Source organism: Heterocephalus glaber, unplaced genomic scaffold, assembly GCF_053883595.1.
Source record: "Heterocephalus glaber isolate CG9 unplaced genomic scaffold, H.glaber_assembly_v1.0 deba00000546, whole genome shotgun sequence".
NCBI classification, from domain to species: domain Eukaryota; kingdom Metazoa; phylum Chordata; class Mammalia; order Rodentia; family Bathyergidae; genus Heterocephalus; species Heterocephalus glaber.
Window position 1 is genome coordinate 41,757,968 of NW_028258147.1, and position 487,587 is coordinate 42,245,554.

A 487,587-nucleotide genomic window follows, 5' to 3' on the forward strand; every position below is an offset into this window, starting at 1 on the left:
GTCGGTGAGCCCCAGGAAGTCTCCTACTGGATTGTGTGTAGACAGGGCAAATGGCACTAATGGGCCAGAATGAGATTTCACCCTGTGGCAAGCAGCCTGAGTATTGGCTCCTCTATGAGGCCAACTTCAGGACCAGGCTGGCTCCACACTGTGCCTCAGTGCAGAAGTGGCAGCAGAATAAAATACAGGGGCTCCGGGCTTGGCAGCAGCATCCTCACTAAGGCTATGGAAAAGACTGGGGCTTTGTTCCCAGAAGATGAGCCTTGTACTTAATCAACCCCTCCCTCTGAGATTCTGTAGCCTCCCCAGTATCCTTCTGTATTAACTCCTCTCCTTAAATCAGCTGGACATGGCCTCTGGGACTCGTGCTAAGACCTCTGGCCCACACATTACCACACGGAGCCTGAGGTGACCTTCATTTGTGAATGTGCCCTATGTCTTCCACTGAACAGAAGGCAATTAGCAAGAGTCAACAGTAATTCGCTACAGATACAATGCCCTATGCCTTGGAACCCTTACAAAGCACAGTGCATATCTGAATTAATAATATAGGTTAATCAGGAAGAGAAGATGTCATTGGCTGAAGTATCCAGATAGAATTCAGGTGAGAGACCATGAAGGTGTGGGTGGTAGAAGGAGACATGTGAAAATAAAATACAAACTGAGCTCACTATTACATCTCCATTTAGGGAGAGAGTCTTGGATGTCATCATATATGTATATAACTCTATTTTCCGCTATCTGTGCCTTTTCTACACCATATCCTATTTGAAATGAACACCCAGGTATCCATGAGCAGAATCCATTGCGCTTCATTTTCATAACATAAGCTCTGTAGCTCACAAACTGTGGAAGAACTGATATTTAGGTTACTACATGTAAAAGATTATATGACCCTGTACAGCTGCCACTGTCTAAGTCATTCTCAGAAGTCTCAGAAGCAAGCCTCTGACTCTTTTATTCTCTGGGATCTCTGGTCCAAGGGACTGCCATTTAGAGGAAGGCCACCCCTCCCTTCTGGCTCTTAATAGGATACCTCCCTGCTCCTCAGCTCCTCCCCGAGAAAACAAATGGCCAAACACCCCACTGCTGTTCCCATAGTCATCACTGCACAGAAATGATAGTGATGGATAAAATGAACAAAGAGGGCCAGGGATTTAGCTCAGTGGTTCTGCTGCCTGCTTAGCAAGTGCAAGGACCTGAGTTCAATCCCCAGTACCAAAAAAAAAAAAAAAAAGAACAAAAGACTCAAAAAATTATGACAAAGATACCAACTGCCAACCCCTTGTGACTGTACTCCCTCAAACACGTCCAGTGCCTCTTCCTTGTTCATACTCTTGGGTAGATCTGGCCTTCTGCGATTCCAAAGTCTTGTTTCTAATGGAGGAACGAATAGTTTGAACCCCTACGAAAAACACTTTTATATCACAAGGCATGGAAGTTTCTGAAGTCATATTCAATAAAACCCAAAGAAGTATTACAGGGCACACAAATTTTTCAAAATTGGCATTTCAGTTCTCACAGCCTCCTCCCATGAACTTCCGTTAGCTTTCATCAAAAATCATTAAGGCCGATTCAGTGACTTTGATGCAGTCTGGGTCCCTCTCCACTGAAATTCTCCTAGATGTGTCCCTCATGCTGCAGGGAGCTCCTCTCTCTCGAAACAGTCGGATTAGAGGAGAGCAACAAATGCTGCCTTCTTTAAAGAAGAAATTCCAAGGAATTAAAACACCAAATTCACTTTTCATCTTTTTCTAGTAAGTCTGGAGGCTCTGTCTCTATCCCTGAACAACAGCTTGAGATTAAATTTTTAAAAATAAGTAAATAGCTTTAATTGTAGGACCACTTTGAAAATTAGCTACTAGGTGATAGATTTTGTTGGTTTGCTTTTTTATATATTTTTTAATGTTTTAATCTGGCATAATGTTCAGTTTTCTTTTAAAGCAGCAGAACTTTCAAGTTAAGTAGGAGGTTAGCTCTGGACTTAACGGTTGCAAGCAATATGTTAAATAGTTATGATAGCAAAAAAATGTACAGTTGCAGTAAAACTGGAAATAGAAAACACAGATAATCCACCATTCTCCAGGAGGAATGTATACTAGCCAAAGCATACATGAAACCCCAGAAAAGAACAGCAGGGAAAGAATGTATGCCCTTCCTATCCCTGCAAGTGTCCTCCAGAGAGGCATTAGGCCTCACAGCCTGTAAAGGTGGTGGCCGCTGTCAAAGAAACCACTTTCAGAAATGGCTGTTGTTTGCTTCACACTTAGACTTTAGTGCTAAGTCTAAATAGTTCTGTCTCTTCTTCTGGATGTAAAACAGAATCACACTCTCCACTCCCCTGAGTCCACATAACACACTTTGGAAGGAGAAAGGTGATATATGTCACTTCTGGATCGATGTTTAACCCCAGTATACAAGTGCCCACATTGCTTTTGCCTCCACTGAGATAGCAGGCATTCTCCAGAGAGAGGCTACTCCAACAGCCTGGATGCTGGCTTAACTCTGCAGACCCATGACAGGCACTCAGCAGTACTGAGAGGTATGCCTCTGTGTTAAGGTGCTGACAGCTAGAACTGTTTGTTATTGCAGCATAACTTTATCTATGCTGACACGTACTCATACTCCCTAGTTGGCATTGCCAGATATTCCTCACAAAATATCAGATGTCTGGTGTGTATGAGGGTAAAAAATAACCACTTCGTATTTCAAGAAATCAAAAGTAGGGCAGGGATTTAGCTCAGTAGCACCAAGCCTGCCTCGAAAGCACAAGGCCCTGAGTTCGATGCCCATTACCCAAAAAAAAATGAAAGGTATTTACATTTTATAACATTTGCATTTGAAAAGCTATTCTCTTGTTTTATAATAACTGTATAGAGCAGGGGGTGGCAGAGTTTTCCATAGAGGACCAGTTAGTAAATATTTTAGACCTTCTGGACCATATGGTGTTGGTTGAAGGTGCACACAGAATCAGACGTAAACAATATATGATGAATGTGCATGGCTGTGCTCCAAAAAACTTTATTTACTAAACTAAGTGGGGACCACACTTGACCCATGGCCTGTGGTTTTCAACTCCTGACAGCACTGGTGAGGAAATGAACTTGACACTGTGCTCATTTCCCTTACCATTCAGCCTCATTTATTCACTTACCCTTGCTCATTGCACTAAAAAGTCTTTCTACAACTACGTTCAGTACAGGCATCAAAGCACGAGAATGAAATAGTCTCAGCAATTTCAGAGCTTCTATTAATTAAGTATCTGTGCTGGCCCCACAGGGAAAGAAGTATCATAGTCAAAGTAAGAACTTCATCATAAAAATGGCTTAGGAAGATGGACCTTTATTCCCTAAGTGGAAACCATTAAATTTTTCTGATTTTCATGCATGGCTGGATATTTACCACAGGAAATACATGACAGATACTACTGCCACAATAATGCAATAGGCAAAATCATCCAAATGTACCTTGCATAAGTATTTACTACTTCTTCTTGTAAAATTGTCAACTCACATGCTGGAAAGCAATTGTTCACAGAATACATACGCAATCATTTTTTTAAAGTCAATTCTTTTTATAAGGGAATTAAGCTCTTTTATAAAAAGAAAGATCCAATTTATTCCTTATTTTACCAGTGGCTACTGTGACTACAGAAATAAGTGAATAAAACAGAGCCAGCTTTCTGGAACATTTGGCTATTCTAGTAGAATGTATGATTGGCACAGAATTCTATCTTCCTCCCTCATCCTGCCATCCATCATTCTCAGCAAGAGTTTACTTCCCCACCCAAATGTCAGTGGGCACAGCTGTGTGACTCACTCCTACCAGAAGCGTGTGGACAGATCAGAAGCATGTCTTTTCTGAGCAGAGGTCTGTAATGACTGCCAGAGAACCCAGCTCCCAGCCTAAAAGTGAACTGTTCCAATCACACTATAATCTGTGCATAAGAATGACTGTTGATGGAAGCCACTAAGATCTTGGAGTTGTTTATTATACAGCATGGACATAGCTACTATTTACTACTTTTTTCTTGCCAGAAATTGTTTCACATTGCTATGTAAGTTTAGTATCCCCACTCTTAATAAACAAAGCCATCAAACTCAATTAAGCCTAAACATTTCATGGAAAGCATTTTCAAAAACTTCTCAACTTTCCCAATTTTTAAATGGTACAGCAAGGTACTTTGAACAACTAATAGATCCTAAATTGCTCCCTGTGGTCCACTGAACGATCACCTGTTGAACATTTTTTCAGTCTGAGGGGTAGAAAACAAACATCTGCTAATTTAAGAGTGAATGTTACAGCTATCCATTAAAATCCTTTAATGAATCTCAAATCAACTAAGTTGACTTCTGACAAAACAATTTAAAGTAAAAATAGAAACCATTAGGGTTTATCACACATAAAAAGGTAAATATTTTTGTAAATATGTATAAGGAAAAAAGGAGACCAAATTATGGGGACAAAATCTAAAAATGAAAATAATTAAGACTACTATGTTTCAGGAGGCTTGTTTTAGTGGAATCAGAAACACTAAGTATTTGGCTAAATTTCAACACTGGATCCTTCTCCAAACTGCACTTAGCCCTTCGTCTTCTTCATTCTGAAATTATACAACATAAAATGCAAAATAAAGACCATAACACATATTATCTAACCAATGCATTTCTAAATTCAATTCCATTAAAATCAGGACCAAGATAGAAATATCTCCAATCACCATTACTTTTCATTAATTTTTAGAAAGGATTTATCTAATATACTAAGGCAAAATGAATGGAATAAATATGAAAAAGGAGGTAATTATTTTTCTTTCCTTGTAGATGACCTTATTGTATTCATAAAACTCACAACTTAATAGAACAAAAAATTAATTTGGTGATGGAGCTAAAACACAAAAAATGTACAAAATTAGTATCTAATCTCTATATCAATAATCAATTCAAAATATAGATGAAAAGCTAAGTAATAACCAAAACTATTCAATAGAAAAAGTGTGATTTTTTTAGTTATAGAATCTAGGTATAAAGGTAAGCCACAAAGTGGAAAAAGATATTTGTAAAACATATATCCAACAAGAAAATTCATATCCAGAAAATATAACAAATTGTTTCAAATCAATAAGAAAAGTGGAATCCGTTTTTTTAAAAAAGATGAAAGACTGAAACTGAAAGGCATTTCATAAAACAAGATTCCCAAATGATTAATGAGCATATGAAAGATACCCAGTATCATCACTCATGAGCTATCCCCCATACTCAGCAGGAAGGCTCAAGTTTTAACCAGTGACAATACTTGGTTGGCAAGAAGATAGAATAACTGGAACTCTAACTACACTGGCAGCAATGTCAACTGGTACAGGTACATCTTGGCATTTTGTTAGGTCGGAACATTTGCATACACCCTGGCCCAGCAGTGTCATCCCTGGCATATATTCAGTGGAAATGTGCTCATAAGAACAGACATGTATAAGATTGGTTCTGGTTTTATTCATAATAGCCAAATCTGGAAATAATCCAGATATTCATAAAATAGAAATGAACAAATGGGAATTAAAATGGTGCAGCAGTTATGGAAAACTGTATGTTAATTGCTTTAAAACTTAAACATAGAATTCCTATCTGGTCCAGCAGTTCTGGGTACATACCCAAAAGTATAGAAAACACAGGTTCAAGTGGGTATTTATACACCCATGTTCACAGCAGCACTGTTCACTGTAGCCAACATGTAGAAGCAATGCAAGTGCCCATCGATAGATGGATAAATAAGGTGCAGAATACACATACAAAGGAATATTATTCATCCCTCATGAGGAATGAAATTCTAGCACATGCTAGCTACAACATGCATGAAGACATTATGCTAAGTGAGAGAAACCAAAAACTAACAGACAAATGTACAATTCCACTCCAATGAGATACCTAGAGTAGTCAAAACTGTACACAGAGAAAGTAGAGAGGTTATACTGAGGGTCAGAAGAAGGGGTAGGTGGGGAGTTAGCATTTAATATGCACAGAGATTAAGATGACAAAGCTGTGAGGACAGGTGGTGGCAGTGGACAGAGCACAGTGCAAATGCATTGACATGAATGCCATGCCCCTGTAGAAGTAAAGGAGCTAGACCACTCTCACATGGAGTCATACTTAATACACTACTCTTTATGTGTTTTTACACAGTATTTGGTTTTTGAAATGAATTCACAATGTGGTATAAAACTGTATGTGTATTCATTCATTTTACTACCACTAACACCTAAGTTGCTCCCAGTATTTTGCTATTATAAACCACGAACATTCTTGTATGTGTCTCCTAATCCACACCTGCTTAATTATGAGACTATTAACAACCTAAACTGCAATAAGCTAAGAACTGAAATAGAGTTTCCACCTAATAGCAAAATTGTTGAGTTATAGGGAATGTTTATATTCACCTTTATAAAGAGTATACTTTAAAAAAAATACTATAACAGGGATATGAGGGTGATCTGGCTACAACATCTGTCACCCCATTTATGGCCAAGGTTGATCCAGATGATCTGGCTGGGGGAGAGGTGTTCCCTTCTCCCCTGCCCACTCCATGTGTGTCCCTCCCAAAGCTGTGGACCCGGTCAGAGAGGACAATCACCCCCTGAGAGAGGGGACAGTTTCCTCGGTCAAGGATATACAAGTAGCTGTGCTCTCCTGCTAAAACCTTCAAACAAGCTCTCAAAAAGTATTATAATAGAATTAAGAGGAACATTTTAGATGACACAATATAGATTCTATGAAACAAGACAGAAAAGATAAAACACAATCCAAATTCATAATCCAAAATTTAACAATAGAAAACAACACAGCCCATATGAGTACAGATGTGAAAATTATAAATAAATCAGACAATTCATATCTAAAAGTAGAAAATAATCAAACACCATTACCAATTTCCTTTATTCTAGGAATGGAAGCGGGAATATGAGGAGAAATGTATATAATTTATAAAATGGGTTAAAACATAAAGACACGTGATTATTCCAATGTCAAAAAATATTTGATAATATTCACAATCTATATCTTTTTATAAAAAATCCTCTTTATGAATCAAAACTAGAAAAAATATTTCTAACATGATGAAAATTGTCTACATTCACTAAATTAGGAATAAGCAAAGTTCACCTGCCTGCACATCCATTACTCAGACTGGTTCTGGGACTTCTAGTCCACATACTGAGCAAAAGAAAATGAGGTATAAATATTAGAAAGGACACAAAGATTAGAAAGGAGAAAACTTACTATTTGCAAACTTGAAAATTATTTTTAACCTAGAAAACATAAGATTAAAAACCTAGTATAGTAAAATTATCTTTAAATCTTACCATAATGGAAACAAACATGGCACCCAGGGGGCCAGTAAAGACTTTACCCTATGTTATTGGGACAGCACCTTTCTGTGATAGAGCAGGAGGCAGAGTGGAAGGCTGGTGGTAATCCTCCATGTTGTATGGAAAGTACTAACTTTAACACAGGCACGGGGAAGCAGTGCCATCATTAGAGCAAGGAGCCGGTTCACCTGACCTTCCTTATCTGCACTCCAGACCAAACTGTCAAATGGAGTACAGATGAAATGGCTAACATTTATAACATTATCTCCTTCTGTTTGTCTTTTTTCTTTCTCCCTTTCTTCTACTAGAGCAGATCTCTGAATTCATTTACTTCAAATGCATCTATAATCTAGCATTATTAGACTAAAATCTTCCATCTAACTGTACACGTACACAGATTCTGCTTTTGCTTCATGCCAGACTTGACACAAAGTCAGCTCTGCAACAAGTCCCTCCCCTTACACCAAAAATATTACTGACAAAATACAATTGGCCAATTATTCAGTGAAATGAAAGAATTTACACCACATGGCACACACCATTTCCCTTGAGCAGGCCTTGTGTAAATGTGCAGCAGGTTTAAGGGTCAGCTGCAGGCTCTGCAGGCCTAGGGCTATGCACCCACTTCTGCTTGGGTCCCTCACCTCCTTTCTCCTTTTCTGCCCTGCAACCTTCCTTGCTCTCTTTTGTCTTCTTTTTTAATTGTTATTATCAGAGAAGCTTGTTTTTATGTCTTTTCATGACTTCTAACCCTCAGCAGGCTTCTTACAGCTTTTCTTGCGGTAAAACCAAGCTCTTCAAATACCTGAAAGTTAACATTACCGCCCAGAAGTGTGAATAGTTTTACCTCATTTACAAAACTCAATTGCTTCTACACATCAGCACTGGTCTATTAGAAAATAAGGAGAAAAAAACTTCTTCCTTCCATATAGCAACTAGAAAAAATGCAGAGGGGAATTATAAACCTTTCCTGAAGTCCAAAAAGGTACAAAAAGTAGAGGAATGCTATTGTCCAGGTTAGAAGCTTTTATATGGCAAAAGTGACAGTCATCCCCAAATTAACATCTACTGGTGAAAATTCCCCATCAAATTTTCATCCAAGGTTTTAAAAAATTTTAAGCAATAAAGTAAATAGAATAATAAAATACATTATCTTGTAAGAGAGAGACCTCTAAGTAAAAAAACCAAACTCTATTATGTAAAATCTCAATAGACTTAACTCAAAAATTTAAACTTTCTGCAAAAGAAAGCTATGAAAAAGTAGAAAAGTAAATGTCAAACTAAAATATATTTACAACATATAAAACAGAAAAAGTCTTAATATATCAGAGTGGGTGTTTTTAATCAATAAAAGAAATGAATAATGAACATGAACAGGTCTCAAATAGCCAATGAAAATATGAAGTATTACTCAACTTCAATAGGAATAAAAAATGCATGTATTCTTAAGGCTTAATTTTCCCTTAACGTTAGGCAAATTCTCATGTACCATCAATAGGCATAAACTTGCATAACTTTTTAAAAATTATTTGCCAGTATACACAAAATCCACAAAATGTGCATAGCACTTGACTTAGCTCTTCTTCCAGGAATTTATTCTAAGCAAATAGTTATGCAAAGAGTATTATTATGCAAACAAAAGAACTTGGCTTTTGTGAATAGTGAAAACTTGAAAAGGTGTAAACATCTGGAAAAGCCCAGGATGGCAGCACCTCACGTGGCTTCTGCTCCAGGGGTCTCAGCAGCAGACCCAAAGCCCTGCTCCACCAGTGTCCTCACTGGGCTCCTGCCTGGAGGCCACCAGGTGCCAGCTCCGCCGAAATCAAAGGAGCAAGATGGATCCACCTAGGTTGATAAAGAAATCCCAAGGGGTTAACAAACTGTGCAACAAACTTGCTGCTGGAAAGATTGAAAGCGGCCCAAAACTGAGGTGGGAAGGCCGGAATCCTCACAATGCAAAAGGACAGCACGACAGAGCAACAAGCACTGGGACTGGGTTCGGTTGTAAAATGCTTGGTTCACATGCACAAGGCCCTGGGCTGGACCCAGAACGAAAAAGGATGGAGAGAGGGGAGCAAAAGGAAGAAACTGAAGACTTCTGTTCAGAAAGTACGGAACAAAGGATCAGCAGCCTTGGGAGAAGCAAGAAAGAAAGCAACCACATCTGCTGGTGGACGCGATTCCCACACCAAGCCTTCCTAGTCCGCTTAGCTCCCGTGCTGGCCAAGCGCTTTGTCAAGATTTTTAGAAGCACCAGAACCAACTGTTCGGAAGGAAACTGACTCAACCCATTTTGCTTTGACTTGTTTTGTTTAACATAATTAGATAAGTGTTCATGCCTCTGCTTAAAAGATGAGATGTAGGGGTAAGGACCGTTCACAGTCCTGCGTGCCGGCCTCTCCTTCCCCAGGCTGGGGGAAGGGCCTCGAATAGGAAGTATGCTTAAATGCAGTCTACAGCCATAACTACCCATGTAGCACGCCTCAGACATTCTAAACTGGGTGTCTCTTACGCTCGCCTTGTTCTTTCTCAACATACCTTTTTGAAGAAAACTCCTTCCTAGTCTTGCTCTCCTTGCCAGGGACACACAGACTCTTGTGGTGCAGTTGTGCACCATGTTTGCTAATATGCTGTGAAATACTGAATTTTTAAAATATGTTGTAAGTGTAATATTGTCACGAGTTAGCAGAATTTTAGAACTGACAATTTACCGATATTTTATCATCTTGATACTTAACACCCTCTTCTTAAGGACAATCTGCCTCCAAATTTTAACTGAAGAGACAGGTAATTTTTTAGAAAGGTTAGTAAGCACTTTTTAAGATGATGAGCATGAGAATTGTGCACTGATTACACTTATTACCTGTGAGCAGATCATTAAAAAACAATAAAATCTTAATTGTAAAAAGAAATATCTATTCCACCTCCTCTGAGATTCACATTCCTCTCATGCACCCTGTTCTCCATCTAATCATTTGGTCATGCAAAAATTCTCTCATTTCACATCTACGGTATGCTTTGTTGGCTCTATATACATCAAATATGTTATTTCCAAAGTCTTCAAAAGCTGTCACTATGAGCAGCATTGAAACAAAATCATGTATCACACAGAGAAAAAGATGGAAACGGAAGAGCACAGCACACACACATTTAACATTTCTGAAGCAAATCAGCTTCACTGGAAGAATGACCACAATTCCAAGTTTTCTTGAGGAGAAACAACTAGGTGTTTAACGGGATACAAGAAAAAAGAAGATACCTGGAAGTGGGTAAAGATCAGAAAAGACAGGAAGATTGCCTTCCTGCAGCAGCAGTGTACCTGCAGGCTGTAGGCTGTGGCTTGGTGTCACCTGAATGTCCCTCAGAGCGCATGTGTGGGAAGCCTGTCCCCAGTGTGGCAGAGCTATAGCACCTTTAAGAGGTGAGGTCTAGGGGCGGCACCTGGGCCACTGGGGCCTCATCCTGGGAGGAGGATATGGTGCCTGGGGGACCCTGGTCAGCTCTAGGTGAGGTAGAAAGTTCCCCAGGTTATTACAGAAGGACCAGCCAGGCCTTACCTCTTGGGCTTGCTGCCTCATCTCGAAATCCCTGGCATGTGCCTACCATCGTGATCCCAGAGCACAGCAACACCAGCCCCATCTCCGTAAGCCTCCAGAACTGTGAGCTGACCTAGTTCTTTTCTTTATAAAGTATCCTGCCTTAGGAAAACCTTAGACTGATGACAAAAACAGACTAAGAGAGTGGAGAAACTGGCAAAGCTGAGAATAGATTAAGGAGACATCGAAGGATCAGGAAGCTGAGTGCAAGGGCACACATGTCACATCTGACTACCAACAAGTCACTGTGCTACAGTTTAACTGGCAGCTATTTCTGCTATCCTTTCTTTCTTAGCAGTACAAAAATTAAAGGGGCATAAACAATTAATGATGTCTTATAATCAAATAGAATGTTACATTTTAGATCTAGAGTGTCCCCCAAAAGTTCTGTGCATTCCTAAGTGGGCTCTGGGAAGGCGACTGGATCACAAGGGTGCTGAGTTCATTCATTGACTGATGTTCTCACCATTTCACACTGCGTGTGCTGAGGGCAGGGCCTGGTCAGAAGAGGTGGTCACTGGGTGTGACCTGCAGGGTGGATTCCCCCCCAGCTCCTCTTCCTCTCTTTGTTCCCTGCTTGCCATGGGTTAAGCATCCCTGTACCATCCTGTTTCCTCCTTGGGGCCAACAATGCACTATGATCTAAAATAAACCTGCCCTCCTTCAAGTGTGGGTGTCAGGTAGTTTGTCTTGCAATGGGCAAGTAACTACTAAGACATTAGACCTCCTTGTTACTATGAAACAATAACCTCAAAGTGCTGAGTCTGTAGGCCAGTGGTGGAGTGCTTATCGAGCATGCATGAGGCCCTGGGCTCAATTCCCAGGCCACAAAACTCATACAACTTGCTTATTTCAAGGGTCTACATCCTAAAACTGACTGCTAACAGAGAGAGTAGGAGCTCGGCCCACGGGTGGGGATAACATGCAACCCTGCCAAGCGTTTCCTATTTTTTCCATTTCTTCATCTGTGCATTTATTTTGTAGAAATCCATCCAGTTAGGTTCTGTGCACACTTCTCAAAGTATGTCATGCTTCAATAATCACTTTAAAATATCAGCGTATAGCATAGTTTACATGGTGTGGCCCCCACTTCTGTAACATAAGTAGTTGTGCATCCCCTCTCACCCCTGTGCACAGTTGTATATGCAGGTACAGACTCCACAATATCAACAATAATTATAGGAAGATGGGTGCTTTTGCTATCCTCTTTATGCCTTTCTGTACCTGAACATTGTTCACAGTGAGTATGTTAGTTCTTTTGCAGTCAAAAGAGAAAGGCAGAAGGACCTATTCTAGTTCTTTGAAGTATATTGTTGGAATATCAATCAGCATTGCATTGCCCTACTGCTCCCAGTCCGCTTCCCGGCCCTCCAGGTTCCATGAAGATGTAGATCACCAGGGCATATGCTTGAGCCAAGCCACAAGCAAACATTCTAGCAAAAAGGGTTAGTGAGGCTCATCCCTAATGTGCTGAACTTGAACTTACTCAACCCTGTGAAAGGGACAGGGAGAGACACAAACAGCCTGAGAGGGCAGACAGTGGCTGAGAACATACCTTCAGCTGAGCAAAGATTTACTGAGAGCTGCTTGTTAGTCCCTGCATTGCAAAGGAAGGAGTATGGGATTTACCAAGTTGGTACTGGGCCTTCTTCCTATTAAATATTGCAGGCTGTTGGGACAGAAAATAGCCAGTTGGGGCAGAGAAGGTGAGCCAATCCCAGCACCCAGGAGGAGGCTCCCCCACCGCCATTCCACGCTCCTAGGGCAGAGAAGGTGAGCCACGTGGGTTCCAGAAGCACCCCCACCCCTGTGGAAATGAGAAGACATGTAAACAAGCCTCTAAAACAGACTTCCAGATCATCTACGGCAACCCCAAAGGGAAATGAGATGGAACAATCTGATACTCAACCACCTGGACTCTCTGAACTGGCAACAAAAGAGGATCTGGAAAAAATGAAATCAGAAATAATTTCTCAGATAAAAGCAAAGATTGTGCCCATAGTGTGAGACATGATTAATAAATCCAGAGAGGACACAGATAAAAAAACAGAAGATCTGAGGAACATGATGGAATCCCAACATAGGAAACAAATGGAATCCATAAAATAGATGCAAACAGATTTCCAGGAGATTAAAAACTCCATAAAAAAAAATACAAGTTCTAGGGGCTCCTAGAGATTTCTGAATATTTTCTCTGTAAATGATCATTTCATCTAAATATAAAGATTTTGCTTCTACCTTGCCAATCCTATCCTAATTGTGTCATTTTATTGCCAGTCTGTTTTGGTTTGGGCCTATGTTTCAAAGTTGAATGGACAGATGAAGAGTAAGCATATCTGCCTTTGTCCCCCACCTTAGGGAGAAAGCATTGTATCTTCTCCATTTATATAAGGCATTTTTGCTGGAAGTATGGAGTTCATGTCTTTAATCTGTTGAGAAGGTTCTGTTCTACTTCTAGTCTCCTGATAGCTTTTGCCATGAATAGCTGTAGAATTTAGTCCAGTACTTTTTCTCCAACTAGTGACAGGATCATATGGCTTTTTCCTTTTCTCTGTTAAAATGATGACTTTTGGGGGTAGATCTTCCAATGCTGAACCAACACTGCCATCCCTATAATAAAACCACTTTCTACATACTGCCAGATCTGACTTCTAATAGTTTGTTTTGTTAAACAAATTTCTATCTATGTTCATACTTTTTTCTTCTATTATCTCTATCCAGTTTTAGGATTAGCACAATGTTGATTTCCTAAAATGAGGGGAGAAGTGTTCCTTTTTTTCTGCTTTAAATGTTTGATATAATTTATCAGTTAAAATGTATACAAGCCTGTTGTTGTCATATAGGTAGGTTTTCAAGCTAGGAATACACTTTCTTTAATAGGTGCTATTCAAATGTTATATTTCCTCCAGAGTTAGTTTCATTAATTTGTCTTCCAAGGTACTTCTTAGAAGTTGTCAAATTTATTTCAAAAAAGATTTTTGAAATATGTTTTCTATATCCTTTTAAATTCTATAAAATCTGTGATAATGTCTCCTAGATCTTGATATTGTAATTTTAAAAATGTATAATTGATATTGTGTAATAGGAAGAAAAGATATAAAGGAGCAGGGGAAGTGGAGGGGTAGGGGAAAGAAGGGAAAAGAAAAATATGAGAAAAGGAAAAAAATGGAAACAATGTCTTTGCAAATAGGGAAGGGTGGAGGGGGTGAAGGGAGGGCAGGAGAAGGGTAAAAAAATAAGAACCAAGAAACTCATGTAGTGGTACAAGATCCCAATGATGTATGTAAATGTATTTTGCACCTAAAATGTACCAATAAACTTAATGGGGGGAAAAAGTAAATAGCCAGTTGGACAACTCTGTTCCCTCCTTGAGTCCCTCTAAAATGACTGTAAAAGAATTTTTCAAAAAGAAGTGAAGAGGTAAGCTGAAATTCCCCTTCTCAGCTCACCCTCATCCTATCTGTCTCCAAATATCCTCATTTCACATTCCATGAAAAGCCTGCAGCTGTCAGCAAACACCTCCCCCCAACTCCCATCCCCATCTGCAGGTCCCCACCAACATCTGCAGCTTCCTCCCACCCCCCTTCCTTCCCTACTGAAAAGGACCTGACCCTAGATACTGAGCAGCTGTCCAGCACCCAGGGAGTGGGCCAGTCCAGGAAGCTCCTCCAACCCTGCTCCCCGTCTCGCCCCTTTCCACACCGCACAGCCCCTCTACCAGTTCACCTGTCAGCAGCAGCATACAAACAAGTCCTTTCTCCCCACCCTTCCATCAGTGCCATGTTTCCAACACAAGAGCCCTGAGAGAACATTTTATACCCTGTTTTGTTTCGTTGGTTTTTTTTTTTTTAGTACTTGCTACGTCCCCAGCCCTATTTAGAAAAAAAAATTTTTTTAATTTTGAGACAGGATCTTGCTAAGTCTCACTAAGTTGCCCAGGCTAGGCTCAAACTTGGGATCCTCCTACCTCAGACTCCTCAAATGCTGGGATTACAGCTAGGTCCCACCACCCCTGATACACAGCCTCTCACTGCCCCTGTTCAACCCTCTCCAGTGAAGCCTCCACCTCACAGTTTGGCATGGTTAAACAACATCCATGCCTTCTGCCAAAGGTTGATGCTGCCTTCTTCATTGACACAGCATTGCCCTTCCTCTGCTCACTCCCCAGTGCCCTGTCCCATCTCCTCTGCTGGCCTCTCCTCCTCCAGGCCTGTGCCACTTCCTGCCGCTGCCCCCACCCCACGAGGCTTCCTACACAGTTCCTGGGCTTCAGCGCTATCTCTGTGTTCAGAGGGCCCACGCCCACATCTCCCCCAGGAACCCCAAGCTCACATCAGTGGCTCGCCTCGCAGCTTCCCTGGGGTGTCAGAAAGCGTGGCCTGACCCTGCCAGAGCGCTGCTCCAAGCCTTTCTGCTGCTGAGGTCTGGGATTTGCTGTCAACTCCAACTCTCATTTCCCCTTCATCACAGCCCTGTTCAGAACCAATCTCGGCTGAGCGTCTTCTGGGCACTGCTGTCTGGGTCGCACACCTTCTGCATGCATGCCCGTGTTGGCTCCTTGCTGCTGTCCCTGCATCTGCCCTGGCTCTCTGAGCAGCCTAGAGCCTGTTGGTGCCTAAATCCCATCCCATTGCCCACCAGAGGTGCCCCATTTCTCACAGCCAAACCCAAAGCCCACACAGTGCCCTTCAGGGCCCCATTCCACCTGGCCGCCCTGCAGACACCTCCTGCTTCTCTCTCCTCACCTATGGCTCTCTGCCCCACTGGCCTGCTTGCCCTCTCTTGACAGCACACCTCCACCCCACACCTCTGCTGGCCAGACTGCTCCCTCTTGCCCTCCCTTGGGTACTGCTCAGGTTCACCTTCGGCAGGGAGGCTCACTCAGGCTAGGAGACTTTTCCTCCCAGCAGGCTCATCCACATCACCTGCTTACTCTCGTTTTCTCATAGCATTTTCTCTAATTCTCTTTCTCTCCTCCACCCCCCAAACATTGTGCATGGAGAGGAGGAAACAATGGAGGAGGGGAAATAGAGAGGAGCGAATCACAGACTGGAGAGGTCAACATCTTCCAGAAGAGGAAGTTCCAAGAAATGATGAACAAATAAACATGAGACTGAAGCGCCTGAAGTGCCTGCAAAAGGCCAGTGTAAAAAGGATCAAGCAGCTCACCCCACTGACCCCCAGAAAGCTCAAAACCTAGCACTTTGAGTACCCCAGAAGGCATTTACCGTGGTCCCTCAGCATCCAGTGATAGCACTCCCACTGAGAAAGGAGGGGAGAGGAGAGGAGCAGGGGTGGGGTGAGCAAAGAGACAGAGCAGAGAACAGAAAAGAAAGGAGAGGAGGCGATTTCCCCTCACAGTTTCAGACCATTCAGTCTACCTTCACTGGCTCCAGGGCAGGAGTGGCATGGTGGACGGGCCTGGCAGAGGACAGCTGCTCAACCCATGGCTGCCAGGAAGCAGAAAGAGGAGGGAGGAGCCAGAGAGAGATCGATGCCTTCCAGAGAAACATTCCTAGAGACTCACCTCCTCCACCCAGCACACCTCTTACCAGCACGTGAATGAGCTCATCAGTGGCTGAATCCACTGGTGGGTATAGCACATCCAGATCTAGTCACCTTCTGTAAGCCCCTCCTCTGAACACTGAAGGCTGAACCCAGAGCTTTCACACTGAGCTGTATCGCCAGACCTTTTCACACTTTTGAGACTGTGTCTCACTAAATTGCCTGAGCTAGACTTGAATTTGTGATCCTCCTATCTCAGCCTCCCATGTGCAGGAATTACAGATATGCACCCTACACCTGGCTCCTCAGACTTCCAAATAGAAAACCAGAGTGAGACAATGGAGCAATGCCACAGAATCCCAAAGGAAAATCCTCTTTAACCTAAATGTGAAACAAAGCAGTATTTATCCATTACAAGAGCAAAAAAAAAAAAAAAATTCAAGCACACAGGATTCAAAATATTTGCCTCCCATGAACCTTTCCAGGAAACTACTGGAGGACATGTTTCACCAAAACAAGAGAGTAGACTAATAAAGAGGAAAATAATGAGATTGGAAAACAGAGGTCAGTGAGAGAAGAGAAACACAGGAGATCCCAGGACGGCTGCCCTAGGGGCAGATGCCAGGAAGCAGTGGGCACTGTGTGCAGACCCAGTGCACATAGAAGACAGGGTGGGGAGGCAGAGGAGAGGGTACTGACAGAGCCTGCAACACACGACACGTGTGCAGGTGGCACTGTGAAATGCTTTACAGTAATGGTCAAGTGTTTGGAAAGAATTTAAATAGGAATGTGGGAGCAAATAAAAATCTTCAAAACACAGAATTAAACAAACAAGAAAGGAAAGACCCAGCATACTCCTTGACTTAGAGGTAAACACTGAACACTGGTTTAACCTAAACCTGGGCTGACGGTATGGGACTGGCTAGGAGACTGTAAGCTCCCAGTGGCAGGCAATGCTCTATGCTCACCAGACTCTCCCACTGAGGCACACGGCTAATGCCATGTACCCTAGCTCCTCAGCAGATAGGCTGATCTCTTACGGGGTTGTCCTGGGCAGTGAGTGTGGCTACGATGATAATGTGCTGCTCCTTGGCCTGGCTCATGGCAGGCCCCACATTTAATCTCTGTTCTCTTCCTCTTCCAGAGAGAATTTGGATGCCCTGTTGGAGATGGAGGCACCAAAAGGTGGAGGAATCCTGAGTTCCCAGATATGTGGAGAAAAACAGCCTCCTGCTGCCCCAGTGACCTGCAGTGAGAAAGACACCATACTGTTCCTTGAAGTATGCTCTCAATTCGAGGAGGTTGTTTATTACAGCAGCCAGCAGTACTTATCCTGCTAATGTACTCAACCACTTACTATGGAAAAGCTGGAGTTGAAAAATCAGAAACAGACACTGAAACTGATTTAGAAATATGGAGATGACAGATAAATTTGATACGTAGCCAAAAAAAAAAACAGGTAGGAGGTCATGCAAGGAGCAGAAGCGACAGCAAGGGCGGGCGGCAGGCGGCTGCTGTTTTTCATTTAAACCTAAGAGCAGTCTTTAAATTTAACTACATGTGTGCACAACTTAAACAAAAATACAAATCACCAATTTAAAAGAGGTCTCTCTGCTTCTAGAAAAACCAGGTGTGGACATGGATAATGTCAGAAATGTGACATAAATACCCAAAGTGAAGAGTGATGTTGTGAACGAACCATTAACAAACAGAGCGACACATCTGAATACAATGAAAGTTACGTTCAATTTGTTTTTCAGTTTGGGGTATAATGTCTCACAAAGAATCCTCTCCATTCAAGTGGGTAAAAGGAAGATATTCTGAATAATAAGTGGAAGAAGATAAAAAGTCAGACCTGTGCCAGCTCAACTGCTCTTGGGGCAGATGTTTCGAAGGCAACCCTTCCTGGAGATTCTTGCACCTTGTTAGAATAAGACACTCTGCTGACATCTGGTGGGAAAGCATCATAATAAGTATCCAAGCAAATACTCAGCCCCCAGAGTGATCTGCCCTTCCTAGATGTACAATTTGTTCCACATACGACCTGTGCAACTCGTGTTGGCGTAATTGCTAAGTGTCTGTGGACTGCTGCAGCCTCATGTCCGCAGTATCTCAGCTGATTCTGCCTAACTAGCCCTTCTCTTTCCCCTCCTTCTTCTCCCTCTCTAGCCTTCCTGTTTAAGCACACCATGACCCTCCGAATCTTCTCCCTTCTTTTACAGAGCAAATGTCTCAGCTTCGGCAGACTCTTAGATCTTTAGGGCTTTACCTTCTACACAGAGTTCTTTGAAAAACCAGAACAAACCTAGAGCCTACTATAATATGATACCCCACTTTCCACCTCAATATATGGAGGCCACAATGCAGCACATCTCCTTACTCTAGGGCTATCCAGCTGATGCCTGTGGGTCTGAGGGCCACTCAGGCCAATGTCTTGCTGGAACACTTCCGGCTCCACCGCTAGGACCCCACCAGAACTCAATTGCTGCCCTGGAACCCAGTTGGCTTTTGGGCCTGGAATCAGCTGGGTTTGATTTCTGCACCCTTCTCTCAGGAACCTGTATTTGTTTCGCTGGTGGAAGCTCAGAATCCTGATTCAGCTCAGTCGATTAAAAGGAAAGTGTAATCTATTTTTCCTCTGTTCTTTCCTATCCCGGATTCCCCAAAGGACTGACAAATACACATCTACATAAAAACACACTTCATTTGCTTCAAGCCCAACTTCTTCCTCTCTGCTTCTGTGAGAAATTGCACAAACTGGCCTGCGATTTGAGATGCAAATCCCCTTTACCTACGTGCATGGCTTGATGCCACCAATTCTCTGGGTTACTTTCTAAACACCATAATCTGGGGTTGGATTAAGAGATTTATCTTCAATGAATCCATTTCTGGCCGTCTATCTCCCCTAACTCTACTAAAGGGAAGTGAGGAATCTTCAAAGAAGCATCCCACTACCGATGATTAGCTTCTGAATCATTCTGGGTCTTAAATATGCTACATTCTATGGACAGTTCTAGGAATCATTGTCTTTCATACAGGTGTCATATAAATTCACATGTCTTTAGTCGATTTCATCATATTCTACTGGGTTTGAGTCTTGGGAAAACTTTAAGAAATAGGTATAATTTAGTCCAGAAAGACAAGAAAGAAACTAGGGTAGATTAGACTGCCTCAGTTATAAAAAGGATCATTAGATAGTCTTGCTATTCATTTTTATTTATGTCAAATAAAATTAGTTTAACCTATAATTCTGTAGCATCCAGCTACAGAAGGACTTTAAATACATAAACAAATTTTAGAAGGCCATCTTCATCCTCACTGGAGAGGTTTTGCTTTCTTGGAAGCCCATGAGAGGCACAGGAGTGAAGAAATGGTTTCCTGAGCGCCCCACAGCCGTCAGATTCCGCACTATTCAGCAACAAGCCCCATTTGGGCATTCCTGTTTGCTAGATACCAGTGAGATGTCATGAGTCCTAATATCAACTAATATCTTTGCCCTTCAGAAGTTCCCCATCTGTCAATGAAATCTGGTTTGTGCAATCTTATCGTAGCTCCACTTACCAACAAGTAAGGGAAAGCTGATCTCTCAAATGAAATTCTGCCAGTCAGGGCTTCTCTCAGACTCACCTGTCATGTGGGTGCAGCTGTAACAGCCTAAACTCTGACCACCAGAAACTTACACCCCTCCCTGGGAGAACCCCATGGCTTTCTGTTAACCAGCTAGAGAAGAAAAGAGGGTTTCTTAAGCACCCTAAAAGTACCTCCAGTTATATTAGGTACCTGGGATGACTTAGGGACAATGTACAGAACTGCAGCTCCAAACTGGAAAAGGCAATTGCTGATCAGTCTCTTCTTGAGCTGTGGTCAAGACTGCTTTTCTGTCCAGAGTCACAAGATTTGGGAAAATTAGAGCAAGTGTAATATCCAACTCACACACACTGAACTGTGAAAAGGTACCAAACGTTATCCATCATCCTACAGTCCTCTTACAATTATGTTATTAATATCATGGTTAATTAATGATAATTTTTCATAGAGCCTGTATCAGGCAGGGTCCCAGCAGGAAAGGGACAACACACTCAAATTAGGATAACTCAAGAAATATTAAATAGAAGCACTTAGTTCTATTCTAAATATTAAGTAGTAGAACTTAAAATTGCATAAGACACAACAAGGAATTGTGTGATCCCTCTGGCTACTGTAGAAACTGGACACCAGGGTACCTCAGGGAGGAAGGTGAATGTCCTGTGGGGGAGCTGTGACCACCTGCTAAAGGATGGAGCCCACAGGGAGAAGCCAGGGAGCCAGGAGAACAAACACCCTCCCCTCACTCTCTGCTGCCTTCCCATTGGCTGCAGCAGGTGGGAGCCAGAAGGCAAGGAAACCCATTGGATCTGCCATCTCATCAAGGGATGAGCAAAGCGCAGCACAGAGGCAGAGCGCAGAGAACATCTAGCCCAGTACCTGCGGCCCAAGACAGATACCCAGTTCCCGAGAGTCACCTAAACAACTTTAAAATGAACTCAGCTGACTAGAGTGACAGAAGACAAGAGGCAGTAAATCCTTAGTGTAGAGAACCACGCTTCCAATCCACCTTGCCCTCTGCACTTTTCTTTAGCCCTGTGTCATCAGATGCCAACTGGTGTCCTTAATAAGTCACCTGAAAATATAAAGATCCTACTAACAAACACATGTAGTGAAAGCATTTAAGAGGTAGAGTCACAGATGTTATTAATAAACAGAAAAATAAGCACCAGTAAAAAGTCAAAGCTTTCTATTACTTTTAAAAAATAAATTTCATTATAAATATTTGAGATTTATACCACTGAGTTATGGGCGAGTTGAGATACATAGAGATAGTAAGTTACTACAGCAAAAGAGATGAAAATATCTATCACCTCACATGGTTTTTTGTGACAATCTCCTTAAGAAAAATCTCTAATAAATACAATTATACTAATTTCTGTTCTTTCTTAAAAAGTAGATCTCTAAACTTGTTCATCCTATGTATCTATGTTGTATCCTTTGACCTGTCTTCATATTTTTCCTTCCACTCATAGTAACCACTGCTTCATTCTCTGGTTTTGTATATCTGAGCTCTTTCAAAAATATATCACATACAAGTGAAGTCATGAGGTATTTTTCTTTCTGTGTCTGGCTTACTTCATTTAGAACAGTGGTCTTCAGACCCATCTATGCTGTGCCAAATGACAGGATCTCCTTCATGGCTGAATAATACTCATGTTCATCACAAGAGAAAACCCATTCATTCATCAGTGTGCACTTAGACTATGTCTGTATCTTGACTGTTGTAAATCATGCTGCAATGAATGTGGAGATGCAGATATTTTTACAAGATTGTGATATCATCTCCTTTGGGTACAAACCCACAAGAAAGATGGCTGCATCATATAGTAGATCTGTTCTTAACTTCTTTAGAAACCACCATACTATTTTCCAAAATGGCTGTGCCATTTACTACTTTTAAAGTAATGCTTGCTTTTCTTCCACATATCATAAAGAGACAAATATCACACATATTTATCTATATTATATATAAATTGACAAACCTTTAGCCAACCTTGTCAGAAAAAGGAAAGAAAAGGCCCAAATCCATGCAATTAGGAATGAAAACGATGAAATTACAATGGACCTAGCAGAAATCCAGAGGATCATCAATACCTACTTTGAGAAACTATACACCAGTAAGATGGAAAACACAGAAGAAATGGACAGATTCCGAGACACATATGAATTACCAAAGTTGAACGAAGAAGACCTAAAAATTCTGAACAACCCAATATCAACCAATGAAATGGAAAATGTAATTAAAAATTTATCAACTAAGAAAATCTTGGGCCCTGACGGCTTCACTGCTGAATTCTACAAGACATTTAGAGAGGAACTGCTGCCACTACTGTTTAAACTCTTCAGTGAAATTGAAAGGGAAGCAATACTCCCAAATTCATTCCTGGAAGCAAGCATCACCTTGATCCCCAAAGCAGAGAAAGACCCAACCAAAAAAGAGAACTATAGGCCAATCTCACTAATGAACATAGATGCAAAAATCCTTAATAAGATACTGGCAAATAGAATGCAGAAGGTCATCAAGAAGATCATACACCCTGACCAAGTGGGATTCATCCCAGGGATGCAGGGATAGTTCAACATATGCAAATCAATCAATGTAATACACTGTATCAATAGAGCCAAGGACAAAAACCATACAATCATCTCAATAGATGCAGAAAAAGCATTTGACAAAATCCAACATGCGTTTATGATAAAAACCCTACAAAAAATTGAAATAGATGGTCTCTACCTCAATGTGATCAAAGCCATCTATGAAAAACCAACAGCCAATATCATACTAAATGGTTAAAAAATTAAATCCTTCACACTAAAAGCAGGAACAAGACAAGGATGTCCACTATCACCACTCTTGTTCAATATAGTTTTGGAAACATTACCCATGGCAATTAGACAAGAGAAAGAAATGAAAGGAATAAAAATAGGAAATAAAGTCAAATTGTCATTATTTGCAGATGACATGATACTCTATATAGAAGACCTCAGAAACTCCACCAAAAGTTTTCTAGACTTAATAACCAAATTCAGTAAAGTAGCTGGATACAAGGTCAACACTTTCCTCTACATGAACAACAGACTCACTGAACTAGAAATAGGGCAAACAATTCCTTTCACAAAAGCATCCAAGAAACTGAAATCCCTAGGAATCGACCTAAAAAAAGAAATCAGAGACCTCTTCTCTGAAAACTATAGCACTTTGAAAAGAGAGATTGAAGATGATATCAGAAAATGGAAAGATATCCTTCGCTCCTGGGTAGGAAGGATCAACATAGTGAAGATGGCCATACTTCCAAAACTGCTATATAGATTCAATGCAATTCCACAGTGACATGGCAGGGGGTATCACAACCCCCAACTTGAAACTATACTACAAATCTACTGTGATAAAAACAGCATGGTACTGCCAAAGAAACAGACCTGAGGACCAGTGGAACAGATTACAAGATGCAGAAAAAACTCCAGACACACTCAGCCACCTCATCTTTGACAAAGGAGCCAAACACCCTCACTGGAGGAAAGATAGCCTCTTCAACAAATGGTGCTGGAAAAATTGGGTTTCTACTTGCCAAAGATTAAAGCTAGTCCTATATCTCTTGCCATGTACTAACGTAAAATAGAAATGGATTAAAGATCTAAATATTAAAATAGAAATGCTGAACTGGCTGGAATAGAGGTTAGGTAGAACTCTTGAAGACATTGGTGTAGGAAAAGATTTTATGAACAAAACCTCAGTTGCCCGTGAACTAGCACAAACAATCAACAAGTGAGATCTCTTCTTATTAAAAAGCTTCTGCACAGCAAGAGAAACCACCAGCAGTATGAAGAGACAACCCACAATGTGGGAAAAAAATCTTCACCTGCTGTTCCTCAGACAAAAGTCTGCTATCTAGAATCTATAAAGAACTTAAAAAGATCAGACCTCCCAAATTTAAAGACCCAATCGGAAAATGGGCATCTGAAATGAACAGATATTTCTCAGACAAAGAAGTAGAAATAGCAAATAAATACATGAAAAAATGTTCAACATCACTGGTCATTCAAGAGATGCAAATGAAAACAGTGCTGAGATTTCACCTCACTCCAGAAAGAATGGCTGCTATCATGAAATCAACCAATAACAAATGCTGATGGGGCTGTGGGGAAAGAGGAACCCTGCTCCACTGCTGGTGGGAGTGTAGACTGGTGCAACCACTGTGGAAATCAGTATGGAGATACCTCAAAGAACTAGGACTGGAAGTCACATTTGACCCTGCTATTCCACTGCTGTGGATCTTCCCCAAAGAATTAAAAGAATCATACCACAGTGATATATGTGCACCTATGTTCATAGCAGCACAGTTTGTAATAGCTAAAACTTGGAAACAGCCCAAATGCCCATCAACTGGAGACTGGATCAAGAAAATGTGGGGTATTTTTAATAAAATGGAGTACTACTCAGCCATAAAAAATGAGAAATTAGAGACATTTATAGCTAAATCGATCCACATTGAGGAGATACTCTTAAGTGAAATAAATAGGACACACATGTATAAATACCAAATAGTGTGAGAAACTGAAAGTGTAAATAAGGACTAAAAGGTATAATAGATAATGTGAAATAAGAAGAAAAGGGGCAAAGGGGATTGGGAAGTGGGAGGGGTAGGGGAAAGAAAGAAGGGAATGGAATTAATATGAGAAAATGAAAAAATGGAAACAAAGTCTTTATAAGTAGGGAGGGCAGGGGGAAGGGGAAAAATAAGAACCAAGAGAGATTATGTAAAGGTGCAAATTTCCAATGATGAATGTCATTATATTGTATACCTAAATTGTACCAATGATTAGAATGAATAATTGATAATGCGAAATAGGAAGAAAAGGTCCAGAGGGGTAGGGGAATTGGGAGGGGCAGGGGAAAGGAAAATATATGAGAAATGGAAAAAATTGAAACAATGTCTTTGTAAATGGGGAAGGGTGGAGGGGGTGAGGGGAGGGCTGGGAATGGGGAAAAAATAAGAACCAAGATGCGTCATGTAAAGGTACAAGTTCCCAATGAGAAATATAAATGTATTATATACCTAAAATGTACCAATAAAAGAATTTTTTTTAAAAAGGAATGACCTCTGCATTACCAAGCCTTGCATTTCTGACAAGACGTGTGGCCCCCAAAGAGAGGCAGCCAGAGGAAATCACACTAGATTCCTACTAAATAGCTGCATTCTGTTTTCTGAAAGGGTTTCCAAATTAGTCATGGGGGAATGGTTCAGATCTGTGTGTTTTTCCCAACCTTGGAGAATTATTTTTTTCCACTCTCACTACTTCTAGTTCTGACTTCAAAGGGCCAGGGAGGTGAATTGAACTGAAGACAAGCTCCTTTGTCTCCATCAAAAGTGAATTTCACAAAGCAGGGAGCTGCACTCCCCATAGAGCCTACAAATCTCACAGGTGACCATCATGCTCCCTGTCACAGTCATGCCAACAGGGGAGGGGTCCACACTGGCAGGCAGAGGCCCTGCCACTGCCACAGTGTGCTCACAGCAGATGCTCAGATCTTATGTGAATGCCATCTGATCATTACAGAAAGCAGAGCTTGAAAGTTTCTGTCAGTAGATGCAAGGGATTGAGAACCTCATATCAGCAGCTAAGGAAGCAGTATTTTTAAAGATGAGATAAACATAGAATCACTGGGGCATGTTGTTAATTGGAGGCATGGAGTTTTTTTTTTAATCTTGCACTGGAGATTCTGAGATAACAGGAGGAACGAGGTCATTTGCTGCATTATTCATGTTTTGTTTTCACTGTATTTTTCCTGTCTAAGAAACAAGGAGGTAGCCAAGCCCTTTCTTGGTCGCTGACTAGGGTTGCGAAAAGCAGCAGCTGCCTGGAAACCACTTACCATTTGATTCCCTGAAGCCAGTATGGTGTCCCTGAGAGGGTGTCTGAATTTGGAAGCCTCCGAAGAAGTTCTGACACATGGATGTCATCTTGCACAGTTCATCTTGGAAGTGAAGTCAGGAGGTACTCTGAGATGGAGAAGTGAAGGAGGGAGGACAAAGAAGCCACCTATGAAGTTGGCAGGTTATCAATGGGACAGCAGGGGAATGCGGGAAATGGTGCAAACCATCTCAGTGGAGTCACCGAGGGTCTTGGGTACGTATCCATCCACCAAATCCCATCAAGCATTGGTTAGTGGCTGCTTCTGACAGGATGCATCAACCCACCCTGTGAATAGGAAAGGAGACAGAGTCCCCCGCTTAAAGTGGACCAAGAGAGGTGGAATTCCTGTACCCTTGCAGGTGGACGTGGGCTTCCAATGGGCTCAGGAATAAGGAGGGCAGACTGGACATGGGTCGGAAACCAGTCTCTGCCACAGGGCTGTGCTAAGAGAAGGTAGAGGGGTGAATACTCTTGAGAGCTATGAGAGAAGAAGAAATAGTTTCTAAAATTCAAAGAGCACAAAGTGCTCACGGGTTGGATAGGCAGGATGGCCAAGACCTAAGCTATCCCTGGACCCCAGGAGGTGATGGACCCCACTGTGTTTTCCCAGGAAACTAAGTACTCCTGGTTCCAATGTCTAGCCTTTTAATGTACATGCCATAACTGCCAATCAGAATGGACGCCCAGCCAATCGTCATGGTCACTGAACCAATCAGTATGGACGTGTGGACACTCACTCAGCCAATCAGAACCATTCCTTTCAACAATGGGTTCTGGTGGTATGAGCTGAGGAGCCCTAGCTATGGGCAAACCAGGATCTAAACACAAGCTCAGTGTCAGTGAACTTGGACTTCAGCTCCCAGTCTCACTTCTGCATCCTCTCCTCTCCCTCCTATACTATCTCTTCCAGCAACCCCTTGCCTTCATGTGGTCCAGTGCTCATGGCTCCATAATTCTCACTCACTTTAAAGTTCATTTATAGTCATTTACACCGCAGTATAGATTTAAGATCTTAAAGTAGGTGAACAATGAACTACTTCTAACTGAATCCTCCTCTAATGGGGCCTCTGCCTCTGAAATAACTCCACAGTGGCAGTGCACAAGAATAGGCTAGAAAGCAGACCAATTTTACTTCAGTGATTTAAGAAGACTGCTATTTACCTGTCTTCCCAAATCTGTCACAGCTGTTGGTCCTGTGTCCTTCATATACCAACGTCACGTATCCAACTTTGTTACCAATGCAGCTCCCTCTGGGTACTCCATCCCTCCAACCAACCAATGAATGGTCAGTGGGGAACCAGAAAGTCCTACTTTTACAAGACGGTGCCAGCCAGGTTCCAAAAAACACTGTGTGTGCTCTCAGTGTGTGAGGTTGGGGCCGGAGATGTGGAGGTAGGGCAAGCCTGGGTGTTATTCACAAGAGTCTCTAACTATGGCCTTTCCTTTAAGTTCTTGCAGCCTCAGCTCTCCTGAGACTGCTTCCCATCTACAGCTACCCACTCTGAGACACCCCCACCATCCATCCTGGATTCTACAGCAGATTTCTCTTCTGAAAATATGGCTCGAAGAAAGCTCTACTCCAGGAGATCCTCCACTGGATTCCCAGTGTCTATTCAGAAGTACCATGCTGTAGAACTACCCCTCAAGGTCAGGTCATTGAACACCTGTTCCAAACTGCAATTCTACCCTTCACCTGGGCTCACAGAGTCCATGGAACAATCCATCCTAACCTCAGGGTGGTAATGCAGCAAACCTCTAACACACCCATATATTCTGTGTATGAGAAGTCAGCCAAGGACACAGGAGGAAAACTTATCTCCTGCTCCACCATGGCAGAGGATGGGGTGGCATCAGGTGGTGCATCAGGAGACTAGGGTCCCTGGTGTGCTGGGCCTGAACTTCAAGGAAGACCAAGACTGCCTCTTGGGTGCCCCTGTATGGCCAATCCTCAGTGTAGCTTCCCCACAACCTGGCAGGTTCAGGGCGGCCAGACTTCGTGCATGGAGGTTCTGGACTCTGTGCATGAGTATGCCTACTCACAAGGCAGAAACCGCACCCCTTTCCTGACCGAGCCTTAGAAGTCCAGTGTATTACTTCACATAAGTCACCACCACACAATGCAGTGGAGGGGTATCTAGTGCCACCTCTCGAGGCAGTAAAGAATGTGACATGGGACATATTGTCTGGATCAAAGTCAAACTATCTCAAACTATCTCAAAGTCAAACTAAACCACTGGCTGAAAGAACCACTGGTAAACATGCCCATACTCTCTCTGGCCCATCCTTCAAAGCCCACCATTAATGCCACCTCCTCCAAGAAGCCAGCACCACAGCCAAGAAAGATCTCCCTGCTCCAGCCACTGAAGCTACTCTCTCAGGTAGCTGCCTGAATCTATCTTGTGCCTTCTGGGTCTGCTCTGTCTTGGCTTCTAATCCCTGGGGAGCATAGCCCACCCCTTCCTGTGCCTCTTTATGTCTGGGTTCACCCTGTCCCACAATACACTGAAACCTCACAAATTTTCTAAGCATGCATCACACAGGGCCTGTGTAATCAGAGCATGTGCGAGGGATGTGTATCAGCAAAACATGACTCTAGTGTTTATCGCCCTTTGATCACTTCTCCAGGCCTGGCCCAGACCCAGCTGGCAAGCTCTGATGAAAGAGCTGGACAACTAACACTGTCACTGATAGTGTCCAGGCTCACCTTTCCACTCATGGCTTCTTCAACATGATGTTCTGAGACTAGATTCCTCAACCCCCCCAGCCAGACACACACCACCCATGGGCTGCACAAGACAGACTGGCACACAGAGCTCTTGGCTGTACAGATTCTGCCATGGGCTCCAGTGGAGTTCCGCATCAGTGTGACATCTTTTCCAACTGGAAAAGATAACTGTGCCAAACATGGCTGTTCTGCCTTCTTGACTGAGGGCAGGAACAATAGCTCAGGAGACAAATCTGGTTCAGCTCCTGTCTGGGTAAAAATGTAACTGGACACAGCCACACTCATTGCTTATTTACTGTCTGTGACTGCTTTCACGTGATCCCGTGGCCCACACATCTTAAACATCCACTATCTGGCCTCTCACAGAGTTCACCCACCCCTGCTCTAGACAGAAGTACAAAACCTCACCGATCTTCAAAGACAGAAATGGGCAGAGGGAAGGAAAGTCGCAGTGGGCATGTGCCACCTCCACCCAACTCAACCAGCTGGTCAGACAGGGGAGTGGCAGGCTCTAGAAAGCCCACAAAGGCAAGGCTCATTCATCACAGGTCAAAGACATCCGGAAACCTGTGCTCCCTAAGGACCACCAGGCCACCCAGGTCTCCACCTCTCCAATCTCCTCCCTTTGGATATGGATAAGATCCTTTCTCCTCCATCAGCCAAGAGCTGAGATTGGAATTCCAGTCAAGGAAAACCCAGAGAAGCAAAATGAGGGTGGGAAGACCTCAGAGCGCTCGGGACTGGCTTGTTTGCACATGGAAGGCCACGCCACTGCTACCAGGCAAGGGCAGCCGCTGTCCGCTCAGCAGGTATCAGGCTCACCCAGGCTCAGCCCTCAGCTTCTCTCCAGCTGGGTTAGGAAGGACAAAAAGACCAGGATCCCAGCATGACATTCGGGTCCACCATACCACGTTCTCATTCTCTGCTGTTCCTTCTCACTGCAGATCCCAGGTGGCACCTCTGTTCCAGGACCCCTTGGGGGCGACCAGTAAACCCAGTCACCAGTGAACCACCCACCCGATGACTCCGTAGGGATAGTACCTTTATCCTCACCCACGCGCAGGAAGAGATGCAGACCCTCCCTGGAGCCCCAGAGATCCTCAGACGTGTTTCCTTTTCAGGTGGCCACTCTGTAGTCTTTTCCTTAAGAATAGATCTTACAGAGTTCTAGTCCACAAGGCTTTCAAAATAATGAGTTCCAAGATGTCATTTGGCACCTTTGTAACCTTGGAAAAATTACTTAAATCTTCTGAGCTTCGGTTTCTGTTTCTAAAAACAGGATATTAATACTAACTTCATATGGTTAAATGATACTAGGGTGACTGTGATTACATGAATGAGGGCTTTGAACAAATGGGAACAGTCACACACACATGGCAAGGGACAACATCCCTTGGGAATAGACCCGTTTCCTCACTTTTATCTCATTTCACTCAGTTTACCCTAATTTATCCATTTATATCTTCTTTTCCCTTTTGATTTCATTCTCAAGGCAATCAAGAATAAGAGATGTGGTTGCACACTGAATTAATTATAAAGAAATTAAAAATTTGGCAGGAAAGTCCTATATTCCTGTTTCCTATCTTTCTTAGGCCAAAATAAGCACTTATATATGCAGCCAAATGTATAAATGTCCACATACATAAACATTATGTATGTGTACCTATGCATAAAGTAACAAATTTAAAACTTTACCATACTAGGAAAGAGTATCCAAAGACCAACATTAAAGTGTTTGCCACCTTCAGAGAGTCATTTTATCTCATGGCCTCAGTTTTCTCATCTGTAGCAATAAAGAATTTGGACTAGATTCTACCATGTCTGGCCATATTATGGGATATATGGCTTGAGAAAACAGAAGAATCTAAAGTATCTTCTAATTTGAAGCTAATCAGTCATAGATGAGTCAAAGTTATTAGCAGGCTCCCAGAAATCAGAAAAGCATAATGAGCCTCTCTCTGGAGCTTTTAGAAGTGGATATCTATCGAATGAAAGTGCACTGCAGCCCTGGTGGTGGGGCGGGGGGGGGGGGGTCCAACCAACTCACCACTATGTGAAGCTGGTGAACTAACATAACACACAGCTGGGAGGAAACTAATAACTGACATTCTTATTCGCACCTCTGGATCAAGACACACCTGATGCTAGCACCACCACATGGATATTTCATTGCATGGAACGATCAATTCCCTTATATTTTGTTGCCCTTTTACTGAAACTTGGTTCAGTTGTGTTGTTATCACTTCTGAACTAACGAGCCAACTTATCAAATACCCAGGAATCAAGCTTCTGATATTTAGAAATTGACTGCCAACTCAGTATCATCTGACCAGCTCTGTGTCCAGGGATCAGTTGAGCTTAAAAACCAAGCCTCAGCCTACTTTCTGTTGCACTCACCAATGGCACTATTGGGCTCTGCATATAAAACCTTTTTTTTGAGCTGCTATAGAATGCTGGATAACTGAGTATCAAGGCAGACCTTTTTGGTCCAAATTTGAAATCTTTGTCCTATCAAAAGACTTGCATGGAAATGGTCATAGAAGCATTCTTCATGATAGTTCTGAAGGACCCTAGTTAGCAAGACAGACTCCATATTGCTGCTTGACCCACCTGCCTCCCCTTTACACGAACTCAGAAGGAGGAAGCTTAGAAACCTCCCCCGCTTAGAGAGTCCCTTAGAAACAACAATTAATCAACTATTGTTTTACAAATGTTCTAATGACAGGACGTTCCACTCCTGTACCTTTTGCTTGCTTTGCTAGTTCTATCCCAAAAGGGGCCCTAGAAACTGCTGGCCCCAAAGGTATATAAAATATGTTAATTTCCCCCAGTCCGGGCTCAATGGCTCAAGTCCGATGCTCGGCTGGGTCCCGGCCAGTAATAAACTCCTGCGTGGACTTAATGTCGGTCTCTGGTTGGTTCTTTCTTGCTGGGTGCAACAAGTTCCAACCAGAAACAAATCTCCATCAAGGAAATATACTACAGATACACCACAAGACCTAGACTGACCTCCAAAACATCTTGCTAAATTAAGGTGGCAGACACAAAATGCTGAATATTGTATGATACCATTTATATAAAATATCCAGAAAAGGCAAATCTACATAGACAAAGCAGATCACTGGTTGCCTAGGATTTAGGGAGGGAAAAATGGGAATTACATTAAGGACACTTAAGAGATCTTAAGGCGATAGAAAAGTTCAAAAAGTGATGTCTGCGATGGTTGCACAATTTGGTAAGTTTACTTAAAAACATCATTAAACTGTGCACTGGAAATGCATGAATTATACATCCAGGCCTTGTGTTTCCTTTTATGGCTGAATAATGCTCCATTTTATGGTTATACCACATTTTAAAATGTATTCACCAGTTGATGGAGATTTGTTTCTGATTGGAACTACCATGAATAATGTTGCTATGACCATTTCTGTGCAAGTCTTTTAATGAGACAAAGATTTAAAATTTGGACTAAAAAATCTGCCTTGATACTCAATTATTCAGCATTCTGTAGCAGCTTAAGAATGCAAAACATGCCTCAATAAAATATTTTTCAGTTCTAAAATTCACAGGCTTAGGGGCTGATGATGTAGTTCAGCTGTAAAGAAACCTGCTTAGCATTCACAAGGCCAAGGTTTGATCCTCAGCATCAAAAATTAGTTAATTAAAATTCACAAACCTGTACTAAAACATCTTTGGGATACAGTTCTGCCTCCCAGCCTCAGAAAGTCAGATGCAGAAGCTGCAAAAGCTTTTCTCTAATTATTTGGTCTCCAGGTTTGACACCTCTGCCAAGTGTGCATAATCCTGCATATTGGGTCCTGCTTGATGAAACTTTACCAAATTCTCTTCCATCTTCCTCCAGGATCTCATGTGAGGGGAGAGGCAGAATCAGAGCAGCCTCATCCCCGGGCTCCCTCTCCTGATCTCCTGGCGCAGAGCAGGGGCTCAGGATTTGCGGCAAAGCCGGGCCAGGGCGTGTGCAGCTCGTGTGGGGAACACTGGTGGCCCAGTGCCGCAGAGCGCCTCAGAAACAAAGCGCATCAGACCTGCCGGGTTAGGTCTGAAGCACGCCGGGCCACACCCTCGCAGGCGGCGCCAGCCTCCATCCACCTGGGATTACTCTCTGTGCTGCCTTCACCTCCCCAGGGCAGGCCCTTCCTCCATCACCTGTCGACCAGGCCACGTCCTTTGTGACAACCTCAGGGCCACTGTCCCGATCCTCAATCCCCAGCACTTATGGTTGGTTGGTGGTGCGGTCCCTGCTGCCCGGTGCCCGCCCAGCCGGGTGACCACCCTCTTCAGCACCCTCCAGCCTGCCATCTTCTCGCTGTCAGAAGGCGCAGGCCCATCCCCACCCCCACCCCCACCCCCGCGCCCACCCCCGCCCCTCCGGCGCGCATGCACATTGAGGATTCTGGGGGCCCGAGTGCAGTACAGTTTCACGTCCGGCACCAGACAGAATTCAGTTGACGGCTCTCCAGGCTGCTGCCAAGGTCAGGCGTCTCCATCTCAGAGGAGTGAGAAGCTTGCGATCCAATAGTCCCTCTATCATATATTCGTCCTTCACACCTGTACTCACCCCCTCGTGTCCCTCCTGTGTTAAAAGCCTTTTGGGTGTGACCCAGGCTCTGACTGGCATGGTCTCCCTCGCAGTTCCCCCTTCAGCCCCACCTCAGCCTCCAGGGCCCTGCACCATCACCCCCAGGCCTGGCTCCTGCTCCACCTGCAAGTCTAGACCTCAGCGTCCTGGACATCTCCACAAGAGCACTGCCACAAGAGTCAGGAGCCTGGAGGGCAAGTGTGATCGAGTTGCCCTTTAGAGCCACCCGAAATCTCCCCGGGGCATCAGAGCTCTTTCTGCCGCCTGCCACCACCACCGAGCCTTCCAGCTCCCTTGCGGTCCTCCTCCTTGCGTGCCAGCCACACACACCCCTCGCTCACTGTGCGCCTTCCAGCACCGTCTCTCCATGCTCAGTCCCTTTCTCTGAGACCAGCCCCAGGGCCTCTCGAGTGCCCTCTCTGTGTGCTTACTGCAGCCCTGTGTTGTAAACCCAGATGCTAGTGGCTGTCTACGTCTCTGTGACTATTTTGCTCATCCTTGTCGCCTCAGTCCATGCACATAGTGGGTGCCTTAAACACATTTTTTAAATAAAGAAGTATTAAACTTATGTCACATCTAGTTTCATTTTAGAATTAGAGCTGTTGGGCAATCACTTAAAATTCATCAGAGAGATGCAGGGAACATTAATAAGCTACTAAATACTTTAGTGAAAAAATTACTGGACCACACTTTAGAAAAGTCATGGTTTAATAGTCAAAAGATCTGATTATACTATGTAACTGGAAGATCCTTTAGCTCTGTACCCAATTATAACATATTCTCATTTTGACATAATTTATAGTATTTGTGCAATTACTCTGCTCAACAAAACTTTTCCAAATTTTATGACTTTCTTTACCACTATGAAGTATGACTTAAATGTTAATGCTTTAAGAATTCTTTAAAGGAAATTTGAAATTTTAATATTCATCTCAACCTGTTTGATCAAAAAGTATATTACATCAGTATACAAAAGTTAAAACAAACAATGGAATAAAAACAAAAGTGGGAGTCTATATAGTCAGTAAATTACCTGATAGGATGTGTTTCTATATCACAATTTTAGTTAGCAGAAGAAAAACAGGTTCCAAGGTGCTACAGAGTTTGGCAGTTTTACAGTAATCTTTAAATCTCAGTGTTTCTCAACAACTCATCTCTAAGAAAGTGGCAGTGTCAAAAAAAAAAAAAAAATGCAGATCAGTGAGTGCCAGCAACTCAGCTTCTCCAGGACAAAGTGTCTAGAGTCTGGAAAACAACAGTAGCTTAGTTATCAAAGTGAGAGGAGGTCATCCCAGAACCAGGAGGGAACTGAACAAAAGGAGAGGATTAATGCATAAGAAATAAAAGAGAGGGGCTGCCTTGCAAACCACACCACCAGAGAGTGGCTGGCCAGCCGGCTGGAGACAAGGCGAAACAACAAACTTCACTCATGGAACCAGACAGGCACTTCAGGATTGAGAGGGTTGCCAGCAGTTGGAACTGGCAAGGAAAACACAGAATACTGCTTCCAGAGTGACCTTCCACGGTCAACAGTGGGTGAGTGACCCCAGGACAGCACCTGCCACCACAGCCATGGAGGAGCTGGCGGAATGCCACACAGGGAAGTCTCGGTGCTGGAGAGGGTGTCCAAGGGCAGCCTCTTGGCTTCAGGTCACACCCCACCCATCAAGTCTCCAGAGAGCATGGGTGAAGGACATCCATGGGAGTCACGTGGCAGTTGGAAATCAGGCTATGGGGAATCCTGCTGAGGGGTAGGGCTGGTGAGCAAGGACTCAGCTCTGCTCAGCGGCCAAGTTCAGCCTGAATTACACAGGACCAGGACAGGAAGCTCACGTTGGCACCTGTGCCCACTGCAAGGAGACCTGCATCCACCCCATTGTGGGGGCAGACTGCCACCCTAGACTTCCGGAGTAAACAGTTATGTACTGGCTAGAACTGTTTCTTCATCCTAGGCTGAGGAAAAGAGATTTGCCCCCCAAAACAATAGAAAACGCTCATTTATTTTTTTTAAATATTGTGATTTTTTATTTTAAAATATGTGATTTTTATTGAGATTAATTTATTTTAAAATTTTTAAAAATATTTTTCTTCTTTCACTGTTTCCCTCCTCCCATTCATCCCCCCAATTTTATTCCACCATTTTCCCCTTTTTTCATTTGTGAGTATATCTGTTTGTGTGTGTGCTCCTTTTCCTCTTGCCTTTCTCTTCTGATATTGTTTATAGAGGGAAAGGGACTTCTCCCTTGCCCCTTTATATCCCTCCTACTTTTATCCATATATTTTTTTGGTACTAGGGATTGAACTCAGGACCTTGAACTTGTGAGGCAGGCAGCAGAAACACTGAGCTAAATTCTCGGTCCCTCCATTTTTTTTTTTTTTTTTTTGCCAGACTTCTTTCTCCTGCTTCTTATTCCTTCTCAAAATTTCTTTTCTTGACCCCCACTCCCAGTGCAGAGGAGGCTTCTGGACAACCTACCCCCACAACCAGCACAAAGGAGGCTTCCAGGTCAATGTGCTTCAGCTCCCAGTACAGAGTAGGAGGCTTCTGGGCCAATCTAACCCTGCTCCCAGCACAGAGGAGGTGAGCCACACAGGCACCAGCAGCACCCCCCAACCTCCTCCCCCCACTGAAATGAGAAGACAGGTAAATAAGCCTCAGAACCAGACTTTCAGATCACCTACAGCAACCCCAAAGGAAAATGAGATGAAACAATCTGATACTCAACCACCTGGACTCCCTGAACTAGCAACAAAAGAGGATCTGGAAAAAATGAAATCAGAAATAATTTCTCACATATCAGCAAAGATTGTATCCATAGTGCAAGAGATGATTAATAAATCTAGAGAAGACATAGATTTAAAAAAATAGAGGACATGAGGAACATGATGCAAACCCAACATAGGAAACAAATGGAATCCATAAAACAGATACAAACAGATTTCCAGGAGATTAAAAACTCCATTAAAAGTCTACAGAGCAGAATGAGCAAATATGAGGACAGAATTTCAGATATAGAAGATAAGATTGCAACTAGTGACAAGGGAAAGAAAAATTTCTCAAAAATAGTAAAGGACCACAAGAAATCAATCCAGAAGCTGCTAGATAATACAAAGGAGAATAACATAAGACTGATTGAAGTCAATGAAGAAACAGGAGAGACTGCAGGCAATGTAAAAAAAAAAAAAAAAAGTGTTCACAGACGTGATGGCAGAAAACTTCCCAAGCAGGGGAAAAGAACTTGACATACACATAAGTGAGGCATATAGGACTCCAAAGAGTCTTGGTCAAAAAAAAAAAAAATCTACACGTAGGCATATAATAGTTAAGATTCCAGAAACCCAACAGAAGAACAAAATTCAACAAGCAGTTAGAGAAAAGAAACAAATCACATACAAAGGAAAGGCCATCAGAATCACAGCAGACTTCTCAATACAAACCCTCAAGGCAAGAAGAGATTGGAGTGATGTATTTCAAGCCCTAAAGGAAAACAGCCCCCAACCCAGACTGATGTACCCTGCAAAACTATCTTTCAAAATTGATGGAGAAATAAGATACTTTTGTGGCAAAGAGCATCTGAGGAACTTCATGAATACTGCACCAGCACTCCAAAAAATTTTAGGCAATATCCTAGGAAAAGACAATGAGTATCACAACCCAGGAAGCCCAGCAGAATGAATCCATTGGGCAGGACAAGAAACTACAGGCAAAGGGGGAGAATCCAACAAAAGGAAACAGTCATGACAATGATAAGTCAATACATATCAGTTATAACCATCAATGTTAATGGTCTCAATTCACCAATCAAAAGAAAGAGACTGGCAAAATGGGTCATGAAGCAAATTCCAACAATATGCTGCATACAAGAAACACACTTAATTCAAAAGGAAACTCATAGACTGAAAGTTAAAGGGTGGAAAACAATACTCCATGTGACAGGAACCCCAAAAAAAGCAGGAGTAGCTATCCTCTTTGCAGATCAAGTAGATTTCAAACCAACACTGATTAAGAGAGACGAAGAAGGACACTACATCCTTTTAAAGGGAACAATCCAAGAGGAAGAGATGACAATCATAAATATCTATGCACCAAACACTAGTGTGCCCAACTATATAAAAAAAAAAAACTAACAGACATGAAAAATCAAATAAGCACTAATACAAAGCAGTGGGGGACCTCAATACCCCACTGTCACAAATAGATAGATCAACTAGACAAAAAATAAACAACAAAATACTAGAACTCAATCAAACTCTTGAACAAATGAACTTAACAGATGTTCACAGAGTGTTCCACCCAACAAAATCAGAATACACATTTGTTTCAGCTGCACATGGGTCATTCTCCAAAATAGACCACATACTCACTCATAGAACATGTTTAAGTAAGTGCAAAGGAACTGAAGTTATCCCTTGTATATTATCAGAACATAGAGAGATGAAATTGGAGATCAAGAGCAAAAGAAACCACAAGAATTTCATAAACACATGGAAACTGAACAATACATTTCTGAATAACCAATGGGTCACAGAGGAAATTAAAGAAGAAATCAGACAGCTCCTACAATTAAATGACAATGTCAATACAACATATGGGAATCTATGAAACACAATGAAAGCAGTCTTACGTGGGAAATTCATAGCAGTGAATACTCACATGAGCAAAACAGAGCAACCTCAATTGTGCAACCTGATACTGAACCTCAAGCTTCTAGACAAAAAAGAGCAGGACAAATCCAAAGCTCATACAAGGAAGGAAATTATAAAGATCAGAACAGAAATCAATGCAATGGAGACTAAGAGAATGATACAAAAGAAAATCAATGAAGCCAAGAGTTGTTTCTTCAAAAGAATCAACAAAATTGACAAACCCTTACCCAAACTTATCAAAAAAAGGAAAGAAAAGGCCCAAATCCATGCAATCAGGAATGAAAAAGGTGAAATTACAATGGAACCAGCAGAAATCCAGAGGATCATCAATACCTACTTTGAGAACCTATAAGCCAATAAGATGGAAAATATAGAAGAAATGGACAGATTCCTAGATATGTGTGACTTACCAAAGTTGAACAAAGAAGACCTAAAAATTCTAAATGACCCAATATCAACCAATGAAATTGAAAATGTAATTAAAAACTACCAACTAAAAAAAGCACGGGTCCTGATGGCTTCATTGCTGAATTCTACAAGACATTTAGAGAGGAACTACTGCCACTACTGCTTTAAATCTTCAGTGAAATTGAAAGGGAAGCAATACTCCCAAATTCATTCCTGGAAGCAAGCATCACCTTGATCCCCAAAGCAGAGAAAGACCCAACCAAACAAGAGAACTATAGGCCAATCTCACTAATGAACATAGATGCAAAAAATCTTAATAAGATAATGGCAAATAGAATCCAAAAGATCATGAAGATCATACACCCTGACCAAGTGGGATTCATCCCAGGGATGCAGGGATGGTTCAACATATGCAAATCAGTAAATATAATACACTCTATCAACAGAGCCTAGGACAAAAAACATGTGATCATCTCAATAGATGCAGAAAAAGCATATGACAAAATCCAACATACATTTATGATAAAAACCCTACAAAAAATTGGAATAGATGGACTCTGCCTCAATCTGATAAAAGCCATCTATGAAAAACCAACAGCCAATATATCATACTAAATGGTCAAAAACTGAAATCCTTCACACTAAAATCAGGAACAAGACAAGGATGTCCACTATCACCACTCCTGTTCAATATAGTTCTGGTAACATTAGCCATGGCAATTAGACAAGAGAAAGAAATAAAAGGAATAAAGAGAGGAAATGAAGAAGTCAAATTGTCATTATTTTCAGATGACATGATACTCTATGATACTCCACTAAAAGTCTTCTAGACTTAATAACCAAATTCAGTAAAGTAGCTGAATACAAGGTCAACACACAAAGATCAATAGCTTTCCTCTACACAAACAACAGAGTCACTGAGAGAGAAATAGGGCAAACAACTCCTTTCACAATAGCAGCCAAAAAACTGAAATACTTAGGAATCAACCTAACGAAAGAAATCAAAGACCTCTTCTCTGAAAACTATACCACTCGGAAAAGAGAGATTGAAGACAATATCAGAAAATGGAAAGACATCCCCTGTTCCTGGGTACGAAGAATCAACATAGTGAAAATGACCATACTTCCAAAAGTGCTATATAGATTCAGTGCAATCCCAATTGAAATCCCAGCAGAATACTTCACAGACCTGGAGAAAACAACCCAAAAATTCAGTTGGAAGAAGAAGAGACCCGGAATAGCAAAAGCAATTCTAGGCAAAGGAGACATGGCAGGGGGTATTACAACCCCCAACTTGAAACAATACTACAAAGCTACAGCGGAACAGACTAGAAGATGCAGAAACAACTCCAGACACACTCAGCCACCTCATCTTTGACAAAGGAGCCAAACTCCCTCACTGAAGGACAAATAGCCTCCTTAATAGGAAAGATAGCCTCCTTAATAAACGGTGCTGGAAAAATTGGGCTTCAACTTGCCAAAGATTAAAACTAGACCTATATCTCTCACCATGCACTAAACGAAAATCAAAATGGATTAAAGATCTAAATATTAAAACAGAAATGCTGAACTGGCTGGAACAGAGGTTACGTAGAACTCTTGAAGACATTGGTGTAGGAAAAGATTTTATGAACAAAACTTCAGTTGCCCATGAATTAGCACAAACAATCAATAAGTTGGATCTCTTCCTATTAAAAAGCTTCTGCACAGCAAGAGAAACCACCAGCAGTGTGAAAAGACAACTCACAATGTGGGAAAAAATTTTCACCTGATGTTCCTCTAACAAAGGTCTACTATCTACCATCTATAAAGAACTTAAAAAAATCAGACCTCCCAAATTTAAAGACCCAATCCAAAAATGGGCATCTGAAATGAACAGACATTTCTCAGACAAAGAAGTAAAAATAGCAAATAAACATATGAAAAAGTGTTCAACATCACTGGTCATTCAAGAGCTGCAAATGAAAACAACACAGATTCCACCTCACTCCAGAAAGAATGGCTGCTATCATGAAATCAACCAATAACAAATGCTGGTGGGGCAGTGAGGAAAGAGGAACCCTGCTCCACTGCTGGTGGGAGTGTAGACTGGTGCAAGCACTGTGGAAATCAGTATGGAGATACCTCAAAGAACTAGGACTGGAAGTCCCATTTGACCCCGCTATTCCACTGCTGTGGATCTTCCCCAAAGAAGTCAAAGAATCATACCACAGTGATATATGTGCACCCATGTTCATAGCGGCACAGTTTGTAATAGCTAAAACTTGGAAACAGCCCAAATGCCCATCAACTGAAGACTGGATAAAGAAAATGTGGTTTTTTAATAAAATGGGGTACTACTCAGCCATAAAAAAATGAGAAATTAGGGACTCTTATTGCTAAGTGGATGCACATTGAGTTGAAATAAATAGGATGAACGTGTTTAAATACCAAACCGTTTCTCTAGTGTGAGAAACCGAAAGTGTAATAAGGACTAAAAGGTATAATAGGTCATGTGAAATAGGCAGAAAAGGGGCAAAAGGGAAGGAAGTGGGAGGGGTAGGGGAAAGGAAAGAAGGGAATGGGATTAATATGAGAAAATGAGGCCAGTGCAGCGCGTGGAGCGGAAGCAGAGGAGGTGAGGGAGGAGGGCCAGAGAGGCAGGAGGAAGATGTGGGACGTGGGACGAAGCGGTACTCGACCTTCAGCCTGGCTCCCCCTAGGCAGCGGTGGCCGAGAGAGGCTGCGTGGCCGCCTGCCGGGGACCCGCTCCCAAGAGGCCGCGAAGGGAAGGGTCCGTCCCTCGGCAGAGCCCAGGCGAGCCCAGCGGGGTGGCCGCAGAGCGCGAGGGGCCCAGGGGACAGCTGCAGGAGGAGGAGCCGATGGGCCGGGCTGCAGGGTGTAGCCTGGAGCTGCCGCCGGCCGGGCGAAGACTTCTACGCGGGGGGAGCCGCCCTTGGGTCCCGAGGTGACCTTCTGTTAAGTGATGACATTATCACCGGTGGCTTTCATTCCTGTGAACGTGATGACCATGACAGGGCTTCTCATGTCAGCTCTAGTGGCTGGGCTCCGAGGCCGCGGATAGGTCCATAGACTTTGGTTCAGCAGCATCTCCTGATTGGCACAGATCCTCTAACAATCCTTAAGGGTTTACTACCGGAAACAATTCCACCACCTGAGCTGGATGACATGACATTGGCAGACTGTCGTTAATATCCTTTCAGAACCACCGAAAAGGAAAAAACAAAAGATATTAATACAATTGAAGATGCTGTGAAATTACTGCAGGAGTGCAAAGCCATGATAGCTCTAGCTGGAGCTGGGGTACCTGTTTCATGTGGAATAGCTGACTTCAGGTCACGAGATGGCATTTAGGCTCGCCTTGCTGTTGACTTCCCAGATCTTCCAGATCCTCAAGCCATGTTTGATATTGAATATTTCAGAAAAGATCCAAGACCATTCAAGTTTGCAAAGTAATGAGGATTGAAACCAGGGCCTATGTACAGAGTTATGTTTCCAGCCCTTTTCTAACTTTTAAAAATTTTGTCTTTGTTTTGTTTTTTTGAGACAGGATTTTACTGTTCAGTTCAGGGTGGCCGTCCTCAACTCACAACAATTCTCCTGTCTCAGCCTTCTGAGTGCTGGGATCACAGGTATGCACTCCCACACCTGGCTTTTTTATTTTGAGACAGGGTCTTGCTATGTTGCTAAGTTGCCCAGGCTAGATTCAAATTTGAGATCCTCCTGCATCAGCAGCCTCCCAGAGTGTTCGGATTACAGGTATGCACTACCATGGCTTGCTTCTATTTTGACTTTTAATGGTTTTTTTTCTGAGTCAAAGTTAAAACATTTACTTGGGTATGTTTTGTAATAGCCAGATTTTAACATATGAGGTTGTGCCTGAAAAATCATTGGTAATTAGGGGTGAAGATTCTGAGATACTTTTGTCCGTAGTTTGCAAAGGAGCCTTATTTTGCCCTAGTGCCCAGAGCAATGCTGGCGAACCTTTTAGAACTTTTGATGATACAAACAGCCCACTGCGGCATAGGTTCTCCTCCACTACTCTAGAGTCTCACTGTTCATTTTAGAAGCCACTAGCCGTGGCCAGGCATGGTGGTACATGCCTGCCTGTAATCCCAGCACTCCAGGCTTAGGCAGGAGGATCACCAAAAATTTGAGGCCTGGGCTACATAGTGAATTCAAGGCCATCCTGAACTACATAGTGTGACTTGTCTCAACAACAAAAAAAAGAAGCTGCTGCTAGCCACATGAGGCTGTTGAGTCCTTGAAGTGTGTAGAGATGTGCTTCAATGTGCAAGATGATGGACTTAAGAGACCCTGCTACAGAAAAAATAAACTATTTCATTATTAAGTACTAGCAAATAAGCTGGGCACGCTGGTGCACACCTGTAATCCCAGCACACTGGAGGCTGAGGCAGGAGGATCACAAGTTTGAGGCCAGCCTGAACTACATAGTAACATTTGTCTCAAAAACATCCCCCCCCTCAAAAAAATTGACAGTATGTGGAAATAATAACTTCAATGTTGGTTTAAAAGATATTTTGAGGGCCTAGGATGTAGCTGAGTGACACAGTGCCTGCCCGGCAAGCATGAGGCCCTGGGTTTGATTCCTGGTACCAAAAAAGAAAACTGAAAAAAAAAAAAGACCAAAAAAAATATATATGTATATTTTGAAATCTTTAGTGGGATTACTAGAAAATTTTAAATTACATATATGTTTCATGTATCTGTTGTGCAGCTCTGCTGTAGAGGATAAGGCATAATATTATGCATTATACTATGCTTAAGAAACTTTAATCATTAGAAAACTTTTGGTAATTTTTAGTAGTTTAGCCTTATAGAAAGATTACACTTGAAAATGTCTTGTACTGGAAACTCTTTTAGGGAATGCAGAAACTAGTACACCTGAATTTTAAAGGGTGTTTCATTTACTTTCAAACCATGTGTATATTTATACAATGGTACTTTCGGTTCATGATTGTAATTCTTTCCATGATTCTGGTTGCAAATGAATTGCAAGCATATATGTGAACTGAGGTACCACTGTATAAGTATAGGACAAACTGCTTATTCGGAGTAAATGGTGTTTGAATTGGTACTGTCCTAGAGAAATGGAACTTTTTTCTATTTACTTTCTTCAGGACTGGACCTTTGCACCGAGCTACATCCCAACTCTTTTTTCCTTCTGAGAGAGTGGCTTGCTAAGTTGCCCAGGTTAGGCTTGAACTTACCTCAGCCTAGCAGAGTGCTGGGATTACAGGCATGTACCACCATGCCCAGCTAAGAAATAGAAACTTTGTTTTATCCAAGCGAAGTACATTACAGGGTGTTAGAGTAACATAAGAAAGCTATATTAATGGGGCGGGGATTTAGCTCAGTGGTTCCGCCGCCTGCCTCACAAGTGCAAGGTCCCAAGTTTGATCCCTGGTACCAAATTTTAAAAAAAGAAAACTATATTAAAAATTCCTTTTTGTTTATGTATGATACTGGGGATTGAACCCAGGGAGGGGTGCCCTACCACTGAGCTACATCTGCCCTTTCTATTTTTTGAGGTAGGATCTTGCTAAAGTTGCCTCTGAGGGACTTGAACTGCAGTCCTCTTGCCTCAGCCTACCAGAGTGCTGGGATCACAGCCATGTACCACCGTGCCCACCTATAAAGTCTTGCATGTGAATTTAATTAGTAAGCAAAATATTAAAGTTGAAAATGTTGGGGCAATCAAGAGAATCTTTAAATCTTTGAAAAAAGTAACTTGAAACTTAACAAAGTTTGACATTTTTAAGCTTTCTATGTCAGCAGTAAAGGTGGTTATATGTAGCTTGTCTTTAGAGGAGACGCCTGGTTCATACTTGAATAAATAATGCAGAGTAAATGCCTTTTGTTGTTAATTACAGAACTATGACAATGAAGTTGTTTTAACCTTGTAGTACTAGTGGTTCTCTTGCATGATTTTGAAGCCCAGTGAAACATCACTTCCATGTTTCTTGATTTAGACCTGGAACACAGGCATTATAATAGCTCTAGTTAACAGACCTTTGTGCTTTTAGAGGCTAGTAGGTAATTAGAAATTACATAGACATTATACCTGATTATAAAAGCTTGACTCACTAGCAGAACATTTATATAACAGCCCGAAGATTTTGCTGTGAATTTGGTTTTTTAAAATAAAAAACAGGTTAATTTAGGGTTCATTAGGACACGTTTGCAGGACATAGTGACTATCGATTGTGGGGAGTTGGTACACATACATAACACGTCTTCTTTACTCCTTCCTTTCTCCTACTTCCCCTCTCCCTCCATCTTCTGGTCCCCTTCCCATTGAGTTCTATCACCTTCTTTCCTATTATCTATTTACTCTGCTCTTTAAATTATTTTTCCTTTGGGTTTCACACATAAGAGAAACCATGTGGTATGTACGCTTGTGTGCCTGATTTATTTTACTTAATATTATGATCTCAAGGTGCATCTTTCTTTTTTTGCTGGGTGTAGTGGTGCACACCTGTGATTCTGGCTCTTGGGAGGCTGAGGCAGGAGGATCACCTTGAGTTTGAGGCCAGCCTGGGTATATAGTGAGTTCAGGGCCAGCCTGGACTACAGAGTGAGATCCTGTCTCGAAGCAAAAAAAATAAAATAAAATAAAAAATAAAAATCAAGGTGCATCCATTTTCCTACAAAAAAAAAGAGAAAATGAAAAAAATGGAAACAAAGTCTTTGCAAATAGGAAGGGATGGAGAGGGTGAAGGGAGGGCAGGGGAAGGGGGAAAAATAAGAACCAAGAAAGATTATGAAAAAGTGCAAATTTTCAATGATGTTACATTTAACTGTATTGTTCACCTAAAATGTACCAATAAAATTAATTTAAAAAAGAAAAATGAAATACCTAGGAATTAACCTAACCAAGGAAGTGAAAGACCTCTTCAGAGAAAACTACAGTACTCTGAAGAAAGAAATTGAAGAGGACATCAGAAAATGGAAAGACGTCCCCTATTCCTGGATAGGCAGAACAAATATTGCCAAAATGTCCATACTCCCAAAACTGATACACAGGTTTAATAAGTCCCAATCAAAGTACCAATAGCATACTTTATAGAACTAGAGAGACCAATCCTAAGATTCGTATGAAGCCAGAAGAGACCCAGAATAGCAAAAGTAATTTGGGGCAACAAGAGCAAAACAGGAGGCACAGCAATAGCTGACTTCAAGCTGTACTACAAAGCAATAGTGATAAAGCAGCATGGTACAGGAACAAAAACATGACACATGGATCAATCGAGGAGACAGAAGCCTCCTCAAACACATTCAAGTATTTGATCTTTGACAAAGGGGCCAAAAGCATGTGTTGGAGGAAAGAGAGCCTACTCACCAAGTGGTGCTGGGAAAACTGGTTATCTTTGTGCAGAAGATTGAAATGTGACCCTTATCTCTCACCATGTACTGAATTAAAATAAAATGGATCAAAGATCTAAAGATTAAAACAGAAACATTAAACCTACTGGAAGGTAAGATAGGTAAGACACTTGAAGCCATAGGTGTAGGAAAGGATTTTCTGAACAGACCCTCAATTGCACAAGGAATAATAGCAAGAATCAACAAATGGGATTGTATTAGACAAAAAGCTTTTGGACAGAAAAAGAATCAACCAGTAGAATGAGGAGACAACTTACAGAATGGAAAAAATTTTGCCAGCTACTCCTGAGACAAAGGACTAATATCTAGAATATACAAAGAACTCAAAAAATTAAACCACCTAAAATTAAAGATTCAGTCGAGAAATGGACAAGAGAAATGAACAGACACTCCACAGAGGAAAAAATACAAGTGGTCAACAAATATATGAAAAAATGTTCAACATCTCTGGCCATTAGAGAAATGCAAATTAAAACAACACTAAGATTTCCTCTTGCTTCAGAAAGAATAGCAATCGTTAAGAAATCAAACAATAAAAAATACTGACATGAGTGTGGTGAAAAAGGACTTCGTCATGGTTGGTGGGAATGTAAACTAATACAACCATTATGGATGGATAGGAGTGGCCAAGGGAACGGATCTCCGGCAATAGATAAGTGCATCAAGGGGGCAGGGGCGAGGGGTGAGGAGGAGAGGGCAGGGAATAAGTAGAATAAAGATGTGCCATGTCAGGAGCCTAATAACCCAATTAATGTAAATATTATATTTCAAAACATAGGCTAAGATTAATAACACTGTATCAACAAGAATGAAAAATGGGATGGGGAGCTGGAGGAGGAGAGAGGGAGGGAGGGAGAGGGAAAGGAGAGAAGAAGGGCCCGAAAGAAAAGAACAAAAGAAAAGGGAGTGGCAGTGTCCCTAAGTACAGTAGCTATTATATCCGGTAGGTGGTGCTCTACATAGTCCAACTGAGACAATTCTTTATAAAATTAGTCCTAAAATGCAAAATGCCTTGATAATTACCAGTTGTCTCAAAGGCTAAAGTCAGAAAAATACAGAAAATAGCTGTACTGGTTGACTAATACTATTTTGCTTTGAGAAAGCCAGATATGATTTCATTTCTTTCAAGAAATAAGCAATAATGATAAAAGATATGATTAATGTACTGTATCTCTTTTGAACCCAAGCAAACTTTTCACCTGAGAGAGGGCAATTCTGACTGTCATATTCTTATATCCTTTGTATCGCACAGGACTCATTTAAACTACTCTTTGAATAGAGCTCATAATCTAAAGTGTTTTTTAATATTGTGACTGTGAGACAACTACCATTGAAAAGAAAGTCTGATACCCACACTTCCCAAGTGGAGAGGGCACACTGTCTGTGCCAGGCCACATGGCTGCACAGTGTGGGTCAGCACACAGAGAGAGGGTGGAGACGCTGGCCGAGACCCTGGGTTGTGCTGTCCAGGGGAAGACATGGGTGAAGCAGGGTGAGCAGGGTTAGGAGTGGCTCATTTGAAAAATATGGACAGATTCTCAAGCACTGGGAGAGGAACAGTCTCCAACCTTGAGAACCCCCTGAGGGAGGTAGATGAGGATGTTGGGTTGGTTTGTATTTGAAGAGCACAACCCCCGTAGCAGGCAGCCATGGAAGCAGGAGGCCCAGGCAAGGTGGCTTCGGCTCTCCATCTGCCCATCCAAAACAGAGTGTGCAGCATGCGACTGAGGAGCATGCCACGAAGTGTGCTGAAACTAGAAGCACGATTAATCGAGCAAGTAGTTAAAAGAAGTAGAAAGAAGGACCACATGGACAGATGGTGGATGGTCAGGCAGATGGTGGTCACATGCTTACAGTGTCACGTGGTCTGAAGATGTCACTGAAGCATTTTGATTGTCCATGCTTTCATTTTTTGCACATTACAGTATGAGAAAAATAGGCTTTAAAAAAAAAAAAAGAAAAGAAACACTTGAGAAATAACCAGTTTTCTTCCACGTCCTGGCTGGAGTAGATATATTTTACAGATACCATTTATTCACAAATTTTCCTTCTAATTATGTTTAAACATGAAACTCCTATTACGGTTCTAAGTGGGGGAGTGTGAATTTTTACCCACCATCCCAAGAAATGCAATAAAACTACAATGTGCTAGTTTTGAAGAGCTTATTTGTGCTCATGGAGTCCTGGGTCTACAGCAGGATGTTCAAGATCAGAGAAAACAGTCTTTGGGGGAAGTGGAGCAGCTTCAGAATGAGCTAAACCGATACTGCCACCTTGGCCCCTGATGCCTGCTGCCCACCCACATCCTCTTCTCTCTCCCTGTCTCTCCCCTTCTGCCCGCAAAATCCCAGTTAACAAACTACTGATGGCTTCCAACCTAATGCATAGAAATTTCAAAAGGAAGCTACACTTTGGAAATAGCAGAAATCCAAGTCTCAGGTGCATCCCAGAAATGTCCCTACTGTGTGTTCCCCACTTTTCTGAGAACTTTGTGATTATGAGGGATTTTGACTCTTTTTAATTTGGCATCATCAGTCTTATTAAAAAAGAAAGCCCCACCAGCTTATCTCATCCAAAATAATATAAATTCAAAATATTATAAAAGGTAAAAGGATTGCATTTCCAAGCTGGACAATGGCAAAATGTTGCTACTGCAGCAATTTCATTTGCAAAGACTTGGGTTTGCTGCTGCTGGAACAGGATCAGTGGACATTTGAGGGGCGCAGAAGAGGAATGTGAAACAGATTTACACTGCTCCCACGAGGAAGGTGTAGAGGGGGTCACATAGCTTGGCCTTTAGCTGTAAGCTAATAAAAAGTGAGAAAATAAAACACGTTATTGTAGTCAGTAAGAGACAGAGAATGCTCTGTTAAGCAGGTCAGGAAGTTTATTCCCTATTTTGCAGGCCCCAGTTCATTAACAGGAGCCATTCCAAGCTGTAAATGAGGAGGACTCACCTAGCCATGAAAGCTGTGGTGACGGCAGACTGACCGTGCATTGGGATACCCCTGGCCATAAGACAGGACGGCACCGAAGATACAGGACAGCAGGGTGAGCTGCCCGGCCCTTGGTGGTAGGAAGGCACAGTGATCCTATACATGGGAAGCCCATGAGGGCCCTGCAAGCCCAGGCACCACTCACCACCGCAGCTGGCCCGCAGCCTCCAGCCTAGAAAGATTAGCATCAGTTTTGGAAATGCTCTTGGCTCTCCACGAACTGTCTCGGGCCAGGCCATTACCTCAACAGCAAAGTGGCACCTGTCACCTTTCAGACTGCCCAGTGCCCCATCCTTCAGGATCAACTTGGTGAAAACTTCCCATTCCTTTGCTTTCCATAGGCTCCTGCCAACAGCAAAGACTTCCTTTGTTCTCCCTCAGAGAGGAAGAAGATTTGGTTCGGCAAGGAGGAGCAGTTTCGTGGCCCACTGGGGGGCCCTTAACTCAGCCTCCCCTCATGCCAGCTTGTGCCATTCTGAGGTGGGTCCCGATGGGTGCAGAAGGTCAGGGTCTGGCTCAGCCCCTCTTCTGAAAGCACAGCTTGTCCTGGGCCTCACACAAATGACTGTGGCATGGTCTCCTCATCCATTTCCCCTGACACTGTTTTTGCCACTAAGCTGCCGTCTTGGTGTCCTAAGTCCACCTCCACCTCCCTAGGACCTGGGGCCGCTGGTCTCTCAGAAGAACTTGTCTCTCTTGAGATCCTTGAATAATATTGATTTTAATCCCCAGCATCTATTAAAAATATAGTTCCACAGTGGCTTTGCTGTTTTTATCACACAGCATGGTACTGGCAAAGAAACAGACCCGAGGATCAGTGGAATAGATTAAAAGATGCAGAAACAACTCCAGACATGCTCAGCCACCTCATCTTTGACAAAGGAGCCAACCACCCTCACTGAAAGAAAGATAGCCTCTTTAATAAATGGTGTTGGAAAAACTGGATTGCAACCTGCCAAAGATTAAAACTAGAGCCCTATCTTTCAGCATGCACTAAATTAAAATCAAAGTGGATTAAAGATCTAAATATTAAAACAGAGACACTAAACTTGCTGGAAGATAAGTTAGGTAGAATTCTCAAAGACATTGGCAAAGGAAATGACTTTATGAACAAATCCTCAGTAGCACGGGAACTCGAAGAAAGAATCAACAGCTGGGATCTCATCTTATTAAAAAGCTTCTGCACTGAGCTAAGAGACAACCTACAATGTGGGAAAAAAAATTTAGCAGCTGTACCTCAGACAAAGGACTACTATCTAGAATATATAAAGAACTGAAAAAAATCAGACCCCCCAAATTCAAAGACCCAATTCAAAAATGGGCCTCTGAAATGCACAGATATTTCTCAGACAAAGAAGTAAAAGTAGCAAATAAACATATGAAAAAATGTTCAACATCACTGGTCATTTGAGAGATGCAGATGAAAACAATGCTGAGATTCCACCTCACCCCAGAAAAGAATGACTGCTATCAAGAAATCAACCGGGGCTGGGGATTTAGCTCAGTGGTTTCTCCACCTGCTGTGCAAGCACAAGGACCCGAGTTCGGTCCCTGGTACCAAAAAAAAAAAAAAAAGAAATCAACCAATAACAAATGCTGGCAGGGGTGTGGGGAGAAAGGAACACTTTTTCGTTGTCCATGCAGGTGCAGACTGGTGCAACCACTGTGGAAATCAGTATGGAGATACCTCAAAGAACTAGGACTACAAGTCCCATTGGACCTAGCTATTCCCCTGCTGGGTATCCTCCTAAAAGAATTAAAAGAATCATATCACAGAGATATATGTGCACCCATGTTTATAACAGCACAGTTTGCAATAGCTAAAGCTTGGAAACAGCCCAAATGCCCATCAACTGGAAACTGGATAAAGAAGATGTGGGGTTTTTTTATAAAATGGAGTACTACTGAGCCATAAAGAATGAGAAACTACAGACATTTATAGCTAAATGGATGCACATTGAGGTGATACTTTTAAGTGAAATAAATAGGACACACATGTGTAAATACCGAATAGTTTCTCTGGTGTGAAAAACTAAAAGGGTAAATAAGAATCAAAATGTATAATTGATATTGTGAAATAGGAAGAAAATGTTTAAAGGAATAGGGGAAGTAGAAGGGGAAGGGGAAAGGAAAGAAGGGAAAAGAGAAAACATGAGAAAAGGAAAAAACATGGAAACAAAGTCTCTCTAAATAGGGAAGGGTGGAGGAAGTGAAGGGAGGGCAGGAGAATGGGGAAAAAATAAGAACCAAGATGCGTACATGTTCCCAATGATGACTGTAACTGTAGTGCATACCTAAAATACACCAATAAACTACATGGAAAAAAATACATAGTTCCAGGTGATGCTGATGCACATGCCAAGATTGAGGCCCCAGAAAATGATCTGTGCATATCATGTCAAAGCTGTTACCCTGAGGTGGTGCTTTACACATACTGGCTGCATTTGGGGGCTGATGTGAAGAATCATTGTGAATTTATTGAAGAATTTTCTCAGGATCATAACAGTATTGGGGTTGCTAGGAAAATCTGAATGCATACTCATACAGTTCAAGTGGCTAAATCCTACACAAGTAAATATAAATAACTGAACCAAAATGAAGCGTACATAATGTTCATTGTACTACTGCTTCAGCTCCTTTCAAAGTTTGAACATTTTCATAATAAAAAAAAAGATATACAGGAAGAGTTACGTTAAATACTTCATATAATCACAATTTATTGTAATAAGAAAAATAAAACTTAAATTAAGGGTATTAGATATAAAGATGCACTACGGTTTGGAAATCTGAGAGAAAGCAGTCTTGGACTGAGGAAGCCCTGTGCTCCAGGTGAGGGCAGGTGTGGCAGGCTGGCCTTCTAACCTCAGGCAGCTTCAGGGAGGCTGAGCAGGAGCAGCGACAACTCCACTGCTGCAGGAAGCCACATGAAGGCAGGATCATTTTTAAAAGAAAGAAATTTAATGAAAACATAAAAACAATTAGCAACCAACCAACTGTTCCTCAGTAGGGGCTGATACAGCATATGAGGCGATTACATCATAATATTATATGGATATAATTTTATACAGAACTAGAGAAGAGGAACTTGAAGTTTCCCAGTGGAATAAATAGATGTCAAGGAGGTAGGATTGGTACAATACCTTGATTTGATCATTACACATTGTATTCATGAATCAAATGGTCCTGCTGTTCCTCATAAAGAGGTACAAATGTTATATATCGATTAAGATTTTTAAAAAGAAGAAATCAAGGGGAAATACCACTTGTATGCATTAACTTCGGCATATGCCCGCGATTGAAGAGGGCAAGTCAGATGTAGACAGAAAGACAGATACAAACAAGGCCAAACTATAGCTCTTGTGGGGCTTTTTGGTTTGTTTTTATTTGGTCTTTAGTTCTTGTTTGCCAGAAACATCTTAAATGACCATTCATAGCTTTTGTAATTAGAAGGGGAAAGCCATTCCCTCTGGGAAGTGGGAAGATACTGCCCTCCTGGCTGGAGCAGACTTGGGGGCCCACAGACAGCTGGAGACAGTCCCTCTGCCCTTGACCAGGCAGGGTGGCCTGAGGAGCTCAGGAGTGTGCAGTCCTGGGGGAGCACACTGAGAGGAGCCCTCCTGGACTGCGGCCTGCCAGGCTAAATTCCATAGCTTGATTGAAATCAAGCCGTCCAGTCTGTCCCTCCACAAATAAATGGAATATTCTGAGCTGACAGCATTTGGAGGAGCACAGCTTGCATCTTTTCATGAAGAAAAATAAACACTGTGTATTGTAACAACCAAGTCGTGATGGCTCAAACATGCTGGCATGGAGACACAGCCACAGATGTGGGTCAGACAGGGCCAGTGGACAGTGACGAGAACCAGGGAAAGGGCGGGCAGGTGGGGACACAGGGACACTGTGTGGATGTGCCAGCAGGGAGGATGCTCTAGTCTGGGCCTGGCCCTGCCTTCCTGAGGGCACAGTCCACGAGCTGTTTGTTTATGCCAATTGTGACAATCGGTGGTGACCAGTTCCCTCTGTAATGATTCAGGTTCCCTCCTCCCCGGAAACCCTCAGGCCTTCGGGGAACTGGAAGGAGTTTTGACGCACTCACATGTGATCTCCCAGCTCACTCCTACAGCCCTGCTTTTTTAGTTGGCCTCTAGCAGTAGTCCTCACACCAGCAGCGAAAGCATGGCTCGGGAGAAAGGTAGATGCTCAGCAACCAGGCCTGCTGAGGAGGAATGGGCAAGGGCCAGGGACGCACACCAAGTTAATCCACAGCACTGACAGACTTCCCAGAAGTTTCTCAGTAGTCCTCCATCTCTGTGGGGGCAGAACTTGTTGTGTGACCAGGGCAGAGTGGGATGTGGCATTTTAGTCAGACCAACTAGTGGCCTACCAACTACCTCAATAAGCCAGGGTTCTGTCAGGAAGGAAGAAGGGAAGGAAAGGGAATAGGAGGGCACGCTGCAGTTATTTTGTACTCCCTCCTTCCTCTCTGTATTCCTTATAAAGCAAGAGGACTAAAGAGGGTCCCCCAGCCATCTCTGCAATGGCGAGACCAGGGGTTCTGGAGTCATTGGCTCTCCTGCAGGTTGTGTCCAGCTCAGACCTGGTCACTCTCAGGATAAGGGCAGAAGGTAGTTCCACACCCTTGCCCTGCCCCATACAGCCCCACTACCCAGCTTCTTGTCTGCTCTCTTTTCTCATCTTTGAATCACATTCACTTCCTTGAATCTCCACTGGAGATATTACAAGCATGTTCCTGAGCCAGGTCACGTGTCCCCACAGGAGCTGTCTCTGCATGTGGGAAGCAACCACATCGTTCTTCCCTCCCTGGGCTGCAGAGACAATTGTACGATGTTCCCTTCCCCTCTAGAGTCGTGCCCTGGCTTGTCTTTGGTACCCAAGGCTCTGCAGTGACCTTCTCTTATAGAACACCTCAAGTTTCCCTTATAGGGGACCAGCTTATGCTCAACTCTGGAAGCCTCACACAGGACCTCCCCTGGGCCAGCTGGCTCTGCATCATAAGTGGCCCTGAACCCAGTGGCTCTCCATCAGAAACAGAGAAGGAACCTAGGCAAAGGAGAAAAATGGTGAAATGTGATACCAAAGAATACATTCTCAGACCAGGGATGTAGCTCAGGAAAAGAGCACCTGCCTAGTATGTGCAAGGTCCTGGGCTCCCCACCCTAGTACTGTAAAAAAATAAAAATGCAATTCTCACTCAGAGGCCAGAGATTCCCCAGAGCCTCCCTATAGCCCTTTGCAACAGCTTAAATGATAGTGTCCCTTCCAACAGTTGTTTTGAAACCTAGCCCCGGTGCAACAGTGTTAAGAGGACACTGAAGTCACTAGGGCTCCCCCTTCAGGAGCAGGACTGGCACCTACACAGGAAAGCTTGAGGGAGTCCTCTCCTTCCTTCAGTCCCTTCATCCAGGGAAGGACACAGTGTCCCTCTGCTGAGACTGAGCATAAAGTCTTATCTTAGAAGCAAAAACAGAAAAAAGAAAAAAAAAGAAGCAAAAAGCAGCTCTCACCAGACACCAGTCTGGTTGGCAAGTTGATCTTGGGCTTTTCAGCCTCCTGGGCCATGAGAAATAAATTTCTATACTATTTATAAATTCACCAATCTGTGGTATTTTGTTATAGCAACACAAATAGTAAGAGACCCTTCGTCTGGGATCTAAATTCCAAAAGCAAACCTAGGTTGTCTGGAAACATTGGCCAGGAAAGATTTGACCACCTCTATTACACTATTCACAGCCCAAAGTGGAAAAATGCAATCCCCAGAGCCCTGGGCCAGCACATGGACTACACCCAGGTCTTGCTCACCCGCTAACAGCGTGACCATTTCCTGGAGAGAGAGCAGCCTCACTCCCCAAGGGAACAGAAACAAGAAATCACAGTTACAGTCTTTCTCCTTCGAGACATGTTTGTATGACCTGTTTTCTTCTCCCTGATTTCTCTCCCTTAAAGGCAGTAAGAGAAAATTGGTTCACATTTGTTTGCTGAAAAAAATAAAATGTGGTCATGGAAAAAAAGACAAGTCAAAGGAAAGGAAAGAAGGGAAATCATGTTTGCAATGCAAAAGAAAGAACATGGCGGCCTGAGCCTGAGTGTGGAATGGCCCATGCAGAGCACTGTAATAGCTGTTTTCATTCATTATTTGGCCAACATCTACAATCTTCTGAACTTTGAAATGAGGGGCTTAAAACTCACCTTTTTTTGAATGATCTCAAGTCAGAGAAACAAATACAAACAAGAATTCTTCAGCTGTGGTGTGTGGGAATATCTGGACACTTTTCCCAGCATGTGATATAATTTTTCTTCCAGACTTCGATGTTAAAAATAGCCCCACGGATCCTTTGAACCATTGTCTTCCTCAAGCACAATATGGATTCTGTGTGTGTTTACCACTTTGATGAAACACTTCATGACACAAGACATGCTGACAACCTGTTCCAGGGGCCTGCCTGACAGTCAGCAGGATCCATCGACTTGTTGAATTTACACTAAACAGACACACTTACACACACACACAACACATGGCGCCTACACGGCAGAGCTGTTCCACAGTCAGCTTGAGGGCTCCATTTTCTTTCTTGACCAGCCAGGATTTTAAGAAGTCGCTATCTTAACTTTTCTAGCTGTCCTTCTACCCACTCAGTCTGCCTGGGTTGTGTCAAGGGAAGAGAAACTGTCTTGAGCCACATATAAAACATAATACAGTTAGTGTACAGAAGTAAGAAAACTTCCTGCACTTTTTATATTGTTTATTAGGACATGAGTGTGTCCAACCCATGGGCTACAGATTGAACGCCATGGAGGTAGACTCAGCTCCTACTCCTGTTCAAGGTGAGCTCTCGGGGCTTGTGCAGATAGAGCAAGGTAGCTTCCTCCATTCTGGGCCTTAGCAAAGCCATTCTCTCCTCATGCCACCTGATAGGAAGCATGTGCTGCTGGAGAGGAAACGGGGCCATTTGCTGTGGTGAATACTTCCCACTAGCATACAGATAGTGCTACGGCTGGGGTATGGTGTGGGCCCAAGGTTCAGGTGCTGCAGGCTTGGTCTTCAGCATGGTGGTGTTGAGAAGGAGGAACCTGTAAGAGGTGCAGCCTAGGAGAAGGCAGTGAGGTCACAGGCTCCACCCTCTAAGTAGGTAAAGTTGTCTCCTAGGAGTGAGTCAGCTCTGCCAGGAGCTGCTTGTTGTAAGAGTGAGCCTGGCTCTGCCTTGTCTCCGGCTTCCTTGTTTGTGCGGGTGCCCTAAAGTGCATGGCTGTGTCCGTTTCCACTTCTCTGTCTCATGTCATGCTGACAGCAGAGAGGCCCTCACCAGGACACTGATACCTATGCTGTGCCGTTTGGACCTTCCAGACACCAGAATCATGAGCCGAATAACCCTCTTGGCTTTCTAATGGACTTAGCCTCAGGTATTGTGTTAGAACAACACAAAACAGACTAAGACAGATGGGAAACTGCCTGTCTTTGAGGTTCACAGTACAGTATTAGAGCTTCTTGATTGGGCTGGAATAGGCTGGCCCAGGTCAATTGTGTGCCCCAAACAATCAAATCAACAGAAACTAGGGCACAAAGACCCATGACTAAGTCTCACAGTCACCTGCTGGCTGCCCCCTGGCTGGGGATCTACACCCAGGACCTTCCTCCTTTAGGACATCTTTGTCCACCCTGTGTCCACAGGAGAGATGACAAGACCAAATGGATCCTCCCTCCAGAGCAGAGGCAGGATGGCCTGAATTCCTCCCCAGACAGACAGTAAGCCCAAGAGTTCAAGGTGGCAGTCACTTCTGCACTTGCCTGCAAGCCTTGGCCATTCCCAATGTGCCAGCCTGTTCAGCTTGTCCTGACTGAAACCAGGCTCCCAGGCAGCAGGAAGTGGTGACCAGCAGAAGAGCTTCTATCCACACACTCTTCTGATCTGGGTAAAGGTAGCTGGATATCCAGCGAAGGATCCCATCCCTCCACACCCAGACAGGCCCCGTCAAGAAGTGGCACAGCTGGGGACCACCGTCACCCCCACCCCCAACCCACTTCTCCCAGGGGACCTGGTGGAGGAAGAGGAACCACAAGTGTGAAGTGGAGGTGGGAGATCTGCCTGTCACAGCCCCTCCTCCCACATGCTGCCTGGATCCTCCATGGATGGTGAGTTTGCTCCTCCTTGGCTTTCTAGTAAGTCATTCACATATTTTCATCCAGGACCTTCAAGGTCTCCGGGCCCAGCAAGGTCCTTTTAACACATAACACTTGCACCCCTCTGTAGTGCAGCCCACAACCCAGAGGTAATAAATAAGACACGGTTTTTGTCCAGTGACTTTTCCAGTCCTACTGCATTGAACCCCCCTCCTTTCCTTTCTCTGATGACATTCCGTGCTCATACTGTGGATTTAACCTCAAATCAACTGAAGCCTTCTCTTTCCTCCTTCAGGGCCAACTTGAGAGAGTCTCCATAAGTGTGCAGGAAGGGGTCGCAGTCCAGCTCCGAGTCCTTTGCTACATACTGGGGTGGGGCACAGGGAGAGGGAAATGAATACGAAAATTTCTTTTCTTTACTAGGCTCCAACCCAGTATGTGCCCTATTGGATACCTCTGCTTCTTGGACTAAGAATGAGGAACAACATGTAGCCCTGTCTGTGAACTTCTCTGTTGGTTGTGGTGGCTGTTGACACTCCATGGGTGATTCAAGAGGTGCATGTCTGAGGCCCTCAGTTGTCCCTGTGGGATCCCCACATGGGGCAGCTCCTCCAAGTCCCTCTAGTGCTCTCAGCTCGAGTCACCAGGACATATCCACTCCCCGTGGGACAAGTGGCCCACCCATGGGACAGTGCACTCACGTGGATAGTGGAGAAGCTTCTGGAGCCCAGCCAGCTGCCACAGGACCCCTGGACCCACAGAAATTCATGCTTCCCTGCCTCACATTTCCTCCAGGATTGTGGGGTCGAGGGTTTTATCCATTGGTCATCAGTATCCGTAGGTGAGGCCACATTTGGTGAAAACTGCTTGAAAATCCCACCTTCCCCACATTAAAAAGTTAAGAAACTGAAATCACTCCACAAAAATGCCATACCGTGATGGATTTTAAAATGAAGGGAAAGAAGAGGACACAGCCAAGAGGGCCACAGGGTCATGCCATTCCTGCTGAAGAACATCCACATGTGATAAATAGCTCTATGCAAATCTGGACACCAAAACTGGCTGAACTACTTGGGTCCATCTGGGTCAGGCCACTTCCCAGACCACCTGGCTGCCATAAAGGACAGCACTTGGTTGCTCAGGGAGCTCATCTGTTGTGTTTTTATCTCTTTTCTCCCCAAAATTAGGCCAACTATTATTTCACATTATTAACCACCTAGAAAGCCCTAAAATTCAAATCATTCTCAACAAGTTAATGAGGAAAGTATACGTTCCCCATTTTCATACTCTCATAACTCCAAAGAGGAATAAAATAAACTTTCCACATACTTGCAAAAGTAATGAAAAATACTGCTTAGAGGCTGAAGCCAAGCATGACAATGTCTAACCCCAGCAGTATGCGAGCTGGCCATCTTTGTTCATTAAAGTGGTCACATTCAGTGTCATCAGCAATGTGTAGAATTCATTTCATGGTGGCTCGGAAGCTTGCATTTGCTCATTTTCTCTCCTCTTCATTTTCTCCACTTACTCCTCCTGTAGTAAGTGCTAAAAAATGACTACAACTTTAGCAGATTAAAACAACACAAGTTAGTTATCTCAGTTCCTTAAATTCAGACTTTGGGCACATTGTGGCTCCGCTGATTCACTGTGTCGCTGGCAAGGCCAGAATCAAAGTGTCAGGCTCTGGGGATGAACCCACCTCCAAGCTCATTCGTGTTGCTGGCAGGATTCACGTCCATGCGGGACTGAAGTCCCCATTTCCTTGCTGGCCCCTGGCCACTGTCACTTTCTGTTTCTAATAGCTATCCACGTTCTATGGTTCCTGATCTCCCTTCTCCATCTTCAAAAATCTCTTTCTGTCTCATCTTTATGATCAACTCTTCTTCATTGAAGCATTTGTGTGATTACTTGGGGGGCACAGATGGTCCACTTTAATCTGTCTTAAGGCCATCTAATTGTAACTTTAATTCCATCTGCAAAGTTCCTTCACAGTGTCTGATGGAATAACCAAGGACAGGAATCTCAGGGGACATCTTTAGAACCCTGTCTACCACACTTCCATTTCCCTTCCTATTACTAAAATTTCTTGGTTTATTTTTCTTGTCTGTGTAGGTGGAGATCCAAGTAATTCCAGTACAGATTTTCACTTCCCATAAACTCTCCCGACCTGAAACTTACACGAATCTCTGCCACTCATAAAGCACTGAACGTGCAGCTCAAGAGTGTGGGCTGACTCAGCCCTGCCAAACACAACAGATATAACCTTTGTGCACCACCTCTATCTGCCAGAGGCTCTGTTTCCTCCACTGGAAAACAGGGAGGGCACCTACAGCAATTTAAAGAGATGACGCATTTGGAGATGTTTTGTAACTCTTAGCTGCTTTGCACTTGTGTGCACACATGGACATATGCACAAAAACTAGGTTTGGTTCAAAGGTCACATCTTCTTTGAAACCTTCTCCAGCTCCTCCAGGCAGAGTATGATGTTCCCTCTAAAACAGACTTGTCTAATTCCACTATAATTTATTTATTCATTAGACTCCTCTCTCTCCAGGGCAGGAGCTGTGTCTCACTCACTGCATCTCCACAGCACAAAGCACAGCTCATGATGGACAGGTGGTGTAGAGCACCTGCCAGGAGAGAGCAACAGCCTCTCCCATTGCTGTCTCAATGCCACCTCTGACTGGTGATAAGCCTGTACCCAAAGACCAGAGGCTAAGGACATGGACTTTGAAGCATCTCAAAAGAAATGAGCGTCTGTTCTGGAAGACACAAAAGGCTAGTACTAGCTTGGCATTTCTCGGTCTCCTTTTCCTGGTAAAGTACACAAGTCCCACCTACATCTCTCTTTTAGCATTTCTAACCTTTTCACTACCTGCTTCTACCTCATACTACTCATCTCAATTAAAAGTTACACTTTCAACGGCCAAGGATTTAGCTCAGTGGTTTCAGCGCCTGCCTTGCAAGTGCAAGGTCCAGAGTTTGATTCCCGGTACCACAAAAAGAAAAAAAAAATCAAAGGAAAAGTGAATGCACGTGTCAGGATGCACTAGGCTACAATAACAGAAAGCTCCATTGACTATGACTTAAGCAAGAAGTAAAGAACAGGGAGTCCAGGCCTGCTTTGGTGCCAATCCCCATGTCAGTAAGGAGGGTGCTGTTTCTGTTTCACCATTCTCACCCTGTTCATTGTTGGTCCGCACACTTTCCAGACAGTCCTCGTGTTCTCAGGATGTATGCAATTCCAGGCACCACACCCACCCATGAGGAAAGGAAGCATCAATATTGGCAGATGCAGAAAGGGCCTACTTTTGAACTCTTCTCTCTTCCTATCAGGAAGACATAATTCCAGAAGCCCTGCAGCAACCTTTTCTGTAGGGCTCACTGGCTAGAACTGAGCCACATGGTTTCTCCTAACAGAAAAGGAGATGGGCAAGTATTTGGTACAGGAGAACAGGGTAGCAATCACTGGCCTCAGTCATTCATAATTCCTCTTGAGATATATTGCCATCCTGAACAAAACTGGAATCGGGTAAGGACAGCAGACAATGACCCCTGTGCCAGCAGCTAAGTGCTGTGCTACCCAGGGATAGCATCACACAATAATGCTGAGACTCAAACTGGTTTCAAAGGGGAAATACAAAATCTTATAAAGAACTATCATCATCATAAAAACACAGAAACAGATCTGACTTTCAGATCAGGAAAAAAAATGATGTGAAAATGGCACCACTTGTTTAAATAACTTGGTGAATAAAAAATTCTTTTTTACAGACAGGCAATTTTTCTCAGGGAATATGGCCAAAGTCACTTTGATGGAACATGCCTTCCCCTCTCCAGACCCAGTGGGTGGTCTTGGGGAGAAATCAGCCCTGCTGGTGGCAAATAGTGTTCATCTCCAGGCCTTTGAGCTCAGGGTACAGAGGAAAGAGCCCAGAGCTGAAATCCTCATTTCCTCCCCAATCAGCCCCACTCATGAGACCAGACCTTTCTCCCATCACTCCGACTCAGCCAACAACTGGAGAGAAGAACCTGAATATAAAAGAAAACATGGGGATCTTGTCCTCACTCAGGGTGAGGGTGACATATCTCCAGGACAGAAGACTGAGAGCACTGAGGAGGGCTATGGGGCATAGGGAGGATAGAGGTGGGGCAGGAACAGAATCCCTGCAGGCTACGGGAATGCCTGCCCCCTCACACAGCCCCGGGAAGAGACAAGACAAGTCAAGGGCTCCATTTCTATTTTTTCTCCCTTCCTTCCTAAAGGGCATTAGCACACTTTTTCTGAGCCCCTTGGTAAAGAAACTGATACCTCAGCAATACAAGTACATAACACTAGTACCCAGTGAGCCAGCCTCAGGCCCAGCAGATGCTGCCCACCTAACTGGAGGATCCAGAGGTCAAGCCCCAGCTGGCTTCTTGGTGGGACAAAAAGAGGACAGTCTGCCTTCTGGATTCCATAAAGCGGTAAGACATAGACTCCAAAAAGACATGGCTAAAAAGACACGGCTAAAAAAATGGTAGACTGGTAACATATGGGCGTGGGAGCCTCTTTAATATGACAGCATTCTCTCTCCTTCCCTCCTCAGACACTATGTCATCAGTCCTACCTAATCAATCAATCAATCTATCTATCTATCTATCTCCAGCATTTCCTTTCCCAGTCTTCAGTTTTAGTTCCAAGGGATAGTGAGCAAAGTTGAATGTGAGGCTAATAATGATGATGATAAGAATAATAAGCCGAAGTCTAGTGTAAAACACTTTACATTTATTGCTTCAATTAATTCTCATTTCAACATAATGAGGTGGGTGGGACAGTCTTCTGGCAGGTTGGGGGTCAGTCAGCTATCAGTTCAGCAATGCTGGGCAGCAAACCAGACTAAAATTCCATGGCTCTCAACAGCAGACAGTGGTTTTCAGGCTAACAAATCTGTATGTCAAAGTTCTTATTTTACTTTGTCAAAGATATATTCGATTTGTATAGATAACAGAAACCATGGAAACCTCTCTAAAATATGTTTTAATAGATAAAGTCGGGCCAAATCATTGAATGACAGCACTGAGGGATTTCAGGATCTTTCTGTTCAAAACTTTTTCTTTATAGACCAAGAAGCTGAAGTCCAAGGAAATGCACCATTTGCCAAAGATAATGAGTATGGCAAATTGAGTAAATAAGCTGAATTTCCTATTCTCTTTACTTCCCCAAGCTGACTCTCCATAGCAAGTAACTACTCAGTATGTTCATCAACTGGGAATTTGCAATTTTGGTGAGAAAAAAGGTATTTGTCAATTTTTATAAGACCTAATAGCCTCAGAGAATTGTTAATCTGTGACAATTTTGCTCTGGCCTAGAATGCTCCACAACTTTCGAAGTCCATATTTTGTACATGCTTGTTAAATTCAAGTGCATGATGCCTTAGATAGAAGCAGTAGTGACTTGTGTTTGCTAAGCAAGTGGGCCTTTTTCCTTCTGAGCCCAGAAACGATGGCCAACAAACTATAATCAGCAGCCCAATGAGGGAGTGGGCCCTGTTTCTGAGAGCCACTGCTTGAGATTTTTGCTTAGAGGCAGCTATGGGCTCGAGCGACATGGAAGTCAGACACAAACTTGTCCTCAGGGAAGGGAGTGAAGAGGCAAGTGGAAGTGAAATCAGAGGTTCGTACCCTTCTATTATGTGTGATCCAGTATGTCCCCCATAAGACTCACGTGTTTAGAGGTGGGGCTTATGAACGGTGACTGGATCATGGGGTACTAATCTCTTCAATGGATTCCTCCCCTGCTGGGTCATAGCTAAATGTGCCGTGAGGAGGTGGGGTCTTAGTGGAGGAGGTGGCTCACTGGGGGCGTGACCGGGAGGTGCAGGCACTTTCCTTCCCCAGGCCACTCCCTTTCTCTCCTTTCCTCCCTCCCTCCCTCCCTGTCTCCTTCCCGGCCCGGCCCCTGTGAGTTGAGTAGCTTTCTTGCGTGCCCTTTCACCATGCTCTTTCTGCCTTGGAGCCAGACAACCACTGTCTCTCCACAGGACTGCAAGTCATAGGGATAAGCCCTGGGCCTGACACCCTTTTGCTTTCCTTTCACCTATTCCAGGGCCTTACATACGAGGACTCAGTAAAAATTTGAAAAACAAATGAGCGAATGAATTCTGCAAGTTAAGAAAAGCAAGCTAACAGACATACCTTTTCTTCTGTCTCAAATCTAAAGGCAGCTGGTATTTCTGCTCTTGAATAGAACAGAACAATTAAGTCATTCCAGTAACAAGATAGAAAACTTTTCATTCTTTTGGTAGACCCACAAGAAAGGTAAGTTCAACTTCTCAGCAGAGGAGAGGAACATCACATACAGTTTGGGGGGGTTAAAATCAGCCCTGAGGTACTTTTCTATGATTTTGCAAAAGAATAAAAATCTTAACCAGCATTTGTGCAGTGACTTGACATTCTGTGCCTTTTAAAATACATGATGTGTCAACATAACCACAGAGCAACAATCAGACAGCTATAAATGGCATGATGGGCAATATAATTGTCAACAGAATATGAAACAAACCTGAAATTAGAGTTGGCTCTGCTCAGCCTGAATGGATGTGTCAGAAGAACATGCACATCAGAAAGGATCTGGTGGGGGGCTCGAGGCAAAAATCAGAAAGCAGTGTGACCTCCCAGAGTCACTTAACCTCTCTTCACCTGAATTTCTTCATCTAAAAGGGATAATGGGACTGGATAATGACCTCTGAGAACCCTTTTGGTACTAAAGTTTCTATGCAAAGACAGAAAAATTCTAAAATATTAAATAGGATAAATGAAACTGAACCAAATGGGCCACCACCGAGCTGCTCTACTTATTGAACTGTTATTTTGTGCCAAGTTTTGCCCTAACATGCCAATTAATAAGTAATTAAGTCCACAGAAAAATCCCAAATCTTCATTACTGTTGCCATTTTTCAGATGTGGAAACTCAGGCTTGCCCAAGGCCTTCTAGCTGTTTAAGTAACCAGGGAGCAGGAGATGAACTGAAGTCTGATAAATCTAACATCTGAGCACTTTCAACCAAATCGCCCTTCCTGGGGTTTTGTTTGTTGTTTTGCAGTACTGAGGATTGACTCCAGAGCCTCATGCATCCTAGGCAAGTGCTCTATCACTGAACTATATCCCTTGCCCTTTTTATAGTAAGACAGGATCTTCCTAAGTGGCCCAGGCTGGCCCTGAACTTGTAATTCTCCTGCCTTGGCCTCCAGAGTAGCTGGGGTTATAGATATGTTCATTGAAATGTTCATTAGGCACAATCCCCCACATTGTATTAGTTAGCTTTTTGTTGCTAGGACCAAATACCCAACGAAAACAAAGGAGGAGGGGGTTATTTTTGCTCTTGTTTTGGTTTCAGACATTTTGGTCCATGGTGGGCTGGTTCCAAGGCATGAACATCATGGCAGACAGAGTGGAGCAAAGCTGCTCACTCCATGGTAGCCAGGAAACAGAAGAAGGAACAGTGAAAAGGAGGAAGGGGCCTGGAACCAGATATAAATCCCAAGGTCATGCCTCCAGAATCCACACAGACACACCCAGGAGTGTGTATTACTAATCTCCTAGGTGGCTTCCAAGTCCATCAAGTGGATGATCAAGATGAACACACACATTCCACTCTTGGTCGATTTCTGGTTCTTTTCAAAGATGGACTCAGGTTATTTAAATCAGTTTCTACCTACCCAGCAATTTGAGAGACTCCAGCACTGGCCTGCCTCTTTCCTGATTTCTCTGAAGAAGGGAAACATACATTTTCCAGGGGTCTCAGGACCCAGTTTCACCAATGAAACCACAAAGTGAAGATATAGGTCTGATAAAGACACAAAACCTGAATTAGCCAGCTCCTAAAGTCTCTTTGAGTTTGTCCTTCTAGTGGTTCTCTAAGTGTCTTTGAGTTCCATGAAGTTTTAGGGATATTTTTGATTCAAATTGAACAGGCAATTTCCAGGCAGTTTTTGGAAATATATAAAGACTGTAGAACATCTTTAGCTTTCTGTCCTCTTTGTAAACACAATGGGAATGGGACAGACTAAATTTTCTGTGTTGTACTGTTTTCCTGCAGGCAATAGTTTACTGCTATTCGTTTGGGTTTTTATAACCTCACAAGCCATAACAGTAATATTTGGTGAATTAATTAAATGAACATTAACTTCCCTGCCCCAAAGCAAACTAATCTTACTTTAGAAAAGTAGCATGAAAGGGCTTTTGAAGGGTCAGATAATTTGAAAGAACGCACAATTAATAAGATTCCTGAATTCCCAAGCTGGAACAACAAAAAAAACCTCCCATGGACTCCTGGGGAACATATGGGTGGTGCTAATAACCTGGCTGGGAAGTTAAATACAAAACCAGTCATTTGAAGACCTACTGTGAACTTATAGCTTTGGATGGTACATACAACCCTACAAATTCCCAGGCAGATAGTTTTGACATGGCATGAGCACTATTTAAATAAAAACATATCAAAGAATATAGGTAAGGTTTGTCTTATGTGTATCTGTACAATGCACTATAAAACACCTTTCCACTTCTCTAAACGTGTAAAATTAAATTTTGTCATTTGCGTGTAAGTTGACATTTGTATTCAACCCAAAATGAGTTCTTTTGGCTTGGGCTGACACCTGCTGAGTCACAGCCCTGTCACTGTATGTGATTCAGCAACTGTTTCAGTCCCTGTGATTCTCCTCTGGAGTCTTGGAGCCTCTGTGTGTGTGAGACTCCAGGTCTTCCCTGTGGGATGATTGGGTGGTATTCCTCAGGGCCCATGGCTAGTCTGGGTAGGAGCCCTGGTGGTGGGTATCCCTCAGTGCATTCCCAGGCAGTTGTCACAGGACATGCTTAACATGGATACTTTCCAAGAGAAGGAATCACTGTCCTTTCAACTTCACTGGTCAGGAATTTCTCATCATTTGGAACCTCTAGACTTGTAAACAAATAGCATAGGGAATATTTATTTTAGAACTATTTAGTTACTATTTTTTTCTTGGTCCATGCATGTTCTCCTAATCTAAGCAACAGGGTACTTCTGTTTCTGTTTCTGTTTTCTCCCTTTTTCAACAACAACAAAAAGTTGATGGTGGATCTAATGGGGTGACTAGGTCATGCAGCAGTTGCGTATCATTCTTTCCCACAAGGAGGCATGTGATGGGGGTATCCCCGAGAAGGTAAACGTGGACAGAGGACAGAGGCCACCCTTAGGGTCTCCACACTCCAAGGTCCAAATATTGCCATCAGCACGCATTCCATTATTTCACAGCATCTTTTCCTTGGGAGTGGCCAGCAATGGGGAGCCTACGGCTCACAGACATTACCCTTAAACGTGTTGGCTATGGAATGCACTCCTGGTCAGATACTGTGAACCCTAAGATAATTTTGCAAAACTCCATGGTGGTTCCCAATAGCTGCTTTCTAATGTCAACTGATTTTCCAACATTTATTAGATGATTTCTGCATTTGTAAAACGGGGGTAATAAATCTATCATAGGGTTGTTGTGAGAATTAATAGGGATACACAAACACACACACACAATCATACCTTGGTACTCAAGTGCTTTGAAACTCATTGGGTTTGGTATTTGATACACTCTGATGTGAATTTTGTGCTGGTACTGGTTTCATACTCAGTGTGCAGGCTGCAGCTTGTTAGAATTGATACCCTTTCCAGCCAACACAACTTGTTTGGTACTTGTCATTTTTGGGACTCGTCACACCTTCCAGAACCAATTAATGGTGAGTACTGGGCTCCCAATGGTATCCAGGAATGCTAGCCTTTATTATGACTGCAGCAAAAAGTCATTCTTTTATTCACTCTAAGTATTGGATTGACTGGCATGCTTTGCAGTGGACTTGTGGAAAGGTTTTATGAGTATTTTACGAGTTTTATGTGCTTATCTATAAAGATACAGTAAAATTTCCCCTATCAAGTTCAGTAGAAGTACAGGCAGTGTCATGGCTTGTCTAGATATCCCCTCAAAGCCTCATGTGGTCATAGGTGGGACTTTTCAGAGGTGGCTCCATCTAGAATGTGTGTGCTGGGATTGATTCCTGATGCAATGCTAGGCTCAAGGGCACTAGGATTAAGAGTGTGAGTGCTGCCCGCCTTCAGCAGTCTGGATAAAATAAAAGGGGCAGAAAGATGCTGTTGGGCTCTCTTCCCTCATTGCTTTTGCTGTCTTTGCCTGCCACTCTGCCTTGGAGCCTGACGACTATGGACTGAAACCTCTGTGAACTATAAGCCAAATAAACCTTTCCCCCTTAACTTGTGGTTGTCAGCTATTTTGTCTCAGCAACAAGAGAAAAATATCCAAGACCAGCAGTGTAATGATTAGCCTTGTCAACTGACTGGATTGATCTGCCTAGTTAGGAGAGCACACTTCTGGGTGTGTCTGTGGGGTATTCCCAGAGATGAGTGGCATGTAGGACACCAAACTGTGGGGGAAAGACCTGCCCTGATTGTGAGTGGCACCAACCAGTAGGTCTGCAGACTGGAGAGAAGCAAAAAAGGAAGAGGGAGGAAGTTGGCCTGGGCTTTATGCTTGATTCTGCTTGTGTGGATGTGTCTTTAGCTGCTCCCGTTGCCTGTGGACATCTGACTCCGACTTCTTCAGCCTTCCAACACAGACTCACTCCAGCTATTCTCCAGGGAGCTTCCAGGCCTGCAGCCTTGGACCGGTGCTGCATTGTTGATCTCTCTTGTTCCATGGCTTCCAGCTTCTTAGACTAAGCAGCTACTCTCCCCAAAGTGCAGATGGCCATTCTGGATTATTCTGCCTCTGACCCAGTAAGCCTATCTAAGAAATTCATATATCTACCCCCCATCAGTGCACCTGTGCTTCTAGAGAACCCCAACCAACACTGACAGGACCTTCTCAGAGCTCCTGTCATTGTTAGGATTTTAATTTGGTATCCACAGTAGGCGAGGCACCTGGTCAGAGTGGTTAGGGCAGTTACCTCCTTGCCAGTTCATCACGCACTCAACAAAACTTTAAAGATAATACAAGCTAAATTCAATAATAAGATATTATCTATAAGTTTTGCTAACAAGTCAATCATAAACTGTTTAGGTCATCTTATTCTTGTTTTGTACTATTAAATTGTTATTTACTGCTAACTAAGATTGCATCTGAAAAGATAGGTTATTTGGGGCTTACCTCTAAAATTACTTCTTGGACCATGCCACTTAACATGGTAATGAAGCTACCAGATGAACTAGCTTTCCAATAAAACATAACTTCTCTAAAGGAAATGAAACAACCCTTCACTTTGGACGTCTAAAGTCTATTAGGCAAAATGTACTTTAGGTCATATATACTGAACAAAACTCTTTCCGCTTACCATCATCAAAATAAAGACAGTTATTCCAAGCCTTAAAAGAAACCAAAAGAGACAGATGCACTACACACCTTGAAAACCACTGGATTAGATCAAAACCACTCTGAAGAAATTCTAAACTCCAGCCTTATATTCAAGTTTACTGGACCTCATCACACTGCTACACAGGATAGGCAGATTTTTAGGACTGTGGTACTAAAAGCATCTCAAATATCTTTGGAAATTTGAAAAAAAAAGAGGTCATGGATATGAAAATGAGATATCAATGAATCTGATAGCCAATCAAACTTAATTATACCTCTACTTCGGAAAGTAAGGATTTTAAATTATTTTTAAATTTGTCAATGTATGGTTTATGAAAATAATATATGGTTTATAAAAAAACCATTTCCTAACCATAAAGACTTTCTCTTCAACTTGTGAATATTTAATAAAAGCCATGTTCAGGTTTGTAACATATAGTAAAAGATGTACTTCAATTAAAAAAAAAACTGTACATGGTAAGGGGTTTTTACAATGCTAAAATAATTGAAAATTTGGAGTAATTCTGCACATTTTAGTAACTATAATTGCTTTTCATACCTGACTGCTTTTAATTTCTAATTCTGTAAAATCCAATAAAAATTCATACATGGACATAGTTCCACAATCTAGTCTCTGAAAAAAGTATAATTATAATATGCAATTGCTTTATATATAAAAATAATTATTTATAATAAATAAGTGCTTAAATAAATAATACTTTGTTAAATTATCCTCCTCTTTCCTAAATTAGGCTTCCAGATTAATAGAACTGGTTCAGTATCATAATCTTTATTTTTTGAGATTAATAGACTCTTTAAAGGAAAAGACCACTTTTTCAATTGCCCCATACTATGTTTTTAAGCCTGGTTCCTAAGACACTAGAGAGAATCTACATGGTGAATGAAATACCATTCAAAAGAAAATTATCAACTGAAAAATGCATAAATCTGTAATACACTTTTATAACTGTTTTCCATTGTAATAAGTTTAAAAAATATTCTAATCTAGGAATAAGTGAGGAAGGAATATACCAAAACCTAAGCACCCAAATCCTGGCAAGAATCTGCCGTTGCAGCATCTTTCAGAGTTTTGTTACAACAGAAAATTAACGCTTAAAGCAATTATCCATAGTCATTGGATTTTCTCTATTTTGTTTAAAGACAAAGTCATTCCTGCAGCAGACTAAAGCCTGCAACTCAGGAAGACATCACTGTAGAAAAGATTTCAGTTCATTGCAGCTATCTACAACTCCAATGCCAGTATCAGCAGGCCCTAAGTAAATGCACTTTAGTGAGCCTAACCATGTGGCACACAGTTCACAGATGTGAAATCAGCTCAATATACAAACTCACATTTAACAGCAGATCATTCTTCATGGTGTCTTTAAAGCTTCTTAACAAACCGAGAACAATGAGACACAATTTTACACAAAAGAGCTGTACAAATCTATCCTTTATGATAGGCACAGGTACACCTATACTATCAAAATCTAAACATTAGTAAATTAGGATGTTTTTAAAAGAAACTTTTTATCAAAATGCTCAAATATTGGGTTTTTATAATATCCTCACAAAGTTCTATGCACCAAATAATTGGAGCTGGTTAAAAAGGATGACGAAATAAATACAGTGTTTAATATAGTTTTATTTAATTTGTTAAATGTAGAATGTAATGGTTTCAGGGCAAATTCTGAATTACTTTAGTCACAATCCAACAGTTGACATGATTCTGAAGAACAGCCTTATCTTCAATATCTATCCACCTACACACAAACACATCTATAGAAATCCACATACATATATATTAGTTTTCAGCAACTCTAGAATTTAATTTTATATTCTGATAACTTCAAAATTATCCATTTGATGCACAATATAACCAAAGGTGATAGAAATTCATGCAATGATATTCAGGGTTCTTTTTCAAGGAAATCCATTATTTGATAATTCAATGCTATATAAAGCACACTGAACATCTCAAATAAAACAAGTACCAGTTTTATCATGAATTAGTAATATATTTATTGTCTTGAAACCAAACAGGCCCAAGTTACTTGTCTTTTTGAGTCAGTTCTTTGTAAGCTCATTTCTCTCAAATTTTCTGTCTATTATAAACCAAGACATTTCATTTCTTCTTTGCAATTAATAAGAGATGGCAGAAGGCTCAATGTAAGAAGGTTCGTGATAATTCAGAGTCAGAAAGCACTTCTTCTTGAGCAGAAGGTTCATAATCTCCTGCGTTTTCAACCAATTCAATGTCTAACTCATCATTACTTTCTGCACTGTAATCAACTTCTTCAAGGAATCGAGGTTCATCTTCGTCCATAACGTAAGTGGTAGGGCTGTAGCCAAAACATACAGAACACACAAGCCTTTGTGAGATTTCAAGGGTCTAATTTAAGATCATCTCATCATATGGCATTAGTTCTAATTCCAATGTAAATAATTTACACTAACTTCATAAATATTACCCAAATGGATAAAGTAAGCATTCATAACAGCTGAATGCTTCTTGTAAAGACAACAGGGAGTGAGATGCTATGTCTTCAGTTACATCACAGAGTGGCAATGCGCACTGGCTGGACAGAGAAGAGATAACAGCAGACTCGTTGAGACACTACTCCGAAGGATCTCATCAATTTGCAGGCTATTAGGAATTTCAGAGTTCTATTTTAGTCACTGAAGATCAGGCAACAGATCATTTTAAGAGGGCTTACAAAATCTGTGGTTATCGCGTAGGTTCCTTGAGTAACACACTGAAACCTTAAGTCTATAAAGTGATTAGCAGCCATAACACAGCTTATACACCCATCCCCACAATGTCCACTGGTCTAGAATAAAAATGAAAAGCAAGTGAACCCTCTATACCCAGGTTAATTACTTTCCCTTGGGGTACAGGATACAATATTTGCTTAAAAGCACTAGGTGCTTCTAAATATTTCATTACGTTAGGTTGTCTGGGATTAAGACAACCTTTCCACTAGGTTCTGTAATATTCTTTTTTTGAAAAATCACATTATTTTGATTTCTCCCCATTTGACAGATTTACACACACACACACACACACACACACACACACACACACACACATGCCAAAGAAACACAAAAGAAACAGTTGAAAGTCCCTAAGGTAGTGACCAGACCTACCTTAATTTCATACAAGTGTGTGTCTGGTTCTATTCTACCTATTTCCAAAAAGATTCCCAATAGCTGAAGCAATTAAAAGCTATAAAATCAGACAATGAAAAGCAACAATAATCTATTCAAATGAGCAGAAAGTAGATGGCATTAGGGACCTAAAAATGTGAGAATTCCTGCAAGTGACTATTAAATTCAATTTGGATATGTAGACGTTAAGGTAGGAAGTGGAAGTGAAGGGATTATATGGTTCTAATTTTCTGACAGCAGAAAGCAAAACTCAGATGGAAAAGTATTTTTTTCCTTCTAATGAGCTTTTAATCTTGCTAATTTTTTAAAAAAGAGAAAAATGAATTGGAAAGCCACCTTGGCATACTACGTAGCAAAATTCTTCTTGAAAGTTAAGAGCTCAAAAAACTACAGTAGTCCTAATAGATTAAACTGAACAGCTTGGAGGACTGTGTGAGACTTCACAACATATTTAACACAAAAACAATTTCAGTTTTTGGTTATGCAACTAAAACATTTAATGAGTCCCTTAGGCCTTTATGGGGAGGATTACAAGCAAAGATTATGTGCCTTTGAAAATAACTTTTACTAGCTTTCTTCTTCTTGAAAAATAATTCATTCATTCTTCCTCCTTGACTTTTCAGAGAATACGTGAAAAACTAACCGAAATAAAAGAACAGGAGAGAAGAGGGAAAAGCCAAATCTTTGGCCACACACTTGTTTACCTTCTTGCTGGAGAAGAAATGATAATGAAAATGCACGGAGGAGACATATGTGCTCAAAAGCTGTGTACTGGTACTGGTGCTGGGAAACCAACCAGAACCATGGAGATGCCCGGCCACAGCAGGAAGAGGACAGATCCACATGGTGTGTGGGTGGGTGAGCGACAGCCATGACATCTAAGGACAGCATGGCCACAGTGCTGCTCCCCCAGCTGGGCACAGATCGGTGTACATAAAGTCCATTCAGGTCAGAGCAGGGTCTAATTCTGTACGGGAGACAACATACTAGGAAGTTAATCAATTGAACTCAAGGAACAAGTTTAAAGAGAAAGCTGTGAGTCAGTGAGGAAACAGAACAAAAGAAATACGGTTTAGAAGCAAAGAAAATGCCCAGGATGAAGCCCTAAAAGCTCTGTGAGAGCAAGAAAACTTGGAGCAATCTTGGTGTCAGATGCAGATGTATACTTTTAAGACAGAAGAGCACAACCTCCGGCAAGCTCCTATGAGATTAAGAAGCAATATAACAAGGAAGGTTCAGGGCTCTGGCTGCGGAAAGTGAAATGACCCTGCTGGTTCTTGATTTTGCCTCATGCATCATCCTGTGACGTGAACTCCACTTGTGGCCTCATATATTCCAATAAGAACAAGGAATAAGAGTATAGAACCCATTCCATCCTCCCATTCTAGTCTGATAACACACACTGGCCCTGATACTGATTCCTGTCTCTCCGGGTCCTAAAAAAATCATGCTCCTAGCCTCAGCTTCACCAGGTGCATTACACAGAGCACCTCCAGAAACTGAGGGGCACCCAGTCCTCACTCAGCAACATGAGTGGGGATAAGCACGCATGACAGACAAGGACACTGTGGGGGTAAGTGGGGAAAGACAGACAAAGACAGCGAGGAGAGTCAGGGAAGACAGAGGAAGTCAGGTTAAGGAGCTGGGAGACACCAAGGCAGAAGAAAGGAGAAGGCTGAAGACCGCAATCCCTAACTTCACAGAAATCAGCCTTCACAATGCGCTTCCCATGGCCATTCTCCAGTCCGTTTTTACTTGCTCCCTCTGCTGCACTTCACTGTGGTGAAAGGTCTGATATCCCTCTATTCTGATTTGCTTCATTCTTCTTTTTTTGCTTCTCAGTGATGAACATGTGCTTGTCATTCACAGTGTATTCCTCAAAAATATACAATATACAAAATTCAAAAATACACAATACAAAAGCTCTTGGTTAACAGCCTTCTTTATCTGCAAGCTCTCCAAGTGAACGCATTCATTTTCATTTGTGATCTGGTCATTTCTAAATGTAAATGTAAAGCTCAAATACCTCCACTGAACTGAACGGCTTGCTAGATATAGTCACACACTGTCTTATGGTGAAAACTCACTGCTTCACCACTGAGGCTGCTCCTGTTCTGCATGTTCTCAAATCACCCACTCAGGCAGTCATACAAATCAAAATTTTCCATAAGCAAGTTGGCCACCCAATCTCCTCACCACTCCTTGCCCCATGTTTTATATTAAAAATATAAATTTTTAACTGCTTCCTCTGCACAAGCGGTACTTCCTACCTTTCTACTCCTAACTACTCATATTTCTTTCCAAACGTAGCGGCTCAAACACATCTTCTGATGTTGTTCCTTGGTGCCATCTTGTCTCATGTCACCTGCAGTGGGAACCACCCACTTGTGTGTGTGGAACTGTGACTTGCCCTTATGATTGCCTCCTGTGAGCTCTACAAAGGCCTGACACTTTGCAGACATGACATATGTTTGCTGAATGTTTTATGAAAAAGAAATAAGGTTGGCAAAATCATCAACTTTTTTATTACCCCATTCCACTAATTTTACTTTAGTGAAAAAAATTGAAGGAACAAGAGCAATCACAGCAATCATCAATCAGAGCAATCACAGCAAGTCATCTCTTATTAATAATTCCAACACAGATTTCTACCACTTAACAATAAGAGCTGTCTTCGTATACATCACCTCCTATGACTCTCACAGCAATCTTCACCTAAAATAAAGACCTCTAGGTAACCTGGCCTAGAGTCATGAGATAGGGAGTCAATCCTTTTTAAAACTGCAAGAAAAAGAATGTCTAAGCAACATTTCATCATTTCCCCGCACTAGTTTTCTTTCTGTGCCACTACTTCTCTTCCCCTTCACTTTCTTAAATCTACTTCTTTTCTCTCTCTCTCTCCCTCTCTCTCTCTCTCTCTCCCTTTCTGCTTATCGACAAGGTCTAAGTTGGAGTGTTGAGATTACAGGTATGTGCTACCATGCCCAGCTAAGTTCACTCCTTTTGACCTGTTTTGCCTCAGCTGCCATATATATATATGTATATACACACATACATACATACATACATACATACACACAGTGGACCCTCGAGTTATGACTGGCCTGACATACAAACAACTAGGGTTATGACCAGAATTTTAGTTTTAACTTACAGTCTTGAGTTACAACCCAAATGCTGGCCACGTGTGCTTCCAGATGGTCTCATCTACAGATTTAATCTTTAAAGAGTTCTGGAAGGAACATGACAACATCCTTTCCTGTGTGGAGTTAGTTGAGAAATCCTGGGCCAGTGTCTCTCTGAGGACACCGAGATCTGCCTGTGTACAGGAGAGAGACTTTGAAGGCTGTGTAGAGGACCCTGAGCCTTCAATTGACCAATCTGAATTACAACTGGCCCTCAAGAATGAATTTAGTTTCATAAGTCGAGGGTCCAGTGTATGTGACATCCTTATATTCTGCATTTTAATTCTTAGGGTATAGGTGACTAAACAAAAAACAATTTCTATAAGGAATTTTCATCCTAAGAAACAATAGCATTTTAGCCCACCACAAATCCAACATGCTCTTTAATGAAAAATATCAAAACCTTTATTCAAAGAGCATTCTAAACCAGGCATGGTAGCACATGCCTGTAATCCCAGCACTCAAGAGGCTAAGGCAGAAGGATTGGTACAAGTTCAAGGCCGGTGAGACCCTGTCAAAAAAACAAACAACAACAAAAAACAAAAACAAAAGAGCTTTCTCACAGTATGATATCACAATCATGCAGAAAAGGGTTATAACTCTAGCTTATTTCTAAAGAAAACAGAAATAAGTCTGCTCATACAGACTTGGAAAGTTTTCTGGCTGCTCTCATGTTAAACTATTAAACATTACACAAAGCTAACCTTAAAAAATTCACCCTTACCCTCAACTGCATGCTGTCTATTTCTAGTAGAGCTCATTAACTTTCCAAGATGCCTGGATTTGGACCTTCTGCCCTGTCCCACATGAAGGCCTGAGGAAAATAGGCTGCTGTGTGGAGGTGGAAACGAGGGCTCTGGGCCTCTGCTGCTGCACTGACCTTGGGTGATCACTTGGCTCCAAACACAGCCCTCGGGTTACAGCAGAGATAGTGGCATAGCCCCATCCACCTCCTAAAGTCATCTGGCTAAAGTCAGGCGATAGAGGCGGAAGGGTTTACAAACGACTAAGTTATGCAAGTCTAGAATGCTATTTGACAAGAGTGAAACCCACCTTCTTAATGAAAAAGTAAGTCCATCTTTGTCAATTCATTAAGAGCTCAGGCAATGGTCTTTACCAGGCCATCAGGATAAAAAATATTCTCCCTACCTTTGCAACCCAGAACCCTCTGTACTCTCATAACCTTGGGAATAAGCTACTTGTCAGAAGAGACTACGACAAGGATAACTTACGGAAGAATTTCCAAAACTGTGTCATAACAGAAAACTATTCCATCGCCCCAAACATCAGAAATTTGTGAGCTGTTGATCATGTCTGGCTTTCTTGGTCAGAACTGCAGTGCAAGAAAATCTATCTGCACAAATACTAGAGGATATTTTTATTTATATAGTTTGATGTCTATCTTATGAGATAAATACAACATCTCCTAAATACCACAAAGCAAATAAAATTACCCAGAAAATACAAGTAATAATTTTTAGCAGTAGTACAACATATACGCACACATGAACACACACACAAAGAGCTCAGGTAAAGGTCTAACAGAAAACTTATCTAATTTGAGAAAGGAAATTTTCTAATTTAGTGATATTTTTCTTGAAAAAAAGTACAAACTGTCTCTGTGAAATAGTACATAAGTCACTAAACTGCAACTTACTTTTGCTATTGATCTAAAAAACATTCCTTAGACATAATGACAGTGTTAAATGCTTAACTTACTCAATAATGCACAAGAGTTTCCAAAGCTGAAACCAGTACATTTTATTAATTTTGATTACACACTCGGAGAATATAAGAAATAATCAAAGAACAGGGAAATTGTAGAGTTCAATATGGTTCCAACTCCTGGTTCTGTCAGGAATTACTAGATAGATGACCCAGGGTAAAATTAACTTCCATGAGCCTTAGTTACACACATATATAAAAGGATCACAATACAGTACCATCTGTCTCTGATCATTCTTGGAACACTAGCTTCTCTGAGATAATCAAACCTGACAGAAATTCAGAATGGCCATGTTTATCAGAGGTCCCAAGACCAGCCCAGGATTAGTGATTCGCTGGGAAGACTCAGCACATACATAGTAGCATTCAGTTCATGACTTATTATAGTGAAAGGATACAAAGCAAAGTCAGCAAAGAGAAAAGGTGCGCCGGCCAAAGTCCAGTGTAAACCAAGGCCAAGCAAAGGCAGCTGCTAGAGGCAGAGAAGTCATCAGAGCTTTCGGCAGTTTCGAAGGGCTGCAGGCAAAAATTGGAGTTCAGAGCTGCCAAGTGTCCTGAAAGAAGGGAGTTGCAGAGATATGACCCCCACATTCAACAGTTTTTCCCAGAGGCATGTGACAAATTCTTAAATTGCATAGTACAAGAAGCCAAAAAGTATCATAAACCAGACAGCAGCAAAACAAACAAAACAAAATAAATAAGCCACAAAAATGTTTTGCCAGTCTTGTAGTCCTGAGAAGAGGAGTCGTAGGCCATTCATTAACTGTGACCTCGGGAGGCCTGCAGCTTAGAAAGCAGGAGAAGGGAACCAAAGGTGAACGAAGTTTCACACATTTTGCAACCTTACCTCGAGCTCAGATAATTGGCTCAATGCAGCAGAGCAAGCAGCCCTACTCTGTAAGTGCCTACCTGAGGACAGCTGAGTCCCCTTGGAAGTAAGCTTTACACAGCACCTGGCATCTGAGCAGAGGTCACTGACCTCTGAAAGAAACAGATCCAGGAGGAAAATCCAACAGAAATAGATCCACAGGTGATCCAGAATAGGAGCTATCAGACATGAACTTTAAAATAACTATGATGTCCAAGAAAAGACATGACAGATGAAGAATTTCACCATCTACTTTCTATTTTTTAAAATAATCAACTGGAAAGTCTACAACCAGAAAACATACAGCTGAAATGAGGAACTCAGACAGGCCTAAAACTGTCTTTAGGACAGAGGTAAAAGGAGAATTAATGAAGCAGGTCAGTAGAAAATTTAGGACCACATTTAGCAAAGAGAGTAAAAGGGATCAAAAACTTTTTAAAAAGTTCACGTAAACTAACCATGCAGAAGAAAAAACAATGTGGCAGAAGTGATATTTAAAAAGCTAATGTCCAGAGATTTTTAAAAAACAATAAAAGACTAGAGCTAAAAATTTAGGAGGGGTTACAAATTCCAAGTAGAATAAGGATAAAGAAAACCAACCCAGATCCCAGGCTGGGGATTTAGCTCAGTGTTCCACCGCCTACCTCACAAATGCAAGGTCCCGAGTTTGATCCCCAGTACCAATAAATAAATAAATAAATAAATAAATAAATAAATAAATAAAAAGAAAAGAAAACCAACTCTCAGCACTGGTACCAAAATTGCTAAAAAGCAGAAACAAGAAAATCCAAAAGGATCCAGAGAAGACATGTAGACATGTTACCTTCCAGGAACCAACAATTTAAGACTGACAGCTGATAACTCAGTAAAAGCAATGGTAATCGAAACTTATTACAGTGATGTCTTCAAAGTGCTAAAGGAAAAACAAGAACCTAGAATTTCTACTGGATATATAGTCCTCTAAAGTGATACTGAAATAAGAAAATTTCCAAATGAACGAAACATAATGAAATAATTTGTTGCCAGCAAACATGCACAGAAAGAAAAATGAAACAGAGTTATTCAGGTGGAAGAAAAATAATCCCAGACAGAAATACAGAAATATAGGAAAAATGAAGAAATACTGAGATTTTTTCCCTCTTTCTCTCTTCTTTTTTGCAGTGCCGGGGATTGAACCCCCAGGGGCTTAGGCATTCTTAGACAAGAGCTCTACCACTGAGCTACTTCCCCAGCACTTTTTATTATTCTGAGACAGGGTCTTGCTAAGTTGCTCAAACTGGTCTTGAACTTGTGATCCTCCTGCCTCAGCCTCCCAAGTAGCTGGGGTTATGGATATGCACTACTGTGCACATGCAGAAAAGTAAACCTTAACAAACATTGACTGCTAAAATAGTAGTAAGCATAATGAGGTTTAAAATACATGTAATGAAGTTAAAACACATGACAACAGTGTAAAAGATGAGAAAGTAAATAGAATGAATGTATCTTAACATCCTAGCACTGCCTGCAAAGGGGCAAGAGTAATAATTTACACTATACTCTAATAAACCAAGGATTCACATTGTAATCTCTTGGATATCAATAGAAGAATAATTAAAAATGAAACAAGCTTTCAAGATAACAAAAAATGGGATAATTAAGAGTAAATACACCAATTACAAGACAAAGATGATGGATTGGGATATAAAATATACAATTATACGGTTCACACAACATTTACATCTTAAATGAGGACACAACAAAACTGAGAATAAAAGGATAGAAAAAGATGCATTATGCAAATACTAACCAAAGAAATGTAGGCAGGGTAGCTATGCTAATATATAACAAAGTAGGCTTTATTTTTGTGTTTGTTTTCCAGTACCAGGAATCGAATTCAGGACCTTGCGCTTGCCAGGCGGGCATAGCACCACTGAGCTAAATCCCCACCCCTGAAAAAGTACACTTTAAAGCAAGGAACCTAACTAAAGGAAGAAACATTCCATAATGATAAAGGGGTCAACCTAACAGAATAACATAATTAAAGAGTACCACATATGTCTACCATATAACCTTAAACTAAAAAGAAAAGTAGACACATTCACATTCATAGGGGAAACTTGAAAATACCTTTCTTAGTACCTGATAGAACAAGACCAAAAAAAAAAATCAGTAACAATATGAAAAATACCAATGACTATGTGGAACATCATATTCAGTAATTATAGATTACATTATTTTCAAATATAAATACATTTACTGAATAAGGATGCTTCTTTATTCTGACATAATCTATTCTTATTTTGAAGCCTCAAACACTCATGAGAGAATTTCACTTTTCCATTAGGCTACCAAGAATATAACTATGTAAGATCATCCAATTCTCTATATACCTAAATCCTAGACTAACAATCTAACTTGATGTCTGTCTATATCTCAAATATAAAGATTACTTCTTTTATAGTGAGCCTCAAAGGTTTCCCTATATGAAAAGTTGGACTTGGTTCCTAAAGGATTTGTGTCAGTTGCAAACTTATTTCCATAGATGATTTCATCTCCTCTGTGCTTGTGACTATAACACTACTTCATCTACTTATCACAAATACAAAAGGTTCAAGATATAAGGTATAAGTATAAGGTATAGGTATAAGCAACTATAACTTTCAGTAGACTAGAGGTTGTGACATGATTTGCAATTACTGAGCATGACTTCTTTGCACAGAAAATGTTTCATTAACAATTACAGCTGTAAGTTTTCTAGGTATTAGCAATCTCTGACTCTCACGATGCAAATGAGACTCATGCATGTGTACTAGAGCCACTGAAAAGGAAGATCTTTTTTAAAAGATTAGCTTGACAAGTACTAAACTGCGCATTAAAAATAAAGTGTATTAATGCCAGAATAAGCTTTATTAGCTAGGTACTAGAAACTACATTAATATTTAGCCACAAATAATCTTATGTTAATTTTCACAGAAGATAAAGTTCTTACATATGTATAAACAAAGACCAGGTTCACATAAAGTGCACACAACAAAAGTTGATATTTCATTGTAGTGTTAATGGTGCACAGCAATTAGTATCTTTGTACTTGTTTTAACAGTACAGTCAATATTGAAATGTTAGAGATAAGACACGAGGGCTTTTAACAAGGAACACCATGATGCTAGCTGGCCAAAGGGCTGCAGTCATTCCTTTATTAAAAATATACTCTTCCTTTATCAAAATATATCACATGAGATTTTTTTAAAAAGTACTAATGCAAGATAAAACTGACTGAGAGACTGGTTTGTTTTAGAATGGTACTACTACAGATGTCATCCAAAAATTTTCTTACTGGTCTATGGTAACAAAAGTATAAAAACTAAAATGAAGCATTCAGAAATTTCTATAACAATTTTACATTGGAATTATATGTCTGCTGAATGTCATAATGTCATAAGATTGCAGCTTTTCACTTAAGAGTATGGTCTTAAGTGAACTAACCTGGACAGACCCCCGCCAGCACACAGGAGGTGAGCCACTCTTGGCACACAAGGGGAGGCTTCCAGGCCACCTTACCACCCCATAAGCACGCAGAAGGTGAGCCATGTGGGTGCCAGCAGCACACCCCCACTCCCGATGAAATGAGAAGACATGTAAACAAGTCTCAAAACCAGGCTTCCAGATCACCTATAGCAACCCCAAAGGGAAATGAGATGGAATACTCTGATACTCAACTACCTGGACTCCCTGAATTGGCAAAAAAAAAGAGGATCTGGAAAAAATGAAATCAGAAATAATTTCTCAGACAACAGCAGAGTTTGTGCTCATAGTACAAGACATGATTAATAAATCTAGACAGGAGCTCAGAACATGATGGAATTCCAACATAGGAAACAAATGGAATCGATAAAACAGATACAAACAGATTTCCAGATTAAAAACTCCACTGAAAGTCTACACAGCAGAATGAACCAATATGAGGACAGAATTTCAGATATAGAAGATAAGATTGCAATTAGTGACCAGGAAAAGAAAAAATGCTTTAAAATGGTAGGGGACCACAAGAAATCAATACAGCAGCTGCGAGACAATGCAAAGAAGAATACTGTAAGACTGATCGGAGTCAAGAAAGAAACAGGAGAGAGTGCAGATAACATAAAAAAACTGTTCACAGAAGTGATGGCAGAAAATTTCCCAAGCAGGGGAAAAGAACTTGACATACAGATAAGGGAGACATATAGGACTCCAAATAGCCTTGGTCAAATAAAAAAATAAACACATAGGCATATAATTATTAAGATTCCACAAACCCAACAGAAGAACAAAATTCTACAAGCAGTGAGAGAACAGAAACAAATCACATACAAAGGAAAGCCCATCAGAATCACAACAGACTTCTCAACACAAACCATCAAGGCAAGAAGAGCTTGGAGTGACATATTCCAAGCCCTAAAAGAAAACAGCCTCCAACCCAGATTGATGTACCCTGCAAAACTATCTTTCAAAATGGATGGGAGAAATAAGATACTTTCATGACAAAGAGCACCTTAGGAACTTCGTGAATACCAAACCAGTACTCCAAAGAATTTTACACAATAGCCTAGGAACAGACATTGAGGATCACAACCCCAGGAAGCAAAGCAGAATGAACCCATCTGGCATGACAAGAAATTAAATGTAAAGGGGGAGAACCCAACAAAAAGAAAAAGTCATGGCAATGACAAGTCAATACGTTTCAGTTATAACCATCATTGTTAAGGTCTCAATTCACCAATCAAAAGAAATAGACTGGCAGAATGGGTCAAGAAGCAAAATCCAACAATATGCTGCATACAAGAAACACTCTTAATTCAAAAGGAAACTCATAGACTGAAAGTTAAAGGGTGGAAAACAATACTCCATGTGACAGGAACCTGAAAAAAAGCAGGAGTAGCTATCCTCTTTGCAGATCAAGTAGATTTCAAACCAACACTGATTAAAAGAGACGAAGAAGGACACTACATCCTTGTAAAGGGAACAATCCAACAGGAAGAGATGACAATCATAAATATCTATGCACCAAACACTAGTGTGCCCAACTATATAAAACAAATACTAACGGACATGAAAAGTCATATATGCACTAATACAATTGTAGTGGGGGACCTCAACACCCCACTGTCACAAATAGATAGATCAACTAGACTAAAAATAAGTAATGAACTACTAGAACTCAATCAAACTCTTGAACAAATGAACTTAACAGACGTTTACAGAGTCTTCCACCCCACTAAATCAGAATACACATTTCTCTCAGCTGCACATGGGTCATTCTCCAAAGCAGACCACATACTCACACATAGAACATGTTTAAGTAAGTGCAAAGGAACTGAAGTTATCCCCTGTATATTATCAGACCATAGTGTGATGAAATTGGAGATCCATAGCAAAAGAAACTCAAAAAATTTCATAAACACGTGGAAATTGAAAAACACGCTTCTGAATAACCAATGGGTCACTGAGGAAATTAAAGAAGAAGTCAGACAGTTCCTTCAATTAAATGACAATGACAATACAACGTATCGGAATCTATGGGACACAATGAAAGCAGTCTTACAAGGGAAATTCATAGCAGTGAATACACATATTAGGAAAACAGAATGAGCCCAATTAAACAACCTGATGCTGAAGCTCAAGCTTCCAGAAAAAGAAGAGCAGGAAAACCCCAGAGCTCATACAAGAGAGGAAATCATAAAGATCAGAGGAGAAATCAATGCAATGGAGACTAGGAGAATGATACAAAAAAATCAATGAAGCCAAGAGTTGGTTCTTAGAAAGAATCAACAAAATTGACAAACCCTTAGCCAACCTTATCAGAAAAAGGAAAGAAAAGGCCCAAATCCATGCAATTAGGAATGAAAAGGGTGAAATTACAACAGACCCAGCAGAAATCCAGAGGATCATCAATACCTACTGCCAGAACCTATATGCCAATAAGATGGAAAACACAGAAGAAATGGACAGATTCCTAGATACATATGAGTTACCAAAGTTGAATGAAGAAGACTTAAAAATTCTGAAAAACCCAATATCAACCAAAGAAACTGAAAATGTAATTAAAAGCTTATCAACTAAGAAAAGCCCAGGCCCTGATGGCTTCACTGCTAAATTCTACAAGACATTTAGAGAGGAACTACTGCCACTACTGCTTAAATTCTTCAATGAAACTGAAGGGGAAGCAATACTCCCAAATTCATTCCTGGAAGCAAGCATCACCTGGATCTCCAAAGCAGAGAAAGACCCAACTGAAAAGGAGAACTATAGGCCAATCTCACTAATAAATATAGATGCAAAAATCCTTAATAAGATACTGGCAAATAGAATGCAGAAGATCATCAAGAAGATCATACACCCTGATCAAGTGGGATTCATCCCAGGGATGCAGGGATGGTTCAACACACACAAATCAAGCAATGTAATACACTATATCAATAGAACCAAGGACAAAAACCATATGATTATCTCCATAGATGCAGAAAAAGCATTTGACAAAATCCAACATGCATTTATGATAAAAACCCTACAAAAAATTGGAATAGATGGTCTCTACCTCAAACTGATAAAAGCCATCTATGAAAAACCAACAGCCAATATCATACTAAATGGTTAAAAACTGAAATCTTTCACACTAAAATCAGGAACAAGACAAGGATGTGCACTATCACCATTCTTGTTCAATACAGTTCTGGAAACATTAGCCATGGCAATTAGACAAGAGTAAGAAATAAAAGGAATAAAGAGAGGAAATGAAGAAGTCAAATTGTCATTATTTGCAGACGACATGATACTCTCATGTCTCTATATAGAAGACCCCAAGAACTCCACCAAAAGTCTTCTAGACTTAATAACCAAATTCAGTCAAGTAGCTGGTTACAAGGCCAACACATAAAAAATCAATAGCTTTCCTCTACACCAATGACAGACTCACTGAGAGAGAAATAGGGCAAATCATTCCTTTCACAATAGCATCCAAAAAACTGAAATACCTAGGAATCAAGCTAACAAAAGAAATCAAAGACCTCTTCTCTGAAAACTATGGCACTCTGAAAAGAGAGATTGAAGATGATATCAGAAAATGGACAGACATCCCCTGCTCCTGGGTAGGAAGGATTAATATAGTGCAAATGGCCATACTTCCAAAACTGCTATATAGATTTAATGCAATTCCAATTGAGATCCCAGCAGCATACTTCATGGACCTTGAGAAAACAATCCAAAAATTCATTTAGAACAAGAAGAGACCCAGAATAGCAAAAGCAATTCTAGGTAACAGAGACATTTCAGGGGGTATCACAATCCCCAACCTGCAACTATACTACAAAGCTACTGTGATAAAAACAGCATGGTACTGGCAAAGAAACAGACCTGAGGACCAGTGGAACAGATTAGAAGATGCAGAAACAACTCCAGACACACTCAGCCATCTCATCTTCAATAAAGGAGCCAAACACCCTCACTGGAAGAAAGATAGCCTCTTTAATAAATGGTGCTGGAAAAATTGGGCTTCAACTTGCCAAAGATTAAAATTAGACCTGTATCTCTCGCCATGCACTAAATTAAAATCAAAATGGATTAAAGATCTAAACATTAAAATAGAAACTCTGAACCAGTTGGAACAGAGGTTAGGTAGAACTCTTGAAGACATCAGTGTAGGAAAAGATTTTATGAACAAAACCTCAGTTGCCTGTGAACTAGCACAAACAATCAACAAGTGGGATCTCTTCTTATTAAAAAGCTTCTGCACAGCAAGAGAAACCACCAGCAGTGTGAAGAAACAACCCACAATGTGGGAAAAAATCTTCCCCTGCTCTTCCTCAGACAAAGGTCTACTATCTCGAATCTATAAAGAACTTAAAAAGATCAGACCTCCCAAATTTAAAGACCCAATCCAAAAATGGGCATCTGAAATGAACAGACATTTCTCACACAAAGAAGTAGAAATAGCAAATAAATACATGAAAAAATGTTCAACATCACTGGTCATTCCAGAGATGCAAATGATAACAACACTGAGATTCCACCTCACTCCAGAAAGAATGGCTGCTATCATGAAATCAACCAATAACAAATGCTGGTGGGGCAGTGAGGAAAGAGGAACCCTGCTCCACTGCTGGTGGGAGTGTAGACTGGTGCAACCACTGTGGAAATCAGTATGGAGATACCTCAAAGAACTAGGACTGGAAGTCCCATTTGACCCAGCTATTCCACTGCTAGGGATCTTCCCCAAAGAATTAAAAGAATCATACCACAGTGATATATGTATGCCCATGTTCATAGCAGCACAGTTTGTGATAGCTAAAACTTGGAAACAGCCCAAATGCCCATCAACTGGAGACTGGATCAAGAAAATATGGTTTTTTAATAAAATGGAGTACTACTCAGCCATCAAAAATGAGAAATTAGAGGCATTTATAGCTAAGTGGATGCACATTGAGGCGATACTCTTAAGTGAAATAAATAGGACACACATGTATAAATACTGAATAGTTTCTCTGGTGTGAGAAACTGAAAGTGTCCATAAGGACTAAAATGTATAATAGGTAACGTGAAATAGGAAGATAAGGGGCAAAGGGGAAGGAAGTGGGAGGGCTAGGGGAAAGGATAGAAGGGAATGGGATTAATATGAGAAAATGGAAAAATAGGAACAAAATCTTTCTAAATAGGGAGGAATGGAGGGGTTGAAGGGAGGGCTGGGCAAGGGTGAAAAATAAGAACCAAGAGAGATTATGTAAAGGTGCAAATTTCCAATGATGAATGTCATTATATTGTATACCTAAAATGTACCAATGATTAGAATGAATAATCAGTAATGCAAAATAAGAAGAAAAGGTCCAAAGGGGTAGGGGTAGTGGGAGGGGCAGGGGAAAGGAAAGAAGGGAAAGGAAAAATGATGAGAAATGGAAAAAATGGAAATAAAGTCTTTGTAAATAGAGAAGGGTGGAGGGGGTGAAGGGAGGGCTACGAATGGGGAGAAAATAAGAACCAAGATGCATTATGTAAAGGTACAATTCCCAATGAGAAATGTAAGTGTGTTGTATACCTATAATGTACCAATAAAAGAATTTAACAACTACAACAACAACAAAAAACTCATCTACTATTTTTCCAGTCCTATCCTAAAACTTAAGAAAACTTCCAGATAAATCCAGGCCACTTTAATTCACTCTTCTTTCTCAGATTGTGTATGCTGTTTTTAATTTTTCAATACCGTTTTACGACCAGCATCGTGCCACTTCACAAACATAGTCATGCTCTCTCCAGTGTACCATCAGTTCCCCTGAGAGCCAGCCCTCCCTTCTCATTTCTTCTACTCCCTCTGAGAGTCTGGTGCAACACTGTCCACAGGAAGTCTGCCATAAACACCTGAATGCAGTGCCTCATCAACAGAATATAACCAGTCAAGGAATAGCCACCACCTGCCAGGCACTCAGACTACAATCATCACTTTTTGGGGGGAAATACTATTTTCCCCATTTTATTTATTACAATATAATGACATTCATCATTGGGAATTTGTGCCTTTCCATGACGTATCTTGGTTCTTATTTTTTCCCCATTCCGCTGCCCTCCCTTCAACACTTCCACCCCTCGTTATTTAGAAAGACTTTGTTTCCATTTTTCCTTTTCTCATATTTTTTCTTTCCCCTACTCTTCCCACTTCCTCCTCCCCTTTACACTTCTTCTTCCTATTTCACATTATCTATTATACATTTTGATTCCTATTTACACTTTCAGTTTCTCACATCAGAGAAACTATTCGGTATTTTACATCTGTCCTATATATTTCACTTAAGAGTATGATGGCCTCAATGTGCAACCATTCAGCCATAAATGACTCCATAAATGACTAAAGTTTAGCTATAATGACTCTCATTCTTTATGGCTGAGTAGTACTCCATTTTATTAAAAAAAACCCACATCTTCTTCATTCAGTTGATGGACAACTGGGCTGTTTCCAAGTTTTAGCTATTACAAACTGTGCCACTATAAACATGGGTGTGCATATATCACTGTGGTATGATTAATTCTTTGGGGAAGATACCCAGAACAGGAATAGCTGGATCAAACAGGACCTCTAATCCTAGTTTTTTGAGATATCTCCATATTCATTGTGGTTGCACCAGTCTGCACTCCCACCAACAATGGAGAAGGGTTCTCCACTGGTTTCTCCCCACATCCCCACCAGCATTTGTTACTGGTTGATTTCTTGATAGCAGCCATTCTTTCTGGAGTGAGATGGAAAGGTCAGAGCAGAAATTAATGAAATAGATACTAAAAGAACAATACAAAAAAAATCAATGAATCAAAGAGTTGGTTCTTCGAAAAAAATAAAATCAAGAAAACCTTAGCCAACCTTATCAAAAAAAGGAAAGAAAAGACTCAAATCCATGCAATTAGGAATGAAATTAGGGGTGAAATCACAACAGATCCAGCAGAAATCCAGGGGATCATCAATACCTACTTCAAGAACCTATACTCCAATACAATGGAAAACACAGAAGAAATGGACAGATTCCTAGATACACATGAATTACCAAAGCTGAACGAAGAAGATATAAAAATTCTAAACACCCCAATTTCAATCAGTGAAAATGAAAACATAATTAAAAGTTTACCAACAAAGAAAAGCCCAGGTCCTGATGCCTTTACTGTTGAATTCTACAAGAAATGCAGGGAAGAGCTAATGCCACTACTTCTCAAACTCTTTAATAAAATTGAAAAGGAAGCAATACTCCCAAACTCATTCCTGGAAGCAAGCATTACTCTGATTCCGAAAGCAGAGAAAGACCCAACCAAAAAAGAGAATTACAGGCCAATCTCCCTAATAAATATAGATGCAAAAATCCTCAATAAAATACTGGCAAACAGAATGTAGAAGATCATCAAGAAGATCATACACCCTGAGCAAGTGGGATTCATCCCAGGGATTCAAGGATGGTTCGACATACATAAATCAATAAATGTAACACACTATATTAACAGAGTCAAAGACAAAAACCATATGATCATCTCAATAGATGCAGAAAAAGCATTCAACAAAATCTTACACACTCATTCATGATAAAAAAAAAACCCCACAAAAAATTGCAATAGATGGTCTTTATCTCAATCTACAATCATCACTTTTAAAAAGTTCCTCCTCTGGCCTGCTGGAGGCTGGAATGGTTGAGGGAGGCATTCCAGAGCAAGGAATGGAGAGGGGAGATTCACAGGCAGGCTGACTGGGAAGTAAAACAACAGACAGGAACCAGGTTTGTCAATGATGAAACCCTTAGGTATGGGATTAAAATGAAAGGTGTCATCATGAACTCAGGATTTTCAGATCAGTGCTGTGTTTGTGTGGGTGAATGCATGTTTATATGCAAATATACATATGTGTTCACGTGCGTAAATATTTAAGTATATTCTATCACTGTCTAATGAGAGAATTTGAGAAAAATGACACCAAAAAGAAAAAGAAAAAGAAAAGAAACTAAGCAAGAGCAGCTACTAGACTTTCATATAAATACCATTTTCTACCCAAAAGGCACCAGAGAGCTTGAACAACTGGCTGAATAAAAACTGGAATAAAGTACATACAAAGACAAGCCTGGGAATCCTGCAGTGCCACAGTGACGGAGTCATCAAAGAGAGATGGAGACATTTCAAAAGTGGTTCAAAGGGGCCAAACTGAGGTAATTTTGAGGATTAAAATGATAAATGATAGCAACAGATTAAAGTTCACTGAATTAAAATGGGATTCATATATCTACTATGTATAAATATTAAGCAAATTGAAAGTTTGATGAGAAAAGGGATACTGACATAGTTGCAAAGTATATCCTTGTAAAAATACTTACTAATAACTAACTACCTTTGCAATGAAAAAATTTGGCAGACACCATCTTAATTAAGTGCTAAAAGGTAACATGTTGAGTAATGAGACAAATTAATATGGCACACCACACAAAAGTGCAGTGAGAAGAACACAGTGTCTGTGATATTTTTTGCCAAAGATGCATAACCTGAAGTCAGTAAAGAGGAGACGGAGATGACTCAGACTGAGGAGCTAGAAATCTCAAAAGCACCCAAGTACACAAGTGAAGTAGAAATCAGAGATATGTACAAAATTATTTAGAGATGGAGAAAGAAGAATAACAGCATAGAGGAAAAGGGGTCTGGCTGTATAACAATATAAGTCAATAAACAGAAGAGAGGGTAAAATTTCAAAGGGAAAACCATCCATCTACTGACTACTTGGTTTGTATTTTTATATGCACACTGTGATGAGAAGTAGCAGTTCTTAACCCTTTTGTCCACTATCTAACAGAGTTGGATGAGTCCTACGAACTCCCTCTCATAATGCTACTTTTAAATACATAAAATAAATACATACAATTACAAAGAAAACCAACTAATAAATTATCAAAATGTTACATTGTGCGGCATACTAGTATATGTGACAGTATATTTCTTCAAAACAGATCATTTTCAAAATATTTATTTGTTCCTTTGAAAAGAGTGAGACTAGCAGAGCATAGCCTATGAGGTTTTCATAACTGTAAATGATATTTAGGATATGTAAAACAAGTGTAATGTGTAGGCTAACAAGATGTGAATTAAAACTTAAAAGGAGGCTCCTAAATATCAGTGAGAACTGATAGTCTTTATATTCATTTCCACCATTGTTTAGGAAGCAGTTTGAAGAGGAGAGAACCATACTTATCTAAATTGTCACATCTGTTAAGAAAAGAATTCCAGTTAATGTGTTGCTCCACTTCAAACTGCTATACTGATATATATCACATAGCAATAAATTAACACATTTGATGACAAGTTAATATCTAGTAAACTAACAACAAAAATCATGAAGGTTCTATAAAATGGGGACTATTCTCACCCATATACACCAAACCATTAACATACTAAGTTATGGCATTATGATTAAGATTTACAATATCAAATTATTTCTCTGAGCCCATAACTTAGCCAATTTCATATACACTGAATTTTAAAAGATTACCTATTTAAAAGGATATTTGGGCTGGGGATTTAGCTCAGTGGTTCTGCCACCTGCCTCACAAGCAGAAGGTCCCGAGTTCGATCCCCAGTACCAAAAAAAAAAAAAAAAAAAAAGGATATTTGGCAGATGTAAATAAGTTGTCAAAGGGTAGCTAAATTTAACTGACACATATAATCAGAAGATCACAGAACAGCCATCTGATATGTGTAGACATTAACAAAATAAAATTTAAAATATGAATCCTAACTCTAAAGTTCTCTTAATTTAGATATCATCTAAATGGAATATTTCATTATTTATACTTAACTTAAAAGTAAACCATTAAAGTCACTAAAAACAAATATAAGGATATTTTATTGACATCTCATTTAAATATCAACATTAAAAGTCATGAATACTATCACAATTTGGAACAAATAGTAGATATGGAAAATTAATTACATTAATTCTAAACATGGTGTTATTGAAATCTCCCTGTTTTTCCTATACTTAACTATTGTACTGAAGTCCAGTAGTATATTACAACTTAACAGATGAATAAAACAAGTGTATATTACCTAGTTACTTTGCAGTCTGATTCAATTAAGTCATTTTCAAAGTCAAGCAGACTGGAGGGCAGGTTATACTCCAAAGAGGATGTCAGTCTTTTCAAACGCAATAGACCAACACAAAATTTGGCTCCCATCTCTTCTAATTCTCGAGTACCAATCTGTAACCCCTAAAAATAAAGTAATTTTACACATGTAATTAGAAATCAGAAAGTTTGCCTTTCTCTAGCTGTATCTCATTAAAATTATATCTTAATAACATTTAAAAGTTGGCAAGTAAATAGGATATATACTGTTATATGTCTCACCAATATGAATTCAATTATTCTAGGTCATAAAGGAAAACGACTGTCCTAATAGGCTATTTCTAAAATGTCTATTTTATTCAGGCAAATTATTTTTACCAACAAACTGGGAAGAGAAAAATAGATGAACATTTTATGATTCCTGTTTCTCTTCCAGTTCATGAATGAAACCATATTTTCACAAAGCCCTGCTAGTATTTCTTGAAATCCAATATTTTGCTGGCCAGTGTTGAAATACTACAGTTCAATCAAAGATTCAATATGTATGTTTGAACAGTACCTTATAGATACTTGCACTGTATAAGTCAATAAAAAAGTAACTGTCAAAAAAAAATTAAACACATCTAAAATATTAGTATCTAAGGCATTATTAGTCAAGTAATTTTCTATGTTCCGTGTCAATTCAGAATGCCTATTTCAAATGAGAAAGAGGCTAAGAGACGAAGAGAAGGAAGGGGAAAGGGGTGTAAAAAGAACCGAGACACGTACCAACTCTCCACAATGACTGCATTCATGATGTACTGCAAACATGGACTAATGAAATACAAATTTAAAAGAAGAATGCCTATTTTAAATTCTGTTAAAGCAAAAAAATTGTGCCTCAATCTCCTACCCTTTCTAAACCAACAGTTTGCCAATAAGCAATACAGAATTTATCAAAAGCTAAATGTTACCACATAAAAACTTAAAGATGATCTGTTAAGATACTGCTTTTCGGGCTGGAGATTTAGCTCAGTGGTTCCGTCGCTTGCCTCGCAAGCGCAAGGACCTGAGTTTGAGGCCCAGTACCAAAAAAAAGATACTGCTTTTCTAAAATGAACAAAATCCTTACACCAAAAAGCTGTAGTTGCAGATAAAAGCAGATATAATTAAAGAGGAAGTACTATAAAGCAGCTTTTCAGGCTAAATGAGTTCCTACAGCACATGGTAACTAAAGAAAACGAATTATAAAAACTGCTACTCTGTATGAAGTACATGGCTTTACAACAACTAGTTTTAATTTTAAATTTTTTTGGCTTAGACTTTGGCCATTTTCCAAATATTCTAGGAAATATGACCTGACTAGTAGAACACTCATTTGGCCTCTTAATTTAGAAGTTTTCTATATCTGTTTCTAAATTAGGTAAAAGAAAATAAGAGTATTTATAGGCTAAAATTAGTAACATAAAAATGTTAAGTGTGAAGAAAACTGCTTTCTAAAATACTGGTAGTTATATACCTTATTAGCTAACAAGTTTAAAATGTACACAGAGGGGACAAGGAATATATGGAAACTCTCTATACTTTCTACTCAATTTATTGTGAACCTAAAATTTATTTTTAAAACCCTAATAATTTGAATATGAAAAAAATTTGCTTAGTTAAAAACACTACTCTTTCATGGATTTGTTTTCTTTGGTTAAGTTTTGGCTTTTCACCCCTTTGGTAGTACCCAATTCAGGGCTGTGTGCCTTCAAGACAAGTGCTCTCCCGCTGAGCTACACCTCCAGCCTTCTCACAGTTTTAAATCAATGTACACTCTCTTAACTAAATCACAGAAAGAAAAATGAGTATTTATTAGGTACATATGTAAGTTTATACAGTTACATATTAAAAAGAAAACTTTTTATAAAACTGCCTTAATATTTTGTTTCAAAATGTATTTCTTCTTCTGTTTTTTCAGTGGCCAACAAATTTATCAGAATATAAAAATATTTTTGAAAGTCTTATCAGTGGAACACGAATATAAAAGAAAGCACTAATAATACTAAATGATCTCAAGAGGTGTCTGTGTTTCAGCAGCTCTGACTCCAGCACCTCCTTCCCACAGGCTGCTTTCACAGATGCTGCTGCTGCATGAACCACCTCTCCATGAAGCAACTCACAGTCTGTGTCCACAAATCATGCCATCCAAGGTTCTCCTACGTCACGTACATTCTTATGCAACAGTGACCCTCGGTTCTGTTCCCTTGCACACAAGGCCTGTGAGAGCCTCACAAAAGCTGCCCACTGATACGCTGATGAGGTACAGGGCTGCTGCAGTGGGGCTGGCACTGCCTTTGTCTCACCACCGGTACTAGCATGACATCAGGAAAGATTTCATATTACAATTTGGAAGAAGATACACTGTGATCAATGAAAACATCAGGGAAGTACTGGAACTCCAGCAAATTATCCGTTAGTAAGCCCCAAAAGTGTACATATCGACTGCAAATTAATGAAATTTTCCTCTAGTCTGTTGCATAATGAAAAATCATTACTTAGGTTCTCCTAAACTTTTGACATTAACTATTTTATGTTTGCACTTTTAAAGCTAACCAATTAGATTTTTAATGCCACAAAGTTAAAACCATCTTCAGGAAAGGTACATAAAAATCTCTATGGGATTCAGTATCCTATTTTCCTACAACAAAAAACTAAAAGAAAACAAAAAGTGAAATCTATTTCTGTTAGCATAACGTCTGAAAATCTTTGTGTGCCAAGGCAAGAAAGATAAATATTCATGTTTGCTTATTACCTTGTAAGGTCCAATTCATTGTACAGTAAGTCTTTTATCTTTAAAATTTAAAAAATCCTGAACTATCTAGCACTCGATAGTCCTTAATCTCAAAAGTAAAATAGGGTTGTTTTAACAAAAACCTATGACACTAAAGAACTTAGTACAGAAAAAAATTTAGTGAAGGTATATGAATTTAAAAATCACACACACAAAACTGTAACAGATTAGTTGCTTCATAAGTATAATGTATTTAACTTCAAATGCATAAAACTATCCTGACATCTCATCAATTAAAATGATAGAGAATTTCCATTAATAGTTTCCTACTTGTATAGCACCCTATAAATTACTAATCAGTGTCTAGATGTGTGCTCCAATGTCCTCTCTTAGAACTTAGGAAGGTCAATAGCTCAAACGACCAAGCACTCCGTAAGGACCCTAAGCAAGCTCTTTCTCTCCAGTTTTCATTTTCTGCTAGTCCATGTTTGCAGTGGACAGTGACCGTTTTCCACCTGGGAGCTGGGACTGGCACAGAACACAGTCTGATTCTTTGTTGTCCCCCAGCCCTGCCCTCCCCACCTCTATCTCTTAGTCCCTGTCCTAGGTGCAAAAGACCGAGCTCCCTATTTCCTGTTACCTGCCTTTCATTTTGCTCTTTATTTGTACTTTAGGTTTCTCTTTTATACTTGTGTGTTTGGTTTACTTCACCTAACCTTATGGTCTCAAGTGTATCAATTTTCCAATAAATGGCTCAAGTTTAACCTTCTTTGCTTAGAGCAGTACTCTATTGTATGCAAACACCCACATTTTCCTTATCCATTCATCTGCTGATAAACACATGGGCAGCTTCCAAGATTTACCTATTAGAGATTGTGCTGCTATAAGTACGGGTATGCAAAAAACAAAACAAACAAAACCCCATCAGAAACCAGTTTTTAAGACAGAATACATTCAATTCTATTATTGCAATTTCATTTAATTTAAAAAAATAGATGTACATGTAATTTATAATTGAAAATCATGAGTGTAAATGAGAGAAAAGTCCTGTTTACTTTTAAGCCTAGAAGTAACTGTAACGTTATACCTTGTACTTCCCTTGATCACAGCCACACAGAGTGCTCTCCATGGTATAACTTCTCTGCACTCCTATTTCCCGCCAAACCACAACCCGTGCTGTGGACTCTTTAGATTTTTCTACTACAAAGCTACAGCTGCTCATACAAAATGCTGGAGCAATATGGCTCAGTATTTTCGGCAAAGTCTGTAAAAATAAAAATTATAAAATAAACCAAGAGGTTATTTTAATTTAAAATTACTGATGAAAGTACTGTATGGGATGATGTGGCTCTTCTTGCTGTAACTCATACTACTCAAGCACCCAAACAATCCTCTTACTAATTTAGAATTTTCTTGCCCTTCTAAACAAATAGTAACCAGTTAGGAAACACAAGGGAAAGAAAGATAACAACAACCGATAAGCACAATACAGTCATTTAAGAAAACCTTGACTTAAAATATGAAGAAAAACATGTTTAAAATATGAAGAAAATTTAGCCATGAAAGACTGGGAGATTTAACACTGTAAATATCAACCATCCCTAAATTAATGAATCCAAGAGAATCACAATCAAAGCAACCCCCAAATTTTGCAACTTAAATTATTCTCAAGTTCACCTGGAAATGCAAATATAGGAGTACATCCTGGAAAATTCTCAAAAAGAAAAAAAAGGCTATGACTAGAGAAATGATCCAATCTAGGTCATCTAGCTAAAGAAAGATAAATTGTAACATAGCTGGAGGAGCAACTCTAGAGTGAAAACAAGAATAGAATCAAAAGTATTAGAGTTATTGAAGAAAAGACTCATCATTCATTAAATATGGATTGGCACAAGTGGAGAGCTCTTAAATAAGAGTCTGAAGTCTCTCCTCATTAAATCCAGAAGCCATTACAAATAAGTCACCAAATGCTAAGTTTTAAATTACTACATAGCACAAATAAATTAGAAAACACTTATAATACATCTAGAGTTGTTTTAAAAATAATAGCTAGATAGCTAGTAGAAATGCTAAGAAATGAGAAAAGGCTATTTTAAAAGAGATCATAATTGCAAAATATGAAAATATACTCAATGTAATTTATTATAGTTATGTAAACTGCAATAATCAGATATTATTTTGATGTGACAAAGTGGGTAGAATATATAATGATGTGAACTATCATTCAGAGTACAGTATTTGAGAGTATCAATTTATATAATCTTTACAAAGGACAACTTGGCAGGACTAAATAAATAACTACTAACAAGGGACTACTGAACAAATGAATTTGATACAATTAAATTTTATTTGTACAGTGGTACAATAAAAACGAAATGCACAATGGAAGTCTTGTGTGATTGTTAAAAAGACTGAGATCCAGATATGATGATCTAAACAAATGGCCAACAAATATTAGTATATGCCAAAACAAGTCACTGTGTGTTGTATTAAAAGAAAACAAAAATAGACAAAGACTGCATGCTATACATGTAAACATTTATAGAGGAATATATATGAGCTCAGAGGCAGATCTCATAAAATACACAGTAAAACTGACTAGTGTTGAGAATAACTGAGGTGACTTTCACTTACTACTTTATATATTTCTAGAGCACTCCCATTTTTTTATACCAGTCTAATCATTTTTTTTTTTTATTTTGGAAGGAGAAAGAAGAAAGAGGACACCAAAAAAGAAATTCTCTCAAGTTCTGCTAAGAGCCATGGTTCTGTCAAAGAAAGGCATTTTGGGAAACAAGCTGGAGTGCTTGTTTAGGTGTCACCATAGCAGGACAGACACTGATCGAGTGGAAAGCACAGAAGGTTTGAAGTATAAACATGTCACTTCCATCCTAGGCACCTAAGTAGGTGAAGGCCTCAAGCATATTAAATCACCCAGAAGTTTTTAGTTCACTCATTTGTACACTAGCAATGACAATAACTGCCTATATCACAGAACAGTGAGGCAAAAACAAACAAAAACAAACCTCATACAAAAGCTATATGAATAACATAGGCATAGGCAAGGACTTTCTGAACAGAGCCCAATGGCACAAGAAATAATACTGAAAATCAACAGATGGGATCATATCAAATTAAAAAGCTTCTGCACAGCAAAGAAAATCAACACAGTGAAGAAACAACCTACAGAATGGGAAAACATTTTTGCCAGCTATTCATTCCTTGGACAAAGAATTACCATCTAGAATACATAAAGAACTCAAAAAAATTAGAACCCCTGAAATAAAACACTCAATCAAAAATGGGTAACCGTGGGCCGGGAATTTAGTTCAGTGGTTTCGTCACCTGCTGTGCAAACTCAAGGACCCGAGTTTGATTCCCAGTACCAAAAAAAAAAATGGGCAACCAAAATGAACAGACATTTCTCAGAGGCAGCACAGATAGCCAACAAATACAGTGAAACCTGCACCAGACTTGAGATGTACAGAACTTTAAGTTGATTAATTTATGCTGCTTTAAGCCCCCTTACAGTATTTGTGCTGGTTTTTACAGCAGCAAAAGGAACAAATGCATATGATCATCAAATTGTGGGAAATGCTTCCTTCCCTCCCTCCACCACCCAACAACTCTGAAAATGTAAGATGTTCACTAGGAGGTGAGGAGTCTGAGGAGTCCTAAAGAATCAGAGTCTAACTGTGACTAATGTAATTATGAGACATAGATGGCATGAAACCATTTAAGGGGCAGTTTGAAGTATCAGCCAACATCTTGAGAAATGTATTTTGAGGTGAAAGTGAATTACTTGTTTTGTCTAATCCACAGCACTATTTTATGTTTCCTTTCACAACGAAATCCATACATTTAATCAAATAAAGAAACTTAAGACAATTAATACTGAGAAAACTGAGGTCAAAGATATTTAATTGCTCTCTTACAACGGAGTATGTCTTGTATTTATCTTCCCACATGTCTGCCTGGCATTCTCCCATTAACCCATCTAACATCTTTATTGAGTGGTCACAGTGAATAAGGCACCATGCTACATAGTAACTATTCAGAGTAACTAACAGATGAGATACATTTGGTAGGTTCAGGGAGGTTATTATTCAGTATAAGGAAAATACATTAATCAAATAACATATAAAAAATTTAAAATATGACCCTTAAATTTTATGGAGATATAATTTTATGAATATGTAATATGATTTCTTTCCAAGAGATGAAGAATTCTCTCAAAATGATATGATATGTGAAATATGATAAACAAAGGTGGTGATGGTGGCAATCCAGAGAACAGCACTGCAAGGTTCTGAGTGTTTTCTGTCTAGCTCTGTCCAGTCCTCTGGGCCTCTCACTAATATCGCTTTCATACCTGTTATCTGGGTCTAAATGAATATTTCTCTTCATATCCCTGTTCTTTGCTCATCTAATTCATTTAATGTAGCCTAACCTAATAAGGCTTAAACTCTCCAAAGGTAGTGACAGTAACATTTGTTGAAGGCTGACATATTGGGCATTTTACATATACTCTAGGACTCTCCCTTCATCTTTATTATGAGGTTTCTCTCTTTCTTGGATTTAATTTCCTTATATCTTCTTCCTTTTCAGAATACTCCTTGTTTCTGGCAAGTAGCTTCAAGAAAAATGTTATTTATAAGGCAAATTTTTGAGACTTTCAATGTCTGAGAAGACCTTTTTTTGTTTTCATACTTCCTGATAGGATGAAATATAAAAAACTGATAGGTTGGAAATCTAGCTAAGAACTGTGAAGGATCACTTCACTAAGTTTTTGTTTCCAGTGTTGCTGCTTGCTGAGAAATGTGATGCTATTATGATATGTAATCCTTTGCATGAGGATTTGAAACCTAAGAGAAATTTCTGATTTTCCTATGCATCATCAAAGATCAACTAGGGCAGGAAGATGGGGGGAGGGGTAGATCTCATTCCCAACTACAACAACATTCAAAAATATCTGGGACTAAATCTAAAAAAATAATCATACTTATGCAGAGAAATTTTATGTCTTTAAGAATGAAAAATGCTAAACTGCGTAAGATGGGTGATGTGCATTTCATAGGTAGCAATGCTATACATTATCCTAATAATTCTCTCCAACATAATCTAGGGTCAGTGCTACTCTGATCCACATTCAGAGTGTATCCCCCAAACTGATTCTAGAATTCACAAAGAACAGACAAAAAAGAGTCAAGAAAATATTTTAAGAGTAAGAAAGGAAAATTTAGCCTACCAGATAGCAATACTAATTATAAACTTACCACAATTAAAATGATATGTATGCAAAGAGATAGGAACAATGACGATGATAATGACTGACAGGTTCATAATATATGCATACAATGAATAAACACGGAATATAAATAAATCCACAGAGAAAGGGAGTAATGTCTAGTAAATGGTGCTGGGACAATTGGTAACCTGAGGCAAAATAAGATTATATCTCCATATCTCATATAAAAATAAATTCCAAATACATCAAAAATCTAAACATTAAAAGCAAAACCTTACAATTAAAAATCTGAAACAAAAATGGCAAAATGTCAACATTTATTGAACTTTCATAAATGTTAAATTATATTTTATAGTGTCATATGTTCCAATTTCAGAAGCTCAGGAGCCATCTGTAATAGTTACCCTGTATCCCATGTCTTCCACAACATCACTTGAAGTTGCATTGTCATTGGTATGCCACACTGTCTCTTTGATACTGCAGCCATACATAAACACATTCTTCTTTCGGGAATGGCCATGATAATCACAATAAACCTTGAAAAGACAATGTGTGTTAAAAACTAAAGGTCTTCGCCAGGGATTTAGCTCAGTGGTTCCACCGCCTGCCTGGCAAGTGCAGGATCTTCAATTTAATCCCCGGTCCAAAAAAAAAAAAAAAAATTAAAGGTCTTCAAATTTCTATACTGCCAAGTAAAGGTAGTATCAAGCCAATGAACAGTTAGTTCTGTGTTTCTTGGTCTCTTTACTGTCAGGTAATTAGCATTTAATAAGTAATAATATCTAGTTTAGAACACATCTACAATTAATTCTAGAACTGCTAAATTCTTTGAAGGCCTTATACCAAGCTACAAGTTCTACCCTTTCTTTTCTACCTAGTGCTAACCATTTCAAACACAATAAATTCAATTATAATTAAAATCTACAGCCATCATAATCATGGCTTCAGAGGCTTATTAAAACACTGACCTAATTGAACAGAACATGAAAATGATTTCATGAAAAATTATTTTTAAATGTTTAAATTAATTTTCTAAAGTATCATTTTAAAATTTTTAAAAAAGGTTAGATTCCAAGGTCAATTTTATCCTCCACAAAGTTTTTCTTTTTTCAAGGTGGGTTGTAGCTAAGTTGCTCACCCTGGCCTCAAACTCAGTGTGCTTCAGCCTCCCAGGTAGCTGGGATTACAGGAGTGTGCCAGTGCAGTAGGCTCCACAAGGTTTTCCTAGCTTTCCCTACAGGAGATGGAATAACTAATCACTAATACAACAAGAACTATAGTAAAAACTAGTGAGGACAGAATGAGAGCACTGCACATGTGAAGTCCAGTGTCAGCTTGTACCACGCCTGCCACACTTCCCATGTGTGCATGGAGGTATCATTCTCAGAGCTGACAAAAGAACTCAGAAACAAGCTTCTACTAGTTTGACATTTGGAAGATGCATATACTTTTCTAGTGTTCTACAAACACTGAAGTTAAATATTACTAAAACTTATGACCACGAGTTACCAATATTCATAAGCAAAATATCAAAGTAAAAGGCTTATTACAAACAACCAACCTGATAAAATAAGAATTTGAATATACCATATTAATTTGATACCACAATTATCACATAGGATATGCAATACAAAATTTTTTAAAAACTGCTTTTGAGACCTCTGTACCACTGGCCCCAAAGTGCCAAGGAGCAGAGCCCCCTCTGCCCCAGTACTGAGGACGTAAGCCTCTCGGGCTGCCATACCACTGCCCCAGAGTGCCAAGGAGCAGAGCCCCCCCACCCAGTGCTGAGGAGGTGAGCTGCACTAGTGACAGCAGCATCCCCGACCCCCCTGAAATGATAAGACACGTAAAAAAGTCTCAAAACCAGACTTCCAGATCGCCTAAAGCAACCCCAAAGGGAAACGAGATGGAACAATCTGATATTCAACCACCTGGACTCCCTGAACTGCCAACAAAAGAGGATCTGGAAAAAATGAAATCAGAAATAATTTCTCAGATAACAGCAGAGATTATGCCCATAGTGCAAGACATGATTAATAAATCTAGAGAAGACACAGATAAAAAAAGAGGAGCTGAGGAACATGATGGAATCCCAAAAAATGGAATCCATAAAACAGATGTAAACAGATTTCCAGGAGATTAAAAACTCCAATGAAAGTTTACACAGCAGAATGAGGCAATGTGAGGACAGAATTTCAGATATAGAAGATAAGATTGCAATTAGTGACCAGGAAAAGAAAAATTGCTTTAAAATAGTAAGGGACCACGAGAAATCAATCCAGCAGCTGCTAGATGATGCAAAGAAGAATAACATAAGACTGATTGGGCTCAATGAAGAAACAGGAGAGAGTGGAGATGACATAAAAAAACTCTTCACAGAAGTAATGGCAGAAAACTCCCAATCAGGGGAAAAGAACTTGACATACAGATAAGTGAGGCATATGGGACTCCAACTAGCCTTGATCAAAAAACAATCTACACATAGGCATATAATTGTTAAGATTCCAGATACCCAACAGAAGAACAAAGTTCTACAAGCAGTTAGAGAAAAGAAACAAATTACATACAAAGGAAAGCCCATCAGAATTATAGCAGACTTCTCAACACAAACCCTCAAGGCAAGAAGAGCTTGGAGGGACATATTTAAAGCCCTAAAGGAAAACCGCCTCCAACCCAGATTGATATACCCTGCAAAACTATCTTTCAAAATTGATGGAGAAATAAGATACTTTCATGACAAAGGGCACCTGAGGAACTTCATGAATATCAAACCAGCACTCCAAAGAATTTTAGACAATACCCTAGGAAAAGACAATGAGGATCACAACCCAGGAAGCCCAGCAGAATGAATAACCAGGCACAACAAGAAATTAAACGCAAAAGGGGAGAATCCACCAAAAAGAAAGTCATGACAATGATAGGTCAATATGTATTAGTTATAATCATCAATGTTAATGGTCTTAATTCACCAATCTGAAGAAACAGACTGGCGGAATGGGTCAAGAGGCAAGACCCAACAATATGCTGCATACAAGAAACATACTTAAATCAGAAGGAGACTCACAGACTGAAAGTTAAGGGATGGAAAGCAATACTCCATGCAACAGGAACCCCCCAAAAAAGCAGGAGTAGCTATCCTCTTTGTAGATCAAGTGGATTTCAAACTAAAATCTGAAACACTTCTGGTGTTCAGAATTTCAGATAAGGGATAGTCAACTTCTATGTACAAATCTATTGTGAATATGTGTTTTCATTTCTCTTAAGTAAAACTTAAGAACAGAACTGTTGGTTCTAAACAGTAATACAAGAAATTTCTACATTGTTTTCCAAAATGGTTTTATCATTTTACGTTCACATTAGCAGTATTAGAAAGTTCTAACTGGTTCACACCTAAGCTGACATTTATTCTTTTAAAACTTTTAACTTACTCTCCCTAATGAGTGTATAATATGATCTTGTTATTGTACTGATTAGTATTTTTCTGATTCTAGAGTTGCACACCTTTCCTTGTGCTGTACTGGCTATTTATCATCTTTTTGTGTCTACTTTTTAATTGGGATGCCTATTAATGAGCTGTAAGAGCTCTTTACATATTATATGTATTATAAATACGTTCTGTTTAAGGACTACTTTTCATTTTCTTAACAATGTCTGTTAAAGTTCTAAATTTTGATGGAATCTCATTTATCAACTTTTTTCTTTCATACATGTTTTTTGTATCCTAGGAAGTTCTTGCCTACCCTAAATTCATGAACATTTTCCATTATAATTTCTTCTTAAAGTTTTAGTCTTTCATATTTAGGATCATATATCCTTTCAAGTTATTTTTATTTATGGAAATAAAAGGTTGAGGTTAATTTTTTTAATACAGATACCAAGTGTTCTAGTACCATTTGTTGAAAACACTATCTTTCCTCTCCTTTTGAGTTGAGTTTATGTTCTATAAAATGTTAATGTTAAATAATCTTTCAAAATCAGTGGACCATGTATGTGTAGTTCTATTTCTCCATTCCCTGTTTCATTCCATTGATCTACATGTCTTTTCTTACACCAACATTGCCTTGATTACTGTAGCTTTAGAGGAAGTCTGAAAATTAGGTAGGAAATGTCTTCCACCACTACTTTTTTTCTTTTTACTTTTCTAGGTTCTTTGTACTCCTACATAACTTTTAAATTTCAATAGCCAATTCTTCATTTATAGCAAGTATACATAGATCTGAATTTTTTATATACCTTGTGGGGGGTTTTGTTGGTGTTTTTACCTTGTGTTTTTGAACCCTGCTAAATCCAAATACAAGTTCTAGGGGCTCCTAGAGAGTTCTTAGTATTTTCTCTGTAGATGATCATTTCATCTACATATAAAGATTTTACTTCCACCTTGCCAATCCTATGCTATTTGATTCTTTTTACTGCCAGACTATTTTGGTTTGAGCCTATGTTTCAAAGTTTAACGGAAAGATGAAGAGTAGCCATATCTGCCCTTGTTCCCCACCTTAGGGAGAAAGCATTTTATCTTTTCCATTCATATAAGGCATTTTTGCTGGCAGTATGGAATACATGTCTTTCATCTGTTGGGAAAGTTCTATTCTACTTCTAATCTCCTGATAGCTTTTACCATGAACAGCTGTAGAATTTAGTCCAATACTTCTTCTGCAACTACTGATAGGATCATATGACTTTTTCCTTTCCTCTGTTAAAATGATGACTTTTGGGGGTGGATCTTCCAATGCTGAACCAACACTGCCATCCCTATAACAAAACCACTTTCTACATACTGCTAGATCTGACTTCTAATAGTTTGTTTTGTTAAACAAATTTCTATCTATGTTCATACTTTTTCCTTTTATTATCTTTATCCAGTTGTAGGATTAGCACAATGTTGATTTCCTAAAATGAGGGAAGAAGTGTTCCTTTTTTCTGCTTTAAATGTTTGATATAATTCATCAGTTAAAATGTATATAAGCTTATTGTTGTCATATAAGTAGGTTTTCAAGCTGGGAATATACTTTCTTTAGTAGGTGCTATTCAAGTTTTATATTTCTTCTAGAGTCAGTTTCATTAATTTGTCTTCTAAGATGCTTCATAGAAGTTATCAAATTCATTTCAAAAAAGATTTTTGTATTATGCTTTCTGTATCCTTTTAAATTCTGTAAAATCTGTGATAATGTCCTCTAAATCTTGATATTGTAATTTTTTAAAAATGTATAACTGATATTGTATAATAGGAAGAAAAGGCCTAAAGGAGTAGGGGAAGTGGGAATGATAGGGGAAAAGAAAGAAGGGAAAAGAAAAAATACGAGAAAAGGAAAACAATGGAAACAAAGTCTTTGTAAATAGGGAAGGAAGGGTGGAGGGTGTGAAGGGAGGGCAGGGGAATGGGGAAAAGAATAAGAACCAAGATACGTCATGTAAAAGTACAAGATCCCAATGATGAAGGTAACTGTATTTTATACCTAAAATGTACCAGTAAACTTAATGGGGAAAAAACTGCTTTTGAAATTATCAGCATTAGCTTTTATAACCAGAAAATGATATATAAAATATGAAATCATTAATCAAAACATTTTTTGGATTATACAAAGTAAAAGTAAATATTGCTACATACCAGAGGTAAACGTTTCACTGCAGCAAGGTACTGAAGCAACCCTTTCGCATGGTAAATTGTAGGATGTAAATCTGGATTTGGACTTTGCCATTGTCTGTTCAAATCCTCTCCACTTAAAGAACAGCGGTGACTATATAAACAAGCACAAAGATTAAAAAACTAGTATCAATAAACTCTTATATACATTTATTATTTAATTTTGTGTCCTTACTCCTGTTAGCATTTCAAGTAAGTGTACACTGTGGGCTCAAATGAATGCACATTATACTCAATATATATTAAACATTTATTGAGCATTTGCTAGGTGTAAGACTTTGTGTCCTATATATGTAACTGTGGTAAGCTTTCAAATTTACAATCAAAATTTTCAAGCTATAGAATAAGATAATTCTCAATCCTAGGACTTTGTTCCATACTTTATAAAATTTATTAATGCTCACATTTTCCATTCTAACTAATCACTTGCTGTGCTAACATTCCATACCCTGACTGGATTATTTTGTAAAGTGATATCTGAGTGGTCCTTCTGAGAAAGACAAGTACATAAAAAGTATATACAGTACTTGTAAAAATGTAAATACATTTCATTTATTCACAAGTTCTAAATATTGAAATCATCTAGCAAAAATTTAAAACAATCAAAAAGTGCTAACAAATATATAAATACAATTCTAGTTGGTCAATATGTTTCTCATTTAAAAGAAAGACATCATTTTAGTTTCATAACCCTAACATAGTAAGAAAAAGAACTTCTATTCTTAAAAAATTCAAATATCTCCTGAAATATGAGAAAATTCATGCTGCTTAAGTAAGACATGGTATCTTTATCTCTGGAGCTGCTCATGGCAGCAAAAGTAAATCCCATCTTTCAGAATCATTCAGGGACTTTTACAAATGGCCAGGATATGTTCATTGTATTAGCTGAAGGGAACCTCAACTTAGAAAGTAATTCTCTTCCAGTATTTGCAAGCTAGAGAATTCTTTCTGTCAGAATCTATATCTCCTCCTATCAGGAACAGGTTAGTGGATGGGCCTAACATTCTATATCTGTGGAAATAAATCCCCAAAATTCTAAATCTTAAGCCAATCTAAGTTCATACCTTTAATAAATAAAAAAGAACACAGGAGGCAGGTGTTAACAATTGTTCTCAAATCGTAATAATGACTTTTCTGAACAATTCAGGCAAGACAGATTTCATGAAATCTTATTCTCATGGATACAGCATTCTTAAAATATCATATTATAACCAACATATAAAATATATTTTCATTTAAAAGTTTATCTGATATGAATTCATGAACAAAATTTCTTTGTTCTAGAAAAATCACTGGGTTTCCTTTCTGAATTGACCTGGATTCTATTACTTCACCAAGTTTATATAGGATAACCACATTCGTCTATAATATTTCAGTAACTATTACTTAACTTACTTTCCATTGATGACACCATCTGGATTTAGCATAGGAACAATTTTAAATATATAGGACTCTCGTAAGCTCTGAGCAGTAGGGTTATTACTCATGAGATATTCCAATGTTCCTTTCATAACCCAACTTGCATTGGTTTCTCCAGGATGGACCCGAGCAGATAAGAATACATACGGGCGACTTCCTAAAGTACACATAAAATCTCAAGTTAAAATGAACAGCTACTAAAAGTTTGTATAACATTTCACTTGGGGCTTTAAAAATGTCTCTTTTCAGTGAATTCTGCTATAAATTCACAGTGAAACTCAGTTTGTATGCACTATTTACAGTACAAGCATTGCACTAAGCCCTATGGAGAAAACAAATACAAAAGCAATACAAACCATGTCCTGAAAGGAGCTTGATGTATGAACATAAAACAATAAAAAGTATTTGAGTACTGTCCTGTTTATTTCTCAATGATTAAACTAATATGTAAAATTAGTTTCTTAATGTAAACTTGATTTTACAAAGAATAAATAGTTGCCTAAGTTTAAAATATAAAATTATTTTCAAAACATCATGGGTAAAAGAAGGAACATAAAATTTTATTCCTATTTTCTCTACGATAAACACAGAGGAAAAAAAAACTACTGCTCAGAGATTTACCAAAAATTTTTTTCATTATGTTTAGGTATATAAGTCTATAAAACTATCATTCAACACATTACTTATGGTTTTGAACATAAAAAGCTCCTCTTGTTTCCAAAAACATACTTTATCTTCTTATCCATATCAGACACTGCATACAACTGCATCTTTTCCTGTCACACATATATTTATGGTAACTGAAAAATATACATGGCAGAGAAAAACCAACTGCTGTTCTGAGCTATCAAAACACTTGATAGGTTTCTGGTTGGTTTATTTTTAAATAAAATTGGCTGTTAATTTTTACATTAATGCATATCACCTGAACTCTTGAAACACTTTGTTGTATTCTACCTTGCACATGGATTCTAAGGATAAGACGAAAGAACAACAGTATCAAAAGACAGCTCCCTCTTTCAACATCCAGAAACTAAGGCCCAGAGCTGGGTCCATGGTGAGGCAGCAACAAAACCAGACTAGAACTCAGTCTTCTAAGGCCTGTTCTTAGCATTATTTTCATTCTAAAATATACAGAAAACAAAGAAAAAAAGTGTGAATGATTGGTATTTGAGTGAAGACAGACTTACTGAATTGACAGATATGCTCATAATAATTAGACTCTGGCACTGCGGTTATAGTCACCAAGGGACAGCTGTTTCCAGACAGGGTTTCACATAACACATCTTTTCGAAAATAGATTTGCTGAGGATTGTGTGCTGATTCCAATTTTTGAAGATGCATCTTGACAAAAATTTAAAAGCAAAGTATAAAATCACTTGAAAACTCTCTAAAATATATAGAAATAATGCATTCAGACCTACAAATAACTAGAACTAAACCCAATTCTTAAATTCTTATGCAAAACTCTCATGGACGAGCTGGGGATTTTCAGTGGTGCCACCTGCCTTGCAAGTGCAAGGTCCTGAGTTCGATCCCTGGTACCAAAAAAGAAAAAAAACAAAACAAAACAAAACTCTCACAGCCAGATGAAATTCAAACATTGGTATTTGGGAAACGAGAAAGGTGATAAGTACATATACCATTAATTATGCAACACTATCAGCAGGGTCAGGGGCAACGACCTGTAAGAACTATTATTTCTGCAGCAAAACACACAAAAAGTGAACCTAAGTGGAATCAATATTCTACCAAAGCTCACAGGAGGACACATTTTGCTACCAATCTGAGTTATGAAAAACCTTTTAGATTTCAAAGCTTCTTGAATTTAAATTATAACTGACTATAGATCTGTAACAGCAATCTACAATGTAAAGAATGGAAATTAAATAGCACACATTTTTAAACTTCTTTTGATTTCAAAATTAATACAGCCTCATCATAGAAATCTGGGAGATACTAGAGCAAAATGAAACATTTAAAATATCGTTACTGAATAGGTTAAATATGTGTTTTTGAAAACACAGTTTTAATGATTTTATTATATGGCTGTGTCAAATATAAACTGCCCAATCCCTATTTTTGGACAGCTGGCTTTCAAGTTTTTATCTATGTTCCTAAACACAGTTGCTACTGACTTGTGAGGTCACTATTTGCCAAAAAACTTCAGGCATTGGGTTTGCAACAGTGAATAAAGAGATCTTGCCTGGGAAAAACATTGAGTGCTCTGAGAGCATATAATGAGCAGAGAGGAACCTAGCCAACGCTGAGCAGTGAGAAAAGAGGTTACATTTAAACTATTATCCAAAGTATGAGTGAAGGAGATAGAGACAAGTACTAGAGGCAGAAGAAAACTAAACCTAGGGAGGCCACAAGAGAAGAGAGAACAAGGGCACTCAAAGAATTCCAAAGACTCACTACAGCTGCTAGACCAGAAAGAGCAAAGGTGAACAAGCAGCAAAGAAGCTGGTGCAGAACAAAGGGCCTTGTAGACAGGATACTTCTGAAGCATGGTATACACACTGCTGCAACTGTGGTGGGTCCCGTAAAAAGTTTAGTAGATGTGTATTTGACTCAGAATTGGAAAAAAATGTCTATTACTGTACATTAAAACTGTAATTCCTTGGATATTAACTTAGGATGAGGATTGATTTTAAAGTGTAAAGTATTTTAAAGTCTATTTACAAATAAATATTAATAGTTCAAACAGTTTGTGGATATGGCAAAACATGAAAAATCAATGAGTCATGATAAGAATTTTAGGCTTCATAAAAAGAGAACAAGGAATCACTGAAGAATTTTAAACAGGGGATTTATATATGAAAATGGCCATAAAAGTGCCCTCTGCCACAGTGTGCAAAACCAGACCAATGAAGAAGAAAGGGGGTAAAAGTAAACCCGAGGACACCAGTTAAAAAGGGGTTGGTAGAAGTCTAGCTGACAAATGATAATGGGTAGAAAAGGCCGTGGTAGTGGGATTCGAAGAGAAAGCAATTCAAAATATACTAAGAAGGCAAGGTTAATAAAGAACAATAATATACAACCAGGCAAATAAAAATGTCCCAAAGATACATCTATATACATTCATAATTATTTTCCTAATATGCATTACCCCAAAATGGAGCTACCAAGTCATTAAGTACATATTCCAGTGCCACAGTATTCAGCACATGGATTCCTGAACATTAGACCTTTACTGCAGGTTATGACCGTTATTAAAATACACCAAGGCTCATTTAGAATTCTCAGCCTGATATCTCTCCTAATCTACAGACTACATTTTTTTTTCTTTTCCTCTCCCCTAATAGTTTGGAAGCTTGCTTCTAATTATATTGCTCCAATTTTTTTCTTGCTAAACTGATCACACATTCCTGATGCTTGGCCCCAGGATAACCCTTCTGTTCTGACAATAAATCTGCTACAGTTGGTCACTTAATTGGTCACTTGATTTAGTTTGTTTTATTTTATAAGGCAAATATTAAAAATCTCAAAACAACTCATACCCCATACTCTAAGGAATCAAGATCTATAATTCTACAATGAAACAATTTCCCACAAAATTGTTTTTCAGTTTTTCCAAATTACATCCACTTTTTCTATGGTTATTTTTTCTATGAGAGTCAATGCTTCTAGTTAAATAACTCAAAATCTCTGATAAAAACAAGTTAAAATCTGTAAATCATGGAATTTTAGCTTAAAGAACTGTAAATTTCTATCAAAGATGGGGAGAAAAATCATGTCAAATTTCCTTCATATTTCTTTCAATAAGGGCTGCATTCCCACCTTCTGCCCTTAAATTTTTCCAATAAATGCTGTTTCTGAAACCTCCAACACCAGACCCTTTCCTTTAAGATATTTAATTAAATTTTCTTCAATTCCCCAACACATAAGCATAATTTGCAGCAATAGTCATGATACAACTTAATTGGGAGTTCTCACCTGTAAAGTAGAATATGTATATGGATAGTGATAAGCGAAGTAGCAAACATCATCTTTATGTGGAAAATTGACAGTGAATGTAATGGTATAGTAAGATTTTCCTTTTTGCCCACCTGCAGCAACTGAACTTCTTGAGAAGTGATTTCTGAAATTGAAAATTGAAATTGAAAAGTGTAACATATGTTTATTTCATCCATTGCCATCCAATTGTCAAAACACAAACACAAAATACTCCATATAATAAATAATCCATAGTCTTTAACAACTAAGTAACAAAAAGAGAAAGGGGAAGCTTATAAATTTAAAAAATACTTCAGGAACCTATCAACAAAAATCAAATGTGATTATGATTATCAAAATTTGGGCAGATCTTAGCTGACAAGCCATTTTTTAAAAATTTTATTTTATTGGCGTATTTTAGGTATATAATATAATGACAGTCATCATTGGCAATTTGCACCTTTACATAATCTCTCTTGGTTCTTATTTTTCCCCCTTCCCCTGCCCTCCCTTCAACCCCTCCATCCCCCGCTATTTACAAAGACTTTGTTTCCATTTTTTCCTTTTCTCATATTAATTCCATTCCGTTCTTTCCTTTCCCCCTACCCCTCCCACTTCCACTCCCCTTTGGCCCTTTTCTTCCTATTTCACATTATCTATTATACCTTTTAGTCCTTATTTACACTTTCAGTTTCTCACACTAGAGAAAACTACTTGGCATTTACACAAGTGTATCCTATTTATTTCACTTAAGAGTATCGCCTCAATGGGCATCCATTTAGCTATAAATGCCTCTAATTTCTCATTTTTGATGGCAGAGTAGTACTCCATTTTATTTTTTAAAAAACACATCTTCTTTATCCAGTCTCCAGTTGATGGGCATTTGGGCTGTTTCCAAGTTTTAGCTGTCACAAACTGTGCTGCTAGGAACATGGGAGCACATATATCACAGTGGTATGATTCTTTTAATTCTTTGGGGAAGATCCCCACTAGGGGAATAGCTGGGTCAAATGGGACTTCCAGTCCTAGTTCTTTGAGGTATCTCCATACTGATTTCCACAGTGCTTGCACCAGTCTACACTCCCACCAGCAATGGAGAAGGGTTCCTTCCTCCCTACACCCCCGCCAGCATTTGTCATTGGTTGGTTTTATGATAGCAGCCATTCTTTCTGGGGTTAGGTGGAATTTCAGAGTTGTTTTCATTTGCATCTCTCAAACTACCAGTGATGTTGAACATTTTTTCAAATTTTTATTTGCTATTTCTACTTCTTTATCGGAGAAATGTCTGTTCATTTCAGATGTCCATTTTCGGATTGGGTCTTTAAAGTTTGAAGGTCTGATTCTTTTTAAATTCTTTATAGATTCTAGCCAGTAGACCTTTGTCTGAGGAACAGCAGATGAAAATTTTTCCCAACACTGTGGGTTGTCTCTCAACAGTGTTGATTTCTCTTACTGTGCAGAAGCTTTTTAATAAGAAGAGATCCCACTTGTTGATTGTTTGTGCTAGTTCACAGGGACCTGAGGTTTTGTGCATAAAATCTTTTCCTACACCAATGTCTTCAGGAGTTCTACCTAACCTCTGTGCCAGCAGGATCAGTGTTTCTGTTTTAATATTTAGATCATTAATCCATTTCAATTTTAGTTTAGTGCATGAAGAGAGATATAGGTCTAGTTTTAATCTTTGGCAAGTTGAAACCCAATTTTTCCAGCACCATTTATTGAAGAGGCTATCTTTCCTCCAGTGAGGGTGTTTGGCTCCTTTGTCAAAGATGAGGTGGCTGAGTGTGTCTGGAGTTGTTTCTGCATCTTGTAATCTGTTCCACTGGTCCTCAGGTCTGTTTCTTTGCCAGTACCATGCTGTTTTTATCACAGTAGCTTTGTAGTATAGTTGAAAGTTGGCAAATGTAATACCCTCTGCCATGGCTCTGTTACGTAGAATACCTTTTGATACTCTGGGTCTCTTCTTGTTTCAAATGAATTTTTGGATTTTTTCTCAAGGTCCATGAAGTATGCTGTTGGAATTTTAATTGGGATTGCATTGAATCTATATAACAGTTTTGGAAGTATGGCTATTTTCACTATGTTGATCATTCCTACCAGGAGCAAGAGATGTCTGTCCATTTTCTGATATTGTCTTTGATCTCTCTTTTCAGAGTGGTATAGTTTTCAGAGAAGAGGTCTTTGATTTCTTTTGTTAGGTTGATTCCTGGATATTTCAGTTTTTTGGGTGCTATTGTGAAAGGAATTGTTTGCCCTATTTCTCTCTCAGTGAGTCGGTTGTTCATGTAGAGGAAAGCTATTGATTTTTGTGTGTTGACCTTGCATCCAGCTACTTTACTGAATTTGGTTATTAAGTCTAGAAGACTGTTGGTGAAGTTCTAGGGGTCTTCTATATAGAGTTTCATGTCATCTGTAAATAATGACAATTTGACTTCTTCATATCCTATCTTTTTTTATATCTTTCTCTTGTCTAATTGCTGTGGCTAATGTTTCCAAAACTATATTGAACAAGAGTGGTGATAGTGGACATCCTTGTTTTGTTCCTGATTTTGGTGTGAACGATTTCAGTTTTTGACCATTTAGTATGATACTGGCTGTTGGTGTTTCATAGATGTCTTCTATCAGATTGAGGCAGAGTCCATTTATTCCAATTTTTTGTAGGATTTTTATCATAAATGCGTGTTGGATTTTGTAAAATGCTTTTTCTGCATCTATGGAGATGATCATATGGTTTTTGTCCTTGGCTCTACTGATACAGTATAATACATTTATTGATTTGCATACATTGAACGATCCCTGCATCCCTGGGATGAATCCCACTTGATCAGGGTGTATGATCTTCTTGATGATCTTCTGCACTCTATTTTCCAGTATTTTATTAAGGATTTTTGCATTTATGTTCATTAGTGAGAGTGGCCTATAGTTCCCTTTTTCGGTTGTCTTTCTCTGCTTTGAGGATCAAGGAGATGCTTGCTTCTAGGAATGAATTTGGGAGTACTGCTTCCCTTTCAATTTCATTGAAGAGTTTAAACAGTAGTGGCAGTAGTTCCTCTCTAAATGTCTTGAAGAATTCAGCAGTGAAGCCATCAGTACGTGGGCTTTTCTTGGTAAGTTTTTAATTATGTTTTCAATTTCATTGAGTTGTTTAGAATATTTAGGTCTTCTTCGTTCAACTTTGGTAATTCATACATATCTAGGAATCTTTCTGTTTCTTCTGTGTTTTCCATCTTATTGGCTTATAGGTTCTCGAAGTAGGTATTGATGATCCTCTTGATTCTGCTGAGTCTGTTGTAATTTCACCAATTTCATTCCTAACTGCATGGATTTGGGTCTTTTCTTTCCTTTTTCTGATAAGGTTGGCTAAGGGTTTGTCAATTTTATTCTTTTGAAGAACCAACTCTTGGCTTCACTGATTTTTTGTATCATTATCTTAGTCTCCATTGCATTGATTTCTGCTCCAAACTTTATTATTTCCTCCGTTATATGAGATATGGGTTTGTCTTGCTCTTCTTTCTCTAGAAGCTTGAGGTTCAGCCTTAGGTTGTTTAGTTGTGCTCGCTTTGTTTTCTTAATATGAGTATCCACTGCTATGAATTTCCCCCGTAAGAATGCTTTCATTGTCCCATAGATTCTGATATGCTGTATTGTCATTGTCATTTAATTGAAGGAACTGTCTGATTTCTTTAATTTCCTCTGTGACTCACTGGTTATTTAGAAGTGTGTTCAATTTCCATGTGTTTATGAAATTTTTGTGGTTTCTTTTGCTATTAATCTCCAATTTCATCACACTATGGTCTGATAATATACAGGGGATAACTTCAATTCCTTTGCACTTAAACATGTTCTATGAGCAAGTATGTGGTCTACTTTGGAGAACGACCCATGTGCAGCTGAGAAGAATGTGTATTCTGATTTTGTGGGGTGGAAGACTCTGCAAACATCTGGTAAGTTCATTTGTTCAAGAGCTTGATTGAGTGCTTGGATTTCTTTGCCTTTTGTCTAGTTGATCTATTTATGACAATGGGGTACTGAGTCCCCTGCTACTATTTTATTAGTGCTCATATGATTCTTCATGTCTGTTAGGATTTGTTTTATATAGTTGGATGCACTAGTGGCTGGTGCATAGATATTTATGATTGTCATCTCTTTCTCTTAGATTGTTCCCTTTACAAGGATGTAGTGTCCTTCTTCATCTCTCTTAATCAGTGTTGGTTTGAAATCCACTTGATCTGCAAAGAAGATAGCTATTCCTGCTTTTGTTCGGTTTCCTGTCACATGGAATATTGTTTTCCACCCTTTAACTTTCAGTCTATGAGTTTCTTTTTGAATTATGTGTTTCATGTATGCAGCATATTGTTGGATCTTGCTTCTTGACCCATTCTGCCAGTCTATTTCTTTTGATTGGTGAATTCATATCATTAACATTGATAGTTATAACTGATACATATTGACTTATCATTGTCATGACTTTTTTTTGTTGTTGGATTCTCCTCTTTGCGTTTAATTTCTTGTCATGCCTGATGGATTCATTTTCCTGGGCTTCCTGGGCTTCCCGGGGTTGTGATCCTTGTTGTCTTTTCCTAGGATATTGTCTATAATTTTTTGGAGTGCTGGTTTGGTATTCATGAAGTTCCTCGGGTGCTCTTTGTCATGAAAGTATCTTATTTCTCCATCAATTTTGAAAGATAGTTTTGAAAGATAGTCTGGGTTGGAGGCTGTTTTCCTTTAGAGCTTGAAATACATCACTCCAAGCTCTTCTTGCCTTGAGGGTTTGTGGTGAGAAGTCTTCTGTGATTCTGATGGACTTTCCTTTGTATGTGCTTTGTTTCTTTTCTCTAATTGCTTGTAGAACTTTGTTCTTCTATTGGGTTTCTGGAATCTTAACAATTATATGCCTATGTGTAGATTGTTTTTTGATCAAGGCTAGTTGGAGTCCTATATGCCTCACTTATCTGTACCTCAAGTTCTTTTACCCTGATTGGGAGTTTTCTGCCATTACTTCTGTGAACAGTTTTTCTACATTGTCTGCACTCTCTCCTGTTTCTTCATTGACTCTGATCAGTCTTATGTTATTCTTCTTTGCATCATCTAGCAGCTACTGGATCGATTTCTCATGGTCCCTTACTATTTTAAAGCAATTTTTCTTTTCCTGGTCTCTAATTGCAATCTTATCTTCTATATCTGAAATTCTGTCCTCACATTGGCTCATTCTGCTTCATAGACTTTCAGTGGAGCTTTTAATCTCCTGGATATCTGATTGGATCTGCTTTATGGATTCCATTTGTTTCCAATGTTGGGATTCCATCATGTTCCTCAGCTCCTCTCTAGATTTATTAGTCATGTCTTGCACTATGGGCACAATCTCTGCTGTTATCTGAGAAATTATTTCTGATTTCATTTTTTCCAGATCCTCTTTTTTTGCCAGTTCAGGGAGTCTAGGTAGCTGAGTATCAGTATTTCATCTCATTTCCCTTTGGGGTTGCTTTAGGTGATCTGGAAGTCTAGTTTTGAGGCTTGTTTACATGTCCTCTCATTTGGATGGGGGTGGGGTGGGGGGGTGGGGGGGTGTGCTGCTGGCGCCCATGCAGGTCCCCTCCTCTGTGCTGGGAGTGGTGGCAAGTTGACCCAGAAGCCTCCTCCTCTGTGCTGGGAGCAGTAGCACATTGGCCTGGAAGCCTCTGCTCTGGGAGTGATGGCACGTCTACCTGGAAGCCTCCCGCTCTGTGCTGGGAGCAGTGACATATCTACTTGGAAGCCTCCTCCTCTGTACTGGGAGCGCGACAAGCCATTTTTAACATGAAATATTTGATGGACTTGTGTTTTGTTCTGATGGTCATTTGGTTTAAAGAATTGCAATCTGTGATTTTCATTTGTGATTCTAATTGAAGCCAGACAACTATTAAAAAGTATAAAACAACATTTTATGAGAACTAGGAAAGTTGAAACACTGACTGGATACCTCTTAATTTTTCTGAGGTACAATAATAGCATTGCAGTTGGATTGTCTTAGAAGCTTTTTGATTTTTAGATACATATTCAAGTATTTCTTGATAAAACACTGTATCTAGAAACTGCTTTAAAAATTCAGTGTGGAAGTAGGGGTGAAGCTAAAAACTCCCTGTGTTGATAACTGCTGAAACTGGCTAATAGGGCACAATTATCCTATTCTCTACATTTATAAATGTGTGAACATCTCCATACTAAAAATACTTTACACATTGCTGACATTGCATTTAAGGATGCTCTATCAATCTCTAAAATTCAAAATCCTCTCAGAAAACCAGGGCTTCTAGGCTATTTATTCATGCACTAATATTTATGAAGTTTTTCAAATTGGTATAGCCTGTATTAATTTAGGCACTGTATCTTGACTAGACATCTAATGACAAGGAATAAGGGATATGCAAAACAAGCTCAAGAGCTGGTCCCAGAAGAAGATGGTGGCACATGCTACAGTTTTAGCACTATGGGAGGCTAAATTGGGAGGATCACAAGTTGGAGCCCAACCTGGGCAACTTATCCAGAGCCTGTCTTCAGAAAAAAATCAAAATGCTGAGGACACAGCTCAGTGCAAAGGCTTTGGGTTCAATCACTAGTATCAACAATGAATGAATGAATGAATAAGCCAATGAACTATTCTAGTCTCCACCAACCTTTTTGCTCAAAATTTGTAACATCTAACTGGAAAGATACAATGGACCCTTGACTTATGAACTCAATTCATTCCCGAGGGCTGGTTGTAAGTCATATTGGTCAACTGAAGGCTCAGACTCCTCTACACAGCCTTCAAAGTCTCTCTCCTGCATACAGGCAGATCTCAGTGTCCTTAGAGAGATACTGGCCCAGGATTTCTTAACACCATACAGGAGAGGTTGTTGTAATGTTCCTATCAGAACTCTTTAAGGTTTAAATTTGTATCTGAGACCATCTAGAAACATGGGAGGCTGGCATTTGGGTCATAACTCAAGACTTTGTTCGTAAGTTAAAACTAAAATTCTGGTCACAACCCAAGTTGTTTGTATGCCAGACCAGTTGTAACTCAAGGGTCCACTGTATTTATACCACCATATAATAGCTACACGGCAGTTCATACATTATAAACCAATAAAATATATATTAGTTTGTATACTGATGAAAGGTAATTTTATTTTATCTTATAGGTAAGACAAATATTAAAGGACACAGCTAATGTGAAAAGTTAAAACACAATGCAAAAATAGCTTTAATTCTTACTATCTGAACTTCAGCCCTCATGAAAGCAACCAGAATAGTGCCTGTTACATAGAAAATGGTTAATGAATGTTTGTTGAATTGAACTAACCCCAATTCTAGACCTCGAAGTAACCAAAAGAAAAAATAAAAATTTAAACAAAAAACCTTGTCACCTTCTTATATAAACTAGAATAATTTGTGCTATGATCATTCATTTTGTAATGTGAAAAGCCATTCACTGATTTCTATTGTGTACAAGTAATGAAGAATGAAAATACTTCTTTAAAAATATAGTTTTACCCTTTAATAGTCTAAATTATTCTTTGGGGCCTGGGATTTAGCTCAGTGGCACCGTACCAGCCTCACAAGTGCAAGGTCCTGAGTTCAATCCAAGAAGAAGACGAGGAAGAAGAAGAGGAGGAAGAGGAGGAAGAGGAGGAAGAAGAGGAGGAGGAAGAGAAAGAGAAAGAGAAAGAGGAGAAAGAGATAAAGAGGAAGAAGAGGAAGAAAAAATAGTCTAATTCTGCCAAAATCTAATCAAGCACTACCTAGATCATTACTGCTTCAAACTTTGTAAGAAAGATGATTACACAATATTTTGTATGTCTACCACCAGAAGAAATATGACATGTATTCAAATACAGATGAATTACATATTACCTTTATTCTTGTTCCTCATTTATTTGCTACTTATTTTGCTAATAAAAATGGTGAAAAAAACCTTACTGAGATAAAGCCCAAGAGACATTTTCATTTTCAGAAAACAACAGCACTTAAAGATTTTTCCAAAGTCATGTCAGAAACTGTTGAAACAGTTTAATTTTATAAGTCACCTTTGTCTAACTGGCAAAGCTGAAAAAGAAGGGATATTAGTGCTAAATAAGCACAACGTTAAAAGTCAAAACCTACTACAAAGAAATTGCTAGGTTTAATAATAAAAGATGAATTGGGAGACAAAATGGATTAAAGAGTGGAAGTTACCTGAAAACAAACTGCATGCAGAAACAGAGCAGAAATGGAAAGCAAGGAATATGAGAATCCTAGAATATTTAGAAGTGCAGTTGAAGAATACAATTATCTAACAGATTAAATAATTCTTAATTTCACTTTTTTCTCTTAGCTTTTTCCAGATCTAAAATTAGGATCCAGGTCAACAAGTACTTATTTCTAACTCACTACATTACAGTACTTACTTTAAGTCAAAGATGAACTGTGTAAGTTGATACAGTGTAACTATGGAACACATCTCCAGTTAAAATAATTTGTAAATTAAAATGAGGCAAATATTTCTGTACTAATACAAAGAAGTGAAAAGAATTATATTTGATACTACAAGAACCTGTAATCCTTAATTTCAGTTTTCATTGAGTGAAGTCTCCGGAGTTTTAAACCTTTTTAAAAAGCTAAAGAAACAAAACTAAGTGGTGAAAACAGAGTTTGTGTGAGTCTGTCTGCCTTCAATACACATTTTATCTCTATCTACACGTCCGATGTGTAGATCTAAAACCCTAAAGAACTCTTCAGAACTACTAACACATATCATTCCAATACAAAGAATGCAGTAATAACTCTACTTTTTACCTTTACAGTGAAATTGAAGCTAGTACCCTCTTTTTGTATGCTGGTATCTCATTATTCTTAGAATACTTACTTATAGTAACAAATGTCAGTTCCCACCCGAATCCACCATGGTCTGGCATTTAATGCTTCCTGAACTGAATACATGAGTGGTTGCATACCTTTGAGAGATAGAAAGAAGTGAAAAAAGTTTTAGAAAGAGAGAATTCTTTTCTGAATTTTTGAGTTAAAAATTAATCTTGCCCTTGCAGAAAGCAGCAAAGTTCAGGAAAGCTAAAATAAGTTACATTTTGGATTTCTAGCATACATTAAAGAAATGAGAAATTTCTAAAACTGTAAGTCAATCAGTTATATAAGCCAAGTATGTGTATGCTTGTACATAATCCCAGCACTCTGGGAAGCTGAGGCAGGAGGATTACAAATTGGAGCCCACTGTAAGCAGTTCAGTGAAGGACTTGGGGATGTAGTTCAGTGTGCAGGCTCTGGATTCAATCTCCAGTAGCACAAATTAATAACTATTATAATGATAATATACTTTTATTTTTTAGTTTGAACTAGGATTATAACTTTAGAATGAAAAGCCATTAAACCTTTTCCATTAAATTTTATAAATGAGATCAATTAAACATAGCATATTCCTTGTAAAATATTACTTGCTACCCTTCTACATAAAAATAGCTGTTTACAGTGAGGAAGGAGACGATTACAAAATCAAATTAAGTACATGGTTTATTTTCTTAGGTATTAAAAAATGCTTTCCATGTGAACTTTAAAATTTTACTTGATTTACTACCATAATGCACTAAATTTCTAATTGGAATTGAATTAAATCCAAGTATTAATTTAGAAAGCCTTACAACTTTTATTGAGATCTGCTGTGACTTTCTTTAAATTCTAATTCAAGGACATAATTTATTAGGACAAGAAATATTTCCTTATTTCCATAGACTTTTGATTTGTAATTATTTCAACAATAAAGAATTATTCTTTTTTGTATTTATCTTACATTTGCACTATCCAATGAACATTAATTTTACTGGTTTTTATTAGTCTCCTGGTTTTTCTAAGTATATAATCACATCCTGTGTCATTTTAAATAATTTATCTCCTCAAAAAATATTTAGTTATTTCATCTTCTACTTTTACTGCATTTAAAGATACCAAGTAATATCAAAAAATGAAAAACATAGTGATTAAGAACAACTCTACTTTATTCATAATTTTAATCAAAATGTGTTGCCATTCAACATTTGCCATTTTTGCAAATCAATTTTATCATGTATAATAAAAATAGCTAACATTGAATAATTTCTATGTGTCAGACACTGCTAGAAGTGTTTTTACATGTATTAAAATAGTCATTAAATCCTCTCAACCACCCTAGTGGTTTGTGCTATTATTATTCCCATACCTTAAAAAGTTTTACTAAAATTCTTGATTTAAAACATTCTAATGTCATTAAGCAGTATTGCTTCTCAACTTTTATAATCGCTTATAAAGACAAAAAATCACCATCATGTTCATGAAACATTTTAACAGTTACATAGTTTGTTACAGAGAAGTATATTAAACATTCAAGCAGATAGTCTACAGATTTCACTGTGATCCAAATCAATAAAAAGTTGAGTAAAAAAATGGATCCTTGAAAATTATGTAATATTCTTCTTAAAACAGAACAATGCAAAACAAAATACCCAGCTAGGTGTGGTAGTCCACACCTGTAATCCCAGCATTCTCGGAGCCAAGGGAGAAGGAAAACAGATTCAAGCTAATCTGGGAAAGTTAGCCTTTTAGCAAGACTTTGCCACAAAAACCAAAACCAAAACCAAATGGGATGCAGTTCAGTGTTAAGGCTCTGGTTCAGTCCTCAGTACTTTGCAAAAAACAAAGGACACCCAGAGAGAAAATTTTAAACTGATAGAGGTTATCTAGAATTGTGCTATCCAATATGGTAGCCACCAGCCATATGTGGCTATTTAAATTTAAATTAATTAAAATTAAATATTGTAAAACTGCTGTTCTTCAGTGGAGCTAGGATCATTTCTAGTGCTTCATGAACTGTAAGTGGGGATCTAAATCAGCATTAAGTTGAAAATTCAATTATTTGTATTATTTAAGATACAGCATGATTAAAAATAAGTACCCAACTTAAGAAGAAAATAACTAAAGGGAAGTAAGAAAATTAATAAAAACAAACAGAAATAAAAAAAATGCAGAAATACCAAAAGTGATTAGGAAAAAGTAGAAATTCTAAACAGGCTATGACTATTGAACGGGAAATTAAAAATGCATTCATGAGTCACCATACTGAGATGATAGTCCAGCTGAATTACACTTACTCTTTAAAAAGATCACGCTTTTAAAATTTATTCTAAAGGCCAAATAGTACACTCATCGAAAGAAAACCCAACTGAAATGGATTCCTTCATGTACTTCATCAGATACTCCAAATCGTATGGAATTTGATACTGTTTCACATTTGAAGTAGGACTTTATTCTGGTTTTTCTTTTGTTGTTTCATCCTTTTATGGAGAAGGTCCATGGGCCTTTTTCTCCCATGTCCCTAGTAGTTTTTAGTCTCTTCATCACACTGTATCATATCATTTACAAGAATCCATTCCACTTTATTTTAAGCATAATTCCAGAATCCCACTAACTTTCAATTCTAGTTTGGGTGAGCTGTCACCTTTCATCATCTTATTTCTCTTCACTGGACCTGGATCAGTTCCATTTCTTGAATCTCATACTTCTCTTCATTAAATTTCACTCTCAGGTGGCAGTTACAGCACAACCTCAAATATGTTCTCAAAAATGAAATCCTAAGCAGTGATGGTGAACCCTTTCGAGCTCTCAATGGTAACACACAGTTGGCTGCGGCATGGGTGCCATGGGTTCGCCACCCATGTGAGTGAATCCAAAAAAACTCAAGCTTGTTGACTACATCGTTCAAATTCTTTATATCCTTGTTTTTTACTTCTTGATATGTCAAATCCTGAAAGGGATATTTTAGATTATCCTAGCTGTCTATTAATAAACTTCTATTTCTTGGAGCTTTTGCTCTACTTGCACAGGTGCCAATTATAAGTGAATAGTATAAAGGTTTATAGCATCTTCAAGGATTATAAGTAAATACATAATATCTGTCTTTGACCTATTCAATATTTTTTGCCTTAAATTTTTTTTGACATTAATGCTACCACTTTTCATAACACCACTTTAAAATACTAGCACTTTATTTACATTTGCTTACTTCATCTTTGCCCAATTGTTCATTTTCAATCTTTCATTGTGACTGAACTAACACACACATACACATAGGCACAGTACTGGATTATGTAACTCTCAATACCTGACTTTGGGAACATTTCAGCTCATTCACAGTTAGCGAGGACCTACACAGATTTCATTTCCTTTCTACTACTTAACAGATGCTTTTCTTCTTTGTCTTTTTGAGTCTTATTTTTATTGGTTCAGCTGCATTTTCCCACACGTCCTTTTCTTCTTAATACAGAGGTGGGGGCCAGGGATTTAGCTCAATGGTTTCGCCGCCTGCTGCACAAGCGCAAGGCCCAGAGTTTGATCCCCAGTACCAAAAAAAAAAAAAAAATACAAAGGTGTTCTGCCCCTCATTTCAGTAACATTTCCCATTCTTTTCATATTTGATGAATTGAAATTTTTCTGACTACATCAAAGTGAATAACTAAGCCATCACAACATGACAAGTTTCACTTCTCCTTAAAACAATATTTTCAATTAACACTTTTTATAAATGCTGAGTCTTGTATCTTGAGATCTTTCTACTAGCTGATTTTCCTCAGAGATGGTTCAGGCAGCATATTTCCTGAGTTCTTATATATACCAAGATGTACTTTGTTGGCAGTGACGAACAAGTGAAAGATTTTACAAAAGATATCCAGTTGTCTTCTAGTTTTACGTGCTACAGGTGAGAAGTCCAATACCAGTCTAACTTCTCCATATGCAGAACAACACAGGATTGAGAGCATACAATCTGCCCTAGACTACCAGGGTTTGAATTCACACTTCAGTAAATACCACAGGAGTGATCTTGGACAGATTATTAAGCACTCCATGTCCCTATTATCTCTTCTGTAAAATGGGGATAATAATTTCATTGGGTTATTTGTTGTGTGAATTAAGAATATCACATGCGTTACCACTTAGAACAAGGCCTGGCCCCTGGTAAATATCTGATGAACATTAGCTGCTGTTGCCATTATCAATATTCCATTCTTTGAGATTGAAAGTGTGTTGATTTTCTTTTTACACTTGAAAGTCAGCAATTTCATGACACATAAAAGAGGCCTGACTTCCTTATCTCTAAACGGTACTCAGTGAGCTGTTTCAATCTCCACAAGATGCAACAAAAGTCACTAACAGCTAAGGCACAAAAAATATTTAAAAATTTCAGGCTGCAGTCAAAAGACACTTTAGATTTATTTAAAGTACTCTAATTTGTTAAAAGACAATGTATTCTTATATTACTTTTTACCTGATAGTATTAAATTCTGGTGAAGGGACTCTATTTGGAAGTTCTGGACAAAACAGGCTGCCCCAGCAAGAATCAATCAAATGAGGCAAATCAGTCAACAGATCAGAATGGACTTAATCTGATACAGAAAGGCCAAATTTGAGTAACTGACTTACTCATTTTTTGCATATTTATATAAAACTGTCCATTTTGTCACTTGATTATAAACCATTAAATGGCCACAGTACCATCCAATGTCATTAACATCTAATAATATCCAAATAAAAGATAAGGTTTTATAAGGACATGGCCAACATTAAGTACAAATATAAAGAAAGTCAAGGTGTTTAGGCCCTAATCATTAATGTACTATGAATCACAAACTCTTAAAATTTTGCTGTTGAAGTTAACATCCTTATTTAACAAATGAGTGCGACAAGAAAAGTTTAAAGTGGAGCACAAATAAATCTGAAGGCATCTATCACAAGCTCCATGTAGTATATGGACTCACTGATTCTACAGAGAGAAAGCACAAGCTTCTAAAATGGCTAGTCTTACAAAAGAGATTTATACTAAGAGAAGGAAGACTGGATTCTTGGACCAAAAGATAATCATTTCACACATCTTCACCAACAAGGCACAAATAAAACCACCAATGATCCACGCCTCAAGCATTAGTAGTAGGCAGAATATAACAAACTTCAAATTACGGATAAGCAAAGCAATGAGCAAAGATACAGTAATCAAATGAAAACATTAAAGTAGGGGTTAGAAACCTTAAATCAACACAGATTTCAGGCCAAAAAATATTAAATGAGATAAAAAAAAGGAACTTCTAAATAACAAACATCAGAATTCATAGTCAAACAACAATTCATAACAATTCTTAGTAAAATAACAATTCATAACAATTTCATATGTATGAACCAGATAAGATCCACTTCCTACATAAAGCAGAAACTGTAGGAGTCACAAAGAGAAATACATAGAAACATGCTATTGACAGTAGACTGAAACACACCACTCTCAGTATTAAGACACAGCAAATGAACATATATATAAATATATATAATATTTATTATATATATTTATATATATTAAAGTATAGAGAGAGAAGAAAGGCTAAAAGACTGAAAATGTGGTTTTGAGTAAAATCTTTTTATTAAGAAAAAGAATGAAACAAATGAAGATCTAATAATTGGAAGGGATTTCAAGTATCAGTGATAATTTTCTGATCATGAAAACTGTACTGCAGTTACACAGAAAAATGCCACTATTTATAGAAAATCCACCCAAATTATTTCAGAGTGGTAGGACACCATCTCAGTTGCTCAACATCTAGACAAAGGCCACAACACCTTTAAGTTTAAAATTAGTTCAAAATAAAATATTTAGAAAAAGCTGATGATCATGAATTGGGGTCTTCTTGACATGTACTCTGTGCGTGTTCCTTTTATGTCCCTACTAGGATCTTCATTTGTAGTTCATCCCACTGCCTCAGTCATTTAATAAATACTGAACACCCACTAAATGTGATGCTCTTGATGTTGACAACAGTCAACAGAGACAGTGCTGCTATCTCAAGGAATTCAGATTTCAGGGGCATAGGAAAAACACTAGCCATACACATAAATAATATAAAATGGTAAATAACACTCCAAAAAGTAAATAGAGGAAAGAAAAAAAAGCTCAACTCTAAAATATGAAGTTAACTAATGCCAAGATGGAAGCTGTGGAAATACTCAAGTATTCTACAAAACTGTACACTACTGTAGGGTTCAAAACATGTTCAATTTATGTTAGAAGGAAATTAAAATCCTGATTTATCTGGGAGACAGATGGGGAGACTAAAACAGATAAAGTCCTTGTTACTGAAGTGCCTAAAGCACGTTACTAAAGAGCAAGACTGCCATCTAGTGGTGATTTGAGCCCCTCCCCTTCAAATAATGGGAGTGGAGGATGGACACTGCATAGTGATACAATGCTTAAATTCAGCACTGCAAAGGCAACACTGTCTTTACAATTAAAAATAAAATAAGAACTACAAATATTGTAAAATTATTAACCTTTAAGTCACTTGTTTACGAGAAAACTAATAAAATCACCTACAAAATCTCAAAGGGCAACTAGAAATACAAAAGGAATGAACAGCCTGTCACTTTGGAGGAAAGGGATTGCTAAAAAAAGATTTCTATTTGGTACATTGTTCTAGAATCCAATACTCAATATTCCCCATCCAGCAACCCCAAATTTTAAAAATGAGAAACATTTACGGACAATAAGCTATTCTAATAGTACTTCCTCTTTCAACCATGCATGACATTTTAAAAACTATCCAACTTATGAAACTTTCACTACAAATAATTTCTTTAGCCATCAGTACCATCCCTGAAAATAAATCTGGATCTAATGACCAGAATAGTAACTGTTTAGCTTAGTTATAACTGCTTACAGTGTAGAATTCTAGCTTACCAAAATACTGATCTCTTTTTTCTTCTAATTCTATCGGTAAGATGAAACAACATTTGCTTTATGTGGTATTAACCTAACAAAACTCACAGCAGAGTTTCATAAAAAATTAAATTTACACAAACAGCTCCTTCTGTAGCTTGTACTAACTTCCTAGTTAAATATTTACAAATAGTTAAATTATAACTAAAACAAAAACTCACGACAACTTCTTGTCATAATCTGGGAGGAACTGCTACCAAATTTAAGGCAGATGGAGCAAGACTGAGAAATATTCACTGCATAATCTATTTTTTATGGGGGTTTTGTATTTCATAGTTTAGAGTCTACACTTCACTACACTTTAAGTCCCTTAAAGAATAACAATTAAAACAATAAAGCACAAAAATAAAAAGCATAAAAATCCAAATATATGAATGTAAGAATTTTAAATAAGTTTAAATCAGCTATTAAAAGACATGGGTTGAAAAACAAAAATCCAATCTTCATTTACAAAAATCAAAAGATACAAGCAAATTAAAAACAAAATTAAGTAGAAACAAATGATAGCAAAAGATAATGAACAGGATAAATGTGATTACACTATTAAAGTATTTACACACCAAAAATGCAAAAAAGTTACAAATGTCTGTGTCAACTAACACTGCAATGAAATAGGAAAAAAAATATTTTTTAAAATGAAAGTTCGAAAGAAACATAATCAAACTGAAAAACTTAAAATATTTTGAGTCTCAGGGAGAAAAAGGTTAAAACATAAACAAGGACACAGAAAACTGAACCACAGAGTGTACAGCAGCCCATACAAACCAATGTATAGCCACTGGTCTCCGTCCTTCCCCGTGGCAGGCTGCCGACTCCGCACTAAAACACCATCTCCTGAGTGACAGGAGGTAGGAACGTCTTTGTTCTAATATTTGGTTGCTGACCCCAGTTACTGGCACAGAGCACAGAAAGCTTTTGTCATTTCCTAAGCAAGAACGGTGCTAGGTACATCTTTCATTACAACTGGTCTTTGACCCTGGCTCCTGACAAAGAACTCCTAAATCTGCGAGAATGTTCTGGATGATACGTACGTCTTTTGTTCCAATGAGGTGATGGTTGGTGGGGGATGCTGGATGGGGTATGGTCAACAGAAGGCCCAATCCAGGATGAGAAATTTGGAACTTTCACCCCGATCTCTACCCTCCCGGGAGAGGAAATGAGCTGGAGCCTGGGTTAATAATCATCATACCAACATGAAAAGGCCTCTGTGACAGTACCTACACCACATCAGTTGGGCAGCTTCTGAGTCAGTGAAAGCATCCCCAAGCCAGAGTATGGCACATTCCAATTCTGTGGGGGAAACAAGCTCTAATGCTTGGGATGCTTCTGGTATTGCCCTGTGTACTCCTTCATCTGTATCCTTTACTATATTTTTTTGCTATGAAAAACAGTAAACATATTAGCTTTTCTCTGAGTTCTATGAGCTGTCCTACCAAATTAAAGAACCTGAGGAAGGGGTCTTGGGAACACAGCTTTGTGGCCAATTCGGACAGTGTGGTCACCTGGCGAGTCACTACTTTAGACTGGAATCCAAAATAAGAGGAAGTCTTAGAGGACTAAGTTCTTAAACCAGTGAAATCAAAACTAACTCCAGGTAGTGCCATGACAGACTTGCAGGACACCCACCAGTATCTGAGGAGCAGGAAAACAGGAAGTTGTGGGGGACTCCTAAACATTTGTCACAGAAGTGCTGAAAATAGTCTGAGAAGTTGGAAGTGTATGAAGAGAAAGAAAAAAACTCTTCGCTAAACTAACAATATGCATTAAAATTATGTTGCCTGCAAATAATATTATTTTCCAACTACTCATGAAAATGAAAACTGCCCATATGTTAAGCCATAGAAATTATCACAAATCATAAACTCTACACATATATAAACAGTGGATTAAAATTTGAAAGTAATAAGAAAGTTTTAACCAAAACACACTAGCCAAGTAAAAATATGAGCCCTTCCCTAAATAATTGTTGAGTAAAAAAGGAACTACATATATATATATATAAAAACTATATACACATAAAATATAACAAGCAATATAAAAATAATAAAGAGATCATAATGTTAAAATGTGCGGGGATACAATTAAGTTGTAATCAAAGGCAAATTCAAAACCTAAAATGCTTCATTACACAATAATAAATTTAAGTTAAAAAAACTACAATATAGGAAAGGGAAAAAATGAACATCCAGGGAAGTAGAGGAAGAAACTAATCAACAAAAATAAAGACTTCTAAAGAAAATGAATAAACCAAAACCCAGGTTTTTGGATAACAAAGCAACAAAACAAAATTATGCACACACACACAAACACAAAAACCAAGCAAGGGAATAAACAAGTACACAGATGGCAAGTGCCACACATAAATTTTTGCTACCAAATTTTGAAAATCTAAATGTCATTCATGTAAGAAAATATAAATTATCAACTCTGATTCAATAAAAATTAGAAAACCACATTAGACTGAGTCATAGAAAATAATGAAAAACATCCTCAAGCACCTCTCTCACCCAAAAAAAGGCAAAATCCCACAGTTTTAGAGACATCTTCTTTCCAAATTTCATGAAAATACATTACTGTTATTTAGACTTCTCCAGAACGTAGTGTAGGGAAGTAAAACCTTCTCAACTTAAATGTTCAAAGTTATCAACAGCCTGCTTCTAACAGGACAGAGATAACTCTCGAAATGACCTGTCTAAATTGACCAATAATGGAAACATAAACACAAACAAACCAAGCAAAAATACAAACAAAATACTAACAAATCAAAAATAGTTGTGCCAGGCATGGTGGCACATGCCTGTAATCCCAGACCTCAGGAGGATGAGGGAAGAGGATCACCACGAGTTTGAAAACAGCCTGGGCTACATAGTGAGTTCAGGGCCAGTCTAAACTATAAAGTGAGACCCTCTCTCAAAAAAAAAAAAGTTCTATATTGAGAGATCAAATTACTTAGTCAAATAGACTTATTCCAGAAACTCAAGGACAGTTAATGTTAGAAACACTATTAATATGTCAAGAGGTCATATAGCATTTTATAGCTACAGATATTGATAAAGGCCAAAAATTAAAAATTCTAACTTTTAGGGAACAGGGATTTAGCTCAGTGGCACCACATCTACCTTGCAAGTGCAAGGTCCTGAGTTCAATCCCTGGTACCTCAAAAAAAATTTTTTAATCTAATTTTTAGAACTAGTAAAAATAGAACTTCTTTATTGTGAGAAAAAATACCTCAAGACAAGATAAACACACTTAATGTAAATATCAGTAGCATTCCCATAAGTCAAAATAAAGATGTAAAATGTCTCAATTTTTGAATATTCTTACAGTTTTATGCAAAAACAATGAAATAATGAACTGTACAAGAGAACTATGACTAACAGATTTTAGTTACTTACCAAGAAAATACATGTTAACAAGCGAGCAATGATGGGAACTGATAAAATCTTTAGAGGACGATTTTCAAGCAAATAGATATACAATTTTCTTTTAAGTAGTAACATTTTGAAATAGAGAGGAATATCCTTTCATAATAAAAACAAAAAAATTGGTCCGTCCCACCACTCTTGGCCCAGAGGAAGGGGCTTTCAGGCCGCTGTCCGTCCCACCAATCCCAGCCCAGAGCTAGGGGCTTCTGGACGGCCATCCATCCCGCTGCTCCTGGACCAGAGGAAGGGGCTTCTGAGCCACTGTCCCACCTCTCCCAGCTCAGAGGAGGGGAGACTCGCAGGCACCAACAGCACCCCCTCCACAGGTTGAAATGAGAAGACACGGAAATGAGTCGCAAAACCAGACTTCCAGATGGCCTACAGCAACCTCAAAGGGAAATGACATGGAACACTCTGATTCTCAACCACCTGGACCCACTGAACTGGCAACAAAAGAGGATCTGGAAAAAGTGAAATCAGAAATAATTTCTCAGATAACAGCAAAGATTGTGCTCATAGTGCAAGACATGATTAATAAATCTAGAGAGGAGCTGAGGAACATGATAGAATCCCAACACTGGAAAATGTAGGAACCCATAAAACAGATGCAAATAGATTTCCAGGAGATGGAAAACTCCACTGAAAGTCTACACAGCAGAATGAGCCAATGTGAGGACAGAATTTCAGATACAAAAGATAAGATTGCAATTAGTGACCAGGAAAAGAAAAATTGCGTCAAAATTATAAGGGAACATGAGAAATCAATCCAGCAGCTGCTAGACGATGCAAAGAAGAATAACATAAGACTGACTGGAGTCAAAGAAGAAACAGGAGAGAGTGCAGGCAACATAAAAAAACTACCCACAGAAGTAATGGCAGAAAACTTCCCCAGCAGGACAAAAGAACTTGACATACAGATAAGTAAGGCATATAGGACACCAAAAAGCCTCCATCAAAAAAAAAAAACTACACAAAGACATATAATTGTTAAGATTCCAGAAATGCAATAGAACAACAAAATTCTACAAGCAGTTAGAGAAAAGAAATCACATAAAAAGGAAAGCCCATCAGAATCACAGCAGACTTCTTAACACAAACCCTCAAGGCAAGAAGAGCTGGGACGTATTCCAAGCCCTAAAAGAAAACAGCCTCCAACCCAGATTGATGTACCCTGCAAAACTATCTTTCAAAATGGATGGAAAAATAAGATACTTTCATGACAAAGAGCACCTTAGGAAGTTCGAGAATACAAAACCAGCACTCTAAAAAATTATAGAAACTATCCTAGGAACAATGAGGATCACAACCCCAGGAAGCAAATGAGAATGAACCCATCTGGCATGACAAGAAATTAAATGTAAAGGGGGAGAATCCAACAAAAAAGAAAAAGTCATGACAATGATAAGTCAATACGTTTCATTTATAACCATCAATGTTAATGGTCTCAATTCACCAATCAAAAGAAACAGACTGGCAGAATGGGTCAAGAAGCAAAATCCAACAATATGCTCCATACAAGAAACACACTAAATTCAAAATGAAGCTCACAGACTGAAAGTTAAAGAGTGGAAAACAATACTCCATGCGACGGGAACCCAAAAAAAAACCAGGAGTAGCTATCCTTTTTGCAGATCAAGTAGATTTCAAGCCAACACTGATTAAGAGAGAAGAAGAAGGACACTACATCCTTGTAAAGGGAACAATCCAAGAGAAAGAGATGACAATCATAAATATCTATGCACCAAACACTAGTGCACCCAACTATATAAAACAAATACTAACGGACATGAAAAGTCATATATGCACTAATACAATTGTAGTGGGGGACCTCAACACCCCACTGTCACAAATACATAGATCAACTAGACTAAAAATAAGTAATGAAATGCTAGAACTCAATTGAACTCTTGAACAAATGATCTTAACAGATGTTTACAGAGTCTTCCACCCCACTAAATCAGAATACACATTCTTCTCAGCTGCACATGGGTCATTCTCCAAAATAGACCACATACTCACACATAGAACATGTTTAAGTAAGTGCAAAGGAACTGAAGTTATCCCCTGTATATTATCAGACCATAGTGCAAGGAAATTGGAGATCCATAGCAAAAGAAACAAAAAATTTCATAAACACGTGGAAATTGAAAAACACACTTCTGAATAACCAATGGGTCACTGAGGAAATTAAAGAAGAAATCAGAGAGTTCCTTCAATTAAATGACAATGACAATACAACATATCAGAATCTATGGGATACAATGAAAGCAGTCTTATGAGGGAAATTCACAGGAGTGAATACACATATTAGGAAAACAGAATGAGCCCAATTAAACAACCTGATGCTGCACCTCAAGCTTCTAGAAAAAGAAGAGCAGGACAAACCCAAAGCTCATACAAGGGAGGAAATTATAAAGATTAGAGGAGAAATAAATGCAATAGAGACTAAGAGAACAATACAAAACATCAATGAAGCCAAGAGTTGGTTCTTTGAAAGAATCAACAAAATTGACAAACCTTTAGCCAACCTTGTCAGAAAAAGGAAAGAAAAGGCCCAAATCCATGCAGTTAGGAATGAAAAGGGTGAAATTACAACAGACCCAGCAGAAATCCAGAGGATCATCAATACCTACTTCCAGAACCTATACGCCAATAAGATGGACAACACAGAAGAAATGGACAGATTCCTAGATACATATGAATTACCAAAGTTGAACAAAGAAGACCTAAAAGTTCTGAACAACCCAATATCAACCAATGAAATTGAAAACATAATTTAAAACTTATCAAATGAGAAAAGCCCAGGCCCTGGTGGCTTCACTGCTGAATTCTTCAAGATATTTAGAGAGGAACTACTGCCACTACTGTTTAAACTCTTCAATGAAATTGAAAGGGAAGTAATACTCCCAAATTTATTCCTGGAAGCAAGTATCACCTTGATCCCCAAAGCAGAGAAAGACCCAACTGAAAAGGAGAACTATAGGCCAATCTCACTAATGAACATAGATGTAAAAATCCTTAATAAGATACTGGCAAACAGAATGCAGAAGATCATCAAGAAGATCATACACCCTGATCAAGTGGGATTCATCCCAGGGATGCAGGGATGGTTCAACACACACAAATCAAGCAATGTAATACACTAAATCAATAGAGCCAAGGACAAAAACTATATGATTATCTCCAAAGACACAGAAAAAGCATTTGACAAAATCCAACACGCATTTATGATAAAAACCCTACAAAAAGTTGAAACAGATGGTCTCTACCTCAAACTGATAAAAGCCATCTATGAAAAGCCAACAAGCAGCATCACACTAAATGGTCAAAAACTGAAATCCTTCACATTAATATCAGGAACAAGACAAGGATGTCCACTATCACCACTTTTGTTCAATATAGATCTGAAAACATTAGCCACGGCAATTAGACAAGAGAAAGAAATAAAAGGAATAAAGATAGGTAATGAAGAAGTCAAATTGTCATTATTTGCAGATGACATGATACTCTATATAGAAGACCCCAAGAACTCCACCAAAAGTCTTCTAGACTTAATAATCAAATTCAGTAAAGTAGCTGGATACAAGATCACACAAAAATCAATAGCTTTCCTCTACACCAATGACAGACTCACTGAGAGTGAAATAGGGCAAATCATTCCTTTCACAATAGCATCCAAAAAACTGAAATACCTAGGAATCAACCAAACAAAAGAAATCAAAGACCTCTTCTGTGAAAACTATAGCACTCTGAAAAGAGAGATCAAAGATGATATCATCAAAGACATCCCCTGCTCCTGGGTAGGAAGGATTAATATAGTGCAAATGGCCATACTTCCAAAACTGCTATATACATTTAATGCAATTCCAATTGAGATCCCAGCAGCATACTTCATGGACCTTGAGAAAACAATCCAAAAATTCATTTGGAACAAGAAGAGACCCAGAATAGCAAAAGCAATTCTAGGTAACAGAGACATGGCAGGGGTTATCACAATCCCCAACTTGCAACTATACTACAAAACTAATGTGATAAAAACAGCATGGTACGGGCAACGAAACAGACCTGAGGACCAGTGGAACAGATTAGAAGATGCAGAAACAACTCCAGACATACTCAGCCATCTCATCTTAGATAAAGGAGCCAAACACCCTCACTGGAGGAAAGATAGCCTCTTTAATAAATGGTGCTGGAAAAATTGGGCTTCAACTTGCCAAAGATTAAAGCTAGACCTATATCTCTCACCATGCACTAAACTAAAATCAAAATGGATTAAAGGTCTAAAGTTTAAAACAGAAACTCTGAACCAGTTGGAACAGAGGTTAGGTAGAACTCTTGAAGACATTGGTGTAGGAAAAGATTTTATGAACAAAACCTCAGTTGCCCATGAACTAGCACTAACAATCAACAAGTGGGATCTCTTCTTATTAAAAAGCTTCTGCACAGCAAGAGAAACCACCAGCAGTGTGAAGAGACAACCCACAATGTGGAAAAAAAATCTTCACCTACTGTTCCTCAGACAAAGGTCTACTATCTCGACTCTATAAAGAACTTAAAAAGATCAGACCTCCCAAATTTAAAGACCCAATCTGAAAATGGGCATCTGAAATGAACAGTCATTTCTCAGACAAAGAAGTAGAAATAGCAAATAAATACATGAAAAAATGTTCAACATCACTGGTCTTTCGAGAGATGCAAATGAAAACAACACTGAGATTCCACCCCACTCCAGAAAGAATGGCTGCTACCATGAAATCAACCAATAACAAATGCTGGTGAGGTTATGGGGAAAGAGAAACACTGCTCCACTGCTGGTGGGAGTGTAGACTGGTGCAAGCACTGTGAAAATCAGTATGGAGATACCTCAAAGAACTAGGACTGGAAGTCTCATTTGACCCAGCTATTCCTGTGCTGGGTATCTTCCCCAAAGAATTAATGACATACGGGCACCCATGTTCATGGCAGCACAATTTGTAATAGCTAAAACTTGGAAACAGCCCAAATGCCCATAAACTGGAGACTGCATAAAGAAAATATGGAGTTTTTTATAAAATGGAGTACTACTCAGCCATCAAAAAGTGAGAAATTGGGCCAGGGATTTAGCTCAGTGGTTTCAACACCTGCTATGCAAGCGCAAGGACCCGAGTTTGATCCCCAATACCAAAAAAAAAAAAGTGAGAAATTAGAGACATTTATAGCTAAATGGATGCACATTGAGGTAATACTCTTAAGTGAAATAAATAGGACACACATGTATAAATACCAAATAGCTTCTCTGGTGTGAGAAACTGAAAGTGTAAACAAGGACTAAAATGTATAGTAGATAATCTGAAACAGAAAGAAAAGGGGCAAAGGGGAAGGGGAAGTGGGAGGGCTAGGGGAAGGGATAGAAGGGAATGGGCTAACTATGAGAAAATGGAAAAATGGAAACAAAATCTTTGTAAATAGGGAGGGATGGAGGGGTTGAAGGGAAGGCTGGGCAAGGGTGAAAAATAAGAACAAAGGTGGATTATGTAAAGGTGCAAATTTCCAATGATGGATGTCATTATATTGTATACCTAAAATGTACCAATGATTAGAATGAATAATCAGTAATGCAAAATAAGAAGAAAAGGTCCAAAGGGGTAGGGGTAGTGGGAGGGGCAGGGGAAAGGAAAGAAGGGAAAGGAAAAATGATGAGAAATGGAAAAAATGGAAACAAAGTCTTTGTAAGTAGGGAAGAGTGGAGGGGATGAAGGGAGGGCTAGGAATGGGGAAAAAATAAGAACCAAGATGCATCATGTAAAGGTACAGTTCCCAATGAGAAATGTTAATGTATTGTATACCTAAAATGTACCAATAAAAGAATTTAAGTAATAAAAAAGATTAAGAATAAAGGTAAATAGAAATACATAAAACCTATGAAAAGGGAACTAAAAAATTATAGGTGAGGGCACAAAAAACATGAATAAACAATATATCATATTCTTTAGTCGCAAAACATAAAAAATTTTCTCCTAATTTACTTTATGAATTTAATCCAATGGTAACTTTTAGAAATCATAAAATTATTGTGAATAATATTTATAATAAACTTCAGGAAAAATAAATAGGTAGGGGAGGAGACCTGCCACTGCAGAGGTCAAACTGCAAACTCCTAGCTGGCTCTACACATTGGTTCCCCTCAGGACAGGGCTACAGAGGCAACTACCAAACAAAAACCTGATCAAGAATGAGGCCAATGCCCTGGAGAAGGGTAAGTCAAGAAGAGCTGGCTGCTTTAGGAAGAAATAACCGATGGGCAGCACTAGACCCAAGGAAGGCCCACAGCTGGTGTAAACTAAAAACTAGTGTGGGATTTTATCGCTAAAGTGACTTCTTCACAGCGGGACAGAATTGGACACGAAATCAGCGTAACAACTGCCATATTACCAGAAAGAGTTTAATCAGACATTTTGGGAAGGGGCTGATTGTGTGGGACTGAGGCACAAAACACCTATACCACAGTTTCACTCTAAGACTAAAGTGTTATCCTACCACAGAGACTGGGTGAGAATCAGTCTTGGGAAATAGACACAGAGAGGGTGAGGGCTAGACATAGATCCACTGAGACACCCTGACAAGTTCAAGCTCAGGCCAGGAAGGACACAGAGCCTACATTCCAAGATGGAAGGTCAGGTTTGGTGGGTGTGGCTTTCAGAGGTGCCTGGATCTGAAAGTGATAGCACTGAGTGCAACAGTCTGCTTGAGCCCCTACCCTACTGCCTACATCCAGTGGAGACTGGTACTTTAATTGCACCCATGTCTACCAGTGTGAGTGGGAATGCCACAGTCTGAGGTTTAGAGATAGGGAGACCTCTTGACCTCACAAACCCACAGGATGTAAAGTAGGGCAAAGAGGACTGTGACTTCCTAAATTCCAAAGACTATAGGTTCTGGAACGAAATCACTCATTTGGAATGCAATAAAACCTTGGATTGCAAGCAATTTGTTCAGGGAGTGCTCCACAAGACATACAAACCTTTCTAATGAATTTCAACTTGATCAATCAGTGATGTCTTGCAATATGAGCAGTATAAACTAGTAAAACTCTATGGAAATGAGTAAGGAGATAATTCTTTAAGACTAAAACAAAAAATTCTAGTCAATTCAGCTATTCCCTTTCCAGATATCTTCCTGCAAGAGTCGAAGTTATCATATTGCCCTGATACATGCATACTTGTGTTTATAGCAGCACTATTTATAATAGTTAAATCTTAGAAATAGCTTATATACCCATAAACAGATGAATGGATAAAGAAAATGTGGTATTTATACACAGTAGAATACCACTCTTTCACAAAGAACGATAAACTTGATGCATTTGTAGGTAAATGGATGCAACTTAAGAGCATATTAAGTAAATAAATCAGAAACACAAACTTAAATATTACATGGTTTTTCTTATATGAGAAACCAAAAATATAAATAAAGAGCAAAATAAAAGGTACAGTAATAGGAAGTAGGGAGTTTTTTTTTTTTCAAATGGGAAGGGGACAAGAGATGGAGGGAGAGGGTGGAGGGTAAGGAAAAGAGTTAAGAAAAAGAATTGAAGGGAAAACATGGAAATAGAGCTTTTGCAAATGGTAAGGGGACCAAGAGGTGGAAGGGGCAGGGAGGCATGTGAGGGGTATAAGACAAAAGAAGAATTAAGATGTGCTATGTACCTATACCAACTCCCCACAATAAATGTGATCATTAGGTACTGCAAACACGTACTAATAAAATAAGAAATGGAAATATTAGCAAAACAGAGAAGACAGAAAGAAAAAAGAAATAAGTAGAAAAAGTTTTAAAATTGCTTTGGAAAAAAACTATAGAATGTTAAACTATATTAGAAAATTAAAACATTTTTTAAAGTAGTACTAGAGCAACACAAAAAGAATGCAAATGTATAGTTAGAGCCACGGCTTATGAGAACTATGGCATTTTCAGACCAAAGGAGACACACAATATGACTAAAAGGTCAAAATAATTCAAAAAGTAAGGAATTAATGAGGAAATTATGGTGATAATTTAACCAATTTCTAAATTATTGTTCCTAACCTGACCATTTTCTGACCAACTGCTAAAAGACAGAAACAGATGTATGATGTTTTCCAAGATGTTTCCCATGTTTCCTCGGAAATGGGTCAAATACACAGTCGCAAATGAATTATAAATGTGAAATGTTTGTCAAATACCTCAATACAGTGAACCCTTAACTTACAAACTCAATCAGTTCCCAAGGGCTTGTTATAACTCAAGTTGGTTGTAAGTCAATACAGCTGAGATCTGGATGTTTACCTGAGTACATGCTATAGATAGCATGAGCCAGATGAATCTTCCATTAACCTAATTAACCCAGGATGTTCATACATCAGGCCTGTTGTAACTTGAGAGTCCACTGTATATTTCTCAGCAACACTTTAAAACTCTTTGGTAAAAGAGTGAGTTCAGCTGTAGCCACTTAACTACTAAGACTAGTATTAAGCTAAATTCCAATTCACAGAAAATACCAAAATAAACTCAAATGGATAAAGTCAAATAGAAACAGTGAAGCCATGCTATCCAATGCATTTCAAAAAGGCTGAACTAATTTAACATTTCTACCAACGCCATACTACCCACTTTCCCTAGTCTTCAGCAACACATTCATTCTTTTCCAGACATTCTACTTCAAGGAATTCATGGCAAAGCAATAATCAGAAACACACATGAAAACAAATATGCAATTTAAAATATTAGCTCATAACTTTGATGTTGAAAAAGATAAATCTTTACCAATGTTTTTTCACTTAATCAATTTTACTATAACTGAATAAAGTATTACACAGGGATTATTAATCATATTGCTAAATAATATTTAATGGTACAAGGAAATTTTTTTGATTGTGAGATAAAAAGTGTTACAAATGAGTTTTCATACTTACCCAAATCCATAAAAGGATAAAGTTTAATTTTAAAATCATGTGAATGCAAACAAGCTTAAGGATAGATAGTAAATGTTAAAGTATGAGGATTTGGGGATTTTTTTCCCTTTTCTTCCTACAATTTCTTTTCTAAACTGTATAATTTACCAAAGTGCCCATTTTAAGATCCATAATTTTATAATAAACTGCATTTATAGTTTGCCTACAGATAAATGTATTCCACTTTTATGAATTTGTAACTAAACAAATGCACAAACATTTATGAATAGCAACATTCATCTCAGCAATATCAAAACCAGAAAGTGACTGGAAACAATTTAAATGTAGGAGAAAGAAAGATTTGGATGTAAACAAGTTAGAGTGCCTCCATATGGGGTCCATTAACTGATTCAGAGGAATATTTAATGACCAGAAAAATATTGAGATATAATGTGTAATTAAAATACAGAATATGAAATGGCATGGTTATCAGCTTTATTTTATAACTGTGGATGTATAAAGCACATACAAAATTATTTAAAAAGATGGTTTGAAACAGAGAATGTTAAATTCATTACCTCTGGACAATGTTTTTTTTTCAATGATTTAATTTTCTTCTTAACACTGTTCTGTTTTCCAAATTCTCTACAAAGCAAGTTTGAGAAGTGTAACATACATACAATAATATCCAAAGGAGAAAAGGGAAGAAGAGGAAATTTTAAAATATAGCAACCATCTGTCCTAATACTTCAAGTTCATCTCAGTTACAAAATCTCGTTCACTTTTAAATTTCAAATAGCACTAAGGGAAGAGATTATTTTATCTACCACATGGAAGTGTGGTTTCTTTTAAATAAAGAAATATGGTTCAAAATGCATATTTTTTATTTTAAAATGTAAGATTTTCAGTAAGTTTTAAATGGTCTCAGTACTATTTTTTAAAGTGAATAAATATACTCCATAAAATACATCTATTTATACACTATTTTGATTATTACATCAGGAATAAATGTCTTAATATTTTCCTCTTAGGAAGCACCCAAAATACAAGATTACATTTACTTCACTGCTCTTTTCTCCAATGAAAATACTATCTTAGCATATATTTATGAGTTAAATAGTGAAAACAGTAGGTATCGTTACTTATTTTGATAATATTTTGAGTGAATTTCAATTAAGGTAATTTTTGAAGTTATATGAAGGTTTAAGTTCAACAAACAAATGTTTCTACAAAATATCACATTCAATCATTAGTAGTTATACACTAAAATCACAAAAAATAAAGTGTGAAACAGATTATCAAGCATATTCCTATCACTCCACTAAATCATTACTGAAGTTTTACACTATACACATTTAAAAGAATAATTTAAAATTAACTTCAAACATTTTAAAATCTCTGAAAATTATTTATAACTAAACCAGATGTTCTACTACCTAATCTTCCCTAAAATTACTGCATCAAATAAATGTCTCTGACCAAAGCTTTTATCCCATACATGCAAAGTGATTCTAGAGTATACTATTTCCTATTTTCCACATACATAATGAAAATTAGGAACAACCTCTTCAGCTCTTAAAAGCTTTAATTTTCAGAAATGCCCCCTTAACAAGGATCATCATACTATTAACATCACGTTAATAACTTAGAGAAGTTACTTGAAGCAGATGATATAGTATTTCATGCCTCTGTTGTTAAAAGCTTTTCAATCTTTACAATAAATGATTGAGACTTCTAAGATTCTGTAGCTTGTTATATATTTTCTCCTCAACCTCCAAAATAAATCTGTTCTCTATATGCCAGAAAAATATTTAACACAACAATTTTCTGTTACTGGAAAAAATACTTGAGATGTGATAAATGCACATATTAAGTATACACAGTTACATTGTCTTCCAAAGATATGGTTTGACGATAAATACCAAATGCCAAATATTTGTACTAAATACAAAAGCTTTAAATGAAGCTATATATTTAAAATTTTTCCTGGCACAACACTGATGTTTTTCAAAAATAGTCTTCTGAGAAAAGCAGTACAGAAAACCAATGGAAAAATAATCTGGTTGGTAAAACTCTAGCTAGACTAACAAAGAACGAGAGAGAAGACACAAATATCAATAGTTTGGATGAAATAGGGAATGTTAATACACGCACTGTAGACATCAAAATAGCAATAAAAGAATACCACAAACAATTTATTCACAACTTAGAAATGAATGAATTTCTTTTTTTTTTAAACAGAAAATTTTCCATTTATTATCCTGTTCAAATACCATTGTCTATTTCTTGGCTACATAAAGTTCATATAACTTTTCTAGTCACTTTCAAGGTATTTCCACATTGGAAACTATACTCAAGGCCCATTTTTGCAGGCAGATCTTAATTCATTTTACTGACATACTGTTTTCAATTCCAGACTCACTGCTGTATCTTATGTTCTACATTTCTTGGGTTCTACTTTTCTCCATGAAATATATTACTTTTTATTAAAATTCTTTTACTGGTACATTTTAGGTAGACAACACAATTACATTTCTCATTGGGAATTGTACCTTACATAATGCATCTTGGTTCTTATTTTTTCCCCATTCCTAGCCCTCCCTTCACACCCTCCACCCTTCCCTACTTACAAAGACTTTGTTTCCATTTCTCATCATTTTTCCTTTCCCTTCTTTCCTTTCCCCTGCCCCTCCCACTACCCCTACCCCTTTGGACCTTTGCTTCCTATTTTGCATTATCGATTATTCATTCTAATCATTGGTACATTTTAGGTATACAATATAATGACATTCATCATTGGAAATTTGCACCTTTACATAGTCTCTCTTGGTTCTTATTTTTCACCCTTGCCCAGCCTTCCCTTCAACCCCTCCATTCCTCCCTATTTACAAAGATTTTGTTCCTATTTTTCCATTTTCTCATAGTAATCCCATTCCCTTCTATCCTTTCCCCTAGCCCTCCCACTTCCTTCCCCTTTGCCCCTTTTCTTCCTATTTCACATTACCCATTATAAGTTTTAGTCCTTATTTACACTTTCAGTTTCTCACACCAGAGAAACTATTCGGAATTTATACATGTGTGTCCTATTTATTTCACTTAAGAGTATCGCCTCAATGTGCATCCACTTAGCTATAAATGTCTCTAATTTCTCAGTTTTGATGGCTGAATAGTACTCCATTTTATAAAAAAGCCACATTTTCTTTATCCAATCTCCAGTTGATGGGCATTTGGGCTGTTTCCAAGTTTTAGCTATCACAAACTGTGCTGCTATGAACATGGGTGCACATATATCACTGTGGTATGATTCTTTTAATTCTTTGGGGAAGATCCCCAGCAGTGGAATAGCGGGGTCAAATGGGACTTCCAGTCCTAGTTCTTTGAGGTATCTCCATACTGATTTCCACAGTGCTTGCACCAGTCTACACTCCCACCAGCAGTGGAGCAGGGTTCCTCTTTCCCCACAGCCCCACCAGCATTTGTTATTGGTTGATTTCATGATAGCAGCCATTCTTTCTGGAGTGAGGTGGAATCTCAGGGTTGTTTTCATTTGCATCTCTCCAATGACCAGTGATGTTGAACATTTTTTCATGTATTTATTTGCTGTTTCTACTTCTTTGTCTGAGAAATGTCTGTTCATTTCAGATGCCCATTTTTGGATTGGGTCTTTAAATTTGGGAGGTCTGATCTTTTTAAGTTGTTTATAGATTTGAGATAGTAGACCTTTGTCTGAGGAACAGCAGGTGAAGATTTTTTCCCACATTGTGGGTTGTCTCTTCACACTGCTGGTGGTTTCTCTTGCTGTGCAGAAGCTTTTTAATAAGAAGAGATCCCACTTGTTGATTGTTTGTGCTAGTTCACAGGCAACTGAGGTTTTGTTCATAAAATCTTTTCCTACACCGATGTCTTCAAGAGTTCTACCTAACCTCTGTTCCAACTAGTTCAGAGTTTCTATTTTAATATTTAGATCTTTAATCCATTTTGATTTTAGTTTAGTGCATGGTGAGAGATATAGGTCTAGCTTTAATCTTTGGCAAGTTGAAGTCCAATTTTTCCAGCACCATTTATTAAAGAGGCTATCTTTCTTCCAGTGAGGGTGTTTGGCTCCTTTATTGAAGATGAGATGGCTGAGTGTGTCTGGAGTTGTTTCTGCATCTTCTAATCTGTTCCACTGGTCCTCAGGTCTGTTTCTTTGCCAGTACCATGCTGTTTTTATCATAGTAGCTTTGTAGTATAGTTGCAGGTTGGGGATTGTGATACCCCCTGAAATGTCTCTGTTACCTAGAATTGCTTTTGCTGTTCTGGGTCTCTTCTTGTTCCAAATGAATTTTTGGATTGTTTTCTCAAGGTCCATGAAGTATGCTGCTGGGATCTCAATTGGAATTGCATTAAATCTATATAGCAGTTTTGGAAGTATGGCCATTTGCACTATATTAATCCTTCCTACCCAGGAGCAGGGGATGTCTGTCCATTTTCTGATATCATCTTCAATCTCTCTTTTCAGAGTGCCATAGTTTTCAGAGAAGAGGTCTTTGATTTCTTTTGTTAGCTTGATTCCTAGGTATTTCAGTTTTTTGGATGCTATTGTGAAAGGAATGATTTGCCCTATTTCTCTCTCAGTGAGTCTGTCATTGGTGTAGAGGAAAGCTATTGATTTTTTATGTGTTGGCCTTGTAACCAGCTACTTGACTGAATTTGGTTATTAAGTCTAGAAGACTTTTGGTGGAGTTCTTGGGGTCTTCTATATAGAGTATCATGTCGTCTGCAAATAATGACAATTTGACTTCTAAATGAACAAATTTCTAAAAAAGCACAAACTACAGCTCATTCAAACTAAAATAGATAATTTGCATACCCTAACGCTATTAAAGAAATTGATTTTCCGTTTTAAAAGATTTCCAACAAGAAAAACTCTAGGCTCACATGGCTTCACTGGAGAATTATACCAAACATTTTAAGAATTAGCATCACGTCTACACAAGGAGTTACAGAAAATAAGAGGAGGGAACACTTTCTACTAGGTCAGTATTATCATCATGACACCAAAATGAAGGGCGGGATAAAGGAAAGAAAGAAAACTATAGACCAGTATCTCTGAGTATAAATGCCAAAACAATTTTTTTGCTTTTGCTTTTGTTTTTGCAGTTCTGGGGACCAAACCCAGGGCTTAGTACATGTTAGGCAAGTGTTCTACCACAGCCACAACCCCAGCCCAAAAGGCAAACATTCTTACCAAAATAATAACAATCGTATATTACAACCCTGGGGTTTATTCCACAGATTCAATATTCTAAAATCAATCAGAATAACATATGTAAACAAGCTAATGAAGAAAAATCACATAATCTGAGAGCTACTAGAGCATATGCAATCTGTAACTGTATTCACTGTAGATAAAATTAAACATTAAATTTTAAAGGGCTTGCCTATACAAGAGTAACTCTTTGCCAACAAATTAAAACTTAACCTATTTCAAGTTTTGCATAAGTATTTGAATTTTGAAAACTAAAAAAACAAAAGAAATTGAAACATTTTTAAGTTGGTAGAGTTTTTTGGCAAAATTTTTGTCCTATAATTAAGATGTCTGTGTGCCCTCTCAACTAGAAAAGAAAATTTTCTTACCATAATTAAACTGACTGTTGGACTTTTCACAGTTAATGATGTTAAACCTGTAAGCCACACCTGGTCTCATTCCACTGACTTCAAAGTAAAACCACTGATGATAATGATTGCTGTTTATATCGGAGTTAAGAATAAGATCATATTCATTTCTAAAAATGGAAGATAAAGATATCTGATTAAGAATATACTTTTCTTAATAAAATTAAGAAAATACTTGTACATATACAAAATAAGAACATTTTAAATGACTTACTTTCTAATTTGAATTACTTTGCGTAGATTCCCAGATTCAAATTTGGAGTTAAACTTCAAAATATCTCCTTCTTCTGGAATTGTGTAACTAAGTAAGTATTTTAAATTAAGTATATTAAAATACACTGTATTTAAACAAATGATTAAAAAATTACAGATAAAAATATATCATTGTCACATCAATTCATTATTTTTAAAACAAAGACAAAGCAAGTAGAAACTCTATCCAACATTTACAGACCAAAATATTATAATTAAAGACTTGTTCCCACATTTACACTAATAAAAGAACTTTTGCCTCTGTGAACAAATGTCATTTCTAAAATACTGATTATCATATAGAAAAGTCTCATTTTAAAAACTGCATCTGACCTCTACTAAGTAGCAATAATTCTAATAAATTATGAAGTCTGTAGGTAAATTAAGAGAGCTATATTATCTGTTCTTATTTAATTAGCACCAAAAAGTAACACTGTATTCATTTTACATATTTAGTATTTAGTATTTTCTGAGCATCTAGGTGAAGGGTTATGTCTGGTTCTTCTACTATAATAAAAGTTATTGCTATTCTGGAGATTGCATACTATTAGGAGAAAATTAAAGAGTCAAAAAACTCAATGATTTTCTTTAGAAACATTTCAATTAGAAAGAGTATGGGTAGGCCACACCCAGGGTTCTTGACTTTCTATTTTTTAACACATTTGCTCTGTTTATGTGACACAGAATTAAAACACTGAAATCAAAGAGATTTTTTAATAATAGATTTTTCCCCTAATTTTTTTTTCTTTGCAGTGCTGGAGATTGAACCCAGGGCTTTGTGTATGCTGGATAAGTGCTCTCCTACTGAACCACACCCTCGGCCTAGAATATTTTAAATACAGTCATTAGCTTTGACATACCTTTTACTCATATGTCTCTACCAAACCTTTGGAAAAGTTTTCCTCCAAATATGACTGGTAAAATGTGGAATTTCTCCAAAATATCAGAAAGTTGGGAAGAGGAGAAAAACCTACTGAGGGTTAACTGAATTTCTCATTTGAGGGAGTAAATGACTAAACAATATAACATTATTTATAATTATCATTTATTTAATTATATTTAAATCCTAAAATGTGGCATCAGTGATAATCCTAAACAGTAAATGATTAATGCACAAAGGTTCATAAGTAGCTTCAGAGATCAAGTAGATAACTTAAATGACTGAAACAGATTTCCAGTAGCAAAGGTAAGAAGAAAGTACGAACTGTGGAGAATCAGGTCTTTCTCAAGGGGAGATTGATTTGTCGTCCTCAAGAAATATAAAGGCTCAGTATTTCAAGACGAGTCAGTATTTCATGTGCAATCTCCAACTCTTTTAAATGGAGGTAATTTCAGTTTTTAAAAAATACAGCATTAATTTATAATCCTTAAAATCCACCAAAAAACAAACAAAACTCTGTGATACATTCAATTTAAATAAACAAACATGATTTAACATTATTTCCCTGTCACAAGATGAAAAACACAGTAAAGTTAAAGTAGGTGAGAGTTAATTGCAATTTTTCTATCTTTCATAAAAATGTACCATTGCAATTCTACTTTAAAAATAAACTAATAAAATGTTTATTTAAAAGCAGACTTACTTTGGGTTATCTAAGTCATATACCACCCGATCTATGATGTCACTCTGATGTATTAGCCTCTCAATATCTTGGGCAATTTTTGTCCTGAAATCAGAAAAGAGAAATTTGACTAAATTCATTATTATATGCCAACAGTATGCAACTTTTTCCAACATAAATTTAGAATGAAAAATTATAAAATGATAAAAAAATGTTTTAAAAGGATCGTTTCTATTTTGTGTACAAAAATGTATCAGTTCATAAAAAGTAGAAAAAAATTAATATTTATCAGAATCTAAGTTCTAGAAAGTAATCATGCAGAATACAACCATTGTTTAATAGTGGGAACAAAGGAAGGGTGGAAAGAATGGAGGGAGAGAAAAATCTAAAATGTCTTTAGACCTTTCTGCTTAGAAATGGTACAGACTTATTTGTTAGCCCTTAGACAAATACTCTGTGTGTATAATAGCAGATTAGAAGTGATAAAGATCTGACAAGTCAGAGATAACATAAGAACATATTTCAAAACCATTTAGCTGGCAATTTACAAAAATCCCACTGTCAGTCAGTTGGCTCACACTTCTGCAGAGTCCCCCTCTCTCGGTGATGGGAAAGGAAAAGTGAAGGGAGGAAATACTTGGACTTCATTTTCTCCTGAATCAGCCCAACAAAATGAACCCTAACTGGAAAAACCCTAAAATCCCTGCCAATGTCCTAGAACACTCAGCCACCCAAATGACTCACAATGTTCCCCTTCATTATTTAAGCCAAGTAAGACAACCACCAGGTAGCACTACACTTGTAGCTGAAAGAGAACAGCTCTGGCTCCTGAGGACAGATGCTAGAACTACAGGTAGAATGACATTCTGCTAGTGTTAGTTCATAGCTACTTACCACAGTTTTTTCTAAAAAAATAACTACTGACAAACTAGTCTAATAGGGATAAAAAGACACACTATGTTGACTATCATAACTTTAAAATGCCAAGTTCTTTCTAAAGAAATAAGCTTCTTTAAAAAACCACCAACAATAGCAATAAGTAAGCAAATTCAGAATTTATACTAATTATATCTTCAACAGTAAAAGTCCTGCATACACTTACATACACACGCACACTCACACACACACACACACACAAATGTATCACACAAAAACATTTAATGTTCAAGTATTGGTGAGTGACTAAATATACCCATTGGTTTAACTAGTGATATATATATATATATATTCAATGTGCCAAAATTAATATTTATAAAAGTTTGGATTTTTGTTTGTTTTTGGAAAATGGTATTAAAAGCCTTCCTACAACAGCTCGGATCTACAGCCACATCCATAACGTAAAACAGGGTCAAAAATCACAGGCTCTGCAGGACCCCATAGGTAACAGAACTGAGAAAAGCTGACTGGCAGGTCTGGGGAAACTGAGGAACTATCTGCCTAAAACTAAAGTTCTACCTAAAAGCTGACTGCTGACAAGTGGAAAACAGGTGAAAACTATCACATCTAAATTTTCTAAAACATACCAGAAACTTGGATTTCTCTATGGAATTTCCCAAAGTTTATGTTGCCAAATCATGTCCAAGCTGAATATGGACTACAAGCCATTATTTTTCAACCCCTAACATTGTATTTAGGCGGTCATAACTGCCATTTAGATTTGACCTGAAAGCAATACTTGAGGAAAATTTGTCCTGCCCTAAGCCCTCTTAAATAAATTATAAAAAGTCTTTTACTCAGATACACTTTTGTGTAGGTGTTAGGGTTTATATCTAGATGTTCCCTCAAAGCCTCATATACTCACATATGGGTCTCTGGGGCGGTGACTGGATCATGGGGTTGCGATACTGGATTAGTCTGCTATGGGGTTATAGCTGGGTGTGATGTTGAGAGGTGAAGCCTGGTAGGAAGAGGTGGGTCCCTGTGGGTGTGGCAGTGGAGGGAGGGAGGGGGGAGAGAGAAAGAGAGAGAGAGAGAGAGAAAGAATCCCTCCTCCCTTGATAGCTCACAGCTTCCTGCCTGCCATGCCCCTCTGCCATGTCACCCTGCCTTAGAGCCAGCCAACTATGAACTGAAACTTCTACAGACTGTAAGCTAAAATAAACCTTGTTGTCCTTTAACTTGTGGGTGCTGGGTATTTTGTCCCAGAAATGAGAAAAGTAACAAAGACAGTAGGTAACAATTATGATTTATATCTAGGTATCTCCCTAAAGGCTCATAGGATCATAGGTGGGCTTTTGGAATGTGATTGGATTATGGGGGTTTATACCTGACTTGCTATTAGGAGGCAGGGTCTGGTCCAAAGAGGCAACTCACTGGGGGTGTGACCCAGAAAGCTTTATCTCCCTCCTCGGCTCCTCCCTTGATTTCTCTGCTTTCTGCCCACCCAGCTGTGAGCAGCTCTCCTCTGCTATGACCCTCTGTCATGCCACCCTACCTTGGAACCAGCTGACTATGGATAAATCTCTCCTCCCTTAAACTGTGGGTGTCTGGTATTTTGTCCAAAGGACAAGGAAAGTGACTAAGACAGTAACTTTCATAAAAGAATATCAGCCTTTCCTTTAACTCACTTGCCAATTAAAATATATGGCTTTCCAGCCAAAACAGAACAACAGATATTTTCCAAGCACTCTCAAGGATTATAACTTCAACTTACAAATATTCAACATTTAACGAATACTTGGCTCAGAAGAATATGAAGGACAGCCTGAAAAATTCAGTCCCTACTCAAATAATCATATGACACGTGACCACCAGCAAAACTGTAATTTGTTAGACTGCCAACCACAAAGCAATGCTGCAAAATCTCATTTTTACTGATAGGCTACTGTAAGAAAAGATGTTTGTTACATAACAGTGTTCTCTGAGGATCTGTATTATTTTTCATATTGTCTATAAATAAGATCCAAGATACTCTACAAATAATGTGGTTTAAGCATGCATGTGTGTGATCACTACAGGTATGTGTATGATATGAGGACAGAGGACAGATTCATGATCTCAACCAGGGTTTGACTCTTGGCTCTGCCAAGTAGTCTGGATAAATTACTCACCACTCCCATGCTTCAACATATTCTTCTATAAAATAATAGTTCCTCACACAGAACTGTTTGCATTAAATGACACTTTATATGCCTATATCCACAGCACATAAAATGATTATCACTTAATTCTGTGGCTGCCATAAAAAACATGCACTAAATGTCATTTGCTTTTATTCTTTCTAATACTTCTACTATTGCTCAGTTTCAGAAGTACTTGTGTTTCTTCCAAGCTAGTCTACGTGTAAAGGAATCGAGGGTTTTCCCCCCTCCTTTTATGATTTTTCTACAATTATATTTCACCTACTGTTTAAGATTCCTGAACAGGTAATATACTGATTGTTAAAAAATCAAGTATGACATAAAAGCATAAAATGACAAGATGTCCTTTCAACACAATCCATATTCTCCATTTATCTAATCAGTAACTGCTTTTATTACCTTTCTTCTGGGTTTTATTTTATGAAAGCGCTAATTTAGACTGCTTTTCCCCCTTTCTGATACAAAGAACACCATAAAACAACGACCTTGCTTATTGCATCTAACAATGCATCTTACAGCTCATTCCTCAATACATAGAGATTTGTTTCTCAATCATTACGTTATTCATAAAATAGATACACCATAATTGATTTAAATTGCCTTTGATGGACAGACATTTATTTCCAACCTCAAAACAATGCTACAATAAGAAAACTATGAATATCATTTCATACATATGGAAATCATGGGTGCACGCAAGGGTGCATATACATGTGATTTACAAAATAAATATACTTCACAAATTTACAGATGTGGGATTAATGGGCTAAGGAAATATACAGTATTAGATTTGACAAACCCAAGCAGATTGTCCTCCTCAAAAGAGATTATCAACTGAATGTCATCCTCAATGCAAGAGAGAGCCTATTTTTCCATAACCTCATCAACAGAATGTGCTGCTAAATTTCTAGGTTTTTAGCCAATTTGCTATTTGGGAAATGATTTCTTGGTACATTTTAATTTGCATTTCCCTTGTTTTGAATGAAGTTGAACATATTGTTCTGGCTAACAGTCACTGTATTTCTTTTTTCTTATTTCTCATTTTATTTTCACGAATGTATTTTTAGAAAATACATTCTTTTTTAAAAGGCAATACAGTATAAAAATAATTTATGACAAAATATGTAATATAAAATGCAGCCTGCTCTTTTTTACATATATGAAAAAATAATAAAAAGAAAATAAAATGCTAATAGGGGTTATCTCTGGGGGAGATAAAAAATGGCCTTTCTTCATTCATTTTCTCATATTCTAATTTTATAAAATATGAAAACAGGAAAAATGTACCAAAATGCTAAGGATATTAAAAAATGAAATGAATTTCATTTTAATTTTTAAATACAATTTAAACGACAATATGTATTTGAATAATCCTCAATATGTGCTTACAATAAAAAAATTTTAAACATAGTGTTTTACCTACATATAGATAAGAATATTACAATGGGCTTTTTACTTTCCAAATGAGAAGAGATTTTAAATGAAGTTTTATTCTTTTTATACTAAACTTTTTGTCATTAAAACAGATTGGTGATTGCACACAGAAAAGATAACCATAGAAAAGAAATTCAAAACAACATTAAAGATATCTTTCCTGAATAACTTAAAGGAGTCTAATGTTTCCTTTTTCTAAAAATGATAAAGCAGTAGGTCCTCACTAATTCTGACCTTGTTCACTTACTATGCTACTCCATTAAGATAGGGATTCACTATAGTTGGTGAAAAAAACATGAAATATTCATCATCTGATCAAAAAGATAAGTTACAGAAGACTAGGCAGGTACAATTAAACAATCTAAAAAGAACACCTCACTGTGAGCTAGTTTAGTGGGATAGCTTAGTGGTAGAATTCTTGCCCAGGATGTGTGAGGTCTTGGCTTCAATTCCCAGCACCAAAAAAAAAAAAGAAAAGAGAAAAAAAATTCTTCATGTATTTCAAAAGATAAACATATCTTAGTGCTTTTGAAATACCTATTCCCTGGGCCACCTTTGGTATTATTACAAATACATAACTATGAAGCCTTCAAACTACCTAGCTATAATGGTCAGCAAATTAGTCCTCTCTAGGGCCAGACAGTAAATAAGTAAATACTTCAGGCTTTACAGGCCATATGGTTTCTGTCACAACCATTCAACTCTGTCACTGTAGCACAAAAACAGCCTCAAGAAATACATTTTTTAAAACAGGCATTGCAGGGCCAAGGATTTAGCTCAGTGGTTCCACCACCTGCCTTGCAAGTGCAAGGTCCCGAGTTTGATTCCTGGTAAAAAAAAAAACAAAACAGGCATTGCTGTGTTCCAATAAAGCTTTATTTGTACACACAAATATGAATTTTTGTATAATTTAATGCCACAAAGTAGTACTTTTATCTGAACTATTTAAAGATTTTAACATACAAACTCACTTTGATCTCAAGGGCTAAATATGAACAGGGAGTGGGCTGTATTTAGCATATGGGCCATAGTTTCCTAAGTCTGATTCTTCATGAATAACTACCAAACTTTTTCACCACAGAAAAGAAGTACGTTTTAAAAATCACAATCATGGGGCCAATTATTAAGTAATATATAGTTATACTATACATAACACAATGTTATTTTCTCTTTTTCAAAAGTTACTAATAGTATTAACTCAAATCTGGAAACACTCTTTTAGTTGAGAAAACTGATATCTTAAACAAATAAAATCACTCGATCAACACACATACAGAGTCAGTGGGAAAGCCACAACTTCCTTTTTACAGAGTATCCTGCCCTCCGAAGATATCTCACCATACCAAATAGCCTCACCGCAATTCAATGAGTCTATCCCATCAGCCAAGAATCTTTGCGCTATCATTTGTTCTTCCAGTTACAAACTAATGTTACTTGAAGGAACAAATAATTCTGAAGGGTTTTATACTCAATATTCAGCAATGTGGGTAAAAAAAAAAAAAAAAAAAAAGAAGGGGCAGAGAGGAGCTATACACTTTGGAACATCAAGACTACATTCCTAAAAAAAAAAAAAAAAAGACTACATTGCTCACCAAGCGTAGTGACACACACCCATCATCCCACCACTCTCAGGAAGCTGAGGCAGGAGGATCACCCACCATGAGCTCCTGGCCAGCCTAGGCTACATAGCAAGTTCAAGGCCAGCCTGAACTACATTGTAAGATAGTGGCTCAAAAAAACAAAAAGCAAAAAAAGACTACATTCCTGGCCACAACATTCACATAAACACTTGACAGATACATAAAATAAGGAGGCAGTAAATTTCACATATCAAAGTACTGTTGCCTACTATAAAATTTGCAAACATTTTCAAATGAAACCTTTTAAAATAGTAATTAACCTTATTGGGGAAAGTCCTATACATCTAAATAATAAAACAGGATCATATTGTTTCATTAAAAATATGAAACTTTATCCCCATCTTCATTCTCAAGACTACAACTCCATACTGAAATGTGGTTATATTCCTGCCTCATATCAAATATCTGATACCCAAGGAAATTGTGATAAACATGATACAAAAATAGAATTATGATTAATACAGTCTTTGAAACGTAAGGTATACAAATCAGTCAAACTTGTTAGCAATCACTATCACACATTTACGATGCTCAGAGACTAAGAGAAAAAGGTTTCAGATTGTTTCAGAAATTATTATTCATTTCTACAGCAACAAATTAGAAAGCAAAATTAATATCTTCATTAAGGTCTTGAAAACAAGTGGGAAAAACCTCTAGAGAAAAAGAAATCTTTGAAACTTCTGGAGAGTCATGGCTCCATGACCCTCAAAGGTGTTTTAGGACCCAGCCTCATCTTTCTCACTGCAGATTTTCTAGGAGCAAACATAAGTAACAGACTTTTAAATTACTGGGTTTGCTGTGCTTCTTGAAGTCCATCTCCTTTGTACTTTAACTTGCATACGAACACACTTACCTTTAAAAGACACATTCCAGGCCCTACCGAGGTCCTGAGTCGTGCGGAAGACGCCCAGTCAGCCCGCTGCAGACAGACAGATCAGCCCACGCCCTACCTAGGTCCCCAGTCGCACGGAAGATGCCCAGTCACCCCGCTGCAGACAGGCAGCCACCTGGTTCCACACTACAAAGACGCAGAGGACACCAGACAACCAGACCAAGGTACTGAGTCCCGCTGCTCCCAGCCCAGAAGTAGGGGTTTCCTGGTCACCATCCCTCCTACTGCTCCCAGCCCACAGGAAAGGGCTTTGGGGTCACCATCCCTAACGCTGCTCCCGGCCCCTGTGCCGCCTCTCCCAGCTCAGAGGAGGTAATCCCTGCAGGCGCTAACAGCCCCCCGCCCCAGTCAAAATGAGAAAACACGTAAATAAGTCTCAAAACCAGGCTTCCAGATCACCTACAGCAACCCCAAAGGGAAATGAGATGGAACACTCTGATACTCAACCACCTGGACCCACTGAACTGGCAACAAAAGGGGATCTGGAAAAAATGAAATCAGAAATAATTTCTCAAATAACAGGACAGATTGTGCCCCTACTGCAAGACATGATTAATAAATCTAGAGAGGAGCTCAAGAACATGATGGAATCCCAACATAAGAAACAAATGAAATACAGAAAACAGATGCAAATAGATTTCCAGGACATGAAAAACTCCATTGAAAGTCTACACAGCAGAATGAGCCAATGTGAGGACAGAATTTCAGATATAGAAGATAAGATTGCAATTAGTGACCAGGAAAAGAAAGATTGCTTCAAAATTATAAGGGAACATGAGAAATCAATCCAGCAGCTGCTAGATGATGCAAAGAAGAATAACATAAGACTGATTGGGCTCAATGAAGAAACAGGAGAGAGTGCAGATGACATAAAAAAATCTCTTCACAGAAATAATGGCAGAAAACTTCCCAAGCAGGGGAAAAGAGCTTGACAACAGATAAGTGAGGCATATAGGACTCCAAATAGCCTTGATCAAAAAAATCTACACATAGGCATATAATTGTTAAGATTCCAGAAACCCAACAGAAGAACAAAGTTCTACAAGCAGTGAGAGAAAAGAAACAAATCACATACAAAGGAAAGCCCATCAGAATCACAGCAGACTTCTCAACACAAACCATCAAGGCAAGAAGAGCTTGGAGTGACATATTCCAAGCCCTAAAAGAAAACAGCCTCCAACCCAGATTGATGTACCCTGCAAAACTATCTTTCAAAACGGATGGAGAAATAAGATACTTTCATGACAAAGAGCACCCTAGGAACTTCGTGAATACCAAACCAGCACTCCAAAGAATTTTACACAATAGCCTAGGAACAAACAGTGAGGATCACAACCCCAGGAAGCAAAGCAGAATGAACCCATCTGGCATGACAAGAAATTAAATGTAAAGGGGGAGAACCCAACAAAAAGAAAAAGTCATGGCAATGACAAGTCAATACGTTTCAGTTATAACCATCATCGTTAATGGTTTCAATTCACCAATCAAAAGAAATAGACTGGTAGAATGGGTCAAGAAGCAAAATCCAACAATATGCTACATCCAAGAAACATACTTAATTCAAAAGGAAACTCATAGACTGAAAGTTAAAGGGTGGAAAACAATACTCCATGTGACAGGAACCTGAAAAAAAGCAGGAGTAGCTATCCTCTTTGCAGATCAAGTAGATTTCAAACCAACACTGATTAAAAGAGACGAAGAAGGACAGTACATCCTTGTAAAGGGAACAATCCAAGAGGAAGAAATGACAATCATAAATATCTATGCACCAAGCACTAGTGCGCCCAACTATATAAAACAAATACTAACAGACATGAAAAGTCATATATGCACTAATACAATTGTAGTGGGGGACCTCAACACCCCACTGTCACAAATAGATAGATCAACTAGACTAAAAATAAGTAATGAAATACTAGAACTCAATCGAACTCTTGAACAAATGATCTTAACAGATGTTTACAGAGTCTTCCACCCCACTAAATCAGAATACACATTCTTCTCAGCTGCACATGGGTCATTCTCCAAAATAGACCACATACTCACACATAGAACATGTTTAAGTAAGTGCAAAGGAACTGAAGTTATCCCCTGTATATTATCAGACCATAGTGTGATGAAATTGGAGATCCATAGCAAAAGAAACTCAAAAAATTTCATGAACACGTGGAAATTGAAAAACACACTTCTGAATAACCAATGGGTCACTGAGGAAATTAAAGAAGAAATCAGACAGTTCCTTCAATTAAATGACAATGACAATACAACGTATCGGAATCTATCGGACACAATGAAAACAGTCTTATGAGAGAAATTCATAGCAGTGAATACACATATTAGGAAAACAGAATGAGCCCAATTAAACAACCTGATGCTGAAGCTCAAGCTTCTAGAAAAAGAAGAGGACAACCCCAAAGCTCATACAAGGGAGGAAATTATAAAGATCAGAGGAGTAATCAATGCAATGGAGACTAAGAGAATGATACAAAAAAATCAATAAAGCCAAGAGTTGGTTCTTTGAAAGAATCAACAAAATTGACAAACCTTTAGCCAACCTTGTCAGAAAAAGGAAAGAAAAGGCCCAAATCCATGCAATTAGGAATGAAAAGGGTGAAATTACAATAGACCCAGCAGAAATCCAGAGGATCATCAATACCTACTTCCAGAACCTATATGCCAATAAGATGGACAACACAGAAGAAATGGACAGATTCCTAGATACATATGAATTACCAAAGTTGAGTGAAGAAGACCTAAAAACTCTGAACAACCCAATATCAACCAATGAAATTGAAAATGTAATTAAAAACTTATCAACTAAGAAAAGCCTGGGCCCTGATGGCTTCACTGCTGAATTCTACAAGACATTTAGAGAGGAACTGCTGCCACTACTGTTTAAACTCTTCAATGAAATTGAATGGTAAGCAATACTCCCAAATTCACTCCTGGAAGCAAGCATTACCTTGCTCCCCAAAGCAGAGAAAGACCCAACTGAAAAGGAGAACTATAGGCCAATCTCACTAATGAACATAGACGCAAAAATCCTTAATAAGATACTGGCAAATAGAATGCAGAAGATCATCAAGAAGATCATACACCCTGATCAAGTGGGATTCATCCCAGGGATGCAGGGATGGTTCAATATATGAAAATCAATCAATGTAATACACTATATCAATAGAGCCAAGGACAAAAACCATATGATTATCTCCATAGATGCAGAAAAAGCATGACAAAATTCAACATGCATTTATGATAAAAACCCTACAAAAAATTGGAATAGATGGTCTCTACCTCAAACTGATAAAAGCCATCTATGAAAAACCAACAGCCAGTATCATACTAAATGGTCAAAAACTGAAATCCTTCACATTAAAATCAGGAACAAGACAAGGATGTGCACTATCACCACTCTTGTTCAATATAGTTCTGGAAACATTAGCCACGGCAATTCGACAAGAGAAAGAAATAAAAGGAATAAAGATAGGAAATGAAGAATTCAAATTGTCATTATTTGCAGATGACATGATACTCTATATAGAAGACCCCAAGAACTCCACCAAAAGTCTTCTAGACTTAATAACCAAATTCAGTCAAGTAGCTGGTTACAAGGTCAATACACAAAAAATCAATAGCTTTCCTCTACACCAATGACAGACTCACTGAGAGAGAAATAGGGCAAATCATTCCTTTCACAATAGCATCCAAAAAACTGAAATACCTAGGAATCAACCTAACAAAAGAAATCAAAGACCTCTTCTCTGAAAACTATGGCACTCTGAAAAGAGAGATTGAAGATGATATCAGAAAATGGACAGACATCCCCTGCTCCTGGGTAGGAAGGATTAATATAGTGCAAATGGCCATACTTCCAAAACTGCTATATAGATTTAATGCAATTCCAATTGAGATCCCAGCAGCATACTTCATGGACCTTGAGAAAACAATCCAAAAATTCATTTGGAACAAGAAGAGACCCAGAATAGCAAAAGCAATTCTAGGTAACAGAGACATGGCAGGTTTGTAACCCAATCCCCAATCTGCAACTATACTACAAAGCTACTATGATAAAAACAGCATGGTACTGGCAAAGAAACAGACCTGAGGACCAGTGGAACAGATTAGAAGATGCAGAAACAAAGCCAGACACACTCAGCCATCCCATCTTCGATAAAGGAGCCAAACACCCTCACTGGAAGAAAGATAGCCTCTTTAATAAATGGTGCTGGAAAAATTGGGCTTCAACTTGCCAAAGATTAAAGCTAGACCTGTATCTCTCACCATGCACTAAACTAAAATCAAAATGGGTTAAAGATCTAAATATTAAAATAGAAACTCTGAACTAGTTGGAACAGAGGTTAGGTAGAACCCTTGAAGGCATTGGTGTAGGAAAAGATTTTATGAACAAAATCTCAGTTGCCTGTGAACTAGCACAAACAATCAACAAGTGGGATCTCTTCTTATTAAAAGGCTTCTGCACAGCAAGAGAAACCACCAGCAGTGTGAAGAGACAACCCACAATGTGGGAAAAAATCTTCACCTGCTGTTCCTCAGACAAAGGTCTACTATCTCAAATCTATAAACAACTTAAAAAGATCAGACCTCCCAAATTTAAAGACCCAATCCAAAAATGGGCATCTGAAATGAACAGACATTTCTCAGACAAAGAAGTAGAAACAGCAAATAAATACATGAAAAAATGTTCAACATCACTGGTCATTCGAGAGATGCAAATGAAAACAACCCTGAGATTCCACCTCACTCCAGAAAGAATGGCTGCTATCATGAAATCAATCAATAACAAATGCTGGTGGGGCTGTGGGGAAAGAGGAACCCTGCTGCACTGCTGGTGGGAGTGTAGACTGGTGCAAGCACTGTGGAAATCAGTATGGAGATACCTCAAAGAACTAGGACTGGAAGTCCCATTTGACCCCGCTATTCCACTGCTGGGGATCTTCCCCAAAGAATTAAAAGAATCATACCACAGTGATATATGTGCACCCATGTTCATAGCAGCACAGTTTGTGATAGCTAAAACTTGGAAACAGCCCAAATGCCCATCAACTGGAGATTGGATAAAGAAAATGTGGCTTTTTTATAAAATGGAGTACTATTCAGCCATAAAAAATGAGAAATTAGAGACATTTATAGCTAAGTGGATGCACATTGAGGCAATACTCTTAAGTGAAATAAATAGGACACACATGAATAAATTCCAAATAGTTTCTCTGGTGTGAGAAACTGAAAGTGCAAATAAGGACTAAATGTATAGTAGGTAATGTGAAATAGGAAGAAAAGGGGCAAAGGGGAAGGAAGTGGGAGGGCTAGGGGAAAGGATAGAAGGGAATGGGATTACTATGAGAAAATGGAAAAAGAGGAACAAAATCTTTGTAAATAGGGAGGACTGGAGGGGTTGAAGGGAGGGCTGGGCAAGGTTGAAAAATAAGAACCAAGAGAGACTATGTAAAGGTGCAAATTTCCAATGATGAATGTCATTATATTGTATACCTAAAATGTACCAATGATTAGAATGAATAATCGATAATGCAAAATAGGAAGCAAAGGTCCAAAGGGGTAGGGGTAGTGGGAGGGGCAGGAGAAAGGAACGAAGGGAAAGGAAAAAATGATGAGAAATGGAAAAAATGGAAATAAAGTCTTTGTAAATAGGGAAAGGTGGAGGGTGTGACGGGAGGGCTAGGAATGGGGAAAAAATAAGAACCAAGATGCATTATGTAAAGGTACAATTCCCAATGAGAAATGTAATTGTGTTGTATACCTACAATGTACCAATAAAAGAATTTAACAAAATAAAATAGACATATTCCAATTCTCACCAATCTTTTGATCTTTTATCATTCTATTTACCTCACAGTATCAAAAATAGATCTTAAAGCTTTGGTTTGAATATAAGACATACCCAGTGGTATATTACACTGTGTACAGATGGTGTAAAAAATTTAAATTTCTTCAGGAAAATGTCCTACAGATGGCCTAATATTCCAAAAAGAGTCTGGACTCTGAACTGTAGATTGGATTTGCAGGGCCATTCCAAGGCCAGTGTTCAGGAGCAAGGAGAGAGAACTCATCATCAATGCTTAAGAGAATGGAGAAGGCTGGAGAAGAGTTACAGTGATCCTAAGCCTCTGTAAATTTCTCCATCATCAGGACAGGCCCAGTCCTGGGCAGAGAAGAAGTGAAACTTGGGACCACGGATAGAACAATATACTTGGAAAGACCAAGATAGGCCCACAAAGCCCAACATGAGAGAAACAGCTGCTCAAAGAGGGCAGTAGCACCAGAGATGAGTGTGGTAGTTCATTCCTGGTAGTACAGGCATTTTAGGGATTCACAGAGGGTATGACAGCTACTCATGGGCATCAAACATTGACTTGCAATAAGAAAACATTTCAAACATATGTTCCTTATTAACATAAATGAGTAACACACTTAAATAAGAGATTTGATGGCTGGAAGCTCTCATAACATCAGGCCCACAAGGGGAAATAGGAAAGATCTTTGGTCATTAAAATTAAGGCTGAGAATCAGAGCCTGTACAATACTTATGCTTCTCTATTCCACAATCTTTCTTCTAATTTAAACAGAGACTTCCTTTCAGGTGTAAAAAGTGCCTCAAATTCAGAAAGTACCATCTGTAGTACAGATAACATCTCCACTCTGGAAATGTACAGAACCTAAGAGGTGGCACTGAGAGGAGAGAGATAAAGTTACCACCTGACTCCTGTCTCACTCCAGGTGTGTCCATTTGGGTCTCTGTGCAGAGAGCTCAGAAGGGGAATAGGTGAAGAGCAAAGGAAGGCAAGGACAGCCTTCAGATAAAACCAGACTTGACAGCTAGAAAAGTTCAAGTGCAGCTCAATAGAAGACTCGGTCACACTGAAGGGGAGCCCAGAGCCAGCAATCCCTAGGAGCAGTCCCTGTGTTGGTGAGGAACGACTCGGCCGTAGCATCCCCACTATGCTGAGCCACTGGCTGGCATCAACACAAAGAGCAGGCACGGGCTCAGTATAAATGCCATAACAGAGCCCTGAGGTATGGAGCTAAAGGCTATGGCAACTACGCACCTCCCAGCATTATCTCAGAAAGAAAGATGGACAGCTCACTGCTGTAGCCAGCACAGCTACATGCCCTGCACAGATCCACTGTTCCACCCATATTTGAATACAAGCTTCTCCACAGATCTGGTGGGCCTCCTAGGGGAAAACTTGGAAGAAAACAGCAGGGCAGACTCCATCCCCATTGCTACAATTGTCCTCAGGGCTCCAATTTCTCGTCTCCATCCTCTGGCATCTGTCTAAATACCCGCTCACCATCAGCTATTGCCTTGGCAGGTCTTGCTAGCTAATCTAATTAAGTGACCGAAACTCTCACTCCTAAGGGAACCAAGCAACTAGGAATTGTATTATTCTCCCTCTAGGGTAGCTGTGACGTATCCATTCACAGTTAAAACTAGGTAAGGGAGCAACGTAAGAGGCAAAGAGGCAGATGGCCTGAGCCCTGCTGCCACTGCATAAGAGGAGCCCTCCCTCCTTGGGCCGACGTGCATCGATTACTTGTGTCAAGGTCCTCCTTCCAATTTGCTGGTCCTACACACAGGAGTTTAAAGCACCCTGTTGGCAAACACAGACTGTAGTTATATTGTGCCCTTGCTGTGTCCCCTGCAATTGCTATGGGGTCCAGGACTTCTAACATTACAAGACCAAAGATATAGGGACTCAGAGCCCAAAGCCTCTGGTGACACACTTCTGTTCCCACCTCCTGAGTCTCTCTCCTGGGGATGCAGACTCATGCTGAAGTTTCTAATTCAGTGTGTCTATCACACCCTGAACAGTGGCAGCCCATCCATGCAGAGATCTACTCTGTGTTAAGCTTCACCCGCACCTGTTGGAGGCCACTGCAGACACCCTCAGGCCAGCTGCTACTAGATGGCCAGGCTGTGACTCAGCAGATGTCCCAGCCCAGGCCATTCCCACACAGCTTTTCCAATGAAGTTAAGGCCCCAGTCTGACAGTCAGAGGTGGGATGCACACCTGTGGATCAAGGAGCCAAATGGTGGCACTAAACACACATTCAGCTACCAAGTAAAAGTGATGAATTATACTAGATGTTACCAATAAATAAATAAGATGCAGTTAGCTTAAAGCAGGTTACAGTCTAAGGAGAATGAAATACCCACAGCAATATCTTCCTTTTTCATTAAATACTATACTTACAATAAGAGTATACAAATGGATTTTAAAGAAACTGAGAAGTGGGCCAGGGATTTAGCTCAGTGGCACTGCACTTGCCTGGCAAGCACAAGGTCCTGAGTTTAATCCCCAGTACCATTAGAAAGAAAGAAAGAGAGAGAGAGAGAGAGAGAGAGAGAGAGAGAGAGACAGACGGACGGACCAAAAATGGCCCAAATATACCAAAATGGGTTTTTAATATGCCAAATATTCACTAGTTGGTAATATTTAATCCTATTTATAGTGTGCATTACTTGGCATATTAAATATAACTGTAGTTACAGCTTTTAAGAAACCCAAAGTTTTATTCTGTATATTTTCAATTAACATTTCAAACAAGCTGGGCATGACAGTGCATGCCTATAATCCCAGCACTCAGGAGGCTGAGGCAGGAGGGTTGTGGTGAGCTCAGTCTGGGCTACATAGGGAGCTCAAGGCCAGCCTGAACTATACAGCGAGACCCTATCTCAAAAGAAACCAAATAAAAAATAAATAAAATTTCAAGCAAAACAATACTTTCCATATTGCTTAAGTTACAGGCTGTTTCAAACCATATACCTATATCAGGTTCAAACGATAAATCACTAAGTAAATATTGCTAGATAATATGCAAAGATTACTAAGTAATCATTTATATTTTTAGATTAAGCCTAAGTAGAAAATTTCTAAATTTATCCCAGGATCATGTTTATTATTCTGGCTTCACTTGAATAATCAATAAGCTTGGAAAACAAATTTAAAACAGTCCAAAATTTCCAAAGCAAGGAACAAAAACATAGTAACTTTCAGAATAATTTTCTTCCTCACCACTCAAAATAATTCTTTCATACAAATATTTTAACAAGGTCTCATTTGGAAGTACGAAGAAATTGGCAACTCACCTTTGTACACCATAGGGCCTTTCTAAGATAGGCTCTTTGAACGGAGGCTGAATGTGACCAAAATAATCAGGATAGGCGACCTCTGAATATTCTGGGACAGACTTTGTGTTCTTCACAAGCTCAACATAGAGGTCTGGGTCATGAAGGGTTGGTCCATCAGGTACTTCAACTGATGCTTGTTCAACTGATGAATTAGACTCAGTATCTTCATCATCTTCTGTTTCAACTCCAGTACAGCAGAGCTTCCCCAGCTGAACTGTCCGGCCCTCAAAGAGAACATTCCCGTAAGTGGCCATATGAGGACAGGCTTTGGTGCATGTAAGAACAGTAAGCGGGAGACCACAGTCCTTCTTCATTCCCGCAGTCAAGCCTGGGGCTGTCTGTGTGGGAATATTCTGCAATGTGATTCTGTCCAAGGCCTTCACAATATCGCTGTTTAAACCAGAGGCAGATGGAAAAGTTTTGTTCTGATCATCTGACGGCTGCTGTAATGCTCTGTCATTATCTTTAACATCTTCTCTTGCTATACCCACAGAGGCAGGCTTCTTCTCATCTTCTTCTCTTTTAGGAGATACTTTCTCCTTCAGTACAGCTCCTTTTCTTAAACTGCCCACATTCCCAGATGCTTCCTCTCCAGCTGTGGGAACAACAATAGGGCCACGTACTTTCCCATCAAATGCAAAAGGCTTTGGTTCTTTGGAGATTAAATCATAGTCCTTCAAAGGTAAAAAAATAATGTTTTAATTTTTCATCTATCAATATTAAAACATGTTAACTGAAGATCAGATTTGTTTATACTTTAGAAATCTCTGACATTTGACAATTTGAAAGACAAATAAAAGGTATTGCTTTAATTTCATTAACAAAACTCATAATATTTTACTTATTCTATTATAAAACTAGTGCCTGCATATCACAGAAGTATGGAAAACTTTAGAAAAGTATATAGACATTATAGTTATCCAAAGTCCTATTAGAAGAAATGCAGCTACATTGCTATCCTTAATGTAATAAATATTCCCAAGTATCTATCAGTAACGATATTTATGGAATGTCTGTTTGCATTGCTTCAAGTATTTGAGACAGCAGTTTCCTAGCTTATATTCTCACAGTGATGGGAGAGGACTGTCAATGCGACGTCACTGACATGACATAAATAAATATGTATTACACATGATATAAATAAATATACTTTATATTTTGGAAGAGTAAAGTGCTACAGCAAAAGGGGAAGGGGGAAATACAATGTGGACTGGAAATCCCAAGGGGAGGAGAGAAGAATGCCACTGGTTAGGGAATCCCACTGAGCAAAGAGAAACATCAAAGGCTTTACAGAGGCGGAGGGCATGTGGTGAGGAGCATTCTAGGCACAGAGACTGCCAGTGCACGGGCCCCAGAGCAGGAGAATGTCAGGTGATGAAGGGCAGCGAGGTCAGAACGGCTACGACAAAAACAAGAGCAACTCCCAGAAGTCAAAGAGGGCTGGGCACTGCAGGGCCTTACAAGCTATAAACTTTTGTTTTTTACTCAGAATGAGCAATAGACAAGTAACACGACATGACTTGTTTTAAAAACAATAACCAAATACAGCATTTCATAACCGTGTCAGTAGACAGTTGGGGACAGATTATTCTTTTTGTTTGTTTTTGCCTGTATTTTTGTATTTTGGGGGGCAAGAGGTGGGAGTGGTGTTATCTTATACACTACAGGATGTTTAGCAGCATTCTTGGGCTCTACACACTAGATGCCAATAATATGCACGCGCACACACACACACACACACATATATACACTTTGTGAAAACCAAGAGTATCTCCAGCATTTTCAAATGTTTCAAATGTTTCCTGGGAGGCCAAATGGACCGAGTAGAGAAACAGCTCTGGTGCTTCTTCAAGAACAGACAGAAATGGAGAGTCTAACTAATTCTGTTACAGTAAACTAAGGAACCTGGTTGAACATCATTCACTTCTGAACATACCACAGAACAAACTTTATATTCTGATAGACCTGGAATAGGGCAGAAGGTACAAAGAGAAATCACAGATGATGCCAAAGTGATACCATGAACAACTGGAAAAGCACCAGCATAAAAATGTAGTTCCACACATGCAAAGTGAGCTAAGCGTATATGGATGGAGATGGAAAGCTGGCAGTGGTCATGAGTCTAGAGTTCAAAAGAAAAGCCTATACAGGAGATACAGATTTGGGAGTCATTAGCATACAGCTATTACTCCAAGCCATTTGACTGAAAATTATCAATGAAAAGAAACAAAAAAGATTAAAAAACTGAACCTTCAGGTACTCTATAGAGTATATAAAGGATATGAAGATGAACAAGAAAAGAAGATGGAGGAGGAAAAGTCAATCTAGAAAGATGAAAACCAGAAAGAAAAAGGGTCCCTGAAGCCAGGTACTGAAAGGATGTTGCTTACAGATCAATTTGCCTCTTCTCTTTTTATGCCTCTAGAAATACTTTTGATCTAGACAATATTTTTATCAAGGTAAGACAGTACAAGTGATTTTATCACTCTCTCATAGCTGAGCATTTAATTGTCTATAAAACAAAGAATTATGTAAACAAAGAAAATGTGTAATTAAGCCATTTCCAAAATGTTGCTATTATAAAGAACTCTGCAATGAATATCTTTTGCTTAGTTTAGAATGACTTTCTAAGCACTGAAATGTAATTACAGGGTGAGATACTGTATTCAATTGTAATGCTTAATATAAACCATCCAGTTACTCTTTAGTTATTTCCATTAGTGTGTTCCCAGTCTTTCTCAACTTTAAGTATTACAATTTTTAAAAATTTGTTCTAAGCTGACAGATAAGGAATATTATATTTGTTTTAATTTACATTTGTTTACTAGAATAACAATTTTCTATGCTTTGTTAACCAGTATCAATTCTTTTATAACTAATTTGTCTCTGTAATACAGACTTTTCTAGTTTTTTTCCTATACATTTTCACATTAATCTGATGAGCCTTTTAGGCCTATACAGGCCAAATTTGAGTTTCACCATGGGGACCATGAAAAACAGTTCCTGCACAGACTGAGCTGTAAGGGCACAGACTGGAATTGTTGTCAACAACCCTAACAAGGCAGTATTTCTCTTCACTGACAGACAGCACTTGCAGACACCAAAGAACAAAGCTACAATCTTCAAGTTATGCAGTATCTGCCTTAACCTGCCACAGCAGCAGCTCACCCACAGGGCAGTGGGCACCACAGGGCATGACCTCTGTCCTCACATGCCAGAGTAGTTAGTGACCAGCACACAGAGAAGACCAGAGAATGCAGCAGCAATGTTTTTTCTTGTTTTCTTACCGCTTTTTTCTTTCAGAGTTTAAAGAAAATGGACTCATGCACAGAACACTAAGCATTCTGAAACTTGTTTACCCTGGATTTTTTTTTTTATCACTGGTATCCCAGAACGTAAAAAAGTTAGATGTCTTCTGCATGGACTGTATAAAAGATGCTTTGCATATCTGCTTCACTGCATCAACATCTTACTAAAAATGTAAAATGAAAGGAAATGCTTAAAGGTATCTGAAAGCACAAGGTGATACTCATTATCAGTGGTCTTTCTGCTGTGCTAGTGTTTGCCTCTATAACATCTATCATCAGTATTTAGAGGGTAAGAAGTGAATGTAACCGGAATAAATAACACTTTAAAAAACTTAATAGTTCTGCTATAATCAGAGCACTGCCAGATTCAGTCAAACAGCCAGGAGTGGTTGTTTAAAAAAGAAATGACACGGGCCGGGGATTTAGCACAGTGGTGCCATGCCTGCCTCACAAGCACAAGGTCCTAACTTCAATCCCTGATACCAAAAAGGAAAAAGAAATGACAAATATAAAAAATGTTTTAAATTTTTTTTAAAAACTGACAACCATGGGAAAGAAATCTTAAATGACAAAAAACATCACACTGTAGGCATTCTTGCCTCATATTTACTGAGCCATGTTTGTTTTCTTGGTACATAAATATATGTATTTTTTCCCAGCTCTCTTTCCCAAAGTGGCTGTTATAAAAGTATTATTCTGAGTGTAGATGCATCTACATATATCAAAGCAGATACAGAGTCTGAAGTAGCTAAAGCTGCCATAAAACAAAAAAAACATCAATATCTGCAAAAACCGTAAAGTGCAGAAGACTTTTACTTTTTGATTTTTATTTTGCTTTTTAGTGTTAAAGAGAACAAATTTTAATTATAAAGAAAATAATTCCAGTGAACTGTTCCGGTTTTAATACTGTCTTCAAGAAAAAGTTGAGGGTTTTTGAAATAGGAAAAAAAAGTTATTAAAAAGTAAAATTTAAAAACCACCAGTGAAAATTCAAAGTAGAAATAATCTCCCAGATAAATACAGAGATGGTGAGTAGAGTGAAAGACATGATTAGAGGCTCTAGAGCAGAAACAGATAAGAAAATAGATGAGATCAGAAACATGCTGAAAGCCATGAATGCCCAGCATAAGAAAGAAATGGAAACCATGATCGACCAACATAAGAAAAAAATGGAATCCATGAAACAGATTCAAACAGATATTCAGGAGATTAAAAACTCCATTGAAAGCATGCAGAGCAGACTAAGAGAATCTGAAGACAGAATATCAGATATAGAAGACAGGATCGCAGTTAAGGACCATGAAAACAGATTTCTTAAAGATAATAAGGGACCATGAGAAATCGATCCAACAGCTGCTAGATGATGCAAAGAATAACATAAGACTGATAGGAGTCCATGAAAAAACAGGAGAAAGTACAATTGACATTAAAAAAACTGTTCATAGAAGTAATAGTAGAGAACTTCCCAGACAGAGGTACAGAACTGGACACACAGGTAAGTGAGGCATATAGAACTCCACCTAGCCACGATAAAAAAAAATCTACACCTAGACATACAATAGTCAAGATCCCAGAAACCCAACAGAAGAACAAAATTCTACAGGCAGTTACAGAAAAGAAACAAATCACCTACAAAGGAAACCCCATCAGAATCACGGCAGATTTCTCAACACAAACCCTCAAATCAAGGAGAGCCTAGAGTGAAGTATTGTCAAGCCATAAAAGAAAATAACTTCCAACCTAGACTGTTGTATCCAGCAAACTTAATCTTTCAAAATTGATGAGGAAATTAGATACTTTCATGACAAAGAACACCTGAGAAATTTCATGAACACCAAACCAGCACTCCAAACAATTTTAAGCAATATCCTAGAAAAAGACAATGATGGTCACAACTCCATGAGGCCCAACAGAGGGAAGCCACCAGGCAAGGCAAGAAACTAAAGGGAAAGGGGAGAAAATAAGAAAAGAGCCAACAACAACAAAATACCATGGCAAGAATGAGTCAACATCTCTCAATTATAACTATCAATGTTAATGGCCTCAATTCACCACTCAAAAGAAACAGACTGACAGAATGATTTAAGGAGCAAAACCCAGCAATATGCTGTCTACAAGAAACACACTTAACTCAAAAGGAAATTCATAGACTGAAAGTAAAAGGATGGAAAACAGTTCTCCACGCGACAGGATCCCAGAAAAAAGCAGGGGTAGCAATCTTATTTGCAGACAAAGTAGATTTCAAACCAAAACTAATTAAGAGAGACAAAGATGGTCACTAACATCCTTGTGAAGGGAACAATCCAAGAGGAAGAGATGACAATCCTAAATATTTATGCACCAAATATGAATGCCCCCAACTATACAAAACAAATATTAATGGACATGAAAAACCAAATAAACAATAACATAATTGTAGTGGGGGACCTCAACACCCCTCTATCACAAATAGACAGATCATCCAGGAAAAAAAATTAACAATGAAATTCTAGAACTGAACCAAGCTATTGAACAAATGGACTTAATAGGTGTTTATAGAATGTTCCACCCCACAAAATCAGAACACACATTCTTTTCAGCTGCACATGGATCATTCTCCAAAATAGATCACATGCTAGCTCATAGGGCAAATCAAAGTAAATGTAAAAGAATCGAAGTTATCCCCTGTATATTATCAGACCACAGTGCAATAAAATTGGAGATCAATAACACAAGAAACTGCAAAACTCCCATAAATGCATGGAAATTGAATAACACTCTTCTGAACAACCAATGGGTTACAGAAGAAATTAGACAGTTTCTACAAGTAAATGATAATGCCAATATAACATACAGGAATCTGTGGGACACAATGAAAGCAGTTCTACACAGGAAATTCATAGCAGTGAATGCCCATATTAGGACAACAGAGAGAACTCAGTTAAATAATCTAATGCAGAACCTCAAGCTCCTAGAAAAAGAAGAGCATAACAAACCCAAAGCTCATACAAGAAAGGAAATTATAAAGATTCGAGCAGAAATCAATGCAATGGAGACTAAGAGAACAATACAAAAAAATCAATGATCAAAGAGCTGGTTTTTTGAAATAAATAAAATCGATAAACCTTTATCTAACCTTATCAAAAAAAGGAAAGAAAAGGCTCAAATCCATGTAATTAAGAATGAAAAAGGTAAAGCCACAACAGATCCAGCACAAATTCAGAGGATCATCAATACCTACTTTGAGCACCTGTACTCTTAATAAAATGGAAAAGACAGAAGAAATGGACATATTCCTAGATACATACAAATTGCCAAAGTTAAATGAAGATAATATAGAAATTCTAAACACCTCAATAACAATGAGTGAAGTTGAAAATGCAATAAAAAATTTACCAACAAAGAAAAGCTCAGGTCCTGATGGCTTCACTGCTGAATTCTACAAGACATTTAAAGAAGAACTATCGCCATTACTCTTTAAACTCATAAGGCTTACAAATTCTTTCCTGGAAGCAAGTGTGACTTTGATTCCAAAACCAGGGAAAGACCCAACCCAAAAAGAGAACTACAGACCAATCTCCCTAATGAACATAGATGCAAAAATCCTTAACAAGGTACTGGCAAACAGAATACAGAGTGTCATCAAGAAGATCAGACACCCTGACCAAGTCAGATTTATCCCAGGGATGCAAGGATGGTTCAACATACATAAATCAATAAATGTAATACACTATATTAATAGAGTCAAGGACAAAAAACATATGATCATCTCAATAGATGTAGAAAAGGCATTTGACAAAATCCAACATCCATTCATGATAAAAACGCTACAAAAAAGTGGAATAGAAGGTCTTTATCTCAACCTGATTAAGGCTATCTATGAAAAACCCAACAGCCAACATCATACTAAATGGTCAAAAACTGAAAACTTTCACACTAAAATCAGGAACAAGACAAGGATGACCACTATCACCACTCCTGTTCAATATTGTTCTGGAAACATTAGCCATAGCAGTTAGACAAGAGAAGGAAATAAAAGGAATAAAGATAGGAAAGGAAGAAGTGAAACTGTCATTATTTGCTGGTGATATGATACTTTACATAAAAGACCCAAAAAACTCAGTCAAAAGCTGTCAAGACCTAATTGACACATTCAGTAGAGTAGCTGGATATAAGGTCAACACTCAAAAGACAATAGCCTTCTTATATGCAAAGAGCAGACCAATTGAGAGAGAAATTCGGGAAATAATTCCTTTTACAATAGCATCCAAAAAAATGAAATATCTAGGAATCAAACTAACAAAGGAAGCAAAAGACCTCTACAATGAAAACTACAGCACTCTGAAGAAGGAGATCGAAGAGGATATAAGAAAATGGAAAGACATCCCTTGTTCCTGGGTAGGAAGAATCAATATAGTGAAAATGGCCATACTTCCAAAACTACCCAATAGATTTAATGCAATGCTGATTGAAATTCCAACAATATACATCACAGAACTAGAGAAAACAATCCAAAAATTCATTTGGAAGCAGAAGAAACCTAGAATAGCAAAAGCAAATCTAGGCAATAGAGACATGGCTGGGGGTATCACAATACCCAACTTGAAACTATTCTACAAAGCTACTGTGATAAAAACAGCATGGTACTGGCAAAGAAACAGACCCAAAGATCAGTGGAATATATTAGAAGATGCAGAAACAACTTCAGACATACTCAGCCACCTCTTCTTTGACAAAAGAGCCATCCACCGCATTGGAGGAAAGATAGCCTATTTAATAACTGGTGTTGGAATAACTGGATTTCAACCTTTCAGAGATTAAAACTAGACCCATACCTATCACCACGCACTTAACTAAGATCAAAGTGGATTAAAGAGCTAAATATCAAGACAGAAACACTAAACTTGCTGGAAGATAAGTTAGGTAGAACTCTTGAAGACACTGGCATAGGAAAAGACTTTATGAACAAAACTTCAGTAGCACAGGAGCTAACAAAAAGAATCAACAACTGGGATCTCATCTTATTAAAAAGCTTCTGCACTGCAGAAGAAACTGCCAACAGAGCTAAGAGGCAACCTACAATATGTGAAGAAATTTTTAGCAGCTGTACCTCAAACAAAGGTCGACTATTGAGAATATATAAAGAATTGAAAAAAATCAGACCCCCCCCAAATTCAAAGACCCAATTCAAAATGAGCATCCGAAATGAACAGACATTTCTTAGACAAAGAAGTAAAAACAGCAAATAGATATATGAAAAATGTTCAATATCACTGGTCATTTGAGAGATGCAGATGAAAACAACACTGAGATTCCACCTCACCCCACAAAGAATGGCTGCTATCAAGAAATTAACCAATAACAAATGCTGGCGGGGTATGGAGAGAAAGGAACCCTTCTCCAATGTCGGTGGGAGTGCAGACTGCTGCAACCACTATGGAAATCAGTATGCAGACACCTCAAAGAACTAGGACTAGAGGTCCCATTTGACCCAGCTATTCCCCTACTGGGTAGCTTCCCCAAAGAATTAAAAGAATCATACCACAGCGATATATGTGCACCTATATTTATAGCAGCACAGTTTGTAATAGCTAAGGTTTGGAAACAGCCCAAGTGCCCATCAACTAGAAACTGGATAAAGAAGATGTGGGTTTTTTATAAAACGGAGTACTACTCAGCCATAAAGAACAAGAAACTAGAGTCATTTATAGCTAAATGGATGCATATTGAGGCAATACTCTTACGTGAAATAAATACGACACACGTGTAAATACCGAATAGTATCTCTAGTGTTAAGAAACTGAAAGTATAAATAAGGATGAAAAATGAATAAAACGAATAATTGATAATTCAAAATAGGAAAAGGTCCAAAAGGGTAGGGGTGGTGGGAGGGGAAGGGGAAGGGGAAGGGGAAAAGGAAGAAAGGAAAGGAAAAATTATGAGAAAGAAAAAAAAAATGGAAACAAAGTCTATGTAAATAGGGAAGGGTGGTGGGGGTGAAGGGTGCATAGGTAATGGGGGAAAAAATAAGAACTAAGATACATCATGTTCAGGTACAAACACCCAATGATAAATGTAAATGTATCGTATACCTAAAATGTACCAATATATAAATAAATAAAAATAAAAATAAAAACAGCCAGTGTCAAAGTTCTAAAAGCAGAAGTCATTTTGTGCAATGAACATAAGGAAATACTACTGTGCAGTTTTTGTTCTGTTCCTTTAAATAAAGACAATCTTTGCTTAAGGGCTAAACACTCTGATTGGAGTAAATATACGTAATCCACCACACAAGTGCCAGGTCCTGAGTTCGATCTCCAGTAACAACAACAACAAAATTTATACACACACATGTGATCCTATTCTTTGGGAGTGAAACCAGCACTTAGTGGTTTCCAAATGTATTTAGCTTCTGGCTGGAATTTGAAAAAAATGAAACCTTAAATAAAACGGGTGAAAGTTCTCTGACTACTCAGATGAATACACAAACAAAAAAAAAAACATATATACTCACCCTCTAGTTAACTCAATTTTGAAAATATTTTTCTGGATTTGCAAATTTACCTTTTAATTTGGGTTAGCTTTTTTCATTAATTTTACTGGTACATTTTAGGTATACAATATGCTGACATTCATTATTGGAAATGTGTACATTTACATAATATAACTTGGTTATTTTTTTCCCCATTCCCCTACCCACCGCTCAACCATCCCACTACTCCCTATTTACAAAGACTTTGTTTCCATTTTTTCATTTTCTCATACGTATTCCTTTCCCTTTTTTCCTTCCCCTACTCCTTCCACTTCCCCTTTGCACCATTTCTTCCTATTTCATATTAGCTATTATATATTCTGATCCTTATTTACAATTTGTTTCCCACACCAGAGAAACTATTCACTATTTACACATGTGTGTCCTATTTATTTCACTTGAGTATTGCCTCAATATGCATCCATTTAGCTATAAATGTCTCTAGTTTCTCATTCTTTATGGCTGAGCAGTACTCCATTATATATATTTAAAAACTGTATCTTCTTTATCCACTCTCCACTTGATGGGCAACTGGGCTGTTTCTAAGACTCAGCTATTACAAACTGTGCAGCTATGAACAAGGGTGCACATAAGTCACTAATTGGATCCTTGTCAAAGATGAGGTAGCTGAGTGTATCTGGAGTTGTTTCTGCATCTTCTAGTCTGTTTCACTAGTCCTCATGTCTGTTTATTTGCCAGTACCATGCTGGTTTTATCACAGTAGCTTTGTAGCAGTTTCAAGTTGGGGATTGTAATACCCCCTGCCATATCTCCTTTGCCTAGAATTGCTATTCTAGCTCTCTTCTTATTCCAACTGAATTTTGGGATTGTTTTCTCAAGGTCCTTGAAGTATGCTGCTGGAATTTCAATTGGGATTGAATTGAATCTATAGAGCAGCTTTGGAAGTATGGCCACTGTCACTATGTCTATTCTTCCTACCCAGGAGCAAGGGATGTCTTTCCATTTTCTGATATCGTCTTCAATCTCTCTTTTCAAAGTGCTATAGTTTTCAGAGAAGAGGTCTTTGATTTCTTTCGTTAGGTTGATTCCTAGGTATTTCAGTTTTTTGGATGCTATTGTGAAAGGAATTGTTTGCCCCATTTCTCTCTCAGTGAGTCTGTTGTTCATGTAGAGGATAGCTATTGATTTTTGTGTGTTGACCTTGTATCCAGCTACTTTACTGAATTTGGTTATTAAGTCTAGAAGACTTTTGGTGGAGTTCTTGGGGTCTTCTATATAGAGTATCATGTCATCTGCAAATAATGACAATTTGAATTCTTCATTTCCTATCTTTATTCCTTTTATTTCTTTCTCTTGTCTAATTGCTGTAGCTAATGTTTCCAAAACTATATTGAACAGGAGTAGTGACAGTGGACATCCTTGCCTTGTTCCTGATTTTAGTGTGAAGGATTTCAGTTTTTGACCATTTAGTATGATACTGGTTGTTGGTTTTTCATAGATGGCTTTTATCAGGTTGACATAGAGACTGAGTATTCCAATTTTCTGGAGGGTCTTTATCATGAATGTGTACTGGATTCTGTCAAATGCTTTTTCTACATCTATTGATATGATCATATGGTTTTTGTCCTTGGCTCTATTAATATAGTGTATTACATTTATTGATTTGCATATGTTGAACCATCCTTGCATCCCTGGGATGAATCCCACTTGTTCAGGCTGTATGATCTTCTTGATGACCTTCTGCATTCTGTTTACAGCATCTTATTAAGGATTTTTGCATCTATGTTCATTAGTAAGATTGGCCTATAGTTCTCTTTTTTTGGTTGTGTTTTTCTCTGCTTTGGGGATCAAGGTGATGCTTGCTTCCAGGAATGAATTCAGGAGTACTGCTTCCCTTTCAATTTCATTGAAGAGTTTAAACAGTAGTGGCAGCAGTTCCTCTCTAAATGTCTTGTAGAATCCAGCAGTAAAGGCATCCAGACCCGGGCTTTTCTTCACTGGTAAGATTTAATTACGTTTTCAATTTTGTTGATTTTGGGTTGTTCAGAATTTTTAGGTCTTCTTCATTCAACTTTGGTAACTCATATGTATCTAAGAATCTGTCCATTTCTTCTGTGTTTTCCATCTTATTGGTGTATAGGTTCTGGAAGTAGGTACTGATGATCCTCTGGATTTCTGCTGGGTTCTGGGTTAGTCGTTTACACACATATAGTTAAAACTAAAGATCTTTCCTTTGTGATTAATTCCTTGAATACCCACCGTATCAAAAGCAAGGCTTTGAAATTACTTCATATCAGCACCTATACTATACCTAATCCAAATAGGCAATAGGGGCAGAAAGAAAGTTTATGGTGCAGTAAATGTGCATATATATCATTTTTTGTAGGACACGTGGTATACTAGGTATCTAACCAGAAAAACATTTACAACTGCTCCAAAAAATATTAAAATATTGTATGTCAGAAAGAATCAAGCATAAAGCCCCAATATTAAATGAAGAGGAGATCCCTAAATAATAAGCTAAAGACTGAAGCTGGCTTTCACTTTGAAAACATTTGCTAAAATAGGTGACTCTGAATACAGGTTTTGCTACCTTACAGAGTAAGAACAGGAAATAAACAGAACTAGCACTTTACCAGTGAAAAACACCACTATTCAGACATTGGTACCCAAAGCCCATCATCTCATCACAGGTGAAATTCACACTATGTGGTGGTCCAAAAACCCTCAAGAAATAATTTAAGGTACACACTATCAGCTGAAAGAGAAAAAAACCTCCAAAACTTCCAGAGTTTCAACAAGATTTCACAAACAAAATTATAAAGAAAATAAGTACTTCACAGTTTATTTTTTTAACAAATTCCTAGACATGCAACTAAATTAGGTAGGAGGAAATATATATGAATAACTTGAGACATTAAAATGACAAGACTGGGCCGGGGATTTAGCTCAGTGGTTCTACCGCCTGCCTCGCAAGTACAAGAACCCGAGTTCGATCCCCAGTACCAAAAAAAAAAAAAAAAAAAAAAAAATTACAAGACTAAGAAATCATTATGTATTTTCAAATAAAATATAAGAAATTGAAGATTAGATTGGCTGGACTGAGGTGGTAGCGATGGACGTCTTGGACCAAGCTATGAAGCCGAAAACAAAAAGGGCCAAGAGATTTCTTGAGAAGAGAGAACTGAAACTTAGTGAAAAGAATAAAAATGCTATGCTAATCAAAGGGGGAAATGCAAGTGCAACAGTGACACAAGTACTGAAAGATGTGTATGCACTGAAAAAACCATATGGAGTTCTGTATAAAAAGAAAAATATTACAAGACCATTTGAGGATCAGACATCACTGGAGTTCTTTTTAAAGAAGTCAGATTGTTCTTTATTCATGTTTGGATCCCATAATAAGAAGCGACCCAATAACCTAGTAATAGGTCATATGTATGACTACCACGTGCTGGATATGATTGAATTAGGTATTGAGAAATTTGTGTCTCTAAAAGATAGTAAGAACAGTAAATGTCCTGAGGGAACAAAACCCATGTTAATATTTGCTGGTGATGATTTTGACACTACAGAAGACTACAGAAGACTAAAAAGTCTTATTGATTTCTTCAGAGGCCCCACATAGCAAATATCTGCCTGGCTGGGTTAGAGTATGTTCTGCACTTCACTGCTCTGAAGGGGAAGGTTTACTTTCGAAGCCATAAGTTGCTGTTAAAGAAATCTGGTTGCAGAACACCACGGATTGAGTTAGAAGAGATGGGACCTTCATTGGATCTGGTTCTGAGGAGGACACGCCTGGCCTCAGATGACCTTTATACATTATCTATGAAAATGCCAAAAGCTCTCAAGCCAAAGAAGAAGAAAAATATGCCCCATGATACTTTTGGTACAACTTATGGAAGGATTCATATGCAGAAACAAGACCTAAGCAAACTACAAACAAGGAAAATGAAGGGATTGAAGAACCGACCTGCACAGAGGATGACAGACGACCAGGAGAAAACGTCAAAGAGAATTTTAAAAAATTAATAGAACTTAGCCAAAAAAAAAAAAAAAAAAGAAAGAAACTGAAGATTAATAAAAACATATTTTAAACCATCTAAAAAAATTTAATGTTTTGGTGGATATTTCTTATGACAGATTAGAGCCAAAAGGAGAATTAGAGAACTGGCAAATAACGAAATTATATAAATGTAGTATGGACAAGCAAAGAGAAAGAAAGTGTAAAACAGAAGTTAGAAAACACAGAAGAGAGTAATGTGGTCTACATTCAATTAGAATTGGGAAAAGGGGCCAAAGGGAAACAGGTAGTAGCTGAAAAAAAAGAATAAAGAATTTTTCCAAATCCTGTAAGAAAACAAGTTAGAATTCAAACACAGTGAATCCTAAATAGGATTTTTGAAAAGAAAATCTATATCTGGTTAACATTTCTGGGTAAATGTAGTCTTAAAAGCCACCAAAAGTAGTATTTTATACAGTAGAAACTGGACTTACTTTATATACTACCCAATAATTTCACTCGCAGGTATTTACCAAAGAGAAATGAAGAAACGTTTCTATTAAAAAGTTGAATATCCAAATGTTAATATCAACTTTATTCTAATAGTACTAAGCTGCATAATAGTATTTATCAATAACAATAAAAAAAACATGACATAGTCTCATAATAAAATACTACTAAGCAGTAAGAAAAGAACCATTAATACATGTGCAATAACGTCAGTAATTCTCAAAAACATATGCTGAGTACAAGAAGCCTTACACAAGCAACCACTCTGTGTTTCCATTTATATTGTGCTAAGGATGCAGTTCAATGCTATAGTGTTTGCCTCACATACTTTGAGGCCCTTGGTTCAACTCCTAGTACTGAGACAATAAGAGAGAAATACTATTTATAAAAACTTCTAAGAGAGGGAAAATTAAGCATAGTGACAGACAGTAGATAACTAGTCACCCAGGGAGAAAAGAAGACTTTCTGGGATGACAGAAATAATACTGTATCTAGATTCAGGTGGTAGTCAGATTGCCTCATATATAAATGTTTCAAAATTCATTGAATTAGGTAAATATAATTTAGTACATATAAATTGTACCTCAATACAGATCATTTTTTAAAAGTAGCTAGAGGAAAAAAGAGACTAAATTTCAATAAATATAAAATAAAGATACTTGCAGCATATGACCATTAATCCTGATCTTCAAATTCATTGGATTAAGAAATACCTAGCAGATTAGCAAGGCATGTCCCTAGGTATGTCCAGGCAGGTCACGAAGACATTACCTTGGTATTATATCTGCTTCCTCACCCCTTTCTCTCTGGCACTGTTCCCTTGCTCTGCTTCTGGGCCATCATGAACTGAGCAGCTTTGCTCTACTATGACCTTCTGCCATGACATTCCTGCCTTGGATCTTGATTCCTGCTGACTGACCATAGACTGAATTCCTTGAAATTGTGAGCCACATTAAACTTCTGCTTCTTTAAGTTATGGGAGTCAGGTATTGTGTCTCAGCAATGGGAAAGCTGATTAATACAAAGGCTAAATAAAACACAAGAAAGAGACAGCATGCCACTAAAAGATATGTTTCACACAAAACAAAAATAACTCTAGGCAGAAGGCTTAAGAAGCAAGAAATGAAAATTCTTAAAGTTTTAAAAATGGGATTACACTGAATGTAAAAAAAACACAATGCAATAATATCACATGAGTTTTTAAAAAAGCTTTCCATTCAAAGCATATACATTGGTTCAGAAATAATTATAGTTCAAGTATTCCAAGTTTCTTTTTACTATTGGGGGAAAGAAGAAAAGATCCTGATTAACTTCTGATTTTGGTAAATGTATCAGAACAACAAGAGTAAGTAGAATTATTGTTTATTTGTTTGTTTTTACACAGGGTCTTGCTACGTAGTTCAGGCTCCCTTTGAACTCACTATGTAGCCCAGGCTGGCCTGGAACTCCTGCCTCAGCCTCCAGAGTGCTCGGATTACAGCTGTTCAACCCCACCTGGCTAAGAGCAGCTAAAATTTGTAAATACATGTCAATACTCAAAGTTAGTACTGAAAGAGATACCGTTTACTACATAAAATTATACCTCCCCAAAACTGATTAAAATAAAAAATTACAAGGCTGTAGAGTTTTCAAACTACTAGTAAAGTGGAAAAACTGGAACAAGGAAAAATAATGGAAATGAAGCCAAGAAAAAGATAAAACAAGTGAAGATACAAAATAACATCTCGTGCATATAAATCCAAATATTAGCTTAACTAAATTGTATGTAAATGATTGAAATGTCCCAATTAAATGACAAAGCTCAAAACAAAGTCTTAAAAACAGTAACTTCATAATGGTAGAAAAACTTAATTCCAAAAGAAAGAAAATTCAATTTATACTTATACACATTTATATTTATAAATAAGCCATACAAAAATAGACAATAACAACACAAGCAAACCCATGCTTAGCAGCACAGCTCATAATAGTTAAATTGTGGAAAAAGCCTATAGGCCCATTAAAAGATGAATGGATTGGGCCAGGGATTTAGTTCAGTGTTTTCGCTGCCTGCTGTGCTAGCACAAAGACCCGAGTTAGATCCCCAGTACCAAAAAAATAAAAGATGAATGGATTAAAAAATGTGACATATATTACATGAGTTTTTTAAAAAGCCATCAGCCATAAAGAAGGATAAATCCCCCCTAGAACATTTTTAAAATTAATTTTATTGGTACATTTTAGATATGCATAATGAAGACATTCATCATAGGAAATCTGTACCTGTACATAATATATCTTTATTCTCTTTTTTCCTCATCCCTTCCCCTCCTTACTTACAAAAAGCTTTGTTTCCTTCTATTCTCTCCCCCACACACCTCCCTTTTTCCCCTTCCCATTTGAATATTTTCTTCCTGTTTTACACTCTCTATTATACATTTTGGTCCTTAGTTACCCTTTCGGTTTCCACACCAGAGAAACACTGCCACATTTAAACATGTGTGCCCCATTTATTTCACTTAAGAGAATGGTCTCTTGACACTGAGAAATGTCTCAAGTTTAAAAGAAGGATAAATTTAAAACTGAGTCATTTGTAGGAAAATGGATGTACTTTGAAACCATAATGCTAAGTGAAATAAATGAGACATGGAAGCTTAAATATCACATGCTTTCTCTTGTATGAAAAACCTAAAGTAAAAATAATTTAGGAGCAAAAGACAGATGATAGGAAACAGGAAGGTAGATTTTGTCGAGATGGAAGGGGGTTCTGGGGAGGAGGAGAGACAGGAGGGCAGAAGGGGAAGAGGAAGTAAAAATGATTAAGACTTGACATGTATAAATACCAGTTTTCTAAGATGAATGTAATTATTATGTATCACAAACATACACTAACTTTTAAAAGGCAGGAAAAAAATGAAATAAGAACTGATAGACCCACAAAGAAACACATTAATATCAGTAAGAAATGTTTAACATTCTTTTCACAGTAATTAATAGAGTAAGAATCAAAATCCTTAAGGATAGAAAAGAACTCAATACAATTAACAATTTTGTCCTAACAGGTAAAGATCCAACTGAATGTAACAAATCTGACCCTATTCAAACCCATAACACAAGCATCAAAATTTTCCTTCTCCTACTACAATATGCTAGAAATCAATTAAAATATTTTAAAATTGGAATTTAAAAACAATCTACGGGTGAGTTGAGAAAAAAGTGGAAATTAAGTTTCAAGACAACGATAATAAAAATACTAAACTCAAAATTACATCTCAAAGTTTAATATGTTGCTAAAACAGTAATAATGGCAAATTAATAAAATATATATATGTATGTAGGAAAAAAGAAATGCTGAGAGTTACTGGATACCTATGTTAAAATGGTAATGTAAAAAAAGAAAAATAATGAAAGTAGGAAAAAAATCAAGATACAGCACATCAAGGCGTGACACCATATTATATACAGAGAGGGTTACTCACTTAAAAAAGATGCTACAGGGCCAGGGATTTAGCTCAGTGGTTCCACCGCCTGTTCCGCAGGCTCAAGGACCTGAATTCAATCCCTGGCACCAAAAAAAAAAAAAAAAAGATGCTACAAGTGACTGCAGGAACAGTCCATGTGAAGAGGACTATCTGTACAAAATGATTTGACTCTAAACTTTGTCCATGAATAACATTGATAAAATTTTAAAATCAAAGTAGAAAGTTGAAAAAATACAAAATATAACAAAAATTCATATGGTAAATGCCATCATGCTAGGAAAGATGTGTGAAAAAAAGAACTGGGAAATTGTAGAATTTTGACACTTCCAATATTCTACTATGGAGAAACAAGGGCACATGAAACTATAATTGGCACCATGAGTAAATAAACATGCTAAGGTCCCCTGTTTGTTGATAATTACTTTATTAATACCATATGTTGCCTTTTAATGGCATTCATTTTGCCTCTATGTGGCTACTGACTGAATGGTGAACTTTTACATCTGGAAGCAAAGTACTGAGGGTTCAAACACATCAAGTCACTTTAGTCTTCAATGGTTGATATTGATAGAAATGAGCAAACCCTGGTGGAAAGAGTCACAATTGAAATTAATTTCCTTGATGTTTAAAATCAATCTTTTTAATCCTCTATAGCACACCGATTAAATATTCATAATATATAAAACTGTTTTAATAATAACAGCATGTTATTCAAACATACACTTCAAAAAATGGAGACTGAAGTATCTGAAGAGCACCTTTCTCTGAAACGGAAGTATGACAAAAATAATCAGTATTAGCACAACTACATTAGATTTCTACATTTTCCAATTGAAAGGCAATGTGCTATTTCCCATAACAGAGGCTACAGGAACATAATTAATTATTCCTTATAAAACTTAATAGTGGGACGGGAATTTAGCTCAGTGGCATCATGCCCACCTCACAAGCACAAGGTCTTAAGTTTGAATCTCAGTATCCAAAAAAAAAAAAATTAATCACAAAATATATAATGCATTGTACCACCTGAGATATTGAAAGTTGCTTCTTTTGTTAAACGGTTCCTTATACTGGGTCAGAGATGCCCATACCATACTTCTCTAATGAAAATATGTACTTTATCATAATGGTAGCTGGCTGTGCATCTCAGTAGCTGGGGGAATACAGGAAGCAATCTTTGTGTTCATCTACGTGGTATGATAAACAGCAAGGTGTATACACGTGTCAAAGTGTGTGTGAGTTTTACCCACTCTGTGCCATGTTACATTTTGTATATTTATAATTTTTTTATTAAATGCTTTCTTTCGATTTTTCTTGTAGAATTATCCCAATTCGGTACAATGTTGCATGAAAATCCACTTTTAAACTTTGGCAGGAGGTTGAAAGTGAGTGAGTCATCAGGTGACTTGACTACCAACGATGACTTGGATCATGTGGGCCAAAGAAGTTGGCAAGATATGATCTAAGTACAGAATGAAGATCGTGATTCAGATGAGGAAGAAAACAGTAATGTAAATAAATACCTGACTAGTCAAAATGCTACAAAATGGTCATGTATATCTGAGTGATCCAACATTAGAACTAGGTCAAAAAATGTTATTAGGTTCTTTCCAAGGGTGAAACCTATTGGATGGAATGCCAACATGATTCATTGTCGGAAAGTGTAACAGACGATATGCTACAAGATGTTCTGAAGTACACTAACAATGAAATAGAAGAAAACATTCTACATACATCAATAATAATACTAAAAATATATTTATCATGACACCTGTCTGAACTAAAAGCCTTCATAGCAAGACTTTTCATTCTAATCGTTAGAATCTAAAGGATTTATGGAGAAGTGACAGATGTGGTATTGAGATTTTTAGCACAATAATGACACTCAAGAGATATGGTTTCCTTCAAAATTGCCTACGTTTCGACAACAAAAAGACCTGCCAAGGGGAAAAAAAAAAAAAACCTGACAATTTGGCTGCTATTTGCTCATTTGTTGAAAGCTTTGTTTCAAACTGTTCAGCAACTTATATACCATCCAAATGCATGATAATTGACAAACAACTTACACAACTTCATGGTTGTTGAAGCTTTGGACAATACACAAGTAAACTTTCCAAATGTGGTATAAAAATATAGATGCAAAGATATGGTAGATACAAAGATATTTTATACATTGAATTTTATTCATTTTTCCTAGAACTCAGCCACTAGGTCTTTATTAGTGCAGTAATAAACTTTATGACATTGTGAATAGACTTGTTATACCTATTTCACAAAGTAACCCAAACGTCACATTCAACAATTGGTTCACTAGTTACCCACTGATGTTAATTTACTAAAAGAACACCAGTTGGCCAGCACAGGAATTATTCCCAAGAACAAAGCCGAGATTCCTGAAAAAATGTTGCAAGTTCACAACAGAAAAATGTATAGTACAATCTTTGGATTTCAGAAAGACTAACATTGGTCTTCTATATGGTGAAGAAAAACAAAGTAGTACTGACACTGTCAACATTACACCATGATGATAAAAATGATAGTGAAGCCAAATATCATGATGCATTCCTGTAATCCCAACATTCAGGAAGCTGAAGCAGGAGGATCCTGTGATTTCAAGTCATCCTGTGCTACACAGGGAGTTCCAGGCTAGCTTGGACTACATAGGGAGGCCATGTCTCAAAACATATAAACAAACAAACAAACAAAGATTGATAGTGAATACTCAACACAAATGAAGCCAGAAATGAAGCCAACAAAACAAAGGCAGAGTAGACATTTTTGACGAATTATGCAGCAACTATGTCACTCGAAACACAAAGTGTTGACCAATATTTGTGTTTTACTAGATCTTAAACATGTGAGCAATAGTTTTATATTTTACAAAGAAAATAACAAGCACAAAATATCACAGAGAAATTTGGGGGACTGGAATTGATAAATGATCAATTACAATAATGGAAGAACAATATGTATCTGCTCGAAGAACTCCTCAAAAGAATTCTGGAACAGACCCATAAACAAATAGGTGAAACATCACAAGAACCAGATATCCTAAGAAAACAGGAAGACCAGCAAGATGTCAAGTATATTCTACCAAAGAAGACAGGAAAAAGCAAAAGTGCTATCAGTGTAAGTTATACTTGTGTATGGAACATGCTATTCTCATGTGTAAAAACTGCCTTAGGTGTGATAATTGAAGTGAAGATTATTTTTTGAGGTAGAGTTGTATTTCCACTGTAGTTCACATAGGAATTTATTTCTGCTGTTCTTTTTTAGATTTAGTAGACAAACAGTTGATGTAGAAAATGTTGCTGTTTATTCTAAACACTCAGGTATATTTCATATTTTATTGACATTTCATTTTCTTCAGTTGACACTGTATGATATAATAGCAAGCCCCTGACAAAAAAGACAGACAAGACAGGTGATAAGTATGGCCCGCTACGCAGGAAAGGAAAGCTAAGCACACATGCCGTCAGTGTGAGCGAGACTTGTGTATGGAACATGCTGCTGTGGTGTGTAAAGACGGCCTTAGGTGTGATAACTGAAGCAAAGATTATTTCTCTGGCAGACTTTCTTTGCGTTTTCATTGTAGTTCACATATGAATTTATTTCTGCTGTCATTTTTTAGATTTTTTTTTTCTTAAATTCTTTTATTGGTACATTGTAGGTATACAACACAATTACATTTCTCATTGGGAATTGTACCTTTACATAATGCATCTTGGTTCTTATTTTTTCCCCATTCCTAGCCCTCCCTTCACACCCTCCACCTTTCCCTATTTACAAAGACTTTATTTCCATTTTTTTACATTTCTCAGCATGTTTCCTTTCCCTTCTTTCCTTTCCCCTGCCCCTCCCACTACTCCTACCCCTTTGGACCTTTTCTTCCTATTTTGCATTATCGATTATTCATTCTAAGCATTGGTACATTTTAGGGATACAATATAATGACATTCATCATTGGAAATTTGCACCTTTACATAGTCTCTCTTGGTTCTTATTTTTCACCCTTACCCAGCCCTCCCTTCAAGCCCTCCATTCCTATTTACAAAGATTTTGTTCCTCTTTTTCCATTTTCTCATAGTAATCCCATTCCCTTCTATCCTTTCCCCTAGCCCTCCCACTTCCTTCCCCTTTGCCCCTTTTCTTCCTATTTCACATGACCTATTATACATTTTAGTCCCTATTTACACTTTCAGTTTCTCACACCACAGAAACTATTCGGTATTTATACATGTGTGTCCTATTTATTTCACTTAAGAGTATCGCCTCAATGTGCATCCACTTAGCTATAAATGTCTCTAATTTCTCATTTTTTATGGCTGAGTAGTACTCCATTTTATTTTTTTAAAACCCCACATTTTCTTTATCCAGTCTCCAGTTGATGGGCATTTGGGATGTTTCCAAGTTTTAACTATTACAAACTGTGCTGCTATGAACATGGGTAAACATGTATCACTGTGGTATGATTCTTTTAATTCTTTGGGGAAGATCCCAGCAGTGGAATAGCGGGGTCAAATGGGACTTCCAGTCCTAGTTCTTTGAGGTATCTCCACACTGATTTCCACAATGGTTGCACCAGTCTACACTCCCACCAGCAGTGGAGCAGGGTTCCTCTTTCCTCACAGCCCCACCAGCATTTGTTATTGGTTACTTTCATGATAGCGGCCATTCTTTCTGGAGGTGGAATCTCAGCATTGTTTTCATTTGCATCTCTCAAATGACCAGTGATGTTGAACATTTTTTCATGTATTTATTTGCTATTTCTACTTCTTTGTCTGAGAAATATCTGTTCATTTCAGATGCCCACTTTCGGATTGGGTCTTTAAATTTGGGAGGTCTGATCTTTTTAAGTTCTTTATAGAGTCGAGATAGTAGACCTTTGTCTGAAGAAAAGTAGGTGAAGATTTTTTCCCACATTGTGGGTTGTTTCTTCACGCTGCTGGTGGATTCTCTTGCTGTGCAGAAGCTTTTTAATAAGAAGAGATCCCACTTGTTGATTGTTTGTGCTAGTTCATGGGCAACTGAGGTTTCGTTCATAAAATCTTTTCCTACACTGATGTCTTCAAGAGTTCTACCTAACCTCTGTTTCAACTGGTTCAGCGTTTCTATTTTAGTATTTAGATCTTTAATCCATTTTGATTTTAGTTTAGTGCATGGCAAGAGATATAGGTCTATTTCTAATCTTTGGCAAATTGAAACCCAATTTTTCCAGCACCATTTATGAAAGAAGCTATCTTTCCTCCAGTGAGGGTGTTTGGCTCCTTTGTCAAAGATGAGGTGGCTGAGTGTGTCTGGCGTTGTTTCTGCATCTTCTAATCTGTTCCACTGGTCCTCAGGTCTGTTTCTTTGCCAGTATCATGCTGTTTTAATCACAGTAGCTTTGTAGTGTAGTTGCAAGTTGGGGATTGTGATACAAACCTGCCATGTCTCTGTTACCTAGAATTGCTTTTGATATTCTGGGTCTCTTCCTGTTCCAAATGAATTTTTGGATTGTTTTCTCAAGGTCCATGAAGTATGCTGCTGGGATCTCAATTGGAATTGAATTGAATCTATATAGCAGTTTTGGAAGTATGGCCATTTTCACTATATTGATCATTTCTACCTAGGAGCTGGGGGTGTCTATCAATTTTCTGATATCGTCTTTGATCTCTCTTTTCAGACTGCTATAGTTTTCAGAGAAGAGGTCTTTGATTTCTTTCGTTAGGTTGATTCCTAGGTATTTCAGTTTTTTGGATGGTATGGTGAAAGGAATTGTTTGCCCTATTTCTCTCTCAGTGAGTCTGTCATTTGTGTAGAGGAAAGCTGTTGATTTTTGTGTGCTGACCTTGTAACCAGCTACTTGACTGAATTTGGTTATTAAGTCTAGAAGACTTTTGGTGGAGTTCTTGGGGTCTTCTATATAGAGTATCATGTCATCTGCAAATAATAACAATTTGACTTCTTCATTTCCTATCTTTATTCCTTTTATTTCTTTCTCTTGTCTAATTGCTGTGGCTAATATTTCCAGAACTATATTGAACAAGAGTGGTGACAGTTGACATCCTTGTCTTGTTCCTGATTTTAGTGTGAAGGATTTCAGTTTTTGACCATTTAGTATTATATTGGCTGTTGGTGTTTCATAGATGGCTTCTATCAGTTTGAGGTAGAGACCATCTATTCCAATTTTTTGTAGAGTTTTTATCATAAATGCATGTTGGATTTTGTCAAATGCTTTTTCTGGGTCTATGGAGATAATCATATGGTTTTTGTCCTTGGCTCTATTGATATAGAGTATTACATTGATTGATTTGTGTATGTTGAATCATCCCTGCATCCCTGGGATGAATCCCACTTGATCAGGGTGTATGATCTTCTTGATGATCTTCTGCATTCTATTTGCCAGTATCTTATTAAGGATTTTTGCATCTATGTTCATTAGTGAGACTGGCCTATAGTTCTGCTTTTCAGTTGGGTCTTTCTCTGCTTTGGGGATCAAGGTGATGCTTGCTTCCAGGAATGAATTTGGGAGTATTGCTTCTCTTTCAATTTCACTGAAGACTTTAAACAGTAGTGGCAGTAGTTCCTCTCTAAATGTCTTGTAGAATTCAGCAGTGAAGCCATCAGGGCCCAGGCTTTTCTTAGTTGATAAGTTTTTAATTACATTTTCAATTTCATTGGTTGATATTGGGTTGTTCAGAATTTTCAGGTCTTCTTCACTCAACTTTGGTAATTCATATGTATCTAGGAATCTGTCCATTTCTTCTGTGTTGTCCATCTTATTGGTGTATAGATTCTGGAAGTAGGTACTGATGATCGTCTGGATTTCTGCGGGGTCTGTTGTAATTTCACCCTTTTCATTCCTAATTGCATGGATTTGGGCCTTTTCTTTCCTTTTTCTGATAAGGTTGGCTAAGGGTTTGTCAATTTTGTTGATTCGTTTGAAGAACCAACTCTTGGCTTTGTTGATTTTTTTTTTTTTTGGTACCAGAGATCGAACTCAGCTTTGTTGATTTTTTATATCATTCTCTTAGTGTCCATTGCATTGATTTCTGCTCTGATCTTTATAATTTCGTCCCTTGTATGAGCTTTGGGGTTGTCCTGGTCTTCTTTTTCTAGAAGCTTGAGGTGCAGCATCAGGTTGTTAAATTGAGCTCGCTCTGTTGTACCAATATGAGTATTCACTGCTATGAATTTCCCTCGTAAGACTGCTTTCATTGTCCCATAGATTCCGATATGTTGTACTGTCATTGTCATTTAATTGTAGAAACTGTCTGATTTCCTTTTTAATTTCCTCTGTGACCCATTGGTTATTCAGAAGTGTGTTGTTCAATTTCCATGTGTTTATGAAATTCTTGTGGTTTCTTTTGCTATGGATCTCCAATTTCATCGCACTATGGTCTGATAATATACAGGGGATAACTTCAATTCCTTTGCACTTACTTAAACATGTTCTATGTGTGAGTATGTGGTTTATTTTGGAGAATGACCCATGTGCAGCTGAGAAGAATGTGTATTCTGATTTTGTGGGGTGGAACACTCTGTAAACATCTGGTAAGATCATTTGTTCAAGAGTTCTATTGAGTTCTAGTATTTCATTACTTATTTTTTGTCTAGTTGACCTATCTATTTGTGACAGTGGGGTGTTGAGGTCCCCCACTACAATTGTATTAGTACATATATGACTTTTCATGTCCGTTAGTATTTGTTTTATATAGTTGGGCGCACTAGTGTTTGATGCATAGATATTTATGATTGTCATCTCTTCCTCTTGGATTGTTCCTTTTACATGGATGTAGTGTCCTTCTTCTCTCTTAAGCAGTGTTGGTTTGAAATCTACTTGATCTGCAAAGAGGATAGCTACTCCTGCTTTTTTTCAGGTTCCTGTCACATGGAGTATTGTTTTCCACCCTTTAACTTTCAGTCTATGAGTTTCTTTTTGAATTAAGTGTGTTTCTTATATGCAGCATATTGTTGGATCTTGCTTAATGACCCATTCTGCCAGTTCATTTATTTGATTGGTGAATTGAGACCATTATCGTTGATGGTTATAACTGGTATGTATTGACTTATCCTTGTCATGACCTTTTCTTGTTGTTGGATTCTACCCCTTTACATTTAATTTCTTGTGTTGTCTGATGGATTCATTCTGCTGGGTTTCCTGAGGTTGTGATTTTCATTGTCTTTTCCTAGGATATTGTTTATAATTTTTTGGAGTGCTGGTTTGGTATTCATGAAGTTCCTCAGGTGTTCTTTGTCATGAAAGTGTCTTATTTCTCCATCAATTTTGAAAGATAGTTTTGTAGGGTATATCAATCTGTGTTGCAGGTTGTTTTCTTTTAGGGATTGAAATACTTCACTCCAGGATCTTCTTGACTTGAGGGTTTGTGTTCAGAACTCTGCTGTGATTCTGATGGACTTTCATTTGTATCGTTTGTGTGTGATTTTTTTCTTTCTCTAACTGCTTAAAGGATTATGTTCTTCTGTTGGGTTTCTGGAATCTTAACTACTAGGTGTCATGGGGGGCGGGGGGTTGTGGGTTTTTTTGTTTGTTTTTGATCATGGCTAGTTGGAGTCCTATATGCCTCATTTATCTGTATGTCAAATTCTTTTCCCCTGCTGGGGAAGTTTTCTGCCATTATTTCTGTGAACAGTTTTTTTATGTTGTTTGCACACTCTTCTGTTTCTTCATTGACTCCAATAAGTTTTATGTTATTCTTCTTGCATCATCTAGTAGTTGCTAGATTGATTTCTTGTGGTCCCTTACTATTTTTAAAAAATTTCTCTTTTCCTGGTCACTAATTGCAATCCTGTCTTCTATATGTGATTTTCTGCCTCACATTGTGATCACATTATATATACACAAATGAGAGAAAAATTAGGTATATTCTTCACACACACACACCAAATACCTCCAACAATATTTTTCTGCCTTGATTTAGAGGTATTTGCTAACTCATGAATTTTAACTCAAAATGGTTCCTAGCTGGATATAAAATGCATTAAAAATAACAGTAAGCCTGAAAATTATTGTAGGATGAATAGCAGATAATCGTTTCATACACTCTTCTTGATGCCTTCTTATTCTATCTTTTCTTTTTTCTTAAAACACACACACACCTACCTTGTCCTCTACTCCTGCCCTTCTTATATCACTTCTAATTTCAGAGTATCTTCCAATTTACTTCAAATGTATGGAGAGTACACCAAGGCATGAAAGTACAAGAAGCAGGGCAACCTTTACTTTACTCAAAAAAGATAAATTCATTCCCATAGAGAATCTTGAATAATTAGAATAATTAGAAATGTAAATCCTAGCTGGCAAATATTTACTTTTGTATTTTCCACATACAACATGAAATTAGTCTTTTTCTTTAAAATACTGGAAATTAAGTGTACAGAATCTGGGAAGCAAGGTAGTTAGCAAGGTTAATAAAACCTTAAAGATTATCTAGTCCAAGCATACAGTTTTAAGATCCTGGACAGTTTCAGAGATTTATCCAAGTATCCCTACAAGTCGGCTATAAAGTGAGAATAAGAAACTAGATCTACTAATTGCCAAGAATTCAACCTTATTTGCTATGAAATCTAAGCTAAGTAATTACATTTTGGCAAAAAATGAGGATAAGAAATACTAATAACATTTCACTCTTTCACTGAATCAACTTAAGGACATCTAAGTGTCCGCCTCCTTTCCCCACTGCTTTCACTACTGTTACACAGTGAACTTTTTTTTGGTACCAGGAATCAAACTCAAGACCTTGCACTTGCCAGGCAGGTCTGGTGCCACTGAGCTACATCCCCAGCCCTGCACAGTGAACTATTAAGGAGAAAAATTAACACAGAGACTGTATTTTTAACTCAGCACTTGCTTAGTGCTCCTCTTAAATGAACAACATTGGAAGAAACAACGAATGAGATTTTAGAATGTAATTTTAAATAATATGAGACAAGGAATAAAAAAAGTTTCAATTAAAAATTATAGATCAAAGTGACAAAAAATTAAAAAGTAGTCTACCTCTGCTCATTATAGATAAACAATTTGCAGCTCAGAATGTCAACATAATTATTTTTAGTCACTCAGAAAAGCAACTCTAGTTTCATTCTAGCCTAAGGAAGAAAAGAAAAAGAAATTTTATTAGTATTTACCTGGAAATCATCAACAAGCTCAGGGAAGAGGTGTTCATACATTTTTAGTTCATCTATTGTTCGTCCTGGTACTTGCTGTGGTTTTAATTTGTTAATATCTGTTTCAATATCATCATTCTGAAATAATAAAAATAGCATGTCACCAGTTTTTTAAAGGTACAACTAGAGAAAATACTAATTAAATAAAGGTTGTAACAATTTTATATAAATTGAGATTTGTTTATTGTTTTTGGATTGTTATTGTCAGGTTTTTCTTTTTTCATGGTTATTCTAATGTAACAGGGGATTTGATTCTTCATGACAAAAAAAAAATCTATGTCATGATCAAGATTAAAGTATGCTCTTCTCAATCTCTCTAAATGCCATCATATCACAAATTTTATTTCATTTTATTTTATTGGTTTTTGAGACAGACTCTTGCTATGTAGTTCAGGCTGGCCTCAAACTCACAGCAAACCTCCTACCTCAGCCTCCTGAGTGCTGGAATTACAGGCATGTGCCACCACGTCCGGCATGTTGCACATTTTAAAAGGCAATAAAACTTAAAAAAGCTGAATTGAAAAACATATATATAATATACATATATATATATATATACACACACACGTGTATGTACATATTAATGGTGGTAATAAACAAAACAGCTAACAGTGAGCACTAAAAATATATGAAGCTAATTTAATTTGCATAAGAAGGCTAAAGTAGATAATATCATTACCTTCGTTTAACTGAAAACAATACATAGGTTAAGGAGCTTGCTATTAGTTTACACCTTTCAAAGAGAGAAGCCAGGATGCAAAAGTTGAACAATGCCAGAGCACACAGTGTTGGCCAGTATGATGCACTGCCTCACACAGACTGTGGGATGTCACACACTTACATGTCATGGTAAAGAAAGGGGCCTTAAAAAAGCTCAGTGGTACCACTGACTCTCTTTTTTAGGAGAAAAAAGTAAGGAGTGGTAAAACTGCCAGACCTAATCTTCATGCCCCTTTAGGAAAGACAATGGTAAATTTAAAAACATATCTTTGGAGAAAGTAGATATGCATCCAGGATGAATCTCATCTGTGTGTGCCTCCGAGAAGAGCCACTGCACCTGGGAAAGAGGGCAGGCTCAGTGTACACAGCATCCAAGCTAATTTCTAGGGTTCCCAACAATTGGCCTCACACAAAGACAAACTCAATGTGATCTTCACAGATAATTAAAGAGAGATAATAAGACCACTACTGATTTTTAATTGGTACTCATTTTAATGTTCTATTTATCTTACTATACATGAACTAATTTTTTAGCCTTAAAGCAAATTTATTTTACTATGCCTCAATCCTTATATACATGTAGCTAATATGCCAATCACTGTATCATTGTATAATTATTATATAAGTTGTAATTTTAGCTATTTTTAAGTTACAGATTACGAACCAGTAATATAATTTTCATGATTAGCATCTAATAAATAGGAAATGCTTCAAAAATAAGAAAATACAAAAATTATTTTCCCTAATTATACCTGTTAATGTTTAATATTATTTTGTGAAAATACAGCCTTACACAGTGGCTGTCTAAAAAATATTTGCCTATAAAGAAAAACTCTCGCAAAAAAATGATAAGATCAACTGAAAAATGGAATGTAGATGGCAGACTTGATAAAAGCCTCATCATTATGAACTTAGGAAGTTTCAGCTGTAATATGGTATACTGGTGCATTTATGGGTAAAGGAGCATGACACATGATATATGTAACTTACCTGCAAATGGTTAGAATTTTTTTAAAGCGCGTATGCATCCGTACATGCTAATTTTCTAGGAGCAAAATCAGCCATTGTTTTTATTTCTACTGAGTTCTATTTCTCCACTCTATTCTTCACATCTCCAAAGCACCCCCAAAACAGATATTTTTAATGAAAACTGAACATGAAAAACATACTGAATATACTTTGTTTTTAATAAACACTGAATAAAAAAGTTTTCCAAAATACAACATTTTAAAGAGATTAACCTAGAAAATTTAGTATTAATCTGGGAAATTTTACTACTCCCCAACATTCACTTTCCAAGAATCCAAACAGTCACTTTTTAATATTCTTCTTGTTATCCAAGGAAAATTTTATGTTGGTAATTTAAACTCTATCTTGGAACTTACTATCTTCATTCTATCAGACTCAGAACCAAAAATGCAGTTATCCATCAGAGCCTACGTTATTTGCCTTCTTAATGCCAGAAGACAGACTAATTTGACAATTTTGCAAAGCACTGATTACCTTGGTAATCATGCTTACAACAAAATTTGTTCTCTACTTGCTATTAGGATAGAAATCTTGCAATATGTTAAGATCCAGAAGCCTCAGTATACTCCAATTGTAATGCAGTAATCTAAGATTTAAAAAAAATTAAAACACCCAAGCAGCAAGTCAAATAATACCCTCTCCCCCAAAAAACCAAGCAATAAGCAAAATGGTTAATCAATCAGAGACCATTTTTCTTCATACAGTTTAGTGGTCCCCTCTAACACTAAATAAAACAAAACCAAGTACCAGAAGTACCATAAAATCTGAAAAGTCACCTGCTTCTTTTACCTATATCTCATGCGACAATAACTATATTTTCTCAATTAATACACTACTTTTCCCTTTTCCAATTAACAAAAGAATCATTAGATAAATGGTCCAGTATGAAGAATCATTATAAGAATTCTTATAAAAATACATCAGTTATAAACTATTTTCCTACTATTTTTATATCCCCAAAGAATGGCAGACACAGGATATTGGATTTGGGAATAAGCTGTCACAATGGAGCTCAAACCACTATCCTTAGGCTCCTTAGATTCTCTTAAATTTCAAAATCTGAGGCAGAAGGTTAAATAAAATCTTTCTGCTCCAAAGGAATGAAAAAAGTTACATTAGCCTTTTTTCAGCCCAACAAATTTAAGGCAACATTTGCCCTCCAATCATGCAGTCCATAATTATCCACAAAGCAACAAATTAAATGCCATTACATAGACTTACCAGATCTCTTTTTTATAAATGAAGTACACAGCTTATAAAGCTGACTAATGATAAAAATTCACTAACCTTAAAATTCTGATCTAGGTCGTCTTCATTTTCGATTTCATTTTCAGGTTCTAAATCAATATCATCGTTGTCATCACTTTCATCTACTACGTCATCCACTGTGATACAAAACGTGCTATAAGTAGGTCAGAGGTAGGAATTCTAAAACACGCATGTCTAAAAAAGTGTATATATATATATATATATCTGTATGTAAATTTTATAATACATAAGTATTTCAATCACCGGGAAAAAAGCAAATGAGATTTCTTATTAAAAATGTCTAAGATTGTTCCAGCTACTGAAAAAACCTATGAAATAATATGTGAAAGTGCTTTAAAATCTGAAAAGCACTGTAAAAATAAGTGAGCTTTTTGCTAACAACCTCAGCTTTAAAAAATATTTTATGTTTCTAGAACCAGAATAAAACATCCTGTTTCCAATTCATGATAAATTTCAATGCCGCATCTGATCCCTTATAATTCCCCTGCTATTCATTCCAATAACTGTGTGCCATGTACTGTGTTGTGTACTGGGAATTTTTAAAATATATTAATATAATCCCGGCCCTCAGGGAACTCACTGAGTAAAAAGTAGAAAGGAGTAAACAAGTAAATATAATACAGAAGATAAATGCTAATAAAGCCATAATCTTCAAACTGCCATGGGAAAATCAGAGCAGAAACCAGTTGCAAATTGTTTAAAAACAAGGTGTTGATCACTTTGCATAACAGATCATATTTAAGCAATTTCTTAAAGAAATTATAACATATTTCTATATGAACAGAAAGGGGTGAGTGTGCCTTTTAAAATAGAAATAACACTAAGATAAAGAAGTGAGAAGATGTCTTTGAAAAATAAGTAGAAGTAGCATGCATAATATGCTTGAGAAAGTACTAACAAGCAAATAAGAATGAGAACAAATGGAGGATTAATATAGTAGGCCAAGTTTAGTTTAGACTTTTAACCTACAGAAGGAAAGAATTGAGAATTCAAGAGGAAAATAACTGAGAAAGAATAAGTGATAGAATGAGAAGGACTTGCATTTTCAAGAGCACTCTGACAGGTGTGATCAAGGGAGTATATGGATAGAGCAGGGCCAATCAATAAGAAGGAAAATGCAGCAGTAAAGGGAAAGGATACACATTAAAGAAAAACCCAGGGACTGAATGAAAAAGGACATGGGCTGTGGATGTAGGGGAAACAAAGGAACAAGAGCACAAGAGTCTATAAGACTATACAGTAAGGCTCAGTGCTTTTAAACAAGATAGAAAATGCTTCTTTAAAGACAGTTTCCCAAACTCCCTTTCCAATGTGATGTAGAGCAAAGATTACTGACTGTCGTCCTATTGTATGTACTTCTTTTCTTGCTTTTTGGAACAGAAGCCCTGTGTGTTAGTTACTGGGCTTCCAACCTCCCTGGAAGTAGTTACAGCCATACATACCAATAACTACTGGTCAATGGTACATGATGCAAAGTGATAAATACAAATTCTAAGTCACATTCTTTAAAAAGAAAATTGCCCTCTCCATTTTTTTCATTCTCATTTCAATGTGCACGTAATTTTATGATAACAGACAATGAAAACATTTTTTGATAACCTAGTACAACAGAAATCTACTACCCAAGGATTATCTGCCTATATTCTAGCTAGATAGGGGGGGATGTGGGTCAGAGCAGGGGTAAAGGGTCAACTTCTCTTTTAATGGCAGGGCAAAAGGACTCTGGAGACAGAATTCTTGAATTCCTGAATTCAAAGTTTGATTCTCCATCTTGCTAGATATTTCATGTTGAGCAAGTCACATAAGATTTGTGCCTTAGATTCCTCATCTATAAAATGGAGATGCCTACTCATAGTGTTCTTCTGAGCACTAAATGATTTTATATGTACATATACATACATATATATATATATATATACACACACTGTACCATATATATACATATGTATGTGCTGTCAGGCAAACAGTATGTGTTATAAAAATGTTTATGACTATTGCTGTTTGAGTAGACTACAGGGCCTCTGTAACAGCAGCTCAGTAACTAATACAGACACCAAACTCTTTTGAGTTTGAGACCTCAAATTCTTTTGAAAATAGCACCAAAAAAAAAAAAAAGTGTAAGTATTCATATGGTGGCCAGGATCTATTTATGCCTATGTGGTAACAGCAGAAAGTCATGGATAAATGGAGAAAACTAACACTTGGAGAAAGAGAGGGGAGACAAAAGAACTCATAAGGAAAAAAATTAAAGGACTGCAGAAAAGGCTATTGCGAACAGGAAAAATGACTGCACAGACAGGGATGGGGAAAACACAGTTCAGCCTCACAGACAAAACATGCCTTTACTTTCAGGCCAAATTTGTCAAATATTTTCCTTTATATGCTATTTTCCTTCAGATTTCTTATTCAGATGTAAAATGCATAACTTAGAGGGTTGAGACCTTCTTACCTATCCTAAAAATCCAATGGTATTCTTATACCACTGCCAATAATATAAATTACTACAACTTAATCAGACAGTTAAAACCAGAGACTATAAATCAAAATTATTATTTTTTATTTCAGAATGCCTCTGACTCGTTTAATAATAAAAAGAGAATATAGCCAGGCATGGTGGTGTATATCTATAATCCCAGCACTTGGGACTGGGGGGGTGAAGCAAGAAGATTTTGAATTTAAAGCCAGACTGGCTTCGAGGCCAGCCTGGAATACATAGTGAGCTTGTCTCAAAAAAAACCAGAAAGAAACAAAACAAACAAGAAATATACAACTTAAATATCTATCAGCAGGACACTAACTAAACAAATGATACTACATCCACATGATGTAACCATTAGAAGAAAGGAGTGAAGGTTTTCTATAAGGATTTGTAAACTATATCCAAGGAGTTTATTTTTGGTGTTGCCTTACTCCTGTAAATGTGATCTACTTTCCCTTTATGTCTTTTAATTGGTTTTTGTTAAACACACACAGCTATATAGATGTGTGGATATTTATATATTTCTTTTTTCCTGTTTGCAATAGGCTGTGCACATATAAATGTGTAGGTATATACACACACATACAGAATAACTTCATTCATTTTTCTTGTAACTAGTGTTTTATTTTGTCTAAGCCATGTTTTACAATTCATACGTAATAGTATATTATTCTCCATAGCTAATGATATATCTCACTTTTTAACAGTTAAAACCTTTCTTTTCCCTGTCTTATAGATTTAGCTAGAGCTTTCAAAATGATATTAAATTAAAATGGTTGAGAGAGGCATCCTCTTAAGATTTCATTACTATTTCTGATATTAATAGTACTCAGATTGTTCTGAAAACATTTCTGATTTCCTTAATAAACTGTACCTGGAACTGACATGCATTTTTATGAAATCTCTTGAAGCCAATGATCTTTTCCTTCCTTTGACCTACTGATAATAAATTTTATTATACGTCTACTAATATGGTGAACTTACTTTCCTAAAAATAATCCTTACTTGGCCCAAGTGTCCTAGACATGAAAAACACTGCTCAATTAAGTTGCTAATTCTTAAGTTTGTTAGCATTTTAAAATTTTGATATTTATTTTGAGGAGTGACGTTGATCTACAGGTTGTTTCAGGTTATTCTTACCAAGTTTTGCAGCATCGTGCTAGCTTCTAAACTTTCCTTTATTTTCCTACGTGCTGGAAAATAAAGAATAGGGAAATTTCTTGGAAGTTGAGAGAACTAATCTATGACATCATCAGCACAGAGTGTCTTCTTCAATGAAGAAACCTGATTGCATAGTCAACTTGTTTATTATTTAAATCAATTTGATTATCCATATTTCCCTATAACATTGTCCACTTCAATCATATATTCAAATTTACTGGGGCTTATATTTAGCATTTACTTAGATTGATTTAATCCCCTCTATGTAATATGACAAGGATTTAGAGGTACAATAACACTATGTTTCCATCAATTTATCCTTGTCATTCCAAAGATTATAACTTTTATCTATTTTTGTTCTATTATTTGTAACATGTGTTATCTTAGAGTGTATAAAATAACCTTTGCTGTCTTGTTTTATACATTTTTTTCTTCTGTATTTATATTTTGTATTAGAAGATGTCTTCCTCCCTTCTTTTGGACTAGGAGTAACATATACATTTGCCACTCTGTTTATTTTCAAATTTTCCACCCTGCTGTTTCAAGTCCAGCAAGTATTAGCTAGGTGAATTTCATTTATTAACCCATTTTAAGTCCCTTTTCTTCTAATTGGAGTGTTTTATCCATTTAGATTGCTAATTAATGGAACTGATTTACTTGTACTTGCTTTGTACTTAGCTTGCTCAGGGTTTTTGTGTATCTGAAATTTCCTTGCTTTTATGTTCCAGAGAGTGATCCGTTCAAGAATTTTTTCCAAGGGAAAAAAATAAATAATTTTACACAAAATTTCAAAGTGTTCATAGTCTCTGAAGTTCATCCATGTATCCTATGGTTCACTGAACCTCAGTTTAAGGATCTCTGTCCAATTCTTTCTTTTTGATTTTTTATTAGTACATTTGCAGTACATAATGTTTACATTTCTTTATAGTTGAGAATACATATTTCTATATCATTTTAGAAATGCAAGAATAGTAATCTATTGATATAGATTTAACGTATTTTTGTAACAGACTCAGTTTATGATAACTGTGTATTGTAGGACTTTTACCAATATTTACTATTACATAGTTAAACAGGTAATAATGGTTAATACAATTAGTATTCTACTGTGTCTTCTGCATTAACATTTTTAACCCATCACTTGACTGGCTGAAATAGTATTTCACATAATCACTTCAGTAAGGGTACCTGAATAATATATTCTGTTCCCTTATGTTTCTAAGAATGTAACACCTCCACAGATGTTGGAAACTAATAAAGATTCAGAAATCTTGAGTCAGAACCTTTTTTCTTTAAACCTCCATCGATACTACTTCACTATCTTCTGGCATTTAACATTTGAGAAAGCCAAGTCTTGAGGACAACTGCATTCATTCAACAAGTACTAAATGAACCTTTATTATGGCCCATGTAATCTAACAGATGTTAAAGATACAATGAAGAAAAAAACAACAGTTCTATTGTGATAAACATATATTCCGTCATTGTCCCTGCTCATGGCACACAGCGGCTAAATCCCTTGGAATCAGGAGATAGGAGCAGCTTTCCTTCTAACGAGCATAAAACTCATGGTGGAATCCAACAGAGATTCAAGGCAGAAGCTGGGGGCTAAAAACATGAAGGCAGGTTTAGAGGGGTTGAACTTCAGCATTACTCAACCTCCAAGAAGAAAAGATGAGCTGAGATTGAGTTGCTCACCAATAGTCAATGATTTGATCGATCATGACTGATCAAATCACAAAAACCTTAAATGATAGTACACAGAGAGTTTGGGGGTTAGTGAACACACCAAGGTGCTAGGAAAGTGATGTGCCTGAAGAGAGCATGAGTCCACATCTCTTCCTGTACCTGATCCTATCCATCTCTTCACCTATCAACTGTAACCCTGAAAACATACTAGTAAGCAAAGAGTGTGTCTGAATTATGTCAGCCATTAAAGCAAACCATCAACATTGACTAGTGGGCTGTAAGAACTCCCCCACCAATTTTGTTACTGGCATCCAAAGTAGGAGCAGTCTTATGGGATAGCACCCCTAAACCTATGGGGTTTATGCTAACTCCAGGTAGTGTTAGGATTGAACTGAACTGTACAACACCCACCTGGTGCCCAGAGAAGTGGAGAATTTGTTGGTATGAGAGAAAACCAACCTACATATTTGGTGTTAGAACTATGAGTAGAAACAACTCAGGCTATTCTAGTGGAGCATACAAAAAATAACAAAGACTTTGATACATGTAATGCAGTCTGATATGTGAGAAAACAATTGAAAACAGAATGAGAGTATTTTCTTTGTGCCTCTACAGTTATTAGAATCTTCCTCTCACAACCTAATTAAGAAGTCTTGTTAGAAAATGTAAATCTACATTTCCAGTTTATTGATTCATCAAGTCAGAGACTCACACATAAAAGGACCTAATGGAAAAATAGTGCCTCTCTCATTTTTTTCCTACATTTGGTGAATTCACTGCATTATTGGTCTATCCATTAATCTGGACACTAAATAAAGAACACTACGGGCTATATCTTTCCTGGTATAACTACCTGCTGCATCATAGGAAGGCCTCACTGGCTTTGTACCAGTTAGAATCACCATTTAAACATCCGTAATTTACACTCCCAGAGTCCTACGTGGAGACATGGAGGATAAAGAGATTTCAACCACCCTCTGATTATCCCTCCAAATGAGGTGCTGGTAGCATCTCACTTTGGAGACCCAGATTACACTGTGGGAGGGGATATGAACTTGACACTTTCCTTAATGTATTCATTTCTCTACCATATTTGTTCTGTATTCTATGTTTATTTCAGGAGGATACCCTCTGACCTAGTTTTCAGATTTGGGACAGATTTTTCCATATTTTCAAAATCTGTTGGTAATTTCAGATGGAATTCCTTTCATTTATCCATCTACTTTGTGTCAACCAAACTTGTGCTTTAATAACTAAATATTTTTAAAATATAATAACACCATTCCCTACTGACATATTCCATTAATAAATCTACATTAAGGGTAGTAAAACTAATTATAGATACTTCTTTTAAAGCATCTACTTCATGTATTTTATATAAATAAAAGATTTACTTCTTTGGAGAAAAGTCATAAACTTAACAGTCAACACAACTTTCCCTTTTTCATTTTGCTATGTATATTTTTCTCACATTAAGAAGTTTAAATGCTTACTTCCTTTACTACTTACTTACAGTAATATACAGAAAATGACAGCCTCTCTATGATAATTTCACATATTTCTCCAAGTAAGCTACTTGTAAGGTTTTGTTAAGTATAAACCGTAACAATTTTGGACTGGATATTTTTTAACTTGAGAAAAAAGCGACAAATGTAAAACCAAACATAATTACCTAAACATGTAATGCCACTATCTTATATTTTAAAAATTTATATAAATTATCAACTTATATTCCTATATAATGCTTACAGTTTTTCACAATTCACTTTTCCATACACACAACACACCCTGTTATTTCCCCTTAATTACTAGATTTTCTTCCTTATATTTAAAGAAATATTTATTAACTAAAATATAAAAGTTTATATTGTTCATTAAGACCTTTTTGTGCTGAGCAGTTGGACACATGTTAAAAAAAATTTTTTTTAAATGTCCACAGTCACAAAATTCCAAGAACTAAGGAAAGCCAGCAAGAACTTGGGGTCCTACCTTCAGGGGGTAAACTGTAAAGCTGGGCCACAGGTCCACTCACAGGCATAACTGGTAACTGGAAATGGAAAGAACTTTTAATTGTTGGAAGTGGCAGGCGATTTTTGGGGAAACACTTCCTCATTATCAGACTGGAAGTATTTACAAGAGGATCAAGAGTCCGGACTGCCAAACACTCCTGTTTTTTTAAAAGAAAAAAAAAAAAAAAGAATGTGCCTTTGGTAAATAGCTAAACCAATTTTATATTACCTCCGAAATTAATACATTGATTTTCTAGAGACAAACACTGCAAAAAACAGTATTTTAATACAGGATAATTATAAAGTAAGTTTACTGTTCAGAAGTACATAATGTAAATAATAACTTCATGTAGCAAATTTTCCCTAAATATTTTAGCTATACAGAAATCAGTACCATCTTTATCACCAAAATCCACTGGAATACTAAGTATCAGTGATATAGAGCCTTTTAGAGCTTTCAATGATAACAAATAGCCCGCAGCCACACACGTGCCACAGGGTCACCACCACGGCCCTATATGAACAACCTAGGGGACATTCAGCAAGTCTAGGGCATGAAATGTTTGAAAAGTTTATGGGGGATAAGGGTGAAAAAGTATCGGGAATGTAAGAAAGGTCTAAGAAATAAAAAGGAACATGCATTTTACTAAGCCTTTCTCAGAACTCTATCAGTTATCACACAATGGCATCTTTCAGAAGGTGGCGAGTCACCTTATTAATAAAGGCTGAACATCCAACGTAAGGTCTAAACAATTTGATGTGCTGTCCTAGTATCTAATTTTCAGGAGGGTTAGGGCTTAGAGGAATTTGAAACTATGCCACATCATCATCATCATCATTATTATCAGTTACTGACATTTAGGCAGCACTTTGATACATTATAAAATTTTAAGCATCCAATTTTATATCTGGCAAATCAATACAGATGACAAATTAAGGCTCAAACCTCTTATATCAAATATTCATCACTATGTGCACTACAGATAGTAAAAATAAGTACATGTCGCTGCTCTTGAAAAGACAATACTAAAGATAAACAAAAGTGTTTCAATATCTTAACTACTGTTCTGTACAAAGAGATTGTTCAGGTGTAAAACCAAAAAGGCACAACTAAGATACCTGGCTGGTATTTTTAAAAAGTCAGATGTCTATTCTTATAATTACAGCCTTCTAAAAACAAGAGGGTTTCACTGCAACATCCTCATCTCCCATACCTGACTGTCTTCTACAGATGCTCAAAAAGGTCTCACTGAATATACTGTGAAGGATGTCTATGCCTAAAATGGTTGGCAGAAGTAGCATTTCTAGGTACAGGTTCCCCCTCTATACCTTCCCAATGCAGAAAAGGCTCCAGCAGAAGGAAGACATGCAGAGCACACAGAGAAAACAGAAATACCCTATCAGCTGTTAAGAAGCCACAGGTACACTGGGAGGGGAGAGTGCAAAAGTAAGTACAGCCAGCTACATACCCTAGAAATCACAGCTACATGGAAGCCTTCTCTGCCAACAGATGCTTTTACACATCCTTTAATCTCGGGGAAATCTCACATGGAAGACATGTGCACTGATCACTTTCCTCAGTTCAGTCTGAGGTCACACATGACAATGACTGCACCTTCTGAATTTAAGTTTTTCTAAATATATAGTATGTAAACTTTTCTGACTATTCAGTTTTCTTACGATGCATCATCATTAGTACATTAAGTAGGATAACAGGAAGAAAACAACTCACTTGTGAGGTGTTATACAGAATCTTCATCCCATTGGCAGTGATAAAGGCTTTTCTTCCCAACTTGATGTTTGTAACACTTTTTAAGCTCTGCAAAATTCCTTTCCGAATAAGCATGTTTCTATGTCGATTATCATGGCGGTGCCAATCTACATAAATTGTTAAAAGCACTTGGACATATCCTCTGTCTACAGCTCTCCTGGCATTTGTTTCTTTAACAAAAGAAAATTGAGAAAGAATATACTTTAAATGACAAAAAGAAAGGGGTAGGATAAATTAATTAAAAATATAAATCAATACTGTGATGAATTTTCAGTTCTTCTTCCTGGTTTTTTGTCTGTTCTGAGACAGGGTCTCATACATAGCCTTGGACTGCTAAATTGCTTAGGCTCACCTCAAACTTGTAATCCTTCTGCCTCAGCCTCCCAAGTGCTGGGATTATAGGCATGTGCCACCACATGTGGCTGAATTCTTATAATTCTCATAACCGCCCCCCAAAAGAGGCAACTAAATATTTATATATGTTTTTCTAACAAAGTAAATGACAAGTTCTAGAAGACCTTATTAACATTTTCCAGCAATTCCTTGCCCATATAAATACTTTATAAATATTTATAATTTTATAATTTTATGATTTATAAATATCAAAATCTCTTTAGTAAAATTAGGTCATCTTTTAAAATATTATATTAATAAAAGCTTCATGTATCTTAAAAGTTATGAACATACATACTGACATTATATTAAAAGTAATTTAAAAACCTTTACCGTACTGTGAATATGATTTTGTTAAAAGCCATTATCACCTTTGTTAACTTCTATTTCAAAACTGTGCTCCCACTGAAATTAATCCCATTGAATTGTGGCTCCCATAACAAACTTTATGTTTCCATGGAAATGAATTGCTCAAATAAACTCACAATTATATAAAAATCTATGTCACAGCAATACTAATTTTAAAATGAACAATTTTTTAATAAATGAAAGGTAAAAGGAGCATTACATGATTAGAAAATAGTGCTTTCTGGTCATTAAACTTTTAACATAATGAAAAGTATATTAAAGGTTTTGTATAAAAGATCAATTTTACTGGAGTACAAATTTAACCTAATTTTTTTTTACAGTATCAATATTTAAGATTATTAACCAAAAAATAGTGTCTTTTACTAAGATAGCAGCAATGAAATCATATCACAGCAACACACCAAGCCACCCAGTGCTACTTTTGTGAATCCATTATAACTACTACGAGATAATAGGTTGAACTACTAATCCATCTGAGGCTGTGTAGTTACAACGAAATATTAATCTCTTCTTAACTTCAAATGTACCTATAAAATGACTCTGGGCTCATGACATGGACACTAAGATGACACTTACTTTAGGTGTCTGAAACAATTATTATAGTTTCCAAATTCACTGAAATATACCTAAAACATAACACTGAGATAGATTCACTACTTCTCTTCCAAAACTATGTTCTGACATTAGAGAGGTAGAAGCAACTCACCAGGGAAAGAAAGTGTTCTTATGTGAAAGCTTTCAAACCTCTATTATATCTAAAATAGCTTACTTGATAAGACTATGACCTATTTGTAAAATTAGCTTAACTGTTTTGACCAACTAAAGTTTTATATAAACAAAGCTGTTTATACCAATCAAAATATGTAAGCCTTTAGTTTACTAGCTCCAAATATAATTTTGTTAAAAGACATTATGATCATTGCAACTATTAAAAACTTTCTGCTTCTGCTAGAATTCCCACTAACCTAAACAATATTTACGAGAAATATTAAAATTATGTATGAAAGATCAAATTTATAAACTGTTATAATTCAAACACAGATGCTGAGGTGAACCATAAAGGAAGTGAACAGATCCATCTACAATCTGCACTGAGCAATATTATACCAGATAATGTGTTCAGGGCACAAAACTCCCCATGAGCATGTCTCCTCTTCTTCCTTCTCTAATTAAAAGAAAATTTAAGTTTATCTTTAAGCTGAGTTTAACCTACACATCAACAATAGCAGTTTAGCTGCCCATTTTTACATTCTTTATTCTATTTTTTACCTTACATTCTCCCAACATTTATCTTAATAATTGAATTTATCCTTTAAATACAAGGAATCTTTAAAAATATAAATTAATGAAGAATGCTCCAAAATGCTATGGTCCATTTAAAAATATGCACTGTACTACAAAAAAAACTCACTTTCCATTATTAAATTTCATCCTATTCAGTGACATTTGTCATTTGAAAATATATTAAACTACTTGTCAGTTACCTTTCTGTATCCTGACGGCGGTAACAGGTATATTTATCCACCATCCTCCTTTGTAAAAAGAATGGTAGGAGTAAAAGGAAAACTACTACTTAAAACTGAAGATACAATATTTCATCATCTTAGGTTAATTGATTTCTATAAAATACTTGAAACTTCTGAGAGTTTTAGTTTTTACTGACTTACAATTACTGCCTTTGTCATTAGTGATTCTGAAATCACTAAGCTTTAATAAAATTTTAAAACTACTGTGATCCACTCAAAAAGTATGTGCCTTTATTAAGAATCAACATTTAAATAGTTTGAATTACAAAGTCAAAGCACATCAAAGCAAAATAGAATACTGTTTGAAGTTAATGTGATTTCATTCTAAAGTTTATTACGTCACATATGAAAATAAAACTACACAGATAACCTAAATGAGTACCATATATTTCATTTCAAGAATGAAACTGTCAAATGAGAACTCTGATATAATACTAAAACCTAGGTGATTTTTTAAACTTAATAAATATTTATCAAGTAACAGGTTTTCAATTAATCATTTGCTCCATTTAAAAAAGTAACTCCAGCAATTCAAACTTAAGGGCAATTAGTCTCACCCTTGATAGCTTACCAACTGCCTGTTAATTATAGGGTGAGAAGATGGGACCTATGACAGTCATCAACAGAGATGTTTGAGACTAAATATTAAGACGAAAATATTAATTTAATTAACCAATCATCCAGGCAACTACTGATGAAACTTAATATTTAAAATAGAGATACTGAGCATCTTGGACTGTGAAAAACATATAAACATATATGACTATTCTCCAAAAGCGTCGTAAGACACATCTACTCCAATGCTTCAGTTCTGAAGATGAAGAGTTTTATTTTATAATGAATTTAAGTCTGTAGATTTAGATTAACACTCACTTTTTAAAATGTTATAAATTAGAATTTATGGTAGAAACAAAATTTCTAGTAAGAGCTTCCAAGTTAAAACCATGTTATATACAGCAATAATAGTTGTTCAAGATATTTTTTATATTAAAATTTTTCAATGTCATGTTAGTTTCATTTCTTCAAAACAATGATGGATGACAGTTATTTTCCTTTTCCTAAAAATAGGAAATGAACTGGCTTGAAAAAATTATATAAATGTCCGAGATAAAGTATAGCTCAGTAAACATAGGTTATCAGTTATGATGGATAGCTACTGCACTAGAAATTAAAATCAATCTCAACATTAGAATATTATAAACTAGCTTAAAACTGTAGACTAAATTGTATTTCCAGTTTCTTTAACACAGTAAATAGAATGTTCAGAAAAAAAGAATCTAGTATTTCTAGTATTTAAAAACTTACTTGATTTTAGCAATGCAGCAAGAGTGTCTAAAGCAACCCTGTCAACACAACAAGAAAACACAAACAACAACAAAACTAGTAAAATTAATCTACAATTATAAATTCATACAATCTTGTCAGATAAGTAATTATTCTATTATCTATTCCAAGATTTACTGTTATTAGAGCATCAATTATATATGGTATTTCTCTACATGCATTTCTCCCTGCAGCTTAAAATCAGAAAGAAAACTGATATAGTGTATAAAAAAAAGTTAAGACAGAAAAAAAACTAACATTGTCTAAATCTTTCTGTCAAAAGTTAAATGAATGCTATCAATTGTTGTATTTGTATTTGACCCTGAAAGAGTTTACAAAGGAACCACACTATTAAGAACGAAAGGCCCTGAGTGGCAAAGGAATTAAATATAAGCTTTAACACAGAATAATTTTATAGCTACAAAATTCTATGGATAATTTCACTTTCTGGCATTCAAGTATTTCCATTCTATCAAGCTACAATTCTCATACCTAAGGCAGTATCTACTATAAAACATTCTGGAACTTGGAAGTTTGGGAAGAAGAAGAAAGAGCCCTTATCTTTTAGCTACAAAGCACCGAAGAGAATAAATAACAAGCCTAACTATTATCTACAAAACTCTTACTGTCCCTCAAAGGACAAGGAAATAGCCCCATAGACTGACAATATCTATATAGATAGATACATAGATATATCTATATCTATATATATATAGATAGATAGATATATCTGCTCAGTTACACAAAGTGAAATCAGCTGCCATTAATAAGCTATAAAAGTGTATATAATACCACTATGGAAAATAAATAATTTTTCAAAAATAAGTTACTAAAAAAATGGCACTTAATTTCAATAACTTTCAAAACGTAAGGCTACATACTATAGTACCTCTTAAAAGATGTCAGTAATATACATTACAGTATGTATATTATCAAACTTAACTAAGCATTTCACTCACCATCAAGCATTTGTTGAATGCCTACTAGATACCCACAGTAGCAATTTCTTCATAGGTGTAAAATTAGAAAACAAACATCTCTTCCACAGATAATTTTATAATCTGCACAGTATATGAAAAATATACTCAAGAAATTAAAGCCAAAAACAAGGGAATAAAGTAAAAGTTGACACATTAATGGTAGAGAAGAGGTAACATGAACAGATGTAGGAAAAGGTAAAAAGAATAACTGATTAAAAGATTCAAGAGGGAAGTTGATTCACAGTAAACCCTGAAACAGTGATCCACGACTAGGCACAAAGTAAGTGTTCAACAAATGCCCAGGAAGAGAAAGTTCTTATTAATTATACTTTGGCTTGACACAAATAAAGCAAACATTCAAACCTTTATTTATAATAATACTCATAAAATAAAAACAAAGTACATCCATTTTCGAATATTATATATGCGTACCTACAGCTCTCTAAAAACAGTGTGAAATGCTGACAGTGAGAGTTAGAAGTAATTGAACATTACACAACTATGTACTGAGTTTTCATTACATGTATGAAATCACCAGTGACAAACATTTTTATAGCTGTGCAATAAAAAATACAGGAGACTGTAAATTTATCACAATTAGGGTGGATAAGGACTTCTTTAAAATCAGTCAAACTTAAACACAGAATTAAATGGATCTTCCAAGTGAAACCGCTTTTTGTTTTTTGTACCAGGGATCAAACTCAGGACCTTGTGCTTTCAAGGCAGGCATGGCACCACTGAGCTAAATCCCCAGCTGAAACTGCTCTTTATAAAACTCAAAAGGAAAAATAAATACATAAAAATAAAAATAAAATAAAACTCAAAAGGAATAAAAGACAGGGTTCGGCAAGACTGATAAATGCCAGGCACCATTCTAGGTGCTTTACATACATGCTTTCTACTGTAATTCTTAAAACACTTTTGGCTTATAGAATTGCCCTGTTTTATGGACATGGAGCATCTCTACAGTTGCATAAAAACTCAATGATATGGAAAATAAATAATAAAAGCAACTTGTTGAGAAAGAAAATTATGAAAGCAGAAATGTTTCCCTTTGAGAAGACAATCTGAAATGACAGGTAAGTGAGCTGCACTCAGCATGCCACAGGCCCCACCTCACTTGCTGCACAGCCAGCATGGTCCTTCTCCCTGTCTGCCTTGGTTCTCCTGGAGGGTCCAAGGGCAGGGAGGTAGGCTTCAGGGTCTGCCACCCAGGGAGGGGAGCTCCTTCTACCTTGGCAGAGGCCACCAAGCATCATTCTCAGATGGTGACTATGCACCCAGCACAAAAGGCTGCTGCTGCTGGACTTCTCTAGTGCTTGAGCACAAGGACCAATTTCTCACCCAGGAAGCTGTAGCTCTGTAGCCACTGTGGGCCTTGCCTCTGCATTTTATTCTGGAATGTCTTGAGGGTTTTTGTCCCTGTCACAGTGATTTGTAAATTGAAGACATCTCCCTCTGGAAGATGTGACAACTGCTTCCTCAGGATGAAAAGTGAAGATTAGAGTGCTACCCTAGGGAATTCCCAGAGGTACTGACTCACCATACACAGGAGTCCAAAGAGCCTGCTGCCTAGAAAAGGTTCCTGTCTGACATGCAAGAGGCAGACTAATGTACTGAACCTTCAAGGAGAGGTGCAGGGGCTCAGGACCAGGAAGTGTTATCTTACACTTGAAAACAGTGACACACTGTGCAGTCCTTTTTCTACATGTTAGAAGTATAAGATTATTCAAGAGGACAACTCCAAGGGCTTGAAACCTCGAAGGTTTGCACCTTGATGACCTTTGGAATGTATACAACTCAAGATTTAAAATCTTTCTGTGTAAATGGGTTATGAATTCATGTGGAAGTACATGTCACTTTAGAATCAGTAATAATGCTGAGGGCCGAGGATGTAACTCAGTGTGCTGCACCTGTCTGGCAAGTGTAACTCAAGTGTCTTGAGTCCAATCCCCATACTAATAATAATAATAATAAATAATAATAATAATAATAATAATAACAACAATAACAACACAGAGTAAAGAACACTAGGCAGGAAAAACTTTATGCTAACCTTAAGTCTGAGTAGAACAAACCTGAAACAGACCTGGGAAGGTAGCCAGATAAGAGACTTTATAAAGTAGTAATCCTGTAACTATTGTGAGAAATTTTCTCTAAATCAAGACATCAAATAGGAAAATTTATCTACAATTTCCCCATGTATAAGAATTTTTCTAAGCAGATCTTTTTAAGTATCAGAAAATTAACACAGCTAAGAAGTTCTATAAATATTTTAAGTATGGTAAGCATTTCTTTCATAAATCAGAACTTCATTTTCATTGGAGAGGTCAATAAATGTGATGATTAAGATACAATGATCCTAAATATATATGCACAGGAGGATGGAGCATATAATTTCCTAAAACTAACACTACTACACCTAACTGGAGAGACAGGGCCCAGTGCGATAATAGTGCAGTGCTCCAACATCATGTGGAATGGTCATAATCATCACTCAAAGGCGAAAAAACCGAAATCATTCCTAAGATAAATCAAGACAAGGGTGCACTCTTACAGCTTTTCATCAATACAGTACTAGACATTTTATCCAGAGAAATTAAGAGAAAAGAAAAAAGATACACTAACTGAAACCAAATTATCCCCATTTGCAAATGATAATTCTATACACAGGAAAACCTAAAGACTCTACCACCAGAACAGCAGAACTGATAAATGAATTTAGTAAACTGGCAGGATACAAAATCTACACATAAGAATCAATAGCTTTTCTATACACTGATAAGGAACTGCCACAAAAGCAATTGCAGTCACAATAGTTGAAATAAAAATAATATAACTAGGAATAAACCTTATTAAGGAAGTTAAGACCTCTACAATGAAAATTATAAAATACTGAAGAAAGAAACTGAAGACACTCAAAGGTGAAAAGACTTCCCATGAGCATGGATTGGAAAAATTCATATCATTAAAATGTCCATATTACACAAAGCAATCTACAAAGTCAATCCAATCCCTATCAAAACACCAATGACATTCTTCACAAACTAGGAAAAAACCCTAAAATTCATATGTAATCAGCCAAAGCAATCCATCAAAAAGAGCAAAGCTGGAGGCATCACAATTCCTGATTTCAAAACATGCTACAAGGCCAGGCATGGTGGCATATGCCTGTAATCCCAGCACTCAGAGGCTGAGGCAGGAGGATTGCCACAAGTTCGAGGCCAGTTTGAACTACATAGTAAGATCTTGTCTCAAAAATAAATATATAATAAACAAAAAAAAATCAAAACATGCTACAGAGCCATAATAACAAAACAGCATGGTACTAGCATAAAAACAGACACAAAACAATGGAGTAAAATAGAGGACCTACACATCTTCAGCCATGTGATTCTCAACAACAGTGTCAAAAACAAACACTGAAGAAAGGACAGTCTCTTCAGCAAATGGTGCTAGGAAAACTGGATATCCACATGTAGAAGACTGACACTTGACTCCCATCTCACCCTGTGCAAAAATAAACTCAGAAATGGACCAAGACCTTCATGTAAGGCCTATGCCAATATCTTGATATGTTTCCTCTATGTTTTCCTGCATAAGACTCCAAAATTACAGCAATCAAAAGCAAGGATTGAGAAATGGGATTCTGTCAAGTTACAAAGCTTCTGCACTGAACACAATCAGCAGAACAAAGAGAAACCTACAGAATGGGAGAAAATCTCTGCCAACTACTCATTTGACAGAGGGTTAATATCCAGAATATGTAAAGAACTGGGAAAAAAATTTTTTAAAGTGATCCATTTTTTAAAGAATGGGCAAACATTTTTTAAAGAACGGATAGACACTTTTCAAAAGAGGAAAATAAGTCACCAATAAATATGAATAAATAAATAAATATGATGAAAAAATGCCCAATATTATTAGTCACCAGGGAAATGTATATCAAAACTATAATATAATTATGTCTCATCCCAGTTAGAAAATAAATAAATAACAAAGGCTGGTGAGGATATGGAGAAAAAGGAACCTTTAAACAAGGCTGAAAGTATAACCTATGGAAAAAAGTATGGAAGTTCCTCAAAAAACTAAAAATAGAACCACCATATGATCCAGCTATCATACTCTTAGGTATATACTAAAGGAAATAAAGTAAACATACAGAAGAAATATTCTGCACTTCCATGTTTATTGCATCTCCATTCACAATAGCTAAGAAATGGAACCAGCCTCAGTGTCTGTCAACAGATGAATAGAAAAAGAAAATATAAAATATATACACAACAGAGTAAAACTAAGTCATAAAGAATGAAATACTGTCATTCTCAGGAAAGAGGATACAAATGGAGGATATCATATCAAGCAAAATAAGCCAGACACAGACAAGTATCATGTTTTCTCTCATATGTAAAAACTTTTTTTAAAAAATAACCTGAAAATAGATGAGGGATTATTAGGGATTAGGAAGGAATGGGGGAAGTGGAAAGGAAGGTGATGAGAGAAGACAGAAGATGGGTAGATGAACATGATCAGAGCACAATGTACCTATGTATGGAAACATCACAGTGAACCCCATTCATTCATTTGTACAATTAGTATGTATTAATGATTATAATCATTAAAAAAAGAAGGCAACCCTAACTTTCACTTTCAGAGAAGATGAAATAACAGGAACTAGACCTGCCTTCTCATCTGAGCTTTTCTCAAAATAGACAAAATGGAAGAACTGATTATGCAATGAAAGACAGACATCCATAAGAGACCAAAACAAGTAAGGCAGGTGCTCCAGTTGCCCCACCTCATCACACATTAAGAAAGCCACCCAGCACAGGACAGAGAGGTAAAACCTGGACAGAGCACACCATGTTCCCTGCCAGGAAACTCTCCAACCAAGGACATGGAGAGTCCGGGGAATTAAGTGGTCACACTGCACAGGGCAGGGCAAGAAAAAGCAGCACAGAAAGAGGAGTTCACAGTTTTTCAGAGGTTTCTCTTTGAACTTTCAGCAACACAGTGATCAGTACCTGTGCGTGAAGTAACTAACGAAACTGCAAAAACCGCCATGCTATGCGATCAGAGAGCAGCGACTGTACTCACAGAGGACTGTCCTTCCTGCCAGCTCGGGAACCTCCATTCAGGTGTGCAGCACTCACAGATGGGCCTCGGTAGCAGGGAAACATCAGTCTCAGACTCAACAGTGCTCTAATCCTACCTAACAAATCTAAATGACTTTTATCAAACTATTTCCAAGTAGCATAACTGTATCCTGAACAAAACTCAAGAATAGCTATAGAAATACAAAAATATCCAGAACCTAACAAGGTAAAATTCACAGTATCTGGCACCGAATCAAAAAGTACCAGGCACGGCCCTTGTTACTGCCTCATTAATCTCTACTTGTGCCTTATTCTACAAGTTTATTGCTTAATCAGTAACTTAATTTTAAATATCCATGTTTTTATAGAGTATCTAGATACATAATATAGCACTAAAAAATCTATCAGCAAATGATTAAAAGATCTCCATCTCTAAAGAAGAAAAAAAATTTCAGCAAAAAAAATTGAGACCCATGAAGAAAATAACCAAATGAAACTAACCTAGAACTGACATTGTGTTAGAAAACATTAAAGCAGTTACTACAATTGTATTGCATGTGTTCAAATTGCTCAAGGAAAGTCAAATGTGTTAATTAAGGAAGGACATATTTTTTAAAATTTAAACATACAGCCACCATTAGATTCAGTCGCCTCTACTCCTAAGTATCTTCCCAACAGAAATAAACACATATGACCATACAAAATCTGGCACACAAACATTCACAGCAGCTTTATTTGTAACCACCAAAATCGGAAAACACCTGGGTTGGGGATTTAGCTCAGTGGTTCTGCCACCTGCCTCACAAGCACAAGATCATGAGTTCCATCCCCGGTACCAAAAGAAAAAAAAAGAGAAAAGACTGATTTAAAATCGGCAAACACCTAAATGTCTATCCAGAGGTGAACAGATAAACAAATTATAGCATATCTCGTACCTCCATACCACTGAGAATACTACCCAATGATCAGAAGGACTAGATATATGAAACATAAATGAACCTAGACATAATCACGATGCATGAAAGATGCCAGATCCACAAGCACTATGTGGTTCCAACTATGTAAAACTGGTAAGCATGCAAATCAATCTAGTGACAGAAAGGAGAGCTGTGATTCCTTGGGCCAAAGGAAAGAAGCAAGGGAGGAACTGTCAAGGAGAGCAATAATGGTTTGGGTGGTGACCTTGAACATCTCTATAACTATCATGATAGCTTCAGAGGTTTAGCTACGCATCCACAACCACAGTATGACTGTCAAAACTCTAGGCTTTTCTCTGTCTTCACAGGGGCTTTCCTCGGTAACAAAGTATTAACAACTTATGTTGGTAAAAGAATGAATACACTAATAATGTAGATTAAAATCCTCCATATGTCAATTCTTATTAAATTGTACACTTTGAATATGTACAATTCATTTGTCAGATACGCAGAGCTGGGTGTGGTGCCGCGCTCCTGAGATCACAGGGTAAGGCAGGAGGGTCACTCTGAGTTCAAGTCCAGATTGGACTACATAGTGAGTTCGAGACCAGCCTGAATTATATAGGGAAACCCCATCTCAAAAAAACAAAAAGAGAGAGAGAGATTATACATTGGGCAATCAGGTCTTACAAGAGAACTAAGTAAATCCCTCTTTCAATAGCACTTTGTTTAATTGCTGTATGTCATAAATACTTATTTAAAAAGTGGAAGAAAGCTGAGACAAAATATTTACTTCCTCAAGCACTAATCATCTCTAAAAATCTTAAGACTCACTGAATCCCACACATAAGTCCCACAGTTAAGAAGCAAATCCCCCCTGCGTGTATCTTACCATTCAATATAAGCAGGCCCTTTGGCCCTGTTCTAGGATTGAATCCAAAGCCTTCACTGAGTTACATCCCCAGGCCTTTTGTATTTTAAAGTTTGAGACAGGGTCTCCCTAAGATACTAAATTGCCCATGCTGGGCTCAAACTTGTAATCTTCCTGCCTCAGCCTTCTAGAATGCTGGGATTTCAGGCATGTACCGCCACACCCAGCTAACAGACAGTCTCTTTGCCAACTGTTTTTACCCTGACCTATGTAAAACATCAACCTCTACTTACAGACAGAAGTCAAGGCTTGTGAAAGACATTTTAGATAATTAAAACTCTTTGCAAAGCAAAGACACCTAACAACAAAGTAAAAGATCAAAAATCGTATCTACTATTGAGTATATACAACTGACTTGCTGTTAATCACGCTAATGGGTAGAACTGTGTCCCATCCATATCTACGTTGAAATGTTCACCCCTGGGACTTCAGAATGTAACCTTCTTTGGAAACAGGGTCCTTGGCAAAGTAACTAATTAGGATAAAGTCCTCATGGAGTAGTCAGGCCCATACTCAACATGCCTGGGCTCTGACAGGACAATGTGCAAACACATGCAAGGAGAGAACATCACTGTGCAACGACAGAGGCAGATAAGGGAATGCTGGAGCTGCCTGGGGTCGCCAAAATGGCAGCAAACTGGCAAAACCTAGAGGAAGGAAGGAAGGAAGGGAGGGAGGGAAGGGAGGGAGGGAGGAAGGAAGGAGAGAAGGAAGGAGAGAAGGAAGGAAGGAAGGAAGGAGAGAAGGAAGGAAGGAAGGAAGGAAGGAGAGAAGGAAGGAAGGACCCCCCCAACACACATACACACACACACATACACTCCACCAGGTCTCAGAAGCAGGGTTCATTACCCTGAGGCAATGAACTTGTTTACTGTGAGGCAATAAACTTGTTGTTTTAGGCTACCAAGTTTGTGGTCATTTATTACAGCATCCCTACGAAACTAAAAAAATATATGAGATGAATTCTTACAAAGAACTCATATAAGATTTTCTCATTTACACATAATTCTTTATTCAAAACTATAGAAAATCTTAAGACTTTCAGAAAGTCTTTCTCCCCACGGACAGTTGTTTTGCAACATGCTTAAGCCAAGTAAAACTGCTTCTGAGAGCTTCTAATCCTAAAACTACAACACTTTCATTAATGTTTATTCTTCAACTCTGGGAAGGTACAATATGAACACAGTTCTGTTTTACTCCAAATTCCATCAGGCTAGTTCCATACTTCCATTAGATTAAAAGAAGTATGAAGTTTGATTCAAAGACATCCTTAAAATTGTGACCAAAACATTATTTAAAAGGTACTAAACTTTAGTACAAAGGAATTTCTGAAATTCTGTGACATTTCTAAGCCAGTATATGTAAAACTTATACAAGCATTTTAAAATATCAGATCTGGTAAAACAGATAGTATGTTTTATGCTAATTGATTAAAATTTCCCAGTATCAATAATTTATGCTTCTTCATATATTTTTCCAATCTTCCTATTTCCCACATAGAAGAATATAACCAATGATAACTCAAAAGGCTTTCTCATTTAGGAGTAGTGAAGGAGGCAAAGCTTACATCCATAAAGTTGTGTATATTTTTTAAGCTGTGGGTGAGTCCTTGCAAGACCTCCAACATGGGAAAACTCAAGAGGATACACTTATAACAACTGCCGAGTTACTTCCGTCTGGATCAAGAGTTTTAAATCTAAAGCCTAACCCTAGAAAGGAAAGAAAACCCTAACGGGAACCTCAGCCCTTCAGACATAAAGCTCCCTCAATATTCTGCCCCACTAGGGCAGGGTGCTGCTGAGAAAGAACCACAACACAAAGCTCCAGATGTGTGAGCTTTCTTACAGTGGGGAGGGGCTCTCAGATTAGTAAAAATGACAAGAGACCAAAGAATAAATGTTTTAGACATTGAATGGTTTTTTCTTTTTAAAGTAAAAAGTTATTTTCAAAATATAAATAGAATTAAGAATAAAAAAAAATTAAATTATCATAAAACAAAGATTTGTAGACCAAAATATATAAAATATACTAATTTAATCAGTGTTGTTGTCTTTAATTTTTATAATTTAAATGTATGGTAATAGATGTAATATCTTAAAATATCAATTGTGTGAAATTGCTTCACAAAAACACAATATAATAATTTATTCAGTAAAAATATATAGAGAGAGAAAAAATGCAGGTATAATTTAGATAATTGTGTACTTTTCTCAGAAGTTTTAACCCCACTGATTTTTCCATAGTTCTGGACATATCCGATGTGGTCCACTATAAACAGAAATTTTGAAATGTTCCATTTCTCCTAGGGACATTTTACATTATATTTGGTAACTTAGTTACAATACAGTAATGGATCTTAGATAAAAAAAGATCATAGTCATCACATAAAAGATAAATTATGAAATTCTCTACAGATTAAGTGGAGCTATGACATAAAAATAAACAAAGGGGCTGGGCATGATGGTGCACCCCTGTAATCCCAGCACTCTGGGAGGCTGAAGCAAGAAGATCACAAGTTCTAGCCCAGCCTGGACAACTTAGCAAGACTCTGAAAATTTTTTTTAAAAGAATAGGGGAAGGCAGCCCAATATAAAGGCTCTGAGTTCAAGCTCCAGTACTAAATAAATAAATAAGAATGGAGGGCCAGGGATTTAACTCAGTGGCACCGCGCCTGCCTGGCAAGCACAAGGCCCTGAGTTCGACCCCTGGTTCTGAGAAAAAAAAACCAAAAAGCAGAATAGAGATGTAGCTCAGATATACACATACTTTTAGTATTAGCTACAACTCATTCAATCCAACACTACTACACTGTTTACCTAAACTATATATATATTAACACAAGCAATGTGCTGTGCTCGCTTTGGCAACACATATACTAAAATTGGAACGATATAAGCAATGTGCTAATTATAGGAATCATCTCATTAAATCCTCATAACCTTGCAAGAAGGCACTAATATTGCTGGCATTTTCTAGACAGGAAACAGGGGCACAACAGTAAGTTACTTCACATTCTGGAGCAGGTAAATGACAGAGCTACACACAAATCCAAGTCTCCATGCCTCCAGAGCTGACTTTAACCCACTACTTTACATCAACTCTGTAAATTGGTTAATTAATTGATTGATACAAACATTTTATCTTGTTACATATCATCACATATTTTAGGAATGTATGTAATCTCTTTATAAGTAAACATGTCCACTATACCAAGTAATATTTATTAAATATATGTTCAAGTAAGACCCCAAAACATTTTATAAATTTTTTACTTTTTACTAAGGGTGAGGCCAGGGATTTAGCTTAGTGGTTTCGCCGCCTGCTACGCAAGCACAAGGACCTGAGTTCCATCCCCGGTACCAAAAATAAAAAATAAGAAAGGGTGTAGCTGGGAATTTAGCTCAGTGGTTCTGCCACCTGCCTTGTAAGAGCAAGGTCCTGAGTTCGATCCCTGGTACCAAAAAACAAGAAAGGGTGGAAAGACTGGAAATGTTCTGAACTCTTCCCTGTTCATGAGTAAAATTTAACCTAATAGTTTATGTAGACAAGTTCTCCTGTATAAGACTCACAGGTAATAAATAGAGAACGGGGGAAATGAAAAAATTACAAAGTCATTATTTGGCAGCCCCCAATAAAACAATACATCCAGGTAGTGCAAAGAATGAGTGCTAAATCATCAGTGATATTATGTACGGGAACATTCTAAGGGAGTCACTCATATACCTAGCACTACCTCCGAAACATCTCGATTTTTTAAAAGGAGTAAATATAGTCAAGTCACTACCTCTGTCAGCATACGGAAAATGTGAGGGATACCATGTATGTAAAATGATCCCAGCAGTGTTATCCTAATCTAGAACATGGAACATGCCAAAGAAGTATCACATAGGTCCTACAACAAAATAGAACCAAAACAAATAGGTAGCCTTTTATTGATTCTAAAAGATTATGAGAGATATCAATCAAATAGAATGTATAGACCTTATCTGGACTCTGATTTGAATAAGCCAACTGTGAAAAAAAAAGACATTTCTTGGATCATCAAAAATATAAAATGATAATAAGAAATTACTATTGCTGGGCACAGAAACAATAATGTGGTAATAAAGAAGAAGGCCTGTACCTGATAGTGATCATATTAAAGAATCTGCAGATCAAACAGAATGGTTGATATGTGCTTTTAAACACTCCAGGAAAAAATAACGGCAGGGAAGAAAAAGATGAAATAAAAATATCAGAATGTTATTGTTGAAATTGTGTAACAGGTACTTTGGTGTAGACTTGAAAACTTCATAAGTATGAGGAATAATGTATGTTTATTGTTTGGATTCTGGTTGTAACAAACCAACTGCAAGAGGGCAATTTTGAGACAACTGGAGAACACACAGTATTTTGTATTAAGGAATTAAAAATTGTTGGATATCACTGCAGTATTCTGGTTATTAAATACTTATTTAGTAGAGTTATATACTGATGTATTTAAGAGAGAAATGGTAATATTGTGAGAAATTCACTCCAGAGATAGTATCTAGGACTTGCTTAAAAATACTCCAAGAAAAACATAGAGAAGAAAGAAATAAAACAAAAAAGGTAGAATGTTGATAATTTTTTAATTTCTAGGTTAATTTATACCATTAACTAGTTTAATATAATATAGTATCAACTATTACACACATTTGAAAAATTCCACAATAAAAAAATGAAAGAATGACCTCTAGGCTTAAAAAAAATAAGTATAACCAAATAACTACAGACTGCTTTCATTTTAGTTTAAAAGGCCCACTATCAGTGAATACACATATAGATATATAGAGAGGTACCTTGGTTCACAAACTTAATTTTTCGGTTCTCATCCAATTCAGATTCTGATCAGAATCATGGAAAGAATTAAATGCGTGAACTGAAGTACTACTGTATATAAAATATATCTTAATTAAATATCTGTAACTACACATATCTCAAGACAAAAGAATGACATGATTTTGACAAAGCAGAAATGTATAAACTTAAGACATGTTCATGTAATAGTGAGAATAAAGGAAGTAGTCATTAAGAGACTGCAAAATTGGGTAGGGAATATAGTAGGCACTCAATAAATGTTTCTGCATGAATGATAGTCTCTAAATTATTTTATTTCCTCTTATAGAATCTAGAAATGTTTAGTTTAAATTTCTACAAATACTGTATTCAGTGAAACTAAACTTTTCTAACTTTGGTATATTTTTGAAAATTAAATTTTTACAAAAGAAAATCTTTACCATAATAAAATCACTAAGAACTAAAAGACCCTAGATACAACTTAAATCAACTTGATCATTATAAATATCAAGATAATGAGGCCCAGAATAATAAAGCATATACCTCTATTTATATTCAAACATTTACTCACTTCATAAGACCTGAATTCTTCTTACTAAATGGTCCAATGATTTTAAACATCAGTTCCACAACTCCGTTTTTCCCTAAGGTTACTGAATTCACAGCTGAAAGGGGGAGAAAAAAACGCAAAATTATTTGAAAATTTTAATAACTAAAAATGTGTATACTTCAGGATACCCAGCAAAAACTTATACAAAGTGCTCATTAAATGTGAACTCAAGTCACTCTGAATCCACCTTAGTTAATCACTTGAAGGAAAGTCGGGGGGGGGGGCTTTGTTTTTATAGGAAGATACAAACAAATTCTGAAACCAGTTATATATATCCCCAAAAAATGTTATTATAAAAAAGATACTTCAGTTGCTCCATTTGCTTCTTCAATAAATTTAGTGACAAGGGGATTGAGAAACAAGAATAAAGTCTCTTCCCTGAGAAAACAATGTAGAGAATGAAATAACTGTGAATAACTACTAAACTACTTTGTAAATAGATTATAAGTTGTGGGTTATTTGTGGTACACCACTGAGGAGTCCCTCTTCAGGGTAAGACGGAAGCATTTCTGAAAATAATGCTTTGGCACAGACTTGAAATATAAGTAGGAGTTAGCTAGGAAAAGAGCTGAAGTTAATGGGTAGATACAGTTCAAGAATGTCTCTGAAGACAGGGGTATCAGCATAATAAACCTGAGACAACAAATATCGTATGTGCAGTTACACACTGTTAAACACAAAGTATCGAACAAAACACACAAATGGCAAGATGAGGTGGAGAAAGAAGGTCAGAAATAAATTAGGAGCAGGGTGCGGTGGCACACATCTGTAATCCCAGTACTCGGGAAGGCTGAGGCAGGATTACAAGTTTGAGTTCTACCTGAGAAAGTTAGTGAGATCCTTCTCAAAAAATTAGAAAGGGCTCCATGCAAAGGCCCCAGGAGGTTCAACAGAAAGGAAGAAGAAAGGGAGGATCGGAGGGAGGGAGGAAGGGAAAGAAAGGGAAGAAAGAAATTATGGTAAATCTTTGAAGTTAATTCCTTCAGGCACAAGGAATTGCGCAAAAAAAAAAAAAACAAAATGCATTTTCAATGAACAGATTTGCATTTTCAATAAACAGGTCAGGACCTACAGCACTCTGGAGAAAATGGACCTGAGACACTGTAGATGGCAAAGGTCTGAGTGAGATGTAATATGGACCTTAACTGAAGCAACTCAAGGAAAAGGAGGGGACAATTTTGGCATTTCATACAATGTGCAAACAATTATCTAACAGAAAGTCTGTGCCTACCATTTCAATTCTGAATATTATTTTTTAAAATTACAAATAAAGCATTTGGCCAGCTTTCTAGGGGCTGAATCAATAAAATGCTGCCAAAAGTGCAGCTCCTAATGTTCTGTGGGATGGTTTGAAATCTTTCCTGTTTATCACTCCATTATCCCTTCTAACTGTACCATTTCCTTCACTATTTCATTCCTCTATGTGCTGTCTTTCATTTCCTTCATTGGCATATTACGTGGTTTTTCTGTTTTATCTCTAATCCAATTCAGCCTTAATTTTTAAATTGACTTTCTATTTTCTAACATATGATTGTTATTTTTTCCTTTCATTCCTCTACTTTCTTTCAGTTTGTTTCCATTAACTTCTTTGGTTAGATATCAAATCCATTTTCATATGTTGTTTATAATTATATAGATATTCACAATTTAAGTGTTCACAGCAATCTGAGCACATTTAGCCACAATGTCACAGAGGTACACATGCACACACACTTACGTATATGTGTTTATACATCTACACATAAACACATACATCTATCACTTTATCATTATTTTGCAATGATAGTATTCTGTAACAACATATACTACAATTCCATTTTAGGTTCTTTCATTAGACACTCCAATTTCACAGTCAAAAACTGAAAGGAAAACGCACACCTCCCAGGTTTGGGACCTACCGTGGCTAACTGAACATCCATGTTTTAGGAGACATTTTACCCAAGACCATCTCTCTGTGATCCCTCTCCTCTCGAGTTTCCTGGAGGCTCATCTATGATTTATTTTCTGATCTGCTAATTCCCTATTGATTGCTGAAAAATAATTAGCCCCAGCAGACTGTGCTTGTATGCCTTTGTCCTTAGCTTTCTTTTATTCATGAAAATCCGAAGAGGTATAGTTTTTCCAGCTTCTCATGTTCTTATCCCACGTTGCTTTTGTAGCTGAACTTAGTAGTTACAACAAGCTATATTAAATCTTCTTTCTATTTCCACAAATTTGAGAGGTTTACAGAATTTAGTTTAAAATTTTCATTTTGTATAATTTCACACTACTAAGTTAACTAAAATCCACTCCAAAACACTCACAGTTGGCAGAATATACTCGTAAAAGCTGAAGACAAGGTAGAACCAAGCGATGATTCTGCAAATTCTGTTTTACCAAATTCAGGGTTATGTTCAGCGCTCCATTAATTCTAGCTTTCACTCCAAATTTTTTATCTATGTAAAACAAGACAAAGTAATTTACTAAGTGTAAGTTCTGAATGAAAGTCACATAGCAATGACACTGTAAATTTATATTATGAATTCATATCATCAAATATGAAGTTAACCTGAAAAAATTAAAATTGTAAATTTGGATGATTTTTAAAATACTCCATACACTTGTAAAGCATGGTTTGAAAAATGTACCAAGGGGCAGAAAAGGGAATAGGGCAAGAGTATAAGGCTGGAATAGCCCAACATGGGATGTCAAGAGAGGAAGAACTTCACTGACCCAAGGTACATGCAGGCACACAAACACGAGACACACTGTGATTCTGAAATATCTGTCTTTTTTCTCTCCTTAACAGAATTTGCGAATTTCATATCCTCAATTCTTACAAGTAACTAGATGACTAAAAAAATCCATTCCACTTCTAAAACCAACAAAAAGCACCATTTTAGATTTTAAAACTTAAGCAGTTTCAAGGTAGAAACAAGGTTACAAACACGGTATTAGCTTTTGACAATCACACTGGTGAAACCCTGACCTTTTGGTCCAATCTTGGCAAGAACAGAATGAACCTGGACCACCAGCTCTTCATGTGGGGGAGATTCTTTGCTGGCATTCACAAGTAATTGTAACAGTATCTGTGAACCACCTTTGGCAACTAAGAAACTTCCTCTTCGGCCTCCACCTAAAATTTAAAAATCAAAACAAAATCTTTGAACAGTAAATCTTCCCTAGTAGGTATCACAACTTGTTAGCATTCAAAAAATATTTAAAATGATGACTTCTAAAGTCAAACAAATATACTGAAATCATATTTTAGTTTACTTCATTTACTGATAAAAATAGCACACAAAGAATAAACACAGAGATGCACAAATTCTAAGGTTCTGGCTCTGAAACTTAGAGTGGCGAAGGTAATGTGAAGGACACTTGAATATACCAAAACAAACCAACAACCAAAGAGTATGGCACCTCAGTTTCCAAATTCCAGTATCAGAGTACCTTCTAAGTATTAAAAAAATAATAATAAAGTACACATAATACATTGCTGATGACTATTCACCTAGAAATGAAATCAAAGAGAATAAAAACTTACCAGCTGATACCAGCTCAACCAGAATGCTTAAAATATTTAGCGTAGTTTGAAGATCTTTCGTGTTCTGAAATAAATAGTTTGCTTTATTAAAACACTGAAAACTTGTGATTTATAAACTTCTGAACCTGCTGGAAACCACTCATATTTTCCAAAGACCTTTCCAATTTCTCTAGGAACAAATATATTCAGATTTTAACTATTCTCATTACTTCAGTCTCTTCTCCTTGCCTGTAAGAATTTTTACAAGTCATTTGAGCTATTTTCTTGCAAGAGAAATTTGTCATTTCAACTCATCTTTCTACCAAATACATGCCCTATGGATACTATTTTGTACCTTGGCATTTACATATAAATAAAGAGCTTCATTTTTGAAGGCCTACAGGATAAAGTCTGTTATAGGGTTATATCATTTAGTATGTACATTATCCCACTCAATTTGTCCTACTCCACTTATTAAGTAATCCCTCAATCCTCTGTGTGAAATGCCACCTTTACCAAACAGTACTAAATTCTCATAAGCATTGGGGGATTTTCTATTTTGTTACACTAATATCCATCTACATGTATCATTGCTAAACTATTTTAATTATTAAAGTTTTATAATGTTCTTTGAATTCAATAGAAATAGTCCCTTCTCATTTCTTTTTCAGGAATGCTCTTTCTATTTCTGCATATTTTTCCCTGTATAGACTTCAGAAGCCAAGACTGCTGGTATTTCATTGAGAATGCTCTAAACTCGTAGATCCATTTAGGGAGAAATGTCATGTTTATGCAGTGAAGACTTTCTATCAAAGAACATGAATTTGGGCTGGGGCTTTAGCTCAGTGGTTCCTCCACCTGCCTCCCAAGTACAAGGTCCTGAGTTCAATCCCGGTACCAAAAAAACAAACAAAAAAGAACATGAATTCATTCCTTATTCTTAATATTGCACTAAATAAAATATAAAATTTTGATTCTGAATACACCCTCCTTAGCCTACTCAAAACTTTTACCCTTACACAGAAATTTAATCATTAATATATGACATGTGATAAAAATATGAATATTTAAATTTTAATAAATTTATTACAATAAAAGATAACTGCCATTAATCTTCCTCAAAATATTACCCCTCACTTCAAAAATACAAGTTGTGAGATATAGATAGATAGATGGATAGATACATAGATAGATAGATAGAAAGAAATAATCTGGTACCGCACAACTTCTGGCTCTTCCTCAAAGTCAAAATGACCACAAAAGCTAAACATTCTGAATCAATTCAGAACATCAAAGCATCAAAAACAGCACAACAAAAGACACTTGCAAAAAAAGACTTCTACGACTGCTTCAGAAACTGGCAAGAATGATGGGATAAGTGTGTTCAAAGCAGGGGGGAGTATTTTAGGGAATTAATGGCAATTTGTCTTTTACCATAATAATTTTTTATTTTAACATACACTGTATTTTTCATCATACCTCATGTATTTAGATGTTTAAATACATACCAGATGTTTAAATGACACCACCATTCCAAATCATAATTTAAAACATAAAACCAGTTTTCATTCACTAGTTTTATCTCTAAGAAAAAAATTTACATTTCATGTGTGTGCACACACATGTTGGTTTTCTTCCTTCAGTACTGCTTCCTATTAGTAGTTACACAGTTAAAGAAAAATAATCATAGTGTTTACCTCTAAGGTTGACAGCAGAACATCTACTGCCGTAGAACCTTTGGCTGTCATTTCTCTCCTTGTTTTTTCTAAAAAGTAGAAAGCAAATATTTTTAGCATGAATGAAAAAAGGTACATGTTTTATTGCATACAGCTGTTATAAAATCAACCAGTCTCTACTGTGTTAGCAAACATCTCAACTGTCTTCTAGATGCTCTTCCCTCAGTGGCTGTTTCATTCTGTGGAGGCTTCTAGAGCTCAGTTAACAAGCCCTTCCTTGCATTTCTTCTCAGTTCTAGGAAAGAATCTGTCCATTTAAAAATCTTAATCCAATAACAGTGCAGGTAGTAACACAGTGCAGACCACAGTAGGAGCAACCTACAATGGTAGGTTTATCTTGGTGAAAACAGTTTATCAAATTAAGTGAAAGCCAGGCTGGGGATTTAGCTCTGTGGTTACGCCGCCTGTCTTGAAAGTGTAAGGAGCCAAGTTTGATCCCTGGTACTAAAAAAAAAAAGGATAACAAATTAAGTGAAAGCAGACACCTAGTATCATTTTCAAATGTTTTCATTATAATACTACTTCAAAATTCTGAATCACATAACATTTTTAAAAAACAACTGAGGAAGAGCAACTTCTATAAGAATCTAGAGATAAAATCACCGAAATAATCCTTTCTCTCACTAGAATGGAAAAAAATGTATAATATTCCTATTATTTAGAAGCTCTAGATTTTCCTCACAAGTCTCCATTAATTAACGAGAAGAAAAGTAGATAGACCAGCATTTAAGAAAGGAACTAATATTTACCATTCCGTGTACTTTTCCTACATTATCTCATTCATACCTCACTGTAACCCTGGAATGATTTCAACTCATTTACATTCACTTAAGCATGCTTTACTGGGTAGTACTATGTGGTCCACCTTGCAGAAAGTTCTATGTGCTGCTGAGAAGAATGTGTATTTTGTTGTTGTTGGGTAGAACACCCTGCAGATAACCATTAAATCCATTTGTTCAAAAGTTAGGTTCAACTCTGATATTTCTTTGTTGATTTTTCTGGTTGATCTGCTTGTGATAGTGAGGTATTGAGGTTCCCTATTATAACTGTGTTAATGTTTACTTGGTATTTTATGTCCAGTAGTATTTATTTTATGAAGTAGGGTGTTGTGTGGTGCACATATGGCAATACAGTGATGCCTCAGTTCACAAACTTAATTCCTTCCACGATTCTTTGTCACCCGATGCAGAGTTCTCAAACAAAACCATCCTAAAACAAAGTACCACTGTAATTGCTATCTCTTCCTGTTGGATTGTTCCCTTAACCAATAAGTAGTCTTCTACAGTTTTGATGAGTTTTGGCTTGAATAGAAGATAGCTATACCTGCTTATTTGGGGGTTCCTGTTGCATGAAATATCGTTTTCCACCCTTTCATTTTCAGTCTGTAAGTTTCTTTTGGTGTTAAATGTGTTTCTTTTATACAGCATACTGTTGAATTTTTTTATCTTGATTCATTCTGCCAGTTGTGTTTCTTTTTTTTGGTACCAGGGATTGAACTTGGGACCTTGCACTTGTGAGGCAAGCGGCGGAACCACTGAGCTAAATCCCAGGCCCCTGCCAGTTGTGTTTCTTGATTGGAGCACTGAGACCATTCACATAGAGAGTGACTACTGAAAGGTACTGCCTTGTTTCTGTCATTGCTTTATTTCCTTCTTGCTCATTTCCTCTTTTTCTCCTTCTATTTAACTACCTAGTATATTCATCCTATTAGACTTTTAGGCACAGTTAGCTTCACCGTCTATTTCTAGCACATCCTTGAGAATTTAGAGAAGTGCTGGTTTGGTGGTCGTCACGAGTTTCTTTAGGTGCTCTTTATCATCTAAATGCCTTCATTTCTCTACAAATTTTTAAAGAAGGTTTTGTAGGATATGTCAGTCTGGGCTAGAAGCTATTTTCTTTAAGAGTTTGAAATACTTCACTCTAAGCTCTTCTGGACTTGAGGTGTGTGCTGAAAAGTCTGCTATAATTCTAATGGATTTTGGTTTATAAGTGATTTCTTGCTTTTCTCTAACAGTTTAAGGTTCTGTCCTTATGTTGGATTATTGGGATTTCAATTATGATGTGTTACAGAGAGGTTCTTTTCTGATCATGACCATTTGGGGTTCTATATGCCTCACTGAGGTGTATTAAATTCTTTTCCCTTACTTAGAAAGTTTTCTGCTATTATTTCAGGTATATAATGCCATTTGTGCTATCTTCTGACTTCCTACTAATTCCAATTAATCGTAGTCTTCTTTGTATCATCTAGAAGCTGTTGGATCCATTTTTCATATTCTCTTGTTTTTAAGGTATGTCTCTCTCCAACAGCAACCCTGTCTTCTGGTTCTGACACTGTCCTCAAACTGGTTGCTTCTGCTGACCATACTTTCAATAGGTTTTGTTTTTTGAGGGGAGGGGGGCCAGGGTTTCACTATGTAGTTCAGGCTGGCCTTGAACTCACTATGTAGCCCAGGCTAGCCTCAAACTTGCTGTGATCCTCCTGCCTTAGCCTCCCAAGTGCTAGAATTATAGGCATGCACTACCATGCCCAGTCCTCAATAGATTTTTAATCTCTTTAATTTGTTTGGTACCTTCTTAAAGACTAATTCTTTGCTAAACTGATCATTCATGTTTTTGTTCATTTTGTTTTGCTCAGCTAGCTTTTTATTAGTGCCATCTTTAAACTCACTTATCATTTTGTTTATTAAATCCATTCTCTCTTCAGTTTTATCTTCTGTGAGCTTGCTGAGCACCTTATTTGTCTGGTTTTTATAAGTTTCCTATTACACTTTCAAATAATTCAACTGTGTGGATTTTGATTTACTGTCTCTTTCCCTCAATGCCCCATGTATTAGCTTTGGGGGAGTTGAGGGTTTTTAGAAGCATTTTGTTGCCTTGTCTGCTCATGTTTCTACTGGTGTTTTGTTTTGTGCTAAGGTTTGCGAGTTGATTATAGTGGAAGACTGTTGCTAGTATGGAGACCTCTTTAGTAAGTGCTTTTCAGTGATACACTTTGGGTATGACCTTTGCTTCTGTCCCAAGATCCAACCACTTCTATTTATTTGGAAAGGGATAGTGCAGTGTATTTGGCCCGCACCCAGTTCCTTGGGAATGAGCCACAGAATTGTTAATGACACAAGGGCCATCCAGATATTGGCATACAGAGAAAAATCAATCAATAGCAACAAAATCAATAACAGTAACAGTGTCAAAGAAAACCTGGATATTGACATACTGTAAGAAGCAGTAATGTACTACCCTTAACCATAGAAAAGAGATCTATAATTATAGTATAAATACTAAGACAAACCAAATATTGACATTCAATAAATATGTACTAAATGTTGCATCTATACCTCCACTAACAACCCAAAAGTATACAGTTTACTATATAAAGATTCATAAGCTTAATGGTTATACAAGCAAGGATAAAAGAGACCGGGACACAGAGAATGAAACAAGTAGAATCCGAAAAACTAATCAATGGAAGATGAGAAGCAGGAGCAATAAGATAAAGGATCCTATTGAGGAAATTAATAATATTATATAAAGTAGCAGAAAAGAACAAATAAGAAAAAAAGAGCAAAATAAAGGAAAAAATATTAAGAGGAAGAAAAAACCCAAACCTCAAAGAAAAAGAAAGAAAAAAAATTGAGTTAAAAAAAAAACCTGTATTTTTGAATGATTGGTTTCTTCCCAGGATCTGCAGTCTTGGAATTCAGCAAGTCATGATTTTCTCTGCTTAGCTTTATGGCCTGTGGGTTTGTGAGGTGTCCCCTACCTCACTCCAGAGGCTCCTATCTGTACATCCCGGGCAATGTCAACCATCCAAGAGAAGGTGTGTCCTTGCTCACACTGGTAGATGGAGAAAGCAATTAGACCACTCGTCTCTGATGGATACAGGCAACAAGTCGGGGTTTAAGCAGACTGCTGGACTTAATGCCAGCCCTTTCAGATCTAGGCCCCCTCTGAAAGTCACACATGCCAGGCCTGGTTTCTCACCACAGAGGCCTAAGCTTAAACTTCTCTGGGCATCTAAGTCTAACCGGCACCCTCTCTGCTGCTGTCTCTTTTGGCTGTCACTGTGGGAAGGTAACACTGGAAATCCTGAAGTAGAGTCATTGTGGCTCAGTCTTAATCAGCTCCTTCCCAAAATGGCACCTGATTAAATACTCTCTGGCAATATTGCAGGCACTGCACTGGGTCTCTTCTCCAGCTCTAGCCTGTCACACATAAGTCATTTTCAGAGTAAAATTCCACTGTTTTGTAGATTACAATAGTGATGGGCTTTTCTTTCTTTTTTTTTTTTTTTTTGGTACCAGGGATCAAACTCGGGTCCTTGCACCTGCATAGCAGGCAGTGAAACCACTGAGCTAAATCCCTGGGCCAGTGATGGGCTTTTCTTGAGGCTGGTGTTGTTGGCCTGGTCCTTTATTTCTCTCTGAACTGCCCAACTCTCCAGGGCTTACCTTCTCTCCCTAGATGTTGGCCTTGTCCCACTAGATATACTTTAAATTTGCACAAGCACTGCCAAATTATTTTCTCCAAAGTTTGTAATAAGTATTATAACCCAAACAGTATATGAGAATACACTATTTCCCATGCCCTTCAACAGCACCAGATGTTGTCATTCTCCCTAATTTCTGCCAATCTGACTAAATTATCTTTGTTGTTTTGATTAGCAGTTCCTGAATTTTAAAATGGTAAAGAAACTTGTCATGTGTTTACTGGTTGTTTGCATTTCTTTTTCTTTGAACTATAAATTTCTAATCTCTCCCAAGTGGACAGGCAATTAGATTACATCTGAAGTGATGGGACAATCTTGCATGACTAACATACAGTGTGCTGGCTTACTAAATCAAGGAACTATTAAACAAAATCATTGCATTATACAACCTCAAGGAATACTATTTAGGGGTGACTACCCTAGCGGTAGGTGGCAAGGTGGGAAGAGGGGAAGTGTGGCTGCAGTATGGTTAGGAGTATATGTTCAGTGGTGATACTGGAGTAGGGGCTTCCAGGTTGAGATAGGCAGAGTTTACAATAATGGGAGCAGATAAAAAAAATATTACCTAGCTGGGTAGAGTAGCACATGTCTTTAATCCCACCACTCTGAGAGGGCTTACGCAGGAGGATTACAAATTCAAGCCCAGCCTGGGCAACTTAGTGATTTAGTGAAACCATATCTTGAAATAAGAAAAAGAAAAAGAAGCTCAACATGGTGGCACACCATGGCTTTAATCCCAGAACTCTGAGAGGCTGAGACAGGATGAGCAAAAGTTCAAGCCCAGCCTGGGCCACTTAGCAAGACCCTGTCTCAAAATTTAAAAAAAAAAAAAATTTAAGGGGATGCGGGTGCTGGAGATCTACCTCAGTGTGAAGGCCCTGAGTTCAACCTCAAGGAATAGAATGGAACAGAATAGAATAGAATAGAATAGAATAGAATAGAATAGAATAGAATAGAATAGAATAGAATAGAATAGAATAGGGCAAGGCAGGGCAGGGCAGGGCAGAGCAGGAGAGAGGGAGATAGAGACAGAAGCAAGGTAGAGATAGAGAAAGGGCTGGGAACATAGCTCAGTGCAAACACCCTCAGTTCAATAATAAATGCGTTTCAAAAACAAAGAGATTAAAGCTTACCTTGACTTTGAACCAGATGAAGAATTTTTGATGTAACATGTCTACCAGTATCTGATTCTGCAGATTCAGTATTGATCTTCTCCAGCTGAGCCAAGAGTCCCACAACCCGAGAATTATTCGTAACACTAAAGAGAATGTTACTTTACATTAGGGCATATTCCATATCAATTGCAAATTCAATACTATAAAGATCACTACTCTTCTAAAAACATTAAAGCACTTATACATATCACATTTCCTTACTCTGCTTTGTAAGATAATATTGCTAAAATTCTGATTTAAGAAACTACTTTCAGAAAACTACAAATCACAAACATACATTCAATCCCACTAATAGTCCAGTAATTTCTTTTTCTTTTTTTTTTTGTTACCAGGGCTCAAACTCGGGACCTTGTGCTTGCGAGGCAGGCGGCAGTAGTCCAGTAATTTTACATTACAACCTGAACTTTCACTCTCCAAGACTTGTTACACTTTCTCTGCTCTCCTCATAACCCTAAAAATCCCTTCAGAAGGGTACAATTTTAGAAGTGTCTGGGAAGACCTCATTGAGAGGGTATCATTTAAGGACAACCCTGATAGAAGCAAGAAGTTAGGAATCAGTCATGCACATTGTAGCAGAAAGAAGACGTCACAACCAAGACCCCAGGGCAGGAGCACATCTGCATGTTCAACAAAGAAGTGATCCTGTGGCCAGGGCTGACCTAAAGGAGGATGGTAGTCAGAGATGACCTCAGAATTGAGTACAGACACAGTGGAGAGCACAAGACGACTGAAGATCACTTAGACTCTTGCAAAAGACTTTGGCTTTTACAGTGAATGGGTTGGGGAGTTTTTGAGCCAAACAGTGATGTCTTCTCACTCTCAAAACAATGCTCACTTCTGCTTTTTATGCTGAGATTCACAGAACAATCCCTCTATGCTCACACTTGACATTCAACTTATTATCTATCTCTAATTTATCATCAATCTTTCCCTTTCAATTGGATATCTATCAGCACACAAATATAATCTAGGCTCTTCTACCATTCCCTGCTAGTCTTTGGAAACAATGTCTGTACTTGCACCCCACACTCCCTCACACAGGGCTCATTTTCCAGACTGCCAGTGTGCCTTCTGCACCCTCAGGCCTCCCAAAAGCCTCACTTCTGTCCTTGTTGTAGTCAGCATCTGAGCAGTGCCCCCCGGCCCCGTCTCTTCTGACCCGTCTACCTCTCGGACGTCATTCTTTATAACATTTCCCTCCCTCACCGGGATGCAGCCTACAGAAAGTATTAACGGGGCTTCTGGGTCTTTATATTTGCTGTCCCTTCACCATGGAGGACATTTCTTAAGTTTTCATATGGCTTTCTCCCCTCATTTCAGTTTGCAGCCCCAATTATAAGGTCACCTTCCACACGCCCTCCACTTCCAATGGTAAAATATATTCTTAAAATTTCTCACTGTTGAAATTACATCAATTTCATGAAAGCAGAGATTGTTCATGTCTTACTCTACACAATCATTACTTAGAACACTAGCTAGCACAGAACAGGCAAGACGGAGGTATGTTTCAGAAGGAACACAAAAACCAGGACCATATAAAGAACAATATACTTGTATTTTTTTCAGATTAACAACTGGACCCAATGCTTTAAACATGGAAGTATTTTACCTGAAAAGGTCTCTAGAGGTTGAAAAAATATATTGAGCATATTATTTGTAATATTTAAAAATAATTATACACAGTTCAATGGTACCAAAACAATTAAAAAACAATTATACACAATATTTCCCAATTTTTCAGATAGCACAGTATAGAAATAAAGTATAATTATGTAAAAATCTTCAAATTAACTTTAAAACTGTAAAAAAATGCACAGTATATTAACACAAGTCTTTAAAATATGCAAGTCAATACAATACATTCCTGTATGACACATATTTTATATGAAATATATAAGTACATATAAGCAATATATACATATAAAATACATCACAAATAAAAACATATATATAAAGACACAGATGAATATGATGAACATGAAATTCAGAATAGTAACAGCCTCAAGGGATGAGGGCGAAAAATGCTATCAGGCAATAGTATGCTCTTTATCAGAAATGCCTAATTTCTTAGGTGACTAGTGTTCATAGTATCATTCCCTATATTCTTATAGTTTTCATAATTATTTCATAATTTTTAAACAAAAATTCTGTAGAAATAAAAATAAGTTTACATGTTTAATATTTTATAAATTTATTTTTCTTCCAATGTTGCAGAAAGAATGAATGGTTCCTCAAAATTGCTCATCATTTTTCTGATTGAACCCCAGGCCCCACATGTTAGAAGAGCAAAAACTTAATATTGGAAATTTCCAAAAATGGGGAAAAAAAGAATATAATGAACTATCATGAATTCTACAATTCATGAATAACTTTATTTCATACATACCACCTTCAAGCACATACATCCCACTGGCTAATTTCAAAGCAAATGTCAGAAATTGTTTTCTCTGAAAAAAATTTGGCATTATCTATTTTCTAAATACATAAGGACTCTTTAAAATGTGTGTCCTTAATATTACAACTATACCAAAAACTATCAAAATCTAATTGTAGTCATATTTAATAAATTATCTTTCTCATTTTCTTGAACTATGAAGTTTATACAAGTCAGAACCCAAACAAGGTCTACAGATTGCTTTTGTCATAATCTATAAGCTTTGGAGCATTCTTTATTTCCTCACAATCTGCTTGCTGAAAAAGCTTAAATGTAATATAGCTTCCCACATTCTGGAATTTGCATCACAAACCCTTGGTATCATTAACATGCTTCTGTAACCTGTATATTTCCTACAGAACAACAGCCAGATCTGAAGATGTGAACAGTGCCTGGTTGTTGCCCCAGCCATCACGTCATTAAAGGCTGTCAAACACTAAGAACTTCACCATGCCATTCCCTCTTCATTTGTTAACTGGGGTGATTCCATGAAGAGAATTATAAATAATTCAATAAAGATTCCTTTCTATATTTGGTTATCCATACGTAGACTTCATCAAATAAAAGCAAAGATGATGACTTTGTGTATGTGTGGTTTTCTGAGATGGCATCTCGCTCCAGATCTCAGGCTGGCCTTGAACTCATTATCATCCTGCTTCAGCTTCCCAAATGCTAGGATGACAGGCATGCACTCCCATAAGGGGCTGAATTTTTAATTTATCTGCATTTACCAGTTTTCAGAAGAATAAATTCATTCCCTGAAATCCTACACAATGATGAATGAAGTACAGTATTTTAGTTTCTTATAACAACCGAAACTCATAAACATATTTGTTATGTGTTATCCACTATAAATTTTAAGTTAATTGTCCTATCTTTGATCAATCCAAGCCTCTTCACGTTGTCTCCTGAATCTTTTAATAGAAGTCTTTGATAGCAAAATAGCTTTCCAGTCTGATAAAGCTCTTAATGACCAGCAATTCTTTAAGTATGGTTTACAAAATTCCCAGGGTACCTGAGACATTTTCAGAAAATCTCCTATGTCAAAGCCCATTTTTATAAAATACTAGGGCACTATTCCCTTTTAACACTGAGTTGATATTTTCACTGATGGTACAAAGGCGTGGTGGGTAAAAAAGTGACAGCACAAATCAAGGTAATGAGTGACAACAAATTGTACTAGTGTTCACTGTATTCTTCACCACCATGCACTCAGTTTCTAAAAATGCCAACTTCATCAATGAGTAGATTATCTTCTCAATATTCCTTGTGTGCATAAAACACTTCCGACATCCCCTAATATAACACTTGGGAGACAACATTTGTGCAACTGAACTGCAAGCTGAACTAGTCACATTTTTCAAAGAACATCATTACTACTTCAGAAAGCAAAGGATAAACTGATTAGACAGATACTATGGCAGACATTTTTGTGAAAATAATCAAAATGAGCTCAATTACAAGGAAATGATAGATGTTGTCAATGATAAAATCTGGGCTTTTGAGCTAAAATTATAATTCTGAAAAACATCAATCTACCATAATGACTTCAACGGCTTCCCAATATTTAAAGAATGTTTGGGGTTAGGGATTTAGCTCAGTGGTATAGAGCTTGCCTAGCAAGCACAAAGCCCTAGGTTCTAGCCCAACACACACACACACACACACACACAATTAATCAGTGGTGATATTAACAACTGTAATTTTTATTTGAAAATATATAATATTTACAAGATCAGCATAACTCACTGAATCAGTATTTTCCAAATGACCAATTTATGATGTTATAAGTTCAAACATGAGTAAAAGAACCATTCATTCAAGACAGATCAATGGATTTTAATGTAAAAGAGTATAAAATGTTCACAATTATAGTTTTAGATTCTACATTGAAACTATACCAAAGAATATCCATTTCAAACAACATGGTTTTAGTTCCAAACTATATTATATTTAAACTATTTGTTCCTCATTTACAGCTACTATTCTTGCTTTAACTATGTTCAGTATGGGCCATAATTCGTATGTCTCACTTTTAAGCAGCTTGAACTGCTGGTGGTACATGTGTGACTATCCTGTTCATGACTGTACTACTTCTACCACTGGTGGTACCAGCCGCCTGATGGGACAATCATGCATGTACTACTGGCAGTTCAAGCTGGTAGGAATATCTGAGGCCAGACATTTTTCTTCACATGCTTCAACAAGAATACCACACATAAACATATACATGTATAGGATATATATATACACACATCTATGTGTTTGTATAATTTGTCTGTATCATGACAGATTGAACTGAGTCAGATGAAGAGAATTTAGCTGACTTACATTAAGCCAGACATTAAAAACTCTGTAAAAATGTAACAAAACAATGCCACCCTTCTTACTATTCTTTGTTTACAAATATTTTAATTTCTTGGCTTTAATTTCATTATGGTAGCTATCAATGTGTACCATAACCACATAAATATTTTTAGAGTCAGCATTAGTTTAAGAATATGAAGGGAGCCCTTTGTTGCCTTTGCTACCTTGTGCCTGCCATGTTGTTTCTCCTCTGTGATGCTTGTGTGGCATTCCAGCCTCAGAGCCAGCTGATTATGGACTGAAGCCTCTAGGAACTGTAAGCCAGATAAACCCCTTCCCCTCCAACTTTGGGTGTCGGGTATTTTGACTCAGCAAAGAGAGAAAAGTAACTAACACAGCAATTTGGTACCAGAGAAGTGGGGTCGTTGCTGGCCATTACCTGGCCATGTGGCTCAAAAGCCTTTGGAACTGGCTTATGGGAAGGGGAAGAGTTAGGAAAGATCTAGAGACCTTGGCTACAGAAGCAGCCCTGGAACGCCTTAGGCTGTTTTGTATGGGAGATTCTGGTCAGAGCTCAGAAGACCAGAAAGGTGGTAAAGACCAGGCTCGGGAAATTTCTGATAGGAAGAAGCACTGCATTGGCTATTAGACTCCAAAATATAAACCCCGCCCCTTTAAAGAAAAAAAAAAAGAAAATGAAGGGATTATGAAGTCAAAAAGTTGAACACTAACATTCTAGGCTCTGCACATTTTATGGTCTTAATCTGGATCTGACCCTTTCTTCAAAAAGTGCTGGTTCTTTTTGGTGAGAACTGTTATATAGGATACCACAGTTTGTATGAACTGTGGAACAATTTTCTTTTACAAATTTCTATTAACTCATATTTGACAGAAATTTGCAATTATGGTTATTCTAAAATTTAATAAAGGAGCACCTGGATTTCTTCAATTATTTTTTCTCTGAAAAAAATCGTGTATTAGTTTTGTAGCTAAAAACGACCATGTAAAAAATTCAGTGTAAAACTTTAAAAATATACAAAACATAATAAAAATAACACAAGTCCTGTTTCATTTCAATTAAGAGTCTACCTTATAAGTAACACCAAAAAGTTATTTGCATCTAAGTAACTCCTGTATGAGAGTCAAGCTTCCCCCAATGATAGGATAGATGGATAAATTTTTCAAAGTAAAAAAGTAGAAACAACACAGTTACATCAATTTTCCTCTCTACTTCTATTTTTCCCATCTACAGAATGAAAACTGCATGAAATTATATTTTAAGCCACTCCCCAAACTCAAAAATTTCAAGACCATTGTCACCAACGCTGAACCACCAGAGGGCGGCACTACCTTTCAACTGAGTATAGACTAGAAACTGCAGACCTGGTGCTGAAATTAAGGGGAAAGCTACACAAGGAGCGATTTGAGATACCACGCTGCAAAACGGACACATTTTAAATAAAGAGAAAGTGTATCTTCCCTGCCTTACCCTATTTTTAACTGAGTCAAATGAGGATGATTGCAACTTTAGGAAGTTCCAGTTATAATTGTCAGTGTTATTTATGTTATATTAAATATTTGTTTCATTGTAGTCATCTCTGGCTACTTTTGATTCCGAGTTTACATTCAATCACACAGCTATTTTCCTGAAAACAGAAATTTTCTTGGATATTGAAAAAGTCCTGGGCCGGGGATTTAGCTCACTGGTTCCGGCATCTACCTTGCAAGCGTAAGGTCCCAGGTTCGATCCCCAGTACCTCCCCCCTGCCAAAAAAAGAAAAGAAAAAGTCTCAATGGGGGGATTTCCGGGAAGATAGCAGAGCTGTAAACAGCAGCAAATCAGCTTTTTAGAGATTGGGAATCAAGACACTGGAACATAGCCACTTGGAGAAGAAAAGGACAGAGGTCAATCACCAGGACCCAGGAAGATATCTAAAGGGAGAACTTCATAGATAAAGTGAAGAGACAGACCTCAACACATAAAAAGGAGGTGGCAAATCAAACTTTCTCCTGACTTTTGGCTCACTTCTTGGGTGAGGAGGCTCCAATCTACAGAGACACAGTGAGGGCAGGTGACTCCAGAGGTCTCCACAGAGAAACATATCATGGAACAGAGCAGTGGATGCTGTGAACTATGGTGGCTGGTGAGTGAGTCCAGTGCAAGTGTCTGCCACGGCCCTGGAGAGGGTGTTGGCCGGATGCCATTTTCAGGAGAGGCCAACTGAACCTAGGACTTGGAGCAGCTGTGGGAAGGCTTTATCTCAGGTGTCCCAGTGACTGGGTGAGGCACAACCTCACCAGGATCAGGGACATCCAGGGTCAGGGAGCCAAGGTCAGACTAGCTAGAGACACCCCAAGTGTTATAGGCTAAACAACTCAAGCCCTGACCCCAAAACTAGAGGCCAGGACCACTCTGAACTTCTGTGGAGTTGAACGCACTGGAATCGGCACTCCACACTATTTCTACTAAAGGCTTGCTGGCATTATCCAGTACCCTGCCCTAATCTTACTGCAGGCATGCTGGGATCAACCAGTGTGGACCTGGGTTCTGTCTGGCTTCTTTGCCTACCAGTGACAGTAGAGATACGCTGTGCTCTGAATTAACTACAAAACTGTAGACCCCAGAAGAAAATCATAGGCTTGAAATCACAGAGAAATCTTTTTTTTCACTTTTTGTTATTTTTGATTTTTTTTTCATGAATACAATATTGTTTAGTTCTTTTTGTTTGTTCTTGTTTTTATGTTTTCCTCCTTTCTTTCCCTTCTGTCTTCTTCACCAGTTTCCCAAAGCTTGGGAAATATTCCTTTGTCCTTCAGCCTTGCTTCTAATGTCTTCCTCTTTTAATATTTCCCTATTTTTTGCTTCTTATCCCCTTTAAATTTTCTCCCAAGTTAAAATTGCTCTATTGAGTGGATATTTACTGTATATAATTTTCTGATTTTAGATTTTGTTATATAACTATAAACCTTGTACCTATGATTAAATGTGGAAAATTAACAGTTACCACTATTTGTTATTTTCTAGATTGGTTGATGCTATTGTAACTACTGACTGTACCACTTTAGCCAATGTTGTTGTGATCAGTTGTTCTTCCTTGTATGCCAATACTGAGATTGTCTGGGGATCATAAACAATATTATAGTTCAGTACCAAAGAACTGAGCGCTAGGCCAAACAGGCAGCAACTTCTCACCCCTAATAAATTAAAGAGATGTGATCTTGGGACAGACTCAAAAGTAAAAAGTCAGCTATGCCTAGAAGACATTTCTGAAAAGTAGTCAATTTCTAAGAAGGTCTTGATACTAGTAAATTTATAAACATCAGTGCAGAAAATAAATTTTTTTTAAAATACAAAATGAGAAGATATGGAAGCAAGATGTAACCCCAGACCTCAAGGTCACCCAAGGCAAATCCAGGGGGTATTGAGATAGAAGAAATCAAAAGCCTACATGAAATTTTTGAAATGGTAGCAGAAGTAACAAAGCAGATGAATGAGGCTCTAGAAAAAACAAATCAGAAATAACTTCACAGATAACTAAAGAGATAATGACCATAATGAAGGACATGGTTAGTGAATTTAGAGTACATACAGATAAAAAAAAATAGAGTATATTAGGAAAGTGATATAAACCATGAATGCCCAACATAAGAAATAGATTCCATGGAACAAATTCAAATAGATATCCAGGAGATTAAAAATCCTACTGAAAAGTATACACAGCAGAATCAATCAATGTGAGAGCACAATATCAGACCTATAAGACTGGTTTGCAGTTAGTGATCATCAAATGAAAGACTTCTTAAAAACAGCAAAGGACTACTAAAAATCAATCCAAAAGCTGCTAGATGATCCAAAGAATAACATAAGATTGCTCAGACTCAATGAAAAATCAAAAGAAGGCACAAGACATTTATTAAAAAAAAACCTTTTCGGGGCTGGGGACTTAGCTCAGTGGTTCCACTGCCTGCCTCACTAGTGCAAGGTCCCAAGTTTAATCCTCATTACAAAAAAAAACCCTGTTCACAGAAGTAATGGCAGAAAACTTCCCAAGCATGGAAAAATAATTTGACATACAGATTAAGTGAGGTATACAGAACTTCACATAGCCATAATTAGGAAAAAACTACACCAAGGCATATAATAGTCAGGATTCCACAAATTCAACACAAGAAGAGAATATTAAAAGCTGTTATAGAAAAGAAACAAATGGAAAGACCATCAGAATCACACCAGACTTCTCAGCACAAACCCTTAAGTCAAGAAGAGCTTAGAGTATTTCAAGCCCTAAAAGAAAACAATCTCCAGCCCAGATTGATGTACCCTACAAAATTATCTTTCATACTTGGTGGGAATTAAGATACTTCCATGATAAATAATACCTGAATAAATTCATGGCCACCAAATAAGCACTCCAAAAAGCTCTAAAGGATATTCCAGGAAAAAAATAATGAAGACAACAATTCCATGGATCTCAATAGAATGATTCCACCAGGGAAGGCAAGCAATTAAATAGAAGGAAAACAAATGGAACCAACAATAGGAAAATAAATGACAAGGATAAGTCAATACATAACAATGTAAGTCAATGTAAATGGTCTCAATTCACCAATCAAAAGCAACAGAATGGCAGAATGGATCAAGAAACAAGACCCAACAATATGCTACATACAAGTAGCACATTTAACTGAAAAAGAAATTCATACTGAAAATCAAAGGATGGAAAATAATACTCCACAGGCTGGGGATTTAGCTCAATGGTGCTGCCACCTGTCTCAAAAGCGCAAGGTCCCAAGTTCGATCCCCAGCACCAAAACAAAAAAGAAAGAAAGAAAGAAAGAAAGAAAGAAAGAAAGAAAGAAAGAAAAAGAAAACAATACTCCATGCAGCAGGAACCCAGAAAAAAGCAGGGGTAGCTATTCTATTTGTAAACAAAGTGAATTTCAAGCCAAGACAGATCAGAAGAGCCAAAGAAGGGCACTACATACTTTTTAAGGGAACAATCCAAAAGGAAGAGATAACCATAAATATTTACGCACCAAACTATACAAAACAAACATTAATGGATATGAAATATCATCAGATAGGCACTAACACAACAATTGTAATGAGGGACCACAATATCCCACTGTCACAAAGAGATATATCAACTATACATATCAAGTATATCAGAGCTGAACCAAACCTTTTAACACATGGACTTATTAGATATCTACAGAGAGTTCCGCCCCACAACAACAGAATACACATTCTTCTCAGCTTCATATAGGACTTTCTCCAAAACAGACCACATACTAGGGTATAGAACATGCTTAAGTAAATGCAAAGGAATTGAAATTATCACATGAATATTGTAAGATCATAGTGCAATAAAACTGGCAATCAATGGCAAAAGAAACCTCAAAAACTTCATAAATGCATGGAAATTAAATAACACCCTCCTAAACAACTAATGGGTCACAGATGAAATTTAAAAAGAAATTAGGCAGTTTCTACAATTAAACAATAAGGCCAATACAACATACTATAACATATAGGGCATAATGAAAGCAGTCCTACAAGGGACATTTATACTAGTGAATTCCCATAAAAAAAAAGAACGAGCTCAAATAAATCACCTAATGTTGAAACTCAAGCTTCTAGGAAAAGACCAAGTTAAACCCAAAGCTTGTACGAAAGAGGAAATTATAAATATCAGAACAGAAATTAATGCAATGGAGACTAAGAAAACAATACAAAGAATTAATGAACCAAAGAGATGATTCTTGAAAGATTAAAACAGACAAACCCTTAGTCAACCTTATTTTAAGAAGGGAAGAAAGACTCAAATATATGCAATTAGGAATGAAAAGAGTAAAATCACAATGGATCCTTCAAAATTCAGAAGATCATTGACACCTACTTCAAGAACCTTTATTAAGATAGAAAACACAGAAGAAACGGACACAGAAAAATGGTTGTTAATGTGGTGTATTACATTTAGTGATTTTTGCACCGGGGATTTAGCTCAGTGGTTCTGCCGCCTGCCTCGCAAGCATAAGGTCCCAAGTTCGATGCTTGGTACCAAAGAAAAAAAAAAAAATCCAAATATTTACTTTCACATGTTGAGCCATCCCAGCATCCTTGGGATGAATCTTACTTGGTCATGGTGCACAATTTTCTAGATAATTTGCTCTATTCTGTTTGCGAGTATCTTATCAAGAATTTTTATACATATCAAGGAATAATTGATTACCAAAATGAATTACTAAAAGCTGAATCAAGAAGACATAAAAATTCTAAATTATCAGTCCAATGAAACTGAAGAAGTAATTAAAACACTACCAACAAAGAAAAGCCCAGGTGCTGACAGATTCACTGCTGAATTCTGCAGGAAATTTAGAAAGATCTAATGCCACTACTCCTCAAACTCTTTACTGAAATTGAAAGGGAAGCAATACTCTCAAACTCATTCCTGGAAGCAAGCATTACCCTGATATCAAAACCAGAGAAGATCCAACCAAAAACAGAACTACAGGCCAATCTCCTTAATGAACATAGATGCAAAAGTCCTCAACAAGATATTGGCAAACAGAATAGAACACATCATCAAGAAGATTATGCACCAGACCACGTAGTATTCATTCCAGGGATGGCTCAACATGAAAATCAATAAATGTAATACACCATATCAACAGAGTCAAGGACAAAAACCACATGATCATCTCAATAGGTGCAGAAAAAGCATTTGACAAAGTCCAACACTCATTCATGATAAAAACTCAAAAGAAAATTGGAATAGATGGTCTTTATCTCATTCTGATAAAAACCATCTATGACAAACCAACAGCCAATATCATACTAAATGGACAAAAACTGAAAGCTTTCACTCTAAAATCAGGAATGAGACATGGATATCCACTATCACCACTCCTATTCAATATAGTTCTGGAAACATTAGCCAGAGTAATTAGACAAGAGACAGAAATAAAGAGAATAAAGACAGGAAAGGAAGAAGTCAAATTGTCATTATTTGCAGATGACATGATCCTCTATATAGAAGACACCAAGGACTCCACCAAAACACTCCTAGATTTAATAACCAAATTCAGTAACACAGTAGGATACAAAGTCAACACTGAAGAATCAATAGCATTCCTGTACACAAATAACTCACTGGAAAAGAAATTAGAGAAATAATACCTTTCACTATAGCATCAAGAAAAATGAGGGCCGAGGATTTAGTTCAGTGGTTCCGCCGCCTGCCTCGCAAGCACAAGGACCTGAGTTCGATCCCCAGTTCCAAAAAAAAAAAAAAAAGGTATTAGAAGAAAAATGAAATACATAAGAATCAATCTAATGAAGTAAAAGATCTTTACATTGAAAACTACAGAGTACTCTGAAAAAAGAAGTTCAAAGAAGATATCAGAAAATGAAAAGATATCCCTTGTTCTTGGATGGCCAAAACCAGTGTAGTGAAAATGGACATATTTCCAAAACTGTTATACAGATTTAATGTAATCTCAATAAAAATACCAATAGCATGCTTCATAAAACCAGATGAAACAATCATTCTAAAATGTAAACTGAACACAGGTAATATATACTGTATTTCTTCATAAATAAGATTAAAACATCTAACAGTTAAAAAAAAAAATCCAGAAAAGTGAGCTAAAACTTTAAACAGACTCATAACAGTTAAGATTTAATTTCAAATATGGCTTTATTTTCAAAATATACATTATCTTGTAGAAATGTCTGCTCCTCATTCAAAACTATTATTTTTATTTAAATCACAATTTTTAGTTTGTTCCCAAATACTAAGCACAAAGCTGTTTTCGTCCATCTTGTGAGTTATATATTTATCAATATCATATTGCAAATAAACTGAGAAAAGTATCACATTAACTCATTTAAAATTCACTACATAACACATTTTCATGAAAGATATCTGAATTCTAAAACAAAATTTAAGAGGAGAGAGGTACTGTTTTGCATTATTACAAACCTCTCCTGGGCGTCTGGCTAAACAGAAGACAGACTGTCCCTCCAGAGACTGCATCAAACAGTCCCCACAGCACACACCCACCGTGTGGCCTCTGGAAGTCACTGTGCACATAAGAGAATGGGAAGGAAAAGCCAGCGTGGGTGTCTGTAGGGACATTGTTCCAACCCACACCCTGAGGTCCACCAGAGAACCTCTGGGCCAGGTCACACTGCTCAAAACTCCACAATCCTTTGGTTTATTTAATACAATGAAAGTGTGGTTCTTGCTCATTTTACATGTACAGTGCGAAGAGAAAGACAAAGATCCAGAGACAGAAAGAGATGGAGAAACAAGGTGGCACACTAGCTCTTAAAGCCCTCATTTGGAAATGACAAACATCACTTCAGCTCATGCTACATTAGCAAGTAAAACAAATCACACAGTCACAAATGAACCCTGAAGAAAACATCATATTTCTGCATGTATCTAAAAGAACACAAGAAAAATTGTGACCATCCTGTATGACCACGTATTGAAGTCCTAGCCAGTAAGACATAAGCAGACAGAAGACTTTCCAGGTTTTGCCCTTTGGAATGGGATATACATCCTCTTCCTGTTCCCCTTGGCTAAGACAAACAGAAAATCCCCTGGACCTAGAGACAGAAGCCATACAGTGAGGAAAGCAGAGCCACCCCTGAACCACCACCTGTATGCTAATTAAGACAAATAAATTTGAATATATTTAGCCACAGTATTTCGGGGTCTCTGGAAGAGTCCTAAGGGACATGGTGCCAGATCCAGTGAACAAGGCAGATGAAGAGATGAAGACACACTTTTGTGTTTTTATAAGCCTACCTTCTGTTGATGGTACTTGGCAACAGCTTTCACTGTATTTTTTTAATCACATCTTGTACAGATATTCGCAAGAAGACTTCCAGAACTGCTTCAGAAAGTGGCAGGAGCAAAGTGATAACTGTGTTTGGAGTGAGTAGGGGCATTTTCAGGGAGATTAATGGTAATGTGTCTTTGAGTGTAATGTTAACATTTACCACATATTTTGATCACCTCTTGTATACTATCAAATACTACATCCCCTTACAAAACACATGTGATAACCATACTGATGCCTTAAACATGACTTAGCATTAGTCACATGCAAACACATGGCTACTTATGACCTTAAACTTATGCAACATTATTTTTAGAAAGATTCTGTTTCTATCTCTCAGATCAGTCACAACTTCTCAAAGGTTAAGAGCAGTGTACTTTTTTTTCTGAACCAAAGTGAATGTCTAATGTATAATTAACTTATGTCTCGTTGCTGGGTGGCTTCAACCACCGGTGGTACATGCATGACTGTCCTATCAGGTGGCTTTTTATTAATTTTACTAGTAAAAAGACTGATCAAAGTGATTAGATCCATTTGTACCACCACTGGTAAAGCTGCCCAGTGGGACAGTGATGTATGTACCACTAGTGGTTCAAGCCAGGGGGAATGTATTAAATCAATTATATTGTGAGAAGTCAAATCACATACATCAAGCTAACACCCTCAACAAGAGATAATGTAAAAACACTGTAACAAAGCACAAAAATTAGATTCAGACACATTACTTTACAAACAGGGAAAATAATCCATTCTCCTTTTTTTTTACTCTCAGTACTGGGGATCGAACTCAGAACCTTGCACTTTCGAGGCAGGTGCAGTGCCACTAAGCTAAATCCCCCAGCAATCCATTCTCCATTTTGACACACCTAAACATACCAAACCAGGAAGGTAATCTGCATATTCTGAAAGCTGTACTACATTTTATATACCTTTATCAATAGATGAATTAAAAAGGAAAAAATGTGAACCTGTTTCCAAAGGTTGGTGTTTAACACTTTCATTACCATAGTCAAAATATTCTGCAATTTTAAATCCTATTTCCTTCTTGACTAGAGTTGTGCAAGAGTTTTTATTTCAAGACAGATGGGCTCAACTATTAAAAAAGGCTTATTTATTTTTCTCCATATAAAGGAATTGATCTTTCTACCCTAGCATCCAAAAGACCATCTAAGCAGTACCAAGCTTTTCTAGACCTCGTATTGGTGCTGACTGCGCTGGTCTCTTCTCCCTGACACTGGTTGTGTGCTTCATCAGTCCCCGCTCCCTCCTTCCATCTAACCTACAGTATTTCTGATATAGTTCTAAAAACATCCTCTATGTTCTGATTATTTTTCACTGGAAATTCCAATAAGTATATTGGATTTTCTTGCTAGTCTTCCATGTCTAACATCTTTTTCGTCTAACCCCATTTTGTTTATATTCATTGTGTTTAACTTCTCCACTGCTACCCTCTACCTTTTCCTGTGCTTTTATAAAATCTAGCCACCTTTGTGCACCTTTAAATCTGTCCTGAGATTGTTTTTCTTTTCATAACACCAGTTTTCCTTTCACTCTTCCTGACATCTCTTCAGCTTGCCCATTTCTGCTCTGTGATTTTCTTTCTTCACATAGGGAAATGTATCCTAAGTTCTTTTTCACTTGTACTGGAATATTTCATGGGAATTTTCATGTACTTTATAACAATGTTATTTCTGATAGACTCTTTGTTAGGAGATATTAATACTTTTCTTCTTTTTTTCTAACTCTTTATTACTCTCTGGATGAGTTGAATGTTCTTTTCTTAGTAATTTGAACAAACTCCTATAAAAAACTGGGAGGTGGAGGAAGGCCAGGGTAGTATTCCAGTCTAATTGGGTCTCACAATTCAATGGTTCTCTATTGCTGTCACAGAGATAGAGGGTTTTGAATAAATACTACTTACTTAAATAACTCTTTGAATCCCCCAACTGCTCTGCCTCCCTGAACCAATCTAGTTCCAAATGAGTTTCTCTTCCTACCCCTGTATAATCCAGTTACAGTGTACTGTGTGAACCTTCCAAAACTATTTAAGGTCTACCCTAAACCTCTAATAAGCATAGGTGGAGCTTCCTAAGATCTGCTACTCTGGACCTTCTGGTCCTTCTCTACACTTAGCTTCACTTCTGAGTAGTTTCTACCCAATATGTCAGCTGGGCTTGGCAGCCCTTCTTCTGTACTGCTGAGTTTACAGACAATATCCCCTAATTTTGCCAACCAGTGAATTTCCAAAAGCATGAGCTGTTTATTTCTCCTAGTGTGGGTTTTTTAAAAATTTCTAAGAAAGGAGAAACAAAATTATTCAATGATGTTCACCCTGAAAGTTTAGATATACAATTTTTAAATGTCACCTGGCTCTTCTGAAGCCTTTAAAAGACTGAAAGGAATCAAGAATTGAAATGGGGGAATAAAAAAGGAGACAACTAAGTAGTCTAAGGAAGGGGTGATGAAAGCCTGGTTAAGGCAACAACAATGGACATGGAGAAAAATACAGATCAGTGATTGCTGTGACTTACATCTTGATATACCCCCAAAGCCTCATGCGCTCATTGGTGGGGCTTTTCGGAGTTACCGAATTATGGATATGATACTGGATTAGTCAACTTATCATTTAGCATAGTTCTGGGTGTGGATAATGAATTTACTGCAGAGGGAAGACCAACCCTGGGTGTGAGTGGCACCAATTGATGGGCATGTAGCCTCAAAGGAATAAACAAGGAAGAAAGGAAGGCTCTGCTTCCTGCCCTGCTTTGCCACGAACTGTTTCCCCCTTGCCATGTCCTCTTGCCTTGGAGCCAGCTGACTATGGACTGAAACCTCTACAAACTATGAACTAAAATAAATTTTCTCTCCTTTAACTTGTGAATGTTGAGCCAGCAACAAGAAAGTGACTAAGACAGTGACATACTTTTAGTGAAAGGTACAAAACTGGTACGAGTCACTGACAGTCTGGATGTGCAGTGCTAACAAAAAGTGCCAAGTACAACTCTTAGATTTATACCTTGCCTTTGTGCAGGTCAAAATGTCATCAGCTGAGAAAGACTAATACAAGAAGATGAAAAGATTTGCAAACGTTCAATTTGGGGAATACGTTATATTAGAGATCACTATGAGACTTCAGGTGACAAGACAAGGTACAATCAAAAACCACAATGAATGTTTTAAATTTTTGAATGCTTTTATTACAGTAAAAGACACATTGCCATTAAGCCCCCTCAAAACACTCCCCTGGCTTGAAATACATTTATTCTGTCATTCTTGCCACTTTCTGAAGAAGTTCTGGAAGTCCTCTTGAATCTCTTCAGTTGCACTGTCACAGGTGTCTTGATGTCCTGAATGAATTCAAGTTTACCTTTCATTATGATTTTGACTTTAGGGAAGAGCCATAAGTCACACAGTTGTACACAGTTATTCCAATGAATAAGGACATGCTGTAATATTTCTACAAGTTTGTCTTTCCATCTGATGGTCAGCAGCAGCATTCACTGTATTTTTGATCTCACATAAAGACAGGCAAAAGGCCTTTCCACAACTACTTCAGAACAAGAGGATAAGTGTGTTTGAAGGAAAGAGGAAGAGTCTGGGGGGATTCATGATAATGTGTCTTTTACTATAGCACATTTTAAAAATTTAAACATCCATCATATTTTGATTACCCCATGTACCTAATAGGCATTTAGTCACATGGGAGCTGGTCTCAAGTACAGATGAGATATATGTCAAAAGCTCTCAGGTAAGACTGCCTGAAGTTACAGAAAGATTAAGAGGAGAAAAGGTTTAGGATGGAGCCCCCAAAAATACCTAGAGGCGTTACAGAGACGAAGTCCCCTAAGAAGATTTAGAAGCAGTGGCCAATGAAGTAAGAAGAGAAACACGAGACAGTGGTACTACAGAAACCAATTGAAGAGTTTTCAAGTAAGAGGGGGGAAATTTTTTTTTTAATGTCAATTGCTGGTTAGGTTATTTAAGACAGAAGCCTCCCCAGGAAAGGAAATCCACTAGATTACCAACTGAAATTAAAAGGTGACCTGAGACTTCCATATGTCAAGATACAAAGATGGAAAATGAGTGAAGTAAACTCAACAAATGTCCCCTGCTTACATATAGGCATCCAGCTGACGTAGGAAGTAAAATCCAAACAATGCCCAGTGCACAAGAAATAACACCAAGAATCAACAAAAGGAATCACATCAAATTAAAAAGCTTCTGCACAACAAAGGAAACAGTCAAGAGTGAAGAGACAACTCCAGCTTGGCCATGCAAGTGGGCAGAGCAGGCGTGGGCTGAGTGCAACCTGATCAGTCCACCTCACTCTGCCCACTTGTGAACAGGAGACCGAACCAGTGAGGACCCCCTGGGCACAGCCACCAGCCGCCAGCTTGGCTGCACAGGAACCTGCAACAACAGCAAAACCGATACCCCCCATTGGCTGTACAGCTACTTGGATCCACACTACAAAGGTACAGGGGGGCATAAAGGCCATTGTCCTGAGCTACAGAAGTGATCAACAGAAAGAGGGCCTCTCTCAGGCTCCCTGATGAAAACTGAAGCCCACTGGAAAAGTGAAGAGAATCTCTGCAATAAAGGCACACCAGACCACCATGCTTGGTAAATTGAAGGAGACCACCTCACATCAGAACCTGAACTATCTTCAGGGGAAAGGCAGCTGGAACCTGCACTAGATCCTTGCACTGTTCAACCTTGCAGGACAGGGAGCTGAACTTGGGACTTCCAGCCAGAAATCTGCGTGAATTTCACAGGTCTGCGACTGGCTTACTGAGACTCATTGACTTATAACTACACACTGCTGCCCACGTTGTCTATTATGACAGCAGAGACATTCCCTGAAGGAGGCCCTCCATTTTTATCTTGTATTTGTTATATTCAAAATTACCAAATTTTTTTGCTCTTATTTTTAATTTTTTTTCTTCTTTGCTACTCTTCTAAAATTTTTACTTTTCTCTTTTTTCTTTCTTTCTCTTTTCTTTCTCTCTGCCTCACTCCCTTGCTGTCCCACATTGTTCTTCATCTCCCTTTGTGTTCCTGTTCTGCCCCTAATTCGTATTTCTTCTTTATCTTTCTTTCCTTCTCTTTCCTTCTCTTGCCTGTGCCCTCTGGCCTCACTGCTAACCTTCCCCTATCCTTCTACCTACCCCTCCCTCCCCAACTCTTTTCAACTCCCCATCCCGAAGGGTAAAGTTGCTATATTGAAGAGTTTATCCACTATAAACATATGTTGGGTTGGTCCTTGATTTTGATTTAATTCACATAGTTAAAGGTGATAGATTAATAACTACCACAAATTGTCATTTTCTAAGAGGTGCTTGATGCTATTGTGTTGCTGATTGTATCACTTGGGCTAAGACCTTGTGATTGATCTAATCAGTTGTCCTTCTTGGTATAATGAAAATGAGACAGCCTCAGAGCCATCAGAGATTCAAAACCTAAAGCCCAGCTATATCTGGAAGACACCTCTGACAAGCAACCATTCCATAAGTGTTCTAAATACATCAACAAAAAAATTTACAATAAGCAACTTCAAAGTATCAACCCAGGAATTAAACTAAAGACAGCAGCAAAAACAAAAATGAGAAGACATTTAAGTAAGGCACAAACTCAGACTTCCACCCTACAAAAGGCAAATTCTGGGGGAAATGAGGTGGAAAACTTTGATGATCAACCACCTGGACACCCTGAAATGATAGCACGGGAAGTAACAACACAGATGAATGAGGCTCTAGAAAAATTCAAAGCAGAAATAATTTCCCAGATAACTACAGAGATGGTAAACAGAGTGAAAGACATGATGAGAGGCTCTAGAACAGAAATAGATTAAAAAATAATAATAATAAATGAGCTCAGAAACACACTGGAAGCCATGAATGCCTAGCATAAGAAAGAAATGGAAACCATGATCGCCTAACAAAAGAAAGAAATGGAATCCATGAAACAGATTCAAACAGATATTCAGGAGATCAAAACCTCCATTGAAAGCATTGAAAGCAGAGCAGATTAAGGGAATCTGAAGATAGAATATCAGATATAGAAGACAGGATTGTGGTTAAGGACCATGAAAACAGAGATCTCGTCAAAATAGTAAGGGACCACGAGAAATCAATCCAGCAGCTGCTGGATGATGCAAGGAAGAAAAACATAAGACTGACAGGAGTCCATGAAAAAAGAGGAGAAAGTACAATTGACATAAAAAAACCATTCACAGAAGTAATAGTGGAAAACTTCCCAGAGGTGAAGAATTGGACATACAGGTAAGTGAGGCATATAAAACTCCAACTAGCCATGATCAAAAAAAATCTACACATAGACATATAATAGTCAAGATCCCAGAAACCCAACAGAAGAACAAAATCTTACAGGCAGTTGGAAAAAAGAAACTAATAACCTACAAAGGAAACCCCATCAGAATCACGGCAGACTTCTCAACACAAACCCTCAAATCAAGGAGAGCCGGAAGTGAAGCATTTCAAGCCCTAAAAGAAAGTAACTTCCAACCTAGACTGTTGTATCCGGCAAAATTATCTTTCAAAATCGATGGGGAAATTAGGTACTTCCATGGCAAAGAACACCTGAGAAATTTCATGCACACCCAACCAGCCCTCCATACAATTCTAACCAATATCCTAGAAAAAGACAATGAAGATCACAACTCCATGAGGCCCAACAGAGGGAAGCCATCAGGCAAGACAAGAAAATAAAGGGAAAGGGGTGACAAAAAAAGAAATAAAAGAGCCAACAACAGCAAAACATCATGACAAGAATGAGTCAATATCTATCAATTCTAACTATCAATGTTAATGGCTTCAATTCACCAATCAAAAGAAATAGACTGACAGAATAGATTAAGAAGCAAAATCCAGCAATATGGTGTATACAAGAAACACACCTAACTCAAAAAGAAATTCATAGATTGAAAGTAAAAGGATGGAAAACAGTTCTCCACGCAAAAGGAACCCAGAAAAAAGCAGGGGTAGCAATCTTATTTGCAGACAAAGTACATTTCAAACCAAAACTAATTAAGAGAGAAAAAGATGATCACTACATCCTTGTGAAGGGAACAATCCAAAAGGAAGAGATGACAATCCTAAATATATATGCACCAAATATGAATGCCCCCAACTATACGAAACAAATATTAATGGACATGAAAAATCAAATAAGCACTAATACAATTATAGTGGGGGACTTCAAAACCCCACTATCATAAATAGACAGATCATCTAGACAAAAAATTAACAACAAAATTTTAGAACTGAACCAAGCTACTGAACAAATGGACTTAATAAATGTTTACAGAGTGTTCCACCCCACAAAATCAGAATACACATTCTTTTCGGCTGCACACGGGTCATTCTCCAAAATAGACCACATGCTTGCTCATAGGACATGTCTAAGTAAATGTAAAAGAATTGAAGTTACCGCCTATATATTATCAGACCATAGTGCAATAAAATTGGAGATCAATAACATAAGAAACCGCAAAACTCCCACAAACACCTGGAAATTGAATAACACCCTCCTGAACAACCAATGGGTCACAGAGGAAATTAATGAAGAAATTAGAGTTTCTACAAGTAAATGATGATGCCAGTACAACATTTAGGAATCTATGGGACACAATGAAAGCAGTTCTATGTGGGAAATTCATAGCAGTGAATGCCCATATTAGGAAAACAGAGAGAACTCAGATAAATAATCTAATACAGAACCTCAAACTCCTAGAAAAAGAAGAGATAACAAACCCAGAGCCCACACAAGGGAGGAAATTATAAAGATCAGAGCAGAAATCAATGCAATGAAGACTAAGAGAATGATACAAAAAATTAATGAATCAAAGAGTTGGTTGTTTGAAAGAATAAATAAAATCGATAAACCTTTAGCCAGCCTTATCAAAAAAAGGAAAGAAAAGACTCAAATCCATGCAATTAAGAACAAAAAAGGGGAAGTCACAAAAGAACCAGCAGAAATCCAGGGGATCATCAATACCTACTTCAAGAACCTGTACTCTAATAAAATGGAATATACAGAAGAAATGGACAGATTCCTATATACATATGAATTGCCAAGGATAAATGAAGAAGATATAGAAATTCTAAACACCCCAATTACAGTGAGTGAAACTGAAAATGTAATAAAATATTTACCAACAAAGAAAAGCCCAGGTCCGGATGGCTTTACTGCTGAATTCTACAACACATTTAAAGAAAAACTATTGCCATTACTCTTTAAACTCATCAAGGAAATTGAAAGGGAGGCAAGGCTTCCAAACTCATTCCTGGAAGCAAGTGTGACTTTGATTCCAAAACCAGGGAAAGACCCAACCCAAAAAGAGAACTACAGGCCAATCTCCCTAATGAACATAGATGCAAAAATCCTCAACAAGATACTGGCAAACAGAATAGAGGGTCATCAAGAAGATCATACACCCTGACCAAGTCAGATTTATCCCAGGGATGCAAGGATGGTTCAACATACATAAATCAATAAATGTAATACACTATATTAACAGAGTCAAGGACAAAAACCATATGATCATCTCAATAGATGCAGAAAAGGCATTTGACAAAATCCAGCACCCATTCATGATAAAAACCCAACAGAAAATTGGAACAGAAGGTCTTTATCTCAACCTAATTAAGGCATTCTATGAAAAACCAACAGCCAACATCATACTAAATGGTCAAAAACTGAAAACTTTCACACTAAAATCAGGAACAAGTCAAGGATGCCCACTATCACCTCTGCTGTTCAATATAGTTCTGGAAACATTAGCCACAGCAATTAGAAAAGAGAAAGAAATAAAAGGAATGAAGACAGGAAACAAAGAAGTTAAACTCTCATTATTTGCTGATAATATGATACTTTACATAGAAGACCCAAAAAACTCTACCAAAAGAATTCTGGACTTAATTGACAGATTCAGTAGAGTAGCTAGAAATAAGGTCAACACTCAAAAAACAATAGCCTTCTTATACACAAATAGCAGACCCATTGAGAGACAAATTAGAGAAACAATTCCTTTTACAATAGCATCCAAAAAAATGAAATATCTAGGAATCAATCTAACAAAGGAAGCAAAAGACCTCTACACTGAAAACTATAGCACCCTGAAAAAGGAGATCAAGGAGGATATAAGAAAATGGAAAGACATCCCTTGTTCCTGGTTAGGCAGAATCAATACAGTGAAAATGGTCATACTTGCACAACTGCTATATAGATTTAATGCAATGCTGATTGAAATTCCAACAATATACTTCACAGAACTAGAGAAAACAATCCAAAAATTCATTTGGAACCAGAAGAGACCTAGAATAGCAAAAGCAATTCTGGGCAACAGAGACATGGCTGGGGGTATCACAATACCCAACCTGAAGCTATACTACAAAGCTACTGTGATAAAAACAGCATGGTACTGGCAAAGAAACAGGCCTGAGGATCACTGGAATAGATTAGAAGATGCAAAAACAACTTCAGACATACTCAGCCACCTTTTCTTTGACAAAGGACCCAACCACCCTCATTGGAGGAAAGATAGCCTATTTCATAAATGGTATTGGAAAAACTGGATTTCAACCTGTCAGAGATTAAAACTAGACCCATATCTATCACCATGCACTAAACTGAGATCTAAGTGGATTAAAGATCTAAATATTAAGACAGAAACATTAAACTTGCTGGAAGATAAGTTAGGTAGAACTCTTGAAGACATTGGCATAGGAAAAGGCTTCATGAACAAAACTTCAGTAGCACGGGAACTAGCACAAAGAATCAACAACTGGGATCTCATCTTATTAAAAAAGATTCTGCACTGCAAAAGAAACCACCAACAGAGCTAAAAGACAACCTACAAAGTGGGAAAAAATTTTTAGCAGCTGTAACTCAGAAAAAGGTCTACTATCTAGAATACATAAAGAATTGAAAAAAATCAGACCCCCCCCCCAAATTCAAAGACCCAATTCAAAAATGGGCATCTGAAATGAGCAGACATTTCTCAGACAAAGAAGTAAAAGCAGCAAATAAATATATGAAAAAAATGTTCAACATCACTGGTTATTTGAGAGATGCAGATGAAAACAACACTGAGATTCCACCTCACCCCACAAAGAATGGCTGCTATCAAAAAATCAACCAATAACAAATGCTGGCGGGGGTGTAGGGAGAAAAGAACCCTTCTCCATTGTTGGTGGGAGTGCAGACTGGTGCAACCACTGTGGAAATCCGTATGGACATACCTCAAAGAACTAGGGCTAAAGGTTCCATTTGACCCAGCTATTCTCCTGTTGGGTATCTTCCCAAAAGAATTAAAAGAATCATACCACAGCGATATATGTGCACCCATGTTTATAGCGGCACAATTTGTAATAGCTAAAGCTTGGAAAAAGCCCAAGTGCCCATCAACTGGAAACTGGATAAAGAAGACGTGGTTTTTTTATAAAATGGAGTACTACTCAGCCATAAAGAATGAGAAACTAGAGACATTTATAGCTAAATGGATGCATATTCAGGCCATCCTCTTAAGTTAAACAAATAGGACACACATGGGTAAATACCGAATAGTTTCTCTAGTGTGAGAAATTGAAAGTGTAAATAAGGATTAAAATGATTAAAATGAATAACTGATAATTTGAAATATTAAAAGGTCCAAATGTGTAGGGGTGGTGAGAGGGGAAGGGGAAAGGAAAGAAGGGAAAGGAAAAATTATGAGAAAAGAAAAAAAATGGAAACGAAATCTATGTAAATAGGGAAGGGTGGAGGGGGTGAAGGACGCACAGGTAATGGGGAAAAATAAGAACCAAGATACATCATGTACAGGTACAAGCACCCAATGATAAATGTAAATGTACTGTATACCTAAAATGTACCAATAGAAGAATTAAAAAAAAAAGTGAAGAGACGACCTACTGAATGAGGAAAAAAAAGTTATCAGCTACTTCTCTGATAGAAAACTATTATCTAGAATATATAAAGAACTCAAAAAAATTATACCTCCAAAAATAAATTACCCAATCAACACATGGGCAACTGAAATGATTAGATACTTCTCGAAAGAAGTACAAATGACAAATAAGTACATGAAGAAATGTTCAGCATCTTTGGTTATGTGATACATGCATGCTCATGTTTATAGCAGGGCAATTCATAATAGTTATATTATGAAAATAGCCTAGATGCTCATCAACAGATGAATGGATAAAGACGTGGTTTACATACACAATGGAGTACAGTACTATTCAGCCACAAAGAAGTATACATTTGAATCATTCATAGGAAAACAGATGAGTCATTGTGATAATTAAGTGATTATGTCAACTTTAGCAAGAAACATCCAACTAAATTGTGGCTGAGGGGATTTACTGGAGATTTGCTGGGATTTACTGGGTGTAAGTGACAGCAACCAATGGGCTTGCCACCTAAATGGTATAAAAGGGAAATGAAGAAGGAGGCTCACTTCTGTTTCTTCGGAGGAGCTCAGGTCTTCACTTTCACCTGGGATGTTGTCTCTTGGCTTCCAACACAGACTCTTCAGCCTCCAGTACAAACCCTTCAACCTTCCCTCACAGACCCTTTGGCCTCCTGATACGGACTCGCATAGAACACTACACTGAGCTCCAGGCCTTCGACTGGATCCTTTAGACCTCCAGCACACAGACAGACATTTTGCATCTTCCACACCTGACTCTGGGTGGCCACTGTAAGCCAATCCTCTAAATTCTTAAGTATTTGTATATCTTGCATTAAATCTGTTTCTCTAGTAAGCACTGACTGATACAGATTTGATGATATCATAATGCTTAGTAAAATACATCAGACACAAAAAATTAAATACCACATGGTTTATCTCATATGAAAAAACCCAAAATATAAATAATTTAAAGAGCAAAATAAAGGAGAGATGGTAAAAAACAGGGAACCAGCCTTTCTGGAGATGGAGATGTGAGGAGGGTAGAAAAGAAGATCAGAGCCGGGCATGGTGACGCAAGTCTATAATCCCAGCACTAAGCAGGCTGAAGCAGGAGGATCATTGCCAAATTCAAGGCCAGCCTGGACTAAACTGAGTTCAAGGCCAATCTAAACTGTCTCAAAACAACCAACCAACAGGGCCGGGGATTTAGCTCAGTGGTTTCGCTGCCTACTGCATAAGCACAAGACCCGAGTTTGATCCCCGTTACCAAAAAAAAAAAAAAAACAAAAAACCAACCAATAAATAAATAAATAGCCAGGTGTGGGGGCACATGCCTATAATCCCAGCACAAGGGAGGCTGGGGCAGGAGTATCACCATGAGTTTGAGGCCAGCCTGGGTTACACAGTGAGACCCTGTCTCAATCAACCAGCCAATAACTGACTGATTCAGTTACTAGTCTCCCTCAAAATACACCTCCCTCACTTCAAGTACACTTATCCCATTGTCCTTCCTATTTTCCAAAGCAGTTCTGGAGGTCATTTTTCAGTGTCTTTAGTTGTGCTGTGTTGGCTGCCTCAAGGTGCTGAACTGATTGAAAATGTTTACCTTCCATGATCATTTGACTTGGGGAAAAGCCAGAAGTTTTACAGTGTCAGATCCAGTAAACAAGTGGATAAGGACACATAGTAATATTTTTACTGGACAAAAATTGCCTTACCAGGCCAGGGATTTACTTCAGTGGCACCATGGCTGCCTCACAAGCGCAAGGTCCTGAGTTAGATCTCCAGTACCAAAAAAAAAATTACCTTATCAGAAGCATGTGACATGGCGCATTACTCATGATGGAAGATGAAACCATCAGGCCATACTCTATGCACATTGTTTTGTTTTTTAAACACTCTAATAAGCCCTTATAACATTCTGAGTTCATTGTTCCTGGACACAAACTCAGCTCACACAATTCCAGCAAGGTCAAAAAATATAGTCAGCACTACCTAGATGTTGGGATTTGATTGACTTCCTTTTTCTGCACAAGGAGAACTGGATGGTCTCCATCCAGAACTCTGAACCTTAGTCTCAGAATCTGACCAGGATCACACCACAGACCCAAGTTTCAACTTTTGCGATATTTCTCTTTTTTTTCTTTTTTTTTCTTTTTTTTGGTACCGGGGATTGAACTCGGGTCCTTCTGCTTCCGAGGCAGGCGGCGGAACCACTGAGCTAAATCACCAGCCGTTTTGTGATATTTCTTTAAAAGCAGGAATCAGAAGCATCACAATCAAGCAACTCCAATGAAACAAAATTTTCATCTAAATGCATTGTTCACGATCTATGATATATGGCAAACCTTAAAATGTATATTCTCTCAACCACAGCTCACAACTGAATGACTCCACAGAACAAACTGAAACTTGCCAAACACTGTAACTAAGGGTCAACTCGCTCCTTCTAAAGATCCCTTTCTTTTGGATGGCACTCAGCAGCAGTAATAACTGTGTTTTGTGCTTAAACTGTACCATGTTTTTTAGGCACTGTAGATTATACTATCTATGTTATGTTACTACTCAATTTTGTCGGATGTGAGGGTGATCTCGCTGTGACATCTGTCACCCCACTGATCGTCAGGGTTGATTCAATTTTGCAACCGGAGTATAAAAATGGCACAAACAATATGTAAATAAATGGGCAGAGTTGTGTTCCAATAAAACTTTAATTATGTACATTAAAATTTGAGTTTCATGTGTCACACAGTACAATGATTTATGAACTTAATTCATTCCCAAGGGCTGGTTGTAAGTCAACACTATTTTTCCCATAAGAAATAATAAAAATACCTATAATGCATTTTGAATCTCCCAAAGCCCTTATCTAACCTTTTCATAATAAAAAAGGGTTGTATAAAGTGCATAATTTACCAGAAACACCATTAATTTTCCTACTACATTCACCAAAAAGTTATAAAATGTACCTAGTTTACCAGAAACACTAATTTCATACTGTACTCACCATTTGACTTGCAGTAAGCGAAGTTGAACTGGAAGGTGGTTATTGTTTGGAAGGAGAGTCCCCTTCCATAAGAACATCAGGAATCTGGATCTCTTGTGTTCTCTCTCTCTTTGGGAGTCTGTAGCCCAGTGAGACCTGCTTCTGGCTCAAAGGTCTCCACCTTTCCAGAACTAAAACCTGGTCTGAGGTTGTCTGTTTCTGTCTTTAACTCTGTTCTGCTGTATGACATGACATTGTCACCAAGCAAGTGAATGTAACGATTGGCTTTTTCTCTGTCTGGGTGGGTCTTCTCTACAAATGTTTGTAGCTCTGTCCATTTCTCAGGATTTCCTTTATTTCAGAAGAAGTTTGCTGCACTGTTTACTGATATTCCCCCTCCTCTTCAGAAAGCTCCTCAGCTGCCATCCTCTGTTGCTCAGCCGGAAGTTGCTGAAGTTCCTCTGTAGACAATTCCTCTGAGTGTTCCTCCACCAGTTCCTCAACATCACCACTGTCTACCTGCAAGCCTATGGACTCTGCTGTAGTGACAGTGTCATCAACCACAGGGTCAGCTGAAGGCTCAGACTCCTCTACACAGCCTTCAAAGTCTCTCTCGTGTATAATTTTAGATCACACCTTCTTCCAGGCAAATTTCAGTGTCCTTAGAAAGACATTGGCCTAAGATTTCTCAATTAACCCCACACAGGAAAGACCAGCATTCAGGTTATAACTCAAGACTTTGGTTGTAAGTTAAAACTAAAGTTGCAGCTGTAACCCAAGTTGTTCCTTTGTGCCAGCTGTAACTCAAGAGTTCACTGTATTATAATTTTGGGGGTTTTTTAGAACAATGTAACAACCATTAGGGCTATTGGCTATACAAAAACCAAAGGTAGGGGCCCGAGGATTTAGCTCAGTGGTTCTGCCGCCTGCCTCGCAAGCCCAAGGTCCCAAGTTCGATCCCCAGTACTAAAAAAAAAAAATCAAAGGTAGGCAAATATGGCCCATTAGTTAGTTTAATGACACTTACTTGAAATTATACATTAAATATTAATAAAATATAAACATTTCTCAAAGTAATCAAGTAATTTTATCATGTATTATTTTTCTATACAAATTAATATTTAGAATCATGGTACCTTTTCTCTGATATCACTTTTAACTTGCTCATCTTGAGTTACTTCATTTCACCATTGCATAATCTAAAAAATAAAAATTAATGATATTAAATACTTAACAGAATTCCATTTTCTATATATTAGATGTCATAAAAACCAAACAAGTAAAGTTTTCATCACAGGAAACACACTATCATAGGAAACTACAAGAGAATGAGTCGTACATGCCTGTATTGGATCATTTCAGTGTATAATATGTGACTATTAAAACATCTACAGGGCTGAGGATTTAGCTCAGGGTTGCTGCACATGCCTGGCAAGCACAAGGTCCTGAGTTCAATTCCTGGTACCAAAAAAATAAATACATCTACAATCAATTACACAAATCCTGGAACAAGAAAAATGCTGAAATCAAACACAACAGTTTATGGTCACAGTGTGGAAAAGTTCTTTTGAGATGGTTCAAATCATCTTCCCTATTCTAAAATTCTTTTTTTTTTCTCATATTTATTCCATTCCCTTCTTTCCTTTCTCCTACCCCTCCCACTTCCCCTTCCCTTTTGGACCTTTTCTTCCTATTTCACATTATCTATTACACATTTTGATCCTTATTTACACTTTGTTTCTCACACCAGAGAAACTTTCACTATTTACATATGTGCATCCTATTTATTTCACTTGAGTATCGCCTCGATATGCATCCATTTAGCTATAAATGTCTCTAGTTTCTCATTCTTTATGGCTGAGTAGTACTCCATTTTATAAAAAAACATATCTTCTTTATCCAGTCTCCAGTTGATGGGCAACTGGGCTGTTCCCAAGACTTATCGATTACCAACTGTGCCGCTATAATCATGGGTGCACATATATCGCTGTGGTTAGGATTCTTTTAATTCTTTTGGGAAGATATTCAGCAGGGGAATAGCTAGGTCAAATGGGACCTCTAATCCTAGTTTTTTGAGGAATCTCCATACTGATTTCCACAGTGGTTGCACCAGTCTGCACTCCCACCAAGAGTGGAGAAGCGTTCCTTTTTCCTCACAGCCCTGCCAGCATGTTATTGGTTGATTTCTTCTAAAATTCTTACTTAAAATACGCAAAGCAAACATAGCATCCTCTGTTTAGTGTATTTATAGTCCGACATTTTCCTTCAGTCAAAATTTTCCTCTTTGGGAAATAGTCACTATATAAACAACCTTACATCTTAAGTCATATAATTTTTATAATTTTCATACCTACTTTGCAACTATTCACATAAAAATAACCTGAATATCTCAACTATATACACTAATCTTTACTAAAGCACAACGTTGTAACAACACTAGAAAATGAAATGACTGCAGATCTAACAATCATATGTTTATACAGTATTTAGTAATGCTACTGTAAAGGAAAGCTAAAAAGCAGCTATAAAATCATTTCACTTAATAGATTCAGAAGTTACAAGTATTCCGAATGTCTTTCTTCAATAACAAACTTTTCAACAAAACACAAATAAACACTTTTTTCAATTTTCTCATTAACTCAAAAAGGATTACAGATTATGTAAAAAATTACATAAAATTGTTTTTTAAATCATTGAGAAATTTTAAACTATTCTTTGACTTATTTTTTAAAATGATTTTTTTAAAGTCAAAGGAACTTTTTCTAATTTTCAACTTAATTAAGAATTGTTATATGTATCTACAGGGAGGAAAAAAATCTTTCTGTAATAAGAACCTAGAGGCCAGGCCTGTGAACACCCAGTGAGTAACTAAAAACAAGACAGAGTCTGGCCTCTGCACTCAGCTCTGCAAGTAGGCATTTTAATCACTTTTGGAACACAAGTGACTGGCTCCCAATTTACCTCGCCTGTCTCATCCCCCTTCAAGATTGAGGACACCAAGGTAAGAGTAACTAAAGTAATTTTCCAGATTTATAAGAACAAACATTCACTTGTCAACTTTTACAAAGTACAGTTCCAGACACCCTGGAGCAACTGCCCAGAAGTCTCCAGTCATTGTCCTGCCCTTAAGTCACCTCAGATTCCAGGAAAAATAGAGCCTTACAGACCACCCCATGATGAGGTGATACCCTGCACAACGCAGGAGCCTTCATCTCACGATGGAATCCAAATTGTTCCCTCGAGTGAGGATACTCTCCCAGAACCTCACAGAACCAGGCTTGAGATCAACCACACCAGTAAGCCACACTAGAACCACCTACACTATTAGCTGTGCAAAACTTCAATTCCTGCCTTTGCTCCCTAAACCCTTTGTCAGCCCTGGGAGGCAGCTTTTGACACTTCTGTCTGTGCTTCCTTAAAGGCACTTCCTTGCCCTTTACCACTGCTTGACTAATTTCATGAGAAAGTCTTAAAAACCTGATAATATGGCAGAATTGGTATACAATCTTAGCACACAATTATCCATCTCAATTTCCCTGTGGAGTGCCTTCCCATACTTGAGGAACTTGAAAGCTTTAAAAAGCAAAACAAAACACACACAAAAAATGTCCTTCCTCTTGCACTTCCTTTTTCTCTAACAGCCTCTCTTCTATTTTCATGCCATCTTTCTCTGGTGGGGGGTGTCTAGATTCCCTTATGTCTTAAATATTAACATTTATGCATTTATGTTGTACAAATATGCCTGATAATCCAACATGGCAATTTTGGGGGATCAAGTATGAGAAGTGCCAACAGACAATTCTGCTAAGTGAGTAAAGAAAACCCATATCTTGTAAACCATCTCACTGCACTAATGTAACAGCAGACACACGAAAAAGTCCATCTTTACAATGCAAACTACTTAGCAATAGTTTTATACCCATAGTGACTGCCCTGTTTTGCCTTCCCTCCAGCAAGGGACAAAGGGTTCCAGGTTCTCCACAGCCCTACCGACACTTATTATTTTCCATTTTTAGGATTCCAGCTGTCCTAACAGATGCGAATACTGTGACTTTGATTTGGATCTCCCTATTCACTAAGTGTTCAGCATCTTTCCACATGTTTTTTGGCCATGTTTTTACCTTTGAAGACATATGTATTTAAGCCTTTTACCCATTTTTAAACTGGGTTATTTTTATATGCACAAATTCCCCTCTTAGGTATATACCCAAAATAGCTGAACACGAGAAACTTAAACAAATACTTTATGCCCATGTTCATAGCAGCATTATTCATAAAAGGTGGAAACAACCCAAGTATCCTTCAACAGATGAACAGATAAACAAATGTGGTATATATGTAGAATGAGTATTATTCAGTCACAAAGCAAAATGGAGTTTTGATACATCTACAACATGGATGCATCTTGAAAACATGCTAAATGGATCAAAGACCTACAAGTAAGGCCTAAAACCATAAAACATCTAGAGGAGAACACTGGTCTTGACAAATGATATCTTTTTTAATAGGATACCAAAAGCATAGGCAACAATAGCAAAATAAGTAAGTCAGATTAAATTTAAAACTTGGGGACAAACCTCAGCACTTGGGATGCTGAGGCAAGAAAATGGCAAGTCTGAGGCCAGCATGGGCCAGACAGCAAGTCCCAGGCCAAGTGCAGAGGGAGTTAGGCGGCTCAACAGAGACAGGGCAAGAAACGGGTTGAGGACAGGGGAAAGACTGAGATGTGTTACGTCCATGTACCGATTTCTCACAATGAATGTAATCATCGTGCATTACAAACATGTACTGATTAAAATTAAAGAAAGAAAAAGGGGGGCCTATTTAAATTGGCAATGAACATTTCTTCCAAGACATAAAAATGACCAACAGGTTTATGAAACTGTACTAAACATTACTCACCGGGAAATGTAAACCACAATGATACTGCCTCATACCTGATAGGGACTCTTAAAAAAGGACAAGAGACCTGTACATTGTTTCATAGCTCTTCCAAAGCATAAAATTGAGAGAGACTGGTACAGTCATTACATCAGAGAAGGTACAGGCCAGAACAAGCCAAGGTAGATCCACAGCTTGTAAGGGCAGCAGTAAGCAGGATCAACATAGCCTCCTGACTTGTTTTCTGATTGTGCAGTAACAGTGGGGTTCAAGAAACAATGTTCTTAGAAGCAATTTCACAATTAGGAAGTTTCTTAAAAATAAGAGACAATATCTCCCCTAGTTTTCTGGTTCTATACTAAGATTTTGGGAGTCGTTCCTTAAAGCTCAACCAAAGCCAGGTATATAATCCCAGAATTCTGGAGCCTGAGGCAGAAGGACCACAAATTCAAGCCCAGCCTGGGCAATTTAGCAATTTAGTGATACTCTGTCTTGAAATAAAAACTAAAAACAGGTCTGGGGATATTAAAGTGGTCAGTAAATACATGGCCCATGTTACAAGAGAGCACTGAAAAGACAGGAGGGAAACAAAATTTAACCTCCTGGTTCCACAGCACTCTTATAGCAGGTGAGGCCAGTTCAGGGCTCCACTACTGCTACAAGGATGGCTTTCCCATCATGGGGCTCAGGCAGCTGCACAGCTTTGCTAACAAGATCCAGGCAGTTTTGTAGTAGAGCTCCTCTGGTAAGATTTGACCCTGTGAACAGTGTTCTCCAGATCAGAAAGGGCAGACTCCAGCACTAGAACCTCACCACAATACCTAGCCTTGACCTTGGCCTTTCCTAACAAGGAGAAGATCTCTCCTGGGTGTGGAGAAGTATTCTATCCCAGGGGTGGGGGTAATAACTGCTCTTTATATCTGCTGTTCCTATTTCCTTTAAAACTGTCTTTACTTTTCACTCATAACTTCTCCCTTATTAATCCACTCCCATGTTATACTTAATAACTCATTATAGCTTTTCCCTGTTAAGTTACTGTGTAGTTTTCTATCTCCCAACTGAACCCATACTGGTACATCCCAGCAAGTATTTATTTAATAGCAAACAGTAAACCTCTGCTTGATCCACAGTACACATGAATGTTCTGAATATTCAAAACAACTGAATGTTCTCTTTTGTTTTTCAATAAAAGATTTGGGAAGGAGGAGGGGTGACAGAACAATATCTTCAGAAATAAGATAAAGCTGTGACATCAATTTTTTTAAATCTTAAAGTGACACTAATAGTTATATTTTTACATTAACCTATTAAATATTTTAGCTGTAATATTAACTCATCTTAAGAGTACTGTCACTACTGTTATGCCTAACTTCTATTTTCAAATTTAACCTACAATGACATACCACTTTACAACTATTAGAATAATTATAAAAAAAAAAAAAGCAAAACAGGATAACAACAAGTTTTATCAAGGACACTGAGAAATTAAAACCCTTACATTCTGCTGATAGAATGTAAAAACAGTATGTTTGGAAACAGTATAGCAGTTCCTCAAAAGGCTAAATATAAAATGACCATATGACTCAGCTATTTTATTTCTATATATACCCCCCAAACTTTAAAAACTTACATGCACAGAAAAATCTATATGAATGTATATAGCAGCTTTATTCAGAACAGCCAAAAAGTGGAAACAATCTAAATGTACATCACCTAATGAATGGAAAGTAAAAGTAAGTATATCCTTACAATGGAACGTTAATCAGTGATATAAAGAAATGAAGTACTATACCAAGGGTGGTGGTACACACCTGTAATCCCAGGACTCAGGAGGCTGAGGCAGAAGGATCACAAGTTCATGGCCAGCCTGGGCTAATGAGACCCTGTCTCAAAAACAAACAAAAGAAAATAAAGTACCGAGATGCACACTACCTGTATGAACCTTAAAAACATTACGTTGAAAAAAGTCAGTAACCGCGGGGGTGGTGGCTCATGCCTGTAATCCCAGCACTTGGGAGGCTGAGGCAGGAGGATTGCCATGAGTTCCAGGCCAGCCTAGGCTACACAGTGAGTTCAAGGCCAGCCTGAACTACACAGCAAGATCCTGTCTCAAGCCAATAACAAAAGGCCATGTCATTATATGATTCAATGTATATGAAATACCCAGAATAGATAAATCTACAGAACCTAGAAATAGGTTAGGCCAAGGACTGGGAAGCCAGGAATGTTGGAAGGTAAGGGCTAAGAGGTGCTGCTATAGGAGGTGGGGCAAAGCACAGCTGGCTGGAGAAGTAGGTGGGACCTGTCCGTTGAAGACCTCAGGTCTGCCAGGATCCACAGGTGGAACTTCTCACCGGCTCCTAGGAAACAGGACGCCAGGAGGAGCTCGCTCTTGTGACTCTTCAGGGTAGCCCATTCGGGGGCTTGTAGAACAACCAAGGGTGTACTTTTACATTTGCTCTTTTTATCTTTTGTTTGGTCCAACTTTGCTCTGCAGAGCCAGTTTTTCCCTCACACCTTCACCCCTCATTTTTCAAGTAAAATTTTGGCACCGTTTTGGCTTGTTTCACCTACTTCTCTGTTGGAGATAAGGACCTGTAATACTTTGTTTGGTAAGCCATCTTTAAAGGAACTGCCCAAAAACAGCGTGCAGTTTATTTCAGAAGTCACAATGTTCTAAAACTTGTGGTGATGGGCACGTAACTCTGAATACAGTAAAAGCACACTTTATGTGGATAAGGGTTGACTTTTATATATTTAAAAGCAGATTATATTGGTATTAGATGTGGGAACTTGGCCTTATCAATAGAAAATCCTAAAAGCAGTTCTACAGGATACACCTAAGAAAAGAGCAAGTTGTTTTGTCTACTCTTACCCATAAAGAGAATTAATTTGGAGGAGCTTCTTGAATTTTGATATTATTCGATCATTTGTTCCCAACTAGAGCTACTTGCAGAGCACACAAAATCTAAAACCTGAAACCTTCTGTTCTCGCTGACTAAAGACTAAAATTAAGCCAATCAGCCAAGCAGTAGATACACACACACACACACACACACACACACACACACAACACGGCATCAGAATTTCATACACCTAAGCTATCTTAATTTGCATTCTGCAAAAAAAGCCATAGAAGAAATTCTGACACCCTAAAGCTAAAGATGTATATTCTAAATATATAAACAATTCACAAATAAATGCTTTTAAAAATTTTCTCCCTGAGACAGGATCTAGCTACAATGTGCAGACTGGCCTCAAGTTCCTTGGCACAAGTGATCTTTTTGCCTCAATCTCAGAGTAGCTGCAGGTATGCATCATTTTGCCCCGCTCAAAGCTTTTTAAAGTCAGACAACCTGCTTAAAATAAATTAAAAAACAGCCAGGCATGGTACAACATAACTGTAATCCCAGCACTCAGTAAGATTATGCAAGAGGATTGTGGTGAGTTCACAACCAGCCTGTGCTACATAGTGAGACCCTGTCTCAAAAAACAAATAAAATGAATGAAAAGAAGCATATGCAGCTCACACTTGAAACCCGAATCTTAAATCTTTTTAAATAGTCTGAGGCCTTTCCTTGCTTAAACATCTTGGTCCAGTTCCCATTCAAGTAGACCAACCCCATTATTTCATTCCAATCTGTTTACAAATGGATCTCTTTGCAAGATATTATTAGACAAAGTTTCCACAGTTTAAAAATGTCTCTGAAACATGAGTGTAGGGCAACTGATAGAAAGAATGCAGTTGAAGAAGATCTAGGTAAATAGTCCAATCAGGGAGGTCAGGAAAACAAGTACACTGAAAAGACATCATCTTTTGTCAGCTTTCTCTAAATGTTTTATGTTCTAGAAGGAAATCACTTTTGGAGAACACATTCAAAGGGAGCAACTATTCCTCCACACTGGCTTTGTCAATATAACAGAAAATTACAAATCCTCCTCTTTTGTTTATTTTTGTGATACTAGAAACTGAACCCAGGGCCTTCACACTGAGCTACATCCCCAGTTGTTCGTTTTAGTTTTTACCATGTATGGATAAGTTGCTAAATTGCCTAGGCTATACTCAAACTTGTGATCCTCCTGCCTCAGCCTTCTAAGTGCTGGTGTTACAAGCATGTACCACCATACCCAGTCAAATTCTGGTTATTTAATAAGAAACGTCCCAAAGAAGATGCTCATAACCTTGGCAACATCATTAAAGGTAAAACTAAGAAATTCTGAGGGAGGAAAATAACAAACACATGTAGTCTAAAAGAAAGAGAGATAACTAAATTCCCAGCAACAGAAATCCTCAGCCTAGCTTTAAACCAGCAGTAAAACATACACCTTGGAGATGGCTTTCACTGCATTAACTCTGTCCACATTATTACATTAAGGTATGTATTTTCATCAAGTTACCTTACGTAACATTCAGTGATTACGTTATAAATGCTTTAGCCCAATCTGCAAATCTATTCCACCTATATATTGTGATTAACTTTATAAAAGAGTAAAGCTATAAAAAGTTCACATTTTATATCCTTTCTGCTCATACACCCTTAATAAAAACAAACAAGATTGAGTGGTTCACACACAATCCACAAAAGATGTTCAGACATACAAAACGTCTAATTTGTTTAGGCATGTGACATTTTAATTTTACAACAAATAAGTAGGATTTTACTGTCTGAGAATCAGAATCCCATTAGTTTTCAATTTAATTAAATAACTTATTTAAAATAACTCTTCTCCCCAACTTAGATTACAACTATTTTTAGACTTAAATGCCAAATTTTCTGTCTATACAGATGATAAGTGAGATTAAAATTCTTACTTTGATTTTCTGTCTCTAACCTATGACTGTGACCTATATTTAAAATAACTGTATTTTTTTAGATAAAACTGTAAGGTTTGATCAAAATATATGATGAATGTTTAAATTTTTAAAAATAGTATTAAAAGATATTGTTATGGCTTGTGTTGAGATGTCCCTCCAAAGCCTCATGCAAATGAGGTGGGGCTATTTCAGAGGTGACTGAATCTAGAGTGTGTGATTAATTCAAGGTGCAATCCTAGCCCCAAGGGCACTAGGATTAAGGATGTGAGTGCTACCTGTTCTAAGTAGTCTGTATAAGATAAAAGGGGCAGGAGGACACTGTTAAGATCTTTTGTTGCTTCTGCTGTCTCTGTTGCCATGAACTGTTGCCCCCTGCCATGGAGCCGGCTGATTATGGACTGAAACCACTACAAACTGTGAGCTAAATAAACCCTTTCCCCTCCAACTTTGGGTGTCCAGTATTTTGTCTAAACAACAGGAAAAAGTAACCAAGACAAATACATTGCCATTAATCCCCCTCATTTGAAACATACTTATCCCATCATTCTTGCCACATTCTGAAGCAGTTCTGGAAGTCTTCTTTCATGAATGCCTTTATGAGGTGTGACCAAAATTATACTGAATGTTGCTTCCATGTGGGACCCAAGGTAAAGGCAGGCTCCTAAAAACATTGTGGGGGAGGGACACTTACCTACCTTATTCACTTGATCCATTTGGCTCTTTCCCAAAGTCCAAATGACCATGAAAGGTAAACATTTTGAATCCATTCAGGATATTGAGGCAGCCATAGCAGCCCAACTAAAACTCTAAAAAAGGACTTCCATAATCGCTTCAGAAAGTACTAAGAATGATGAGATAAGCATGTATGTAACAAGGGAAAGTACTTTTAGGGGGACTAGTAACAATGTGCAACTGTAATAACTTTTTTTAAACTTTCACCATATTTTTCATCATACTGCCTACCAAAGTCCAGTCAGCTCTCACTATTACCCCTATAAAAAATCAAGATGTATAAGAAATGAGGAACAAAAAAGCTATAAAGCATATAGAAAACAGCAGTAAACAGAAATAAATCTCTCATCAGTAATTAGTTTAAATGTAAATGAATGAAATTTGCCATCAGAAGATATGTATGAGGGCCAGGAGTGTAACTCAGTGGCACCATGCCTTCCTGGCAAGTGCAAGGTCCTGAGTTTGATTCCTGGTACAGAAAAAAAAGGAGTTCATATATGTATGAACCCCAGCATTGCAAAACAGAGAGAGAGAGATCCACCCCTGGGTTCCATCCTGAGTGCCATAAAAACAAAACAAGACAAAGACAAATGAGTTCAAACTCAAAGGATGGCAAAATATATTCATGCAAACAGTAACCAAAAAATAGACTAATATCAGACTTTAAATCAAAACAGGGTTAACAGAGATGAAGTATATTATATATTAGTAAACAGTTCAACAGAGGAAGAAGACAGAGCAATTAAAAACTTTTACATACCTAATAACAGACTGTCAAAAGCAAAAGTTAAGCAATAAAAAAACAGCCCTACAATAACAGCTGGAGACCTCAGTAGCCTATTGTCAATAAGGATATAATAACCCAACAGAAGAAAGAACACTTGAACACAATAAGCCAGCTAGATCTAGGACATATATATAGAACACTGTACCCAAGAACAAAATATACATTTTTCCCAAATGTACAAGGGACATTCTCCAGGAGAGACCACATATTAGGCCACAAATCAAGTCTCAACAGAATTTAAATAATCTATATCATAAAAAGTTTCTTCTTCAACCCTAAAACAGAAAGTAAGGAATCAACCAAGAAAACAAAAATGGAAAATTCATAAATTTGTGGAAATTAAACAATACATTCTTAGTCACTGAGTCAAAAAGTAATTACACATTTTTATAGACAAAAGAAACCAAAAGCATTATAGCAAAAACAATGAGACACAGAAAACGTACTAAATGGGAAGTTTATAGCTCTAAACAGAAGAAAACTCTCAAATCAGCAACTAAATTTACATCTAAGGAGGGGAAAAAGAACTACACCCAAATCTAGCAGAAAGAAAAAACAGACTAGAGCACAAAAAATAGCAACTAGAATAACACAGAAAAATCAATGAAACCAAGAATACTGTGAATAACCGTATACCAACCAACTGTATAACATAGATAAAATGGATGAATTCTCAGAAACACAAAACCTATGAAGACTGAACCATAAAGAAATAAAAAATCTGAACAGAGCCCTACCTAGTAAGTAGACAGAATCAATATGTATTAAAAAACTTCCTGACAAAGAAAAACTTGGTACCTGCTGGCTTTAATGGCAAATTCTACCAAATATTTAAAGGACTAACATCAATCCTTTGCAAACATTCTAAAAAAGTGAAGATGAAGAAACACTATCTAACTCATTCTGTAAGGCCCTGTCCAGCCCTGATACCAAAGCCAAACAAAGAAAATCACAGACCAGCAATCCTTATGATCACTGCTGCACTGATGCAGAAACCCTCAGCAAAGTCACAGCAAGCCAAACTGAGCAGCACACCTATGAATCAAAACCACAGTGACGTGACACTTCCCACCCGCAAGAATGGCCGGGAGGCGGGGGGTGCAGGGAACAAGTGAAAATGGAACCGTTGTACACTCTTACATGTGGTGCAGATACTCCGGAAAACAGTACAGAAGTTCTTCAAAAGAATTTTGGTTTTGGTACTGGGGATCAAACTCGGGACTTCGCACTTGCAAGGCAGAAGGTGGAACCACTGAGCAAAATCCCTGGCCCTCTTCAAAAGAATTTTTAAAAAGAATTACCATATGATCCAGAAATTTCACTTCTGTACCAAAGTGTTATCTGTACATCTACATTCTTAGCAAACAGCAGAAGAAACCCAAGTGTCCACTGACAGATGAATGGATAAATAAAAGTGATATACACATGCAATGGAATATTATTCAGCCTTAAAAAGGAGACAAATTCTAACACATACTACAACATGAACTTTGAAGACACTGTAGTAAATGAACCTAATCACAAAAAAGACAAATGCTATCTGATTACGCATATGAAGTACTTAAAGTAGTCAAATTCATTGAAACAGAAAGAATAGTCCTCACAAGATGAGTTAATGTCTAAAGGGAAGAGAATTCCAGTTTGGGAAAACAAGAAAAGTTCTCGAGATGAGTGCGGTGATGCCTGAGTAGCAATGTGAATGCACCTCATGCAACTGAACTGTACCCTTTAAAATGCTAAGTTCTACGTTATGCATGTTTTATCATAATTTTTTAAAAATCAAAATACAAATCTTGTATTAAAAATTAGGAAAAAAATAAGTTTTTTCCAAATGTAAATAAAAATTAGAAGTCATGAAATGAAATTAAAAGAAACTAGTTTTCACCAGGCAAAGAAAAAAATCTAGAAAGTGTACCTACCATAAATTAATAAATCTAAACAGTTGCTGTAAAAAATAATATTCTTTTTGGGCCAGCACAGTGCCATGGATCTGTAATCCCAGCAGGATCAGGAGTCCAACGCCAGCCTGAGCAACACAGTGAGACCCCCACCTCAAATGACAAGAATATCCTTCTTAGTTCATTAAACTCTATGTAGGCAGTGTCCAGATTTTTAACCTTATCCTGTCATGAAGCTTTTGACATTCTCTGAAGAAGCTGCCTCCTGCAGACTGCTTTCCCTGTTGACAAGAAGAACAAAGTGACTGGAAAGATGCAGTGTTGTAGGTGTGGCCAAAAGCATCCTGGGCTATCTTAGTCCATCTAAGAGCCAATTACTTTCACTTCTGTATCTGACCCACACTAATAGTATCACTAAGCTCAGCTGACCTCTAGCCTCCACCAACCCTAGAGCTAAGAATGCTACACAGGATAAAATCGGAAATCTTTAGAAGCAATTCCTCCACTCTGCTGTGTTCCCACCAGTGTTAATTGCTAAATGTATAGATTTGTGACTTTCTACTGTTCTGTGACTATGAAAGTTCATACAACTTCTTCCATAGTGGAATGTGTCATTCAGGATAATATGAATCTATATTCCCAGGCCATTGCTCCTCACATTTGGCTGAGAAGAAACTATTGTCTCATTTCCTTTAAAGCAGGGTAGTTATTTTACATTGATACCTTTTATTAACCTTATTACAGTTTTTATTCTCGCTGTAACCTGTACCATTATTTTCAAACCTTAAATTTTAAATTTAAACCTTAAATTTTAAATTTCAAACCTTTAAATTTTTTCAAACCTTAAGTTTTCAAACCTTAAATTATGATCCCCATAAGAAAACATGTGAGATAAAGACAGCACTACTTTTAGAATGATTCATCCTCACCACGGATTAAGTGAAAAAGAAACAGATTAAAAAGTGAAGCCAAGGAGTTTTTTTCAAGCTTATGGGCTAGATTTGATTGAGCTCTTCACAATGTGCCTTCAATATTTATAATTCCCAAATTACTAAAAATTTAGACTTGAATTTAATTAGAAACATACTACTAAATCTCATTTTTTTAGATGATGACATTTCAAATTATTAACACTATAATCCCCTTGCCTCAGCACCTAACACCATTAGAAACCTCTCAACTTTCTGTGATAGCCTTTACTGTACTTAAATTTGACTTGGGTTTTCTGTTTGTCTTGTTGTTTTGAGGTATTGGGGATGGAACCCAGTGCCTTCACACAAAGCTAAGATCAAGATCACACCACCACCACCACCACCACCAGCACCCCCACCAAATATGCCTTTTTTTGAGACAGGTTCTTCTTAAATTGATGTACTGCACAGACTGGGCTCAAAGATTTGATTTTCCTCCCTCGGCCTCCCAGTAGTTTGGGTTTTTTTTAATAAACTTGTTTCTGTTTTGTTTTTTAGTAAATCTTTACCAGGATCCAAAAGTCTTAAGCAAAAACAGGTAAGCAATTGCCCTTCCAAAATTTTATGGGAATCCTTTTTATGATTTAAACCCAAACATGTCAAAGTGTAGTCCACAGACACTGCGGGGGGAAGAAACAATATTACAACTATTTTCATAATGATAAAATTAAAAATCTCAAAATTAATGCTATCTTAGAATAGAGCAAAATAGTGTCTGTCACCAAGTTGAAATATTAATCAGTTTTTCACCTTTAACCACCAGCAGTTAGAAAAAAAGAAAAAGTCACTTAAGAATGTCCTTGAATAATTAGTAAACTTAATTTTATTAAACCTCAGCCCCTGAAGATACATCTTTTTATTCTTATTTTTGTTTCTGTGTTTGGTAGCGCTAGGATCAAACCAAGGACCTTATATACGCTGGTCAAGTGTTCTACCAGTGACTTGCATCCACAGCCCCAAGATAGATCCTTCCGATATTTTGTTGGACAAAATGGTTAAGCATATATAAAGTATTTTTGCCACATACTGAATTACAATGTTTAATGGATTCCTCCAAACAAAGTGCTTAGGTTACTAAACAGAGTGCTTGAATTAGCCTCTTCTTTTATGAGACACTATTTTGAAAGAATATCTTACAGATTATGGTTATTCAAATTTGAGTGTTCCAGGATAAATTGTGGTATATATACATAATGGAGTATTATTCAGCCATAAAGAGGAAATCACATCATTTGCAGGAAAATGGATGGAAATGGAGAATATCATGTTAAGCCAAATAAGCCACAGTAAAGAAAGACAAGTATCATGTTTTCTTTTATATGTGATCCCTCGGGGAGGTCCTGGGGGGAAAAACACAGAAATGGAAGGGAAACTATCCGAGAAGAGGAAAGTGATTGGGAGGAGAAAACAGACATGGTCAAGGTGTGTCAGTACGGAGGTGTGTCAGACCAAATGACTGGGAGGAGGACAGATATGACCAAGATATGTTAGGGTGTGAAAGGGACTTGAGAACAGAAATGTTTAAATACCAGATGTAAGAACAGAGTATTAATACACGTTGAGCACCCCAACCAAAAATCAAAACTCCAAAATGCCAAAATCTAAAACTTTCTGAGCACCAACATGACACTACAAGTAGAAAATTCACCCTTGATCTCCTTTGACAGATTGCAGTCAAACGCAGGCACAAAAGTTATATGAAATTACCTTCATATGCATACCTCTAGGCATAAAGTATATATGAAACATAAATATCATGTTTAAAGCAACAGGAGATAACCACAGCTTTCTGTCCCATATATATATTTATATATTTATATATATATATAAATATATATATAAATATTCTTGGTACTGGGGATTGAACTTGGGTCCTTGTGCTTGCGAGAAAGACGGCAGAACCACTGATCTAAATCCCCAGCCCCTTAAATGTCATGTTTAGAGTAGGGTACTGCCCAAATATCTCATTAAGTATTATGGAAATATTCGCAAATTCCAAAAAAACCTCTGGCCCCTGTCAGGTATGGTGGCGCATGCCTATTATCTCAGCGCTTGGGAGGCTGAGCCAAGAGGACTGCCCTGAGTTCAAGGCCAGCCTGGGATACATAGCAAGTTTAAGGCCAGCCTGAATTACAGAGCAAGATCAGGTCTCAAACAAAAAACAAAAAAACAAAAAAGAACCTCTGGGCCCAAGCATGTCAAATAAGAGATATTCAACCTGTATCAGATCCCTGCAAATCAACTGGTACATAAAATCATTAATGAGGTAAAAAAAACTTTCGTTAACACAGTTACATGAAAATTGAAAATGAACACAATGGTATAAACAAAAAATATAGCGCATAAAGAAATTTTTTTAATTATTGTAAAAAGACACATTGCCATTTAATCCCCTTGTTTCAAGTAAATATACACCTCATTCTTTCTGAAGCAGTTCTCAAAGTCTTCTTTCCTATCTTTATTGCGCTGTTGTGGCTGCCTCAATGTCCTGAATCACTTCAAAACCTTTCCCTTTCATAGTCATTTTGACTTTGGCGAAGAGCCAGGAAGTCACACAGTGCCAGGTGATGTGTATAAGGTAGATGGGGACAGCCCATGATATTTTCAGGAGCCTGCCACTGCCTTGATGGCTCTAGGCAATAGCATTCATTGTACAGTGGACCCCTGCCTGACTTACCAACTTGATAGGTTCCTAAGGGCTGGCTGTAACTCAAGCTGGTGCTAAGTCAATACAGCTGAGATCTAGATGTTTACCTAGGAACACACAATAGATAAGAGGCAGATGAGTCCTCCATTAACCTAATTAACCCAAGTTGTTGGTATGCAGGCCCCTCATAACTTGAGGGTCCACTGTATTTCGGTCACACCTTGTAAAAACACTGACGAAAAACAATTTCCAGAGCTGCTTGAGAAAGTACCGAGAATGATGGGGTGTGTTTGAAGCAATGGGAATATTTTGAGGGGTAATAGTGGCAATGCCTTTTACAGTAATACTTTTTTTAATTCATTCTGTGTATTTTGATCACATATAAACTTTATATAAACTTCAGGGCCCACCCTACACAGCTTCTGTTGTTTACACTGACACCCACTGCTTAATGGAAGCTTCTGACTTGTAGAGGGCCGTCTAAAAGTTCCCTCATCAATGTTCACATGCTGTTCCGCTTCCAGGTACTAAGGTACTTCAAGTAAGAATAGGTTTTGAAGATGAAGCTGGAAGGAGGGGTAAAAACAATATTCAAAATGTAGAATATAGAATGTTAGACAAATAACACAATTTCACAAGTCATGGACCTCCTTCTACTAATGGAGGTACACTATTCTTACAAAACAGTCTAGCCAGACTTTTCTGAAAAGTGCTAATATCTCAAGTCAAATCAATTGGAAAAGCTTTATTAAAGTTACTTCTACAAAACATTTAATGTTTTCCGATGTTGTTCAAACACAAAGGTAGCTTTAAGGCCACCCCTCCAATTTCAGCGTTTAAGTGAGTGCAATCAATTCAAGGCAGGGCTTTGAAGCATTATAAATGCATATATAACTTCGCTGTAGACTCAATATAAGTGGAATGGAAAACTGAACAAGTCGTAATGGAAGGTTGCTTCTAAGATAAGAAATAAGGAGTATAAAGGCAGTCCTAACAACCTCGAAGTAACTGTTTTAAAATATGTACCATTTAGAGCACCTTAAGTAAATCACTTCTCTTTTGGTCTACTGAACTGAATTCCACAACACAATTACAAAAATAACTTTCTGGTCTTCTTAGGAAGAAAACAGAATTTGTAAGAATACCTCAGAGATTAACGAAGAAAATAATAACAACATAAAGGAAAGGTAAGTGAAAATGCGTGATCAATGATTATTAAAGTCCTTTCTAACTACAACTGTCAAGCATTAGAATTAAATACCACTACAATATTGAATACCTGAAAAGAAAAACTCACCCAGAATTAACACTGTAGTGCCAAACACACACACACACACACACACACACACACACACAATTTTCCACTAGGGGTTATCTTCAGGCACTCAGGCAAGCCATGGTAAAATGGGAAATGAGTTTTAAATTATCAGCACTCCCATCGGTTACATTGCAATGTATTAAAACTCCATTCTGCGGTGGGTGAATGTCCAGAGAAGGAACCCAACCAATTCAAAATGCCCTGGTGCTCCTAAGAGGCAGAAAAGCCCAGAGCCTCTGAGCCGGGCTGAGGAGCCCCTGAACACCAGCACCTAGGAACCGAACTCTGCACAGTCACCCACCGAGATCAGAGCAGGTTCAAAGCCTGGGATAAGCTGGAAACAGAACGCGTCCCGGCGCGGGCCGCCAGCGCGGGAAGGCACGGCGTCGCGGGCCGCACGAGAGCCGACCGGGGTCCCGCACCAGCCCGGGCCCATAGGACCGCAGCCTCGGGCCCGCAGGCCCGATCGGCCAGGATCCCCCCAGGCCACTCAGGACGGCGTCCGCGCCGCCCCGCAGGTGAGGGGCTGCGGCCCAGCCCGCTCCCGCCCAGGACGCTTCGGGCCTGAGAGCCGAGGGCGGCCGGCGGGGACGCTCACCGGCTTCGGGTGGGGCGCTGGCTGCGCGCGGGCAGCACGGGAGGCCGCTGTCTGCGCTCCCGGCGGATCCTGCGCCGCCCGCCGCCGGTGTTTTCATACAAACCCCAGTGGCAGGAGAGGCGCAGGCGGCGAACTCGGCAGCCGAACCTTCCCGCATCCCCGGCAACGTCAGCGCGGAGCCCCGCCCACCGCACAGCTCCCCGGGGGCGCGCGCCAGGATGGGAGCGCGCGCGCAGAGGGACGGTCTGGTGGGGGCGGGGCTGAAAGGGGAGGTGCGGACCGGGATGAGGCGCTTGCGGAAGGGGGCGGGGCGCGGGGCTGGGGCGGGGCTGCGCGTGCCATCTCCTGAAATCGCCGCGGGCGCGGGCCTCATTCCTCAGGTAACCTTTCTGCTGATCCGCAGGACCTCATCCTTATTCTCTGCAGTGCAGTCTGTGCAGCGAGACCCAGAGAGCGGCCAAGCTGCCCTGGGCCCGACAGCACGTTAGAGGCCTCGGTGCTGCCACCAGCTGAATGCCACGCGGGTTAACTCGGGGTTCGTAGTATGCCTCGCAGAGTCAGGGAAACAGCCTCGCCGAAGAAGTCCTGAAGGCCAGGACTCTATGTCTTATCTGAGCCGCCCTGGGTCTGGGCTGTGCTGGACCGCGCTTCAGCACGTTATGAATAAATTGACACCCTTCACCTCTTTGAAGTTTGCTGCTGTGTATGGTAGCTGATAATGCACAATTATACAGCTGGATAAGGAAGTAAATTGAGAGCTGTGAGGCTTTTGTTGTTTGTTATCATCTTGTTTAAATAAAACTAAGCAAGTATGAAGGCGATTCAAAAAATAATCCAAGGTGCAACATACTGCTTCTTGAAATTTTCTCCTGGCAGATGTGCATTCTCACATGGACATCTTATAAACGTCATCATTTCCCCATTGTGAGCATCAAAAGGTAGGTTACAGTATTTAAAATAGTTTTAATACAACTGCCACCCAAAACTACCCAATCTGAAAAAACCTACTATCTAAGAGTACTTAACATTTTACAAAAATTAAATATATGTAGTATACACGAGCTGTTATTCACAGAACATGTTCATAAATGAATCCACCTCCAAAGACATAAGTGTAATATATGTAAATGTGGCTGTGTGTTTGTACAATTTTAATTCTGCTTGCAATGTTAATCTACTCAACTAAGTAAATAGCAAAGTGTCATGTATTTTGAAATGATTCCAAACACTTTACTTAGTTTGCTAGTGAGTGATACATGCTTTACTATGAAAACTTGGAACTCCTTTTCCCTTGGAGACAGTGGCTTTCTTTACACCTTACCAGACCCCACATGTGAGTTAGGGACCTCAACTACTAAAATTCAAAATATATAGAAACTCAAGAGTTTGACACTTAGACAGCTCTGGCAGTAGCAGGCTACACTGTCAGCTGCTTCTCTAGACAACACCAGCTCCAGCTGTGACAGGGCCACCAGCTGTTAGCTTCCCAGCTGCTCTCAAACACGCTACCCACCAGCACCTCCTCTAGGTGGAGGCAAAAAAGCTCATCAGCTCTCCTTTGTGACTGATGCCTTTTCTCCCAGAGCAGCTTGTATAAAGGTATCCCTCAATCTGTAATTCCACTTTACTTTCCAGGAAGAGGCCTGCTTCCATCCTAATTGAGCAGCTAGTAATTGACTTTTAATACTATTGGACCACTCGCTACGTGGTTGTATACCTCACCTGTCAAGTATATTCTCCATGAAGTTTATTCTGATACTCCCCCTACTTTAAACATTGTGAAGCTAAGAGAAGGAAATCTTTTTTTTTTTTGCTTAAATTCTTTTATTGGTACATTTTAGGTATACAATACATTTACATTTATCATTGGGTGCTTGTAGCTGTACATGATATATCTTGGTTCTTATTTTTCCCCCATTACCTGTGCACCCTTCCCTATTTACATAGACTTTGTTTCCATTTTTTTTTCTTTTCTCATAATTTTTCCTTTCCATTCCTTCCTTTCCCCATCTCCTCCCACCACCCCTACCCCTTTGGACCTTTTCCTATTTCAAAGTATCAATTATTAGTTATTAATCCTTTTAGTCCTTATTTACACTCTCAGTTTCTCACACTAGAGAAACTATTCGGTATTTACACATATGTGTCCTATTTATTTCACTTAAGAGTATGGCCTCAATATGTTCATCCATTTAGCTATAAATGTCTCTAGTTTCTCGTTCTTTATGGCTGAATAATATCCCACTTTATAAAAAAACCACATCTTCTTTATCCAGTTTCCAGTTGATGGGCACTTGGGCTGTTTCCAAGCTTTAGCTATTACAAACTGTGTCACTATGAACATGGATATATATATATCTATGGATATATATATATATATATCTCACTGATATGATTCTTTTAATTCTTTGGGGAAGATACCCAGCAGGGGAATAGCTGGGTCAAATGGGACCTCTAGTCCTAGTTCTTTGAGGTATCTCCATACTGATTTCCACAGTGGTTGCACCAGTCTGCACTCCCACCTACAATGGAGAAGGGTTCCTTTCTCTCCAAACCCCTTCCAGCATTTGTTATTGGTTGATTTCTTGATAGCAGCCATTCTTTCTGGGGTGAGGTGGAATCTCAATGTTATTTTCATCTACATCTCTCGAATGACCAGTGATGTTGAACCTTTTTTCATATGTTTATTTGCTGCTTTTACTTCTTTGTCTGAGAAATGTCTGTTCATTTCGGATGCCCATTTTTGAATTGGGTCTTTGAATTTGGGGGGTCTGATTTTTTTCAGTTCTTTATATAGTCTAGATAGTAGCCCTTTCACTGAGTTACGGCTGCTAAAATTTTTTTCCCACATTGCAGGTTGTCTCTTAGCTCTGTTGGTGGTTTCTCTTGCAGTGCAGAAGCTTTTCAATAAGATGAGATCCCAGTTGTTGATTCTTTCTGCTAGTTCCCCTGCTACTGAGGGTTTGTTCATAAAGTCTTTTCCTATGCCAATATCTTCAAGAGTTCTACCTAACTTATCTTCCAGCAAGTTTAATGTTTCTGTCTTAATATTTAGATCTTTAATCCACTTAGATCTCAGTTTAGTGCATGGTGATAGATATGGGTCTAGTTTTAGTCTCTGACAGGTTGAAATCCAGTTTTTCCAATACCATTTATGAAATAGGCTATCTTTCCTCCAATGAGGGTGGTTGGATCATTTGTCAAAGAAAAGGTGGCTGAGTATGTCTGAAGTTGTTTTTGCATCTTCTAATCTATTCCAGTGATCCTCAGGTCTGTTTCTTTGCCAGTACCATGCTGTTTTTATCACAGTAGCTTTGTAGTATAGCTTCAGGTTGGGTATTGTGATACCCCCAGCCATGTCTCTGTTGCCCAGAATTGCTTTTGCTATTCTAGGTCTCTTCTGGTTCCAAATGAATTTTTGGATTGTTTTCTCTAGCTTTGTGAAGTATATTGTTGGAATTTCAATCGGCACTGCATTAAATCTATGTAGCAGTTTTGCAAGTATGGCCATTTTCTTTTTCTTTTTTTTTTTAATTAAATTCTTTTATTGGTACATTGTAGGTATACACAACACAATTACATTTCTCATTGGGAATTGTACCTTTATATAATGCATCTTGGTTCTTATTTTTTCCCCATTCCTAGCCCTCCCTTCACGCCCTCCACCCTTCCCTATTTACAAAGACTTTATTTCCATTTTTTCCATTTTTCATCATTTTTTCCTTTCCTTTCTTTCCTTTCCCCTGTGCCTCCCACTACCCCTACCCCTTTGGACCTTTGCTTCCTATTTTACGTTATCGATTATTCATTCTAATAATTGGTACATTTTAGGTATACAATATAATGACATTCATCATTGGAAATTTGCACCTTTACATAGTCTCTCTTGGTTCTTGTTTTTCACCCTTGCCCAGCCCTACCTTCAACCCCTCCAGCCCTCCCTATTTACAAAAATTTTGTTCCTATTTTTCCATTTTCTCATAGTAATCCCATTCCCTTCTATCCTTTCCCTTAGCCCTCCCACTTCCTTCCCCTTTGCCCCTTTTCTTCCTATTTCACATGACCTATTATACATTTAGTCCTTATTTACACTTTCAGTTTCTCACACCAGAGAAACTATTCGGTATTTACACATCTGTGTCCTATTTATTTCACTTAAGAGTATTGCCTCAATGTCCATCCACTTAGCTATAAATGTCTCTAATTTCTTTTTTTTTATGGCTGAGTAGTACTCCATTTTATAAAAAAACCACATTTTCTTGATCCAGTCTCCAGTTGATGGGCATTTGGGCTGTTTCCAAGTTTTAGCTATTACAAACTGCGCTGCTATGAACATGGGTGCACATATATCACTGTGGTATGATTCTTTTAATTCTTTGGGGAAGATCCCCAGCAGTGGAATAGCAGGGTCAAATGGGACTTTCCGTCCTAGTTCTTCGAGGTATCTCCAAGTATGGCCATTTTCACCATATTGATTCTTCCTAACCAGGAACAAGGGATGTCTTTCCATTTTCTTATATCCTCCTCGATCTCCTTTTGCAAGGTGCTGTAGTTTTCAGTGTAGATGTCTTTTGCTTCCTTTGTTAGATTGTTTCCTAGATATTTCATTTTGGGGGATGCTATTGTAAAAGGAATTATTTCCCGAATTTCTCTCTCAATGGGTCTGCTATTTGCGTATAAGAAGGCTATTGTTTTTTGAGTGTTGACCTTATATCCAACTACTCTACTGAATCTGTCAATTAAGGAAATCATTTTTGTACAGTAATGAACTAGATCATCTTACCTTGAACCTGACAAAGCATAGAGCCAAATCTTGATCACTCTTTCCATTGTTTTAAACAGCTTCTTTGACAAGCCTTGTTATAATACATAAAACTAAATGTAAATAATCAGGCTGGGGGTGAAGCTTGTTGGTAGAATGTGTGCTTAGCATTGAACTCTAGGTTCAATCACCAGCACCACAAATAATATGTAAATAAATAAAATAATTGTATGATATGTCACAGTCTGAATAAATAATATTCACTTAAGTAGGGTTCCTCAAATCCATCTAGCCAGTTCCTTGCAGACTGTATGCACCCAGCTTTTCATTTTTTTCTGTAGTTGACACTGAATCCACCTTTATTTTTCTTTCTTTCTTTTCTTAAACAAGGGCTAAATTTTCCCAGGCCAGCTTTTAAGTGTTAGGGGAAATAGGTCAGGGTCGGATGGATCATTATCTCAGTTCTGGTTTCCACAGCTCCTTAGGAATCCTTATGGTTTTATGGGCAATTCAGTTCGCAGGAGATGATTGGCCTTGCTTGGGAGGGCACTGACTTGGTTTCTGTCCTGGGTAATTTCTTCTGCTTGGGGAACTAACAGGGAAGTTCAGCTCACCATGGGTGGTCTGCTAGGCTCCCCTTTTCTGGAACCCAGGTGAATACAGGTTTAGGACAATGGCTAGATACTTCTAGGCATTCCTCTAGGGGGTCTGAAACTGAATGATGTAACAGCTAACAGTTGGGTGTCCCTGAAAATTACTTTCATTACTCTTACTTTGGTGTCTCAGTCTTAAAGAAATTGGGTAAGTAAATTTAGTGCCAATGTGAATCTTATAATACAGACATTCCCTGAGCAATGACTGTCCCGACCTGCACAGGTGAACAAGGTTCTGTCCAAAAGCTTTGCTGTTGTTGTTGTTTCAGTATTGAAACCAAGGCCTCCAAACTAAGCTACATCCCCAGCCCTTTTACTACTTTTTTATTTTAAGACAGGGTTGCCCTGATGGGCTCAAATTTGTGTCCCAAAGTTTTAAGGAGTTTAATAAAGGAGACAAACTGGATATCATGGTAATCCCAGCACTCTGGGAGAATGAGACAGGAGGATCACAAATTCAAGACCAACCTGGGAAACTTTAACTTAGCAAGACCCTGTCTTTTAAAATCAAAAGAGCAGGGTCAGGGATTTAGCTCAGTGGTTCCGCTGCCTGCCTTGCAAGCGCAAGGTCCTGAATTCGATCCCTGGTACCAAAAAAATAAGTAAATAAATAAAATCAAAAAAGGGCTGGGGATATAGCTCAGTGTGAAGGTCCTGGGTTTAACCACTATTACCAAAAAAAAAAAGTTTTCTTGTCTTTTTTCTACTTATCTTTATTTTGTTTATGATTCTAAGCATAAAACGTTGTGCAATGGCAAATATCTTCATGTAATCTGTGAATGATACATTATTCAAGGTCAGAAAAGTTGAGTTTAAACATTCCTATCTGTCAACAACTATACCCTTTTTTAAATTTGTGAGATAAAATTTAAATGTCCTTTAAATTTTGGCAAAGCTTTAAAATTTGACACACCAGTGATCCACTTATAGGAATTTTTTCTAAGAAAGTAACCTGGAAAGTGTGATCACATTTAGTTATGAGAATGTTTACCCAAAGGGGTTCACAACATCTTAAAAGTACAACGAGGTGGGCCAGGGATTTAGCTCAGTGTTTCCACCACCTGCCTTGAAAGTACAAGGTTCTGAGTTCGATCTCTAGTACAAAAGAAAAAAAAAGTACAACAAGGCACCTGGGATGCTAGGAAGCCATTACAAATGGAACTGTAATGCATGCTTTCTTAATAAAGGGTCCAACAGGTCTAATTCAGGAATAGACATGAAATTACCTCGAAGCTATTACAGTAAGGGGCAGTGTCAGAGAGCCCTTCATTTCCACAGGACCTTATAAGTACTCCAAGTTCAAGGACTTTCCAAAAGAGAAAGGGAAGCCAGAAGGCCTTGAACCCCATAGGAATCTTTCTACATAAGCATTCTGGTGAATTTCCTTAACAGATCTCATTAAGAAAGAACCTGAAGAGAAGTCAGGGTGCAGCTCAGTCATAGAGTATGTGTGAGGCTCGGGTTTTATCTCCCGCACCAGAAAATAAATAAATAATAACAGTATAGTTGCTGCTTCTGGTGTGTAAGAAATGTAGCTTTCATTAGCTTCATAATGATGTCTTTTTCAAAAGGATTAACAACATGCATTAATCAGGGAGCCATGGGACATGCCTGAAATCCCAGCTACTCAGGAGGCTGAGGCAGAAGGATTCCAAGTTTGAGGCAAGCCTGGGCAATTTAAGAAGACTTCATATCAAAATAATTTTTTTAAAAAAGGTCTGGGACAAAAAAAAAAAAAAAGGTCTGGGACATAGCTCAGTGCTTCCCTGTGCTGATGGGAAGGGGAGAGGGTTGGGAGGAATACACAAATGACATAAAAACATTCATGTTACATTGTTAGGTAGTTTAGCAAACTAACCTGATTCTGTTTTTATAAAAAAACGTGTTTTTATCCATATAAAGATGGAAGAATAGAGCAATTAGACAAGTGAAAGAAATGAAAGGAAGAAGTTAAATTATTATTATTTGCAGATGATGATACTCTGCATAAAAGACCCCAAAAACTCCACCAAAACAGTCCTAGATTTAATAACCAAATTCAGTAGCATAGCAGGATACAAGGTCAATGCTCAAGAATCAATAACATTCCTGTACCCAAATAACAAACTCACTAAGAGAGAGATTACAGAAATAGTGTCTTTCACAGTAGCATCATACTTAGGAATCAGTCTAACAAAGGAAGTAAAAGACCTTTACATTGAAAACCACAGTACTCTGAAAAAGGAATTTGAAGAAGATATCAGAAAATTGAAAGATATCCCTTATTTTGGATAGGTAGAACCAATATAGTGAAAATGAACATATTTCCAAAACTATTGTACAGATTCAGTGCAATCCCAATCAAAATACCAATAGCATATCTCACAGAACTAGAGAAAACAATCCTAAAATTCAGTTGGAACCAGAAGAGTCCCAGAGTAGCAAAAGCAATTCTGGGCAACAAAGGCAAGGCAGGGGCCATCACAATCCCTGATTTGAAATTATCCTACAAAGCTACCATGATAAAAACAACATGGTACTGGAAAAAAAAAAAAACATACCCGAGAATCAGTGGAACAGAATAGAAGATGCAGAAACAACTGCAAACACACTCAGCCACCTTATCTTTGACAAAGGGCCAGAACTTCACTGGAAGAAAGATAGCCTCTTTAATAAATGGTTCTGGAAAAACTGGCTTTCCACATGCTGAGCATTAAAACTAGACCCATATCTCTCACCATACATATAAAAGATCTGAATATTAAAACAGAAACACTTAATCTACTGGAAGATAAAACAAGTAAAACTTGAAGACATGGGTGTAGACAAAGACTTTATGAACAAAACCTTGATCACACAGGAAATATCACAAAGAACCAACAACTGGGATCTCATTATATTAAAAAGTTTTGGCAAAGCAGAAGAAACCACCAACAGAGTGAATAGACAACCCACAGAACAGGAAAAATCTTTTGCCAGATGTTCCTCAGACAAAGGACTAACATCTAGAATATATAAAGAAATCTAAAAAGTCAGACCCCCTCAACTTAAAGACCCAGTCCAAAAATGGGCATCTGAAATGAATAGATAATTTTCAGATGAAGAAGAACAAATGGCAAATAAATATATGAAAAAATGTTTAACATCACAGTCATTTGAGAAATGCAAATTAAAACAACGCTGAGATTCCTTCTCATTCCAGAAAGAATGGCTGTCATCAAGAAATCAACCAATAACAAATGCTGGTGAGGCTGTAGGGAAAAAGGAACTCTTCTCCACTGTTGGAGGGAGTGTGGATTGGTACAGCCAATATGAAAATCAGTGTGGAGATTCCTCAAAAAGCTGAAACTAGAAGTTCCATTTGACCCAGCTATTTTCCTTCTTGGCATTTTCCCAAAAGAGTTAAAAGCATCATACCACAATGAATTATGCACACCTATGTTTATAGCAGCACAATTTATAATAAGTTTTGGAAACAACCCAGATATTCATCATCAGATGAAAGGACAAAGAAAATGTGGTTTTTATATACAATAGAATACTACTCTGCCATAAAGAAGGATAAACTTGAGATATTTTTAAGTAAATAGATGCACCTTGAGACCATACTTTTACATGAAATAAATCAGACATGCATTTAAAGATCAATTGTTTCTTTGGGGTGAGAAGTTGAAGGTGCAAATATGGACCAAAATGGATATTTGGAAGTAGGAGGTAAAGGTTCAAATGGGAAGAGGAACAAGGAAAGTAGAGAAGGAAAGGAAGGAAGGGAAAAAGAATACAAGAAAAAAGTGGAAACAGATTTTGTGAAGAAGGAGGTGAGGGGAATGGTGAAAAAAAGAATCAAGATATATTATGTACAGGTACAAATTCCCTATGCTAAATGTGACCTTTCTGTATATCAAAAGTGTACCAATAAAATTAATTTTTTAAACTCAAGAATATACATTAAAATTTTTTATACTTATTTTATTTTATTTTTTGGTTTTTTGAGACAGGGTCTGTGTAGTTCAGACTGGCCTTGAACTCACTATGAAGCCTAGGCTGGCATCGAACTTGGAGCAGTCCTCCTGTTTCAGCCTCCAGAGTGCTGGGAATAAGGCCTGCACCACCATGCCCGGCTACATTAAAGTTTTAACAATAGTTATCACTTGATGGTAGGATTATATAGGTCATATAGGCCATTAAAAATTTATTGCTTTGGGGCCAGGGATTTAGCTCAGCAATTCCACCGCCTGCTTTAGGCCCGGGATTTAGCTCAGCAGCATAGTGCATGCCTGGCAGGCACAAGTTCCTGTGTTCGATCCTTGGTACCAAAAAAACAATTTTTGTATTGCTTTTATTTTCAATGTTTGTTAAATTTTCTACAATGAACTTTGGTATTAATTAGGGTTCTCTAGAGGAATCGAATCAATAGAAAATATATGTATAATTATTGCAGGGAATTTATTAGGTAAGTTTACAAGATCAGAGGTGAGAAAATCCACAATGGCTGTCTGTATGCTGAAGAGCCCAGGGATCCAGAACCTGCTCAGCCCAAGCAGATGAAAGCTGCAGAACAATAGGGATCCAGGATGCAGCACCAGTCCAAAGTCGAAGGCCTGGAAGCTCCCTGTAGAGCCGCCAGTGTGAGTCTGTGTTAGACAGGTGAAGACACTGGAGACCAATGTCCAAGGCAGTGGTGAAGGCTGTAGCTGTTAGAAATGGGCACGCTTCCTTCTTTTTTCCCTTTTTATTCCATCCAAGCTACAAGCCTTTTAGTTGGTGCTGCCTGTATCCAAGGTGGGTCTTCCCCCATTTAATTTGCTAGCCTGCATGTCAGTCAGTCACCCACATCACACCCAGAACTGTGCTTTACTAATCTGCTGGGTATTGCTTACCCTTTGAAGTTGACATAGCGTGATTAATGGTCACAAACATCTAATATAAGAAAATATTTCAGTTATCAACTCTGAAAGGTGTTGAATGGACTAAAAATATAATGTATATAAAACCAGATTGTAAATTATATAGTGCTTTTGAATGCTAATTCTTGTCTTTCGAGTTTTAAAGCAGCCATAGAACAGAAGCAGCAAAAGACTGCATTAGCCCAAAACCAAAGGCAATGTTAGAAAGTCTTCTTCATATATTAATCTCTCCTGTCACAATCTTATATAATACAAGAGTTTATATAAATATGAAGAAGTTAGATTTTTCATGTAAGCAAGGAAAAGTCATCCAGCATTATCTTAGTCTGCCAGGCATGGTGGTGCATGCTGTTATCCCAGCACTGTAGGAGGCTGGGTCACAAGTTCTAGTCCCAGCCTGGTGACTTAGAGAGAACTTGTCTCAAAATAAAAAATAAAAAGGGGCTTGTTTGTAGTTCAGTGTGTATTCCTTAGGTTCATTCTCCAATACCAACACATAGATAAATAAATAAAATGTTTTCATGTATTCTTGAGGAGACATATACTATTGTAAGATATGTCACATTTAGGGGTACCTCCTTCATCTTCCAAGGATTAGACCAGACTGATTCTTCTTATCCCCATGGGATGGAAATTTCACAAGAACAATTAACCAAATTGGTGAGAGGGCTTATTTATTCTCTATCCGAATCAGTCCCCCAAGTCTGAGCACCACCTTGGAGAGGTCACAGCTCTGACTCATTGGATGGCAAACCATTTCCTATGGTGCTGTTCTAGTGGAACTTGCTGGAAATTTACCTGCTAGGGCTCAGGGGAAACCTGCTCATGCTCAGGTGTCTCACTGGAGACATTCAACTGTGAAAGTACTAGAAGGGGTACCTGCTACTGGCTACCATGCAGTGCACAAGCCAACTATTTGCAGAAGCTGCCCAAGAGGACTTCCTGTTTGTCTCTAATGTTGGCACATTGGGCACTCTGCAGTAGCATTAGCCAAGTGAGCCTTCATGACAGTAAATCCATGCTATTGCACACATATCCCTACCTAGCCACCATCCCTACCATCACAAGCCCATTGTGTTTGGGTCCATCAAGCAAACACTGAGGTAGCTGTAGAAAGAGACTGACACCCTCAGAAGGCATCTTTTGTCCACCTGATTAAGAACCCCCTCTGTAGTAGGTATCTTTTGATGCAATAAAAATATCTCTATGGCCTGTGCCTATCCAGAGAAGTCCATCCACACAGAACCTTCTTCTCTAATTTCCTTATCACCAAACTTTCTTCCAAGTCCCTGATTGCTCAGTCAAACAATTGGCAACCGTTCATGAAATAGTGTTGAACCATCCTTCTGGCTATGTCTTACTTTAGGTATGGACAATCAAATATATTCCTCCAAGTTGTGCCAACTGTTATCCTTTACTGTTATCCTTTACTGTTATCCTTTACTGTTATCCTTTGGGGTTACCCTTGAGTATCACTGCAGTTCTATAGTTCTCTACTTTTGAAAGACATCAGAATAGTGTACAGCTCCTTCTATAAACCAGACAATGAATCATATATACTATGCCCCCAAAATATCTTGGTATGTCTGTTATGTTTTCAGCCTTCCTTCTGTAAGTCAAAACTTTCAATTTTTCAAAGGAGTCTAGACCTACAATTCCTCAACAGCATGGCCTCCCATGACCCTAGTGCAAGCTTAAATTTTAAATCTGGGACACTAGTAAAAATACCTTACAATTCCCTTTTGTATTGTTTGGGATTCACAGTGACACATTTATATCTGGACTGTTCATAAACAAGTGCATTTCAAAACAGTAAGTGTGATATTGTAATACAATAAGAAAGAGATATTTTGGCCTTTTCTAGTTTGCTGCTGCAGAGTCCAAAGACCTTTGGAATGTCTGAAGTGGTAAGTGACTGTTGATATGTTAATGAGCAGCTTCATGTTTGGGAGCTCAAAACCAGGTGATTAAAGGGTTGGCATTTTTGAAGTGGGCTGAAGGTTGAGTAGTTCACCAATGGCCAATTTAATGAAACCTCCATAGAAACCCAACAGGTAGATTCAAAAAGTTTCCTGGTTGCTGAACATGTGGAAGTACTGGCAGGACAATGTAATCAGAAGAGACATAAAAGCTCCACATTCCTCTTTCCACGCCTTGCCTATGCATCTCTTCCATCTGACTATTTCTGGATTGTATCATTTTATAATAAATGAATGACAGTGAGTAGAACAGTTTCCTGAGTTCTGTAAGCCACTCCAGCAAATAATCTGAGGAGCAGTTTGATGGAACCTCTAACTTAGAGTTGGTCAGTCAGAAGCACAATCAACAACCTGGATTTGAGGTTGCCATCTGAAGTGGGCCAGTGTAAACTCTCAACCTTATAATTTGACAATATCTTTAGGTAGAGTTTTAGAATGGAGTAAAATGCTAAGACAGTCACTTGGTGTCTGCCAAGAAGTAGGGAATTCCTCAGTTGTGCTATGGTTCAGATAAGTGACTCCCAAAGGTCCATGTATAAAGGCTTAGTAGTAACATGTGGTGCTCTTGGGACCTTTAGAAGGGGGGACCTAGTGGAGGTAAGTTAGGTCATGGAGGCCTACATACTCTTTGTTTTTGGTACCGGGGATTGAACTTGGGACTTTCCGCTTGCGAGGCAGGCAGTGGAGCCACTGAGCTAAATCCCCGGCCCTTCATGCATACTCTTGAAGGGAGTATTAGGACCCCAGTCCCTCCTTCTATCCTTTTGCTTTCCAACCACCATGAGATAAACAGACCTCCTCTGCCTTATTCTCTTATTGCATCAAACTGTGTTGTGTTGCTGACATCAACAGGACCAAGTGACCACGGACTAAAACCTCAGAAACTGTGAGCTAAAATAAACCTTTCTTCCTTATAAGTTGCTTATCTCAGGAATTTTGGCACAGTGACAGAATGCTGACTAATACAGTGGTGGAGAGAATTCCACAATTTTGGTGAACAGAAGTGCTGTGAGACTATTGAAGAGAAAAAAAATGGGTTTTTTTCCTTATACAGCAAAAGCAAAAATTTCATAAATAAAAAAAAACCCACTAAAGGATTAGTGGGTGTTTCTCAGTGAGGTATCAAAAATATTGTACAGGTGAACACTGAGTGGCACTGGCTTGTCTTACTTATAGATCATGGTCACATGCTAGCACATTGTTCCTGTAAAAAGCAAAAAACTTGTCTGAGACCACACAAAACAGGCTCCATTTAGGAATTTCCCGGAGAATCCTTCTAGTACAGGACAGTGTGGAAGGAATGCCTTTTTCTTTTGGGAATTCATTTCTCTTGATCTCTGTGGTAGGCAGAATAATGACCTACCTACAGATGTCCACATCCTTATCTTCAGAACCTGTGACTATATTATCTTACATGAAAAAGAGACTTTGCAGATGTGAGGACTTTGAAGTAGGATGAATATTCTGGATCATTCTGAATTTTGGGGGCACACTCTAGTCACAAAAGTTCTTAAAAGCAGCAAGCCTTTCCTCGATATAGTCAGAAGATGTAACTTAACAAGATGAGTCACAAAGATCCAAAATTGTGATTTTGAACATTGATAATGGGGATGATCAGCCAGCAAATATGGGTGGTGTCTAGAAACCAGAAAGGCAAGGAAATGAATTCTATTCTAGAGTCTCCAGAGAAGAATGCAGCCATGAAGACCTCTGTTAGAATTCTAAACAATGAAACTATAATAAATTTGTGTTACTTTAAGTCACTAAGGTTATGATAATTTGTTACAGCAACAATAGAAAACTAATACCACCTCCAAGTTGGCTATACATAGGATGGATCTGATGCTGAGAATCGTCATACCTATGCTGATTTCTTAAGTATATTCTACCTAATCTTAAATATGATGATACAGAAAATGTAGATGTGCTGTTTGCTTCTGAATTGGAGAAAGTTTCACTGTTATACAATTATCATCTCACCAAACCCCCTCCATCAACTCAGGCAAATTAATTTTCTAAGAGAAGATGCTATTAAGTAACCTGTATACAATTGAGATTTGCTATATATTTTCTGTTCACTGTGAAAATGACCTTAGCTGAGAAGCTTTCTGCAGCCATAAGGAATATAAAACAAAGGGGCATCATGGTGGGTAAAATATACCCTTCCGTAATTTTTTAATGAAATTATGAAAATTAATGAATAATGAATAAATTAATGAATAATGATAGCCAGCCATGCATCTCAGTATCTGTGTCTGGAGATACAGGAAGCTATCTTTATGTTCACCCACTTGGTACTATAAAGAGCAAAATGTGTGCACGTGTGCAAAGGTGTCACATCAAGATTTTTACCCATGTAGTGCTGTGTGTAACATTTTCTATATATGTATCCCCAGGCATCACTGGGGGTAAAATACACCTGTGCCATACTTTTGTAATATAAATATGTACTTTACCATAATAGAAGCTGAATGTGGCTCACAGTAGCTGCATCTGGGGAAAACAAGAACCCATCTGTTCATTCATCCATTTAGTGGATGAAGGGCAAGGTGTGTACACAAGCTTCAAAGCAGAAACAGAGTTTTACCCATGAAATGCTCATTGCTACATTTTTAGGATTTGTTTTTTAAAATGTCCTCTTCTGATTTTTCCTATAGAATTAGCTCAATTCAGTACAATGGCACATGAAAAACTAGTTTACAAGTTTGGGAGGAGGTCAAAAGTGAGCCATCAGGTAACTCATGCACCAATGATGATGGTGATGATGATGACTTTGACATTGCCCATTTGAGCCAAAGTTTCTGTGACAGTGAAAGGAACGAGACTCAACCAATACAGACACAGGGAATGGCTACCTCCTTGATTCAAGTGAGGAAGAAAACAGCAACGTTGAGTACATATTTGACTCGTCAAAATGAAACAAAATGGTCATTGGAATGATCCAATGTTAGAACTAGGTCAGAAAATATAATTAGGTTCTTGGCAGGGGTGAAACCTATTGTACAGAATGCCAGCACTACAATCCAATGTTGGAAATTGGAACAGAGTATATGCTACAAGATGTAAAATCCACAAATGATGAAATACAAGTAAAACATTCAGTGTGAACTGCTAGACATATTCAAAAATGTGTTTATTATGACACCTCACTAGCTGAACTGAAAGCATTCATAGGTCTGCTGTACCGAGCAGGGCTTGCTTATAGTAATTACAGGAATGTAAAAGATTTATGGAGAAGTGATGGCTGTGGGCAATAACTGAGGAGATTTGATTTCCTTCAAAATTGCCTGAGGTTTGATGACAAAACCACCCAACAGAAAAGAAAAAGAACTGATAATCTGGCTGCTATCCACTAATTGTTTGAGAGCTTTGTTTCAAAATGTTAAGCAATTTACATTCCATTTGAACACATGACTATTAAACAGCATGCAGCCTTTCGTGGTTGCTGTAGCTTTAGGCAGTATTTGCCAAATAAACCTTTAAAATACAGTATAAAAATATATGCCCTGATAGATGCAAAGATATATTATACTTTCATCTTAGAAAATTATCCTAACACTCAGCCACCAGATCTTTATTTGTGCAGTGATAAACCAAATGATGGTGTAAACAAACCTGTGGCTCTTATCTCCCAAACTAATCAGAATGTGACATTCTATAATTGGTTTACCCATTGATGTTACATTTGCTAACGGAGCAGAAACTGACCAATGTAGGAACTATATGCAAGAACAAAGCAGAAATTCTAATGAAATGTTGCAAGTGGAAACTAGAGAATTGTATAGTATGTTTGGATTTCAAAGAGATATAATGTTGGCCTCATATATTGAAAAGAAAACCAAAGTGGTACTGCTGATGTCAGCATTGCACCATAATGGCAAGATCAACAAGAAAGCTCAAAAATGAAGACAGAGATTGTAACTTTTTACAACAAAACCAAAGGCAGAGTAGATGTTGTTGATGAGTTGTGCAACTATAATGTCACTCAATTGAAACACAAAGCGTTGGCCAGTGATTGTATTTTACTCAATCCTAAACATGTATGGCATAAATAGCTTCATAATTTACCAAGAAAATAACAGTGCAAAATATCACAGAGAAATTTTCCTAGAGGATTGGGCCTGGAACTGATAAAAAATCACTTACAACAGAGGATGAACAAAATGTTTCTGCCCAAGGAACTATGCAAAAAATCCTGGAGCAGACTGGTGAGCTGACAGGTGAATAGGCAGGTGCAACATCCCAAAGACCTACCACAACAACAGGAAAACCAAAAAGATGTCAACCATGCCCTACAAAAAAGGACAGGAAAACGAAACATGCTATCAGTGTAATCAGACTTGTGTATGGAGCATGCGGCTGTCATGTGTGAAGACTACCTTGGGTGTGACAGTTGAAGCAAAGATTATTTTTGTGGTAGAGTTCTACTGGTGTTGTCAACGTAGTTCATATAAGAATATATTTTTGTGGGTATTTTTTAGATGTTGTAAACAAACACTTGATGTTGAAGACGTTGATGTTTATTGTAAATGCACAATACATATTAAGAATGTAATACTTTATTTATTGATATTTTATTTTCCTGTTAACCAAACATTGTATAATATAATAAGAATTTTCTGACAAAATAGCAAGGCCAGTGAGATGCCAAATGTGTCCTACAAAAAGGCCAGGAAAACAAAATACACGTGCTATCAGTGTAAGCGATACTGGTGTATGACATGTGCTGTTTCCGTGAGTGAAGACTGCCTTGGGTGTGATAATGGAAGCAAAGATTTTATTGTAGTTCATCTAGGAATTTATTTTTCTTGTTATTTTTGTAAATAAAAACCAGTTCATGTTGAAAATCTTGAAGCTTACTTATGAACATTTAATAAATATTAAAAATTCAATACTTTATTTTTTCCTTTTAAGTACACATTGTTTAATAAAACTCATAAAATAAAAATTAATACTTCACCCATAGAAATACTTCTAAAAATAAATATGGGTGTTATACACCCCGATGATGCTCCTTTAACCCAAAATTCACATGATGCCCCCTCAAGGAGTTAGAATTAGGGTTTTGGTCAAGGTAATCATGCTGAGATGAGATTTGAAATTCTCCCTAGATTCATGATCAGGCAGGCATGCTCATCCCTCTAGTGGCCACTACATACACATATTCACGAATAGACAGAAGAAGAGACTTGCCCATCAGCCTTATCAGTGGAGTTTGACAGGAAGAGATGGGTTTGTCTCTGGAGTTAACCATTATTATGTGTTGAAGGGTTTGGAGATTATTGATTAAAGGAACATTTTCCTGTTTGATGAAAAAATAATTCAGTTATTATCATGTACCTGGCTGGAAAGTTTTGGAGGATATTAAGCAGCATGTGATGCTTAATAAAGTTTTTTTCAAACTTTTGTTTTTCAGGACTGGGGATGGGGCCAGGGCCTTTGAATGAGCTGCACCTCAAGCACTTTTAATTTTTTATTTTGGGACAGGGTCTCACTAAATCACTTAGTAACATAGACTGTGCTTGAATTTATGATCCTCCTTTCTTAGCCTCAAAGAGTGTGGGATTATAGGTGTGAGCCACTACAGCTAGCTCAAAAACACTTTTTAAGAAGTTCTAATGAAAATATAGAGACATTTGAGTTATACTTGCAAGTATATATATATATATATATATATATATATACCAAAAATCTTTTCTTTATATTAATTATTAAAACTTAGAGATATGCTTTTATATACACAGAATATCTCTGAAGGACAAACAAGATGCTGATATCTGTGGCCGTCTCTGGGGAGAGCTGGGGCTTCTGGGTGATGATAGGAGGGAAATTTATGTTTATTGAATTCCATTTTGTGCCTTTATATTATGTATTGCAAAAACAAGTAAACACAGTACTTATGGAAGTAACTACTTGATTTCTTAACATTTGAAGATTTTACATTTGCTTTTACATAGAGTTTCAATTAGGAAGGGGCTGTCATGTATAGATCAAGCTATACATGTGTGGCAGGTGAGGCAGTTATGTTAAAAACCAGCCAAACATAGGGGCCCTAGCCAGTGGCACACCTAGATATCACTGCAAGTGTGCACAGGTCCCAGCCAGAAGCCCACCCAGACAACAGGTCAGCTCAGGGATCCAGAAGGCCACCTTTCTGAACCCAACAATTAATGTACTGCTGAGCAGCAGAGAAAAGGTAGCTCTGTGGCTTGCTGAGAATTGAAGACCACCGGCTGAGCAGAAAGTTGCCTCAACAAAGGCACAACAGGCTGCATCTGTTAAAATGAGAAAACATGTAAACAAGCCTCAAAACCAGACTTCCAGATCACCTAAGGCAACCCCAAAGGGAAACGAGATGGAACAATCTGATACTCAACCACCTGGTCTCCCTGAACTGGCAACAAAAGAGGATCTGGAAAAAATGAAATCAGAAATAATTTTTCAGTTAAGAGCAGAGATTGTGCCCATAGTGCAAGACATGATTAATAAATCTAGAGAAGACACATATTAAAAAAAATAGAGAAGCTGAGGAACATGATGGAATCCCAACATAGGAAACAAATGGAATCCATAAAACAGATACAAACAGATTTCCAAGAGATTAAAAACTCCATCGAAAGTATACACAGCAGAATGAACCACTGTGAGGACAGAATTTCAGATATAGAAGATAAGGTTGCAATTAGTGACCGGAAAAGAAAAATTGCTTTAAAATAGTATGGAACCATGAAAAATCAATCCTGCAGCTGCTAGACGATGCAAAGAATAACATAAGACTGATTGGAGTCAATGAAGAAACAGGAGAGAGTGCAGATGACATAAAAAAACTGTTGAAGTGATGGCAGAAAACGTCCCAAGCAAGGGAAAAGAACTTGACATACAGATAAGGGAGGCACATAGAACTCCAACTAGTCTTGATAAAAAACAATCTACACATAGGCATATAATAGTTAAGATTTCAGAAACCCAACAGAAGAACAAAATTCTACAAGCAGTTAGAGAAAAGAAACAAATCATGTACAAGTGAAAGCCCATCAGAGTTACAGCAGACTTCTCAACACAAACCCTCAAGGCAAGAAGAGCTTGGAGTGACATATTTCAAGCCCTAAAGGAAAACAGCCTCCAACCCAGATTGATGTACCCTGCAAAACTATCTTTCAAAACTGATGAAGAAATAAGATACTTTCATGACAAAGAGCACCTTAGGAACTTCATGAATACCAAACCAGCACTCCAGAAAATTTTAGACAGTATCCTAAGAAACTACAACAAGGATCACAACCCCAAGAAGCCCAGAAGAATGAATCCATCAGGCATGACAAGAAATTAAAAGCAAAGGAGGGAATCCAACAAAAAGAAAAAGTCATGACAATGATAAGTCAATATGTATCAGTTATAACCATCAATATTAATGGTCTCAACTCACAAATCAAAAGAAATAGGCTGGCAGAATGGGTCAAGAAGCAAGATGCAACAATATGCTGCATACAAGAAACACACTTAATTTAAAAAGAAACTCATAGACTGAAAGTTAAAGGGTGGAAAAAAATACTCCATGTGACAGGAACCTAAAAAAAGCAGAAATAGCTATACTCTTTGCAGATCAAGTGGATTTCAAAATCTGAAACACTTCTGGTCCCAAGAATTTCAGATAAGGGACAGTCAACTTGTATGTACAAATTTATTGTGAACATGTGTTTTCATTTCTCTTAAGTAAAAACTTAAGAACAGAACTGTTGGTTCTTAAAAGTAATACAAGAAATTTCTATATCATTTTCCAAAATGGTTTTATCATTTTACGTTCACATTAGGAGTATTAGAAAGTTCTAATTGGTTCATACCGAAGCTGACATTTGTTCTTTTAAAACCTTTAACTTAATCTCCCTAATGAGTGTATAATAAGATCTTGTTATTGTACTGATTAGTATTTTTCTGATTCTAGTGTTGTACACCTTTCCTTGTGCTCTACTGGCTATTTATCATCTTCTTGTGTCTACTTTTTAATTGTGTTGTCTATTAATGAGCTGTAAGAGTTCTTTATATATTCTGGTCCTAGGTTATATGCATTGTAAATATGGTCTGTTTAAGGACTACTTTTCATTTTAATGATGTCATTTAAAGTTCTAAATTTTGATGGAATCTCATTTATCAACTTTTTTTCTTTTATACATCACATTTTTTCTATTCAAGGAAGTTCTTACCTACCCTAAATTCATAAAGATTTTCCCTTATAATTTCTTCTTAAAGATTTTTAGCTTTAGTCTTTCATATTTAGTTTCATAGATCCTTTGAAGTTATTTTTATGTATGGAAATAAAGAGTTGAGGTTAATTTTTTATATACAGATACCAAGTGTTCTAGTGCCATTGACTGAAAACACTATCTTTTCCTCAGCTCTTGAATTGAGTTTATATTCTATAAAATGTTAATGTTAAATAATCTTTCCAAACTCAGTGGACCATATATGTGTGGTTCTATTTCTAGATTCTCTGTCTTATTCCAATGACCTATATGTCTTTCCTTACACCAACACTGCCTTGATTACTGTAGCTTTAGAAGAAGTCTTAAAATTAGGTAATAAATGTCTTCCAACACTTTTTTTTCTTTTACTTTTTACTTTTCTAGGTCCTTTGTACTCCTACATAACTTTTAAATATCAATATCCAGTTCTTCATTTATAGCAAGTATACACACACCTGAATTTTTATATATACCTTGTGATTTTGAATCCTGCTAAATTCAAATACAAGTTCTAAGGGCTCCTAGAGATTTCTCAGTATTTTCTCTGTAGATGATCATTTCATCTACATATAAAGATTTTGCTTCTACCTTGCCAATCCTATGCTAATTGTGTCTTTTTATTGCCAGACTATTTTGGTTTGGGCCTAGGTTTCAAAGTTTAATGGACAGATGAAGAGTAAGCATATCTGCCCTTGTTCCCCACCTTCTGGAGAAAACACTGTATCTTCTCCATTCATATAAGGCATTTTTGCTGGAAGTATGGAGTACATGTCTTTGATCTGTTGAGAAGGTTCTGTTCTACTTCTAGTCTCCTGATAGCTTTTGCCATGAACAGCTGTAGAATTTAGTCCAATACTCTTTCTCCAACTACTGATAGGATCATATGGCTTTTTCCTTTCCTCTGTTAAAATGATGACTTCTAGGGGTGGATCTTCCAATGCTGAACCAACACTGCCATCCCTATAATAAAACCACTTTCTACATACTGCCAGATCTGACTTCTAATAGTTTGTTTTGTTGAACAAATTTCTATCTATGTTCATACTTTTTTCTTCTATTATCTTTATCCAGTTTTAGGATTAGCACAATGTTGATTTCCTAAAATAAGGGGAGAAGTGTTCCTTCTTTTTTCTGCTTTAAATGTTTGATATAATTTATCAGTTAAAATGTTTATGAGCCTATTGCTGTCATATAGGTAGGTTTTCAAGCTAGGAATATACTTTCTTTAATAGGTGCTATTCAAATTTTATATTTCTTCCAGAGTTAGTTTCATTAATTTGTCTTCCAAGGGACTTCTTAGAAGTTCTCAAATTTTATTTCAAAAAAGATGTTTGTAATATGCTTTCTGTATCCTTTTAAATTCTGTAAAATCTGTGGTAATGTCTCCTAGATCTTGATATTGTAATTTTAAAAATGTATAATTGATACTGTGTAATAGGAAGTAAAGGTCTAAAGGAGCAGGGGAAGTGGGAGGGGTAGGGGAAAGGAAAGAAGGGAAAAGAAAAAATATGAGAAAAAGAAAAAAATGGAAACAAAGTCTTTGCAAACAGGGAAGAGTGGAGGGGGTGAAGGGAGGGCAGGGGAAGGGGTAAAAAATAAGATCCAAGATACTCATGTAATGGTACAAGATCTCAATGATGAATATAACTGCATTTTATACCTAAAATGTACCAATAAACTTAGTGGGAAAAAAAAGGAAATATATGTGTGAAAGCTGGAGTGAGCATCACATGCTCTTAGGAATGGTTTTTACATTCTGTAATGGTTGGGGGAAGAATAAGAGGAAGAACAGCATTTCCCAACACAGGAAAATTACAAATGAAATTCAAATTTCAATGTCTTTAATGTTTAAATGGAACTTTACCACCCACATTCATGTACATATTGTCTGTATTTTTTTTGCTATGTCAGCAGAGTTGCTTTCTTTTTTTACTTTTATTTATTTATTGTTATTTAACTTTATTGGTACATTTTAGTATACATTATGATCACATTCATCATTGGGAATTTGTACCTGTACATGATATATCTTAGTTCTTGTTTTTTCCCATTCCCCTCCCTTCCTTCCCTTCCATCCTTCCATCCTTCCACCCCTCCGCTCCTCCACCTGTCCCTATTTATAAAAGCTTTATTTCCATTTTTTCCTTCTTTTCTCATATTTTTTTTCTTTCCCTTCTTTCCTTTCCCCCGCCCTCCCACTTCCCCTTCTCCTTTGAACCTTTTCTTTCTATTTCACATTATCTGTGGTCCTCATTTACACTTTCAGTTTCTCACACCAGAGAGACAATTTGGTATTTACACGTGTGTCTTATTTATTTCACTTATGAGTATGGCCTCAATATGCATCCATTTAGCTATAAATGTCTCTAGTTTTTCATTCTTTATGGTTGAGTAGTACTCCATTTTATTTTTTTAAAAGAAACACATCTTCTTTATCTAGTCTCCAGATGACAGACAGAGTCGATTTCTTGTAACACAGATCATGTAGCTAGCTTATGAAGCCTAAGGTATTTACTTAACAGATAAAGCTTTCCAACCTCTGTACCATGCAGCACAGGGGTGATGTATACATTCATATGTCACAACTGACAAGGTCACTTGCTGACAGAATTCACCAACAAGATACTGTCTCATTTAAATCTCACAAGTCTGGAGGAAGAGGTGTGACATTGCCTCCATGAGAAGGTTAAGGATCTTGTCCAGATCTGCACAGATCACAGGGGGAGGCAGGGTCTGCAGCCCAGCCCAGGGCCCACAGTTATATACTCCCAGCCATTGGTGTTTTGCTATCAAGGATGGTAAACTTTAATTAAAAAACAGAGCTGAGAGGCCGGGGATTTAGCTCAGTGGTTTCGCCGTCTGCCTGGCAAGCATAAGGTCCCAAGGTCAATCCCCGGTACCAAAAAAAAAAAAAAAAGCTGAGAATGAGGAAAGCAAAGTAATAATACAGATTATTATTTTTCATGTTTAGATTGTTTTCCATTTGCACAAAATTTGAGCATACAGGACAGAATACCCCAACCCCTGCTCAATTTCCATTAGTAACATTTCACACCAGTATGGTACTATAATAAATGAGCCAGTATTGATAAATTATTACTAACTAAAACCCAGGCTTTATTTGGATTTCCTTAGTTTTCCCCTTAACACCCATTTTCTGCTCCAGAATCCCATGGCCAAACCACATTACATTCAGTTGCCAGGTCTCTGTGACAGTTTCTCTGACTCTCTTTGCCTTTGATGACCTGGATGGTCTTGCGGAATATTGGTCAGATATTTTTGAGGATGTCTTTCCATTTAAATTTGCCTAATGATTTCATCAGGATAAAGCTAGGGCTACAGGATTTGGGAAGGAAAGCATTATTTTTATGACATATCAAAGGCACAGATTATTGGTGTGACTTGTTGATACTGACTTTGTCACCTGTTTTCTCCACTGCAGAGTTACTCTCATTCCCCTTTCTCTATACCATATGCGCATGATTTCAAAGGAAGCTAAAATGTGTGGACCACACTTAAAGGGTGAGAAGTTATGCTCATTTTCTTCATAGTATTGATATAAATTACTTTGTATTCTTCTTCAAAGGAGATTTGTCTCTTCTCCCGCAATTATTAGCTCACTGAATTATTTACATCATTCTGAACTTATGGGTATTTATTTCGTACTTTGGGTTATAATACAAGACTACTTATTGCTCAAGTCTTCCCCCTTTGGCCAGTGAGATCACTTTTGGTTCATTTCCATGCTCATTTGAAATACTGTCATATACATACTTATTTGCTTACTTTTGCAAAATTTGTTTCTGGCACTAAAAGGAGTTCTAGGGTTATCTTATATATAATCTCCCCAGACCTAAAACCAGCAATTTCTCCAGGATCCCTGGTTTCTTCTGTTCTAGAATGTATTAAAAAATAAGATATAAAGCTGGGCATGGTGGTGCACATCTGTAATCCCAGTACTCAGGACTCTGAGACAGGGGGATCGCTGTGAATTCAAGGCCAGCCTGGGCTACATAGTGATTTCAAGGCCAGCCTGAACTACATAGCAAGACTCTGTCTCAAAAAAAAAAAAAAATCGATATATGAGCATTAGATGTGCTATTCCTACCAGGATATCTTTTTTTTTTTTTTTTTTGGAACTTCTCAGCTGAGAAAAAAATACGTGTGTGTGTGTATGTGTGTGTGTGTGTGTGTGTGTGTGTGTGTGTGTGTGTGTGTACTAACTTGCAGGTGGGACAAAAATGTCCTCCTAAAATATGACCTACCTCAAATCCCTGGGAGCCTATAAATGTTCCAACACTTGGGAAAATGTTCCTTGTCATTGTATTAAATTAAAGTTGAGCCCTAAGAGGCGAACTTGGATTTTTCCAGGCAGACCCTAAATACCGATATAGGACCTCCAAATGATATAGGACAACTAATATAACTCCCAACCTGTTAGATGTCAGATACACTGAATGTGTGTTCCCCAAAATTAAAGAATAAATTCTAAGGAGCAATGGAGGTAAAGAGTAGGAGAGAGAGAGAGAAAGAGAGAGAGAGAGAGAGGGAGATTTTAGATCCTGAGAGAGACAGGAGAGGACTCAGATGGGTTGCTGGGGACCCTACTTCACAGGGGAAGTTTTATAGAGCAAAATTACCAGGTGGTTACAACATGGGACAAAGTTATGATCCACCAATAAGATTACAAGTATAGCCACTTAGGTAATATTAATCCAATGAAGAAGCAAGTCACGTAGCAAGAAAGAACAGAGAACTTTTTAGGAAAGGATGGATCCAGAGGTCTTGGTCACCCACCAAGGTGACTGGTGTCTAGCTAGACTTTATTGGGCCAGGTGTTTCCACTTATCCCTTGGGGAGGAAAGTAGGCCTGGTCATTTCTCTTTATCTTAAGGCCTGGCCTCCAACAGATGTACCTCTGGCTCCAGTTGTAATGTGTTTTCATCCTCTGCACTGACTCCCTCGAGGGCCCAGCCCTATCTGACTGCCTGTAATGTTTCCACCTAACTTAGCTGTCTATAACGATACCATCAGAAAAGGGCTTACAAGAGGGAAAAAAGAGGCACAAAGAGTGAAAGAAGGCAATAGGACCATGGGGCACAGCTTAGAGTGATGGAGCCACGAACCAGCAGCTGGGAAAGGCAGAGATTCTCCCATGGCTCTCAGAGGGAGTGCAGCCCTGAGGACGCCTTGGATTCAGATCACTGGCCTTGGAACTGTGGGAGAATACCTTTTTTTAAAACACCAAGTCGTGGTCATTTGTTACAGCAACCACAGAAAACTAATACAATTTCAGTGCTGGGAAGTAGATCCTAACAAATACTCAAACATATAGAAATGGCTCTGGATCAGGATAATGTTAGGGTAAACTGAGGCATGACCAGAGCAGGCAAAAATGAAGCCATAAGCAAGGTTTTATTTTCAGCCTGGGTGCTTGGGCGGGGGAAACTTTATAGAGTGTGGGTGGGGAAGGGGGTATTGCCAGGAGAAATGAGAAGTTTTTGTCTTGGAGTAGAAGAAGTCTGGTGGTCTCCATGGGTATCTGGACCCACAGATGTTGCTGTGGGGTGAGGGGGCAGGCTATTTATCTCAAACCCAGGCCTGGCTTCCTGTTATCCTTTGCACCTTGCAGGGTGTGTAATGGGAAGAAGTTTTTTGCCTGGGAAGTTTTTCTCTTCTGCCTGGGCCGGGGTCTGACAGATAATAGGTAGAGGCTGAGAGAATTTGAAGCACATGATAAACACTTTTTTTGATTACCTTGAACAGACTGTTGGTAGAGGTGCAGATACTAAATAAGCCTTGTCAGTAAGAGCTCAGAAGAAAAAGAGAAATCTGGAAAAAAGATGATCCTTGATATAGTGGCAGAAAACTGGGATGAATTGTGGCCTGTATTTGTTTGGAAAGTAAAACTCATGAATTTAGATACTTAGCTGAAGATATCTCTGAACAAAATGTTGACTATGCAGACTAGTTTTCTTTTGCTGATTATAGTAAAATACAAGGGGAAAGAGCTAAATTGAGGAAGGAATTATTAAGCGAAAAAGGAACCATCCCTGAATGACCTAAGTGGTTCTCAGCCTATCCGGAGTGCAAAAGATGCCCCAAATTAAAAATTTCACTATTGGAAAAGCATACTCTGGAGTGAAGCCCAAGGCTATGACTTGGCATCCTTTTGCTAAAGAGATGAGTTGTATGATGCTGGATCTACTCTACTACCTCAACAAGAGAAGATCTGAGGAGGAGCCTCTTGTATAATGGCATAAATATTCATGATGCACACAGGAGACTCACAAGGTTGTTTTACAGTGTTACATCAGCAGAAACGTCACCAGCCTGACATGCAAAGGACAGATCTAGGATGAAAAGAAAGAAGCTACAAGGCCCCCACATTCTGCAGGCAGGAAATGGGGCTGATAAAACTACTTTGCAGCAAGTGTGCTGCCCTCTGGAAAAAGAAAAGAAAGGCTCAAGGGAGGAGGCACAGGCAGGGCAGAGCAGTCTCAGCCACGGGGAGTCCCAGCCACACAGGATGGCTCCTCAGAAGCCTAAAGGAGCCTGTCCTTTCTTGGGACCAGAGACTTCTTTCTGTCCAGTTTTCCCTCATTTGGAATAGGAATGCCTATAGCTGCTATCCTGTGCCTGTCCCACCATTATACTGTAAAAGCAAATTACTTCCTTTCTCTTCTCTCTTCTGGTGTCACAGGTACCGATATGGAAAGGGACGTTGCTCTGAGATGAGTGATACCCAGGATCTTACCCATAATGGACTTATGTGAAGAGACTTGGGACATTTTTTGCATGAAATATTAAATTTGAGTTGATCCTGGAATGAGCTGAGACGTAAATATATTTTGCATGTAGGACCAGATACAGATCTTCAGGGGCTAGAAAGAGGGACTATTTTAAACCCTCCAAAAATGGCTTCTCCAAAAGATATCCACTTCAAATCTCTGGAACCTGTGGAAATTACCTTTCTGAAAAAAGTCTTGAAGATGTGGTTAAGAATCTTTAGATGAAGTAATCCTGAATTACAGGGGTAGGCCTTAAATGCCATCACATATATCCTATAAAAGAGACACAAAGAGGAGAGATGTACAGCAAAGGACACTGAGTGCTCAAAGGCAGGCACTGCAGTAATGTGGCCGTAAGCCAACGGATACTCAGAGCCACCAGAGCAGAGGGGACCTTCCCTGGGGTCTCTAGGAGAGTGTAGCCCTGCCAGGACCTTGACAGAACTCTGGGATCCAGAACTGTTAGAGAATAGATGTTTTTCTGCTCTGAGCAACCCACATGTGACAATTTGGGATAGCTGCTGCAGAAAATGAAAATACTTGCATATATGAATATACACATAAATATTTAATATCTGTATTAAATTAAACATGACATCTTTTTTTTTAACTTTCCTTTTTTTGTAGTACTGGTGAGCTACATCCTCAGACCCTTTTTTAATTTTTTTTGAGATAGAGTCTTGCTAAATCACTAAGTTGCCCAGGCTGGGCTTGAACTTGTGGTCCTTCTGCCTTCCCAGAGTGCTGTATTACAGGCTTGGGCCACTATATCTGGCAACAAGAGTTCTTAATAATGTCTCCAACTCTAATCCATTAAAACATGGGTCACTCTACTCTTTCACCCTTACTCATCTATAAATTCTCAACATTGAGAAAACTGGCTCTTATCTCTGTCATTCATTCATTTAACTGTTCAGTTCCAGTGTACATGTATAGCAGGAACAGAATTCCCATACTTCAGGGAAGAACACGTTATCAACTGGTGTGCATCACTGCATGCAGTTCCTTTTAACCTTGGTCCTAAGGACTCCATTCCTTTCCAAAGAAGCTTTCCCGTGCTCCCTTTAGCGAGGTTGTTTCCTATACAGTATTTTTGATACAGTTAAATTCTTTTGTCATGATCTACATTTTCCTGGTATCCCATGAGTCCCCAAATAATGTTTAAGTTTTGTGTACACTATGATTTACTCTGTATTGTAAGGTTGTGACCAATGCATTACAGTATCATAACAATAGTTCTGATGCTCTAAAGTACCCTGTGCTCCACCTACATCTTCATCTCTCCCTGCCTCCGCCAGAATCTCTGGCAACCATTGATCATTTTACTGCCATCTCTCTGGTTTTCCCTTTCCTGGAATATCATATTGTTCTCTTTATTGTTCAATATTTCATTATATGGAGAGTTGTTTTGTGCACTCATGGGCCTTCATCTCAAATGGGTAAATATCAAGCAGTGTGATTTCTGAATTGTAGGGTAAGAACATACTTAATTTGAAGATATTTTCACAGATACTCTTTATTCTAGAAAAAAAAAGTATTTCACTGATAATCTTACTCTTCTAGGTAAGAGAATCTAGGCACTATGTTTATTATCTGATTGTGTTTTCTGTGTCTTTTATTCTCCATGTCATTTTATTGCATTTGCCATAAAATCTCACCTGTTTGGAAGACCAAGTTGAAAGAAGAAAAACTGAACTTGGTAATTTTTTAAGTTTTATTTTTATATATGTACACTTAGAAAATTAATGGCCAACTTGTCACTGACAAAGATGAAGAGTAGTCTTGGCTGAGGACTTCTTTGAGCAGAAGAAGGAAATGTTCTTATGGTCTTGGGGATCCGATGATTCAGCTGAAACAGGCCCAAAGTACAATACAACATATCTGAATCTATGGGACACTATGAAAGCAGTCTTACGAGGGAAATTCATAGCAGTGAATACGCATATTAGGAAAACAGAACGAGCTCAATTAAACAACCTGATGCTGCACCTCAAGCTTCTAGAAAAAGAACAGGACAACCCCAGAGCTCACACAAGGGAGGAAATTATAAAGATCAGAGGAGAAATCAATGCAATGGAGACTAAGAGAACGATACAAAAAAATCAATGAAGCCAAGAGTTGGTTCTTCGAAAGAATCAACAGAATTGACAAACCCTTAGCCAAGCTTGTCAGAGAAAGGAAAGAAAAGGCCCAAGTCCATGAAATTAGGAAAGAAAAGAGTGAAATTACAATGGACCCAGCAGAAACCCAGAGGATCATCAATACCTACTTCCAGAAGCTATATGCCAATAAGATGAAAAATAACAGAAGAAATGGACAGATTCCTAGACACATGTGAAATACCAAAGTTGAATGAAGATGACCCAAAAATTCTAAATGACCCAATATCAATCAATGAAATTGAAAATGTAATTAATACTTACCAGCTAAAAAAAGTCTGCATCCTGATGGCTTCACTGCTGAAATCTACAAGACATTTAGAGAGGAACTACTGCAACTACTGTTTAAACTCTTCAATGAAATTGAAAAGGAAGCAATACTCCCAAATTCATTCCTGGAAGCAAGCATCACCTTGATCCCCAAAGCAGAGAAAGACCCAACCGAAAAAGAGAACTATAGGCCAATCTCACTAATGAACATAGATGCAAAAATCCTACAGAAGATACTGGCAAGTAGAATGCAGAAGATCATGAAGAAGATCACACACCCTGACCAAGTGGGATTCATCCCAGGTATGCAGGGATGATTCAACATACGCAAGTCAATAAATGTAATACGCTATATTAATAGAGCCAAGGACAAAAACCATACGAAAATCTCAATAGTTGCAGAAAAAGTATTTGACAAAATCCAACATGCATTTTTGATAAAAACCCTACAAAAAATTGGAATAGATGGACTCAGCCTCAATCTGATAAAAGCGATCTATGAAAAACCAACAGCCAATATCATACTAAATGGTCAAAAACTGAAATCCTTCACACTAAAATCAGGAACAAGACAAGGATGTCCACTATCACCACTCCTGTTCAATATAGTTTTGGAAACATTAGCCATGGCAATTAGACAAGAGAAAGAAATAAAAGGAATAAAGATAGGAAATGAAGAAGTCAAATTGTCATTATTTGCAAATGACATGATACTCTATACAGATGATCCTAAGAGCTCCACCAAAAGTCATCTAGAGTTAATAAGCGAATTCAGGAAAGTAGCTGGATACAAGATCAACATAAAAAAAAATCAATAGCTTTTCTGTACAAAAAAGACAGACTCACTGAGAGAGAAATGAGGCAATCAATTCCTTTCACAATAGCATCCAAAAAATTGAAATACCTAGGAATCAACCTAACAAAAGAAATCAAAAACCTCTACCCTGAAAACTATAGCACTTTGAAAAAAGAGATTGAAGAGGATATCAGAAAATGTAAAGACATCCCTTGCTCCTGGGTAGGAAGAATCAACATAGTGATAATGGCCATACTTCCAAAACTGCTATATAGATTCAATGCAATCCCAGTTGAAATCCCCGCAGCATAATTCACAGACCTGGAGAAAATGATCCAAAAATTCATTTGGAGCAAGAAGAGACCTAGAATAGCAAATGCAATACTAGGCAATAAAGACAAGGTAGGGGATATCACAATCCCCAACTTGAAACCATACTACAAAGCTACTGTGATAAAAACAGCATGGTACTGGCAAAGAATCAGACCTGAGGATCCGTGGAACAGATAAGAAGATGCAGAAACAACTCCAGACACACTCAGCCACCTCATCTTCCACAAAGCAGCCAAACACCCTCACTGGGAGGAAAGATAGCCTCTTTAATAAATGGTGCTGGAAAAATTGGGTTTCAACTTGCCAAAGATTAAAACTAGACTTATATCTCTCACGATGCACTAAACTAAAATCTAAATGGGTTAAAGATCTAAATATTAAAACAAAAACACTAAACCGGCTAGAAGACAGGTTAGGTAAAACTCTTGAAGACATTGGTGTAAGAAAAGATTTTATGAATAAAATCTCAGTTGCCCATGAACTAGCAAAAACAATCAACAAGTGGGATCTCTTCTTATTAAAAAGCTTCTGCACAGCAAGAGAAACCACCAACAGTGTGAAGAGACAACCCACAATATGGGAAAAAATTTTCACCTGCTCTTCCTCAGACAAAGGTCTACTATCTAGAATCTATAAAGAACTTAAAAAGATCAGACCTCCCAAATTTAGAGACCCAATCCAAAAATGCACATCTGAAATGAACAGACATTTCTCAGACAAAGAAGTAGAAATAGCAAATAAACATATGAAAAAATGTTCAACATCATTGGTCATTCCAGGGATGCAAATGAAAACAACACTGAGATTCCACCTCACTCCAGAAAGAATCGCTGCTATCATAAAATCAACCAATAACAAATGTTAACGGGGGCTGTGGGGAAAGAGGAACCCTGCTCCACTGCTGGTGGAACTGTAGACTGGTGCAACCACTGTGGAAATCAGTATGGAGATACCTCAAAGAACTAGGACTGGAAGTCCCATTTGACCCAGCTATTCCACTGCTGGGGATCTTCCCCAAAGAATTAAAAGAATCATACCATAGTGATATATGTGCACCCATGTTCAAAGCAGCCCAATTTGTGATAGCTAAAACTTGGAAACAACCCAATTGACCATCAACTGGGGACTGGATAAAGAAAATGAAGTATTACTCAGCCATAAAGAACAAGAAACTAGAGATATTTATAGCTAAATGGATGCACATTGAGGCGATACTCTCAAGTGAAATAAATGGGACACGCATGTGTAAATACCAAATAGTTTCTCTAGTGTGAGAAACTGAATGTGTAAATAAGGACTAAAAAATATAATAGATTATGTGAAATAGGCAGAAAAGGTGCAAATGGGAAGTGGGAGGAGTAGGGGAAAGGAAACAAGGGAATGGAATTAATGTGAGAAAATGAAAAAATGGAAACAAAGTCTTTGTAGATAGGGAGGGATGGAGGGGTTGAAGGGAGGGTAGGGGAATGGGAAAAAAAGAAGAACCCAGATGGATTATGTAAAAGTGCAAATTTCCAGTGATGAATGTCATTATATTGTGCTCCTTAAATGTATCAATAAAATTAATTTAAAAATCAATAAATATAATACACCATATTATCAGAGTCAAGGACAAAAACAGAAAAGGCATCTGACAAAGTCTAACATCCATTCATGATAAACCTTCAGAAATTCGAATAAATGGTCTTTATCTCAATCTGATAAAAGCCATCTATGACAAGCCAACAACAACATCATACTAAATGATCAAAACTGAAAGCTTTCATTCTAAATCAGGAACAAGACAGAGATGCCCAAATCACAACTCCTACTCAGTGCAATTTTGGTAATATTAGCCCAAGCAATTAGACAACTGAAAGGAATCAAAAGAATATAGAAAGGAAAGGAAAAATTTAAAGTATTATCTGTGGATGACATGAAACTCTAAATAAAAGCCTCCAAAAACTCCACCAAAATACTAGTAGATTTAATGACCAAATTCAGTAGCATAGTAGGATACAGTCAACACTCAAAAATCAATAGCATTCCTGTATAACAATAACAAACTCACTGAGAGAGAAATTGGGGAAACCACAATAGCATCAAGAAAAATGAAATACTTAGGAATCAATCTAGCAAAGAAAGTAAAAGACCTTTATATTGAAAACCACAGTACTCTGAAAAAGAAGATAAAAGAGTATATCAGAAAATGGAAAGATATCCTCTATTCTTGGATGGGCAGATCCAATATAGAGAAAATGGCCATATTTCCAAAACTATTATTCAGATTTAATGTAATCTCAATAAAAATACCAATAGCATACTTCATAAAATGAGATGAAAAAATCCTAAAATTCATATGGAACCAGGAGTCCCAAAATAGCAAAAGCAATTCTGGACAACAAAGGCAAGGCAGGGGCATCACAATCCCTAATCTGAAGTCACAGTACAAAACTATTGTGATAAAAATAGCATGTTTTTTTTTTTTAATAGCGTGGTTTTTGCAAACAAATGAACAAACAAAAACTCAGACTCAAGGATTGATGGAACACAATAAGAAGATGCAGAAACATTGCAAGCACACTCATCTACCTTATCTTTGACAAATGGCCCAAACAACTCCCTGGAAAAAAATAGCCTCTTTAATAAATGATGCAGGGAAAATTGACTTTCCACATGCCAAAGACTAAAACTAGACCCATATCTTTCACCATGCACTAAACTAAAATCAAAATGGATCAAAGAGCTAAATATTAAAATAGAAACATTTAATCTACTAGAAGATAGAATATGAACACTTTATAAACAAAACTCCAATCACACTGGAGAATGGACAACTGTGAGCACATCATATTAAAAAGCTTTTGCACACCCAAACAAACCACCAACAGAGTAACAACACACAGAATCAGAAAACATTTTTACTAGCTGTTCCTCAGACAAAGGACTAATATGTAGACTATATAGTGTTCAAAAAAATCAACCTCCCCAAAATTAAAGACCCCAAAATGGGCATCTGAAATGAATAGATACTTCTCAGATGAAGAAGTAGAAACCTCAAATAAATATAAGAATAAATGTTCAACATCACTGGTCATTCGAGAAATGCAAATTAAAACAACACTAAGACCGTCTGGGTTTTTTGTTTGTTTTTTGGGTTTTTTTGGTACCGGGGATCGAACTTGGGTCCTTGTGCTTGCGCAGCAGGCAGCGAAACCACTGAGCTAAATCCCCGGCCCAGATGCCATCTGTTTTAATTACTTTTCTGTTGCTGAGACAAAATACTTGACTCTCAAAGTTAAAGGAGAAAAAGTTTATTGTAGCTCACAGTTTTTATAGGTTTCAGTTCATAGTTGGCTGGCTGCAAGGCAAGGTGGCGTGGCAGAGGGGCATCACAGAGAAGATAGTTCATGATGGGCATAAGGCAAGAAGGCAGCAAAGTAGCAAGCAGCAAGTGCCCACAGCAACTCTGTTTCTGTCCCTAATATTATGTCCAGGATACACACACCCTTAAGGCAGGGTAGCACTCACACTGAGGGTGGGCCTTCCCATTATCCACACTCAGAACTATGCCAAGCCAATCAGTAGAGTAATTTAGTTATCACATTTCCTTAATCCCAGCATCACACAGTGTAGATCCCACTACCTCTGAAGAGCCCCACCTATGACTGAAAAAGGCTTTTAGGGGTCATCTAGACACAATTCATTACATCATCTCATTCCATAAAGGATGGTACCATCGTGAAATCAACCAATAACTGAGCTGGGAGTGGTAACATATACCTATAATCCCTGCATTTGGGAGGCTGAGCCAGGAAGATCACTGTATGTTCAAGGCCAGGCTGGGCTGCATAGTAAGTTCAAGGCCAGCCTGTACTACATTGCAAGACCCAGTCTCAAAAAACAAACAAAAAAAAGGAAAAAAAGAAATAAAGAAATTAACCAATAACAAATGCTGTTGAGATTGTGGGAAAAGGAACCTTTTTGTTTTTGGTGCTGGGGATCGAACTCGGGTCCTTGTGCTTGCCCAGCAGTTGGCAAAACCACTGAGCTAAATCCTCGGCCAAAAGGAACCTTTTTACATTGTTGATGGGAGTGTAAATTGGTACAACCTACATGGAAATCAGTATGGAGATTCCTCAAAAATCTAAAACTAGAGGTTCCAGTTGACCCAGCTATTCCCCTTCTAGGTATTTCCTAAAGGAGTTAAAACCATTATGTCATAGCAATGTTTTTAGCGCACCCATGTTTATAGCAGCACAATTTGTAATAGCTAAATCTTAGAAACAGCCCAGCTGTTCATCAACAAATGAATTGATAAAGAAAATGTGGTTTTTATATATAATGGAGTACTACTCTGCCATAAAGGATAGACTTGAGACATTTTTAGATAAATGGATGCACCTTGAGAACATATAAGTGAAATAAATAGGACACATGTGTTTAAATATCACATTATTTCTTTTGTGTGAGAAATCCAAGGATAAACAAGGACCAAAATGGATGATAGATATTGGAAAGTAGGAAGAAATGTTCAGATGGGAAGGGAAATAAGTGAGGGGGGGAGTGGGAAAGGAAGGGAGGGAATAGGATTACAAAACAAAGAATGCAAACAATAGAAACAATGTTTGATAAATGGAGAGGGGAAGAAGGATTGAATGGAAGGGTGGGGAATGGGGGAAAAGAATCAGAATATATTATGTACTGGTATAAATTCCGTATAATGAATGTGATAATTATGTATGTCAAAAGTGTACCAATAAAATTAACTGAAAAAATGAGATAGAACAAGAAAAAAAGTGAAGGCAATGTATCATCTCCCCATGCATTATTAATCAAATTCAAAGAATCTTATTGATAAGAGTTGTCAAATCTTTCCCAAGAATATTCATCTGTAGGTGTACTTCCTATCATTTAATGATAGAACTGTATGTAACACTAAAGAGTGAGTCTTTTGACGTCCTGAATGTAAGAGGGGGATAAAAGTTGGAGCCAGGACACAGGAAGAAGAAGGTTATAGTGACCCCTACTTTTACCTAAAGGATGGTACCCTGTGAGAGGGCGTCTCGGACGTGCTGTTCGCCTCCTGGTGATCACGTGACAGACTCCCAGGTCCTTGGCGTGCCAGGATCGGGTCAGCACGCTGAGAACTGGGGCGGCGGAGGGCACACAGGCCCTTCAGACACTCTCTGCTGCCTGAGAAAGGTGGGGAGAGCCTATCTATACATCATTAGCAAGGCCGCAGTGTTTTCTAAACATCTGCCTAGAGCAGGATCGGTTCCCAGAAACCATTTCAGCCTTGCAGCTGCGTCTGCTTGCTTGCTTAGCTGCCTGTTGAGAACAGTATAAAATGTACTCGTGTCAGAGAATAAAGGCCCTTAGTCTCCTACGGCTCTGGGTCCCCCGTGCCCCTCTCTTTTCTTTCTTCTCGTCGCACACAGGCTTCAAGTCCCCGCCTCTCTTCGAGGAGACCCCCACAGTACCCTAAAAGTAAGGGTGACCCAAAAGCAAATGGACTTGCGAGATATGGGGACTTGTGTGATTTTACATTAATGTTATCTATGTATTTTGTCTCTATTTATGCAGAGATTTCCAGGAGTTATTATTTTACCAGAGTCCTTGTGAGACACACGCTAGAAATTATTGTTAGGTCCCTTGAAAACAACTTCCAAAATAATCTGCTTTTGATTACTTAATACGTTTGTCTTGATATAATATTGACTTGAGGACACAATAACTTTTTTAAAGGAATGTCTCTATATTCCCAGAGTATTAAAATATTTCTCAGATTTCCTTATCAGTACAGATAAAAGATGATTGCCAGGGTGACTCTGCTGGCACATAATTTTAGAATTGTTAAATTTAATTTAGCATAAGTCTGCAATTTAGAGAAACTTTCACTGGGGTCCTGCATGTATTTTTCATTCATTAGTAAGTTTTATATTTAGATTTTTATAACTTATTTTTAAAATACCACATAATAGCTCAGACCTAAAATGCCCACCAAAAGCTTCCTGCCTCAAAAGGTGATTTGATCATGGGGGTGCTACACTCATCAGAGGATTTATTCACTGAGGAACTCATAGTTGAATGTGCTCTTAGGAGGTAGGGCCTGGGTGGAGATGGTCACTGGGGACTGACCTGGGAGACTGTATGTTTGGGTTTTTTTTGGTACTGGGGATCGAACTCAGGTCCTTGCACTTGTGAGGCAGGTGGTGGCACCACTGAGCTAAATCCCTGGCCCAGGGAGGGTGTATTCTTGTCCCTGGCTCCTCTCTTTCAACTTTCTGTTTACCACCTTCTTACACCACACCATTTCTGTGTTGTATCCAGCTGACTATGAACTGAAACTGTGAGCCAAAATAAACCTCTCCTCCTTTAAGTGGTGGGGTGTCAGGCATTTTGTCCCAGTGATGGGAAAGTGGCCAATACATTCCAGTTTAGAAAATAAATAATAGAAGGCAATAGCTGTAAAATACCACTGTAAATAAAAATAAAATAAAATAATAAAACTATGTATATTATCCCAGAAGTGAAGGTGCTAAGCTTGTCTGTAGGTAAGACTTAGCATTACTCTTCTGATTGAGCCTGCTCTCACTGATGATGATCAGAAAAAGATGAACAAAATGTAAAAAAAAAAAACCAACTCGAAGACATCAGAAAACTACTAAAATGGTGAAGAATTTATAGGCCCACATCCAAAAGATAGGAATCCTGGAAATTGAGGGTTTTTTCCCTTCAGGACATTTTTCCAATAAAAGGATTGGTGGTTCTTTCAGCCGCTTTAATATGGGACAAAAGCTGGAGTCCAAGATCCATGAAGGGAAAGGTTCTAGTAAAACCACCCTTTTTATCTAAAGGATGATACCCTAGCAACAAGGGTGAGCTGAAAGCAAAATGGTCCTTCCTCAGACTGCACCCTAACTTCCAGCTGGATGATCCATAAAGATCTCAGGCTATGAAACTGGATTAAGGTAACACAAGATGGCACCAAGACCACATGCACCTGATTAAAACATAAAAATATTTACTGGGGAAAGATAATATCCCAGAACAATCTTTCAAATGAAATGTCCAGCATATACTCAGAGATACCCAGGCACACAAGTAGACTAAACAACATGAAGACTAGTAGAAAATTTAAGCAATAAATTATATTATAGGGACTTACAGGGATTCTGGATATTGGAACTAACAGATATAGATATCCAAATGACTAGACTTATTACATCTAAGTAAAAAAAATTTAGATAGAAAATTCAATAGGAAACTAAAAACTATAGACAAATGACACAAAAGACTTAAAAGGAAGAACCCAGAAAAATTTAGAATTGAGTAAGGTATAATAATTGAAATTAAGAATTCAGTAAATGAAATCTGGGGGTGGTGGTACCTGCCTGTAATTCCAGTACTTCCGGAAGCTGAGCCTGGAGGATTGAAATTTGAGCTTAGCCTGGGTGATTCAGAAATTTAGCATGATTCTGTCTCAAAATAAACAGTTAAAAAACAGGATATAGCCCCTGAGCTCAATTCCCAGTACCTGCCCCCTCCAAAAAAAAGAAAAAAAAATCAGCATGTAGACGAACTGAGTGTAACTCAGTGGTAATGCAGCTGCCTAATAGGTACAAGGCTGCAGATTCACTCCCCAGCACTGTAAAGCAAAAAACAAAGAAGTGAATGGGTTTATTATCAGATTTAATATCACTGAAAAAAGATTGCTATGAGAAAAAAATATCCAGAATGCAGCATAGTGAGGCAAGTAAATAAAAATTATAGCCTGCCCCACCCGCGTCCCGCCCCCACCCCGCGCTGAGCCAGGCTGATGCCCCACCCCCGTCCTCCGCCCGTGCCGTCTGTTGCCCGCGGGAGCCTTCCCCGCTCACTTGTCTGGGGTGCCCGGCCCTGCGGCTGCTCTCCTGCCGCCTCTGTCCTCCCCTCAGTCCCGCTCAGTCTAGCCCGGCTCCCGCAGGCCCCCCACCCGCCACCAGCGTTCCTATGGACAGAAGCACAGACATCTGCAGGAAAGACACTGCTGATCCTGTAACATGGAGGATTGTCTTCATACCTCATCTGAGAATCTGTCCAAATTGGTTAGCTGGGCCCACAGCCATGGGACCATTTGCAGCCTCATTCCAAACCTGAAACACTTGCTTTCTGAAGGTTCCCATGGGAACCTGACTGCAATGTGGGGCTGTAGTGCTGGCCATGCCTACCACTGGCCACTAACAGCTCCCTGCAGAGCTGGATCCCAAGAGAGGGTCTGTTTCCAAGACAACAGAAGTTTTAATTCTGATAGTTCCAGTATAATTGGGGTGACTTCTGAGACGCAGACTAGACCTGTTGAAAGATACCCTGGGAGACCAGTAAAAGCAGAGCTAGACTGTAACTGGACCAGAGACCCTTGTGACTTCAAATATTGCAGCAAGCCCTCTGAACTAGATGAAGCTGTAGAAGAGTATGAAGATGAAAACACCCTGTTTGACATGGTTTGTGAATCTTCTGTTACAAATGAGGATAGTGACTTTGAACCCCAATCCCAAAGACCTCAAAGCATCACTCGCAAAAGGCCTAGAATAGTCCCCTCTTCCCTCCATTCAGGCTCCCAGGTGCAGTTGGTTGATGAATACAGCTATGATGTCATCATCAAGAAAATCAAACAGGAGATTCCAGAAGATTATTACATTGTAGCAAATGCAGAGCTCACAGGATGGGTAGATGGACCAGCCCTATCCTTGACACAGATGGTAAAAGCCAAGCCTCAAACTCATGCTGGTCCCTCCTGCAAAGGATCTGCTAAGCTGATTCCCCATGCATCATCTGCCATCAGCATGGAGCTAGACCCACATGGTATATCTGCATCCCCTTCTGTGATCTCCAGACCAATCATCCCAAAGACTGCTAGGGTATCTCTGGCTTCACCAAACAGAGGACCCCCTGGTGCCCATGGCACCAACCAGCAGGCAGCCATGCAGATACCTGTGAGCACATCCCATCCAGACAAACAGATCAGTATTCCTTTGTTTGCCCTGCAGCTGCCTGGACAGGATGAGCAAGTTGCTTCTGAAGAGTTCCTATACCATATACCCAGCCAGGTCTCATTCTGTGAGGTATCCCTTTCTCCCTCAGTGAACACAAAGCCAGAAGTGAGCTCCAGTCAGCAGCACCCTCCAGTCGCTCCAACCATAACAACTGAAGCCACAGCACAGTGCACACCAGGTATGGCACATGAGGCGACCACAAGTCCCTCGGCCACATAACATCGGAGAATTCTGCACCATCAACACTTCTAAAACCATTGATTCAGTTTGCAAGGATTCCAACTTTTTTCAATCTGAGAAAGATAGAAATAATGAAATATATTACATCTGGGTGATAAAGGAAATTCATCTGAGTTAAGGCCATCCATTCAGTTGATGGACCTCAGGGCCGAGAGGACAGATATAAGATTGTGCTGTTGGTGCTGCATGACTAGGTTTAAGGTTGATATCTAACCTTAAGCAGTATTTTTTGTAGTAAAGTTACTTCTGAAAGTTTGTTTTTTAAAATGCTTTCCCATCAAAGCAAGGTATATTTAGTTGCTCTTGGAAGACAAATGATATTAGGTAAGACATATACTGACAGTAGATCTAATTTTTCCATATTTATTTATCTGAACCATTTTCATGTTGCCACATTTAGTAGGTGTGCTGGTTCAGAACAAGTTGGGTTTTTTTTAAGCAACAAACATTTTCAAAGGAAGAATTTGATCTTTTCTTTCAAAATTTAAAAGAATTAAGTAACTGGCATTTTTGGAATATGCCATCCTGACTGGAATAGGTTGAGAAGAGGGTGGAATAATTGAACAAGTATCCACACCTGTAATTCTAACATTTGAACGTCTTTAATTCCAACATTCAATCTTTATTTTATCTGGGATATTGTTATATAAAAGGAGTTTGAGTCCTATGCTTTTAGGTTCATGATTCAGATTAATAGGCCAGATGTAGAAACATGGACAAGGATAAACAGACATGCAGAAAATAGAGAAAGCAGAAATATTTTCTGTTTCTTTCAGTTCTTCTAAAAAAAAAGTTACATGTTTTTGGGAAAGCTTCCTAGAAGCCTGAGGCACCTATGCCTTTGCTTGAAACTTCCTAGAATTAAGTTGCTTTTAGAAACCTGACTTTTCAATTCAGCATCAACCTTAAGATCCCCAAAGGGAACTTTCAAATTATGATTTTTCTAGCATGGTCATGATGCATATGGCTGTAAAATAATGGATAAAATATACACTGAAAATATTCATATATTGATCTAAAATTATCCTCTTCTGTGCATTTTTTTCTTTTAAAAATAACAGCTTTACTGAGATACAATTCATACACCATAAAATCCACTCTTAAAGTATACACATCAGTGGTTTTTGTTATAGTCACAGAATTGACTATAAAGAAACCCCACACTCATTAGTGGTTACTATTCCCCTCTCTCCAGTCTCTGGCAGCCACTAATCTACTCCCTGTCTCTATGGATTTATTTATTCTATACATTTCGTATAAGGGGAGTCATATTATATAAACTTTTGTGACCACTTTCTTGCATTTAGCATCTTTTTAAGGTTAATCCATGTAATAGCATTTCTTTCCTTTTTATTGCCAAATAGTATTTTAATCTATGACTATACTGTATTTTATTTTTCATTATTTTTCATTTCATCAACTGATGGACAATTGGATTATTTCAGTTTTTGTCTATTGTAATGCTTCTATGAACATTTATACACAAGTTTTTGTGTAGGTATGTATTTTTATCTTGCTCTGGCAACTACCTAGGAGTGAAATTGCTGGGTCCTATTGGAACTCTGGTTAATTTTTTTTTTTTTTTTTTTTTTTTTGGTACCAGGGATCAAACTCGGGTCCTTGCGCTTGCGCAGCAGGCAGTGAAACCACTGAACTAAATCCCCGGCCCTTCTGGTTAATTTTTTGAGGAGCTGTTATACTATTTTCCAAAGCAGTTCTACCATTTAACAGTCTAACCAGTAATGTGTAAGGTTCCTGTTTCTCTACATTGTAACCAAATTATTTTCCATGTTTAAAAAATTATAACTATACGATTGGGTGTGTTAAATATTATGGTTTTGATTTGCATTATCCTAATGACTAATGATCCTGAGCATTTTTCATGTGCTTATTGGCCATTTGTGTATCTTCTATTGAGAAATGTCTATTCAAATCCTTTGCCCATTTTAAAATTAGGTTGTGTTTATGTATTTTGGATGTAAGTCCTTCATCAGATAGTTGATTTGCAGATATTTTCACCCATTTTATGGGCTTTTTCTTTCTTCATTTAAAAATGTTTATCAGTCATTCAATAATGATGTGGTCTTTGGCTAGTCTTTACATCACTATAAACATGATTTTTTATTAAGCTAGTGAAGATCTTTATACTAGGAGATCTGACTCTTGATTTGTGCCTACATATATCCCTCTTTTTTTTAAATAGAATACTCAACCTGGCATGATTTTCTACATTCTCAATTTATGTTTTAAGGATATAATTCAGAAATGTATTTTATAAAGTGGTCCAGTATCCTTAGTAAGAATGTTATTTATGTTGTTTCATATACCCTTCCACTAACTGATCCTATAAAGCAAGATGCGTAACACTGAGCTCTAAACCACATTTGAATGTCTTGTTATATAATAATTTAGCTAAGAAATTCAGCCTCTTTGAAAAATAAATAATTTTAATCTTTTTGCTCTGATGTAAGCCATATTCTTCCAGGTTTTTTCTTCACGTATTGAAATTATACTAATTACAATAGCTATGGAAACCAGGCATGGCCATGGATAGCACACAGGGTGAATATAATCATAAAACATGCTTTGACTTTACTCTCACTAGGGAGCTTAGCTTAGATAGGAGTTGAACCTTCAAGAAAAAGAGTGAAGAAAGAGTAATGGGAATTTCCAAAGGAAAGTCCTCATAATTTGATTCATTGTTCTGTGGAAGGATATCTTATTGCCATCATAGCATTAACTTTAGAGAAATTATTGGGACTGAACAGCAATGGCAAAAAAACAAAAACAAAAACAAAGCCTGGTAGATGTTTTTCTTTTGTGAGTGATATATAAAGTTTAATATAAAATTGACTCTTGTTTTCTAGAGCCCAAGCTAAGATCTGTGTTCTAAGTTTATTTTTTTAATTGATTTTATTGGTACACTTTTGATATATATAACGATCACATTCATCATAAGGAATTTGTATCTGTACATAATACATCTTGATTCTTCGTTTTTCCCCATTCCCCTCCCTGCCGTCAGAAACTCTTCTTCCTCTCCTTCTTTATAAGTTTAATTTATTTATTTGTGTTTGCATATTTACTTGTAGTAGATAATCCTCATTGTAAACTTAAGACTTAAAAAATGTAGAATTCATGTGTCTGTGAATGACTGTACAGATGGACCTCACACAGTTAATGTATAAAGCTCACTTGGGACTAAGCCAAAAAATATTCGTGAAAGAAGTCGCTAACAGCTAAATCATGTCTCTTTAAAAATAGAAACTCTAGAAGCTTGAGTCTTTATTAGATCATTGTAGAAATACTGCATATCTCTAAAGAATATTTTTAAATAAATAATTTGACAAATGACTTGAGTCAACCAGAAACAAAGAGAAATCATTCCATTTGTATAGTTGTACTGATGCCATTTAAATTCTACTCCCCTAGTGGAAAATCATCCTTATTTCTATTCTGAACTGAGTTTATAAAGTTATAAAAAGTTAATCACAGTGTGAATAAAATAATTTTCTTTTTTAAAATAAAAAAATTTTTTAAAAGATGAGATTAAGAAAAAAAACCTGGAGGACATGATGAAAAATAACCAAATATACATTTCACTAGGAAGAAAAGAAAAAAAAAGAAAAGTTGAGTCACAAAAAGTATTTGAAGGGATGATAGCTGAAAAATTTTAAACTGATTGAAGACATTATCATAGCCCAGATTCCTTGGTAAACAGAGCCTGAAGCTATTTATGAATAGAAATACCTTATTGGGACATGTCCTCATACAAAAGCCAGAATGAGATAAAAGTTGTATTAGAAAGAAAAAGAAGCTGTACAAATTTAAAGAAGGTGTTATACCAACGTGGCCTTCTGCTCGGAGCCAGATTGCTAGTCTCATAAGGAAACATCAAAGAAGGTATAAGAGCAGCTGGAACTTCAACAAGCTAGCTTAGGTGTTCAGAGAAGATTATTCCACAAGTCCCCTCTCCTACTGGGAAGAGCCTGCTACAGAGGATAGTAACTGCTATTGTCCAAGAAGTGGACCATGTGAGCACTGAGTGGAAACTACAGTATCTATGCCCCAGACCACTGGGAAAGCCCCAGGGCAGAACATGACACGATATAGCAAGTGCACAAGACAAAACACTGGCAGACTGTGGAAAAGTGTGATTAAGGACCAACCAGAGCAGCCACAGTGCAGGGCAGATATGAAGGAGGGGGTAACGTGGATCTGTGGAAATAAGCCTGGCCTGTGGATCTGGGGTAACCCACGAAGAAAATCTTCTGCAGACCTCAATCCAACCAATTCAAGGAACCCTAAAACCCAGGCAAGATAAAAAAAAAAAAAAAAAAAGGAAAACCCAGAAAAAAAAGGAAGGCGGGAAAAACAACTGAAATGACAGCTTACTTTTCAACAGAAGCAGTGGAAACCAGAAGACGGTGAAATACCATCTTTGATTAGCTGAAAGAAAACAACTGTCAGAGTTACTTTTAAAAAGTCAATAAATGGTGAAAATATCCTTTAGGAAAGAAGTGAGAATAAAGCTATTTCAAGAAAAATAGAGTGAGAATTCATCACCAGCAAGTCCATACCACAAGATTTAAAATGTGTTCAGGCAAAAAGAAAACAAGTTTGTGCAGAAGGTCAGAGATACACAAAAGAATGAAGACCAATGAAACTGCATAACAAGTGGGCTGGCATCTTAGTCTATTTGCTCCGCTATAACAGAATCTCTGAGACTGGGTAACTTATACAGAACGAAGTTACTTTCATTCTGGAAGTGGAGAAGTCTAAGGTCAAGGTGTCAACATCTGGCCTGAAGTGCTAAAGAAAGCTGGTCACTCCCAGGACCTCTGTTACAGCACCTTAGTCCTCATCTATGACCCCAACGCTTCCCTTAAGGCCTCAACTAACAATAGGGATGAATTTGAAATTCACTCTAATGCATTGCCTAAAACATAAGTTTGGGGAACGAATTCAGACCATAGCAGTTAGTAAATCTAAATGATAATTGCCATATAAAACAAAAATAATAATGTCTTGTGCAGTTTAAAATATTTAAGCAATTTACAATCAGAAGACAGTATATTTTACTTACTTAGCTCATCATTGCATTTTTGTATTTTAAAGAAAGCAGTTCCAGAGCTGTCTTGGTTAACATAACTATTGTGCTAACAGGGATATACATTATGTGTGTGTGTTAAGATAATTTAAATCATATGGATGTGTGCAGATGAGCTATCAATAAATTCATGTTAGAATTTTTAAAAATAAAAATAAAATATTTAAGCATTAAATTTAAAACCACAATTGTACATAAGTTGGGAAGGAGGTACATGGAGTTACAATGTAACTCCATTGGCTCTGAAAAACCTTCTGTCACACTGGAGTATGTAAAAGCATCAGTTAGCATTAGACACTAACAAGCCAGAAACTACAAATTGTAATCTTGAAGGCAACCACCAAGTAAAAGTTAAAGGTATACAGCTTCCTAGCCAAGAGGGATTGCAAATAGTTAGAAAAAAATATATCCCAAAGGGGCAAGAATGAGCTTAAAACTGGCAGAACCAATATAAAATTATTTGGTAGATTCAAAATCAAATATATCAATAATTATAGTAAGTATAAAGCATGTAAATATCCTAATTAAAACACAAAGATTACAGGCTACAGTAACAAGCCTCCGGGAGGAAAGTTTAGGTTTCATCTTTATGTAATCTATAACATGTATCTATTTTTTATTCCACGTGACAGTTCATCAAATATATGAACATGGCTACCTATTTTTTTATTTATATATCCCAATTTCTTCTTAATAATTTTTACATAATCACCGCCATCTTTCTATCCAGCCAGGCACAGTAGCGCATTCCCATAACCCCAGCACCAAGGGAGCTGAGTCAGGAAGATTAGAAGTTTGAGTCTTACTTAGGCAACTTGGCAACACCCTGTCTCAAGTTAAAAAGATAAAAAGGACTAGGGATGTGGCTCAGCACCTGTGAGTGCAAGCCCCAGTGGGACAATACAAACTAACAAATGGGCTCTTTGTAGTTGGCCCAGGTTGTTGAATTATTTTTGGAATCTTGCTTCAGTTATGTCATATTGGCAAATTTTTTTCTTTTTAGTTTCACACCCTTGGTAAATGATACAAAAAGAGTGCCATTTTCACTTTATTTCCTGATGAGAATATTGAATAGAATATGTCTGATGATGGTAATTCAAAACAGGTATTGGCAAGCTCTCTCCAAATTGACCTTGACTCATTCATCAGCATTCTGAAAGTATGCAGATTTAAACATTAATAAGTCTGCTGAGTAGCCAGCTCACATTTCTTCAACTCATCCCCAAAGTCAGCATGAGACACTTTGCAAGATGTCTTGCTGAAATCTATACATATCAGCTCTGAGTATTAGACTAGACCTAACCATCTCAGTAGTGATGAGAAACCTCATTTCAATTTGTTTATGGGGACAAAGAGGAAACTATGAAGAATACACCAGCCTTAGGTTAGAAAAAGTATTTAATTTAGTGCCATGAATAGACACTAAAACTCCTAGACAGTTGTTTTGTTTTGTTTTGTTTTTCTAGACAGTTTTTAAAGAGGAGCCCACATTGGAACGCACAGGATCTTTGAACCTCTAGAAAAACTCACTGTGGTCCCAAGTATGAATACTAGGCACATGTACCTTAGTCAAGGTAGGCTAAGTTCTCTATTATCTAAAGCTACAAAGAAGTCCATTCAGTCTCAGGGACTGAGGTAAGGATGCCCCCTGGAGCAGTTGCTTTTATCAGGACTCTGAGGTTTTCCTCCTAATTGGAATTACAGCATTGAGCTCCCTTCCTAGGAACCTGTGTGAGTCAGAATGCTTTCTGCTGTGCATAACAAAAACCCTGGCACAAACCACCTTAAAAAAATCCATTATCTTACCAAATCAAACTCTAAGGGGCTAAATTCATAAATTTAGTTAAGGTTAACAGAGCTCTATCATCTGCATCCCAGGAATTTTTTCTGTCATTGTACTTTGAAAGAAACATAGAGTACTAAAATGAACTTGGACTGTTTATCAGGGGTTGAATGGATGTTGATGAGTCAGCAGTTGTCCATGATAGGATTTTTGAAACTTGAGTGTATGGTAGAACTAGCTTTAAGTCAGTTTCTTCTCTTTCTTTTCTTTCTTTCTTTCTTTCTTTTTTTTTTAATTTGCTTTGTTTTGTTTTTTGAGACAGGGTCTCACTATGTAGTTCAGGCTGACCTTGAACTTGCAGTGAGCTTCCTGCCTCAGCCTTCTGAGTGCTGGGATTATAGGCATGCGCCACTATGCTCGGCTCTTCTCTGATTTTTGAGAGTCAACTTTAGGGCAACAAGATTTAAATTAAGCGGCCTAACAACACATCCAAAGGGGTGTAACTTTACCCCCATCCTACCCTATCTCTGTATAGTCCTAGGGATATCCTCCAATGCAGTAGTGACATAGTCTTTGAATTCTAATCAGAGATCTGAGTGTAGGTGGGGTAGGAGGGTTCTAGTTCCACATATACAATATTTGAGGAAGAAATACTTCATTCCTTTTGGAAGCTTGTAGCAGAAAATCTACCAGAAGCGATATCCATGTGCCTTTCTAGTTGGGAGTTAACCTAGCCTAATCTTGACAAACGGTAAAACACAAACCTCATGATTCTATATTGACTGTTCACTAATGTGTTTAGGAAAGAGAAGTGAACCTAATGAATGAAACTTATGGGGCATTGTTTTCATTAATTTATGCTATTCTTACCTTTGATCAGGAATATGTAAATGCTATCTAGATAATCTAGGCGATAATATTTTTCTTTATTTCTTAGCTGGTAAGGTGTTTTCAAAAGACAGGGAAATTTTTTTTCTGTGCTGATAGGGATTGTACCAAGGACCTTGTGCTCTTTAGGCAAGAAGTCTACCAGTGAACTAAACTCCCAACCCAGGGAAATATTTTTGATAACTCAATTTATCGTGTATATTATTTACAATGTATAAAATTACATGTATAAAATTTACAATGTATTCTAAAAGGAGAAATAATCATTCCAACTGAAATACTAATTTTACTGTAGAATGATTTCAATGTTCTTAGAAATGTACAATTGTCAGTCATGTGAGTTGCGCTTTCAAAGATGAGGTTTGAAAAGAAAAGAATTTCATTTCTAGAGTAAAAGGAGTATGTAACTTCTATTGACTTTAAGAATAAAATTCGCCTTCAGTTAAACAAATCTCATTCAAGCCACATATTTTCTGTCTAGTCTCCCTACCTTTGGATCACATATACATTTCAAAGACATAGACAGGGAGAACACTGGATTTGCATACAAATGTTAGCCCCTGTTCCAAAGTTAGCTACCCAATGCAGGAAAGCTATCTCAGGAGATGATATTTGAATAATGCAATCTTGGGATTAGAAAAGACCACAGATCTGATATTTACACTGCATTCTGTAAATAATTGCAAGGAAATATTTTGAAAATATTTCAATGCAAATACTTCAATGAAACTTTGAGACTCATTCAGCCCCCCACGTATAATTTATCTATCCCTTGTAGACTTTCTAGTTCATTCATTTAACAACTTTGATATGTACCATGCACACTCATGTAGGCATTGGGGATGCACGGTGAATGATATGGCCATCGTCTTTGTCCTTGGGGGAATTGCATTCTTAGGGAGAAGCAAAGATAACTAAAGGAATGAAACAGACACATGCAACTTCTAAGGATGACAGGACAAGGGAACAGGATTTCACAACAGACATTTATGTAGGAATGTGCTGTGGTTGAAGATGAATAGTGTCCCCCAGAGGTCCATGTGGTAAAGGCCTGGTACCCAGGGAGGTGCAATGGGGGGCTTTTGGGGATCTTGAGAAGGTGAGGCCTAGTGGGGGTCCATAGGCCTTTGGTAGTCTTCACGTGAAAGGAATTGGAGAATCCAGCTCATTCCAGACTTTCTGCTTCTTGCTTCATGAGGTGAGCAGTTAGGCTCATCCTGCCATTACCATGTAGTACCCTCACCAAAGGCCCACAGAAATGGGGCAGCCCAATCTTGGACTGGAGCCTCCAGAGCCATGAGCTCAGCAAACCCTTTCTCTTTATCAATTAATGCCTCAGGCATTTCATTATAGTAAAGTGAGGCAGTCAGCTTGAATACAAAATTCAATATGAGTGGGTCAGAGGACACTGAAGAGGTATTATTTGAGCAGAGACAGCAACGATGCAAGGGAGACAGCCATGCACATAAAAATCTTTATTCCAATAGGAATTATATTTGCAAAGGAATGCTGCAGCACTAGCACATTCTTGGTTGCTACTCAAAAATGTGTTTAATTGAAAAACTATGCATAAAACATGTATGATTGTAGATACAAAATATGGCCAAGTTTAATCCTGCCTCAGGATGCTATAGTGTGATATGTGTCTTGGGTGTTGCTAAGGATTTAAAGAAGAAATAAGAACAACTCTTTTTATTTCCTATTTTGTTAATCTTTAATTACTATAGCTTCATCAGATGCTCTTCATGCAAATGTGAGTATCTTTGGTTGCTTTCTTATTCTTTTCAAGTTACAGTACAAATTTACAATCAATAAAAAGAGCTTGTGTCTCATCATTCACAAATCTTAGACATACTACCATTTGTCAAACATTTTCATTTGTTGCTATTGTGACAGTGAAATTGTCAATAAAGTATAAAGTAAGTACATGTGCTATTGTCCAAATTATACTGGTTGGTAAGCTTCTACTACAATGAAACTAGGGGGGGTGCAGTGACACATGCCTGTAATCCCAGCTACTCAGATAGCTGACACAGGAAGATCAAAAGTTCAAGGCCAGTCTGGGCAACATAGCAAGACCCCATCTCAAAAAAAAAAAAGTACATACTAGGACACATTCCTGTCCCTAAGACTTTGTCCAATACTATTATAAAAATTTTAAGAATTTCATGAATAGTGTGGCTTTACAAATGTTAATATGAAAAGATTGATATAGAACATATTATTTACTTTCTCAGAAGATGAGGCAGAAAACGGCTCACAATTTTATTTTCTGAATACTCATTATTTAGCACCTGTAGTAACATCCTTATGAAGGGAAGCAAAGTCAATTAAGAAAAAGTACAGCCAGGCATGGGATTCATTCCTGTAATCCCAGCACTCTGGAAGGCTGGGGTAGGACACTCACAAGCCCAGCCTCAGCAACTTAGCCACTTAGTGAGAACCAATCTCAGAAAAGAAAAACAAAGGACATACCTCAGTGTGAGGGTCCTGAGTCAATCCCTGGTACTGAAAAAGAAAGGAAGGAAGGAGGAAGAAAAAAAGAAAGGTGGAAAGAAAGGCAGAAGGGGAGAGAGAGAGAGAGAGAGAGAGAGAGAGAAAATAGTTATATAATCTGGCACATTGAGGACAGTAATAAATGAGGGAAAAGTATAATGAGGATGATTCAGATATAAGTAGAGCCTCAAAAGGATTAAGAAAGGCTTTTTTTTCCTTAAGTTCTTTTATTGGTACATTTTAGGTATACAATACATTTACATTTGTCATTGGATGTTTGTACCTGTACATGATGCATCTTGGTTCTTATTTTTTCCCTGTTACCTGTGCGACCTTCACCCCTCCACCCTTCCCTATTTACATAGACTTCGTTTCCTTTTTTTTCTTTTCTCATAATTTTTCCTTTCCCTTCTTAAGAAAGGCTTCTTAAGAAATCTATTGGTATCTTTCAGTGTTTTTGCAAAAGTACTTGTGATGTGAAATTCAACTATGAAAGATGACATCTCATGTTATACTGCAAAAATCAATACTTGATTTATTCTTTATGAATTCTCTAATTCAGTACTTAGTTGAAATTACACCCTCAATTTCATTCACCTTTATCAGAGACCCCCATGGTGGGTTCCCATCTCCTGCTCAGTGCTGTGATGCATGGCGAGAAGACTCAGAGACAGAGTTAAAGAGACAGAGATACAGGGAGCCAGGATGGCCCATGCTTGTGCAAGACTGAACAAGCAAAGGCCCTGGACACCCAGAGCTGTCAATATTTACCGGTGACCTCATAGTTAGATTGAGGTAAAGGGGCTACGTGAGAGGACATGGAGTTACTATGGACACGTTACTGATGCAGGCAAGGCTTATAAAGGAAGAGACAAAGCATTCTTAAATTAGGAATGGAACAGACAAAATATAGGTTATGGTTAATAATTAACCTTGTCTTTTTAGTAAAGAAGGTTTTAACTCTGGGACTGGAATTTGGGTAAGAGTTACTCTGATCTCAGCACATAGGCTTTGGCCAGACTCAGATTTCAAAACAAGCCAATTATGGGGTTAATTCTTTACAGCCTGCACTGCTCACAGCCTGCTTTGAGCATAATCAATAGGGTGGTCCCCCACACAACATAAAATGCTTACACATTTTCATTTTATATTTTGTGTTAGTTTTCCATCGCTGTAACTAAGTACTTGAGCCTGCATCATTTGTAAAATTAAAAAGTTGTTTTATTAACTCACTGTGCTGGAGGCTGACAGTCCAAACAGCATGTCACCAGCTCTGTTGAAGGACCCCATTTGGTGTGTCACATCCTGGTGGGTGGTATCACTGTGGGAGAGCATGTGTGGTGGATTAACTTATGGTCAACTTGTGACGCCCAGATGAATTGAATCAGTGTGATCTGGGCATGGAGGATCCACCTGAGGATTGTTGCCAATAGCCATAAAAAGAGAACTGAAGGGGAAGATGGGGCCTATTGATTTTCTATAAGAAGCTTGCTAAGGCTGGTTTTCCTGATGTGAACTTGGCTGTTCTCGTTGGAGGAGGAGCTCAGGGCCTCACTGTCTCTGGGAATGGTTGTTGTTCTCCTCAGGAGAGCTCTGATCTTCAACATGAGCATCACTTCCTGGCTCCAGGATAGATCCTTTCCCCACCTGCACAGGTTTTCTGGCTTCAATCACTGGCCTTTGGGCCTTCCAGGTGCATATCCTCAATATGGACAAGCATGACACATTGCTATTGGTTCTAGGCCACTGGCTGGACTGATAGAGATCATTGCTTTGGGCTCTGGGCCTTTAGCTGGACTTGTGTGGGACATTGCTGTGGAATCCAGGTCCTTGGCTGGGTTCTTTAGGCCTCGAGTATGTGGCTAATCTCTTGCATCCCTCTGTATGACTTTTTGGGTAGATATCATAAAATAATCCTATAAACTGTCCTGTATTAAATCTAATTCCCTTGCAGAGCCCTGACTGCACAGCATGTGAGACAATGAAGATCACATGGTGAGAGAGTAAACCAGAGATAAGAAAGCAGCCACGCTTGTTCTTTACAGCTACCCTCTAGAGAGAGCTTCCTGGGATCCTACAAGAAGTGCAGTCATTCCTCCCAGGAGCAGAACCCTTAAAGACCTAATTGCTTTTCATTAGTCCCACCTCTTAAAGGCTCCACCTTTTAACATTGCCACATCTTCCAACATATGAACCCTGGGGGATGCCCTCAAACTACATCAAAATCACAGCATATTTCAAGGCCAACTTCCAATAAAAACTTACTTTCACTATTTCTATGTTCTCAACTTTATCTCACACTGAGCAATCCTTTTCCAGTATTAGTTATTATTGATTACTGAAAAACTAATACTACTATATTAGTCAGCTTTTTGTTGCGGTGACCAAAATACCCAAGAACCCACAACTCAAAGGAAGAAAGGTTTGATTTTGGTTCATGTTGCAGAAGTTTCAGTTTATGGTCAGCTGGCTTCAACACATAAACATCATGGTGGAGGGGCCTGGCAGTTGGGAAGCTGAATACAGGGGAAGAACACAACAGAAGAAGGGACCAAGGACCAGTTATAGTAGTGTGGTTATGCCTCCTGACCCACCCAGACACACCTGGAGTGTGCTTTACAAATCTCCTGGGTGACTCTCAAGCTGATCAAGTTGACAGCCCATCTTAACTGTCACAACTATTTTACAAAGAAGCTCACACTAGAACAGCTTCTCACATGAACCAATAGCCTTCGTTCTGTCTTAACAATTAGAAAATGACCGAGGTATTTGTCATATAACTGATAAAGGGACAGGTGAAAGGAGCCACGGTATGTGTCTGAAAATTACTTCTATTTAAAGTTTTACTCAAGTACCTTTTCCTCAACCGCAGCAGGAACTAGGAGAGCTAGTGTGCCAAAATTGCCATTCCCCATGTGTGACAGTGAACTGATTGTGTCAACTTGAGTAGGTAATGCCGAACTAATTTGGCTCAGCATAGTTCTGGGTGTGGAAGACCAACCTAGGGAGGATTTTCACCAGAATGCTATAAAAGGGAAATGAAGGAAAATTTGCTTCTGTGTTTTGGAGGAACCTTCACTTTGGATGTCATCTTCTGGCTTCCAGCGCAGACTCTTCAGTCTCCAGCGCAGATCCTCTGGCCTCCTGATACAAACTTGCATGGACACTACTGTGAGCCCCAGGTCTTCAACTGGATCCTTCAAATCTCCAAGGCACAGACAGACATTTTGCATCTTCCACACCTGACTCTGGGTGGCCACTGTAAGCTAATCTTGTAAATTCTTATGTATTTGTATATCTTGCATTAAATCTGCTTTTCTAGTAAGCACTGACTGATATACCACATATTATCCCATACTTATAAACCCAACTGCAACCGCTGCTTCCACTTGTCCTTCTTGACTGCTATAATTTTCCAGTGGTGTCAGAGGCTTGACCCTCATTGACCCTAGGGAAGAGGAAGTTGGGCATTGATTAAGAACACTGTCATAGTCCTGTTTCATAGTTGTATATGGGTGATGAAAAATCCTTTATGTATTGTTAATTTCCTTGCTCTTCTTTGTTTTCTTCTTAGTTATCAAATACTTACTATGGTTTAGACTGAGTGCTTGTGTCTCCTTAGAGTTCCTATGTTGAAACCTAATCCTAAGCATGATGGTTGTAGGAGGTGGGGCCTTTGGGCAGTGATTAGGTCATGAGAATGGAGCCCTCATGAACAGAATTAGTGACATTAAAAGAGGAGATTCTGCTCCTTGGCCTTTCTGCTATAGGAAGATCAGCAGTACATGATCCAGGAAGCAGCCCTCACCAGACACAGAACCTGCTGGGGCCTTCATGTTGGACTCTCCCTTCCAGAATTGTGTGAAATGAATTTCTATTCTTTTTAAGCCACTCAGTCTAAGCTATTCTGTTAATGCAGTCTGAATGAACCAAGATAATTCAGGAATAGAACTAGCTATATTTCAAACACTTCATACCTTTTAATCAATTTATTTAATTCTCAAAATTGCCACACAAGGTAGGTCCTGTTGCTATAAACCCAACTTTTTAGCAGTGGCAACATCTATAGGCCAACTTAATGGCAGAACAGCAATATGGACACAAAGAGTTTCTGACTCCAAAGCCTGTGCTCTTAAGACTTCAAGCTTTACACCCTCTCCTTCTATGCTCTTGCTTCTAATTTGAAATACTCTTCTGTAAGCAGATGTTACTTTTGCACACATACAGAATAATAGGCTTGAACTAACTCTCACTCAGGTCTGTTGCTCTATAGAATATGCTGTCATTCATCAACAAGCCAGAGAGAAATTTCAGATATCACAATATAATGCATCAAGTAAAAGATTCTGATTAAATGGTAGTTTTTCTCACTCCTTCTGGGAACTGCCTGAATGGCTATTTATGTATACTCTAAAACTCTGAATTCTAGGCTCTCCTAATTGATGCCCAGTGGACCTGAGATGGGATAAAAACCACTTGAACTGCTGGTTGCTGTAAAGGAACAACCTTTGGAGGCCTGGCCCAGCAGCACATTCCTTTGGCACTGTACTCACTCAATGTTTTCTTTTTTTGGACATATTCTTAGCTAGACCTATTGCATTCATTACTCTGTTTTATTTTTTCTCTCTGTTCACTTAATTAATTGACTTTCAGTGTTGGTTTTACATTGTCAGGGTTTTATTTGGAATTAATTAATTTTGTGGTACTGAAAATTGAACCTAGGGCCTTTGCACTAGCTACATCTCTAGTCCCCCTTTCTCCACTTTTTAAAAAATCTTTGAGAAAGGATCTTATTAAGTTGTTAAGTTGCCCAGGCTGGGCTGGAACTTGTGACCCTCCTGCCTCAGCCTCCCATGGTGCTGGAATAATAGGTGTGCGCCACGATGCCTGGCTTGTTTTTATTGTTTTATTTTATTTTTGTTATATAACCAATTCATTTCATTCTCCTTTTAATTTTTTATTTTAAAATTAAAATTGTGCCTGTTATTACACTTATTTTTACACTACTTCTGTCATTTTATCTTTCTTTCTTGTTTTTTTGTTTTTGGTACCGGGGATCGAACTTGGGTCCTTGCGCTTGAGAAGCAGGCGGCGGAACCACTGAGCTAAATCCCCGGCCCCATTTTATCTTTCTTTATATATCTCTTTTTGCCATTTTTTAGCATGTGGAGGATTCAGAACCCAGAGGGTTCAAAACCCAGTGTGAAAACTAGTTTAAGAAGAAAACATCTGGCATTCAACAGATATGGAAAAAGCCTTCTTGGAGCTTGTCTTGCCTGACAGAAAATAGTAATTTTGGGGAAATGAGGTTACCATCAACCCTCTCTTTGAGGGAGTTTCTCACCCACAAAGATGAAAGCCACTTGCTCCTGCATAGACAAACATCATCACAAACTTTCTTATTTCTCAAACATCTTTATGTCTTTCCTAAAGAAATATATTTGTTCTTCCCATGTAAGTCTTTTTTCCATCCTTCTCTTCCTAAGTTTGGAATATAGGCTTCTAAATGCAGCCTTTTGGTGAGCTAGCTAATTTTTTTGTTAGCCTCTATATGTGTACAAATAAACTGTTTATTTCCCCTGCGAATCTGTCTTTTGTCAGTTTAATTCACAGAACCCCAGATCACTAACCTAATAGGGCAGAAGAAAAGTTTTTCTTTCCCTAAAAATGCTGCTCAGATAGTTTTGTAGATATCACTACTTAGAGGAGTGCTTGGTACAAAACAGATGCTGAAGTATTTACTGAGTTAGCTAAGTAATAACAATAATAGAAAAGGCATCAGAAGCCAGGCATGATGGCAGTACATTCCTATAACCTTGACACTCCAGAGGCTGAGGCAGGAGAATTGCTGGAGTTCAAGGCCAGCTTGGACTACACGACAAGACCCTGCTGCAATCCCTTTTCTCCCTAAAGCCTCAGAACTGACAAATGAGTGGAGTTTAGGATGGGTTGGTGAACTTGATACTCAGAGATAATTTTTCTTTTTAATTTTTCTCCTATTGGGTAGAGAAAGGCTAAAACCATGTAAAGATTCCAGGGATTGTTTTTAGAGATCTATGTGGTAGAGAAAGTTTCTACAACATAAATGCAATCGGCCATCAGTGAAACAAAAAAGATATGCAGATGTGAACATTCTATGCAAAATTCATAAAGAATAGCCATTTAAGCATGGCCATATCTTTTTGAGTCTACCTTGATTTCCAGAAAGGATCAACTGCAAAGTCCTTGTTGATATCTAAGTTATCTGTTTCCATTGTAATTCATGTGTGTGGAAGTTATGTCTTATATCTTAGATTTCTCCCGGATCTAGAAGTTAAAAATTCTTTAGTATAATTTCAGAGATTCCAACACTTGAGTACTGCTCTTATAAGATCTTTCTTAACTCTAAATTTCATATACAGTGGTACCTAGGTCTATGAACACTTTTGCTTGCAAACAATTTGGTTTGCAATCAGAAGTGTTTGGAAAAATTTTATTTTTGTCCACAAACTCTCCATCGGGTGACAAAAATCCACAGCCTTCTTTCCCACACAAGCACCAACATGGCCATCTTTTCCAGAATCCTAGAATGAACTAAGTTTGTGAACTGAGGTACCACTGTATTGATATGGCTGCAGCAATCCTGATTCCTGAACATCCCAAGGAGAAAAAGACTACAGCCATATTAAAAGTTACCAATCATAGTTTGGAACCAATGATCTTACCTCCACTCAATTCCCAAAATACCTTATCTGGATAACTGACAAATTATTTTGCTCTTAATTTTGTGAGAAATATTCTAAAGTGGGTTTCATTGTAGATACTTCGTTATCTACTTCTTCCAGCTTTGAGTCATAGTCCTTTTTATAATTTCACATTGTACAGAGCCCACCAAAAAAATGTATACATCAGGAAAAGAAAACCTTGGGAAAAAAGATGTATAAATATTTTACTACCGAATTTATTGAGATATTATGAGATAAATACAAGTTACCTTTGGCCTCTACAATTGCAAGAGGTAGTCAAAGTGGTGGCCATTGGCTTCCAGACATAGTACGGTCAACTCCTAAAGTGTGTAAATATATTTTTGGTGGACTCTGAATATTCTGATTTAATACCAATGAGAGTAAATCCTATTTGTGTTCAAGTATATTTAAGAATAGCTGGCACAGAATCATGGAAACCTACTATTCTATAAATAACCAAATTCTCTTTGAGACTCTGTGTGTGTGTGTGTGTGTGTGTGTGTGTGTGTGTGCGCGCGTGCGCCATGTGTGTGGTACTGTGGATTGAACCCAGGGCCCCATACATCATATGTGCTATGCAAATATTCTACCACTGAGCTGCATTCCAAGCCCTTTATTTTTTGTGGTATTTTTTGAGACAGGGTCTCACTTTGTAGTTCAGGCTGGCCTTGAACTCACTATGTTGCCCGGGCTGGCATCAAACTCACAGCAATTCTTTTACCTCAGCCTCCCTACTGCTGGGATTACAGGCATGCACCACCATGCCCAGGCCTAGCCCTTTTTATTTCAGTTTTTGAAAAAAGGGTGTCACTAAATTGCCCAGGCTGGGCTCGAATTTATAAACCTCCTGCATCAGCCTCCCAAGTAACTGGATTACAGGCATATGCTATCCAGCCTGGGTCTAAATTTGTTTTTAAATTTTGACAGAGTTGTCTAAACACTTCATATATATGTGTTATGCTGGTTAAAGTGACATTTCATATTTCCTTTCTAAAAGTTAAACATGACCATTTAAAACTTTTTTAAAAGTCATGTCTAAAAGATGAGAGAAATTTACAAGCTTATGCATCATGTAAGGACTTAGACTTTTGGTTCAATTTATTTTAGAATAAAAGGGACTTTACTTTATCTTAGCATTGACAGTCATAAGAGACATAATACAGATTGTCCTGTATCTGAAAAGCTGCTTTATGGGCAACTGGAAATAATTTTTTTCCTCATCTTTGCTTGGTATTTGTAAAGTACAGATGCTGAAGCACCTTGATAGTTTTGTAAACTCAAGTCACTGGAATGGATTATTGAAGAGATACAGCATAAAATACAGGTCTTTTGCTCAAAGATGTTTGAAGATGGGATCAGCAGCTATAAGACTGAATGTGACATAGTAAAGTACTAAAACTTCACTGTTAGTGCTGAGATAAATAGCCTTCTAGACAATGTGGTCATGTGGTACTGAATAACCACAATATCAAATCACTGAGAAGAGTGTTACAGTTCATAAAACCTTGTAAGCACATTGCATTAGGGACGGTGGGGTTTGACATGTTCAGGACACTTGCTATGGATCAGTTCTAAAAATCTCCCCCGAGACGCTTGTGCTGAGAAGGGAGGCTTTTGGAAAATAATTGGATCGCGAGGGTGCTGTGCTTATCAGTGGATTAATCTGTTTGTGACCATCTAACTGAATGAGTGTTAGGAGGTGGGTCTTGGTTGAAAGAGGCAAGTCAGGAAGGGGCTACCAGGCTGCCATCCATCCAGCCGCTCCTGGCCCAGAGGTAGGGTCTTCTGAGCTGCCATCCCACTGCTCCTGGTCCAGAGGGAGGGGCGTCCCAGCCACCATCCCTCCCACTGCTCCTGGCACAGAGTATGGGCTTCGGAGCTGCCATCCCACTGCTCCTGGTCCAGAGGAAGGGGCTTCCCGGCCACCATCCCTCCCACTGCTCCCAGCCCCTGTACAACCTCTCCCAGCTCAGAGGAGGTGAGCCGCTCAGGCGCCAACAGCACCCCCCGCCCACCCACCCCCAGTCAAAATGAGAAAACACGTAAATAAGTCTCAAAACCAGACTTCCAGATCACCTACAGCAACCCCAAAGGGAAATGAGACGGAACACTCTGATACTCAAACACCTGGACCCACTGAACTGGCAACAAAAGGGGATCTGGAAAAAATGAAATCAGAAATAATTTCTCAGATAACAGGAGAAATTGTGCCCCGAGTGCAAGACATGATTAATAAATCTAGAGAGGAGCTCAGGAACATGATGGAATCCCAACATAAGAAACAAATGGAATCCATAAAACAGATGCAAATAGATTTCCAGGACATGAAAAACTCCATTGAAAGTCTACACAGCAGAATGAGCCAATGTGAGAACAGAATTTCAGATATAGAAGATAAGATTGCAATTAGTGACCAAGAAAAGAAAAATTGCTTCAAAATTCTAAGGGAACATGAGAAATCAATCCAGCAGCTGCTAGACGATGCAAAGAAGAATAACATAAGACTAATTGGGCTCAATGAAGAAACAGGAGAGAGTAGAGATGACATAAAAAAATCTCTTCACAGAAATAATGGCAGAAAACGTCCCAAGCAGGGGAAAAGAACTTGACATACAGATAAGTGAGGCATATAGGACTCCAAATAGCCTTGATCAAAAACAATCTACACATAGGCATATAATTGTTAAGATTCCAGAAACTCAACAGAAGAACAACGTTCTACAAGCAGTTAGAGAAAAGAAACAAATCACATACAAAGGAAAGCCCATCAGAATCACAGCAGATGTCTCAACACAAATCATCAAGGCAAGAAGAGCTTGGAGTGACATATTCCAAGCCCTAAAAGAAAACAGCCTCCAACCCAGATTGATATACCCTGCAAAACTATCTTTCAAAATGGATGGAGAAATAAGATACTTTCATGACAAAGAGCACCTTAGGAACTTCTCAAATACCAAACCAGCAATCCAAAGAATTTTACACAATATCCTAGGAACAGACATTGAGGATCACAACCCCAGAAACCAAAGCAGAATGAACCCATCTGGCATGACAAGAAATTAAATGTAAAGGGGGAGAACCCAACAAAAAGAAAAAGTCATGGCAATGACAAGTCAATACGTTTCAGTTATAACCATCAACGTTAATGGTCTCAATTCACCAATCAAAAGAAATAGACTGGCAGAATGGGTCAAGAAGCAAAATCAAACAATATGCTGCATACAAGAAACACACTTAATTCAAAAGGAAACTCATAGACTGAAAGTTAAAGGGTGGAAAACAATACTCCATGCGACAGGAACCCCCAAAAAAGGAGGAGTAGCTATCCTCTTTGCAGATCAAGTAGATTTCAAACCAACACCAATTAAGAGAGATGAAGAAGGACACTACATCCTTGTAAAGGGAACAATCCAAGAGGAAGAGATGACAATCATAAATATCTATGCACCAAACACTCGTGCACCCAACTATATAAAACAAATACTAACGGACATGAAAAGTCATATATGTACTAATACAATTGTAGTGGGGGACCTCAACACCCCACTGTCACAAATAGATAGATCAACTAGACTAAAAATAAGTAATGAAATACGAGAACACAATCAAACTCTTGAACAAATGAAATTACCAGATGTTTACAGAGTGTTCCACCCCACAAAATCAGAATACATATTCTTCTCAGCTGCACATGGGTCATTCTCCAAAATAGACCACATACTCACACATAGAACATGTTTAAATAAGTGCAAAGGAATTGAAGTTATCCCCTGTATATTATCAGACCATAGTGCGATGAAATTGGAGATCCATAGCAAAAGAAACTAGAAAAATTTCATAAACACGTGGAAATTGAACAACACACTTCTGAATAACCAATGGGTCACAGAGGAAATTAAGGAAGAAATCAGACAGTTCCTTCAATTAAATGACAATGACAATACAACATATTGGAATCTATGGGACACAATGAAAGCAGTCTTACGAGGGAAATTCATAGCAGTGAATACGTATATTAGGAAAACAGAACGAGCCCAACTAAACAACCTGATGCTGAATATCAAGCTTCTAGAAAAAGAAGAGCAGGACAAACCCAAAGCCCATATAAGGGAGGAAATTATAAAGATCAGAGGAGAAATCAATGCAATGGAGACTAAGAGAATGATACAAAAAATCAATAAAGCCAAGAGTTGGTTCTTCAAAGAATCAACAAAATTGACAAACCCTTAGCCAACCTTGTCAGAAAAAGGAAAGAAAAGGCCCAAATCCATGCAGTTAGGAATGAAAAGGGTGAAATTATAACAGACCCAGCAGAAATCTAGAGGATCGTCAATACCTACTTCCAGAACCTATATGCCAATAAGATGGACAACACAGAAGAAATGGACAGATTCCTAGATACATATGAATTACCAAAGTTGAATGAAGAAGACCTAAAAATTCTGAACAGCCCAATATCAACCAATGAAATTGAAAATGTAATTAAAAACTTATCAACTAAGAAAAGCCCGGGCCCTGATGGCTTCACTGCTGAATTCTACAAGACATTTAGAAAGGAACTACTGCCACTACTGTTTAAACTCTTCAATGAAATTGAAAAGGAAGCAATACTCCCAAATTCATTCCTGGAAACAAGCATCACCTTGATCCCCAAAGCAGAGAAAGACCCAACCAAAAAGAAGAACTATAGGCCAATCTCACTAAAGAACATAGATGCAAAAATCCTACAGAAGATACTGGCAAATAGAATGCAGAAGATCATCAAGAAGATCATACAGCCTGATCAAGTGGGATTCATCCCAGGGATGCAGGGATAGTTCAACATACACAAATCAATGAATGTAATACACTATATCAATAGAGCCAAGGACAAAAACCATATGATTATCTCCATAGACACAGAAAAAGCATTTGACAAAATCCAACATGCATTTTTGATAAAAACCCTACAAAAAATTGGAATAGATGGTCTCTACCTCAAACTGATAGAAGCCATCTATGAAACACCAACAGCCAATATCATACTAAATGGTCAAAAACTGAAATCCTTCACACTAAAGTCAGGAACAAGACAAGGATGTCCACTATCACCACTCTTGTTCAATATAGTTCTGGAAACATTAGCCATGGCAATTAGACAAGAGAAAGAAATAAAAGGAATAAAGATAGTAAATGAAGAAGTCAAATTGTCACTATTTGCAGATGACATGATACTGTATATAGAAAACTCCAACTACTACACCAAAAGTCTTCTAGACTTAATAACCAAATTCAGCCAAGTAGCTGGTTACAAGGTGCTGGTTACAAGGTCAGCACACAAAAATCAACAGCTTTCCTCTACACAAATGACAGACTCACTGAGAGAGAAATAGGGCAAATAATTCCTTTCACAATAGCATCCAAAAAGCTGAAATACCTAGGAACCAACCTAATGAAAGAAATCAAAGACCTCTTCTCTGAAAACTATGGCACTCTGAAAAGAGAGATTGAAGATGATATCAGAAAATGGACAGACATCCCCTGCTCCTGGGTAGGAAGGATTAATATAGTGCAAATGGCCATACTTCCAAAACTGCTATATAGATTTAATGCAATTCCAATTGAGATCCCAGAAGCATAATTCACAGACCTTGAGAAAACAATCCAAAAATTCATTCGGAACAAGAAGAGACCCAGAATAGCAAAGCAATTCTAGGTAACAGAGACATGGCAAGGGGTATCACAATCCCCAACCTGCAACTATACTACAAAGCAACTGTGATAAAAACAGTATGGTACTGGCAAAGAAACAGACCTGAGGACCAGTGGAACAGTTTAGAAGATGCAGAAACAACGCCAGACACACTCAGCCATCTCATCTTAGATAAAGGAGCTAAACACCCTCACTGCAGGAAAGATAGCCTCTTTAATAAATGGTGCTGGAAAAACTGGGCTTCAACTTGCCAAAGATTAAAACTAGACCTATGTCTCTCGCCATGCACTAAACTAAACTCAAAATGGATTAAAGGTCTAAATTTTAAAATAGAAACTCTGAACTAGTTGGAACAGAGGTTAGGTAGAACTCTTGAAGACATTGGTGTAGGAAAAGATTTTATGAACAAAACCTCAATTGTCTGTTGAACTAGCACAAACAATCAACAAGTGGGATCTCTTCTTATTAAAAAGCTTCTGCACAGCAAGAGAAACCACCAGCAATGTGAAGAGACAACCCACAATGTGGGAAAAATCTTCACCTGCTTTTCCTCAGACAAAGGTCTACTATCTCGAATCTATAAAGAACTTAAAAAGATTAGACCTCCCAAATTTAAAGATCCAATTCGAAAATGGGCATCTGAAATGAACAGACATTTCTCTGACAAAGAAGTAGAAATAGCAAATAAATACATGAAAAAATGTTCAACATCCCTGGTCATTCGAGAGATGCAAATGAAAACAACATTGAGATTCCACCTCATTCCAGAAAGAATGGCTGCTATCATGAAATCAACCAATAACCAATGCTTGCGGGGCTGTGGGGAAAGAGGAACCCTGCTCCACTGCTGGTGGGAGTGTAGACTGGTGCAACCACTGTGGAAATCAGTATGGAGATACCTCAAAGAACTAGGACTGGAAGTCCCATTTGACCCCGCTATTCCACTGCTGGGGATCTTCCCCAAAGAATTAAAAGAATCATACCACAGTGATATATGTGCACCCATGTTCATAGCAGCACAGTTTGTGATAGCTAAAACTTGGAAACAGTCCAAATGCCCATCAACTGGAGACTGGATCAAGAAAATGTGGTTTTTTAATAAAATGGAGTACTACTCAGCCATAAAAAATGAGAAATTAGAGACATTTATAGCTAAGTGGATGCACATTGAGGCCATACTCTTAAGTGAAATAAATAGGACACACATGTGTAAATACTGAATAGTTTCTCTAGGATGAGAAACTGAAAGTGTAAATAAGGACTAAATGTCTAATAGGTAATGTGAAATAGGAAGAAAAGGGACAAAGGGGAAGGAAGTGGGAGGGCTAGGGGAAAGGATAGAAGGGAATGGGATTACTATGAGAAAATGGAAAAATAGGAACAAAATTTTTGTAAATAGGGAGGAATGGAGGGGTTGAAGGGAGGGCTGGGCAAGGGTGAAAAACAAGAACCAAGAGAGATTATGTAAAGGTGCAAATTTCCAATGATGAATGTCATTATATTGTATGCCTAAAATTTACCAATGATTAGAATGAATAATTGATAATGTGAAATAGGAAGAAAAGGTCCAGAGGGGTAGGGGTAGTGGGAGGGGCAGGGGAAAGGAAAGAAGGGAAAGGACAAAATGATGAGAAATGGAAATAAAGTCTTTGTAAACAGAGAAGGGCGGAGGGGGTGAAGGGAGGGCTAGGAATGGGGAAAAAATAAGAACCAAGATGCATTATGTAAAGGTACAATTCCCAATGAGAAATGTAATTGTGTTGTATGCCTACAATGTACCAATAAAAGAATTTAACAAAACAAAACAAAAATAATGAGGCGAATCACTGTGGGCATGTTCCCTGGCTTCTCCTACCTTCTCCTCTCTATCTTCCTCCCTCACTTCTCCTCCCCCCTCCTGCTCTTCCTCCTCACCCTCCTCTTTTCTCTTCTTCTCCCTCCCCCTCCCCCTCTCCTCTCCTCTCCGCTCGTATGAATTGACCAGCTTTCCTCCACTGTGCCCCCTACCATTTCTGCATTGACACCATGCACTGAAGTCTGAGAGTGTTTGCCAAAATAAACCTCTTGAATCCTTGTGTGTGAGTGTCAGGTCTTCTGAGCCAGTGATGGGAATGTGACTAATACACAATTCCTAAAGTCAGACTTTCATTCAATATTGAGCAGTGGACAGTGATTTTTGAGGGTTTTTGTTTGTTTTTAGTGGAGATTAAACCCAGGGCCTTTGCACCGACCTACATTCCCAGCTTCAAGAAAAAAAATTTTTTTTGACACAGGGTCTTGCTAGTTGCAAAGTTGCTGAGGCTGGGCTGGAACTTGGGATCCTTTTGCTTCAGCCTCCAGGAGTGCTGGCATTACAGGTCAGCACCACCAAACCAGGTTTGGACAACGGTGTTGACTTCCAGAAGAACAAAATGAATGGATGAAGAAAAAATGAACAGTATATTTGAAGAGATGAAGCAGGTGGAGGAAGGCATTGACTTAGCCCTTCCAAGATGTTTAGATTATGAACCAGTTTGGGGAAAGCCAAGGGACCACCCACTCATACTATGGAAAACTCAGAAATTGATGGGACCAGCAACTTCCAGAGGTGGTTAGAGGGCCGGGGACTTAGCTCAGTGGTGTCGCCGCCTGCCTCTCAAGCACAAGGTCCAGAGCTCTATTCCCGGCACCAAAAAAGAAATACATAAATAAAATTTTTTAAAAAGTGGCGAGAGTGAGGCTGCAGAGTGTGCTTAAGAAGCATTTCGACCTGACATCCGCTCCCTAGTTCCATGTGGTATGTTATTGGCCTCCTCAAACTCTGCACAAAGCTGAAAAGAGTAAAGGAGAGAACCTCTCTGGCAACAAGGGGTTAGCATGGCCTAGAAAGGGACACCCCAAAAGACGCAAGAGGACTGCCTTGTGAAGGGGGAGATTCAGGGAAAATGCAGTAGTGGCTGTTCAGATTGCCCACCCCTTACTTCCCAGCTGTCTTCCTCCACTCAAATGGCTGGCAGCTGGCAGCTGCGGAGAGCAGGGCTAAGACACCCAGCTCTGGAGGAGCCCTCATACCCTGGGTCATGTGTATGGTGTCTCCTAGGGTTTTGCAGTGCCCAGGTGGCACAGCCAATACCTGAAAGTCCTAGATCTGAAGTACATACGTTAGGAACCTGAACCACCCCAAGACACAAGACCAGTGGAATGGTCCAGCCAGATCTAGGGAAGCCAACATTTGACAGGCCCCACCATACAGAGCCTTAGTCCACCCTTTGGAACCCCTTGCTTCCCTTTGGACAATCAGCCAAGGATCACCAAATAGAAGAAATCTTTAGTATGAAAGATAGAGACTGAAATATAGTTTGCCCTCCGTATCCATGGGTGCTGCATCCATGGATTCAATCAGCTGAGGATTAAAAATATCCAGAAAAGGAAAACTCTAAACTTTTTGTTGGATTACATGCCTGTAATCCCAGCACTCAGGAGGCTGAGGCAGGAGGATTGCTGCAAGTTTGAGGCCAGCCTGAAGTACATAGTGAGGCGCAGTCTAAAAAAAAACCAAAAAACAAAACAAAAACCTGACTTTTTGGGGTCATTATTCCCTAAACACTATAGTATAATTGCTTTCCACACAGCATTTACATTGTATTAGTCACTATGAGTAATGTAGAGATGACTTAAAGTATATAGTAGGATGTGTGTTGGTTATATGAAAATACTACATCATTTTATAGAAGTGATGAGCAGATTTTATCTGTAGGGGGTCTTGGAACCAATCCATGAATACCAAAGGATAACTGTAATTTGTAACAAAACTTAGATGAAATAAAATAGGCGGGAAGAGAAAATGATTAATGTTATTATAAACATGAGAAGATAATCCATACATGAAAGGTAAACAGTATTCTATTACAGTCAGAAGAGAATAAAAAAGAGCACTTGAAAACTTAAAAGGTGATAGCCAAAAAATTTGGTGTGAAATTTAGAAGATAAATTAGAAAAACCCAGCAAATAAAGCAAAACATATACATTTAAAATAGAGAAAAAAATTGAAGGACAAGTTAAGGAACTCTTACATCTGAAATCTAGTAAGATTCCTAGAAATTGAGAGCTGTGGAAAAAGGTGAGAAGACATAATGAAATACAATTTAAACAAATTTCCTAGAACTAAAAGGTGTGTATTGTCACATTTAAAGGGTCCACTTACTGCCCAGCAAAATGAAGGAAAATACACTCATGCTTTAGCATATATATCATGAAATTTCAGTGCATTGGGACATTAGTTACTAGCCAGTAAAATTAAAAATACATAATATGATGATGACATTCAAAATTTTAAATAACCTTTGGGTCAAGGAAAAAAATTAAGAGAGACAAAATGAAGAGAGATTCAATAGAAATGGGAATATTTTATAACTAAAGCCTGTAGGAAGAGGTATTATTTATATGTTCTCATTATTAAATGAGTGATACAATTAAAAGAACCAACTAATCTTATGAAATTAGGAGAGAATATACAGTCTGAGAAGGTATTAATAAGAATAAAATAAGAAATTAATGCATTAGAAAGTATACCCTAAGAATTAAGACATTAAAAAAGGTATTTTTTTTAAAAAAAAATAAGTAAATGGGATAAATCTTATGAGTTAGATGATTGGTTACAAGACTGGTGAGAAAAAAATTGACAAGATCAGAAACCAAAAAGGAAAAATAAGTGAGACTTTTGGGAAAACTTAAAATGAGTGTGTCTAAGTAAAAATTAGTGTGTCTGAGTATTCCAGAGTGAGTTTTACTAATATGTAAGATTTTCACAATCCATTTTTTTTTTCGGTACCGGGAATCTAACTCAGGACTTTGTGCTTGCCAGGCAGCTGTGGTGCCATTGAGCTACATCCCCAGCCTTTTACAATCCATTTTAAAGTTAAATAGAATGCAGATAATAAATGTAGCAAAAACCCTGTTGTTAAATCATATGTACGCAGGGAAAATAAATGAACAATATGAACAAATATCATTTCTGAGTATGGGATTATGAGGGATTTTGATATTTTAATTTTCTTCCTACTGAAGGATACATTGGTAAAGATATGTTGGTTATATAACAAATATCACAAATAGTTGTTGCAATAATTGTAATAAACACTGAAAGAATTTAGGTCACCAAATAGTAACTTTTTCCTCAACATTTAAGGAAAGACAATATAAAAATTTTCAATCTCTTTTTCAAAACAAAATGTTTTACTTTGCATTGACATACCTTGTTGCCACGTTTCATGCTGGGATAATGGTAATATCACAGAATCATGACCATATTTACCTCTAGTGAGATAAAGTCAATACGGACAGAAATTTTTTCTTTTAGAAAACTTTTATCATGAAAAAATTAAATATGTACAAAAATAGTGAGAATACTTCTGAGAGGGCAATTGCCCAGCAACTGTCTGTTCAATCTTTGCTGATACTGCCCTGTTATTAATCAGTGGTCAAAGACTGTTGCCCACAGTAGACAATGGCAAGAGTATTCCCATTATAATGCTCTGCTGTTCCTATTGCAGTGCTCTTCTCAAGTACAACCTGATTTTGTTTCCATTTAACCTGTTTGTGTTTCTCTCAGTTGACCAGGCCTATACACACAGCTATGGATGAAAGCACTTTCCTAACAGCAAAAGCCTAAAAACAACCTAAATATTCATCAACAGAGAACTAGTTGAAAAAATTATAACACAATCCTTTAGTGAAGTAGGGTGACTGTCTTTTCTGAGAATTAATCAGTACACAGCCATACTGGAAAAAATAATCATATACATATATATTATATGTTATTTTAACGTGCAAACTATTATGTTTAAGGAGCTGGATATGGTGGCACATGCCTGTAATCCCGGCATTTGGGAGGCTGAGGCAGGAGGATCACTTCGAGCCTCAAACTGGGCTACACAGCAAGGCCCTCTCTCAAAACAAAACAAACAAAAATCATGTTTTGAGATACATATACTGTGAAATAATTACTACAATCAGGTTAATTTACATTTTCATCACCTCACATACAGCAATTCTTAGTATCCTCCACTTACAATTTATAATAACAGAAGTAAAAAAATACTCTCAAAAATTTGCTCAGCATCTTATTCCTCAAAACAGATTAAAACAGTTAAGTAAATACCATTCTAGATGATGTCTTAACATTTCTATACATTAATGCATTTTTGAAAATAAAAAATTGGCAATGCTATTATATTGTTTTGTAATCTGCTGTTTTGCTTAATGGGCATTTTGTTTTGTCTTGTTTGTGTTTTGAGACAAGAGTCTCCCTGTGTAGTTTAGGCTGGCTGTGAACTATATAGCTCAGGCTGGCCTAGAACTCTCAGAGATCCTGCCTCAGCCTCCCCAGTGCTGGGATTACATGTGTGTGTCATCATACCTGGTTTGGAAGCATTTTTTATTTTTACAAAATCAACTACTGAGGGCCTGAGATTTAGCTCAGTGGTTCTAGCGCCTGCCTCGAAAGCTCAAGGTCCCGAGTTCGATCGCCGATACCAAAAAAAAAAAAAAAATCAACTACTGAGGCTTGACTCAGAGACAATAAAATGCATATTTTGTACTTTCAGTAAATTTTAATAAATGTATTCACTCACATAACCATCTCTACAATCAAGATATAGACACTTCCATTACCTCGTCACCAAGCTCTATCCAAGCTAAACCTTTCTTGACCCCCTAAGCAGACACTGATATATTTTGTCACTATAGGTAAGATCTGCCTTTTTAGTTTCATGTAAATAGAATCATAATATTTTGTGGTTTATTTCCTTTGCTCAGTGAATTTTTAAATTTATTCTTGTTGCATGCCAACTAGTTGATTCCTGTTTATGGATAATTAGTATTCATTACATTGCATGAGTATGTCCCAAGTTTATTCAATCATCAGTTCAAAATATTAGGGCGTTTTCCAGTTTTTGATCACTAAAATTACAGCTGCTATAAACACTTATGTACAAGCATTTTTGTAAATTCCTAGGAGTAGAATTCCTGGATCACAGGACAAGCATATGACTACAAAAGCTTTCCGAAATGATGGCACTGTTCTGCACTCCAAGTGCTGCAAATACAAGTCCAGTTGCTCCGTGACCTTGCCAACATTTGGTATTGTCTTTTAACTTGAGGCCACTCTAACGCATATGTGGTGATCAAGATGTGCTTCTTACCCAGGCCAATCTATTTTCGTAACCTCATTTAAAAACATCATCTTATTAATATGTTTAAGAAAAATCTAAATCATTAGAGAGTGCAGAAAAACATGGCTGTCTTGATTTTGTAGCTATTTTGTTTCAATTTTCCCTCACGAACCCCACTGGCGGTGCCTGGAAAACTTAAACTCGGTGTCCGGTGGCGGCAGGTCGGGACTGTCCCGGTCCGTTTCTTCACGCCCGCGACCTGCAGGCAGAGAGTACCATCTTTCCTCCTGCCGCGCTCCATCTCGGCGCAGCATCCGCCGGGCTGAGGCGTAGGCCCCGCCCTTTCCGGGACCCACCCACTACCCAGGAGTTGGCCTAAGGGTCTCGCGAGTGCTTCTAATCCCGTGAGAAAGAGGACAGCCGAACGGTGGTAGTGGCGAGGAAGGGGGTGTGGCCGGGGAGTGCGAAGTCCCGGGGAGTAGAGAGGGGGCGGGGCCGCGCGCACCGGCGTACGCATGCGTGGAGGCGGCCAGTCGAGCTGGGCTGAGGGGAGGGGGCGGCGGCGTCGTTATTTCCGTGCTCCGTGCGGTGCTGGGCGGCGCCGGTGTCCGCTGGAGGAGTAGGTAGGGTCTGCCTCTGCGAGCCTCTGAGAACCCCCCCAGGCTCTCGGGTCCCAGAGCTGCCGTTCCCGCGTGTGTGCGGCCCCCGGGACACCAGGTCACCCTGGGGCCCCGGCCCTCCGCGAGCCTCAGGTAGGAGGCGAGGCGCGGCTGCCGCTGGCTGCTGAGGCCCAGTCTCGCCTGTCGCCGGGCCTGGGGAACCCGCCTTCGCGCGCGGCTCCACGCCGTCCTGGCCTCCGCGCCGTGGGCCGGGGCGGGCCGGCTGGCCGGGCGGCGTGCGGTGCCCACCCGCGGCGGCAGTCCGGTCCCTCCGCTTAGGAGACCCGAGCCCACGCTCGGCACGCTCCGGTCCTCCGCTGCGAGAGGGTGCCCTGAGTAGTGCTCCTGGACCATTGATGGCCAGAGTGGAAAGTTGGAATCTCTGGAGTTGGTTCTTTTTAGGCCAGTGGTGGGATGGTTTGTGATTTTCTTTTCATTTTTAAATAGAAAAGCAAAGTATGAGCCATGGTAGGTGAAGGGCATTAGTGAGACGCAGTACGTGTTAATATGAGATTTAATTGCATTGAGGTAATATTTTGCAGGACCATCCTCAGACTCAGAAGCACTCAGCTTAGTTTAGTCAGTCTTTCACTTGATGCTTAAACACACAGTTTTGTAGATATTTTTGTCCTGAAAACTACATCCTTTCTTTTACACCAGTGTCCATCTCACAGGAATAATGGTTATGAAAGCTTCTGTGGATGATGATGATTCAGGATGGGAGCTCACTGTCCCTGAAAAAATGGAAAAAAGCAATACAAGCTGGGTGGACATAACCCAAGATTTTGAAGAAGCTTGTCGAGGTGAGTTGGGATTTTTGGATTAGAAGTTCAGAATCTGGGAAGTGAAATTGTGATGGTAATTTGTAAATTTACTTGATAAATTAGAAAAACTCAACAGGTAAGTGTAACTTATCAAGTTTGTTAACCACGCTTACTCTCTGCCCTGTGATTTTAACTTTCATTTTAAGCCAGTATGTGTTTGATTCAGTTTAGAGATGCTGAGACAATGTGTCCCTTTACATTTTCCTGACCTTGAAGTAACAGGTTAGAGGATGCATTTCAGCAATTTCTAAAACAGTTTCTAATTGTGGAAACACTAATTATGTTGACCAAAAGTGTTTTTGTATATTTGAGCTTTGAAAATGGTCAGAACCCTGCTTGAGATCTTCCAGTGGCTTCCTGTTGCAGGCAGAGTAAAATCCACTCCACTTTTTGGCCTTATAAGGTCTCGTCCCTGCTTACCACTCAGGCTTCAGTTTTGTACCACTGCCCCATCAGTTCCAGTCACAAGGTGCTGAAGAAGTTTTTGAAAATAAATGATTAGAGAAAAGATTGAGGTCATTTGTTGAAGGGAAAAAGCCTTAGAGGAAGACTGATGAGAAAGGAACAGATAGTAAAGATTACAGACTGAAAAGAGAGGATGGGCTCTAGAACATGGTAGGGAAATTAACTGGGGGAAAGCAGGATTACACACTGAGCCCAGAAGAACTGAGGTTATGATGATGAAGATATAGGTATAACTATGAAGTAGCTGGGGAGGAATGATGGAGGAATTCATACCTGGTGGCTTCTGTCTTCTCAAGAAGCTTACCTAGGTCCTTTGGTAAGGTGGAGTGTGTTTGTTTGAATAGTGCTTTTAAGGGGTGAACCTTGGAGCAGCTTCAAGTGGGAAGGGAGCCAGCTAAGTATAAGAAAATCCCGTGCTTACCCTTTTACTGTTTGAAATACTTGTCTAGTTAAAATATGCCCCAGTAAGATGGAAAGAAGATTAAACTGGGAGTTGCCCATATATGTCTAACTCAGGGAGAAAGAAGTGTGAGTTACAGTGTAGTTTTTGTGCTCAAAAGTCTTAGACGATTAAGTGGATCATATATATCTTGCCCTGATTTTAAGAGATATGTATTAGGGAGCTGTCATGAATCTAAATGAGGAAGAGTATATAGCTTTTAAGTTGAGCCTTACAGGAAAGGCTGAGTTTCTGTAAGTGGTGGTTTGGGGATCTTTGTAGACTGCGATGAATTTTATGAGCCAGAGTTTAGTGAGAGCTTTATGTTTGGGGAAGTAAGTGTTCAGCTGCAGAACATTTTTCAGTGGAGAGTCTTCAGTTTTTTCATTTTGTTTACTTACTTTGAACTTGGTTTATGAACATGGGAAATTTTTAAGGGTTTTGAGTCTAAGATTGAAAGTATGATGCCCTGGATGTTTAATACAGTGACTGGGACAGTATCTTCTCAGTACGTAAATAGCAAAATAGGCTTTTGAGTCAGACATGGGCAAAAGTCCCAACTCAGTTGTTTTAGTTAATTGAATAGTTTTATCTGAGTCTTAGCTTTCTTTGTAAAGTATTACTGCTACTTTATAAAGTGATTAAATTAGATGGTGGATGTAAAGTACTTGATCTATTCTAATAAGCACTTGGTGATGGCATCCATTGTTACTCAGGGTATTTAATTTGGTGGTGTAAGTGTATGAAAGCATAATTTGTGATTGTTGGGATAGCAAGAGCCTATACCCTCAGATGCAAGATTTTGCACCACCCTAGTTTGAGGTGATAAAGACTTGGACTGGGTTCTAGAGTGGAATAAGAAGGTTACATGTGACAAATTGATGTGTTTGGATTGGTGAATGCTAGTGTGGTGAAAGGAACGTGAGAGAGAGGTGTTTCTTAATCATTTCCCTGATTGGTTTTGAATCAGTACAACTATGGTTTGAGTCAGTCTTCCATGTATTTAATTTTCCCTTTTGCTTTGAGTGGTTTAAGATACATACTGCTGAGCCGGGGATTTAGCTCAGTGGTTCTGCTGCCTGCCTCACAAGCGGAAGGTCCTGAGTTCGATCCCCGGTACCAAAAAAAAATACATGCTGCTGAGCCTCAACAGTAGCTTTTTTTCCCCTAAACATTTGCTATTTTTTTTTGTAGTAACCATCTTAATGGGTGTGAGGTGGTGCCACTATAGTTTTGAATTCTGTTTCCTTAATGAATTGTAGCTATCAAAGTCATTCTTAAGTGAGATGAAAAAAGATTTTGTCTTTTTTAGCTGGAAGAGCAAAAAAGTTAACTTGGGACCATTGTCCTGATTTGTGCTGAAGCTGCAGCAGTTTTGCCCATCAATACTGGTTTGGTTTTTCTATCCTTCCTCCCATTGCATCATTAGTGTAAATGTTAACACTGTGGAAAAGATAAAGATCATGTTAGTATTACTGCATCACAGACTTCTGATTTCCTGAGCTACTCTTTGATAGTTGCTGGCTTATTAGTCTATGCTCTATTAGGCTTTATTGTCGTGTTTTTATGCATGCTTCTCATTTGTTCCTTTTGGTACCTAGAACTTAATTTAATTTACAGTTAGCTAGGAGAATTGGATGAAGTTTTGGAAACTGTTTCTTTACATTTTCCACAGAATTTGACTATTAATATTTAAGCTACTTAATATTATAGCAGTGGTGCCCACCTAATACCCAAACACTGAAATCACTTGGAGTGTTTTAAAACCACTGTGTAGGTCCTATGCCCCAATTTCATTAGCTTGGGTGCTTTGGACATTAAAATTTAGAAAGTTCCCCAATTTATTCTAAAGTGCAGCAAGATTAAAGACTGCTGCTTTATAGTGAGTGGACACCGTTTTCATTAGCTGTTTACTCAAATATTTCCTATTTATTTATGTATCAGTTTTTTGAGACAGAGTCTTGCTATGTAGTTCAGGTGGGCCTCACACTTAACGATGTAGTCCAGGCTGGCCTCGAAGTCACGGCAGTCTCCTGGCTCAGCCTCCTGAGTGCTGGGATTACAGGGGTGTGCCACCACGCCTGGCTGTTTCCTATGTTATTTAAACAAAACAGAATTTAAAAAGTGATTTTGATACTGTTCCTAGAGCAGTGAGAGCCTAGTTTATGGATAATCAGCGCAGTTTGTGAAACAGCAATTGATTCTATACCAAAGTTTATGAGGGGAAACATACTTGTGATATTCAGAAATGATTTTTAGATTTGTAATTCTGAGGAATATTATGGCTCATGATGGATTACTTGTTAATTCTAAAAAGTTGTATTTTTTTTTCCTGAATCACTCTGGTATATAGCAGTGATGGTGAACCTTTTAGAGACCGAGTGCCAAACTGTAGCCCAAAACCCACTTACTTAGCACAAAGTGCCAACACTGGGATTAAACCTGAATGCTGAGGTTTTAGTTTAGGAAAAAAACAATTCCACATTAACATCTTTTGTCTTAAAAGAAAAACAATAACAAGTGTGGTGTAGGTTTGCCACCGCTGATTTATAGTTTTCTTGATTTTTAGGTACTCTGTATTAATTATTGAGTAGATATAACCATTTCTTAATTTTATAGCAATGCAGACACATTTCTTTAGATGCTTATGTTTTTAAGAATTCCTGTTTGGAATAGAAAATTTTGATATAAATATATTCAAAGGATTTTTCTCTGTTTCTTTTAGAATTAAAGCTGGGAGAACTGCTTCATGATAAGCTGTAAGTATATATGTGTCCTTTGAAATAGTGTGGTGTGATAGTTCAATTTTTTTTCTCATGTGGAGTAGTATTCCTTGAAGTCTGGGTACATTTGTATTTAAAAGCTATTAAAAATGAATTATGAACCTATTTTTAACTTTGGTAAACTATTTTGGGGCAGCTGACCCTGTGAAGTAAAATGATGTACCTAGCAGAACTGTGACTTACGGTGCTTTTCTTGAGGGTAGATGTACTGCATGTGCAACTTCTTGAAGTAAAGATAGCAGTTTTATGCTACGTATGATTTGGTTGATGACCAAATATCAGGTGACTGAATACCTCTATTGAGAATCCCTGGAAATAGAAAATACTGTAAAAGAAATAGGCCAGATGTGGTGGCACATGAATGGAATCTGTCTGAGCTGAGCTAGGAGGATCTCAAGTTCTGAGTTCAGCTTGGGCAATTTAGTGACTTAGTGAGGTCTGTGTCAAAATAAAAAATAGAATAGGGACTGTGGCTGTATCTCAGTCGGAAGACCTAAGGTTTTATCCTCAGTACCACAAGAAATAAGTAAAATAAAAGGAAATTCTTAATTATATTTATATTCCCATAGATAGCTTCAGTTTCTGTACTACTGTGGACAGTCTCCATTTTCAAAGTTAGGAATGTGAAATTTTGAGTTAATAAATGGACAAGATTGGACACTGGGGGTCCAGGGCCTAAAATTCCTTCTCAAATTTTAGGGTACATCAGAGTCATCTGGAGGGCTTTAAAAAACACACATTGCTGCGTTGTGCCTCTAGAGTTCCATATTTAGTAGGTCTGGTGTGGAACCACAGATCTTTAATTGCTAGCAAATTCCCAGGTGAAGAATTTGATGTTGATCCATTTTGAGAATTTAAAGTATTTCCACAGTTGCTGTTACCAACTTTTTCCTTTATAGCTTTATAAATTATTGAGTAGTTTTTTTAATGTATAACTTTATTATTGTTCACTAAACACACGTATACAAAAATTAAAATTATTCAAAGAAAAACAATGCAAGGGAAAAAAAACTATAATAATATTCAAATATAATAGAACTCAACGAAAGCAAAATTGAAAAGTGCTTAAACATTTTTCCATATAATTAAAAAAAAAGTCTCAAGCATTAAGAAGACATCAGAAGGGGGCCGGGGATTTAGCTCAGTGGTTTTGCTGCCTGCTGCGTAAGCGCAAGGACCCGAGTTCGATCCCTGGTACCAAAAAAAAGAAGACATCAGAAGATGTGATTTGTTTTAGAAAGATTTTTCAAAACTAATATTGGACAAATGGTGGTCTGGAAAAAAAATTCTAATTAACTAGTAGACTTCACATAGGCCAATTTTTTTTAAATTTAAATTTGATACAGTCATATGACACATGATGGAAATATAATCTGAGAAATATGTTATTAGGCAATTTCAGTCATGTGTATCGTAAAGTACCACACAGAGTGCCAACTTCCAAGTGCAAACTGAGAAGGTATACGTCAGTCACCTGTGATGGCCCCTTGATATTATCCAAATACTCAGTTAAACACGAGATACGTGAGGCTACCACTGGTATAGCAGCACACTGTTTTACTTATATAAAAGAGTAAATTCTTTTATATCAGTAGGATTATGCTCTAAAAGATGAAAAACACAGCATGTTATGATAAGTACCTAAAACAGTAACAGTCATTTATCACACTATCGAGTACTGTGTACTATACATAGTTGTATGTGCTTCTTCTGGAAACACACACTTCTGTCCTTTGATCTCAGTGACTCTTCCTTCCCAACCCAACGATGAGCTCCAGCCTAGTCTCTATCTACATTTCTTCCTATAGTTTTAAACACAATCTATATATGGATTCTTTCCAGATTCCAGCCTGTAACCTGATCTCTCCCCTTCCCCTCCTGCTGCCCCTACCCCTTTGGACCTTTTCTTCATATTTCAAATTATCAGTTATTCATTTTAATCATTTTAATCCTTAATTACACTTTTAGTTTCTCACACTAGAGAAACTATTCGGTATTTACACATGTGTGTCCTATTTATTTCACTTAAGAGGATAGCCTCAATATGCAACCATTTAGCTATAAATGTGTCTAGTTTCTCGTTCTTTATGGCTGAGTAGTACTACATTTTATAAAAAAATCACATTTTCTTTGTCCTGTCTCCAGTTGATGGGCACTTGGGCTGTTTCCAAGCTTTAGCTATTATGAACTGTGCAGCTATAAACATAGGTGCATGTATATTGCTGTGGTATGATTCTTTTAATTCTTTGGGGAAGATACCCAGCAGGGGAATAGCTGGGTCATATGGGACCTCTAGCCCTGCTTCTTTGAGGTATCTCCATACAGATTTCCACAGTGGGTGCACCAGTCTACACTCCCACCAACAATGGAGAAGGGTTCCTTTCTCCCCACACCCGCACCAGCATTTGTTATTGGTTGATTTCTTGATAGCAGCCATTCTTTCTGGAGTGAGGTGGAATCTCAGTGTTGTTTTCATCCGCTTCTCTCAAATGACCAGTGATGTTGAACATTTTTTCATGTATTTATTTGCTGCTTTTACTTCTTTGTCTGAGAAATGTCTGTTCATTTTGGATGCCCATTTTTGAATTGGGTCTTTGAATTTTAGGGGTCTGATTTTTTTTCAGTTCTTTATATATTCTAGATAGTAGTCCTTTGTCTAAGGTGCAGCTGCTGAAAATTTCTCCCAGATTGTAGGTTGTCTCTTAGTTCTGTTGGTGGTTTCTCTTGCAGTGCAGAAGCTTTTTAATAAGATGAGATCCTAGTTGTTGATTCTTTGTGCTAGTTCCCATGCTACTGAGGTTTTGTTCATAAAGTCTTTTCCTATGCCAGTGTCTTCAAGAGTACTGCTTAACTTATCTTCCAGCAAATTTAATGTTGCTGTCTTAATATTTAGATCTTTGAACCACTTCAATATTAGTTTAGTGCATGGTGATAGGGAGTAGTTTTTAATTTACTTATTTTTGTTTTAGAATTTAAATCTGCCTGGAGTTTATTTTTTAAAATTATATGAATCAAAGATTTAACTTTTTCCAGATGCTTAGCCATTTTCTTCAACAGTATTAACTAATCTGTTTTTCCATTGATTTGAAATTCCACCTTTATTGTACACAGTAACATAAAAACTTGTGTTTGGACTGTTTATATTCTTTTCCATTGATTTTTGTGTTCTAGAATAGTTTAAAAAAATTTTAAAATACAGCTAAATCTTGGAAACAGCCCATTTGCCCATTAATGGATGAAGGGATAAATAAAATATGATATTTATATACAATGGAGTTCTATTCTGCCATAAAGAAGGATAAACTTGAGACATTTTTAGGGAAATGGATGCATCTCAAGAGAAAATTTTGAGTGAAATAAATCAGATACACAAGTTTAAATATTGCATTGTTTCTCTTGTACAAGAAACCTGGGCCGGGGATTTAGCTCAGTGGTTTCAGCGCCTGCCTTGCAAGCACAAGGTCCTGAGTTCGATTCCCGGTACCAAAAAAAAAAAAGAAACCCAAAGTATAAATAAGGAGCAAAGTGGATGACAGATACTTGAAAGTTAGGAAGAACTTATTTAAATAGGAAAGGGAACAAGGGAGTGGAGAGGGAGAGGGAAAGGAAAAGGGATTAAAAAAAAAGAATGGAAGGAAAAAATGGGAGTAGCTTTTGTAAATGGGAATGTGAAAAAGGTTTGAAGAAAGAAGGGGAATGTGAAAAAAAAATTAAGATAATATTATATACAGGTATAAATTCTCCATGATGATTATGATCATATTTATGGCAATACTTATAAAAAAGAAATTATTTTTTATTAGTACATGTTTATAGTACATAATGTTTAAACTGTGTGGTGTTGGCACATGTATATAACACCCACCAAGCTTTAATTATTGTAGCTTTTTAGTATTGTGTGGTATTTGGTGACTATGTTTTTTTTATTGACAAAATTCTCTTCTATTCTTGCATACTTCTGTTTTGGCTTGGGAAGTTCTTTGAAAAATACCATTTGGGTGTTGGTTAACATTTGTCAGATTTGTAGATGAGAATTATCTTTTTTTTTTTGTTGGTTTTTTTTTTTTTGGTACTGGGGATTGAACTCAGGACCTTGCGCATGTGAGGCAGGCACCGGAACCACTGAGCTAAACCCCCAGCCTGAGAATTATCTTTAATAATATTGTCATATGAGGGCTGGGGATTTAGCTCAGTGGTTTCACTGCCTGCTGCACAAGTGCAAGGACCCGAGTTTGATCTCTGGTACCAAAAAAAATAAAAATAATTTTTAAAAAAGGTTCATTAATATAAGATTGGCTAATAATATTGTCATATGATCGTATTGTCAGAGTATCTTAGATTGAAACATGAGAAGTGTAGAGGGACTGCAGGGAAAAGAGTCTGTTGTAAAGCTCTTTTTGATATCTTATTCCTGCTTTTTATCTGAAAGAAATTACTTAGTATGATGGGCTAGGTGTCTTTATTTTCTCGGTAGTTTGATGACTTAGTATGAAGTCAGTAGCTTGATGGCAGGCTGCTTGAGCTTTCTTTCAGTCTTTTCCACTTCTATTTTTTTTTGGGGGGGGGTACCAGGGATCGAACTCTGGTCCTTGCACTTGCGCAGCAGGTGGCAAAACCGCTGAGCTAAATCCCCGGCCCCTCCATTCCTATTTCTTGAAGCAAATCTCAGTTAATGCTATACTTACAGTTTATAGTATATCGCAACTATCCACTTTTGAGATGAATTACAAACATACCAGAGCATTGAGATTTCTAGATTATTTTTCATGATATAATTGTCAAAATTTTGGATATTGTAGGTTGAAGGTGTCAGATTAATTCTTTTAAGACATGAAGCAAATGAAAACAAACTTACACACTGTAATGATTATTCTGGTTATGACTTTCTGAATGTTATAGAAAATTAAAGGAAGACAAAGTGAAATCTATGATCTATCCCTTTTATTCCCAAAAGTTTCTAATGTGCAACCTTTTTTTGAGACAGGATCTTGCTATGTAGTTCAAGTTGGCTTTGACCTCAGTATGTGTAGCTAGCCCAGGTTGGGCTTGAATTTGTGATCCTCTTGCCTCAGCCTCCTAGAGTTTTGGGCTCACTGGCATGTGCCACCCTGTCTGGTTTTAATGCACAGTGTTTTTGAAGCATGTATAAAAAACATTTCAATTCTTTTCTTCCCCACTGTGCATGTAAAAATAATTTAAGTGGCAAGTACGTGAAAGAATTTTCATTGTTGGTTAATCAAGATAGAAGTGTTGGCAAGTTAGAAAGACTAAATATGTAGAATACTGTAGTTGTTAAAATTACTGATGATTTCTTTACTGTTGTGGGAATTTAGGTGCAGAAACAATTTGTGGGGTTTAATTTATTTGCAGATTTGGTCTTTTTGAAGCCATGTCTGCTATTGAAATGATGGATCCCAAGATGGATGCTGGCATGATTGGAAACCAGGTTAACCGAAAAGTTCTCAATTTTGAACAAGCTATTAAGGTAGTCACCATAATACTTTTTTGTGTCTTCTGTGGTATTTTATTTTGTATGTTAAAACATCATGCTTAATAATAAAATCAAACTTAATATATTCACTGAAGGTATATTTTTAAAAAGCATCTCAAATATATAAATAAGAATTAGTTATGACCCTTTTAGTTACCTATATCTGTTGAAATCTGGAAATTAGTCATTTAAGGTCTTCACTATAAACTTGTTCCAAATTTGTATATTTGGATATTTTAAAATTAATTTTTGTAAGCGTTTGACTATATATTCAAATATCAGAATAACTGGCTTAGAGATTGCATGTAATATATTAATGATATACTAAGCAAAATGGTTATGGTTATGAATTTAAAATTTACTGAGAATTGATTTAGAAATTTGTCATTGCCACAGTGTTTAATTTTATGTTTTATGAAAAAAGATTAGCTAGCAAATAGATACTACAAGCAAAATTTACAAGTTGTATAGTTAACCAATTCAGGAAAGTACAGTATTTTTAAAGTGTTTTCTTTTTTTGGTAAATAGTTTTGAGTTATTAAAATATTCATATTTATTAATACTTGGACTAATTTGAACTGTACTATTAAAGTACTTTTTTATTTTTTAATTTCATTATAAAGGTCTATTATTTCAAACTAGAGGCTTTGATTTTTCTTATCAAAGACCTGTTTAAAATACATTTTCTCGTGGGCCGGGGATTTAGCTCAGTGGTTCTGTCACCTGCCTCGCAAGCGCAAGGACCTGAGTTTGATCCCTGGTATCAAAAAGAAAAAAAATACAGTTTCTCGATTAAAATGAATAATTGATAATTTGAAATAGGAAAAGGTCCAAAGGTGTAGGGGTGGCAGGAGGGGAAGGGGAAAGGGAAGAAGGAAAAGGAAAAATTATGAGAAAAGAAAACAAAAAATGGAAACAGTCTGTGTAAATAGGGAAGGGTGGTGGGGGTGAAGGGTGCACAGGTAATGGGAGAAAAAATAAGAACTAAGATACATCATGTTCAGGTACAAGCACCCAATGATAAATGTAAATGTATTGTATACCTAAAATGTACCAATAAATATATTAAAAAAATAAAATACATTTTCTCTATAATTTGTCAATTAAAAAATAAAATTCAAAAATATTTTTAAGAATACAGAGTCAACTTAGTATCTTGGTTTTATCAGATGATAAAGGAGAATTTTCTTAGAATTGCTATTTTTACATATCTAAGTTTTGAAATCTAAAGTGCTACTGTACATAGTAACCATAAATTAAAAAAACTTCTGTTTATATATCTCATTTCCCCTTCTTTTTAGGATGGCACCATTAAAATTAAAGACCTCACCTTGCCTGAATTGATAGGGATAATGGATACCTGTTTTTGCTGTTTGGTAAGAATTAAAATAAGACTGTTGGTTAATTAAAAATCTATGATTTACATGAATCTTTGAATTTAAAATACACACCAGTGTTGAACATGAACTATGTGTAATGTCAAGTCTAGTAAGATGTATATAAAATTAACAAGCTAATTCATACCATAGGAAACATCATTTCCTCGTCCATCTGTGTGCTCCTAGGGCTCTGATTTTCTGGGTAAAGAAATTTTTTTCAATGAAGTAATATTGCAGTCATTATCCTGAATATCCTTTTTGTTTTCAAGTTACCCAGAGAAATAAACCTAATTGTGGGTTCCACAAGATAAGCATAATTGAAACAAAGGGAGATTTGGATTGGCCTGGAAAAATTCTTTTCTAATCTAGGGTAAACTATGGTAAACTGAAGATCTCTTGTGAAGATAATATTTTTTAGTGATGTATCTTTGTTGGATATGTGTCTTCCCTAGGCATTGTTGTTTAATTGTACAAAATTTTTCATTTGTACCCTTCCATCTAGTCATCCTTTTTCTTTCTGACATTAAATTATCATTGTTAGAAATATATAACATTTGAGTTGCACTGAAAACACCGAATCAGCGGAAGGAAGCTCCCCCACCACCATCCCAAGCTCCTAGGGCAGAGAAGCTGAGTCGGTCCCAGCACCTGGAAAGAAGCTCCTAGGGCAGAGAAGGTGAGCCGGTCCCAGAACCCAGAAGGAAGCTCCCCCGCCACCATCCCAAGCTCCTAGGGCAGAGAAGCTGAGCTGCGTGGGTGCCAGAAGCACACCCCCCCACCCCCTGGAAATGAGAAGACATGTAAATAAACCTCAAAAACAGACTTCTGGATCACCTACAGCAACCCCAAAGGGAAACGAGATGGAACAATCTGATACTTAACCACCTGGACTCTCTGAATTGGCAACAAAAGAGGATCTGGGAAAAATGAAATCAGAAATAATTACTCAGATAACAGCAAAGATTTTGCTCATGGTGCAAGACATGATTAATAAATCTAGAGAGGACACAGATGAAAAAATAGAGGATCTGAGGAACATGATGGAATCCCAACATAGGAAACAAATGGAATCTGTAAAACAGATGCAAACAGATTTCCAGGAGATTAAAAACTCCATCAAAAGTCTGCACAGCAGAATGAACCAATGTGAGGATAGAATTTCAGATATAGAAGATAAGATTGCAAGTGACCAGGAAAAGAAAAATTGCTTTAAAATTGTAAGGGACCATGAGAAATCAATCCAGCAGCTGCTAGACGATGCAAAGAAGAATAACATAAGACTGATTGGACTCAATGAAGAAACAGGAGAGAGCGCAGGTGACATAAAAAAACTGTTCACAGAAGTGATGGCAGAAAACTTCCCAAGGAGGGGAAAAGAACTTGACATACAGATAAGTGAGGCATATAGGACTCCAAATAGCCTTGATCAAAAAAAATCTACACATAGGCATATAATAGTTAGGATTCCAGAAATCCAACAGAAGAACAAAGTTCGTTCTACAAGCGGTCAGAGAAAAGAAACAAATCACATACAAAGGAAAGCCCATCAGAATCACAGCAGACTTCTCAGTGCAAACCCTCAAGGCAAGAAGAGCTTGGAGTGATGTATTTCAAGCTCTAAAGGAAAACAGCCTCCAGCCCAGATTGATGTACCCTGCAAAACTATCTTTCAAAATTGATGGAGAAATAAGATACTTTCATGATAAAGTGCACCTCAGGAACTTCATGAATATCAAACTGGCACTCCAAAAAAATTTAGACAATACCCTAGGAAAAGTCAATGAGGATCATAACCCCAGGAAACCCAGCAGAATGAATCCATTGGGCATGACAAATTAAACACAAAAGGGGAGACTCCAACAAAAAGAAAAAGTCATGACAAGGCTTTTAAAACTTTTAACTTCATCTCCCTGATGAGTGTATAATTCAGTCTTATTATTGTACTGATTAGTATTTTTCTGATTCTAGTGTTGCACACCTTTCCTTGTGCTATACTGGCTATTTATCATCTTCTTATGTCTACTTTTTAATTGGGTTGTCTATTAATGAGCTCTAAGAATTCTTTATATATTCTGGTCATAGGTTATATGCATTGTAAATGTGGTCTATTTAAGGACTACTTTTCATTTCAATGATGACATTTAAAGTTCTAAATATTGACGGAATCTCATTTATCAATTTTTTTCTTTTATACATCATATCTTTTGTACCCTAGGTAGTTCTTGCGTACCTTGAATTCATACCAACATTTTCCCTTATAATTTCTTCTTAAAGTTTTATACTTTTAGGCTTTCATATTTAGGTTCATAGATCCCTTCAAGTTATTTTCATGTATGGAAATAAAGGGTTGAGGTTAATTTTTTATATACAGAAAAAAAAAAGAAATTATAACATTTACTCCTTCAGCAAGAATCGATTGCCAGGTGTGTTGGAAGTACACATATCGTAGTTGTTTTATAAGCCTAATTTTTTCACTTAGGCTTATGTTTGTAGCTATTTTCATTTTCTTATATTGCCTAGGGTTACATTGTTAAGGGGCACAGCCAGAATTCTGGTCCTGGTCTTTTGTCCTCCAAAAGTGAATTTCTCTCAAAGACATCTTCAGTAAACTTTTATCAGTTTACAGTCCTAGTGGTGTAGGGAAGGGAGAGGGAAGATCGCTGGGGACAGATATGTAAAGAAACAGTGCTGACAACATGTATATGTTTTCCTAATGGTTCTGTGGGGCAGAAAGAATGAGATAATTATGTCTAGGGTAGAGAAGTAAGAAAGCCTTAGAAAGGAAGAATGGTAGGCATATGACAGGAGGTTTAATAGTGTTTGAGACAAAGTGGATGTATTGTATGGGCATGGCAGAGTAAAAGTGTCCAGTTTCCAGATTCATGAACAGCTGTTGCTGGCTGATATCTGATGGGGGTCCAAATGGAAAGAGTGTGAGACTAGAGAAAGAGGGAGAGGTAAACAGAGGAAGGATTTTTGCCAAACTTGAGGAACTATTTGAGACTTTTGGGAGGACTGTATTCCAGGCTTTGGGCTTTCAAAGGCAGATGGTTTTTAATATGCATAGTCTCTCTCCTGCACCATAGTTATTCCAAATACACTTTAGTTAGAATATTTTTCACATCTGTTTCTTATTTTTTAACACAGTGGTGTATGTATTGCTCCACTGCAGAATTCTTGGGCTTTATTGTAAAATGTAGCTATATAAACTTGGGAGAATTAAACTCTTTGACTGTTTCTTTGCATGTGAAAGGCATCTTTCTCAGTGTTAGGAAAATAATTACATAAATTATATCAAACTACCGTACTTGGCATAATCCTTGGGACCTAATTGTAACTCAGCTTTGATTATTGTTGGTATTTCCAGCCTCTAGCATACAGTATTAATGTTGAATGTTTTTCTTTGAGTTGTAGAATGATCCTTCTGTTTGGGAATATTAAGTTAGCAATAAGAGATAGGAAAACAACTACATAATTTCCGGCAACAGTCTAGGTGAGATAAGATGCTATTGGCTAAGTTGGTGCTAGTGAGCTTTGCAAAGAGTTGGGTGAGAGGCAAAGAACATGATTAGTTCTAAAATTATGAATTCACCAGTTTGTGCATTTTATTGACAAATTGTGGACTTCAGTGCTTTCGAATCCTACATAAGGAGCTTATCAGTCTCCAGGTATATTGCAAACTGAATTATTATATAAGAGAATAGAATCTAATTATTTATATTTACAGGTTGAGTATCTGTAATCTGAAAACCCAGAATGTTTTTTTTTTCATATTGGGAATTGAATTCAGAATCTTGTGCTTGCCAGGCAGGTGCTACACTGCTGAGCTACATCCCCAGCTCAAAATGTAAAACTTTTTAAGCACTATCATTCTGTTTAAAATATTTCAGATATCAGAGCATTTCAGATTTCAGATCAGGCATGCCAAACCTATAAATTGTATGCAAATATTCCAAAGCCAGAAAACTCCAAAATCTGAATCACTTATGGTCCTAACCACTTAAGATAAGGGATAGTGAGTCTGTGTATCATTCTTAAAAAACTTCAATGGAAAAAAAAAAATCAGTGAAAGCGAATTCTACCTTTTTTTTCTGACCTTCCTTTTAATTACTTTTTAAATCTGTTGAGTAATCTTACATTTACTCAAATCTGTCTCTTTCGTTGTTGGATCAGTTTAAACTTTGCAGACTCTATTTAACAGTATATATGCATATACTTTTATTTCTTTATAGATAACATGGTTGGAAGGCCATTCCTTGGCACAGACAGTATTTACGTGCCTTTACATTCATAATCCAGACTTTATAGAAGATCCTGCTATGAAGGCTTTTGCTCTGGGAATCTTGAAAATCTGTGACATTGCAAGGGAAAAAGTAAACAAAGCTGCGGTTTTTGAAGAAGTAAGCTTTTTTAATATAAGAATTTCTGAAGCTCATTGACCATTTTATTCACTGTGATACATTTAAATGATTTTATGGTATTTCTTTTTGTGTTCATGTATAGCTAAGAATAGCATTTAAAGGTAATACTATTGCTAGACATGGATGCTGTGCCTGTAGTCCCAACTACATGGGATGCTGAAGTGGGAAGATTGAGCCCAAGAGGTCAAGGCAAGCTTGGGCACCATAGTAAGGCTTCGTCTCAAGAAAGCAGTGTTGCTATTACTATTTGCAATATATTGGCTAGAGTAACTCAGTATTCAACAAAGGACTTTTATCTTACCTGTTCTTCTGTCACTCCCATTCATTGAGTATCTGTGTGTGCAGAAGATTATTCTGGGGACTGTGGGGATTAACACAGGAAACAAGATACAGCCCTGCCCCAACAAAAAGGCTCCATGTTCAGTCTTTAGATAAAAAGAGCTAAGGAAAACAAATGGAGGATGTTTTAGAGAAGATGTTTTTCTCTGGTGTAAGTACCTTACACAAAGAAGTGCTGTGAATTTTAGAAGTTTCCTTTTTTTTTTTTTTTTTTTTAATAAAAAACACTTTCAGCTGCTGATAACTGTAAGGGAGAATAAGATTGCATTTGCAGTTATTAATAATGACCAATTGTTTTTGTTAAATTCTTCCATTCATTGAAATTGTTAAGTTCCTTTTGAATGCTATTCCTGATCCAAAATAAATTATCTCAGGCTTCAACAGTGATTCCATGCATTGTATGTAAAACTTTCTTAAATTTGTTTTATGTATATGGGAATAATTTCATATGTACCTAATATGATTGTACACATTTGTATGTATGGGTTGTGAGTTATTAATGAAATATTTTCTACTTTTTAAACACTGGTTATTTAGCTAAATATTGATATTGATATGTGTGTCATTATAGAGAGGACCTTATCAATAGAGTAGTTTGTGTTAATGATTGAGAAGAGAAATACTGTACAGATTTGAAAAAATACTTATATTTTTAAAATATACCTAAAAGGACAGTAAAATCAGTGGGGCAGAGAAAGGATTCATTTAAAAAATAGTCCTGAAATAGCGGGCTAGTCCCTTTGAAAATTATTTGTCATTTCACATCTTGCAGAGAGATGAAATATTGTAAGTATACAAAAATATTTAAAAATCAGGAAAAGACAGTTTAAAGAAAATAAAATGACCTTTAAGCATAAAATGTTTAATCTTGCTTAAGAGAATGCAAATTAAAATGGTGAGGTATTTTTTTATGTGTTATTGGCAAAGATGAGAAATTTTTATGATATATCATATTAATGGTTTCCTTGAACCATTGGAGAATGAATGACACACATTATCTCTTTTGCCTAAATGCCTCAGTATGCATCTCCTAAGGAAACACACGAACACATCACAAGTACCAACCTCAACAAATCTTTTATATCAGTGAACTCACTGTTCATGTTCCACGACTGTCCATTGACCTAGACTTTCTTACATTGTTTTCCTTCTGCAATATAAAATTCGGTATGGAACCATGTCCTACATCTAACTACATATCTCTTTAATATCCTTTAGTCTAGAGTAGACTCTCAGCTTTTCTTTCTTTGATAATGTAGATATTTTTGAGTGTATGACCTCTTGCTGCTCCTCTTTTTAATAGAATGCACCTCATTTGGGTCTTATGTGCTCTTTGTTCATGATTAAATTTAGATTTTGCAGTTCTGGCTGAAATATGATGTAAGTGATACTATATACTTCTCAGGGTATTGTAACTGGAGGCGTACAGTCAGTGTCCATTTGCTCTTCAGTGGTGATGTTATTTGACCACTCCATCGAGGTGTTGTTTCACTATATTACTCCTATTTTTCCCCTTGTTTTTTTTTTTTTTTTTTTTTTTTTGGTATCGAGGATCTAATTTGGGTCCTTGTGCTTGCACAGCAGGCTGCGAAACCCCTGAGCTAAATCCCTGGCCCTTTCCCCTTGTTTTGAAGCAGTCCTTTGGGAAATTCTTTAAGGTCACAAAAATATCTGGCTCTTTAGTCTCTCCCCTTATATTTAACATCCACTAGTGATACTTGCCTGGAGTAACCTTTACTGTGATGGTTGGAAAATGAGGATTTTCAAAGTTTGGTACTCCTTTCATATATGTTTATTGACACTAGCATTCTTTAAGCAAGGTTCATGCTTTTTGAAGGATTTTAAATCCTTACTGCTTTTTACTTATTTATTTTGGTACCAGGGATCAAACTCCAGTCCTCGTGCTTGCGAGGCAGGCGCCAGAACCACTGAGCTAAATCCCTGGCCCCCTTAACTGCTTTTTAAAAGAACAGTATGATAGTATCTGAAATTTAAATGCACATATCTTTATTTTAAACATTTTTATTTTTTAAATTCTTTTATTGGTACATTTTAGGTATATAATATGTTTACATTTATCATTGGGTGCTTATACCTGTACATGATGTATCTTGGTTCTTATTAAAATGCACATATCTTGCCTCAGCGGTTTCACTTCCATCACTTTGTCCTACAGATAATTGCCCTTGTACACAAAGACCTCTGCACAAGGATATTAATTGTGGTATTGTTTATAATAATTTAAATCTAGGTATAATGTCAGTATTCTTCAATAGGAGAATCATTAAAAGGTGCTACATTTGGGGCTGGGGGAAGGTAGCTCAGTGTTAGAATGCCTGCCTACTAGTGTGCAAGGCTCTGGGCTTGATCCTCAACACTGGAATAAAAAAGTTATACAGTCAAGTATAGTTTTATGTGTACAGTTAATGTTAGATCTCCAAAGTAAGTAAAGTCAGGTGTAGAAAAGCATGTATACCTTGTTAACATTCCTTCTTCTTTTTTAAAGGGAGATAGATAAATCTTCTATACACAAGAAAATAACTGGATACCTAGGGCTGAGGAATATTGTGTTTATGTTGGAGTTTTTATTATGTGTCTGTAATACTTTAAGATAAGCCAAAAAATATTTTTATGATTTTATTGGTTCATTTTACGTATACGATATAATGACATTCATCATTGGAGAAATCAAATTTTTTAGTACTAGAAGAAATTATAATTGGATTTTTGTATATGTTATGGATGAAGGACTTAAACAGTAGAAAATTTAGCCTCAGCATAATCTAGGAAATACAAATTAAAATAATCATATTTACTTGTATTTATATACTTATACATATTTTCATATTTAAGAATTTTTAAATGAGAATATTTAATATTGGCACTTTAATTTTTACCAGTGAAAGTACATTAACACAGCTCTTTTGGAAAAGAATTTAACAGTATATATAATAAGAAGCTTGACATTTGATAACATTTAAGCTAGTTATTGCATCTTTATAACTCACCCTGATAGAAATAATTAGAAATTGGGTACTTCAGGCCTAAATCTGTTAATCAAGAGTTTTCAGTAGTAAACGATTACAGTAATATCACCCAAAATGTATCACTGGAGTTATAGTTGAAATAAACCGTGGATCATTTATTTCACATACTGAATATATAGCCTTTATTATAATGAAGGAGAGTGTTTAGTGTGCATGGGAAAAGGGTTACCTTAGAATGTTAAAAAAAAAAAAAAAGCACACAGGGTAGCCAACTTTATAAAAATAAACTAGAAAGCAATATAACCTAAGGTTAACTCCTAGACTGGAAAGATTCTATTTTTCCTATTTCAGTGAACTTTTCAGATTTTCTAGATCTTAAGTATATCTTAGTTTTATAATTAGAAAAAAATGCTGATTGCCTAGGAAAAGTCCTTAAGGGAGCTAATAATGAACAAATAAGAATGATTTATTTATTTAAGGCTAATGAACAAGTCATTTACTTGTTTGACATAGGTGCGGCTGAAGTTCCTAGTTGCCGGAATATTTTATTCTCAGATATGTCTCCTGAACTTGAGACATTTTCACCCCCTTAATGTCTTACTCACATGTGAAAAATGAGAACTCTAATTCCCCCAACACTGTCAAACTGCTTTTCTTCTTGATTGTGTATCTTGCCAAATAACATCTTTACTGCTATCTTCGATTGCTTATTTTCTGTTACCCCTAACATCTATATTCGTGTAATTTGCCAGAATCTTGAATCTAGGCTCTGTTTCCTCTTTTCTCTCATTTTTTTCTTGCTTTAGTTTGTGCATTGCTTTAGGTGTAGTTCCTGTGAAATTTTCTGGGCTCCTCTTTCTGGCTGTTTTTTTCTCTGTAGTCTGTTTTCCATATTCATACCAGTTATCTTCCTGAAAATAGATAATCTGGTCATGTTTAGCTTTGTTACTTGAAAATTTTTACTGAGGTGTGCATACATATTTTAACAAGAGTAATGATATAGTACTTAGATATAGTTTTAAAAGTCAAGCACAAGACACAGAGAACAATAGTTCTTTGCCTTTCCCTTCCAATTTCTCATATTGTTATTTTAGCTTTTTCTTAATAATTTTCTGATACTTCTGGATAAGAAACTTATGTTTTTATTTATGGGATTTAAAGATTTCACAATTTTAGCTGTATGTCATAATTTAGAATTCACACATTTTCTCCTTTCTCCAAGTAGTAATTCAGTTTTTGGGTAAATCAGTGCTGAAATTATAATGATTATATGAATATGAATGGCAGATGAGTCAAAGTAGTGTATGCACTTCCACTCATACAAAATTTTTCTTTTCTTGGAGGTGATAAATATCTCTTCTTTTTATTTGCTTAAATTTCTCTGTACTTTTCCCAGTTCTTCCTATTACTATGAACTCCAGTTTATAGATGTTGTCACAGTATTACTGTTGCTTTCCTTGTATCCTCATTTCCATGATTGTTAGCTGAAATCATTCACATACCCTTAGCTTTCTTATCCCTCCCATCATTTCTGTCACTTATCTGTCAAAACCACAACCATCTGCCTACTCCCTGCTTGTACCTAAGCAGCAGAAGCTGCTAGAGAAAACCCACATCTGTTTATGTGTTCTTACTTTAAGGCTGCAAATCTCAGATGGAGATGATCCTGGCTGACACTTCTGTAGTGTGTTTGCCTTTCTAGTATTTAAACTGACTTTTCTGTGTCTTATTTCTCAGACCTCCATCACTAGTCTCCTCACCATCAACTTGCTTCCTACTGTATTGAAATATTAGCTATCACAAGTGCTTATGTGTATCAGTGTCTATGTAGTCTGGTTTCTGTCCCATTAAAATCAGTCAGCTCCTTTACTTGTCACCTAGATTCTATCCCTTCTTGTCTCTTGCATTTAATAAACCTTCCTTTGTATTGCATTACTTGTTAATAATCATTCATTTTAAAACAGAACACCTCAGTTCTTTTGATCCCAGGCCTCCTCATATCCACATAATAAAAGCTCTTAGAGCTGTTAATGTTTGTTTATTTTACTTTTTCTTTATGCACTGCAAAATGCTCATTCTTTGCTACTACTACAGAGATCTAGTCTTTGTCCATTTTACTAAATCCCATGTACCCACTATTCCCTCTGTAACCTGTGTGCATCATTAAACCCACTTGACCACTTTTTGAAATATTTGATACTGTAGTCTTGGGTTTATTTCCACATCACTGGTTAGTCCAGTTCCTTTGGGCTTCCCTGTACTTTTCTATACCCTCTCTAGGTTTATTTCCTCTAGTTCTGTAGCTTTTAATACCAACTGCACACTGATGAAGTCCCAGTATACACCTTTAGTCCTGATTCCTTCTCTGCCTTCTAGACTGAAGCAGATACCCTCCTAAGGTACTCACTTGGATGAAAGAAGAAATTATAGATTTTTTTTTTTTGGTACCAGGGATCAAACTCGGGACCTTGCACTTGTGAGGCAGGCGCCGGAACCACTGAGCTAAATCTCCAGCCCTTAAATTGTAAATTTAACATAACCAAAATTGTAAGCCATTTCTGCCCATAAAGCTGCTTTTCCCAAAGTCTGTTCCATCTCAAGAAATGATACCATCTTTTGTGAGTTGTCAGTGCTTAAAACCTAAAGATGAGCCAGTAATGGTGGTACATACCTGTAATCCCTGCACTCTGGGAGGCTGAGGCAGGTGGATTATGAGTTTGAGACCAGCCTGGGCTACATAGTGAATTCAAGGCCACACTGGAACATAGTAAGACCTGTCTCCAAAAAACAAAATAAAACCATCCTGCTGTAAATAGCTTTCCTTATACTCATATATTCACCTCTTTTAAATGTATCCTGATTTCAGTGATTTTCTAAATCCCAATTTTACACAGTCCTAATCCAAGTCACCATCAATTCATGCTTGGTCTGTTTGTTCAGTAGAGTCAGTACCTGGTCTTCACTGATGATTTTCCATGAACTTCCAGAGTGATCTTATAGTGGCACCAGTCTGTTTTTATGACTCCCTTGCTTTTAAGTCTTCCAGTGACTTAGATTGCTAGGAAATTGGACATTAAGGGGTCCCTTTGGTGGGTGTAAGACTTTAGGATCCTCTTCCCTTCATGTCTTAGAAGAGATAAAGTAAGTAGAGATAATGTACAAACTTCATCTAGAGGATAAGTTTATAGCTCTGTAACATTACATGGTGATTTTAAAAGACTCAATCATATCAGTCATATAATGCCTATGAGTTCTTTGAGACCAAGAATATTGTGGCTTTTTTGTTATTGTTCTATTTGTGAAATATAGTACTTAACATGAATTTTGATGCTCATTGTTTTAAGAATCCAGAAATTTTGTTTTAATTCTAACCACTTCAGTAGCTATTATGTTGTTTCTCTCCACATTTTTATAGGAATTATAACATGACAGAAACATGACTTCTTGATTAAAACAAATGATACTACATTTATTTTTTAAAGAGTGATTCCAGCAGATGACTTAGTTTGTTTATGACTCAGCAGTGAATTCATTTAAAAATGATTTTAGGACTGGGGATCTATGTGTGAATAATTTTTTCTTTACTATGAGCTGTAGACCATGGTTTTCCTATCATTTTGAGTAAGTCTATTTGAGAAGACTTAGCTTTTGCTAAGTCTGGGTGTAAGCAGATATTATTTTTAAAGTAAGTCTTCCCTAAATCTTGCAACCCTGTCATCAGGAAATAATTACGTATTTTTACCTATGATTGTGAGACTACTTTATAAATGAGAGTTACTGTTTTGTGATATTTTCATAAGCATTACCCTTATTTTTGAAATGAACATATTAAATGCAGATATACTGAACTTGTCCAACAACAGGCATTTGAAATTAAGAGGAGAGACATCATTGTCGTGTTAAGTATATCCCTATAAGGAAAGTTTAGAGCTGTGATGGTAATGTTAGGGGAAGCTGAGTGATACTCCATTTCTGTTCTCCTATTACATAGTGATTTTGTGAGAGGAATACAGAAGTTTTGCTACTATTAAAGGGCCTGATTATTCCTTTTTTTGTATAGGAAGATTTTCAGTCAATGACTTACGGATTTAAAATGGCTAACAGTGTGACAGATCTTCGAGTTACAGGTAAAACCATTTATAAAGATAATTTACAAGTTTTGCATTATGTTTCCTTTTTAAAGGTAATTGTTTCTCTTTCTAGGCATGCTAAAAGATGTGGAGGATGACATGCAAAGAAGAGTAAAGGTATACATGTCTTCTCTGCACTTTTTTTTTTTTTTTTGGTACCAGGGATTGAACTCAAGACTTTGCGCTTGCAAGGCAAGTGCAGTGCCACCAAGCTAAATCCCCAGCCCTTCTCTGCACTTTAATGTAGGGCTGTTATGTTCCTAAATGTCAGGTTAACTTTAATTAAAATTAGCTAGTACAGATAGAACCATGTATCTCTCTTTTACTGGTAGCTATTTATTAGTGAATCTGAAAACTGTTAATAGGAGTTTTTGATAAACTAATGTCATTTTCAAGTATTGAAAATGTACCTTGTTTTAGTTTTTTGTCAGTGTTTTGACTTTTAGTAGGCTATTTTAAGAATATATTTTTCTCTACTAGAGTTCTAGAGTCTTAAGTTCCTCACAGGTAAAGACTGTCCTCTTCACCTCTGTAGATGTAGGAGCAAATGCAATGTTGAGAATACTGTGCAGTAGGGGAACTAAGCACCTGGCGACATTACTGGTTGTTGAAGGCCCGTGCTGACACTCTTCAGCTGTATTGACCCTGGTGATTCACTTCTCATAGAGATTAAGAAGGGAAAGATGTTATATTTCTGTTATTTTACACTTACATGGCAGTATGGTTGCGAGAGAAAATTTATGTTTTTCTCTTTTTAAAAATTTTGCTATTATTCAAGAAATTAGACAATTAATTGCACACTGCCCGATGTGGTGGCACATGCCTGTAATCCCAGCACTCTTGAGAGGTGAGGCAGGAGTATCACAAGTTGGTGCCCAGCCTGGGTAACTTAGTGACTTAGTGAGACCGCCTTAAAATAAAAGGGCTGGGATGTTGCTCAGTGTCAAGGCCCTGGACTCCATCTCCAGTACTCAAAACAAAACAAAACACACATACACTGCTCCACTTTTGGTAGAGAAAAGTACAGCTCAAAGGAGTCAAGGGAAGCTGTCTCAGTCTTACATAAGGGTATGTACTTGGTATGTGTAATAGCTTCAGGACCAGAACCCACATCTGCTACCAGATTTTCCTGTTCTGGTGCCTTGGAAATAGCTATAACTATTGTATTAAGATATATTGCATTTTAGTGTATTAGTATTAACCATGAGACTTTATTTTTCTGCTGTGATTTTTAAAGTGTTCATTTTTTTCTAAGAGGGTTAATTTCGAGAATGTCAGTGGTTGCAATTCATAGATCCCTTTATAGGACAGTATGCCATATGCTTTTGCTTATGTTATTTTATTGTTTTGCTTTTGCTGCTTGAATTCCTGATTATTTTTGTGATCTTTATTTTAAAATAAGCTTTCTGTGTATAACATTAGTAGAAGGGAAATAAATACTGGATATGGCTTTGTTTTTCTCCCCATATTTTGCCTAAAAATAGATCCTTGTCTATATTCAGTAAACTTAGTGTTTTCTCTGCCTTGTATGTTTATAATCTAATACTAATCCAGGATTGTATTTGTTTTAATTTATCTTTTTTAAAATTTTAGAGTACTCGAAGTCGACAAGGAGAAGAAAGAGATCCTGAAGTTGAACTAGAAGTAATTGAACTTATTTTCTGGTAGATTATATCAGAGAAGCCTACCTCTTAATGTTGTAGTTTTATGAACTGCGTTATAATTTATGGAAGCCCTTTTTAAGGTATTTCTTTAAAAATTGGACATTGCAAGGGACTTTATTTCCCTTGTATTTGTTTTGGTAGAATGATAATACATCTCTCTCAAATACATAATTCAAAACTCTTCAGTATCCCAGTGAGGTAGGAAGAAAAAATGATCTTTTACAGATGATGCATCACAGCTTGGCAAAGCTCAAGAACTTCCACATCATCAAAAGTTGCTGAATCTTTGTTGAGATTCTAAATTTTCTGACTCTGCTAATAGCATTTTAAATCCTTTCTTTTTAAAAAAGCTAATTAGTTTTGAGATATGACTTAGGAAAGAATCATTCTTGTTGCTATAGAAACATTACTTTTATTTGAAAAGAATAGACTTTAATTTTTTCTGCAGTTCATTTTTCAGGCATTTAAAAGCATGTAAGTGAAGGTGTATGTACTATAGTAAGTTATTAACATTGAGATTTAGAAGTTAAAATATTTTAAAATGAGATTCTTTTGACAGGGTTTGCATGGTTTTTTTTTTGGTTTTTTTTGTTTTTTTAGGGTTTGCATGTTTTAATTTGTAGTTTTTTCCTTTTTTTTTTTTTGTAGCACCAACAATGTTTAGCAGTATTCAGCAGAGTGAAATTTACTCGTGTGTTACTGACGGTGCTTATAGCCTTTACCAAGAAAGAGGTAAGGGAATTTACTATCATGTAATTTACTATCATGTATAAGTCACTTGAATTTTACATTGTATTCTAGAACCTATTTCTGTTGATATAAAAATAATATTTCAGATCACTTATTAGTAAATAGGATAATAGAAGCAGAAATTGCTTGTAGGTTGTCATATTTTATGGATTGAAAAGGACAAATTAAAAATGGAAATTCTAGCTAGGCTTGTTCTTCCCTTCAGTTAAATAGTAACTGTTAGATTTGCAGAAATCCAAAAGGAAGCCCTTGATGGTCATTATCTTTTGTGTCATTTCAACACCAATTACAGAATAATTTATGAGTAAAGATATACCCTTTATTGTAGGTCTAATTTCTATAATTTTATTTTTCCTCCACTATCTTGACAACAAATATTGTAGAATTGTTGAAATGTTTTCCCCCATTTTTCAGCTGACTGTATCTCTGGTTTTATTTTTTAAAATAAGATTAATACAGCAAACGAGATTTCGGATATTTTTAGTGGATCCCATAAAACATAGATGTGAGGGGGAAAACAAATTATTTTTATCCTAACAGGATCTGGGCATCCTGCATTAAGTGAATAATTTGTGAAAACCAGTATCATTATAGCAAGCATTTAATTTCATTATCGTTTATAGGATTTTCCTATTTAATGTATATCTTTCAGTGAAAGAATATGTAAGAATGTTTTTGGTGATTTATTTGCTAGACCAGTGCTGTTGCAGAAGCTCAAAAATTGATGGTTCAAGCAGCAGACCTTCTTTCTGCCATTCATAATTCACTGCATCATGGCATCCAGGCCCAGAATGATACTACAAAAGGAGGTAATTTCCATTTTGCCCTTGCTGTTTTTTCTTGATTCTCATCCAGGATATACATAGTGTTTGGGTTATTCTAAAATTTTATTCAGGTCAGTTTTCCTGGACCTTGGAACATACAGAATATTTTAGACTCTTTCTTTGTAAATTTTTTTAGACTGAAAACAGTATTGTAGAATTTGTCCATGTCCTGTGTCTTACTGCTTAGACTGTGCATGTATGCCCTGTGCTTCATATATTCTCTGCATATATTCATGCTGTGATGTCAGAAGTAGCTTCTTTTTTATTCCTTTGCCTAAAAACTGATCACTTTCATTACAGTCTATACTAACCACTAGATGGGCCTAGCATTTCCTTTGTAGCCTCAGTGCCTCTAACGTTGACTGTAATTGTTTACCTATTTTCTTCCTGTGAGATTTGAGTACCTTTAGGTAGAGACTGTCTCCTTGTTTGTCCCTGCAGTGCTTAGCATGTCATTGGCAATCAGATTGAATTCATGAAGAGTACATTCTTCTCATAGCCTGTCCTGCTTCCTCCAGGGTGTACTTTACCTTGCTTTTTCCTCTTTTGCTTTGTTCACGCTTGCTCTGGAGAGCCAGTTTCTTTCTTGCTCTTCACTTTTACATTTTCACATGAACTACTCAACCCTCCCCGAAAAAGAAAAGTACCTTAAAATAAAAAGAGTAGTACACCTTTGTAAAATTTGCAACTAGGTTAACATTTTAGACAGTGTGTAGCAATTCTGATTATCTTTAGAACTCATTAAAATTGAGTGGTATTTAAATTCTTTACCTTACTTTTTATTAGTTGTTGGTCTTGTGAGCAGGAAGGCAAGATCTTACTGATTCCCATTCTTTTCTTTTTCAATTCATTCTCTCCTTTCATTGGTAAGAATAGTGGTATTCTTTTTTTCATGAACTTTTCTTTACTCAGATATTAGGTAGTATAACAGTCCCAAGGTAATTTGGGTTAGGAAATTAGTATTCTCATAATCTTATGTCTTTAGTAATTATATTGAATTTGTACAAATTGATCATTTCTTTTTTCCCAGAGGGAAGTATGTTCATGAGATAAGTGACAAGGTGGAATTTTATAACTAAGGGATATTTTTTTAAAAAGGTTGTTCATACACAACCTATGGTACATGTTTACAGAGATGTAAAATAGCCATAACTCTTAAACTCTTTGAAATCTAATACGAGAATACTTTTATAAGCCAATGTATAATACATGACTTCCGAGTAACTGGTTGGTTTGTGTAATGGTAATGTTAATGATGCAAAGCAGGAGTCTTCCAGGTTACTGGAATGTAATGTTCTTTTTCACCATCTGTCATTCCTCGGAGCTCTTCTGCTCCATTTCTGCAGTCCAGCAGACTCTGAGGATAATTACTGTAGGATCATTGGTAGCTATATCTTAGAACTTCTCTGTATTTCAGACCAGTGTTAGGAAAGTCAGTTTGCTTGTACCTATGTTTTCTACTATTTCTCTGGTTTTACAAGTCTGTTGATAAGATTCAGAAATATTGTTTGAATAAAATTATCTTAAATGTACATTTTTATAAAATGTAATCTTACAACTAAGCAAGTGAAAATTTAAATTTAAAAAATGCTATCCCCATGCTTGGTTTTCTGTATACTTTTTCGCTGGCTTAATTTAACATTATAATTTTCCTTCATGAAACCATAAAAATTCTGTAGTTAAAAAGTCAGTGCTTTTCTAATGTGTATTCTAAAAAGAATGGTGAGAAAACAAAAGTGTAGTTTAGTTTTGGTCTTAGCTTACACATTTTACCTTTTAATTTTTGTAATTTCATCTAGAGACAACAGAATAGGTAACTTAGAAACACTAAACGATCATTTAGCTTTTTACTGAAAAGGTATGTATTAAGTGGGACTTGGAAACAGTGGGGTTAAGGGAGAAAATTGGAAGAATAAAGCATGGTTTAATTTATTCAGTGCATATTACTGTTTTAAGATGCAGAAAGCAGGTGAGGTGTGGAAGGTGGGGAGCTCAGATGATGAATGGTATTATGTGGTGCCATGGAGGAGTCCACTAGTAAAGTAAACATTTGGCTCTGCAAAATAGATAGAAAATCAGATTTTGGAGTCATTTTCATGTTAAAATCATATTAAAACTGAAGAGAAGGTCGTAATTACTCAGGACTTGCTGGATTCAGGAATTTGGGTCATACACTGTATTTTTATTGAAGGAACGAAGAAAATATTGCAGAAGATAAGTGCAGATACTGCACTTTGTCTTTGTATATGCTGTCTTGAATTTTATACTTTTTTAAAAAATATGTTGGTGAATTCTAGTCTGTCCTTTAAAAGGACATTCAGATGGTTTCCAGTAAGATTTTCCAGGTTCCACTGGTTAAAATATAATTCTTTCCTAAGTGGTCTCATGGTAGTCAGTGAGTTACGTTTCACTCTTTAAATTATGAGCATGTTTAACAGTTGCTAATGCAAATAAATATATTTAAATTTCTGTTGCCTTAAATTGGTAGATACTTTTGGAATACAGTTTCGAATCGGACACACTTCAAGAGAACATATCCTTTTGGGGGGTGGGTGTGCTAGCACATGCCTCGGGCTTTGTACTGAGCTGTATCCCTAGCCTTTTGTTTATTTTCATTTTTTATTTTAGTGAGACAGGGTCTCACTAAGTTGCTCAGGCTGGGGTTGAACTTGCAGTCCTCATGCCTCAGCCTTCCAGAGTGCTGGGATTATAGGCTTGTACCATTATGCCTGGCTAAGAGAGCTTATCATCTTTAAAATAAATTAAAAGATATCTGATTAAAATTGGTAAAGTAGCAGCATTGATGGCTGTTGTTGAGGTGTGAAAAAAGTTCATATATTTGCATTTACTTTTTGAAACCCCAAAGAAACATTAAAGAAAATTTTTTGTTTTCTGTACATAGGCAAAATTAAGAGGAAAAAGGTAGGGAAAGGAGATAATAGAAAGTAAGTGTTAGAAGCTGGAAAACATAAAGACTTAGCTGTCTGTGAATAACTGAATCTTAGCTCCACTGATTCTGGACTGAGGAGGATATAAGACATAGTTGAAGGATGCATATTAAAGGGAAGTAAACTGAGTATTTAAATACTTATTAGGACATATTTTCCCAACCCCCAGCTTCCAAAACAAGGAAGTTAGATTCACACACTCCACGTAAGAGTTTGGAAGATTCTTCAAAGGGAAGGGAAATCTGGCAAAATCAGGAGGTAGAAAAAATAAGCAAAATTAAATATAATGATAGGAGCAGTTCCTCTGATAAAATGGCTTGGGTGAAAGTCCGTTATTCACAGAGCTCTTAGGAGAGTATTTTTGCATTTCATTTTCAAAGGTAAGTGTACAGTCAAGGATGGGAGCCTCTAGCATGAATGATCAGAACATGCAAGTACACACAGTACCTTCAAAGAAATAGAAGCATGCATATGTAAAACAAGAATAGAAGAGGGAAAAGGGATATATTTTTTGAGATTGAAAATGTAAATGCAGCAATGACAAATCTAGACCAAAAAGTTTTGAAATCTTAAAGTAGAGCTAAAGATAAAAAATAAGAGAAAAATAGTGTACAATCAGCCCAGGTCTGGTATCTAATAAGGATACAGTAGAGAAAAGGTAAATTAATGTAAGTTGTTCCAGAAATAGAGATCAGAAAAAGATCAGAAAACTTCTTGGAATCAAATAAATACAAATACTCAAAATGAAAAGATGAGCAGGCTGGGGTATAGCACTCAGTGATAGTGCTTTTCTAAGTTATGCACAAGGCCCTGGGTTCAGCCCCCAGGATGGCTAAGTAAATAAATGTTGCTAAAGAAGTCTTTTATAGAAAGGAAAGAAAAGACCAATAAAGAGTCCCTAAGCACAACCAGGAAGAAAATTGGGTTTTAAAAATTTATTTGTATGTTTTTTATTTTTATTTTTTGTGATGCTGGGGAATGATGCTTGGGCCTTACACATGCATGCTGAGGCAAATGCAGTGCCACCAAGCTATATCCCCAGCCTGAAAACTGACCTTTTTTGTTAAGGCATTTTGTCATGAAATCTTAAAATAGTGCTAATAAGTAGAGGATGCTAAGAGATTTGAAAAACAAAGTTATTTACATAGAATCAAGACAGTGTCATCACATACTCAACAGCGGAAATCCTTGAAGCAAAACAAAGTTGGGGGAGTCACACTTCCTTTTAGAAGTGTACACAAAGCTTAACAATGAAGATAGTGTGGTTCTGGATAGACAGAGATAGGCTAGTGCAGAAGACCAGAAGCAAAGCCTCATGTTTATGGTTAAGTGGAAGAAGTCACTCATAAAAGACCATGTATATATGATTTCTTTTTTACTTTTCTTGAGACAGGATCTCACAGTGTAGTTTAGGCTGGCCTTGAACTCACTATATAGCCCAGGCTAACCTTGAACTCATGATTATCCTCCTGACTCAGCCTCCGAAATCCTGGGATTATGGGCATGCACCACCATGCCTGGCTCTATGATCTCTATGTACATATAAACATCCAAAATTGGTACCCATGGAGACATAAAGTAGATAGTAATTGTATAGGCTTGGGGCAGGAAGGGGATACGTAAGAGTGATTGCTATTGAATATAAAGTTTTCACCATTCTGTGTGAAAAGCCAGGGAATTATGTATTTGACTGATTTGGTATTATCTGAGTTGTGAGTAAAAGAAAATCACTGGAGCAATCTTTTGAGAATTTTGAGGGAAATGGTTTCTAATACTGAATTCTCTTTATGAACTTTAATTTTGAGGAAAGATAATTTCAGGTGTTTGAATAGTCTCAAAATTTATCTCCCAACACTTTTGGGAGATATGGTCCATAAAAATATTTTAGTGTATGTGCTGCCGAAGCGAGCACTAGGTCCGTTAAAATAAATGAATAAATCAAGAAAGAGAGAGGCATGGGGTTTAGGAATATGAGAATCCAAAAAATTATGAAGGAAATTCCTTGGCTTGGTTGTAAAGGGAGAGCACAGATAATAGCTGCACAACATATATTGAGGACAAGTCGACATGGAAGAGGTGGCAAAGCTCTAGGAGGATGCCTCAAAGAAGGTACAAAACCAATGGAACTGTTGCCAAAGAAGTTGATACAGTGGCTATTGTATTTGATATATAGTCCTCCCTAGGTTTTCAAGGGGTATTGGTTCTAGGCCACTCCTCACTTCCTGTAGATACCAGAATCCTTAGATGTTCAAATCCCTTGTATAAAATGGTATAGTGTTTGCATATGAGCTATGAGCATCCTCCTTTATCCTTCATAACATTTGTAGATTATTTAGAAAACATAATGCAGTGTAAATGCTTTGTAAAAAATACTTAGTTGTTTTAATTTTGTTTTTGTTGTTGTATAAACGTCAGTATACCTGCGAAGGGTTGTGTTCTTCACAGTAGTTGGCATAATCTGAGGACAAAATCCAAAGTGTGGGGTACTCAAACTGGTTATGGGGCCCTATGGGATTAATACCCTTGGGCAGTAAAGGAGGCAGGAATCTACCCCAGAACAGATGGACTTTGCAGGTGTACTTTGTTTCTGGTTCAAGAGAGAGCACATGCTGTCAGTGTTAGTAGTCTAGTGACTGGTTATCTTCGTCAGTAACTTCTCTTGTATGTTCACATGGTCACATCACATGGAGCTTAACTGAAAGTCTGTAAGGCTTTCTCCTAGAGCCCTTCCAGCACCTTGCCCAAAGAACTCGTTTTGGAAACACTCAGGTGGAAGCCGATTTTACTGTGTGTAAGCTAACATGGATGTCGTCAACTTTGGGATTATGAAATTAATTAAACAACAAAAATCAAGAAGTAAAGGCAAAAGGAAGACTGATTTTCTTTCCTTTTGTATTTCAGGGGTCCAAAGGAACTAGTTAAGAGTTAATAAATCCATTACAGAGATATAGGTGTATTTTTTTTCACATAAGGGTAACCAGTAGTGTTAGAGATATTTCAGATTCTATGGTCAGGGAGGTGGAGAGAGATCTGTAACATTATCATTGTTTGTTGGGGGTAAGAGGATCAATAGATATGTGTTTGAAGAAATAGAAATTTATAAATATTAATAAAATTGTGGCTATAAAATTAACTCATTAAAGAAAATGTGTAAATTATCAGAAAGAAAATAATACCAAAGAAAACCATCTTAATGAAAGGCAAAATCAAAAGCGTTACAAAGGGAAGTACATATTTCCTTTTATATGGTTAAAAAACTAAGGTCTGATTAAATCTCTTCTTTCTTTCTGTTCTTGAAAAAAATGACTCCTAAAGCCATGAGTTGAGGCTGAGCAAGATGGGCATCTGCACTAGAGCAGGATGTCAGAGCCTGCTAGCACCATGTCAGGAGCTAGGACCATGTCCATGTGGGAGGTCAGGATGGCCTTACATAAGGCTTATAATCATGTAAGTAAGATGGGTCTTCCATATGATGAGGCCAGCATGGGCCATCAGAGCCTCTGTAGGGGAAAGAAATGCCTATGTAGGGTGGTAATGGAGGAAGGAAGGCACCTGGGAGGAGGAGATGAGCCTGAACTTGAGGAAGGCACATCATGAATGGGCACTCTGGCTGGATTCACTGCTTTTAAGTAAGGTGAACAGCTGAGCCTGAGGTGAGCCTAAGCAGGGTTGAAGGGGCCGTCAGAAAGAAACTTTGCACTGTGTTACGTGCCTTGTACTGTGAGGAGAGAATGCAGCGTAGTGTAGAGTTGTCACCTAAAAGCAGGGAGGGGAGGAGGCATGGGGTGTGGAGCCCAGGAAGAGGACGCTCATGGTACCTCTATACCATGGTGTCGTGGTATAGGGTGCTGGGACCTGAGATAGATTTGGAAGGCAACTGTATGTTAGAGACAAAGCTGTTGGATTTGGGCACACCCTGGTGCAGACTTCCAGTTTAAGCATGCTGGCAAGGGCATCCCTACAGGCAAGAGGGTGCTCAAGAGTAAGGCATCAGATCACAAGTTGGGAGAAAAGAAGGTGTCTCAAGTGAAAAGGTGGCCTTGTGTGCATGCAGAGTTGCACCCTAAGCAGCTAAAGGAAGGGCATCTCTGCAGAAAGGTGGCCTGCCGTGGCATTTCAGATACTAGATGGGTTAGCAAGGTGACCTTCCCCATAAAGTGGAAATCATGGTTGCCTGGTATGTCTGTGACAGGAGATTATAATAGGTGAAATGAAGGTCCCAAAGATAATAAGTTCTCTCTCCCTCTCTCCCTCTCTCCCCCTCTCCCCCTCTCCCTCTCTCTGTACATGGTTGCAGTACATAATGTTTACATTCCTTGTGGGAGTCCTAATATTTGGAACCTATGAATGTTACTTTATTTGGATAAAGGGTCTTTACAGATGTGATTAAGGATCTGGGTTGAGATAATCTTGGATTATCTGGATAGACTCTAAAGAGGAGGTCATGTGAAGATAGGGAGAGAGATTGGCATGGTGGAGCTATAATGCAAGCAGTGCCAACAGGCATGAGAAGCTGAAAGAGGCAGTGAACCTCTTTCACCCCCAGAACCTCTGGACAGGGTGCTGCCCTGCTGACTCATTGATTTCAGTCCTGTGAAACTAATGTTGAACTTACGTAACAGAATGAATGTCCATGATTTTGAGCTACCCAATTTGTAGGGTCTTGTTCTAGCAACCCTAGAAACTAATGCAAAGGGGAATTGATTTTATATATAAAATAGAATATTAATTTAATATTAAAATATAAATAGATGTTAATTTGGTTAATTGAGTTATACTAATTTCTACAAAGGGGGAAAGCTTGACTGAACTCTGATATTGAATTGAAGTTAAAGGTATGAGTGTAATTTCATACTTTTAATAGCTATAGATTGACAAATGGAGAAGTAAATACATATTTATATATATGTATATACTTTCTATCTCTATCCTCTAGATTGTCTAGAAGTAGGCACACTAGTATTGAAATGTTGCTTCTTTTTTTTTTTTTGGTACCGGGGATCAAACTTGGGTCCTTGCGCTTGCGCAGCAGGTGGCGAAACCACTGAGCTAAAATCCCCGGCCCGAAATGTTGCTTCTTAAAGACCTTTGTCCATTAGAAAAAACAAAGGCATCTGACTGGCTGATTTTATTGGTAGGACAGGGAAAAAACAAGATGACGCTGTAACATCTTATGCTAGAAGTGAGTAACAAAAAAATGGTAGGAACATATTAACTGCACACAGAAAACAACTTGAAGGGGTACTCACACAGGACAAATTAGGGAAAATGTAAACATCAAAGTAATTCTGATAGTTCATGACCTGTTGAATAAAAGAGGAAACCATTGTTCAATACTAATACAAAATGAATGGGCTGTTTGATGGTAATGAGCGTATATATGTAGGTACTCCCCAAATATTTATTAACTACAGAAGGAAAAAGTAATATAAAGAGAAAGCCTGTTGGACACTGCCTCAATCAGGTAATCACCGGTAGGGAGTCATGTAATTATTTTGCTAATAGGATGCAAAGAGAATAAATAATTTCTTTGTTTTGCTTTTTGAGACAAGGTCTTGCTATGTAGTTTTGGCTGTCCTTGAACTCACTATGTAACCCAGGATGGCCTTGAATTTGAGGCAGTCTTCCTGCCTCAGCCTCCCAAGTGGAATGCACCCCGCACTTGGTGAGAATATCATAATTTCTCTGACATTCCAAAGATTCATAATCTGAATGCAATCATGAAGAGTCAAGACAGACCTACCTGGAAAGGCAGTGTACAGAATTACTAGTCTGTTTGTATTCAAAGATGTCAGCATCATGGAAGTCAAGCAAAGACTGAACTGTTCAGATTGGAGGAAAATAAAAAAGACCGTGAAATCAGATGCAGCTGTGGTACTGACATGGATATGAAGACTATTGTTGGAACAGGTTGCAAGACTTGAATGAGGCCTGAGATAGTAGTTAGTCAGTGTTAGATTCCTAATTCTGATTGTCATATTGTAATTATGTAAGAGTGTGTGTTTGTAGGGGTAACATTTAACTTTCTTTTTTGGTACTGGGGATCGAATTTGGGACCTTGTGCTTGCCTGTAAGGCAGGCGGTGGAACCACCGAGCTAAATCCCTGGCCACGCCTTAACATTTTTGAGAATGATTTGGGATTGACTATACTTTACAATTTTACTGTGAGTTTGAGATTGTTGCAAAACAGTTCACCTTAAAGAAACAAGCAGATTAGTAATACATTAATCTTTTAAAGAGAGGAATATATATGAGTGGACAGATTATAGTCTCTATCCATAAAATGAAATACAGGCTTCAACAGTAAAAATGAATGAGATAGATACAATGTCACGGTTCAATCTGGGAAATATGCTGAGTAAAAGAAGTCAGGTGTGAAAGTATATAAATGTACAATTTCTTTTGTTTTTGAAAATAGTAAGGATTAACCTGTAGAGACAGAAATTCCATGATTGTGGGCATGGGAGTGATTAATAAGACACAGGAAACCTTTCGAGATTTATATTGATTGTGGTAGCTGCATGATTGTACATATTTTTTAAGATGTTGAACTGTACATTTAATATTTGCATTGTATTATATATCAGTCATACTGCAACAAAGTTTTTAAAAAAATACATATACTTGTATACATATATATTATGTGTATATGTATATATGTATATATATAAAATATGTATATACATATATATGTATGTGTGTGTGTCTGTGTATGTGTATATATATATATATATATAAAATCACCTGCTCCTGGGAGAAACTTGGAATAGTGATAAGTTCTTAAGCAAAAAAGTTTTTAAAAAATACATGTATATATGTACATATACACACACACACACACACACACACACAAAATCACCTGCACCTGGGAGAAACTTGGAATAGTGGTTAGTTCTTAGGAGATAAATGGGATTATAAGTGAACATGAGCATTGCTTTTCATTGTATACGGTTTCATTGTGTTTGACAGTTTTTATCATTTTCATGTACTTGTATTCTCTTTTCAAAATATATTATTTTGCATAATAACTATAGGTTATTCTGGCTAGTGATTACAGTAGAATTTATTGAGGTCATGTCTTGAACATAACAGTTGTTTAATATCTTTCTATAACTTCTTTTTTTTGGTACCAGGGATTGAACTCAGGACCTTGCACTTGCAAGGCAGGCAGCAGCACCACTAAGCTAAATCCCCATCCCTGTAATTTTTTTTTATTGTGGCAAAATACAGTGATACCTTGATTCATAAACTTAATTCTTTCCCTGATTCTGGTTGCAGAATTTGTTCCACAATTCTGGTTGCAACTGAACTGCTAGCAGAGTACATAAGTGGAAAGAATGAAGTTCATGAACCACTGTAATACATGACATAGAATTTACCATTTTAACCATGTAGCTTAGTGGTACTAAGCATGTTTGTAAGATTTAACTGTTATGTTGATATATGTATATATCTGCCAACATCTATCTACAGAACTGTGTGTCCTTTAAACCATAACTCTGCCCCAAAGGACCTGGTAACTACTATTTTATTTCCTGTCTTGTATAGGTGTCTCATATAAGTAGAATAATAAAATATTTATCCTTTTGTATCTGCCTTATTTCACTTAGTATAATGTTTTCACTTTTCGTAAGAGGCCTTATACCAAAAGCAGATTAAATAGAGAAAAGCTGCTCGTAAAAACCTATGTTACAATGGAAAGAAATAAGTATTAGTGGGAAATGGATAACAAATACAATATAGTCTATATTTTCTGTCTTCATAAATTTGACTCTTTTGGGTGTCTCATTTAAGAAGTGCAGCTGTAACATAACCACACCACAGTAGTTTTTGGGTTACTTTGCAGAATTCTTTCTAACCAAGGTGTTCACACCTTACTTTAATAAATCTAACTGTAACTTGCCTCTGTAATTTGGAAGAGTTCTAAAAGTCATCATCATATAAAAAAATACATAATGCCTCTATTTCTCTTGACTAATACATTTCCATGTCTGTATTTGTGACATGTAAAACCAAAGCACATTGTTACTATAAATCTTTTTTCCAGTGACATTGTGCTATTTATGATACTTTTCTATTTATAGAAATGAAGACCAGTGATCTAGTGGGATTTTAGTAACTGAAATATTTCACATTGGTGTCAAAATGTTCTGAAAATAATGGTTAGGTTTTATCTTATATTAATGCGAGGGGAAAATAATCCCACTTGATATTCTTGTACTAAGAGTAGTTTTTCGCATTACAGATAGAGTTTTTTATTCTTGTTTTTTAAGGTGGCATCTCAGTATATTGCCCAGGTTGACCTGGAACCCTCTATCCTACCTCAGCCTCCTTTGTAGCTGAGGTTGCAGTCATGTGCCACCATCAGTGACTTAGATAAGAGTTTTACTAGGAAAATGACGGCAACTTTTATACACCTATAAACTTGTAAAAAATCAGAAGGAACCTAGAAGCTGCCTTGTCTGATTGTATTCAGTTCAGAAATTTATTGAGCACACACTAGGTATCATGAATTGTGTTCCTTTCTGAGCTCATTTCATAAAGGGCTTTTCATAAGGCTATTTCACAGCCTGTTGAGCTTAATTAAAATAAGGGTCTAAGATAGTGTGCCAGTAATATGAAATATAGTAGGAAAGTGTTAAAGCAGTTTTTTGTGGGAGGAGATTGGGTATAATGAACTTTTTACTTTTCAATTTTTGTTGCCTTGAAACTAAACACAAATACATGCCTACCTTTTAGCCCCTCTTCTTTTCAACTGTAGTCTATAACCTGAATAAAACTGCTTTGCTCTTTTATTATATCTTAGTTTTTACCTCTCTTCTACTCAACCAACTTGCGATTCCTTGTATAGGATGATTACTGAGTCCTTTTGCATGATATGAAACAATAGCTGAGCCTTAAAAATAGCTTAATTATTACGAACACTTTAACCATTAGGATGAACAAAGTTCAGAGAAATGTGGGGGAAATTTTAAATGTATGTGGAAAACGGAGAGTTTCGTACAGTTGACTTCTTAGTTTATGCGAAGAAACTTTATCCCCAATCTATTTATATGCATCTATTTCTACTTTCAGAATTTAGGGAAGTTAAGACTTTGAAAATCACAACTCCCTAAAGGAAAAAGAAAAGGAACCGTATTTTCTATCCTCTAGGCCTTAGAGATGCTGGAATACTTTGCCCTTACTAATATTTTCTTTTACTAATGTCTTATCCTTTAGTTCTTTCCTTAGTCTTCAGTTCTTCTAGGAAGTCTTTTCTTTAATTATTCTATGCATTTTTACACTGAATTATAATTATTTACTGTACTTGTCTAGACCAGTGTTTCCCTTTTGGGACCTTTGAGGGACATTTGTCAATGTCTTGATGATACACACTTTGATTCACAGTGGAGGGGTTGCTACTCATCTAGTGAGAAAAGGGACACTGTTAAACACCCACTCTGCAATATGCAAGACAGTTGAATTAGTTTCAGAAATTAATAGTTTATTTTACTTGTTAATTTGTTTGAAAATAGAATGCAGCTGGGTGTGGAGACACATGCCTGTGATCTCAGCTACCTGGGAGGCTGGTGCAGGAGGATCACAAGTTCAATTGAGGTAACTTAGTGAGACCATCTAAAAATACAAAAGACCAGGGATATAGCTCAGTAGTAGAGTGTCCTTGGGCTCAAATCCCAGTATTGCCCCCCATCTAAAAAAAGGTAGAGTACAAAATGTATTTATTGTCCATTTCCCACTAATATTTCTTTCTTTCCATGGTAGCATAGGTTTTTGTGAGTAGCTATTCTCTGCTTAATCATCTTAATCATCTTGTACTGTAAGGCCCTAAACATTTGTGTATTAAGAATAAAAGAATATTCCTGGATAGTAATTTTAGATGTGTGCTTTAAAAGAATATTCCTGGATATTTTAGATGTATGCTTTGAGAGAGAATAAGGGTGATATATTATTTAATTATTTGGATTCTGTGCATTTATCATTAAAGCCCAAAATCACTCATGTTGGTATGGTAAAGAAGCTTCTTAGCACATTCCCACTACTACTTTCACTTTAGTTTTAAGTGAAGTGTTACAAATCAGAAATTTAAACTGTTTCATTGTAGTGGTAATAGCCTTTCATTTTATCTTAAGTATGTTGTGTTGTTTGTCTTGTCATTCAGCAGATACATTTCTAGTGCCTGTTAGGAGCCAGGTATTTAGTTGTTCAGGGCATAGGCCACTTGCCTGCTTTTAAAGAGCTGGAGGTAGAGGGGAAATGATGTAACCCCATGCAGATAGTATAGTAGTGTGCATACACAGTACTACTAGAGAACCAAGGAGAAAGCATTCAAGCTGTGTCAAGTCTACCAGGTAGGAATACAGATAGGGTTTCTACTGTAGTTGGAGAAAATAGTTGTAGAAAAGGAAAAAGGCCTAGTAGAACATGATATTTGTGAGTCACTATGCTTAGAGGAGAACTTTGAATCCAAAATTCCTAATTGCTTCTTAGCTCAGGGCTTACATTTCTTCACAGTCTCTTGGCTTAACGTAGCATTTCCTCTTGCTGGAGAGATTACTCTGTGTTATCCCATTCTTGGTTTGAAATTCATTTTGAGGTAGCAGTCCCCCTGCGACTGCAGCTACAACCGTGTAGGTTGGGTGTACAGTTTTCAAATTGTTAAATCTGTTTATCTCATTTTTTGAAAAGTATATATGTAGATATATTAATTATAAACTGTAGTGTCCATGGGGTTTTGTGATTAGAATTTGTTTTGAGATACCTTTGAAATTGGCATTTAACTTTACATTGAATAGCATTTGCAGTTTAAAATTCAGAAGGAGATTGAAAATCTTATCTTCTCTCTTTTTTAGATCATCCAATTATGATGGGTTTTGAGCCCCTTGTTAACCAGAGGCTTCTTCCACCCACCTTTCCTCGATATGCAAAAATAATTAAAAGGGAAGAAATGGTCAACTATTTTGCAAGATTAATAGATAGAATAAAAACTGTCTGTGAGGTTGTGAATTTAACAAATTTACATTGTATCCTGGTAAGTATAAGTCTGTATTCTCTAGTGTAACTTTGGCTTAATAATGGAATAGTTTACACTTGTGTGTGTGCACACGATCATGTGTGTTACATATATGTACATGCAGACATTCTATTTAATCTTTTTGAGGCTACTACCCATTGTAGAGATTAAGAAGTAAAGTTAGAGGTTAACTCATTCACCCAAGTTTTAGGAATGGAATTTGGATTGTGGATTCTGTCTTTTAAATCTTTTTTATAAGAATGTATATGCATACATATGTGTGTTTATATATATATGTAACTATTTTTAGATATAAAAATGGGCTCACAATGTATCTTTATCTTTTCTTCCATTAATTTTTTTTGTCATTAAAGCTCAATTTAAATCCTCGTTCCTTAGTGAAACACCCATAATGCCTTTCTTTACCTTCTGTTGTACTTGCTTTTTTAGTAGTTTTCCCATATTCTGTCAGAATTGTAGAAATTTAAAGTAAAAAATCAATGATAGTTATAAAACCAGTTGATTTTGCAGACCATTTCACAGATATGCTGATGTCCAGAGGATCTGTATCTAAAATAGATGACTCTAATTCCATAGCAGGAATTAGAATGGAGATTTTCTTATTCTTTCTGCTGTATCTACTTTCCTGGTCCTAATGGTTACCTGGGTTTATATTCATTTTCACCAGATTAATTATAAGATTTTGAAATACAAGCAACCTATTTTAATTGTTTTATACCCTATGATATTCTTCATGGGGTATATTGTTTGTTTTCCAGTTCTGTTTTATTCCTAGTTGACAAATGGCAGTTTTTCTTTTTTTTTAATGGAACAAGCCACAGGACCGACAGCCTTCTGAAAGCCTAATACTTTTGTCATGAGTTACCAGTCATGGCCATGAAGCCCTCTGAGGAGCCCATGTTGCATCCCAGGCATTTCAGGGAATTTGTAGTAGTTCCAGTCAGGATAGGTTGCTGAGCTATTCTTAGTGATCTTTGGACATTTTTCTGCAAGGTGTAGGATTTCTTATTAAAGAATGATTGCACACATGTCTAAATAGACATTTTTCTAGTTTTGAGCTGATGTAGGATTGAGAAGTGGGGAGGGTTATTGTAGCCTTTGGACATACTTCTGATACGCTTTTGCTTGTCACCCACATCTGTAGGTACTTTGGCTTGTGAATCTGAAGGCTTAAGCTAAAGGTTAAGGAGACATCTTTACTCTCATACCATGGAATTGGCATTATTGTTTTTAATATGTATTCATCAAAGTTTTGAGAATATTAAAGGAAAAGGGCTTTTTGGTTTTTTTATGCATTATCAAGCATTGTAGGGCAAATCAAAGAGGGTGTAAACTGCTATCTTAGTTCAGTCTACAGAAGCATTCTTGCAATCCTGTATTAAATTATGTTCAGTTATTGCTATTTTGAGTATACCCTGATTGGGGGAAGTATCGTGTATACAAGTTTTTGTAGGTATCAAAATGCCTAAATTTTTGGAATTTTGTTTATACTAAGTAGGTCATATTTATAATTAACAACTAGATCCATATGTAGGAATATGTAATGATAGTTCTCTAAGATTCACAATCTCTTTAAGATTTAAACCCACGACCTCACATCATGCTGCAAGTCCTCTATCTCTGAGCTACATAGAAAGCCCTTTTTATTTTTTTTACTTTGAGACAAGGTTTCACTAAGTTTGCCAGGTTGGACTTGAACTGAAGATCTCCCTGACTCTACCTCCCAAATAGCTGGGATTAAATGTGTGAGGTCCTGGGTTTAATGTCTAGTATGACCAAAGGCAGAAAAAAAAAAAGCATAGCAGGAAGTACAGGCTTGTTTCTCCTTTATAAAAGGGAAAGAAGCTAGGTGCAGTGGCATGCCCTGTAATCCCAGCACTTGGAAGGCTGAGGCACAAGGATGGTGAGTTTGAGGCCACCTAGTGAGACTTTGTCTCAAAGAAAGAAATGAAAAACCAAATTACAACAATGGTGCTTGATATAGAAGGAAAGTCAGGAGTCATGAGATGCTTACCAGGGGGAATAGCACTTCCTGGAGAAAAAGGAAACCTTTCTAAAATAGTCATGACCTAAATAAGCGTCCTCCCTTCCTTCCCCTCACTCTCCCCTCTGCTCCTCCGGCCTGGCCCTCCTCGTGTGGGGTGTTGTCCCCAGTTCAACAGTAGTCTTGACTTTCTTGGTGGAGCTGGGATGGCATATAGGCTTGTGGGGTATGCAGCTCTTGAGTTCTTTTTGAGTACTGTGCTTGGGGTCGGGGGGCTCAAGGGGACCATGCTGCCTTTGTAGGGGTGTGCGCAGTGACAGCCTCTGTAGCAACGCACTTACCAAAAGAGGTTCCAAGTCCTCTGTCTTCTGCTCTCTCCCAGCCTGTAGCATTAGCATAGGTGTTCCTAGGCATGGATATCTATCCTTGGCAATTCCAAATCCAAATATTAAAATACATACATTTTAACTCAGATGCAGAGAAATAAGATGATAAATAACTGCTATCTCACAATCTACAGGTGTTAATATTTTGGTGTATTTTGTCTTTTTTTTTTCCTTGTGCATTTTAAACCCATATGCTTTCATCTTTCCCCAAAGTCCATAATAGTCAGTAATATGAATCCAGTTGACTTGTTACTCAATACTTATTTCTTTGAAGTAGGTACTAAAGTTCTGCCATTAGTTAGTAAATTATTATTGATATTTTTATGGTGTACACATTAATATTGCTGTCCACACAGTTCTATTTCTAATTAGTTCTTTTAAAAACTTTTTAGGTTGGGCATGGTGGCACATGCCTATAATCCTAGCACTTGGGAGGCTGAGGCAGGGGGATCACCACAAGTTCAAGGCCAGCCTGGGCTACATAGTGAGTTCAAGGCCACCTGAACTACATAGAGAGACCCTATCAAAAAAAAATTTTTTTAGGCTCTAAAGTTGTATATTGTCCTCTTGATATAATTATACAGTTCCTATAGAAATGACTATCACATTTTAACTCTAGTAGTATATCATTTACAAAAAATTATACTAGATGTAAATATTTTCTGATACTTAATCTATTAATGACATTGCTTTTTCTCTATTAGGATTTTTTCTGTGAATTTAGTGAACAGTCACCCTGCGTTCTTTCAAGATCACTGTTACAAGTAAGTTCCACTTAGTATCGAAGTACTGCTTTAAATATTAAATTATGTGTGTATTGATACTGTTTTATTTACTGATAGACAAAAGATAGATGCTTTTTTTTTTTTTTTGGTACCAGGGATCAAACTTTGCTCTTGTGAGGCAGGCACAGTGCCACTGAGCTACATCCCTAGCCCTAAAAGATGCTTTTAAAGGCTGTTCTGCAGTTATTGTTACATTTTTTTTAATCAGAGTATTGACTTAGAGTGTTAGGCATTCATCAAGTTCATATTGGGCTTGGTATGTAGCTCAGTGGTGCCACCCTTGCCTGGCAATTGCAAGATCCTGAGTTTGATCCCTGGGAGGGGGAGGGGGGGTTTCATATCCTAATTTTAGAACAGTTGAAATCCTAAAAAAAATAACTTCAGAATATGTCATAAGTTTATAAAATGTAAAACAGTAATTTTTTTTTTTTTTGGTGTTTTTGAGAAAGGGTCTCGCCATGTAGTTCAGGCTGGCCTTGAATTCACCTTGTAGCCCAGTCTGGCCTCGAGCTTGAAGCAATTCTTGTACCTTAGCCTCCGAGCGCAGGGTGTGCCACCACACTTGGCTATAAAACTACAAAACATAAAACTTTAAAGAAGAAATTGCTTGTAAACTTGCAAAAGCCAGAGTTCTTTTTTTTTTTGGTACCGGGGATCGGACTCGGATCCTTGCGCTTGTGCAGCAGGCAGTGAAACCACTGAGCTAAATCCCCGGCGACCAGCCAGAGTTCTTTTATGTGACATCAAATGTTTAATCCATAAAAGGAGGTGATAAACTGATAAAAACTTCTGTTTGTGAAAGGCACTATTGAAGAGATGCTACAGAGTAGGAGAATATATTTACAAATTATCTGACAAAGTATTGTATCTAGAACACATAAAGAATTCCTTAAATAAGAAACAAACTAATTTTTAAAGTGGGCAAAAGATTTGAAATTAAGTATGAAAAGGTACTCAGTATGCTATTAGTGAAATACAGTTAAATCAATGAAATATTATCCAGCTTTTTAAATATCTTTTTAAAAAAATCTGTCTTGGTGTGAATGTGAAGTGGTTTCTCCACTTTGAAAAACAGTTTGGCAGATTCCTAAAAATTAAAGGTGCAGGTCACAGTCTTAGTTGTTTACCTAAGGAGAAGAAGATCTGACATTCTCCAGAACCTCTGCACAGATGTTTAGAACTGTTTGTTCATGATCATCAAATACAAGACAATTCAGATGTTCTCAAGGTACTGAGTGGTTACAGTACAGACAGTGAAATACTACTCAAATGCAAAGAAATGAAGTACAGTATTGATAGGCTCAACAGTGCCAGTCAGTCTCAATGGCATTATAAAAGATGAAAGAAGCCAAATTCAAAAACTATATGGTTTCATCTTAATGGCATTTTGGAAAAGGCAAAATGATAGAGTTGGAGTGGTTGCCTAAGATTTTGGATGGGGTAAAGTGTTGACCTCAGAAGGCTCTTGTGAGGGAACTTTTGGGTCATGATACAGTTCTGTGTCTTGATGTGGTACTGGGGAAACCATGCATTTATGACAACCTAAGAACTGTGCAACAAGAACCATCTATTTTATTTTATATAAACTTAGAAACAGTATTAGCAAAGTAAAGTCTGTATATTAATACTAAAATACTCTGGGGTTGTTAAGGGGAGGAAATTAAATGCAGATTATCATTAAATACAAACTTTGAAATACATTTTTTCCATTTTCAGAAAGTTGTACTATAAAGCAGTGCTGGCATGCACAAGGCCTGAGGGTTTGATCCCCAAAACTTCAAACAAAACAAAACAAAGTAAAATTATTATGAAGTAACTTGTATATACAACCATTTGATATTTCATAATTTATGAAACCTTTGCTTACATGTTAACACATTTGAGATATTTAGTCCATTGACTTCAGTTCTTGCATCTACTTATTTATTTCTGCGTATTTTTTATTTCCTTACATTGCCGTTCACCTTAAATAAGGATTAATAAACAGTACCCACGTAGAATAATAATATATAAAAATTTTCCACCAATTTTTATATTTTAATTTTGTATTCTGTAGTATTTACAGGTACTGTAGTATGTTTATGCCTCAGTAATGACAACATTACTGGCAGTGTTACTAATATATACATAAATAACTAATGTGATATGTAATATTTGCTTTAAGACCACTTTCCTGGTGGATAACAAAAAGGTCTTTGGAACTCATCTCATGCAAGACATGGTTAAAGATGCCCTTCGGTGTTTTGTCAGTCCTCCGGTGCTCTCCCCCAAGTAAGTACGTAAGACACTTTCCAAGTGTATGTGTTTTTGTAAAAGCCCGAACTTCTGCACTCCCTTCTGTACAGCCAAAGTATAAAAATTGGGATAAGGTAAAGTCTCAATATTAAAAGTAACTCAGTCATGTTAAAATTAATTCATCTCGGGCTGAGGATTTAGCTCAGTGGTTTCGCTGCCTGCTGCACAAGCGCAAGGACCAGAGTTCGATCCCCAGTACCAAAAAAAAAAAAAACCCAAAAACATTAATTCATCTCAGCCACATATTGTTTGGATTAAAACTAAGCTTTTTATGATGTTGATTATAGGTTATTAAAAATTCATTAATTTGTTTTGGACCTTTACTTTGCAAAGCACTGTGTTAGGAAGTTTTGGGAGTAATTATAAAAAATAAGATCTTTTCTCTTGATTTGCGTTTAGATAAAAATTTAAAATGCAAATAATTGATTTCTTTGGTACTGGGGATTGAACTCAGGACCTTGCACTTGTCAAGCAGGTGTGTCACCACTGAGCTAAATCCCTGGCCCCAAATAATTGATTTTTAAATTGTGCTCTGGTAGAGTCACTGCCCTAAAATTGTGTTGTCATAAGACTCTGAAAAGGATGGCATGCAGAATCTGTCACAGTGCTGATTATAGTCCACATTTCATTCACAGTGAAAGCCATGATCTGTGTGATTGAGCCTAAAAGGTTTGGTGTGCTCAGGTTTGCATACCTGCCCCATTCACCTCTGCTCCTCTCCCTGTCTGCTCTCACCCTCTTTGCAGCAGGCACAGTGTCCTCCTTACCATTCTGGGAATGTATCAGACCTGCTCTCTTGCCCTGGGGTCTTTACATAGAATGGAAGACAGGGAGCATTTTCCCCAGAAGTCCCAAGGCTGATGCCCCCACTACCTTCAAGTCTGTTTAGTGTCACTAAATAACTGGGAATATAGCTTGGTGGTAGAGCACCAGCCTAGCATGTGTTTAGTGTCGCTTCAGAGAGCTACCCTGGCCACCCTGTTTGAAAATTGCTATCTCCAACTTCACTGCATTTTTTTTTTCCTAATAAATTCTTTTATCGGTACATTTTAGGTATACAATACGTTTACATTTATCATTGAGTGCTTGTACCTGTACATGATGTATCTTGGTTCTTATTTTTTCCCCATTCCCTGTGCACCCTTCACATCCTCCACCCTTCCCTATTTACACAGACTTTGTTTCCATTTTTTTTCTTTTCTCATAATTTTTCCTTTTGCTTCTTTCTTTTCCACTTCCACTCCCACCACCCCTACCCCTTTGGATCTTTTCCTATTTCAAATTATCAGTTACTCTTTTTAATCATTTTAATCCTTATTTATACTTTCAGTTTCTCACACTAGAGAAACTATTCAGTATTTGCACATGGATGTCCTATTTATTTCACTTAGGAGTATGACCTCAATATGCATCCATTTAGCTATAAATGTCTCTAGTTTCTCGTTCTTTATGGCTGAGTAGTACTCCATTTTATAAAAAAACCACATCTTCTTTATCCAGTCTCCAGTTGATGGGTACTTGGGCTGTTTCCAAGCTTTAACTGTTACAAACTGCTGCTATAAACATGGGTCCACATATATCGTTGTGGTATGGTTCTTTTAATTCTTTTTGGAAGATACTCAGCAGGGGAATAGCTGGGTCAAATGGGACCTCTAGTCGTAGTTCTTTGAGGTATCTCCATACAGATTTCCACAGTGGTTGCACCAGTCTGCACTCCCACCAACAATGGAGAAGGGTTCCTTTCTCCCGACAACCCTGCCAGCATTTGTTATTGGTTGATTTCTTAATAGCAGCCATTCTTTCTGGGGTGAGGTGGAATCTCAGTGTTGTTTTCATTTGCATCTCTTGAATGACCAGTGATGTTGAACATTTTTTTTTGTACGTTTATTTTCTATTTCTACTTCTTTGTCTGAGAAATGTCTGTTCATTTCAGATGCCCATTTTTGAATTGGGTCTTTGAATTGGGGGGTCTGATTTTTTTCAGCTCTTTTTAGATTCAAGATAGTATACTTTTGTGTGAGGCACAGCTGCTAAAAATTTCTTCCCAGATTGTAGGTTGTCTCTTAGTTCTGTTGGTGGTTTCTCTTGAAGTGCAGAAGCTTTTTAATAAGATAAGATCCCAGTTGTTGATTCTTTGTGCTAGTTCCCATGCTACTGAGGTTTTGTTCATAAAGTCTTTTCCTATGCCAATGTCTTCAAGAGTTCTACCTAACTTACCTTCCAGCAAGTTTAGTGTTTCTGTCTTAATATTTAGATGTTTAATCCACTTAGATCTTAGTTTAGTGCATGGTGATAGGTATGGGCCTAGTTTTAATCTTTGGCAGGTTGAAATCCAGTTTTTCCAACACCATTTATTAAATAGGCTATCTTTCCTCCAATGAGGGTGGTTGGCTCCTTTGTTGAATATGAGAAGGCTGAGTGCAGCTGAAGTTGTTTCTGCATCTTCTAATCTATTCCACTGATCCTCGGGTCTGTTTCTTTGCCCGTACCATGCTGTTTTTATCACAGTAGCTTTGTAGAATAGTTTCAAGTTGGGTATTGTGATACCCCCAGCCATGTCTCTGTTGGCTAGAATTGCTTTTGCTATTCTAGGTCTCTTCTGCTTCCAGATGAATTTTTGGATTGTTTTGTCTAGTTCTGTGAAGTATATTGTTGGAATTTCAATCAGCATTGCATTAAATCTATATAGTAGTTTTGGAAGTATGGCCATTTCCACTATATTGGTTCTTCCTACCCAGGAACAAGGATGTCTTCCCATTTCCTTATATCCTCTTTGATCTCCTTTTTCAGAATGCTGTAGTTTTCATTGTAGAGGTCTTTTGCTTCCTTTGTTAGTTTGATTCCTAGATATTTCATTTTTTTGGATGCTATTGTAAAAGGGATTGTTTCCCAAATTTCTGTCTCAATGAGTCTGCTTCCATTTCTTTTTTCCAAAATGAATTTTCTTTTTTTACATACTGTGTAATGTACTTCTTATGTTTGTTTTTTTCTCTCTCCCTCTCTCCCCATTCCCCCAATTAGAATATAAACTTATGAACCTAGGTCATTAACTTTTGGCTGTTGTGTCACAGTAACCAAGTTCTGTGACTTATGTGTCATGCATGCTCGAGTGCTTTGTGTCATAACAGAAAGCACAATGAATAATTCTTGAGCAAATGAATGGGGTGTAGGCTGTCAGTTTAGGATGAGACTGGTGAGTCTGGAATGCTATAGTGTGGTTTGGTGTTTATTTGGTTGTCAATGAGAACTATTCAAGGTGTTAGTAGGGAATTGGCATGATTGTTTTTTAACTGGAAGAAACAGGTAATGGGAAGGAGTGACAGTGCAAATAAAGTAGGTTGATTTGTTTATATAGGTGAGAAATGATGAAGGATTAAACTCTAGGAATGTAAAGAAGAGGACAGATATGAGAAAGATTCAGAGATCAGATTAATAGAAAGTAACATGATTCAGTAGGGAAAGGGAAGGGGTAACTAACATATTTTAAAAGGCCAATTTTTCTTTCTTTTTTTTTAGATAGAGTCTCACTATGTAGTTCATGCTGGCCTCAAACTCAGAGCGGTCCTCCTGCCTCAGCCTCCCAAGTGCTTGTTTTACACGTGTTCACCACCGTGCCTGGTTTGAGCCGATTATAAAAATATGATAGTTCTGCTTGAAAATTAGGTGCTTTTGCACTGAGCTACCTCCTCAGTCCTTTATTTTTTGTTTTTGAGATGGGCTCACTAAATTTCCTGGGCTGAGCTTGAACTTGTGACCCTCCTGCCTCAGGTTCCCAGAGTGTTGGGGTTATAGGCTTGTGCCACCCACGCAGTATAAAAAAAAACTTATTTAAAAAAAATTATCTTTTCTACTTAAAAGATACGTATCAGGCTTTATGTCCCAAATTACCTGATACAGATCTGACTTTTTGAATGGTTGCCAAATATTTCATAATACAAATGTGTTGTAAAGAATGTGGTTACTGGCTAAAGGGGCCTGTGTAGTTTTAGAAGAGTACACTTTACATACGTCCTGTGACCAGCATGTTTTGAGGGCAGTGATAACTCATTTTAATTTTAGCACTTAAATGCAGTTTTTTATTGGACAGTTGTAGTTGTTTTTCTGTGAGTTACTTACATATATCTTTTGACCATTGAAATGTTTTTCCTTTTGGGGGGCAGTACTGGAGATTGAACCCAGGACTTTCACACTGAGCTACATCTTGGTCCTTTTTATTTTTTATTTTGAGGCAAGGTCTTGCTAAATTGCTCAGGCTGGGCTTGAACTTGTAATCCTGTTTAGCCTCCTCGAGTGCTGGGGGTATAGACATGTGCCACCATGCCTGGCTTGCCCATTGATTTTTATTAAGCCATTTATTTTTTCTGCAAGTTTGTAAGAGCTCCATGTATATTACAGGAAATTAATTCTTTGTGTCTGTTAGACATTGCAGATACATTTTTCCTTAGTTTGTGTTTTGCTACAATCAAAACCTTATTTTATAATGCCAAGGATTGAACTCAGGGCCTTCGCCTAGCCTGAATTCATCCCCAGCCCTTTTTATTTTCCTTTACTTATTTTGAGGCAGGATCTTGCTAAATTGCCATACTGGGCTTGAATTTGTCCTCCTGCCTCAGCTTCCTGGAGTGCTGGGATCACAGATGAGTGTACCATGCCCAGTTGAAAGTTTTTCTTTCTGTATGGTAATTTTTGTCTCTTTTCTTTTTGTTGTTGAGGCAAATAATTCTTTCCTACCTATAGGTTATCTCTTTTGCCACTAAAATGTGCCAAAAAATTTTGTGGTTTCACTAGAGTTTAATCCTAAAATTTTTTTTTGTAAGTGAAATTAACTTTATTTCATGCTAGATAGTCCTTTGGGTGAAATAGAAATCATCATTTTCCCACTGAATTAAAGTGATGCCTTTATTTTACTTAAAAATTTATGTTTTGGGATTTACCTCAGTTCCGATGATACTTAAAATGTTGTATGACTTTTTATTAAGTTTTATTGAGACACACAGCCTTCTGTACTGTTGTTTTCCAGGACTTTCTTGATTCTCTTTTGCTACTTTTGCATTAATGCTAAGACAATTTTATGGATATTTTTAAAGACTAAAATTCTCATTAGAATTAAATAATAATTTTAAGACTTCTCATTTTTATGCTGTTAAATTCTGTAATCAAAGTACAGACTGCTAGTTTGTCTTACATTTGTTCATATGTATTGTGTATATTTCCTGGTAAATGTATTCCTCAGTTTTTAGAAATTTTTCATGCGTGTGTGTGTGTGTGTGTGTGTGTGTGTGTCCATATTGGGGATGGAACTCAGGACCTTGCGCTTGCCGGGCAGGTGTGATGCCACTGAGCTACATCCCCATCCCTTCTTTTGTGTTTTCTTACTGCTGTTGTTGCTGTTATGATTATTGGAATCTCTTTCTCAAAGAGATACTTTTATTTTCCGATATTTACATTAGTTATTTCATTTTGTTTTCTTTCTAGTCTCTAAAACAGCTGAACAGCAACATTCAGTGTTTGTAGCAAGCTTGATCATAAATGGAACTCTTTGAATTTTACTTTTTGGAGTAAGGGTTGTTGTCATTGTTACTTTTTACATCTTTATTCAAAACAGTTTTTTAAATATTGAGATATTGAAGGATGTTCATTTTGTTGATAGTTTAGCTGTATGCTTAGATTTCATTTGAAAGGGTTCTTTATATTGCTTTTTAAGGATATTGTAACTCTTTCATTCATTCATTCTTTTCTTAAAATTCAAAGGTAATTTGTTAAAATACCTGTTTCAAGTAAAGATATTTGGATAAGTTTTTGTTGCTTACTTCTGATTTTACCCAGTGATGGTGAGCCTTGCACATGAAGTCTGCTGTTTAATACTTATTGTGTGGTTAAGTACATGACCAGTTTGGAGCTCAGTAAACTATTAGCTCTTCAAATCATATCATTCATTACTAATTTAACTATTGCCTCACCTTCACGTGTTTGGTTTTTTCCTTTTTTTTAAAGAACATTTGGTATTTTCGGTCTTCTAGATCCCTTGTGGTCCTCATAGCATTTATCTCTGTGTTGTGAGGGTGTTCTTTTTCTTAAAGCTTAAAGTGAACATTTTTCATCTATTGAATTTATAAAGTTTGAAAATAATTATTTTTAGATCCAGAAGGTTTTTTTTAAGTAGTATGTTTTAGTCTTATGTTATTTTTGTACTTTGATGTTAAAAAGATATAAAAACTCTTTTAGCAATTTTTATTTCACCAACTCCTTGTTGCAGAGTTTCTGCTTTTTTCTGGATTGCTGGGTGTATTATTCATTTCCATTGCATGATTGTAGCTCTGTTTATCTTTGTAGCTCTTTCCAGCTTACTAGCTTTTGGTAAACTCTTCTGAGTAGCAAATTATCAGCTCCTGTTGAGGCATCAGGAGGAAGTCTCCTCAGCTTTTTAAAAAATCCTTGTGATCTCCACAGATATTTAAAAAAATAACAACCACAAGTTTCATATCTACTGTACCTGGTCCCTATAGCTCCCCTAGGGCCAGGAAGCAGGTCTTGAATGCTCGGGAAACGCTTGTCAAGAAGTGGTAGATGCCTGTAATCCCACTTACTTGGGAGGCTGAGGCAGAAGGGTCATATACCAAAATTTGAGACCAGCTTGGACAACTTGGAGAGATCCTGCCTCAAAATAAAAATTTTTTGAAAGGGATGTGAGCATAGCTTAGTGGTAGAGCACTTGCCTCGCATGTATGAGGCCATGACTGATTCCTAGCACTGGGGGAAAAATGCTGTTGACTTAAATAAGGAACACTGCAAGACCAGTTTGTAAGGTCAGAAAATGCAGTCTGAGAGGAGTGTACTGATAATGGGATAGCAAATGGCTGGAAATGGGGATACATTCTTGAAAGGATTCTCTGTAGTATTTCCTTTGTAGTTATTCCTGGGAGCATCATCCATGAGGTTATCAGACTGGAGGAGGGTCCTGAAAGGCAGGAGCTTTGGATTTCCCTTTTTTTCTTGCTTGTGTGATCTTACTAGACTGAACTCAAATTGTCCAATTGTAGAACTAAAGGAATAAAAATAATCACCCACTTAATGGATGTGGACAACACAGCAATAGTGAAATATTTCTTACTGGATTTTCCTTTTCCCTTGCTTGTGTGATCTTACTAGACCCAACTTGAATTGTCCACGTGTAGAACTAAAGGAGTGGAAATAATTACCCACTTAACGGATGTGAACAGCACAGCAATATGAAATATTTCTTAATCTGATTCTGTCATTCTTCAACTTAGTAATATGTTTGGTTCCTTTTGCTTCTTTTGTCTAGACCTAATAGTTTGACTTTAATGAAGTGATTCCTGTCTTACAGGTGCTGCCTGTATAATAATCACCAGGCTAAGGACTGTATTGACTCATTTGTTACTCACTGTGTTCGGGTAAGAACTATAATTTGGAATGTTATGATAGATGCTTTGAAAATTATGGGGTGCAATTCCTTCAGTATCATTAATTTATGCTTTTTCATCAACTCTTTCTCATTCACAGTGAATAAATGAAAAACTTGTGTCTCCTAGCCCTTGAGTATAATGTGGAAGAAGGAGAATCAGAAGACCTGGTTTCTCCTTTTTTTCTTTTCTTTGTTAATTTTTAATTAATCTCAGTTGTAATTATTTCAAGCCATGGCTGGGCTCAGACTTGTTATTCTCCTGCCTCAGACCTCAGAGTGCTGGGATTTGAGGCGGGCGCCCTCTCTCAGCCTTCATTGTGTTCTTATCACTGACACTTTACATCAGTTCACTGCTTTACCTTTCTGTACTCTGAGCCCTCTTTAGAGTGAGATGCTATCCAAGTTGAGGGTCCCTTATCTGAAATGCCTAGAACCAAAAGTGTTTCAGATTTTATAATTTTTGTATAAATTCTATGGGTTAAGCATCCTTAATCCAAAAACTCAAAATCCAAAATACTCCAAAATCTCAAACTTTTTGAGTATAATATTAGCATGTAAAAAGTGTAGGATTTTGGAGCATTTCAATTTTGAGTTTTCTGAAAAATAAGAGATGCTGGACCTATACCTCTTCTGTGCCTTTTTAGGGTAGTTATTGACCAAATGAGATAATATCTATCAAGTTATAAAAATAGACAACAGTATTATACTCTAAGGATGTTATTTATACTTCTTAAAGCATCCTGCCATTCATGTGTATTATTTAATTAATGAAATGTTACTGTATTTTATGAGAACACTATATAGGAAAATAGTAATAAATGAACCTTAGTCATAATCAGGATTTAAAGGTCTTAGCCATAACTCAAACCGAATAATTGTTAGGCATTCTGGAATATTTAAAGTAGCACAAAAACACCAGCCTTGAACATTAATTTTTAGCTTAAAACAAAGAGAAAAGACGTTGTCCTCTCGAAATTGCAGGAAGATATCTAAAGATTGAAGGAAGATTTGTTTGCTGTATGAAAACAAATTTAACAAGCAGCCACTTTTTTCTAGTTGCTGATAAATTCTGGTGTTGAGTTCCTGAAAAACTTAACATTTGTTTTTTTATAAAAAGCAAAACTACATAGGCATGATTCTTAACATATGCAGCATCTTCTCCATTAAACCAGATTTTGAGAATTTGGAATGTTGTTCTTTAAGTAAATTTTCACATTGATGGTGAGCAAATTGTATGTGTATTCCAGCCATTTTGTAGTCTTATTCAGATCCATGGACATAACAGAGCTCGGCAGAGAGATAAGCTTGGGCATATTTTGGAGGAGTTTGCTACCTTGCAGGATGAGGTAAGAGCCAAGTTCCTTTTTTTCTAAAATTAAACAATTCGCACACTGTCTAGATTTTTAAAAACAATTCTTTGGAACAGTACTTTGAATATTTTATTTTTCATTATGATGAGCTTGATTTTCACTTAAAATTTAATGGTTTCACATACCAAAGAAATGTTTATGAGAAAAACAGAAGAATAATCCAAACTAATACATATCTTAAGTAATTTCTTTGATAATCAGGATAAAATATGAAATGTGTTTATAACTGTAGTTTTATAGCAAGTTTACATTGTAATAAAACATATTCATTTTAAAGTTAATTTGTTAACAGCACCAGCAATATTAAGTGATAATTTAACTAAAGACCTTTAGTTAGTTATATATATATATATATATTTTAAATAGATGTCTTTTTACTACAAGGAGTGTTTAGAAAGTTATTAACTGTTATTAAATGAGATCTTTGAATGCAAACCTAATAAAATGCATTTGAAAGTACACATTTGCTTCCTTTAGGGATGAGATTTAAATTTTCTGCCCTTTTTCTGTTTTTGTTTTTACTTTTGGTGGTGGTGGTGGTGGTGGTGATGGTGGTGGTGATACTGGGGATTGAACTAAGGGCCTTCACACTGAGCTACATCCCAACCCTTTTTATTTTTTGTTTAGAGACAGGGTCTCACTGAGTCACAAAGTTGCCTGGGGTGGACTTGAACTTGTGGACTTCCCTCAGCCTCCCAGGATGCTAGAATTATAGGTGGATCCCACCACAACCAGCTTTTCTGTTCGTATTTTTAAATTCTCTACTACATAAAAGGAAGTCAGTGTTACATTTTATTTTTCATAGGCAGAGAAAGTTGATGCAGCGCTTCACACTATGCTGTTGAAACAAGAACCCCAAAGGCAACATTTGGCCTGTTTAGGGACATGGGTTCTTTATCACAGCCTTCGAATCATGATACAGTATCTTCTAAGTGGCTTTGAATTGGAACTCTACAGCATGCATGAGTATTACTACATATACTGGTAAGAGAACACTTAGTTAAAATTGAAGGTCTGTGAAGTGGCTAAGATCTGAGAGTGTCTGTGAAATAAACTTAATTTCAGGATACTTTTTCATTTAGTGTATTTTTGCTTTAGTTGTGGAACATTTGGGAAAGTAGCTGTTGAAAATTAGAGCTAGGTCGACGTGAACATCTTTACTTTCATAACACAGTACACGTTTTCCCAGCCATTTGAATATTTATGTAAAAATAACTAAAGAGGCTCGAAAAATATGGTTTAATTGGAGATCTTCTGTGGCGTCTATGGAGAGAAATTAACACATTTTACAAGGTGGGTGTGATGGTACATGCTTGTAATCCCAAATGCTTGAAAGGCTGAGGTGGGGAGCCTCATGAATTCCAGGCCAGTCTGACCAGTGCAGAAAACAAGACTTAAAAGGAACACATTTTGCTCTGACTTCAGTGGCACTAGTTAGTAGATGTATGTATGTGACAGACTGAAAGTTCAGATTGAAGACAGATCTTCCCTTCGCCTTAGAAGAAGTCACAGCCAGGGTAATCACTGCAAGAGGAACTGGTTCAGCCTTGGCCCCAAGGCTTTGCTTCAGTACTTTGGGAAGTCAGTGAAAGATGCTCTTCAGTGGAATGGTTCTTCCCTTTCACTGGTGAATGAGATATCTTTCTTAGAGTGGCAAGTAGCAAAGGATGAAGGCAATTTTAAACTAATTGATGACCTATGTTCTCCGTCACACCTAAATTTGGTATATTAGAATTCAGTAGTTTGCCTTTTAAGCTCATTGAAGTTGAACTTAAAATACATATTCTGTGGAGTCATTACTCAGAGGAAAAAAGTAATTTTCTGTTGACATCTTTTTTTTAAGACAGAGTCTTGTTGTGTAGTCTAGGCTGGTCTTGAACTCACTATGTAGCCCTGGCTGGCCTCAAATTCAAACTCAGTCCTCCTGCCTCTGCCTTCATGTTCTGGGATTACAGGCCTGTGCCACCACGCCCAGCTTTTTGACTTTTTTTTTCATCGTGAACAAAGCCTCAAGAGCTTTTAACAGATAAATCTTAGGAAAATTTGTATTTGAGCAGTGACTATAGTAATATGAGAATATTTATTTGTGTATTTTTCAGCATTTATAAAGATAATGCCAAATGACTGTTACTGGGTGGTTGTTTATATAACTATTGGGGATACTTTTTTTTTTTGGTACCGGGGGTCAAACTCAGGTCCTTATGCTTGTGAGGCAAGCGCCAGAACCACTGAGCTAAATCCCCGGCCCAACTGGGGATACATTTTGTTATTAGCCTGTAGTATATATTCCTGATGATTTTTTTTTTTTTTAATGAGAACATGGCAAGAGTTCTTTATGAGTTGAAGGAGCTAATTGCAAGCTTTTTCTCTCCACTTCTCCGATCCAAATACAATTTTCTTATCCTTCTTTGTGCATGGAATTAAGATCTTAAACTAGCAAATGATTGATAGATACTCTATTACAGTTTTAGCTACGTACATGAGCATTTTGATGTCTTGCTAATGAAAGAAATTTTAATTCTTCCCTATAAACACTCTTGTAACCTTCATATTCTCAACTGCTTTTTGGTTTTAAAATTACAGAGTGGACACTTACATTTTCCCAAAATAATCTTTTGGGTTTTTTGTGTGTGATCCTCAAACATTAACATATGTCATAATCACTTGCTGGGCTCAGTCCCTACAGTCCCTGGATCAGGAGGTCTAGGGTGGGACCCAGCCATTACCTTTTTAACTAGTTGCCAGAGAATACTGCCACTGGCCCAGAGATGACATTTGAGAATCAGTAATTCAGAATATCAGAATTCTAACTCTGCTTAGATTGGATTGTGTCTTCACTTTGATAAAACACTTGATTAAAGCTCATTGATTTGAGAGGAAAGACTTGAATCCTATCAGCTAACTCTTCATGCATTTGTGCTTAAGTTAGGATATCTGAAGACAGGCACTATTATTTCCCAATAGAAATCTTTCCTCAAGTTAAGATACAGGTTATAGAGCCTCAGATTTCATACTGTGGTGGAGAAAAAGTTCATTTGTATCTTGTAAAATAATATTGTAATAAATACTTTTCCTAAATTCGATACCAGGAGTTATTTTCTCTCCATATGAAGTTATATGCTTTTCTTTGACTAGATAAAAATATATTTCCCTTTTTGCCTTACCTGCAAGGAATCATAGTGCTTGGTTTGGCATCAGTTCAGTCTGAATACTGTATGTCTTTGAATAGTTTTTGACTTGCTTCAAAATATTTTATAATGTGTTTTATATTATAGCCTATCATACATTTTTCTGGGAAATCTGGGAATGAGGCATTATATATTCAAACTTAATCATAAAATGTCTTGCAAACCTTTTCTTTTTAGTACAAGTAGTGGTCCCTAATTTTATTACGGATTACATTAAAAAAGATACATATATTGATATCTTAGATTTGAACTACTTTTCTGGGTTAGTAGTTAATTAGTTTTAATTTCTGAAAAAGTTAAGCATCCAGTAGAATATTCCTTTATGTTTTTTATTTATTGAATAAACAAGTAAATTACAAGCCTGAATGTTTTTAATTTTTTAGAATGGTTTTGAATAATGCTATATTTTTTTGGTTATTTTCTGAATTTATTTGCTCCACTTTACTTATATTGTGATTAATAGGCAAAGAAAATATTAATTGACCAAAGTGAAATATGTCCTGTTATTAAAAAACAATTTAATGGGCAGTTGTTTGACTTTCATATATGTATGTAACTATCAAGTCTTGAAAAGTTGTAAAATGTAGAAAGAAAAAGATAGTCACTTTGTTTTTGTTTTGTTTTGTTTTTTTTGGTACTGGGGATCAAACTCGGGTCATTGCACTTGCACAGCAGGTTGTGAAACCACTGAGCTAAATCCCTGGCAAGATAGTCACTTTTAATGCTTCATTTCTTAAAAGACCTAATCTGTTACCCAATTGGGTGATCTTTTTTAAGTGCTTAAAGCCTTGTGAAATGTATCCATTTGTGGCTCAAGGTGTGAGCTCAGTGGTAGAGGGGGGGATTAGGGGGAGTGAGTCCTTTGTTTCAGTTCTTCATATGAAACTAAACTAAAGAAAATACTATTAACACATATGTTGATAAAGCTGTGTTACTTAGCTCGATTAACCTTCTATATCCTTTAAGGTATCTCTCTGAATTCCTTTATGCATGGTTGATGTCCACATTGAGTCGTGCTGATGGTTCTCAAATGGCAGAGGAAAGGATAATGGAAGAACAGCAGAAAGGCCGGAGCAGTAAAAAAACAAAGAAAAAAAAGAAAGGTGCTGTGGACTGTTCTTAAACTTGAGAAATAAAAAATATGAGTGTATTTTACTTTTGACAAATCGTTAAGAGAGTTCCTTGTGAGTTGTAATGGATGAGTTAGTCGTTATAGTTTAGTTTTCATCCATCATCCCTTCAGAAATTGAGTCCTGGGTTAGTAATAGAAGTGTTTCTGGTTCCTTTCTTTGCTGTTCTGTGTATCAGAGGATCTTAGATCAAGAATTAGCCACATGAAGCAAGATAGGTTAGAGAACAAAACAACAGGAGTCGGCCGGGGGTTCAGCAGGCTCTTGATTTGGTCTGGAGCTGTGCTGTTACACTGGGTGCGGGACCGGGACCCATAGAGCTCCTTGACTCAGGGTCCAAGACCCATGACAAGAGAAATGTCTGCTCCCTCAGGGATAGTATCGATATCGCTATGTCATTTGCAAACACTGTGTGCTGTTTCCTTAAGATAAATAGGCAGATTGGATAGATTAGTAAATAACTGTATTCATGGGTTGAGTCCCTGTAAAGTAAATTTAGAAAGTTTAAAACTTCCTATTTGAATTTTAGAGCATTAGTTATTTTACACAATCATTTAGCTTTTTCAGTTGTATTTCATTATTTGTAGATTTTGGTCACAAGATAAATTTTAGCTTTAGGGGCAAACTGAAGTGTATGTACATTTAGTAAACAAGCTGGAAGATTTTTAAAAATTTTTCTCTTGTGATAATTCAGGAAGCCGGGGGAAAAAAGAGTAAAGAAGATTTTCTCTCTCTTACAGTTCGCCCATTGAGCCGGGAGATCACAATGAGCCAAGCATATCAGAACATGTGTGCTGGAATGTTTAAAGTAAGTTGTTGAATTCTTAAAGTTTGTTTGTTTATTTGTTTATTTATTTATTATTTTGATACGGGGGATCGAACTCGGGTCCTTGTGCTTGCCCAGCAGGCAGTGAAACCACTAGCTAAATCCCCAGCCCTAAAGTTTATTTTAAATGAACTCTTTTCATGATTCTTTCCAGGTTATTTCATTTTTATTTCCCACGTTACTGGAAGGTTACTTTTTTCAGGTCTAGTTGTTTCCAGCAAGCATTTGACCCTTTACCATGAGTCACACACTGTGTCAGTTGGTCTTTGCTTCACACAGGCCTAGTTAATGCCGGATGGGCAGCTGACAAATGTGTGGCACAGGTTGAAGAGAAGAGCTTATTTCTTACTGATGACCAGGAACAGTTTCATGAAGGGAGGACTTGGAGTTTTTTAGGAGTATATGAGGCTCCACAGGCATTTCCGGCAGGGACTGAGGATTAACTTAAGTTGTACTTGGCAGTCCAAGAAATGATTTAAAGCAGGTTATGTTAAGATGTATGAAGCAAAAGAGGATATTTGAAAAACAAGACCTGTTTGAATATGCTAGTTGTTCCTCAGAAGCATTTACTTGAAGGTTTCAAAGGTGTTGTAAAAGCATGAGGCTTGGAAGAAAAATGTGTACATCCTTTACCATCCCTGGGAAAAACAGTAATACATTGAGTGCTGGAGCTTGAGAATTTTTTGTGTAAAACATAGCACACAAAAATGAATACCAAGAAGTCAGTTTATCTCTTCTTGTTTCTGATTGCTGAGCCATAAATTGTTTTAACTATACATACATAGCTGGGTTTTTGTTTTCTGTTCTGTATTAATGTTTTCTTGTTGCTTTTTTCTGTTTCTGCATTTCCTTTTTCTTTAGACCATGGTAGCATTTGACATGGATGGCAAAGTACGCAAACCCAAGTTTGAGCTTGACAGTGAACAAGTTCGATATGAGCACAGATTTGCTCCCTTCAACAGTGTGATGACCCCGCCACCAGTGCACTACCTACAGTTCAAGGTGAACCTGCGCACTGAGGTCATTGTATGATCTTTAGTCTTACACCTTCGTAGAAATGTGCTGTTTGTACCTAGCCATCTTGTTAAAATATGTAGTCAGAATGACTGGGACAGGTGGTAAAAATAGCAACTTTAACTAGTGTGGAAAATACTTGCTTTGATGGATGTACTAGCTAGTCGCAGTTACTTAAGTAATGAGATTATGAGATGGTATATAAGGGTTGAGAATTGAATATTATGTAGGGAAAAATAGGGAGATGTGCTGAATGTTTGCTTCAGTATCTATATGAATGGATAGTGTAGATTTCTGTAAGAATTAAAAAAGAATTTTTCACATTAAACATATTTTGAATAATGTTCCTACTTCTTTTTAGGAAATGTCTGACCTCAATAAATATAGCCCACCTCCTCAGTCTCCAGAACTGTATGTGGCAGCTAGTAAGCACTTTCAACAGGCAAAAATGATATTGGAAAATATCCCCAACCCAGACCAAGAGGTAAGACTGGATTCATTATGTTATAATTCTAGGGGACAGGAAACATCTTACTACTAGATAAAAGACAGTTACAGTAATGAACTTTATAGTGTTAGTAAGCAGAGCCTGTTGTGTTTTTTTCAAGGGTCTCAAATAGCTGGGCCAATCTAATCTTAAGTGCTAATTCTGAAAAATAATATGGCCAGTTAACACAGGAACATTTTCCACTTGACTGTTGCTTTTAAAGACTTTGAGATACCCAAATGATCTTTGAAAATAGCTTTTGATATTTTAATAATTTGCTATAATCCCTAAGATTATTTATTGAGACATAGTTTCTGTACAAATAGGAATTGCCTATAACACATATATGCCATTTTGGGGAGTATGTCTTGATACCACTTCCATGAAAGGGTAATGTACCAGTATCTGTCAAAAACCACAGATGCTTAGACTCAGTAGTGCTGTGTCTTGGGCTTTATGTTCTAGATCCATATGCATGTATAGGAAGTGAGGGAAATGTGAATACAGATATAATCACTACAGCAGGATTTCTAGTGGCAAAAAATGAGAGACACTTAGCGTTCATTTGCAGAGATCTGCTGAGTACATTGTGATGCATCCTTCAGTGAGTTGCTATGCAGTTATTAGGACGAGGAAGATCTTTATGTACTGTACCATAGTGGAATGTTCTTCAGGACTTAAAAGTTTAAAAAGGTACCGTATAGTGTGTTTAGTGTACTGCCATTTCAGTCAAAGTGGTTCAAAGCAGACCGTGTGTGCAGGTGTGTTCTTATATGAGTGTGTACCTCTGGAAAGATGCATGATTATTGATAAAGTGTTTGCTTCGTGGGAAAAGAGCTGGGTGTCTTGGAGATAGGAGTGAGACTTTTTTAAAAAACACATTTTTCACCCACTAAGTGAAATGGTAGTATAAATTTGAGGGAGGTACCCATCATAGATGACATATTTTACTTATTGGAACTTCATTTATTTAATAAAGATTTATTGAGCACCTAGTATATCTCCAGCAGAAAATAAACAGACTAAAGTCCTAACCTTTATGAGGGATGAGGAAGGGGTGCTGGACTACAGACAGCAAACAAGTAAATTATGTCATATATTATAAGGGCATAATGATTTAAAGAAAAATCAGTCTGAAGTTGGGAATTAGAAATGCTACTGGAAGCACAGAGAGTAGAGCTTGTTTTGTTTTGTTGTGGTGGTGCTGGATATGGAAGCCATGACTTTGCAAGTGCTCTACTATTGGCTAAAGCCCAAAGCCATCAGCATTTTTAAATACGAAGACCTTTGAGAAACTCCTAGAAGGCAAAGAAACACATCCTCTGAAAGTCTGGGGCTTGAGCCTTGTAGGGAGAGGAATCTGTGTGCAGAAAGATAGGAGGCGGGAGTTTTCTAGAGCATTTGAGAACAGGTATGACTGGAGCCAGGAACAAGCAGATGTGCTATGTGAGGGTTTATGCAGAGGAGGTTTTAAAGGATCACTCTGGCCCTGTGCTGAAAATAGATTGAAGTAGGATAAAAGGTAGCATCCAGTGAGTCAGTCCTGGAGTAGACCATGGCAGTAATCCAGGTGAGAGATGTGGCAGTGGAGGGAATCCAAAATGATTGCTCTCTCTCTGTATTTTAAGATCCAGCCATTGGGGCTATTGGTGGATTAGATGTGGGATGTTAGTGAAAGAGAGGAGTCGAGGAGGACTTGAAGATTTTTGGCCTATGCAGCTGGATGGGTTGATTCATGTAGGCAAGGATGCCAGTGGAGCAGGAGCCAGGTGGCTAGGCAGTTTTGGACATGCCCATTAGATGTGTAAGTGGAGCTGTTATGTAGGCAGGTGGGTGTCTATCTGGAGTTGAGAAGGAACTGGTCCTGAGCTTGTGATTCCAGAGATTTCGGTAAGGAGGCAGCAGTGGGGACTTCCTGGATTGCTGTCTGGGAGGAATCCGGCATTCCATTCCATTGCTATTCATGTGTTTAAGGAAACCTTTTAGATAAGTGGTACTCAAAAGTATCAGTAGTCAAGGAACACTAATACCTGTAGACATGATTCTCAGCTCTTACTGCAGTCATACACCACTTAAGGACAAGGTTGTGTGTTGAGAAATGTATTGTAGGCAAAGCTGCTGCTCTGTGCCCATTTACACAAACTAAAACAGCTCCCGGTGGTGTCTCTTGGAACCACTGTTGTACACATTCCTTGGTTTGCCATTGACCAGAACGTCACTCTCAGCAATGTTTTGTGGAGTGAGGAAAGTTAACCTTCATTTCTAAGGATGAAGACACTGAGGACCAGAAAGGTTTAGAGAACTTTCTGGAGGGTTCAGTCGTTGGCAAAGCCTAATTCCAGTGTTGGTGCTCTGAGTGCTGCCCTCTGCTGCCTGACATGAGAGCAAGACACAGTAGCTCTTTCAGAGTCAGAGCTGACTGAAGTAGAGTTGTGTTAGAAGGTGCTTATTATTTTAAATGTTAGCACTTCCATTATGCCAAGTTCCCATTTGTTTCTGTAATATAAAGAAAATTTGACTATGAATTTTCTGTTACGATAATTTTTTTTTTTTTTGGTACTGGAGATCGAACTGGGGACCTTGCTCTTGTGAGGCAGTTGGTGGAACCACTGAGCTAAATCACTGGCCCCTGTTATGATAATTTAATGTTCGTGTTTTAGGTGAATAGAATTTTAAAGGTTGCCAAACCCAATTTTGTGGTTATGAAGTTACTGGCAGGAGGACACAAAAAGGAGTCCAAGGTAAGTACATTGTTGGGAAATTATTTAAAATTTTTAATGAGATGCATAAAAAATTAAAACCCTGAACAAAAATCATCCTGAAGAAGATTTACCAGCAGAAATAAAACTTGCCATTTTACCATGAGACATGTATTTTGTGACTTAAAATTTCTATGGGCCCCAATTTGGGGAGAAAAATAAAAGGTGCAAGAACAAATTAATGGGAGGACTTTGAGGTATTTAACAGTCACCTAACTTTGGGAAGTTGAATCCCTTAATAATTAAAACCTCCTTTTATATTGGCTCAGAAGATGGGAGAATGTTTAGGGTCTCCTGGGTCATGTTCTGTCATCAGGGTAACAGCAGCCTGTTAGCTAGTGAGCAAGTCCTGTCTTGCAGAGGAGGCCAGCCAGTGAAGCACTCTGCCATTACGTCTAGGACTGTTTGTTTACTCCCATTGTTTTTCTGTTGTCTTTCTGGCTTCTCTCCTGCTCTCCTTTACTGAGTTTCATTTTATTAACTGACTCAACTGAATAAATTTGCTGTCCCCTGACCTAACTTGAGCTTTATCCTATAATTTAAGTCCATTTTCCTTTAACTGTTCTCTGGAAGTCGGTGTGTTTTCTGACAACCTTTGTAAGCCCAGAAATAAGTTGATCACTTTTTTCTCCAGATTAGTTCTTGACTTTTTCTTAGCATTAAATCAGCTTTTTTTGTTTTTGTTTTTATTTTGTATGTAGTGCAGGCAGGCTTCTATCTCTTGGTGATCCTCCTGCCTCAGCCTCTCAAGTGCTGGGATTATAGGCATGCACCACCACACCCAGCTAAACCAGCTTTTAAATCTGTTTTGTGCTGCTTTGTTTCTAAAAACACAGAAAACTTTAAAAAAAAATAGTGCTTATTCTGTTGTGTGATTACTTGTAGATACAATAATTGACTTTCTGATTTTCTTTACAGATTCCTCCGGAATTTGATTTCTCTGTTCACAAATATTTCCCAGTTGTGAAACTTGTTTGAGAGACTGAAAACGTGACCACAAAGAGGTAGAATCTACTTTCAGGTTCCACTCTTAGAGGATATAACCATCAGTCTCAACACATAACGTGAAGTGAAATGGATTTCTTGGATGACAACTCATTAAAAAGAATACTTTTAGTTTGAAAGCCTTACATGACATGAATGAAAACTGCTGTTTTAAAGTGGTTTATTATGTTCCATGGATGAAAATGGTCTTACTGAATGCATTGGTGAATGTTATATGGTTTTATTACAGATTTAATCATAAATCATTTTTTTATGAATGATTGAGTGAAAATAGTGTTTGTAATGGCTAATAAATTTCTTGACAGAAAACGCACTACTGGAGATGAGAGACAGCACCACTTGAGACATGCTGAGGGCTGAAGGTGTGCTCTTCACCATCTGAGCAGTTCAGAAATTATCTAGAAGGCTTTAAATCATGGGATTTACTAAATCATTAAATAAGATTTTTTGATGAAATACATTTAAAAGGATTTTTTGAGGTTTCTGCGCTGTAAAGGAAGACTAACAGATTTTTTAAAATCCTTTGTTACTTTTGGCACATTCAAAGATTGACCATTATGTTTGTGGGTGACATTGAAAAGGTAGAAAAGGTCTAACTTAAATGTGGTATGTTCTCTTTTGTTTACTTCATCTGTATTCAAGTAGGGGTCTCTTTAGTATCCTCTGGCTTTGAAACACTAGCTTCAGTCCACCTGACCCTGTGAATGCCTGGTGCCCTGTCCTTTGTTCTCCCTGTCCCTTCTGGCATTTGTCATGACAGCTGTCCAAGTTTTTAGGGCCTTCTATTTTGTCCTCTGTAGGGACAGTACTATTTGAGTGAGGTGCACTGGCTTAAGCTAGCTTTTGTAGTGGGACCTGAGATTAGTGACTCTCTTGGTTTATGATAAGGGTTCTGAGATTTAAATATCTTAACCGATTTGCCACCTTTTTGTTTTGTTTTTGATATAGATCCAACCTGTATATGCTAAGCATGGGTTCTAACACTGAGCTACATCCCTAGCTTTTTGACATCTTTCTTGAAAACACGGTACTGAAACTTTTTCCTGAAAATACTTTGAAGCAGCTAACCTGACAGTGCCTGCCACGTTAAAAAAAGGCTCCTCTCTTCAGCTAATGAAGTAGTCTAGGCTTCCCTTCCAAGAGTGGTAACACTTGCCTCAACCAGGAATAGCCCGTAGGCAGCCTGAAACTCAGAAGTCTTAGAAAAAAACCTTGAACTAGGAAAAATAAAGCTTGTTTGCGGTTGGTATTTTCTATTGCTTAAAACAAAAAATGGTATTTTCTAAATGCTTAAAACAAAAAATGGCAAAGGAATGATAGGAAATAGGCAATAGAAGAAACCAAGAATCAAAAGAAAAAGCAAAGAGATAGTACAAAGAGCATTGGCATTTAGCATATAACCAAAAAGAGCCTGAGGCAAGGTAGGAAGCTTTCCATCCCAGGGGCCAAGATGTGAAATATAAAATATATATCCTTTAAAGCAGAAAATCAACAAAACCACCTATATATATGTATCAGTGCAGTTGCTCTGGCACTTTTTAACTACAGTGTCTTAATTGGATCAGCTACTGCAGATGAATGTTACTGAGCAGTGGTTTGGTAATTAAGAACATCTGTATTATTTTTTGAAGCAGGTCTTCTTAAACTGCCCTACTGTTAACTCATTTTCACCCAAAAAGATTTATTAGTGTATGTTACTGATAGAATCACGTGCTTTCTTCTAAGTAGCTTTTTAAGTGTTTTGTTTCATACAGCAGGTTTGTAATGAGAAAAATACAGTGATACATACCTCAGTTGTTGAACGGCTCCAAGCTTGAACTTTCCACTACTCGAACAGCAAAGTTTGAAAAAAATCTGCTCAGTATTCATAACTTTGCTTGATAGTCAAACCAAAAATCCAACTTGAAAGGACCCTATACAGGCTGAGTGAGTCATGTGTGATGTCTTGCTGCAGACAGAAATTGGTGACGCTTCAGTCCGAGCAGCATTCTCACCCCGGCAACATACAGTGCTCGTGTTAATGCATTAAAATATTTGTCATTGGGCTTTGTTTTTTGCACTTTATTTGCATAAATTATGGTAACTGTGGCTCCAAAGAAAGTTAGTGATACCAGCAGTAAAGCTAAGAGAAAAACTGAGAACCATGATAGAGTTAAAGAAAGAAATCATTGCAAAATTTATTAAAGTCCTAGAAAAATTAATTTATAAGTGTAATTTTGGGGCCTCAGAACAAATTACTTGGTTTTCCATTATTTCTTACGGGAAAGTTCAGTTCTCAAACTTTTTGGTGTTTGAACGTGAATTTGGAATGAATTGAGTTCGACAACAGAGGTATCACTGTAGTTGCTTCTTTAGAACATTTTAAAACGTGTACCACTTAAGGCACTGAAAAAAAAAAAAGGATACTTTGTTTCCCCCCCAGAGCTTATAATCTTAGGAAGAATGCAGACAAACAAGTACATATTTAAAATGCAACACAAATGTATGCTGGTTGCTATAGTCTAGATCAGTGGTGGAGAACCTACGGTACGTGTTATTATGTTTTTAAGACAAAAGATGTTAATGTATGAGTTGCTTTTTCTAAACTAAAACCTCAACTGCAGTGCTGCCACTTGCCAATAAATAGGTTTTGGGTTGCAGTTTGCGCACTCATCTCTGAAAGGTTTGCCATCACTGATCTGATTTGAGTGTCCCCAAAGGGCCAGTGTGTTTAAAGGCTTTGTCAACAGTTGGTGATGCTGTTGGGAGTTAGTAGGGCTCAGTGAGAAGTTGGGTCACTGGGGGATGTGCTCTTGTGTCATGGGACCCTCACCCCTTTCCTGTCCTTTGCTTTCTGGCTGCCATAAAGTTAATAGGCCTCTTCTACCTCACACTCTGCCCTGATGTACTCTGCTGACATAAGCACAAAACAACAGGGCCAACCAACTATGTACTGTACTTGAAACCCTGAGCCAAAATTAACCTTTACTCCTTTTAAGTTGATTATCTGAAGTAAATCACTATAGTAACAGAAAGCTAACGTGTGGTTATAGGAGAATCAGTTCATATTGAACTTTACAGAGTCACCATCTTGCCTGAGTCCTTTAGGTTCAAGAGGCTTTAGCACAGGATGTGCACAGACCTGGAGGCAGAAGTCAGGCTAAAGAATCCTGACTTTATTCTCTTATTGGTGGATATCTCTGAAGGCTTTTATGCAGGGAAGTGATGAGATCACATCATATCTGCTTGCCTGAGATTGGTTCAGAACAAGGCAGGAGTGAAGGCAGGGTTGCCAGTGAGAATGTTCTTAAGCACAGTAGTGGCAGAGGCTAGAAGAAATGGATACAATCAAATGTTTCAGAAGTACAGCTAACAGAAGTGGCTAATGAATAGGTGAGTTTGTTGTATGGGAATCAGACAGTTCAGGGTTTTTTGGCTTTGGCAGCTACACAAATGAGGTTCCCTTTGCTTATGTAGGGCATAAGGATCATAGACTCTGAGCTGTCTCTGGAACAACCTGGTGAAAATAGAAAGTAGTGCAGTCAGGAGTCGAGAGGTTCAGTCCAAGGTGGAGAGGAATGGAGCACTCAGTGGTCTTAGACATGGAAATGAAGGCTTTGTTTGGGGATTGCAGTTGCACAGCGCAGAAATGCCAAGGCCCTGACGGGTCCCAAGAAATATGCTTGGGATGGCCCAGTTGTAAAAAGTGCACCAGGGAAGGGGAGGCCGCTGAGGTGATGCAGACCGGCTGAAGTGCCGCTGTTTTAAGTTTCTGTGTCAGTTCACTGTTTTGCTCTCACGTGACAGTTTCCTGGCCAAGATGATACAAATACTGATCAGAGAGCACCCTGAAAGATTTAGAAGAGGTCTTTGTTTTCCTTCTTTCTCTCCTGACTGTGCTTCTGGTCACTGGAAAAGCCTTCAGGAGACTTAACAGGAAAATAAGCAGAATGCACAACCACAAAGGCCAGTAACAGAATGGCCAAAATGGGCCCGCTAGACTTGCCAAGTAAAGATTGTTGGTAACAGCAGAGAGCTCTTTTTTTTTTTTCTGGTACCTGGGATGGAACTCAGGACCTTGTGCTGGCGAGGCAGGCATGGTGCCACTGAGCTAAATCCCCAGCCCTCAGAGAGCTCACTCTTGAAGACATGGGACAGTGGCTGGAAAGTCAGATGAAGGAGTGAAGCAGTAGAGATAGTGAATAAATTCATACTTGAGTCTCAGAGGAGCCGGTACGATTATGAAAGATCATAACGCAAACGTGATCGCTTTACAGTGTAGACCTGGTCTCTCGAGAGCCTTCAGTTTCCCAGGCTGCAGCCACATTGCCTCCCCCTGGCTCCTTAGCCTCTTGTGGCTACTTTCTTGGCATCCTTCAAGTTCCAGCCGAAGTGCCACATGCCAGGGAAGGCTCAAGGCTCTCTCCTCTCTTGGTGTAGACCGAACTGTCTTTTATCTTCCGAACTGCATTATGAACTTGAGAAAAGGGACTTCATCTTGCTAAGACTTGATCCAGTGTGCGCTGACTCTGCAATACCTGCTCACTCAGGGTTGAGGATGTTTTTAAAGATGTAAAAACCTATCTTAATGGCGATGAGCCATGCTGGGTGGGAATTTAATAAAGAAGTTAAAGTCCTTAGGAGCTTGGGGCCTAGGAGAGGAGTGGCCCTATGGTAAAAAGAAGATATCTGGAGGCCTGGCAAAGTAGAGTCTGATGAAAATTGGTCAGTTTGTCTGATATTTGCAATAGGTGTCTAAACTCAAGTTGGTGTATCAGATTTAAGAGTTAAGTGAGAACTAGTTCTAACCAGAACTAGTGTGTTCATTTACACTGTACAGTTTTTTCTGTAGTCCTCTGCACTGTCTTCCACTTAAAAGGAGCCAGGTTTTGGTGGATGATGAAAGTTATGAATGCATTCTCTGAACTAGAAGCAGTACCTGCACCTCTATTTAAAGTTTAGACATTAGTTTACATTCTAGGAAAGTGTGGTGCTTTCATTTGATCACAGACATGTCCCCTATTGACTTCTAGAATAACTTAAATGAGCCCCTCTCACATAATCAGAACAAGTGGAGAAAGTATGGCTGCAAAGTGAGTTAAGCTCATAGGATTAATCCTTCAAATGATACTCGGATGGTAAGTTGGTAACTCAGCAGTTTTAGAGTGAGTTGTAATGCTCAGACGAATGTCTTCTGGCTGGGAAGGCAGCTTAGTAGTAAAGTGTTTACCTGGCATGTGCAAAGCCTTGAGTTGGACACACCCCCACTCCACCCACCACCAAAAGTGAATGTTTTCTTTCTGAGAGAGGCAGACCTGGTTCACCACCCTGAAGATCCCACTACTGTCATCTCACTACATCTTTGAAAGGCAAATTATTTAACACTCAAGCTTACACCAGAACTCTCCTCCAGGCTCCAGCATACTCCTTAAAGACTAAGTGGAAAGCAGCATAGCTAATATTTATTTACAGTAACATCTTATCCCAGAAAAGATTTAAAACCATAATTTTTATCCACAGTGTGACAGGTGACTCTTTAGGGATCTGACAGGGTACAAAGGGAAAACAGCTAAAAACAGTGAAAGTTTTAAATGAACCAATGGAATACTTTATTTCTCAGCAACTTTACACACATTAAACATGAGGTGAATACTTTAACTGAGAAAGCAAGGGAATTCATGTCAGCCCTAAGACTGGGCCACAGAAGGAGGGTGGAGAAGAACTTAGACAAAAATGTATTTATAAAGACACTTCCATACTTTCTTCAGTTGCCTTTTTGGGGTGGACAAGCTGAATCTTAGACTGGATAAAATGACACACGTGAACACTCACATTGGAGACTGTCACATGAATGAATACACACGGGCCTGCCTTTGTGGACCCCAGGCCACAGTCAGTGCACCCCTCAGGGAGGCCAGCCCTGCAGCTAGATGCTCTGGAACCTCTGGGCCCACTCTCCTTTGGAAGTGAGGAGATTACCTAAATGTTCCCTGAGGCCCTGCATCTCATATTCTGCTGCTTGCCCTCTTGTCCTGTAGCACTTCACTGAAGCCATTAGTGTGACTCACAAGTGGGAAGAGCCTAAAGTCAGACCTCATTTTCATTATCACTGAATTATGATGAAACATTTTCAAAATTAATATTAACCTTTGATTTTTAAATCAGTTTTATGAGTTATTTACCAGAGCTAACTGTAAACACAAAGACAACATAGCATTTCTTTTGCCTTTCTAGACATTCCCATTTTGTAACCCTAGCATCAAGCAACTTTTTTCTTTTACTCTGATGATAAACGGGGTGCAGATCAGTCCTCAGTGTCTGGGCTCTTTCGTGGGCATGCCACAGAGGGTGCCAGCTCTGTTTTGGCCCCTGTTGTCAGAAGTCTATTTCGGTCGTTGCTCTTCTTGGTAACACGTACTTAAGATTTCGCTTTGCCCACACATAGGGAAAGTAAGCAAAGTAAGGACAGACCACAAACGTTCAAATTATAAATCAGTAGTGTCTCATACATTAAGAGTGACAAGGGTCATTATACAAGTAGTCTTTTTAACTCTCACCAACCAGCTCTGTATCCAGGCTTGTTAAACCTGTTGCTAGTGATGTCTGTGTTAACAGTCAGTGCTCTGGGCCATGGTGGGTGGGTCGGGAGGAGTGCATAGGAGTGGGAGTGACAGACAGGCTGGCACCAGCAGCCAGCACAGCCTGTGGAGAAGACTTGAGTGGGAACCAGCCAGACCAAGGTCTCTGCACAGCCTATCTCCTGCCTGTCAGCTGGGCTTCTACAGGCTGCTTTTTATAAAGAAGCGCCACTGTCACCATATTGGAAGGAGAGCCTGTTCTCTATTTGGGACCTCATGAAACACTTATTGGCCGTAAGGTTTGACAAATTCTGACATCCTGTTATAGACAAAAGTACTCCCGAAAAACCGTCCCAGTTTGTTGAGACGGTCCCAGTTTTCGTACATAAAGTACATACTAAACTCACACAATCATCTTTAGATGTACACTTTACTCAGTACATTTCACAGCTTTGTGTACTTAGTCACTCATGAATAATTTGTAGTGATCTGTTCAGTCCTGACACGTATGTGATACCAGTTTGATTCAGAGTGTATGATTCCGCTTTTCACGCTGATCAAGTAAATTTATGATGTCTCTCTTCTCAGCATTAAAAACTAAAAAGAAAGAAAAAAAGTGTATAATATTCCAGTATTAAATACTTTGAGAAACCAGCCTGACTGGTCCCATTTCTCCTGAGTTTCTGGAAACTGTCATAAAAAGGACATGAAACTAGCATCGTATGGCCAACCTCATAGCACAAAACAAAGCCCAGACACCTACGAACTCAGTAATTATTTAAGACTGAAATATGAGACTGTGACCCTGCTGTGCTGCTGTCCTAGTGCATACTAGTGGTGTACATGCTGCCTCCTGCTCCATGTGCCACCCACAGAGCTGCAGTCTGTGACTCCCTCTGTTCTTTACAAGGAGGATGTAAAAGACACATCATAAAAAGCTAAAACCAGTATAACTACTGCATGGTAAAAATTTAAAGAATAGTTAAATAAATGACTGTCATAAGTTGATAGTATAATAGTTAGAGTTAATGCCTTTTTCATCTTACTTCCCTGGAGAGGTAAGGTCTTACAGTTAATAATGCTGAAGCTGTTGTCAATGACAATTCCTCTTAGAACTGTATCTTAAAGAGTTGGCAGAGCCTTTGTCTTTACCTAGCCTGCCTCCTCCCTTTGTTTAGAGCTCTGCAAAGGTCAGATCCTTGGAAAGGCACCTGAAAGCTAAAAATGAAAGATCAAGGCTTCAGGCCAGGTGTGTTGGTGGCGCATCCCTATAATCCTAGCACTTGGGAGGCTGAGGCAGGAGGATGGCCATGAGTTCAAGGCCAGCCTCCACTACGTAGTGTGTTTAAGGTCAGCCTGAACTACACAACAAGACCCTGTATCCAAAAAACAAAACAAAAAAAAGGAGGCTTCACTGCAAAACCAAGCATTTAGTGGGACACTGAACTGCTGCATTACAGGATTTTTCCGCCAGAAAAGAGACAGAACCTGCCTCAAGATGGGAAGACTATAGATTGGTGGAGTCAGCAATGCACAAGGAACAGAACGGAGATGCTTAACTTTCTTGCTACTGTGCTAACCTTTGCCTTGAAAAAAACCACCAACGTTGTCAGTGAATAAAATTTAACAACCGAATAGGACTTTAATTTCTAGAAACTAAACAACTGGGTGACATCCTAGATGAGCACAAGACATACTTTGAGAACATGCTGTTGAATTAGACAAACCCACATTGAGAGACCTAAACAACAGTGTCACTACAGAAACGACCAGGAGTTGATAGAGGATGAGTGATAAATAAAGAACAGCTCAGGATTAAAGGACATTAAAGAGGTGTGACAATGCAGTATATGATCCTGGACCAGAGAAAGGAAACCTGAATAAGGTCAGTACATTAGATAATTACATTATCAGATGCCTTTGGACAAATATACTACAATTATATTAAGATGTTAACCTTTGAGGAACCTGGATGAAGGGTATATGGAAATTCCTTTCATCATTTCCCCAAAATCTAAACTCTTTTAAAATGAAAAGTTAAACTTAGACAAAATTAACATTAAAACTAATGCATTGCTCATAATAGTAATAAAAGTCATCAGCTCCTGCAGGTAATCATTAAGCATCAAAGCCAGCTTTGACCCTGAGGATTTCTGTTAAAGCCTCACGATTTTTGCCCTCTCAGTTTCCAAACATGGGCTCCCATCAAGGTGTGGAGTGAAGCAGGGAACAGCCGCAGAAAGCTGAGACCCTCAAAGGCTAACGGCACAGAAATCTGTGATGCAGATGTGTGGATGACGGTTCCTAGCCACTAGAGGACTGGAACCCGAACAAAAGATGAGTGTTCACTTTAAAGAGGCTGAGTGTGTGGGGCTTCATATCAGCTGACAAGCTGCCTTCTTGTAGGCTGAACTGTTAACTCACATCAGAGGCTTCCCATAAGTTTCAGGGACACTAGTGGCTCACAGCTAGAAAGCACACAAGGAAACAAGGTATTATGAGAGAGCTTGTAGGAACAATAATTATCTCATGAGTTAAGCAAATAAGGCAGGAAAAGTCTGCAAACTGGAAGGCTTTCTTTTTGAGGAAATACTTTGTAGCTCACAACAGGAGAAATGGAAAAAGTATAGAGATTAGAAAAAATCAGGAGATAATCTGGGCTCAGGAAGGGATCAAGCCAGACATGGTGGTGCGCATCTTTAATCCCATCACTTGGGAGGCTGAGGCAGGAGGATCTCAAGTTTAAGGTCAGCCTGGGCTACATAGCAAGACAGTTTGAAAACAATAGAAGGGCTGGGGATGTAGCTCTGGTAGAGCACCCCTCAGTTCAGTCCTCAGTATCCCAAAAGCTGAGCTTTTGCTGGGAGACTAGCTTCACCAGGTATTACAGAGATACGGGTGATCAAGGGGTGACCCAGCCATTTTGTTAGAAAATCCCTAAATGTTACTGAAAGCAAATTCTCCCAAGTGATATCTTGGGCTTCTCAGCCCTTGCCTAACCCCACAACTTTGACTTTCAAAAGCTAAACAAAACATTGTCTCCTTGAAATGACTACTTACGTATTATTACTGCTATTAACTAACTAGTCAAAGTGAAGGACCAAAAAGGAGAAGCAAAAACCCCACTGCCACCACTGACCTTACCATTTAAGTTTCTGTCACTCCCAGCAAGGGCTGCCTGCTTGTCTGTCTCAGATTCCGCCTCATTTTCATCCATGTTGTAGTCGTCATCATCTCCCAGCTTCTGCTGGTTTCCTCCTGTAAAGTCACACCAAGTGTAAGCTATATCATTTCTCTCCTGGGACATCAGCACCAGGTCCTGGGGGTAACCCCAGTCACCCTCCAGCAGTCAGATCTTTGTTATCTTCTGGGAGTGAATGCTCCACTTTGACTGAATCTGTATGAAATATGGCTGTGGGGACTGGGGGTGCAGCCCGGGTACAGCACTTGGCCTGTACCATGAGGCCCTGGTTCAATCCTCAGCAACTCCCCCAACCCCAAAAAAGGGGCTGGGTGCTATGGGTCAACTCAAGAGGGGAGGCTGAGCAGGAGGGTCACTTGAAAGCACGAGTTTGTAATGAGCTTGACCACAGCCACCTTCTCCAAAAGGCCTCAACCTAGGTTGGAAGTGAGGACACTACCGAGTAATGACAACATTTCCTTAGAATGACTTGTTGCTCCGAAAGGGAGTGGAGTTACTATTGTGAGCAAAAGAACAAAACTGTTCTGTGTAAGGAACTGGGATCACTGAATACTCCTTTCATCCCCAGAGGAAGAGCAACCAGAAAAGGAGGTCAGGACAAAGTGCATTCACGAGATCTATTCCAAGGGTTCAAACACTTTACTTGTGTATATAGGAAGGTAAGCAAAAGCTTTTACAATTGAAAACCAGTCTGGGAAATCTGTAGTTCCATTTCTCTGCTCTCACTAAGGGGAAAAGGCACCTGCATACCATGTGAGGTTTATTCCTGCCAGGTGACTGCACCTGCATCTGGCACAGGTATCACATGGGCCCCAGGCTCCCTCAGTCCACCTTTAGCTATTCCTCTTGGTGTCGGACTGATACACATAGCATGAGACCTCCCACTGGGAGCAGGTAAGGAACTTTCTTCCAAAAGAGAAACAAGTGAAAATGAGATTTAAACCGAATTGGGGTAACTTCCCCCAAGTTCCGTTTTTGGCCCATCACAGAGCAGATGTCAGTCATATCTTCCTAAGCGCTCTTGGATTGGGTGGGATGGAAACCTTCTACATCTTAAAAGCCTGGAAATGCATTCCAGAATATTTTGTTGATCACAGATTTCCACTCTTTATTTCTTTAAAAAGAAAAAGAACTCCACAAGATGGGTTCACATGTCGATCTTCCTTAATGCTCAAATACGCAGTAACTTCTCCCCAGTCATCCCTTCCATCTGTCTTTCAGTCACTCACCAGGTCCCACCTACACTGTACCAGATGCCATACAAGAAGGCAGAGATTACAAGCATGCTGGAGATCTGCCTGTCAGGAAGGAGTTTCTACTCTGCTAAGCACTCCTCTCAAAATCCTGTATCTTCAGAGTCCACTCGATTTCCTATTAGCATAGTTTCTGAAACCTCAAGTGCTACACTGCGCACTGCCATTCCTGTCTGCCTCCAACTCTGTGGATTATGGATGACAGAAAGATTGGGAGATCATGAAGTGCTGTCTGCTGAAATTCAAGGGCATGCATCAGGTTAGGAAGATGGAGAGGGCTGAGTACCTGGTAGAAAGGAGCCTCACCCACCTCCCTTGGCAGCAGCCTGTTCCTCCGGCCCTTCACGGATAACAAGCTGGTCCCGCTCAGGTTCTTCTGGCTCTTGGTTTTCGGGCCTCGCCAACAGGGCAGCTGGCACCTGTATGGTGTGGCCGATTTCTCCAGCTCCTCCAAGGCCTCTGCCATGCATGGGCGAGTCTTCTTCAGCCTGCCCTTGGCCTGGTTCCCTCGGAGGTCCACCACTGTCTCTCTCAGGCTCCTCCTCACTCACACCCTGTATCTCATTGGTTTGCTCTGTGCACAGAACATCATTTAGCTGCAACGTAGTCATTTTGATCAAAACAAAAAATACCTGCTGCCCCTCAATTCTCAGGGTGTTTCCAGGGAGTGGGGAGGAGCTGGGCTGTGTACGGAACCAGCTGGGGAGCTTACTTTGTAACCTCAGCCACAGACCACAGGCTTTGATGTGGCAGCTCATCCTCATAATGAGGACGAGAGAAGCAATTTAGGAAAGTAACCTCAACAAGCTATAAGCGGAGGTTGGTGCAGTGCTGTGTATGTGACTGTCATCGGTCTGAGATGGGTACCTGGGTCCATGCAAGAGTCACACCTTTGTTCCCACTGACAGCCGCCAGGGGCTCAGCTGCCTCCCTTAATCCCATAACCCCATAAACCCAGTGATGTCTCCAGTAAAAGTCCTGTCTGGACTTCTCATTACACAGCTGTAAGGATAGGCTGGCAGAAGGGAAGAGGCCCCCACGGCCCTAATCCCAGTGCCCGATGAGACACCTGCCCCTGCCCTGCCCCATCACTGAGCTCACCACTATCAGGCTGCACACTCTGCCCTCGGAGTATGTGTCTCGGCAGCAGCACCTGAGTTCCTGCTACTTGCTGAATATGAACAAGGCTTTGGAGAGGGTGTAAAAGAAACTTCCAGACTCTGCTTACCTTTTTTACTTTGTCCTTTCAAATCCAAAACCACCTCAGAAGGAGGGGCTGCTATCCGGGATCTGCCCTTGCTGAACAAACTTCCTTTTGCTTGTGGCACTATTGCCAGTGGCAAGCCTGGTCCCCGCAGTCCGGGCTGGGACTCATTGGGAGCCTAGGGTTGAAAGAGGAGCACAGGACACATGAGCCCTGCATGCAGTGCACTGCACCACCACTCCCAGGGAAGAACGTTGGCACCCCAAAAATGCCAGGGTCTGCCCTGATGGTGGCCCGTCATGTGGCCTAAATCAGAAGGCACAGGCCTCCCAGAAAGGGCTTGCAATACACGTAAATAACCAGGCAGAGAAACAGAAAAAATGTGAACAACACAGGAAACCTGCCAAACCAAACATCCATAGGAACACACAATATGAGAAAAATTCATATTCTTTGCAAGTGCATAGGAGCACTCCCCAAGATGGGCATGGCTGGCCACAAAGCCAGTAACCAACAGGTCAAACAAATCACATGCCGGATCAGGAAAACACATTGAGACACAGGAAATGGAATCACAACACACTAAAACCTATGGGAGGGAGCAGTGGCACACTCCTGTAATCCCAGCACTTGCAAGGCTGAGGCAGGAGGGTCACTGTGAGTTTGTGGCCAGCTGGGCTACATAGTTCATGACCAGCCTGAACACAGCAAGACCCTGTCTCAAAGAACAAAAGCCGGGGGAGGCAGCTACTGCAATGCACAGACAGACATTGGTACCTTTAAATAACTATATTGAGAAAGAAGGCTTCTCTGGTTCCCAGTCCCATAACTATGTAGTACAGTGATGGTGAACCTTTAAGACCAAGGGCCAAACTGCAACTCAAAGCCCATTTATTTATTGCAAAGTGCCAGTATTGCAATGAAACCTGAATACTGAGGTTTTAGTTTAGAAAAAAACAACTCTAGATTAACATCTTTTGTCAGAAAAACACAGTAACATACTTGCCATAGGTTTGCCACCACTGATGTAGGGGCTGAGATGTCATCATTCAGTCCTAACAAACAAGTAAAAAGGCAAACAGACTGAAAAACCATCAGCTCTTCTTGGATCTGTAAGAGAGGTGAGGACTCAGAGCAAGCCCCGCACCTGGCTAGAGACCACTCACCAGAGAAAAGACTGAAGGTTAACAACTTTAGGGGCACTCAGTCTTAAGGGAGCTCCTCCAACTTCTGTTTTACCTCCAGGAGCTCAACCAAGTTCTCACAGTGAACACCAGAAAAAAATGCCCTCAAGCTTCTAGTAGCAGAAAGGGGAAAGAAATCACTTTGAAACAGGCCCAAGGACTTTGTTCCCCTGAAGGAAGTCTGCCCTCAACTACCTGAGTATTGTCAAAGACTATCTGATCTGGGGAAAGGAAGCAACCAAGTCCCACTTAACCCTCTCACCCCACTTGGGGGTCTGGAAACTTAGAAGCATGTGTTGTGAGACCTAAGTGACTCCATTCTAAAATTTGGTGGCATAAATTTCAGTTCTAAGAAAAACCACAAGATGTATTTTGACCACCTGCACGTGATAGTGTTCAGCCGTCCCCTAGCGACAGCTAATCAGTAGTTAGAAACCGTTTGCAGCTTGGGTGCGCAAGGCACAACCAATCAGGTTTAATTGCCAATCTAGAACCTTGCTGTACCCACTCTAAAAACCCCTGCTGATTTGGAGTCGGGGCTCTCAATCTTGACCCGCTGCGGCAGTGACGGTTGGGAGTCCCTGCTCGAGCTTGAATAAACGACCCTCGTGTGTTTACATCGGAATCGGCTCCTTGGTGGTCTTTGGGAACCTCGAAATCTGGGCACAACAGTGTGAAGTCCACAGCTCTGGGGCACAGGCCAACTGAAGACAGGTAACTTCCCGTCCATCACACCAACACATTACTAGAGGCCTACTGAAGTAGTCTTACCCAGTATGTACATTATGTCCACTGCTGGGAAGAAATGAAAACGCCTTTTACAAGACCAAGAACTTAACCGAGCACAGTGGTGCACGCCTGTAACCCTAGCACCTGGGAGGCTGAGGTAGGAGGACTGCCATGAGTTCAAAGCCAGTCTTAATTACTGAGACCCCGTCTCAACCCCCCCACCACCAAAAAAAGAAGACCAAGAACTCAATTTGGAGAGGTCAAACATCAGAACTTGACATGGCAGGGATGTCGGAATTACCAAGACGGGAGTTTAAAACAACTGTAATAACTAAAGGCTCTAACGGGTAAAGGAGAGTATGCTACAGCAGACGTGGTAAGCAGTGAAGTGGAAATTCTCGAGAAAACCACAAAGAAATGCTAGAAGTGGAAAACACTGTAGCGGAAATGAAGAATGTCTCCAATGGGCTTACTACTAGACTGGACACTGCTGCTAAGGAAAGAATCTCTGAGTTTGAGTGTATTTAAATAGAAACCTCCGAAACTGAAAACAAAAATAAAGACTGAAAACAACAGAACAGAACATCCACAGACTGTGGGCCAACTGCAGAAAGTGTCTATCAAGGGAATACAAGGAGGAGGAGAAACAGAAGCAGAGAAAAAATATCCAAAACAATAATGACTAAGGATTTCCCCAAATTACTATCAAGTCACCAAACCACAGGTCTAGGAAGCTCAGGAAAAACATCAAGCAAAATAAATAACAAGAAACTTACATATAGGCATATCGTTTTCAGAATACAGACTATCACTGAAAAAATTCTCAAAGAGGCCAAAGGAAAAAACCCTTCCCAGTATGGTACTTGTTGCCAGAAGACTTGCTTTGCAAGAAATGTTACGTTCTTTGGAGAGAAGGAAAATAACATAGGTTAGGAACTCACATATATATAAAGAGATGAGGAAAAAAAGGAGTAACCGCATGTAACATAAATACTTTTCCTTGTTTGTAATTTGATATGAGGGTTAAGAGAGCCTGGCATGGTGATACACGCCTATAATCCCAGCCCTCTGGGAGGCTGAGGCAGAAATATCTTAAGTTCAAGCCTAGCCTGGGCCATGTAGTGACTTAGTAAGATCCTATTTCAAAATAAAAAATATAAAATGGGCTAGTGCTGTAGCTCAGTGTGAAGGCCCTGGGTTCAGTCCTCTTGTGGGTTGTATCTAGATGTCCCCCCAAGGCCTCATACCAGCATAAGTGGGGCTTTTCGGATGTGGCTAGATTAGGGTGTATGATACTGGTCACTTGTCACTTGCTGCTTCTGCTTGCCATGAACTGTTTCTCTGTGATGTCCCTCTGCCATGCCACTCTGCCTTGGAGCCAGCCAATTATGGGCTGAAACCTCTACAGTCTTTCCTTCTGCTAGTCAGGTATTTTGTCTCAGCAAGGAGAAAAGTAACTAAGTCATATTTTGGTACCAAAGAAGTGGGGTCATTGCTGTGATGGTACCTGATCATGTGGTTCGGGAGCCTTTGGGACTGGCTTGGAAGAATTAGGAAAGGATTTGATAACAGTGTCGTGGATACTGTTGGGGTCTTTTAGCAAAATCTATGTTGAGAATCAAAAGTAAAAAGTGCAGCAGAATTCTTTAAAACATTGTGAGTTTGACCAGAAAGAAAGCTCCAGTAAAGCTGTGGACTGAAATGAATGACACAAACAATGCCTCATGTGAGATAGAAGAAAAGATTATTCCACTGTTATAAAGCCTCACATGATCTGTGAAGTGTTAGAGTGCTATCTGAAAGTAGGCATGAATAGTTGTAAACGAATATTGCAAACTCTAGGGCAAGCATTTAAAAAGTAAAAGAAGAATGTGTAAATGGTATGACACGAAAGGAGAGAAAATGGAATCATACAATGCTCAGTTAAAAGGTGGAAAAAATAAAATCAAAGAATGGGGCAACAAATTTTTTTGCTTAAAATCAATTTTAAAATATGGTAGATATTAGTCTAATTACATCAGTAATCGCTTTGAACAGTGATCACATTGTCCATGTTCTAAACCTACCAATTAAATGAGATTGTCAGAATGCATTAAAAAAAACCCAAGATTTAATTATATGTTGATTACAAGAAACCCACTTGAAAGACATTTATAGATTAAAAGTAAATGGAGAAAGATATTCCAGGTTAACATTTATGTAATGAAAGGAGTTTCTGTATTAATTTCAAACAGAGCAAACTTTAGAGCAAGAAAAAATACCAAGGATAAAGAGAAGCACTATGTAATGACAAAGGGGTCAGTTCTCCCTAACAAGTAGTAATGTGTGTGCACCTAGCAACAGACTATCAAACCAGAGGGGGTAAAAACTTGTAAAGCTACCAGGATAAACAGGAATGGATCCATTGTGGTTAGTGAAGACTTCACTACCCTTCTCTCGGAACAAGACAGATCTAGCAGGTAAAAAAATCATTGTTGAACCCAGTACCACCACCAATCAACTGGATATAAGATGACTTCACCAAAAACAGCAGAGCACACATTCTTCTCAAGTACGCAGAGAACATTCACCAAAACATATCACACTGTGGGCCATAAAACACACCGTAACAAATTTAAAAGAAGAGAAATCGTGCAATGTCTACTCCTTGATCATAATAGACTGAAACTAAAAATCAATACAAGGAAGAGCTGGAAAATTCCAAAACACTGGAGATTAAACACATTTCTAAATAACACATGGGCAAAAATACATAGACCTCTCAAGAGAAACTTAAAAATATTTTGGCCTAAATAAAAACAAAATTAATTAACATTTGTAGGATCCAATGAGAACAGTGCTTAGAAATTTAGAGCACTGAATGACTACATTAAGAAGGAAGATATAAATTCAAATCTTACAAAACTAGGAAAAAACCTAGCAAATTAAATCCAAAGTAAGTAGAAGAAATAAGGATTTGAACATAAATCAGTGAAATTGAAAAAAGAAAATCAATAGAGAAAAATCAATAAAACTAAAATTTGTCCTCTGAGAAGATAAGTCTCTAGTATCATAAATGAAAGAGGGAACATTACGAATGATCACAGGGCTGTTTAAAGAGCACTAAAGGAATACCACAAATGACTCTGTGCCCACGAATTTGGTAATCTTGATGAACTGCACCAATTCTTTGAAAGACACATCCTTCTAAAACTTATACAAGAAATACACAATCTGAATAGGCTATATATAGCAAAGGAATCAATAATAATAACCTTGGAAAATAGAGGGCTCAAGACCCACATGGGTTCACTGGTGAGTCCTACCAAACATTGAAGGAAGAAGTTATACCCATTTTTCTTTCAGAAGATAGAATGTTTCCTAACTCATTATATGAAGGCAGCATGATCCTAATCTCAAAACCAAAGACATTATAAGAAAACAACACATGTTCCTCAAATAGATACAAAAAACTGACAAAATATTAGTATATTAAATCCACAATGTATAAGAAAATTGATATATAGTGGCAAAATGCACATTGTCTCAGGTATGCAAGGTCCCGGGGCAATTTAGACACTCTTTCAAGATAAATTTTAAAAATTAAATAAATAAATAAATAAATAAATGGCTGGCGCTATAGCTCAGTGTAAAGTCCCTGAGTTCAATCTCCAGTATTTTTTTTAAATTAAATGCCCAGATGTTAAAATAGGAAAAAAATCTAGACCTTGGGCATGGCAATGATTCTTCAGCTACAACACCAAAGGTGCAATCCATGAAAGAAATAAAAGATAACACAGATTCCATTAAAATTAAAAACTTCTGTTCTGTGAAAGATAATGTCAGATTGTGAAGATTGGGAAAAACCTACAGATTGGGAAAAAACATTTGCAAGAGACACTTCTCATAAAAGATTATTATCAAAATATATAAAGAACTCAAACTCAACAATAAAAAGACTGAGGGTCAGGGATTTAGCTCAGTGGTTCTGCCACCTACCCTGTAAGTGCAAGGACCCAAGTTTGATCCCTGGTACAGAAAATAAAATAAAATAAAATAAAATGACTGATGATTGAGTTAGGAAAGTGGACCAAAGACTTTTTTAAACATTTTACCAAAGATGATTTAATAGTAGTAAAGAAGCATATGAAAAGATGTTCCACATCGTATGTAAGGGAAACACAAATTTAAAAAATAATGGGGTATCAATACACGCCAATTATAGTGGTCAAAATCTAGACCACCACCAACACCAAATGCTGGTGAGCCTGCGGACCAAAAGGAGCTCTCATTCTTTGCATGTGTAAACACAAAATGGTACAGCCGGGCCGGGGATTTAGCTCAGTGGTTCCGGTGCCTGCCTTGCAAGCGCAAGGTCCCGAGTTCAATCCCCAGTACCACACACACAAAAAAGGTACAGCCACTTTGGAAGACAGTTGAAGCAGTTTCATATAAAATGAAACAAATTTTCAATATGATTTTACAAGGGCAATACTTAGCATTTACTCAAAGGACTGGAAAATGAATGTTCACACACAAAAAACCCTACACATAGATATTTATAGCAGTTTTATTCACAATTAACAAAACTTGGAAGCAACACAATGTCCTTCAGCAGGTGAAAGGATAAACCAACAGTTGTACGTACAGACAATTTATGTACAGTAGTTCAGAGCTAAAAAGTCACAGAGAAGCCCTAAATGTATATTACGAAGTGGAAGAAGCTAATACGAAAAAGTTGCAACAGGGGTGGGGACACAGCTCAGCAGTGCAGCACCTGACTGAAAAAGTTACTGGCGGTATGTTTCCAATTACAGGACATTTTTGAAAAGACAAAACTTGGGAAACAGTCAAATGACCAGTATTTGTTACAGGCTTATGAAGGGAGTAGGAATGAATAGGCAAAGTAGAAAAACCGTTTTAGGGCAATGAAAATACTCTGTGTGATACTGTAATGACGGATACATGTCATTATACATTTGTCCAAACACTACAAGTGAGTCCAAGCTATGGAATCTGGGTAAGTATGAATCACGTATCACTATGAAGGGGAATGCTGACCATGGGGAAGCTATGTATATGTGAAGACAGGGGCATATGAGAAATCTCTGTACCTTCTTCTCAGTTTTGCTGTGAATCTAAAATAACTCTAGAAAAATAGTCTTTACCAAAAAGGGAGAGAAGACAGATCTCAAATGAATAACTGAATCATTTCCAACTCAATATACTAAAAAAAGAAGAGCAAACTAAACCTAACAAAAGGAAGGAAATAAAGATTACAGCAGAAAATAATGAAACAGAATAGAAAAATACAGGAAATAAATGAAACTAAAAGTTCATTGAAAAAAATAAACAAAATTGACAAACCCTTACCTAGGTTAATAAAAAAAAGAGAAGGCTCAAATTATTAAAATTAAAAATGAAAGAGGATGTCTCACAAGCATAAGGTCCCGAGTTCGATCCCCGGTACAAAAAAAAAAAAATGAAAGAGGATATCACTATTAACCATACATACAAAAGTATTATAAGGGAATGGTATGAGCAAGTATATGACAGCAAGTTTGATAACTTAGATGAAATGTGAAGTACCTGGAAAGACACACACTATCAAAACTTAACTGAAAAACGAACAGAAGGCCTGGGGATTTAGCTCAGTGGTTTTGCTGCCTGCCTCGTAAGCACAAGGAATGGAGTTCGATCCCCGGTACCAAAAAAAACCCCAAAACAAAACAGAAGAATCTGAGTAGAACTATAATAAGAAAAGAGATTGAATCAATAATTTTAAAACTTCCCACAAAGAAAGATAGCTTCCCTAGTGAATTCTACCAAACACTGAAAGAATTCCAAAACTTTACAAACCCTTCGAAAAGTCAGAACAGGAAGGACACTCTCCAATTCATTCTATGAGCCCAGTATTATCCCAATACTAATCAGATAAAGGAACTAACAGAAAATAAAATGATAGACAAAAATCTATCCTAGACACACAAATCCTCAACAAAATACAAATCAAATCCAGTGAAATATAAGGGATTATATATCATTACTACACAGGACTTATCCTGAAATGCAAGGTTGGATTAACATCAAAAAATCAATGATGTATCAACAGTAGAGAGAACAATAAACACAGCTCTTTTCAATTGCTGCAAAAAAAGAATCTACAAAATCCAACCACTCTTCTTTGATAAACACTAAAAAAAATTAAGACTAGGGGAAAGTCCTTAATTTTTTTTTTTTTTTTTTGGTACCAGGGATCGAACTCGAGTCCATGCGCTTGCGCAGCAGGCAGTGAAACCACTGAGCTAAATCCCAGGCCAGAAAGTCCTTAATTTGATAGTGAAAACTACAGCTAGTATCCAACAATAATGAAAGACTGTTATCAGTATGATCAGGAACAAAACAAGGATGTCTGCACTGGGCACTCATACTTAGCATTACAGTAGAGGTTCTAGCCAAAGGAGTAAGTCAATGAAACAAATAAAAGGCATACAGCCTGGAAAAGGAACAATAAAACTGTCTCTGTACATGACGTAATCTTATGTACAGAAAGTCCTAAAGAATGACCAAACAACAAAAGCAAGAGAGTAAGGTTAGCAAGGTTACAAGACAGAAGACCACTGTAAAAAGAATTATACTTTACACACTAGCAGTGGACAATGTGAAAAGGAAACAAACAGCCTTCCATTTATAACACCAAAAAATACTTAAAAATTAATTTTAAAAAAAGAAGTGCAAAACTTCTTCAAAATACAAAACACTGCTGAAAGATTTTTAAAAAGACTCAAATAAAAGGATAGACATTTCACATTCATGGTTCATTAAGACTTCATGTTGTTAAAATGGTACTAGGGTATTTCTCCAATTGATCTACACATCCAACCTAATCCCTGTCAACACCCTATATGACTTTATTGATGAAACTGACAAACCAATCCTAAAATTCATATGGAAAGTTAAGGAATGCAGAAGAGCCTAAACAATCTTGGAAATGAGCAACAAAACCGGAGGACTCACATTTCTTGAATTCAAAGCTCACGACAATGCTATTATAATCAAGACCGAAAGGAAGCCATTATACTTACCATAAACTGAGTTTTGACAAAGATGCCAGGATAATTCAGTGAGAAAAAAGACAGTCTTGTGGGTTTTTTCTTCAACAAATGGTACTGAGACAACTTGATATCTACGCAGAAAACACTGACGGTGGAACCCTACCTCACATCATATACAAATTAACTCAAAATGGATCAAATATATACCATCAGGACAGTGTATAAGCAACCCATGGAATTGAAAAAACTATTTGCAAATTATATATCCAATATCATATATTTTTTTATATGCAGGGTATATTACAAACTTAAAACAATAATAAAAATAATTCAATTTAAAAACGATCCAAAGAGCTATTTCTCCAAAGATATACAAATTATCAACAAAGCATGTAAAGATGCTCAGTATCAATAGTTATTAGGGAATGGAATTAGAGAAACCCCGAGGTACTACTACTCAACATCTACTAGGAGGGGCATACTTAAAAAACAAGAACAAGAGTTAACAAGGATGTAAAGAAAACAAACACTCAGAAATTGCTGGTGCAAATGTAAAATGGTATGACCACTGTGGAAGATGGTCTGGCAGTCTCTCAGTAGGTTAAATATAAACCATCATATAACCCAGCAATTCCACTCCTACAGAAATGAAAATATATGTCCAGATGAAAACTTGTACACAAATGCTCAAAGCAGCATTATTCATTACAGTCAAAGTGTAGAAACCCAAATGTCTATCAACTGTTAGCAAATAAAATACAATGCACCCCACAATGGAAAATTATTCAGCTATAAAAGGAATAAATTAGGGCCGGGGATTTAGCTCAGTGGCACCATGCCTGCCTCACAAGCACAAGGTCCCGAGTTCTATCCCCGGTACAAAAAAAAAAAAAAAGGAATAAATTCTGAACCAGGCTACTGAGGAGAAGAAGCCACAAACAGCAAAATGTTCTAAAATTGGTCATGTTGATGACTGCACAATGTAAATATACCAAACACCACTGGATTATAAACTTTATATGAGCTAAGCATATAAATGTTAACTAGGTTTCAAAAAAGCTGCCGTATTATTAAACATCAGAGACCTTCAAGAAGCCTCTGAGCTACAGTGTCCCAGCTGGGGTAGTGCAGGAGGGAGGTGACAGCACAGGAGATGCCCTACAGATCAGCTGGCCCCTCTTCACAGTACTTCACATAGCCACATGCCTCAGCATCTTCAGAATCGTAAACAGCAGCATCTGCCTCTCAGGCGGCTGTACATGTTACAGGAAACAATTCCCAGACAGCCCTGTGCCTGGAAACTGGGCCCAGAGGCTGAGTACCTGATGAGCCTGGGCATCCTGCACCTCAGGGAACAAACCCACAAGGGAGAGCAGTGATAAGGCAAAGGAGCACAGAAAGGGAAGGAGAGGGCTGAAGAGAGGACAGTGGTACCTTCCAAACATTCTGGCAGAAAATCCCCAAAGTACCTGCTGATGTTGGCTGTTTCTTTCACTCAGGCTTCTGGAAGCTGCAGCTTCATTTCCCTTTCTGGTGACCTCCTCTATTCGCTCTTCACACTGCTCTTTCACCTCTTTCATCTGGTTGATACACTGGTTCCTTTGATGAAAGAAGGCAAAAGAAAGGACAAATATTTACAAATGTGACTATGTGCCATGTTACGTCCCTGTCAGACTCTGAAATCCACTTCAGTGAGGAACACACACCTTCCCTTTCCTGCTTCAGGAACTTTATCTGAAGAGGTAGCTTGAACCAATGTGCCTGCTCTCACATATTACTAAGGACAAAAACAAAAAAACTGCAGCTAAATGAAACCCACTAAAGATCTGTCACATTGCTCTAAAATAGGTGAACTTCACTGATGACAAAAAAAAAATTTAAATACAATCTGTAGAATAAAAAAAATAGATTTGGTCTTTGTCACTGACTACTACTGACAGTTCTGAAAGCACTGGGATTTGCTGAGTGCAGGAATGTTTGGTTATTCACAAAGAGCTTCCATGGACCAGGCCTGAGCATAAGCAGTGACTCACAAAGACAGGTGGACTGCATGTGGACGGTTTCAGGATGGGGCTGGTTGACAGGGGAACCAACCACGGGAATAGAGGGTTGGAACCTTCAGCTTTACTCTGTCCAGGGAGGGGACTGAGTCCAATCACACGGTCAGTGATTTAATCAATCATGCCTACATAATGTGAACCAGATAGACTCTGGACTGCAAGGTGCGGTGAACTCCCTGACTGGTGAGGTTTTTTTTCTTTTTTAATATCCTTTTATTGGTACATTTTAGGTATACAATATAATGACATTCATCATTCGAGATTTGCACCTTTACATAGTCTCTCTTGGTTCTTATTTTTTCCCCGTTTCCCTGCCCTCCCTTCAACCCCTCCATCCCTCCCTATTGACAAAGACTTTGTTTCCATTTTTTCCATTTTCTCATATTAATTCCATTCCCTTCTATCCTTTCCCCTACCCCTCCCACTTCCCCCTCCCCTTTGCCCCTTTTCTTCCTATTTCACATTATCTATTATACCTTTTAGTCCTTATTTACACTTTCAGTTTCTCACACTACAGAAACTATTCGGTATTTACGTAAGTGTGTCCTGTTTATTTCACTTGAGTATCACCTCACTGTGCATCCATTTAGCAATAAATGTCTCTAATTTCTCATTTTTTATGGCTGAGTAGTACTCCATTTTATTAAAAAACCCCACATTTTCTTTATCCAGTCTCCAGTTGATGGGCATTTGGGCTGTTTCCAAGTTTTAGCTATTACAAACTTGTGCTGCTATGAACATGGGTGCGCATATATCACTGTGGTATGATTCTTTTAATTCTTTGGGGAAGATACCCAGCAGGGAAATAGCTGGGTCAAATGGGACTTCCAGTCCTAGTTCTTTGAGGTATCTCCATACTGATTTCCACAGTGCTTGCACCAGTCTACACTCCCACCAGCAGTGCAACAGGGTTCCTCTTTCCCCACAGCCCCGCCAGCATTTGCTGTTGGTTGATTTCATGATAGCAGCCATTCTTTCTGGAGTGAAGTGGAATCTCACCATTTTTTTCATTTGCATCTCTCAAATGACCAGTGATGTCAAACATTTTTACATGTTTATTTGCCATGTCTACTTCTTTGTCTGAGAAATGTCTGTTCATTTCAGATGCCCATTTTTGGATTGGGTCTCTAAATTTGGGAGGTCTGATTTTTTAAAGTTCTTTACAGATTCAAGATAGTAGACCTTTGAGGGACCTCTGGTGAAAATGTTTTCCCACATTGTGGGTTGTCTCTTCACACTCCTGGTGGTTTCTCTTGCTGTGCAGAAGCTTTTTAGTAAAAAGAGATTCCACTTGTTGACTGTTTGTGCTAGTTCACAGACAACTGAGGTTTTGTTCATAAAGTCTTTTCCTTCCCCAATATCTTGAAGAGTCCTACCGAACATTTGTTCCAGCTGGTTCAGTGTTTCTGTTTTTATATTTAGATCTTTAATCCATTTAGATTTTAGTTTAGTGCATGGTGAGAGACATAGGTCTAGTTTTAGTCTTCAGCAAGTTGAAATCCAATTTCTCCAGCACCATTTATTAAAGAGGCTATCTTTCCTCCAGCGAGGGTGTTTGGCTCCTTTGTCAAAGATGAGGTGGCTGAGTGTGTCTGGAGTTGTTTCTGCATCTTCTAATCTGTTCCACTGGTCCTCAGATCTGTTTCTTTGCCAACACCATGCTGTTTTTAATCACAGTAGCTTTGTAGTATAGTTTCAAGTTGGGGGTTGTAATACCACCTGCCATGTCTCTGTTACCTAGAATTGCTTTTGCTATTGTTGGTCTCTTCTTGTTCCAAATGAATTTTTGGATTGTTTTCTCAAGGTCTATGAAGTATGCTGCTGGGATTTCAATTTGGATTGCACTGAATCTATATAGCAATTTTGGAAGTACAGCCATTTTCACTATGTTGATCCTTCCTACCCAGGAGCAAGGGATATCTTTCCATTTTCTGATATCACCTTCAATATCTTTTTTCAAAGTGCTCTAATTTTCAGAGAAGAGGTCTTTGATTTCTTTTGTTAGGTTGATTCCTAGGTATTTCAGTTTTTGGATGCTATTGTGAAAGGAACTGATTGCCCTATTTCTCTCTCAGTAACTCTGTTGTTTGTGTAGAGGAAAGCTATTGATTTTTGTGTGTTGACCTTGTATCCAGCTACTGTATTGAATTTGGTTATTAAGTCTAGAAGACTTTTGGTGGAGTTCTTGGGGTCTTCTATATAGAGTATCATGTCATCTGCAAATAATGACAAATTGACTTCTTCATTTCCTATCTTTATTCCTTTTATTTCTTTCTCTTGTCTAATTGCTGTGGCTAATGTTTCCAAAACTATATTGAACAGGAGAGGTGATAGTGGACATCCTTGTCTTGTTCCTGATTTTAGTGTGAAGGATTTCAGTTTTTGACCATTTAGTATGATATTGGCTGTTGGTTTTTCATAGATGGCTTTTATCAGATTGAGGTAGAGACCATCTATTCCAATTTTTTGTAGGGTTTTTATCAAAAATGCATGTTGGATTTTGTCAAATACTTTTTCTGCAACTATTGAGATTTTCGTATGGTTTTTGTCCTTGGCTCTATTAATATAGCGTATTACATTTATTGACTTGCGTATGTTGAATCATCCCTGCATACCTGGGATGAATCCCACTTGGTCAGGGTGTATGATCTTCCTCATGATCTTCTGCATTCTACTTGCCAGTATCTTCTGTAGGATTTTTGCATCTATGTTCAATAGTGAGATTGGCCTATAGTTCTCTTTTTCGGTTGGGTCTTTCTCTGCTTTGGGGATCAAGGTGATGCTTGCTTCCAGGAATGATTTTGGGAGTGTAGCTTCCCTTTCAATTTTGTTGAAGTGTTTAAACAGTAGTGGCAGTAGTTCCTCTCTAAATGTCTTACAGAATTCAGCAGCGAAGCCAGCAGGACCCAGGTTATTCTTGGTTGGTAAGTTTTTAATTACGTTTTCAATTTCATTGATTGATATTAGGTTGTTTAGAATTTTTAGGTCTTCTTCATTCAACTTTGGTAATTCATACATGTCTAGGAATCTGTCCATTTCTTCTGTGTTTTCCATCTTATTGGTGTATAGGTTCTGGCAGTAGGTATTGATGATCCTCTGGATTTCTGCTGGGTCTGTTGTAATTTCACCCTTTTCATTCCTAATTGCATGGATTTGGGCCTTTTCTTTCCTTTTTCTGATAAGGTTGGCTAAGGGTTTGTGAATTTTGTTTATTCTTTCGAAGAACCAACTCTTGGCTTCATTGATTTTTTTGTATTGTTGTCTTAGTCTCCATTGCATTGATTTCTTCCCAGATCTTCATAATTTCCTCCCTTGTATGAGCTTTGGGTTTGTTCTGCTCTTCTTGTTCTAGAAGAAAGCTTCAGCATCAGGTTGTTTAATTAGGCATGCTCTGTTTTCCTAGTATGATTATTCACTGGTATGAATTTCCCTGGTAAGACCGCTTTCATTGTGTCCTATAGATTCTGATATGTTGTATTGTCATTTTCATTTATTTGAAGGAACTGTCTGATTTCTTCTTTAATTTCCTCTGTGACCCATTGGTTATTCAGAAATGAGTTTTTCAATTTCCATGTGTTTATGAAGTTTTTGCAGTTTCTTTTGCTGTTGATCTCCATTCATCGCACTATGGTCAGATAATATACAGGGGATAACTTCAATTCCTTTGCACTTACCTAAATATGTTGTATGAGCGAGTATGTGGTCTATTTTGGAGAACGACCCATGTGCAGCTGAAAAGAATGTGTATTCTTATTTTCTGGGGTGAAACACTCTGTAAACCTCTGTTATGTTCATATCTTCAATAGTTTGATTGAGTTCTAGTATTTCATTGCTTGTTTTTTGTCTAGTTGATCTATCTATTTGTGACAATGGGGTATTGAGGTCCCCCACTACTGTTGTATTAGTGCTTCTATGGTTTTTCATGTCCATTAGTATTTGTTTTATATAGTTGGGTGCACTAGTGTTTGGTGCATAGATATTTATGATTGTCGTCTCTTCCTCTTGGATTGTTCCCTTTACAAGGATATAGTGTCCTTCTTTGTGTCTCTTAATCAGTGTGGGTTTGAAATGCACTTGGTCTGCAAAGAGGATAGCTACTCCTGCTTTTCTTCAGGTTTCTGTCACATGGAGTATTGTTTTCCACCCTTCAACTTTCAGTCTATGAGTTTCTTTTTGAATTAAGTGTGTTTCTTGTATGCAGCATATTGTTGGATTTTGCTTCTTGACCCATTCTGCCAGTCTATTTCTTTTGATTGGTGAGTTGAGACCATTAATATTGATGGTTATAACTGACATGCATTGAGTTATCATTGTCATGACTTTTTCTTTTTGTTTGATCCTCCCCCTATGCTTTTAATTTGTCATGCATGGCAGATTCATTTTGCTGGGCTTCCTGGGGTTGTGATCCTCATTGTCTTTTCTTCAGATTTTGTCTAAAATTTTTTGGAATGCTGGTTTGGTATTCATGAAGTTCCTAAGTTGCTCTTTGTCATGAAAGTATCTTATTTCTTCATCAATTTTTCAGTTTTGTTTGTTTGTTTGTTTGTTTTTGTTTTGTTTGTTTTGGTACCAGGGATCAAATTTGGGACCTTCTGCTTGTGAGGCAGGCATCGGAACCCACTGAGCTAAATCCCCGGCCCTTTTCTTCATCAATTTTGAGAGATAGTTTTGCAGGGTACATCAGTCTGGGTTGGAGGTTGTTTTCCTTTAGGGCTTGAAATACATCACTCCAAGCTCTTCTTGGCTTGAGGGTTTGCATTGAGAAATCTGCTGTGATTCTGATGGGTTTTCCCTTGTATGTGATTTTTTTCTCTTCTCTAACTACTTGTAGAATTTTGTTCTGTTGGGTTTCTGGAATCTTAAGAATTATATGCCTTTGTGTAGATTTTTTTTTTGATCAAGGCTTTTTGGAGTCCTATATGCCTCACTTGTCTGTATGTCAAGTTCTTTCCCCCTGCATGGGAAGTTTTCTGCCATTACTTCTGTGAATAGTTTTTTATGTCACCTGCACTCTCTCCTGTTTCTTCTTTGACTCCAATCAGTCTTATGTTATTCTTCTTTGTATCACCTAGCAGCTGCTGGATTGATTTCTCGTCTTCCCTTACAATTTTGAAGCAATTTTTCTTTTCCTTGTCACTAATTGCAACCTTATCTTCTATATCTGAAATTTTGTCTTCACATTGGCTCATTCTGCTGCATAGACTTTCAATGGAGTTTTTAATCTTCTGGAAATGTGTCTGCATCTGATTTATGGATTCAGTTTGTTTCCTATGTTGGCATTCCATCATGTTCCTCAGCTCCTCTATTTTTTTATCTGTATCCTCTCTAGATTTATTAATCATGTCTTGCACTATGGGCACAATCTTTGCTGTCTTGTAAGAAATTATTTCTGATTTTGTTTTTTCCAGATCCTCTTTTGTTGCTAGCTCAGGGAGTCCAGGTAGTTGAGTATTAGAGTGTTTCATCTCCTTTCCCTTTGGGGTTGCTGTAGGTGATCTAGAAGTCTGGTTCTGTGCCTTATTTGTCTTCTCATTTTGATGACCATTGGTTGGGGGGGTAGGGTGGATGTGTGTTCCTGGCACCCGGGTGGCTCACCTCCTCTGGGCTTGGAGCCATGGCACACCTACCCAGAAGCTTCCTCTATGCTCGGAGCCACAGCATGCCTACTCAGAAGCCTCCTGCTGCCTGGAAGCCATGGTGCACCGATCTTGGTGAGGTACTGTTATACTGGAAGGGTGTTAGCCTGACTCCACAGGACAGAAGCCCTGTCCACCCAACCCCCCAACCAAGACCTGGCCTTATAGCTCCCTACCATTTGGCTGCGTCTGAACCATGTCTTGTATAATAAAACCATAATTGTAAGTATAGCTGTCCTGAGTTCTGTGAGTCATTCTAGCAAATTATTAAACCTAAGGGAAGTGGCTGGTAACCCTGAATTTGTAAGCATCTAAGTAGAAGTGGGGTGGCTAGGGGACACCCAGGACTTGTGGCTGGAGTATGAAGTGCAGACATTGTTGTGGACTTGAGTCTTTAGCCCATGGAGTCTAACTCTGGGTAGTGTCAAAATTGAACTGGATTAGAGGACACCCAGTAGCTACAGAACTACTTTTTGTTACATACTTGGAGGCTTCACCCATTGCCTAGAGTTTAGGAGTATTTCAGCAACTGTCAGAGCTGTAAAGTAGCTGAGATCACCCACTTGCTCTGCCAGTGAGGACACTGAGAGGAGAATGACCTGACTGCCCGCCATGGACCATGCTGCTAAGGCTAGAGCTGGGAGCCGGATTCCACCACAGCATCTGCTGAGTTGCCAGCATTCCCAAGCCAAGCATGGGTCCTACACTCAGCCTCTGAGCTGTAATACAGACTCCAATTCAAAGCACCAGTGGATCACAGTGCTCCACACACAGAAGGGGGTCAGTGTCGTAGAAAGAATGAAACGGAGTTCTGACCTTGAAGAGTTGAAAGATTGAGTGAAAAACTCCCAAGAATAAACTTCTCAAAAACATGTAACTCATAGGTGGTAGAGCAGCACACAGGAGCTTAAACATAACAAATAAAAAGGGACATCTGTATTCCAAGGAACTAGGTGACCAGGTCATCTGCTGCCCTTTAAACCCACAAAAGGAAATACTGGTTTCACCTGCTCCTGGCCCTGCCAATGGAAGTACAGAGGGCCTCAAACCCTGGGCTGTGCAAGTGAGGCTCAATTCTCCACTTTCCAACTCGGTAGTAATAAGGGGATCAACTGAGCACAAAGCTCAAATTGTGAGACAGCCCACGCAGATTGCAACAGCCTTACTTCATGAAAGCTGTGGACTGGTCTTTTCTGCCATGTGCAGGTTGCCCAGGGTTAACTGGGGCTAACTCGGCCCTAGTGATCATTCTAATGGGTTCAACTATTGGCCAAGGGTACCGCTACAGTCCCAAGTTCAAAACGGGGCAGTCCTGTCACCCAGAGCAGGGAGCACCACTCAGTACTGTGTTACATTCCAGTTCTCGCACCTGTAAGCTGTCTCCTCTCAGTGTGGAGATGAGAAGGCAAGTGGGTTATCTCAGGTGTTCTAGACAGAGGGGCTGCAAGGCTGTGTTTGGACAACTGTGAAGGGGGAAGAAGTGGGCATGTGTGCCAGCTGATTTCCCAGAGAAAGCACTAGCTTGTGCATCAGCAGCTAGACCTCCCATCAGCTCTCATGCTCTCCTCACTGTCTTCTATGAAAGGCTCACACACACAAGGCGACTTAGCGCAGGGTGTGTAGGCAACTGCAGGGGCCTCTGAATCCTTACAAGCTGAATGCACAACTTTACACACACATCCCTTTATAAACTTTCTCTACCTTCCCTCAGATTCTCAAAAAGGGTCTCTACTCCAAAGAGCTTTAAGTTTAAGCGAGCAAATGTGCCCATGTGGCACACCCAAACCAGGTGCGTGCTGTGTGGAGCACGTGCTTCCCTTGCACTGTGCCTGTGGACTTTGGCTCAGAATCTTCTCGGCCAATGTTTCTCAGGTGAGACCATTAATGGCCTTTTGCATTTCAATCAGTGGAGGAAAAATAAAAGCATTAAGGTGTCTTTAAGGATAAATAATAAAACTTGGGTACTTCATTTTTGTCCGAATTCAATTCTTTGATTATTAGCCCAACTCAGTCTTTCTAACCTTGGCACTACAGATGTGGGCCACATCAAGCTGTCTTTTGCACTGTCTGAAGCTCAACAATAAGCCTGGTCTGGACCAAACCATCCTCAGACATTGCCATAGTGGGGCAGGACTGCCCCCCACCTGAGAAACCCTCACATGGCTGAATAAGGTTCTATACACATCTTCTGTGCTGCCACCCTCATATGGACTCTGTGTTCACGTATTCGGCATGGTTACAGTCAGAGGCCACAGGAGGGAGTGTTGCACACACGACCGTGGTTCCATGATGCCATGCCCCAGTGACATGTCAATCTAGGTACACTCTGGTGGTCACTGTCCCATCCTGACGATGTGAGCAGCTGTGTCTGGGCTCCATGTCTCTCACGGCATTTGGTTTTAGAGTGACGAGAAAGAAACCAGGCAAGTGGGCAATGTTTTAGAAGATCATGGGCATCCCCGTGAGGGCAGTGGATGGGGGCAGCTAACTCCTGCACTGCTGGAGGCAGCAGGGGGCTGAAACCCTTTCAGAAAGCACTTGGGCAATTGACACTGGGTGCCAAGCTGAACCTGCAGGTGGTATCTTGCAGAGGAAATAATCCAAAATAATTGTAAATGATGAAACACTCTGGAGCTATATGAATTTTTTATATAATGCAAGTAAGTGAAAAATACAGTTATAATTTTTTATAGTTACAGCAATTACATAAGAAAAAAATCCTATGACTTGGAAGGACTGAGCAACTGTCAGTCAAGGGGGAAACGTCAAACATGTGAGAGCTGGGGTCATGGGTGGTGGCGCTCTCTGAGTTCCCACACTGCTATTTTATTGTTTTTATGACCGGAAGAACAGTGGGAAAATAAACAGCTACAAGTTTATTCTCTACCTGGTAAATTGGTTTTTACTATCCTCCCAAAGGATTTTACTCACTGATTATGAAAGTATTCTGTTCTCATTGCAGACATTTGGGAAAACACTGTAAAGCTTCAAGAAAATAAAGCACCCACAATGTCGTCATCAAGTAATAAATTCTGTTAATATTTTGCCAAAATGTCTTTTAGTGTATAAGTTTGACCTAGCCCACATCTGAGCAGTTCTAGAACTGATTTTTAAAGGAATTAGACTGCTAGCTTAACTAGCACACCTGCACTTTATAGAATTTTAAGGTATGTTGAATTTTATGGTATGTTGAGCAATTCACTTCCCGCTGAGAACTGCTGTGTATGCATAAAAGAGTTTCTTCTCTCTCCTCTCTCTCTCTCTTTCTCTCTCCTTTCTCCCTCTCTTTCTCTCTCTTTCTCTCTCTCTCTCCTCTCTCCCTCTCTCTCTCTTCTCTCTCTCTTTCTTCTTTATTTTGTATTATGAACCCTGCTGGCTGACACTCAGCCCATTGCTTCTGAAGCACTTGCCAGCACTTTCAAAATCAAATTCATAATTCCTAAAGGACATGAACCCCAGAAAGATTCTGCCTTTTGTCCTGCATACACCATGAGTTCTGTGCTCTGTGACAGGACAAGCAAGCCCACTGGACTTAGCGTCAGCCTTTGGCTGCACTTCCCAGGGCTGGGACTTGGAGGTACTCACAGGTCATAGGAGAACTTCCTCTCTAGGTTGGTCTGGTTTCTCTGGAACTGGAACACGTCCTGCTGCAGCCTGCCGTAACTCCTCTGCAGGGCCTTCAGCTGGTCTGTGCCAAAGAAAGGACACCTCACCCAAGTCATCAAAACATGCCAAGTCAGACTCACATGTCAGACCACAAAGGGGAAAGGAGGGAACAGAGATGAGAGGAGACACCCTAGCCCCTGCCACCCCATACCCGGCAGGCTGAGGACCACCTAGGAACCTGATCTTCATTGTTTTTCAAATGTTTGCCAAATCTCCTTGACTGCCAACCCTTAAAATGTGCTAGGAGGTCTACATGTCTGCTTTTGTCTTACAGCAAGCCCTGAGCTGTCCCTGGAAGCCACTCCCCTGTCTGTGTCCCTCACCCGCAGCCGCAGCCGCCTTATCCTGACTTGGACATTTGAGCCAGTCCCCAGCCCTGCAAGGGGACACTTTGCCCTGGCACTGACTCACCATGCACTATTCCTCACAGCCCTGTGCTCCCTGGATGCCCCTACCCTCTCCCCAGGGCAACAGCAGCTTCCTGGAGAAAACTCATCATCCCCACCTCTGCTCTGACACCTCTGCTCACAAAAGCTCTGCAGAGACCAGCAGCGGATATCAGGCCAGGCTGGGCAGAAGGCAAAGTGGTGACAGCAGCCCACCAGAGAGGGGGACAAGAGCAAGCAGAGGCCAGACAGCCTTGGACGTCCCTAGTGTTTATGCTTACACCCTAGACTGACAAGACGGTTGGGGTGGGGCTTCCAGGAACCACTGATGTACTCAGCAACATGGACCAATCTCAGAAGCATCGACAGAGGACATCTCAGCAGTGCCTGAGAACAAGGTGAGTGGCAGCATGAGTGTGAAGGGTTAGCACCGAGGGCTGTGTCGAGGGGCACGGCCTGGAGTGAGCACTGCAGTGGTGGTCTGTGAGACTCACACCCATCAACATGAGCCAAAGTGTGCTCTGCGAAGGGCAAACTTTGCTGTGTATGGTACACTTTAATAAAGACAGAATCCACAATCAGACTAAGTGCGGGCAGTGGACCTGCTCAGCAAGAAAAAGAAGCACACTGGTGCTACCCATGCAGCTCGGATGAATCTTGTAATTATGCTGAGTGAGAGAAGCCAGACAAACAGTGTATATATGGTTTGATTCCATGCAGATTATAACTGTGGGAAATACAAACTCATCTACAGATTAGCAGCAGATCAGAGGTGGTCTGCAGGGTGGTACAAGCCAACTTTGGAAGCTGATAAACCAAACATGATAAACCAAATCTCATTTGCTCTTACTGGTATTTAGAGCCTGACCTGCAATAGACCAGTGGTGCCCAGCAGAACTGCAAACCACATGGGAAATTTGTACTTCCTAGCAACCACAGTGCTAAAAAGTAAAACCAGGTGGAATTTTCTAATACATTTTATGTAACCTGATAGAAAATGTTACCGTGCCCATGTATACTGAATGTAAACATTTTGAACGAGATTTTAAAAATTCTTCTCTAGGCTTTGAAATGTCATGTATATTTTACAATCATAGAACATTTCCATTCAGTTGTTAGATTTTCATTGGATTTTGTTCTTTTACAGTCCTGGGGACTGAACCCAGGGCCTTCACACTCAGCTATATCCCCGTCCCTTTTTATATTCTGAGACAGGGTCTCACTAACTCACTAAGTGGCCCAGGCTAGGCTTGAACCTTTGATCCTCCTGCCTCAGCGGCCCAGATGAGCTAACAAGCACACCTCACCACAGCCAGCTTATTAGAAATTATTAATTGGATTCAGACTTAATAAAATTTACAATTAAGAAGTAAATTAGTACACATATATTGTGCCAAACATACTTAAGATTCCCAATAACTGAGTCAAGTATCAGTTTTAAATTCATATTACTGAAAACTTAAATGTCTGGTCCTTCTTTTCTACTAGCCGTGCGTCAGGCGCTCACCAGCCATCGGGGCTTCTGGCTGCTGGGGCTCATGGAGCTTCCTGCCCAAGACCAGAGCTCCCTTTGCTGTGTCCTCGGCCACACCAGACCCCACTGGCCCTCCCTGAGGACTTTGCCCTCCACCGTCCCACCACCAGAGGAAAATGAATCCTGAGCTACCACATTGGACTCTAGCAGCAAAGAAAGAATTAAACTGGGCTGGACAGTCTTTCTAAATTTCATGAAGAAAATCCAAGTTCAGACAACCCATTAAACCACCCACATACCCTCCACATCTGTCAGCTCACACGCACCTCACACACAGCTGTGCACCCCCATCAGAACGCTGGGAAGCAGAGGCGTTTCCAGTTGCTTCAGGTTTGGAGTATTTTCTGTGGTATCTCAGGAGTGTAAACATGAGGTCCATGCAAGCTTCATGTACATACACCTTATATACATGGCCTTAATGGGGTTTTTCTAACATGTTTGGTAAATTTGTGCATTTTTACTGTGACTCATCAACTGAGTTCAGGTGTGCGATTTTCTAGTTGTGGCATCATGTTTATGCTCAGGAAGTTTCAGATTTTGAAGCATTTTGGATTCTTACAAGGATTCTCATGTTTGGATTAAGGATGCTCAACCTATGTAATTTTTTTGACACTGCTGAGAATCAAACCCAGGGTCTTGCACATGCTAGGCAAGCACTCTGCCACTGAGCTGTACCCCAAGCCCAGTATTTCTCATCCAAGTTATAAATGAGAGTCGAAATCCTGTGCCTTACGCGTTCTGCAGTACATTCACTAACATTGTTAGAGGCAAAATGTTTTAAGGAAATATACAGCTGGACATGAAGAGCACATGAAAGACTGTCAGTTGCATGGCCCACATCTGTAGTCAGCTACTCAAGTCCATCCTGCTCAACTTAGCAAGATCTCATCTCAAAATGAAGTTTAAAAGGTGCTGGGGATGTTGCTTAGCATATGCAAAACCCTGGATTTGATCCCCAGTGCCTCGCAAAAAATAAGTTGCTGTTACTCCTAACAGTGCCCATCATGGGCATCAGGGCGCCAGAAGAGCTTCATAGAGAGCAAGACCTGGGAGTGGAACGAAGCTTACCTTGCAGGTCTCTGATGATCCTCTCGCTTGTGGTGATGTTGTTCACTAAAGCAGCCTGCAAGGAAACAGACACACTGTGAGGCACCATGCCCAGCTGGGAAAGAAGACAGGAATAGCCCTCCCCAGACCGAGCAGCGCCAAGGGGGCTGCCCGTTATCTGCTGCCGCCTTGTAACCTACATAAGGCGCCCAGCTCCCCTCCAACTCAGGCAGCAGGTCCCAAGGCCACCTCCTCATCAGCACCAAACTCTGAGACCAGGCTGGCACATGGGGGACAGGGGACTCCTGGCTCCTGCACGGAGTCTGCAGACGTGGGGACGAGGAGGCACACACCAGGGGTTACATGAGCGGGCAAACCAACCGCAGAGAGAGAAGCAACAGAACCAGAAAAAACACTAACAATAAAGGCGAAAGGAAAGAGAGCCCCACTGAGGGCCTTCAGGCTGATGCAGCACCATCTGCGCACCTTGCTCCATCCACCCATCCTCACAACAGCTGCATCAAGTGGGCAGTGGACACTGTGGCACAGCTTGCCTTCGTGGCTCAGAGTCCAGTATCCAGCGAGAGGTGAAGCCCACAGCAGCTCCCGCAGGCTGCTCTTGAGAACAACACTCGGAGACCAGCTACCAACCCACCAGGACCGGACATGACACCCACTGACTGGACAGGGCCTGTGACACTTGAGGAGGGCATTGGGAGAGAAATCTAAATAGCAGTACAGCTGAGGTTCATCGACTGGCGGGAGATTTTCCAGAGGGTGTTTATTCTGCAAGGGCAGAGCAGAGACTGGGAAAGGACAGGACAGCCTGTTCAGTGGGATCAGATTTATACAGCCTGAACTTGGGCTACCCCTGGGAAGAGTGTAGATGTTCAGCTGAAAAGACCAAAGATTTCCCCAGGATCCCGCAATCCCATTTCTACAGATCCAAAATAAATAAAATCAAAGCTGGCTCCCCAAGATACCTGAACCTCACATGCCCTGTGGTTAGTCACATGAGAGACCCTGAAGTGGCCATGATAGATGAATGGGTAAACACCATGTGACACATACACAAAGGGGACTACCATGCAGCTCCTGAAAAGAAGGAACTCCTGACACACCACGTCACAGATGGCAGGAAAGGAAAATGCTCCATGGAGCCCACTTGTACAAGGATCCTGAAGGGCTGGGCATCATGGAAATGGCAGATGAAAGGCAGTTTCTTGGGGTGGGCGGGGTGGGGTGAGGAAGAGGGCCTCAGGGTTTAGGGGGTATAGATTGAATCTTAGCAACAGAAGATGAAAAAGTTCTGGAGACCCACTGGACAACACCGTGAGCAAATGTCAGAGCACCGAGCTGTACACTTACACTACTGTGCTACTTTGCCTTAGAGTAAAACAGGGAAAGAACACTTCACAGCTCCACAGTTGACGTCCCGGGTTACGTAAGTCATTCCTACAAAACTACGGCAGATCCTTCTTGCCATTCGTGGAAGCCATGGGCAGGCACCCCTGTCACCCTGTTACAGTCGGCACATTACCTCTGGCGTGGGAAAAATACTGAGGGACACTTCACTTGTTCCCTTTCCTTTCCCTCAGCCTCTCCTCAGAAAACCCACATTAGTTTGCAACTACCTGGGGGTTAGGAGTTGATGCAGTGTGAAATATCTGAAGATATGTCTGTTTCTATGGACTTTATTCTCCCAAAGAAAATACATTTTTATCTCCCCCCATCTACTTGTTGTAACTATGCAAATGCTTCCCAACTTCTTTTATCTTCTATATATTATTCTAAAGAAGAAAACAAAAACCTGTATTCAACAAAGTTATTTTTAAAGGACTGAATACATTCCATTCTAAACAATCAGGCTGTTCTCCACACTATGGTGCACAGCATCTGTGGTGGTGGGAAGGGACAGTGCGCGCACGTGTGAAGTTCCCCCCAAAACACAGAGAGGCAGGAAATGCCCCCAGGACTAACCGGGGAGTGCACAGAAAGACAGAGGAAGGCTCACCCAGCAACAAGTCCACTATTTCTGTATTACATTCCGAGAAAAATAAGCTTAGTATTTCACAGAAATTCTGAGTCACAAGTCCACATTGCCACTTGTTTGCTTGTTTGTTTGTTTGTTTGTTTGAGACAAGGTCTCCAGGCTGGTCCAGTGCAGGGATCATAGGCATGCACTACCACACCCAGACATGACCACGTCCTAAAAGCTCAGTAAGATATAAACAACTAGTTTTTAAAATAATAACTTTCAAAAAGTTCACCTGGAACACAATGCTGGCTGCAGCCTGAGGAACAGAGGGCAGCTGTTATTACTGTACAGTAGTCCTGGCGCATGAACACTTGAGATGTGGCCTTTTACAGGGCTTGTGTAAGACTCACTTTGTCAGATTTGGGAACAAATCCAACTTCTCTGAGAATGGAACTCGTTCGTAAGTCAGGGACTTACTGTATTTCTTTGGTTTATGAAAATAATCAATGTGCTCTGAGGATGGGTTCTACCTTCACTTTAAATCTTACTTGAAAAGGACCGGGCTTCTGTCTAGGTGCATCAGGAGCCTCTGCAAGTTCTCTGTAGTGAAATTCCTGATACAAATCCTCAAAACCAAAAGCTAATCACAGTCACCTGAGAGCAGGGTAAGGTCAAAGGCAGAACTGTCAAGTGTTCCAAGAGTCTTTTTACCCCTTACCAATCTAAAATCTCCCAGAGCACTGCCACCCAAAGGAGACAAAACAGTCATCTACAGATGTTTACACTGATCTAGTAGCTGGGCTGGACCTGGGGCTCAATGTACAGGACTGCCTGGCACGCATGCGGGCCTGACTTCATCCCCAGCACCCTCAAAAAATAATATATATATTTTTAGTAGCCACATTCAATTATGAAAAATAAACAGGTTGGGCAAAGAATCAACAATTCTCTAAAGACAGATAAAAGATGCCCGACATCCGCAGTCATCAGAGAAAGGCAAATCAAAACAAGAAGGCGTCACTTCACTCCCAGTATGGCGACAGTTCAAAAAGAAAACAGCAAATGCTGTTGGATGAGCATGGAACAGCTGGAAAGAAACCAGCCCTTCACACACAGCTGCTGAGGATGTGAACTGTGCCGCTTCTGTGGGACAGTCTGTTGCTTCTCAAAAGTTAGACACTGAGTTACAGTCCTGCGCCTAGAAATGAAAACACATCACACCAAACCTGCTCACAAACATGCACAGCAAAGCTGCTCATGGCGGCCACAACAGCAGGAACAACCTGCAGGCTACAAACAGATGGACAGGTAAGTAAGTAGAATATGGAGTATCAGGCAGCCATGAAGAGGACGCTGTGCTGGCACGTACCACAGTATGCATGGGCCTGGGCGAGCTTTGTGCTCCTGACACTCAGACACAGGAGGCTGCTTGCTGTGCAGCTTCACAGACACGAGTCTGAAACAGACAAGCATGCATAGGCAGCGGACGGTGACCACAGGTGGCTAGGAGGAGGACGGGAGCAGGGCTTTGTGGGCCCCTCTTCCTCCTGGGTGATGGAAGTGTCCCGGAGTGGGGCAGTGGTGACAGGCGCATGGCTGTGGCTGCTCAGAGACCACTGTGCTCTGGGGCCCCTCTGCATGGTTAGCAGGGCGAATGGCAGGGGTGCAAACTGTGTCTCCGTTAGGAAAAAAACAGGCGAAGTTCATAGTAATGGTTTACTCACCCAGCACACCCAGTTACATAAAAACTATGATGGAACATTCTATTTTTTACCGAAGTCTTTGACTCTAGCACATTTTCCACTGAATAGCTCTTTGAACTCCAGCACACCTCAGCCTGGGCATCTGACAGCCTGACAGCCAGGACAGGGCAGCGCCTGAGACTGGAGGATGAGGCCACAGCAGGGTGATGCACAGGTGCCTCCCTCGACACCTCAGCAAGTCGGGCCGGCAGTGCAGAGGACACTGTCCCCACAGAGAAGAGGGACAGCACGGGGCGAGCAGCACGCTCCCCGTGACTGTGTGCATGGCTGGAGAGCAGGCCGGACTGGGCACTTCATGCCACAAGACCACAGCTCTTGGTGGCAGCAGTCCTGTGGCTGTTCAGAGTGAGCAGGGACCACCTCCTGGGGCCCTGTCACCACTGCACAGGTGCCTGGTGCCATGGACTGCACGCCCAGGTCGCCCACCCCACCCAGCCCCAGACGCTGCCAGACCAGAAACACAATGCACGGGCTGCTGGCGGCTGACGTGGTAGATTGTTTCCAGCAAACTTTTTTTTTATAAATAAATGAAATGCATTAAAATTATTGGTAAACAGTAGAGTCACAGTTGTTGATTATCAAGTATTGTGCACTGCACGAAACTGTTGCAATTTTTGTTTTTTGTTCTTTTGAGACAGGCCCTCACTATGGTAGTAGGCTGGCTGTGAACTTGATACAAAGCCAAGCCTAGCCTTGAACTCACAGCCCTCCTGCCTCAGCCTCCTGAGTGCTGCTCACAGGTGTGTGGCATGACAGCTTCCCATTACTCTACACAACCATATGTGCTACACTGCGACATGACTGGCAGCACAACAGGTGTGCTTACACCAGTGTCATCACAACACATGAGTAACGACTGAGATGTTCACTGACTATAAGGCGACAGGAATTTCTCCACCTCATTACAATCTTATAGGACCTTGGTATACACCGTCCCTGATGGGACTGAGAGCTGGCACCCTGCTGCCCGGACAGGACATCCGGTTCAAACAAGGCAGGTGGCAATCACTGACACCTCACGGTGGATCCACGGAGCTGGTGCGGTCAGTCTGCCATGCATACTTCTAATTCCCGTGGTCAGTCTCCACAGCTACCCACACACACCCCTACCTTGATGATTAAAAATTAAGTCAGAAGAAACTTGAGTCTACTTTAAGGCTGCTTTTAGAGGGAAAGAAAGATGAATTAGAAAATACACAGATAATCTTTTGTTTTCTGAATGAAAAAACGTTCAAGGACTTCTAGAAATACTCACTGGGGTCGGGGGTCGAAGCCAAGGTACAGTGCCTGCTAAGAGGACTCGGCCCTGGGCTCAAATCACTGCACCTGGGGAGGAGGAGGCCCATTCTGCAGGTCCTTCCTCTCTCCTGAGGGGACCCCATGGCTCTGTCCCCTGTGCTTGTAAGAGGACAGCACAGCAGGGTGGGAAGGGAGCCCTCGGCCCTGGTGACCGCAGCATGGCTTCCGCTTCCACACTTCTGTCGTTCTAATGCCACAGAGGGCTGGACACTCGCTGTGGGGCTCTGCCCCTGAGCCTGAAGCACTGCCCTCCCAGAGGACAAGAGCCCTGGTGACACAGGATGCACAGAGTGGCCTACATCTCAGGGCAGTGTGCACCAGGCACGAAGTCACAGATCTCCACTTGTCAGAGCCAAAGAGAAAATAAACTACAACACAGTAGGGACCTGTGATATTTTCTTCGTGAATTCTCATCAAATGCTTGTTGCATAGCATAGGGTTAAGAACTATGGACTAGGGCTGGGAATGAAGCTCAGTGGCAGAGTGCACGCTTAGTACATGCAAAGCCTCACAGTTTCCTGCCCTAGAATTGCAAAAAAGAAAAGGAAGCGTGGAAGGTGAATGTGGCCAATTCCAACTCACTCAGGCAGTTCTGGGGAAGACAGAAGACGACGGCAGCCAAGCAGAACAGCAAAACCCCCAGCGACCCAAAGCAGTGAAACACGGTCATGTTCTTTCCACTGAGGACAGTGCCGAGTCTCAGAGAAAGGACGTGTGCGAGTCTGCTCCCATCTGCTGTGGGCTGAAGCTGTGTCTCCCCAAAAGGCTGGTGATGGCATGTAATCAGGGTGGGATGAGGTCATGTGGTACAGCCCGTGGTGACACTGTTAGTGACACTCTAAGAAGAGCAGAGAGCCCAGACACAGTGACACACACCTGGAATCCCAGCTACTAGGCTGAGGGAGGAAGATCACAAGTTTAAGCCCAGCTTAAGCCACTCTTTTTTTTTTTTGTACCAGGGATCGAACTCAGGACCTTGCACTTTCGAGGCGGGCTCGGTACCACTGAGCTAAATCCCTGGCCTTTTGAACCTGCTCTTGAAGTTAAAAATAAGAATGGCTGAGGATGTAGCTCTGTGGTAGAGCATCCACAGATTCAATCCTGAGGACCATCTAAACAAAACAAAGCAAAACACACACACACACACACACACACACACAAGAACAAGAAAGACGCAAGCAAGCCGCTCGCTTGCCATGTGATGTCCCTGCCAGGCTAAGATGCAATAAGGAAGCCCTGACCAGATTTAGGTGCAATGTTCTTGGACTTCCCAGCCTCCAGAACTGTAAACTAAATAAACTCCTATTCTTTATAAATTTAACAGGCTTAAGTGTTTTGTGATCACAATGGAGAACAGCTAGCTACCAACCACATAAAAACAAGGCAGCAGTTCGTATGAAGCATGCACTGTATCTGTCAGCCTCTGCCCTCACACACAGCTCCACCTACACAACAGCACCTTCTGGGTGGACGTGACTCGGTGCCTCCCTGTGGTCTCCTGAGGCCCAGAAGGACGCCCATGCCTGCCTTTCCCTCATAAGAGATGCGGGCCCAGTGAAGGCAGCAGTGAAGGGCCCTGTGTGAGCATTACGTGCTTTACAAATTCTCCTGCCAATGTGTTTTCAACATGGGAGGTAATTACTTGAGCTTAATTAAAAAGCTGTGTTTGAAGGTTAAATCCAATCAGCAAGCTGGGGAATTTATAATCCAGTAAGACACAGTCTTCTGAGACAAACCCTTTCTTTCCCCAGGAAAGAAACAGACTGGCCTTCATTTTGCCTCAGTTCAGACTGCTTCTCTGTCACCGGCCCATCTGTGCCAGACCTGTCCATCCCAACTCTCGGCTGGCTCTCAAATCTCACCTCCGCAGACTGAGTCTGCTCCCACCTCGATCAGCATAGCAGTGCCTTCTCTGCACAGTCCCAGTGCCCAGCAGGCCCACGGGCCACGCCTGACCATGTGAGCCCATCCGCACTCTCGAACCTGAACTCCAGTGGCTTAAGACCCTCCACAGGGGCCCAGGGTTCCCTGCACCCCGCCACTATCTTCCACTTGGCCCTGCTGTGCCCTCTGTGCACTTCCCCCTGGGCTGTGTGGCAGGACTCCCTCTGCAGACACACACCTGCCTGGCAGAGTTCGGGACAGGGCTGTCACGTCTGTCCTTACTTTCCAGGTGCCTTCTCAGCAAAGACTAACAGCTACAAGCCATTTTTGAGACTCAGCTCCAGGGGGTCTTGACTCGGCCCAGATGTGCTCACTGCAGGTGGGCATGCTGAGCAGCTGGGGCAGGAGGCATGGAGCACATCTGGGCCTGGTCTTCAGGCCTGGCCCCTGCCCACCAGCCCACGGCACCTTCATCCTGTACTCAGCTCTTCCCACTGGAAGTGGCTAGGGGTTCTCTGTGTGCACTCCAGAGTGCTCATGTGCTGGTGCCTGGCTGAGTGATACCGAGAGGCCAGACAGAGCTGGGTGCGAGAAACCAGTAAACCAGAACCCTGTGTCCCCCATCAGTCACAGGGACAACAGTGACAAAAGTAAACCCCTGTGCTCCACACATGTCCACCTTGGTTCTCACCCAGAGGAAGCCATCATATTCTCAGGTATACACAAAAGCGAGTCCAGTGAGAAGGCAGAGAAGTTCAGAGCTGTGTCCGGCCACCCAGGAACTGAAAGCAGTGGAGCTGGCATGATGGGGACCCTGGTGGCCAGACCCAGGCAAGCCACTCTGCCCGGGGAGGATCTGGACAGGTCCCCGGCAGAGCTACTTCCCTTCCTATGTAGGCACTCACCACTGAGCGGCATAGCCCCTGCCCCCTCTCTGATTTTTTCCTATCTCAGCCAATACTGCCTCTGTTCTTCTACCCAGTGCTCTTTCTGTGTCCAGCCCCTGCTCCCTGTGACATTTCCAGAGTGTCACAAAGGAGGTGTCGCTCTGCTGATTTTCTTTGTGCTACTGCAGTGCGAATTTACATATTCAACAAATAAGTGAAAAGCAGAAATGTCACAGTGGATACGCAGCTGCAAGCAACCAGCCTGGCAAGAGAGCCCCAAACACAAACACTAAAGAGGCACACAACAGCAGGGAGGCTGCATGCCCCCGACAGTAGGAGGCAGTGTCCCTTGGCCCTCAGTCACCCCAGCCTTTCAGAGGCCAGTCACCTCCATGCCTTTCTGGCTGCTGCATGGTAGCCACAAAGCGGCAGTCAGCATGATCTTAGGAAGTCTCCAGACCCCAAATCATTCAACATTCCTTCCAGCAGCTTAAAGGAGTGGATTAAACCACTCTACACCACCTTTAGAAGAGAATGCAGAGCTTCACAAACAGTGGCGTCCATCCAGTCTCTGCTTCTGCTTAGGTTCCGTAACTCTGTTTCCTGTATCTGTATGCACACTCACATCTGCAGAGAGCAAGCACTATTTCCCTGGGGGTCACAGCCGTGACCACAGGACAGTGCTGCCCATGGAGGAGTCCAACGCACACCCCTGAGCATCAGGCTGGCAGGTGTGCCTTGCTGCTAACGAATGCAGCACAGGGATCTCTCTGGCCTCTGAGTGGATGGATAGAGTGTACCCCAAAACGCTGTCCACCTGGAATCTGCAAACGAACCTCCGAATGACCTTGTTTAGAAACAGCGTCTGCGCAGGTGTAATTATGAGGCGGTCATCAGGTAGGCCCTGCACCCAAATACCTGGTGTGTCTTTTTCATTTTTGTACTACTGAGGACTGAATCCAGGGCCTTGGCAATAAGCTACATCCCCAGAAGTTTTTTTTATTTTTCAGACAGGGTCTTGCTAAGTCACTCAAGGCTGGGCTTGAACTTGTGATCCTCCTGCCTCATCTCCCAGACTGCAGCGATTCAAGGCATGCGCCGCACGTCCAGCCTGCCTGGTGTTCTTGAAAGGGGAGAGGGGGCAAAGATTGAGACACACAAAGGGAAGAGGCCTTGTGAAGGTGGGAGAGCCAATGTCCAAGACCGTGGGAGACTGCTCAGGGGAGGGGCTCCTCCCCCGGTCCTCCAGGGAGCAGGGTCCTCAGACCCTTGTTCGGGACTGCTAGCCTAACGCACTGGGAAAGAATAAATGGACTGTGTTTGTTTTGCTTTTTTGGCACTTGGGGACTGAATCCAGGGTCTGTGCACTCAGCTACATCCCTACCCCTTTCCTTCAGTTTTCATGTTGAACTTGCTTTTTATGTTGGGTCTTGCTAAGTTGCCCAGGCTGGGCTTGAACTCCAGATCTTCCTGCCTCAGCCAGTTTGCTGGAATTCGTTAAGGTGATCCTCAGAAACAAACACAGATGTCACTGCTCCCTCCTGGATGTCACCTGGCCTCCCTCTGCAGGATGCCAGCTGCAGGGGCCCAGCAGCCACATGAACAGGCTGTGGCTGGAGTTGGAGCCCTGCCTGGCGAGCTCTCAGGAGAGCACTCACCACCAATCAGAGTCAGGGAGCATCAGGGACTGCCTCCCAGCCTTCCAGAACTCCTGGGCAGTGGGTGTGGACAGAGACAAACTGCGCCCGCTGTGCACACCCAGCAGCCGGCCTCTGATCAGACTCACTGCTGCTGCTGCGGTTTTACACTGCGAGGTTTCAGAGTCTGACCCACAGCACAGACGCTGAGGTGTGTGCCTCAATCTGTTCATGAAACTGTGTGCAGATTTCATGTTCAAAACATGGTCACTCATGCCAGTGAGACTCAAAGCCACCCACGGGCACGGCCTCCTCTAAGCACTCAGGGAGAATCACCCTAACTGGAACTGCAGGCTTCTGACCCCGAAGCCGTTACTCCAACCATAATTCTGCATCATAAGCCAAGAGTTCCTTTCTTCAATGATTTGCACGATCTGTAGTATTCAAATATGTTCATGATTTTTTAAAACCCCACTTATATTCTATAATTTATATGGACGTTTATAAAAACTTGAATATAATCAATCACTTATAAAAGTTTAACAAATCTTTTATAAAAAGGGGAGGGTTTTCAATGGTAATTGATGGGCAATGCTATTACGGGGGATTCCAATTTTCTCTTTTGTAATTTCACAGTTAGCTACAATAGTGATACCTTGTTAACAAAGGAAACCATGACTCTTAGAAGTTTACTAAATATCTACTCATCTTTCTGTTACAAAACTAGCATATCCCCTCTTATACATAGCACAGGAAGTGACTGAGAGCTTCCACTGAGTCACATGAATACACACGAACTTGCACAATTACACTCGTGCCACCCATCTGAACTACACGTTCTGCTACAGACAATGAGGCAGAAAAGGGCAGAAGTGGAAAAGGAAACTCGAACCCCAGGATTCAGGGGGTGCCTCATGCGAAGTTATCTACAGGCTGAGCCACCCTTATGCAAAATTCCAAGACCTGAAAGTCAACTTGTTTGTTTTTGAGACAGGACTTTGTTCTACTTCCCAGGCTGGCCTCAGACTCTCAGGATCAAGTGATCCTCCTGCCTCAGCCTCCAAGTAGCTGGGCCTATAGACATGAACTACTGTACCTAGCTCAAAGCTTTTCCAATCTTGGAGCATCCAATTTCAGGTGTTCAGATTAGGCCCAACCAGTAAAGTTCATGACAATATTAAAAAATAATTAAAAATAATAATAACCTCCAAAATCTGGAACACTTCTGGTCCCAAACATTTTGGATAAGGGATCATCAACCTGTGTTATTAGATCATAAACTGTGGGATTCAGTTCAAATGACTGAGACAGAATCTGGCCAGCTGGCCAATGCTCTGGCCAATGGTGGGTTCCCCTTGGGCCAGGCTTCTCCCTCATCCACTCAGGTGTGAGTGTGGGGTCCTCAAAGTGGAACACACGTGGACACTCAGCCCTGCAGAAGGACAGCGGCGAGGGAAGTCCCCTGGGGGACTGAGGAGGCTGTGAGGACACCTGCTGTGCATACCTGATCAATGACACACGCCCCTGCGGACGGGTGGCTTAAAGCCATTCTTCCTCCATGAACCCCTCTCAACTTCACTTTACCCCCTGAGGGTCTTTTGGGAAAAGACCTCGACTACATTAGCTAACACAGATCTCTTTGCTCATGTCACTCCGGTGGCTGTTAAAAATGATTCTCTGAATACAGGAAGGAAACTCACCTTCCTCCAAAACAAGGCAAGCTGCACAGGACCAAGGGCCTGAGGGCCAGCCCTCTTGTAGCTACATGTGCACTGGCTGGGACTCCTGTCACCCAGTTACCAGAGCCCCGCATGCCCAACAGCACCAGCTTCACACCTGTGAGATGGGATGGATGATCAAGCTGCAGCTTTCCCAAATTGGAAAAGGATGCGATACTGCAGAAACCGGGGGCCAGGGAGTTGTGTAAAGCAAGAACGCAATCTGTTCCACTATTCTGGGGTCACCTGATGCAGAATTCACAAACTAAAAGTTCTATCAAATGCTTGTTTGCAAAACAAACTGTTTGCAAACAAAAGCATTTGTGAACCAGGGTACCATTCTACATGCCCTGTGGATGACCCTGAGGTTGCCACCAGCTCAAGCAACAGCCAGGCCTCCTTGAATCATGGCTGTAGAGCTCTCAGAGTACCAAATGGCAAAACTCATAGAAACTCTTTTAGACGGCCCTGAATGAGTTGGCTTCCTGGGACTCTTTTTTTTTTTAAATGAAAACTTTATAGCTTTACACCTGTGAGCCTATGAAGGGAGGAGTCTTGCTGACTCTTGTAATGTTGGCAAGGCACCATTCTTGTCCTGGTACAAAGTATTTGGATTCTTTTTTTTTTTTGGAATGGGGATCAAACTCAGGACCTTGCACTTGCAAGGCAGGCGGTGGAACCACTGAGTTAAATCCCTGGCCAAATGTTTACTGTTTGCTCTTTTTTTTTTTTGGTACTGGAGATCGAACTCGGGTCCTTGTGCTTTCGAGACAGGCAGCAGAACCGCTGAGCTAAATCCCCAGCTAGATACTTTTTAATGTTAATTTTTTGAGAAACCAATCCCTCCTTGGTCAAAACTGTATAGGAACCAACTCTATAAAGGCCTCCTTTCTAGTGAAACTCAAAACTTTTTAAATGGGATTTTCAGTCCTGTTTCTCAGTGTAAATCTCACTAAAAGCAACAAGCAATATACATGCTACAGCCTAAACAATGGGCTGTCTTGAAACTTCCTCCATGAGATTATTTAGTCTACTGCCTTTAATCTCAGTCTCCCACAATTAGGATATAAGGACAAATTTTCTGCCAGAACATAATATACACAGTCTCTAGTTCAACAGCCAATGGAGTACTTGTTCCCAACCAAAACTTCCTGAGCTTGGCCTTTACACTCTGCATGTCTATCATCATTCTTGTCTTCTGCATTCTGACCAGTATCACCCATCAAGCTCTGCTTACAGGATTCTAGGGCTTCTTTAGCCAGCATCTCCAATTCTTTCCAAACTCATCCTGCAAACCAGTTCCAAAGGGTTCTAAACCAAATGGTCAGTTAGTCACAGCAATGACCCCACTCATGGTATCAAAATCTGTCTTAGTAACTTTTTCTTTCCAGGGACACAATACCCAATACCCAAAATTTAAAGAAGAGGTTTATTCTGGCTTACATTTCAGCAGCTCTAAAGGAGAGAAGGTTATTTTGGCTTATGGTTAGCGGCTTTAAAGAAGAAACAGCATGACAGAGGAAGAGTTACTTGTGTCATGGTAGTCAGAAAGCAAAGAGGGAAGGGAGAATCAGGGGAAGGAGATGCATCCTTCCAGGCCATGCCTCCTAGTGACCCAGCTCTAACTAGCTCCCACCTTTAACAGTAAGCCAGCTGTAACATCCTCATAACTTAACCACCTTTTAAAAGCCTCACCTCTGAGCACATAAGGGTCTTGGGGGACATTATTGATGTAAACCATAAGAAATTAAAATTAAATTCAATGCTTCTCACTCCCACCTGCCATAGTCCAGGTGTTCAGTAGCCTCATGTGGCCAGTGGCTGGATAGTGTGGAACACAGAGAACATGTCCTCCATCCCAGAAAATTCTATCATATAGGGTTGACCTGAAGCAGTGATCAGGAAGAGGGGTGTGTCTGTTCACCACATTTTCCCTGATAGGTTTGGTTTTGAAGCATTTGTCTGGGCCCTACTTAGACGTAAACCCACCCAGAATAACAGTGAATGCTGGTGAAGACATGGGATGCTGGTGAAGGCAGGAAATCCTGAGGTCCTGCAAAGTCTGCAAATTGGCAGGGCCACAGGTCCCAACACATGACCTCCTTCCAAGGATGTCAGACACCCCAGATTGCGTATCCCAAGTGTAAAAGTCCAAAATCCAAGATGGTCCAAAATCTGAAGCTTTCTGAGCATCCATGTGACATCACAAGTGGAAAATCCCATACCTGACTCATGTGATGGGTCACAATGAAAACACAAGTGTACCAAAAATACCGTAGGCAATCGTGTTCATGCTATGTGTATATGAATGTAAAATGAATTCAGATTTTAGACTTGGGTCCCATCTGCATGACAGCACATTACATATATGCAAATATTCTAAACTCCATAAAATCTACGATCTGAATCACTCCTGGTCCCAGGCATTTCAAATGACAGATACTCAACCAGTATCAGACCACTCTATGAGTATTTAAAATTCCGAAAAGCAGCTTCATCCCAATTCAAATCACAAGTGGTAATTTTTCTAAAATTAAGGAAGAGATGATAAAATGACACTTAAGTATTTGAGTGAATGAAACAGATGTTTCTCACCTAAGACTGCAAAACAGTAGCCAAAAAAGAGCCAGCTGGAATATAGGAGTCTCTGAGAGCAGGAAGACAAAAAGATGACATTTTTTAAAGCTTCTATCTTGAAAAGGCTGCACCATCTCAGGGGCGAGCAGGCCAGGGTGACGAGCCTGGTGTCACCAGCCAGCTTCCACAGGTGTCCCTCCTGGGGCAGTAGAGAAGCCGGAGCCAGTCTCAGGCCCTTCCAGCATCCTGGTCTCCTGGAGACAGCCAAGCACCTTGAGCTGAAGCTCCACGCCTGTGATGCAAGAAGCCCTGATCTTGTGAGGCTGTGGCGAGGGACACAGAAAGCAACCCCAGGGTGGGTTGAGCAAGCTTCCATGGGGCCAAAGCCACCCCTGAGTAGTATTCTCACGGCTGCAGCCACTGCTTGGTCTTTTCCCACAGCCCTACTGTGCTGTCTGCACTCAGTTCTATCTTCCTACACAGCCTCCTAATCCTTTTCTTCCTATTACTGTTGAAGTTTCACTTTTTAAAATTTATGCTAACTTTTTAACACATAAAAACATAAAAATTGTACGTATTTATGGGGTACCATGTGATGTTCCAACACATGTACAGTATATACTGTGTAATGTTTAAATCAGATCAGGCACATCCACCTCCTCCAGCTATATGGTTTCTTTATGGTGAGCATGGTAGAAATGCTCTCAGCTCTTGGAAACACTATCCATTTCACCCCACTGTGAACCAGCACACCAGAACCCCTCCTCCTGCCGAAGGGTGAGTACTCCTGGTCAGCCTCCCGCTTCCAGCCTCCCCCTCTCCTTCCAGTGCCATTTGGTTTCATGGGTTCAATTTCAGAAAAAGAGAAGGCACTGCCAGGCATGGTGTAGTACAGCACTCAGGAGGCTAAGGCAGGAGAACTGCCACAAGTTCAAGGCCAGCCTGGACTCTATAGGGCGACCCTGCCTCAGAAAAAAAAAAAAAAAAAAAAGGCCCCATGTCTAAGTCTTTGTGTCTCCTCAAAGTTCAGATATTGAAGCCTGCTGTAGTCGGGATCTGTGTTCCACATATGCCATGTGTTAAAGCCTTGGGCCCCGCGTGGCATCCTCAGGAGGTAGTGGAACCCCGGGCGGGCCTCCTGGTAGGTCTTCGGGTCGGCACCTCTTCTCCGACTACTCTTCTCCTATCCAAGCAGGCAGCCGCACCTTCATCCCATGCTCACAAACATCCAGGCGCTGGAGGAGCATGCCGAGAGTTGCTTCCCAGAAACTGGGATCTTACACACTAGTAAAACCGCAGAAGCATTTGGCAGGCTGACATGACAACCACACACCGCACAACAATGAAAACTGGATACACGCAAAGACACACATTAGTATACTACTTCAAAGAGAAAAAAACCACTTAAAAAGACAAACAGCCACGCACAGTGCTGGCCTATAATCTCAGTTGCAGTGGGATCACAAGTTTGAGGTCAGCCTCAGAAAAAAAAAGAGTTGGAGATGTAGTTCAGTGGTAGAGCACTCAGGGATGTTCCCCAGGATCACGAAAAATGAAAAAATATTAATAGGCCAGAGAACCACAGAAAAAGACAGTTCTTCGTCCATGCTAGGGACTGAATCCAGGCTGAATGTACATGCAAGGCAAGCCCTGTACCACTGGGCCACAGTCCCGGCTGCAAAGGATTGCTAAGAAAAAGAGATGAACATTCAGGCAATCTTCCTCTTTCTTGTGTGTACATGCACACACATGCACATGCATGCACACACAGGGTGGGGACAGGCAGACAGATACACAAACATCCTCTCTGTTCCTCACTTCCTACAGCACCAACCCAACTGGCTCGGAGGACCCTCCTGCCTCCCCACCCCAGGCCCTGTGAGGTCACCCTGCTGGCCTCTCCTGGGGTACCATTCTGGCCCCAGCTCTGTTCAGTTCACATCAGGGTCGCATCCTGCAAAGCCCAGGAGGAATTCCTGCAAGATTTATTCCTTGAGAACTGTGAAATAAAAGGAAAATGACGATGAACACAAAACTGCAGAGCCTTCAACATGGAGACGAGGCCTCTGTGCAGTTCCGGTTGTGCACCCCACCCCTCAGCCACCCATCAGGAACCTCCTAGGTGACAGTACCGAGGGCAAGGTCCTCCTGCAGCACAGCCGGGTTCACTCTGGGGTCCACTCTGCTGGCTTGCTCCTCCCCACTCTGAGGACCACACCCAAAGCTCTGCACGGAGCTGCAGACATCCCCGCCCTTCATTGTGTGTCACACAGACCCCATTCTTCCCAACACTCAGCACAGGCTCCACCTTTCCTGCCTTCCTCGGAAGCTGATTCAGAGCCAAGGATCCTGTGTCTCCTGAGCTACAATCCCTAAAGCCCCAAACAATGTTCTCTCACATTTACGGTTTCTGAATTTGAATTAATCAACACCATTTTCTCCAAGAAGTGTGTTTTTAACTGAGAAATATCCAGGTATTACATTCAGTTAAAGGGGATTTCAGGAACACAAAATGTGTCTCCCAGTGAAGAAAAAAAAGCATTTTATTAAAATTGGAACAATTATATGGGGAAATATTCTGCAAACGAAGAAAAGTACTTCTTACATTTTAAATCAGTGAGGAGAGAAAAGTCTGAGGCTCCACCTAGAAAGAATTTATTTTCTGGTGACGCTCTGGGCACTAGTTCACAATAAAACCAAGTCCATATCTGAGATAATGGCTCTGGGGAGACAACCCCTGCCAAGAAATTAACCATTCCCCGGGGAGAGCACCTGCATTAGTAAGGGCCTGATCCTCCTGAAGAACCAACAGCCGGGACTTCGAGACACTGCAGAACAGAAGACAGTAGCAACTGGCACTGTTACACAATGCAGTGAACAAGGAAGCCAATCGTGCAATTCTTAGGAAAAGTGAGATGTGAAGCTTTGGCATCTGAATTAGCAAGAAGCCGTCTTTTAAATCTGTGCAAGATGTTTCGTTAAAACTTAAAAGCCAACACCCCGAGCCCCTGCTTTTTCCTCAGTATCTACTTAGAGATCTGCACCCCCCTGCTCCCAGAGATACCTGACGCACAGCACCATCGCTCTGGGAGCTGCAGGCACCGGCCCAGGCCTGGGGCCAGGGAGAAAGGAAGAAAGAGGTCCACAAGAGGAAGAGCCCAGTGCCACTTCTCCCACCCACCCTCACTGCTAAGCTTCCACAGCGACCCGGCCAGGGACCAACGGGAGACGGAGTGCCGCGGAGACAGGCCCAGAGCTCAGCCGCGACAGCGGAATTACGCAAGTCAACCAGGATTCAGCCGAGAGACGTGGGGATGCTCGGGCAGCGCACCTTCTCATCCTGGTACAGCTTGTTGACGCTCTCCAGCTGGAAGCTGTGGCTGGACTGGATCTTGTCCAGCTGTTCTCGCTGCTTCTCCAGCTCTCCCTGGAACTCGTTCTTTTTCAGCTCCACAGCGCCTCTCTCAGCGGCCGCCCTGCGGACTCTGCTTTCCAGCTCGAGGATTTGTGTCTGCAAGGGGAGCACAGCACAAGGGCCAAGGTGAGACACCCGAGACAGAGCCACGGGCCCCTCGGTGCAAATCATGTGGGGGCCCAAGCCTGCCCCTGGCCTCCATACGCCCGACCTCTACAGCGGGGCTGCCCATGCTAGTTTCCCTTCCCTGCTAATGGAGCACTTCACTCTTTCCTTTTTTACCCAACACAAATATCTTGCTACATTGCCCAGGCTGGCCCTGAACTGGAAATCCTCCTGCCTCAGCCTCTGGAGTGCTGGGATTCTAGGCCCACAGCACCACCTGTTTCAGCACTTAAGTGTAATCAGATAAAATTTCAGAAAGCTCAGTTTTCCAACTCCAGATGCTAAGACCTCATCTGCCCAGAAAACAGGGGCTCCAGTGAAGCTCAGTCATGGCCCACAGCCCTGGTGGCCGGGAGCGAGCAGGACACAGAGAGGCGCAGTGTGCAGGGTCCACACCAAGCGCCCACATGGTCAGAACTGCACTGCACCTGTGTTGCCGTCTGCCCACCTGCAAGGTGGGAACGGGAAAGCCCAGCTCTCCAAGGTTTGTGCATCAAAGGGGACGTCTGTGAAGTGCTGGTAAGGAAGATGTCACCAAGGCTTTCCTAGTAGGGCCGTGATTACTGAAATGGAGGCAAACTGCTCAGCTCTCAGCTCAGCAAAGGCCACTGCTGCAGAGTGAAGGGGGCGGTGGGTGGACGGACCGGGACACATCAAAGGTGGGGGATTCTTGCTAACTATGAGGACCTAGGCCTCCACGATAGGGTAGGAGGAACTGGGTCAGATACCAAGCCTGGAGAGAGCAGCCACACTGTTTGTTACGTCTTTGCTGGGCAGACCAAAGCCAGGGCTGGGTGAGGCCCAGACTTAGCCAAGGAGAAGGTCTTTGTCATTGCTCAGCACCGCCCCAGCCCATGACCGGCCACAGTGTGCTGGAAAACTAAATTACTATTATCACTAAACGATGATGATAAAGGTTGGGACTTTCAAAACCACATTTCTTACACCATCGTTCCCATACCGCAAACAGTGCTTTCTGCTACCCGCATGGACCAGAGGACTGGGATGCGGTCAGTGCACCTCAGCCAGCTGCCTTGCAAGCCACGGGCATGCTCAGCTAAAGAGCAGGGAGAGGCTCCAGGACCAATCCCAGACAGCTGAGGTGGTCCTCGGCCCAAAGCTGGCTGCCTCGGGTCTGGCTTCCCGGGTCTGAGTACAGCGCCTCCGTGACAAACAGCTAATCCTGAGACAGACTCCCAACCACATTAACTCCCCAAGGGCATCCATACACACAAACAAAGTACCTGGAGATCCACACTCCTTGAGCTGGCAGTCCAGTAGTTGAAGCCTAAAACAATGATGCAGGCCACCAGGGCCGCCAGCAGCAGGGGTGGAGACTTCAGGCTCCGACGCCCATTTCCCAGTCCCATCATCTCAAGACCGGGCTGTGGACCTGCCAAAGACAAGCAAGGGAATCAGCCTCCACTCAGTACTGCCACCCTCGGGGGCTGGCCTCCCTTGCCTCCCTCGGCCAGGTGTCTCCCAAGAAGCACCAACCCTAAGGTGCGTGTGCAGCATACAGGTGTGTGCCCAGGAAGGTGGCTGGCCACACAGCACGGCCTGACTGGAGACACTGCGAGGCCCGATTCTCCTCTGCTTCACAGCCCTGGTCTACACAGTGGTGTGGTTAGGGGCTCAGCTCCCCAGTGCAGTCTAAGAATTGATCATTTGTGCTGACAGTGAGAGCAAACATTAAATGCTTTCATACTGTGTTAGCAGACGGTTCTTGGATTCCCTACAGAAGCTGCTCCTGCAAGCAGAGTTTCCAACCTCAGGCAGAAATTCGTTCTCCAGCCAGATCACATCCCTGCTGGAGGGAGCGTGAAGCCCACTGGAAGTCAGGGCCAGTGTCACTGCCCACACAAAACCCTGACAGCTCAAGTGTCCCCTCCTCTGTGCCATGAGACAAGTATGGGAAGTGTGAAATGCAGCTGAAGTCAGGGAGGGGACCAAGTCTGTTCTGGGGTTCAAGGTGGAAATGCATTCACTCTGGGCCCAACAGGAACACCTGTCCCCTGAGCGCAGTGTCTCCCGACTTCACAGAGCCCACATAGGTGGGACTGTGTGTAGGGTATGCAGTGACACCAGGCTAGAAAATGACCTCAGGGAAGACTGGAGTGCACAGATACTGCAGTGAGTTTGTATGAGGGCTCCAACTCAAACCCAGAACTAGCTGGACAAAAGCACCAGTCTCCAAGAACAAGGAACACTGCTTTTCCAAATGGCTTTTGCTGAGCCAGACCAAGCAGAACTCTATCAGAGCAAAGGAGGCCACATCATAATAAGTGGTTCCTGAGAACAGCAAGCCTTGTGGGCTGAGGGGGGAGGGGGAGAAGAAAGAAGTAGGGGAGGGGAGGAAGAACAGAAGGGGAAGGGGAAAGGAGAGGATGAGAAAGCAGAGGAAGAGAAGTGGAGGAGGAGGAGGAGGAGCAGTGTTTCCATTTTTTCATAGCTGGGACAAAATACCCAGTGCCCATAAATTAAAGGAGAGGTTCATTTTGGCTCACAGTTTCAGGGCACAGTCAGCTGGCTCCAAGGCACAAACAGGATGGCAGAAGGGCTCGAAGGAGGAAAAGCGGTCTCTGGTGGCATCCAGGAAGCAGAAAGTGAAGGGAAGAGCCAGAGAGGGAGATGCACCCTGCTGGGTCACAGCCTAGTAACCACCTCCTGCCACTGGGCCCCACCTCCTAGAGTTGCCTGCGGCTCCTCCTCCACGGATGAATCCCCTGAGGGGTACAGCCCCCTCGAGCACCTTCCAAACACAGATGCTTGGGGGCTTTGGATCTAAACTGGAAAGAAGAGGAATAAGAAAGAGACGAGGAGGAAGAGGAGGAGGAGGAAGGACAGGGAGGTGAAGGGGAAGAGGGAAGGAGAGCCTCAAGGGACTCAAGTGCAGGACAGTTCTCGCGGGGAGAACACAAGGCAGCCAGCAAGAGCTGCCCCCGCCCTGCAGCCTGCTGGCCACCAAAGGGTCCTTCTCCACCAGCAGTCACTCCTAGCTCGGGAGCCTGGTGGTACAAATAACAATCTAGTCAAATCACCTACAGCAAAGCACCCAGGCACGGCATGGATAGACTGATGCTTGAGTCCGGTGTCCATGCATGCCTCTGGTCTCAGGACACAAGAGGAAAGAATGTTTTCAGTTCCTTTATCAACAGGTACCAGCAAACACGGTCTGCACTGAAGGAGAGTAACCTCAGAAATACTAACCTTCTACAAGAGTCTACCAATTGGCTGAAAACGTTTCTACTGCCCTATCACATCTGGTTTGGATCAAAAAAGAACTTCTAAAAAGTTAGTAACACAATAGGGGAACTACTGCACACAGTAAAAGAGAAAGTTACATTTCCCCTCCCACCCACGGTGAAAGGACAGCACTTCTGGTCTGCATCCCTCTGCCAGGGCCCTCACATCTCCCAGACATTGGCCTTACCTGCCTGCCTCACCCACTCCTAACTCAAAGGTTCCGGATGAGGCCCAGGTGTTGGTATTTTCTAATCTTCCCAGGTGATCAAATGTGCAGACGTAATTCTAGATGTTTCCTTGTGCACTAACATACCTTTATTTTTAATACAAACAAGACCACACCACCCTGTTCTGCAAACAGGGCGGGGAGGAAAGAGCACATCCTGCTGCCCTTTCCTGGTAGCACAAGGGGATTTGCTCCATTTCTGAAGGGCTGAATACAGCGCTATTGTGTGCCAGCACTTCAGCAATCCTCACAGAAGGTCAGGGTACCCAGCTGACTCCCAACAGTACTGCCCGAACACGTTCACACACCCACCTCTCATGCACCTGCCTTATCCACAGCTGATTCCAAAATGGTCTAAAAACCCAGAGATTGGTTTTTTCCAGCAACCAAACCTCACCTACTTGGATCTAAGTGTAATCAGAACTCTCATTACTTCTACTTTTTATCTTTCTCTTTTCTAATGAATATTCAGATACTTCACTACAGAAAGTTTTTTAAAATTTTGATCTCTTGGGATCTTATGCAGAACCCAAGCATCTGGTTTCACATTTATATTGAAAGTGTGCATCCCTTTGGAGTTCCTTTTTGACATCAAAGAGTAAAGAAATGCAAAGAATAGTTTTTCCCCTTCTAATGGACAACTGTCTCTTAGGGAATAATCCATTCTATCCGGGCCTTTGAAGCGCCATATCATGCCATGCGCCAAATTCCCAACAATAGAATTTTAGGTGGGGCCCGTGCAAGATCTTTTGCTATTCTAGCAGACATGAGCCAGGGTGGTGTACTGGGAGTTTGAAAGCAGAAAACAGGCTCGATTCTCTCGCTCCAAGGGACACATGGATGATCATTTAATATTCCCCGTCCTTCAGCCAGTCAATAAGACCTCCAAGCTAACCCATGAGTCAGGTGTGGGCAGCACAGGCAGCAATGAGAACAAACTGGAAGCCAAGAGCCAGCTCTGAGCCTGGCCCATTTCTCAGGAGCCTCAGACCCTTCCCAGGGTTCTCCTGACGGTTAAGTGAGTGAAGATGTGAAATCTGGGGACTGGTACCTCTGACAATCACAGGTGTGCAGTAAATGCTGACCATTATCCTTAGGGATGGAAAGATGAAGAACACATCACATCTAGATTCCATCTTTTCCCCACTTGATGAGGAGAGGCTTGAAAGCTGTCACCACACACTGACAGCCAACACCCCAAACCGCAGCTTCGGAAAGAAGAGTGGTCTGAGGGAGTCCCACAGGGATACAGCTGTCCGGAAAGCGACGCTGGAGTGCCTGGGCTTCTGCTGGGCTCCTGGGGGAAGCAGCCACAGGAAGAGTGGCCGAACACCACGACTTCGGGCGACAAGGCCAGCCCCGCTGGCCCCCAGCACTGTGAGAGCCACTGCTGCTGAGAGACCGGGACTGACGGAGACAGAAGGCAGTGGCCAGAGTCTGCTCACTTTTCTCCAGCCACGTCAGAATTCAGGTGAGCTGGGAGTGGGCCAGAAGTGGGTGGGAGAAATGCACTGCGCTGAACAGACAAACAGAAGGCTCCTTTCAATCTAAGCCACAGCATGTGCTATCTCAGGTCTGGTCGCGGGCATCTGCCCTACAGAGGACAATGGACCTGTCAGCCAGAGCCTGCACATCCCCAGGACTTCCTGAGCGGTACAGGTCTCCTGATAGGTCAGAAAGTCAGGAAGCTGCAGGTTCCCTGTGTTTTTAACTTGAACAATTCAAGATGCTGGCTAAAAGTATTTCTGGCTTAGAAGACAAAACTTTTTCATAAGAGAACAGTGAGGGACTGGGAAAGTAGATTCCGTGGTAGGGAGAGAGCAAGGCCCTGGCTTCAATCCCCAGCACCCACAAAGAGAGGAGGAGGGAGGGAAAGGGAGGGAGAGGGAGACAGGGAGAGGGAGAGAGAGAGAAAGACAGGGAGAGGGAGAGGGAGAGGGAGAGAGAGAGAGGGCCTCTACTAAAGAAATGTGTATGAAAATGAATAACCTGCCAAAGACATGAGCCCCCTGACCTCTTAAATATTTATCTTTTCTAAAAAAATTTTCCTTTTGACTTGGGGCTTTTAATCATTGCCATGGCCAAGTACATGAAAGGAACCAGGTCAGATGAGCGTGGCTGAGCAGGTCACCAGCACACAGCGCAACCCAGCCTCTTCAAACAGGTGGGGCCTCCCACTCGCCACTCACACAACAGCCCCACCTGAGTTCAGCACAGAGCTGCCCAGCAGCAAGTCCAAAAGTCACTGCACTGAGTAAGCAGCCGTCACCTGCAAGCGGCCTCCAGGCCCTGCAGTCAGTGGTGGACTCAGCCATGCAGTCTTCTGAGGGTTTAAAATCATTTTGTCCTTCCCAAGAGTCTCCAGGTCAAGGGTCAGCAAACTCAGCCAGCTGGCATTTCTTGGAGCAGAGGTTTACTGATGCAGCCACGCCATGCCACTGAGTGTCTTTAACAGTTGTTTCCCAGCTGCATGGCAGAAGTGAATGGCTGAACAGAGAGATCTCAGCACAGGGTCATTCTGAAGGTCACACGGGGACTACCTGGCCAACCCCACTGACCCATAGGGGCCTTAAACTGCTTAGCAAAGCTACCAGGAAGTGCGCAGAGCCCCTCCTCTCCCTTCCTCAACTCCCAAACAGAAACGCTATGTTTTCCCCAATTCTGGAAGCTCACAGTTCCTGGAAATTAAAACTTTAAAAATCAATGTACACATTTAGTGCCAGGTGGTAGAAACAAGGAAAAGCAAGGCAGGTATGTGAAAATAATAAGAGATCGACATTTTATCTTCTTCAACCCAGCACTTGGAATCTGCTGAAGAAAGTCCAGCCCTGCCTGGTCTCCAAGACCACATCTTGGCAGGAGCTGCCAAATCTTTCCTTCAGTTCAGGGGTCCCCAACTGTAGCCCCAGGCCAAAGCCTGCCAGCCATCCACAAGTGAGGTTAAGTGGTTAAGAAATTCAAAAAAATAGTACTTTGTAACAGGTGAAAATTACATGAAATTAAGTTACGCCCACAAATAAAGTTTAACTAGAACATAACTATGCCTGTCCCTTATCCCAGCATGCCCCATGGACAAGTCCAGGGCCCTTCTATAAAATGGCACAGGATTTGCATATCACCTACACACATTTTACATCTCTTCTCTAGACTGCTTATAACACCTAACACCCTATAAACGTTACATAAAGAGTTGTTACACTACATTGTCTAGGGAATGACAAAAAAAAGCCTGTACATGTTCCATACACAAGCATTACTTTTATCTAATGGTTTGATCTGAGATTGGTTGAATCCACAGGTGCAAAACTGAGGGAAATGGGCCAACCAGGTATTTTCAATGGCATCAGGGTTATAATCGAGTTGAGAAGTTGTGACAGAGCCTGTGGCCTGTAAGCCCTAAAATATCAGCTGGCCCTTCACAGGAAGGCTCACCAATACCTGCTGCAGCTCAGTGGTTCTTACAGTGGATCCTGGAAATCTCTTAGGAATGCAATTTTCTGGCCTAACCCACATTAGACTCAGGTGGCCCCCAGCCACTGTGTTTCAAAGCCAAACCAAGCAAGGCTGAGAGTGCTTGAGGCCCAAGCCCTGCTCACTCTGGTTCACCCTCAAGTCTGACACCTGAATCTGATTTTGACTGTGCTCACTCACTGTTAAGGTGCAGAGAAGCAGCTGAGAGAAAGTGTACTGTTTATTTTGGGACAAGTATGTGCATTTCCCTAATACCTGGAGTTGATTTTTTGTTTGTTTTCCTAGCTCTTTTTTGGCCTTTTGGGTTTATTTCACTGCTGCCTCCCCCTGTGTGCACAGCAGCAATGAACACATTTTCCTAAACCTTCTCTACTACTGTCTGCCCTGCAACAGCAAGCTTTCTTTTCACTTCTCCTAAAATATGCAGTATTTAAAGCAGTTTCCAACTCTAAAGTTCTACCTGTGTGGACTCCAATAAAAGTCTCTGTGGATAAAGCCATCTGATTTTTAATCAACAAAATGACCACAGAGTCCAGGACACCATCACTTCTATGGGACTTTCCCTAACTGACACAGGAAGAATGGGAGAAAAATAAGGAATTATAATCTGTCTGCTGCCCCCAAATCAATAACAGCCACAAATGATGGGCTGGGTAAGCAGCAACAATTTGGCCTCTCCAAAATCAGGATCCAGGTACTGGAAAATAACTACTTGGGGAAGAGAAGCAGAGGGAGGTGGATCCCTGGGACCCAGGAAGGACCTGAAGGGAAAACTGGAGCCTACAGAGAACGTGAAGAGACAGACCACAATGGAGAAAAAGGAAGAGGCAATCTGCATTTTATCCCTGGCTCCTGGCTCATGGTATTGAGAAAGGAAGATCAAATCTACAGAGACATAGAGAAAGCAGGCAACGCCAGAGGCCTCCAGGGAGAAATGTACCAATAGAATAGAGCAGTGGATGCTGTACTGTACAACAGCTGGTGAGTGACTCCAGTCCAACCATATGCTGTGTCCTCTGGAGAGGGTGCCTGGTTGGACACATTCTAGGGAGGGGTCAACTGAACCTGGGACTCAGAGCAGCCCAGGGTTGGCTTCATCTCAGGGCTCCAGCGTTAAGTTCCCACAGTGACTGGGAGAGGGACAACCATGGAAATGTCCAAGGTCAGGGAGCCATGGGCAGGCCAGCAAGAGACACCCAGAGTGTTATACCCTAAATGAATCAGGCCCCACACCCACAAGGATTTGAGGTCCCAGAACCGACATCCTGCCCAAATATACTGCAGGCTTACTGGAATTTTCCAGTACGGATCTGGGCCCTGACTGCTTCCCTTGTCTACTAATGAGAGCACAGTCATGCCTTGAATTGGACACTAGCACAAAACAGTAGACCCCAGAAGAGAGCCACAGGCTTGAAATCACAGAGGAATTTCTTTTCCTTTGCTTTTTCCTTTTTTTTTTTATTGCTTGTTTTTGTTTGTGTGTGTGAACACTGTTTCTAGTTTTTTGTTCTTATCTTATCTCCTTCATTCTTTTCCTCCTGTCTTCTTCACCAGATTCCTGAGGCTTGAATAATCTTCCTCTATCCTTCAGCCTTGCTTCTAATCTCTCTTTCTTCTTTGATGTCTCTCTTCTTTTCCTCTTCTCCCATTTAAATTTTCTCCCCTTTAAGTAAATTGCTCTATTGAGTAGATATTTACTGTATATAATTGTTTTATTTGTCTTAGATTTTGTTCTATATAATTGTTTGATTTGTCTTAGATTTTGTTCTAAACTATAAATCTTGTACCTAAGGTGGCAAATAATTACTAATCATAGTTTGTCATTTTCCAGTCTGTGTTTGATGCTATGGTTATTTACTGATTGTAATACTTTAGCCAACATGACAGAATTATTGTGATCAATTGATTTTTCTTACATGACAATAACTAGATTGTCTGGGGGACATAAACAATACTATAGTCCTGTACCAAAGAACTGGGTGCTAAGCCAAGGAGCTGCAACCTTTAGTTCCTAATAAACATAAGAGGTAGGATCCTAGGACAGACTCAAAGACCAAAAGCCAGCTATGCCTAAAAGATATCTCTAAAAAGTAGTCATTTCCTTAAGGGTTCTTGACACTAGTAATAAAGGTACCTGCCATAAGCAATTTACAAGCCTCAATGCAGAAAACAAATAAACAACAACAACAACAAAAATGAGAAAACATGGAAGCAAAATGCAACCCAACACCCCAACTCACCCAAGGCAAATCCAAGGGGTGTCAAGATGGAAGAAATCAAAAGCCACCGAGCTGAATTCTCTGAAATGGTAGTAGTAGAAGTAACAAAACATATGAATAAGTCTCTTAACAAAACACAAAAAAGAAATAATTACACAGACAATTAAAGAGATGATGACTATAAAAAGGAAATGGTGGGGCCGGGGATTTAGCTCAGTGGTTTCGCCACCTGCTGCGCAAGTGCAAGGAGTTTGATCCCCGGTACCAAAAAAAAAAAAGGAAATGGTTAGTGAATCTAGAGTAGATACAGATAAAAAAAATCAAAGAGCTTAGGAAAAAACATAAAAACTATGAATGTCCAACATGGGAAAGAGCCAGATTCCATAAAACAGATTCAAACAGATATCCAGGAGATTAAAAATTCTACTGAGAGTACATGCAGCAGAATCAGCCAATATGAAGATAGAATAGCAGGTCTAGAAGACAGGGTTACAATTGGTGATCATCAAATGAAAGACTTCTTGAAAATAGCGAGGAACCATGAAAAATCAATCCAACAACTGCTAGATGATGCAAAGAAGAAGAATATAAGATGACCTGGAATCAAATAACACTAAGAAAATATCACAAAGGACATTAAAAACTTGTTCACAGAAGTACTAGCAGAAAACTTCTGAACCATGGAAAAAGAAATTGACATACAGATAAGTGAGGCATATAGAACTCCAATGGCCATGATCAGAGAAAAACTACATTAAGGCATATAATAGTCAAGATTCCAGAAGTTTAACTCAAGAATAGAATAAAGGCTGTTAGAGAAAACAAATCACACAACACAAACTGTTAAGTCAAGGAGGGCTCAGAGTGAAGTATTTCAAGACTCCCCAAAAAAGATCCTCTAACCCAGATTGTTATACCCTGCAAAATTATCTTTCAAAATTGACACAGAAATAAGATATCTCCATGATAAAGAACACCTGAAGAAATTCAGGAACACAAAATCAGCACTCCAAAAAGTTCTGAAGTATATTTCAGAAAGAGACAATGAAGAAAACAATTCCAAGAATTCCAACAGAATGAATCCACCAGGAAAGGCAAGCAATTCAATAGAAGGGAAAGAAAGAGAACCAACAACAGGAAAATAATATAATGACAAGGATAAGTCAATACCTATCAGGTATAACCATCAAGGTGAATGGGCTCAACTCACCAATCAAAAGAAACAGATTGGGAGAATGAATGAAGAAATAAGATCCAACAATATGCTGTATATAAGAAACACATTTAATCCAAAAAGAAATTCATAGACTGAAAGTAAAAGGATGGAAAACAATACTCCATGCACCAAGAACCCAGAAAAAAGCAAAAGTACCTATTATTCTATGTGCAGACAAAGTGGATTTCAAGTCAAGACTGATCAGAAGAAGGGGCAGGGAGTTAGCTCAGTGGCACCATGCCTGCCTTGCAACCTCAAGGTGCTGAGTTTGATCCCCGGAACCAAAAAATTTTTAAAAATAAAAATAAAAAAAGACTGATCAGAAGAGACAAAGAAGGTCAATACATGCTTATCAAGGGAACAATCCAAAAGGAAGCGATAATAATCATAAATATATATGCACCAAATACCAACATACCCAACTATATAAAACAAACACTAATGGACATGAAAAATTAGATAAACACTAATACAATTGTAATGGGGGACCTCAACACCTCACTGTCACAAATAGATCAACTAGCCAAAAATCAACAACAAAAAAATCACAGCTGAACCAAACCTTTGAACAAATGGACTTAGTAGATATCTACAGTGTTCTACCTCACAATAACAGAATACACACTCTTTTCAGCAGTACATGGGACTTTTTCCAAAATAGACTACATATTAGCTCATAGAACATGCTTAAGTAATGCAAAGGGACTGAAATTATCCCATGCATATTGTCAGATCACAATGCAATGAAATTGGAAATAAATGGCAAAAGAAACACAAAAACTACATAAACACATGGAATTAAATAATATCCTCTTGAACAACCAAAAGGTAGGGCCAGTGATGTAGCTCAGTGGCACTACACTTGCCTGGCAAGCACAAGGTCCTGAGTTCGATCCTTGGTACTGGAAAAAACAAACAAACAAACAAACCCAGACAACCAATAGGTCACAGATGAAACTGAAGAAGAAAGTACACAGTTTGTACAATTAAATGATAATGCCAACATGACATACTGGAACCTATGAGATCCAATGAAAGCAGTCATATGAAGGAAATTTATAGCAATGAATTCTCACATCAGAAAAATAGAGTGAGCACAAATAAATAACCTAATGTTGAACCTCAAGGTTCTAGAAAAAGAAGAACAAACTAAACCAAAAGCCCATTTGAGGAAGGAAATTATAAAGATCAGAGCAGAAACTAATGCAATTGAGACTAAGAAAACAATACAAAGAATCAATGAATTCAATAGTTCTTTGAAAGATTAAATAAAATAGACAAACCCTTAGCCAACCTCTTCAAAAAACATGAGACCCAAATCCATGCAATAAGGAATGAAAAGGGTGAAATCACAACAGATCCTGGAGGAATCCAGAAGATCAGGCAGGCATGGTAGCACATACCTATAATCCCAACACTTGGAAAGCTGAGGAAGGAGGACCATCACAAGTTTGAGGGCAACCTGGGCTACATAGTGAGTTCAAGATCAGTCTGAACTGTATAGAAAGACTCTGTCTCAACCCCCCCCCCAAAATCCAGATCATCAGTACCTACTTTGAGAGCCTGTACTCTAATAAGAAGGAAAATTTAGAACAAATGGATAGATTCTTGGATACCTATGAATTATCAAAACTGAATCAAGAAGATATAAAAATTCTAAACAATCCAATATCAATGAATTTGAAGAATAAGAAAAAAAAAAAAAAAAAAAAGGAAAAGCCCAGATCCTGATGGATTCACTGTGGAACTCTACAAGAACTTTAGAGAAGATCTAATGCCACTACTCCTCAAATTCTTCAATGAAATGGAAAGGGAAGCTATATGCCCAAAGTCATTCCTAGAAGTAAGCATTACCTTGATACCAAAACCAGAGAAAAATCCAATCAAAAATGAGAATGATAGGCCAATCTCTTTAGTGAACATGGATGCAAAAATCCTCAGTAAGATACAGAATGTCGCAAATCATCAAGAAAATTATACACCATGACCAAGAAGGATTCATCCCAGGGATGCAGGGATGGTTCTACATATGCAAATCAATAAACGTAATACACCAGATTAACAGAACCAGGATAAAAACCACACAATTGGGCCGGGGATTTAGCTCAGTGGTTTAGCCACCAGCTGCACAAGTGCAAGGACCTGAGTTCAATCCCCGGTACCAAAAAAAAAAAAAAAAAAACAACCCACACAATCATCTCAATAGACGCAAAAAAAAGCGCATTTGACAAAGTCCAATACCCATTCATGATAAAAACTCTAAAGAAAATTGGAATAGAAAGTCCTTATCACAATCTGATAAAAACTGTCTATGACGAGCCAACATCACACTACGTGGTCAAAAACTGAAAGTTTTCACTCTAAAATCAGGAACAAGACAAGGATGCTACTATCACCACTTCTGTTCAATATAGTTCTGGAAACATTAGCCAGGGCAATTAGACAAGACAAAGTAATAAAAGGAATATGGATAGGAAAAGAAGTTAAATTATCATTATTTACTGATGACAAGATACTCTACAAAGCAGACCCCAAAAACTCCACCAAAAAATTCTAGATTTAATAACCAAATTCAGCAGCCTAGCAGGATACAAAGTCAACACTCAAAAATCAACAGCATTCCTGTTCATGAATAATAAACTCACTGAGAGAGAAACTGGGAAAACAACACTTTTCACAATATGACAAGAAAAATGAAATGCATAGGAATTAGTCTAACAAAGGAAATAAAAGACCTTTACATTGAAAACTATAGTACTTTGAAAAAGGAAATCAAAGAAGATATCAGAAAATGGAAAAACAACCCCTGTTCTTGGATAGGCAGAACAAATACACTGAAAATGGCCATATTTCCACAACTGTTATACAGATTTAGTGCAATCCCAATCTAAATACCAATAGTATAACTCACAGAACCAGAGAAAACAATCCTAAAATTCATATGGAACGAGAAGAGACCCAGAATAGCAAAAGCAATTCTAGGCAACAAAGGCAAGGCAGGGGGTATCACAATTCCTGACTTGAAATTATACTACAAAGCTACAGTAATAAAAACAGCACGAAACTGGCAAAACACACAAACAAAAAACCAAAAAACAGACCTGAGGATCAATGGAAAAGATGAGAAGATGCAGAAACAACTCCAAGCACACTCACCTACCTTATCTTCAACAATGGAGTCAAACAACCTCACTGGAGGAAAGATAGCCTCTTTAATGAATGGGGCTAGGAAAACTGGCTTTCCACATGCCAAAGATTAAACCTAGGCTCATGTCTCCCACCATGCACTAAACTAAAATTGAAATGGACTAAAGATCTAAATATTAATAGAGAAACAATCTCCTGGAAGAGAGAATAGGTAGGACTCTTGAAGACATAGGTGTAGCCAGACTTTATGAACGAAACATGATCACACAGGAAATCTTCCAAAGAATCAACAACTAGCACCATATCATATTTTAAAACTTCTGTACAGCAAAAGAAACCACCAATAGAGTGAAAAGACAACCCACAGTATGGGAAAAAAAATTACCAGCTACTCCTCAGACAAAGGACTAATACCTGCAATAAAAAAGAACTCAAAAAAATCAGATCCCCCAAATTTAAAGACCTAATCCCAAAGTGGGCATCTAAAATGAACAGATACTTCTCAGATGAAGAAGTACAAACAAATAAATATATGAAAAAATGTTCAACATCACTGGTTATCCATGAAGTGCAAATCAAAACAACACTGAGATTCCACCTCACTCCAGAAAGAATGGCTACCATCAAGAAATCAACCAGGGCCTGGGATTTAGCTCAGTGGCACCGAACCTGCCTGGCAAGCACAAGGTCCTGAGATCAATCCTCAATTCCAAAACAAGAAAAAAAAAATTAACCAATATCAAATGCTGGTGAGGCTGTGGGGAGAAAAGAATCTTTCTTCATTGTTGGTGGGAGTGTAAGCTGATACAACCATTATGGAAATCAGTATGGAGATTCTTCAAAAATCTAAACCTAGAGGTTCCACTTGACCCAGCTATTCCTCTTCTTGGTATCTTCTCCCAAAAGTCAAAAGCATCATACCACAGTGATTTATGCATATCCACTGTTATGTCTTATATCCAGATGTCCTCCCAAACCCTCATGTGGTCATAGGAGGAGAGTTTCAAAGGTGGCTGGATTAGGGTGTTTGAATGTGGATTAAGGGTGTGATGTTGGGACTAAGGGTGCTTCACCTGGGTATGGGTGGTACCACCCAAAAGATTTGTAGCTTGGATGAAATATAAAGGTAGACTTGGTGTTGCTCATTGCTGCTTCACTGTCTCCTGCCTGCCTGCCATAAACTCTTTCTCCTCTGCAATGTTCCCCTGCCATGGCACCCTGCCTTAGAGGCAACCAACTATGGACTCAAACCTCTACAAACTATGAGCAAAATAAACCTTTCCTCCTTAACTTGTGGGTATTGGGTATTTTGTCTCAGCAACAAGAAAAGTAATCAAGATACCTATGTTTATAGTAGGGCAATTTATAGTAGCTAAATCTTGGAAACAGCCCATATGCCCATCAACAGATGAATACAGAAAATGTGGTTTTTATATACAATGGATACTACTCTGCCATAAAGAAGGATAAACTTGAGTCATTTTTAGATAAATGAATGCACTTTGAGAACATAATTTTAAGTGAAATAAATCAGGCACACAAATTTAAATACCACATTGTTTCTCTTTTGTGAGAAACCCAAAGGGTAAATAAAGACCAAAATGTAGGATAGATAGTGGGAAGCATGAAGAACATGTTCAAATGGGAAGGGAACAAGCGAAGAGGGAGAGTGGAGGGGGAGGAAGAGAAAAGGAATTAAAAAGAAAAGGAAATGGAAGGAAAAAATAGAAATCTTTTGTAAGTGAGGAGAGAAAGAAGGGTTGAAGAGGAGGGGAATGGAAAACACGAAGAATTATGATATATTAGATACAGGTATTAATTCCCTATGATTAATGTGATCATTATATATGGCAAACACGTACTAATAAAAACATTGATGGGCTAGAAACCCTCCAGTTCTGATAGTGCTGGAATCAGAAATTAAAGTTTAATGTTTTATAAATCAATTGATCATTAGTGTATTAAAACTCTGTCCCTTCTAAGAATTCAGCAAAGCAATGCTTTTAAAAACTGATACTAGTCAATGAATCATTTTGAAGTCATAGCTCCCTAAACTGACTCCCCAAAAGACTGAAGCCTTAGCCTATATCCCAAGAAGAACTCCCCAGCTGAGTCTGACAACCCACAGAATCATAAGCAATGGCAAAGTGATGGTTTCAAGCTCTAAGATAGTTACAGAGTCATGGATAATCAAAATACAAACTGTGGAGTGGAAAAAAGTTACAAAATAGTGAGCAGAATATGATCTTATTTTTGTTGAAAAAATTTCAAAAACACATTCAAAATATTAATATATTCTTCTGTCATGGAAAATACATAAAAAAATCTCTGAGAAAGACTGCTTACAAATTGCCCTGAGGGTGGGATATACAGCAGGGAAAGAGAGGAATGATGCTGTTCTATCCATTCACTCTCTCTTCCTTAACAAGCACCTTTTCAGTTGGGGTTTTTTGTGTGTGCAATACTGGGGCTTGAACCCAGAGGTTCACCTATGTAAGGCAAGCACTCTACCACTTAGCTACAACCCTAGCACTTTTTGTTTTGAGACAGTTCTACTAAATTGCCCAAGCTAACCTGCCACTTATGATCCTCCTGCCTCAGCCTCCTGAGTAGCTGGGAGTATAGGTGTGTGCCATGGTACTCAGCAACAAGCATCTCTTCAAAACCAAAGCCAAATAATAACAAGAAAAAATTAAGATATAAGGAAGATATAAGATTGCAATATTAGCAAGTCTTGAAGCTGTGTTTCTACCATTGGCAGAGTAAAACATAGTATTTCACAGCTTCCTCACTAATACAAACAAAAACAAAAGCAAAACATGATACCACAAGTAAGGGTCATAAAGTAGAGGAAAACACTGGTCCCCTTCACAATGAGGTTCTCATCTTGGCTGGACCCCCGACCCCTAGGAAAGCAAAGGTGGATAAGCAAGCCCTACACCACCTCAGAGGACAAGGAGAGACCAGTGGCCGGCCCTGCAGCCTGGGGTGCGGGGAAAGAAGATTTGTTTCCGACTGGGTGACCTGGAACAGGGCCTCATCTCCAAACCTCCTGGCTCATCTGTGAAGGGGTAACCCTGCTGGCTGCCTCCTGTGAAAACGAAATGAGCACATCAAGGAAAGCAACTGTCTTTAAGGAAAGATTGCACCCCAAGGACCTGCTGTGGTGTTACCTAACCCTGTCGGTCCCTTTACTCCTGAAAAGGAGGAGCTCTGCTATACTTGCGCTCTGTGGCCTTCTTTTGAGGATCATATGGAAGAACTATGGAGTCTTGTGTTAGTCAGGCTTTCCCTGCTGTGATGAACTGCCTGACATAGATAAGAAAGGAAAGGCTCATCTTGGCTCAAGGCTTTGGAGGTCTCCGTTCACAGTAAGCCAGCTCCATTGCTGTAGGCCTGTGGAGAGGTAGAAACACCATGGCAGCAGGTGTAGTGGAGGAAAGTGGCTTACCTCCTGTCAGCCAGGAAGCAAAGACAGGGCAAACATGCCAGAGAGGAAGGGACCAAGAGCAGATAGAGTCCCCAAGGTCATACCCTACCTGTCACCTCCCAATAATGACATCAAATTACGATGAAATTAGAACCCTAATCAGTAAACCTTTAGCCAGCCTTATCAAAAAGAGGAAAGAAAAGACTCAAACCCATGCAATTAAGAACAAAGAAGGGGAAGTCACAACAGAACCAGCAGAAATCCAGAGGATCATCAATACCTACTTCAAGAACCTGTACTCTAATAAAATGGAAAACACAAAAGAAATGGACAGTTTCCTAGATACACATGAATTGCCAAAGTTAAATGAAGAAGATACAGAAATTCTAAACACCCCAATTACAATGAGTGAAATTGAAACTGTAATAAAAAATTTACCAACAAAGAAAAGCCCAGGTCCTGATGGCTTCATGCTGAATTCTACAAGATATTTAAAGAAGAACTAATGCCATTACTCTTTAAACTCATCAAGGGTATTGAAAGTGAAGAAAGGCTTCCAAACTCATTCCTGGAGGCAAGTGTGACTTTGATTCCAAAACCAGGGAAAGACCCAACCCAAAAAGAGAACTACAGACCAATCTCCCTAATGAACATAGATGCAAAAATCCTCCACAAGATACTGGCAAACAGAATACAGAGGGTCATCAAGAAGATCATACACCCTGACCAAGTCGGATTTATCCCAGGGATGCAAGGATGGTTCAACATGCATAAATCAATAAATGTAATACACTATATTAACAGAGGCAAGGACAAAAACCATATGATCATCTCAATACATGCAAAAAAGGCATTTGACAAAATCCAGCACCCATTCATGATAAAAAACCCTACAGAAAATTGGAATAGAAGGTCTTTATCTCAACCTGATTAAGGCTATCTATGAAAAAGCAACAGCCAACATCATACTAAATGGTCAAACACTGAAAACTTACATGCTAAAATCAGGAACCAGACAAGGATGCCCACTATCACCACTTCTCTTCAACATAGTTCTGGAAACATTAGCCACAGCAATTAGAAAAGAGAAAGAAATAAAAGGAATAAAGATAGGAAAGGAAGAAGTTAAACTCTCATTATTTGCTGATGATATGATACTTTACATAGGAGACCCAAAAAACTCTACCAAAAGACTTCTGGACTTAATTGACAGATTCAGTAGAGTAGCTGGATATAAGGTCAACACTCAAAAAACAATAGCCTTCTTGTACACAAATAGCAGACCCATTGAGAGACAAATTAGGGAAACAATTCCTTTTACAATAGCATCCAAAAAAATGAAATATCTAGGAATCAATCTAACAAAGGAAGCAAAAGACCTCTACAATGAAAACTACAGCACCCTGAAAAAGGAGATCGAGGAGGATATAAGAAAATGGAAAGACATCCCTTGTTTCTGGGTAGGAAGAATCAATATAGTGAAAATGGCCATACTTGCAAAACTGCTATATAGATTTAATGCAATGCTGATTGAAATTCCAACAATATACTTCACAGAGCTAGAGAAAACAATCCAAAAATTCATTTGGAACCAGAAGAGACCTAGAATAGCAAAAGCAATTCTGGGCAACAGAGACATGGCTGGGGGTATCACAATACCCAACCTGAAGCTATACTACAAAGCTACTGTGATAAAAACAGCATGGTACTGGCAAAGAAACAGACCTGAGGATCAGTGGAATAGATTAGAAGATGCAAAAACAACTTCAGACATACTCAGCCACCTCTTCTTTGACAAAAGAGTCATCCACCCTCATTGGAGGAAAGATAGCCTATTTAATAACTGGTGTTGGAATAATTGGATTTCAACCTTTCAGAGATTAAAACTAGACCCATATCTATCACTATGCACTAAACTGAGATCTAAGTGGATTAAAGATCTAAATATTAAGACAGAAACACTAAACTTGCTGGAAGATAAGTTAGGTAGAACTCTTGAAGATATTGGCATAGGAAAAGACTCTATGAACAAAACCCCAGTAGCATGGGAATTAGCAGAAAGAATCAACAACTGGGATTTCATCTTATTGAAAAGCTTCTGCACTGCAAGAGAAACCACCAACAGAGCTAAGAGACAACCTACAATGTGGGAAGAAATTTTTAGCAGCTGTACCTCAGACAAAGGTCGACTATTGAGAATATACAAAGACCCGAAAAAAATCAGACCCCCCAAATTCAAAGACCCAATTCAAAAATGGGCATCTGAAATGAACAGACATTTCTCAGACAAAGAAGTAAAAGCAGCAAATAAACATATGAAAAAATGTTCAACATCACTGGTCATTCGAGAGATGCAGATGAAAACAACACTGAGATTCCACCTCACCCCTGAAAGAATAGCTGCTATCAAGAAATCAACCAGTAACAAATGCTGGCGGGAGTGTGGAGAGAAAGGAACCCTTCTCCATTGCTGGTGGGAGTGCAGACTGGTGCAACCACTGTGGAAATCGGTGTGGAGATACCTCAAAGAATTAGGGCTGGAGGTCCCATTTGACCCAGCTATTCCCCTACTGGGTATTTTCCCCAAAGAATTAAAAGAATCATACCACAGAGATATATGCCCACCCATGTTTATTGCAACACAGTTTGTAATAGCTAAAGCTTGGAAACAGCCCAAGTGCCCATCAACTGGAAACCGGATAAGGAAGATGTGGTTTTTTAATAAAATGGAGTACTACTCAGCCATAAAGAATGAGAAACTAGAGTCATTTATAGCTAAATGGATGCATATTGAGGCCATCCTCTTAAGTGAAATAAATAGGACACACATGTGTAAATACCGAATAGTTTCTCTAGTGTGAGAAACTGAGAGTGTAAATAAGGACTAAAAGGATTAATAACTAATAAATGATACTTTGAAATTGGAAAAGGTCCAAAAGGGTAGGGGTGGTGAGAGGGGAAGGGGAAAAGGAAAGAATGGAAAGGAAAAATTGTGAGAAAAGAAAAAAAAAAAGGAAATGAAGTATGTAAATAGGGAAGGGTTTAGGGGTGAAGGGCGCACAGGTAATGGGGGAAAAATAGGAGCCAAGATACATCATGTACAGGTACAAGCACCCAAAGATAAATGTAAATGTATTGTATACCTAAAATGTACCAATAAAAGAATTTAAGGAAAAAAAAAAAGAAATTAGAACCCTTGTGACCCAGTCACCTCCTAAAAGCCCCACCTTTGAATAAGTGAGACTTTGGGGAGCACTTTGGATCCAACCCACAGCAAGGGTGAAGAAACCAGCTGCTGACCAGCAGGACACTTACCTCCCAGAGGGTATGGAAGATGTCCCACCGGGCTGGGGAGGAAAGTCCTAGAAGTTATATTTATTTTGAACCCCCCAAAAGAGGATAGAGGCTATCTGTGGGGTGGGGCAGAAAGACTACACTCCGTGATCCCACGCACTTGGGTGGCTGAGGCAGGAGGACAGACTGAGGGGCCAGTGTGGACAACTTAGCAAGACCTGGTCTCAACATTTTTAAAAAGGAAGGGAGGCTAGGGTTGTAGCTCAGTAGTAGAGTGTTTGCCTAGCAGACATGAACTCCTGGGTTCAATCCCCAGCATGCACACATGCACACTTAAAGACAGAAAACTACACTTGACTAATGCAAGTATGACATACGATATTTGCATATAATGCTTATCTGCACTATATCTGAAGTATTTCACGATACATCTTTTCATGCTAATTACATCACATAAAATACTAAACAGTCCTAACACAAGTAGACTTGAGCCCTGCACCCTCCCTGCATCCCTCTGCAGAGCAGAGGGTGACGGGGATGAACAGGCTCACCCACACCCCAGCTTTTACCATCAGCACACACACAGCGGATACAGACAGGCAGATCATAACTAAACTAAGCCTTAGAAGGGACAAGAACCCTTGAAGAGTCCCATAAAAAGCACAAGTTATACTAACAAAGGCAATACAAAACCATGGCCAGCAAAGCACACACTTCGCACTGAGTCAGCCTGTAGAAGCCACATCCCAAAGTGAAGACTGATCGTGTTGTCCAACCTAATAAGAAATAGGACCAAAATACTCAAAGTTAAGGGAAAATATTAGAAGTAAAATTCTACCTCCAGTGTCATTAAAAATGAATCCCAGATTTGAAGTTATATTACAAAGAGACTGTGACAAAAACAACATTGGTAGTGGTAAAAAACAGACATGAGGATCAGTGGAACAGAACAGAGAATGCAGAAACCCCAGGCACATTAACTATTTGATCTTTGACAAAGGGGCCAAGAAAACACACTGCAGCAAAGACAGCCTTTTTAGTAAATGGCTGGGGGGGGGGGGGCCCACTGGCTGTCCACATGCAGAGGTCTAGACCCATGTCTCTCACCATGTACTAAACCAGAATCGAAACGGATCAATGATCGAAATGGTAAAATAGAAACTTAACCTGCTAGAAGATAAAATGGGCAAAACTCTTGAAGTCATAGGTGGATAAAGGGCTTCCTGAACAAAACCACTGAAGAAATACAAAATCTTTCCAGCACCAACAATCAGAAAGCAGACTGCACCCTCAGGTCATTGTTGACCCACCAGGTCAAGGCAGCCTTGCCCTAGTACCCCTTTCCTTCCATTTCTCTCTTGTTTATGCAAAGTCAATTTTTTAAAATGTGAAAAATATGGTAACCTCTTCACAGAAGGACAAAACACATCTTACAAGCTAATCTCTCCAGAAGGAGTGGTGGAACACACCTGTAATCTCAGCTGCTTGGGAGGCTGAGGCAGGAGGATCACAAGTGAATGACCCAGCCTGGAAAATTTAGGGTCTCAAAAATAAAAAATAAAAGGCTGGGGATGTGGCTCAGTGCAAAAGTCCTAGGTTCAATCCCGAATACCAGGGCGCGCGCATGCGCGCGCGGGGGGTGGGTAGTGGTTCTTTAACATCTGCTCTAAGAATTTCTTGTCTCTTGACACCTTAAGAAAGAAGTACCTGGCCTAACAACAGCGAGTCCTAGCAAGTTACCGGCTTCCATCTGCAGTTACAGTATTTTTTCAACCGCGCGAGCCTAGCTTGCCTCTCTGCGTCGCAACTGGAGGTTGCTAGGACGCCCTCCAGGACCCACGTAGACTGAGCGCTGGGCCGCAGATCCCCAGGCCTGGCGCCCCCGAAATTTGGTAACGGCCACTGCCTGCATCCGAGCCCACCTGCGGCAGCGAGCATACAGACCCCGCCGGCGTTGCCAGGCACCCGTGCCAGGCTGCTGGTACCTTAGTCATCTGCCCTGAGTACGCTTCCCACAGCCGCCAGACTGCAGGGCCCGGAGACCCGGAGAGACAAAGGAAGACTCGAACCAGGATGCTGCTGAGCCCGGTTCTGCAGACCGGACCGAGACAGGGCAGGGCGCACCTCAGCACCGCCTACGGAGAGTCCTGTGCCCCGTCGAACAACTCAAATCACAGCGGACTCTGCTTCAGTTTTCAAACCGTTTGAAATATTAAGCAGGGCGTGAAGCGGAAGGAGGACACGGCAGGCGGAGGAAGCCGCGGCCCGCTCCCGCCCCGGTCCCGGCCGGCCCCGCGGAGGCCGGGCCTCAGGAGCCGGACAGCGTCGCCTCTGCCAGCGGATGCCCATGGCCACGCCGCCCGGCCCGAGACCCCAGCGTCCGCACCCCGCACCCGGCGCCCCCCACGCCCCGGCCCGTTGCCCGGCCCACCTGGAGCCGCCGCCCGGAGCGCGCGGTCTGGGAGATTCCGCGCTGCAGCCCGCCGCCCGGATGGAGACAGCGCCTCCTCTGGCGAGCGCGGGGCGCGCAGGTGCCAGGACGCGAGGCCGCCCCGCCTCACCCCGCCCAGGAGGTCACAGAGGCGGTGACCCGAGTGACCCAGGGACATCCGAGCCCAGCTGCCCGCCGCAGCCCGCTGGCTGGGCCTTAGTGATCTGGGGAGGCATCCTTACAGCATTCGGGCCAGGGCTCTGGGCTGAGCCCTTGTACTTCCTGTTTGTGTTAAAGCTTCGCAGTTTTAATGTATGGCCAGGATTACGAACAGTTCTCTTAGAATGATCGCTTTTCAAGTTGTCCTAGCTCCTGTGCCTGGGAAAAGCACCCCCATCCTCCATCCCTCCCAGATAAAAAAGCAAATACACGAAACTCTTCTCTAAAGGGAACCGGAATCTGGAATTTTAAACTGGGCCGGGGCGGCTGGCGTAAGTTTCCCTAACTGCAGGAAACATTCCTCACGTGCCAAAATGTCTTAGCTGAGTTAGAAGCTAGGGAAGAAAGAAAAAGGAGCAAAAAGAGCTTGCTATGCCTGATCTCTTGATCCTACTGTGCTCTGAATGATACTTTTTTTTTTAATTTTATTTTTATGGA

At 38.6% G+C, this 487,587-nt stretch overlaps 4 protein-coding genes, 1 long non-coding RNA gene and 2 pseudogenes across 33 annotated transcripts; 4 read left to right on the plus strand and 3 right to left on the minus strand.

The window, feature by feature from the left end:
* Positions 1-69,879: 69,879 nt before the first annotated feature.
* On the minus strand, positions 69,880-275,873 carry Agtpbp1 (ATP/GTP binding carboxypeptidase 1). Of its 19 annotated transcripts, none has more exons than XM_087204801.1 (29): positions 275,674-275,856; positions 263,718-263,789; positions 258,162-258,224; positions 229,471-229,595; positions 227,612-227,685; positions 223,813-223,880; positions 222,137-222,200; positions 221,579-221,725; positions 220,914-221,045; positions 218,572-218,665; positions 205,241-205,278; positions 201,609-201,817; positions 199,857-200,034; positions 192,557-192,654; positions 189,482-189,598; positions 161,555-162,270; positions 145,403-145,486; positions 143,782-143,868; positions 143,529-143,677; positions 118,649-118,736; positions 109,786-109,930; positions 107,037-107,190; positions 105,823-106,003; positions 104,392-104,521; positions 99,188-99,319; positions 94,623-94,799; positions 90,764-90,924; positions 72,127-72,389; positions 69,880-70,596 (listed from the first exon to the last, which is right to left on the minus strand). In XM_087204801.1, exons 6-29 carry the CDS (start codon positions 223,861-223,863, stop codon positions 70,514-70,516), a joined length of 3,678 nt encoding a protein of 1,225 aa, XP_087060927.1. In that variant the 5' UTR covers positions 223,864-223,880; positions 227,612-227,685; positions 229,471-229,595; positions 258,162-258,224; positions 263,718-263,789; positions 275,674-275,856; the 3' UTR covers positions 69,880-70,513. The 19 variants fall into 19 exon arrangements, with proteins under 19 accessions (XP_087060927.1, XP_087060922.1, XP_012934199.3 ...); XM_087204796.1 differs by lacking the exon at positions 227,612-227,685 and adding an exon at positions 257,047-257,686 and having other exon boundaries at positions 199,857-199,914; XM_013078745.3 differs by lacking the exon at positions 227,612-227,685 and adding an exon at positions 257,047-257,686.
* On the plus strand, positions 174,466-175,430 carry LOC101721680 (ribosome production factor 2 homolog pseudogene; annotated as a pseudogene).
* Positions 275,874-275,891: 18 nt separating the features above from the next.
* Positions 275,892-330,700, plus strand: LOC147829704 (uncharacterized). The gene is made up of 5 exons (XM_087204501.1): positions 275,892-276,053; positions 276,550-276,611; positions 299,636-299,715; positions 329,146-329,337; positions 330,506-330,700. Exons 1-5 carry the CDS (start codon positions 275,892-275,894, stop codon positions 330,517-330,519), a joined length of 510 nt encoding a protein of 169 aa, XP_087060627.1. The 3' UTR covers positions 330,520-330,700.
* On the plus strand, positions 314,488-315,888 carry LOC101708274 (uncharacterized protein KIAA1958 pseudogene; annotated as a pseudogene).
* Positions 330,701-346,136: 15,436 nt separating the features above from the next.
* On the plus strand, positions 346,137-411,893 carry Naa35 (N-alpha-acetyltransferase 35, NatC auxiliary subunit). 6 transcript variants are annotated; one of them, XM_087204815.1, is made up of 24 exons: positions 346,138-346,267; positions 346,964-347,106; positions 350,757-350,790; positions 356,185-356,299; positions 357,607-357,681; positions 361,917-362,084; positions 369,492-369,558; positions 369,635-369,678; positions 371,155-371,205; positions 371,874-371,957; positions 372,670-372,784; positions 386,599-386,777; positions 389,855-389,914; positions 392,100-392,206; positions 399,579-399,645; positions 400,904-401,002; positions 401,832-402,010; positions 405,181-405,317; positions 406,085-406,152; positions 407,032-407,172; positions 407,546-407,668; positions 410,332-410,412; positions 411,349-411,434; positions 411,741-411,893. In XM_087204815.1, exons 2-23 carry the CDS (start codon positions 346,983-346,985, stop codon positions 411,406-411,408), a joined length of 2,178 nt encoding a protein of 725 aa, XP_087060941.1. In that variant the 5' UTR covers positions 346,138-346,267; positions 346,964-346,982; the 3' UTR covers positions 411,409-411,434; positions 411,741-411,893. The 6 variants fall into 6 exon arrangements, with proteins under 6 accessions (XP_087060942.1, XP_087060941.1, XP_087060936.1 ...); XM_087204810.1 differs by having other exon boundaries at positions 346,157-346,267; positions 407,032-407,190; XM_087204816.1 differs by lacking the exon at positions 411,741-411,893 and having other exon boundaries at positions 346,137-346,267; positions 407,032-407,190; positions 411,349-411,692.
* Positions 411,894-416,854: 4,961 nt separating this feature from the next.
* Positions 416,855-487,351, minus strand: Golm1 (golgi membrane protein 1). Of its 6 annotated transcripts, none has more exons than XM_004862452.4 (10): positions 486,931-487,351; positions 465,495-465,643; positions 464,002-464,181; positions 446,949-447,003; positions 443,880-443,982; positions 434,068-434,197; positions 423,676-423,829; positions 422,758-423,021; positions 421,137-421,250; positions 416,855-418,589 (listed from the first exon to the last, which is right to left on the minus strand). In XM_004862452.4, the coding sequence occupies exons 1-10, from the start codon at positions 487,106-487,108 to the stop codon at positions 418,519-418,521; spliced, it is 1,398 nt and encodes a 465-aa protein (XP_004862509.3). In that variant the 5' UTR covers positions 487,109-487,351; the 3' UTR covers positions 416,855-418,518. The 6 variants fall into 6 exon arrangements, with proteins under 6 accessions (XP_004862509.3, XP_012934200.1, XP_021098314.1 ...); XM_013078746.3 differs by having other exon boundaries at positions 421,132-421,250; positions 486,931-487,025; XM_021242655.2 differs by lacking the exon at positions 486,931-487,351 and adding an exon at positions 486,485-486,857.
* On the minus strand, positions 463,196-463,495 carry LOC147829705 (uncharacterized). Its single transcript, XR_015448784.1, has 2 exons — positions 463,443-463,495; positions 463,196-463,314 (listed from the first exon to the last, which is right to left on the minus strand). It is a non-coding gene; the product is annotated as an uncharacterized LOC147829705 (long non-coding RNA).
* Positions 487,352-487,587: the final 236 nt, after the last annotated feature.

Excerpts from the sequence above, each read along its gene's own strand:
- Agtpbp1 (XM_013078745.3), bottom strand. The coding sequence starts at position 257,123 with ATGTTCTTATGGAAGGGGACTCTCCTTCCAAACAATAACCACCTTCCA. Across the intron at positions 106,004-107,036 it reads TGAGCATATCTGTCAATTCA|GAAGTCGCCCGTATGTATTC; the intron begins GTAAGTCTGTCT and ends TGTGTACTTTAG. Across the intron at positions 104,522-105,822 it reads GATGGTGTCATCAATGGAAA|TCACCGCTGTTCTTTAAGTG; the intron begins GTAAGTTAAGTA and ends TTGTTTATATAG.
- LOC147829704 (XM_087204501.1), top strand. The coding sequence starts at position 275,892 with ATGGGAGCGCGCGCGCAGAGGGACGGTCTGGTGGGGGCGGGGCTGAAA. Across the intron at positions 276,054-276,549 it reads GCGCGGGCCTCATTCCTCAG|ATGTGCATTCTCACATGGAC; the intron begins GTAACCTTTCTG and ends TTCTCCTGGCAG. Across the intron at positions 299,716-329,145 it reads GTGTGGACCACACTTAAAGG|GAACCTTCACTTTGGATGTC; the intron begins GTGAGAAGTTAT and ends TGTGTTTTGGAG.
- Naa35 (XM_087204816.1), top strand. The coding sequence starts at position 346,983 with ATGGTTATGAAAGCTTCTGTGGATGATGATGATTCAGGATGGGAGCTC. Across the intron at positions 369,679-371,154 it reads ACATGCAAAGAAGAGTAAAG|AGTACTCGAAGTCGACAAGG; the intron begins GTATACATGTCT and ends TTAAAATTTTAG. Across the intron at positions 399,646-400,903 it reads TTGTTACTCACTGTGTTCGG|CCATTTTGTAGTCTTATTCA; the intron begins GTAAGAACTATA and ends TGTGTATTCCAG.
- Golm1 (XM_004862452.4), bottom strand. The coding sequence starts at position 487,108 with ATGTCCCTGGGTCACTCGGGTCACCGCCTCTGTGACCTCCTGGGCGGG. Across the intron at positions 447,004-464,001 it reads AGCTGTACCAGGATGAGAAG|GCTGCTTTAGTGAACAACAT; the intron begins GTGCGCTGCCCG and ends GTTTCCTTGCAG. Across the intron at positions 443,983-446,948 it reads GATCATCAGAGACCTGCAAG|ACCAGCTGAAGGCCCTGCAG; the intron begins GTAAGCTTCGTT and ends TCTTTGGCACAG.